General features: G+C 46.5%; 2 protein-coding genes and 5 non-coding genes across 7 annotated transcripts in view; 3 read left to right on the top strand and 4 right to left on the bottom strand.

Annotated features, from left to right (window-relative positions):
- Positions 1-6,847: 6,847 nt before the first annotated feature.
- Positions 6,848-6,919, top strand: trnac-gca (transfer RNA cysteine (anticodon GCA)). Its single transcript has one exon. It is a non-coding gene; the product is annotated as a tRNA-Cys (tRNA).
- A 14,187-nt stretch (positions 6,920-21,106) lies between these two features.
- trnac-gca (transfer RNA cysteine (anticodon GCA)) lies at positions 21,107-21,178 on the top strand. Its single transcript has one exon. It is a non-coding gene; the product is annotated as a tRNA-Cys (tRNA).
- A 2,609-nt stretch (positions 21,179-23,787) lies between these two features.
- Positions 23,788-23,859, bottom strand: trnac-gca (transfer RNA cysteine (anticodon GCA)). The gene has a single exon. It is a non-coding gene; the product is annotated as a tRNA-Cys (tRNA).
- Positions 23,860-37,840: 13,981 nt separating this feature from the next.
- trnac-gca (transfer RNA cysteine (anticodon GCA)) lies at positions 37,841-37,912 on the bottom strand. Its single transcript has one exon. It is a non-coding gene; the product is annotated as a tRNA-Cys (tRNA).
- Positions 37,913-128,703: 90,791 nt separating this feature from the next.
- LOC139233885 (plexin domain-containing protein 1-like) lies at positions 128,704-457,135 on the top strand. The gene is made up of 14 exons (XM_070864521.1): positions 128,704-129,106; positions 205,041-205,231; positions 266,494-266,637; positions 268,393-268,462; positions 292,413-292,535; positions 301,274-301,392; positions 312,306-312,405; positions 323,042-323,137; positions 330,078-330,159; positions 372,247-372,307; positions 375,406-375,541; positions 387,379-387,414; positions 422,206-422,366; positions 455,639-457,135. The coding sequence occupies exons 1-14, from the start codon at positions 129,022-129,024 to the stop codon at positions 455,756-455,758; spliced, it is 1,524 nt and encodes a 507-aa protein (XP_070720622.1). The 5' UTR covers positions 128,704-129,021; the 3' UTR covers positions 455,759-457,135.
- Positions 457,136-483,197: 26,062 nt separating this feature from the next.
- On the bottom strand, positions 483,198-483,269 carry trnac-gca (transfer RNA cysteine (anticodon GCA)). Its single transcript has one exon. It is a non-coding gene; the product is annotated as a tRNA-Cys (tRNA).
- Positions 483,270-557,743: 74,474 nt separating this feature from the next.
- The window catches only part of lasp1 (LIM and SH3 protein 1), a 187,223-nt gene continuing 168,250 nt past the window's right edge, over positions 557,744-576,716 (bottom strand). The window contains exons 5-7 of the mRNA XM_070864522.1: positions 567,111-567,222; positions 561,246-561,340; positions 557,744-560,282 (exon numbers count right to left, since the gene is read on the bottom strand). Of these exons, the coding sequence (XP_070720623.1) occupies positions 560,109-560,282; positions 561,246-561,340; positions 567,111-567,222 (381 nt within the window). The 3' untranslated portion in view covers positions 557,744-560,108. The remainder of the gene's footprint in view (positions 560,283-561,245; positions 561,341-567,110; positions 567,223-576,716) is intronic.

A 576,716-nucleotide genomic window follows, 5' to 3' on the forward strand; every position in this document is an offset into this window, starting at 1 on the left:
ACCCTCAAAGCCTCCCTGATAAAGTGCAACATCCCCACTGACACCTGGGAGTCCCTGGCCAAAGACCGCAGTGGAGAAAATGCATCCGGGAGGGTGCTGAGTACCTCGAGTCTCATCGCCGAGAGCATGCAGAAATCAAGAGCAGGCAACAGAAAGAGCGTGCGTCAAACCTGTCCCACCCACCCCTTCCCTCAACGACTATCTGTCCCACCTGTGACTGAGACTGTGGCTTTCGTATTGGACTGTTCAGCCACCTGAACTCATTTTAAGAGTGGAAGCAAGTCTTCCTCGATTCCGAGGGACTGTTTATGGTGATGATGATTGTTAAAGAAAGCATACCTTGTACTAAGGCTCCAGAAAGGCTGATATCAGGGTAGGCCTAGACAATGGACCGGACCCTGAACCATTGGAATATGAATGCTACTAGAAACCAACAATTAAGTCACCTTGGGAAGGTAACATTGTAAAGGACCTCACCTTACAACAGGCGGGGGCCAAAGTAATCATGGGCAATGACCCTAAATGAGGGACAATTAGTCTTCAAGAGTTCACATTTGATGCTGCCATCGTGTTAAATCTGTTTCAAGATTGCAAGTTGGTTTTTGGTATAAAGAAGAGCCATTTTCAAGGGGAAAGGAGTACAGGAACAGAATTGAAACAGCAACAGAAGCCAGCCAGTCTTCGGTACACAAGCTGCAACCAAGAAAAGGGCCTACGAGTCATCCTCAGAAGACAGCCGAGGAATTGGTGATTGTATGTTTGTTCCAACCAAATCATAGAAGGGTTTTGTGATTGGATCTGGGTAACTTTATATGTAGCAGTTAAATCGCGGACGGGTTTAACTGTGTCATATTGTGCGATGCAAATGACCCTTTCATCGGGGGTCTGTTAGTCCCATGTGGATCGTAGTGATTTATACAGAGGTGGTAACTGTGCGATGCAAATGACCCTTTTGTCTGGGTTTGTATTCTGGGGTTTGTTTGTCCCATATAAATGCTGAAGTATTTATACTGGGGAAGTAATTGAGTGTATGTTCAATAAATAAACAAATCTTGGTTGAGCCTAAACCCTGTGCCGTGTGCATTTTGTTCTTATAAATCCTGACGTCAAAGAACTGTGTAATGAGGGACTAGGTATTTAGAAACCCTTACACATGCGGCATGAATGTAGTTTGCACCACTTTTGTTGACTGCCAGTATCTAAAGAAGTGGGGGTATAGTATAGTGACAGACCATTTGACTTCAGATGGAGAAATGTCTTGTTGAAATTTAGGTGTTGTTTGGGGGATGCTTCTAGTTCAGTGTGATGTGGGAAACAGAACTAATTCATAAGACAGATATAATTCATAACTAAACAACAATCCTGCAGCTGCAGGGAAGGCAAACTTACTGGATGACTGCGAGCATGAAAGCATTTGAAAAAGTGTAGGTGGCATCTGGATTTGAGGTATGTCCGCAGAGTTTTCTTGCACACAAGGTGACGAGCTCAGAACAATGTTGATTGCACCAACCTGAAAAGAAGCTGCTTCACGGATACCGGGAGACAAATAACTATGGCTATCAGAAATGTTGCATGTGTGGAGGCAGGAACACTGTTGTGCCGAGATGCGATGTGCAACCTAACATGGAAAGCCTTGTCAACAAATTGCAAGCAGCATCTGCTTACTGCAGAATGCTAAACTGGAAGCCTCCCCAAAGACATCTAAATTTCAACAAGACATTTCTCCATCTGAGTCAAATGCTCTGTCACTGCACTGTGCCTCCACCTCATTAGATACTTGCAGTCAACAAAAGCAGCGCCAAGTTCAATGTTCAGTTTTGGAAGATCATGCTTTCAGTGCCGTATATGCGAGTATACAGAATTATAGCATCAATATAATGAATCATCATAGGCAGTCCCTCGGAATCGAGGAAGACTTGCTTCCATTCTAAAAATGAATTCTTAGGTGGCTGAACAGTCCAATACGAGAACCACAGTCCCTGTCACAGGTGGGACAGATAGTCGCTGAGGGAAAAGGTGGGTGGGACTGGTTTGCCGCACGCTCTTTCTGACTGCTTGCGCTTGATTTCTGCACGCTCTCGGCGATGGAGACTCGAGGTGCTCAGCGATCTCCCGGTTGCACTTCCTCCACTTAGGGCGGTCTTTGGCCAGGGACTCCCAGGTGTCAGTGGGGATGTTGCACTTTATCAGGGAGGCTTTGAGGGTGTTCTTGTAACGCAAGTGTACAGAAATTATAGCATCAAAATAATAAATAAGCATCCAGCAAGTGCAGCTGGCGTGCAAAGCAACTGTAACATGTGTCAAGCCAACACAATCAGTTTCAGCTTGCACGACAGACGTGGTATTTATACCACAGCTCAGAAGGAATAACTCAACAACTCATACCAGCACTGAAACAAAATGGGCAGCTGGATTTGAACCAAGGACCTCTTGATCAGCAGTCAAATGCTCTCCCACTGAGTTATATCCACATGCTTGCCCAATCATTCATCAGAATCAAAGAAACTGATCCAAGTAATATGTACTTAACATTTGCAGGACCCCCCTAAACAAACAGCCAGCACTCCCAGATGGAGCAGCATCGCTATCACATGTGGAATGAAGCTAATTTGCACCACGATTGGTGACAGATATAATTCATAACTGATAAACAATCCTGCAGCTGCAGGGAAGGCAGTCTTACTCTGTCATGTATGTAGACCATGTATGCTAATTGTATAGTCACATAAGGTGTGCCATCAGAGGGCACTGCGGTGGGAGACCTGGGGATCACCTGCATAGGTGTGCAGGGCTTAGTATAAAAGGCTGCCCACTATGCTTGTGCCTCACTCTGGAGTTACAATAAATGGGACTAAGGTCACAACAGCTGAAGTACAATACTAGACCTCGTGGAGTCATTCATAAGAGTATTAAAGGCATCAGGATTGGCGACGAGATTATGAACTTTCACGCAAAAATGACTAACATTGGTGCATTAGAAAAGTTCTCAGAGGGTGAAGATTGGTAAGCCTTTACGGAGCAGCTCGACCAATATTTCGTAGCAAATGACCTGGTAGGCGATGATCCGGCCACGCTGGCAGATAAGCGCGGAGCTATCCTGTTGACGAATTGTGGGCCTGCGGTCTATGGTCTCGTCAGGGAATTGCTTGCACCAGAGAAAACAACAAAATAGTCATACGAGGAGCTGAAAGTGCTAATTTGGGACCAACTCAAACCGAGGGAGAGCATCCTCATGGCCAGGCATCGATTTTATACACACTGCCGCCCCGAGGGCCAGGAAATTGCGAAGTACACTGCTGATCTCAGGAGGCTGGCAGGTCCGTGTGAATTCGGCACATCCTTCGCTGATGCGTTGCAGGCGTCTTCGTAAATGGCATCTGTCATGAGGCCCTTCTTCACAGGCTACTGTCTGCCGAAACCACCGTCACTCTGTAGAAGGCCATTAGCATCAGCCAGGCGTTCATGACCTCAAGCCGCAACTCCAAGCAGATGATGACTCACTCTCGGCAAGTACTGTAAATAGAATGGCGCCTTTCACAGACAGAACTGTTGAACGTGAATCTGGCCGAGACGACCCGAACGCACCTTCCCGGTTTCAGTGACAGGACTCCTGGGGAGTAAGATTGGATCCAAGGGCGCCTTCCCAGTTTCAGTGGCCGAATTCCAGGGAAAGAAAATCATGGCAGTCAACATCATGAACAGGGAAAAGATGGCGTCCAAATCACGAGGTGCAGTGCTAATGGAGCAACGACACCTGGTTCCACACAAGGAAGACGATTGGGGTAAAAGTAGTAAGGCTATTTTAAAGGAGGCCAGCAACCCGCCATTTTTGAATGAACTGCTTGAAATTGGTAACCAATGTAAAAGTCCAGCTGTAACGAGCAAAATGTTGTTGAACGATGTCGGGTGCAAATTGCAATTAGCCAATGTAGCGGGCGAACACCTAACGGTCGTATACAAGTCCAGTGGGCTACCCAATGCTGTAGCCTACGTCCCTGGGACCAGAACGATGTATCATAAAGTGTCCCTACAGCTGACAGAAGTAAACAAGCCGCAGAGCAAACGATCCCCGGAGAGGAGAGGCACCGGTAGCGATACCCTGCCTCAGATTGGTTTAACATTGCAGGCACCCGATGGCATGAACCGCCACGGGCCAGAAACAGTAAACTGCGCCTATGCTCGCAGTCGGCTACCATCGGACACCACCCGGGTGGAAAAGCCGCAGCTCACAAACCCACTCACCACCACAGCAATGCCCAAGAGCAAAGGGTCACCCGCAACGGCTCCTCCGAATGGGACCTGGACCAATGGTGCCCTCAAGGAAAGCGAGTCAGCAGTCCCCTGCGAGCTGCTAGACAAGACGAGGCAGCCCCACCATTGCTTAGATGAAACACTCACTCGCTCAGACCGCTTCCCAGGGAGCAGCAGTGACACTGTGCAAATGAAAAGGACAGAGAGGTCACAGACACATCAGCTGTCTTTGGACCTGTCCAACACCAGGAGTAACGGTAAGAGCCCTGAGCTCCGGCAACTCGAGCAAAATGAGCTCACCTCACCCACAGACCCAATAGCATGGAGCGCTGCGCTGCCACCAGATGACCTGAATCTCACCTGGCCATGCTGGAACTAGACGGTCCTTGTGTACCTGTACTGATATACCTGTAATGATCATGTAAATGTACCACACAAAAATAAACGCAACTATAATCCACCCAACAAATGTACCAAGATGTAAATGTAAAACCCATGTGATGAACTTGAATGCAACTTGCATGTAACGGGCCATTAGCATGACCTCTGTGTGGGGGGGAGAATGGAGTAGTCATGGACACACAACCAGAAACCAATAGGACCTCCACTGGCAACAAATCTCACTACCTACCCACCCAAGCTAGAAGCGACCCTCCAGTGGTCAACCAGGAAGAGCAAAGCCCAGGTCATCATCAACGTACGAGTCAATGTGCATTAAAGACTTGTGGGGAAGTGATGTCATGTATGTAGACCATGTAGACTAACTGTATAGTCACAAAAGGTGTGCCACCAGAGGGCACTGCAGTGGGAGACCTGAGGGTCACTTGCATAGGTGTGCAGGGCCCAGTATAAAAGGCTGCCCACCATTCTTGTGCCTCACTCTGGAGTTACAATAAATGGGACGAAGGCCACAACAGCTGAAGTACAATACTAGACCTCGTGAAGTCATTCATAAAAGTATTAAAGACATAACATTCTCAGGCCAATTCGAGTGGGTTGAGAACGGTCCTGGCCCGGATGAATGCTTATTTATTATATTGATACTGCATTCTGTACGCTTGCAGAAATGGTATTTATAGCATAATGTTGCAAAACTGAACATTGAACCTGGCATTGCTTGTGTTTGACTGGAAGTACTTAGAGAGGTGTTGGGTACAGCACAGTGACAGAGCATGTGCCTTCAGATGGAGACATCTTTGGTTTAAAATCAGGTGTTGTTTGGGGGGTGCTTCTCGTTCAGTGTGATGTGGTGAACATGTTTTCCTTGAAGCTTGGTGACCGGGCTTTCTATGTTGGGTTGTGCATTGCAACTCTGTGGAGGGTATAACTCAGTGGTAGAGCATGTGAGTGCAGATCAAGAGGTCCCTAGCTCAAATCCGAGTGTGCCCTAACTTTTTAAAGTCATCATAGGCGGTCCCTCGAACAAGGATGACTTGCTTCCACAAGAGTTCACAGATGTTTCAAAGATGGACCCGATGTTCCAGTCCTGAACTCCAATTGAGAGGGTGGAAGATGCCTGTGCGTGGATTTTTTTAACGTGTGGTGACTGTTGCACATCAGCCATCACATGGGCTTGACAGAGTGAAACCTTTATCCAGTGGCAAGGGTTGAACCAGGACGACTGGAGACCAGCTCTGCTGCACGGACCTAGTGCGCACACATATCGCAGTGTGGGCTGGCCCATGCTGTCCCTGGGCATTCGGCTCTTCTGGGCCCCGTTCCCTCATTCGCCGCACCTTCGTCCACTATGTTCCAGGCACGGTGCTCCAGCTCTATTTATAGCCCCGACCTGCGGTGGTGTTCTCACACGGGTCGGGGCGGCACACGATGTTCCAGGGCCCGGCACTCCAGCTCTATTTATAGCCTCGACCTGCGGCGGTGTTCTCACATAGGTCGGAGCGGCTCACGATGTACTTTTTTATGTGCTTTCTTGTTGGGAGGCATAACGTCGCTCTGTCTACCCTGCAACTGCCGGATTAGTATTTCAGGCAGTTTTGGGCTGGACTGCACTGCCTGAAAACGTAGTCATAGAATCATAGAAATTTACAGCATGGAAGGCAGCCATTTCGGCCCATCGTGTCCGCGCCGGCCGACAAAGAGCTATCCAACCTAAGCCCACTTTCCAGCTCTAGGTCCGTAGCCCTGTAGGTTACGGCACTTCAAGTGCACATCCAAGTACTTTTTAAATGTGGTGAAGGTTTCTGCCTCTACCACCCTTTTAGGCAGTGAGCTCCAGACCCCCACCAACCTCTGGGTGAAGAAATTTCCCCTCAAATCCTCTCTAAACCTCCTACCAATTACTTTAAATCTATGCCCCCTGGCTGTTGACCCCTCTGCTAAGAGATGAGCCCTCTGTTTGAGGTGGCTTCTCATTCAGCGTGATTAGGTGAGCAGGTGTTCCTTGAAGCTTGGGTTGTGCATCACATAACTACACAACCGTGTCACTCACTCCACTCATGAAACATTTCTGATAGCCACAGTTATTTGTCTGCCAGTATAACTGAAGCGCTTCTTTTCAGTTTGATTCAGTCAATATTGACAACTGCCAGGTACTGAGATCTATTACCTGGTGTGCGCTAACAGGCTGTTTCTGTGTGGGGGTATAGCTCAGTGGTAGAGCATTTGACTGCAGATCAAGAGGTCCCTGGTTCAAATCCAGATGCCCCCTATCATTTTTTTAGGTGCTTTCCTGTTGGGAGGCATACCCGAAGTCTGTCTTTGGTTAGTATTTTAAGCAGTGAATTATTTTGATCTCGAATGCACTGCCTAAAAGGGTGGTGGAAGCAGATTCAATAATAACTTGCAAAGGGGATTGAAGGAGAACAATGTACACGGCTCTGGGGAGAGAGCAGGGATGTGGGATTAATTCGATTGCTCACTCACAGAGCACCCTGGGCAGAATGGTCTCCTTCTGTGCTGTCTCATTCTGTGATTCCACAAACATTGCTAAGTACACGTTAACTAGTATTACATTACTTATCAACTTCTCTTTAGAAAGTTATTATTGAATCTGCTTTCCGGCAGTGCATTCCAGATCACTGTGTAAAAAAATGTTTCCTCATTTCATAAGAACATAAGAAATAGGAGCAGGAGTCGGCCATTTGACCCCTCGAGCCAGCTCCGCCATTTACTGAGATCATGGCTGATCTGATCTTGGCCTCAACTCCACTTCCCCGCCCACACCCCATAACCCTCGGCTCGCTTATTGTACCCTTGGCGCCTCCGGTTCTTTGGCCAATCGCCTTAAGTCTGTGTTCTCTGTCATAACGCGCATGCCTTTGTCCGCTATGCCTCTATTAATAAATTGCAGGATCCTGTTCGCCCTTTTAACAGTCTTCTCAACTTATCCTGCCACCTTCAAAGACTTATGCATAATTCAATGTGGAAAGTCTTGTCAACAAGCATCAAGCAACACCTGCTTACCACATAATGCTAAACTAGAAGATCCCCCAAACTGTTATGTATTGATGTGTGTATCGTCCTGGTACCTTAAATGTAATATAAGCACAATGGTACACCACAGAGGGCGCTGTGGTGGGAAACCTGAATGTACCTGCAACAGGCAATATAAAAGGCTGACCACCACACCTGAGAGGCACTCTGAGGCTGTTCAATAAAGGACAAAGGTCACAGCAGTTAGATTAACACCATACTGTGTGGAGTCAGTGATTTGTGTGCTACATACGCCACACAAACGACACCTAGATTTCAACCAGAGACTTCTCCATCTGAAGTCAAATGTTCTCTCTCTGTGCTATAGCCCCACCCCACCCCCGTCACCCCCACCTCTTTAGATACTTGCAGTCAACTCAAGCAACACCTGGTTCAATATTGAGCTTTGCAACATTATGCTATATGCAAGTGCACAGAATACAGCATCAATAGAATAAATAAGCATCCAGCAAGCTGTGGGCAAATGCTGCAGGGGGAGCTGGTGCGCAAAGCAGCTGTAACATGAGTCAGTGAGAGGTTGCACGACAGAAGCAGTTCCTCACAAAGGTCATCAAATAATAAGCAACAGGGAGAGTAAAACATCAAATTCACAGCACCAGTAAAATGCTGCTTAAGAAGATGCAGCTGCAAGCTCTTGATCCACAGCCAAGTGCTCTACCACAGAACTCAACCCACACAACACCACACCACTCCATCAGAATGAAAGAAACTGCTGCAGGCAATGAAGATTTATCAACATTTGTACACCCCACAAAAGAAAATAGCCATTGCTCCCAGCTGAGGCAGCGTGACTTTCACATGTGGCATGAATGTTCCACCGGCACGCTTGTGGCCTTCTGCGAGAGGTGGGCGCCGGAGTGACTGGAGTGAATCATCACCCGCAGCAACCAAATTTTAATTTTGTAATGTCTGTAAACTTGTAATGTTTGTAGCGCCACACTGTGGATGTGGACGTATTGTGTACTGCAAGTGCAGGGTTAATAATAAACAGAACCAGGCAGATTTCCGGAGGCTTCCTGCCATGTAGGAAGCTGTGTGTGCTTGTGCTCTGTGAATATATCATATTTGGCGGGGAGGTGGGATTCTTCGGATGATGTAAAGCTTAAATTTTGTTGGTGAAGGATTCAGCCAGCCGACAGAGAGACTTTGGAAGTTTCTGTCTTTGGAAAAAAGCTACAAAATCCGAGGTAAAATACAGCACATGGTGTGAACAGCTAGAGATTAAAATGGCAGGTGTAATCGGACATTTGGGGGAATATAGACATGACCGGGAATGTTTTAAAGCATATGTGGATCGGCTAGAAATGTATTTCACTGCAAATAACATAATCGAAGATCCAGACAATGCAGTCCAGAACCGGGCTAAGTTGTAATGTAAGAAAGCGATCTTCTTATCAGTGGCGGGTCCGACATTGTACGAAACCCTTGTAAATCTGCTTGTGCCTGACGAGCCAAAGGACACACCGCTTAAAGAGATTTTAACGAAGCTGGAGCAGCACTATAACCCCAAACCGTTCGAAATTGCTGAAAGCTATCGTTTTGGGATTCGAATCAAAAGGCTGATGTAAGTATCAGTGATTACATCATAGCATTAAAAAAGCTATCGATGCACTGTAATTTTGGAAACTTTCAAAACCGAGCATTATGGGATAGTTTTGTTTGTGGGGTGAAAAATGATGCAATCAGAAGGAAGTTATTGATGACGGGTGACTTGACTTTTGAGATTGCTTGTCAGACAGTGAGGTCGATGGGCATGGCCAAACAATATTCCCGTGAATTAAATAATGATTACGGTCGTCAGTCAACCGAGGTAAATCACCTGCAGGTTCAAAGTAAAAGACGGTGGAGGCCCAAAGTCTCAGAAACTGGAAATTCTAACAGAGCGCTATAGGTGCCTGGGACAACACATTGCTCAAAGTTGTCCATACGTGAAGGCAGAGTGTTTCTTCTGCAAAAAGACTGGGCATCTTGCGAAGGCATGCCGTCTGAAGGGTAAATCAGCGTTCAAAGCTATGAGTCCAGCGTTCAAAGCTATGAGTAGAAATTCCAAGCGACTACATAGCATGGAAGAACAACAACAGGACGAGGAGATGTTAGAGTTACATGTCATCAGGAGCACGAGGTTAATGGACAACAATTCGGAAAGCATCAAAATCCACATGGATGTTGTGGGATTCAAGATACCAATGGAAATTGACACGGGTGCATCTGTGAGTGTAGTACTGGAGTCACTGGACTGTGACAAATTGCGTGATTTCCAACTGGAGAAATCCAAGGTAGAGCTGCGAGGCTACTCGGGAGAGAAAATTCCTGTGGTAGGTCGTATCACCGTACCGGTGAAATATAAAGATCAATTTCAGAACTTGCCTCTAATAGTAGTGAAAGGAGACAAACCTGCCTTACTAGGAAGAAATTGGTTGAGCTCACTGAAGCTGGATTGGAGTAAGATTTTCTGTGTGGAAGCGAGATTTTCGTCAATGGATGAGGTTATCAAGAAGTATCCGAAGATGTTCTGCGAAACGGGCAGTCCGATCCAAGGCTTCAAGGTGAGTGTCAGGGTACAGAAGGACGCTAGATCAGTTTACTACAAGCTTCGTTACGTACCATATGCACGCAAGGAGAAAGTTGAGCAAGAACTCAAAAGACTAGAGGCTGAGAACATTATTTGTAAGATAGATCGATGTAATTGGGCTACACCCATTGTTGTTGTATCTAAATCTGATGGTAAGGTAAGATTGTGTGGTGATTATAAAGTAACCGTAAACCAGGTTCTAGAGGGTAATGTCTCCAATACATTGCCGAATATAGAAAATTTGTTCACAACACTGACAGGTGGTCAGATCTTCTCAAAACTGGATCTTACGAATGCCTACTTACAGCTTGAACTAGATGAGGAGTCCAAGTCATGTTTGACTATAAATACTCATCTAGGCCTATATCAATTTAATAGGCTACCGTTTGGAGTGTCTTCCGACCCTGCCATATTCCATGGGGTGATGAACCAGATTTTGCAAGGTATTGAAGGGGTAGTATGTTATTTGGATGATATACTAATTTCAGCACCAAATAGGCAAATTCATAATAACATATTGAATGAAGTCCTCAAACGTCTAGAGAAGCACAGAGTACGAGTGTCTGCTCGTAAGTGTGAATTATTTAAAAACTCAGTGGAGTACTTAGGGTACAGAGTAGACAAAGATGGTTTACATCCAACCATGAAAAAATTGGATGCAATTAGAAATGCACCCACTCCCAGGAATGTCACTGAACTTTGTTCATTCTTGGGTCTTTTGAACTATTATGGGAAGTTCCTACCAAATTTGGCTACAGTATTGCATCCACTGAATGAACTTTTGAAAAAACAGGTCCATTGGAAGTGGCCAAAAGAATGCGATACAGCATTCAAGGAGTGTAAAAGCAAATTGGTAGAGAGCACCATGTTAGTTCACTATGACATATCTAAGGAGATTAAGCTAGCAGGTGATGCCTCTCCGTATGGAGTTGGGGCAGTACTCTTTCATGTATTAAGTAGTGGGGAGGAGAGACCAATTGCTTTTGCTTCATGCACTCTCAGTGCCAGTGAGAGTAATTATGCGCAAATTGAAAGGGAAGCTTTGGCATTAATTTTTAGGGTCAAGAAGTTTCACAAATACTTGTATGGTCATAAGTTTACCATCGTTATGGACCATAAGTCCCTAACAGCAATCCTCCATCCAAAGTTCCCAGTTCCAACATTAGCTGTAGCCCGAATGTCGAGATGGGCTTTGATTTTGTCAGCATTTACATATGATATTGAATATAGACGATCAGCTGATCACAGTAATGCTGATGCAATGTCTAGATTCCCTTCCCCATCACAAGTTACACCCGATAGGGAAGAAGTGTTTTATTTTTCATACATAGATGAACTGCCAGGCAGAGCTGAAGAGATTGGTAGAGCAACCAAATGTGACCCAGTGATGTCAAAGATGTATGAGTATATTGCAAATGGATGGCCAAACCAGGTAACAGACAAAGATACACATCCATTCTTCATTCGTAGGAATGAATTATCAGTCGATAAAGATTGTATCATGTGGGGTGCAAGAGTGGTTATACCAAATAAATTCAGGTCCAAATTATTAGGAGACCTCCATGACCAGCACTTGGGAATGTGCTTGACCAAGAGTTTTGCACGCAGTTATTTATGGTGGCCAGGTCTTGATAAAGATATAGAGTACATCGTGAGTCAGTGTACATCATGTCAATCGGTAAGCAAGCAACCACCATCAGTACCATTACAGCCATGGAAATGGCCTCCCAAGGTGTGGCAAAGGCTACATATTGATTATGCTGAGTTAGAAGGACAACAATTGTTCATTGTGATTGATAGCCATTCGAAGTGGGTTGAGATGTTTCCAATGTGGAAAATAACAACAAGTAAAACATTGGACATTTTACGAAAATTATTTTCTTCATTTGGCCTCCCTGAAGAGATTGTTTCGGATAATGGACCACAATTTTGTTCAGAAGAATTTGCACAATTCACGAGCAAAAATGATGTGAAACATACCAAGGTTCCACCATGCCATCCTGCTTCGAATGGTGCAGCAGAGCGCACTGTACAAATTGTAAAATGTGCCCTCATAAAACAAAAGTTAGATCCAGTTGTCATTGGATCACGAATTGGCTAATTTTTTGATTACATATCGAAATACTCCTCGTGCAACTACTGGTAGAACACTAGCAGAGTTGTTTCTCAAATGACAGCCTCGAACCAGATTCTCGTTGTTAAAGCCAAATTTGGCACAGTCCGTAGAAGAGACACAATTAAGACAGAAAGAGAATCATGATAGAGGTAGAGTATAAGAGAGAAGTGTGAACTTAAACCAGAAGGTGAGAGTGAAGAACCATCACCATAAATGGGTAAAGTGGTTACCAGAAAGAGTGGTGAAGATATGTGGTCCTTGCACATATTTGGTAAAGATGTTTGATAATGGACAGGTTAGGTTTGTGCATATTGATCATATTTTACCTACAGACATGGAAGGAGTTGAAGGTGGGAATGATTCAATTATTTCTGACTCATCAGATAATTTTGATACACCAGTAGCAAATCCTAAATCCAATATATTGGAAACAAATCCAGGAGAGAATCAGAATGAAAGTCTGAGTCCAAGTCAGGAAAACAAAGAGCCTGAAGTTAGAGTGAGTTCAAATGAAAATCAAGGAAATTCCGTGGAGGAAAACGTTCCTCAGGATGAGCCTCGAATGAGTGTGAAATCGACACCATGTTTGGAAGGTTCTGTTTGAGAGTGAAGGTATCCTCTTCGAAACAGAAAACAAGTGGCAAAGTTAAATTTGTAAATATGGGGAAAAAAAAGTTTCTATCCTGTGTTATGTACAAACATGAAAGTTATATATGATGTTTGTTATAATAACTTCTTCATTAAGGAGGGAGAAGTGTAATGTCTGTAAGCTTGTAATGTTTGTAGCTCCACAATGTGGATGTGGACGTATTGTGTACTGCAATTCGTATTGTGTACTGCAAGTGCATGGTTAATAATAAACAGAACCAGGCAGATTTCCGAAGACTTCCGAGAGAGCTGCCTGCCATGTAGGAAGCTGTGTGTGCTTGTGCTCTGTTAATATATCACAAATTATATCCTTTAATGTTAAAAGTTTAATTTGTTTAATTTGTAGGTTTTAGTGCCCCTTTAATAAGGGAGCACTTGATTTATAGTTTCAACAAAATAGTTGTGGCATGAATGTAGTTTGCACTACGATTGCCTACAGACAATGAGGTATGAGACAATTAGCTATGAGGACAGGTTGGGTAGGTTGGGTTTGTTTACCTTGGAACAGAGGAGGCTGAGAGGCGACCTCATTGAGGTGTATACAATTATGAGGGGCCTAGATAGAGTGGATAGCAGAGGGGTCAACAACCAGGGGGCATCAATTTAATGTAATTGGTAGAAGGTTTAGAGGAGATTTGAGGGGGAATTTCTTCACCCAGAGGGTTGTGGGGGTCTGGAACTCACTGCCTGAAAGGGTGGTAGAGGCAAGAACCCTCACCACATTTAAAAAGTACTTGGATGTGCACTTGAAATGCCGTAACCTACAGGGTTACAGACCAAGAGCTGGAAAGTGGGATTGGACTGGATAACCTCTTGTTGGCCAGCACAGACACGATGGGCCGAAATGGCTTCCTTCATGCTGAAACTTCTATGATTCTATGACATAGCTAACAACTAAATAACAATCCTGCAGCTGTCATTAATGTCTGACTCCCAACAGTAAGCACTTCAAAAAAGGAGAGGGGGAAGGTGGATTTGAACCAGGGACCTCTATTATCTGCAGTCAAATATGCTACCACTGAGCTATACAGCCACATTTCAACTTTTATTTTTTCTCACAACCAAATTGCCAGTACCTGGCAGTCATCAGTGTTGATCAGACCAACCTGAAAAAGAACATAAGAACATAAGAAATAGGTGCAGGAGTAGGCCATTTGGCCTTTCGAGCCTGCACCGCCATTCAATAAGATCATGGCTGATCTGATCATGGACTCAGCTCCACTTTCCTGCCCGCTCCCCATAACCCTTTACTCCCTTATTGCTCAAAAGTCTGTCTATCTCCGCCTTAAATATATTCAGTGACCCAGCCACCACAGCTCCCTGGGACAGAGAATTCCATAGATTTACAACCCTCTGAGAGAAGAAATTTCTCCTCATCTCAGTTTTAAGTGGGCGGCCCCTTATTCTGAGACTATGTCCCCTAGTTTTAGTTTCCCCGATGAATGGAAATATCCTCCCTACATCCACCTTGTGTTCAATTATTCTGCAAGACAAATAACTACGGCTATCAGACACGATGTGTGTGTGGAGTCAGTAACACGGTTGTGTCGAGATGCGATGCACAACCCAATGTGGAAAGCCTGGTCAACAAGCTGCAAGGGAGCGGGCAGGGAAGTGGACCTGAGTCCATGATCAGATCAGCCATGATCGTATTAAATGGCAGAGCAGGTTCCAGGGGCCATATGGCCTACTCCTGCTCCTATTTCTTGTGTTCTTATGTTCTAAGCAGCATCTGCTTACCGCAGATTACTAAACTAGATGCATCCCCTAAAGACATCCACATTTCAACCAGACATTTCTCCATCTGAAGTCAAATGCTCTGACACTGTGCTATGTCCCCACCTCTTTAGATACTTGCTGTGAACACAAGGAGCGCCAGATTCAACAGGCAATTGTACAGAATACATCATCAATATAATAAATAAGCATTCAGCAAATGCTGCAGGTGGAGTTAGTATGCGAAGTAACTGGAACATGTTTCAAGCCAATACAATCAGTTTCAGCTTGCACAACAGATGTGGCACTTAACTAAAGTCACGAAACAATGTGCACCACAGGATAAATGACTCAACAACTCACCCCAGCACTGAAACAAAGTGGTCACTTGGATTTGAACCAAGGATCTCTTGATCAAGCAGTCAAATGCTCGCCCACTGAGCTGTACCCAGATGCTTGTGGACTGACTCACCAGTATCAAAGAAATTGAGCCAAGTAATATGTACTTAACATTTGTAGGACCCACCTAAACAAATAACCAGCACTCCCAGCTGGAGCAGCATGGCTATCACAGGTGGCATGATTGTAGTTTGCACCAGTCTTGGCTACAGACATAATTCACAAGGAAACAATAATCCTGCAGCTGCAGGGAAGCCTTCCTCGATTCTGAGGAACTGCCTATGATGATGAGACGGACTGGATGACTCTGAACGTGGAAACATCTAAAAAAGGATAGGAGGAATGTAGATTGCAACCAAAAACCTTTTCATCTGCAATCCAATGTTCTACCACTGAGCTATACCCCAACACTTGTGCCAAAATTGCATGCACACAAGGTAAGGGAGCTCAGTACCTGGCAGTCATCAATGTTGAGAGAACCAACATGAAAAGAAGCTGCTTCAGTTATACTGGGAGACAATTAACAGCAGCGATCAGAAATGTTGCCTGAGTAGAGAGAGTAACACTGCTGTGTAGAGATGCGATGTAGATACAACATGGAACGCCTTGTCACCAAGCTTCAAGCAGCACCTGCTTAGCACAGAATGTTTAACTAGAACCAGCCCACAAACAACACCTACATTTCAACCAGACATTTCTCTATCTGAAGTCAAATGCGCTATCACTGTGCAATGCCACCCCACATATCTTTTGATACTTGCAGTCAACACAAGTAACGGCAGATTAAATGTTCAGTTTTGCAAAATCAATGCCATATATGCAAGTGTACAGAATATATCATCAACCTATGGAATTCTCTGCCTATGAAAGTTGTTAAGGCCAGTTCGTTAGATATATTTAAAAGGGAGTTAGATGTGACCCTACGGCTAAAGGGATCAAGTGGTATGGAGAGAAAGAAGGAAGACTGAAGTTGCATGATCAGCCATGATCATATTGAATGGTGGTGCAGGCTCGAAGGCTGAATGGCCTACTCCTGCACCTATTTTCTATGTTTCTATGTTTCAATATAATAAATGAGGATCCAACAACCAGGGAGCAAATGGTGCAGGGGGACAGAGTGTGCAAAGTCAAGTATCAAGTCAACACAATCAGTTTCAGCTTGCACAACAGATGTAGTACTTAACTAAATATTTCCACTCATAGGGGAAACTAAAACTAGGGGACATAGTCTTAGAATAAGGGGCCGCCCAGTTAAAACTGAGATGAGGAGGAATTTCCTCTCTCAGAGAGTTGTAAATCCAGAGAGCTGTGGACGCTGGGTCATTGAATGTATTTAGTGCGGAAATGGACAGATTTTTGAGCGATAAGGGCGTAAAGGGTTATGGGGAGCGGGCAGGAAAGTGGAGCTGAGTCCATGATCAGATCAGCCATGATCTTATTGAATGGCAGAGCAGGCTCGAGGGGCCAAATGGCTGACTCCTGTTCCTATTTCTTGTGTGCTTACGATGTGCACCACAGAAGAAATGACTCAACAACTCACCCCAGCACTGAAAAGAGACTTAAACAAATTGGGCTCATGCATTTAAACTAAGGACCTCGTGATCTGCAGAGCTATACCCACATGCTAATATAGCCCCTGGCCAGAATCAATGAAACTGAGCCAGGTAATATGTAAAAGTTTGCAGGACCCACCGAAAGAAATAGCCTCCACTCCCAGATGGAACAGCATGGCTATCACATGCTTCTCGCACAGACAAATTGAGGGACCTCAGCACTTGGCAGTCATCAATGTTGAGTGGTCTAACCTATGGGTGAACTTCATGAAGCTGTGAGTGGAATGGTTAGAGAAACATTGAGTATCACAGGGATAACTGTAATCATGGGTAGATGCAAAACAGTAAGGATGAATTATTAGTTCGGAGCCCGTGTGGAATGAGTCGGAACGGCAGACAAACGTGGATGTGGAGATGTGGATGTTAACAAGTACAGGCAGGGAAAGGGATAACAGTGAAAGTGAACAACAGAAGGAGACAATCAGTAATCGCAATGAAGAGAAGAACAAGACTTCTTCAAGGTTGGCCTATCTGGAGGAGAAGTGGCAGAGAATCAAACACACACGTAAAAAGCAATTATCTACAACACTGAGGTCCTGGCCTTCTCCGACTTCACATTTCACAGCTTAACTTCCGTGTGTCTGAGGCAATCAGAGGTCAACAGGAGATGTAGCTCGATCATAGAGTTCTTCGTAGGCTATTTCACTATAGATTGTGAGGTCCCTAGTTTAACTCCAGGTGTCCCTAGTGTAGGATCTGTTCCTTGCCCCCCCCCCACACCCCCCAACCCCACCAACGGTAAAAATCGGAATATAAAAACTCAGAACTGCATCACAGATTGCAAAAAGAGCTGGACAGGAAAGGGTTAATTCTTACTGTTATGTATTGAATAAAGAGTCTGACCAGATACTGTGAGCTCAAAGTAAGGTGTGACCGCAGTCCTTTATTACCGGTCTCCAGAGTGCCTCTCCAGCCTGTTAGACCTCCTTATGTACAGCTGCTCCCAAGGGATTGTGGGATCCCTTGGGACTTCAGGGCATGGGCCCACTGGTGGCTAAACAAGGTATTTACAGGTTTACATATATAACACTTACATTGCAGCCAAACCATCTGACATCATGAGGGACATTCACCAGAAGAGAGACATTCACACCTTCAATGGTTTTCTGTCAGAAAAGATACAGGAACATTCATATATTCAGTTACCTTCTGTGGCTCCAGAAAGGCTGGTATCTGGGTAGGCCTAGGCAATGGACCGGACCCTGAGCCACGCGAATATAATGCTACCAGAAAACCAACCATTGTCATCTTGGGAAGGTAACCATGAACAATGACTCTAGATAGGGAACAATTAGCTATCAACAGTTCCCATTTGAATGTCAGTGTTCTCGATCAAGCCAACATCCCCAGCATCGAAGCACTGACCACACTCAACCAGGTCCGTTGGACAGGCCACATTGTTCGCATACCCGACGCAAGACTCCCAAAGCAAGCGCTCGACTCGGAGCTCCTACACAGCAAACGATCCCCAGGTGGGCAGAGGAAACCTTTCAAGGACACCCTCAAAGCCTCTTTGATGAAATGCAACATCCCCACCGACACCTGGGAGTCCCTGGCCAAAGATCGCCCTACGTGGAGGAAGAGCATCCAGGAGGGTGCTGAGCACCTCGAGTCTCGTCGCCGAGAGCATGCAGAAACCAAGCGCAGTCAGCAGAAGGAGCATGCGGCAAACCAGACTCCCCACCCACCCTTTCCTTCAACCACTGTCTGTCCCACCTGTGACAGAGACTGTAATTCCCATATTGGACTGTACAGCCACCTGAGAACTCACTTTTAGAGTGGAAGCAAGCCTTCCTCAATTTCGAGGGACTGCCTATGATGATAATGATGACATTTGATGCGGCCATCATGTTAAATCGGTTCCAAGATTGCTTGTTGTTTTTTGGTATAAAGAAAACCCATTTTTCGAATGCAGCAGAACACAACAGTACAGGAACAGAAACAGAAGCCAGCCAGTCTTCGGGACAAAAGCTGCAGCCAGCGAACGGGCTGACAATCAATCTCAGAAGACAGCCGAGAAATTGGTGGTTGTATGTTTCAACCAAATCTCTGGGGTTTTGTCCGTGTGTTACTGGTTTTAATAAACTCATAGTTTTGGGTTGAACCTAAACCTTTATGTCGTGTATATTTTGTCCTGGTAAATCCCAGAGTCAAAGAACTGTAGTAGGACAAGGAAAGCAAAAACTTTACACTAGCCTCGTGTAATCACTTTGGAGTTCTCTGTTAAATGTGCTTTACCTGGAGCTTGGTGACGGGGCTGTAAACATTTAGTAATGAGTCGTGTCTTGACCCAAAACTGTCAAAAACTATTTTTTGCTATGAGCAAATGTTTAAAACATGCTTACTAGTGTCTGTACGCCTATGAGAATGGGCACAATTTGAAAAGTTTTCCCGAACCAACGCAATCGACAGAATCTCGCCATTTCGACCTGGGACGTGACCAGTTTTGTGGATGGGGTCTGTTTCATAGAAACATAGAAACATAGAAAATAGGTGCAAGAGTGGGCCATTCGGCCCTTCGAGCCTGCACCGCCATGCAATGAGTTCATGGCTGAACATGCAACTTCAGTATCCCATTCCTGTTTCCTTGCCATACCCCTTGATCCCCCTAGTAGTAAGGACTACATCTAACTCCTTTTTAAATATATTTAGTGAATTGGCCTCAACAACTTTCTGTGGTAGAGAATTCCACAGGTTCACCACTCTCTGGGTGAAGAAGTTTCCCCTCATCTCAGTCCTAAATGGCTTACCCCTTATCCTTAGACTGTGACCCCTACATTGGATTTCCCCAACATTGGGAACATTCTTCCTGAATCTAACCTGTCTAAATCCGTCAGAATTTTAAATGTTTCTATGAGATCCCCTCACATTCTTCTGAACTCTAGTGAATACAAGCCCGGTTAATCCAGTCTTTCTTGATATGTCAGTCCTGCCATCCCAGGAATCAGTCTGGTGAACCTTCGCTGCACTCCCTCAATAGCAAGAATGTCCTTCCTCAAGTTAGGAGACCAAAACTGTGCACAATACTCCAGGTGTGGCCTCACCAAGGCCCTGTACAACTGTAGTAACACCTCCCTGCCCCTGTACTCAAATCCCCTCGCTATGAAGGCCAACATGCCATTTGCTTTCTTAACCGTCTGCTGTACCTGCAGACTGATGTACCATGACACCCAGGTCTCGTTGCACCTTCTCTTTTCCTAATCTGTCACCATTCAGATAATAGTCTGTCTTTCTGTTTTTACCACCAAAGTGGATAACCTCACATTTATCCACATTATACTTTATCTGCCATGCATTTGCCCACTCACCTAACCTATCCAAGTCACTCTGCAGCCTCATAGCATCCCCCTCGCAGCTCACACTGCCACCCAACTTAGTGTCATCCGCAAATTTGGAGATACCACATTTAATACCCTCGTCTAAATCATTAATGTACAATGTAAACAGCTGGGGCCCCAGCACAGAACCTTGCGGTAACCCACTAGTCACTGCCTGCCATTCTGAAAAGTACCCATTGACTCCTACTCTTTGCTTCCTGTCTGCCAACCAGTTCTTAATCCACGTTTCGGGCGAAATGAATCTTGAACCGGCGTAAAAGATCACGGAAAACACGAGCGCAAATTGTTTTTGGGTGGATCTCACTTAGGTTTAAAATTCCGCTGGTTTGACCTATTCCCTCCCCCGATTGCGCTGATAAAAACTCCAGGAAACAAGCGGAAACTCGACCCCACCTTGTGTTGTACATGTAATATCTACTCATTAACATTTGTAGGACCCACTGAAGCAAATGGCCAGCACTCCCAGCTGGAGCAGTGTGGCTATCATAGGTGGCATGAATGTATTTTGCACCAGCCTTGGCTACAGATATAATTCACAACAAAACAATCCTGCAGCTGCAGGGAAGGCAGACTGACTGGATGACTCCCAGCAGGAAACACTAAAAGAAAGAGGCACCTGGATCAGCACCAAAGATCTCTTGATTTGCAGTCTTATTTTCTGTCACTGAGCTATACCTCCACACTGGTGCTCATTTTTCTCACACACAAATTGACAGAGCTCAGTACCTGGCAGTCAGCAATGTTGATTGGACCAACCTGAAAAGAAGCTGATTCAGATATTCATGAAGTCAAATTACTAGGGATATCAGACATGTTGCATGAGTAATACAGATGTGTAGAGATGCAAGGTACAAACATGCAAATGCTGCATCATTTCTAATAGCCCTAGTTATTTTTCTCCTAGAATAACCGATGCAGCTTCATTTCAGGTTGGTCCAATCAATGACTGCCAGTTGCTAAGTTTTGTTACCTTGTGTGTGTTCAAAAGTGGTGCAAGTGTGGGGGTATAGCTCAGTGGTAGAGCATTTGACTGCAGATCAAGAGGTCTCTGGTTCAAATCCAGGTGCCCCCTGCAGTTTTGTTTAATGCTTTAGTGCGCGTAGCATCTGCGACATGTGTCAAGTCAATACAATGAGTTTCAGCTTGCACAACAGATGTGGTACTCAACTAAAGTCACCAAACAAAGAATAACTTAACAACTCGAGTTAGAAACATAGAAAATAGGTGCAGGAGTAGGCCATTCGGCCCTTCGTGCCTGCACATCCATTCAATGAGTTCATGGTTGAACATGCAACTTCAGTACCCCATTCCTGCTTTCTTGCCATACCCCTTGATCCCCCTAGTAGTAAGGACTACATCTAACTCCTTTTTGAATATATTTAGTGAATTGGCCTCAACAACTTTCTGTGGTAGAGAATTCCACAGGTTCACCACTCTCTGGGTGAAGAAGTTTCTCCTCATCTTGAGTATAAACACCAATATGGACCGTTTCTATGTCATATATCTTATGCACATTCACACCAGCACTGAAATGACACTTAAACAAGGTGGGTACTTGGATTTAAACCAAGGACCTCTTGACCTACAGTCAAACACTCTACTACTGAGCTATACTCACATGCATGTAGTGACTCACCAGTATCAAAGAAATTGAGCCAAGTAACAAGGACCCACCTAAACATGCAGCCAGCACTCCCAGATGGAGCAGCATAGCAACCACATTTGGCATGAATGTAGTTTGCACAATGATTGGCTACAGATATAATTCATAATTAAACAATCCTGCAGCTGCAGGGAAGGCAAACTTACTGGATAGAAACATAGAAACATAGAAAATAGGTGCAGGAGCCGGCCATTCAGCCCTTCTAGCCTGCACCGCCATTCAACGAGTTCATGGCTGAACATGAAACTTCAGTACCCACTTCCTGCTTTCACGCCATACCCCTTGATCCCCCGAGTAGTAAGGACTTCATCTAACTCCCTTTTGAATATATTTAGTGAATTGGCCTCAACTACTTCCCGTGGTAGAGAATTCCACAGGTTCACCACTCTCTGGGTGAAGAAGTTTCTCCTTATCTCGGTCCTAAATGGCTTACCCCTTATCCTTAGACTGTGACCCCTGGTTCTGGACTTCCCCAACATTGGGAACATTCTTCCTGCATCCAACCTGTCCAAACCCGTCAGAATTTTAAACGTTTCTATGAGGTCCCCTCTCACTCTTCTGAACTCCAGTGAATACAAGCCCAGTTGATTCAGTCTTTCTTGATAGGTCAGTCCCACCATCCCGGGAATCAGTCTGGTGAATCTTCGCTGCACTCCCTCAACAGCAAATATGTCCTTCCTCAAGTTAGGAGACCAAAACTGTACACAATACTCCAGGTGTGGCCTCACCAAGGCTCTGTACAACTGTAGCAACACCTCCCTGCCCCTGTACTCAAATCCCCTCGCTATGAAGGCCAACATGCCATTTGCTTTCTTAACCGCCTGCTGTACCTGCATGCCAACCTTCAATGACTGATGTACCATGACACCCAGGTCTCGTTGCACCTTCCCTTTTCCTAATCTGTCACCATTCAGATAATAGTCTGTCTCTCTGTTTTTACCACCAAAGTGGATAACCTCACATTTATCCACATTATACTTCATCTGCCACGCATTTGCCCACTCACCTAACCTATCCAAGTCACTCTGCAGCCTCATAGCATCCTCCTCGCAGCTCACACTGCCACCCAACTTAGTGTCATCCGCAAATTTGGAGATACTACATTTAATCCCTTCGTCTAAATCATTAATGTATAATGTAAACAGCTGGGGCCCCAGCACAGAACCCTGCGGTACCCCACTAGTCACTGCCTGCCATTCCGAAAAGTACCCATTTACTCCTACTCTTTGCTTCCTGTCTGACAACCAGTTCTCAATCCACGTCAGCACACTACCCCCAATCCCATGTGCTTTAACTTTGCACATTAATCTCCTGTGTGGGACCTTGTCGAAAGCCTTCTGAAAGTCCAAATATACCACATCAACTGGTACTCCTTTGTCCACTTTATTGGAAACATCCTCAAAAAATTCCAGAAGATTTGTCAAGCATGATCTCCCTTTTACAAATCCATGCTGACTTGGACCTATCATGTCACCATTTTCCAAATGCGCTGCTATGACATCCTTAATAATTGATTCCATCATTTTACCCACGACTGAGGTCAGGCTGACCGGTCTATAATTCCCTGCTTTCTCTCTCCCTCCTTTTTTAAAAAGTGGGGTTACATTGGCTACCCTCCACTCGATAGGAACTGATCCAGAGTCAATGGAATGTTGGAAAATGACTGTCAATGCATCCGCTATTTCCAAGGCCACCTCCTTAAGTACTCTGGGATGCAGTCCATCAGGCCCTGGGGATTTATCGGCCTTCAATCCCATCAATTTCCCCAACACAATTTCCCGACTAATAAAGATTTCCCTCAGTTCCTCCTCCTTACTAGACCCTCTGACCACTTTTATATCCGGAAGGTTGTTTGTGTCCTCCTTAGTGAATACTGAACCAAAGTACTTGTTCAATTGGTCTGCCATTTCTTTGTTCCCCGTTATGACTTCCCCTGATTCTGACTGCAGGGGACCTACGTTTGTCTTTACTAACCTTTTTCTCTTTACTTTTCTCTCAGAAGCATTTCAAAAAACTGCAGGGGGCATCTGGATTTGAACCAGAGACCTCTTGATCTGCAGTCAAATGCTCTACCACTGAGCTATACCCCCACACTTGCAACAGTTTTGAAAGCACAGAAGGTAACAAAACTTAGCAACTGGCAGTCATTGATTAGACCAACCTGAAATGAAGCTGCATCGGTTATTCTAGGAGAAAAATAACTAGGGCTATTATAAATGATGCATGAGTGCAGTGAGTAACTCTGTTGTGTAGAGAGCAATGCACAACCTGCAATGTATGCATCTGTGAGTATGCTTACAGGTGTGTAGAGCTGTTGAAGTCCCGTGCAATCGGTTTTTAAGTCGGTTCACGGACTTCCAGACCGCCTGTAATTTCTGCGGTCTGGAAAAGTCCGTGTTCCATTTTTACATTGAATGTGTGAGGTTGCAGCCTCTCTTCCAATATTTGAAGGGGCTGCTCCTCAAATTGTAGTTGCACTTCAGTCCCACGCTCCTGATCTTTGGGCATCCTGTGCAGAGGGGAGCGGACAGGTCGGAAGGCCTCCTCGTAGGACTGCTCCTGGGCATGGCCAAGGTGGCCATTAACAGGACCAGGCAGAGAGCAGTCGAGGGTGTCATTCAGCCCGACTGCCTGCCTCTCTTCTGCCTTCTGCCAGGGTGTCCCTGGAGATGGAGCATGCAGTGTCCACCGGTACGCTCACGGCCTTCCGCGAGAGGTGGGCGCCAGAGGGACTGGAGTGCGTCATCATCCCCGGCAACCAAATTTTAATTTGATATAAGTTTCTGTTAAAGGCTTATTTGGAAATCTGTGGGTTCTAGTGCCAAAAGGGGGCACTTGATTTAAAGTTTCTACTTAAAATAGTAGTAGAGCTGTTGAGTTGGGAGTGGCTTAGCTAGTCACGTGATGTTCACAAGACTCAATAAAACCCTGGCCAGTTGGGTTCAGGATATCCATGATGAGGCAGATGGTTGTGAGCCTGGTGGATGAACTGGTAATGTGTAGTGTGATTGTTAAACCTTTGCTAATAAATCAACTAGTTCTTAATAGCAATGTGTTGCTATGAAGTCTTAAGCAAAGGACCCATGAAGCAAATACATTACACAACCCAACATGGAAAGCCTTGGCACTAAGGTTCAAGAAACATGTGCTTGCCACAGAATGCCGAACTGGTAGCAATCCCCAAACTGCAGCTGAATTTCAACCAGGGATTTCTCCATCTGAAGTCAAATGCTCTGTCACTATACTATAGCCCCAGCTCTTTAGATACTTCTCTCAGAGGGTTGTAAATCTGTGGAATTCGCTGCCATAGAGAGCTGTGGAAGCTGGGTCATTGAATAAATTTAAGACAGAGATAGACAGTTTATTAACCAATAAGGGAATAAGGGGTTATGGGGATCGGGCAGGAAAGTGGAGCTGAGTCCATAATCGGATCAGCCATGTTCGTATTAAATGGCGGAGCAGGCTTGAGGGGCTGTATGGCCTACTCCTATTTCTTATGTTCCAGTTACACAAGCAATGCTAGGTTCAATGTTCAGGTTTGCAACATCATGCCAGCAGTACCATAAATGTATGTGTACAGAATGCAGCATCAATATAACAAACAAGCATCCAGCAGGCAGTGGGCAAATGCTGCAGGGGGAGCTGGTGTGCAAAGGAACTGTAAAATGACTCAGTCGCGGGTTACACTACAGAAGTAATTCCTAACTAAAGTCACCAAACAATAGGCAACAGAGAGAGTCAGCCTTAAAATTCACCATAACAGCAGTGAAATGGCACTTAAGGGTGGTGGGCACCTGGAATTTAACCGGGCGTCTCTTGACATGCGGTCAGGCACTCCACCACAGAAGTATACACACACAAATGCATTCCCCTTCATCAGAAGCAAAGAAACTGATGCGGGTAATGAGTACTGATCAAAACCTGTATGACCTGAAAAGAGATAGCCACAACTCCCAGATGGAGCAGCGTGACTATCTCATTTGGCATGAATGTAGTTTGCACCAAGAATGGCTACGGATATATTTTCCAATAAACAACAATCCTGCAGCTACAGGGAAGGCAGACTTACTGTTGACTTCCAACAGGAAGCAATTCAAAAGAGAAAGGGAGCACCTGGATTTGAAACAGAGACTTAAGAACATAAGCACATAAGAAATAGGAGCATGGCTGATCTGATCATGGACTCGGTTCTACTTCTCTGCCCGCTCCCCATAACCCTTTACTCAGTTATCGCTCAAAAATCTGTCTATCTCTGCCTTAAATATATTCAATGGCCCAGCATCCACAGCTCTCTGGGGCAGAGAATTCCACAGATTTACAACCCTCTGAGAGAAGAAGTTCCTCCTCATCTCATTTTTAAATGGGCGACCTCTTATTCTGGGACTTTGCCCCCTAGTTTTAGTTTCCCCTATGAGTGAAAATATACTCTCTGCATCCAACTTGACCATCCCACTCATTATCTTATATGTTTCGATAAAATCACCTCTCATTCTTCTGAACTCCAATGAGTATAGTCCAGCCTACTCAACCTATCTTCATAAGTCAACCCACTTATCTCCGGAATCAACCTAGTGAACCTTCTCTGAACAGCCTCCAATGCAAGTATATCCTTTCTTAAATATGGAGACCAAAACTGTACGGAGTACTCCAATATGTACTCCGTGGCCTCACCAATATCCTGTACAGTTGTAGCAGGACTGCTCTGCTTTTATACTCTATCCCCCTTGTAATAAAGGCCAACATTCCATTTGCCTTCCTGATTACTTGCCTTACCTGAATACTAACTTTTTGTGTTTTTGTACAGGTCCCTCTGTACATAGAGACATAGAAAATAGGTGCAGGAGTAGGCCATTCGGCCCTTCGAGCCTGCACCACCATTCAATGAATTCATGGCTGAACATGCAACTTCAGTACTGAAGCACTTTGCAATTTTTTTCCATTTAAATTATCATCTGCATTTCTATTTTGTCTGCCAAAGTGGATAACCTCACATTTTCCTACATTATGCTCCATCTGCCAAATTTTTGCCCAGCAAATTTGTCAAACATGATTTCCCTTTCATAAAACCATTCTGCTTGATTGAATTATGCTTTTCCAAATGGCCTACTACTGCTTACTTAATAATGGACTCCAGCATTTTCCTAATGACAGATGTTAGGCTAACCGGTCCTGCTTTCTGTCTGTCTCCTTTTTTAAATAGAGGCGTTACATTTGCGGTTTTCCTATCTGCTGGGACCTCCCCAGAATCCAGGGAATTTTGGTAGATTACAACCAATGCATCCACTATCTCTGCAGCCACTTCTTTTAGGACCCTGGGATGCAAACCATCAGGTCCAGGGGACTTGTTCACTTTTAGTCCCATTATTTTACCGAGTACTACTTCTTTAGTGATAGTGATTGTATTAAGTTCCTCCCTCCCTATAGCCCCTTGATTATTCACTATTGGGATATTTTTAGTGTCTTCTACTGTGAAGACCAATACAAAATATTTGTTCAAAGTCTCTGCCATTTTCCTGTTCCCCATTATTAATTCCCCACTCTCATCTTCTAGGGGATCAACATTTACTTTAGCCACTCTTTTCCTTTTTATGTAGCTGTAGAAACTCTTACTATCTGTTTTTATATTATTCAATAAGATCATGGCTGATCTTTGACCTCAACTCCACTTTCCCGCCTGATCTCCATATCCCTTGATTCCCCTAGATTCCAAAAATCTTCCTGATCTTCTTGATCTGCAGTCAAATGTTCTGCCACTGAGCCATACCGCCAATTGTGTGCCATTTTTTCGCACAGGCAAAGCAATGTACCTGGCAATCATCAATGTTGAGCGGACTCACCTATGGGTGGGTTTTATGAAGCTGTGAGTGGAATGGTTAGAGAAACATTGAGTATCACAGGGATAACTGTGATCAGGGGTAGATGCAAAACAGTAAGGATGAATTGTGAGTTCAGAGCCCGTGTGGAATGAGTCAGAACGGCAGACAGATGCTGCGCAAAGAGATGTGGATGTTAACAAGTACAGGCAAGGAAAGGGATAACAGTGAAAGTGAACAGCAGAAGGAGACAATCAGTAATCGCAATGAAGAGGGGAACAAGACTTCTTCAAGGTTGGCCTATCTGGAGGAGAAGTGGCAGAGAATTAAACAACACACGTAAAAAGCAGTAACCTACAACACTGAGGTCCTGGCCTTCCCCGACTTCACATTTCGCAGCTCAATTTCCGTGTGTCTGAGGCAATCAGAGGTTAACGGGAGATATAGCTCTGTCATAGAGTACTTCGTAGGGTATTTCACTGTAGGTTGTGAGGTCCCTAGTTTAACTCCATGTGTCCCTAGCCTCGTGTAATAACTTTGGAGTTCTCTGTTAAATGTGCTTCACCTGGAGCTTGGTGACAGGGCTGTAAACATTTAGTAATGAGTCATGCGTCGACCCAAAACTGTTCAAAAATATTTTTTTTGCAATGAAACGTTTAAAACATGCTTACTAGTGCCTGTGCACCCATGAGAATGAGCGCAATTTGAAGAGCCTACCCGAACTAGTGCAATCGACAGAATCTCACCATTTTTACCCGGGAACCTGGCTAGTTTCGTGGGTGGGGTCTGTTTCAGGCAAAATTATAGGATCATAGAACCATAGAAATTTACAGCACGGATGGAGGTCATTCAGCCCATCATGTCCGTGCCAGTGAATCTTGAGCCAGGGTAAAAGATCACGGAAGACACGAGTGCAAGTGGTTGTTGGGGGTAACGTAGTTACGTTTAAAATTCCATGCTCTTTTGCGCTGGTTCGGCCCATTCCCCCGATATTGCGCTGATATAACTCTTGGAAAGAAGTGGAAACTCAACCCCACTTTGTGTTTCATGGGAAAAAATAATAATAAGAGAACCTGCAAAGTAACTGAATTGACAGAATTGTGGCCTCCTCCCTACTTCCAGTATGGCTGCTTTGCGTTTCCAGAACTCAAAATAGCATCTTGAATGATATCATGACGTGATTAAATATTTTGCAGAGATTTAACAATTTGGATTTTGCTTTACAATTTAGCAAAACATCACAGGAACTTGAGATGTTTTCGTCTCTCTCCCAATGCATTTTTACAACGAAAAACAAATTGCAGACATTTTGACCACGTGCTCAAAACCAAAAGCTGTCCACAAAAAATAGACCTGATCACCATCTAGTCACACCAGTTCACTTCCACATAAAGCATAACCTATCAGTTCAGTCGCTGTAAAAGGAGTTCGCTGCTGTTGATATGATTATAGGTCTCATGGCAGAGTGGCAGCTAAAATTAGCAGCTGTCAAGGCTTGCACATTCTGTTTGTTGCATGGTCACAGGTTGTGCCTAGAATAGACGTCGATGTAGGGTATCTCCCTAGTGCGTCTGTACAGTCTGTGCCTGCACCCTCAGCTCCTCTGAAACTCAGCTCCTTTATGCTCAGCCAACTGTTTTTGTGCGTATGTGTGAACTTTGTGCTATATTAAGGCGAGGAAGCTTAACTGCTTAGAAATGGCACACTTTTACAATTCGGGCATCTCGGGATAGATTTTACTTTTAGCACGTGCTCCACTATGTCTCCCTGGCTTGCAAAACGCCAAGCAGGAGCACTAAATGACAAACAGTTACCCCCTAATGCCAGTTAATCCTTGCCACTTGACCAAGACCTAGCTCTGTCAAGCCCGTGTGGTGACTGGTGTGCAACGGCCACCACACGGTAAAAAAATCCACGCACAGGCATCTTCCACCCTTCGGGATGTAGTTCGGGACCTGGAATGTCAGGTCCTTCATTGAAACACCTGTGAACTCATCCCTTTTTGGCTTGGAAGCAAGTCATCCTCGATACGAGGAACCATCTATGATGATGAATGTCAGTATCAAGCAGTCGCAGGCAATGTTCCCCATCATTATTTTTGGGGCCGCGCGAACCCCTTTAACAAACTTACTGGCTGTGCGGGACCCACGGAGCGCTGCATGGTCGCCCAGCTACACGGCCATGCAGCTTAAATGGGAACTCTGCTCCCAGTTCACTTGCATAGAATTACAAAAAGCACAGAAACAGCCCATTCGGCCCCACTGGTCTGTGCCGGTGTTTATGCTCCACACGACCTTCCTCCCACCCCTCTTCATCTTACTCTATCAGGATATCCTTCCATTCCTTTCGCCTTTATGTGTTAATCTCGCTTCCCCTTAATTGCATCTATGCAAATCGCCTCAATTACTCCTAGTGGTAGCGGGTTCCACATTCTCACCACTCTCTGGGTAAAGAAGTTTCTCTGGAATTCCCTATTGGATTTATTAATGACTACCTTATATTTATGGTCCTTAGTTTTGGTCTCTCCCACAAGTAGAAACATCTTCTCTACATCTGCCCTATCAAACCCTTACATAATCTTAAAGATCTCTAACAGATCACCCACCCCTCAGCCTTCTCTTTTCTGGAGAAAAGAGTCCCAACCTGTTCAACCTTTCCTGATAGGTATAACCTCTTGTTTCTGGTATTGTCCTTGTAAAACTGTTCTTGCATCTTCCCCAGTGCTACTATATTATTTTTATAATATGGAGATCAGAACTGTGCACAGTACTCAAACTGTGGTCTGTAACCAAGGTTCTATACAAGTTTAACATAAAGTCTCTGCTTTTCAATTCTATTCCTCTGGACATGAACCCCAGTGCTTAGTTTGCAAATTGTAGTTCATGCTCTAAGACAGAAGAATTAGGAGCAGGAGTAGGTTATATGGCCCCTCGAGCCTGCTCCGCCAATCAATAAGATTATGGCTGGTATTTAACCTCAACACTTACCTGCCCAATTTTGATATCTCTTGATTGGCCTACTGTCCAAATAGCTATCTATCTCAGCCTTGAATATACTCAACAATTCAGCATCCACAGTGCTTTGGGGTACAGAATTCTAAAGAGTCACAACCCTCTGAGTGAAGAAATTCCTCGTCATCTCAATCTTAAATGCCGACCCCTTACCCTGAGACTATGCCCTCTAGTTCTAGACTCTCCAGCCAGGGGAAACATCCTCCCAGCATCTACGCTGTCAAGCTATGGAAGATAATTGGCAAAATAACCAGAGAGAAGAGGAAGAGAAATGTTGCTGTTATGATATGGAATTGGATAAAAATTTGAAAAGGAAAACGTTCTCGAGGCTTTGGGGAAAGAGCAGGGGAGTGGGACTAATTGGATAGCTCATTCAAAGAGCCAACACAGGCACAATGGGCAACATGGCCTCCTTATGTGCTGTAAGATTATTCAATATCTCTTTAGAATCCAATAGATAAAAGAAGAACCAGGGGTCACACAGTCTCAGAATAAGGGATTGGTCATTTAGGACTGAGATGAGGAGAAATTTCTTCACTCGTAGGATGGTAAATCTTTGGGATTCTCTATCCCAGAGGGCTCTGGAGGCTCAGTTGTTGAGTATATTCAAGACAGAGATCGATACATTTTTGGATATTAAGGGAATCGAGGGATATGGGGGTCAGGCTGGAAAGTGGAGTTGAGATAGAAGATCAGCCATGGTCTTATTAAATGGCGGAGCAGGCTCGAGGGGCCGAATGGCTTCCTCTTGCTCCTAATTCTCATGTTCTTATAAGAAACATACATACTTATATAGTACCTGAGCAAGTCTTCAGGACATCCCAAAGTTCTGTATATCTACATCTAATGAAAAACTTTTGAATGTCGTATAGGCACACGTGACAGCCAACTCGCATACAGCCAAGTCACAGAAACAATAAACAGGACAAATAACCAATTCATCTATTGTCAATGGTGTTGGTTGAGGGAAGAACGTTGGCTACAAAACCTTGCTCTCCTGCTCAGATAATGACATGGAACCATTTGTCATGTCCATTTGTCAGACAGGACTTAATTTCTCATTCAAAGTGCATCTTTGGCAATGCAGTACCTGTACTCAGTCAGCACTCCACAAATGTGCCAAGCTCACTTGTACAGTTAAGTTCTAGAGTAATTATGCCTCTGAACCCTCTTATATGGAAGCATAAACCCTACCAATATAACCAAGCTGGAACTAGAAAGTTATAATTGGGTATATATTTCTTAATCATTTTTCATTAGCACCTTTTCACCTCTAAGAAAATAAAGACAAATATTAAATATTCCTGTTTACAACAGTTAAAAGAAAAATAAGAAAGTGTCTTTCACGACCTCTGGATGTCCCAAAGCACTTTACAGCCAATGAAGTACTTCTGATGTGTAGTCACTGTTGTAATGTAGGAAACGCGGAAGGCAATTTTTGCACAGCAACTCCCACCAACTGCAATGAGATAATGACAAGAAAATCTAATTTACTGATGTTGGTTGATGGATAATATTGGCCAGAGCATCAGGGGAATAACTCACCTGCTCTTTTTCAAAATAGCGCCATGGGATCTTTTACATTCATCTGAGGGTGCATGTCACTATCTGAGCAGGAGAGCAAGGTTTTGTAGCCAACGTTCTTCCCTCAACCAACACCATCGACAATAGATGAATTGGTTATTTGTCCTGTTTATTGTTCCTGTGACCTGGCTGTGTGCGAGTTGGCTGTCACGTGTGCCTATACGACATTCAAAAGTTTTTCATTAGATGTAGATATACAGTACTTTGGGATGTCCTGAAGACTTGCTCAGGTACTATATAAGTATGCATGTTTCTTATAAGAACATTTCATCCGAAAGGCAGCACCTCCAACAGTGCAGCGCTCCCTCGGCACTGCACTGGAATACCAGCCTAGATTTTGTGCTTAAGTGAGCGTGCTACACTGAGCCATAAATAACCGTTTATTGGAAATGAAATAGGCTGAGAATGTCCTTGGAAATGCTCTCACTCGTTGCTTTTCTTGTTTCCTACATTACAACAATGACTACATTTCAAAAGTACCTCATTGGCTGTAAAGCGCTTTGGGATGTCCTGAGGTCGTGAGAGGCGCTATGTAAAGGCAAGTCTTTCTTTTGTTATAGTTTCTTTGTGTTTAACCCTCAGATTGGCAGCAAGTTCGGGGGAACCCCAGTTTGCCTGAGTTGGTCGGTTTCAACAACGTCAACAAGGTGTATAAAGCACCTTTAATGTAGTAAAATGTCCCAAGGCGTTTCACAGGAGCGTAATCAAACAATAATTTGGCACCGAGTCACATAACGAGATATTAAGACAAGGGTCAAAGAGGTGGGTTCTAAGGAGCATCGTAAAGGAAGAAAGAGAGGTAGCGAGGCGGAGAGGTTTAGGGAGGGAATTCCAGAGCTTGGGGCCCAGGCAGCTGAAGGCTCAGCTGCCAAAGGTGAAGCGATGAAAATCAGGGATGCTCAAGAGGCCAGAATTGGAGAATTTGTTTGTTTAAGAGTAATTTCTGTACGCTAAGTTAAATCAGAGGTGCTACCAGGGCAGTCATTGCATACAATTTGTGAGGATCATTAACACCTAACCAGTTAAGTGCAATTAGCAGCTCATTAATAATGTCATTGCCAATTTATACTCTAGATCGTGTAGATTGTTCGTATTACGGCTGGTTCAATTACCTTTCAACAATTAGGAGCTGTCTTTAAAGTATGCCCTTCAGCCAAACTACCACGGACACTGGAATAAAAAGGGAAAGCTCCAAATACTGGAAATGTGAAAAGCAAGAAATGCTAGAGATATAGAGCAGGTCACTAAAGATAAAACAGATTACGGCATGTCATTGTATATTCTGCACTGATCACTATAAGTGAATGCAATAAAATAGGATTAGATGGGTTGAGATTTTATAAAGCAGATTTTGAGCATTGTAAATCATTGATCACTGCAATAAAAGCAGAAAATGCTGGAAACTTTAGATTCTTGTTAACCAAAGGTATTATTGAGGAATATGGGCCATTGGTGAGTTTCTGGAGTTGGGTCACAGATCATCCATGATCTCATTGAATGGCGGAACAGGTTCAAGGGGCTCAATTGCCTCCTCCTGTTCCCATGTTCCTCTGTACTCAACAGGTCAGCCAACATCTGTAGAGAGGGAAACAGAGTTAAGGTTTCAGGTCGATGACCTTCCGTCAGAACTGGCAAAAGTTAGAGATGTAACTGGTTTTAAGTACAGAGGCAGGGAAAGGAGGGAGGAGAGGAAAGAACAAAAGGGAAGGTCTGTGATAGGATGGAGGCAGGAGAGATTAAATGATGAGACTTCCTTTTGTCTCTTTTACCTTGTTCATCTTCTGTGATTTTTGTTGCGCAGATGAGATTAAATGACAATGGGACAATGGGGCAAGGCAAAAGGGACAAATGAAGAAACAAAAGATGGGTCTAGCAGAGTTATAAATGGCAACAGTAGAACAATTGCCAGCACCTGCTGTCTGAAAAAATAGAAGCAGCGGTAATGATCTGAAATTGATTAACTCGATGTTGAGTCCAGATGGCCATTAAAGCACCTAATCGGAAGAGATGGTGCGGTTCCATTATTAAGGAAGTAGTAGCAGGCCATTTCGAAAATCATAATGCAGTCAAGCAGAATCAGCATGGCTTTATGAAAGGGAAATCATGTTTGACAAATCTGCTGGAGTTCTTTGAGAATGCAACGAGCAGAGTGGATAAAGGAGAACCAGTTGACATAGTATATTTGGATTTCCAGAAAGCATTCGTTAAGGTGCCACAAAAAAGGTTACTGCACAAGATAAGAGCTCACAGGGTTGGGGGTAATATATTAGCATGGATAGAAGATTGGCTAACTAATAGAAAACAGACAGTTGGGACAAATGGGTCATTTTCAGGTTGGCAAACTGTAACTAGTGGGGTGCCACAGGGATCAGTACTGGGGCCTCAACTATTTACAATTTAATATTAATGACTTGGATGAAGGGACTGAGTGTAGCCAAATTTGCTGATGATACAAAGATAGGTGGAAAAGTAAGTTGTGAGGATGATGCAAGTAATCTACAAAGGGATATAGATAGGCTCAGTGAATGGGCAAAAATTTGGCGGATGGACTATAATGTGGGAAAATATGAGGTTATCCACTTTGGTAGGAAAAATAAAAATAAAAAAGCAAATCATTATTTAAATGGGGAGTGATTACAAAATGCTGTAGTACGGAGGTTTCCATTGGTGGAGGGGTCTATTATGAGGGGGCATTGTTTTAAGCTGGTTGGTGGAAGGTTTAGAGGGGACTTGAGGGGGGACTGCTTTATGCAGAGGGTTGTGGTGATCTGGAACTCACTGCCTGGAAGAGTGGTGGATGCAGAAACCTCACTTTTAAGAAATGGTTGGATGGGCACTTAAAGTGCCGTAACCTGCAGGCTCATGGACCTAGAGCTGGTAATTGGGATTCGACTGGATGACTTTTTGTTGGCCGACGCAGTATTAATGGTATGTACTGCAGGGAGTAGAATGCAGCCAGGGTGATCTCCTGGACTAGTTTCGATCGCCTGGATGTATCAGAGAGGAATTTCCTCAGATTTTTTTCTCCCTAAATTGGCCTGGGTTTTTATCTGGTTTTTGCCTCTCCCAGGAGATCACATGGCTCTGATTGGGGTGGAGTGTAGAATGTTTCAGTATAAGAGGTGTCGCAGTTGTGTGAGGTGGACTGGTTGGGCTGGGTGCTCTTTGCCTTTCCGTCATTGTTCATAGGTTTATATGTCACCTTCAAGGTTGCTGACCAAGGGCCATGTGGCTCTTTGTCAGCCAGCGTGGACACGATGGGCTGAAATGGCCTCCTTCTGCGCTGTAAATTTCTATGTTTCTATGTTTCTATCTGGGGGTTCTTGTGCATGAAACGCAAAAAGTTAGCATATAGGTACAGCAAGTAATCAGGAAGGCAAATGGAATACTGGCCTTTATTGCAAAGTGGATGGAGTATAAAAGTAGGAAAGTCCTGCTCTAAATGTACAGGGCATTGGTAAGACCACACCTGGAGTACTGCGTACAGTTTTGATCTCCTTATTTAAGGAAGGATATACTTGCATTGAAGGCAGTTCAGAGAAGGTTTATGAGGTTGATTCCTGAAATGAAGGAGTTGTCATATGAAGAAAGGTTGAGCAGGTTGGGCCTATACTTATTGGAGTTTAGAAGAATGAGAGGTGATCTTATTGAAATATATAAGATTCTGAGGGGGCTTGACAGGGTAGATGCAGAGAGGATATTTCCCCTCATGAGGGAATCTAGAACTAGGGGGGCGTAGTTTCAGAAGAAGGGGTCGCCCATTTAAAACAGAAATGAGGAGGAATTTCTTCTCTCAGAGGGTCGTGAATCTTTGGAATTTTCTACCCCAGAGAGCTGTGGAGGCTGGGTCTTTGAATATATTTAAGTTGGAGATAGACAGATTTTTGAATGATAAGGGAGTCAAGGGTTATGGGGAGTGGACGGGGAAGTGAAGTTGAGGCCAGGATCAGATCAGCCATGATCTTATTGAATGCCAGAGCAGGCTCGAGGGACCAAATGGCCGACTCCTGCTCCTATTTCTTTTGTTCTTATGACAGCATGATCTTGCAAAACTCAACATTGAAGCTGACGCTGCTTGTGTTGACTGGAAGTATCTAAAGAATTGGGGACATGGTATCGTGACAGAGCATTGATTTCAGATGGAGAAATTTCTGGTTGAAATTTAGGTGTCATTTGGGGGATGCTTCTAATTCAGTGTTCTGTGGTAAGAATGTGCTCTTAAAGCTTTGTGACAAGACTTTCCATGTTGGGTTGTGCATCACATCTCTACACCACAGTGTTACTGACTCCACTCACACAACATGTCTGATGGCCGTAGTTATTTGTCTTGCAGAATAACTGAAGCAGCTTCTTTTCAGGTTAGTCCTATCAACATTGGCAACTGCCAGATACTGAACTCAGTTACCTTGCGTCTGATGGAAGTGTGGGGGTATAGCTCAGTGGGACTGCAAATCAAGAGGTTGCTGGTTCAAATCCAAGTGTTCCCTATCCCTTTGTATCGTGCTTTCCTACTGGGAGTCATACATTAAATCTGGCTTCCCAACAGCTGCAGAATTGTTGGTAAGTTGTTCGTAATCTCTGCAGCTAATCGTGGTGCAAACTACATTCATGCCACAGATGATAGTCAAGCTGATCCAGTTGGATTGATGGCATTTTACACAGGTAATGTGTACTTAACATTTATGGAATCATAAAATGATACAGTACAGATGGAGGCCACTCAGCCCATCTTGTCTGTGCCAGCCCTTTGAAAGAGCTATGTAAGTAGTCCCTACTCTTTCCCCATATCCCTTCCAATTGTTCCCCTTCACGTATTTATCCAGTTTTTAACCTTTTGAAAGTTATTATTGAATCTGCTTCCACCAACCTTTTAGGCAGCGCATTCCAGATCATAATAATTCACTGCTTAAAATACTAATCCTGCAGATAAGGGAGACTCACTATATGACTCCCAACAGAAAGCATTTAGAAAGGGTAGAGGGCACCTGTGTTTAGAAACAGAGACTTCTTGATCAACATTTAAGTGCTCTACCACTGAGCTATACCTCAACCATTGTGACCATTTCCCACACAGACAAGGTAACCACAGTCAGTACCTGGCAGTCATCAATGTTGATTGGACCAGCCTGAAAAGAAGCTGCTTCAGTTATTCTGCAGACAAATAACCACGGCTTTCAGACATGTTACGTGAGTGGAGTCAGTAACACTGTTGTGTCGAGACACGATGCACAACCCAACATGGAAAGCCTTGTTACCAAGCTTCAAGAGCACATTCTTACCACATCACGCTGAACTAGAAGCCTCCCCCAAACGGCAGCTGAATTTCAACAAGAGATTTCTCCATCTGAAGTCAAATGCTCTGTCACTATATTATGACCCCAACTCTTTAGATACTTGCAATCAACTCAAGCAATGTCAGGTTCAACGCTGTGCTTTGCAACATTATGCAATCAGTGCCGTATATGCAAGTGTACAGAATACATCATCAATATAATAAATAAGCATCCAGCAGATGCTGCAGGGGGAGTGAGTGTGCAAAGCAACTGTAACCTGTGTCAGATCCATACATTCAGTTGCAGCTTGCTCAACAGAAGTGGTATTTAACTAAACGGAGAGTAAATTACCCACTACACTACAACAGCAGTGAAGTGACACTTAAACAAAGTGGGCACCTGGAATTTAACCAGGGACCTTTTGATCTGCAGTCAAATGCTCTACCACTAAGCTATACCCACACTGACATGCCAAATTTGATCAGAATCAACAAAACTAAGTCAGGTAATGTGTAATAAAAACAGAAAATGCTGGAACTACTCAGCAGGTCAGGCAGCATCTTTGGCGAAACAGTTAGAGAAACAGAGTTAACGTTTCAAGTCGCTGACCTTTCGTCAGATCTGGAAGAGGTTAGAGATTGGCAGGTTTTAAGCATGTACAGAGGCTGGGAAAAGGGGTAGAGGAGGAAAGAACAGAAGGGAAGGTCTGTAATAGCATAGAAGGCAGGACAGATTAATGACAAAAGGGATGATGGTCTAGGCAAAAGGCAATGGTAATGGGACAAGTCAAGGAACAAAAGATGGGTCGAGAGCAGGGGTAAATGGGAACATTCAGCAACAGCTGCCATCCAAATAAATGGGGCAAAGATTATGATCTGAAATTGTAGAGCTGAATTGCTGTAAAGTGCCGAAGAGAAAGATGAGGTGATGTTCCTTGAGTTTGCGTTGAGCTTCATTAAAACAATGTAGGCAGTCGAGGACAGAGAGGTCAGAGTGGGAGTGGGACGGAGATTTCAAATGACACGAGACCGGAAGGTCGGAGGCACGCTTGCGGACTGAACAGAGGTGTACAGCAAAGCAATCACCCAATCTGCATCTGGTCTCCCCAGTGTAGAGGGGATCTCATTGTGAGCAGCAAATACAGTGCACTAAATCGAAAGAAGTACAAGTAAATTGATAGATCACTCCATGCCGTGAAATGAAACAGCATTGCACTGTAATTACATTTTATTTGTGAACTGACACGGTAAGGAAAGGGGTATAGCTCAGTGCTAGAGCATTTGCCTGCAGATCAGGAAGTCCTTAGTTCAAATCCACATAACCCTTTCTTCACTTGTGTGATTTCAATTATTCCACTTTCAAGGCTCCTGAAATTCAATGTCTTTTCTGTTTAACAAATTTCAAAATTATATGAGGGAGTATGGCTTCAACTCTTCAGCAGGAAAGGGAGCTGAGTTGCCCGCATGTCTGTACAGTGGCATTTTGATCACTTAGTCCACTTTCATGGCCACATTGCGATTTTCCCTTTAATGGCTGCTCCCTGGCAGGATTTTCCGATCCCCAACCAACTGTGCTGCAGCTCTCTGGCCGAGCTTTCCCTGAGCCTTAAGGGTGCTCAAATTAAGGGGGAGACTATTCGCAACCTAGGTGTCATATTTGTGGCCTGAAATGAACTTCGGGCCACATATCCGCAGCATAACTAAAACCGCCTATTTCCACCTCTGTAACAGTGCCTCTGCCTCATCTCATCTGCTTCTGAAACCCTCATCCATGCCTTTGTTGCCTCTAGACTTGACTATTCCAACGTACTCCTGGCTGGCTTCCCACGTTCTACCCTACGTAAACTTGGGGTCATCCAAAATTCAGCAACCAGTGTCCTAACTCGCACCAAGTCCAGCTCACCCATCACCCCTGTGCTCGCTGACTGACATTGGCTCCTGGTTAAGCATCGCCTTGATTTCAAAATTCTCATCGTTGTTTACAAATCCCTCCATGGCCTCGCCCCTCCCTATCTCTGTAATCTCCTCCAGCCTCACAACCCCTCGAGATGTCTGCGCTCATCAAATTCTGTCCTTTCGAGCAACCCTGATTATAATCGCTCAACCATCGGTGGCCGTGCCTTCAGCTGCCTGGACCCCAAGCTCTGGAACTCCCTTCCTAAACCTCCCCGCCTCTCTACCTCTCTTTCCTCCTTTAAAACGCTCCTTAAAACCTACCTCTTTGACCAAGCTTTTGTTCATCTGCCGTAATTTCTTCTTGTGTGGCTGGGTGTCAAATGTATTTGTTTTAACATAGAAACATAGAAACATAGAAAATAGGTGCAGGAGTAGGTCATTCAGCCCTTTGAACCTGCATCACCATTCAATATGATCATGGCTGATCATGCAACCTCAGTATCCCATTCCTGCTTTCTCTCCATACCCCTTGATCCCTTTAGCCGTAAGGGCCATATCTAACTCCCTTTTGAATATATCTTACGAATTGGCCTCAACAACGTTCTGTGGTAGAGAATTCCACAGTTCACAATTCTCTGAGTGAAAAAGTTTCTCCTCATCTCGGTCCTAAATGGCTTACCTTATCCTTAGACTGTGACCCCTGGTTCTGGACTTCCCCAACATCGGGAACATTCTTCCTGCATCTAACCTGTCCAATCCCATCAGAATTTTATATGTTTCTATGAGATCCTCCCTCATTCTTCTAAATTCCAGTGAATATAAGCCTAGTCGATCCAGTCTTTCTTCATATGTCATATGTCTTATAACACTCCTGTGAAGTGCCTTAGGATGTTTTACTACGTTAAAGGCGCTATATAAATACAAGTTATTGTTATTGGGAGAGTTTCCCATTGGAAAATTGGGCCAGCACTACCCCCATTCTTGATGGACTTGGAAAATCCGAGTTTCCACATGTTGCGTGCTGGCTCAGTTTGCTGCAAAACTTGCTGTGCTATTGTTTGTCCGGGTCAGCCCGCTAAACTTGAAGTTCCCCATTAAAGTGAATTGAGCCATTCCAGGCCGCTATAAAGGCCTGCTTGTTAATGACAGCACCAAAACACCCAAATTGGAGTGAGATCTAAAATAGCAGGTCTCAGTTTAAATTCAGGGACTTATATAAAATGAGTTCGGACAGTCTCCCCGGTTCTTAATAAGCTGCAGCACACAACTGTTGCTAGCTTGAAAGTACTTCATTGGCTGTAAAGAACGTAAGAACATAAGAAATAAGAGCAGGAGTTGGCCATTTGGCCCCTCAAGCCTGCTCCACCATTCAATAAAATCATGGCTGATCTGATCTTGGGCTCAGCTCCACTTCCCTGCCCGCTTCCCATAACCCTTTACTCCCTTATCGCTCAAACATCTGTCTATCTCCGGGCAAATGCGCTTTAAGACGACCGGTGGTCGTGAAAGGCACTATATAAATCCAAGACTTTCTTTATGGTAGATATAAAATTGTCACACTGGTGTAGTAGAGGCTACTCTTCTGAGGCCTGGAGCAGATGCCTTGGTGGTGCAAAGTAGAGGGAGATTTACCTTATCGGGGTAATTTTATGACTATTCGTTCCTGGTGGGCAGCCTCACCCCATTCCACTCACCCCTGCCCTGTCCACCCCCACTCCAGCCTCCACCTCCCCCCCACCATAAAGAACAGAAATGATAGAAAAGCAAATTATAATTTAAATGGAGAAAAATTGCAGAGTGCTGCAGTACAGAGGGACCTGGGGGTCCTTGTGCATGAAACACAAAAAACTAGTATGCAGGTACAGCGATTGAAAGTGATCAGGAAGGCAAATGGAATGTTGGCCTTTATTGCAAGTAGAAAAGCAGAGAAGTCCTGCTACAATTGTACAGGGTATTGGTGAGGCCACGCCTCGAGTACTGCGTACAGTTTTGGTCTCCGTATTTAAGGAAGGATATACTTGCATTGGAAGCTGTTCAAAGAAGTTCACGAGGTTGATTCCGGAGATGAGGGGTTGAATTATGAAGATAGGTTGAGTAGGTTGGGCCTATACTCATTGGAGTTCAGAAGAATGAGAGGTGATCTTATTGAAACATAAAATAATGAGGGAGCTTGACAAAGTGGATGCAGAGAGAATATTTCCACTCAAAAGGGAAATTAAATCTCAGGGACATAGTCTTAAAATAAGGGGCCGCCCATTTAAAACTGAGATGAGAAGGAATTTCTTCTCTCAAAGGGTTGTAAATCTATGGAATTCTCTGCCCAGAGAGCTGTGGAGGCCGGGTCATTGAATATATTTAAGGCAGAAGATAGACAGATTTTTGAGTGATAGGGGAGTGAAGGGTCATGGGGAATGGGGAGGAAAGTGGAGCTGAGTCTGTGATCTTATTGAATGGCAGAGCAGACTCGAGGGGCCAAATGGCCTACTCCTGCTCCTATTTCTTATGTTCTTAGATCAGAAATCTCGACACGTGCTGTCCAGTTTAGAGTTTCTGATAATGGCTCTTGGTGGGCAACAGAGGGGAACACGAAGTCGGAAAATTATCCCTTACAGCCTGAGGTTCAGAGCTAAGAATCATGTCTCAAGTGCACTACTCCTCCAGCATCACTGGACTTGGCAGGAGCAAAATCACTGAAAAGAAAGTCTGCCTGGACTAAACCTTCAAAGATCTGTCGGGGTGTGAGCTGCAGAAAATGCATGGCAATGAACCATCTGGAAGTGTAACTGTGTCTGGCATCTCCAGAATTAAATTACAGAAGCTTTGATGCTTATAAAACTTATTTTGCTCCTGTCATTTCAGTCCAGTGAGCTGACAACTCCCGACTGATTCAAGCATTGACATGCACGGGCCATTGCTGAGTTGCACAGCATTTGACTGCAGCTCAGATGGGCATCATGCGAAATCCAGCTCATCCACCTTTGCAAGTGAGATGATATAATGTGACTGAAATTACTCACCAACTGCAGCTCCTGTCAGTCTGCTGCACAACTGAGTTACAGAGATGAAATTGATTCTTTCCTATCAATTGTCGGAAATAATTGATTTGGAAAGTAATAAAGGAAGTATCAACATAAATATACCTGGTAGAGTTCGAGCCAAAAACACACACACACTCACACACACACACACACATGCAAACGCTTGCTTACAAGCAGGAATTTCTTCACTCAGGAAGTTGTGAATCTTTGCAACTCTCTGCCCCAGAGGGCTGCAGATGCTGAGTCTCTGAATATTTTCAAGGTTTTTGGAGTCTAGGGGAATAAAGGGATATGGAGTTCAGGTGGGAAAATGGAATTGAGGTCGATGATCAGTCATGATCTTATTGAATGGCAGAGCAGGCTCGAGGGGCTGTAGGGCCTACTCCTGCTCCTATTTCTTATATTCTTGTGTTCTTATGCACATGCAAGCAATGCGGTGGAGGAGGATTTCCTGGAGTGTATTAGGGATGGTTTTCTGGACCAATATGTCGAGGAACCAACTAGAGAACTGGCCATCCTAGACTGGGTGATGTGTAATGAGAAGGGACTAATTAGCAATCTTGTTGTACGAGGCCCCTTGGGGAAGAGTGACCATAACATGGTAGAATTCCTTATTAAGATGGAGAGTGACACAGTTAATTCGGAAACTAGGGTCCTGAACTTAAGTAAAGTTAACTTCGACGGTATGAATTGGCTAGAATAGACTGGCAAAGGATACTTAAAGGGTTGACGGTGGATAAGCAATGGCAAACATTTAAAGATCACTTGGATGAACTTCAGCAATTGTACATCCCTGTCTGGAGTAAAAAATAAAACGGGGAAGGTGGCTCAACCGTGGCTAACAAGGGAAATTAAGGATAGCGTTAAGGCCAAGGAAGAGGCATATAAATTGGCTAGAAAAAGCAACAAACCTGAGGACTGGGAGAAATTTAGAATTCAACAGAGGAGGACTAAGGGTTTAATTAAGAGCGGAAAATAGAGTACGAGAGGAAGCTTGCAGGGAACATAAGAACTGACTGCAAAAGATTCTATAAATATGTGAAGAGAAAAAGATTAGTGAAGACAAACGTAGGTCCCTTGCAGTCGGATTCAGGTGAATTTATAATGGGGAACAAAGAAATGACAGACCAATTGAACAAATACTTTGGTTCTGTCTTCACGAAGGAAGACACCAATAACCTTCCAGATGTACTAGGGGATAGTGGGTCAAGTGAGAAGGAGGAACTAAAGGATATCCTTATTAGGCGGGAAATTGTGTTAGGGAAATTGATGGGATTGAAGGCTGATAAATCCCCGGGGCCTGATAGTCTGCATCTCAGAGTACTTAAGGAAGTGGCCCTAGAAATAGTGGATGCATTGGTGATCATTTTACAACAGTCTATCGACTCTGGATCAGTTCCTATGGACTGGAGGGTAGCTAATGTAACGCCACTTTTTAAAAAAGGAGGGAGAGAGAAAATGGGTAATTATAGACCGGTTAGCCTGACATCAGTAGTGGGGAAAATGTTGGAATCAATCATTAAGGATGAAATAGCAGCACATTTGGAAAGCAGTGACAGAATCGGTCCAAGTCAGCATGGATTTATGAAGGGGAAATCATGCTTGGCAAATCTTCTGGAATTTTTTGAGGATGTAACTCGCAGAGTGGACAAGGAAGAACCAATGGATGTGGTGTATTTGGACTTTCAAAAGGCTTTTGACAAGGTCCCTCACAAGAGATCGGTGTGCAAAATCAAAGCACATGGTACTGGGGGTAATATACTGACGTGGATAGAGAACTGGTTGGCAGACAGGAAGCAGAGTCGGGATAAACGGGTCCTTTTCAGAATGGCAGGCAGTGACTAGTGGAGTGCCGCAGGGCTCAGTGCTGGGACCCCAGCTCTTTACAATATACATTGATGATTTAGATGAAGGAATTGAGTTTAATATCTCCAAATTTGCAGATGACACTAAACTGGGTGGCAGTGTGAGATGTGAGGAGGACGCTAAGAGGCTGCAGGGTGACTTGGACAGATTAGGTGAGTGGGCAAATGCGTGGCAGATGCAATATAATGTGGATACATGTGAGGTTATCCATTTTGGGGGCAAAAACATGAAGGCAGAATATTATCTGAATGGCGGCAGATTAGGAAAAGGGGAGGTGCAATGAGACCTGGGTGTCATGGTTCATCAGTCATTGAAAGTTGGCATGCAGGTACAGCAGGCAGTGAAGAAGGCGAATGGTATGTTGACCTTCATACTAGGGGATTTGAGTATTGGAGCAGGGAGGTCTTACTGCAGTTGTACAGGGCCTTGGTGAGGCCTCACCTGGAATATTGTGTTCAGTTTTGGTCTCCTAATCTAAGGAAGGACATTCTTGCTATTGAGGGAGTGCAGCAAAGTTTCACCAGACTGATTCCAGGGATGGCTGGACTGACATATGAGGAGAGACTGGATCAACTGGGCCTTTATTCACTGGAGTTTAGAAGGATGAGAGGGGATCGCATAGAAAGGTATAAGATTCTGACGGGACTGGACAGGTTAGATGCAGGAAGAATGTTCCCGATGTTGGGGAAGTCCAGAACCAGGGGACATAATCTTAGGATAAGGGGTAGGCCATTTAGGACTGAGATGAGAAGAAACTTCTTCACTCAGAGAGTTGTTAACCTGTGGAATTCCCTGCCGCAGAGAATTGTTGATGCCAGTTCATTGGATATATTCAAGGGAGAGTTAGATATGGCCCTTACAGCTGAGATCAAGGGGTATGGAGAGAAAGCAGGAAAGGGGTACTGAGGGAGTGATCAGCCATGACCTTATTGAATGGCAGTGCAGGCTCGAAGGGCCGAATGGCCTACTTCTGCACCTATTTTCTATGTTTCTATGTTTCTATACATGCACACACACATGCATAAGTAACCACATGCATGCTCACACTTGCACTCATGGACACGCATTTATGCACCCAGACTCTCACATGCACTTTCACACACACACATTCATATGGACACACATTCTCACATTCACACTGGCATTTATACATGATCACCAAACCCACGACCTCTATCGCTTAGAAGGACAAGGGCAGCAGGTGCATGCGAACACCATCACCCCCCAGTTCCCCTCCAAGTCACACACCATCCTGACTTGGAAATATATCGGCCGTTCCTTCATTGTCGCTGGGTCAAAATCTTAGAACTCCCTCCCTAGCAGCACCTTCACCACACGGACTGCAGCAGTTCAAGAAGGTGGCTCACCACCACCTTCTCAAGGGCATTTAGGGACGGGCAATAAATGCTGGCCTTGCTAGCAATGCCCACATCCCAAGAATGAATTTTGTTCAAATCGGATTATTTATCCAAACTCGATTCCTTTGCCTTGCTGAGCATTTTTATACATGTTTTAGCTAAACTACGCGGTATATTTTTGTCCTCACCATACAGGCAATAAACAGGCAGAGGACATCGCCCACTTGTTAGAGAACCCGGCTGATTGGCATTCTATTAGGTAGGTTTTATAACGGGTGAGTGATTGTCTCCCCGAGGTTACTGCCCTTGCGCTGGAAATGAAAATTTACCCTAGTGCGTTCAATTAGACTGCCACGTTCTGCATGCTGCTCCTTATCTTCTGCTCTTGCCTTATACCATCGTCATTTCTGTTGTTTAATCACTCCGGCCCTCCACCCTATCACACACCTTCCCTTTTGATTCATTCCCTTTTCCTTGGCTCTGTACTTGCTGAAAAGCTGTTCATCGCCAACATCATTCCTCTCTGACGAAAGGTCATCGAACCGAAATGCTAACTCTGTTTTTGTCTCCCCACAGATGCTGCCTGACCTGCTGAGCATTTCCAGCATTTGCTGTTTTTATTCCGTTTTCCGCTACTGAGCAAAACGCCCTCTGTGCTTCCCCAACAACATACCTCAATCTCAGTCTGAGAAGAGTTCCCTCTACTGCACCACTTGAGATATTCCATTTCCCACCCAATATACACGGCCAATTTCCCCGGAGATTAGCTGGAAAACCTGGATCTGCATGGCAACACGGTTTGCACTGATCATCCGCCGAATTTATGGCAGCCAACCAGGAAAACCCTGCCCCCACTCCAGCGTGGGAATTCCCAGCGATAGTGTCAATTGATGTCAAATTTAGCATAGTTTTAGAAGTGTCAGCCGTGGTTCAGTGGGTAGCATTCTCACTCTCTGAGTCAGAAGGCTGTGGGTTTAAGTCCCACTCCACAAACTTGAGCACAAAAATCTAGATTGACACTGGAGTGCTGCATTGTCAGAGGTGCCGTCTTTCGGATGAGATGTTAAACCGAGGCCCTGTCTGCCCTCTCAGGTGGATGTAAAAGATCCCTTGGCACTATTTTTGAAGACGAGCAGGGGAGTTATCCCCAGTGTCCTGGCCAATATTTATCCCTCAATCAACATAACAAAAACTGATTATCTGGTCATTGTCACATTGCTGTTTGTGGGAGCTTCCTGTGCACAAATTGGCTGCTGCGTTTCCTACATTGCAACAGTGACTGCATTCCAAAAGTACTTCATTGGCTGTAAAGCACTTTGAGACATCCAGTGGTAGTGAAAGGCGCTCTATAAATGCAAGTCTTTCGTTCTTTCTTCTTTCTTTGTGCTGTGGCCCCACATTTGCTGGGAATCGGATTGAGAATGACCAAACTTAAAGTTGCTGCAGTGCTGGTTTTACACCTCTAGAGGGTGGCAGTGTGCTTTTTAAGTATATATAACTACTGCTGCTAGTGACATCTAGTGGTGTGATATAATTAGTATGCCAGCCTTTCCTTTCATTATAAAGTGGCAGACTTATATTATAAAAAGCACAAATATGTTAAAATAAGAGATTGTAGCAGCACTACAAATACAAACAATTCATTGTATCTTTGAGAACTGTCAAATATTAATATTAAATGTCAGATGCTCCACCAATAATTTCACAGCTGTCTAACTCTTCTTTCACATTCCACAAGACACGGTCACATTCCATCGCCGACAGCTGTTTATGTATCTATTGTAGTTACAGGAGATAATCAGCAGTTTTGTAAAAAAAACATATTACAGTGAAGAGCAGAACACATCTCTGAGAGAAACAGATAAAAGAAAGCAAGACTTGCATTTGTATTGCGCCTTTCACAACCACCCGAGATCTCAAAGCGCTTTGCAACCAATGAAGTAATTTCCGAGTGTGGTCACTGTGTAATGTAGGAGACAACATTAACTGTAAACTGATAAAGAGGTTCCAACAGTAACTGTAAATCTCAAACAAAAAAGTTTTACATGTAAAGTTAATTCTCCTCTCTGCACCACTCTCTTTTCAATTTCACCTCCCATCATTCTCTTTGCAGTCTTTGTGTGGCAGCTGTAGCTCAGTGGGTAGCACCCTTGCCTGTGAGTCAGATGGTTTGTGGGTTCAAGTCCCATTCCACAAACCCAAGCACATGAATCTAGGCTGGCGCTCCTGAGAGGTGCTGAGGGAGTGCTGCACTGTCAGAGGTGCCGTCTTTTGGATGAGATGTTAAATCGAGGCCCTGTTTACTCTCTCGGGTGGACGTAAAAGATCCCATGGCACTATTTAGAAGAAGAGCAGGGGAGTTCTCCCTGGTGTCCTGGCCAATATTTATCCCTCAATCAATATCACTGAAACAGATTATCTGATCATTATCACATTGCTGTGTGTAGGAGCTCCCCAAAGGAGTTGTGTGCAAGTTAGCTGCTGAATTTCCGACAGTGACTACATTTCAAAAAGTACTTCATTGGCTGTAAAGCGCTTTGGGACGTCCAGAGATGATGAAAGGCGCTATATAAATGCAAGTCTTTCCTTTTCATGCTATCTGGAGATGCCCGTTTGGCAAATGACATTATCAGAGTGTTCTTTGCTCGAGCACTTAACACATCTTTAATGAAAGTACGAAAAGTATTTGGTCTAAAAGATCCCAGGACATCAGGGAGAACTCCTCTGAGATTGTTCTGAAAACAGAAAGACCTTCATCAATAATGGCTCAATGTCATCTTTCTGTTTGAGTGGTTAGATCCAATTACTGAAGCTGCCTTTTGCTCTACAATTTGCTTGTCAGCTGACAGAAAGGGCAACCATTTACTGAATGTGCAAATCAGGATTGCAGAGAGCATATTCCACTGTGAGATGATGGCTCACGACAGTTAGAGAAAACCCACCTCGTCCAAAAGCAAATGTTTCCTGACAGTAGAGGTCCTTCCTCAATGTTACTGAGCTGAATAGCAACTTTTAGTTGGTACATTTTTGCTCCCTTACCGCTCTCCCCCACCATTTTGTCCCTTGTCCCACTCGAAGGTTGACTTGCTGGAGTATGGTTCCAATGTAGTAGTCATTCTTCATGTTCGAGGGTCAGCCCATGCAGTGAGCGTAGGCCATCTATTCGGAGGCCATCACTCCTAAGCCCAACCATGCCAATTGTTCTGAATTATGAGAAATTCGCATTGAAAATTACCATCAGCATGAGATAGTAATAATGTCTTTGATGAGATGCTAAACCGAGGCTCCATCTGCTCTCAGGTAGACGTAAAAGATCCCAGCGCACTATTTTGAAGAAGAGTAGATGAGTTATCCCCGATGTCCCAGTCAATATTTGTCCCTCAATCAACATCACTAAAACAGATTATCTGGTCATTGTCACATTGCTGTTTGTGGGAGCTTGTTGTGTGCAAATTGGTTGCCGTGTTTCCTACATTACAGCAGTGACTACACTTTGTTGGCTGCAGAGCGCTTTGGGACATTCTGAGGTAATGAAAGGCAAAATATATTGCATGTCTTTCTTTTAAAGCGGTGTGGAGGGCAGTGACAGGCGCTCCAACTGATGATGATGTCTATCATCAACTTCATCTTCACACAAACTTCATCTTCCAACATTACAACAGATACACTTCAAAAAATACTTCATTGGCTGGAAAGCGCTTTGAGACATCCGGTGGTCGTAAGGGGCATTATATAAAGACAAGTCTTTCTTTCTTTCTTTCTTTCTTTCTTTCTTTCTTTCTTTCTTTCTTTCTTTCTTTCTTTCTTTCTTTCTTTCTTTCTTTCTTTCTTTCTTTCTTTCTTTCTTTCCTTCCTTCCAAGCTGTTGGAGATGGGTACAGTAACATAGTGGTTATTTTACTGGACTATTAATCTAGAAGCCCGGATCAATGATCGAGGGACAAGAGTTCAAATCCCACCACGGCAGCTGGGGGAATTTAAATTCAGTTCATTTAATAAATCTGGAATAAAAAGCTTGTATCAGTACTGATGACCATGAAACCCATCTGGTTCACTAATGTCCTTTAGGGAAGGAAATCTGCCGTCCTTACCCAGTCTGGCCTATATGTCACTCCAGACCCACAGCAATGTGGTTGACTCTTAACTGCCCTCTGAAATGGCCTGGCAAGACCCTCACTTGTTTCAAGAAGGTGGCTCACCACCACCTTTGCAAGGGCAATTAGGGAGAGGCAATAAATGCTGGCCTTGCCAGTGATGCCCACAACTCCCGACTCAAGTAAAAAAAAGACGAAAACCTGGCAATCAGTTAAGAGATAGTTGGATGCTGTGGGGGAGTGAGAGGAGTAGGTTTATGATCTGAATGACCTTCCTCAACTGTATTTCTCTAGTGACTCACAGACCATAAGAAATAGGAACAGGAGTAGGACATACGGCCTCTCGAGCCTGCTCCGCTATTCAATAAGATCATGGCTGATCTGATCATGGACTCAGCTCCATTTCCCCATCCTCTCCCCGTAACCCTTTATCTCCTTATCGTTAAGAAATTGTCTATTTCTGTCTTAAATTTATTCAATGTCCCAGCTTCCATAGCTCTCTGAGGCAACACATTCCACAGTTTTACAACCCTCTGAGAGAATAAATTTCTCTGCATCTATGTTTTAAATGGGCGGCCCCTTATTCTAAGATCGTGCCCTCTAGTTCTAGTCTCCCCCATCAGTGGAAACATCCTCTCTGCATCCACCTTGTCAAGCCCCCTCATAATCTTATATGTTTCGATAAGATCACCTCTCATTCTTCTGAATTCCAATGAGTAGAGGCCCAACCTACTCAACCTTTCCTCCTAAGTCACCCCCCTCATCCCCGGAATCAACCTAGTGAACCTTCTCTGAACTGCCTCCAAAGCAAGTATATCCTTTCGTAAACCAAAACTGCATGCAGTATTCCAGGTGTGGCCTCACCAATACCTTATATAGCTGTAGTAAGACTTCCCTAATATTATACTCCATCCCCTTTGCAATAAAGGCCAAGATACCATTGGCCTTCCTGATCAGTTGCTGTACCTGCATACTATCCTTTTGTATTTCATTCATAAGTACCCCTAGGTGTACCCAAAGGGTTGTACTGCGGCACTTTGCAACCTTTCTCGATTTAAATAATAACTTGTTCTTTGATTTTTTATCTGCCAAAGTGCATGACCTCACACTTTCCAACATTATACTCCGTCTGCTAAATTTTTGCCCAGTCACTTAGCCTGTCTATGTCCTTTTGCAGATCATAGGCAGTCCCTCAAAATCGACTTGTTTCCACTCTAAAAGTGAGTTCTCAGGTGACTGAACAGTCCAATACGTGAATTACAGTCTCTGTCACAGGTGGGACAGACAGTCGTTGAAGGAAAGGGTGGGTGGGGAATCTGGTTTGCCGCACGCTCCTTCCGCTGCCTGTGTTTGTTTTCTGCATGCTCTCGGCGACGAGACTCGAAGTGCTCAGCGCCCTCCCGGATGCTCTTCTTCCACTTAGAGCAGTCTTTGGTCAGGGGCTCCCAGGTGTCGGTGGAGATGTTGCATTTTATCAAATTTTATCTTGTGACTAACTTGGAAATGGCCAAACATCTTTCACCTAACGCAGTCCGCGTTGAATTGAAACCTGTCTCCTGCTCCATTCATACCCTGGACATTCTTCCTCCAAAACCGTTTGCCCCTATACAACAACAACAACAACTTGTATTTGTATAGCGCCTTTAATATAGTAAAATGTTCAAAGTCGCTTCACTGGAATGTTTTAAGACAAAACAAATAAATTTGACACCGAGCCACATAAGATGAAATTACAGATGACCAAAAACTTCGTCAAAGAGGTAGGTTTTAAGCTGCACCTTAAAGGAGGAAAGAGAGGTAGAGAGGCGGAGAGGTTTAGACAGGGGGTTCCAGAGCTTGGGGCCCAGGCAACAGAAGGCACGGCCACCAAAGGCTGAGCGATTGTAATCAGGGATGCTCAAGAGGGCAGACTTTGAGGAGCGCAGACATCTCGGGGGGTTGTGGGGCTGAAGGAGATTCCAGAGATAGGGAGAGACGAGGCCATGGAGCGATTTGTAAATAAGGATGAGAAAATACGCTGCTTATCAGGATAGACAATGACATTGATTTTGTACTGAATGAATATACATCTTAACATGTGTTGAAGAAAAGCATTTGGCCACAACTCAGACAGCTCTGGTTCCAATCCACTACTCCTTTAGATTAATTCAGTGTTCAGCACGAGCAAACTAGGTAATGACAGCGGTCCTGTGAGCATGTGAAACCTGTTCTGCTGTTACAGGATAAAAGATTGGTTTCAACCTTGTATTGGAATACATTTTGAAGCAAGTACTGTGGTGTAATTGTGCAGGAGACTGTGTGCAGAACGATAATGGGACTGAACTGTGGCTCAGTGGGTAGCACTCTCGCCTCTGAATCAGAAGGTTTAAGCCCCACCCCAAGGAGCTCAATCACAAAATCTAGGCTAGCACTCCAGTGCAGTACTGACAGAGCACTGGAGTGTTAGCCGAGATGAAACATTAAACCGAAGCCCCGTCTGCCCTCTCAGGTGGACGTAAAAGATCCTACAGCACTATGTCGATGTAGAGCAGGGGAGTATCCCCAGTATCTTGCCCAATATTTAACCCTCAACCAGCCTCACTGAAACAGATTATCTGGTCATTATCACATTGCTGTCTGTGGGAACTTGCTGTGTGAAAATTGGCTGCCGTGTTTCCTACATTACAACAGTGACTACACTTCAAAAAGTACTTCATTGGCTGCAAAGTGCTTTGGCACGTCTTGAAGTTCTACCCCGCACTCTCCACCCAGCAGATAGCTTCTGACTCCTAGCTCTTTCCTGCGCTGCCTCTATGCAAGTCCTCTTCTCCACCACAACTTTCCAGCACAGTCACCCCTTCCTCTGTATCACTCTTTCTCTCCAACTACCGGGTGATCTCTTCCTGCAATGAGCGCTCTTTGAATCCTTGCTCGTCAAGGAGTATCACCAATTGTTTCTCAGCTCAGTAACGCTGAGCGGGGGCAAGTCCAGATGGTTCTGGCACCCAGCTTCTAGAAACTTCCTACAGCACACGATAAAAAAAAATCAATTATCAGATGTGGCAAGGCTAAAATTTATTGCCCATAGGAATAGGAGGAGACCATTGAGCCCCTCGAGCCTGCTCCATTCAATGAGATCATGGCCGATCTGTGACCTAACTCCATATACCCGCCTTTGCCCCATATCCCTTAATACCTTTAGTTGACAAAAAGCTATCAATCCATGATTTAAAGTTAACAATTGACTCAGCGTTAATTGCCGTTTGCAGAAGAGAGTTCCAAACTTCTACCACACTTTGTGTGCAGAAGTGTTACCTAATTTCACTTTTGAAACGTCTGGCTCTAATTATTCGACTATCCCCAACCATCGGAAATAGTCTCTCTCAATCTGTTCACCTTAATATCTTGAACACTTCGATCAGATCACTCCTTAACCTTCCAAATTATAGGGACTACAGGCCTAATTTGTTTAATCTCTCCCTAGTTGCCCTTGAGAAGGTAGTGGTGAGCTGCCTTATACAACCAAGTAGTTACTCAGCCATTTATGAGCAAAACACATTGCTGTGGAGTCACATATCGGCCAGACTGGGTAAGGTTGGCAGATTTCTTTCCCTAAAGGACATTAATGAACCAGATGGGTTTTTATGACAATCCAGGAGTTTCATGGTCATCAGTACTGGAACTAGCTATTTGCAATTCTGAACTGAACTTTTAAATTCCCAGTTGCCATGGTGGGATTTGAATTTATATCAGCTGTGGCTCAGTGGGTAGCACACTTGCCTCTGAATCAGAAGGTTCTGGGGCAAGTCCCACTCCAGAAACTTGAGCACATAAATCTAGTCTGACACTCCAATGGATGAGACGTTAAACCGAGGCCCCGTCTGCCCTCTCAGGTGGACATAAAAGATCCAATGACACTATTCCGAAGAAGAGCAGGGGAGTTTTATCCCCGGTGTCCTGGCCAATATTTATCCCTCAATCAAGATGACAAAATAACAGATTATCTGGTCATTATCACATTGCTGTTTGTGGGAGCTTGCTGTGCGCAAATTGGCTGCTGCTTTTCCCACATCGCAATAGTGACTACATTCCAAAAGTACTTTATTGGCTGTAAAGCGCTTTGAGATGTATTCAGTGGCCGTGAAAGGCGCTTTATAAATGCAAGTCTTTCTTTAATTATTGGGTCTCATTTGCATTAAACCCATCCCGTGCCCCCCCAGACCTCTGGATTACTAGTCCGGTGACACAAACACTATGCTATCGATCGCACCCCCTTGCCAGAATGAATGGGCTGAGAGCATCCAACAACAGAGAGTATTTTTGAACAAACCGCGCTCGATTGCTGCACTCCACGCTGCCTGAACTCAATCTGCTGCCTTCGTGCTGGGAAATCTACTCACATCCTCCCGGAGCCACTCTGTCAGCACAAACATCCATTTCAAACACAGGTCCCACTTCCAAAAACAGTCAATCAATGAATAATCACACCAGTAGTTTTGCACGTAATTAATCGCTAGCTTGCCAATCAAACCAGGCCCCAGTCAGTACATGCAGAGAAAAAAAACCCGACCAAGTCAGCTCGCACAGATTTATACAGATTTTTAAAGTTTTCATCCGTTCTTACCCACTTCCCAGTCCATGCTACTCCAAAAATCAACATATTAGGTCAGCACTGACTGAGGTCGGAACATGGGACTTGCCTGCATTTATACAGAAAGAAAGAAAAAGTGTAAAACTTGCATTTATATAGCGCCTTTTGTGACCACCGGATGTCTCAAAGCAGAAAGATAAGGCCACACACTGGCGCTAAACGGCCTCCTCCATCTCCAATATGGCGGGTAAGAAGCACACGCTCATTAAGGGCCGGAAGTGTGCCACCCTGCCAATTTGGAAAAGAACAAAACAATCGGCCTACAGTGTCTAAGCCTGAACCGAGCCTCAGCTTATTTGCATATGCAAATAAAGGACCTACCGCCCGATTGAAGCACCCACTGCAAGATTGGTTTGCCCTGAAGCAACCATCCGTACTCGGGAAAGCCAGGCAGACATGCAGCCTAATAGATAGTCTTTAAAGGGACCATCACAGGCCGACACCAACAAGGTAAGCCAGAGGAACAGGCGTGCTCCCTTCGACCTCACATTTTGAGAACATCTTTGCCTCCCCATGTCCTTTTCCCCTACACTATTTACACATTCTTTTGTTGTTTTAATGTCTCACCATAACCTTATTGATTATCTTTCATATTATCTAACTACTTTTTAATAATCAGTCTGTGGGTCATTCATTACTTCCTCTTTGTGATCGGAGGGTCTGTTGATTCTATCTCTCTCTCCACTCCTCCCTTTTCTCTCTCAATTTTGTTCAACTCATAAAGAAAATGTTTCCACTTGTGAAGGAATCCAAAACTAGAGGCCATAAATATAAGATAGTCACCAATAAATCTAATTGAATTCAGGAGAAATTCTTCACTCAGAGAGTGGTTAGAATGTGGAACTTGCTACCACAGAGAGTAGTTGAGGCGTACAGCATAAATGCATCTAAAGAGATTCTAGTTAAGCTCATGAGGGAGAAAGGAATAGAGGGTTATCCTGATAGGGTGAGATGAAGAGGGGTGGAGGAGGCTCATGTGGAGCGTAAACACTGGTGCGGACCAGTTGGGCCGAATGGCCTGTTTCTGTGCTGTAAATACTGGGCTAAAAATCGCAGTCTCTATGGGTGAGTACGATGTGCATAAGCATGCGCCGAAATCCATCACTTGCAAACTGTCCTTTGACAGTTCCAATGCATCCCCAGGAGAAGAGTCCTCGTGGGCGGAGATTTAGGCTCTTGCCCAGCAAATGGCCTTCAAACTCTTACGCCTGCGCGTAAGGCACAAGGCCTGCTTTTACCAGCGTAAGAATTTTAAAAGACGGAAAAATAAAATGTAATCAATAATTTTTATATTAAAAACCCTTTCCAATTAAGATTAGTTTATTCTTACCCTTATTAAAACATATTAAAGAAAAAAGCAAAAAAATACATTTTTGTTTAATAAAACATTTAATTTCAAATTAATTTGAAATATGTGAAGTGTTTTTCTTATTAATTTAAAATGTTTATATGTTTTTGGGGGTATCGCCATTCATAGAAATGGTGATCTCTGTGAATGGAGAATCGCCATTTTCATTGGTTGGTCTGGCACATACGCTCCTGGAATACGTGGGCCCATACGCTGAGCTGCGCAGTTTGGCCTGGGAGTGCAAGTCTACGTTCCTCCGGGACCAACAGGTACTTTGGTAAAAAGAAATTCCGGTCGGAGGTATCCGCCTGCGGGAAGCCTCCATCCCAATTTCTGGTCCAATATGAAATAAAATGCCTGCCCAACCTTCAATCTTCAGTACTGATGAAGGGAAAACCTCCAAAATATCAGAACCTGTGTTTTCTCTTCATAAATGCTGTGTATTTCTAGCATTTTCTGCTTTTGTTGCAGATTTTCAGCATTTGTGTTTTTTTTTTACAATATTGTCCTTCGCATATCGTACTGAGCCAGTAGCGATTTCTCCGAGCTTGTAATGTGCGACCATTCCCGGACAATCTGAAGCACCCTTAAAAACTAATAACGCCGCTGCCCCTGTATCCTATTATCAAGATCTTAGGAAGAAAGCTAACACGAGGACGGATGTAAGGGTTCCAAGGAAACTCAAGAGGACACAGGAAGATTGGGGTCAGGAATCCTGCGCTACACGCCCTGAAAACAGAAATTCCCCAAGACGGTCTCCAGAGTCAAATAAAAATATAGAAAATGGGTAATGGCAGCCAACTGCAAAGAAATGGCGGTCGGAGCAGGAGGAAGCTAAAAGCAAGATACAGGCTCAGCAATCGAATTTGTAAAATTGTAATCATGATAAGTAATCTTTTTTGAAATATTGTATAAATACATTGCTTCTAAAAAAAGAGGAAGCAGTGTAATGTTTGCACCTGTGCGAATGCTCACAGGTTTGTAGAACTGTTGCTCATGGCTTTTCATGAGAGGTGGGCCCCGGGGATACTGGAGTGCTTCATCACCCCCGGCAACCAAATTTTTATTTGAACCATTATTGTTAAATGTACATTTGTTTAATTTGTCGATTTTAGTGTCCCTTTAATAAGGGGGCATTTGATCTTTTGTTTTACAAAAATAGTTGTTGCACTGTGAGTGGCTTAGCCAGTCACGTGGTGTTCACAAGACTCAATAAAACGCCAGCCAGTTGGGTTCAGGGAGGTGGTTGTGAGTCTGATGGATGAACTGGTACATAAGAACATAAGAACATAAAAACATAAGAAATAGGAACAGGAGTAGGCCATACAGCCTCTCGAGCCCCTGATCCGCCATTCAATAAGATCATGGCTGATCTGATCATGGACTCAGCTCCACTCCCCCGCCCGCTCCCCATAACCCCTTATCCCCTGATCGCTCAAGAAACTGTCTATTTTTCTGTCTTAAATTTATACAATGTTCCAGCTTCCACAGTTCTCTGAGGCAGCAAAATCCATCGATTTACAACCCGCTGAGAGAAGAAATTTCTCCTCGTCTCTGTTTTAAATGGGCGGCCCCTTATTCTAAGATCTTGCCCTCTAGTTCTAGTCTCCCCCATCAGTGGAAACATCCTCCCTGCATCCACCTTGTCAAGACCCCTCATAATCTAATATGTTTTGATAAGATCACCTCTCATTCTTCTGAACTCCAATGAGGAGAGGCCCAACCTACTCAACCTTTCCTCATAAGTCAACCCCCTCATCCCTGGAATCAACCTCGTGAACCTTCTCTGAACTGCCTCCAAAGCAAGTATATCCTTTTGTAAATATGGAAACCAAAACTGCACACAGTATTCCAGGTGTGGCCTCACCAATACTTGTATAGCTGTAGCAAGATTTCCCTGCTTTTATACTCCATCCCCTTTGCAATAAAGACCAATATACCATTTGCCTTCCTGATCACCTGCTGTACCTGCATACTATCCTTTTGTGTTTCATGCACAAGTACTTCCAGGTCCCGCTGTGCTGCGGCACTTTGCAATCTTTCTCCATTTAAATAATAACTTGCTCTTTTATTTTTTTCTGCCAAAGTGCATGACCTCACACTTTCCAACATTATATTCCATCTGCCAAATTTTTGCCCACTCACTTAGCCTGTCTATGTCCTTTTGCAGATGGTAATGTGTCGTGTGATTATTAAACCTTTGCTAATAAACCAACTAGTTCTTAATAGCAATGTGTTGTTGTGAATTCTTAAGCAAAGAACCCATGAAGCAAAGACATTACACCTATGAGATCAGAGTGGTCCGGGAGTAAGCAGACATTGGAGAATACTGTAGAAAACCCAAACTGTCTCTTAGAGAGAGTTGCTGCTTCAGGTTCAATTATTCTCCTTCTCAAAAAATAAAATATAAGCTTGAATCAATATCAATGGGCAACCTTTCTGAATGTTTTACAAGCTCGCCTGTGAAATCTTCACTTAATCCCCGTTTTGCTTGTCAAGATAAAGAACTGACGTTGCCTGGTGCTGAAAGGATTCGTACCCATTCGTTTAGTGAATAGCTCAGTAGAGAGGATTGGCCTGGAGCCAAATGCACACAAGAATAAACCAGCCGACATGACACAGAAGGTAGCTCATCAACAAACTCGGGATGTCATTGTTCCTTGATGCATTGGGACCACATTTGCACAATCTTCTTTTTGATTCCATTTGCTTTTCAGTCCAAAGAAATTATGTTTTCTTATGCAGCTGCTTGCTAACAGGAAACACTTCGACTTCCACATTATACTTATATTCTAAGGAATCATATATCGTGAAAACAGGTACTTAGCTGAGTGGTTGAATATCCAATAGTGCCCAAGAGGTCTCTCATCCTAATCCACAGGCTCCTTCCATTTAATATAACTCCATATATTGTTATTAATTCAGAAGGTTTTGCTTTGATTCCAGTAGTTTCGCTTCAGCCCATGGTTAATGTATGTTTCTCGATCAGACCTTGGAAGAAGTAATGTGGCAGCAGAGTTATTGCTACCAACATCACAAGGAAACTGACTGTACAGGAAGCCTTCGAAGAGTTCCGCGATGCAGGAAGGGGTAGATCTCAACTTTTTGCGATTGTGAAGTCAGTGGAAAAAAAACCGTGAGAGATCTAAAACAGACTGTCGACTCAATCTATTTTACACTTGTGTACAATGTCAAGATCTATCCCAGTGAGTCTAAAAGAAGATGGAATGTGTGTCTTCCACAATATCATAGCACATGCCACCCTAGGGTGCACCGTGACAGCTAACTTTTGTTTTTATTCGTTGTTGGGATGTGGACGTCGCTGGCAAGGCCAGCATTTACTGCCCATCCCTAATTGCCCCTTGAGGAGGTGGTGGTGAGCCGCCTTGAACCGCTGCAGTCCGTGTGGTGAAAGTGCTCCCACAGTGCTGTTAGGGAGGGAGTTCCAGGATTTTCACCCAGCGACGATGAAGGAACGGAGATATATTTCCATGTCAGGATGGTGTGTGACTTGGAGAGGAACGGGAGGTGATGACGTTCCCATGCGCCTGCGGCCCTTGTCCTTCGAGGTGGCAGAGGTCGCGGGTTTGGGAGATGCTGTCGAAGAAGCCTTGGCGAGTTGCTGCAGTGCATCTTGTAGATGATACACACTGCAGCCACGGTGCGCCGGTGGTGGAGGGAGTGAATGTTTAAGGTGGTGGGTGGGGTGCCAACCAAGCGGGCTGCTTTGTCCTAGATGGTCAAACTGGAAGCAGCATAAAGTGCAATGCTGTTTGGCAAATCACTGTTAGCTTAATATGGGGATACTTTGAAAGAAGGAAAGAAAGAAAGACTTGCATTTAGATAGCACCTTTCATGACCTCAGAATCTCCAAAAGCGCTTTACAACCAATGAAGTACATTTGAAGTGTAGTCACTGTTGTAATGTGGGAAACACGGAAGCCAATTTGTGCACAGCAAGCTCCCACAAACAGAAATGTAATGGTGACCAGATCGTCTGTTTTTTGTTAATGTTGGTTGAGATACATATTGGCCAAGTCACCAGGAAGAATTCTCCTGCTGTTTTACAAAATATATGCCATGGAATCTTTTACGTCCACCTGAGAAGGCAACTGGGCCTTGATTTTAACATTCTCCCTGGTGTCCTGGCCAATATTTATCACTCAACCAATATTACTAAACAGCTGATTATCCGGTCATTATCATATTTCTGTTTGTGGGATCTTGTTTGCGCAAATTGGCTGCCACGTTTCCTACATTACAACAGTGCCTCATTGGCTGTGAAGCGTTTGGGACCTGTTGAGGTTGTGAAAGGTGCTATAGAAATGGCTGTCCTGGTGGTCGCAGGTCACTTGGGGAGGCCCCTGGGTTCTGTCGCAGAAACTTTCGACCCACATCTGCGGCAGACTCCCTCGCACAGGCTGGGATACCACTGGACCTGCTGCCGTTCATCCAAATGGTGTTGACCCCAGAAGGGATGCCTAGGGTCAGCATCTCTGGAGATAGATAGGATGGGGTGGGGGTTTGGGGGGGTGGGGTGGGTGGCAGAGGGCAGGGGGTGGTGGGGGGGGGGGGGGGTTGAAAGCCCACCTCGTCACTGCTCCAAAGAGAATCCTATCGGAGGGGAAAATCTAGTCTGTTTGAATTCCTTTCGTGTTTTGGCTAAGCCAGAAATGCACCATTTTACACGCTTTTCCTTCTCCCTGCATCCTCATGGCACTGAAATTATGACCGATTTTATTTAACTCACTTTTTCCTCGAAACTCACCGATTTCAACCTAACCTATCACACAAGATCAGTGCAGGTTTCAGGTCAGTTGCCCGATTCACGCCCAGCCCAATTTTCAGCTCCACTGAAGTCAATAGAACTGTGAAATTGGGCAGGGTTTAAATCGGGCGGGATGTAAATCGGGCAGCTTATGTTAAAATAAGGGCTACCCAAGTTGGTTTCGGCTAATCCCTTCTCTCTCATTGACTTGATCTTCTCTCACTCTCTTTCGGCCATTGGTGGCCCTGCCTTGGCTCTTCAGCTGGGCACAGCAGTGAGGACCATCCTGGTGAGAATCTGATTTATTTTTTGTTTTGGACTTTGGGCCCAGATTTGGCTCCGACAGTTCAAGGGTCCAGGCAGGGAGTCTCGTCCACCATCAAGGCGTATTGAGAAGTTGCTTGTGCGCCTCGCACGATATTTTTGCCCATTAATTTTAACGTGCGAAGGACCGCCATTTTGTAAAATTAACCTTTAAATGTTCCTTGCCCACAGAGTGTCACGGATTTGTGTCCATGATTCTTGACCTCTCTCTTACCGCAGACAACATGTAGAGTCCAGGCATTTCCCACAGGGGATGTGGCAGTCACCCTGGCTCCATTCTAGGGTTGCCAACTCTAAGTTGGCATATTCCTGGAGGTTTCACCACATGACCTCCTGCCTCCAAACACCCAGCCCCGCCCCCCACCCCCCCCACACCCTTACCATTGTTCACCCGACATGTCCATCCTCGTGGTGCACAGCCAATCAGAATGTAAACAGATGATTTGGTGACTGCCTTTTTGCTCATGTCCATTATTTACAGAACTAGTCAACAAAAGCGTTCAAAGAAAATTATTTTGAAACGCAATTTTATTTTTTTGCCCATTTGATTTCTCTCCTGGGTTTTGCTCGCGGCCATGTCCTGGAGATTTGTCTTTCATTCCTGGAGGGTTGGCGACCCAAACTCCATTCTCATACACACCCAGAGTGGCACTGGGAGCGGTGCAGGAACAGACAACCGGCCACACTTTCAGGAGAGTCTTCGAAGGGCCCAACTACAAGAAAGGAAAGAAACAAATAATAGCCCTTAAAAAAAATTATATTTAATGACAGACTCAATTTAAAGCGACCTCGTACTTTTTCCGGCCAGCGAGAACATTGGAATACAAAAGCAAAATACTGCGGATGCTGGAATCTGGAATAACAACATAAAATGCTGGAAATCTCGGCGGGTCCGGCAGCATCTGTGGAGAGGAAGCAGAGTTAACGTTTCGGGTCGATGACCCTTTGTCAGAACTGGAGAGTGTTCGGAAAGAACAGATTCTGAACCAACACTGAAAGGGGGAGGGGAAGAAAGAGCAAAAGGGAAGGTCTGTGATAGGGTGGAAGACAGGAGAGATTAGAGAGACAAAAGGGATGATAGCTCAAATTCAAATGGTAATGCCAGGAGTTAGAAAAACATTAGTCAAGAGAGGGTGTGAATGGTGGGATAATGAGCAACTGCCATTAGAGACAAGGAGAAAGAAAGAAACAGGCTCTGAGGCGGGCGGGGGTAGGAGCGGGGGGAAAGGGAGCCAAAGATTGGCAGCGGTTACGTTCTGAAATTGATGTTGAGTCCAGAAGGCTGTAAAGTGCCTAAATGAAAGATGAGGTGCTGTTCCTTGAGTTTGCGTTGAGCTTCGTTGGAACAGTGTAGGAGACATTGGAATAGTCGAGTCTGGAGCTAATGAAGGCATGGATTTCAGCAGCACCTATCAGAAACTTGGGACGCTCCATCATAATTTTTCAATCAGCGTAGACTTTGAAGGTGGATTAAGTATTGTGCACAATTACCGTACGCTCCGTACTAAAGAGTAATCAGTGGTGAAAGTGTTAAATCCCCATCCGCATAACTGCAGCCAACTTTATTTCAGTCTTGATTTTACTGTTTGTTAAAACTTGGTTGGAAAGATTGATAAGGTTTATTAGTTTTTACAACGTGATACTCAACAAAAAGCTCTTAAATGCCCTGCGGCAACATCAACCAGCATCATTAGAAAGAGGAAGCACGTATTACATTCATTGTTGGTGCTCAGATTTTCAGGCTAATGATCTTTTTAATTGGCATGCGGTTTACTAAAATAAGAGGAACTGAGCATTTATCTTTGGTGACTAGGATCTGTGAATCTAAGCTTTGCAAATCCTCGGCAGAATTGAATTTGGAGTGATCGAATGCTTTATGAAAGAGGAATCTTTATTGAAAGGTTGACTTCAAGCATGAATATGCTGACTTAGGGTTGCCAACTCTGGTTGCACGTATTCCTGGAGATTTCATCACCCGCTTGATTGACACCCCATTCACCACCTTCAACATTCACTCCCTCCACCACCAGCGCACCGTGGCTGCAGTGTGTATCATCTACAAGATGCACTGCAGAAACTCGCCAAGGCTTCTTCGGCAGCACCTCCCAAACCCGCAACCTCTACCACCTAGAAGGACAAGGGCAGCAGGCGCATGGGAACACCACCATCTCCACATTCCCCTCCAGGCACGCACCATCCTGACTTGGAAATATATCGGCCGTTCCTTCATCGTCGCTGGGTCAAAATCCCAGAACTCCCTCCCTAACAGCACCGTGGGAGCACCTTCACCACACGGACTGCAGCGGTTCAAGAAGGCGGCTCACCAACACCTTCTCAAGGGCAATTAGGGATGGGCAATAAATGCTGGCCTTGCCAGCAATGCCCACATCCCAAGAACGAATAAAAAAATTAATTTTTAAATGATCTCCTGCATCCAATGCCTCACCCAGTCAAACAGCACCCCCTCCCCCCACCACACACACACATCTCCAATACTTTAATAACTAATAAACAAAAGTTTTCAACAAAAATTAAAATAAAACACATCTTTTTAGATACCCGATGATTTTCTCCTGTTGGTCACAGCAGTATCCAAAACATTCACTGTTAATTCCCGGAGACTGTAGGGCAATTCTGGAGGGTTGGTAAATCTGTATTATCTTGGAGGTGCAAGTATTTTTCACCCACATAAAAAAGGCACCCAGTTCTTTCGTATTTATCGTCCTGCACCCATGACATTCCTGGTCAGTTGTCGAGAAATTCAATATTCATAGAATACAGCAAAGAAACAGGCCATTAGGCCCAACCAGTCCATGCCGGCATTTATGCTCCAATCGAGCCTCCTCTCTCTCATGTACTTAGCTAGCTTCCCCTTCAATGGATCGGTGCTACTCGCCTCCATTACTCCCTCTGGTGGCGAGTTCCACATTCTCGCCACTCTCTGGGTAAAGAGGTTGATTTCTCCCCAACCTCTCTCAAACCTGCCAATATTAGGAGTTAAGTTACGAGGAGACTTTACACAAACTAGGGTTGTATTCCCAAGAATTGAGAAAGTTAAAGGGCGATTTGATCGACAAATTCAGGATATTAAAGGGAACTGATAGGATAGATAGAAGAAACTTTCTGCTGGTCGGGGAGTCTAGGACTAGGGGGCCTAGCCTAATAGTTAAAGCCAGATCTTTCAGGAGTGAAATTAGAAAACACTTCTAAGCACAAAGGGTGGTAGAAGCTTGGAACTCTCTTCTGCAAATGGCAAATGATGCTAGATCAATTGTTAATTTTAAATCTGAGATTGATAGATTTTTGTTAACCAAAGGTATTAAGGGATATAGGCCAAAGAGGGGTATATGGAGTTAGGTCGCAGATCAGCCATAATCCCATTTAATGGCGGAATAGGCTCGAGGGGCTCAATGGCCTCCTCCTGTTCCTATGTACCTAATATTCTGTAGACTGCACTTCCCATCCTGTACATTTACACCAGAGACAGACATAAACCAATAAACAATTAACAGGCCTGTAGTCATAAAGATGGGCAAGTGGACTTGAAAGAAATTCTAACAAACCTAACAAAGTGATCAGTGTGGGGCCTGATTTCTTCGGCCAAATGTGCAAGTGATTTCCTCACCATTTTTATGAATGTTCAGTAAAAAGTTAATAAACTCCATAGTGCCAGCTGTGGCTCAGTAAGTAGCACACTTGCTTTTGCGTCAGAAGGTTGTGGGTTCAAGTCCCTCAAAAAATTTAAGCTGACGCTCCAGTGCAGTGTTGAGGGAGTGCTGCACTGTCGGAGGTGCCGTCTTTTGATGAGACGTTAAACCGAGGACCCGTCTGCTCCCTCAAATGGACGTAAAAGATCCCATGGCACTATTTCGAAGAGGAGCAGGGGAGTTATCCCCGGCGTCCTGGCCAATATTTATCCCTCAATCAACTTAACAAAAAAACAGATTATCTGGTCATCATCACGTTGCTATTTGTGGGAGCTTGCTGTGGGTAAATTGGCTGCCGCATTTCACACATTATGACAGTGACTACACTCCAAAGGTACTTCATTGGCTGTAAAGCGCTTTGAGACATCCAGTGGCCATGAAAGGCACTATGTAAGTCCAAGTCTTTCTTTAATTATTGGGTCTCATTTGCATTAACCCCACCCCGTGCTGCCACCCACCCTCCGCAACAGCTCCCCCCCCGCCCCCAGTAAGCCCCAACTAATTATATTAAAAAATATAATTCAAAAATCATGAGTAAGTAAGATTTTCAGAACTGCTTGATACAAAGGATGATGGATGTCCTGTCCACTGACCCAAGACCACTAAGGTCAGTCGCAGCACAACCGATTGAGGTTGACCATCTCACCACAGGCCAGTGACAGAATCAGGGGCCTTTTATCCTTGACAGTGCATGGTGTAATGCAGTTATCCATTCGAAGAAGTCAGCTGGAATATTCTGACAACCTTTTGCCTGAAGATATATTTTTTGCTTCAGTGCGTTACCTGAAAAGAACTTACAATCACTTTGCAGTGTTCTGGAGGATGTCAGTCAAACAATGCTGGCACTGACCTCCGAATACATTAGGCGACGTGCCATGTTAAATTTAAAAGTGAAGCTTGGTTAACCGTGTAAATTTACCAGCTAATAACCATAACATCTTAAAAGATTTATCATTAGCAGTGCCTTCCCACAAAGCTTTGCATACAGGGTTTGAGATGGCAGATCTGTTAAAAGGATTTCTGAGGGAAATGTCTGCATGTTTTTTTCATTCTTTTACATTTGTAACACTGCACTACTTTCTGTCCCCATTAAAGGTTTAAAATAATCCCTTTTAGCGCTGCTCCCTCATCTTTGGGCGGCAAAGCTGGATTTTGCAGTTTGAGGCGGCACCTAACGCCCGGCGTTAAAATCAGCACTCAGCCGGAAAGGCCTCTATTGTCAGATCCTGTTGAAGTTGCTCTTATCCAGGTTAATATGCAATATATATATGTACACAACAAGCTGACAGCACCAAGCTGCACCTCACCACCACCACCACCTTTCTCCACCCCTCCACCGCCTCTGATTTATCACGCTGCTTGTCCACCGTCCAGTATCGGATGAGCAAAAATTTCCTCCAATTAAATATTGGGAAAACCGAAGCCTTTGGGGTCGAAATTTGGCCCTGCCATTTTTGAGGCGGTGACACCGGCTGAGTGCTGATTTTAACGCCGGGCGTTAGGTGCCGCCTCAAACTGTAAAATCCAGCTTTGCCGCCCAAAGATGAGGGAGCAGCACACTCACCCTCGGGTGCCAACAGAGTTTCCAGGGAGCAGCAACCGTGATGCTTTCATCTTGCGTGAGAGCTCTGTCTCTGACCTGTTTAAGTGTCAGCCACAAGGTCACAGCTGGATGTGGGGTCAAAGGTTATGGCCTCGCCAACTGGCTCATGACCCTCCCCTCCGGAACCCGCAGACAGAAGCCGAGCATCGCTACAATGATAGCCACATAGCCATACGCAAGATCGTCTAAAAGTCAATAGGAGTGCTCAAGCCGCGATTCCGATGCCTGGACCACTCAGGAGGCAGCCTGCAATACCACCCTGAGAGGTCGCTGAGTTCACTGTGGTGTGCTGCATGTTACACAACTTAGCCATTATGAGGGGACAGGAATTGCCACAGGTGACTGCAGGACCACCTGAGGAGAGAGAGGGGAGGAGGAGGATGAGGAGCCTGGCGATGAACCCATGCCATCCCCCCGCACCCCCCCCCCGCCCTCCCCAACCCTCACACCACAGGGGAAGCCTTGTGGAGCTTTCGCAACTGCAAAAGTGTTACGTCAGCAATCAACGCTTTGTTTGAACGGTGAGAGTTACATTTCGCCTTTGCCTGCCCACTCTATCGAACCATGTTGACTATTACTCCTCATTTTCTAAAAGTGAGACACTGTACAAGAATGGTTAAGTTGAACAAAAAGATTTATAAAAAATGTTAAATTCTGGAAACTTTGAAAACTTCAACAGTAAATAAATAACTTTTTCTCCTCAACAAATATGTAAATAGTAATATTTTTGAAAGAACAATAACAAGAAAAGTAACGCTATAACAACAGTAGCAACAGCAGCAAGAACAACAGCCAACCAATACCCCCCACCCTGCAGCAATTTTAACTGCAGTCACCACTCCCACCATCTCTCCCTCCCTGATCTTTACCCCCAATTTCTTCCTCCCGTTACCCCTACCCCTACCCGCATTGGGACCAGGACGTTGTGCAACAAGGCACCCAGAGCGCTGCTGCTGTCGGGGGATAGACAATGGCGAAGTCTTGCGTGGATCCACTGGAGAAGCTTGGACTATGGAAGACCCAGCTTCTGAGTCGGAAGACTCTTCTAGATCCCCACCCACAGGTGCTGTCGGTCTGGGTGGTATGACACTGGGAGGGTGCAGTGTCTAAAGCCGAGATCACCAATTGCCGCATGGCATTGACAGGCTCGGTGTTTTTCCTGCACCGCCACAGTCAGCTGCGACATGTCCGCCGATTGTCGGGCAGATTGTGCGGCGATGTTGCCGGAAATTCCACCCAGGGCCGGAAGGAGCTCTTGACCTAGATCGACGCTTGCCCTTGACAGTCCCACCATGTCCAGGTTTGCGTCTGACTGTCTCTGAGCATAGCGGCTTTGCCGACTCAACCTCCGTGGAGGCGGCATACAGGGTTGTACTCTCGGGGTGCGTTGCTGCACACCACTTGGTCCCGCTGCTTCTGAGGCGGGGAATCCGTGAACGTTAGATCCCTTCGAGGGAGTGGCGGCCGCAGCTAAAATATGTGCTGATTCGTCCAATTACCCCACCATCCCCATCTCTCCCTCCTTCTCCACCTCCACCCCCACGGTCTCTAACATCGTCCGTCCTCCCCCGGCAACAGCTGTTTCCATAGGGTCCTCTGGACATCCCTCCTCTTCCTCTTCCTCCTCATCGACCTCATCCTCGTCGACCCATGTTTGATGGAATGAGGCGGGGGTGGTTACTCCCGTGGTGGTATGGTGCACATAAGAACATAAGGACATAAGAAATAGGAACAGGAGCAGGCCATACATCTCCTCACCTGGAAATAGAAACCAACAGACGAGTGGTTAGCAGCAGGGGAGGGGGCAGGGTGACATGAGTACGGTCACATAGCGCAGGCTTATTTGAAGGACCACCGCTGCTGCATTATATGTCATCGAGAAAAACTGCATGAAATTACCCAAACCCGAATCCACAGACACTACATGACATTACATTACATGACCTCAACATTACAGTACATGACCCCAACATTGCCTGGGGATTTTGCAGAACTTACTCCATGCCGGTGTTTATGCTCACCCAAGCCTCCTCCCACCACTCTTCATTTCACCCCATCAGCACATCCTTTCTCCCTCATGTGTTTATCTAGCTTCCCCTTAATTGCATCTATGCTGTTCACCTGAATTACTCCCTATGGCAGCGAGTTCCACATTCTCACCACTCTCTGGGTAAAGAAGCTTCTCCTGAATTCTCTATTGTATGTATTAGTGACTATCTTATATTTATAGCCCCTCGTTTTGAAAGCCCCACACAAGTGAAAAGATTTCTCTATGTCTACCCTATTGAAGCACTTAATAATTTTAAAGGCCTCTATTAGTTCACCCCCCCCCAGTCCCAGTGAAGGGAACACAATGGCTGCAGTAGTATTCTCAGTAAACACCGCTAGCTGTGGATGGGACAACCAACAGATGCTGTGTTGAAAGTGATGGCCTTTTCATACAACAACAACTTGTACTTATATAGCACCTTTAACCTAGTGAAATGCCCCAAAGGCGCTTCACAAGAGTATTATGTGATAAAAATTTAACACCGAGCCGCATATGTGGAAATTAGCGCAAGTGACCAAAGGCTTGGTCGAAGAGGTAGGTTCTAAGGAGCATCTTCAAGGAGGAAAGAGGTAGGGAGGCGGAGAGGTTTCGGCAGGGAGTTCCAGAGCTTGGGGCCGAGGCAACAGAAGGCACGGCCATCAGTGGTTGAGTGATTACAATCATAGCATAAAAGACCCAAACCTTGCTATAACTCAACGTAACTCAGAACAGATCTAGCTTTGTGAACTTGGCACCTTCCTGGTCTGTGTGGCTCAGTCCCATCCCGTGCCGGGCATTTGCCAATTTAGACGGCCAGAGAGCCCAATTGCACGATCTTTATTCAGTCTAGGTTAAACATAGTCGCTAACCGACGATATATTTCAGGACTCAAAGAGATGAGATTGACTGTGCATTTGTCAGCTCCACTAAAAACCACCTTAAAATGGCTCAGAAACGTTGTTGGTTCATGGCCACGTACTGCGAAAATGTTAACACAGGACACACAGTTTTTGATTTGCGCACACTATTTCATTGATGCGAGGTTAGTGGAGGACGTGCAACATATGTGCTCTGCTGTCAAGTGAACATGCTCGATCTGGCAAGGATCCTATGCAGCGAAATTTATGAAGCATATCAGATTCAGAGCGATGTGAAAAACAATATCCTGAAATACATCGTTTGCTCTGTTATCTGTCAGTTTACATTCCGCGTCAGCAGCTTGCAAGCCAAATATGATACTTATCTTGCATCGCACGTTCGACCAGCAATGTGAAGTTGTTGGAGTGTTTGTCGTATACATATATTTTGACACAATTATTGCTTTGGGTAATAGTTTAATCAGAAACCTAGCATTGCTTTTTATAGCGGGAACTTACTTCCGAAGCATATATATTTATGAACGAATTGGTGAAATCAATTAGGAAAGACAATTCCATGTATGCAAATGAACTATGTATATCGCTGTGTTTGCACCTATCAATGGGCCAGACTTTCCATAAAGGCCCTCAATGCCCGATTGGCCGCTGAGAAGCATCGCTAATGCTCGGCAGAAAAAACGGGCAAGAATTTGCATTTTTAGGATAAAGGTGTGTGGAAATGATCACCCGGCGAAAAAAGTCGGTGCTACACATTCATTCTCGGCGGTCTCTCAGCAGGGTAAGTGGAAAGTCAGCCAAATGGGTGGTCGTTACTGAAATGGATGGTAAGTTCAAAAATTTAGGCCGAGTCTGCGGTTGGGTCGACAGAGGGGAAAAACATAAATAAAAAATTATTTAAAAAAACACGCATACAACGGCATTCCCAAGACAGTTTTAAACCTAATCGCTGCGGTAAAATTGTAAATAAATAATTAAATGACCTTTCACTTACCTTTCTTTGCAGGGCTCCCCCTTACCGCCCTGTAAAAGCAGCTTTTACAGGGCGGGTCTCTCGGCGATCTGGACGTCGGCGGTTGAGGTCCAAACTTACGTCCTAGTGGTTATTCTCGGCGTCGCACGTGGGCGGTTTTGTCCTAGCGGGCGACTTCTGATGTGGGGACGATACCAGGTAAAAAAACTTGCGCGCAAACACTCGCCGGGCAAAAAAACCAGCTGTAACGCCGAGAAAATCGCCGACAATGAAACCGAAAGTCTGGCCCACAGAATCTTACAGCACAGAAGGAGGCCATTTGCCCGTTGTGCCCTGTGTTGGCCCTTTGAAAGAACTGATAAATTTAGTCCCTCACCCCAGCTTTTCCCCCATAACCCTGCAAATTAGTCCTCTTCAAGTACATGTCCAATTGTGTTTTGAAAGTTCCCATGGAATCTGATTCCACCATCCTTACAGGTCATAAATTCCAGATCTTAGCAACTTTCTGTGTGAAAATAAATTCTCTTCCTTTCCCCTGTAGTCGTTTTGCCAATGATTGTAAATCGATCCTCTTAGTTGGATATTTGGAGGAGAATCGCCATCTGAATTAGAAGGGAAAATGTTGAAAATGCTCAGCAGGTCAGGGAGCACCTGTAGCGAGAGAGAAACCGAGTTAACGTTTCAGGTTGATGACCTTTCATCAGAACTGGAGAAGGTTAGAGATTTAAGTTTCTAAGCAAGTACAGAGTCAGGGAGAAAGGGTGGGGGAGGAAAGATCAAAAGGGTGGAGGGCAGAAGTGATTAAATGACAAAAGGGATGTTGGTGCAAGGGAAAATGTGGTGGTAATGGGACAAGAAAGGAAAGAAAAGATGAGGAGGTTTAAATGGGAGCATTAGAACCATTTCCAGCACCTGCTGTCCAAGAAAATATGAGCAATGGTTATGATCTAAAGTTGTTGAACTCAATGCTGAGGCCAAATGGCTGTAAAGTGCCTGATAGAAGGATGAACATAACATAAGAAATAGGAACAGGAGTAGGCCATACGGCCCCTCGAGCCTGCTCCGCCATTCAATAAGATCATGGCTGATCTGATCATGGACTCAGCTCCACTTCACCGCCCGCTCTCCATAACCCCTTATCGCCTTATTATTTAAGAAACTGTCTATTTCTGTCTTAAATTTATTCAATGTCCCAGCTTTCACAGCTCTCTGAGGCAGAAAATTCCACAGATTTACAACCCTCTGAGAGAAGAAATTTCTCCTTATCTCTGTTTTAAATGAGCGGCCCCTTATTCTAAGATCAAGTCCTCTAGATCCTCTCTGCATCCACCTTGTCAAGCCCCCTCATAAGCTTATACATTTCGATAAGATCACCTCTCATTCTTCTGAATTCCAATGATTGGAGGCCCAACCTACTCAACCTTTCCTCATAAGTTAACCCCCTCATCCCCGGAATCAACCTAGTGAACCTTCTCTGAACTGCCTCAAAAGCAAGTATATCCTTTCGTAAATATGGAAACCAAAACTTCACGCAGTATTCCAGGTGTGGTCTCACCAATATCTTGTATAGCTGTAGCAAGACTTCCCTGCTTTTATACTCCATCCCCAGTTAGAATCATAGAATCATAGAATGGTTACAGCACGGAAAAATGCCATTCAGCCCGCCGAGCCCGTGCTGACTCTCAGCTAGTCCCACTCCCCCGCCCTTTCCCCATAGCCCTGCAATTTTTTGTCGGAGTGACTATTTGTCCTAACTCGCGCTTCTACGCATGCGTCTCCCGACACATGCGCAAAAGCGAGTACGGAAAAATAGTCTCTGACTCCGCCCCCCTCCACCCCATCAAGTGCAATTTCCACTAACACTTTTCTGTGCATGTATCCTCCTCTACCCACCCACAGCCCCCCTCCCTCCTCCACCCCCGATCCGGAACCGGACCCAAACACCAAGTTGCCTGCTGAGCCACCGAGCCCTGAGCCGGGGGCAGGGTACCAATAGCGGGGGAAGAATGGCAAACAGAGGGGGGGGTTGGGAGAGAGAGAGAAAGAGAGAGACTAGTTTGGGGGGGGGGAGGGAGGAGGAGCCTGGTTGTTGGGGGGGGCGGGGAGGATGGGGCGTGGTGGGGCGGGGGAGAGAGAAAGCCTTGTTTGGGGGGGGGTGGGGGAAGAGAGAGACAGGGTGGTGGGAGGGAGAGAGAAAACTCAGGGAAGACAAATCACGTTCTTCCAACCCCCTTTACACCCACACCCAACATCATTGGAGTGGATGAAATCCAGAAGTCACGACATTATTCACTTGTGTGCGCACATCCGCACACAATGCCCCATCAATGGCGGCAGTGGGGGGGGGGGGGGGAGGGGTGCGCGGAGGAGATAAGGTACTTGCGCTTGGGTAAGGTACTTAGGCTGGGGGAGGGATGCACTTGCACTGGGGTAAGGAGGGACTTCGGCTGGGGGAGGGATGTGTCCTTTCTGACTTCTGAAGTTCAAATGGATCATGTTGCAATGTGCAAAGTTAGGTTGGACGGTTCCATTTAAACATTCCTGAGAAACTTCAGGGTGTGGCTTATCCTCCAAGGGGACCAATCAGCAATAGGTAATGTGATAATGCTGAGCCAATCAGAGAAACGGCTGCAATTCAGTTAGTACAAATAAACGCATCTTTTTTTTCTTTCAGGTACTTATCCAATTCCCTTTTGAAAGCCACGATTGAGTCTACCTCCACCATCCTTTCAGGCCGTGCATTCCAGATCCTAACCACTCACTGCGTAAAAAAGTTTTTCCTATGTCACCTTTGGTTCTTCTGTGCCCTCTTGTTCTCGACCCTTCCATCAACGGGAAGAGATTCCCTCTATCTACTCTGTCCAGACCCCTCACGATTTTGTTCGTCGTGCTTGCCCTTTAAGTACTTAACTATATCATTATGCCAGCTGAGTATCCACATACACAACAATATCACAAATTGACTGACACTCATACTTACCCACTCTGTATCAGGATATCTGAATCAGCTTTTAGGCTAGCTACGGTCGTACGACTAACACATCATTGGACACCATTGGTGCCTTCATGTGAGCTTGTGTCCACATAAGAGTTATAAAGCTACAATATATGATGATTTTGATGATTATCTCCTTAATGGGATTGATGGCGATAAGAATGAGGCAAGTAGCGATAATCAAATACAGTGCGGGATATTGTCCCTAGTTCCAGTGACTATGGACATATCATGCAAAGAAAGATAATCTTCCGAGAATGTATGAGGGAGAACATGTATAATAACCATTGGAATATTTAAAAAGATTAATGTGTGCCCTTTGCCACCACCCCCCCCCCCCCACCCCGCCGCCAAACAAGTTCCCAACAAACCCAAATACCCCCAAAACCGGGCAGGGCGATTTGAACTATTTGAATGAAATTGGGAATGTTGGACATATGATAGAGCACATGTATGATAACCTTTCAAGAATGTGTGATGGAGCACACAGGTAGGAACTTTGGAGTTTTAAAATTTTGTCATGGTTGAGCCAGGGAGCCTTTGTGTGTCAGCCGTGGCTCAGTTGTTCGCACCCTCTGAGTTCGAAGGTTGTGGGTTTGAGTCCTGCTCCAGAGATTTGAGCAGAAAAATCTAGGCTGACACTCCAGCACAGTGCTGAAGGAGTGCTGCACAGTCTGTAGGTGCCGTCTTTTGGATGAGGCATTAAACCGAGGCCCCGTCTTCCCTCTCATGCAAAAGATCTCATTGCACTGTTTTGTGAAGAGCAGGGGAGTTATCCTCGGTGTCCTGGCCAATATTTATCCCTCAATCAACATCTAAACAGATTATTTGGTCATTATCACATTACTGTTTGTGGTCATGGAAGGCATTATAGAATTGCGAGTCTTTTTGAAATACCTTTTCTCGGGAGATTAAAGTGTACCATCTACAAGATGCAATGCAGCAACTCACCAAGGCTTCTTCGGCAGCACCTCCCAAACTGGCAACTTCTACCACCTAGAAGGATAAGGGCAGCAGGCGCATGGGAACCTGCAAATTACCTTCCAAGTTACACACTATCCTGACTTGAAAGTATATTGTCCATTCCTTCATCATCGCTGGATCAAAGTCTTGAAAATCCCTCCCTAACAGCACTGTGGGAGCACCTTCACCACACGGACTGCAGCGGTTTAAGAAGGCGGCTCACCACTTTCTCAAGGGCAATTAGGGATGGGCAATAAATGCTGGCCTTGCCAGCGACGCCCACATCCTAGGAACGAAAAAAAAGTGGTGTGGATAGAGTAGACTGAGTAAAAATTACATAGTGTGTAGTTGGTGACTGATAGTCCCTAGGGACTGGAGGGAAAATTGACCAGAGACCAATCAGCTCTGCCAGTTCATGGGTCAACAAAGAATGGCCACAAAGATATCCATGGGCTGTACTATCCCTCCACTTTCCCAACCAAACAAGATGGCTGTAAATGCAGATGGGTGATCAAGATGGAGGGGAGCATAGAAACTAAACTAAAAGACTTATCAAGGTCTTGATGAGGGTACAGAAGAGATTTACTAGAATGGTACCAGGGATGAGGGATGTCAGTTCTGTGGCAAGACTGTCGAAGTGGAAGATGTTCTCCTCAGAGCAGAGAAGGTTAAGAAGAGATTGGATAAAGGTATGCAATAAAGGTTCAAACTGAGTACTGTTTAACTAAGCAAGGTACAACCTTGCTTCTGCTTTATTACGGCCCAAAGTGCCTGACTCACAAAATGGCTGGCCTTTTATACCAGAGCAGCACCATGTGCGTGCTGCTCAGTGGCCTCCAACAATGACATCATCTGGTGGCTACAAACAGCATGTACATACGTGACAGTGTTCAAAATCATGAACGATTTTGATCGAGTAACTAAGGAGAAAGTGTTTCCAGTTGCAGAAGGTTTGGTAACCCGAGGACACAGATTTAAGATAATTGGCAAAAGAAGCAGAGGCGACATGAGGGGAAAAATTAAGTTATGCAGCGAGTAGTTGTGATCTGGAACGTGCTGCCTGAAAGGGTGGTGGGAGCAGATTCAATAGTAACTTTCAAAAGGCAATTGGATAAATATTTGGAAAATTACAGGACGATGAGGAGAGAGTAGGGGAGTGGGACTAATTGGACAGCTCTACCAAAGAGCTGGCATAGGCACAGTAGGCCAAATGGCCTCCTTCTGTGCAGCTTCATTCGATGATTCTGTAAAAAGAGAGTTATAAGCAGAAGACCGTGGACCACGGTTGCTGATCTTCACCTAAACCTTGGTGTCGGAAGTCACATGATGTCAGGGCTGCAGTAACACTCCATTCCACATGAATTACGTAGTCAACTGGGCATGTTAGCTATTCACCAGTCTGCTGCTGAACATGTTGTATATCTTTGTTTAATGGAATCGACACAAAGGGCCTGGGACATGGACTGTTATTTATTATTTGTCAAGATCTGTAAATTGAAGGTGGAGGCTCCAGTTAAACACTGCAGACACTTCGGTCTAGAAGACTTGACTGTCAAAGCCCATTACTCATTCCCAGCAACAAATCTCCTTGAACTCCTCAGCATCCTCCTGCCCTTTCATCAAGGTTTATTTTATTCTGTTTTATTTTGTCCAAGGTGCTTTTACCCTCAAATTCAATTCCTGTCATTCTTCCGTCTTCCGCTGATAGAAAGAGAGATTAAGTTAACCCCCTTCCTCGACACTGAATTGAAGTTTGCTTTGTTGCTCTATGAATGCTGATGATTCCTTTTCTGCTTGGCTTCTGCAAGCAACGATTTCCATTCCATCCCTGGCAACCTTCACTTCCTCGCGATTGGAGCAAGAATCTGTGCAGCTACACCTTAAAGGAAATAAGAAAGACGAGATTTAAACCTATTCCATTCAAAATAGAACGTCAACATAGTGAAGCACGGAAGAACTGCATTTTAAATAGGAATGAAAGATAGGAAGGAAGATTGACGACAACTGAGAGATTGTCATGGCAAGATTAGGACTGAGGATTAGGGTCACACTCCCGATTCAATATATTCTTCTTTCTACACAGAGATCGGAAGGGACTTCATAATCTGGGATGAACAGTTGAAATGTTTTTTGATTGTGAATCTTAGGTGAGGAGCCAAAATCCAGGATATAGGACACAGCCAACACTGAAAAAAAAAGACAATATTGAGATCCTTTTAACCACCCTGCCCATTGAGAATGGTGCGGATGCAAATTAAGATAGTGGAGGGACTCAGAGTGCTCACAATTGCTCTCACCCACCATCATCACTGACCCAAGAACAGGCATGGGATGGCCACCTGCCCCAACAGGCAGGGGCCTATTTTACATTGGAATGTTGCAGCCTGATGACCTCATCAGCACCACAATGGTATTTTATTTTCTGGTTGCGCCAAGGTTGGGAGTTGTGGAGAGGCCAAGGTAAGTTTGGAAATGTATATATTCTCTGGAAACCTTGTGGTCCTTCAGCCTTGCCTCTCAGTTGCAGAGCTGGTATCAGCTGTCAACCACACAAACCCCACTCCCCAATACTAACTTTACACGATGAGAGAGGGACTAGTTCATCATCAAAGGAAGTCCCTCGGAATCGAGGAACAATTGTTTCCACTCTTAAAATGAGTCCTTAGGTGGCTGAATATGAGAACCACAGTCCCTGTCACAGGTGGGACAGATAGTCGTTGAGGGTAAGGGAGGGTGGGACAGATTTGCCGCACACTCTTTCCGCTGCCTGCGCTTGATTTCTGCGCACTCTTGGCGATGAGCCTCGAGGTGCTCAGCGCCCTCCCGGATGCTCTTCGAACATAAGAACATAAGAACATAAGAATTAGGAACAGGAGTAGGCCATCTAGCCCCTCGAGCCTGCTCCGCCATTCAACAAGATCATGGCTGATCTGGCCGTGGACTCATCTCCACTTACCCGCCCGCTCCCCATAACCCTTAATTCCCTTATTGTTTAAAAATCTCTCTTTCTGTGATTTGAATACATTCAATGAGCTAGCCTCAACTGCTTCTTTGGGCAGAGAATTCCAATGATTCACAACACTCTGGGAGAAGAAATTCCTTCTTAACTCAGTTCCAAATTGGCTCCCCCGTATTTTGAGGCTGTGCCCCCTTGTTCTCGTCTCCCCGACCAGTGAAAACAACCTCTCTGCCTCTATCCTGTCTATCCCTTTCATTATTTTAAATGTTTCTATAAGATCACCCCTCATCCTTCTGAACTCCAACGAGTAAAGACCCAGTCTACTCAATCTATCATCATAAGGTAACCCCTTCATCTCCGGAATCAGCCTAGTGAATCGTCTCTGTACCCCCTCCAAGGCTAGTACATCCTTCCTTAAGTAAGGTGACCAAAACTGCATGCAGTACTCCAGGTGCGGCCTCACCAATACCCTATACAGTTGCAGCAGGACCTCCCTACTTTTGTACTCCATCCCTCTCGCAATGAAGGACAACATTCCATTCGCCTTCCTGATTACCTGCTGCACCTGCAAACTAACTTTTTGGGATTCATGCACAAGGACCCCCAGGGGTCCCTCTGCACCGCAGCATGTTGTAATTTCTCCCCATTCAAATAATATTCCCTTTTACTGTTTTTTTTCCAAGGTGGATGACCTCACATTTTCCGACATTGTATTCCATCTGCCAAACCTTAGCCCATTCGCTTAACCTATCTAAATCTCTTTGCAGCCTGTCTGTGTTCTCTACACAACCCGCTTTTCGACTCATCTTTGTGTCATCTGCAAATTTTGTTACACTACACTCTGTCCCCTCTTCCAGGTCATCTATGTATATTGTAAACAGTTGTGGTCCCAGCACCGATCCCTGTGGCACACCACTAACCACCGATTTCCAACCCGAAAAGGACCCATTTACCCCCACTCCCTGCTTTCTGTTAGCCAGCCAATTCTCGATCCATGCTAATACATTTCCTCTGACTCCGCGTACCTTTATCTTTTGCAGTAACCTTTTGTGTGACACCTTATGGAAATCTAAATACACCACATCCATCGGTACACCTCTATCCACCATGCTCGTTATATCCTCAAATAATTTCAGTAAATTAGCTAAACATGATTTCCCCTTCATGAATCCATGTTGCATCTGCTTGATTGCACTATTCCTATCTAGATGTCCCGCTATTTCTTCCTTAATGATAGCTTCAAGCATTCTCCCCACTACAGATGTTAAACTAACCGGCCTATAGTTACCTGCCTTTTGTCTGCCCCCTTTTTTAAACAGAGGCGTTACATTAGCTGCTTTCCAATCCGCTGGTACCTCCCCAGAGTCCAGAGAATTTTGGTAGATTATAACGAATGCATCTGCTATAACTTCCGCCATCTCTTTTAATACCCTGGGATGCATTTCATCAGGACCAGGGGATTTGTCTACCTTGAGTCCCATTAGCCTGTCCAGCACTACCTCCCTAGTGATTATCTCAAGGTCCTCCCTTCCCACAATCCTGTGACCAGCAATTTTTGGCATGGTTTTTGTGTCTTCCACCGTGAAGACCGAAGCAAAATAATTGTTTAAGGTCTCAGCCATTTCCACATTTTCCATTATTAAATCCCCCTTCTCATCTTCTAAGGGACCAACATTTACTTTAGTCACTCTTTTCCATTTTATATATCGGTAAAAGCTTTTACTACTTAGGGCAGTCTTTGGCTGGGGACTCCCAGGTGTCAGTGGGGATATTGCACTTTATCAGGGAGGCTTTGAGGGTGTCCCTATAACATTTCCTCTGCCCATCTTTGGCTCGTTTGCCGTGAAGGAGTTCCGAGTAGAGCGCTTGCTTTGGGAGTCTCGTGCCTGAGACTAGTTAGCAGGCAAGTGATGGGAGATTGTTCCTTTAGATAGTAATATTGAGTGTTAAGAAAGACAAAGCTTCTTGGCTTTCTTCCATGATGGTAACGATCAATCTTTCGTGTGATGAAGAACAGATTTTGAAATGCGTGAATGCACCATTGCCTGACCCCTCGAATCCATGGCGGGGTGTTTTATGTGCAGAGGTTTTTGATGTATTGCTGGCAAATTTATGTGGTTTAAAAATGACCTTTGATTTTCCTTTCAGTGGGTGGATATTATGTTACATGATGTATGACAACAATTGCAAAGCTCAGTAAATTCCTTGAAAGAAAACGTATACCAGGAAAACATACACATATGGATAACTGGCAGGGAGCTACAAGGGTGTAACTGCGTCAGATAATCCTTGTAAACCATTTCTGCAATGCTTGAGAAGTTTAAAGAAGTCATTTGGATTCCAAGACAGTACTGCAGCCATTAACTCCCTCCTAACTACATCATCTGAAGACTTTCATTATTTTGATGCACTTTGGTGCTCTGCAGTTGGTTGATTCCCTCTGTTGCAATGTGTACCAACATCATAAGCAAGTGGAGAATAATTCCTCCGATTGGTGCGTTTAGAAAAAACAGTAATTATGTTCTGGAAATAACAGGGGCGAAATTGTCCCTCGCCCCGATTGGGGGAGCGGTAACCTTCCGGGGCTGGGACCATTATCGCCCCAGCCTGGAAGTCCCGCAGAATGCAGAATTGGACACGTGCGCCCCTCAAAGGAAGCGGAGTGCTATCTCCGGCACTCCGCTTCCTTGGAGTGCTACTCTCAGGGTGGGAGCCCGGCACTGAGCCCAGCACGTGCGCAGGAGCACAGCGCCATGTGGGGCAGCCGTGTACATGCTACAATGACCCCCCCCCCCCCCCCACCCCCCCCACCCCTTCATTTCAAAGGGAAGGCTGCTGCGCACTCTGCAGGTCCAGTTAGTGACCAGCCACAGGAAGGCGATCGACCTGGTTTCCAAAACAGCATGGCGAGCAGCACGATGGTATCCCTGTCAATGCGAGGGCCGCCATTGTCGGGCTAACGCAAGAGTCGGCCAGCAAGCTAAAATGGCATCCCTGGGTGCTAAAGGCCTTTCCTGTAAGCGGCACCCCGGAGCAGATGTCTGCTGGCTTGGCGCCTCATGACGCTGGCGTTGACATCGGCCCGTGCCGGTCTGGCAGCCATTGGGCACAAAGGGGTCAGCTGCACGGCAATGACATCATCGCCAGGCATGCGCTGGCCCGGGGTGATAATCGCGAGGCATGGTGTTACCGGTACAGGCCCCCCCCAAACCTCCGGGGCAATTTCGCGGGAGGTACTATCACCTCCCTCGCATGGGCAATAAATCCATCGCGCCCAGTTAGTGCCCCCTGGAGGCATTAACCGAGCTATAAAATGGGGCAATTTTGGTCGCATCTTTCTGAGGGATGTTAGTCCTGGGAAATGGAACCTTACTGATTCCAGACACCAAGTCCAGCATAAGCACTCCCAGATAAGGAACGAATGGGTTTTCATATAGAATTACACAGAACATACAGCACAGAAACAGGCCATTCAGCCCAACTAACCTGTGCTGGTGTTTATACCCCACAGCAACCTCCTCTCATTCCATCTAACTCATCTCAGCCTTTCAGCATATCTTTCTATTCCATTTTACATAAGAACATAAGAAATAGGAGCAGGAATAGGCCATACGGCCCCTCGAGCCTGCTCTGTCATTTAATACGATCATGGCTGATCTGATCATGGACTCAGGTCCACTTCCCTGCCCGCTCCCAATAACCCCTTATCCCCTTATCGTTTAAGAAATTGTCTAGTTCTGTCTTAAATTTATTCAATGTCCCAGCTTCCACAGGTCTCTGAGGCAGCGAATTCCACAGATTTACAACCCTCTGAGAGAAGAAATTTCTCTCATGTACTTGTCCAGTTTCCTTTTGAAAGCATCTATGGTATTCGCCGCAACCAATCGTCAGTGGTAGCGAGTTCCACATTCTAACCACTCTCTGAGTAAAGAAATTTCTCCTTATTTCCCTATTGGATTTATTGGTGACTATCTTGTATTGATGGCCCCTAATTTGGATTCTTCCAGAAGTAGAGAAATCCCCTCCCCATCTGCCCTGTCCAGCCCATTCGTAATTTTATCAGGTCACCTCCACGTCTTATTTTTTTCTAAAGTAAAAAAAAAACCCAACCTGTTAAATCTTTCCCAATAGCTGTAATCTCTTAGTTCTGGTACCATTCTTGTAGATCTTTTTCGCACCAGAACTGTGCACAGTTTTTTACATTACAACAGTGACTCCACTTCAAAAGTACTTCATTGGCTGTAAAGCGTGTCCGGACATTCCGAGGTCATTAATCATCCTGTTATAAATGCAAGTCTTTCTTTCTTCCGAAGCCCTTTACTTGACCCCAACAAAGAGGCTAAAACCCAATCTGAGTAAAGCACCCTCTCCTCGAACTTTGTGCCATTCCCATTTTCATCAACACAACAACTTGCATTTATATAGCGCCTTTAACGTAGTGAAACATCCCAGGAGTGTTACAAGACAAAGAGATTTGACACCGAGCCACACAAGGGGACAATAGGACAAGAGGTAGGTTTTAAGGAGCATCTTGAAGGAGGAAAGGGAGGTAGAGAGGCGGAGAAGTTTAGGGAGGGAGTTCCAGAGCTTAGGGGCCAGGCAACAGAAGGCACGGTCACCAATAGTTGAGTGATAATCATCACCAGGTATATTTGCATGTAATTGCTATTTAGTGGTAAATAGCACTAAATTAGGCAGAGGAAACATGCTGTGACTTCCCAAACCCAGGAACAGGGACAGCACTTCCATTTTCTTTCACATTGAATAGCAGCAGGAGATTGGTTGTTCAATTAGGCATTGCAGGATAATCCTATATGGCACTAAGTGGGCATGCAGGCAGCACATTCATGGCTTCTGATCCATTTTGAAATCGACCTAGGGTACAGGTGCACTGCGGGTTAGACCCTGGCCCCTTACTTTCATCCAACCCAGGCTCTCACACCCTGCTGCTCAGCTTAATTCTCATCCCTGTGTCAGCCAGTGGCTCAGTGGGCAGCACCCTCACCTCTGAGTCAGACGGTTGTGGGTTCAAGTCCCACTCCAGAGACTTGAGCACAAAATCTAGGCTGACACTCCAGTACAGTGCTGAGGGAGCGCTGCACTGTCGAAGGTGCCATCTTTCGGATGAGACGTTAAACCGAGGCCCTGTCTGCTCTCTTGGGTGGACGTAAAAGATCCCGTGACAACATTTCGAAGAAGAGCAGATATTTATCCCTCTATCACTAAAACAGATTAGCTGATCATTATCACATTGTTGTCTGTGGGAGCTTGCTGTGTGCAAATTGGCTACACTTCAAAAAGAACTTCATTGGCTGTAAAGCGCTTTGGGATGTCCAGTGATTGTGAAAGGTGCTATATAAATGCAAGTCTTTCTTTTTTTCCGTGTGTTGTAACAGGTTCTGGAAGTCTTTCTCTGCCCATCCCCTGCACCTATCTCCGACCCAGTTACCATCATACTATGTGCCCTGGCCTTCAAATTGGTGCAAGATGAAAATTCATGAAAACAAGTAAACAAAAATGTGTGAGAGGCATACAGATAAAAGAGTGGAGATGGAGATAAAGGGCAGACTCATGGAAATAAGATGGTGGACCAATTACCGGCACGGACATGATGGGCCGAATGGCCTCCTTCTGTGTCACATTCTTTTCTATGATGTAAATCAGGGATGCACAAGAGGCCAGAATTGGAGGAGTGCAGAGATCTTGGAGGACTGTAGGTGCTGGAGAAGGTTACAGAGATAGGGAGCGGGCGAGGGCCATGGACGGATTCGAAAACAAGGATGAGAATTTTGAAATCGAGGCGTTGCTTAACCGGGAGCCAATGTAGGTCAACGAGCACATCCGTTTTTCTGTGGAAGGCGCAAACCAGTTGATCTGGTGACTGGAAACGAGGATATTTCATTACCTTCCTTCCCACCCCCACCCCGCCCCCCCCAGGCATTAATTAATAAAACACATCTCTACTGCATTAGGTGTTTTGATGGGTGAAGCAACTCCCAGCCATACAGTTCCGATTCACGATTTTCTGGTTGAGAATGCAGTTCTATAACTGCTCACCAACTGGAATGTATTAAACAGAATTAAATCTCCCAAGAGAGTTCGTGACTTTGACAAACTTGAAACATTAAAAAGGTCCGGGGGCAAATATTTAATTTTGCAGTTTGTTGAGCCAGGTCATTTTGTTCCCTGTAACCTTCTGTTTAAAGAAAAATGTTTCTCTTATAAAAAATATTTTCAGAAATTGGTGCTGTTCAGTCGGGTATTAGACGAGCCTATTTTTCGGGAACAAGCGAGCAAGGCTCCATTACAGCAGTGATGAAGCAGTGAGAGCGATTCTATTTCCCAAGACTGAAACAAAGAAAGACTGAACAGAGGACACATTTAATCCAAACTGTCAGAAGGCAGCACGGTTCGTGAACAATGAGACAATATTCATTTATAAGACCAGTGGGAAAAGGGATAATGTCACCGAAACACTGGTCTGCAGAAAGAGAGAGAAGAAGAAACAATTGTTTTTTTTTAACACTTGCTTACCCTCCGTGAAGCTGTAAGGAAGACATCGATATGGCTTTTAGGATTTTGGGGCGTTAATGAGGGCAGGGTGGTCCTGATACCGCCTGGAAAAAGTTTGCGTCTCAGTCAACAAAATTGGGCAGCTGGGCCCTGAGTGTGGGGCGGAGCGCTAAGGGAGGCGGTGCACACGTCTTTTAGGGCGCTAGGCCGGCTGAGCAAGTGAAAATCCCGAGCTAAACAGTCGGCCTGGGAGTGCTGTAAGAGAGGCCTGGGGAGAAAAAACAAGCCTGAAACAAAAACACCAAAAACCTTCCCAATACATTGCCCACACCACCACAACATAAATTGCAAAAAAAAAAGAAAAAGCAATCACACTTACCCGAGGTCGGTATTACTCACCTTGCTGCAGCTGCGATAGCTTGGAACGCCCGCTTTCACTTGTGGTGCCACTAGGGGGCGCTGCGTGGCGCTACAGATCGGGCGGAAGTCAAAAATCGAGCCAGTGTCGCAACCAGGGGGGTTGCACACCGGCTCGCTTCATCTGGGCGGTAACGCTCCGCGCCCTGCTGAAACCGGTCCCGAAACCCCAGCGGGGTGCTGGAAGCTGGCCGCCCGCCCGGAAGGGCTCACCGCCGCCATTGCCGCTCCTCCCGGGCAAAAGCAGACTTAACGACACACCGAAAATCCAGCCCTTTATCTTGCAGTGAGGCCTATGCTGCTGTTTCACCAATCTTCCCGCGAATCTAGTTGCTGGGTTGTTCAAGAAGTGTGGAGTTGCTCTCACAGATTCCAGCAATGCTACAGCGGGTCAGTCAAATCAATGAGAAAGTCCCTCCCTCGTGTTGAGATAAGGACCTTGGCCTGTATGAAACTCTGCACAGTCCCTGAATGGCATTGGGTGCAGGGCAGGTGACTGGGAGGCTGCTCATTCAGGAAGTGGTGCTTGGTGCTAAGAAGGGCAAGGAAAGCATAAGAACATCAGAAATAGGAGCAGGAGTCAGCCATTTGGCCCCTCGAGCCTGCTCCGCCATTCAATGAGATCATGGCTGATCTGATCTTGGCCTCAACTCCACTGTCCATTTAACAAAGGGGTAGGGGGAAAATGCACAAAGCAATAAAGAGCAGTCAGATATTCCTATTTTCTTTCAGTGAACTTCAAACAATATTACATACACAGAAGTAGAAAGTTTTTCAGAACTTTTACAGGAGTTGGGGAGTGCTGGAGGAACCTTTCAAGTTCTTAGTTCTGGATGTAAGTGGACCGAATTGAGATTAATTCAAAATGAACTAAATGTCTCAGATGCCATCTTGCAGACTCCTTCCACTCTTTCTCCACTAGCCCTCCGTTAAGAATGCACGGCACTCACAGTACAACCCAAGGTCTATTGGCCTATCTTCTATAAGATATGATCTCTGCCCCAGTCTGGTACCAGCTCAGCTCCCTCTTGAAGGCAATGCAGGGAGTCCGCATCCAGCACACCAGTCGACAATGTATTTCAGAGGCGCACTACTCTCTGGGAATAGAGAATTTTAGCGATGAGGAAAGATTGGATAGGCTGAGTTTTTTTCCTTTGGAACAGAGGAGGCTGAGCGGAGACCTCATTGAGGTGTATACAATTATGAGGGACCTAGATAGCATGGATAGGAAGGACCTATTTCCCTTAGCAGAGAGGTCAACAACCAGGGGGCATAGATTTAAAGTAATTGGTAGGAGAATTTGAGGGGAAATTTCTTCACCCAGAGGGTGGTGGGGGTCTGGAACTCACTGCCTGAAAGTGTGGTAGAGGCGGAAACCCTCACCACATTTAAAAAGTACTTGGATGAGCACTTGAAGTGCCATAACCTACAAGGCTATGGACCAAGAGCTGGAAAGTGGGATTAGGCTGGATAGTTCTTTGTTGGCTGACGGGGACACGATGGGCTGAAATGGCCTCCTTCCGTGCAGTAAATTTCTATGATTCTATGATTCTAACCATCTAATAACCAGTCTATTCCTACTCTTGCATAGTTTAAACTCATGTCTCCTATTCCTCCCCGTTATGCCCTTAGATGCTCTAATAATGACTCCACGAGGCAGTATGTTGTACATGAACTGTAGTGACCTTAATCCTTTATTAGTTAACTCCAGAGTGAGGATCAAAGCTGGTGGCCTGTCTTTTATACTAGGCCAGGCACACCTGTACAGGTAACCTATGAGTCTCGCACTGCTGTGCCCTCTGGTGGCATACCTTGATATAGTACCAACAGTGGCCATGTAAGATACATGACATCACTCCCCCCTGAACCCTCAGTGCAAATCGCCTCTGCATTAACTATGCTCTGAGCTTAGTTCTATATGGGTTCGGTCTGATGGACCTCTGGCGGGCCGGCTCAACCTTGGGTGGGTCGTTGGTGCAGTAGCACGCTGGTGGTTGCTGTTTGTGTGTGTGTGTTCCTGACCACTCCATTCGCCCCCCCCCCCCCCCACCCCACCACGTTGGTGTGGCGGAGGCTCCTGGCATTCATGTACCTACAAGTTCAGGTGAGTGGGTTTTGCATTTCTTTTTTTTTGTGGTTCCGTGGTGCGACAAGAGCTTTAGATGCCTTGTCGAGGCGGTGACCGGTGCGTAAGGACGGCTAGTTACAGACTGTGTGGTGTCCCTGCAGTCTGGTGGCAGCTCAGTGCCTGGTGCTGGCAGTGGGAAGCCGGTTGGCTCGCGTAGCCTGCTCTCGGGGCTGTTACCATGGCCCCTTGTGGCCGACAGGTTCACGGATGTCTGTGACCGCTCCCCGTCCTTTCTTTACACCCTGGGTCCCAGCTGCTCCCTGAGGAGCTGTCGTCTAGCAGTGTACAAGGAACTGCTGACTCGCTGGCCTGAGCGTCGCTTGGTTCGTAATCCTGGCTGGTGCTTGTTTCCTCTGGGGAAACATTGGCAGGTGACCCTACATCTAGGGATATAGCCTTTGAGCAGTCTGCTCCTTCAGGCTCGTAGCAGTTGGTGCCATCGGTTGCCTGAGAGATGGAGCCTCTCCAGGGCATGGTATCACTGCTGGTGCCTTTGCCCTGCTGAGGTCGCTTGCCTCACAGCTCGTGTGTGTTGGCTGCTTGTGGCCTCACTCCGTGATGCCTGACTCTGGTCCCCGGGACGCAGGCTACAGCACTGGGTAGCCTGCTGGACCTGTGTGCACCCGACGGGTGTCTGCTCGCTGCATTGCCTGCGTGCAGTGGGAATCCTGCAGTGCACAGCTTTTCCTTGCTTATGATGGACACTCTAGGGGTCCGAACATGATCACGTGACTTTTCCTCGCTGGTTACATATGCATAGTTTAAATCATCAATTACACATTGTACATAATCGCGCGACTTTTCCTCGCTGATTGCATTATACAATTCCGATCATCCGTTACACATTTTACATGGTCAGTTACACGTTTTACATAATCTGTTGCACCTTTACTCTCTAACTTACAATTCTTGTTACATTGCTTAATTGTGTGGAACTGTCCCTTTAATTGTGGTGGGTTGCAGGCCTCCTTCGAGAGAGCCTTGCTTGCTTTACCCCAATCCACTTCTTCGTTTGGTGCCACGTGTTTCTCCATCAACGCTTCACCTCATGGTCTGGTCGCGGCCATCTTTGTCTGCAGCGCATCGCCTCGTGGTTCGGGCGCCATTCTTTCTTCGTCCACAATGTCGACTGCGGTGATCCTCTTCTCCTCGGGTTCTGCCTCCGCAGTCGGGAGGTCGCTGCTGGATCCAATTTTCTCCCCCGAGTCCTGCCACTGGAACCTGGAAGGTTCGTTCGGGTCGTCTCAGCTGGATCATCTCCATGCAGTCGTGCTGAGTGGTCTGTATCTCGGCTTCGATCGCTGGAGGGGTGAAATCTTCCCACTTCCACTGGATCTTCTCCCCTTCTGCCCAGCAACGTTGGTCCATCACCTGCAACGATCCACAGAGGTAACTTGTGCACCGCTCCATCATGGAGTATTTTTACATTCACACTACCAACGAATGGGATGATTTCATTGGTGTAGGTGCGCAGTTTTGCCTGAACCGGGGCCAACTCGGGTCGTTCAGCCAGATTGTCCCATAGCCTCTCAAAGGCTTCTTGATTCATTACTGACAGGCTCGCCCCCATGTCCACTACCATGAAGACTGGAACGCCATTTATCTCGACTTCCATCCTCAACGGGGAACACTCGGTGGTGCAGGTAAACATGCTATATACCTCATCGTGGGGCTGAACTGCCTCTCTGTCTAACGATTTATAATCCACGTTGGACTCATGGCCATCTGCAGACTCCTCATCGACACAGTGAGTCCTATTTCCCTTACACATTTGCTGGAGGTGGCCCTTTGTGCTGCAGCCCTTGCATACATAGTCTTTAAAACGGCACTGGTGAGCCCTGTGATTCCCTCCACGACGCCAGCATGGGGCTACCCAATTAGCCCCCCTCGGCGGACTCTGAGTTAAGGGACTCAGGGGCCTGTTCTCTCTCCTCTGAGAGGGTTCGCGCTCTACAGTCCAGCCTCTAAATAGAACCACTCTGTGCACAGTACCTGCCGGGTTTGAGTCCTGAGGGTGAGACATCTGCCTGGAGCCGCAGGTCGCGGTCATGAATGCCTGGCTCACAGAGATGGCCTTCTGCAGTGTGACTGTGGTATCCGCTGACAGCAGCTTGTGAAGGCGGCCTTCGTGGCCAATTCCAATGACAAAAATGTCCCGCAGCGCTTCGTTGAGGTGGGTGCTGACCTCGCACGGTGCCGCCAGCCTCCTGAGGTCTGCGGCGTACTTCGCGATTTCCTGGCCTTCGGGCCGTCGGTGGGTAGAGAACCGATGTCTGGCTGTGAGGATGCTCTCTTTGGGCTTGAGTTGCTCCTGGATCAGGTTACGAGATCCTTGTACGACTTGGTCATTGTCTTTGCTGGTGCCAGCAAGTTCCTGACGAGGCCATAGATGTTGGGCCCACAACTGGTCAGTAGGATAGCGCGCCGCTTATCAGCCAGCGCGGCCGGGTCGTCTCCTGCCAGGTCGTTTGCTGTAAAAAAGTGTTCTAGCCTCTCCACAAAGGCATCCCAATCATCACCATTGGCGAACTGCTGCAACATACCAAGGGTAGCCATATTCGCGTGAAAGTTCGTATTCTCGTCGCCAGTTGTTGTGTCCTTAGATGCTCTAACAATGACTCCATGAGGCAGTATGTTGTATTTGAACTGTAGTCACATTAGTCCTTTATTAGTTAACTCCAGAGTGAGGATCACACCTGGTGGTCTGCCTTTTATACTAGGCCAGACACACCTATACAGGTAACCTACGAGTCTCCCACTGCTGTGCCCTCTGGTGGCACACCTTGATATAGTACCAACAGTGGCCATGTAAGATACATGACACTCCCCAGTCTGTTAAAAGTGGAATAAACTATCAACAGGGATGCACTCCAGCCCTTTAATTGTTTTATGAACCTCTATCAGTTTGCCTCCATGTCCTTGAGCCTTTGAGTAGCTGAGCTTCTTTATGATAGGAATCATCCTTGTAGCTCTCCTCTGGACCTTTTCCACCAAAACTGGGCGCAAGTGTCTCGATTCAGGCCGAGCAGCAACCTCTACTGTGTCAAAATGGTGTCCTTCAATTTATACTGAATGGTTCTATTAATGCTACCCAATACCTTGTTAGCTTTAGCTATAGTTTCTCTACATTGGTCTTGGCCCTTCAGTGATCTGTGCACAACAACACCAAGATCTTTTTCTCTCTAGACTTCTTTCTGTATTGCTCCCTGCAAATGATACATGTTATAGGGCTTGAAAACCTCACTTTTGAAAATCAGTAATCACTTCCAAAAGAAAACTTCTGTATAAAGCGGCCAATGTAAGGCCCATGAAATCAAACTCTGTGATTAACCTTTTTGAACATTCTGTATAAAATGCTTAATGTAAAACACGAAAGCTGTAAATACTGACTTCCTGTAATATGTAAGAACTCCTGGAGACTCCTGCTTAAAATGCTTAATGTTAATCTGTGCTAACAAAGAGAAACCCCTGTAAGAAACCTTTTGTGGAAATGGAAAACTACACAAACTGTAATCAGAAGAGAAACCGCAACACAATAGAAACAATACTACTGTAAAAAAACCTTTTATAGAAATGTAAACACCAATACTGACTATGTAAGAATTAGAATGAGGCACAGTGAGGTCCATGATAGCGCTAGACTAGACAACAGACCAGTTTCTGAAGTGCTAAATGTGTGCTCAAAGAAGATAGCTCATCGATGGATCAAAGGAAGGATTTGATGGGTGGCAGGTAGCTGTGGAAAAACACCTGAGAAAAGGCATGGACAGTGGAGCTCACAGACAATGGAACAGCAGCCCGCAGTGGTCAGAGAAAGGTGACGTGGTCAGTCATCAAAAGTTGTGCTCCACGAACCCATCAGACCACCGGGTCGATCATGAGTGCGCACGCAGGGAAACTGAGGCAAAGACTCAGCAAAGACGAGTGGGAACACGGCTGCCGTTAAGGATGGGTGACCCGGTCAGTCATCAGAAGACGTGCATCAATCGTGAGCACACAGGGAACTGAGGAACTGGTAACTATAACGTAGCTTAGCAGCTCAAGGGACAGACTGATAGGTGTAATGTTGATAATAAGTTGATCAGATTCAGTAAAGACTGCCATGCAAAGTGGGAACTATACTTATTGGTATCTCGCCATTATTTTCCAGAGTTGAAATCTAAGAAGTATCCAGTAGTGTTAACTAATTATCCATCATCCTACAGATTATTGTGTGTCAGCTCATCCAACGTGCATGACACTACATGTATCTAAATTAAGTGCCATTTGCCAATGTGTGACCCACTCCTCCAGCACATCTAAATCTTTTTAGATTTGATTGAGCTACTCTAGCGCCTTAACCCGTGCACAGATTTTGGTGTCATCTGCAAACTTACTTAACGTGCTCCCAACACCGCTGTCCAGGTGATTAGTAAAGACCATGGTGAATAGTGGGCCTAAGACCAATCCCTGGGGACACCACTAGTAACATGTTCCCAAGCTGAAACACGTCCACTAACTACAACTTTTTGGCTGCGGGATTGGAGCCAATTCCTTAGTCAACATTTCAAATTTCTGCTGATACCACAAGATTCCATCCTGTGAAGTAACCTAGTGTGAGGTACCTTATCAAAGGCTTGTTGTCCAGGCAGACAATGTCTACCGGATTTCCCTCATCCACTACTCTGGTGACTTCCTCAAAAAAACTCTCAAATTTGTTAGGCATAACCTATTTTTTTGGAAGCCGTGTTGTGAATTTCGAATGACCCTTTCTGTTTCCCAGTGACCATGAAGGGCATCTCTCGAGCATCGTCTCAATAATGGATGACAGGCTGATAGGCCTGTAGTTCCCGGACTCTCTTTTGTTCTCTTTCTTTCAAAAATAGGAACTACGTGAGCCATCCTTGACTCTATTGAACTATTGATGCTATGGCAAGGGGCTCACTGATCGCCTGCCCCATTTCTTAAATAAACCTTGGATGGATATTGTCCAGACCTGGAGCCCTATCAATTTTGAGCTTTCCTAATCTATCCAAAATTACATTATTATCTATTTTAATATTAATAATGCCTATTCAATATTGATCACTGCTCATCTGGAACATAAGCATCATCTACAGGAGTATGGACTTTTGTCTCATCCATGGATTAAGTGAAAGGGCACAATTGACACGTCAGAACGTATAGCTATTTTTCTTGTGGTTGTGAGCAATATACCTCCACTTGCTAACTAACTGCACTGCAATCATAAAATCATAGAACAGTACAGCACAGAAAGAGGCCACTCGGCCCATCAAATCTGCGCCGGCTCTTTCAAAGAGCAATCCAGTCAGTCCCACTCTCCCCGCTCTTTCCCCATATCCCCGTCATGTTTTTCTCCTTCAAGTATTTGTCCAATTCTCTTTTGAATGATACTATTGAATTTGGATTCACTATCCTATCAGATAATGCATTCCAAATCCTAACCACTCGTTGTGTAAAAATGCTTTTCCCCATGTCGCCTCTGATGCTTTTGTCAATCACATTAAATCTGTGCCCTCTGGTTAGTGAACCTTCAGCCAGTGAAAAAAGTTTCTCTTTATTTACTCAATCGAAGCCCTTCATGATTTTAAATACCGCTATCAAATCTCCTCTTAGCCTTGTCTGCTCGAAGGAGAGCAATCCCACCTTCTTCAGTCTATCCACGTAACTGTAATCCCTCATCCCTGGATCTATTCCAGTAAATCTCTTCTGCACCCTCTTTAAAGCCTTCACATCCTTCCTAAAGTGCGGTGCCCAGAATTGGACACAGTACTCCAGCTGGGGCCGAACTAGTGCTTTATATAGGTTTAGCAGATTTTCCTGGCTTTTGTACTCTATGCCTCTATTTATAAAATCCACAAGCCAGTGTGCTTGAAAGTAATTCACCGTGTAGGGAAATTCCATCATTCCTCATCAGAGTCTTGGGAATATTCCAGAGAATGACCCTTTAGCAATAAAGTGCTTGGGGATTGTGGCTTCGACACAAGATGACTGAGATAACACCCTTTTTAACCTGATGCTCATTGACAAACAAGATTTAATTATCTGTTTGGGTAAATAACTGTGTCAAGGAGTAAATCTTTTCAAGATAACCATTTAATATGTGTTGATTACACAGCACTTGAATACTGCTCAGTTTGCTGTGTGTTGTGGGATCAGTCGGGTTGTATCAGAATCACAAACCTGCGTCACCTCAGACATTGCATTAGCTCGTCAGACTGCATAATTACAGAAAATTAATTGCCTTGAGATGCAGAATTATCAGTTCATCAAGATGGAGGAGGTATTAATAACGGCGTGCTTGTTACTACCCTCTTATGTTATTATGAGTGATTTAAACCCAAGGTTATTTCAGGGTCATGGGTATTGCTTACTCTCCCCGCGCTGGTCTTTGTAAAATATATCCCAGTAACAAGCGGCACTGAACCCAAAGTGATAATATTGCTCCTTCTATTTATAGAGTCTGTATCAGCGACAGCTTGATTGCTTCATTAATTACTTCCCCAATCTTGTAAAATAAGATCGTTTCAGGTCAAGCAATAAGATTTTTCTATTTCTCGGATGAAAATCAATTTCTCACCTTAATTCCCACCCCAGTTGTGGCTTTCATTACTGCTGCAAAATATTTTAGATGTTTTTTTCTTTGAGGGTCGCTTTTTTTTTCTTCGCAAAAGTTATTCAGTTTCATTTTATGTACAGTATTAAAAAAAAATTACGCTGTATGAAATAAACAAAGAACGGACAGGATCTATGAAGGACTGAATATGGAAATATTCAGCGAGCACCTGGAATCAGTGGTCCTGGCTTATCGAATGGAAGGCTTTCCATGGGTCCTCGAGAGCCAATTTTCAGCCTAATTTCAGATTTAACGATTGCTTGTTACGCAAAGGTTTCATCAGCTTTGGTAATAATTCATTCCAAGCTTCACGATTAATAAATGTAATTATAAAGCAATTAATGTGCAATTGTAATCTTATTTGTGGAGTTACAATTAAGAAGTACTGAAAAAGAAATTGCCGTAGTTCCAATTTAAATCTGAATCAAAAATGTATTAATTTATATGTAGGGAGCCATCGTTATATTTTTAAAACAAAGGAATGAACGTATAATTGTATTGTTAGTTTTGGAGTTACAGTTTATCATTAATGCTAGGGACTTCCAAAGTGCCACTTAAATTGAAATCAATAAATTAATCGCGTGTAACATAAATTGGCCATCCCTAGATCCAACATTTTAAAACAGGTCAGTATTGGGCTTTGATAGGGTCTCATTTATCTGGGTAACACCCCGACTTGGACACTTCTTTTTTTACATAGGATATACTGCACAGAAACAAAAACATTCGGCCCAACCAGTCCATGCCGGCGTTTATGCTCCACTCGAGCCTCTGCCCGTCTTTCTTCATGTAAATCTATCAGCATAACCCTCTATTCCCTTCTCCCTCATATGCTTGACTAGCCTCCCCTTAAATGCATCGATACTATTTGCTTCAACCACTCCCTGTGGCAGCGAGTTCCACATTCCCGCCACTCTTTGGGTAAAGAAGTTTCTTCTGAATTCCCTATTTGATTTCTTGGTGACTATCTGACATTGATGGTCTCTAGTTAGGCTCTACCAATGGATACATTCACTCTCTATCCACTCCATCAAAACCTTTCATCATTTTAAAGACATCTGTTGGGTCACCTCTCAGCCGCCTTTTTTCAAGAGAAAAGCGACCCAGTCTGTTCATCCTTTCCTGATATGTATACCCTCGCATTTCTGGTATCATCCTTGTAAATCTCCTCTGTACCCTCTCCAGTGCCTCTATATCCTTTTTATAATATGGCAACCAGAACTGTACGCAGTACTCTCAGTGTGGTCTAAGCAAGGTTCGGTACAGGTTTAGCATAATTTCCCTACTTTTCAATTCTATACCTCTAAATTTAATGCTTGGTTTGCTATTTCAGTGCAGTCAGTAACTATTGTGTTCTTAACAGATGAGACTACACACAGGGAGGTTACAGTAACAGTGACCTCAGTCTTTATTAAGACACTCCAGAGTGAGGAACGGGCCTTAGGGGCCGGCTTATATACAGTGCTCCCAAGGAATGCTGGGATCCCTTGCGACTTCAGGGGATGCGCTCCCTGGTGGCGGAACATGGGAGTGCATGCTTTACAGATACACAACATCACTCTCCCCACAAAGTCAAAGTGAAAACTATTTACAAGGTGAGGCGGTCGGGGACCTTTCTTTCCCTGGTGGACCGCCTCGGTACAAATGTCTGTTCTGGTGTGTTGGCTGTGCCCTCGCTGGGCTGGCGTGTTGTTGCCCCTGCAGGGCTGCTGAGTGAGCCTGGCCTTGCTGGGCTGTTGGGCGTGATGGGTTCGATTTCCTGGTCCGGGGTGGTGTCGCTGATCCTTTGGGTGTGTGTTGTGGGCTCGAAAAAGCTGGTGTCTGCTGTGGGTTGTTCAGGGCAGTCTGTGAATCGCAGCCTCATTTGGTCCAGGTGCTTTCTGCAAATTTTCTTTAGCTATCACTGTGCCTGCGATCCACTTGGGACCATGTCCATAGTTTAGCACATACACAGGGTCATTCAGATCAATTTCCCGTGACACAGTGGCGGGACCATCGTTTCCATTTTGTTGCTGCCGCCTGCTCTCTACCTAGTCATGCAGGTTGGGGTGAACCAGCGAGAGTTTGGTTTTAAGTGTCCTTTTCATGAGTTGCTCAGCCAGGGGCATGCCTATGAGCAAGTGGGGTCTCGTGCGGTAGCTGAGCCGTACTCGGGACAGGTGGGTTTGGAGTGAGCCTTCTGTGATTCATTTGAGGCTCTGATTGATTGTTTGTACTGCCCGCTCTGCCTGCCCATTGGTGGCTGGTTTAAACGGGGCCGAGATGACATGTTTGATCCCATTACGGGTCATGAATTCTTTAAATTCGGCACTGGTGAAACATGGCCTGTTGTCACTGACCAGTATATCAGGCAGGCCGTGGGTGGCAAACATGGCCCTCAGGCGATTTCAATGGTGGCGTTGGCGGTGCTTCCCGACATTATTTCACGTTCAATCCATTTTGAAAAAGCATCCACCACCACCAGGAACATTTTACCGAGAAACGGGCCCACATAGTCGACATGGACCATGGTCTGGAGGGCCAGGACCACAAACTTAATGGTGCCTCGGTTTCCAGCTCAAATTTGAGGCCAAACAGGTACTGATGCATTTTCTTTACCCCGAACACACACGTTAATGCCTCTTTCTCAATCATGCTGTATGCCCTCTCGGCCTTAGACAAGCTCCTGGAGGCATAGGCGACAGGTTGCAACTTCCCCGCAACGTTAACTTCTTGTAATAGACACCCGACTCCTTACGACGACGCATCACATGCTAGCACAAGTCTTTTACACGGGTTATACAATACAACAGCTTGTTGGAGCATAAAATGTTTCTGGCTTTCTCAATAGCAATTACTTATTTTTTCCCCATACCCAGTTCTCACCTTTGCGCAATAACATATGTAGGGGCTCTAAAAGGGTGCTTAACCCTGGTAGGAAGTTACCAAAATAGTTGAGGAGTTCCAGGAACGACCGCAGCTCCATGACGTTCTGTGGCCTGTGTGCGTTCCTGATAACCTCTGTCTTGGCGTCTGTGGGCCGAATGCCGTCCGCCGCAATCTTTCTCCCCAAAAACTCCACTTCTGTTGCCATGAAGACACATTTCGACCTCTTCAGCCGCAGCCCTACGTGATCCAGTCACTGGAGGACCTCCTCCAGGTTTTGTAGGTGCTCGATCGTGTCCCGACCCGTGACCAATATGTCGTCCTGAAAGACCACCGTGCGTGGCACCGACTTGAGTAGGCTCTCCATGTTTCTCTGGAAGATCGCTGCAGCCGACCGAATTCCAAACATGCATCTGTTGTAGATGAACAGTCCCTTGTGTGTGTTGATGCAGGTGAGGCCCTTTGAAGACTCCTCCAGCTCCTGCGTCATGCAGGTCGAAGTCAGGTCGAGCTTGGTGAACGTCTTGCCTCCTGCCAGCGTCGCAATTAGGTCGGTCTGCCTTAGGTAGCAGGTATTGGTCCTGTAGCTAGAAACGATTAATAGTTACTTTATAATCGCCGCAAATCCTGACTGTGCCATCACTTTTGAGTACTGGAACAATCGGGCTGGCCCATTCGCTGAATTCTACTGGGGAGATGCAGCCTGTCCAGCTCGATTTCCACTGTCTCCCTCATCATGTGAGGTACTGCTCGCGCCTTGTGGTGAATGGGTCATGCCTCTGGGACCAAGTGGCACTTACACTCCAGAAAAGTTTCCAATGCCTGGCTCAAAAAGGAAGGACATTTTTTAAGAACCTGGGTACATAAGTCCTCATCGATATGTGATAGCACTCGGATGTCTTCCCAGTTCCAACGGATTTTGCCCAGCCAGCTCCTTCCAAACAGTGTGGGGCCATCACCCGGGACAATCCAGAGTGGCAGTTCATGCACCATGTCCTCGTAGGTGACCTTGACCATGGCGCTGCCCAGGACAGTGATGAGCTCTTTGGTGTACGTTCTCAGTTTTGTGTGGATGGGACTCAGGGCTGGTCTGAGTGCCTTGTTGCACCTCTGTCTCTCAAACATCTTTTTACTCATGATGGATTCGCTAGTGCCAGTGTCCATTTCCATGGCTATGGGCAAGCCATTCAATTTTACATTTAGCATTATAGGTGGACATTTCATCGAAAATGTGTGCACCCCGTGTACTTCAGCATCTGCTTCCTCTCTCTGAGGCTCGAAATTGCTTTGATCCACCATGGACCGATCTTCCTCTGCCACGTAGTGGTAAGCAGGTTTTGCAGAGCTTGCAGCTCATTTGCAAGCTCGTTGGAGGTGCCCCATTGTTCCACAGCTCTTGCAAACATACCCTTTGAAGCGGCATGAATAGGCTGAATGGAAGCCTCCACAACGCCAACAAGGTGTGAATTGCCTTGCATTCATCCTTTGTTCCGGACTCTGAGTCATCTGGGTCACCTGAGGCCTGCTGACAGTTGCAGACTTGTGTTTTCTGCCCTGTACATTTCTGCTCACAAACATAGTTCCAGTTAATTTATGAACATTGCTAGCACTTGTGTGCTGAGAGATTTGTTTGGTGTTATCACTGGTGGACATAAACGCCTGTGCTATCGCAATGGCCTTACTGAGGGTCGGTATCTCTACACTCATAAGTTTTCGTAGGATGGTCTCATGGCCAATGCCCAGTACAAAAAAATCTCTGAGCATTTGCTCCAGGTAGCCATCAAACTCACATTGTCCTGCAAATACCCTTAGCTCAGTGACGTAGCTCGCCACATCCTGACCTTCAGATCGCTGGCACATGCAGAACCGATACCTCGCCATCAACACACTCTCCCTCGGGTTAAGATGCTCCCGAGCCAGTGTACACAGCTCCTCATACAACTTATCTGTGGGTTTCACTGGAGCCAGAAAATTCTTCATGAGGCTGTAGGTCGGTGCCCCGCAGACCGTGAGGAGGACCGCTTTCCTTTTTGCAGCGCTTCCTTCTCCGTCCAGCTCGTTGGCTACAAAGTACTGGTCTAGCTGTTCGACATAGGCTTCCCAGTCCTCACCCTCCGAGAACGTCTCCAGGATGCCCACAGTTTGCTGAAGCTTTGCGATAGATTCCTAACACAGATGAGACTGCACACAGGCAGGTTAAAGTAACAGTGACCTCAGTCTTTAATAAGACACTCCAGAACAGGCCTTAGGGGCCAGCTTTTGTACAGTGCTCCCAAGGGATGCTGGGATCCCTTGGGACTTCAGTGGATGCGCTCCCTGGTGGCGGAACATGGGAGTGCATGTTTTACAGCTATACAACAGTAACCACCCAGAGAAGATCAACCCCCAAGAAGTCGCAATGGAGAAGACGTGGAAGCTGTTGACTTCAATGGTAAGTAAAAATCAGGCCGAGCATAAAACGAGAGATTGATCCGATCCCGTCAGATTCCCGCTTTTAGCTGAACATTACCCTCGCAGTCATGACACTATTGCCATAGATGTCCCTTATCATGCTTTTCATAGAACAATGCTTGCAATGTCTCCTGGAAGAATATACACTGTACTATATGCAGACGTGAGTATGCCCTCAGGTTTGTAGGTCCGTTGAGTCTAGAAGAGTCCGTGTTCCATGTTTTTATTGAATGTCCAAGGTTGCAGCCCCTATTCCATTATTTGAAGGGGCTGCTCCTCAAATTCTGGTTGCACTTCAGTTCCATGCTCCTAATCTTTGGGCATCCTGTGCGGAGGGGAGTGGGCAGGTCGGAAGGCCTCCTTGTAGGACTGCTCCTGGGCATGGCCAAGGGGGCTATCAGCCGGTCCAGGCAGCGGGCGGTCGAGGGGGTCGTTCAGCCTGACTGCCTGCCTCTCTTCCATGGTTACATCCGAGCCAGGGTGTCCCTGGAGACGGAGCACGCGGTGTCCACTGGTACGCTCGCGGCCTTCCGCGAGAGGTGGCCGCCGGAGGGAATGGAGTGCATCAGACCCCAAAGCAACCAAATTGTATTTTGATATTTTTTGTCTAAAGTTTAATTTGTTTCTTGTGCTGGTTTTAGTGCCCCCCCTCCCCCGCTTTTAGCCAGGGAGCACTTGTATAATTTGTGTTTTTAGTGCCCCAAAAAAAACCAAGGGACACTTGTTTGAAAGTGTTTGGTGTGTCCCTAACCCGCCCCCTTTTAATCAGAGGGCACTTGATTTAATTGTTCACAACAAAATAGTTGAAGATCCGTTGATCCTGGACCTGGCCAAGGTGGCCATTAAGCGATCCAGGCAGCGGGCGGTCGAGGGGGTTGTTCAGCCCGACTGCCTGCCTCGCCTCTGCGGCTACATCCGAGCCAGGGTGTCCGTGGAGATGGAGCACACGGTGTCCACTGGTACGCTCACGGCCTTCCGCGAGAGGTGGGAGCCGGAGGCACAGGAGTGCATCATCACCCCCGGCAAACAAATTTTAATTTGAAAAATAGAAACATAGAAACATAGAAAATAGATGTAGAAGTAGGCCATTCAGCCCTTCGAGCCTGCACCAGCATTCAATAAGAACATGGCTGATCATCACTTCAGTACCCCTTCACTGCTTTCTCTCCATACCCCTTGATCCCTTTAGCTGTAAGAATCATATCTAACTCCCTCTTGAATATATCCAACGAACTGGCATCAACAACTCTCTGCAGCAGAGAATTCCACAGGTTAACAGCTCTCTGAGTGAAGAAGTTTCTCCTCATCTCGGTCCTAAATGGCTTACCCCTTATCCTTAGACTGTGTCCCCTGGTTCTGGACTTCCCCAACATCGGGAACATTCTTCCTGCATCTAACCTGTTCAGTCCCGTCAGAATTTTATATGTTTCTATGAGATCCCCTCTCATTCTTCTAAACTCCAGCGAATACAGGCTCAGTTGATCCAGTCTCTCCTCATGTCAGTCCTGCCATCCCAGGAATCAGTCTGGTGAACCTTCGCTGCACTCCCTCAATAGCAAGAATGTCCTTCCTCAGATTAGGAGACCAAAACTGAACACAATATTCAAGGTGAGGCCTCACCAAGGCCCTGTACAACGGCACTAAGACCTCCCTGCTCTTATACTCAAATCCCCTAGCTATGAAGGCCAACATGCCATTTGCCTTCTTCACCGCCTGCTGTACCTGCATGCCAACTATCAATGACTGATGTATCATGACACCCAGGTCTCGTTGCACCTCCCCTTTTCCTAATCTGCCGCCATTCAGATAATATTCTGCCTTCATGTTTTTGCCTCCAAAGTGGATAACCTCACATTTATCCACATTACACTGCATCTGCCATACATTTGCTCACTCACCTAACCTGTCCAAGTCACCCTGCAGCCTCTTAACATCCTCTTCACAGCTCACACCACCACCCAGCTTAGTGTCGTCTGCAAACTTGGAGATATTACACTCAATTCCTTCATCTAAATCATTGATGTATATTGTAAATAGCTGGGGTCCCAGCACTGAACCCCACTAGTTACTGCCTGCCATTCTGAAAAGGATCATTTTTCCCGACTCTCTGCTACCTGTCTGCCAACCAGTTCTCTATCCACATCAATACATTACCCCCAATACCATGTGCTTTAATTTTGCACACCAATCTCTTGTGTGGGACCTGGTCAAAAGCCTTCTGAAAGTCCAAATACGCCACATCCACTGGTTCTCCCCTGTCCAATGTACTAGTTACATCCTCAAAAAATTCCAGAAGATTTGTCAAGCATGATTTCCCTTTCATAAATCCATGCTGACTTGGACCAATTCTGTCACTGCTTTCCAAATGCGCTGTTATTTCATCTTTAATAATTGATTCCAACATTTTCCCCACCACTGATGTCAGGCTAACCAGTCTACAATTACCCGTTTTCTCTCTCCCTCCTTTTTTAAAAAGTGGTGTTACATTAGCTACCCTCCAGTCCATAGGAACTGATCCAGAATCGATAGACTGTTGGAAAATGATCACCAATGCATCCACTATTTCTAGGGCCACTTCCTTAAGTACTCTGGGATACAGACTATCAGGCCCTGGGGATTTATCGGCCTTCAATCCCATCAATTTCCCTAACACAATTTCCTGACTAATAAGAATTTCCTTCAGTTCCTCCTTCTCACTAGACCTTCGGTCCCCTAGTATTTCCGGAAGGTTATTTGTGCCTTCCTTCGTGAAGACGGAACCAAAGTATTTGTTCAACTGGTCTGCCATTTCTTTGTTCCCCATTATAAATTCACCTGATTCTCACTATAATGGACCTACGTTTGTCTTCACTAATCTTTTTCTCTTCACATATCTATGGAATCTTTTGCAGTCCTTTTATATGTTCCCAGCAAGTTTCCCATACTCTAATTTCCCCCTCCTAATTAAATCCTTTGTCTTCCTCTGCTGAATTCTAAATGTCTCCGAGTCCTCAGGTTTGCTGCTTTTTCTGGCTAATTTATATGCCTCTTCCTTGGATTTAACACTATCCTTAATTTCCCTTGTTAGCCACGGTTGAGCCATCTTCCCCGTTTTATTTTTACTCCAGACCGGGATGTACAATTGTTGAAGTTCATCCATGCGATCCTTAAATGTTTGCCATTGCCTATCCACCGTCAACCCTTTAAGTATCATTCACAGTCTATTCTAGCCAATTCACGTCTCATACCATCGAACCATGTCAAAAGTTAAATTTTTTAAGTTTGTCGGTTTTAGTGCTCCTCCCCCCCTTTTAGCCGGGGGACACTTGTATAATTTGTGTTTTGGTGCCCTCAGGAAAAAAAAGACAAAAAAAACAGGGGTCACCTGTAAAGGTTTTGGAATGTGACCCCCCCCCCCTCCCCCCGCCCCCCCCTTTAATCAGGGGGCACTTGATTGTTTTCTACAAAAATAGTTGAAGGACCGCTGATCCTGGACCTGGCCAAAGGGGCCATCAGCCGGTCCAGGCAATGGGCGGTGAAGGGGGTAATTCAGCCCGACTGCCTGCCTCTCTTCCACGGCTACATCCGAGCCAGGGTGTCCCTGGAGACGGAGCATGCGGTGTCCATTGGTATGCTCCCGGCCTTCCACGAGAGGTGGGCACCAGAGAGACTGGAGTGCATGATCACCCCCGGCAACCAAATTTTTAATTTGATTTAATTTTCAGTAAAAGTTTATTTTGAAATTTGTGGGTTCTAGTGCCCTTGCCAAAAGTGGGTGCTTGATTTTACGTTTCTACTAAAATAGTTGTAAAGCTGTTGAGTTGTGAGTAGCTTAGCCAGTCACGTGATGTTCACAAGACTCAATAAAACCCCAGCCAGTTGGGTTAGGGGGATCCACGATGAGGCAGGTGGTTGTGAATCTGGTGGATGAACTGGTAATGTGTCGTGTGATTGTTAAACCTTTTGCTAATAAATCAATAGTTCTTAATGGTAATGTGTTGCTATGAATTCTTAAGCAAAGAACCTATGAAGCAAATACGTTACATACACCAACTTTCAAATTTGTTATATTGAAAGTTTGCCTGGTTTGGCCATTCTTCATCCTTCCTGTGTAGTCCAGGTAGCACCCCACCATAAATTGAACACTTGAACAGACAACTTAATTCAACTCTGCTGCTAACCAACTGCAAACTAACTCAAATTATTCGCAGTGAGGATTGCTTCATCATCAATTATGTGGGCTAAATCACATTGCATACTAATGATATGCAACATGCTGGCTGTTAGTATCTAAATGGATATCCTGTGCCAGAACAGAGGGTGATCTAAAAAAAAACTCACTTACAAAAGTATATATAAGAAAAATCGATTAGTGTTTACAAGGCACTAATCTAACATTGTGGATTAGATGATGAATTACAAACCATTTGAGCTTCACTCTTGGGGTTTAAACTTAATCCCTTAATGAAACTACTACTTGAGATCTGTATCCACATGATAAACATCATTAATTATAGACTCTGCTGTGTTGAAGTCAAGACTCGATGAGACACCAAAACTTGTATTTATATGGCGCCTTTAAAGTAGTGAATTGTCCTAAGGCACTTCACAAGAGTGTTATAAGACAAAAAAATTGACACCGAGCCACATAAAAAAGTGAGGGCAGGTAACCAAACGCTTGGTCAAGGAGGTAGGTTTTAAGGAGCGTCTTAAAGGAGGAAAGAGAGGTAGAGAGGCGGAGTGGTTGAGCAATTATAATCAGGGATGCTCAGGAGGGCAGAATTAGAGGAGCGCAAACATCTCGGGGGGAGGTTGTGGGGCTGGAGGAGATTACAGAGATAGGAGTGGGGCGAGGCCATGGAGGGAGCCAATGTAGGTCAGCAAGCACAGGGGGTGATGGGCGAACAGGACTTGGTGCGAGTTAGGACGTGGGTAGCCGAGTTTTAGTTCATCTCAAGTTTACGTAGGGTGGAATGTGGGAGGCCGGCCAGGAGAGTGTTGGAATAGTCATCTATTCTACTCATTCTTTCCCAGCATTTCTCGAATCTGTTCCACCCCCCCCCGCCCCAAAGTTATCGCTTCCCTCTCTCAAACAACAGGGGGTGAGAAATGTTTTGTGGGCAGCAACGCAAAGATGGTCTGTATCAAATCGTTGCTTTCAATAGAACTGAATATCAAGCAGGGCGAATAACAGGTGGCCCTTGCGACCACGCACAAGTCGGATCTCCCCTCCCGGCCTTCTCAATCCTAAGGCTGGCCTCACCAACTGGTACTTCTGAAGTTTTCATGTTTTCTGTCCTATACTTTTAAATTACATTTCTCAATTTCGCAGAAGTGTGCTGGCGAAGGACTGAACGGTTTTGTGTGTGTGTCCAATTACAGAAAAACAGTGGGACGAGGGAATCTAATGAAGACAGAGAGTTAAGACTGCTGCAACGGAAAGCAAGGAATCCAGCGAAGGTGAATTTTCATCCAATTTAACAACAACTTGTATTTATATAGCGCCTTTAACGTCGTGAAACGTCCCAAGGCGCTTCACAGGAGTATTATGAGATTTTTAAAAATTGACACCGAGCCGCATAAGTAGAAATTAGCGCAGGTGACCAAAAGCTTGATCAAAGAGTTAGTTTTAAGGAGCGTCTTAAAGGAGGAAAGAGAGGTAGAGAGGTTTAGGGAGGGAGTTCCAGAGCTTGGTGCTTAGACGACAGGAGGCACGGCCACCAATGGCTGAGCGATTATAATCAGGGATGCACAAGAGGGCAGAATTAGATTCAGATATAGTTAAAATTGAAAGATCTTTATACAGTAGCTAAAAACCAAATATGTATCATGTCAATTGAAAACAGAGAAGGGCAGAGATAGCGATAGTTGAAGAGCGATGGACAGCCAGTTAAACAGATAAACAGCGGCATGACATCCAATTTCAAAATTGTGAAATATGCCTGTGACAAGATTAAATTCCTCTTAATTGCACTATTGTAGACAATGTTTCGGGTTCAAATTAATTGAAGTTGGAACCTCGTTCCCACCTTCTCATCCCACTGCCAGCAAATTAATCAAACATCTCACTGATGCAATGATTTAAGTTCCGAACAAATTAAAAAAATGTGTTCAGTTCTGGCGTATATTTTCCAGCTGCAAATTTTGTGCAGATGTGAAGCTGAACATATGTATTTTGGATAATGTGTGCAGGACATCGCGTACTCGGTTGGTTTACTACCTTTCAACGCTGACCAGTTATTAATTCAGTAAACATATTTACTTGTAGTTTTGAAATAAGCCCTCGCGTGCAACAGAAACTGCAATATAAGTGTTGCCAGGGTCTTTCCAGCATTTATATGCTCAGTGACTTGTTTAACAGCACTGTATAACAGTGCTGGACACAGTAAGACATTCTGTGGTATTGTTGTTGGGAGCACTGTGCAATGCAGCTGGATCCCTATAAACTGTGGAGTGCAATTTTACGGCTGAGTCAGAAGTTTCATATATTCCTTTCAAAAGTTAACCAGCTTGCAATATTTTTTAACTTGGCTTATTTAATCAGGCATTTCCACAACAGGACCTGAACCCTGGGATTTTTATTTGCTCTGCTAAATTTTAATTTTAATATGGCATTTCATATTTTGTTGACGGAAATCTAGATGGAATAATTCCTTATATTTCTGCCTTCAGGGCCAAACCTTGACTCCCAGGTTTCGTTATTAGCATTGGTTGGAGCCAGAGCAAAGCTCCCCCGACACAGCATGGACCAACATTGTGCCCACATTTAAGATTGAGGAGGGAGAGTTGCACAAGGAACATTATTCCAGCCAGAATTGTTTGCCTGTGATATTATTTTCCATTGACTGACAGGGCCCCGAGGGCGACCTTGTTCATTCATTTCTTTTATAACCGTTTATGTCCCCTCCTCTCCAGTAGATGGCGACTCAAACTGGGGTTTCGTGTCACAAGTGGCAGCAGCCCTTGGTGCCAACAAATTACTTGACCAAGAGTCGCAGTAATGCCAAACACACCATCTCATAAATCGTAGCACAAAATCTTTAAAATCTTGAGATTTGGGGCAGAAATCATGAGTTGCTAATTTTTTTTTCCCAACCCGACCCTTCGCTGACCTTTGCTCCCAGACAGGAAGTGCCTTCTGCAACCTTTGATCCTGGACAGGAAGCACATTCGATCGTCAGGATTAGGGTTTGACTCTGAAGGCAGAAATATAGGGACCTATTCCATTTAGACTTTCATCAACAACTGATTACTGACATAAGAAATAGGCGCCTTGTACTTCTGATCACAAAAGTTAAAAAAAGTAAGGATTTCTGCACCCTGAAATAACCACATTTTCCACAGCATAACTAAAACCGCCAATTTTATCTCCGTAACATTGCCCGTCTCTGCTCTTGCCTCAGCTCATCTGCTGCTGAAACCCTCATCCGTGCCTTTGTTACCTCTAGACTTGACTATTCCAACACACTCCTGGCTCGCCTCCCACATCCTACGTAAACTTGAGCTGATCCTAAACCCGGCTGCCCGTGTCCTAACTCGCACCAAGTCTCATTCACCCATCACCCTCTGTGCTCGCTGACCTACACTGGCTTCCGGTTAATCAACGCCTCGATTTCAAAATTCTCATTCTTGTTTTCAAATCTCTCCATGGCCTCGCCGCTCCCTATCTCTGTAATCTCCTCCAATGCCCAACCCCCTGCCCCCCGTGATGTGTGCGCTCCTCTAATTCTGCCCTCTTGAGCATCCCCGATTATAATCGCTCAACCATCGGTGCCCGTGCCTTCTGTTGCCTGGGCCCCAAGCTCTGGAACTCCCTGCCTAAACCTCTCCGCCTCTCTAGCTCTCTCTCCTCCTTTAAGACGCTCCTTAAAACCTACCTCTTTGGCCAAGCTTTTGGTCACCTGCGCTAATTTCTCCTTCTGTTGTCTTAAAATACTCCTATGAAGCGCCTTGGGATGTTTTACTGTGTTAAAGGCACTATATAAATATACGTCGTTGTTATTGTGTGGGGTGTGGATCTAATTTCCCCAAAACTGTTACTCAGCCCTCACGTTATAAACAATAATAATTACACTGCAATTTTTTGTTTGCTTGCTTGTTCGTTTCAGATTTGGGCTTTTTTTATTGGCAGTGACTGTCCTCGAGCCATGATGCTGATGATGGTGTTGTAATATAAATGCATTGGTGTTGATATATATGTTCAAAGTGGTTCAGAAGGAAAGACACATCCATTCAATGCACATTAATGTATTTAAATCTCTCTCCCTCTGCCCCTCCCCGCTATGTTCAATAAAACCATGCAGTTGCACAGTACTGAGATGACGGCCAATGAAAGGCAATGGCCGATCTCTCTCTCTCTCTCTCTCTCTCTCTCTCTCTCACACACACATACCCCACACACATTCACCCCCCCCCCCCACACACACACACACACACACACACACACACCCCACACCACACACATTCACACCCCACACACACTCTCACACACCCTGATACGTCCTTACTATACAGTATAAATGCCCACGAGGCCCATGCTTGAGAGAAGGTCAGTCTGTGACCTGTCCTTTATTCCTTAGCACTCAAGTGATGAAGGTGGGTGGAGCTTCCCCTTTTATACCTGAAGGTCCAGGTTAGGAGTGTCTCCCACCTAGTGGTCATTGTTCTCACAGTGTACAACTTAGGTCAGATTATACATGGGTTACAATGCTGGTTGAATACATGACATCACCTCCCCCCCAAAGTCTTATTGGGATCACAGGTTGTGTCTCTCTGGTGGTTTATGCTCTCTTGTAGAGCACCTGAGTTGGGGCTCCGGTTGTTGGGCGCTGGCCTGAGTGTCTGCTGTTTGCGGTGCCTCAGGTCTATCCAGACTGCCCACAGTGACTGGGCTCTCCTCCCTTTGGTTCCGGTGTTCGGTCACCTGTGGTGGAGTGAACTCTACATCGTGTTCTTCCTCTGCTTCTTCTATGGGGTTGCTGAACCTCCTTTTTGTTTGATCCACGTGTTTGCGGCAGATTTGTCCATTGGTAAGTTTAATTACCAGAATCCTATTTCCCTCTTTGGCAATCACAGTGCCTGCGAGCCATTTGGGCCCTGCAGAGTGGTTGAGGACAAAAGCAGGATCATTTACATCAATACATCGCGCCCTCGCATTCCTGTCATGGTAGTCATATTGTGGCTGGCGCCTGCTCTCGACAATTTCTTTCATGATGGGGTGTATAAGGGATAGCCAGGTTTTGAATGTCCTTTTCATTAGCAGCTCTGCAGGTGGAACCCCTGTGAGCAAGTGTGGTCGGGATCTATAGGCCAACAGGAGGCATGATAAGTACCTTTGTAGGGAACCCGCTTGGATTCTGAGCATCCCCTGTTTGATTATCTGCACTGCTCGTTCTGCCTGGTCGTTTGAGGCCGGCTTGAACGGTACCGTTCTGACATGGTTAATTCCATTGCCTGCCATGAAGTCATGGAATTCAGTGCTTGTGAAGCACGTGCCATTGTCGCTGACCAAGACGTCCGGTAGACCGTGGGCGGCGAACATTGCCCGTAGACTTTCTACCTTGGCAGAGGATGTGCTTGAATTTAAAATGTCACATTCGATCCATTTGGAGTAGGCGTCTACTACAACCAAAAACATTTTTCCCATGAAAGGACCTGCGTAGTCCACATGGATGCGTGACCAAGGCTTGGCGGGCCATGGCCAGGGGCTAAGGGGGGCTTCTCTGGGCGCATTGCACCTGCGAACACAAAGTTCCAGATCTGCGTCTATCCCTGGCCACCAAACGTGTGACCTAGCAATTGCCTTCATCATGACAATGCCCGGGTGCTCATTGTGGAGTTCTCTGATGAACACCTCCCTGCCCATCTGGGGCATGACTACGCGGTTTCCCCACAGTAGGCAATTGGCCTGAATCGAGAGTTCATCCCTGCGCCTGTTAAATGGTTTAAATTCCTCAGGGCATTTAGTGAATCACTACCTTGGCCCCCATGAAAGTGCCGATGCCGGGTTGAAATAATGAGTCAAATTTGTCCAGGATCTGTGAGCATGATACTCGCTCCACAGAGGAAATTGCATTGACATCGCCCCATTTCCAGTTCATGACAGCAAGCCAACTCCTCCCCAGTAGTGCGGGACCGTCCCACGGGACAATCCGAATCTTTGTGAGTCACGACTACCGTGGCGCTGCCTAGCACCGGAATGATCTGCTTTGTGTAAGTCCGTAGCTGTGCGTCAATCGGCGATAATTTTGGCCTCCTGGCCTTGGACACCCATAACATTTCGAACTGTTTGATACCCATCAGGGACTTGCTGGCCCCCGTATCTAGCTCCATTGATACTGGGATGCCATTGAGGAGCACTTTCATCCTTATCGGTGGCGTCCTGGTGTATGAACTGTATACGTGTTCCACATGAACTCGCTGAACTTCAGCTTCCAGCGATTTCCCCCAGCGTTCATTTCTGCAATTTCTGCAGGTATTCTGCTCATCTCTGCAAACTTCGGCTGAGTGTGTGCCTCCACGCCTTCAACATGAGCTGCTGTTGGAAACAAAAGGTCCCTTGCCAGTCGATCGTCCCTGACTGCCCCTGTGACTGTCCTTGAGTGCGCCATTAACAGGTGTTGATGGCCCCATTACTGGCCGCATTGTCCCTTGCAATGGCGTGAATCGCCGCTAAACTTGCCATTGTCTCTGTCGAACTCCCCCTCTGGGTTCGACTACATGTTGGGGCATGCCCGACTGCCCTTGTCTGCCTGGAGAACTGTGTGCTGCTTTAACAATGTTGAATCTCTGTCCCAACCATTCCTTAACACAGTACCTCTTGTCTGTTCTGCTAGTGGCCATGCTCGCGTGGTTTAAATCCCAGTTTCTCGTCGCCATTGATACGTCCTTACTATACAGTATAAATGCACACGAGGCCCATGCTTGAGAGAAGGTCAGTCTGTGACCTGTCCTTTATTCCTTAGCACTCAAGTGATGAAGGTGGGTGGAGCTTCCCCTTTTATACCTGAAGGTCCAGGTTAGGAGTGTCTCCCACTTAGTGGTCATTGTTCTCACAGTGTACAACTTAGGTCAGATTATACATGGGTTACAATGCTGGTTGAATACATGACACACCCCACACACTCTCACATACCCCACACACTCTCACACACCCCACACACACTCACACACCCCACACACTCTCACACACCCCACACACACTCACACACCCCACACACACTCACACACCCCACACACACTCACACACCCCACACACACTCTCACACACCTCTCTCTCACACACACACACACACATCCCACACACTCACATACACACACCCCTCACACACCCTACACACACTCACGCACCTCTCACATACACACACCCCCCCACACACACACTCACACACCCCACACATTCTCACACACCTCTCTCTCTCTCTCCCTCTCTCTCACATATACACACACACACACACACACACACACACACACACACACACACACATACACTCACACCCCTCTCCACACACACACACACACACACACACCCCACACACACACATCCCACACAGAAACCCCCTCCACACACTCACACACTCACACACACACTCGCGCACTCACACTCACGCACCCCCACCACACTCACACTCACACTCACACACTCTCTCAAACTCTCATACATATTCTCACACACTTTGAAGCTCCTTTCTTCTCTCTCTCGCTCTTTCATTCCCACCTACCCACCTACACTTTAACACAGTTCTGTTGCATTTCATCCTTTCGCCCCGATCCTTTTTGCAAACTGAATTCTGTGTTTTGTTTACTGCACCATCCGTACCAACTGTTTTTGCTGGTGTTGGTTGAGGGATGAATATTGCCCAGGACACCAGATAAACTCCTCTGCTCTTCTGCACATAGCACCATGGGATCTTTTATGCCCACCTGGGAGGGCAGGAAGGGAGGACCTTAGTTTGTCATCTGATCTGAAAGACGGCACCTCCAAAAAGCAGCGATCCCACAGTACTGCCCCTCCAACAGTACTATCCCTCTAAAACAACAGCACTCCATCAGTACTGCCCCTCCAACAGTGCAGCACTCCATCAGTACTGCCCCTCCGACAGTACAGTGCTCCCTCAGTACTGCCTCTCCGACAGTGCAGTACTCCCTCAGTACTGCCGCTCCGACAGAGCAGCGCTCCCTTAGTACTGTCCCTCCAACAGAGCAGCGCTCCCTCAGTACTGCCCCTCCAACAGTGCAGCACTCCCTCAGTACTGCCCCTCCGACAGAGCAGCACTCGCTCAGTACTGTTCCTTCAACAGTGCTGCGCTCCCTCAGTACTGTCCCTCCGACAGAGCAGCACTCCCTCAGCACTGCCCCTCCAATGGAGCAGCGCTCTCTCAGTACTATCCCTTCGACAGTGCAGTGCTCCCTCAGTACTACACTGAAGGCTCAGCTTAGATTTTTGTGCTCAAGTCCCTGGAGTGGAACTTGAACCCACAACCTGCAGACTCAAAGGCGAGAGTGCTGCCCACTCAGCCCACACTTGTAGCATAATGCAGAAAATAGAGTTTGTTACTTACAGTATAATTTAAAGGCTATGTTACAGGGCAGAAATATATTAAATGTTTTTTAATATATAAAAACTTTTAAGATGTGCCTACTGGTGCCTGTGTGGCTAAGAAAATGAGTTTAATTTGAAGAGCCTTCCCGAAAGGCCGCAAACGGAGGAAACTCGCCTTCTCCTTATATTGGATTTTGGCGAGTTTTGTGGGCGGGGCCAACTCCGGGCAATATGATTTTTAAACCAGAGTTAAAAATCGATTTACACTTGACGTAATTATAAATACCCGATCTTTTGCACTGGTTCGGCTGATTTCACCCAGATTGAGCTGATAACAGGAACGGCAACTGGAATCCATGCATTTTCACGGGGCATTAACGTTGTCCCAGAATGTGTGGTCAGCGATGAAGAGGTGCTCCACAGCGCAGCCAGTGTCGGAGCAGTGAATGACTGACCGCGAGCTCAGAATTTCTGCGTTTAGATGCGCGTGTGTGCCACATCCTGAAGTTGCGGTCAGTTGCAAAGGGATGCATATGAAGTCTGGATGCTCCTGGGATTTGTGTGACTCTATGAAGGCCTTCGCGCAGAGGCCCAAGATCACAAGTCTCCGATCTTCCGGGGCCACCGGGTGCTCCGTGGAAATGTTTGCGGTCGGAAGCATCTGCCCGCGGGAAGTCTCCAGCCGCAAATTCTGGGTCAGAGAATGATACAGCGCAGTTGGAGGCCATTCGGCCCATCGTGCCTGTGCCGGCTCTTTGGTCTCAGAGCATGCAGAAACCAAGCGCAGGCACTGGAAGGAGCGTGCGGCAAACCAGTCCCACCCACCCTTTCCTCCAATGACCTGTGACAGGGACTAATTCCCGTATTGGACGACAGGCACCTGAGAACTCACTTTTAGAGTGGGAGGCAAGATTTTCGAGGAACAAGGGACTGCCTATGATGATGATCTTTGGTGGAGCTATCCAATTCATTTACAGGGCTAGGGACCAAGAGCTGGAAAGTGGGGTTAGGCTGGATAGCTCTTTGTCAGCTGGCGTGGACACGGTGGGCCGAAATGGCCTCCTTCCGTGCTGTAACTTTCTATGATTCAATGAATAACAGCGAATGCTGTTAATTCACTGTATGGCTCAGAGATGTGGACTATATACAGTGGACACCTCAAATCGCTGGAGAAATACCACCAACGACATTACGTCTTTAATATTCTTATGAATGACTCCACGAGGTCTAGTATTGTACTTGAGCTGTTGTGACCTTAGTCCCATGTATTGTAACTCCAGAGTGAGGCACAAGCATGGTGGGCAGCCTTTTATACTGGGCCCTGCACACCTATGCAGGTGACCCTCAGGTCTCCCACTGCAGTGCCCTCTGGTGGCACACCTTATGTGACTACACAGTTAGTATACATGGTCTACATACATGACAAACAATGTCTCCACAAGATCCTGCAAATCCCCTGGGAGGACAGACGCACCAACATTAGCGTCCTCGACCAGGCCAACATCCCCAGCATTGAAGCATTGGCCACACTCAATCAGCTCCGTTGGGCGGGCCCAATTGTTTGCATGCCTGACAAAAGACTCCCAAAGCAAGTGCTCTCCTCTGAACTCCTACATGGAAAGCGATCTCCAGGTGGGCATAGGAAATGTTTCACGGTAAGCCTCAAAGCCTCCTTGATAAAATGCAACATCCCCACCAACACCTGGGAGTCCCTGGCCAAAGACTGCCCTAAGTGGAGGAAGAGCATCCGGGAGGCCGCTGAGCACCTCGAGTCTCGTCGCCAAGAGCATGCAGAAAGCAAGCGCAGGCAGCGGAAGGAGCGAGCGGCAAACCAGACTCCCCACCCACCCTTTCCTTCAACCACTGTCTGTCCCACCTGTGACAGAGACTGTAATTCCCGTATTGGACTGTTCAGTCACCTAAGAACTCACTTTTAGAGTGGAAGCAAGTCTTCCTCGATTTCGAGGGACTGCCTATGATGATGACGTATTACCCACCGCAGATTTTGGACCATTCATTCCAGTTCATCCTGCAGGAAACAGTCGGTTTAAGGGGTCTCGTCATTTTTGTGTGTGTGTGTGCGAAGTATACAGGCAACTTCGAGCCTGAAGAAGGATGAGTCACCAAACTGCGTTTTAGATCCGTGAGATTTTCTGAGTAAACATTGAGAATGCATCCTTTTCAAACACAATTGCCTGCTTACTGGAAGGGAACTGCAAATTGCAGCTTTATCTCTTTTATCGAACTGTCAGCCAGTAATGCTCAATCAGCCTATTGTTGAAACTCTGTCAGAGCAGAAGGGTTACACTGTTTTATGCATGAAGGCGAAATTGTGGATAGATTGAAGATTTTTTTTTAAATTCAGCCTTTTCCATTTGTTACTAATACTGTCAGCAAAAGTCCTTCCTTGGGCATTATATCATCTTTCTCACTTCTTAAATCAAAGCCACATTAACGATACTGACTGAGCATTGCATTCTACTAATCAATCTCGATAGCTACCGATCTATCCATTCATCTCTCTGCCCCGAGTCAAGCTACCTTGTTGGTAAGTTTTATGTTGGCTTTTCGTATGTCCCAATTTGTTTACCTCGGTCTTAAAGTTACTATCTGATTCATACAAATCGTCTTTGTACAGAGTTGATTTCTTCCAATTTCATGCAAACAGTACCTTCAACACCAAGAGCATAAATCTGTTTTACTGGTTTCAGTCCCGAACTGGTACGCCATTCAAAATGGCCACAAGTACACATGATTAGGGTTCTCATCTGGCTGGACATATTCCTGGAGGTTTTGTGACATCGTAAGAAATCGTGAATTGGAAGAAATAACTTGAGACCAAAAAGTCTCTTCAGCCTGGTGTTAGAATTGACGATTCATGGTACAATAGCTAAAGCCATTTGAACATCCAAACATCTGAAGACCAAGGATGGCCTGTCTGACTCCAATCTTCGGAGGATCAATGTGAAGAGGAGGGTTTCAACCAAGAGTTGAGACAAAGAACCCGACATATCATCGGTTAAATGGTCCTGCCCATATCCTACACCAGGCCCACCCCTAAAAAGAGAATAAAAGAAAGACCGAGAGGCGTTTCAGGGCAGACGGTGAAGATAAGAACTGTTCATGCCACCAGCCATCTGTTTGATCGGGACTAGTACCAGCTACTTGTCATGGTCGTATGTCTATCCTGATTGTGTGTTGTGTTTGACTATATTTGGACTACCGCTCCCTTAATCAGACCCTTTGGGTGTCTGTGTGTGACCTGTGAGCCTAATCTTACAACTTGACTTCCATCCGCCCCGCCCCCACACTCCCGCCATTGGTCGCCCAACATGTCCATCCTCGTGGTGCCCTGCCTTCCAACAGCCAATTAGAAAGCAAACACTCTTCATTACCCAATTGGATGATTCTTGACAGTCTAGTCAAACAGCCTTATCCAATATTTTTATAACTTGTAAACAAAAGTGTTGAACGAATTTATTATTTGTAAATCACAATTTATTAACGCTCCTATGATTTTTCTCCCCTGTTGCTTGCAGCAGTGTCCAGGAAATTGGTCTTGAAATCAAGAAAGTCCAGGCCAATCCTGGAGGGCTGGCACTTCAAAACCCTACACATGATCCTTGGTGCAGGTGAAACCAGCCTACCTATGCTCGGGAGCAAGGCTAAACGCTACTTGCTTAGCTCCACACTGACGCGGTGTCTTCCTCGGCTCCCTCTCCCTAGTTGTTCTTGCATCCTACAGTGTTCTCACCAGTTTCGCCAGACATCCTCCTTGCTTGTTCTTTTTTTTGCCAGCTCTTGGGCAACAACCTCTCCCAGTGTATTACAGATGATGTAGCCGCCCCTGCACAAGATCGGCAATAGCATACGATACACTGGAGCTTAGTTTTAAGTTGCAGAAATGGTTGAGATGTTATATCCTTTCCATTGCTTATGTTTCTCTAACATTAATCTAGCAACCAATCTATCTGCAGCCAATACAAACCTCACAATACAAGATTGACTTTTCAATTTGACTTTGGATTGTTTTGCAAAGGCAAATTTAACAACAACACCAACTTGTATTTATATAGTGTCTTTAATGTAGTGAAACTTCCCGAGGAGCTTCATAGGAGCGTTATAAGACAAAAAAGTTGACACCAAGCCACATAAGGAGAAGTTAGGGCCAATGACCAAAAGCTTGGTCAAAGAGGTAGGTTTTAAGGAATGTCTAAGAGCATAAGAAATAGGAGCAGGAGTTGGCCATTTGGCCCCTCGAGCCTGCTCTGCCATTCAATAAGATCATAGCTGATCTGATCATGGACTCAGCTCCACTTCCCTGCCCGCTCCCCATAACCCTTTACTCCCTTGTCGCTCAAAAATCTGTCTATCTCCACCTTAAATATATTCAATGACCCAGCCTCCACAGCTCCCTGGGGCAGAGAATTCCATAGATTTACAATCTTCTGAGAGAAGAAATTCCTCCTCATCTCAGTTTTAAATGGGCAGCCCCTTATTCTAAGACTATGTCCCCTAGTTTTAGTATCCCCTATGAGTGGAAATATCCTCTTTGCATCCCCCTTGTCGAGCCCCCTCATTAGCTTATAAGTTTCAATAAGATCACCTCTCATTCTTCTGAAACAAGGATAGAGAGATGGAGAGGTTTAGGCAGGGAGTTCCAGAGCATGAGGCCGAGGCAACAGAAGGCACGGCCACCAAAGGTTGAGCGATTATAATCAGGGATGCTCAAGAGGGCAGAATTGGCGGAGCGCAGATTCCTCGGGGCAGGGGAGTTGTGGAGCTAGAGAAAATTACAGAGGTAGGAAGGGGCAAGGCCATGGAGGAATTTGAAAACAAGAATGAGAATTATGCAATTATGCAATGTAGGTCAGCGAGCACAGGGGATGATGGATAAGTGGGACTTGGTGCGAGTTAGGACACGGGGCAGCTGAGTTTTGGATCACCTCAAGTTTACGTAGGGTAGAATGTGGGAGGCCAGCCAGGAGTGCGTTGGAATAGTCAAGTCTAGAGATAATGAGGGTTTTAGCAGCAGATGAGCTGAGGCAAGGGCGAAGATGGACAATGTTACGAAGGTGCAAATAGGCGGTCTTAGTTATGCTGCGGATTCTTCTTCTCTTTCTTAGGCGGACCCCCGTATCGAGGATGACTTGCTTCCACATCAAAAAGGGATGAGTTCACAGGTGTTTCAATGAAGGACCTAATATTCTAGGTCCCGAACTATATGTTGAAGGGTGGAAGATGCCTGTGTGTGGATTTTTTTAACGTGCACACCAGCCACCACACGGGCTTGACAGAGCTATGTCTTGGCCCACTGGCAAGGATTAACCAGGATGACTGGAGACCAGCTCTGCTTCACAGACTTAGTGCACACACATATCGCAGTGTGGGCTGGCCTGTGCTGCCCCTGGGCCCTCGCCTCTCCTAGGCCCCGATCACATTGCTCCTTCGCCCTGACGGTTCCTCGCAGTTGGGACCCCAAAGCTGCTCCCAGGCCGCCGCACACCACTCCTTTTATGGCCCTGACCTGCGGATATGTCAACAGTCTGATACTCGTGATTGATGTGTGAAATGGCTACATTTACATCAGACCACCAGGGAAAAGGACAAACACTTAATTTCTACATGAATCAGATACACCCCTAAATGAATCAACCAACACTGTCAGTGGAGAAGTAACGTATGGTATGTGAGTATACTCAAAGGCACGGGATACTCCATATTAAGCCAGCAGAGGAAATGGATGAAATAAAGACTTGCATTTATATAGCGCCTTTCACGTCATGACCACCGGACAGCCCAAGCACTTCACAGCCAATGAAGAACTTTTTGGAGTGTAGTCACTGTAGGAAACGTGGCAGCCAATATGTGCACAGCAAGCTCCCACAAACAGCAATGTGACAATGACCAAATAATCTGTTTTTTAGTTGATTGAGGGATAAATATTGGCCAGTACACTGGGGTGAATTCCCCTGCTCTTCTTCGAAATGGTGCGTGGGATCTTTTACGTCCACCTGGGAGAACAGACGGGACCTCGGTTTAACATCTCAGCCAGAAGACAGCACCTCCAAATGTCAGCCTAGATTTTTTTGTGCTCAAGTGTCTGGAGTAGGACTTGAACTCACAACCTTCTGACTCAGGAGGTGAGAGTGCTACTCACTGAGCCACGGCTGACATTGATAAGAGAGGGATTACTCATGGCAGTCCATCTCCAATATGCATAAAGTGCCTATTGGCTGTCAGGAGATGCCACAATAGTGCAGCAGGGTATGTTAGTGTCATCATAGGCAGTCCCTCGAAATCGAGGAAGACTTGCTTCCACTCTAAAACTGAGTTCTCAGGTGACTGTACAGTCCAATATGGGAATTACAGTCTTTATCACAGGTGGGACAGACAGTCGTTGAGGGAAAGGGTGGGTGGGACAGGTTTGCTGCAAACTCCTTCCGCTGCCTGCGTTTGTTTTCTGCATGTCCTCGGTGATGAGACTCGAGGTGCTCAGCGCCCTCCCGGATGCTCTTCCTCCACTTTGGGCGGTCTTTGACCAGGGACTCCCAGGTGTCGATGGAGATGTTGCATTTTATCAGGGAGGCTTTGAGGGTGTCCTTGAAACGTTTTCTCTGCCCACCTGGGGCTCGCTTGCCATGTAGGAGTTCCGAGTAGAGCGCTTGCTTTGGGAGTCTTGTGTTGGGCATGCATAGGCATTAGTGTAGAGATTATTGCTGTACTCATAATCCAGAGCTTTAGACTAATAATCAGGGGAATGTGAGTTCATAACAGCACTGTGGTAGTTTGAGAATTTAAATTCAGCTTAAAAAATAAATAAATAAAACCTGGAAATAAAAAGCTGAGTAACAGTTAGTAAAAGTGTCCATGCCCTTTAGGGAAGGACATCTGCTTTGCTTACCCACTGTGGTTGGCTCATAATTTCCCTCTGAAGTGTCCTCGCAAGCCACTCAGTTTGCGATGGTTCAGAAAGGACGCCTCCCACCATCTTCTTGGAATAACTAAGGATGGGCAATAAAAGCTCATATCTTGAAAATGATTAATGCAACATAAACCCTGCTCAACCCTGGAGCTATCCTAACACATAATAGGATAGAAATTGATTTTAGGGCCCAGACTTGGCACTGTGCTGGCAGCACGTCACTCGCCCGCTGCCGCCCCCCGCCTCCCCAACTGAGCGATCCAGGGCACCATTTCGGCTGGGGCCACGTGCATCTCGACCATTTGAGTGCCATGGAGTTGTGGGAGCACTCCTGCTCCTCCTGGTTGCACAGTAACGATTACTGATGGATTAAAAAAGAAATAAACGACTTGCATTTCGTTCCCAGTCGCACAGACCACTGAAGACTCCTAAGCTGAGTCGGCCCAGGACCTATTCCGCTGATCGCCAAAGAATTACGGCGAAGAGGCCTAAAGCAGACGTTAGGCCCCACTTTTTCATTTGCACGTTTCCCACATTACAACAGTGACCGCACTTCAAAAAGTACTTCATTGGCTGTAACGCGCTTTGGGATATCCGGTGGTCGTGAAAGGCGTGATATAAATGCAAGTCTTTCTTTCTTTAAAGGGCTTAACATCTGTTTTAGGTGGCCACTTGGAACACCTGTAAAGCCACTTACACCACATAAGGCGGCACCTGTAACACAGGCACCAATCGGGCACGGCACACTGCTCCCTTTTACCCCCATTTTCCGCCTGGGAAACAGGAGCAAAAAGGACCATTTCCACCCCGATATCCACCTTTGAAATGTAACAGCTTGAATGAACTCTACCAGGGCTTGGGCCCAAGAACTTCTGGTCTTGGTTGAGTCTAGGGCCGGGAATTTCCTCAGGGCTACTCCCACTCCGTCGCGGTAATTTCGCCAGTTTCCACGTGCAAACCGGGGGTTTCCGTCAAAGTTACGGCAGCAGAGTGGGAGATGGTTCGAGGAAATTCACGGCCTTGGACTCAACCGACTGTGATACCTTACTTCGGGCAAAACGGTTGCATTTGCAATATTAATCCCCTCACTTTTATTTACTGTGGGAAAAATTTCAATCTCTTGCTCTGAATTTTATCGTGCACCCTCAAGTTATAGCCACAGCACTAGGCAAAGCCTTATTCACATTTCTTCTTCTTAGGTAGTCCCTCGGAGTCGAGGATGACTTGCTTCCACACTAATATGATTTCTCAGGTGAGTCCAATGCAGTGTTGTGTATCTGTAAAGCATGCACTCCCATGTTCTGCCACCAGGGAGCTCATCCCCTGAAGTCTCAGGGGATTCCAGCATCCCTTGGGAGCACTGTATATAAGCCGCCCCAAGGTCTGTTCCTCACTCTGGAGTGTCTTATTAAAGACTGAGGTCACCGTTATTTTAACCTCCCTGTGTGCAGCCTCATCTGTTTTAGGAACACAATAACTGGCGACGAGAATACGAATCCAACGCAAAGATGCAGAAAACTGTGGGCATCCTGGAGAAGTTCTTGGAGGGTGAGAACTGGGTAGCCTATGTCAAACGGCTAGACCAGTACTTTGTAGCCAATGAGCTGGACGGAGAAGGAAGCGCTGCAAAAAGGAAAACGGTCCTTCTCACCGTCTGCGGGGCACCGACCTACAGTCTCATGAAGAATTTTCTGGCTCCGGTGAACCCCACAGATAAGTCGTATGAGGAGCTGTGTACACAGGTTCGGGAGCATCTTAACCCGAGGGAGAGCGTGCTGATGGCGAGGTATCGGTTCTACACATGCCAGCGATCTGAAGGTCAGGAAGTGGCGAGCTACGTCGCCGAGCTAAGGCGACTTGCAGGACAATGTGAGTTTGATGGCTACCTGGAGTAAATGCTCAGAGACTTTTTTGTACTGGGCATTGGCCACGAGACCATCCTATGAAAACATTTGACTGTAGAGACACCGACCCTCAGTAAGGCCATTGCAATAGCACAGGCGTTTATGTCCACCAGTGATAATACCAAACAAATCTCTCAGCACACAAGTGCTTGCAATGTTCATAAATTAACTGGAACTGTGTTTGCGAGCAGAAATGTACGGGGCAGAAACCACGAGTCTGCAACTGCCAGCAGGCCTCAGATGACCCAGATGACTCAGAGTCCCCAACAAAGGATGAATGCAAGGCAATTCACACCTTGTTGGCATTGTGGAGGCTTCCATTCAGCCTATTCATGCCACTTCAAAGGGTATGTTTGCAAGAGCTGTGGAACAATGGGGCACCTCCAACGCGCTTGCAAACGAGCTGCAAGCTCTGAAAAACCTGCTAACCACCACATGGCAGAGGAAGATTGGTCCATCGTGGATCAAAGCAATTTCGAGCCTCAGAGAGAGGAAGCAGATGCTGAAGTACACAGGGTGCACACATTTTTGACAAAATGTCCACCTATAATGCTAAACGGAAAATTGAATGGCTTATCCGTAGCCATGGAACTGGACACTGGCGCTAGCCAATCCATCATGAGTAAAAAGATGTTTGAGAGACTGTGGTGCAACAAGGCATTCAGACCAGCCCTGAGCCCCATCCACACGAAACTGAGAACGTACACCAAAGAGCTTATCACTGTCCTGGGCAGCGCCATGGTCAAGGTCACCTACGAGGGCACTGTCATGTATCTTACATTATTATATATAACTATATCCTAACATGCTATACATGACTGTAATAAGATATGACCTATAACCACCAGCATACCTTACCACCAGGGGTGCACTTGCAAGAGACAGGTATATAAGGACAGGTCTCAGGCAAGTGCAGCATCCCAGAGCTGTGAAATAAAGGTGCAGGTCCAGAGTGACCTTGACTTCACTACATGCCTCGTGTGAATCTGTACTGAGGGGACAGGACTTTACAGGCACAGTGCACGAACTGCCACTCTGGATTGTCCCGGGCGATGGCCCCACACTGCTTGGAAGGAGTTGGCTGGGCAAAATCCGCTGGAACTGGGATGACATCCGAGCGCTATCACATGTCAATGATGCCTCATGTACCCAGGTTCTTAACAAATTTCCTTCCCTTTTTGAGCCAGGCATTGGAAACTTTTCCGGGGGGAAGGTGCGGATCCACTTGGTCCCAGAGGCATGACCCATTCACCACAAGGCGCAAGCGGAACCTCACATGATGAGGGAGAGAGTGGAAATCAAGCTGCAACGCGACGGCATCATCTCCCCAGTGGAATTCAGCGAGTGGGCCAGTCCAATTGTTCCAGTATTCAAAAGTGATGGCACGGTCAGGATTTGCGGCGATTATAAAGTAACTATTAATCATTTCTCGCTACAGGACCAATACCCGCTACCTAAGGCAGATGATCTATTTGCGACACTGGCAGGAGGCAAGACATTCACCAAGCTTGATCTGACTTTGGCCTACATGACGCAGGAGCTGGAGGAGTCTTCGAAGGGCCTCACCTGCATCAACACGCAGAAGAGACTGTTCATCCACAACAGGTGCCCGTTTGGAATTCGGTCGGCTGCGGCGATCTTCCAGAGAAACATGGAGAGCCTACTCAAGTCGGTACCACACACAGTGGTCTTTCAGGACGACATATTGGTCACGGGTTGGGACACCGTCGAGCACCTACAAAACCTGGAGGAGATCCTTCAGCGACTGGATCGCGTAGTGCTGCGGCTGAAGAGGTCGAAATGCGTCTTCATGGCAACAGAAGTGGAGTTTTTGGGGAGAAATATCGCGGCGGACGGCATTCGGCCCACAGACGCCAAGACAGAGGTTATCAGGAATGCACACAGGCCACAGAACGTCACGGAGCTATTTTGGTAACTTCCTATCCGGGTTATGCACCCTTTTAGAGCCCCTACATGTGTTATTGCGCAAAGGTGAGAACTGGGTATGGGGAAAAATACAAGTAATTGCTTTTGAGAAAGCCAGAAATATTTTATGCTCCAACAAGCTGCTTGTATTGTATAACCCGTGTAAAAGACTTGTGCTAGCATGTGATGCGTCATCGTACGGAGTCGGGTGTGTATTACAACAAGCTAACATTGCGGGGAAGTTGCAACCTGTCGCCTATGCCTCCAGGAGCTTGTCTAAGGCCGAGGGGGCCTACAGCATGATTGAGAAAGAGGCATTAGCGTGTGTGTTCGGGGTAAAGAAAATGCATCAGTACTTGTTTGGCCTCAAATTTGAGCTGGAAACCGATCACAAGCCCCTCACATCCCTGTTTGCTGAAAACAAGGGGATAAATACTAATGCCTCAGCCCGCATACAAAGGTGGGCACTCGCGCTATCAGTGTATAACTGTACCATCCGCCACAGGCCAGGCACTGAGAACTGTGCGGATGCTCTCAGTCGTCTACCATTGCCCACCATGGGGGTGGAAATGGCGCAGCCTGCAAAATTGTTGATGGTGGCGCAGCCCGCAGACTTGTTGATGGTCATGGAAGCGTTTGAAAATGATAAATCACCTGTCACGGCCCGCCAGATTAGGACATGGACCAGCCAAGATCCTCTGCTTTCCCAAGTAAAAAACTGTGTACTACATGGGAGCTGGGCCAGCATCACCGTTGAAATGCAAGAGCCAATCAAGCCATTCCAGCGACGAATGGACGAGCTGTCCATTCAGGCAGACTGCCTGTTGTGGGTAACCACGTAGTGCTGCCAAAATAGGGCAGGGAGACGTTCATCTCGGATCTCCACAGCACACACCCGGGTATAGTAATGATGAAAGCGATAGCCAGATCCCACGTGTGGTGGCCCGGTATTGACTCTGACTTAGAGTCCTGTGTACGGCAATGCAGCGTGTGTGCTCAGTTGAGCAACGCGCCCAGAGAGGCACCGCTAAGTTTGTGGTCCTGGCCCTCCAGACCATGGTCGAGGATCCATGTCGACTATGCGGGCCCGTTTCTCGGTAAAATGTTCCTGGTGGTGGTGGATGCTTTCTGAAAATGGATTGAATGTGAAATAATGTCCGGAAGCACCGCCACTGCCACCATTGAAAGCCTGAGGACCATGTTTGCCACCCACGGCCTGCATGAGTTACTGGTCAGTGACAACAGGCCATATTTCACCAGTGCCGAATTTAAAGAATTCATGACCCACAATGGGATCAAACATGTCACCTCGGCCACTTTTAAACCAGCCTCCAATGGGCAGGCAGAGCGGACAGTACAAACCATCAAACAGAGCCTTAAACGAGTCACAGAAGGCTCACTCCAAACCCGCCTGTCCCAAGTACTGCTCAGCTACTGCACGAGACCTCACTCGCTCACAGGGGTGCCCCCGGCTGAGCTACTCATGAAACGAACACTTAAAACCAGACTCTTGCTGATTTACTCCAACCTGCATGATCAGGTAGAGAGCAGGCAGCTGCAACAAAATGTAAACGATGGTCGCGCCACAGTGTCACGGGAAATTGATCTGAATGACCCTGTGTATGTGCTAAACTATGGACATGGTCCCAAGTGGATCGCGGGCACGGTGATAGCTAAAGAAGGGAGTAAAGTAGACAATGGACAAATTTGCAGAAAGCACCTGGACCAAATGAGGCTGCGGTTCACAGATTGCCCTGAACAACCCACAGCAGACACCACCTTTTTCGAGCCCACAACACACACCCAACGGATCAACGACACCACCCCGGACCAGGAAATCGAACCCATCACGCCCAACAGCCCAGCAAGGCCAGGCTCACCTCGCAGCCCTGCAGGGCCAACAACATGCCAGCCCAGCGAGGGCATAGCCAACACACCAGAACAGACATTTGTACCGAGGCGGTCCACCAGGGAAAAAAAGTCTCCTGACCGCCTCACCTTGTAAGTAGTTTTCACTTTGACTTTGCGGGGGTAGTGATGTTGTGCATGTGCAAAGCATGCACTCCCATGTTCCGCCACCAGGGCGCTCATCCCCTGAAGTCCCAAGGGATCCCAGCATCCCTTGGGAGCACTGTATATAAGCTGGCTCCTAAGACCTGTTCCTCACTCTGGAATGTCTTATTAAAGACTGAGGTCACTGCTACTTTAATCTCCCTGTGTGCAGCCTCATCTGTGTTAGGAACACAATATGTGGGATCTACAGTCTCTGTCACAGGTGGGGCAGACGGTGGTTGGAGGGACGGGTGGGTGGGGTGCTTGGGTTGTCGTGCGCTCCTTCCACTGTTGGCGCTTGGCTTCTGCGTGCTCCCGGTGAAGAGACTCGAGGTGTTCGGCGCCTTCCCGGATGCTTCTCCTCCACTTTGAGCGGTCTTAGGCCAGGGATTCCCAGGTGTCAGTGGGATGTTGCGCTCTTTCAAGGAGACTTGGTGGATGTCCTTGAAACGTTTCCTCTGCCCATCTGGGACTTGCTTGTCGTGTCGGAGCTCTGAGTAAAGCGCTTGCTTTGGGAGTCTTGTATCGACATTTACATCCCTGACATTGGGCTAGCCCTTTGAGTCCTTTGATCTCTCTCTGCCTGTGCCTCAGTTGGTATGTAGTGAATATACAGTGTGCTGCAGAACACGTTTACTTCATTACAGTGAGACTGCAAAGCAGCTCCAAACCCAACATGGTAAAAAAATGACATATCATGTCTTGTATCACATAGAGCTCGGTATTGGATACTCACTGGTGCATTATGCCTGTCTGCCCTTGCCTCATTATTTTGCTTTTACTGTTTTATATGTGGACTAATAAAACATTTCAACTGGAACATTGTCAGCACAGAATTAATTCAATCACCATCCAAGTTGTATCAGAAAATTCTTTGTAAGATCTTAGTTTGTCCAAATGAAACGGTGGTTAAGTCCCGTCCTTAGCTCCAGCCACCAGCACAGCCTCCTGCCTTTCCTCATGAAGGCAACCCCCCAAACAAAACAGGAAGGCACAAGGTTTGATCCCTTGCCTGAGGTGGTTGAACTCAGGCAGGATGGCACAGTTGACCTCATGGTCCCCAGGATAGGGAGGGGAAAATTAGCAAGGCTTCTTTCTCTTGATCTCTCCCCACTGATTCTTCCTGGGAAGTACGTGCTTGTGCAGTTTAGGGGAGGACTGAATTGAGCTTATGTAGAATTGCATAGAACGTACAGCACAGAAGCAGGTCATTCGGCCCAACAGGGTGTTCCGTGCCGGTGTTTATGCTCCACACGAGCCTCCTCCCACCCTGCTTCATGTAATCCTTCCATTCCTTTCTCCCTCATGTGTTTGTAGAGCTGCGCCTTTAAAGCAACAACAGTTCTCATTACAGCCCCTCGCATGTGACTGCTCTTGTCTTCTTGTACCTTGGATTTTCTCCCAATGTTCCAGTTGAATAGACTGTCTAAACTCACATATAAAGAATGGACACTGTGGAGCTGCGCCCAAGTATAAATGGACCCTGAGAGTCTGTGTCCCAATATGGATTTTTTTTTTAAATTCATTGGATCTGGGCGTCACTGGCAAGGCCAGTAGTTATTGCCCATCCCTAATTGCCCTCAAGAAGCTGGTGGTGAGCCACCTTCTTGAACCACTGCAGTCCGTATAGTGAAGGGGCTCCCAAATTGGTTTGGTACAACTGAGTAGCTTGCTAGTCTGCATTTCAGAGGGCAGTTAAGAGTCAACCACATTGTTGTGGGTCTGGAATCACCAATAGGCCAGACCAGGTAAGGACAGCAGATTGCCTTCCCTAAAGGATACCCGATGGGTTTTTACGACAATCCAGTAGTTACATGGTCACCATTACTGATACTAGCTTTCACCAGATTTGTTTCACTATCTGAATTTAAATTCTCCTGCTGCAGTGGTGGGATTTGGACCCAGATCTCTGGATTACTAGTCCTGTAAACAAAGCACTGTACTACTGTTCCTATTGGACGCTGTGGTTCTGTACCCCACTGCAGATGGCCACTGTGGTTCTGTACCCTACTCTGCATGGACGCTGTGGTTCTGTACCCCAGTATGGAAGGACTCTGGTTCTGTACCCCACTGTGGATGGACACTATGGAACTGTACCCCAGTATGGAAGGATGCTGTGGCTCTGTACCCCAGTATGGATGGACACTATGGAGCTGTACCTCAGTATGGAAGGACTCTGTAGTTCTGTACTTCAATAAGGATGGACACTATGGAGCTGTACCCCAGTATGGATGGCCACTGTGGCTCTGTACCCGAGTATGGATGGCCACTGTGGCTCTGTACCCCAGTATGGAAGGACACTGTGGCTCTGTACCCCAGTCTGGATGGACATTATGGCGCTGTACCCCAGTATGAATCAGTCCCTTCAGGAGAGGTGGGGAGAAAATTGACAGGTCACTGAATGAGCATAAGCGACAGTGAGATAAATGCATCATTAACATTGATCAATTAACGCATAGCTGATTGTAGCAACACAACATGAGCAGAAAGTTGCATTAAAAATGTGATGACCAAATTGCACCATGGAGCAATGAGACACAAACTCAATTGATCAAGGTTTGTAAAATAATGAAGGGACTAGATTGTGTGTATGTGAGCCAATTATTTCAACTGAATAGGTTAGAGAGAGGGAACCAGGGATTACGCTTACAAGTTATGTAAGGGCAAAACTAGGTTAGATGTTGGATGGTTCATCTTACCCCAGAGAATAGTGGACCTCTGGAACAGACTGTTGGATCGTGTGGAGAATGCTGATTCACTGAATTTCTTCAAGTGAGAGCTGTTTCTGGCTGGGGCGGAGATGACCTTGTACATGAGGTAGGTATCCTGAAATGTAAATCAGGCCAATGTGATCTCCTGAACTAGTTTGATTGCAGAAAGGGGTGGGAGATGAATTTTCTACTTTTCCTTTCCCAAATTGGCTTGGATTTTTAAAAATCTGTTTGTTTTTTAATCTCTCCCAGGAGATTGATGTCTCCGGGTGGTCACAACTGTGTGGGAGAGGCTGGATGGGCCAGTAGGTCTTTTCTATCCGTCATTTCCATATAAGAATATAATAATTAGGAGCAGGAGTAGGCCAATCAGCCCCTCGAGCCTGCTCCACCATTCAATGAGATCATGGCTGATCTTCTACCTTAACTCCACTTTCCTGCACTATCCCCATATCCCTTGATTCCCTTAATATCAAAAAATCTATTAGAAACATAGAAAATAGGTGCAGGAGTAGGCCGTTTGGCCCTTCTAGCCTGCACCACCATTCAATGATTTCATGGCTGAACATGCAACTTCAGTACCCCATTGATCTCTGTCTTGAATATACTCAAAGACTGAGCCTCCACAGCCCTCTGGGGTATAGAATTCCAGGGATTCACCACCCTCTGAGTGAAGAAGTTTCTCCTCATCTCAGTCCTAAATAGCCGATCCCTTATTCTGAGACTGTGACCAATGGTTCTAGACCCCAGTATGTTCGTATTCCATTGTCATCAGGAGGAAGGGAAAGCTGGGAACTGAGCAGAGGTGAGGTGACTGCCACAAGGTTGGTGTCTGCGCTTGAGTCATGAGGGAACATAGGAGTAAGCCATTCGGCCCCTCAGGCCTGCTCTGCCATTGAATCAGATCATGGCTGATCTGTACCTCAACTACATTTTCCTGCCTTTGCTCCATATCCCTTGACACCCTTACCCGACAAAAATCTATCAGTCTTGATAGCCCCAATTGTCCCAGGGATATGCAGCCATCAAACCCCTCCCCCTCCCTCCGCCAAGAGTAGAAAAATTACATTAAAAGTGCGTTGTCGAATTATGCCACAAGAGGGGAGATTGGTTAGAGAATGGCTTCATCTCTCCCCATCTTTTCTTGGTGTGTGGTGAAAGGTAACTTCAATGTAGTACTGAGGGAGTGCTGCACTGTCGGAGGTACCGCCTTTCAGATGAGACATTAAGCTGAGGCTCCGTCTGCTCTCTCAGGTGGAGATAAAAGATCCTCTGGCACTATTTTGAAGAGAAGTTATCCCTGGTGTCCTGGCCAATATTTATCCCTCATCCAACAGCACTAGAATGGTTACAGCACGGAAGAAGGCCACTCAGCCCGTCGAGCCCATGCTGGCTCTCTGCAAGACCACCCCAGGTAGCCCCACTCCCCCATCCTTTCCCCGTAGCCCTGCAAGTATTTTTCTTTCAGGTAATTATCCAAAAACCTTTTTGAAACAATGATTGAGTCTTCCTCCACAACCCTTGTAGATAGTGTATTTCAGATCTTAATCACTAAAACAGATGATCTGGGCATTATCACATTGCTGTTTGTGGGAGCTTGCTGTGCGCAAATGGGTTGCTGCGTTTCCTACATTACAACAGTGACTACACTTCTAAAGTACTTCATTGGCTTTAAAGCGCTTTGTGACGTCCTGAGGTCGTGAAAGGCGATATATATATATTTTTTTAAATTAAACTAGTCGAAAAATGAGAATTGAACAACCACAAATGGTGTAGGGATGGAAACCATACCATAACTTTTTTTAAATCCAGAATTTGTGAGAATAACTCTTGGCGAACCGAAGTGCTATTTTTGCAGTGCAACTAAAATAGTATATTACAAAAGCGAAATACTACAGATGCTGGATTTCAAAATAAAAACAGAAAATGCTGGAAATACTCAGCAGGTCAGGCAGCATCTGTGGAGAGAGAAACAGGGTTAACGTTTCAGGTCGATGACCCTTAGTCAGAACTGGAAAACATTAGAGATGTAACAGGTTTTTAAGCCAGTGTCGGGGCAGGGACACGGGGAGGGGGGAAAGAACAAAAGGGAAGGTATGTGATAGGGTGGAAGGCAGGAGAGATTAAGAGACAAAAAGGATGATGGTGCAAGGCAAAAGGAGATGGTAATGGGTCAAGTTAAGAAACAAAAGATGAGTCTAGATAGGGTGTAAATGAAGATGGCAGAATCAAGTAAAATAGTATATTATTTATTTCAAGGATATTCTGCTCCCTTCTAGTTCCATTCGCCCCTTGGATGGCATACAGAAAGCCCATGTTCTGTTACAGATTGAACTGTTCAGTACAGGCTAAGAGATCTATTGGAGGGTTAAATATCTGAACATTTTCAAAACAATATATTTGGAACGATTTCTAGCGTTTCTGAACATGCACCTCATATTTAAAAACTCAATTCTAAAGCTACCTTGTGCTTATTATGCAGTGCAAGTGATTTGCTACAAAATCGGATTGAAAATAAATGTTTTTAGAGCCATTTCTTAAATAGCAATTGCAAAAGAAATTACAGATATCCGTCCGAGAAAAAAAATGGCAGGTTTGATGTGTCCGATTGATGAATTATTCAGCAGTTATGATTGACAGGTGAGTTTGTGAAATCAGATTGGAGCCGGCTGATCTGGGTGGGAAATGGATAAGAGTAGGGCTGTCTGTCTGGCGTCAGGTGTAATCTCCCTCCTTTCTCTCTCTCTCTCTCTCTGTCCCACTTACTCTGCCAGTGTTATATTGAGAGTCTGACAGAGTGTGGCGTTTTCTCTCTCTCCAGGCGCGATAGTGTTCTTAGGCAAACACAGCGAGAGAGAGAGAGAGAGAGTGTGAGGGGAAATAATCTGTAGAAAAGATAGACTGAAGAGAGGGGGAAGGAAAAACAAACAAACAAACAACCAGATACTCCTAACATCAGACCAACAAGTCTTCTAAAGCAATCCATTCCATCTGCTTCTGATGGGACTTTGGACGTAAAACTCTGAACGAGGTGGACCTCAGCATCGCCCTCGCTCGTTTTAGGCTCAGCTTCGCGAGGACAACTGGTTGCAACTCACTCCCAAGCGGGGTGCCAGCAACATGGGACTTTGCACTTTCTTGCTCCTATACTTGCCTTCAATAGTTGCAGCCGACCTGGGTACTGCGGAGGGGCTGGAGCGAGCAGGTAAGATGCAATCAGACTCTTCTCCCCCCTCCCCCCCGCTTTATTTCTCTCTCTCCCTCACTCTGTGTGTGTGTGTGTGTGTGTGTGTCTCTTTCCATCATTTCCCCATCAATTGCAACAAGGTTGTGGGCGGCGGTGAAATATTATTTTTTTTAGCAAAAATGCAAATATCCAGGGCAGCATTGTAAAGATGCTTCTTAAGGTGACAGTGCACGCTTCCTCGGTTGGGATGAGCTGGTCTGGTTCGTCCTTCCTGCAAAGATGCGATGCATCAGAATTCATCTCAAATCTTACCACCTTGCCTTTCAGGTGGCTGTTTAATGTGTGCCTCACTCCAATCCTGGTGTGCCAATGTTATCATCCAATGCCACACACCGATCTGAAAAGTTGCTGTAAATATTAACAGGGGCTGTTTGCAAAACAATCTTTGGCAAACGCTGCTTTTAATTTTGATTGCTTAAAGGCTGTAGAAGTACTAGATGGTGTTTATTGTGCCAGCGGCGTTGCTTGCAAACGGCAGGGTGATGATGTGTTTTGGTTTGTGTGGTTATTTTGTGTTGCTATCTTGCTGTGTCTGTGTGTGTGTCTTTTTAAGAAAAAGGTTTGGGAAAGTACTTTAAAAAATATTGAAAATGACAAAGCCCCGCGACCCGCGGCTGTGCGAACGTGCAGGTTGATTCAATACGCGCAAAGCTGAAACTGGATTTCCTCTGTGTAAAAGACTTGAACGTTTTGTGGGAGGTCGGGGCGAGGAGGTCGGCTCTGGAGCATGAACGATATAATTGTTTCATAAAAGTCTGTTCAGGGAGGTAAACTATGCAACAATGTTCAGAGTTAAAGCCAGTGTCTAATTGTGCTTCTCCACAACCTCCCCATTTATCTCTACATGTCCCTCCCAACATCTCTTCCCCCTCATCTACCCAGAATCGTGTTCAATACATATAATGTTACATCGGATATATGGCACAGAAACAGGCCACTTGGCCCAACCAGCCCATGCCGGCACTTATGCTCCACTCGAGCCTCTTTCCTCATCTAACTCTATCAGTATAACCCCCTATTCCCTTCTCCCTCATATACTTACCAAGCCTCCCCTTTAATGCATCGATACTATTCGCTTCATCCACTCCCTGTGGCAGCGAGTTCCACATTCTCACCACTCTCTGGGTAAGGAAGTTTCTTCTGAATTCCCTATTGGATTTCTTGGTGACTATCTTATATCGATGGTCTCTAGTTATGTTCTTCCCCACAAGTGGAAACTCTCTCTGTATGCACTCTATCAAAACCTTCCATAATTTTAAAGACCTCTATGAGGTCACCCCTCAGCCTTCTCTTTTCAAGCCTGTTCATCCTTTCCTGATAGGTATAGCCTCGCCTTTCTGGTATCATCTTTGTCAATCTTTGTTGCACCCTCTCCAGTGCCTCTATATCTTTTTTATGTTATGGCGATCAGAACTGTACCCGGTAATGTATTGCATTTCAACATGTCCTGTTCTCACGGTGTGTCAGATGCAATGGGAAATGCACATGTTCACATGCGACTGCCTGTCAGGAAGCACCCTTGCAAATCACAGGCTCTGCTGGTGTGTGAAGCAGCAGCAACGAGGGAGATTTAGAGTTTAACCAGAGCAATGCTTTGTGTTTTCTGTGCGATGGATTCTTCAGGTTAATGGGGTGCTCAATCAAGTTTAATCCTGAACCGTAGCTGGAGTCTGTCTATGCCTCAAACTATCAACAGCTCCTTGGGAGTCCAGGATGATTTATTTTGGTCAGTAAAAGAAAGACTTGCATTTCTATTGTGGCTTTCACGACCACCGGACGTCCCAAAGCGCTTTACAGCTAATGAAGTACTTCTGAGGTGAAGTCGCTGTTGTAATGTGGGAAACACGGCGCACAGCAAGCTCCCACAAATTGCACTGTCATAATGACCAGGTAATCTGTTGTAGTGATGTTGGTTGAGGGATAAATATTGGCCCAGGACACCGGGGAGAACTCCCCCTGCTCTTCTTCGAAATAGTGCCATGGAATCTTTTACTCTGCTGGAGTGTCAGCCTGATTATGTGCTCAAGTCTCTGGAGTGCGATTTGAGCCCACAACCTTCTGATGCAGAGTGGAGGATGGAGTTGGGGAAGAGCAGTGGGGGAACTGCAAAGGAGGAGAATATTCGAAATCCTCTAATTTTAGATTAATAAAAGCCCCCTCTCTCTCCTATGATATATCCCCCCAAAAATGTCAATTCTGGCAAACTGAAACGCACGCAGCTGTTTCCTTTGGCACAGGGAGCACTCAATCCTCCCTCACAGACAGCCATCTTTCATGCTGTGCCCACCTTCAGTTGCCTGTGCCTCATACTGACAGCTGACTGAAGCTACATAGCCGGGGGAGGAGGCACTGAGGCCTCAGCTAATGATCCATGTAAACTCCTTTTAGCGTGACGCCTTGTGACGACTCTCCTGTTTATTATTTACTTGTGGCTCCTCCCAAGATATTTCTGCTGATTTTTAAACCCGTGCTTTTCCAGTGCTGCTCGCTGCTGATCTCACCCAGTTCTGTGACCCTATTGCAGGGAAGGAAAAAAAAACAAACCCAAGTATCAGCGGGTTTAAATATTCAGGTGGCACTGATGTGTGCAGACAAATGTAGATCGCAAGAGGCACTGAGACCTAATTAGAACACAAGGTGAATTAAAGCTGGGGGAAGATAAAGCATAGACCTTAATGGATACAGTCACATCTAAATCGCACAAACCCACAGGAGCCCGACAAAGTCATTCTTAATGAGGAGAGGTTCTGTTAAGCAGGAATTGTCACTGCAGCAAAGCAACGGCAAACAACTGCCGATGCTGGAATTCTGAAATACAAACATAAATAGCTGGGAAATGCTCAGTCGGTCAGGCATAGGAGCATAGAAACAGGAGGCCATTTAGACCCTCGAACCTGTTCTGCCATTCAATGAGATCATGGCTGATCTGTGACCTAGAAAGAAAGACTTGCATTTATATAGCGCCTTTCACGACCACCGAATGTCTCAAATTGCTTTATAGCCAATGAAGTACTTTTGGAGTGCAATCACTGCAACTCCATATATCTGCCTTTGCCCCATATCTCCCAATACCTTTGGGTAACAAAAATCTATCAATCTCAAGTTTGAAATTAACAATAGACCTACCATCAACTGCCTTTTATGGAAGAGAGTTCCAATCTTCTACCAGCCTTTGTGTGTAGAAGTGTTTCCTAATTTCACTCTGAAAGGCCTGGTTCTAATTTTTAGACTAGGCTCCCTAGTCCTATAATCCCCAACCAACATAACTAGATTCTCTCTATCTATACTATCGATCAAATCATCCCTTAACCAGGGAATATAACCTTAGTTTGTGCAATCTCTCCTTGTAATCTAACCCTTGAAGTCCGGGTATCATTCTGGTAAACCCGAGTTCACTCTCTCCACGGCCTATATATCCTTTCTAGTGTGGTGCCCAGAACTGCTCACAGTACTGCAGGTGTGGTCTAAGGAGGGCATTTTATAGCTGTAGCATAACTTCTACCCCCTTGTACTCTAGTCCTTATAGATATAAAGGCCAGCATTCTATTAGCCTTTTTGCTCAGCATGTGTAGAGAGAGAAATAGAGTTAATGGGGTAGAAATTCACCTCCGCCGGCCTACTGTTTTTCCTGTGGTTTCACCGCGGTGGATGCGGTGGCCTCTTGTGCAGAATTCAGCTCTTTGTAATTTTTTTTCGAGCGGGGCGGTAGTCGGTCAAATGGGGACGGAAGTGGGAGGTGGGCAGAGTGGTTGCAGCTGTCAGTCATCAGCGCTGATGACATCATGATGCGTGTGCATCACCGCATTTCTCCCCTTCACTTAAAAGGGAGGGCTGCTGCGAGCTCTGCGATTATTTTAGGTTCAGTCCACTGGGCCACCAGGGAGGGTTTTGGCCGGGCCAGCAGCCTGGCACCCAAAAGGGGGTGCCAGGCTGCCTGTTGGTGGTCCAGCCGGACCCAGGCACACAATTGTTGGGCCGACTGACCAAAAAAAAATAAGATGGCGGCCGCGGCAGTGCACTCTCCTCTTTAATGGCGGGCGCACCGCCATTTTGCACACAGCGCACCGACAGAAAAAACTGCGTGCCGGCCACAAGATACGTTCAGGTGAATTTTACTTGCGATGTGGGAGGTCGGTGGTGCGCACTTTGATGACGCACTTAGGAGGGTTCGGCAGCAGCGGGGCAGAAGTGGGGACCGCTGGAAAAACCACCGGGGAGAATTTCATGAGCGGCGGCCATTCGACAAAAAATCGGCGGCCATTCGATACCGCCGCGTGACCACCGCTTTCCGGCGGTAACAGGCCTTAACGGAAGGTTGAATTTCGGCTCCACGATGCCCTTTCCTCAGACCATGTCACTACAGTGTCTGGTTTGATATGCAGAGGTGGGGGTGGGGTGGGGGGGGGGGCTTCATCTTTGGGGTTGACTCAAGGGTCCCTCTTTTTCTGGCCCTTATGCAGAACACTCGGGGATTAGTACTATCACAGGACCTGCTGCGATACAAGGAGAAAGCCCATCACCACTGTCTCAGAACCATTGGGGATGGGCAACACAAACGCATGAAAAAGGGAAGGCAAGGGCCAGCTGGTCCAGCGAGCCGGTCTTATCCTGTCGTGGTGTAACTTCTGCACACTGTCCTCCCCCCCACTCATTCCCTTCCCCCTCCTCCCGGCCCCTCCCTCCCTCACCACAGCCGCACACTCCCCTGGGAGAAGCACAAAACCCTAGGCCAAATTAGGAAAAACAATCTCTGGGTAATTCCTCTCCGACCTCCAATGCGATGAAGCAAGCTTCACAAGATCATGATCACAAATCCCCAATCTACCAATGTGCAAATATGTTCGCCATTCTTGGGAGCTCATCCAGCTCAATAAATATGGTCTTGTCAATTTCACCCACAATTGTGTGAAGAAAGGTTGAGCAGGTTGGGCCTGTACTCATTGGAGTTTAGAAGAATGAGAGGTGATTATTGAAACCTATAAGATTATGAGGGGGCTTGACAGGTTAGATGCTGAGAGGATGTTTCCCCTCGTGGGGCAATCTAGAACTAGGGGGCATAGTTTCAGAATAAGTGGGTCACCCATTTAAGTCGGAGATGAGGAGGAATTTCTTCTCCCAGAGGGTCGTGCATCTGTGGAATTCTCCATCCCTGAGAGTAGTGGAGGCTGGGTCATTAATGTATTTAAGGTGGAGATAGACATATTTTTGAACGATAAGGGAAACAAGAGTTATGGGGAGCGGGTAGGGAAGTGGAATTGAGGCCAAGATCAGATCAGCCATGATCTTATTGAATGGCGGAGCAGGCTCGAGGGGTCAAATGGCCTACTCCTGCTCCTATTTCTTCTGTTCTTATGTTCTAACCTGAGAAATTAAAAGAAAAAGTAATAATCTTTTACATCCTGGAGTATGTTGGGACTCCTGGCGGTGTGGATTTAACACCATTTACACTGCGGGGATGGGTCCACAGCATGGTTATACGTTTAATACTCGTGAGTAGAACTTTCCAATTTTGGTATTATCATATTCGCTGAGGCATTTTGCAATGAAAAGAAAGGAAGGTTTGTATTTCTACAACACCTTTCATAACCTCAGGACGTCCCAAAATGCTTTGCAGCCAATGATGTACTTATGAAGTGCAGTCACTGTTGTAAGAATGCTCATCAGATTGACTGCATTTTGGCACGTGGTCCCTTTAAGAAATCTATCTTTGCAGTGTTCTTTGTAAACGGAATCAAAGTTTTCTAAAATATGGCGTGTGTCATGGATTAGTGCCAAGTTAGCACTGCATTACATGCATTTTATTACCTAAGTACTAATAGAGTATTAACTGAGATTTTAAAGGACCAGAAACAGATTGCAGACGTCAGGATTGACCTCAGTAAGGTCTTTCTACAGCCCCCATGAGATCTGATAAAAACACTGCAGCTAATATCCTCCTTGGAATCCATCCTCTTTGTTTTGCAAGCTAGCTGAATAATGATTTATGTTGTTCAGAATGTATTTGTTGTGAAAGTGGTGCGAATTATCTGTGTCTGTTGAAAGGTAATTTGGGACAGCAGAGAGAGAAAGAGGGAGAGTCACGATTAGTCTCTCTCCCCCACTAAAAGCAACACAAACCACAAATGTATCTACAGATATAACTGCCTGGGATCATGTCATTTTTCCTATCCTCTTTCCCTGTTTTTCTGCATTTCCCACCTTCTATCCCAGGGGTCTTTATTCTTGCTAGTGTCAACTGTGGCTCAGTGGGCAACACACTCGCCCCTGAGTCAGAAAGTTGTGGGTTCAAGCCCCACTCCAGAGATTTGAGCATAAATATCTTAGCGGACACTCCCAGTGCAGTGCTGAGGGAGCGCTGCACTGTTGGATGTGTCCTCTTTCGGATTAGATCTTAAATCTCTCGGCTGGAGGTAAAAGATTCCATGGCACTATTGCGAAGAAGAGCAGGGGAGTTCTCCCTGGAGTCCTGGCCAATATTTATGGACGCGTTTATTTGTACTGTAAAAATGGCCGCCCCTTGTCCCTTGTCTCTGATTGGTCCCCTTGGAGGATAAACCACACCCTGAAGTTTCTCTGGAATGTGTAACTGGAACCGCCCAGCCCAAGTTCTCACTGACTTCGCAAATTGTAACTCGATCCACTTTGACTTCCAGAAGCCACAGAGGACAGATCTCCCCAGAAGCCACCAAGTGCCAGCCGAAGTCCCTTACCCCAGCGCAAGTGCGTCCTTCCCCCAACCAAATTCCCTTGCCCCCACAGCGCAAGTGCATGACCTTACCCCTCCCCCCTCGCCATAGATGGGCCATTGTGTACGGACTGTTAACAGGTTTATTGGGTATGAAGTGAATAGTGACAGTGTTGTGACTTCTGGATTGGAAGAACCTTTCTCCCCTCTGATCCCCCACACCATCTCTCTCTTCTCCCCACCCTGTCTCTGTCTTCCCCCCCTCATGTCTCTCTTCCCCCGCTCTCCCCTCCAGACTCTCTTCCTCCCCCCTCCCCAAGCTCTCTCTCCCCCCCTGCCCCGGGCTTTCTCTCTCTCACTCCCACCAGCTCTCTTTCTCTCCCCTCCCCTCAAGCTCTCTCCCCCCTCCCCGCCAAGCTCACTCTCTCTCTCTCTCTCCCCCCCAAGTTCTCTCCCTCCCTCCCCCCAGACTCTCTCTCTCTCTCTCTCCCCCCCCCCCCCCCCCCCCGCAGACTCTCTTCGTTTATGAGCTAAGGTACATTTAAGCATACTATTCGACCATGGAGAGCACCACGCCTGTGCTTGGCTCTGTCTTGACCCGATATGCACGATTTCTGTCGGTACATCACTGGATAGCATTCAGGGATGGGAGCTCTGGGTTGATTTTTCCACTCCATTTGCCGGAAGTAGTTGAGGCCAACTGGCCTCATTATTTGTGATGGATAATGAACATGTCTTATCAAAGGCAGATTGATGTTCCTATACAATGCTCCATGGTTATGGTTCCTGTAATTTGTCCTTTGCCCGCTGTGATGTCACAGTGTCTCTCAGTCCTAACCCTTACATTCTCCCAACTGTGATACTTTTTTACCAGACAATAACAGTGGGGTTCTCTCCAGGATCTTTGAGGATCACACACAAAAGAACATGAAATAGGAGCAGGAGTAGGCCATTTGGCCCCTGAAGCCCACTCCGCCATTTAATAAGATCATGGCTGATCTGATCATGGACTCAGCTCCACTTCCCTGCCCACTCCCCATAACTCTTGGCTCCCTTATTGCTCAAAAATCTGTCTATCTCTGCCTTAAATATATTGAAAGACCCAGCCTCCACAGCTCTCTGGGGCAGAGAATTCCATTGATTTACAACCCTCTGAGAGAAGCAATTCCTCCTCATCTCAGTTTTAAATGGGCGGCCCCTTATTCTGAGACTATGTCCCTGAGATTTAGTTTCCCCTATGAGTGGAAATATCCTCTCTGCGTCCACCTTGTCGAACCCTTTCATTATCTTATATGTTTCGATAAGATCATCTCTCATTCTTCTGAACTCCAATCAGTGTATGCCCAACCTACTCAACCTATCTTCATAAGTCAACGCCCTCATCCCCGGAATCAACCTAATGAACCTTCTCTAAACTACCTCCAATGCAAGTATATCCTCCCTTAAATACGGAGACTAAAACTGTACACAGTACTCCAGGTGTGGCCTCACCAATACCCTGTACAGTTGTAGCAGGACTTCTCTGCTTTTATACTCTATCCCCCTTGCAATAAAGGCCAACATTCCATTTGCCTTCCTGATCACTTGCTGTACCTGCATACTTACTTTTTGTGTTTCATGCACAAGGACCCCCAGATCTCTCTGTACTGCAGTACTTTGAAATTTTTCTCCATTTAAATTATAATTTGCTTTTCTATTTTTTCTGCCAAAGTGGATAACCTCACATTTTCCCACAGTCTACTCCGTCTGCCAAATTTTTGCCCACACACTTAGCCTGTCTATATCCCTTTGCAGATTTCTTGTGTCCTCCTCAAAATTTGCTTTCCCACCCATCTTTGTATCATCAGCAAACTTGGCTACATTACACTTGGTCCCTTCATCCAAGTCATTAATATCGATTGTAAATAGTTGAGGCCCCAGCACCGATCCCTGCGGAACCCCACTAGTTACAGTTTGCCAACCGCAAAATGACCCATTTATCCCAACTCTCTGTTTTCTGTTAGTTAGCCGATCCTCTATCCATGCTAATACATTACCCCATCCGTTATTAATATATTACACGTCCGTTCATAACAGTAATTCCGAAGAGATGTCCGATAGGAGTTGGAGCATTTTGGCAATCAAAACTGCACTGATTTCACGGAATTAAAATCCACAAAGCTCATTTATCTGAAAGCCTCTTGAGCAACATATTGAAAGAAAGCTCACCTGAATTGCAGGGACAAGCATGAAATGATCAGATTGGAGTGTGAAAAGCTGAGCACAAGGAAGGAGAATAAATGCAGTGTGAAAGTAACGAGGGAAGCGTTGGAGGGAGGAGTGGGTTCAGCAGAATGCAGTTCCTACTCTTGGCTGAATATAGTGACCCCACTATTCCTGGCTAGAATGGAAATGATTGGTTAATTTCCCCATCAATCTCGCCGGGAGTCCGCACCGCTGTGAGTGATTGGGATTGATTTTACGGGCATCAATTGTAAGTAACTATCCCTCCACTCGCTTCATTTTGCTGGAGAATGAACCCTGCTTTTAACGGGAGATGCTGCTGTAGTTTTGCTCATGAGTTTTGTTTGCTGCACTTCGCAGAGACTGTTTTAAAATAGATTCTGTAGACTGTTTGCTTTATTATTATTCAGCGCTGCGCGCACATTCGCAATCATTCCCACGCATCTGCGCAGCACTGATTAATAGCCTAATATCCACACATAGATATCAGGTTATTATTCAGTGCTATTCGCGATCATTCGCGGCTATTAAAACAAAACTCGCTTTGCTTTGTAAATCAACTTTATTTGCTCTCAAGTAGACAGTTCGCTGTGAATCCTGCCATGTCTCATCCAGCCTCCACTCATTGGCTTACATAGTGGTGTCAATCGACTCTAATACCTGCTCTTTCCAATGTTTTTCCCTCTTCGTCCATCCTCTTTTAAAGGCACTGACTTATGCTGGACTATGACTTCTTTCATCATGGTAGGCTAGCAATACCTTGCCTAATTGACCATTCTTCATGTGTGAGGCTAAACAGTTGAGTATTGGCAGGATATTTATCCCGTAAACTTTCACTACCCACCCTCCCCCCCCCCACCTCCCCCTTCGCATTAACACAAACTCCAGCGTGACCCCATCGGCTTTGGAAACAATCCTTCTACTTGGGCACGGCACTAACATTCTCTCTCATGCCAGCCTTAAGCCAGTGGGAGCACTCCAGCCTGTGAGTCAGAGGTCTTGATCCAACCTCCAGCGCAGTATTGAAAGTGTGCCGCACCGTCAGAGGTGCAGTCGTTTGAATGGGACGTTAAACTGAGGGCCCGGTTGCCCTCTCCAGTGGACATCAATGATCCTATTAGCACTATTCAAAGAAGAGCAAGGGAATTATCCCGGTGTCCTGGCCAATATTTATCCCTCAACCGACATCACTGGAACAAATGATCTGGCCATATATCTTACCGCTGTTTGTGGGAGTTTGCTGTGTGCAAATTAGTTGCCGCATTTCCTTACATTGCAACAGTGACTGTGCTTCCAAAGTACTTCAGTGGCTGTGCAATGGTTTGGGATGTCTTGAGGGCATGAAAGGCTCTATAGAAGGAAAAATTAGACAAGGTGCAAATTAGGTGTGCAAAATGACCCCCTTTGCGTGAAGAGGAAGTCCCTGACATCAGTCCTAATTTTGCCTTTTCCATGTTTGAATCCGTGTCATGAGGTCAAGTCCTGAGATGAAGAGGTTGTCTTATGAAGAAAAGTTGAGCAGTTGGGCCTATACTCATTGGAGTTTAGAAGAATGGGAGGTGATCTTATTGAGACGTATAAGATTCTGAGGGGGCTTGACAGGGTAGATGCAGAGAGGATGTTTCCCCTCTTGGGGGAATCTAGAACTAGGGGGCATAGTTTCAGAATAAGGGGTCACCTATTTAAAACGGAGATGAGGAGAAATTTCTTCTCTGAGGGTCGGGAATCTTTGGAATTCTCTACCCCAGAGAGCTGTGGAGGCTGGGTCATTGAATATATTTAAGGTGGAGATAGTCAGATTTTTGAACGATAAGGGAGTAAAGAGTTATGGGGAGCGGGCAGGGAAGTGGAGTTGAGGTCAAGATCAGATCAGCCATGATCTTATTGAATGGCGGAGCAGGCTCGTGGAGCCAAATGGCCTACTCCTACTCCTAGTTTTTATGTTCTTGTGTTCTTCTGTGTCCCCTTGTACTACTCTCGTAGCTCACAGTAATATTCTGAATTTGACTACCTTGTACACCTCGATAAGTCCACCTCTCGGGCACCTTTCTTTCAGACTCAAAAGCCCAATGTACTCTTTCTTTAGCACAACACAGACCTCTGACACTGGGGCAGGAGCCTTGTGGCTCTTTTCCGCACTTACCCCAACACTTGAATGGGTTTCTTGTGTCTCATTGACCAGAACTGGGTGCAGTCCTCAAGCTGTGGCCTGATCAGCACGCTGGACAATTCAATTGCGATTTCCGCTAATGCTCGGAAACCTGATGAGCATTTCTGCGCTGTGATATATAAAATAATTCACTGCTGAGTGGGTGGACACAGGCTTTGCGGGATACTAATGCTGATTTATATCTTTTCCAAATAAGAACAAAGTATTTTACAGAACAAGCTTGTTTTCTTGTCACTTTAAGTGCAGCCCCTCATGTATTAGGTATGTCACTCTGTAAATCGAGCTTGTTGTCTAAGGATTGTCATACTGTGTGTGGATGTGATGCTCACAAGCCTTCTTCACTATATAGAAAATTTCATAATTAATGAATGAGTTTCCTTGGCAGTTCCTATTCCTTTCTCTTCTCTTTCTTGCTAATTGTCAGGATTTGAAAAACAACTATTTCAGCTCAGCAAGTTCCCGAGTTCCATCCATGCTTTGTGTGGAGTTCACTGCTCTCAGTTGGGATGGCGATGGGAGCGACAATTGGCCTCGGTGTCTGTGGGCTGGGGAAGGGGGAAACAAATGGCAGGTCAGCACCTGTAGACATTGGGTAAAGACAGGGTCGCACTCCACAGTTGAATATCCAGGCACTCGCAGTCAAAATTCACGGTGAAGAATGGTCACTTGGGTAAGGTACCAGAGGGCCAATATAGAAGGTCTAATTCCCAGTGTGAGGTCCAAAGTAGAGGGTCTACACCCCAGTCTGAACAACAACAATAATTTGTAATTATATAGCGCCTTTAACGCAATGAAACGTCCCAAGCACTTCACAAGAGTATTACGCGATAAAAACTTGACATTGAGCCGCAAAAGTAGAAATTAGCGCAGCTTGGTCAAAGAGGTAGGTTTTAAGGAGCATCTTGAAGGAGGAAGGAGAGGTAGAGAGGTGGAGAGGTTTAGGCAGGGAATTCCAGAGCTTGGGGCCCATAATTAAAGGAGTGCAGACATCTCGGTGGTGGTGGGGGCGGGGAGGCTGTGGGGAGAGATAGTGAGGGGCGAGGGCCATGGAGGGATTTGTAAACAAGGATAAGAATTTTAAAATCGAGGCGTTGCTTAACCGTGAGCCAATGTAGGTCAATGAGCACAGGGGTGCTGGGTGAGCGGGACTTGGTGTGAGTTAGGACACGGGGCTGCCGAGTTTCGGATCCCCTCTAGTGGGGGGCGGTGGGGGGTGAATTTTGAAATTTAATTTCAAGGCAAGAGGGGAGAATGTGGAGGACAAGGTAAGTAACAAAGTTCAAAAATAAATTCTGTTCTTAATATGGCTCCCGACTAGAATTTTTACAAAATTGTGCCCGAGCAGGTTAAGATTGCAATTGAAGATAATTGAGAAGGGCTCTCCTCTGATGGGCTGATGCTGGGAGCGAGAAATTATACTGGCATCAGAGACCAGAACTTCAGTGAAGAACGATGCTCTGATATAATTAGTCCCTTCGAGCTGTTGTTTTAAACATAATTAGGCTGCGCCGTCTCTGCCTGGGTCACTCTGGCAACCTGCCTCTGCTGGACCTAGCCGCCCAGTGCAGTGGTGACCCCAGTCATCGCAATGTTGCCCCTCTCCCTGCCAGTTATGGGGAGACAGGGCGGAGGGAGGCCGGGACATTTGGATTGTGGGCTTGATGCTCTAACTGCTCAAACGTAGAATTTTAAAACTGAGAGTGTTTTTGCAAAATGGTGAGAATGGCAGCACTTTTAAAATTATACACAGCATTGAAAGGTAACATAAAAGGCACCCAATGCCCTTTGAACATCATGTGGCAGAAGAACTGGTGATAGCTGGGGTGAGACCATTATTCTTTCATCTCCGGTACCTGTTTGAATGTGATACAGACTGATGATGGGTTGAAAGCCTCTCTCTGATAACTTGGAAATGAAATGACATTGGGTCATCTCAGTCAGGGTGTTAGCAGGGCCCAAAGCGTAGAACAACCCCGCTTCGTGGTTTGACACTAATTGGAGCTGAATTGTCAGCTTCACTTATGATGGCTGCTGTGAGAAACAGGGGAATGCCAGCTGCACAAAGAGGAATAACTTTCTATTTCCCAGCGATCTTGTCAAGAGGAGGAGGGATGATTCGCCAGAAACAACGCGTTTCCAGCACTTTGATCTGAGAAGAGTTGTTTAAGACATCAGCGCTGATGAACGATACCATCAGAGCAGTTGCATGGAGTGGCATGTGGTTGTACAACTCAGGGAAGTTCCAGGTTACCTCATTAGGTTGACCTCAAGTACCGTTGTGGAAGGGCTGCCAACTCTGGTTGCATGTATTCCTGGAGGTTTTTTATCACATGCCCTCCAGCCCTCAAACCAATCAAACAGCCATTTTTTTCCCGATCTTCGATATTTTTAGAATTAATAAACGAAAGTGTTCAGAGAAAATGGGGGGAAAAAACACAAATTTATAGTGCCCCAATGTTTACTCTCCATCCCTCCCCGCCTCCGACCTCAGCTCCTCGCCGCCTCCGACCTCCGCTCCTCGCCGCCTCCGACCTCAGCTCCTCGCCGCCTCCGACCTCCGCTCCTCGCCGCCTCCGACCTCAGCTCCTCGCCGCTTCCGACCTCAGCTCCTCGCCGCCTCCGACCTCCGCTCCTCGCCGCCTCCGACCTCCGCTCCTCGCCGCCTCCGACCTCAGCTCCTCGCCGCCTCCGACCTCAGCTCCTCGCCGCCTCCGACCTCCGCTCCTCGCCGCTTCCGACCTCAGCTCCTCGCCGCCTCCGACCTCAGCTCCTCGCCGCCTCCGACCTCAGCTCCTCGCCGCCTCCGACCTCAGCTCCTCGCCGCCTCCGACCTCCGCTCCTCGCCGCTTCCGACCTCAGCTCCTCGCCGCTTCCGACCTCAGCTCCTCGCCGCCTCCGACCTCTGCTCCTCGCCGCCTCCGACCTCCGCTCCTCGCCGCCTCCGACCTCAGCTCCTCGCCGCCTCCGACCTCAGCTCCTCGCCGCTTCCGACCTCCGCTCCTCGCCGCTTCCGACCTCAGCTCCTCGCCGCTTCCGACCTCCGCTCCTCGCCGCCTCCGACCTCAGCTCCTCACCGCTTCCGACCTCCGCTCCTCGCCGCCTCCGACCTCAGCTCCTCGCCGCTTCCGACCTCCGCTTCTCGCCTTCTCCGACCTCAGCTCCTCGCCTTCTCCGACCTCAGCTCCTCGCCGCCTCCGACCTCAGCTCCCCGCCTCCGACCTCAGCTCCTCGCCGCCTCCGACCTCAGCTCCTCGCCGCTTCCGACCTCCGCTCCTCGCCGCCTCCGACCTCCGCTTCTCGCCTTCTCCGACCTCCGCTCCTCGCCGCTTCCGACCTCCGCTCCTCGCCGCCTCCGACCTCCGCTCCTCGCCGCCTCCGACCTCCGCTTCTCGCCTTCTCCGACCTCCGCTTCTCGCCTTCTCCGACCTCCGCTTCTCGCCTTCTCCGACCTCCGCTTCTCGCCTTCTCCGACCTCCGCTTCTCGCCTTCTCCGACCTCCGCTTCTCGCCTTCTCCGACCTCCGCTCCTCGCCTTCTCCGACCTCCGCTTCTCGCCTTCTCCGACCTCCGCTCCTCGCCGCCTCCGACCTCCGCTCCTCGCCGCCTCCGACCTCCGCTCCTCACCGCCTCCAACCTCCGACCTCCGCTCCTCGCCGGTCCTGACCTCCGTGTTGTTGATTCTGCTGCTGCGGCGGCTAACTTTTTTTGATTTACCCACAGCTCCAGCCTCGTGCTCCAAACTCCAACTGCTCCTCTGACTGTCCCACGAAGTCGGGCTTGTTTTGCTTTGCCCACAGCTCCAGCCTCCCTCAATCAACATCACTGAAGCAGATTATCTGGTCATTATCACGTTGCTGTTTGTGGGAGCTTGCTGTGCGCAAAAAAGGCTGCCGCGTTTCCCACGTTGCAACAGTGACAACAGTTCAAAAGTACTTCATTGGCTGTAACACGCTTTGAGATGTCCGGTGGTCGTGAAAGGCGCTATATAAATCTAAGTCTTTCTTTGTGCCGATCGCATAATCAGGTACAGAGGTCTGCACCACTGAATAGTGATGCTTCCAATGATCACATTTCCAGCAATTAAAATTGGAAATGCCCCGAATCGGACCCACCGGCTCAATATTCCAACCGTTGCTCCCGTTGAGGGAGTTCTCCGCTGAGAAGCAGCATCTTATAAAAGTCAGGCAGAGTGCCAGGGGCTACAACCTTATGGGTAAGAGGTGCTTTTGTAGTCATTCTCATGATGTGCGGCGTGCTAGCAAGCCATCCCTAGTTGCCCAGAGAAGGTGGTAGAGGGCTGCCTTCTGGAACTGCTATACAGTCCACGTGGTGACGATATTCTCTGCCGCAGTGGCGGAACAGATTCGAGGGGCTGAATAACCTCCGCCATTTCCTGTACAATACAACCAGGTGTCTCGCTCAGTTCAGAGTCACCTCGAGGCAAGGACAGCAGGTTTCCTTCCCGAAAGGGTTTTTACGACAATCCAACAGCCTCACGTTCACCATTTGCTGAGAGCAAATTCTATCAACTAAGCCCACTTGACACAGAACAGAAGCTAAAAACGAAGAGCATTGAATGTGACATCCACTGCTTTTGTAATTACAGAATTATTGCTGTGCTGATACCTCAGTCTTGTTGTTTGGGCTCCTGGCAACTGGAAGGCAGATCAGTGAAGCGCCTGAGCACGATCGCCTTCCACTAGCAACGTAATGAAAATGTTTAATCCTGCATTACCAATTCAAATGAAAAAGAATGAATGTTTGCATAGCAATGATCTTTTTTTAAATTACATTTTTTAGCTTTCTTCAGTTTCCCTCAGAAATTTCAGTGGGACCTGGGACCAAGGTTGAAGGGAAATTAAATTTTTGTCATCGTTCGTGGTCTAATCTCTGCGGCGAGTGCCTCACCTCCCGACTCCCCAAAGATTCTCCACAATCTACAAGGCACAAGTCAGGAGAGCGATGGAATACTCGGCACTTGCCTGGAGGAGTGCAGCTCCAACAACACTCAAGAAGCTCGACACCATCCAGGACAAAGCAGCCCACTTGATTGACACGCTAGCCACCACCTTCAACATTCACTCCCTCCACCACCGGCGCATCGTGGTTGCAGTGTGCACCATCTACAAGATGCACTGCAGCAACTCGCCAAGGCTTCTTCGGCGGCACTTCCCGAATCCGCGACCTCTACCACCTAGAAGGACAAAGGCAGCAGGCGCATTGGAACACCACCACCTGCAAGTTCCCCTCCAAGTCACACACCATCCTGACTTGGAAATATATTGGCGTTCCTTCATCGGCGCTGGGTCAAAATCCTTGATCTCCCTCCCCAACACCACTGTGGGAGTACCTTCACCACACGCACTGCAGCTGTTCAAGAAAGTGGCTCACCACCACCTTCTCAAGGGCAGTTAGGAATGGGCAATAAATGCCGGCCTTGCCAGCGAACCACACGTCCCATGAACAAATAAAAAAAATTTTGTGGGGCTGGTAAATTGCATATATCGTCTCGAAAGGCCCACTGCACCAGGAAATGCCCACTGCACTGTCTGGTCAGGCGAGTTCCTCAGCAATAATTTTGACCTATATTTTTCTCTCCCTGCAACAAATAAATGATAGGGGTAAACAGCATCTAAATTGACAAATCTGACCATCGACAGTTTGTTTCTGGTGCTAATTTGTGTCTTGTGTCAGCTGTGGCTCAGTGGGCAGCACACTCGCCTCTGAATCAGAAGGTCGTGGGTTCAAGTTCAAGTTGTCATGTATGCAAACTCTTTGTATTCACTATGTAACTATGTACGATGTACCACCTGAGGGCGCTGCTGTTGGAGGCCCCAGGGGATACCTGCCCAGGTGTGCAGGGGCATATAAAAGGTGGTCAGCCATGCTGCCCCTCACTTTACAGTCGTATTAAATGGACTGAAGTCACACAGCTCTTACTCACAGTACAAGGCCTCGTAGAGTTATTCGATGATAATTGCAGTCATAACACAAGTCCCACTCCAGGGACTTGAGCACATAAATCTAGGCTGACACACCAGTGCAGTGCTGAGGGAGTGCAGCACTGTCGGTGGTGCCGTCTTTCGGATGGGACGTTAACTGAGGCCCCGTCTGCTCTCTCAGGTGGATGTAAAAGATCCCATGGCACTATTTCGAAGAAGAGCAGGGGAGTTATCCCCGGTGTCCTGGGGTCAATATTTATCCCTCAATCAACATTACAAAAAAACAGATTATCTGGTCATTATCACATTGCTGTTTGTGGGAGTTTGCTGTGCACAAAATTGGATACCGTATTTCCCACATTACAACAGTGACTACACTCCAAAAAGTACTTCATTGGCTGTAAAGCGCTTTGAGACGTCCGGTGGACGTGAAAGGCGCTATAAAAATCCAAGTCTTTGTAAAAGAATTGAAAGGCGCAAAAAAGATTGGCGGTGCTTCCAAGTATTTGTTGAGGAACTTGAAGATTGTGTTAAATGGCTATTATTGACAAAATCACACAACTTCGCACAGGAATAATAGAAAAGAAGGTTGAGTTCGGAACTCCCACTGTATCTAGTCACTGGTCATACCTTTATTTATTTCAGAGCATCAGTATCTATCAAATTCATTTATAACTTAAAAAAAACAAAAACATATACAGTATGTTGTCTTCTCCATATTGAGAATAAGTGATTTCTCAGCTGTTAGTTAATTAAAGTTGGATGTGTGACCTGACTGTGGGAGTGAGGTCAGGCCGGGTCCCCGGTGAGAGTCGGTTCGGGTTTGGGGTGTGAGTGGGGTTGGATAATAACTTCGGGTTAATTCCCACATTACAACAGTGACTGCACTCCAAAAGTACTTCATCGGCTGTAAAGCGTTTTGAGACGTTTGATGGTTATGGAAGGCGCTATATAAATGCAAGTCTTTCTTTTTCTAAGTACGGGCTAATTAGGCTGCTTGCAGAATTTGATGGAGTTCTGCTCGTGCTGTGTGACTTTCTGAGCGTACTGAGGCTGTGTGAACATTGAACATAATGTAGCTTTGGGCCAAAATATTTTGAAACAGCTCATCAATGCTTTGAAATATCTGAACAGCTAATTCCGTATAAGAAAGTAGCCCGTAGGCACAAATAAGAAAGTGCAGCAATTTCCTTGGAAAATGCTGAGATCTGCGGACATGCAAGAGGAACGGTTCACGGAGTTCAATAGCTATCAGAAAGGAAAGGAACAGGCTGGGACAAAGGTAGTTGATATTTACCTGTGCTGAGTGCAGGCATCAACAGCCATCTCTTCAGACAAATGTAATGAAGTTAATGCGAACATAGGAACATAGGATCAGGAGGAGGCCATCCAGCCCCTCGAGCCTGCTCCACCATTCAATGAGACCATGGTTGATCTGCGACCTAACTCCATATATCCTTTGCCCCCTATCCCTTAATACCGTTGGTTGACAAAAAACTAGCAATATCCGATTTAAAACGAATCAAAAATTTGCCTCGTGCGGTGGTGCAGAATGGGCGGGATCGGATCAGATCGGCCCGTTATACACGCGCATGATATCCAGTTATTGACTGCAATGGAATTGGATATCGGGCGCTGCGTAAACGGGCGGACAACCCGATAGCGCCCGTTCCGACCCACCATCCGAGACGAATTTCTAGGCCATAGAATGATACACAAAAGAAGCCCATCGTTCCCATACCTGTGGGTTTAATTATTGGCACTTTCGTTTTACCCTGCAAACAAGGTTTTTCATTTGGTTGAAAAAGGGACTGTTAGAGTTGGAATCCAGCCCAGGAAATTGCATTTTTGAAATAAAGTTTCTCCCACCTCCAAAATGGCCAGCGGGGGAAAGGCTCACGGGGAGGTAAGGATAGGAAGGTAAGTAGAGTTTAAAATATATTCAAATGTTTCTGCCAAATGCTAGATTCCAGCTAGAAAGAAAAGTTTGCATTTATCTTGTCTATCAGACATGTGTCAAAGCAATTCACACGCTTTGCAGTACGGTTAACTGTTATTATATAAAACGCAGCAGTTATTTTGCACACATAGCAATGAGATAAAGGCTCAGTTAATCTACGTTTTATTTCAATGCTGGTTGAGAGAGAAATATTAAACTTGAGTGCAGGAACAGCTCTCTAGTCTTCAGTCATCCAACAGAGCAGTAACTTCCATCTGAAAACCCTGGGACAGACAAACAGGGCCTCGATTCATCTGAAGGGCAGCACCTCCAACACTGCAGCACTCCCTCAGTACTGCTGCCCGGGACAGTCTCAACCCACGTTGCAAGCCTGATTTTAACCCCATCTTGTCAGTGGAAACAGGGCACTAAACAGATTATCTGTTCATTATCACATTGCTGTTTGTGGGAGCTTGCTTGTGCGCAAATTGGCTGCTGCATTTCCCACATTATAACAGTGGCTACATGCCAAAAAGTACTTCATTGGCTGTAAAGCACTTTGAGATGTCCGGTGGTTGTGAAAGGCACTATATAAATCCAATTTTTTTTTTCCTTTTAAAACGACGGGGAGGGTGTGGGTTGGTTTGTGCCACATTTCCACCCCCCTCCCCCTCCCAATCTTAACCCCCCTGAATTTTGGCGAAGGAAAGCTGCCCCCTCGCCCCAAGGGGAGCCAGGGGCCTGATTTAAATAGTGAACCGTGTCCCGATTATTTCACGCTAATTTAACTGCAGGCCGCACAGTCTCGAAAATGCCAGCTTACGCTGCCACACACAGACAGTATCCTGCCACCTTCAGGGTACCATAGGCCTCGCCCGCCCTGGGATTCCTCCCTTCCCTGCTTGCAGAGCTTCGCGATTTTACCCACCGCGTCCCCCGTCCCCGCCTCCAATTCTTGACCATTTTCATTGGTCCCCAGCGGCGGTCTGAGCGTTTCCTCACGAGTTTCGGACACCCTCCTGCCGGCAGTGACCTCATTCCCGCCAGCCTCACCAACCCTCGAAGCCCAGGCCCCTTGGTCCTATTCTCACCGATGTTTCTTATTCCCTGGCTTGCCCTGTTTGAACCTTGTGAACCAGGAGCTTTGGTAAGGGACATGTTTAACATCATTGCTTCATTGGTAGTGTAATGTATTTGCTTCATGGGTTCTTTGCTTAAGAAAAAATAACAACACATTGCTATTAAGAACTAGTTGGTTTATTAACAAAGGTTTAACAATCACGCTACACATTACCAGTCCATCCACTAGGCTCAAAACTACATATCTCATCCTGGATGACCTAGACCCAACTGACTGGGGTTTTATTGAGTCTTATGAACATCACATGACCGGCTAGGCCACTCACAATGCAACAGCTCTACAACAATTTTCAAATAACAAAACATAAAGCCGACCCTTATTAAAGGCAGACTAAAACCCACAAATTATCAAATAAAACTTTAAAGGGAACTTAAAAGATCAAATTAAAATTTGGTTGCTGGGGGTGATGCACTCCAGTTCCCCCAGTGCCCACCTCTCGCAGAAGGTAGCGAGCGTACCGTTAGAGCAACAGCTCTACAACTATTTTTGTTGAACCAATAATCAAGTGCCCGTTGATTAAAGGGGGCACTAAAACCGACAAATTAACAAGTTAAACTTTTAATATTAAAAGTCATGAGATGCTATTGTAAGAACTGCTTACAACCAGAGTCAGCAGAGGATCATTTTATCCTCAAGTAGAAATTAAGAGATGTGATGGCTGGGAGTCAAACCCAGGTCAACAGCTTGGAAGGCAACCATGCTTACCACCGCACCACCATCACACAACCTGTTAGAAGTCATTCATTCATAGGCAGTCCCTCGAAATCGAGGAAGACTTGCTTCCACTCTAAAAGTGAGTTCTCAGGTGACTGAACAGTCCAATACGGGAATTACAGTCTCTGACACAGATGGGACAGACAGTGGTTGAAGGAAGGGGTGGGTGGGGAATCTGGTTTGCCGCACGCTCCTTCTGCTGCCTGCGCTTGATTTCTGCATGCTCTCGGCGATGAGACTCGAGGTGCTCAGCACCCTCCCGGATGCTCTTCCTCTACAGGTACATACATTACAAGTAGAGAAATCCTAAATCACAGAACTAATATCTGATAGTCTCAGCAGCTTAAAATGTTTGAAAATTTATGGAAATATTGATTGAAACTTCCATTGAACGTGCCAATGTGGGGAGAAGTGCAGGAGTTCAAAGTAGGAGGAACACAGAGCTCTCAGATCCTAAATGAAATAATTTTGGGCTGCTTCAGTGCGATTGACAGTAAATATAAGGTCTCACCAATAGAAAATGAAATAAATGTTTTGGTGCTGTTAGTTGAGAAACGAATGTTGGCCAACATTGGGAGACCTCCCTTGTTCTTCAATAGCAGCTTGGCATTTTTAATCTCCCCCTGACAGGGAAGATTTAATGTCCTATCGAAAGATGGCACTTCTGACAGTGCAGCACTCCCTCAGTACTGCACTGGAGTGTCAGCCTGGATTATGTGCTCAAGTCCCTGGAGAGGGGCTTGAACCCACGTCTTTCTGACAGAGAGGCGCGAGTGCTACCCACTGAGCCAGGGCTGACACCCGACGAAGGCATGGATGAGGGTTTCAGCGGCAGATGGGCTGAAGTGGTGATGGTGACGGGCGAGGTTAGGGAGGTGGAAGTCTTTTTGACAGAGAAAGTGTGGGGTCTGAAAACCCAGCCCCGGGTTGACCATCAGGACCCTTGAGGTTGAAAACAGTCGAGTTCAGTTCGACACAGTGACCAGGAAGAGAGATGGAATCGGTGACCAGTACAGAGTTGATGCCGGGAGTTGAGCGTGCAGCGGCCCGGCCCGGAAATTGGCGTGGTCCCCGCCTGCAAGACCATCAGCGGGCCAGGGCCATTAGAGGGAGCAGCGTGCGGTGGCATACCACTGCAGGGAGCAGCGCGTGCTGCTGCAGGAGGGCGACGGCTGCGAAGCCAGGTCGCTGACTGCAGTGCGGGCAGGCACAGCAGGAGGGGCGAAGGAGCGACAAGAGTTTGTAGATGGAAGTGACCGGGGCTCAGAAGAGGCGAGGGCCCAGGGGTAGCACGAACCAGCACACACTGCAATATGTGTGCGCACTAGGTCCGTGCAGCAGAGCAGGTCTCCAGTCGTCTTGGGTAATCCTTGCCACTGGACCAAGACCTAGTTCTGTCAAGCCCGTGTGGTGGCTGGTGTGCAACGGTCATCACATGTTAAAAAAATCCACGCACATGCATCTTCCACCCTTCAACATATAGTTCGGGATCTGGAACATTGAAACACCTGCGAACTCATCCCTTTTTAGCATGGAAGCAAGTCATCCTCGCTTCGAGGGACTGCCTTTGATGATGATGATGAAATCCATGGTATGAAACTCTTCACAACTGGGCAGTATTTACCATTGAATTGATGGTTTAATGAAAGGCCAGCAAGCTGGCTGTTATGAGCATTTGAAATGCCAACCTAATCTATTAAGTGTGTTCAACTGAAGTTAGGGTTGAGGATAATTATCGGAACACAGAGAATGTTTTACATCTAAGCCAGGTTTCTGTTTGATTTTGACTGTGGAAGTATCGCCTCCGACCCCGACCATGTCCTCATCCAGTGTCTGCACACACCTGCTTCAAAACCGGGGTCACTGCACCGCAATGCGGAGTAGGTAAACTCAGGCAAACTTCCCTCGACTGAGCCCGATGAGTGCCGAAGCCCATCCTCACTGCCGCTCTGCCGGAGGGTAGCCTGGGAATTGAATCTTGCACATTCTCTACAGGTCAGTTTTAGTTTTATAGTCACAGGATTAACGCCGAAGAGTCAGTAGCCACAGTTAACATAGGAACATAAGAAATAGGAGCAGGAGTAGGCCATTTGGCCCCTCGAGTCTGCTCCGCCATTCAATAAGATCATGGCTGATCTGATTTTGGCCTCAAATCCACTTCCCAGCCTGCTCCCCATAACCCTTGACCCCCCTTATCATTCAGAAATCTGTCTATCTCCGCCTTAAATATATTCAATGACCCAGCCTCCACAGCTCTCTGGGGCAGAGAATTCCAAAGATTCACCACCCGCTGAGAGAAGAAATACCTCCTAATTTCCATTTTAAATGGCCGACCCCTTATTCTGAAACTATGCCCCCTAGTTCTAGATTCTTCCATTAGGGGAAACATCTTCTCTGCATCTACCTCTCAGAATCTTATATGTTTCAATAAGATCACCTCTCATTCTTCTAAACTCCATTGAGTATAGGCCCAACCTGCTCAACCTTTCTTCATAAGACCACCCCTTCATCTCAGGAATCAACCTCATGAACCTTCTCAAAACTGCGTCCAATGCAAGTATACCCCTCCTTAAATAAGGAAACCAAAACTGTACGCGGTACTCCAGGTGTGGTCTCACCAACGCCCAATGTACATTTGCTGCAGGACTTCCCTACTTTTATATTTCATCCCCCTTGCAATAAAGGTCCAAGATAGATTCACCATTTATATTATGAATCTTCCGCTTTTATGTGTGTGTTGTCAGAAGAACTGGCCTTCGGTCGTCTTGGTTAGCCCTTGCCACTGGACCAAGACCAAGCTCTGTCAAGTCCGTGTGGTGGCCCGTGTGCAATGGCCACCATGCGTTAAAAAAATCCACACACAGGCATCTTCCACCCTTCAGGATGTAGTTCAGGACCTGGAATATTATGTCCTTCATTGAAACACCTGTGAACTCATCCCTTTTTGGCGTGGAAGCAAGTCATCCTCGACACGAGGGACCGCCTATGATGATGATGAAAGGTCCATAAGCTGCTTGCCTTGACCACTGCAGCTGGCTTCAAGTTGTTGAAAGAAAGAGTTGAAACGCTGAAGGAACACTTAAGCCCTACTCTGGGAATGAGCCACTTATTAAACATGACATAAAAAGGCTCGACGTTTTGTTTCCAGATGGCTTATTACTGCTGGAAATGTATTCTTGTTTTACATTATTTTCCTAGCTCGAGGTTATACGGCAATGATTGCTGCTGGACTACTTTGACATTCAGTTTATTTGTACAGGCCAACCCACTGGTCCTCCTCTGTCTGTGCTGTCGATGTTACATTTTGGCAGGAAGAATAAGGAGACCACATACTGCTCGGATAGCAAGAGTCTGAATGAGTTAGACGAGCAAAGGGATCTAGGGGTACAGATAATCACATCATTAAAAGAAGGGATGCAGGTTAATAAGGCTATTTAAAAGCAAACCAAGCTAACTGGGGTCCATTTCTAGATGGATAGAATTGAAAAGCAGAGAAGTGATGTTGAATTTATAATGAACCTGGGTTAGACCACACTTGGAGTGCTGTGCGCAGTTCTGGTCTTCGTATTACAAACAGGATATGGTGGCACGGGAGAAGGTGCAGTAATAGCTTCACAAGGATAGAAACATAGAAACATAGAAAATAGATGCAGGAGTAGGCCATTCGGCCCTTCGAGCCTGCACCGCCATTCAATAAGATCATGGCTGATCATTCCCTCAGTACCCCTTTCCTGCTTTCTCTCCATACCTCTTGATCCCCTTAGCCGTAAGGGCCATATCTAACTCCCTCTTGAATATATCCAATGAACTGGCATCAATAACTCTCTGCGGCAGGGAATTCCATAGGTTAACAACTCTCTGAATGAAGAAGTTTCTCCTCATCTCAGTCTTAAATGGCCTACCCCTTATCCTAAGACTATGTCCCCTGGTTCTGGACTTCCCCAACATCGGGAACATTCTTCCCGTATCTAACCTGTCCAGTCCCGTTAGAATTTTATTCGTTTCTATGAGATCCCCTCTCATCCTTCTAAACTCCAGTGAATAAAGGCCCAGTTGATCCAGTCTCTCCTCATATGACAGCCCAGCCATCCCTGGAATCAGTCTGGTGAACCTTCACTGCAGTCCCTCAATAGCAAGAACGTCCTTCCTCAGATTAGGAGACCAAAACTGAACAAAATATTCCGGGTGAGGCCTCACTAAGGCCCTGTACAACTGCAGTAAGACCTCCCTGCTCCTATACTCAAATCCCCTAGCTATGAAGGCCAACATACCATTTGCCTTCTTCACTGCTTGCTGTACCTGCATGCCCACTTTCAGTGACTGATGAACCATGGCACCCAGGTCTTGTTGCAACTCCTAATCCTAATCTGCCGCCATCCAGATAATATTCTACCTTCGCGTTTTTGCCCCCAAAATGAATAACCTCACATTTATCCACATTATACTGCATCTGCCATGCATTTGCCCACTCACCTAATCTGTCCAAGTCACCCTGCAGCCTCTTAGCATCCTCCTCACAGCTCACACCGCCACCCAGTTTAGTGTCATCCTCAAACTTGGAGATATTACACTCAATTCCTTCATCTAAATCGTTAATGTATATTGTAAAGAGCTGAGGTCCCAGCACTGAGCCCTGCGGCACTCCACTAGTCACTGCCTGCCATTCTGAAAAGGACCCGTTTATCCCGACTCTCTGCTTCCTGTCTGCCAACCAGTTCTCTATCCACGTCAGTACATTACCCCCAATACCATGCGCTTTGACTTTGCACACCAATCTCTTGTGCGGGACCTTGTCAAAAGCCTTTTGAAAGTCCAAATACACCACATCTACTGGTTCTCCCTTGTCCATTCTGCTAATTACATCCTCAAAAAATTCCAGAAGATTCGTCAAGCATGATTTCCCCTTCATAAATCCATGCTGACTTGGTCCAATCCTGTCACTACTTTCCAAATGCGCTGCTATTTCATCCTTAATGATTGATTCCAACATTTTCCCCACTATGGATGTCAGGCTAACTGGTCTATAATTACCCGTTTTCTCTCTCCCCCCTTTTTTAAAAAGTGGTGTTACATTAGCTACCCTCCAGTCTGGGAACTGATCCAGAGTCAATAGACTGTTGGAAAATGATCACCAATGCATCCACTATTTCTATGGCCACTTCCTTAAGTACTCTGGGATGCAGACTATGAGGCCCTGGGGATTTATCGGCCTTCAATCCCATCAATTTCCCTAACACAATTTCCCGCCTGATAAGAATATCCTTCAGTTCCTCCTTCTCACTAGACCTACTGTCCCCTACTCATTCGGAAGGTTATTTGTGTCTTCCTTCTTGAAGACAGAACCGAAGTATTTGTTCTATTGGTCTGCCGTTTCTTTGTTCCCCATTATAAATTCACCTGAATCCGACTGGAATGGTCCTACGTATGTCTTCACTAACCTTTTTCTCTTCACATATTCATAGAAGCTTTTGCAGTCAGTTTTTATGTTCCCTGCAAGATTCCTTTCGTCCTCTATTTTCCCCCTCTTAATTAAACCATTAGTCTTCCTCTGTTGAATTCTAAATTTTTCTCAGTCCTCAGGTTTGTTGCTTTTTCTAGCCAAATTATATGCCTCTTCCTTGGCTTTAATACTATACTTAATTTCCCTTGTTAGCCATGGTTGAGCCACCTTCCCCCTTTTATTTTTACTTCAGACAGGGATGATACCAAAACTGGGAGGATACACTTATCAGAATGTTCCCGATGTTGGGAAAGTCCAGAACCATGGGTCACAGTCTAAGGATAAGGGGTAAGCCATTTAGGACCGAGATGAGGAGAAACTTCTTCACTCAGAGAATTGTGAACCTGTGGAATTCTCTACCACAGAAAGTTGTTGAGACCAGTTCGTTAGATATATTCAAAAGGGAGTTAGATGTGGCCCTTATAGGTAAAGGGATCAAGGGGTATGGTGAGAAAGCAGGAATGGGGTACTGAAGTTGCATGATCAGCCATGATCATATTGAATGGTGGTGCTGGCTCGAAGGACTGAATGGCCTACTCCGGCACCTATTTTCTATGTTTCTATGTTAAAAGGCCAAACAGGCTGGGGCTCTGTGCTTTAGAAAAGTGAAGGATGATGGGTGACCTGATGGAGGTCTTTACATTTCTACTTATGCGGCTCGGAGTCAAATTTTTAAAAATCTCATTGTACTTCTGTGAAGCGCCTTGGGACGTTTCACTACATTAAAGGCGCTGTATAAATGCAAGTTGTTGTTGTTATCAAACACCCTTGATAATTTTAGACGCGGAGAAGATGTTTCCTCTTGTGGGAGAGACCAACAGTGAATTCAGGAGAAACCTCTTTACCCACAGAGTGATTAGAGTATGGAACTTGCTACCATAAGGAGTGGTTGAGGTGAATAGCACAGATGAGTTCAAAGGGAAGCTGGATAAACACATGAGGGAGAAAGGAATAGAAGGATATGCTGGCAGGGTGAGATGAAGACGGCTGTGAGGAGGCTCGTGTGGAGCATCAATGCCAGCATGGACCTGTCAGGCCGGATTTTGTGCTCTAGACTCGATGGGCGAAAGATTGAATGGAACAGTGCCAACCGTTAGCGCCCGAGAGGGACGCTAAGCGCTTACCGCCGGAGCGTAGTGATGTCAGCGCCTTCCGAGAATCTGATTGGAGGTCTAGCAGCGGCGCTAACAATTAGCGCTGCGCACTCTAGCGCCGCCCACTTGGTGACGTCAATGCGCATGCAACGCCCCCGTGGCGCCACGGTCGGGACCTTCAATGGGTCCACCTGCTTTAGCGCCTGGTGAGAATCGGGCCCGAGAAAACAGGAGTTCCTGAACTTCCCGGGCCGATACTGAAACAGATCATCAGGCGAGCGGTTGGAAGGTGAGGTTTTTATCCTTTACATTGTCTTTATTTAGGTTTGTTTAGCTTTGTCTCATGTTTAAAAATGTTAAAGGCACCTCCCTTGCTTTCATTTTGACTCTTCAGGTGGTTCAGCTGACCTCCCCTTTAGGCGCTGGGATACCAGATTCCTAACGCCACAACTTCGTTAGCGCTCCCGCGCTGGTGCCCCACCATTCAACCTTAGCGCCTAAGAGGAGTGGGGAACACTTCCTTCAGCGCTCTACTCCCCTCTTAGGGCGTTAAAAATCAAAGTCCCGTTTGGAGGCGGTAAACATCACCCGGAGCTAAAATTATAAAACTATAATCAATGTTTCTCGCTATGTAACTCTATGTAACATGTAACTGGAACTCTCGAAGTACCTCAGGACACAGTCGCATTAAACTTGAGACTTTTTGTAACATTAGGGCTTAGAAATTCGGGTTGTTTACACCTCCCAGTAGCGACCCCGGCGGGCACTAACGGGACACAGATGACTTTTCACCCAGACACGGTGTCACTAACGACTCCCGCTAGATTCCGTGAGAGTTTAGCGGCAGTGGTAACACGCTGCGCCCCACTCCGCTGCACCGGCGATGACGGCATCAACACCGTGCACAGCGCCTCGTTAGCGCCTTCGGACGCTAAATTGGGTATCGCCCAGTAAAGCTGCGCCGGGCGATGGCAGCGACTGCTTCAGGGGTCGTGAACTGGGCGGCCGGCCACTCGCGGGGCGATAGTTAAAGGGGAGGTGCATTGGTTGGAGAAAATAAAATCCTCGGATGTTTTGCTGCGGCCTGTTGGTGTTTCGATCGCGGGGTCTGTGCTGCGATCGGTCAGCTCCGCACTCTGCTTGAGTGCCTGGCTGTTGGTACGGCAACCCTCACTCCCCAGTGGTCCATGGGGCCCATTTTTATACTGCAGCGTTTGCAGCTTGGGCCCTTCCCTTTAACTCAGGGAAGAGCCCCTCCTATGCGGCAGAGCCCCGTTCCCAACCCGTCTGCCCCACGACCGGCCCAGAAAGGAAGTGGAGCATGTTATTTTGGGGGAGGTAACCCGAGTTTAGTGCCTAGAAATGTCCCGCCTCCCAGATGATACCGCCCCCAAACGGGGCGCAACGGAATTTTCCCCTGTCGTGTCGTTAAACAAATCCTCCGAACGGGGCCTTTATATCATCAGCGCATTGTTCCAAGACCATCTCCGCATCCAGCGGCAGGGTTATCGCAGAACTGCTGGAGGTGCTACCTGCAATTTCTTGTCTATTGAAATTCGCGCGACTGTTTCAAAGGATTGCTGCTGGCTCAAACGATTAGTGCACCGCTTGATGTAGTCCTGTACCACAGAGACCTGGGATGGTCCAGAGTCAAACTCCAATGAGTTGAGGCTTTGCAATTGGTGTCGGAGGCCATGGAGAATAAACATTTGCTCTGGTAGTTGCTGTCCAGTGACGCCTGCTGGATAGTGTATTCATATCGGTGCTGGGTCCTCGGGAGCCGATCGGAGGGGAAACAGCAGCGGAACAGGAGGCATAAAGGAGGAGAGCCCCAGGACCCAGCATGCTATCGGCAGGAGCCGGCCACCGCAGGGAGCAGCGCGAGCCAGCCTGAGAGTGCGGCAAAGGCAAAGTGAGCTACAAACCGAACGTCACAGCATCCCAGGTAGCGGATTGGTTGGTGACTCTTGGTGTGAGGTGGAGACCAGCGGTCAGGTCAGGGCCCAAAAGAGGTCGGAGGACAGAGGGATGTCGAAGGACAGAGGAAAGTCGGAGGACAGCGGGAGGTCAGAGGACAGCGGGAGGTCGGAGGTCAGAGAACAGCAGGAGGTTGGATGACAGCGGTAGGTCAGAGGACAGAGGGAGTTTGGAGGTCGGAGGACAGTGGGAGGTCGGAGGTCAGAGAACAGCAGGAGGTTGGATGACAGCGGTAGGTCAGAGGACAGAGGGAGTTTGGAGGTTGGAGGACAGTGGGAGGTCTGAGGACAGCAGCGGGGTTGTGGCCCAGGAGCGGCGCGGCACGGGCTAACAGCGAGTTCGTGAGACCGCCATTGAGTCCTTCGAAACCCAGGGATAGGGGCCCTGTGGGAAGGAGGTAGGAGGACAGCAAGAGTATGTGTGTGTGTGTGTATGAGCTAGGCCCATACAGCAGTGCCTGGTCTCCAGTCATCTTAGATCCCCTTGCCACTGGACCAAGACCTTGCTCTGTCAGGCACGCGTGGTCGCTGGTGTGCAATGGTCACCCCACGTTAAAAGAACTCATGCACAGGCATCTTTCACACTTTAAGATGAAGTTCGAGACCTGGAACATCAGGACCCTCACGGACAACCCTAACAGTGACAGACCGGAACGCCACACCGCTATCGTTGCCCGGGAACTCGAGCACTTCAACATTGACATCACTGCCCTAAGTGAGACCCAGCGGGCAGGGGAAGGCCAGCTCAAGGAACAAGGTGGAGGTTACACCTTCTTCTGGAAAGGCAAACCAGAAGCAGAACGCTGCCTCCATGGGGTGGGTTTCGCCGTAAAAAACGAACTAGTGGGCCATCTCAAAGACTCCCCCGTGGGATAAACGAACGCCTCATGACTCTTCGGGTCACCCTATCCCGGAACCAGTGCGCTACAGTCATTAGTGTGTACGCCCCAATACTGGAAGCTATAGACGAGACCAAAAAGGAATTCTACTCCAGCCTCGAACAATCCCTGTCCCGAGTCCCAACGAGCGACAAGCTGATCCTCTTCGGTGACTTTAATGCCAGAGTTAGAAAGGACACAGACCTCTGGGGAGACATGATCTGCAGAGAGGGGGTAGGGAAAGCCAACTGCAATGGCAACCTCCTCCTGACGAAATGCTTAGAACACAGCCTTGCCATAACTAATACCCTGTTCTGTCAGAAGGACAAATATAAAGCTACATGGCAACATCCTTGCTCCAAGCACTGGCATCTGCTAGACTACGTCATCGACCGAGCGAGGGACCGCAAAGATGTGCACATCACCCGTGCTATGACAGGAGCTGACGACTGCTGGATGGACCACTGCCTAATTCACTCTGGCATCACCATTAACATTGCCCCAAAACAGCGATGACAACAGAAACAATGCTGCAGGAAAATCAACTCTGGTCCACTCAAAGATCCTGCAAAGAAAGCCCTATTCAGCCAGCGCCTCGCTACCAACCTGACGACTCCCAGTGACCCAGAGACGCAGAGTGTCCACAGGGCCTGGTCAACCCTCAAGGCCTCCATAATTAGCACCTGCGAAGTGACGCTCGGTCACTCGACCAGGAAACACCAAGGCTGGTTCAACGAGAATGACCAGGAGATCCAGCAGCAAATAAGCCACAAGCGCAAGGCATTCTTGGATTGGAAACAGCAACACAACTCAAGGGCAAGAAAGCAGCTCTACAGACGTCTGAAGGCCGAGGTCCAACTGAAAACCCGTGACCTAATGAACAGATGGTGGGTGAAGAAAGCTCAAGAAATCCAGTCGCTAGCCGACAACCACGACGTGTGAGTATTCTTCAGCGCAATCAAGATGACCTACGGCCCAAGCACCCAAGGCCCTAACCCATTACAGGTCAAGAACGGAGAGGTGCTCATCAAGGACAAAGATGTAGTCAGTGCCCGCTGGGAGGAGCACTTCGAGGATCTCCTTAACCGAGACTCTGTCTTTGACATGAGTATCCTCGACTCCATCCCGCAGCATGCCAACATCTCAGCACAACCCCAGCCCGGCATGAGGTTGAAAAGGCCATCCGACCACTGAAGAACAACAAGTCATCAGGAGCAGATGGAATCCCCGCCGAAACACTAAAACATGGCGGAGAAGCACTACTGGCGCGGATCCATGACCTCATCTCTCTTATCTGGAAGGAGGAGATCATGCCAGGAGATCTTGGAGACGCTGTAATCATGACTAGAAAGGTGACAAGTCTGACTGCGGTAACTACAAAGGAATCCCCCTGCTATCGACCACCAGGAAAGTAATTGCAAGAATCCTCCTCAATCGCCTTCTTCCTGTGGTTGAAGAACTCTTCCCAGAGTCGCTATGCGGATTCCGCTCACTAAGGGGCACAATGGACATGATCTTCACCGCGCGGCAGATACAAGAGAAATGCAGGGAACAGCACCAATCCCTGCACATGGCCTTCTTCGACCTCACAAAAGCCTTCGACACTGTCAACCGTGAGGGATTATGGAACGTCCTCCTCAGATTCAGCTGCCCTCAAAAGTTTTTCACCATTCTCCACATGCTCCACGATGACATGCAAGCCGTGATCGTGACCAACAGATCCACCACAGATCCATTCCACATACAGACTGAGGTCAAGCAGGGCTGCGTCATCGCACCAACGCTCTTCTCGGTCTTCCTTGCTGCAATGCTCCATCTCACCCTCGGCAAACTCCCCGCTGGAGTGGAGATAAATCACAGGACAAACGGGAAACTGTTCAACCTCCCCCCGCCTCCAGGCCAGATCCAAGGCCTGCGTCTGCGCACACTCGGAGGCCGAACTCCAAGCCATCGTCAATACCTTCACCGAGGCATACGAGAGCACGGGCCTTACACTAAACATCCGTAAGACAAAGGTCTTCCACCAACCTGACCTAAATCTCTTCACTGAGAGCAAGCTGAAGCCAAGCGTCGACAGCGGAAGGAGCGTGTGGCAACCCAGGCACCCCACCCACCCGTTCCTTCAACCACCATTTGCCCCACCTCTGACAGAGACTGTAGGTCCCGCATTGGACTCTTCAGTCACCTGAGAACTCATTTCTAGTGTGGAAGCAAGTCTTCCTCGATGATGATGACTCTGTTTACTCCAGTACAGTAGCTGTAACTGTAATGTACACACCTGTGAGTATGCTCACAGGTTTGTAGAGCTGTTGCATTGTGAGTGGCTTAGCCAATCATGTGATGATCACAAGACTCAATAAAACCCCAGCCAGTTGGGTCTAGATCATCCAAGATGAGGTATGCAGTTGTGAGCTGAGTGGATGATTTGATAAAGTGTAGTGTGATTGTTAAACATTTTTTAATAAGCCAACTAGTTCTTAATAGCAACGTGTTGCTCTGAATTCTTCAGCAAAGAACCCATGAAGCAAATACATTACAATAACCGTATTCTGCATTGAGCACAATAACTATTCCTTACTTACTCACCGTGACATTAAAAAGTGGTGAAACTGCTTGCTTCATGTAACTTCTTTCAAGACTGCTTAAAAGCAAATTTTTAAAATAGGTCTAAAGCTCCGAGTCTGTGAGCCACGGCAAGGCTTTTATCCATGCTGAGTCAGAAAGGCCATTCATTTTCATTTTCAGTGAAATGATTGAAACTGTATTCACGGCAATTGGTGATAGTTTTTCAAGGCTTAAGGGAGCGCTGTCTGTATAAAGTTCCTTTTTCTTGTTGAGAATCCAAAGTGAAAGGGTCAACATGCAGAACACCACCAGAGTTGAGAAGAGTAGGAGGGAAGACCAGTGTGTGTGGGCGTGGCCAAACTTAAGTTTTAAAGACTTGAAGATTGTAGGTGGAAGGTAAAGCTGAGGGAAGTTAGCAATAATTTGAGAAAAAATGAGCTAGAGTACAGCAGCTACAAGAGCAGGTCAGAGACTAGGTATTCTGTGGTGAGTGTCTCACCTCCTGACTGCCCAAAGCCTTTCCACCATCTACAAGGCACAAGTCAGGAGTGTGAGGAATACGCCCCACTTGCCTGGATGAGTGCGGCTCCAACAACACTCAAGGAGCTCAACACCATTCAGGGCAAAGCAGCCCGCTTGATCGGCACCCCATCCACCACCTTAAACACTCACTCCCTCCACCACCGGCGCACTGTGGCTGCAGTGTGTACCGTCTACAAGATGCACTGCAGCAACTCGCCAAGGCTTCTTTGACTGCATCTCCCAAAGCCGCGACCTCTATCACCCAGAAAGACAAGGGCAGCAAGTGCATGGGAACACCATCACCACCAAGTTCCCTTCCAAGTCACGCACCATCCTGACTTGGAAATATATCACCCATTCCTTCATCGTCACTGGGTCAAAATCCTATAACTCCGCTCCCTAACAGCACTGTGGGAGTACTTTCACCACACGGACTGCAGCGGTTCAAGAAGGCGGCTCACCATTGTCAGTGGAAGGGCAATGCTGAGGGAAGTTAGCAATGATTTGAGAAAGAATCATGTTGGCTTTGGCAGCGGTGCCCACCTCCCAGGAACGAATAAAAAAAAAAGTAAGTAGGAGATGCATTTTGATTTTAACACAGATGAGATGCCAGGAGTAAAAAAAGCACAGTGGAAGGTGTAGGTAACAAGAGAACATTCACAGGGATAAATATGAAAACAGTAGCAATGGTGAAAGAGGTTGGAAGGTGAAAGTTTACCAAGCAGTGCAATGTGATGATCCAAATCATAGATGTAATTTGAATTTACAGCAGAGAAACAGGCCATTTATCCCAACTGGTCTACCCAGTGTTTATGCTCCACATGAGCCACCTCCCAATTACTTTACCCTTCAGTACAACAGTGACTACACTTCAAAAGTGCTTCGTTGGGTGTAAAGCGCTTCAGGACCACCTGATGTCATGAAAGGCGCTATATAAATGCAAGTCTTTTTTTCCTTTTTAACCTTATCGGCGTAACCTTCTATTCCTTTCTCCCTCATGTACATGTTTAGCTTCCCCTGTAATTCATCCCACTCTGTGACACCCATAGTTGCTGACTCAGACGTAACAGTGCTAGGTTGCTCATTCATAGCCTAAAGTAGCACTGGTGAACTGAGTAGAATGGGAGAAAATACTGTGCAAAATGAGGAGTGTATGACACCTGTCGCACCTCATCCCTGAGAAATTTTGATGTCTGTTGCAATGCGTTATAAAACAAGTCATTGGGCTAGATTTTCAGCTTTGATGTTTTTGGGGCGGTAATGGCAGCGGGGTGGTAAAGTTAGCACCCGGGAACAGTTTGCGCCTCAGTCAGTAACATTGGGCAGCTGGGCCCTGTGTCAAGAGGCGCAGCACTAAGGGAGGTGTTGTACATCTCTCTTGGGGCGTTAGCATGGGAAACTCCCGAACTAAAGAGCCGGGCCGGGAGCGCTCCCAGAGACGCCTGGAGGGGGGAGGGAATAAAACCTAATAAAAAGCCACAGAAACATTCCCAAAACGTTGCCCACGCCACCACAACACAATCTCAAAAAAAAAAAATGAAAAGAAAATACAATCTCTTACCTTAGGAGTCCATTCCTCACCTCTCCGCTGCCGGTATCGTTGGACCACCCTGGCATTCACTGCGGGGCACGCCGTGGGGTGTGCGAGTCGGGAAAGAGTCAAAACTCGCGCCGGTGTCACAACCAGGGGCGTTGCACATCGGGCGCAGCTCTTCCAGGCGGTGCTGCTTCACGCCGCCACTAAACCCGACCCGAGGATCGCTGCGGGGCGCGGGAGGTTGACCGCCCGCCCAGAACACCTCACCGCCGCCATTGCCGCCGCTCCGGGGGGCGAAAAACGGAGCGCAGAGGAGCCGAAAACCCGTCCCGCATCGCATTTCCCTTTGGGTGATTGGATCACCCGTAACAAGGTCTGCCACATGCCTGAGGTACTTGTAGCCAAAGGAACTTTGCTTGCAGTCTGAACAACATTGGCTGAAGTTTAGGCCGAGCCCTACCCTGGGCTGCTGTTGCACACCTTCTAACCGCATGTCACGGAAAGCAGAGACCTGGGTGCGTGCTGCACCTTGCGCTCCTGGTTGTAGGAGGTGGATGGGCCTGGAAAACCCGAAGGGAAGAAAAGCAGATAAGATCTGTGTGGCCAAAGGCCCGTGTTTCATTCTGTCACTAGAAGCTCTTGCTTTCCTGATTGAGTTTCGTCCATGTCTATTTTCTCACGTTCTACTTCTTGGGGCAGCAGTACAAGATAAATGAGGCAGTGCGGATGTCTCCAGGGGTACTGAGACCAACCTCCTGAGGTGGGCCGCCGGCTGGTCTCGGGAGGCAAACGTGAATGGCTTCCTCTTGGTCCTGTGGGGTTTTTGCTCCTTGTTTCTGGTTATAAGCGGGCTAAGTTCTCATCCATGCAGTTCGTGTGTGGCTCCAGTGCATGGGCCTTTTCCCCAGGCATTGAGCAAGATATGCAGTCAATGACTTAAAGTGGCAGGCGCATTTTTCGATGACTTGTTTGAACAGTTGCCTTGGTGATGCCACTGGTGCTCTGACCACCATCCCGCGGGATAAACGGGCTTGCATGTGGAATACCGACTGCTCCGCCACGTTACTTAACTCATTACTCTTGGGGCTGGATTTTCAGGCTTCTGCTGCGCCGGTTAGCGCCCCGGAGGAGCGGCAATGGTGGCGGTGAGCTCTTCCGGGCGGGCGGCCAGCTTCCAGCGCCCCGCCAGGGTATTTGGGGTCGGTTTCGGCGGGGCGCTGAGCATTACCGCCTGGGAGAGGCGAGCCGGTGTGCAACGCCCCTGGTTGCGACACCGGCTCGATTTGTGACTCCCCGCCCAACCCGTAGCGTTCCATAGCGCCCCCTAGTGGGACCACCCGTGAAAGCGGGAGGTCCGAGCTGTAGTGGCCGCAGTGAGGTCAGTAATGTCCACCTCAGGTAAGTGTGATTGTGTTTTATTATTTTTTTTTGCGATTTTTTTTTTGTGGTGGTGTGAGTTATGTATTGGGAATGTTGCTGGTGTTTTTTTTTCAGGTTTTTTCTCTCCCCAGGCCTCTCTCAGAGCGCTCCGAGGCCAGCTGTTTAGCTCGGGATCTTCCCATGCTCAGCCGGCCTAGCACCCTGAGATAGGTGTGTAACGCCTCCCTTAGCGCTTCGCCCCACACTCAGGGCCCAGCTGATGAATTTTGCTGACTGAGGCGCAAACTGTTCCCGGGCGCAAACTTTATCGCCCCACCGCCATTACCGCCCCGAAATCAGCAGAACCGAAAACCCAGCTCTTGGTCTTGCTTGAGAGCGAATTGAACGGGACCTTCAGTTCTAAGTTTTTGCTGTTGATTTGCGATGTGTCAGGTCCACCGTGAGAAAGATTGAACAGTTGCCTTGGTGATGCAGTGCAGTGCCATTAGGGTTTTTATAGGTTTGTTTTTATTAGTGGTCATAGAAAAGATGGCAGAAAATCAATAATGGAATAACTTTTAGATGTGCTGGAGGCTGGCTATCTGTTACATATTTATTTTGAAAGCTCAAGTAAGCATTGATGAAGGAAAGCAAAGGTTTGAAAGGGCAATGAGACTTAAATTATAATTGTGGACATGCTGCTGCTTCACATACATCTCAGAAAGCTTGAAAAGTTTGATCTATTTTCATTAGAATAACGCAGATGACGGGCCAATATAATCGAAGCTTTTAAAATGATGGGACAGGGCAGGTGGAAACAGATTGTTTCAAGTCATTGAGCGGTCAAAATCAAGGATGAAATATAAGAACTTTCGAGCAGTGGGTAGCTGTGGCTCAGTGGGTAGCACACTTGCCTCTGAGTCACAAGGTTGTGGGTTCAAGTCCCACCCCAGGGATGTGAGTACAAAAAATCTAGGCTGACACTGCAGTGCTGAGGGAGTGCTGCACTGTTGGAGGTGTAGTCTTTCAGATGTTAAACCAAGGTCCTGTCTGCTCTCTCAAGTGGACCTAAAGGATCCCATGGTGCTATTTCAAAGAAGAGTAGGGGTGATGGGTGAATGGGACTCGGTATGAGTTATTCCTGGTGTCTTGGCCAATATTTATCCCTCAATCAGCATCACTAAAAACAGATTATCTGGTTATTATCACATTGCTGATTGTGGGAGCTTGCTGTGTGCAAGTTAGCTGCTGAGTTTCCCACATTACAACAGTGACTGTACTTCAAAAGCACTTTATTGGCTGTAAAGTATTTTGAGACGTCCAGTAGTCATGAAAGGCGCTATATAAATGCAAGTCCCTTTCACTATCCAGTTGTGTTCCTAATTTTTAATTTCTTACAATTCAAAAGAGTAGGGAATGGAAATGACAAGTATTCATATTATAATAGCATCACTTGATGTGTTTGTATTCCTTTGTTCATTATTTAATCGAGGATGTTAACATATTTAAAGCTTCCTTTAAAGTAATGGACATAGAATTTGATATGTGCATTTTTAGTGTTTATACCATAATTTTACCTGGCACCATTTACAGCCTCAGGAAATGCCAAGGCAATTCAAGTGGGTAGGTGACATCAAACTTGGTTTATTTTAATCTTGATGATTGCAAGATGATTGCGGGAAAAGAAAGACTTGCATTTATATAGCACTTTCACGTCCACCAGATGTCCCAAAGTGCTTTATAGCATATTAACTTTTTTGAAGTTGCATCACTGTTGTAATGCAGTAATTGCGGCAGCCAATTTGCGCACAGCAAGCTCCCGCAAACAGCAATATGATAATGAGTAGATAACCTGGTTTAGTGATGTTGGTTGAGGGATAAATATTGGCCCAGGACACCGGGAAGAACTCCCCTGCTCTTCTATAGTGCAATAGGATTGTTTATGTCCACCTGAGAGAGCAGACTTGGTTTAACATCTCATCCAAAAGACGGCACCTCTGACAGTGCGGCGCTCCCTCACCACTGCACTGGGAGTGTCAGCCTAGATGTTTGTGCTCAAGTCTCTGGAGTAGGACCTGAACCCACAACCAACTCAGCCACGGCTGACACTTAAAGTGAGGGAGGTAAAGGATTTTTGAGGTCTTGAGAAAGAAAGAGTTAATATTACCGAACCAGCAAAAGGATCCCAAGCCTCGTATCCGATGTGTAAAGTGCGATTGCAAATAAAAAACCGCGTGGCTAAATTTTGGAAAAATGACCAACCTTCTGTGACTAACTCAATCCCAACTTCAGATCAAGAAGCAATCTGAACTGGCAGTCCCAAAGAATGGAAGCCAGTTGGAAGCTAGTTTCCCTTAGAGCTTGAAATGGAAAGACACCTGTGGATTTCTCATCCAAAGCACACATCCATTTCACCCCCCAGATGAACAACTTAGCAATACAGACTGTTGGCAGTCAACGAGAGCCATTCATCAGATGGACCTGTTGACCCCCACCAACAATAAGTGATGACTCGAGCTTCCTGTGGCTCTGTTAATTGGGATTGTGCTGTGAAGCTGGAAGCTTGAGCGGCTTGTTGTGTATGGAGAAAGAGTCAGACTGAACACTGTGAGCTCAAAGTAAAGTGTGACCTTAGTCTTTTATTGCAGGTCTCCCAAGTGCCTCTCCAATCTGTGAAGCCTCCTTAAATACCTGTGCTCCCAAGGGATTATGGGATCCCTTGGGACTCCAGGGGATGAGCCCTCTGGTGGCTGTACAGAGTAAATACAAGTCCACATATATAACATGGCAAACACTTTTTTTTTGTGTGTGTGTGTGTAAGAGTTAAATTGTTTTATTCCCCTTTAACAGCTCGTTTAGACAACCTGGTCCAGTCAGCTCCTCACCTGATTATGATGAGTTTCTGGGCGGAGGGCGCAAACCTTTTCAAGGCGCTAAAATTACCGCTCCACCTAGGATACCGCTCGGAATGAGGCGTGACCGAATTTTTCCCCCTGCATCGTTAAGCTTTTTAATGATTAATTACTTTCCGAGTTATTTTTAAGTGTGTCCCTATCAGCGATGCAAGCTAGTATCCATCATTATATTTACAGGCCTCCAACTGCCAGTTATATTTCTAATCGAAAATAGTTGGCAGAAAAAAACACACTTTTGTGCAAATGGAAAATTGGCCCTCATGAGGATTTTAAAACTTAGAAGTCGGGTTAATGCTTCGCTTAAAATAACAGACATGGTAAACTCGCACATGGTAAACTCGCACATTCATTGCATTTTATTTACAGCACAGAAATAAGCCCTTTGGCCCAAACAGTCTCTGCCGGTGTTTATGCTCCACACAAGCCTCCTCCCACCTTCATCTCAACATATCTTCCTCTTCCTTTCACCCTTGTTTTGATCTAGCTTCCTCTGAATTGCATCTGTGCTATTCGCCTCAACTACTCCAAGTGGTACCGAGTTGCACATTCAAACCGCTCTGAGTAAAGAATGCCACATTGCATTCCGGTCAGAACACTGACAGCTGACCTCTTTGACAGTCAGTGAATGCTTGGCCCTCACACTGCATTTTGAGCCATGTAATTTTTGGGATGGTCCCAGATTTCCGTTGGGTTGGAACAGAGGTCGTTCTCTAACTGTCTGCCAGATCGCTCTGAGTTCGGACACTGAGTTCACGTCAGCCGTGGCTCAGTGGGTAGCACTCTCTCACCTCTGAGTCAGAAGGTTGTGGGTTCAAGTCCCACTCCAGGAACTTGAGCACAAAAACCTAGGCTGACACTCCCAGTGCAGTGCTGAGGGAGCGCTGTACTGTCGGAGGTGCCGTCTTTCGGATGAGACATTAAACCGAGGCCCTGTTTGCCCCTCAGGTGGATGTAAAAGATCCCGCGGCACTATTTCTAAGAAGAGCAGGGGAATTATCCCCGGTGTCCTGGCCAATATTTATCCCTCAATCAACATAACAAAAACGTTTATCTGGTCATTATCACATTGCTGTTTGTGGCAGCTTGCTGTGCACAAGTCGGCTGCCGCGCTTCCCACATTGCAACAGTGACTACACTCCAAAAGTACTTCATTGGCTGTAAAGTGCTTTTAGACATCTGGTAGTTGTGAAAGGCGCTATATGAATCCAAGTCTTTCTTTCTTTCTAAATATCGCACGGCATAATGTCTAGCCAAAAGTGTTCCCATCTTCTCCAAGCAGTGTCCTCTGCAATGCCAAACAGGCAAAGTTACAGTGCAGACCTTGCAAAGGAGTGCTGAGGCAGCACTGTCGTCACTTCTGATGACACAGGACCTGGTGACTGCAAGTGGACTGGAACAGATAGAAAGCTACTGCAGTGAGTACAAGCTTGGCTAAGACTTTCAAAAATTAAATGGACAGATTCCAATTCAACAAGGAATAAAGGAGTATAATACAAGCTTGGTGCCAAGGCAGAGGCGAGACACGCTTGCTCTGAGGCGTCCCAGTACGTGGAGCTAATAATGCAACGGTATCAGATGGGCTGATTTGCCTTTTTCTTATTCTGACCTTCCTCGGCTCCTTATGGCAGTGTCAGCTATGGGTCACCCTCACCTCTGAGTCACAAAAAGGTTGTGGGTTCAAGTCCCACTCCAGGGATTTGAGTACAGAAATCTAGGCTGTCACTGCATTGCTGAGGGAACGCTGCACTGTCGGAGGTGCCGTCTTTCGGATGAGACGTTAAATCAAGACCCCGTCTGCTCTCTCAGGTGGACATAAAAGATCCCATGGCGCTATTTCGGAGAAGAGCAGGGGCGTTATCTCCGGTGTCCTGGCCAATATTTATTCCTCAACCAACATCACCCAAAAACAGATTGTTTGGTCATTATCACATTGCTGTTTGTGGGATCTTGCTCTGCCCAAATTGGCTGCCACGTTTCCTACATTACAACAGTGACTACACGCCAAAAAGTTGGCTGCAAAATGCTTTGGGATGTCTGGCAGTTGCGAAAGGCGCTATATAAATGCAAGTCTTCCTCTCTTCGTGAGACGGGCTGTAAAAGACATTAGCCCAGTTGAACTGTACTCAGTTTGGTTGATGACTCAGTCACATAAAATTACTTTATCCATAGGGGGAAATTATACATTGCAAAACAAATATAGCTGAGCTCTTTGATCTCCATCCGTAAATGGTGTGGGACTGAGCTACACAGATGTGGATGGTCCCAGAGTTCAGCTGGGGTGCAGGAGGGATTGTTCTCTAACCATCTGCTAGCTATTGCATGAGAGTATCCTCAATGCCAGAGAAGTGGAAATGAATCAGCCAAAGATCCCTGGCTACTGCATAGAGCTGCAGCCATAGAAGTTGCAATACAGAAAGAGGTCATTCGGCCCAACCAACCCATATTGGCGTTTACCCTCTTGGTGTTAGCTCTAACCACATTTGCCCACCCTGTTCGCATATAAGAACATAAGAAACAGGAGCAGGAGTAGGCCATTTGGCCCCTCGAGCCTGCTCCGCCATTTAATAAGATCATGGCTGATCTGATCTAGGCCTCAACTCCACTTCCCCGCCCGCTTCCCATAACCCTTGATTCCATTATCATTCAAAAATCTCTCTATCTCCACCTTAAATATATTCAATAACCCAACCTCCATAGCTCTCCAGGGTAGAGAATTCCACAGATTTATAACCCTCTGAGAGAAGAAATTCCTCCGCATCTCCGTTTTAAGTGGCCGACCCCTTATTCTGAAACTATGCCCCTTAGTTCTAGATTCCCCCACAAGGAGAAACATCCGCTCTGCATCTACCCTGTATCCCTTAAACCTCTTTCCGTAATTCACCTATCCGATGTATTATTGAATGTTGATAGAGTTTCTGCCTCAACCTCTAACTCTGAGCATGAATTCCACAGCCTCTTTGTGTAAAGCTGTCCACGTGCATGGATGTCAGGAGTCAGGTCAGTAAGCCAAATTTCTATCGCGTAGTACTCCTGCGAAGCATCTTGGGGTGTTTCACTACATTAAAGGCGCTATGTAAGTACAAGTTGTTGTTGTTGTTGACAAAGAAACATAGAAACATAGAAAATAGGTGCAGGAGCAGGCCATTCGGCCCTTCTAGCCTGCACCGCCATTCAATGAGTTCATGGCTGAACATGCAACTTCAGTACCCCATTCCTGCTTTCTCACCATACCCCTTGATCCCCTTAGTAGTAAGGACTACATCTAACTCCTTTTTGAATATATCTAGTGAATTGGCCTCAACAACTTTCTGTGGTAGAGAATTCCACAGGTTCACCACTCTCTGGGTGAAGAAGTTCCTCCTCATCTCGGTCCTAAATGGCTTACCCCTTATCCTTAGACTGTGACCCCTGGTTCTGGACTTCCCCAACATTGGGAACATTCTTCCTGCATCTAACCTGTCGAAACCCATCAGAATTTTAAACGTTTCTATGAGGTCCCCTCTCATTCTTCTGAACTCCAGTGAATACAAGCCCAGTTGATCCAGTCTTTCTTGATCGGTCAGTCCCGCCATCCCGGGAATCAGTCTGGTGAACCTTCGCTGCACTCCCTCAATAGCAAGAATGTCCTTCCTCAGGTTAAGAGACCAAAACTGGACACAATACTCCAGGTGTGGCCTCACCAATGCCCTGTACAACTGTAGCAACACCTCCCTGCCCCTGTACTCAAATCCCCTCGCTACGAAGGCCAACATGCCATTTGCTTTCTTAATCGCCTGCTGTACCTGCATGCCAACCTTCAATGACTGATGTACCATGACACCCAGGTCTCATTGCACCTCCCCTTTTCCTAATCTGTCACCATTCAGATAATAGTCTGTCTCTCTGTTTTTACCACCAAAGTGGATAACCTCACATTTATCCACATTATACTTCATCTGCCATGCATTTGCCCACTCACCTAACCTATCCAAGTCGCTCTGCAGCCTCATAGCATCCTCCTCGCAGCTTACACTGCCACCTAACTTAGTGTCATCTGCAAATTTGGAGATACTACATTTAATCCCCTCGTCTAAATCATTAATGTACAGTGTAAACAGCTGGGGCCCCAGCACAGAACCTTGCGGTACCCCACTAGTCACCGCCTGCCATTCTGAAAAGCACCCATTTACTCCTACTCTTTGCTTCCTGTCTGACAACCAGTTCTCAATCCATGTCAGCACACTACCCCAATCCCATGTGCTTTAACTTTGCACATTTATCTCTTGTGTGGGACCTTGTCGAAAGCCTTCTGAAAGTCCAAATATACCACATCAACTGGTTCTCCCTTGTCCACTCTACTGGAAACATCCTCAAAAAATTCTAGAAGATTTGTCAAGCATGATTTCCCTTTCACAAATCCATGCTGACTTGGACCTATCATGTCACCTCTTTCCAAATGCACTGCTATGACATCCTTAATAATTGATTCCATCATCTTATCCACTACCGATGTCAGGCTGACCGGTCTATAATTTCCTGTTTTCTCTCTCCCTCCTTTTTTAAAAAGTGGGGTTACATTGGCTACCCTCCACTCGATAGGAACTGATCCAGAGTCAATGGAATGTTGGAAAATGACTGTCAATGCATCCGCTATTTCCAAGGCCACCTCCTTAAGTACTCTGGGATGCAGTCCATCAGGCCCTGGGGATTTATCGGCCTTCAATCCCATTAATTTCCCCAACACAATTTCCCAACTAGTAAGGATTTCCCTCAGTTCCTCCTCCTTACTAGACCCTCTGACCCCTCTTATATCCGGAAGGTTGTTAATGTCCTCCTTAGTGAATACCGAACCAAAGTACTTGTTTAATTGGTCCGCCATTTCTTTGTTCCCCGTTATGACTTCCCCTGATTCTGACTGCAGGGGACCTACGTTTGTTTTTACTAACCTTTTTCTCTTTACATATCTATAGAAACTTTTGCAATCCATCTTAATGTTCCCTGCAAGCTTCTTCTCGTACTCCATTTTCCCTGCCCTAATCAAACCCTTTGTCCTCCTCTGCTAAGTTCTAAATTTCTCCCAGTCTCACTGCTATTTCTGGCCAATTTGTATGCCATTTCCTTGGCTTTAATACTATCCCTGATTTCCCTTGATAGCCACGGTTGAGCCACCTTCCCTTTTTTATTTTTACGACAGACAGGAATGTACAATTGTTGTAGTTCATCCATGCGGTCTCTAAATGTCTGCCATTGCCCATCCACAGTCAACCCCTTAAGTATCATTCGCCAATCAATCCTAGCCAATTCACGCCTCATACCTTCAAAGTTACCCTTCTTTAAGTTCTGGACCATGGTCTCTGAATTAACTGTTTCATTCTCCATCCTAATGCAGAATTCCACCATATTATGGTCACTCTTCCCCAAGGGGCCTCGCACAATGAGATTGCTAATTAATCCTCTCTCATTACACAATACCCAGTCGAAGATGGCCTCCCCCCTAGTTGGTTCCTCAACATATTGGTCTAGAAAACCATCCCTTATGCACTCCAGGAAATCTTCCTCCACCGTATTGCTTCCAGTTGGTTAGCCCAATCTATATGCATATTAAAGTCACCCATTATAACTGCTGCACCCTTATTGCATGCACCCCTAATTTCCTGTTTGATGTCCTCCCCAACATCACTACTACTTTTGGAGGTCTGTACACAACTCCCACTAATGTTTTTTGCCATCGTCAGGTTCTGATGTGGTGTCCCCCTTGGCGGAATAGCTCACTGTCTCAGACAAGGCAGAAAGAAGGGCAAAAAGTACACCTGCGTGAGGTACCTGGGGTTTCGGGCAGCTACGGAACCCAACCCCAGAATGAGTCAGTGCCCTCCGAAGAGACAATAGAAACATAGAAACATAGAAATTTACAGCGCACAAGGAAGCCATTTGAGCCCATCGTGTCCATGCGGACCGACAAAGTGCCGCACGGCCCTTGGTCAGCAGCCCTGAAGGTTACATATAAACCTATGAACAATGGCGGAAAGGCAAAGAGCACCCAGCCCAACCAGTCCGCCTCACACAACTGCGACACCCCTTATACTGAAACATTCTGCACTCCACCCCAACCGGAGCCATGTGATCTCCTGGGAGAGGCAAAAACCAGATAAAAACCCAGCCAATTTAGGGAGAAAAAAATCTGGGAAAATTTCTCTCCGACCCATCCAAGCGATCGAAACTAGTCCAGGAGATCATCCTGGCCACATTCGATTCCCTGCAGTACTTAACATTATATCAGTGAGCTAAAAATAGATTTCAATGGAGATAAAAATGGGGAGAGTTGCAAAGCGGGCTGCCGACTTGCTATCGCCCGTTTTACACTCTTGCACAAAGTCAAAATCTTCCACAGTTTATCTTCTGATGGCTCTATTTAGATTAGCAAACCCGATTCCCAGCATGTGGTCAGGGCCGGATTAAGGGCCTGATGTTTCTGGGGCAAACTGATCCAAATGGGCCGATAGTTATGTTTGTTCATGTTCATTACATTATGTATATGATTCTGATTCTGAGTATATTCAACAATGAAAGCATATATTCTGCATCAACCTAAGAACATAAGAAATAGGAGCAGGAGTAGGCATTCGGCCCCTTGAGCCTGCTCCGCCATTCAATAAGATCATGGCTGATCTGCTCTTAGCCTCAACTCCACTTCCCTGCCTGCTCCCCATAACCCTTTACTCCCTTATTGCTCAAAAATCTGTCTATCTCCGCCTTAAATATATTCAATGACCCAGCCTCCACAGTTCACTGGGGCAGAGAATTCCACAGATTTACAACCCTCTGAGAGAAGAAATTCCTCCTCATTTCAGTTTTAAATGGGCGGCCCCTTAATCTGAGACTATGTCCCCTAGTTTTAGTTTCCCCTATGAGTGTAAATATCCTCTCTGCATTCATCTTGTCGAGCCCTCTCATTATCTTGTATGTTTCGATAAGATTACCTCTCTTTCTTCTGAACTCCAATGTGTATATGCCCAACCTACTCAACCTATCTTCATAAGAATATATAAGTAGGTATATATTCTGGTTCTGGTAACATTACATATCTAGATTCCTACACATATATGCAATTATTTCTCAATAACAAGCTAGTACATATTATATTCTGTATATAGGTACATTTGTGTATATAGGTACGTCTGTATATAGGTATAAACAAGTGAATCTATTTTCCTGTCTTTTTTATTCCCCTCTTACTGGGATCAATTTTCCCCAAAGCCGTTTTTTGACGTATTTGAAGAGTTACGCCCATTTTTTGGGGGCCCAAGTACGCCAAAATATCATCCCACTTTCTCCGTTTGAATTGTTGATTGTGGCGCCACCTGGCCTGCCCTTTAGCTCTGGGGGTGAGTCAGAATCAGGTGAATTTATAATGGGGAACAAAGAAATGGCAGACCAATTGAACAAATACTTTGGTTCTGTCTTCACTAAGGAAGACACAAATAACCTTCCAGAAATACTAGGGGACCGAGGGTCTAGCGAGAAGGAGGAACTGAAAGAAATCCTTATTAGTCAGGAAATTGTGTTAGGGAAATTGATGGGATTGAAGGCCGATAAATCCCCAGGGCCTCATAGTCTGCATCCCAGAGTACTTAAGTACTTAAGGAAGTGGTTCTAGAAATAGTGGATGCATTGGTGGTTATTTTCCAACATTCTATAGACTCTGGATCAGTTCCTATGGATTGGAGAGTAGCTAATGTAACCCCACTTTTTAAAAAAGGAGGGAGAGAGAAAACAGGGAAATATAGACCGGTTAGCCTGACATCGGTCGTGGGGAAAATGTTGGAATCAATTAATAAAGATGTAATAGCAACGCATTTGGAAAGCAGTGACAGGATCGGTCCAAGTCTATATGGGTTTATGAAAGGGAAATCGTGCTTGACAAATCTTCTCGAATTTTTTGAGGTTGTAACTAGTAGAGTGGACAAGGGAGAACCAGTGGACTTTCAAAAGTCTTTTGACAAGGTCCCACACAAGAGATTAATGTGCAAAATTAAAGCACATGGCATTGGGGGTAATGTATTGACGTGGATAGAGAACTGGTTGGCAGACAGGAAGCAAAGAGTAAGAATAAACAGATCTTTTTCAGAATGGCAGACAGTAACTAGTGGGGTATTGCAAGGTTCAGTGCTGGGACCCCAGCTATTTACAATATACATTAATTTGATTTAGATGAAGGAATTGAATGTAATATCTCCAAGTTTGCAGATGACACTTAGCTGGGTGACAGTGTGAGCTGTGAGGAGGATGCTAAGCGGCTACAGGGTGACTTGGACAGGTTAGGTGAATGGGCAAATGCATGGCAGATGCAGTATAATGTAGATAAATGTGAGGTTATCCACTTTGGTGGCAAAAACAGGAAGGTATAATATTATCTGACAGATTAGGAAAAGGGGAGGTGCAACGAGATCTGGATGTCATGGTACATCAGTCATTGAAAGTTGGCATGCAGGTACAGCAGGCGGTGAAGAAGGCAAATGGCATGTTGGCCTTCATAGCGAGAAGAATTGAGTATAGGAGCAGGGAGGTCTTACTGCAGTTGTACAGGGCCTTGGTGAGGCCACACCTTGAATACTGTGTACAGTTTTGGTCTTCTAATCTGAGGAAGGACATTCTTGCTATTGAAGGAGTGCAGCAAAGGTTCACCAGATTGATTCTCGGGATGGCAGGACTGACATGTGAAGAAAGACTGGATCGACTAGGCTTATATTCACTGGAATTTAGAAGAATGAAAGGGGATCTCATAGAAACATATAAAATTCTGATGGGATTGGACAGGTTAGATGCAGGAAGAATGTTCCCGATGTTGGGGAAGTCCAGAACCAGGGGTCACAGTCTAAGGATAAGGAGTAAGCCATTTAGGACCAAGATGAGGAGAAACTTCTTCACTCAGAGAATTGTGGAATTCTCTACCGCAGAGAGTTGTTGAGGCCAGTTCGTTAGATGTATTCGAAATGGAGTTAGATGTGGCCCTTACGGCTAAAGGGATCAAGGGGTATGGAGAGAAAGCAGGAATGGGATACTGAAGTCGCATGATCAGCCATGATCATGTTGAATGGTGGTGCAGGCTCAAAGGGCCGAATATCCTACTCCTGCACCTATTTTCTATGTTTCTATGTTTCTAAGATCTGTGGCAAAAAGATCGGGTTGCCAGGGTAACGAGAGACACACTGCGGGCTGAGGCTGGAAAGTGAAACATACAACACATTGTGGCCAGCTCACAGCAACCTGCACAAGCACCTTGCACACTGCAGCATTCCAGCATTAAATTATTAAAGTGTTTATTCCAAAAGTCTACCCCCCCTCCACCCCCGCCCCCCCTCCCCCCCCCCCTTACCGGTACCACTGCTAACCCCGGCCGAAAGGCCTCCCGATGTCTCTAACTGAGGTCTTAAGGTTTTAAATAAACTCATCATTAGCTTTTGTTTATAATCCTATCAACCTGAGGTGCTGCGTTCATTGTTCTGTGAAACTGCCCCTCTGCTGTTCCACAGCACAGACCTGCTTCCATTCAAACTATAGTTAATGCTGCTATTTCTTTTTACCAAAATACACTTTCTGACATTGAATTCCATCTCCCACTTTTTAGCCCATTCTCCCATCTTGCAGTTTCCTTTGGTCTTCTAAAGAATTAACCGTACCTCTGTTTTGATATCATCTGCAAATTTTTACACCACTGCTTCTGTACACAGTGAGTTCAAAGCTGAATTATACTCAAAGGGTTTGGGTGCCTGATATATATATAAATTGACAGATACCCGAGAATGAATTACAGGCTGGAATCTAAAAGGGTTTGGATGCTTCGTACATAGAACAATGGATAACCAGGAGCGAGTTTACAGGTTAGAAACCAATCACGTGTTTTCAATTATTTGTACATACAATAAAAGATACCTGAGAGTGAGTTATAGACTGAAATGTAATCGAATGGCTCAGATGATTGCTCCATAAAATAATAGACACCTGGGAATGTGTTACAGGCTGAAATCAAATCCAGGGGTTTACATATAAAGTAACAAGTATCCAGGATTGAGTTACAGGCTGTAATCTAACCAATACGTTCGGATACTTTATATTTAGAATAATGGATACGATTTGGGAGATTGCCGCTGCTAGCCCTGGCTGAAGAGCCTCTCCCCCCTCTCTCCTTTCTCCTCTCCCCCCTCCCCTCTCTGCTGCTGCTGTCCGGGCCGTGGAACTGCGTCTGCTGGGCTGATTCTCTTACCTGCGCCGATTTTGTTAATTGCCCAGAAGGTTTTCCCACAGAGGCCACATCCGCCATCCTAAGAAAACTTGGAGTAAATCGGAGCTGGCCAAACTTGCTTAAATTACCAGAATTGGTGCGGGTGGCAGATTACGACCCCAGTGAGGTAAAAAAAATCATAACCTAAAAAATCCTTCCAAAGTGAATTACGCTAGCTCAGAAACTTTGGTGAAATGCTGAAATTTTAATTTACTCCAAAAAAAATAGTGCACGCCAAAATAACAGCACAAATAATTGGAGAAAATTGAGCCATCCAGATAATAACTGCTTATTTTCTGCCTATTGTGGTGGAAACCGATTCAATAGTAACTTTCAAAAGGAATTTGGATTTATACTTCAAAAGGAAAAATTTGCAGGGCTATGGTGAAAGTGCAGGGGAGTGGGACTAATCTTAATCCCCTGTGAGACTAGCGTGTCAGCCGTGACTCAGTGGGTAGCACCCTCGCCTCTGGGAAGGTTATGGGATCAAGTCCCACTCCAGAGACAAAAATCCAGGCTGACACTCCAGTGCAGTGCTGAGGGAGTGCTGCACTGTTGGAGGTGCCGTCTTTCAGATGAGACGTTAAACCGAGGCCCTGTCTGCTCTCTCAGGTGGATGTAAAAGATCTTATGGCATTATTTTGAAGAAGAGCAGGGGAGTTATCCCCGGTGCCCTAGGGCCAATATTTATTGTCAATCAACATCACGGAAAGATATTATCATTATCACATTGCTGTTTGTAGGAGCTTGCTGTGCGTAAATTGGCTGCCACATTTCCTACATTACAACAGTGACTGCCTTCCAAAAGTACTTTATTGGCTGTAAAGCGCTTTGAGACGTCTGGTGGCTGTGAAAGGCGCTATATAAATGCAAGTCTTCCTTTTAATTTAATAGCTCTTTCAGAAAACTGGAACAGGCACGATGGACAGAATGGCTTCCTTCTGTGCTGTGTGTTTTGATGATTCTATTCTATCAGTTTTGCTGCACCAAGAACCCAGAGTCTGTGAAAAATCAATTAAAAACACTCAAATGCATTTTTGCTCGATTATAAAGAAAGACTTTCTTTCAAAACAGTCCCTTATCACATCTTTCAGCAACATTTTAAAACGCTCACAAACAATGAATTACTTTGAACTGTTGCAGCGTTACATCAATCTAAGTCCTGAATCCCACAGCTCCTGCAACTTCAATAAAAGAAAATTGAGAGTGCATATAGTGGGACCACGAATAATCAAACTTCCATTTCATTTCAGATTGCGTTGTCCAGTAATAGGGTTTTTGGGGTGGGGGGGGGGAAGTTACAATTTTTATTTACAAGCGATTAAAGACAGATAATGTTGAGCTAAATGATAATTTAAAGCACTCTGTTAGATCATGCAAAACCTTTTCATTGCCTCCATTACAGTGGCAGCAACTATAAAACGCTTTCTCGACCAGCTGTTTTCCCCCCATTAGGCTGTCTGAAGTCTTAGCTCTCTGTTGATTGCTTCAGCTTTCTTGCATGCACAGCCTCTGTTTATTATACTTTCACAGTTTGGTTTCAAACTGATTCAATCTGCTCTCCGCACATGCAGCGTTTCCTTGCTATTTTTTTAAATTTCAGGTAATGGAATCTGCAACAACACATTCAGGCTGTGAAACCAAGCAATAAATGTCACATGGACCTGCCTCAGTACCTCAGATGCTTTTATGCTTTAAGTGGAACATGGTATCTGTGCCAGGCCTGAAGTATTGTTCGTGGTATTGAACGAGGCAGGTTGTGCGAGGAGATAAGGAATTTTTCTTTGTGTTTCTGAACATTCTTACGATTGGGTCGACTACCTCAGACAAATCCGATCTTCCTATTCTTCATAGTATCCTGCGGCATAATAAGGCGCCATTCAGCCCGTCGTGCCTTTTGTCAGCTCTTTGGGAAAAAAAGGAAAAAAGACTTGCATTTAAATAGCGCCTTTCATGACCACTGGATGTCCCAAAGCGCTTTACAGCCAATGAAGAACTTTTTGAGGTGTAGTCACTGTTGTAATGTGGGAAACGCGGTAGTCAATTTGTTCTCTGTTTTAATGATGTTGATTGAGGGATAAAAATTGGCCAGGACACTTGGGTTAACTCCCCTGCTCTCCTGTTTCCCACATTACAACAGTGACTACACCTCAAAAAGTACAGCATTGGCTGTAAAGCGCTTTGAGATGTCCGGTGGTCGTGAAAGGCGCTATATAAATCTAAGTCTTTCCTTTCTGTTTTTTCTTCGAAATAGTGCCATGGGATCTTTTACATCCACCTGACAGGTGGACGGGGCCTCGGTTTAACGTCTCATAGAAACATAGAAACATAGAAAATAGGTGCAGGAGTAGGCCATTCGGCCCTTCTAGCCTGCACCGCCATTCAATGAGTTCATGGCTGAACATTCAACTTCAGTACCCCATTCCTGCTTTCTCGCCATACCCCTTGATCCCCCTAGCAGTAAGGACCTCATCTAACTCCTTTTTGAATATATTTAGTGAATTGGCCTCAACAACTTTCTGTGGTAGAGAATTCCACAGGTTCACCACTCTCTGGGTGAAGAAGTTCCTCCGCATCTCGGTCCTAAATGGCTTACCCCTTATCCTTAGACTGTGACCCCTGGTTCTGGACTTCCCCAACATTGGGAACATTCTTCCTGCATCTAACCTGTCTAACCCCGTCAGAATTTTATATGTTTCTATGAGGTCCCCTCTCATTCTTCTGAACTCCAGTGAATACAAGCCCAGTTGATCCAGTCTTTCTTGATAGGTCAGTCCCGCCATCCCGGGAATCAGTCTGGTGAACCTTCGCTGCACTCCCTCAATAGCAAGAATGTCCTTCCTCAGGTTAGGAGACCAAAACTGTACACAATACTCCAGGTGTGGCCTCACCAATGCCCTGTACAACTGTAGCAACACCTCCCTGATCCTGTACTCAAATCCCCTTGCTATGAAGGCCAACATGCCATTTGCTTTCTTAACCGCCTGCTGCACCTGCATGCCAACCTTCAATGACTGATGTACCATGACACCCAGGTCTCTTTGCACCTCCCCTTTTCCTAATCTGTCACCATTCAGATAATAGTCTGTCTCTCTGTTTTTACCACCAAAGTGGATAACCTCACATTTATCCACATTATACTTCATCTGCCATGCATTTGCCCACTCACCTAACCTATCCAAGTCGCTCTGCAGCCTCACAGCATCCTCCTCGCAGCTCACACTGCCACCCAACTTAGTGTCATCCGCAAATTTGGAGATACTACATTTAATCCCCTCATCTAAATCATTAATGTACAGTGTAAACAGCTGGGGCCCCAGCACAGAACCTTGCGGTACCCCACTAGTCACTGCCTGCCATTCTGAAAAGTACCCATTTACTCCTACTCTTTGCTTCCTGTCTGACAACCAGTTCTCAATCCATGTCAGTACACTACCCCCAATCCCATGTGCTCTAACTTTGCACATCAATCTCTTGTGTGGGACCTTGTCGAACGCCTTCTGAAAGTCCAAATATACCACATCAACTGGTTCTCCCTTATCCACTCTACTGGAAACATCCTCAAAAAATTCCAGAAGATTTGTCAAGCATGATTTCCCTTTCACAAATCCATGCTGACTTGGACCTATCATGTCACCTCTTTCCAAATGCACTGCTATGACATCCTTAATAATTGATTCCATCATTTTACCCACTACCGATGTCAGGCTGACCGGTCTATAATTCCCTGTTTTCTCTCTCCCTCCTTTTTTAAAAAGTGGGGTTACATTGGCTACCCTCCACTCCATAGGAACTGATCCAGAGTCAATGGAATGTTGGAAAATGACTGTCAATGCATCCACTATTTCCAAGGCCACCTCCTTAAGTACTCTGGGATGCAGTCCATCAGGCCCTGGGGATTTATCGGCCTTCAATCCCATCAATTTCCCCAACACAATTTCCCGGCTAATAAGGATTTCCCTCAGTTCCTCCTCCTTACTAGACCCCCCGACCCCTTTTATAACCGGAAGGTTGTTCGTGTCCTCCTTCGTGAATACCGAACCAAAGTACTTGTTCAATTGGTCCGCCATTTCTTTGTTCCCCGTTATGACTTCCCCTGATTCTGACTGCAGGGGACCTACATTTGTCTTTACTAACCTTTTTCTCTTTACATATCTATAGAAACTTTTGCAATCCGTCTTAATGTTCCCTGCAAGCTTCTTCTCATACTCCATTTTCCCTGCCCTAATCAAACCCTTTGTCCTCCTCTGCTGAGTTCTAAATTTCTCCCAGTCCCCAGGTTCGCTGCTATTTCTGGCCAATTTGTATGCCACTTCCTTGGCTTTAATACTATCCCTGATTTCCCTTGATAGCCACGGTTGAGCCACCTTCCCTTTTTTATTTCTATGCCAGACAGGAATGTACAATTGTTGTAGTTCATCCATGCGGTCTCTAAATGTCTGCCATTGCCCATCCACAGTCAACCCCTTAAGTATCATTCGCCAATCCATCTCAGCCAATTCACGCCTCATACCTTCAAAGTTAGCCTTCTTTAAGTTCTGGACCATGGTCTCTGAATTAACTGTTTCATTCTCCATCCTAATGCAGAATTCCACCATATTATGGTCACTCTTCCCCAAGGGGCCTCGCACAACGAGATTGCTAATTAATCCTTTCTCATTACATAACACCCAGTCTAAGATGGCCTCCCCCCTAGTTGGTTCCTCGACATATTGGTCTAAAAAACCATCCCTTATGCACTCCAGAAAATCCTCCTCCACCGTATTGCTTCCAGTTTGGTTAGCCCAATCTATGTGCATATTAAAGTCACCCATTATAACTGCTGCACCTTTATTGCACGCACCCCTAATTTCCTGTTTGATGCCCTCCCCAACATCACTACTACTGTTTGGAGGTCTGTACACAACTCCCACTAACGTTTTTTGCCCTTTGGTGTTCTGCAGCTCTACCCATATAGATTCCACATCATCCAAGCTAATGTCCTTCCTAACTATTGCCTTAATCTCCTCCTTAACCAGCAATGCTACCCCACCTCCTTTTCCTTTTATTCTATCCTTCCTGAATGTTGAATACCCCTGGATGTTGAGTTCCCAGCCCTGCTCATCCTGGAGCCACGTCTCCGTAATCCCAATCACATCATATTTGTTAACATCTATTTGCACAGTTAATTCATCCACCTTATTGCGGATACTCCTTGCATTAAGACACAAAGCCTTTAGGCTTGTTTTTTTAACACCCTCTGTCCTTTTAGAATTTTGCTGTACAATGGCCCTTTTTGTTCTTTGCCTTGGGTTTCTCTGCCCTCCACTTTTCCTCATCTCCTTTCTGTCTTTTGTTTTTGCCTCCTTTTTGTTTCCCTCTATCTCCCTGCATTGGTTCCCATCCCCCTGCCATATTAGTTTAACTCCTCCCCAACAGCACTAGCAAACACTCCCCCGAGGACATTGGTTCCGATTCTGCCCAGGTGCAGACCGTCCGGATTGTACTGGTCCCACCTCCCCCAGAACCGGTTCCAATGCCCCAGGAATTTGAATCCCTCCCTGCTGCACCATCTGAAAGAAAGCACCTCCAACAGTGCAGCGCTCCCTCAGTACTGCACTGGAGTGTCAGCCTAGATTTCTGTGCTGAAGTCCTTGAACTATGAACACACAACCTTCTGACGCGGGCGAGAGTGCTGCCCACTGACACTTTGAAAGAGAGAGCTGTCAGTCGCTGAAGTCTATTGGGCTCAATGTTCCAGGGTCATTTGCGCCATTTTTTTGGCGCAATTATTTAATTCAAAGTTTCCCTCTGGAATCTGCACCGGTGTAACTGTTTTAGTTATGATTTTTCGAGGTTAGGTTTTTTTGACGTTCCCTTATCTCTGCGCCAGTTTTCAGCATTTTTAGCAGTTTGTCCAAAATGTTTTAATTCCCAGGACGGCGTATCTGGCCACTCCAGAAAAACCTTCTGGTGAGTTAACAGAAAGCAATGCACATTGAGAAATCAGCGCTGAAAGACGCCATTGTTTTTCATCGAAGATTTTGAAAGGAGTCTCTAACACTTTAAATATCCATAATATGTTCAACTTATTTTACCCTTCAACGGAGTACATGGAAGTTTCTTGGATTTCTGAAGTTCTAATTTTTTTTTACTCACACATCACCACCAAACGTCTTCAAGCAGGGCTGAAGGGTCATAGCGTCGGCCGTCAGAATCGGCCCCGCGCCCAGACACAGGGGCTTGGGGCTCGGCTGGAAAACAAGCCCGGGGGGGTGATGGTGGTGGGGAGGGGGAGATGGCGATCGGAAGGCTGCTGCACTAGGCACAAGACTGCAATGAGTTGGGGGTGTGGGGGGAAGAGAGAAGGGGAGGTCACAAGACTGCAATGAGTTGGGGGGGTGGGGAGGAAAAGTCACAAGACCTGGGTGTGGTCCATCCATACAGACCTTGGGGAGAGAGAACAAAGAACCTGTCCTGCCTGCTGTGTTAATAATGGAACTAATAATGAAAATGATTCAGATTTAATGTAAAATATATTTTATTCAAAAGTTTAACGAACAGTTCTTTGTACTCAACTTTACTTTAATAAAATTATTCTTGTATCAAACTTTAAAGTTTTCAGTTCCGATCACTTACAAACTTTAAGATCATTTACAAACTCTAAGATCACGTACAAACTTTAAGATCAATTACTAACTTTTAAACTTGTAAATTTACACAACTTACAAAAATCTTTTCATTTGAGAATAACAGTTACAACAGTAACAATAATAATAACATCAGCAGCAGCAGAAGCAAAGAAAGACTGCACCTTATTCTAGCCTGGAAAAACGGGCGTAACTCTGGCAATACGCCAGAAAACGGGCTTGGGCAAAATTGAGCCCATTATCTCCGTGACTACACTAAGCACTAAGCTTTCAAGCACGTCATTAATGTCAAAGGCCATGCAATAAGCAGGAACTACCAGGCAGAAACTGTGTTATCAGGCTTGAAGGAAAGGGGGGAATACTAATTAAAACATCTCCTAGGAAGTGACATGACTAATGCCCAACATTCAGCAACATTACATGAATTCTCCTGCTGGCTCGACCTGCCCCAACAATAATTAGTCGCCCCACAGTGTGCCAAGCCTCTGCATGTAATCCTGTACATGCACCTGACATTCTGAATTGAAGTAAATAGTGATATATTTGTCAGTTAAATAATACCAACATACGAACATTGATGGACAGGGAAAGACTATCTGGTCCACCGAGCCTGTCCCACACCATTGCGATACCTTGTGTATCACAACACAGAAACTTCACCCCACCCGGAACCACGTGATCTCCTGGGAGAGGCAAAAAAACAGATTTAAACAACCCAGGCCAATTTGGGGAAAACAAATCTGGGAAATTCCTCTCTGACCCATCTAGGTGATCGAAACTAGTCCAGGAGATCACTCTGGCCCTGAATTCCCTGCAGTACCTACCTTCTGCAAGAGGTGATCTCTGCCTCTCCCAGTGCAGTGCTGAGGGAGTGCTGCACTGTCGGAGGTGCCGTTTTTCAGATGAGGCATTAAACTGAGGCCCTGTCTACTCCCTCAGATGGACATGAAATATCCCACGGCAATATTTTGAAGAGGAGCAGGGGAGTTCTCCCCAGTGTCCTGGCCAATATTTATCCCTCAATCAACATCACCACAATAGATTATCTGGTCATTATCACATTGCTGTCTGTGGGAGCTTGCTGTGTGCAAACTGGCTGCTGTGTTTCCTACATTACAACAGTGACTGCACTTCAAAAGTACTTCATTGGCTGTAAAATGCTTTGGGACATCCTGAGATCAAGAAAGGCGCTATATAAATGCATGTCTTTCTTTTCTTTTTTTTGCCCTCCCTGCGCAACCCCCCTTCCCCCCCACCCCCCCCCCCCCCCCCGCCAAGTCCACACACTCGAATGAATCCCAATCCCAATTCAGATTTAAAGGTCTGTAGCTTCCTTTAGATTAACATGTGTTTCTAAATTTATCTGGAAATGGGCAAGTTCAGAAAAATCTGTCAACCAAGGATTAGCTCACAGCTCTTGGGAGCAACACTCCCTTGCAGATAGAAGTTCTTGTATGTAATGGAAAAACTCAGTACCCACCATCCAATAGACAAGAAAAACGTGCAGACCACTGTTCTGCAGGATATTGGAATTTGCTATTCAAATCAAAACAGTTCATTTTGACCCGAGTCGAGGGGAAAATCTAACATACAAACAGAAAGTTCCAGCAATCTGCCCTTAGCTGGTCCAACGTCTGAAAGACGAAGATAGATTAGTGCTCAGGGTTTGATCCTTCATCCCAACTGTTGGTGGGACTAGCGAGGGGTTAACCTATTTTTCCCTTTCAAATGCTAACCGGCCATTTAGGATTTTCCAGTATTTTCTGTGCTTGGCTCAATTTGACGCTTCTGTCAGATAGAAGCATAGAAATCGAAGGAACCTTTTTTCAATTTTTTTTCACCCAAGTCTTCTCTTCTTAGGCAGTCCCCCGGAGTCGAGGATGACTTGCTTCCACACTAATGCGTTCTCAGGTGACTGATGAGACCAATGTGGGACCTACAGTCTCTGTCACAGGTGGGGCAGACGGTGGTTGGAGGGATGGGTGGGTGGGGTGTTTGATTTGTTGTACGCTCCTTCCGCTGTTTGCGCTTGGCTTCCGCGTGCTCCCGACGAAGAGACTCGAGGTGTTCGGCACCTTCTCGGTCGCTTCTCCTCCACTTTGGGCAGTCTTGGGCCAGGGATCCCCAAGAGTCGGTGGTGAATTTTTACATTTTTGAAGGAAGTTTTGAGAGTGTCCTTGAAGCGTTTTCTCTGCCTCTCCTGGGGCTCGCCTGCTGTGACATAGCTCAGAGTAGAGCGCTTGTTTCGGGAGTCTAGTATTGGGCATGCGGACAATGTGGCCCGTGCATCGGAGCTAATCAAGCATGGTCAATGCCTCAATGCTGGGGATGTTGGCTTGGGAGAGACGTTGACATTGGAACGCCTATCCTGCCAATGAATTTGCAGGATTTTCCAAGTATGAGGAACCGGACTCGGTTGGAGCAGATTATGGGTATGCATGACGATGATGTGCTACCTCTCTCTCTTATCCTTTAAGATACTCCTTAAAACCCATCTCTTTGACCAAGTTTTGGGTCACCTGCCCAAATATCTTCTTATGTGGCTCGATATCAGATTTTGTATGATAATCGCTCCTGTGAAGCGCCTTGGAACATCTTACCACATTAAAGGTGCTATATAAATGCAAAGTTGTTGTTGATTGGTCATTATGTCAATTAAAATGAATCGATCAAAAATCAGGGGCTGGGTACCCACAGTACCCTCCCTATGGGTGAAGCTTCCCCACTGAGTGTGTAGACCAAGCAGTTGCCACAGTAACACTGAGTTACGCTAGATCTTATTCCCCCCCCATTACATTAATAGTCATGTCAAAAGTCTGGAAGCCTATTTATCGGTTAATTACTGAGGTTTATTTTCCCATCAATGAGGTGGGCGTGTCAACTCGCACGTGAAGAATGTCGCTTGGGACGAGGTATCAAAGAGTTGCATTGATCCAGTCTTCTCCTCTGTTCTCTTTCTATATTTTCGTTACCTTCTATTTTAGTTTTCCTACCTCACCTATCTTTGCCGTGCCTTATTCCTCTTGGAAATTGACTTTAAAAACTTTCTACTTCTTCCTCTTGAACTCCCATCTTCCACATTGGGAGAAGATCGTCTAACTACCATCTCCAAGAGCTGGATTTTTAGACAGTCGAGTGGTAGAGGTGTGATGAATGACACGTTCACCTCATTGATGTGACAGGATACAGAGAGAGAAACTATTGCCTCTGGTGACGGGGAGTCCAGAGCAAGGCAGCATTACCTTCAAATTAGAGCCAGGCCTTTCAAGGATGATGTCAGGAAGCATGTCTTCACACAAATTTGGAACTCGCTCCCAAAAGCTGTTGAGGCTGGGGAACAATTGAAAATTTCAAAACTGAGGTTGATTGATGTTTGTTGGGCATGGGTATTAAGGGTTACGGAATCAAGGCTGGTAGATAGTGTTACGATACAGATCAGCCAGGATCCAATTGAATGGCGGGACATGCTCTGTTCCTTCCTTCCCATGCCATTAATTTAATTTCTGACTTATCATGTCTTCACTTATCAAAACAGGAAGGGAGTATTAGCGAGGGAGGAAGATCGTTGATGCAGGTTGAACCTCCCTTATCTGGAACCACCCCTCATCCGGCACCATTCCCGGCTACCAAGTGGCGCAAGCGCAGAACTCCAACATGAACAAATTGAAGTCCTTCCTCGCTGCCGACTCCCGCAATCGCTGGCCTGACCCCGCGATCCACCGCCCCCCTCCCCCCCAAGATCTCTCTGCCGCACTCCCAACCCCAAGCCAGCTAGCTCTGATATCCCTTTGCTCAGTACCTGTACATGACCTTCCCTCGTCCGGCAAAATCCCTTATCCAGCACAGATCAGGTCCCGAGGGTTCCGGATAAGAGAGGTTCAAACTATACTGTATTAAGAGTTAATGACCTTTTCAGAGCCTTTCTCAATGTATAACCTGATATTCAGGTTTGAATGAACTACAACACATGCTGTACTAACCCATAGCTAACAGAGGTGTTCAAAATTCTTAAGGGTTTTGATAGACCAAACTAGGAGAAACAGTTTCCACTGGCAGGAGGGTCGGTAACCAGAGGACGCAGATTTAATGTGGTTTGCAAAAGAACCAGAGGGGAGAAATGAGGAGATTTATTTTACACAGCAAGTTATTATGATCTGGAATGCATAGTAACTTTCAAAAGGGATTTTAATTTGAGTTATTCACTCATAAGATGTGGGCGTCGCTAGCACAGTTAGCATTTATTGCCCCATCCCTAATTGCCCTTAAGAAGGTGGTGGTGAGCCGCTGCAATCTGTGAGCTGTTTTCCAAGCAGTTTGATATTCAGTAGTTTGTTTAACCATTTCAGAGATCAGTTAAGAGTCAACTACGTTGCTGTGGGTCTGGAATCACATATAGGCCAGACCAGGTTCGGGCAGCAGGTTTCCTTCCCTAAAGGACATTTATGACAATCTAGTAGTTACCATTACTGACACCGGCGTTTTATTTAATTAACTGGATTGAAATTCCCCAGCAGCTATGGTGGGATTTGAACTTGTGTCTCTCAGATTGTTAGGCTAGGTTTCTGGATTATTAGTCCAGTAACATAACCACTATTCTACCATTCCCTTCCCAGATATAGACCTGAAAGGGAAACATTTTCAGGGCTGTGGGGAAGGAGCAGGGGGAGTAGGAGTAACTGGACAGCTCTTTCAAAGAGCCGGCAAAGGCATGATGGGCTGAATGGTCTGCGTCTGCACTGCATGATTCTATATTCCTGTTAGCTCTGCCATCTCCATGTTTCCTTCTTTAATCAATCCAACTGATTGAATTTCGGGGGTGAAGTGGATGAGGTTGAATCAGAATTTTAGGAACTGGTTCGCCCAATAGGTCCATGGGGAAGATGCTCTCCAGTGCTCTCCGTGAGCACCCTGGTTAACCAAGGCAGTTGTCCTCAGTGCCCCTTGGGTGAGGAAAAGGAAATGAGCACAGGATTCTGCTCCTGGTCATTATCCAGCGACCCCTGGACAAGTATCGGAACTCCGCTGTGACGCCCCCAGAGTCGAATAGTCTGGCACTATTCCCTTGGACGAGGCATCAAAGAGTTCCATCTGCATTGCAGCACGAGAAAGCTCATTAGCAGTGGAATGGTGAAGGACGGGAAAATAATCCTCAGTAATTAACTATTATTGTTGATAAATAGGCTTCCAGACTTTTGACATGGCTAATAATGTAATGGGTGGGGTGGGGGGAAATAAATGTAATGGGGGGGGGGAAATAAAATCATGTATAACTCAAGTGTTACCATGGAAACTGCTTGGTTTGTTGCATAATTGAAATTGTACAGCTCCTCATCCAAGATTACCAAGTCTGCCACGTTGTACTATTGCGTGGAGCAGGCTGCTAGATACTGGGCTTTCCACAACACTCTCTTGTGTTCTCGGCTAGGCTACACAAGGTGAATCAGACCCTTACAAGCCACATGCTGCATCTTTAATCCCTGCCGGGTATCTGACAGTCATTTGCCATTAGCATCAGGAGGTAGGCAGATCATAGAATCTTACAGCACAAGAGGAGGCCACTCGGCCCATCATGCCTGCGATATCCCTTTGAACGAGCCGTCCAATTTGTCCTTCGCCCCTGCTCACTCCCCATATCCTTGCAAATGTTGCCTTATCAAATATTTATCCATTGCCTTTTGAAAGTTACTATTGAATCTGCTTCCACCGTCTGTTCAGGCAGCACGTTCCCGATCACAACATAATAACATAAGAATTAGGAGCAGGAGTAGGCCATTCAGCTCCTCGAGCCTGCTCCGCCATTCAATGAGATCATGGCTGATCTGCGACCTCAACTCCACTTTCCTGCACTATCCCCATATCTCTTGAGTCCCTTAATATCAAAAAATCTATCTAACTCTGTCTTGAATATATTCAAAGACTGAGCCTCCACAGCCCTCTGGGGAAGAGAATTCCGAAGATTCTAAGCGAAGAAATTTCAACTCATCTCAGTCCTAAATGGCCGACCCCTTATTCTGAGACTGTGACCCCTGGTTGCCAGGGGAAACATCCTCCCTGCATCTACCCTGTCAAGCCCTGTAAGAATTTTATACATTTTACTCACTGTGTAGAACAAATTCTCCTCATCTCCCCCACCCTCACAGCCGATTCCCTTGCCAGTGATCATAATTCTGTGTCCTCTGGTTACCGACCCTCCTACCAGTGAAAACAGTTTCTCCCTATCTACTCTATCTCCTATCCCTATAGAGTGGATAGGAAGGACCTATTTCCCTTAGCAGAGAGGTCAAGAACCAGGGGGCATAGGTTTAAAGTAATTGTTAGGCAGTTTAGAGGGGATTTGAAGGGAAATTTCTTCACCCAGAGGGTGGGAGAGGCAGAAACCCTCACCACATTTAAAAAGTACTACAGGGCTATGGACCAAGAGCTGGAAAGTGAGATAAGGCTGGATAGCTCTTTGTCGGCCGGTGCGGACACAATGGGCCGAAATGGCCTCCTTCTATGCTGTAAATTTCTGTGATTCTATGATTCTCTATCTGACAAACTAGGGGGCAACTGAAGCTAACGTTCGAGTATGACTATTGACACAATGCTGTGCCACCATCACCTTTTGTGTCCGTCCTTCCAGTTCAAATGCGTCTCTTTCCCATCCCCATTCCCCTCCCCTGAAGACGCTGACACCTTATAGGTGCACAGTTCCCCTGATGCCATGAGCTCTCTGACGTCTTACTCGAGTGGCCGTTCTTCATGCGTGGATTATTTATTTTTATTCGTTCCTGGGATGTGGGCATCGCTGGCAAGGCCAGCATTTATTGTCCATCCCTAATTGCCCTTGAGAAGGTGGTGGTGAGCCGCCTTCTTGAACCGCTGCAGTCCGTGTGGTGAAGGCACTCCCACAGTGCTGTTAGGGAGAGAGTTCCAGGATTTTGACCTCGCAACGATGAAGGAACGGCCGATATACTTCCAAGTGGGAATGGTGTGTGACTGGGATGGCATTTGACCATGGGAGGAATCACAGGCAAGCCTCATCCTGCTCTCATCTGATGCCCTTGCACACATATCTTACCCCAGTCCAGAGGGTCATCTCTGCCCCGAGGACCATGTCTGCATAGCTCCGTTCCACGATAATCAGTCAACAGAGGGGGTTTGACAGGGTAGATTCAGAGAGGATGTTTCCCCTCGTGGGGGAATCTAGAACTAGGGGGCATAGTTTCAGAATAAGTGGGTTGCCCTTTTAAAATGGAGATGAGGAGGAATTTCTTCTCTCAGAGAGTCGTGAATCTTTGGAATTCTCTACCCCAGAGAGCTGTGGGGGCTGGGTCATTGAATATAGTTAAGGTAGAGATCGACAGATTTTTGAAGGATAAGGAAGTCAAGGGTTATGGGGAGCTGGCAAGGAAGTGGAGTTGAGGCCAAGATCAGATCAGCCATGATCTTATTGAATGGCGGAGCAGGCTCGAGGGGCCGACTCCTGCTCCTATTTCTTATGTTCCAACTTGCGAACTTGAGACACACAAGGATCCAATGAGAGTCAGCGGTTGCAAAGCAGTCCAAAGGGTTAATAAGTTATAAAAGTTGTAATTGTGACCGGATGCTTGATTGAGTTTGACGGAATGAAAAATGTTGCACTCCCTGGATCTTGTCAGGCACCTACTTATACTCCAGCATTCCGCAATGATTGATTGGCCAGCATTCCTGAACCCAGTTGGAATCATCCATCACTGTGTTGCGAACTCTTACAAAGTATTTCAATTTTCTGTTGGCAAAAAAACACTATTGTCACTAATTATGACTGAATTAAATATAATTTGGCAGCCCGCTGTGCTTGTTTGTACTGAGGTCAGAAATTATTTCTTCAAGCAATAACTGGTTTGGTTTGGACAAGTCAGTCAGGCTATGCCTCACCTCTTGGTCTTTCTTTACTGAACATTTTTAAAATTGGTTTTAATTGAGTTTGGGAGCATTCGGATGGTTCGTCCTCTGTTAGCAGCAGGTAGTGAACTTCGATGCAGCCCTACCACGTGAGAGAATATTCGCCACTGGTGGGGAGGAAACGTATATCGTAGCCCGAGAGGGAACCAGCAGCCCTTCATTCTCCCAACCCGACCGTTCTGGATGGGCTTTTTCTCCCTCACTTTTCTTTCGTTCCCTCCGAAAGCTGTTCACTGATGCTGGAGTACAGGTGTGTCAGCCGAGACCGAGAAAGCCATCGCGTTAATGGGCCAGTGGAGGCAATGAGCCAAGCGTAACTCTGTCCCGCATCGAACACTGACCCACATGCACCAATAGTGCGGAGTGTCACTGGATATCAAAAATCTTTCAGTGAATACCGGATGTCATTTCTCAGCTTTTGTGCTAGGATTGCACACTTTTGGCTGGATTTTCGGCTCTGGTCATTTCGGGGCGGTAAAGTTTGCACTCAGGAAATGGTTTGCATCCTCAACCACAAAGTTCACCAGCTGGGCCCTGAGTGTGGAGCGGAGCACTAAGGGAGGCGTTCCACACCTCTCTCAGGGCGCTAGGCCGGCTGAGCGACGGAAAGTCCCGAGCTAAACAGCCGGCCTCGGAGCGCCCTAAGAAAGGCTTGCTTGACGAAAAAAAAATTGGCACAAAACACACAAAAAAATATCTTGCCCACACCACATTAGGATAAATCACAAAATTAAAAATAAACAAATCAATCACATTTACCTCATTCATTGCTAACTACACTCACTGCTGCCGGGACAGCTCTGACCGCCTGGTTTTCCGGGCGGTCCCACTAGGGGGCGCTACGGGGTATTAGAGGGTTGGCGTTGATTCAAAATCGGCGTGCTGTCGAAACCGGTATCGATCCACGCCGGCTCAACGCTCCCAGGCGATGCTGCTCCCCGCCCCCAGCAAAACCGGCAACTAATTTCCTGGCGGGGTGCTGGGAGCTGGTCGCCCGCTGGAAACCATCCCCGCCGCCATTGCCGCCCCTCTGGGGCGTTAACAGGGGCGGCAGAAGACCGAGGATCCAGCTCAATGCCTTTAACGTGCATACTGAATGGGGATTAAAGAAAGACTCGCATTTACACAATGCCTTTCACAAACTCAGCACTTCCAAAACGTATTTGCAGCCAATTATGTACTTTTGGAGTGTCGTCACCCTTGTAATGTAGGAAACGCGGCAGCCAATTTGCTCACAACAAGCTCCCACGAACAGCAATGACATAATTACGAGATGATCTGTTTTAGTAATGTTGGTTGAGGAATAGCATTAGGCCAGGACACCGGGGAGAGGTCTGCTGCTCTTATTTGGTATCGTGCCGCGGGATCTTTTAAGTCCACCTGAAAGGGCAGACAGGGCCTCGGTTTAACGACTCGCCCGAATGACGGCACCTCCGACAGTACTGCACTCCCTCAGCACTGCACGAACGTGCCAGCCTGGATTATGTGCTCAAGTCTCTGAAGCGGGACTTGAACCCACAGCCTTCTGACTTAGAGGCGAGTGTGCTACCCATCGGTGTTTACAACATGTGCGTCGACACCCTCTTCCTCTGCTTCTTGGAGGATCTGGAGAGGAATGATGGCACCCATGATGGCGAAACCCTACTACATGTCCAAATCTCTGATGGAAATCCTCAACAGGAAAAACAAGGGCTCAAAAACCGAGGGGAAGAAATAGCATTGCGACTGTTTTTAAACAGTTGTTGTACTCCCAGCTGGCAGCTCAACTTCAAATGAATGGGTTCAATACCATTGGCTGCATACCCACAACTGGTGCGCACTGCTTAGGATCGCTGGATCGATGGGTGAAAGGATTCGTCGCGACTCCCGCTCCCCACCAGGCACCAAATGGCCCCTCGTGTAACGGAGCTCTTAAAGGGAGAACGGGTTATTTAGCAATGTCGACTGTAAATTTTTGGATGCCGCGTGGCCCTTTTAACAGGCTGTGGGGCCCATTCAAAATATCACATGCACGCGGTTTTTAAAAAGCCGGCTGCGCAGGGCCCCTGGAGCACTGCATGGCCGCGCACCTTAAAGGGAACATCGTTCAGTACTCTGTTGTTTTTATTCCATTTTAAAAAAAATGTTGGATTGGGTCGAGGAATCGTAGACTCTTTGTCGGACCATCTAGTACTCGACAGCTGGATTCAAATCCTTTTGTCACCTCTTCCCATTGTGTACCTGCTTTATTACACATGGGCTCTCAAAGGCTGCTTTGCACTTGTTAAAACCATGCTGCATGTGTGCTCACCACAGTTACTTCAACAGTACATCCCTCTATCACCCGCAAAGACGGGAGCAGCAATTTTATGGGAACACTGTCATTTCCAAGTTCTCCTCTGTAACGTATGCACCTGTGAGTACGCTCACGAGTCTGTTGAGCTGTTGAACCCTGTGTGGAAGGGGGCGGGCAGCTCGGAAGGCCTCCTCGTAGGACTGCTCCTGGGCCTGGCCAAGGTGACCATTAACCGGTCCAGACAGCGGGCGGTCGAGGGGGATCGTTCAGCCCGACTGCCTGCCTCTCTTCCGCGGCTATGTTCACACCAGGGTGTCCCTGGAGATGGAGCTTGCGGTGTCCACTGGTACGCTCGCGGCCTTCCGCGAGAAGCGGGCGCCGGAGGAACTGGAGTGCATCATCGCACCCGGCAACCAAATTTTAATTTGATTTACGTTCCCGTAAAAGTTTATTTTGAAATTTGTGGGTTCTAGTGCCCTTGCCAAAAGGGGGCACTTGATTTAAAGTTAGAATTTAAATAGTTGTAGAGCTGTTGAGTTGTGAGTGGCTTAGCCAGTCACGTGATGTTCACAAGACTCAATAAAACCCCAGCCAGTTGGAGTCGGGGGATCCACGATGAGGCAGGTATTTGTGAGCCTGATGGATGAACTGGTAATGTGTAGTGTGATTGTTAAACATTTGCTAATAAACCATCTAGTTCTTAACAGCAATGTGTTGCTGTGAATCCTTAAGCAAAGAGCCCATGAAGCAAATACATTATACCCTCCAAGGCACACACCATCCAGGCTTGGGCATGTATCGTTGCTGGATCAATATCCTGGAAATCCCGATCTTAAATCATCTTTGTGCTGCACCAGTTCATGTAGTAGGCCCATCACCACCTTTTCAGGACAGCTGGAGATGGGCAGTAAGTGTGGCCTTCGAGCATGAGAACATTTTAAAAATTGAAGAAGCAAATTCTGATTTGGAATGCACTGCCAGGAAGGGCGATGGAAGCAAATCCAACAGTAACTTTCAAAAGGAATTGAATAAAAATTTTAATAGGAAAATGCTGCAGGGCAATAAGCCAAGCTATGAGACTGATTGGATGGCTCTGGCAAAGAAATGGCACAGGCACGATGGGCCGAAAGGCCTCCTTCTGCTCCACATTCTACCCTATGTAAAACTACAGGTGGACCAAAACTCGGCTGCCCATGTCCTAACTCGCACCAAGTCCCGTTCACCAATCACCCCTGTGCTCGCTGACTTACATTGGCTTCTGGTTAAACAACGCCTCGATTTCAAAATTCTCATCCTTGTTTTTAAATCCCTCCATGGCCTCGCCCCTCCCTATCTCTGTAATCTCCTCCAGCCCCGCAACCCCTCGAGATGTCTGCGCTCCTCTAATTCTGCCCTCTTGACCATCCCTGATTATAATCGCTCAGCCTTTGGTGGCCGTGCCTTCTGTTGCCTGGGCCCCAAGCTCTGGAACTCCCTGCCTAAACCTCTCCGCCTCTCTCCCTCTCTTTCCTCCTTCTTAAAACCTACCTCTTTGACCAAGCTTTTGGTCACCTGCGCTAATTTCTACTTATGCGGCTCAGTGTCACATATTTTATCACATTACACTCCTGTGAAGCGCCTTGGGACGTTTCACTATGTTAAAGGCGCTCTATAAATACAAGTTGTTGTTGTTGTAGTTATGCTGTAAGATTCTATGATCTGCCTCAGACCCGATTTTAATGGCAGATGATGTTCGGATATCTGGCAGTGATTGAAGGTTCAGGATGTGGCTTCCAAGGGATCCTGTCTCCTTGTGGCTGAGTGAGCACAGGGCTTAGATGCTCCCTCTGAAATCTGAATCAAATAAACAGTAAAAGTGGATTTGAAATGTGAGGTAGACAGTGAATGACAGTTTGCTATCGAACAGTGTGGAATATCTCTGCAAATATCGCACTTGATTATAAGCTTACTGACAAGCAACAATATAATTATCAGCTCTGTGCCACACAAGATATGGGACTATATTTTCTGACTGGCTCAATTCCCAACTGAACATTTAACAGTCTCATTCTAAATTATTCCACAAGCTTGCTTAATGCAGGTGTTAGCCAGAATGGCTTAGCCCCACATTAAAAAGCACACAGAGGAATTCAGTACAAGTATATTAGGTGTTCATTAAGGAACCTGCTGTAACTGCTTCTCTTCTCCCTGCCGCACCATTACCTCGAGTCCGCCAAGGATCGATCCTTGGCCTCCTTCCATTTCTCATTTATACGCTGCCGCTCGGCAACATCATCCTAAAACACAGCGTCCGATTCCACACGTACACTGACAACACCCTGGCCACCAACTCTCTTGTCCTCCACGCTGCCTCATTTGTCACGCTGCTTGTCCGACATGCAGTTCTGGATGAGCAGAAATGTCCTCCAATTGAATATTGGGAAGACCGAAGCCATTGTCTTTGGTCCCCGCCACGAACCCCGTTCCCTAGCCGCTGACTCCATTCCCCCCGCCCCTCCCGCCCCTCCCCCCACCCTCCCCCCACCCCGGCAAATGTCTGAGCTGAACCCGACTGCTCGCAACCTCGGCCTCCTGTTTGACCCTGAGTTCAGCCTCCGACCCCAAATCCGCTCCATTACCAAGATCGCCGACTTCCACCTCCATATCATTGCCAATCTCTGCCACTGCCTCCGCCCACCTGCTGGGGAGACCATTTCAGTTGTATTGTAGTACCTGTATCTCTTCAGTGAGAAACCCCACCTCAAGATCAGCCTGAGTGCATAACAGTTCTGTGGCTGAACATAAGAACATATATCCCCATATTCCTTGATTCCGTTAATAGAAACATAGAAACATAGAAACATAGAAAATAGGTGCGGGAGTAGGCCATTCGGCCCTTCTAGCCTGCACCGCCATTCAATGAGTTCATGGCTGAACATGAAACTTCAGTACCCCTTTCCTGCTTTCTCGCCATAACCCTTGATCCCCTGAGTAGTAAGGACTTCATCTAACTCTCTTTTGAATATATTTAGTGAATTGGCCTCAACTACTTTCTGTGGTAGAGAATTCCACAGGTTCACCACTCTCTGGGTGAAGAAGTTTCTCCTCATCTCGGTCCTAAATGGCTTACCCCTTATCCTCAGACTGTGACCCCTGGTTCTGGACTTCCCCAACATTGGGAACATTCTTCCTGCATCTAACCTGTCTAAACCCGTCAGAATTTTAAACGTTTCCATGAGGTCCCCTCTCATTCTTCTGAACTCCAGTGAATACAAGCCCAGTTGATCCAGTCTTTCTTGATAGGTCAGTCCCGCCATCCCGGGAATCAGTCTGGTGAATCTTCGCTGCACTCCCTCAATAGCAAGAATGTCCTTCCTCAAGTGAGGAGACCAAAACTGTACACAATACTCCAGGTGTGGCCTCACCAAGGCCCTGTATAACTGTAGCAACACCTCCCTGCCCCTGTATTCAAATCCCCTCGCTATGAAGGCCAACATGCCATTTGCTTTCTTAACCGCCTGCTGTACCGGCATGCTAACCTTCAATGACTGATGTACCATGACACCCACATCTTGTTGCACCTTCCCTTTTCCTAATCTGTCACCATTCAGATAATAGTCTGTCTCTCTGTTTTTACCACCAAAGTGGATAACCTCACATTTATCCACATTATACTTCATCTGCCATGCATTTGCCCACTCACCTAACCTATCCAAGTCACTCTGCAGCCTAATAGCATCCTCCTCGCAGCTCACACTGCCACCCAACTTAGTGTCATCCGCAAATTTGGAGATACTGCATTTAATCCCCTCGTCTAAATCATTAATGTACAATGTAAACAGCTGGGGCCCCAGCACAGAACCTTGCGGCACCCCACTAGTCACTGCCTGCCATTCTGAAAAGTACCCGTTTACTCCTACTCTTTGCTTCCTGTCTGACAACCAGTTCTCAATCCACGTCAGCACAATACCCCCAATCCCATGTGCTTTAACTTTGCACATTAATCTCCTGTGTGGGACCTTGTCGAAAGCCTTCTGAAAGTCCAAATATACCACATCAACTGGTTCTCCTTTGTCCACTTTACTGGAAACATCCTCAAAAAATTCCAGAAGATTTGTCAAGCATGATTTCCCTTTCACAAATCCATGCTGACTTGAACCTATCATGTCACCATTTTCCAGATTCACTGCTATGACATCCTTAATAATTGATTCCATCATTTTACCCACTACTGAGGTCAGGCTGACCGGTCTATAATTCCCTGTTTTCTCTCTCCCTCCTTTTTTAAAAAGTGGGGTTACATTGGCTACCCTCCACTCGATAGGAACTGATCCAGAGTCAATGGAATGTTGGAAAATGACTGTCAATGCATCCGCTATTTCCAAGGCCACCTCCTTAAGTACTGTGTGATGCAGTCCATCAGGCCCTGGGAATTTATCGGCCTTCAATCCCATCAATTTCCCCAACACAATTTCCCGACTAATAAAGATTTCCCTCAGTTCCCCCTCCTTACTAGACCCTCTGACCCCTTTTATATCCGGAAGGTTGTTTGTATACTCCTTAGTGAATACCGAACCAAAGTATTTGTTCAATTGGTCTGCCATTTCTTTGTTCCCCGTTATGACTTCCCCTGATTCTGACTGCAGGGGACCTACGTTTGTCTTTACTAACCTTTTTCTCTTCACATACCTATAGAAACTTTTGCAATCCGCCTTAATGTTCCCTGCAAGCTTCTTCTCGTACTCCATTTTCCCTGCCCTAATCAAACCCTTTGTCCTCCTCTGCTGAGTTCTAAATTTCTCCCAGTCCCCAGGTTCGCTGCTATTTCTGGCCAATTTGTATGCCACTTCCTTGGCTTTAATACTATCCCTGATTTCCCTAGCTAGCCACGGTTGAGCCACCTTCCCTTTTTTATTTTTACGCCAGACAGGAATGTACAATTGTTGTAATTCATCCATGCGGTCTCTAAATGTCTGCCATTGCCCATCCACAGTCAACCCCCTAAGTATCATTCGCCAATCTATCCTAGCCAATTCACGCCTCATACCTTCAAAGTTACCCTTCTTTAAGTTCTGGACCATGGTCTCTGAATTTACTGTTTCATTCTCCATCCTAATGCAGAATTCCACCATATTATGGTCACTCTTCCCCAATGGGCCTCGCACAATGAGATTGCTAATTAATCCTCTCTCATTACACAACACCCAGTCTAAGATGGCCTCCCCCCTAGTTGGTTCCTCAACATATTGGTCTAGAAAACCATCCCTTATGCACTCCAGGAAATCCTCCTCCACCGTATTGCTTCCAGTTTGGCTAGCCCAATCTATGTGCATATTAAAAGTCACCCATTATAATTGCTACACCTTTATTGCATGCACCCCTAATTTCCTGTTTGATGCCCTCCCCAACATCCCTATTACTGTTTGGAGGTCTGTACACAACTCCTACTAACGTTTTTTGCCCTTTGGTGTTCTGCAGCTCTACCCATATAGATTCCACATCATCAAGCTAATGTCTTTCCTAACTATTGCATTAATCTCCTCTTTAACCAGCAATGCTACCCCACCTCCTTTTCCTTTTATTCTATCCTTCCTGAATGTTGAATACCCCTGAATGTTGAGTTCCCAGCCCTGATCATCCTGGAGCCACGTCTCCGTAATCCCAATCACATCATATTTGTTAACATCTATTTGCACAATTAATTCATCCACCTTATTGCGGATACTCCTTGCATTAAGACACAAAGCCTTCAGGCTTGTTTTTTTTAACACCCTTTGTTCTTTTAGAATTTTGCTGTACAGTGGCCCTTTTTGTTCTTTGCCTTGGGTTTCTCTGCCCTCCACTTTTCCTCATCTCCTTTCTGTCTTTTGCTTTTGCCTCCTTTTTGTTTCCCTCTGTCTCCCTGCATTGGTTCCCATCCCCCTGCCATATTAGTTTAAATCCTCCCCAACAGCACTAGCAAACACTCCCCCTAGGACATTGGTTCCGGTCCTTCCCAGGTCCTATCCAAAAATCGACCTCTGACCTGAATATACTCAAAGACTGAGCCTCCACAGCCCTCTGATGTAGTGAATTTCAAAGATTCACCACCCTCTGAGTGAAAAAGTGTTGCCTCATCTCAATCCTAAACGGCCAACCCCTTATTCTGTGACCCCTACTTCTAGACTCCCCAGCCAGGGGGAAACATCCTCCCTGCATCTACCCTGTCAAGCCCTGTCAGATTTTTGAATGTTTCAATGAGATCACCTCTCATTCTTCTAAACTGTAGAGAATATAGGCCTCGTCTACTCAATCTCATCCCAGGAATCAGTCTGGTGAACCTTTATTGCACTCCCTCTATGGCTGCTTTGAAAGATCTATCAGTTACTTGAAATTTGCAGGTCGATTATGAGACAAGTGATACCTTTTGAAACAATAAAGGAGAAGAAACTTCTGACGAGCCTCATGAATGAAGCTGACTCTAATGAGTGCCATTTCAACTAGTTATATGGCTGCATTGATATCATCGGTGTCAGCAGTGGCTCAGTGGGTAGCACACTCACTTCTGAATCAGAAGGTTGTGGGTTCAAATCTCACTCCAGGGACTTGAACTCAAAAATCTAGGCTGAGGGATGACTGGGGGCAGTGCTGTGAAGTGGGGTCAGGTTGGTGGAGGACCATTGTCTTACAGATGCTTAGTGTAAGGCCCATGCTTTCGTATGCCTCGGTGACGATGGTTTGGAGTTTGGCCTCTGAATGTATGCAGAAGCATGCGTTGTCTGCTTACTGTAGTTTGATGATAGAGGATGGGATGATATCCAGAGGATAGAGGTCAGTGTTCTCGATCAGGCCAGCATCGGAGCACTGACCAACTCTGTTCGGCGGGCCACGTCGTCCGCATGCCCGACACGAGACTCCCAAAGGAAGTGCTTTACGCGGAACTCCTACACAGCAAGCGAGTCCCAGGTGGGCAGAGGAAATGTTTCAAGGACACCCTCAAAGTCTCCTTGATAAAGTGCAACATCCCCACTGACACCTGGGAGTCCCTGGCCAAAGACCACCCTAAGTGGAGGAAGAGCATCTGGGAGGGCGCTGAGGACCTCGAGTCTCGTCGCCGACAGCATACAGAAAACAAGCACAGGCAGCGGAAGGAAGCATGTGGCAAACCAGACTCCCCACCCACCCTTTCCTTCAACCACTGTCTGTCCCACCTGTGACAGAGACTGTAATTCCCATATTGGACTGTTCAGTCACCTGAGAACTCACTTTTGGAGTGGAAGCAAATCTTTCTCGATTTCGAGGTACTGCCTATAATGATGAGTACTGAGGAAGTGCTGCACTGTCGGAGGTGCCGTCTTTCGGAGGAGACGTTAAACCGAGGCCCCGTCTGCTCTCAGGTAGGTGTAAAAGATCCCATAGCACTATTTTGAAGAAGAGCAGGGGAGTTATCCCCAGTGTCCTGGCCAATATTTATCCCTCAATCAACAGAACAAAAAAATAAACAGATTATCTGGTCATTATCACATTGCTATTTGTGGGAACTTGCTGTGTGCAAATTGGCTGCCGCGTTTCCTGCATCATAGGCCGTCCCTCGGAATCGAGGAAGACTTGCTTCCACTCTTAAAATGAGTCCTTAGGTGGCTCATCAGTCCAATGCGAGAGCCACAGGCCCTGTCACAGGTGGGACAGATAGTCGTTGAAGGAAGGGGTGGGTGGGACTGGTTTGCCGCACACTCTTTCCGCTGCCTGCGCTTGATTTCTGCATGCTCTCGGCGATGAGACTCGAGGTGCTCAGCGCCCTCCCGGATGCACTTTCTCCACTTAGGATGGTCTTTGGCCGGGGACTTCCAGGTATCGGTGGGGATGTTGCACTTTATCAGGGAGGCTTTGAGGGTGTCCTTGTAACGTTTCCACTGCCCACCTTTGGCTCGTTTGTCATGAAGGAGTTCTGAGTAGAGCACTTGCTTTGGGAGTCTCGTGTCTGGCATGTGAACTATGTGGCCTGCCCAGCGGAGCTGATCAAGTGTGGTCAGTGCTTTAATGCTGGGAATGTTGGCCTGGTCGAGGACACTAATGTTGGTGCGTCTGTCCTCCTATGGGACTTGTAGGATCTTGCAGAGACATCGTTGGTGGTATTTCTCCAGCGACTTGAGATGTCTACTGTACATGGTTCATGTCTCTTAGCCATAAAGGAGGGCAGGTATTACTACAGCCCTGTAGACCATGAGCTTGGTGGCAGTTTTGAGAACCTGGTCTTCGAACACTCTTTTCCTCAGGTGGCCGAAGGCTGCACTGGGTCACTGGAGGCGGTGGTCATTATCACATTGCTGTTTGTGGGAGCTTGCTGTGTACAAATTGGCTGCCGCATTTCCTACATTACAACAGTAACTACACTTCAAAAGTACTTCATTGGCTGTAAAGCGCTTTGAGATGTCCGATGGTTGTGAAAGGTGCTATATAAATGCAAGTCTTTCTTTTCTTTTATTAGTCCTTTCTCTGGGCACAGGATGCAGTACTGAGCTAAGCGTTTTGATGGCACTTGGACTGGGAAGGTTCCGACTGCACTTTTGGCAATTGTGCAGCGTTTTCTTGGGCACTGATCAAAGCCAGAGTTGCAGTTTTTTGTGGTGGAAGTGGGATCATCTGGAGTCAGAAGCCCTGATGTCCCTCTGGAATTAATGGGCTAACTCCACAGGATGTGGGCATTGCTGGCAAGGATGGCATTTATTGCCCATTCCCACTTGGTCTTAATTAAGTGACTTGTTCGGCCACTTCTCAGGGCAGTGTAAGAGTAAACCACCTTGGTATGGGACATTTTTTTAATTGATTCCTGGGATGTAGGCATCGCTGGCAAGGCTGGCATTTATTGCCCATCCCCAATTGCCCCTTGAGAAGGTGATGGTGAGCCGCCTTCTTGAACCGCTGCAGTCCGTGTGGTGAAGGTGCTCCCACGGTGCTGTTAGGGAGGGAGTTCCAGGATTTTGACCCAGCGACGATGAAGGAACAGGCAATATATTCCCAAGTCAAGATGGTGTGTGACTTGGAGAGGAACTTGGAGGTGGTGGTGTTCCCATGCGCCTGCTACCCTTGTCCTTCTAGGTGGTAGAGGTCCCAGGTTTGGGAGGTGCTGTCTAACCATTTCCCAACAGTAACATCCCAGCACAAAATTCACCAAAAATAAAAATAAAAATGATTAGGTATGTCAATAGTCTAATAAATAAAGGGGAATTTTGCCATCAGAGCATCTTCAACATTTCTTCACTCAGAGGGTTGTGAATCTTTGGAATTCTCTACCCCAAAGGGCTGTGGATGCTGAATCGTTGAATATATTCAAGGCTGAAATGGATAGATATCAAAGGCTATGGAGATCGGGCGGGGAAGTGGAGTTGAGGTCAATGATCAGCATGATATTAAATGGCGGAGCAGGCTCGAGGGGCTGTATGGCCTACCCCTGCTCCTAATTTTTATGATCTTATAAAATCAATACCGTTATAAACAACTCGGATTAGCAACAGCATGTTTCATATTAGCTCATCTTCATTTGGGAATGGGTTTTCATCGGACATCCTTCCCATGTTAATTTGTAAAGCTGGTTGTCCGGCAGAAGATGGACAAAGTCGCAGTACCAACTGCGCCCGCCTCTCCTTCTCTAACCACTCGTCTGTCTTCCGTATCATTTGACAGATTTCACCTACCAGCTGCCGAACGCAGGCGCGGGCGGCGTGAATCTGAAAGGCCAGCGCTGGAGACGTAGCTCAGCTGTCAATATCGACTCCGTCAAAACGCTGGAGGCCGAAGGGGACCGTTTGAGTCAGGATCTAGTGGGGGCCAGTCTTGCCATCGACACCCTGCCAGACAACGGAACCCAAATTGTGGTCAGTGGTTTTCCTTTTAACATCGTCTGGGGTGAATAGAACGATATTATCGCAATTCTGAATTGTTCATAAGAGGGCGTTACACTGTACTTAGTTTGTATTTTTTTTTAACTTTCGCGATCTCTATTTTAATTTACTGCATCAGCTGTGGCGAGGTGGGCAGTGCTCTCACCTCTGAGTCAGAAGGTTGTGGGTTCGAGTCCCACTCCAGAGACCTGAGTTCAAAAATCTAGATGTTCCAGTGCAGTGCTGAGGGAGTGCTGCACTGTCAAGGGTGCCATCTTTTGGATGAGATGTTAAACCAAGGCTCCCTCAGCCCTTTCAGGTGCATGTAAAAGATCCTATGACAATATTAAGAAGAATCCTGGCTAATATTTATCCCTCAATCAACAACACTAAAACAGATCATCTGGTCATTATCACATTGCGGTTCATGGGAGCTTGCTGTGTGCAAATTGGCTGCCGCGCTTCCCACATTACAATAGTGACTACACTCCAAAAAGTACTTAATTGGCTGTAAAGCGATTGAGACATCCGGTGGTCGTGAAAGGCGCTATATAAGAACATAAGAAATAGGAGCAGGAGTAGGCCATTTGACCCCTCGAGCCTGCTCCGCCATTCAATGAGATCATGGCTGATCTGATCTTAGGCTCAGCTTCACTTCCCTGCCCGCTCCCCATAACCCTTTATTCCCTTATGGCTCAAAAATCTGTCTATCTCCGCCTTAAATATATTCAATGACCCAGCCTCCACTACTCTCTGGGGCAGAGAATTCCACAAATTTACAACCCTTTGAGAGAAGAAATTTCTCCTCATCTCAATTTTAAATGGGTGGCCTCTTATTCTGAGACTATGCCCCCTAGTTTTAGTTTCCCTTATGAGTGAAATATCCTCTCTGCATCCACCTTGTCAAGCCCTCTCATTATCTTATAAGTTTCAATAAGATCACCTCTTATTCTCCTGAACTCCAATGTGTATAGGCCCAACCTACTCAACCTTTCCTCATAAGTCAACCCCCTCATCACCAGAATCAACCTAATGAACCTTCTCTGAACTGCCCCCAATGCAAGTATATCCTTTCTTAAATACGGAGACCAAAACTGTATGCAGTACTCCAGGTGTGGCCTCATCAATACCCTGTACAATTGTAGCAGGACTTCTCTGCTTTTATACTCCATCCCCCTTGCAATAAAGGCCAACATTCCATTTGCCTTCCTGATTACTTGCTGTACCTGCACACTAACTTTTTGTGTTTCATGCATAAGGACCCCCAGGTCCCCCTGTACTGCAGCATAAATCAAAGTATTTCTTTCTTTACTTTACAATCAACATAGATACATATACATGCAGAGAAAGATTGGCAGCGTCCAGGGTAGAAGGGAGCTAGCTAGCACAGCGGGCAACGAGAGGCTGACATCCATTAGGTGGCGGGGGGAATGATTAAAAATGAGCAGTTTGCATTTATCTCATCTCAGTGACTGGCCAAAGGCACATTATTTTGTTCAAAGGCAAGGGATAAAGGGATATACTGTACTGTTTACAACACCACTTTAAGGTGCGTCAGGATACTAGAACAAGGGGATGCAAGTTAAAAATTATGAAAAGAAAATTTAGGACAGACAGAACTTCTTCAGGCGAAGAATGAGAACACATGGAATGGTCTCCCTGGTGGAGGCGAACAGCTTGACTCTCAAGATAATGACGGCCAAGGAAGGACATTGGCTTATATTTAAATAAGGCCATGAAAAAAGCAAACCAGGCACTGGGGTTTCTTTCTGGAGGGACAGAATTGAAAAGCAGAGAAGTTATGCTAAACCTGTATAGAACCTTGGTTAGACCGCACTTGGAGCACTAAGAGCTCGGGTCTCATATTACAATAGGGATATAGAGGCACTGGTGAAGGTGCAAAAAAGATTTAGAAGAATGATATCAGAACTCGTTTCTTCTTCTCCTGCCAAGAATATCTATGCAACCACTGCTGCTGCCTCTAGGGTCAAGGTCTTGGTTTCTATGAGCTTTCGGAATATGCCTGAGTGGCCTATTCCTTCAATAAAAAAGTCTCTCAGTACTTCTCTCCTTAGTTCATTGGAGAACTCACATAAGCTAGCCAACCTCCAAAGTTCCGCCACGAAGTTAGGTATGCTCTGACCCACACAGCGTCTGTAGTTGTAGAACCTGTGTCTAGCCATGTGTAGGCTGCTCGCTGGCTTCAGGTGGTCTCTTACCAGTGTGCTCAACTCTTCAAACGACTTGCTTGCTGGTTTCTCGGGTGCCAGCAGGTCCTTCATTAAAGCGTATGTTTTCGAGCCACAGCTGGTCAAGAGATGGGCTCTTCTCTTGTCAGCCTTGTCGTTGCCTAACCAGTCTTTGGTTACAAAGCTTTGCTGAAACCTTTCTATAAAGTCCTCCCAATTGTCTCCAGCATTGTATTTTTCATCTGAGCCGTTGTTCGCCATTCTGTGGATTCTGTAATCCCGTAACTCGTCGCCACTGTAAAGTCCTGTCCCCTCAGTACAGATTCACATGAGGCACATAGTGAAGTCAAGGTCATTCAGGACCTGCACCTTTATTACACAGCTCTCGAATGCCTCACTTGCCTGAGACTTGTCCTTATATACCTGTCTGGGACAAGTATCCAGTGTCTCCTGCAAGTGCACCCCTGGTGGTAAGGTAAGCTTGTGGTTACAGGTCATCTCTGGTTACAGCCATGTATAGAAATAGCGGATGTATTGACAGTCATTTTCCAACATACCATAGACTCTGGATCAGTTCCTATGGAACGGAGGGTAGCCAATGTAACCCCACTTTTTAAACAGGGAATTATAGACCGGTCAGCCTGACATCGGTAGTGGGTAAAATGATGGAATCAATTATTAAGGATGTCATAATAGCGCATTTGGAAAGAGGTGACATGATAGGTCCAAGTCAGCATGGATTTGTGAAAGGGAAATCATGCTTGACAAATCTTCTAGAATTTTTTGAGGATGTTTCCAGTAGAGTGGACAAGGGAGAACCAGTTGATGTGGTGTATTTGGACTTTCAGAAGGCTTTCGACAAGGTCCCACACAAAAGATTAATGTGCAAAGTTAAAGCGCATGGGATTGGGGGTAGTGTGCTGACGTGGATTGAGAACTGGTTGGCAGACAGGAAGCAAAGAGTAGGAGTAAATGGGTACTTTTCAGAATGGCAGGCAGTGACTAGTGGGGTACCGCAAGGTTCTGTGCTGGGGCCCCAGCTGTTTACACTGTACATTAATGATTTAGACGAGAGGATTAAATGTAGTATCTCCAAATTTGCGGATGACACTAAGTTGGGTGGCAGTGTGAGCTGCGAGGAGGATGCTGTGAGGCTGCAGAGTGACTTGGATAGGTTAGGAGAGTGGACAAATGCATGGCAGATGAAGTATAATGTGGATAAATGTGAGGTTATCCACTTTGGTGGTAAAAACAGAGAGACAGACTATTATCTGAATGGTGACAGATTAGGAAAAGGGGAGGTGAAACGAGACCTGGGTGTCATGAGACATCAGTCATTGAAGGTTGGCATGCAGGTACAGCAGCCGGTTAAGAAAGCAAATGGCATGTTGGCGTTCATAGCAAGGGGATTTGAGTACAGGGGCAGGGAGGTGTTACTACAGTTGTACAAGGCCTTGGTGAGGCCACACCTGGAATATTTTGTCCAGTTTTGGTCTCTTAACTTGAGGAAGGACATTCTTGCTATTGAGGGAGTGCAGCGAAGGTTCACCAGACTGAATCCCGGGATGGCGGGACTGACATATCAAGAAAGACTGGATCAACTGGGCTTGTATTCACTGGAGTTCAGAAGAATGAGAGGGGATCTCACAGAAACGTTTAAAATTCTGACGGGTTTAGACAGGTTAGATGCAGGAAGAATGTTCCCAATGTTGGGGAAGTCCAGAACCAGGGGTCACAGTCTAAGGATAAGGGGTAAGCCATTTAGGACCGAGATGAGGAGAAACTTCTTCACCCCGAGAGTGGTGAACCTGTGGAATTCTCTACCACAGAAAGTTGTTGAGGCCAATTCACTAAATATATTCAAAAAGGAGTTAGATGTAGTCCTTACTACTAGGGGGATCAAGGGGTATGGCGAGAAAGCAGGAATGGGGTACTGAAGTTGCATGTTCAGCCATGATCTCATTGAATGGCGGTGCAGGCTCGAAGGGCCGAATGCCTACTCCTGCACCTATTTTCTATGTTTCTATGTTTCTAACTGAGAGGTTATCCCAATCAGGAAAGATTGAACAGGCTGGGAAACTTTTCTCGAGAGGAGAGAAGACTAGGCAGTGACCTGATAGAGGTGTTTAAGATGTTTAAGAATTTGATAAGGTAGATGTAGAGAAAATGTTTACACTTGCAGATGAGACCAGAACTAGGGGCCATAAATATAAGAGTGTCATCAATACATCTAACATGGAATACAGGAGAAACGTCCTTACCCAGAGTGGTGAGAATGTGGAACTCGCTGCCACAAGGTGTATTTGAGGCAAATAGCAGAGATGCATTTAAGGGGAGGCTGGATAAACATATGAGGGAGAAAGGAATAGAAGGATATGTTGATGGGTTGAGATGAAGAAGGGTGGTAGGAGTTGTGTGTGGAGCATAAACACCGGCACGGACTTGTTGAACCGAATGGCCTGTTTCTGTGCTGTAAAGACATTGCAATCAAGGCATTTTCATACATCAGGTTTGGTCAGTTGTGTTGTAATCAGTCGGTACTTTGAATACTGATATCGTACAAATGGATATTGAGTGTGTTGGCGGACTGCGTGCTGATGGGCAGGTGTACTTTGTAGGAAGGGGAGGGGGGGCAGTGAGTGTTTTGGGCAGAGTTACAATCCTCTATGGAATTCAGGGGCTGGGGGCTTCTCTCCTGCTCTGGCTGTATTGTTAAGTTTCCCTTTTATAGGGGCATCGTTCAGGGTGATCATGTCAAGTTAGCCTCCAGGAAGGGGGCCCAAGTTTCCTGGTATGTCCCGTTTACCCATCATCATAGACGGTCCCTCGAACGAGGATGACTTGCTTCCATGAGTTCACAGGTGTTTCAATGAAGGACCTGATGTTTCAGTTCTGAACTCCAATTGAAGGGGTGGAAGATGCCTGTGCGTGGATTTTTTTAACGTGTGGTGACCGTTGCACACCAGCCACCTCACGGGCTTGACAGAGCTAGGTCTTGGTCCAGTAGCAAGGATTAACCAAGACGACTGGAGACCTGCTCTGCTGCACCGATCTAGCGCGTACACATATCGCAGTGTGGGCTGGCCCGTGCTGCTCCTGGGCCCTCGGCTCTTCTGGGCCCCGTACCCTCATCTGTCGCACCTCCGCCACGATCTCTCGCCGTTCCTCCGCCATAAACATTCACCGCATCTCACCACGCACACTTGCCGCTCATCCGCCTCAACCTTTCCATTCCTCTGTACCTGGGCCCTGCCGATGTTCCTGCCCACGCTCCAAAATGGCGACCAGGATTTTGATGACGTCATCCAGTCGCCCATCTCAAAATCGGCGCACACTTGGAGCAGCTCGCGCTGGAGGTTGAAGTAGTATGCCGCTCCAGCTCTTTTATAGCCTGACCTGCTGTGCTGGCTGACCTACAAACCTCCTGGTGTGACAACGCCTGCATTTAAAAATTCTCATCCATGGCCTCGCCCCTCCCTACTTCTGTAACCTTCTCCAGCCCTATAACCCTCTGCGATCTCAGCGTTCCTCTAATTCTGGACTCTTGTGCATCCCCAATTTTCTCGCTCCGCCATACCTTCAGCTGCCTAGACCCCAGACATATAAGCGTTTTTAATGTAATAGAAACATCCCAAGGTGCCTCACAGGAGCATTATCAGACAAAATTTGACGCTGAGCCACGTAAGAAGATATTAGGACAGGTGTTTGGTCACCGAAGTAGGTTTTAAGGAGCGTCGTTAAGGAGGAGAGAGAGGTAGAGAGGCAGAGAGGTTCAGGGAGGGAGTTCCAGAGCTTAGGGCCCAGGCAGCTGAAGGCACGGCCGCCGATGGCGGAGCGATGATAATCGGTGATGCGTGAAGTCAGCTTTGGAGGAGCGCAGAGATCGTGGAGGGTTGTGGGGCTGCAGGATGTTGCAGAGATAGGGAGGGGGAAGGTCATGGAGTGATTTAAAAACAAGGATGAGAATTTTAAAATCGAGGTGTTGCTGGACCGATGAACTAATGCAAGTCAGCGAGCACATGGGTGATGGGTGAACGGGACCTTTTTCGAGCAGCAGAGTTTTGGATAAGCTCGAGTTTACAGAGGGTTATGGTGTGAGGTCGTGAGGCCAGCCAGGAGAGCATTGAATTTGCCCAGAGGTAACGCAAGAAAGACTTGGATTTATACCACGCCTTTCACGACCACTGAACATCTCAAAGCGCTTTACAGCCAATGAAGTACTTTTAGTCACTGCTGTAATGTGGGAAACGCGGCAGCCAATTTGCACACAGCAAGCTCCCACAAACATTAATGTAATAATCATCGGATAATCTGTTTTTGTGATGTTGATTGAAGGATAAATATTGGCCAGGACTCCGGGAATAACTCCCCTGCTCTTCTTCAACATAGTACCCTGGGAACATTTACGCCCACCTGAGAGAGCAGACGGAGCCTTGGTTTAACATTTCATTTAAAGGACGGCACCTCTGACAGTGCAACGCTCCCTCAGCATTGCACTGGAGTGTCAGCTTAGATTTTTGCGCTCAAAGTCCCTGGAGTGGCTGGTGATCAATGGCAGGTGATTGGAGGTGGGAGGTCATGCGATGAAACCTCCGAAGGCATGGATGAGGGTTTCAGCAGCAGCTGAGCTGAGCTGAGGCAGTGGTGGAGACAGATGTTACAGGGGTGGAAGTAGGAGGTCTTGGTGGTCGAGAAGATATGGGTTAATCGTGTAGTATTAAAAACAACTTCTGATACTGTAATATTCGGCTTTGTTTCAAGGTGTGTTTACGTTGCCTCATCGGGCATGGGAGAGCGGCGCTATATCGGCTGCATGTTGCTCCATTCCTCCGTTTACATCGCCAATGTTCTCCAATCAGTAATGGAGTTGGCTAAACTGACAGCAGTCCACAAGACTGTGATGAGAGATTGAGTAGACGAGGTCTATAGACTTTCCACTTCACATCGCTGGGCTAGTGCCCATATATCGCCCAAAAAGGGCTGATATCGCCCAAAGATGGAAAGTTGGACACATCGCCGAGCTTACTGCTCAGTTGATCGCCCGGCTCAACTTTCGGCTCACATCGCCGAGGTGATTGATGAGGTGATCGCCCAGCCCAACTTTCGGCACATCGCCGGCACATTGCCGGGCTGATCGCTCGCCAAGAACATCGCTGGAGAATAGTTGCTATTGCCTGGCCTTCACCACAGAGCTCGGCACTACGGACGCCATTTTGAACGTCGGAGGAAGAGAGGAGGCCTCTTAAACAGGGGCTTTGATAGTTTGTGAATTATTTAAGGGCCTTTTTAAGATAGATATGCCCACAATTAGACATTTTGTTATATTTATATAAATAAGTGACGTTTCACACTTACTTGATCTGGCCTGGACATTAATTAACAACAGTTGCACTAATGTTCTATTTTAACTTATGTTATTAGAAGACACTGCACATCAATTGTAAAGTGAAATAAAATGGTTTTAATAAAATGACACCTTTTGAAAGTTATTTTTCAATTACAAACAACAAAACACCCTCCCATCCCCCACTGCAACAATGAAACGACAACACCAGCAATAAATGTGAACAATAGGAACGGTATTAAAAAGAGTGCGCCCCCCCTCCCGACCTGCGGCCACATTTCCCTTCAGATCCTGGATCCCCCCCCATCTCCTTACCTCACCCACCCGTTTTGGTCCCCGGGTACTGCTGCGAAGCCGGCGTGCAGTGGGCGCTGGCAAGACTTCCTGCCGTGGTGGGGGATTTGGTGGGACGATCGCCTGTTGGGGGGCTGTTGGAGGGCTGTTGGAGGGGAAGACAAAACAGGGGGATCGTCTTCCAAGCCAAGAGGTGGTGCATCCTCCTGCCCCGCCTGTGTGCCGGTGCTTGTGGTTACGGGAGCTCGGGGTGCAGCGCTCTGTGCCGCCAGGAACGCATGCCGCATGGTATGGTTGGAGGCGGAGATTTCACGCAACTCCAGGATCGTCTGCTGCGTCTCCTCTGCTTGGCGAGCAGACACCCGGGAGAATTCCTGCGTGAACCCCACAAACACCTGGAGCTGCTCGCGCTGGATCGCGACAGACTCCTCGCACAGTCGTGCCAGCCTCCCCACGCAGTCGTCTAGGGTAGGCCTTTGCTCAAGCCGCTGACCCGGCCTCCGTAGGGATCTGCGATGGCACCAATGTGCGCCTTGTCGTCGCCAACTGCATGCCGCTTGGTGCTGGTACCTCCTCAGTTGGGATCCCCATCGTGGCCGCAGGTTCAACAGACAGAGGGATGCAAGGGGCATCCTCCTCTGTCCCCAGGTATTCCTCCTCCACCTCGGGCTCGGTGCTCTCCTCCTCTTCACCAACCGTGGTGAATGGCACATGCAGTGGGTCAGGTCCATGTGAGTGTCTGTCCTCCCGTTGCGCCTCTGGTAAAGCTGCAAGAGACAATTGAGATTATTAGAGCAGAGAGCAGTGTAGCACCGTGCTGGCACACGTAGGAGGAGCAGCACTAATCCCACAAATGTGACAGAGAAACGTTACATATTAATGCATCATATGGTGGTATCTATGGCAGTACTTCTATGTGGAATTCACTGTGCCAGAGAGTTGTGGAGGCTGGATCAGTCGCAGATAGACCAAATGATAATGGAGCGAGGGTTTATGGGGTGCGGACAGAGAAGGAGACAAATGGTCAGCTCTTATGTTCTTATTTTCTTATGTTGTCAACCTGAGCGTGGCATAGAGTTGCACAGAGGCTGCATGCATAACATGACATCATTCGTCTATGATATGATAATGAAATGACGTCACATAGCTTTTACATTGCTTGACCCATTACTCACGTGGCACATGGGAGTGTCCGGCAACACCATGGGTGGTGACCGCTCGACTATGAGCCCCCACTAGTGCTGCAGCACGTTCCTCCAGGTCGCTCAGTGGCTGTATTATAGCAGGGCCTCCTCCGGTGTGCCTCTGCTGAGCCTGATTATGAGATATCTTCCTCTGAAAACGTGAATAGAGCTTGGCATAAGCTACTTGACTAGGTTATGTCATTTATACACAACAGTTTCAAACGTACAATCAAGGGGTATGGCGAGAAAGCAGGAATGGGGTACTGAAGTTGCATGTTCAGCCATGAACTCATTGAATGGCGGTGCAGGCTCGAAGGGCCGAATGACCTACTCCTGCACCTATTTTCTATGTTTCTATGTATGTTTCTATGTTATATGCTAATAGGGGTTGTGCCCACAATTGATGCACGGTTATACCAAAGATCGGTGTGTTTAGAGGCTAACGGTTGCTACATACATCTCTCTCGAATACAATCTGCATTGAAGTCGACAATGAGAGTATCTAATGTCCAAAATTGTCCCAGGCGAGACAGTGAGCAAAGACAGCTCTCCCCCAGTCCATGCTGGGTCCCTGTGTAAGTGACAGCAGCAAGAGAGATTAAAACGGGCACCGGTTCATGGCCCTGTCCAGTTCTTAGCGGGGATGATATATGTTATCTAAGTTAGATTAACAAGCTTACATTCAATCCAGGAGAATTACCATTATAATGATTATTATACTTAGAATGTGCATCATTAACATATAAAGTCGTACTTACTCTTGCTGAAGCAACGAGGCTGTTCCAGCATTTGTGGCACTGGTCAGAGCCCCTGGGCTCGTGGGACGCAGACGAGACGACCTCGGCTATCTCGCCCCATAACCTGTGGTACGCCTGTGGTGCTGGTTTCCCACCACATTCCTCCCTGGTCAATTGGCCCAGCGGGAGTGCACCTCCGCCACGAGGGCCTTGTTGGCCTCCTCGGAGAAGGGTTTGGCCCTCTTCCTCCCTGTCTCCACATCTTTCCCACTTTCATCGCTGTCAGACATATTTCTCTGTCTTTCTTTCTCTCTCTCTCTTTCTCTCACCTCTCTATCTCTGCCTTCCTCCTCTCTCTCTCTATCTCTCTCTCTCTCTCCTCTCTCGATCTCGCTCCCTCTTCTGTGCATGTGTGGATGACCCCTGACCTCCCGAAACGTGGGAAAACATGGCCACAAAAAAAAAATTGCGCATGCGCAGAAGGCCATTGCTCAGGAAACTTTTGCCTTCACCATCGCTGGGCTATCGCCGAGCCAAAAGTTGCGATCCAAAAAATGGGCGTTGGTCCAGTGATCATGAAGGCTGCAACATCGCCAAGGCTGGAACATTGCCCATTTTTGGGGCCCTAGCGAACAAAGTGGAAAGTCTAGAGTTTAGAAGAATGAGAGGTAATCTCATTGAAACATTCAAAATTCTTACAGGGATTGACAGGTTAGATGCAGGGAGGATGTTTCCCCTGGCTGGGGAGTCTAGAACCAGAGGTTACAGTCTAATAAGGGGTCGGACATTTAGCTCTGAGATGAGGAGAAATTTCTTCACTCAAAGGGTTATTAATCTTTGGAAACCTCAGAGGGCAGTGGATGCTCAGTCATTGACTATATTCAAGACAGAGATTGATAGATTTTTGGATATTAAGGGAATCAAGGGATATGGGGATAGTGGGGGAAGGTGGAGTTGAGGTGGAAGATCAGCCATGATCTTATTGAATGGCGGAGCAGACTTGAGGGACCAAATAGCCTACTCCTGCTCCTATTTCTTATGTTCTTATGCTTTACGACCCTTTAATAGTAGAGTTGCCAACTCTGGTCGGACATTTTCCTGGAGATTTCATTGGATGACCTCCCGTCTCTGCCACTGGTCACCTGACATGTCCATCCTTGCTACGCTCGGCTTTCAGCCCCGATTGGATAGCGAATGTACTCTTCATCATCCGATTGGATGGTTCTTGACTGCCAGTCAAAATGGCCTTTTTTCCAATATTTTTCGGAATATTCTTCAGCCGCCTGAGGAAGAGAATTTTCAAAGACCGGGCCCTCAAATCTGGCGCCAAGCTCATGGTCTAGAAAGCTGTAGTGATACCCGCCCTCCTGTTTGGCTCAGAGACGTGGACCATGTACAGTAGACACCTCAAATCGCTAGAGAAATACCACCAACGATGTCTCCGCAAGATCCAGCAAATCCCCTGGAAGGACAGCCGCACCAATGTTAGCGTCCTCGATCAGGTCAACATCCCCAACATCGAAGCACTGACCAGCTCTGTTGGGCAGGCCACACTGTTCACATGCCAGCATTTACAGCCGGCTGTGGGCTTACACCGTGAAGTCCCTTCTACCATGAGCTGAAAAGACACTTATCCCGGAATGACATGAGTTTCCCTACATCTGCCAGCAACCTAAGGGATGATAGCGAAACATGCACTTAATCTGCTAAGTGTTCTTTCATTGGTCCCCACTGGGTAAATTACTTTGCATTGCATTGCTTTATCATGTACGCAGTAGCATAAGATGTCATTGGTTATTCATTAAGAATGGCTATTAGCAACCTTAGTTGATCATTAGAAGACATTCCATTGTCATTACTCTGGAAGCAGCAGCATTTGGGAGCACTGACCACACTCGACCAGCTCTGCTGGGCGGGCCACATTGTCCGCATGCCCGACACAAGACTCCCAAAGCAAGCGCTCTACTCTGAACTCCTACGCGGCAAGCGAGCCCCAGGTGGGCAGAGGAAACGTTTCAAGGACACCCTCAAAGCCTCCTTGATAAAATGTAACACCCCACTGACATCTGGGAATCCCTGGCCAAAGACTGCCCTAAATGGAGGAAGAGCATCCGGGAGGGCGCTGAGCACCTTGAGTCTCGTCGCCGAGAGCATGCAAAAATCAAGCGCAGGCAGCGGAAGGCGCGTGCGGCAAACCAGGCTCCCTGCCCACCCTTTCCTTCAACCACTGTCTGTCCCACCTGTGACAGAGACTGTAATTCCCGTATTGGACTGTACAGTCACCTGAGAACTCACTTTTAGAGTGGAAGCAAGTCTTCCTCGATTTCGTGGGACGGCCTATAATTGATGATTGACAGGGACCTTCTCGATCCAGCTTTTGAGAAGGAAACATTGTCCATCTTGTGAATATGCGGTCTTCAGGCACAAAAATAAATTGGATGTGAAACCCCAGTGCTGGGCTTCCCGCGGGCGCTCGCCAGAAAGTAGTGAAAAATATCCACACCTCCCATTCGCTGCTGCACCCTCCAGCGGTCCCGTTCGGAGGCCTCCTCTCCCTGCGCATCAGAGCGCATTCACGTCGTGCAGAGGCACAGGGAGAAGCTGGAGTCACATGGCACTGGACAGCCAGTCAAAGTAAAGTATTCTCATTCATAATAATAGGAACTCTGTACTAGGAGTTCTCATTATTATGAATAAGAACCCCCGCCCCCCCCCCCAACACCAACACATCAATAAAAAAAGAAAATAAAATCACATATTAAATTAAAGTTAATAAATGAGTTCGAAAAAATACATATTTTTCGTATTTTTTAAAAAGTTTTCGTAATTAGGGTTTAAAATAAACTTACCTTAGTGGGCAGGGTTTTTAACAGAAAAATGTGGTTTCAAATTTTATTTTTATATGTTTTAAAACTCTTACTCTGGTAAAAGTTTGCTATGCACTTGTTTTTACCAGGCGCAAGAGTTTTAAAGAACATTTGCTGGGCAAGAGATGGGCACATAGCGCAATCTTGCCCATGTGAATGTCTTGGCTGTCGAGATGTGTTGGATCGATCAAGTCAGAATTTGACAGATCGGAAAAGCTGGTCCTTGGCGCATGCGCATTGCGTGCCGAAAGTCGGCTTTTGCGGGGCCTCTCCGTACGGACCCGGTGAAACCAGAATTGCAGGCCCATTATAACACTCAGCCCTTTTCTGATTAAGCAATTCTGAGTTTCTTTTGGAAAATCTATTGACCTCAGCTAATGTGTCAGCCAATGAGGTGGAGGCGTGGTGGTGAGCCGCCTTCTTGAATCGCTGCAGTCCGTGTGGTGAAGGTGCTCCCACACAGTGCTGTTAGGGAGGGAGTTTCAGGATTTTGGCCCAGCGACGATGAAGGAACGGCCGATATATTTCCAAGTCAGGATGGCGTGTGCCTTGGAAGGTAACGTAGAGGTAGTGGTATTCCCATGCGCCTGCTGCCCTTCTAGCTGGTGGAGGCTGCGGGTTTGGGAGGTGCTGCCGAAGAAGCCTTGGCGAGTTGCTGGAGTGTATCCTGTAGATGGTGCACACTGCAGCCAGGAGGCGCCGGTGGTGGAGAAAGTGGAAGTTTAAGGTGATGGACAGGCTGCCAACCAAGTGGACTGAGCTTCTTGTGTTGTTGGAGCTGCGCTCATCCAGGCAAATGAAGAGTATTCCATCACACATAGTTGTTTGACATATAAGGCTGGATTGGACAGGTTAGATGCAGGAAGAATGTTCCCGATGTTGGGGAAGTCAAGAACCAGGGGTCACAGTCTAAGGATAAAGGGTAAGCCATTTAGGACCGAGATGAGGAGAAACTTCTTCACTCAGAGAATTGTGAACCTGTGGAATTCTCTACCACAGAAAGTTGTTGAGCCAGTTTGTTAGATATATTCAAAAGAGAGTTAGATGTGGCCCTTGTGGCTAAAGGGATCAAGGAGTATAGAGGGAAAACAAGAATGGGGTACTGAAGTTGCATGATCAGCCATGATCTTATTGAGTGGTGTTGCAGGCTCAAAGGGCGGAATGGCCTACTCCTGCACCTATTTTCTATGTTTCTATTTCTATGTTTCCGCTATTGTGGGACATGGTCTGTCTTTGCTGTGGTGAGACTTTTGCCCACCACCACAATTCCCTCCTGACCCCAATCAACCTTCCAGTAATTTACATTCATTTAAATGGCGGGTAAAATGTCCCCTGTCGAACCTCCCATCTTAATTTCCTCGATGTTCTCTACCTAGGCGACTGGTTAACTCCAAAATGCGAATAAAAACGAACCCTCTCCCTCACCGTCGAGACTCACGAATGAAGATTTTCCATATGGGATACCGGAGAGAGGTTGACCAGAACTGTATCCAACACAAGTCAATGTATGCTTGGAAGTTGGGGGAAGGAGTGCGAGGGGGTGCGGTGGGGGGGGGCTGCAGGAGAAAATTGTTCGGAGGGAAACAAGCGGACAGCGTCAAAAGGGATCTTGCTCACTGTGGTGTATCGAAGCGGTAATCTTCGGGGGGCAGTGGATGCCCCTGTGAGTTGCTGAGTAATGTGCTGGTTCCTTGTTGTGGCAGCAGAGATGAATATAACATTTTAAACAGACTGACAGTTCCTTACATTAAGCCACTAGCTGAATTCTGTGTTTTGGCCAGCCTTAGTCAGAAAGCACCCAGAAATGAAACGAATGATGGATAACTCCAATTCTGGAAAGGACATATAATGAACTGTGAAACGATTTCTAGTAAAAGATTGGGGTGTCAGGCACATTGATTTCTAAATACTCTGAAGTCGGTAATTGTTTCCACAAACTTATTTTTTCTAGCTTGACCCTGACTGTGCTAATTGCTGCTCTGCATGTTGCTTCGACCTTTGGTTATAGCCAACATCAGCCCATCTGTTCCCCATCCAGTCAAGGATTCTAGGAAGTATTTTGTCATGAGTTAAAGAATTTAAATTTATACAACGCTTTTCACAGCCCAGGACAACCCAAAGCACTTTACAGCCAATGCAGAACTTTCAAAGTGTAGTCACTGGTGCAATGTAGGACACACTACAGCCAATTTGCTCACAACAAAGGTCCCTCAAATGGCAATGCAGTTATGACCAGATTGTGATGTATTTGCTTCATGGGTTCTTTGCTTAAGAATTCATAACAACACATTGCTATTAAGAACTAGTTGGTTTATTAGCAAAGGTTTAACAATCACACTACACATTACCACCTGCCTCATCGTGGATCCCCCAAACCCAACTGGCTGGGGTTTTATTAAGTCTTGTGAACATCACATGACTGGCTAAACCACTCCCAACTCAACAGCGCTTAAAACCTGTGAGCATACTCACAGGGTGGCTGTGTGTGATGCGGTACTCCGAGCAGGAAGCTCACCTTGAAACGAATGGGTTTAAAAAGGTTGGCTCCATACCCACAGTTTCCCGCAATGCGTGCTCTGTGAGCGCCACTCCCTGATTAGGATCGCTGGATCAATGGGGGACAGGTCACAGGCCACATACATCGACGTCCCCACATGAGCACTGCACGGATGCTCATGAAGGTGACCTGTTAGCCAATCAAATGCGAGAGGATCGAAATGGCAAAGCAAGGAAGGAAAGTGGCATGACAAGGTTTGCGCCAACTAGTCCGCGCGCTTAATACGTTAAGAGCTGCACCTTTGTATTTGACTCCAATGGTCCTGATAAATACTGAGTGCGGAGTCAGCCAAGGACTCAGTGAGCAGGACCCTGGCCCTCAGTTGTAAGGTTGTGGGTTCAAGTCCCTCTCCAGAGACTTGGGTCACTAAATCTAGGCTGACACTCCCAGTGCCGTGCTGATGGAGTGCTGCACTGTCGGAGGTGGCGTCTTTTGGATGAGACGTTAAACCGAGGCTCCCGTCTGCTCTCTCAGGTGGACGTAAAAGATCCCACGGCACTATTTCGAAGAAGAGCAGGGGAGTCCTCGGTGTCCTAGTCAATATTTATCCCTTAATCAACACTAAAACAGATTATCTGGTCATTATCATATTGCTGTTTGTGGAAGCTTGCTGTGCACAAATTGGCTGCCGTGTTTATCCACGTTACAACAGTGACTACACTGCAGTAAACTTTGTCGACTGTAAAAGAATTTGGGAAATCCCAGGGTCGTGAAAGGCGCTATATAAATGTAAGTTCCTTCTTTCTATTTGCCTGATACAGACGGCTTTCCATGGTAAGCACCGATGGTGTGAATGTTGGATTAATAGTACCCTCCTGACAACAACAACAACAACTTGTATTTTTATGGCATCCTTAAGGTAGTGAAACATCTCAAGGCGCTTCACAGAAGTATTATGAGATAAAAAATTTGACACCGAGCCACATAAAGGGCAGGTGACCAAAAGCTTGGTCAAAGAGGTCAGTTTTAAGGAGGCGGAGAGGTTTAGGCAGGGAGTTCCAGAGCTTGGGGCCTAGGCAACACAAGGCACGGCCACCAATGGTTGAGTGATTATAATCAGGGATGGTCTAGACGGCAGAATTAGAGGAGCGCAGACATCTCTGGGGAGGTTGTAGGGTTGGAGGGGATTACAGAGATAGGGAGGGGCAAGACCATGGAGGGATTTGTAAACAAGGAGGAGAATTTTGAAATCGAGGTGTTGCTTAACCGAGAGCCAATGTAGGTCAGCGAACACAAGGGTGATGGGTGAGCGGGACTTGGTGCGAGTTAGGACACGGGCAGCCGAGTTTTGGATCGCTTCTAGTTTACGTAGGATAGAATGTGGGAGACCAACCAGGAGTGTGTTGCCAATAGTCAAGTCTGGAGGTAACAAAGGCATGGAAGAGGGCTTCAACAGCGGGTGAGCTGAGGCAAGGGTGGAGACGGGAGATGTTACGGAGGTGGAAATAGGCGGTCTTGGTTATATGCGGATATGTGGTCGAAAGCTCATTTCAGGGTCAAATATGACACCTAGGTAACATGGAGAAGGTTAGTAAAAGTAGGCTAGGGAACGGAGGCAAATTCTACACAAAACCTTGTCCAACGTAAATTCTGGTAGGTAATCGAGGAGACAGATAATTGGAGCGCAGACAATGGAAGTTCCTCTGTACTTTCACATGTCAGTCAGCCCCCACACTTGGCTGTGGATTCAGCAGTTCCTTTCATGCAAATAAATTAAAACCTGCCACTGCTCTTCAACTTCAGCAACACAGAGCGAATAAAACAGCCCAGGAAATTGTTTAAAGGAACGCTGTCTGTATGGAAAAAAGCATATTCATCAAATGTTTCCTTGTTTGGGAAGCTGGTTGTCACTTTGTTGGCAAGGGGATGTGCTGCACAGGACATGCTTTACCCCGGCACGCTGCACACGTTGAGCGTTTTATTACTGGCACACCGAGAATGAGCGCTCAAAGCCCACAATATAAGATTGAAAGAGGTGCAGAGCAAACAAGGCAAGTGAAGTCGTGGTCAGTTCATGGCAGGCTTGAGTTTTACAAACCTGGAGGTTGTCGGAGGAAGGGCTGAGTGATGCCGATGGGAGTTTCCACTGTCAGGGCTCGAGTGTTCGAAGACCAGGCCCTCAAATCTACCACCAAGCTCATGGTCTACAGAGCTGTAGTAATACCCGCCCTCCTGTATGGCTCAAAGAAATGGACCATGTACAGTAGACACCCTCAAGTTGCTGGAGAAATACCACTAACGATGTCTCCGCAAGATCCTACAAATCCCCTGGGAGGACAGACGCACCAACATTAGCATCCTCGACCAGGCATCGAAGCACTGACCACACTTGATCAGCTCCGCTGGGTAGGCCATATTGTTCGCATGCCAGACACGAGACTCCCAAAGCAAGCGCTCTACTCGGAACTCCTTCACAGCAAACAAACCAAAGGTGGGGAGAGGAAACGTTACAAGGACACCCTCAAAGCCTCCTTGATAAAGTGCAACATCCCCACCGACACCTGGGAGTCCCTGGCCAAAGACCGCCCTGAGTGGAGGAAGTGCACCCGGGAGGGCGCTGAGCACCTCGAGTCTCGTCACCGAGAGCATGCAGAAAACAAGCGCAGGCAGCGGAAATAGCATGTGGCAAATCTGTCCCACCCTCTCTAACCCTCAACGACTATTTGTCCCACCTGTGACAGGGACTGCGGCTCTCGTATTGGACTGTTCAACCACCTAAGGACTCATTTTAAGAGTGGAAGCAAATCTTCCTCGATTCCGAGGGACTGCCTATAATGATGATCTTGGATACAATAATTTAAGAAAGAAAGACTTACATTTATATAGCACCCGACAAAGCACTTTACAACCAATTAGTACTTTTTTGAAGTGTAGTCACTGTTGCAATGTAGGAAATGCGGCAGCCAATTTGCACACAGCAAGCTCCCACAAACAGCAATGTGATAATGACCAGATTATCTATTTTTTGTTGTGGTGATTGAGGGATATGTATTGGCCTCGGGACACCGGGGATAACCCCCTGCTATTCTTCGAAATAGTGCCATGGGATCTTTTACGTCCACCTGAGAGAGCAGACGGGGCCTCATCCAAAAGACGATATCTCTGACAGTGCAGCACTCCCTCAGCACTTCCCTGTACTCTCAGCCTAGATTTGTCGTGCTCAAGTCTCTGGAGTGGGACTTAGAATCCACAATTTTCTGCCTACTGAGGCGAGAGTGCTACCCACTGAGCCACAGCTAACACTAAGTTAGAGTGCGGTCTAGTAATTTGGGCGCCCTTATTTCCTTGAATGTCGGGTTACTCCTGCCCCTCTCAGCTCCACATCCAGGTAATTATATTTCAAAAACTTACCTTGTTGCGTGCAGCCCTTTATGGTCCCTTTGAGAATGGTCTGTTAGGCTGCACGTAGACCTGGTTTTCCTGACTGCAGCCGGTGCCATCTAGCTCAGGGAAAATCAACATTGCAGTGTGCGTGGGGGTCTCAAACAGGCATTATGCCCCTTATGTACATATGCAAATATGCCTGTTTCAGGCGTAGACAGTGCCGACTGATTTTATGGCCTTTACCAACATGGTGGGCGTTGCACTGCCAGCTAGCAATGAGAATGCGCTTCCTGTCCACCATACTGAAGGCTTAGGCGGCCATTTCATGTCCAGAAGATGGCCGCTGTGCATCCAAATTTCTCGGCCACTGTAACGAATCTTGATTTCAACATGGTGGGATGCAGGGAAAGGAGGTTCATGGAGGACAGCATATCGAGAGGTTGAGAGAAACGAGAGAGAACATTTCAGTCGAATACGGAGAATTTTAGCTATGACGAAGGTTTGGATAGGCTGGGGTTGTTTTTTTTGGAACAGAGAAGGCTGAGGGGAGACATTTAATTGAGGTGTATAAAATTATGAGGGGCCTGGATAGGAAGGACCTATTTCCCTTAGCAGAGAGGTCAACAACCAGGGGGCATGGATTTAAAGTAATTGGTGGAAGGATTAGAGGAGAGTTGAGGAGAACCTTTTTCACCCAGAGGGTGGTAGGGGTCTGGAACTCACTGCCTGAAAGGGTGGTAGAGGCAGAAACCCTCACCACATTTAAAAAGTACTTGGTTGTGCACTTGAAGTGCCGTAACCTACAGGGCTACGGACCGAGAGCTGGAGAGTGGGATTAGGCTGCATAGCTCTTTTTCAGCCAGCACAGATATGATGGGCCAAATGACCTCCTTCTGTGCCTTAAAGTTCTATGATTTCTGTAGTAATAATATTAAAAGAAACCAAATGTGCAACAGTGAGAGAGAGAGAGGTTGGAGGTGAGAGGTTATTGGCTGACAGATGATGAATATTCTGCCCAGGACAAGAGGTGTTCCAGTTATTGGGAGAAGTATTTAAGTGGTAGTATTTAAGTGTCAGACTTGGACTTTTTACAGAGCCAAAGGGGTCATTGAGAGGAAAGTAAATGCGAAAGAGAAAGCTAGCGTCTTGGCGGCGGGCAGTTGGAGTGACGGAGGAGACATGGGAGTGTGACGCAGGCTGGCCAAGAATGGTCAAAAGCTACCCTCAGGTGGGCAATGCCCACTGAACGCTGCCAGCTCGTGACTCCTCCCCACCTACAATTGGTTGGGGGGTGGGGGGGGCTCATTGCAAGGGGCAGGAAACTTTGTGCGTTTCTCGTTCCCCCGTGTCGTCGCCAGGCCTGCTGCTGATTTACAAGTACAGTTGGAGGAGAATAGTTGCTAGGTGCAGTTTAAAACACAACACAAATCTCTGCTGCTGGAACAATGGAAAAAGACTGTAACCGAGCTCGGGTGGGATACGGAGTTGGATAGCGGAGAGGAATATTTTCACTCGGCTTCAGTGTCATGTTGCTGTGATGACACGCACACACACATTTTCCAAAGGGGTTTCTTTCTCAATTAGAGACAGTATTCCTTTTCCTGGCTCAGGTCTTCTGATAGTAAATCCAGGCCTCAGAGTTCTCTCATAAAGACATCGCTTAAGCGGCTTGAATCTCCCAAGCAAAGCAGTGGCAATTGACCGCTTGATGTGTCCTGCATTTTTGAGATTTCAAAACAGAACACCATGTGCTGTTGGGCCTTCAGATGCAATCCCTGGTGCTGCCTTTCACTTAACCGTTTCAGTTCAGTACCAAGTGAGGGAAAAAGAAAAAGAAAGAAAGACTTGGATTTATATAGCGCCTTTCACAACCACCGGACATTTCAAAACGCTTTACAGCCAATGAAGTCCAAAGTATCTTGATGTTAATAATACATGCATTTATAAAGCACCTCAAAGCACTTTCCCTCATTACAACAGTGACTACGCTTCAAAAGTACTTCATTGGCTGCAAAGCGCTTTGTGACGTCCTGAGACGCTATATAAAGAAAGAAAGACTTGCATTTATATAGCGCCTTTCACGATCACTGGATGTCTCAAAATGCTTTACAGCCAATGAAGTACTTTTTGAGATGTTGTCACTGTTGTAATGGGGGAAACACAGCAACCAATTTGCAAACAGCAAGCTCCCACAAACAGCAATGTGTTAATGACCAAATAATCTATTTTTTTGTGATGTTGATTGAGAGCTAAATATTGGCCAGGACACCAGGGATAACTCCCCTGCTCTTCTTTGAAATAGTGTCATGGGATCTTTTACATCCACCTGAGAGAGCAGATGGGGCCTCGGTTTAACTTCTCATCCAAAAGACATCACCTGACAGAGCAGCACTCCCTCAGCACTGCACTGGAGTGTCAGCCTAGAATTTTTATGCTCAAGTCACTGGAGTGGGATTATGAACCCACCACCTTCTGACTCGGAAGCGAGCTTGCTGCCCACTGAGCCACAGCTAACACTGGGAAGTCTTGTTAGGAAATCAAACTGCCTCCTGATATGTTGGATGTGCTTTCCCCATATAATTCAGTCAAGTAGAAATCCCTACCATAAGAACATAAGAAATAGAAGCAGGAGTAGGCCACTCAGCATCTCGAGCCTGCCTCGCCATTCAGTAAGATCATGGCTGATCTTGTACCTCAACTGCACCGTCCCGCACTATTCCCATGTCCATTGGTTAGCACCAGAAGTCTGTGCCGGCTCTCTGCAAGAGCACTTCAGCCAATCCCACTCCCCCACCCTCTTCCTGTAGTCCTGCAAAAAATTTTCTTTCAGGTACTTATCTAATTCCCTTTTGAAAGCCATGATTGAATCTGCCTCCACCATCCTTTCAGGCAATTCATTCTGGATTCTAACCACTCGCTGCGCAAAAATTTTTTTCCTTGTGTCGCCTTTGGTTCTTCTGCCAATCGCCTTAAATCTGTGTCCTCTGGTTCTCGACCCTTCCGCCAATGGGAACAGTTTCTCTTACCACTCTGTCTAGACCCCTCATGATTTGGAACACCTCTATCAAATCTCCTCTCAACCTTCTCTGCTATAAGAACAACCCCAGCTTCTCCAGTCTATCCACGTAACTGAAGTCCCTCATCCCTGGAACCATTCTTGTAAATCTCCCCATATGTACAAAAACTTATCACTCTCCGTCTTCAATATACTCAAAGACTCAGCATCCACAGCCCTCTGGGGTAGAGAATTCCAAAGATTAACAACCCACTGAGTGAATAAATTTCTCCTCATCTCAGTCCTAAATGGCTGATCCCCTTATTCTGAGACTGTGATCCCTAGTTCTAGATTTCCCCAGCTAGGGGAAACATCCTCCTTGCATCTACCCTGTCAAGCCCCTGAAGAATTTTATATGTTTCCATGAGATCACCTCTCATTGTTCTAAACTCGAGGGAATATAGGCCTCGTCTACTCAATCTCTTACCGGAATATCCCCCCATCCCAGGAATCAACCTAGAGAACCATTGTTTCTATTTTAGTCAATCTCACTCCAGTATGATATCTGGAACTCCCTTCCCCAAAAAGGTTATTGAGGCTTGGGGTCAATTGAAACTTCCAAAACTGAGGTTGATCGATTTTTGTTGTTCGTATGAAGAGGAATGGAACCAAGGCAAGGAGATGGAGTTAAGGTGCAGATCAGCCATTGAAAGGTGGAACAAGCTCAATGGGCTGAATGGCCTACTCCTATTCCTATGTTCCTATCCCGGCCTGCAGCAAATCCATGGTGCATGGAGATCACATAGCAAGCGAAATAAGAAGAGCTGAAACAGGTTGTCAAGGTGCACGTTGAGAGGCCGTTAATAAGGCCCAAGGCTTTGTTCCGGAGCTTTGTGAGCCTGTGGACACAAGTGAGGGGGAGCTGACCTGAAAAACGGGAGGTCAGCGCATTTCCCTAACTCACTGCTGCCCAGAGCACATCTCTCACCATTGTCTGGGAGTGTCGGGGGCCAAATCCTTCAGGTGCCAGCAGCTGGTAAAGGGCCGCTGATTGCTCATTGTATGCCCAGCATTTTCCCACATTGTTGGCTGGGCCACCAGGCTATGATTGAGGGGTGGGGAGGCAAGAGGCAGGGGAGCATGGGGGCAAGTGGGGAGAGGTGGAGGGCGGCAAAGAGCAGAATTGCCTGAATTTTCTTTTTGAATTTAAAGGCACCATCCACTTGAGTGCTTGGGGGGCTTAGAAACAATTGGTGGGCTGGTTCCTGACTCCTTTATGCTTAGCACCTACACAGCGGCATACAGATCTGCATCTTAACTCCATTTACCCGCCTTGGTTCCATAACCCTTAATACCCTTGCCGAACAAAAATCTATCAATCTCAGTTTTGGACATTTTAATTGACCCCCGGTCTCGACAGCTTTTTGGGGGAGAAGGTTCCAGATTTCCACCAACCTTTGTGTGAAGAAGTGCTTCCTGACCTGAACGGCCCAGCTCTAATTTTAAGGTTACGCCGACTTGTTCTGGACTCCCTCACCAGAGAAAATCGTTTCTCTCTCTATCTACCCAACCAACTTCTTTAATCATCTTAAACACCACAATTAGATAAGAACATAAGAACATAAGAAATAGGAACAGGAGTAGGCCATACGACCCCTCGAGCCTGTTCTGCCATTTAATACGATCTTGGCTGATCCGATCATGGACTCAGCTCCACTTCCCTGCCCACTCTCCATAACCCCTTATTCCCCTTATCGGTTAAGAAACTGTTATTTCTGTCTTAAATTTATTCAATGTCCCAGCTTCCACAGCTCTCTGAGGCAGTGAATTCTACAGATCCACAACCTCTGAAAGAAGAAATTTCTCCTCATCTCAATTTTAAATGGGTGGCCCCTTATTCTAAGATTATGCTACCTAGTTCTAGTCTCTCCTATCAGTGGAAACATCCTCTCTGCATCCACCTTGTCTAGCTCCGTCGTAATCTTATACGTTTCAATAAGATCACCTCTCATTCTTCTGAATTCCAATGAGTAGAGGCCCAACCTACTCAACCTTTCCTCATAAGTCAACCCCCTTATCTTCGCAATCAACCTAGTGAACCTTCTCTGAACTGCCTCCAAAGCAAGTATATCTTTTCGTAAATATGGAAACCGAAACCAAAAGTATTCCAGGTGTGGCCTCACCAATATCCTGTAGCAAAACTTCCATGCTTTTATACTCCATCCCCTTTGCAATAAAGGCCAAGATTCCATTGGCCTTCCTGATCACTTGCTGTATCTGCATACTATCCTTTTGTGTTTCATGTACAAGTACCCCCAGGTCCCGCTGTACTGCAGCACCTTGCAATCTTTCTCCATTTAAATAATAACTTGCTCTTTGATTTTTTTCTGCCAAAGTACATGACCTCACACTTTCCAACATTTTATTCCTTCTGCCAAATTTCTGCCTACTGACTAAGCCTGTCTATGTACTTTTGCAGGTTTTGTGTGTCATCCTCACACATTGCTTTTCCTCCCATCTTTGTATCTTCAGCAAACTTGGCTACAAGATCAGCCATTGAAAGGTGGAACAAGCTCAATGGGCTGAATGGCCTACTCCTGTTCCTATGTTCCTATCCCGGCCTACAGAAAATCCATGGTGCATGGAGATCGCATAGCAAGTGGAACAAGAAGAGCTGAAACAGGTTGTCAAGGTGTACGTTGAGAGGCCGTTAATATGGCCCAAGGCTTTGTTCCGGAGCTTTGTGAGCCTGTGGACACAAGTGAGGGGGAGCTGACCTGAATAACGGGAGGTCAGCGCGTTTCCCTAACTCACTGCTGCCCAGAGCACATCTCTCACCATTGTCTGGGAGTGTCGGGGGCCAAATCCTTCAGGTGCCAGCAGCTGGTAAAGGGCCGCTGATTGCTCATTGTATGCCCAGCATTTTCCCACATTGGTGGCTGGGCCACCAGGCTATGATTGAGGGGTGGGGAGGCAAGAGGCAGGGGAGCATGGGGGCAAGTGGGGAGAGGTGGAGGGTGGCAAAGAGCAGAATTGCCTGAATTTTCTTTTTGAATTTAAAGGCACTATCCACTTGAGTGCTTGGGGGGCTTAGAAACAATTGGTGGGCTGGTTCCTGACTCCTTTAAGCTTAGCACCTACACTGCGGCATACAGATCTGCATCTTAACTCCATTTACCCGCCTTGGTTCCATAACCCTTAATACCCTTACCTAACAAAAATCTATCAATCTCAGTTTTAGACATTTTAATTGACCCCCAACCTCGACAGCTTTTTGGGGGAAAAAGTTCCAGATTTCCACGGCCCTTTGTGTGAAGAAATGCTTCCCGACATCACCCATGAACGGCCTGGCTCTAATTTTAAGGTCATTTCCCCTTGTTCTGGACTCCCCCACTTGAGGAAATTGTTTCTCTCTATATCTACCCAACCAATGTCATTAATCATCTTAAACACCACAATTAGATCTTCTATACTCAAGAGAATACAGACCAAGTCTAGGCAACCTGTCCTCATAATTTTGTCCTTTTTGCCCTGGTTTCATTCTGGTGGATCTGCGCTGCAATATTTTGGACAAAAGCCCCATCAAAGGGTCCCACAGGCAGTGGGCGACTATCAGAAAATCGTGACCCAATTGGATTCAGAGTGTGAAACTTCTCGATGTCGCAATTTAAATGCAGTGCTCTGTACTTTTATGTTTAGAATAACTCCACAAGACTGAGTACTGTAAGCTTAAACTGATGTGACCTTAGTCTCTTTAATAAAACACCAGAGTGCCAAAGTAGCATGGCAGATAACCTTTTATACTCCCTTGCATAAAGTGTGCAGGTGACCCTTGGGCCTCCAACAGGTGCGCCCTCTGGTGGCAGGTCTTACACAGTTATAATGTTTACATACATAACATGTACCATTCCCTAACCAGCAATTAGTCCAAAGAGGCTGACACACAGAAAGTAAAAAAGAGAGAATTTGCATTTATATAGCGCCTTTCACGACTTCAGGACGTCCCAAAGCGCCTATCAGGAAATCGTGACGCAACACGCAAGTGGTTTTGCAGTGACCTATCTGTTGTACGTGAGTTCCCTTGGTGGATGTCTCTCGTACGAAGGACTGCCTTAGAGAAGACTTGTCAAAAACAGAAAAAGCTGGAAAACAATCAGCAGGTCAGGCAGCGGCTGTGGAGAGAGAAACAGAGTTAACGTTTCAGGTCGATGACCCTTCGTCAAAACTGGAAGACGTGAGAGATGTAAGAGTTTTTAAGCCAGTGCAGAGACAGGGAAAGGAGGTGAGAGCGGGGAGGAAGAATAATGGGAAAGGTCTGTGATAAGATGGAGGGTGATCAGACAGTTGGATTCAGAGTGTGAAACTTCTCGATATCTAAACGCAGTGCTCTGTACAATTCCCTAACCAGCAATTAGACCAAAGCAACTGACATCTAGAATGTAAGAAAGCATTTATATAGTGCTTTTCACGAGTTCAGGACATCGCAAAGCGCCTTACACTTTTGAAGTGCAGCCACTGTTGCAATGTAGGGAAACAGCCTTTTTGCAGTGTTCGGTACATTTATAGACATAGCTTAGACCTCCCATTCATGACATAGCTACAAATCTGCATCTGTTGGAGATTGTAACAGGCGGGCTTGTGCGGATTCAGTTATCTACTCAGGGGAGTAAACGTTTCCACATCTCGCCCTTTCACAGTTCTGCTCTGTGAGGTTGCATGTTCCCATTATATTGATGTAAGGGGACACTTAGGAGTCTCTGACTATGCTTAACCCAAGAAAATCGATGGTGCTTCTATCCAATGTAGCAAATAACCTGTAGCTTAGAGGGAAGCCGTCAGTGTAAATCCTGGGATACTGTATTCAGTTCAGATAATCCAGACCCACGGAGAGTGGAGAGTAAGAACAGGAGCAGCTACAGAGTAATGTGAAAAGGTTGGGTCCATTTACCATGTGTGTTGGCTATCCAGTTTACAGTGCATGTACTGCGGACGAGTGATACTCTGTTTTGCAGAGGTTTGGACATGATGTCTCTGTTCCTTTCTGATTCTTTTTGAAGAGGTGGTGGAAAATCTCCACCCCGCCCCCTCGCCGACCACCCAATGTTCGACTGGGTCCCTCCCACCACCGTGAAACTCCATCCCCCGCCACCCCCACCCCACACCCCTGGTGCAGTAATGCATTGCAGAAACCAAGATGCTCCCAATTTTCATTCCTTATCGGTGCCAAGTTAGGTGAGCTCAGTGGAGGCGATGATGGGTTGCTAGCCTTGGGTTAGGCAGGCAACATAAGAAACTAAGAAATAGGAGTAGGAGTAGGCCATTTGATCCCTCGGGCCTGCTCCGCCATTCAATAAGATCACGGCTGATCAGATCTTGGCCTCAACTCCACTTCCCCGCCCGCTCCCCATAATCCTTGGCTCCCTTATCATTCAAAAATCTTGTCTCGGGGAAAGAATCAGCCAGCGCTCCCACTCCTGCTCATTTTCGAGTGATCTCTTTGTAGATGTTGAGTGATGAGCGGATCAAATGCAGATGCACTGGAGAGATGCCAACATCAAAGACGATGCTGGCATGAGACACTGCCTTGGAAGAGAGGAGGGAGGAAGAAGACAGTCACCTGTACAATAGCATCTTACTGATCCTCGGGGTAGATAGTCTTTCCCATTGGGGTGATAATCAGGGTAGGTGGATTGTATAAACCCACCTGATCTTCATTTCATTGCGCTCCCTCAGTACAGCACTGAAGTGTCAGAGGGGCACAGATTATAGAAAGGGAGAGAGAGAGAGAGCAGTTGTGAGGGAGAGCGCGATGTATGAGGCTATAGTTGAGAGAGGGTGAACTACTCGGGTGACAGGTCTTTTCTTATAACCTGTGAGATAGATGTTAGAAGAGCACCTCCAGATACGGGAGCAAGATTCAAGTATTGTGCTTCACCTGTGCTAAGTAGGGGCTAACATGGAGTGTTGGACATCGAAACAGTGAGTTTGTGTGGCATCAACCTTTGTCTGACTAGATAGGAACATCGGAACAGGAGGAGGCCATTTAGCCCCTCAAGCCGGTTCTGCCATTCAATGAAATCATGGCTGATCTGCGACCTAATTCCAGATACCCATCTTTGGCCCATATCCCTTCATATCTTTGGGTAACAAAAATCTAGCCACTTCAGATTTAAAATTAACAATTGATCTAGCATCAATTGCCATTTGCAGGAGAGATTTCCAAACTTCTACCACCCTTTGTGTGTAGAAGTGTTTCCTAATTTCACTCCTGAAAGGTCTGGCTCTAATTTTTAGACTATGCTCCCTGGTCCTAGACTCCCCAACCAGCGAGAATAGTTTCTCTCTATCTACCCTATCTGTTCCCCTTAACGGGCCCAAATTTGCCCAGGAGTTGCTCCGGTTTTTTTGGAGCAACTTGATTTTTCTGGAGTATCTTAAAAATCCCCATTCTGCACATTTAATTTGTGCCAGTGCAAGTGAGTTAGTGAGGATTTTTTTTTGTTTCCTTTTTTTTTTCAAAAGGGGGCATTACCGGGGGCGTTACCAGCCACCTATGCCTGTTTTGGCCATTTAAGCCAGTTTGGACAGCTAATAGTTGCTCCAAATTAACTTAGGCCAGCATGTGTGGCCACACAGAAAACCCTTGCAGAGAGTTAAAAAATCAGCGTTGGTAGCCAGAGATGGGCGGGGGGTGGGGGGTGGGGGGTGGGGGGCGGGGGTGAAATCACAGAGTACCTTGCAAAGCACTAAACACCTTCACAACTAATACAGATCTTGTACTGTAACTTTTGCACAATTTACACATTCCACTATATAAAGCTACATAAAATATGCACTGTTTAATATCATTTATATCAGAAGACAAAGGGTTTCATAAAACCATTTATGAATCAATTATTAATGTAATCTGTTACTTTCATTATTTTAATCCTTCTACCAGTACTGTGAAATTAGAAAACAAAATACACAGTACAAGAACAGAAAATCAAGTTATATTGAAGCACAGTCAATCCTTGAGGCTAAATCTACATCCAAGGAATTCTGGTCAGTGAAGCCACTCTGTTCTGTCCGAGGTAACCTTTATGTGGATTATGTATACTCGGCCATTTCTCTTCATAAATGTAATCACTCAGCTTGGGTTGGCCTTAAAATTCACAAATCTGAATTTCTGCAGTTTATTATATGGTTTGCAGTTGAATTTTGATGGTGCTGACTGCCTTTCTTACTGCTCTTATCAGCAGGCAGTCTAGGGACAACTTTTCTAATTGGAGCAGCTTTTCTTTTTCTAAATCATTTAAAGAAACTCTCCTCCTTCCCCCCCGCCCCCTGCCCACCCAGATCAAAACTCTTGCCCTCCGATCAAAACTCTTCACCCCCGCACCCACCTGTTTCTTGTAGCCCTCAGCGCGGGAAGGCAGTGGCTGGCCTGAGTGGCAGGCCACTCGGCCCAGGATAGGGGCAGGACGCATCGGGTCCCACGCTGCAGGCACACATCATCATCACCATGGGAGGATCTACTGCGCATGCGCGAACGCTCTACTGCACATGCGGACAGCTGCCGGCACTCTTTTAGGCACAGGGCCCTAGCTCCGCCCCCCCCCCCCAACCCCCCCCGCCCAACTGTGATTGCTGTGCCATGCCAAGCAATTGGACGGTCCACAGAGCGGGGCAAATACGGCGATATATTTTCGGCGCTGTTTTGAGAGCAGAAAGTCGGCGCACCTCAGGTAAGTGCGCCGAAAAAACCGGAGGGCCAAATTTGGGCCCAATATCTTGAAAACTTTGATCAAATCACTCCTTAATTTTCTAAATTTCAGGGACAAAAACCCTAGTTTGCGTAATCTCTCCTCGTAATTTAACTCTTGAAGTCGGAGTATCATTCTGGTAAACCTAGGCTGCACTAACTCCAGGACCTATATATTCTTCCTAAAATCAAAACGGGTCCTTTTCAGAATGGCAGGCAGTGACTAGTGGAGTGCCGCAGGGCTCAGTGTGGGACCCCAGCTCTTCACAATGTACATCAATGATTTGGATGAAGAAATTGAGTGTAATATCTCCAAGTTTGCAGATGACACTAAGCTGAGTGGCGATGGGAGCTGTGAGGAGGACGCTAAGAGGCTGCAGGGTGACTTGGACAGGTTAGGTGAGTGGGAAAATGCATGGCAGATGCAGTATAATGTAGATAAATGTGAGGTTATCCACTTTGGGGGCAAAAACGCCAAGACAGAATATTATCTGAATGGTGGCAGATTAGGAAAAGGGGAGGTGCAATGAGACCTGGGTGTCATGGTTCATCAGTCATTCAAGTGATAACCAGCCGTGGATAACCAAGGAAATAAAGGAGAGTATCAAATTAAAAACCAATGCGTATAAGGTGGCCAAGGTTAGTGGGAAACTAGAAGATTGGGAAAATTTTAAACGACAGCAAAGAATGACTAAGAAAGCAATAAAGAAAGGAAAGATAGATTACGAAAGTAAACTGGCGCAAAACATAAAAACAGATAGTAAAAGCTTTTACCGATATATAAAACGGAAGAGTGACTAAAGTAAATGTTGGTCCCTTAGAAGATGAGAAGGGAGATTTAATAATGGGAAATGTGGAAATGGCTGAGACCTTAAACAATTATTTTGTTTCCGTCTTCACAGTGGAAGACACAAAAACAATGCCAAAATTTGCAGGCCACAGGAATGTGGGAAGGGAGGACCTTGAGACAATCACTATCACTAGGGGGGTAGTGCTGGACAGGCTAATGGGACTGAAGGTAGACAAGTCCCCTGGTCCTGATGAAATACATCCCAGGGTATTAAAAGAGATGGCTGAAGTTATAGCAGATGCATTCGTTATAATCTACCAAAATTCTCTGGACTCTGGGGAGGTACCAGCGGATTGGAGAGCAGCTAATGTAACGCCTCTGTTTAAAAAAGGGGGCAGGCAAAAGGCAGGTAACTATAGGCCGGTTAGTTTAACATCTGTAGTGGGGAAAATGCTTGAAACTATCATGAAGGAAGAAATAGCGGGACATCTGGATAGGAATAGTGCAATCAAGCAGACGCAGCATGGATTCATGAAAGGGAAATCATGTTTAACTAACTTACTGGAATTCTTTGAGGATATAACGAGCATGGTGGATAGAGGTGTACCGATGGATGTGGTGTATTTAGATTTCCAAAAGGCATTCGATAAGGTGCCACACAAAAGGTTACTGCAGAAGATAAAGGTACGCGGAGTCAGAGGAAATGTATTAGCATGGATAGAGAATTGGCTGGCGAACAGAAAGCAGAGAGTCGGGATAAATGGGTCCTTTTCCGGTTGGAAATCAGTGGTTAGTGGTGTGCCACAGGGATCAGTGATGGGACCACAACTGTTTACAATATACATAGATGACCTAGAAGAGGGGACAGAGTGTAGTGCAACAAAATTTGCAGATGACGCTAAGATTAGTGGGAAAGCGGGTTGTGTAGAGGACTCAGAGAGACTGCAAGGAGATTTGGATAGGTTAAGCGAATGGGCTAAGGTTTGGCAGATGGAATACAATGTCGGAAAGTGTGAGGTCATCTACCTTGGGAAAAAAAACAGTAAAAGGGAATATTATTTGAATGGGGAGAAATTACAACATGCTGTGGTGCAAAGGGACCTGGGGGTCCTTGTGCATGAATCCCAAAAGGTTAGTTTGCAGGTGCAGCAGGTAATCAGGAAGGCAAATGGAATGTTGGCCTTCATTGCGAAAGGGATGGAGTACAAAAGCAGGGAGGTCTTGCTGCAACTGTATAAGGTATTGGTAAGGCCGCACCTGGAGTACTGCGTGCAGTTTTGGTCACCTTACTTAAGGAAGGATATACTAGTTTTGGAAGGGGTACAGAGACGATTCACTAGGCTGATTCCAGAAATGACTGGGTCTTTACTCGTTGGAGTTCAGAAGGATGAGGGGTGATCTTATAGAAACATTTAAAATCATGAAAGGGATAGACAAGATAGAGGCAGAGAGGTTGTTTCCATTGGTGGGGGAGACTAGAACTAGGGGGCACAGCCTCAAAATACGGAGGAGCCAATTTAAAACCGAGTTGAGAAAAAATTTCTTCTCCCAGAGGGTTGTGAATCTGTGGAATTCTCTGCCCAAGGAAGCAGTTGAGGCTAGCTCATTGAATGTTTTCAAGTCAAAGATAGATAGATTTTTAACCAATAAGAGAATTAAGGGTTACGGGGAGAGGGCGGGTAAGTGGAGCTGAGTCCACGACCAGATCAGCCATGATCTTATTGAATGGCGGGGCAGGCTCGAGGGGCTAGATGGCCTACTCCTGTTCCTAATTCTTATGTTCTTATGTTCTTATGAAAGTTGGCATACAGGTACAGCAGGCGGTAAAGAAGGCAAATGGTATGTTGGCCTTCATAGCGAGGGGATTTGAGTATAGGAGCAGGAAGGTCTTACTACAGTTGTACAGGGCCTCACCTGGAATATTGTGTTCAGTTTTGGTCTCCTAATCTGAGGAAGGACATTCTTGCTATTGAGGGAGTGCAGCGAAGGTTCACCAGACTGATTCCCAGTTGATCCAGTCTCTCCTCATATGTCAGTCCAGGCCTTTATACATCGGAGTTTGGAAGGATGAGAGGGGATCTCATAGAAACATACAAGATTCTGACGGGATGGGACAGATTAGATGTGGATAGTTGTTCCCGATGTTGGGGAGGTCCAGAACCAGGCGACACCGTCTGAGGATAAGTGGTAGGCCATTTAGGACTGAGATGAGGAGAAACTTCTTCACTCAGAGTTGTTAACCTGTGGCATTCCCTGCCACAGAGAGTTATTGATGCCAGTTCATTGGATATATTCAAGAGGGAGTTAGATATGGCCCTTACAGCTAAGGGGATCAAGGGGTATGGAGAGAAAGCAGGAAAGGGGTACTGAGGGAATGATCAGCCATGATCTTATTGAATGGTGGTGCAGGCTCGAAGGGCCGAATGGCCTACTCCTGCACCTATTTTCTATGTTTCTATGTGTCTATGTTTCTAAGGTGTGGTGCCCAGAACTGCTCACAGTGCTCCAGGTGTGGGCTAACCAGGGCTTTGTATAGCTGCAGTATAACTTCTACCCCCTTGTAATCTAGTCCTCTGGATTCATGCTTCTGGGAAGTACTTTAGGGATGTTTTTCTACGATGTAAGTGCTATATAAATGTAAGTTGTTGTTGAGACAGTCAGATGGCACAAATTATAAGTGAACGCTTGCCTTTTACCTAACGTGCCTCGGATGTGCAAGAAATGCTTGGCATGCGGGCATGCTAGGGTTCCTGGGAAGTGCACAGCGAGACTAGGAGGATTGCACATAACAAACTCACCTTCCTCGCAGTGCCAATTGGCTGACACATTAAATAGATATTCAAAATAATTCCCCTCAAAAAATCTGTTAGCAATTATAAAAAGCAGCATGCCAGTGGTGGCAATGCTTAAAACTGACCACAGATTTACGAGAGCAGCTTATAAACACCACAACATAACCACAAGCACATGTGTGCGAGACTCGTAGCTGCTAATGGGTCCCGAACAAGTTCATGAAATAAGGAGTAGCAGTGGGGTGCAGGGGGCGGGGTGCTGTTATTCTCTCCAGGGCAGATACAATGAAAGCGTCTGGAGCCGCAGGGATTCATGACCTCCCAACCCCTTGTGTGTTATTGTTGTGTAACTGTATCAAAAAAAAAGGACATGCATGGGGGTAACTCTGAGCCAAGTGGTTTATGCTCTTGGCGATGAGGGGCCTGTTAATCCGCATGATTCTATGGTGGTTTAGAGCTTCTCCCCCCCCCGCCCCCCCGGCCCCCACCCCCTCCAACTCCCATGGCTCATTTGGTAATTTTACTCTTGCACGAGTTCCGTGCCATTGTGAGGTTTCATGTTGCTCCGTAACATCGCCTGTCTGTGCCCTTGCCTCAGCTCACCCGATGCTGAAGCCCTCATCCATGCCTTTGTTACCTCTAGACTTGACTATTCCAACTCATGGACGGCCTCCCACATTCTACCCTACTAGAGGTGATCTAGAGGTGAACTAGAGGTGATCCAAAAACCGGCTGCCCATGACCTAACTCGCACCAAGTCCCGCTCACCCATCACACCTGTGCTCGCTGACCATATATTTGCTTCCGGTTAAGCAACGTCTCAATTTCAAAATTCTCATCCTTATTTTCAAATCCCTCCATGGCCTCGCCCCTCCCCATCTCTGTGATCTCCTCCAGCCCCACAACCCCCAAAGATATCTACGCTCCTCGAATTCTGCCCTCATGAGCATCCCTGATTGTAATCGCTCAACCATCGGTGGCCGTGCCTTCTGTTGCCAAGGTCCCAAGCTCTGGAACTCTCTGTCTAAACCTCCCCATCTCTCTACCTCTCTTTCCTCCTTCAAGATGCTCCTTAAAACCTACCTCTTTGACCAAGCATTTGGTCACCTGCGCTAATTTCTACTTATGCGGCTCAGTTTTAAATCTTTATCTCATAATACTCCGGTGAAGCACCTTGGGACATTTCACTACGTTAAAGGCGCTATATAAATAAAAGTTGTTGTTGCTACAAGGTGCACGCTTCATTTCAAGAACAACTTGCATTTATATAGCGCCTTTAACGGAGTAAAGCGTCCCAAGGCGCTCACAGCAGCATTAATCAGACAAAATTTGACACAATGCCACATAAGGAATGGTAGCATAGTGGTTATGTTACTGGCCTAGTAATCCAGAGACCGGGACTAATAATTTGGAGACCTGAGCTCAAATGCCACCACAGCAGTTAGGGAATTGAAATGCAGTTAATTAAATAAATTTGGAATAAAAAGATGATATCAGTATTGGTGACCATTGGATTGTCCTTAAAAACCCATCTGGTTCACTAATGTCCTTTAGGGAAGAAAATATGCTGTCCTTACCTGGCCTATATGTGACTCCAGACATAAGTTGACTCTTAACTGCCCTCTGAAATGGCCTAGCAAGCCCCTCAGTTGTAACAAACTGCTATGATGATGAAGAATAAAACCTGAGATCTTAAGGAGTATCTTAAAGAAGATAGAGAGGGACTTTCAGAGCTTAGGGCCCAGGTGGTGACCAATGGTGAGGTGAAGCATATCAGGGATGGACAAGAGGCCAGAATTGGAGTTCTCGGAGGGGTGGGGGGCTAGAGGAGATTATTGAGCTCGGGAGTGTTTTGAGGGATCGTCATGTCCTGGCTGCTCCAATATTTGCACCACTCTCTGTGCGATTACCCTCCTCACCACTTATACCGTCCATGGTTGATGCTGGCAACTGTTTGCAGGTCAACGAGTGTTAGCCATTCCCACAGATGTCAATTATTAAGACAGTGCTTATACTGATTTAAAAGCTCAGGTTATTTTGGGCAAAGTCAGGTCTTCAGTCAGCTCTTTGCACCTCATTAAAGTGCGTTTACCTTGGTTACCTTTATTTGTGTCTGCTCATCAGCCCCCAGAGCAAACGAGCCATTTTACGATAGCTGAGGTTTTACCATCAACTTATACGCAGGCAAAACATGTCAGTACCAGCGTGCCTGCTATAAGCTGTGGGCACTGTATCGTAGCACTTCCGTGTTGCCGTATTCAGGGGTCGGAATTCGGTACTGCCATGTTTGAGGCCAGTGTCACCACCTGAGTGCCGATTTTACCGCCCGGCGTTAGGTGCGGGCCCCAACTGCCAAATTCAGTTTTGACGGCCAAAGATAGGAGAGTAGCGCTAAAAGGTGACGTTGCACACTCATCCTCGGGCGGGAGCTCACGAGGCCGACTGAATCTCGCATCGGGAGGCTGCCGCCGTGCCTGCTGGGAAACGGGGAGAAAGAAAAAATAACCTCAAACTTTTCCAACCAAACACACACAAGCTTCCCCATTGTTATAACTAATGAATAAATAAATAAATAAACTTACCTTGCTCTCTGGCCGATTCCGCCTGAGTTCCGCTGTTTAACCACTTCTTTTTTCAGGCAGCCGTACAAACTAAATATCGCAATAGAAGAGCCCAGGAAGTGTATCACGTGCACTAACATCACGATTTCCATGGCGTTAGCCGGTGGGACGTATTGCTTTAATGCCCTTAAAAAATGACCACTGAATTTTGCGTCAGGCGTGAACAGCATCCAGCGCCACTCCCAACCGCCCAGTTAACACCCACCACCTGTGTTATCAGCAGGCGAATTTCGACCCCTACAGAGCTTAGGGCCCAGGTGGCCACCAATGGTGGATGCGAAGGAAATCAGAGATGGGCAGGAGGCCAGAATTGGAGGAACATAGAGTTCTCGGAGGGATGTAGGGCAAGAGGAGGTTCCTGAGCTGGGGAGTGTTTCGGGGCACCGTCATGTCCTGGCTTCTCGAAAATTGCTGTAAATTGCTATTCAGAGACATCATCATCATAGGCAGTACCTCAAAATTGAGGAAGACTTGCTTCCACTCCAAAAGTGAGTTCTCAGGTGACTGTACAGTCCAATATGTGAATTACAGTCTCTGTCACAGGTGGGACAGACAGTGGTTGAAGGAAAGGGTGGGTGGGACTGGTTTGCCGCACGCTCCTTCCGCTGCCTGCGCTTGCTTTCTGCATGCTCTCGGCGACAAGACTCGAGGTGCTCAGCACCCTCCCGGATGCTCTTCCTCCACTTAGGGTGTCTTTGGCCAGGGACTCCCAGGTGTCGGTGGAGATGTTGCATTTTATGAAGAAGGCTTTGAGGGTGTCCTCGACGTGTTTCCTCTGTCCACCTGGGGCTCGCTTGCCATGTAGAAGCTCTGAGTAGAGCGCTTGCTTTGGATATCTTGTGTCGGGCATGCGAACAATGTGGCCCGCCCAACGGAGCTGGTCGAGTGTGGTCAGTGCTTCGATGCTGGGAATGTTGGCCTGATCGAGAACACTGATGTTGGTGCGTCTGTCCTCCCAGGGGATTTGCAGGATCTTGCGGAGACATCGTTGGTGGCATTTCTCCAGCGATTTGAGATGTCTACTGTATATGGTCCACATCTCTGTGTGGAGCTTCCATTGTTGGGAAGCTATGCAGTTCTGCTCCATTGACATTGTGCATGTGGAGTGGAGGGCCCCATGCACAGCTCCACATCCATCTTGTCGCCAGAGCAAAACCTGTTGATGTGCCAGCAGTGCGCGTTCAGCACAGAACGCCTTTTGTTATTCTGGTTGCCATGAAGAATAGTAACAAGATGAGACTGAGGGAAGGTAATAGGATACAGGATTCTCTCATAACAGAACAGCATAGTTTCTTTTTAAACAAACATACTCAGTATTCATCTGGATGAGTTTAACAAAGGATGTCAGTATAATGAAGCAACCTTTGATCAGATTAGGATGTTGTTTATCAAACGCCTTTTGTTCGTGTATGGGTGCCAATGTGCATGTGTGAGTGGCAGCGTAGGATGAGAGTATCTGCAACTAGCAGTGTAAGGGCACAGTGTGTATGAGTGGCAGTGTGACATACAAAATGTTTGTCCGTGTGTGTTAGTGTGAGGTCAGAGAGCATGCACATGTGTGTAAGTAGCAGTCTGAGGTCAGATTGTGAGCACATGTATATCATCATCATAGGCAGTCCCTCGAAACGAGGATGACTTGCTTCCACATCAAAAAGGGATGAGTTCACAGGTGTTTCAATGAAGGACCTGATATTCCAGGTCCCGAACTACATCCTGAAGGGTGGAAGATGCCTGTGCATGGATTTTTTTAATGTATGATGGCCGTTGCACACCAGCCACCACACGGGCTTGACAGAGCTAGGTCTTGGTCCAGTGGCAAGGATTAACCATGACGACTGGAGACCAGTCCTGTTGCACGGACCTAGTGCGCGCACATATCGCAGTGTCGGCTGGCCCGTGCTGTCCCTGGGCCCTCGCCTCTTCTGGGTCCCGAGCTCAGGCCTCCCCAGGGCCCCGATCACGTTGCTCTACAATCTCTCGCCGCTCCTGCACCCCGAGCTCGCCGCTCCTGCTGTACCTACCCACGCGCCAATCAGCCATGTATATCAGAGTCATTGTCAGCTGTGGCTCAGTGGGCAGCACCCTCAACTCTGAGTCAGAAGGTTGTGGGTTCAAGTCCTACTCCAGGAACTTAAGCACAAAAAAAATCTCGGCTGACACTCCAGTGCAGTGCTGAGGGAGTGCTGCACTGTCGGAGGTGCTGTTAAACCGAGGCCCCTTCTGCTCTCTCAGGTGGATGTAAAAGATCCCATGGCACTATTTCAAAGACCAGCAGGGGAGTGAGTTATCCCCGGTGTCCTGGCCGATATTTATCCCTCAATCAACATACAAAAAAACAGATTATCTGGTCATTATCACATTGCTATTTGTGGGAGCTTGCTGTGTGCAAATTGGCTGCCGCGTTTCCCACATTACAACAGTGACTACACTCCAAAAGTACTTCATTGGCTGTAAAGCATTTTGCGATGTCCTTAGGTTGTGAAAGGCGCTATAGAAATGCAAGTCTTTCTTCCATTAATGGTCGGAAAACGGCGCACAGCGCGAGCCCAAAGTTCCTGTTTGCGCTCCCAGTGGATGAGGCTCTCATCATGAGCTCAGGGTCAGAATGTTACATTGCAGCTGATTTCAGAGTAAGATTTTTTTAATTGTTTCAAATTCAAGTGAATTTATTCTGAGAAGTCAATTATTGATTAAGAACAATACATCTGAAATAGTGACAGTGTTGAAGGGCAGATTTTACAATTGTTCCCAGGGTGAAGAGGAGGAGAGGAGGGCGTGTTGGAGGAATGGGATGAGGGGAGGAGGGAGGAAGGCGGGTTGGGAGAAGGGGAGGAGGGGAGGGGGGAGGAGGGCGGGTTGGGGAAAGGGGAGGAAGGCGGGTTGGGGCAAGGGAAGGAGGGGAGGAGGGCGGGTTGGGGGAATGGGAGGAGGGCGGGTTGGGCAAGGGGAGGAGGGGAGGGGAGGAGGGCGGGTTGGGGAAAGGGGAGAGGGGAGGGGGAGGAGGGCGGGTTGGGGGAAGGGGAGGGGGAAGGAGAGTGTGTTGAGGGAAGAGGATGGGAGGAGGGTGGGCCGGGGGAAGAGGAGGGGAGGAGGGTGGGTTGGGGCAAGGGGAGTGGGGTGGAAGGTGTGTGGGGAGAAGGGGAGGGGAGGAGTGTGGGTTGGGGGATGGGGAGGGGAGGAGGGGGGAGGGGAAGAGGGCTTGTTGAGGGAAGTGGAGGAGCAGAATGGGGAGGAGGGCGGGTTGGGGAAGGGGAGGAGGGGGAGGAGCGCGGGTTGGTAGAAGGGGGAGGTGGGGAGGAGGGGGGAGGAGGGGGGAGGAGAGGGAGGGTCCCTCATAGTGATGACAGTGCGGGCCCCTTGAATGTAGACTTGCCCGATACCTGGTTTGAAGTGCTCTCTCAGAAAGGCTGTGGTTGAGAGAAGGCTGAACATTTTACGTGTTCGGACATCAACCGCTGAGCAGCGATAGTGAGCCCTGGTGCTATAAAGTAATCCACCTACTCGATGCAATATTACACTGAGTAATGCCTGCGTCTTGCTGTGATGAAAGAACCTTTCTCAGATGGATTGCACCTTGGTTTGGCATCAGAATGGTTTATTGAACTAAAACTAGAAATTAATCACATTGCCTACTGAAATAGTTATGCAATAAAGGCACAAAGACCTTGGTCTGGATTTCTGTTTCGATTGTGACTCTGTTAGTGCCCCAGAGGGGCGGTAAAGGGTCTGGAAATGATTATCGCCTGGGCGGCTAGCTTCCTGAGCCCCACCGGGAAATATAGGGCAGGTTTTGTGGCGGCGTTGAACAAAATCATTTGATACAAAAATCCAGGCTGATATTCCCAGTGCAGTGCTGAGGGAGTGCCGCAATGTCGGAGGTGCTGTCTTTCAGAAGTGATGTTAAACCAAGGCCCCGTCTGCTCTCTCAGGTGGATGTAAAATATCCCGTGGCACTAATTCGAAGCAGGGCAGAGGAGTTATCCCCGGTGTCCTGGCCAATATTTATCCCTCAATCAACATCACAAAAAGCAGATTATCCGGTCATTATCACATTGCTGTCTGTAGGAACTTGCTGTATGCAAGTTGGCTGCCGCATTTCCCACATTACCACAGGGGTTACTCCTATTGGGGATGTGCGGTGGGACAATTACCCTATGGAAAATATTATTTTCCCTTATTGCTTAGTATACATACGAAACAGACTCCCAGGAAAAATAGTCGAACCCTTTGAAAATGAGCTGAATAAATAGCTATTTAAACACAAGAACTTGCATTTATTTAGCGCTTTTAACATAGTAAGGCATCTCAAGGCATTTCACAGGAGTGTAATCAGTCATAATTTGACACCAAGCCACATAAAGAAATAAGGACAGGTGACCAAAAGCTTTGTCAAAGAGCTAGGTTGTAAGGAGCAACTTAAAGGAGAGGATTAGGGAGGGAATTCCATATCTTAGGACCTAGATCAGGCTCCAAGGATAAGGATAGGTACAACTGATTAAATGCTCGAAGAACTGGGACCACAGGGATGCAATTGGTCTAATTGAACTATGTAGATTTTAATGCTAGGTTGAAGTGCCAACATTCTTCCTCGGTTAGAGGTTTAGGGTTCCGAAGAGCAAGTTTAGGCCAAACAGCAGATCAATTTGGCTTTTTTTACACAGTGGGTGACCAACAGCTGGAGTGGTTTGCTAGGAAGAGTAGTTGAGACCCAGGTCACTGGACTCATTACCAGGAAAGCAATAGGTTTGGTGTGCTGGAAGGTTATAAGCAGAGTGGGTCAGGAAGGGACAGAGAGAGTAACACAGGTAATAGAGAATCAGTGACTAAGGTGACATCAGGGAAAAATAGGAAAAAGTCAAAGCCAAAGGCACTAGAGCGCAACGAAGGTTCAGTAGACAGATTCCTGGGATGGGGGGGGATTGTGCTATGAGGAGAGATTGAGTAGACTAGGCCTATTTTCTCTAGAGTTTAGAAGAATGAGGTGATCTCATTGAAACATACAAAATTCTTACAGGGCTTGACAGGGTAGATACAGGGAGGATGTTTCCCCTGGCTGGGGAGTCTAGAACCAGGGGTCACAGTCTCAGAATAAGGGGTCGGCCATTTAGGACTGAGATGAGGAGAAACTTCTTCACTCAGAATTTGGCAAATCTTTGGAATTCTCTGCCCCAGAGGAGTTGTGGACGCTTAGTCATTGAGTATATTCAAAGCAGAGATCGATAGACTTTTGGATATTAAGGGAATCAAGGGATATGGGGATCGGCAGGAACGTGGAGTTGAGGTAGAAGATGAGCCACGATCTAATTGAATGGCGGAGCAGGCTCGAGCGGCCAAATGGCCTACTTTTTCTTATGTTCTTATGTTGTCAAGCAGGCTGCAGGGCCTTCTTCATAGAATATTACAACACAGGACGCCTTTCGGCCCATTGTGCCTGCGCAGGCTCCTTGAAGGTGCTGTCCAATTCAGTCCAACTTTCTCCCCATAACCCTGCAAATTAGTCCTCTTTATGCACATGTCCAATGCCGACTGAAAGTTCCACCACCTATCAGACATTACTTTCCAGATCTTAACAACCCTCTGTGAACCAAAATTCTCCTCTAGTTCTTTTCCAAATTATTTCAAATAAATCTTTTGGATTTTGTGAATACATTGGGGTCAGAAAGAGTTTTCATTATTTTTGAGTTTCACCTATGGCTAGTCAACTCCGTCGAGAGATTTAATAAGTTGGAGGGAGTCCATAATAGCGCACATTTGTCCTGTATCTCCAAGTGTCCAGTCTACTTAATATAATGGATGGTTGGCAGGGATTGCCAAGGCAATAATTCAATCAAGCAGAGTTTACGATGTCATAAACTGCAAGGGAAAAGCTTGATTAGTATGCGAAAATCAACCAACCGAACCACTCTATTGAGTTAGTGGCCTGGAACTCACTGTATGCTACTTGTTTTCCTTTTAAGCTTAAGCAGTCTATTTTTGACACCAAGCTATAAAAGGAGATATTTGGGCAGGCTTGGTCAAAGAGGTAGGTTTTAAGGAGCGTCTTAAAGGAGAAAAGAGAGGTCGAGAGGCGAAGAGGTTTAGGGAGTTTCAGAGTTTAGGGGCTGGGCAGCTGAAGGCACGGCCACCAATGGTGGAGCGATTATAATCAAGGATGCTCAAGAGGCCAGAATTGAAGTTGCAGTGAGATCTTGGAGGGTTGTAGGGCTGAAGGAGATTACAGAGAGAGGGAGGGGCGAGGGCATGTTGATATTTGAGAACAAGGATGAGAGTTTTTAAATTGAGGCGTTGTCAGACCGCGAGCACAGAGGGTGATGGAAGAACAGGACTTGGTGCGAGTTAGGAATAAATTTCCATGAATTCCTATGTCTACATTTATATTGAAAACTATGCATATACCATGCTGTAATGACAGCTTCCATTATAGTTAGCTTCCATTATAAATGTAACATAGGTATTTATAATGAAGGTAAATAAAAGTAAAGTCAGATTGCATGATCTCAAATGTATTTTTTTATTTAATCAGTCCTGGGATGTGGGTGTCGCTGGCAAGGCCGGCATTTATTGCCCATCCCTAATTGCCCCTTGAGAAGGTTGTGGTGAGCCGCCTTCTTGAACCGCTGTAGTCCGTGTGGTGAAGGTGTTCCCACAGTGCTGTTCGGGAGAGAGTTCCAGGATTTTGACCCAATGACAATGAAGGAATGGCGATATATTTCCAAGTCAGGATGGTGTGTAACCTGGAGGTGAACGTGGAGGTGATGGTGTTACCCTGCGCCTGCTGCCCTTGTCCTTCTAGGTGGTAGATATCACGGGTTGGGAGGTGCTGCCGAAGTAGCCTTGGCGAGTTGCTGCAGTGCATCTTATAGATGGTACACACTGCAGCCACGGTGCGCAGGTGATGGAGGGAGTGAATGTTTAAGGTGGTGGATAGGGTGCCAATCTAGCAGGCTGCTTTATCCTGGATGGTGTTGAGCTTCTTGAGTGTTGTTGGAGCTGCACTCATCCAGGCAAGTGGGGAGTGTTCCATCACACTCCTGATTTGTGTCTTGTAGGTGGTGGAAAGGATTTGGGTAGTCTGGAGGTGAGGCACTCGCCGCAGAATACCCCAGCCTCTTGTAGCCATAGTAATTATAGCCACATTGTCCGCATGCCTGACACGAGACTGCCAAAACAAGCACTCTACTCGGAGCTCCGACACTGCAAGCGAGCACCAGGGGGGAAGAGGAAATGCTTCAAGGACACCCTCAAAGCCTCCTTGAAAAAAGTGCAACATCCCCACCGACACCTGGGAATCCCTGGCCCAAGACCGCCCAAAGTGGAGGAAAAACATTCAGCAAGGTACTGAGCACCTCGAGTCTCTTTGCTGAGAGCAAGCTGAAGACAAGCGCAAACAGCGGAAGGAGCGCACGGCAACCCAATCACCCCACTCACCCATTCCTACAACCATCGTCTGCCCCACCCATGACAGAGACTGTAGGTCCCACATTGGACTCTTCAGTCACCTGAGAACTCATTTCTAGTGTGGAAGCAAGTCATCCTCGACTCCGAGGGACTGCCTATGATGATGAGTAATTATGTGGCTGGTCCAGTTAAGTCAAGTGATGATTGAGTTACAGATACAGGCCATGGTTGAATTATCCACCTGCTTCATTTGAAGACGACACATGGTTCTGACTCCCCACGTGCAATGCCACAAAGGAAAAATATAGCTTTAGAAAATAAACCAAGTTAATCCTAAATGTTGCTGATTGTTCATATGTAGTACCGATTATAAACACATGTTTGCCTCTTTTCTTTTTCGACTGCATCTGTCTAATGTTTGTAAGCCCTGTTAAGCAACAAATAGCTTTTGGGCAGACAGGCAGCTCCACCTAAAAGCAAATCTCTTTCCAGGACTACCCTCTCGGGCATAGTGCACAGCTGTTTACCAAATTTAGGAATCAGCCAGCAACAGTGAAGTGACGCAAATGTTGTCAGAAGAGATTGAACCCGAGTACTCTCTTGACCGGAGAATCCGACGTGCTTGTGAGTGACCGTGCCAGGAATGTCCTGTCTCGCACGTTGGATGATGGGTTTATGCGGTGTGATTGGGTCTGATTCCCTTCTATGCCTCAAGTGCCAGACCTTTGCACCATTACAGACTTTTAAGATTACGTGTGCGCATTGCAAAAACGTAGGCACAAGCCAAAATGAATGAAGCCATCTGGCAACATTTTTGTCACGCCAACCACAACAGTGTGGAGCAATCATGTTGCACGGAGGGCCTTAGTTTCCACTGATGGTGCAGTGTGTAATGCACTTGTCTCGTGACTTTCGGTGCTTTGTTTTAAGGCAGTTACTAACTCATTATTTTTGGGGGTTTAACGATTGCATCAGAGTAGCACGCAAAGGGATATTAGGGCTTCTGACCAACAAGATGCTCAGATGATGTGAAAGAGAGGACGAATGCAAAAGAAAAATACTGCGGATGCTGGAATCTGAAATAAAATCAGAAATCTCAGCAGGTCAGGCAGCATCTGTGGAGAGAAAAACAGAGTTAACGTTTCAAGTCGTTGACCCCTCGTCAGATGGCTTCATTCTATTGGCTTGTGCCTACGTTTTTGCAACGTTCTGACGAAGGGTCATCGACCTGAAACGTTAACTCTGTTTCTCTTCCTCCACAGATGCTGCCTGACCCGCTGAGTGTTTCCAGCATTTTCTGTTTTTAATTATGAAGGAAAATGTTATGTTCAGAATAACTCCACAAGACTGTGCTGTAAGCTTAAACCATTGTGACCTTGGTCTCTTTAATGTAACTCCAAAGTGAACAAGCGGCATGGTGGATTGCCTTTTATACCTGCTTGCCCAGGGTGCACAGGTGACCTTTAGGTCTCCCACATGTGTGCCCCCTGATGGCAAATCTTACACATTGGTGAGGTTTGCATACTATCAGATGAACGTGTTCCTTGCCTGTTATTTTAGTGGAGATTTTAAGTGAACAGTCTAATGCCAGCATTGAAATAATGGGCATGAAATAACACACGAAGACATGCCAATATCGGCCAGTATTAACTAAGCCCTTGAGGGTGTAAAGTGAGTTCATAGAACTTCGAAAATGGAGTCTAGATTAATAGCAACTAGGGGGCCAAAATTGCCCTCCGCCCGAAACGGGTCGCACCTATCAAGTGTTCTGTCCATCCCAATGCATGGGGCGGGCAATCCAGAGAAATTCAGCTCTTTGGTTTATGTTCCCGGTCGGAGCAGTGGTGGTGTGGGGGCGAGTCAGAGTAGCCACCACTAGTGGGGCGGAAGTGAGGGCGCATCGGAGTGGCCGGCACTCCAAATCGTCAGTGCTGCGCTGATGACGTCATCACGTTGGTACATCAGAACGTCCCACCCCTTCAGTTAAAGGGGAGGGCCACTGCGAGCTTGCAGCCACTTTAGTGGCAAACACTGGGCCACCGGGGAGGGTTTCAGCCGGGCCTGGCACCCGAGAGGGGGGGTAACCGGCTGCCTGTTGGCGGCTCAGCCAAACCCGGGGGCATGACAGTCGGCTCGACCTGGCAGTCGGCAGCGCCACCTTCCCTTTAAAGGCAGCCGTACCGCTCGGCCACAGAAAGGGTACCGACAGAAAAAGCCGTACCGCTCCCGCTGGGCAATTCGGAAAGGAGGTCGCTGCCGGTCGGTAAGGGGTCGGCACGTGCATGACACGGAGGAAAAACGGCCAGTACGGTCCGATACACCACTCCAAAACAAAAGGTGGGCAATATCGAAAATGGCGGCCTATCCACAGCGACTCAGCAGCCAGTAAGCACCGATCTCTGGCCGCCGCTTTCAGGTGACCACGGGCCTTATCGAAAGGGCCCCTAGATCTCCGTTTATTTTCTTCTGCGAGACCTGGGGGTTGGTTTTGTCTTTTGGCTGATCGACCAGGGGAGCGGGCTTGTCGGCCCCTCATTCTGGAGGTGAGGAGACTCCCCTCGGGGGTGTGTGGGTAGCACACTCGCCGCTGAGTCAGAAGGTTGTGGGTTCACTCCAGGTGCTGTCTTTCGGATGAGACGTTAAACTGAGGCCCCATCTGCCCTCTCAGGTGGACATAAAAGATCCCACGGCACTATGTCGAAGAAGAGCAGGGGAGCTATCCCCAGTGTCCTGGGGCCAATATATATCCCTCAATCAACAGAACAAAAACAGATTATTCATTAATTATCACATTGCTGTTTGTGGGAGCTTGCTGTTCGTAAATTTGCTGTCGATTTCCCACATTACAACAGTGACTACACTCCAAAATGTACTACATTGACTGTAAAGCGCTTTGAGACGTCCGGTAGTCATGAAAGGCGCTATATAAATGTAAGTCTTTCTTTCTTTCTCGATTTAACGTTCCATCCGAAAGACGGCGCTTCCGACAGTGCAGCGCTCCCTCAGCACTGCACTGGGAGCGTCAGTCTGCGTTATGTGCTGATCTCTCTAGAGTGGGACTTGCACAAGCGACCTCCTAAAGCACAAGTGCTACCACTGAGCCAAGCTGGCACTAAATCACTAATGTGAGGCAAAGACAGCCTAGAGTACCTGCTTTTATGCAAATTGAAACAGCACAAACTTTGATCAGGCCATCGAACAGCAATGACCCGATTAAAATTCATGCCCCACCATCCTGCAGCACAGAAGCTTTTTCTCAAACTTTAGATCAAGATTAACCTTCAGCTCAGAATGTGTTTCTCATTTTAAGGCCATTAAGATATACTCTAAATCCATTATATGTTGCTGGGAGTGAATTGCAGAGAAAATCATGTTTGCAGATGGTGTCATTTAGTTAATAAATGCCCCTCGCCATTTACATGCTTTTTATTACGCCCAATCCGATCCATCATCAATATTAACATAGCCCCAAAGCAGAGGGGACAGCAGAAGCAGTGCCTCAAAAAAGTTAATATCCGGGCACTTAAAGACCCAGCTAAGAGAGTCCTATACAGCCAGCGCCTCACAGCCAATCTGGCATGTTTTGATGATCCTGAGATGCTCAATGCCCACAGCGCTTGGTCTGCCCTTCAGGCCGCCATAATCTGTGCCTGTGAAGAGACACTTGGTTACTCAACCAGAAAATGATCAGGAGATCCAAGAACTAATAGATCGTAAGTGCAGAGCATTTCTGATCCTCAAGCAACAACCTAACTCGGGTGCTACAAAGCAACGTTACAGACGGCTCAAGGCTGAGGTCCAACAAAAAACCCGGGACCTAAAGAACAGGTGGTGGATGGAGAAAGCGCAGGTGATACAACAACTAGCCGACAGCCACAGCACGTGAGGATTCTTCATTGTAGTCAAGGCCACGTACAGTCCAAACTCCCAAGGCCCCACCCCACTCCTGGCCAAGAACAGGGAAATACTCATCAAGGACACCGAGGCTGTCAGGGCCCGCTGGAAGGAGCAGTTTGAAGATCTCCTCAATCGAGAGTCTGCCTTTGACTTGAGTGTTCTCAACTCCATCCTGCAGCATGCAACTCGCCATCACCTCAGTGAAACTCCAACGCTGTACGAGGTAGGCAAAGCCATAAAACAGCTTAAGAATAACAAAGCTACGGGTGCGGATGGAATTCCTGCTGAGGCGCTAAAGTATGGCAGAGAGGCGCAGTTGGCCCGGATACATGACCTCATCTCTCTCATTTGGAGGAAGGAGAGCATGCCGGGAGATCTCAGAGATACAGTGATCGTGTCCATTTTTAAAAAGGGGAACAAATCCAACTGCTGCAACTACAGAGTAATCTCCCTGCTATCAATCACTGGGAAGGTTATCGCTAGAGTTCTCCTCAACCGTCTTCTCTCTGTGGCTGAGGAGCTCCTCCCTGAGTCACAGTGCGGATTTCGGGGAACAATGGACATGATCTTTGCAGCACGACAACTGCAGGAAAAATGCAGGGAGCAGCGCCAGCCCTTATACATGGCCTTTTTCGATCTTACAAAGGCCTTTGACACTGTTGACCGCGAGTGCCTATGGAGCATCCTCCTCCATTTAGAATGCCCCCAAAAGTTTGTCAACATCCTTCGCCTGCTCCACGACGATATGCAGGCCGTGATCCTTACCAGCGGATCCACTACAGACCCAATCCTTCTGGACCGGTGTCAAACAGGGCTGCGCCATCGCTCCAACCCTCTTCTCAATCTTCCTTGCTGCCATGCTCCACCTCACAGTCAACAAGCTCCCCGCTGGAGTGGAACTAAACTACAGAACTATTGGGAAGCTGTATAACCTACGCCAGGTCCAAGATCACCCAAACCTCCGTCGTTGAACTGCACATTCTGAAGCTGAACTCCAGGATATAGTCGATGTATTCACCGAGGCATATGAAAGCATGGGCCTTACGCTTAACATCTGTAAGACAAAGGTCATCCACCAATGTCCTCGCCGCACAGCACTGCCCTCCAATCATCAAGATTCACGCGTGGCCCTTGACAACGTGGATCACTTCCCATACCTCGGAAACCTCTTGTCAACAAAGGCAGACATTGATGCGGAGATTCAACATCGCCTCCAGTGCGCCAGTGCAGCCTTCGGCCGCCTGAGGAAAAGAGTGTTCGAAGACCAGGCCCTCAAACCTACCACCAAGCTCATGGTCTACAAGGCTGTAATAATACCCGTCCTCCTGTATGGATCAGAGGCATGAACGATGTACAGAAGACACATCAAGTCGCTGGAGATATATCACCAACGATGTCTCCGCAAGATCCTGCAAATCCCCTGGAAGGACAGACACACCAACATCAGTGTACTCGCCCAGGCTAACATCCCCAGCATTGAAGCATTAACCACACTTGATCAGCTTCGCTGGGCAGGCCACAAAGTCCACATGCCAGACAAGAGACTCCCGAAGCAATTGCTCTACGTGGAGCTCCTTCATGGCAAACGAGCCAAAGGTGGGCAGCGGAAATGTTTCAAGGACATCCTCAAAGCCTTGCTGGTGGAGTGCGGCATCATCACTGACTCCTGGGAGACCCTGGCCGAAGACTGCCCTAGGTAGAGAAAGTGCATCCGGGAGGGCGTTGAGCTCTTTGAATCTCAACGCTGCCAGCGTGAAGAGGTCAGGCGCAGGCAGCGGAAGGAGCGTGCGGCAAATCAGTCCCACTCCCCCCCCTTCCCCCGATGAATGTCTGTCCCACCTGTGACAGGGTCTGTGGCTCTCGTGTTGGACTGTTCAGGCACCAAGGAACTCATTTTAGGAGTGGAAGCAAGTCTTCCTCGATTCCAAGGGACTGCCCATGATGATGATGATGATGGCTACAGAAACGCATGATCTATTTGGTATTCATGTAGATAAAGACCTGGATTTATATAGCACCTTTCACGACCACCGGACGTCCCAAGGCACTTTACAGCCAATGAGGTACTTTTTGGAGTGTAGTCACTGTTGTAATGTGGGAAACGCAGCAGCCAGTTTGCGCACAGCATGCTCCCACAAACAGCAATGTGATAATGGCCAGATAATCTGTTTTTTGTTATGTTCTTTGAGGACTAAATATTGGCCAGGACACCAGGGATAATTCCCCTGCTCTTCTTTGAAATAGTCCCGTGGGATCTTTTACAAACACTTGAGAGAGCAGACGGGGCCTCGGTTTAATGTCTCATCTGAAAGACAGCACCTCCGACAGTGCGGCGCTCCCTCAGCACTGCACTGGACTGTCAGCCTAGATTTATGTGCTCAAGTCCCTAGAGTGGAACCCGAACCCACGACCTTCTGACCCAGTTGACTATGGGTGTTGAAACGGCCACCACACGTAAAAAAAATCCACGCACAAGCATCTTCCACCCTTCAAGATGTAGTTCGGGAACTGGAATATTAGGTCCGTCATTGAAACACCTGCAAACTCATCCTTTTTGACGTGGAAGCAAGTCATCCTCGATACGAGGGACCGCCTATGATGCTCATATCATGAGGTGCCAGAGGTGTCACCATTAAGCTGAAAGCCCTATTATTGGCTCTCCCTTCCCTTCCCTGTTAATGAAGGAAGCAGGTGCCAGCATCTCTCCTTCCTTCCCAGCCCCGCCTAAGATTGCCACCTTGCCAGGATTGTCCTGAAGTCTCCAGAAATTAAAGATTCATCTGCAAGACATTGCCGCGAGCAACCCTGGGAGAAAAATCGTAGAGAAGTCTTAAAAAGCAAATGTGTGTGATTTTTTTTTTCATTTTCTTTTGGTCTTTCGGATGAGATGTTAAACCGAGGCCCCATCTGCTCTCTCAGGTGGATGTAAAAGATCCCACAGCACTATTTCAAAGAAGTGCAGGGGAGTTATCCCCGATGTCCTGGCCAATATTTATCCCTCAATCAAGATAACAAAAACAGATTATCTGGTCATTATCACTTTGCTGTTTGTGGGAGCTTGCTGTGCGCAAATTGGCGGCCGCATTTCCCACATTGCAACAGTGACAACACTCCAAAAGTACTTCATTGGCTGTAAAGCGCTTTCAGATGTCTATTGGACGTGAAAGGCGCTATATGAATGTAAGTCTTTAAACATTTATTGGATATAAAACTATTAGAGACTGGACCAACAAAAAACACGGTTGGCCATCAGCCAGTCCAGGAGCCTGTTCGCTTCCCAATTGGTGCAGGAGGGCGAGGCCCCGTGAGGATGGACATGTCGGGCGACCAATGGCGGGAGCGTGAGGGGGTGGGGCCCCTGGAGGCGTGAGATGGGACCTCCCGGAATAGGTGCCACCCAAAGTTTGGCATCCACAAATCCCCCCCCCCGCCCACACGCCCCCGCCCCCATGACCCCATACCCCCCGCGGACAAATCCACGGACTCCTAAACCGACCAGGGATTGGCTGTCATCTGCTGCAGTGTCTGAGGAGCCTTTGCACAAAAAGAGAAAGAAAACTGAAGAATGCAAATGGCAATCTGGCACTGCCGAATGAATCCAAAATGAGGGTGAAAAGAAAAACCTCTCCCCCCAACAAAATGAAGGCTGTAAGTTTGGCCGTTTGCCCGCTGTGAGATTGCATGAGGCTGAACAGATGGCTTGAAAGAAAAGGATGCTTTTTTTTTCATGATATTTATTTAAATCAGAGAATTAAGCTCCTTCCAATCACCTGCGGGCACATCTTGGGGTCAATGGGTATATTGTTAACCTTATGAGTACTGAAGCCTGCACCTTCCTCTTGTGGTATCAGTACTGCCAGACTGGGCTGTGAATGGGTTTTAGACAGAATCAAACGGGCGGGGGCTGTTCACAGCCAATTTTCCTCGGTCGGCTTATTGGCATGACTTCAGCTATAGACTTGGAATGGATCGAAAGAAGCCACTAGTGATGGGGAAGGGAAACTGCGTGTAAGTCCAATTTAAAGGGATGGAGACAATTGAAGGGAAGTGTCACAATAAACATAGAAACATATAGAAACATAGAAAATAGGTGCAGGAGCAGGCCAATCAGCCCTTCTTGCCTGCACCGCCATTCAATGAGTTCATGGCTGAACATGAAACTTCAGTACCCACTTCCTGCTTTCACGCCATACCCCTTGATCCCCCGAGTAGTAAGGACTTCATCTAACTCCCTTTTGAATATATTTAGTGAATTGGCCTCAACTACTTTCAGTGGTAGAGAATTCCACAGGTTCACCATTCTCTGGGTGAAGAAGTTTCTCCTTATCTCGGTCCTAAATGGCTTACCCCTTATCCTTAGACTGTGACCCCTGGTTCTGGACTTCCCCAACATTGGGAACATTCTTCCTGCATCCAACCAAAACTGTACACAATACTCCAGGTGTGGCCTCACCAAGGCCCTGTACAACTGTAGCAACACCTCCCTGCCCCTGTACTCAAATCCCCTCGCTATGAAGGCCAACATGCCATTTGCTTTCTTAACCACCTGCTGTACCTGCATGCCAACCTTCAATGACTGATGTACCATGACACCCAGGTCTCGTTGCACCTTCCCTTTTCCTAATCTGTCACCATTCAGATAATAGTCTGTCTCTCTGTTTTTACCACCAAAGTGGATAACCTCACATTTATCCACATTATACTTCATCTGCCACGCATTTGCCCACTCACCTAACCTAACCAAGTAACTCTGTAGCCTCATAGCATCCTCTTCGTAGCTCACACTGCCACCCAACTTAGTGTCATTCGCAAATTTGGAGATACTACATTTAATCCCCTCGTCTAAATCATTAATGTACAATGTAAACAGCTGGGGCCCCAGCACAGAACCCTGCGGTACCCCACTAGTCACTGCCTGCCATTCCGAAAAGTACCCATTTACTCCTACTCTTTGCTTCCTGTCTGACAACCAGTTCTCAATCCACGTCAGCACACTACCCCCAATCCCATGTGCTTTAACTTTGCACATAAATCTCCTGTGTGGGACCTTGTCGAAAGCCTTATGAAAGTCCAAATATACCACATCAACTGGTACTCCTTTGTCCACTTTATTGGAAACATCCTCAAAAAATTCCAGAAGATTTGTCAAGCATGATCTCCCTTTCACAAATCCATGCTGACTTGGACCTATCATGTCACCATTTTCCAAATGCGCTGCTATGACATCCTTAATAATTGATTCCATCATTTTACCCACTACTGAGGTCAGGCTGACCGGTCTATAATTCCCTGCTTTCTCTCTCCCTCCTTTTTTAAAAAGTGGGGTTACATTGGCTACCCTCCACTCGATAGGAACTGATCCAGAGTCAATGGAATGTTGGAAAATGACTGTCAATGCATCCGCTATTTCCAAGGCCACCTCCTTAAGTACTCTGGGATGCAGTCCATCAGGCCCTGGGAATTTATCGGCCTTCAATCCCATCAATTTCCCCAACACAATTTCCCGACTAATAAAGATTTCCCTCAGTTCCTCCTCCTTAATAGACCCTCTGACCACTTTTATATCCGGAAGGTTGTTTGTGTCCTCCTTAGTGAATACTGAACCAAAGTATTTGTTCAATTGGTCTGCCATTTCTTTGTTCCCCGTTATGACTTCCCCTGATTCTGACTGCAGGGGACCTACGTTTGTCTTTACTAACCTTTTTCTCTTTACATACCTATAGAAACTTTTGCAATCCACCTTAATGTTCTCTGCAAGCTTCTTCTCGTACTCCATTTTCCCTGCCCTAATCAAACCCTTTGTCCTCCTCTGCTGAGTTCTAAATTTCTTCCAGTCCCCAGGTTCGCTGCTATTTCTGGCCAATTTGTATGCCATTTTCTTGGCTTTAATACTATCCCTGATTTCCCTAGATAGCCACGGTTGAGCCACCTTCCCTTTTTTATTTTTACGCCAGACAGGAATGTACAATTGTTGTAATTCATCCATGCGGTCTCTAAATGTCTGCCATTGCCCATCCACAGTCAACCCCTTAAGTATCATTAGCCAATCTATCTTAGCCAATTCATGCCTCATACCTTCAAAGTTACCCTTCTTTAAGTTCTGGACCATGGTCTCTGAATTAACTGTTTCATTCTCCATCCTAATGTAGAATAAGGATACAAAAAGTCCATATGTCCTTTGAGAAGCTCAGAAGGCCTCTCAGCCCATAATCAAGCAAACGAAAAAGAAAGACTTGCATTTATATAGCGCCTTTCACGGCTGCCAGACGTCTCAAAGCACTTATACAGTCAATGAAGTACTTTTGGAGTGTAGTCACTGTTGTAATGTGGGAAACGCAGCAGCCATTTTGAATTCAGCTAGCTCCCACAAACAGCAATGTGATAATGATCAGATAATCTGTTTTTTTATTATGTCGATTGAGGGATAAATATTGGCCAGGAAACTGGGGATAACTCACCTGCTCTTCTTCAAAATAATGCCATGGGATCTTTTACATCCACCTGAGAGAGCAGACAAGGCCTCGGTTTAACATCTCATCTGAAAGACAGCACTTCCGACAGTGCAGCGTTCCCTCAGCACTGCACTGGAATGTCGGCCTAGATTTATGTGCTCAAGTTCCTGGAGTGGGACTTGAACCCACAACCTTCTGATTCAGAGGCGAGTGTGCTGCCCACTGAGCCACAACAAAGGCTGAATGGGATTGTGGCCGAGAAGAGATGGGGGGGTGGGGCGGGGGGAATGAAGCGAAAAGATCCCCCAAGCTCCAGACATGATTATGAAGGCAGTGCCTAATCTCTGTTTAGTGGCTGCTGAAGCGGAGGTGGTGTGTGTGACGGTTATAAGGAAGGTGACCCTCTGGGCCAATCCATGCTCTATACCGACGGGTCAGCCAATCTCCAGGCCATTACTGTCACTGGATGTGCCAGCTCTAGGTGCACAGTAGCTGAAGGTTCCTGGCAGAAGATGTCACAATAGCGCATCTAATTTTCTGCTGGGCCAGATCCTGGGGAAACTGTTTCTCGTGGTCATTTTTAAATAATTCATTCTTCAGAAAGGGGCGTCACTGGAAAGGCCCACATTTATTGCCCATCCCTAGTACGCCCTTAAGAAGGTGATGGTGGGCCTTCTTCTTGAACCGCTGAAGTCCGTGTGGTGAAGATACCCCCACAGTGCTGTTCGGGAGGGAGTTCCAGCATTTTGACCCATAACGATGAAGGATTGGCGATACATGCTCAAGTGGGGAATTGCAGAGGAACATGGAGGTGATGGTGGTCCTGTCCACTTGCTGCCCTTGTTCACGGTGGAGGTTGCGGGTTGGGAAGTGTTGCCGAAGAAGCCTTGGCGAGTTGCTGCAGTGCATCGTGTAGACAGTACACACTGCAGCCACGGTGCGCCGGTGGTGAAGGGAAGCTTCCAACATTGCAGTTAGCCAGGCATTCGTAGGAGGTGCCATATAGCAGGAAACTGTAGACCAGTTAGCCTAACAGCTGTCGTTGGGAAAATGTTGGAGTCCATTATTAAGGAAGCAGTAGCGAAACATTTGGAAAAGCATAACTCAATCAAGCAGAGTCAGCATGGTTTTATAAAAGGGAAATCATGTTTGACAAATTTGCTGGAGTTCTTTCAAGATGTAATGAGCAGGATGGATAAGGGGGAACCAGTGGATGTGGTGTATTTGGATTTCCAGAAGGCATTCAATAAGAGGTTACTGCACAAGATAAAAACTCACGGGGTTGGGGGTAATATATTAGCATGGATAGAGAATTGGCCAACTAACAGAAAACAGAGAAGTCTTGCTACAGTTATATTGGTGAGGCCACACCTGGAGTACTGCATACAGTTTTTGGTCTCCGTATTTAAGGAAGGATATACCTGCATTGGACACTGTTCAGAGAAGGTTTACTAGGTTGATTCTGGAGATGAGGGGGTTGAGTTATGAAGATAGGCTGAGTAGGTTGGGCCTATACACATTGGAGTTCAGAAGAATGAGAGGTGATCTTATCGAAACTTAAAAGATAATGAGAGGGCTCGACAAGGTGAATGCAGAGAGGATATTTCCACTCATAGGGGAAACTAAAACTAGAGGACATAGTCTCAGAATAAGGGGCCACCCATTTAAAACTGAAATGAGGAGGAATGTCTTCTCTCAGAGGGTTGTAAATCTATGGAATTCTCTGCCTCAGAGAGCTGTGGAGGCTGGGTCATTGAATATATTTAAAGTGCGGATAGACAGATTTTGAGCGATAAGGGAGTAAAGGGTTATGGAGAGCAGGCAGGGAAGTGGAGCTGAGTCCATGATCAGATCAGCCATGATCTTATTAAATGGCGGATCAGGCTTGAGGGGCCCAGGTGGCCGACTCCTGCTCCTATTTCTTATGTTCTTATGTCTCTTCTTGCTAGTTTACTCCAGGAGTAGTGGAAATGTAAGAACTTAGGCGACTTTGTGACTCAGTGGCTCTGACTTCAAAGTCAATCCAGATCGATTGGATAACTATCTCCTCTGACTATTGGCCATCAAGGGTCCTAGTGGAATGAGTTTGGACAGTCGGAACCCAATTTGTCCCAAGTACAAACCTGCCCATTCTCCCGCACTTACTCAGGAGGCCACAGGATATGCAGGCACGAGTACCAATCAAACGGTATCATCTTGTTTGTTGTGTGCAAACTTGAGGCAGAAAATTTTAAAGTGAGCTGTTATTTTCTGTTACAGGCGTATTTATTTAATGTTAATAAGAATATAAGAAATAGAAGCAAGAGTAGGCCATACGGCCCCTCGAGCCTGCTCCATCATTCGAAGAGGTCGCGGCTGATCTTCGACCTCAACATCTTCCCGCCCTATCCCCATATCCCTTAATTCCCTTAATTTCCAAAAATCCATCGATCTCTGTCTTGAATATACTCATTAACTGAGCATCCACAGCCTTCTGGAGAAGAACATTCCAAAGATTCACCACCCTCTGAGTGAATTTGCAGCGCAGACACAATGCTTCACAAATGACCTTCGCTGCACCATAAGGTCAGAAGTGGGGATGTTCGCTGATGACTGCACAGTGTTCAGTTCCATTTGCAACTCCTCAGATAATGAAGAAATCTGTGCCCGCATGCAGCAAGACCTGGACAACATTCAAGTTTGGGCTGTTAAGTGACAAATAATATTCGCGCCACACAATGACTAGGCCGTGCCTTCTGTTGCCTGGGCCCCAAGCTCTGGAACTCCCGCCCTAAACCTCTTTGCCTTTCTAGCTCTCTTTCCTCTTTAAGGCGCTCCTTAAAACTTACCTCTTTGACCGAGCTTTTCCAGAATTTCTTATGTGACTCGGTGTCAAATGTATTTGTTTTGTTTTATAACACTCCTGTGAAGTGTCTTGGGACATTTTACTATGTTAAAGATGCTATATAAATACAAGTTGTTGTTGTTGTTGAAAGAAAGAAAAATAAGAAAAATCTAAAATTCTATATTTTTAACGTCTCCAACAACAATTCCCTACCTGAAGGAATGAGACTCCACAGTTTAAATAGTTCACTTTCTGGGCCAGAGGGATTGTTTGGCAGTGATTAACAATTATCATATTGTTAAAAAGGTGCTTGCGCTGTTAATTGCCAGACTTACCTTTCCGCGGCACGTTTAGTGGGTAATTAATGTGCAAATCCAGCAAGCCCTTAAAAATAACGGGGAGGCTGAGGACGAGATGTTGTTTGTATGAGACAAAGGGTGGAGTGGCGTAAAATCGAGCAGCAAGTTCTGGAGATTTGCAACTCACAGCGTATCTCTTAATCGCCCTGAGTCGAGTTGCACATTAGCGTTGGATTCTAAAAGGGTTAATCGCTGCCTTTCACTACAGCATAGCTCACACTGTTTTCTGGTTCATATGGAACTGTTGCCCGTAATCCAAGAAAGCTGCAGATGCATTTTCCCCCCAAGGGTGCCCTGCTGGTTTCATTATCGGGACTGGGACAGTTCGGGACTGGGAAGTGGGCAAATTAAATAACATCTCTAAAAGTGCAAAGTTGTACTCTTGAAAAAGTTGGGGCGTTAGACATGTCTGGAGGCTCTGATAAACTTAGTGCAACATTGTCATTAACTGTACATGCTATTTTGGAAACAAACAAGAAGAGGAATGCTTTTACCATGAAACGTCGCTGACAAGAATTTATTTTTAAGCATTCTTGAAATAATTCTTGACTCACGAGAGAGCTGAGCCTAAATAGTCAAAATATGCAAATGGGGCCCAGTATTCGTTCGTTACCGACCAGGAAATCGGGCAACGCAGCACTGGTCAGAGGTGAAGGGAGGGGCTAGTTGGCGACACTTTGCATCAGGTCTGCCAAAGCTGCGAGGCCAATGTCCCAGCGGGATACTGAGCGCAGCTTTCTTCCGGCAGGGATTAGTGCTGCACTTCTCATCACATCCCTCAATCCCCGCTGGTTTTCTCAGAAAGACCAAAGCTGCTGCTTTTCTGAGGATCCAAGCTGTTGTTGGAGGGCTACGCCAGTAACGGCCCTGTATTATTTGGCTCCCTGAACAGTCCAGGCCCTAAAACAATCTCGAGACGACCTGTGTGTAGAATGGTGCACCCTCCTTCCAAACGCAACCCCAACTCCCAGCGCCCGATGGGACATATACTTGCAGGAAGGGAACGGAGACAAAGGGTGCTGGGACCTACTCCTTGGCAAACGTTGAATTTTATATTAAAAATGGTTCATTTTAGGAACTTTTGTAACTTCACAAACGATAGATCGATTTTGTACTAAAAATCATAGAATGGTTACAGCACAGGAGGAGGCCATTCGGCCCATCGAGCCCGTGCCGGCTCTCTGCAACAGCACCTCAGCAAGTCCCACTTCCCCGCCCTTTCCCCGTAACGCTGCAACATTTTTTCTTTCAGGTACTTATCCAATTTCCTTTTGAAAGCCATGATTGAGTCTGCCTCCACCACCCTCTCAAGCAGTGCACTCCAGATCCTAACCACTCGCTGTGTAAAAAAGTATTTTCTTACGTCGCCTTTGGTTCTTCTGCCAATCACCTTAAATCTGTGTCCTCTGGTTCTCGACCCTTCTGCCATGGGAACAGTTTCCGTCTATCTACTCTGTCCAGACCCCTCATGACTTTGAACACCTCAATCAAATCTCCTCTCAACCTTCTCTGCTCTGAGGAAAACAGCTCCAGCTTCTCCAGTCTATCCACGTAACTGAAGTCCCTCATCCCTGGAATAATTCTCGTAAGTCTTTTCTGAACCCTCTCTAAGGCCTTCACATCCTCCCTAAATTGCGGTGCCAGGAATTGGACACAATACTCCAGTTGAGGCCAAACCAGTGTTTTATACAGGTTCATCATAATTTCCACAGGTGCAGCGTCCAAAGTCCGGAGTTCCGGAATACAGAATGTTCTGGAATCCGGACTCCGGACCGATTGGTGGCAGGGTCGTCCAGAATCCGTAAAATGTTCCGGAATCTGGACCAGCTGACCTCGGGGCCTCCTCGCCGGCCCACCCGAACAGCTCCTCCACAAGCACCCCTCCGCTCTCCCCCTTTTTTGACGTTCCGAAATCCAGAAATACCCGAACCTGGGCTCGGGAGTTTCTTGATTCATGACGTCAGAAAGACGTTCCAAAGTGCAGAAAAACGCGGAATCCGGAATGGCCTCAGTCCCGAGGTTCCTGATTCTGGATGATGCACCTGTACTCATAATTTATATTATACTCTATGAGGCTGAAATTGGCCTGTGCTGGATTTGCAGCGCATAATTCGAGTTAGTTGGTCGAGTTGTGCATGCACTGAAAACGCAAAATCCGGCGCACATTTGCCACCTTTTGCCGGAAAAGATGGCGGGGCTGGTAACCGTGCATTCTATCGGTGCTCCCAGGGCACTCACAACACACGGCGCTGATGACGTCAACGCGTCGCAAAGTCCCTCCCCATCTCTTAAAGGGGAGGTGCCGCTGCGATCTGACCCGCACCTTCAGTGCTGCCCACTGGCCCAGCAGGTAGGGTGTCAGCTGGGTCAGCGCCCTGGCACCCAAGAGCGGGTGCCGGCCTGCCTGTCGGTGGCCCGGCCGAACCAGTGGCCCCCATCGTCGGGCCTACTGAAAAGTCAGCCGGTGCAAAATAAGATGGCAGCCGCCCACCATGGCACCTCCTCTTTAAGGGCGGCCGGGGTGCCACAGATACCAAGAAGCTGTGGGTGGCATTGCCCTGTGCAGACCTCGCTCCCGCAAAGGGGTCGGCGCGGCACGATGATGACATCATTGCTGGGGGCGCAGTGCAAACCCCTTTTCGCCAGCCGACCCCTGGGGTCTGCACGTAGCACCCGGGCGATAACCCTTTAGCGCGCCCTTACCTGCGGCCACTGGCGATAACCGGCCCTGTGCAAGGGGCCAATTTCGGCCCCCGATATCTGGGAATAATAAGTACCACTTGGTCGGGAAATTGGTTTCGGGCCCAAAACAGGTGACACACCCGGAGTGCAGTTGAGAAGACGGAGGCCCAAAGCTCGTCCGAAATATGTCAGGTGAGCAGTGGATGATAATCGGGCGGCCGAGGGGTCGTTCGCTGGTTCAGCGAGGACCAATTTAAGCCGGTTTGCGGCACTGGTAGTGGCCCTCGAGTGGGTACTGGTAGAGGTGAATGGGAGTGCGGGGGAGGGTAGGGGCAGGGGTCTGCAATCGCAGGCTGGCAGCAGTGCTGTGGAGCCTGGAGGAGCTTTCCTGCGTAGGGTTGCTGGTGTGACACAAGGAAGTGATCGTTACTGGTGGTATTGCTTCCTCAGTTCAGATGTCCGGTTGGAATACTGACTGCACTGCTGTGTGCTGAGCGACCTTTACCATGTTCTCATTAAACTGGCAGCCGAGCAGCGGTCTGGAGGTCCCGCGCAGGTGGCTTGCCGGCTTCTAAATGGAAAAAAAAACGCGCATGCACGACAATTTGAATGTGCCATGCAGCCCGTTAAAGGAGCCACACACTCAAAAAATAATTAGCGGCGACATTGATCCTTTACTGATTATAATATAGCTTGAACGATCGATCGGCTGATACGCGAGGAGTGTACCCTTTGCAAGAATTGTTTAACTAACGGACTTGGGGATATAGCACGTTGTTACGTTTAACGCGGTAAATCTTGATGATTGGAACAGTCTTTTTCTCTATCGGAATCATCATTTAATTGCAGCAATCTTTTGGTCACAACTGCTACAACCTTGATAGCATCTTCACAGTGGTTGTAGCATGAGCTTCTCCATACTATCACTGATAAATCTGCCCCTTGTCGGGTTTTGCTATCCTCTTCAGTTTATTGCGTTCGTTGTCACCATGCTGCGGAATGAAATGAAAATCAGTAAATGTTCGGTATCATTTTCGCAGACAGAAGTCATCGATTCATGGATACTCACAGCACAGAAGGAGGCCATTCGACCCGTCGTGCCTGTATTGACTCTCTGAAAGAGCAGTCGCACTCAGTCCCACAACCCCGTTTTTTTGACCGTAACCCTATAAGTTCCTCATCCTCCAGTACCCGTCCAACTCCGTTATAAAATTGACAGAATCAGCCTCCACCACCTTTTCAGGTCGAGCGTTCCAGATTCCCACAACTCTCTGAGTGGGAAAAAGACCTCATCGCCCCGCTAGATCATTTGCTAATGATTTTGAATCGGCGACCTCTGATTATTGACCCACTCGCCAGAGGGAATTTTTTTCCCCCCTATTTACTCACATCAAAACCTCTCATCATCTTCAGAAAGAAAATTAGTAGAGAATGAATCCCTCGGAGGGGGAAAGAGAGGCCTCGGAACAAGACATGGGGGTTGGGTCGGGAGGTGGGGGGATGAATAGATGTGAGAGAATAACCAAGATTACAGAAAACAAAAAAAGAGAGAAAGGCAGTCCATAGAGCAAAATCACAAACGGTGAGGCACATGGTTTAAATGCAAATCGCCCAGGAATACTGTACAGGCTTGTAAAGAAACAAAAAGAAGTTGGATTTATATAGTGCCTTCACACACTCAGGACGTCCCAAAGCACTTTACAGCCAATGAAGTACTTTGCGAGCATACTCACTGTTGTAATGTAAGAAACGCGGCAGCCAGTTTGCGCAGAGCAAGCTCCCACAAACAGTAAAGTGATAATGACCGGATAATCTGTTTTTGTTATGTTGATTGAGGAATAAATATTGGCTAAGACACCAGGGAGGACTCCACTGCTCTTCTTCAAAATAATGCCATGGAATCTTTTACATCCACCTGAGAGAGCAGACGGGGCCTCGGTTTAACATCTCATCCAAAGGACGGCACCTCCGACAGTGCAGCGTTCCCTCAGCACTGCACTGGGAGTGTCAGCCTAGATTTATGTGCTCAAGTATCTGGAGTGGGACTAGAACCTACAACCTTCTGACTCAGAGGCGAGGGTGCTGCCCACTGAGCCGCAGCTGACACAAAAAGGAATCATGGCAGTCGGGAAGTGTTGGAACCGATGGCATTGGACAGTTCAGATTCTCTCCAGCAATGGTTGTAAATGGTATTATTGTGTTTCAGGAAGACCACCATAACTACTATGTGTCCAGAAGCTACGGGCCAAGTGACTCCAAGGCGAAGGAGCTGTGGGTCGACTTCACAAAGGTGGACAAGAGCAAAGTGAGGGTCCATGGAATTCTCTCCAACACACACCGACAAGCTTCAGTAAGCTTCTCATGGTTTTTTTCCTTCTAATTTTGAGAATTATTCCTTGTCGTGTGCTCAATCTTTCACTCCCAGCCCCACAGCTCAGCCCGACATGTTGTAATTTGAATTTTACCCTAGTTTTGTCCATCACGAGGATTATTTGGCACAGGTGAGCTCATGGTTTGTAACCGTAGCCAATGGTACGGGTTGACAAGAATATGCACCTTGCTGTAAGAGAGTTCACTGTTAAAGTCTATTTTACTGGTCATAAATTACCGCTTACCTGCCCAGACACTTTTTTTAAAATTGAAAAACTTGTGTGAAGATCGAAATCACATAGTCACAAATACCACCGACATTGAGAAAAGCAGGAGAGGAGATGAGATATATCAGGAAGGAATGTTTATTTTTGGTTCACGGGATGTGGGCGTCGTTGGCAAGGCCAGCATTTATTGCCCATCCCTAACTGCCCTTGAGAAGATGGTGGTGAGCCACCTTCTTGAATCGCTGCAGTCCGTGTGGTGAAGGTGCTCCCACAGTGCCATTAGGAAGGGAGTTCCAGGATTTTGACCCAGTGACGATGAAGGAACGACGACATACTTCCAAGTCAGGATGGTGCGCAACTTGGAGGGGATGGTGGAGGTGATGGTGTTCCCATGCACCAGCTACCCTTGTCCTTCTAGGCGGTAGAGATCATGGGTTTGGGAGATGCTGCCACAGTGCGCCGGTGGTGGAGGGAGTGAATGTTTAAGGTGGTGGATGGCGTGCCAATCAATGTCTAAGTGGGGCCAAGTTTGGGAGACCAGGAGGTCCACAGTACGCAAAATGGGGTCTGACCAATATCCAGTGCAGCAACATAAGAACATAAGAAATAGGAGCAGGAGCAGGCCATACGGCCTCTCAAGCCTGCTCCGCCATTTAATACGATCATGGCTGATCCGATCATGGACTCAGGTCCACTTCCCTGCCCGCTCCCCATAACCCCTTATTCCCTTATCGGTTAAGATAACAATACCACTTCATTTTATTTTGTACTTTCTTCCTCTGCTGGTGCGACCAAGCACCTTATTTGCCTTTTTATGGTCCTTTTTCATATGCACCAGTAAGGTTGGCAACCCTGGTTGGACATAATCCCTGGAGGTTTCATCATGTGACCTCCTGCCTCCAACCACCCTGCCCCCGCACTCCCGCCATTGGTCGCCCAACATGTCCATCCTCGCAACGCCCTGCCTTCCCCCGCCCAACGGAAAACGAATTGACTCTCCAAGAACCCGAGCGGACGATTCTCACGTCCAATATTTTTATCGCCATTGAGCAAAAACGTTGGAAGAAAATTTGTTTAAAAAAATAACCCCCGCACAATTTCGTAACGCCGATGTGATTTTTCTCTCCCGGGCTTTGCTGGCGGCAGTGTCCCGGGAAGTTAACCTTTAATCCCTGAAGACTCGCGGGCAATCCCGGAGAGTTGACACGCTCCAACCCTGTGCACCAGGGAGAAAGGGCTGTTGGTGGCAGAGGTGGGAAGGGTGTGATCAGTTGAGGCACTCTTTGTCTGTTGCATTTGGCAACGGTTCTAATTCTAGGGCCTGACTGACCCCTCCCAACCCCTAACCCCCACCCCTCAGTTGAATTGGAACCATAGAGTTTTGAGTCCATTGAGACCCTTGCAGTGAGTATCTTTAACGTTGAGCCACGCTGCCTTTCTATGCTGTGCACAGACTCTGTGTTTATTCTGCTTGTGAACACACTTGTCATTTCATTCTTTTTCCGCAGAGAGTGATTCTGTCTTTCGATTTCCCTTTCTATGGCCATTATCTGCGCCAGATCACTATAGCAACAGGAGGTAAGTGGCTTGTGTTGCAGACATGAAGTAAATTTGTCGCAATTTAGTTCGGTTAACAGGTGTCAGAATTTCCCTGTCGGGTACAGGCTGGAGTTGAGTTTAATCTCCCCAAATAATACCTGGTAGTTATTGAGCACTGGTCTGCTGCGTAAATGAAAGGTGCGTTCTGCTTCCGAGCAATTATAGTGGGTGCCACTCATTCACTTCCGCCCAAAATGGGGAGGATGCATTCCTGGAGAGTTCATCGCACAACTTCTCGTCTTCAACCATCCCGTCTGGCCGAACTGACTTTTATTTCCCCCCATCTCCAAAACTTTCAGACAAAAGAAAATTATAAAAACCGAAACGCATCATTTTTTCCCAATGCTCTTGTGATTTTTTTTCTCCTGGGGTTGTTCACAGCCCTGCCTGGGAGGTTAGTCTATAATTCCTGGAGACACCAGGACAACCCAGGAGGTTTGGCAACCCCAACCCGAAAAGAGAGCACAGGCGGCGGAGGAGCTTGAAGCCTGCATCGGGAGGCCCGAGCCAATTTTGGCCTCAATTAAGTGCTGCCGGTGAGCTCTAAGTGCCAAACGGGTATCACTGCAGCCCCCCACCTTCCCCCCCACCCCCGGTCTCTGTGCATGCTAGAGTTCAAGGGTTAAAATGTTGGTTAGTTTTAAATTGGTTAGGATCCCAGTTACAATGCCTCGATTTTAAAAATTCTCATCCTTGTTTTCAAATCCCTCCATGGCCTCGCCCCTCCCTATCTCTGTGATCTCCTCCAGCCCCACAACCCTCTCCGCCCCCCCACCCGCTGAGATATCTGCGTTCCGCCAATTCTGACCTCTCGAGCATCACCAATTTTCATCACTCCACCATTGGTGGCCGTGCCTTCAGTTGCTGAGGCATCAAGCTCTGGAATTCCCTCCCTAAACCTCTCCACCTCTCTAGCTCTCTCTCTCCCCCGTTTAAGACTCTCCCTAAAACCTATCACTTTGACCCAGCTTTTGGTTACCTACCTTAATATCTCCTTATGTGGCTCAGTTCCAAATTTTCTTTGATAACGCTCCTAAAGTGCTTTGGGACATTTTACTACGTTAAAGGCGCTGTATAAATGCAAGTTGTTGTTGTTTTAGCTTACACACCTGTGAATGGGCCATGCCGGAATTGTATCTGAAGAGATGCATGTGTCGGGGGGGAGAAAATGGAAAGAGAGATTTGCATTTCTATAGCGCCTTTCAGGACCACCGAACGTTCCGAAGTGCTTTGCAGCCAAATAAATGCTTTTGAAGTGTATTCACTGTTGTAATGTAGAAAATGTCAGTAGAAAATTAGAAATTAATGTAGAGAATTGCCACAGAAGTTGTTCGAGTGCAACGCCTCCACCTTGTACCAAAGACAAACATCCAGCCAAACACCATCATTTCACATGCTGCGCCACATATCACTCCTAACAGCAGCTTCCACAGATCAATAATGTCTCGGAGCCCAGAGCTGTGGGTATAAATTGGTTTAAGCACTGCACAATAAACCCTGAAAAATGTATCATTAACAGTAAATGTTGCATGCAATGTGTTTCTCATTCATCATTGTTAAATGCAGTGGTCAGTACATATTCCGTTAAATTTCATCATTTATTGTAGTTACCAATGCATTTTATTCTGACGGCAAAGTCTTGGGGAGTCTAGGACTAGGGGGCACTGCCTTTCAGGTATGAAATTAGGAAACATTTTTAGATACAAAGTGGGGTAGAAGTTTGGAACTCTCTTCTGCAAATGGCAATTGATGCGAGGTCAATTGTTAATTTTAAGTCTGAGATTGATAGATTTTTGTTAACCGACGGTATTAAGGGACATGGGCCAAATGCATTAGGTCGCAGATCAGCCATGATCTCATTGAATGGCGGAACAGACCCGAGGGGCTGAATGATCTCCTCCTGTTCCTGTACCTTGTTATTGTTATGCTTTGAAGTTGTTTTAAATTTACTATCTGATTTGATCTCCGTTGCTGTTGAGGACCTAAGCAAAGATCCAAGTTCACTCTGAGTTCAAGGTAACATCGAGTTGAAACGAGCAAAAAAAAAAGAAAGACTTGCATTTATATAGCACCTTTCACGACCATCGGACATCCCAAAGTGCTTTACTGCCAATGAAATGCTTTTTTCAAGTGTAGTCACGGTCGTTGAGTGTAATGTATTTGCCTCATGGGTTCTTTGCTTAAGAATTCATAGCAACACAGTGCGATCAAGAACGAGTTGGTTTATTAGCAAAAGGTTCAACAATCACACTACACATTACCGGTTCATCCACCAGGCTCACAACCACCTGCCTCATCGTGGATCCCCCAAACCCAACTGGCTGGGGTTTTATTGAGTCTTGTGAACATCATGTGACTGGCTAAGCCACTCACAACTCAACAGCTCAACCAGCCTATGAGCGTACTCACAGGTGCATACATTATATTGAGTAGGAGAGAAAATATAATCCAAGAAGTACAAGATAGGAGACGGCAGGATTGTTTTTTAAAAGGCTGTTGATTGTAGGAGGCAGGGAAGAGTGAAGGACGTAAGGAGCTGCATCAGTTTGATATGCAGAACAAGAATGAAGTGGAGTAGGAGATGGAGTGATGAGTCCTGATTTCAACACAGTGGAGATGCAGAAAAGGAAAAAAAAATATAACACATAGACCGATAAGCTTGGAGCTCAGGAGAAAAGTTTGTCATATCGATAAAGACAGGAAAGATTGCAGAAAGAGTAGTTGGAGACCAGAGGTCTGTCAGGATTCCCAATGCTTCTTGTCACCGAGAGGCCCCTGATCGGGCCTGTGGGCATGCGCGCCTTGGGCAGGTCACAATGGGGCTCCTGTAGATCTGCCAATGCTTACTGCCTATCCTCGCGAGCGATGAATGGCCGCGTGAGCAAATTCATTGCGAGTTGCCAACGAATCCGAAGCTGTGTCCCAGCGAGAGCTGGAGAGGCAGTGAGAAAAGAGGGGAGGGGAGAGAGGTGGCAGGAGGCGGTGGGGCGGTGGGAGGGTGTGGGAGAGGGAGGTTGACCGGGTTGGGGGGGGGGAGGTTGACAGGGGGGAGGGGGCGGGGAGGGAAGGAAAGTGTTAAATTCTCCCAATACTTTCTTTTTGTGTCAATTTTACACAACCCAGTGGCAGAGTCTTCATGCAGGCTGATGTCAGAGAGCAGGATAAAGCTCTTTCTGTAATGTTTGTTTGTCAAAAGATTTCCAAAGTGCGTGCGTGCACTGAACTGTGTAATGCACTGTGTGATCTCCATCGGCAGGCAAGACAAGCACAATGTGAAAATGCAAACACTGGTGGCTCATGTGCTGCCAAGGAGAGCAGGAGACAGCACTGATTCCAAAGCAGCCACGGATTATTAAACTGAAATTTGAAGTTAAAATTTCTCCAACTTAACCCTTAGAATGCCGACCCGTGCATCGTGACACATTGCACCAATAAAGCTGCTAAAAGACTGGGGGCTGGAAACTCGGTCGGGCCTCAGTGGGGGCGGTGTCCCGGGCGGGGCGGTTCAGCTTGCGCCGGCAAATGGTTTGCACCTGCAAAATTCATCAGCCGGGCCCCAAGTTTGGATTGGGGTGCTAAGGGAGGGGTTGCATGCCTCTTTTAGGGCTCTAGACCGGCTGAGCAAGAGAAAATCCCGAGCTAAAGACTCGGCCTCAGAGCGCCCTAACAGAGGCCTGGGAGCGGAAAATAAAAACCAGAAAAAGAACACCAAAACATTCCCAATGCATGGCTCACGCCACCACAACATAAGTTGTAACAAAATGTTTTAAAGAAGCAATTTCACTTACCCGAGGTGGACATTAGTGACCTCACTGCAGCTGCTACAGCTCAGCCTGCCCGCTTTCATAGGCGGCCCCAGCAGGGGGCGCTACGGAGCGCTACGGGTCGGGCGGGAGTCACAAATCAAGCCGGTGTCGCAACCGGAGCATTGCACACCGGCTCGCCACTCCCCGGCGGTAATGCTCCGCCCCTCCCGTCGATACCGGCACCGAATGTCCTAGCAGGGCGCTGGAAGCTGGCCGCCCGGGTGCAACTGCTTTCTGCCACCATTGCCGCCCCCTCCGGGGCGCTAAGAGGGGCGGCAGAAGACCGAATTTCCAGCCCTAGGATTGATGTACAAAATGTAATGTCAACTGTAAACTATCAGAATGGACACTTAAATCACAACCCTAAATAGAAACTGGAACATTTTGGGGTAGATTTTAACTCCCCCACCTCCTCCGCCCTCACCCCCAGGTCGCCCATTAAGATGGTGGGAGAGGCGGGGGCAGGGGGGTTGTATTCTCACGTTCAAGCACGGGTGGGCAGGCGGCCTAAGGCAGGCCGAGGCCTATTTACATCGAAAATTTGCAGTCGGAAGACGTAATCGCCACCACAACAGCATTTTAACATCTGGATTGAGGAGGCCTGCATGGGGCCAAGCCAGGCCGCTGAGCCGTGACACGGAGTCACAGAGTAGGCAGCACAGGCCACAGGGAGATCGGTTTTCTGTGGAATGACTGTGGGCCAGGGGGAGCCAGAAGCCAAGGCCTTACCTCTCCCTCCGAGAGCCGCCCAGAATTATAACCTCTGATTTTAACATACGGGCGGGCGGAAGATGCGGAGAAGGAGGGAATCCCCTTCCACCACCCCGCACCCACCCTCAACCCCACCCCACCCCTCCCCCACCCCGCTGCCTTCCCCCTGCAGAGAGTTTCAGACACTTTAACATTTAAATGCATCCTAACCAGCTCCCGCCTGAAGCCGGCGACAACAACGTGAGGGGCAGCACGTCGGAACGCGAAATCGGGTGGGGGGAGATGGGGGGGGCTGATATCACCAGGGATCCAAGGCAACTGTCCCAGGCAATGTAAGTGAGGGGGGGGGAGGGGGGAGGTTGGGGGTGCGGTCTGAGCCCACGGGGGAAGTCTTGGCGAGTGCAGGCCCAAGCTATCTCCTGCTGCCCCTGGGCCACGACCGAAGTGGGCCTCTTCTGGCCTGATGCTGATTGCCGCCAGCTGATGTTAAAATTGCGTTGCAGCGCCAATGATGACATCCATGGCAGCCTAGTGATTATGTTACTGGACTGGTAATCAAGAGGTCTGGATTAATGATCCGGAGATGTAAGTTCAAATCCCACCATGGCAGCTGGGGAATTTGAATTCCGTTAACTAAGAATCAATCTGGAATCTTAAAAAAAGCTAGTATCAGTAATGGTGACCATGAAACCATCGGATTGTCGTAAAAACCCATCTGGTTCACTAATTGTCCTTTAGGGAAGGAAATCTGCCGTCCTTACCCAGTCTGGCCGATATGTGACTCCAGACCCACAGCAAAGTGGTTGACTCTTAACTGCCCTCAGATATGAACCACGCAGACTGCAGCAGTTCAGGAAGGCATCTCGCCACCACCTGAAGGGCAATTAGGAATGGGCAATTAAGGCCGGCCTCGCTAGCAATGCCCACATCCCAGGAACAATTTTGTTTTTAAATCCATTCGCGACTTTTCCTTTTTAATCTGGCCCCCGCCTGCCTGGTGGGGGCGTGTGGTTAAAATGGTGGGGGCCTAGTTAAAGTGGCTCCGTACTGCCAGAATCCCAGCAGGAAATCATTGGAAATGTTGCGGCAAGCTCCCTCCACCGTTTTAACTACCCGCCCCCACCCCGTTCACGCCAGGCGGTCTGGGTTAAAATCGGTGCTATAGTCGCTACAATGGTCCTGAGCGCCCCGAAGCCGGGGCAGGAAAAATCTATTCCCTTGATGTCTATCAAATGATTCAGGAGCATACGTGCAGGAAATAGATGAGGCACGTTTGGGACCACAGGTTAGATCGCTCACCGCCTGGTGCTACAAATTGCAATTATGTCCTGCTGCGGCATTGGACCCTGATTTGCATATTTAAACAGCTGCCTGCCCAAAATAACCAGGCTTAATACTTGCCCATTTACTGGCTCGCCTGACAATTGCACGATGCGGACCTTGGGCAACCAAGGGCTAGCCAAGGTTTCACCCCACTGTCATGTATTTGTTTCATGTGTTCTTTGCGTAAGAATTCATAGCAACACATTGCTATTAAGAACTAGTTGGTTTATTAGCAAAGGTTTAACAGTCACACTACACATTACCAGTTCATCCACCAGGCTCATAACTGCATATCTCATCTTGGAATCCCCCGAACCCAACTGGCTGGGGTTTTATTGAGTCTTGTGAACATCACTCCCAACACAACAGCTCGACAAACCTGTGAGCATGCTTACAGGATCAGTTGTAATTGCCTGCTCCCTAACACTCACAGACAAAAAGCCTGGTGATAATCATCATAGGCGGTTCCTCGAACGAGGATGACTTGCTTCCACAAGAGTTCACAGATGATTCAGTGAAGGACCGGATGTTCCAGTCCTGAACTCCAATTGAGGGGGTGGAAGATGCCTGTGCGTGGATTTTTTTAACGTGTGGTGACCGTTGCACATCAGCCACCACACGGGCTTGAAAGAGCTAGGCCTTTATTCAGTGGCAAGGGTTGAACCAGGACAACTGGAGACCTGCTCTGCTGCACAGACCTAGTGTGCACTTATATCGCAGTGTGGGCTGGCCCGTGCTGCCCCTGGGTCCTCTGCTCTTCTGGGCTCTTCTGGGCCCAGGACCCTCATTCGCCATACCTTCACCGACAATGTTCCAGGGCCCGGCGCTCCAGCTCTATTTATAGCCCCGACATGCGGTGGTATTCTCACACAGGTTGGGGCGGCCCACAATGTTCCAGGTTATCCCTGGTTTTGCATGGCTCATTATACTCAGAAGAAAGGTGAGGGGGAAAATCAGAGGGTGGGAAATGAGATATGCACAGCAATAGATGATAGATTTGTGTTGGCAAGGGTATTGAGGGTCATGGAACTGAGGCAATTTGATGGAGTTGAGATACAGATCAACCATGATCTCATTGAATGGCGGAACAAGCTCGAGGGGCTGATCCTATCCATTAAATCAGTGGATCGTCTATTCCCTTTCATTTGTACGGTCTGGGTTCCTAAACAAATTTACAAGAAGACGGTTCATCAAACGTGTTTTGGTGCTGAACATCAGATAAATCGATGGAGTTGTTGTTGGAAAGTGTACACACTGGTGCGTGCATGAAGGTCACTAAGCTGTGCCTACACCACCGGAAAAACTCAATTATCAGAAACGGTAGGAGATGGCGCTGGTTTTCAGCGCATTAGATCTCACTTCTGTAAAATGGGCTCCCATCACACCGTGTGGCTTCAATTTAATCTTCAGCCCTCTGTTTCCGTTTAGAACGAGACTCTGCGTTGCTGCTAATGCAATCCATTGCATAAATAAAATTGAGCTTTGCTTGCAGGTCTCTTCAGAAGCAATATTGATCGCACATGTTCAGGATGTATAGTTCTGCCTCAGTCCCTGTGTTTGGGACAAGCCGATCTCGTTCTGAGTGGGTGGTAGTCGTTCTACGAGCAGAAACTTAAAGGGCTTGACAGGGTAAATGCTGAGAGGTTGTTGCCCCTGGCTGGAGAGGGTTCCTAGTCTCAAGACAAAAGGTCGGCCATTGAGAATTGAGATGAGGAGAAATATTTTCACTCAGAAGGTTGTGAATCTTTTGGAATTCTCCACCCCCAGTTGGCTGAGGATGCTCAGTCGTTGAGTATATTCAAGATGGAGATCAATAGATCTTTGGGCATGTAATGTATGCACCTGTGAGGATGCTCACAGGGGTGCTTCCAGGCTGAGGCTAGCCCATTGCACTTGGAGTGTGCTGACTCCTGTGATATCCCCAAATGCGGGATACTCGACTGCAAAATTTGTAGAGCTGGGAGTGGCTTAGCCAGTCATGTGATGTTCACAAGACTCAATAAAATCCCAGCCAGTTGAGTTCAGTGAATCCACGATTAGGCAGGTGGTTGTGAGCCTGGTGGATGAACTGGTAATGTGTAGTGTGATTGTTAAACCTTTTGCTTATAGCAATGTGGTGTTATGATTTCTTAAGCGAAGAACCCATGAAGCAAATACATTACAGGGCACTAAAGGAATCAAGGAATATGGAAATTGGGCGGGAAAGCAGAGTTGAGGTTGAAGATCAGCCATGATCTTATTGAATGGCGGAGCAGGCTCGAGGGGCCAAATCCCCTACTCCTATTTCTTATGTTCTTATGTGGTGGTGTCAGTATTTTTTGAAAATTAAGCCAGTTTTCCTCACTTCAGCATCATTCAAGATGGTCTATTCCTGCACCTATTTTCTATGTTTCTATGTTTCAAGAGGAGCACTGAGACAGAACAACCTTGCATTTATATAGTTCCTATCACGACCTCAGCATGGCCCAAAGTGCTTTACAGCCAACAAAGTAACTTTGAATGTTGTAATGTAGGGAACACGGCACCATTTTGTGCACAGCAAAATCCCACAAACAGCAATGTGAAAGAAGGAAACTTGGAATCATATAGCACCTTTCACAAGTCTGAAAGCGCTTTACAGTCAATGAAGTACTTTTGGAGTGTAGTCACTGTTGTAATGTTGGAATCACGGCAGCCAATTTGCGCACAGCAAGCTCCCAAGGCAACTAGACCATCTGTTTTATTGATGGCTGTGGGATAAATATCAGCAAGGACTCCGGGGAGAACTCCCCTGCTCTTCTTCAAAAAAGATGCCGCAGGTTCTTTTATGTCCAACTGAAAGGGGGCCTGGGTTTAACGTCTCATCTGAAGGACAGCATCCCCGACAGTGCAGCACTCCCTCAGCACTGCACTGGGAGTGTCAGTCTAGATTGCGTGTTCAAGTCTCTGGAGTTGGACTTGAACCCAGAACCTTGTGACTCAGAGTTGAGAGTGCTACCCATTGAGGCACACTTGGCTGCTTCTGTGGTGCAAAGCAGGACCTGTTTCATCGTGTTTATTATTTGGCAAGTGGGGCGGTCTCAATTTTTAATGTTTTGTGGTTGCAAATCTTACACTTAAGATTTACCCAGTGTTCATCGCCCTATGTTTGATCTAAGCTCTCCTTATTCATGCCTTTAAGCTGTTGTTTAGGGTAAAGCCAATTTGATGTAAATTGTCCAGCTTTCAATTCCCTCTCCTGATCCCCAACTGTGCCAGGAAGCGCATCCCAAGTTTCCAGTCGTGACATCATGCAACTCAGCTGAAATTTGGCATATGAACAGTCAGCCCCTGAATTCGCTTGGCTCAGGCTTAAAGAGCAGTTCCCCTGTTATTAAAATCAGATTGCACTTTTAGCAGTTTATTAATCTCAAGCATCTCTGTGGGTGTGAATGATCTAAATTTAAACAACTTGCATTTATATTGCGCCTTTAACGTAGTCGTGAAACGTCACAGGCAGGTAATTGACTCCAAGGCAAAGAAGGAGACATTCGGACAGGTGACCAAAAAGCTTGGTCAAAGAGGTAGGTTTTAAAGAGCATCTTAAAGGAGGAGAGAGAAAGAGAGGTGGGGAGGCGGAGAGGTTTAAAGAGAGAATTTCAGAGCTTGGGGTCTAGATGGCAGAAGGCACGGCTACCGATGGTGAGGCGATGGAACTGGAGGATGGGCAAGAGGCGGATTGTAGGGCTGAAGGGGGTTACAGAGATGAGAGGCGGTGGTGGGGTGGGGGGGTTGCAAGGACATAAAAGGATTTAAACACAAGGATGAGAGTTTTGAAATCGAGGCGACAGTGGACTGGGAGCCAGTGTAAGGTCGCCAATCTCCATCTCTCTCCCCGACCACTCTCCACCAACCTAACGTCTGGAGTTCCCTCCCTAAATCTCTTCGCCTTTCTACTTCTCTCGCCTCCTTTAATAATGCGCTTCTTAAAACCTATCTCTTTGACCAAGCTTTTGGCCATCTGTCCTAATATCTCCTTAATTGGCTAGGTGTTAAATTTTAAATAAAAACAGAAAATGCTGGAAATACTCAGCAGGTCAGGCAGCATCTGTGGACAGAGAAACAGAGTTAACGTTTCAGGTCGATGGCCTTTCGTCAGGACTGGAAAAAGTTCGAGATGTACCAGGTTTTAAGTACTGAGGCAAGGAAAGAAAGCAATGAAGATGAACAAGGTAAAAGAGACAAACGGAAATCCTGTCGGAGAAAAGAGCAGAACTTCTTCAAGGTGGGCATTCCTAGAAGAAAAGTGGCAGCGATTTAAACGCTCATCATCTCATCATCATAGGCAATCCCTCGAAGCGAGGATGATTTGCTTCCACGCCAAAAAAGGATAAATTCACAGGTGTTCCAATGAAGGACCTAATATTCCAGGTCCTGAACTACATCCTGAAGGGTAGAAGATGCCTATGCTTGGATTTTTTTAACGTGTGATGGCCGTTACACACCAGCCACCACACGGGCTTGACAGAGCTAGGTCTTGGTCCAGTGGCAAGGATTAACCAAGAAAACCTGGAGACCAGCTCTGCTACACAGACCAAGTGTGCACACATATCGCAGTGTGGGCTGACCCGTGCTGCCCCTGGCCCCGAACTCACGCCTCCCCTGGGCCCCATCACATCGCTCCACAGTCTTTCGCCCGACCTCGGTGCTCCTGCTGTATCTGCCCTCGCTCCAATCACCGACCTGGACCTTGATGACGTCACTCTTCGCTGCCTTCGTCGCTCGCGCTGCTCCCTGGGGTGGCTTCCACGCTGCTCCTGGGCCTCTGCACACCACTCCTTTTATGGCCCTGACCATAATTAAACACTAATACAAAAGCAAAATACTGGTGTTAAATTGTGTTTGATAATATTCCTGTAAAGCATCTTAAGACATTTTACTACTGTAACATATGCACCTGTGAGTATGCTCACAGGTTTGTAGAGCTGTTGCACATTCAAGCCAGGGTGTCCCTGGAGATGGAGCACGCGGTGTCCACCGGTACGCTCGCGGCCTTCCGCGAGAGGAGGGCACCGGAGGGACTGGTGTGCATCATCAGCCCCGACAACCAAATTTTAATTTGATTTTATATGTTTTAAAGTTTAATTTGTTTTATTGCCGGGTTTTAGTGTCCCCTCCCTTTTAGCCTGGAGGCACTTGTATAATTTGTGATTTTACTGCCCAAAAACAACCACAAAAAAAATACACAAAAAAAAAAGGGCACTTGAAAAGTGTTTGGAGTGTCCCCCAGATCAGGGAGTACTTGATTTAACTGTTTAATTTGTTTCACAACTAAAAGAGTTGCCAGAGCTGTTACACATTCGAGCCAGGGTGTTCCTGGAGATGGAGCATGCGGTATCCACGGTACGCTCGTGACCTTCCGCGAGAGGTGGGCACCAGAGGGACTGGTGTGCATCATCACCCCCGGCAACCAAACTTTAATTTGACCATTTATTGTCTAAAAAGTTTGATTGTTTAATATCCAAAGTTTAATTTGTGAATTTGTCGGTTTTAGTATCCCCTTTTAAAGAGGGCACTTGATTTATAGTTTTAGTAAAATAGTTGAAGAGCTGTTGCATTGTGACTGGCTTAGCCAGTTACATGATGTTTACAGGACTCAATAAAACCCAGCCAGTTGGGTCTAGGTCATCCATGATGCGGTATGCAGTTGTGAGCCAAGTGGATGAACTGGTAATATGTAGTGTGATTGTTAAACCTTTGCTAATAGAAACATAGAAACATAGAAAATAGGTGCAGGAGTACGCCATTCAGCCCTTCTAGCCTGCACCGCCATTCAATGAGTTCATGTCTGAACATGAAACTTCAGTACCCCCTTCCTGCTTTCACGCCATACCCCTTGATCCCCCGAGTAGTAAGGACTTCATCTAACTCCCTTTTGAATATATTTAGTGAATTGGCCTCAACTACTTTCTGTGGTAGAGAATTCCACAGGTTCACCACTCTCTGGGTGAAGAAGTTTCTCCTCATCTCGGTCCTAAATGGCTTACCCCTTATCCTTAGACTGTGACCCCTGGTTCTGGACTTCCCCAACATTGGGAACATTCTTCCTGCATCCAACCTGTCCAAGCCCGTCAGAATTTTAAACGTTTCTATGAGGTCCCCTCTCACTCTTCTGAACTCCAGTGAATACAAGCCCAGTTGATCCAGTCTTTCTTGATAGGTCAGTCCCACCATCCCGGGAATCAGTCTGGTGAATCTTCGCTGCACTCCCTCAATAGCAAGAATGTCCTTCCTCAAGTTAGGAGACCAAAACTGTACACAATACTCCAGGTGTGGCCCTGTACAACTGTAGCAACACCTCCCTGCCCCTGTACTCAAATCCCCTCGCTATGAAGGCCAACATGCCATTTGCTTTCTTAACCGCCTGCTGTACCTGCATGCCAACCTTCAATGACTGATGTACCATGACACCCAGGTCTCGTTGCACCTTCCCTTTTCCTAATCTGTCACCATTCAGATAATAGTCTGTCTCTCTGTTTTTACCACCAAAGTGGATAACCTCACATTTATCCACATTATACTTCATCTGCCACGCATTTGCCCACTCACCTAACCTATCCAAGTCACTCTGCAGCCTCATAGCATCCTCCTCACAGCTCACACTGCCACCCAACTTAGTGTCATCTGCAAATTTGGAGATATTACATTTAATCCCCTCGTCTAAATCATTAATGTACAATGTAAACAGCTGGGGCCCCAGCACAGAACCTTGCGGTACCCCACTAGCCACTGCCTGCCATTCTGAAAAGTACCCATTTACTCCTACTCTTTGCTTCCTGTCTGACAACCAGTTCTCAATCCACGTCAGCACACTACCCCCAATCCCCTGTGCTTTAACTTTGCACATTAATCTCCTGTGTGGGACCTTGTCGAAAGCCTTCTGAAAGTCCAAATATACCACATCAACTGGTTCTCCTTTGTCCACTTTACTGGAAACATCCTCAAAAAATTCCAGAAGATGTGTCAAGCATGATCTCCCTTTCACAAATCCATGCTGACTTGGACCTATCATGTCACCATTTTCCAAATGCGCTGCTATGACATCCTTAATAATTGATTCCATCATTTTACCCACTACTGAGGTCAGGCTGACCGGTCTATAATTCCCTGCTTTCTCTCTCCCTCCTTTTTTAAAATGTGGGGTTACATTGGCTACCCTCCACTCGATACGAACTGATTCAGAGTCAATGGAATGTTGGAAAATGACTGTCAATGCATCCGCTATTTCCAAGGCCACCTCCTTAAGTACTCTGGGATGCAGTCCATCAGGCCCTGGGGATTTATCGGCCTTCAATCCCATCAATTTCCCCAACACAATTTCCCGACTAATAAAGATTTCCCTCAGTTCCTCCTCCTTACTAGACCCTCTGACCCCTTTTATATCCGGAAGGTTGTTTGTGTCCTCCTTAGTGAATACTGAACCAAAGTACTTGTTCAATTGGTCTGCCATTTCTTTGTTCCCCGTTATGACTTCCCCTGATTCTGACTGCAGGGGACCTATGTTTGTCTTTACTAACCTTTTTCTCTTTACATACCTACAGAAACTTTTGCAATCCGCCTTAATGTTCCCTGCAAGCTTCTTCTCGTACTCCATTTTCCCTGCCCTAATCAAACCCTTTGTCCTCCTCTGCCGAGTTCTAAATTTCTCCCAGTCCCCAGGTTCGCTGCTATTTCTGGCCAATTTGTATTCCACTTCCTTGGCTTTAATACTATCCCTGATTTTCCTAGATAGCCACGGTTGAGCCACCTTCCCTTTTTTATTTTTACGCCAGACAGGAATGTACAATTGTTGTAATTCATCCATGCGGTCTCTAAATGTCTGCCATTGCCCATCCACAGTCAACCCCTTAAGTATCATTCGCCAATCTATCTTAGCCAATTCACGCCTCATACCTTCAAAGTTACCCTTCTTTAAGTTCTGGACCATGGTCTCTGAATTAACTGTTTCATTCTCCATCCTAATGCAGAATTCCACCATATTATGGTCACTCTTCCCCAAGGGGCCTCGCACAATGAGATTGTTAATTAATCCTCTCTCATTACACAGCACCCAGTCTAAGATGGCCTCCCCCCTCGTTGGTTCCTCGACATATTGGTCTAGAAAACCATCCCTTATGCACTCCAGGAAATCCTCCTCCACCGTATTGCTTCCAGTTTGGCTAGCCCAATCTATGTGCATATTAAAGTCACCCATTATAACTGCTGCACCCATTATAACCTTTATTGCATGCACTCCTAATTTCCTGTTTGATGCCCTCCCCAACATCACTACTACTGTTTGGAGGTCTGTACACAACTCCCACTAACATTTTTTGCCCTTTAGTGTTCTGCAGCTTTACCCAGATAGATTCCACATCATCCAAGCTAATGTCTTTCCTAACTATTGCATTAATCTCCTCTTTAACCAGCAATGCTACCCCACCTCCTTTTCCTTTTATTCTATCCTTCCTGAATGTTGAATACCCCTGGATGTTGAGTTCCCAGCCCTGATCATCCTGGAGCCACGTCTCCGTAATCCCAATCACATCATATTTGTTAACATCTATTTGCACAGTTAATTCATCCACCTTATTGCGGATACTCCTTGCATTAAGACACAAAGCCTTCAGGCTTGCTTTTTTAACACCCTAATAAACCAACTAGTTCTTAATAGCAATGAGTTACTATGAATTCTTAAGCAAAGAACCCATGAAGCAAATACATTACTACATTAAAGGCGCTATATAAATGCAAGTTGTTGGTTGTCTCATTCCATGCTTTCCTGTGATCTTGTATACGAGGAATTCATTCACCGTGTAACTGCAGCAATGGTTCTGCGTCTTTGCAGCTGCAGATGCTAAGAATGGTTCGCCTGACAGGGAAGTAAAAGTTCCACGAACGGGGAACAAAGAGAAGGAGACTTTAATTCAATACGATCTTGTCCTCCTGTGTGATGTACATCATCTTGATGTCTTCATTAGCTGTTAATTGAAGGCCCAAGGCTGGGCCCTCCTGACTGCTTGGCAACCAGCAGTCGGCTGAGTACTGAGGGCAATCTGTCGTACTGTGCATTGGGAGAGTTGCCCGTTAAATGCAATGTGCTCTGTGCAGATAAACTGTTTGATTGTTAGCATTGTGTTTACTGGGCCATCCTAAACTGTGCAATTGGTTATCGGCAACACATGGCGCTTAAATTAAGAAAAATCCAACTCGCTAATCACCCATAAAAGGATTTTTAAGTCCCAACTTCTCTTGATTGCAATGCCTTGCCCTGGGATACCATTTTCTAGGCACCATAAGCCCTTTGATGCCACCAAGTTGCCATTAGTCATGGAATCACAGAATGATACAGCACAGAAGGAGGCCAGTTGGCCCATCATATCTTTGAAAGAGCATGTGTCAGCCTAAACAATGAGCGTCTGCAGGCAATTCAACCATAGCAAGTCAAACAACCAAACCCAATCCTTCTCTCTTCTGTGTCAGCCGTGGCTCAGTGGGTAGCATATTTGCCTTAAGTCAGAAGGTTGTGGGTTCAAGTCCCACGCCAGGGACCTGAGCACATAAATCTAGACTGACTCTCCCAGTGCAATGCTGAGGGAGTGTTGCACTGTCCGAGGTGCTGTCTTTCAGGTGAGACGTTAAACTGAGGCCTGTCTGCTTTCAGGTGGACGTAAAAGATTCCATGGCACTATTTCAAAGAAGAGCGGGGGAGTTATCCCCGGTGTCCTGGCCAATATTTATCCCTCAATCAACATAACAAAATCATGATTATCTGGTCATTATCATATTGCTGTTTGTGGGAGTTTGCTGTGCGCAAATTGGCTGCTGTGTTTTCCACATTACAAAAGTAACTGCACTCCAAAAGTACTTCACTGGCTGTAAAGTGCTTTGAGACGTCTGGTGGTCATGAAAGGTGCGATATAAATGCAAGTCTTCTTTCTTTTTCAATTAGTGTCCACACTTTACAGCAGGGGATCACTGAACTGTCATCAGGAGAGAGAACTCTGCCGATTTCTTTACTGAGGTTATTTGTAATATCTAACTGGACACAGCACAACCATGGCATCCTAATCGACCCCTGGGTTGAGTTCTGCACCTCTTTATCCCAAATGCTGCCTAATTTCACTTCTATAACATTGCACACCCCTGCCTCAGCTCGTCTGCTCTTGCAAGCCTCGTCCACGCCTTTGTCAAACTACAGTCTCAACTATTCAAATGCTCTCCTCGCCAGCCACCTGTCCGCCATTCTCCTTAAATTTCAGCTCATCCCAAAACTCTGTTGTCCATATCCTATCCTGCACCGTCCCATTCAGCCATCACCCCTAACCATGTCAATCTACTTTCGTTCCTGGTCCCCCAAAGCCTCCAAATTTGAAGTTCTAATCCTTGTATTTACACCCTTCTATGGCCTTGCTCCTACCTATTTCTATATCCCCCTCCAGCCCAACAATCTCCTCATCCCCCTTAACTCTCCATTCCTCTGACAATGGTCACCTATGCAACCCCTCCTTCTGCTACACAATCATTGAGAGCCATGTCTTCAGCTGCCCAGGCCCCAATGTTCTGGAGTTCCTCCCTAAACCCCTATGTAATGTACACACCTGTGAGTATGCTCACAGGTTTATAGAACTGTTGATCTTGCCATCCGGAGGAGGCAGGGGTCCCCAATGGAGTGCTCTCTACACGGGAGTCCTCCCCTTATTTATTGGGGACTTGGCCTGGAGGGTGGAGCACGGAGCAGTCCCGTGCAATAAGTTTTTAAGTCGGTTCATGAACTCCCAGGCCGCCTGCAATTTCTGCGGTCTGGAAGAGTCCGTGTTCCATGTTTTTATGGAATGTGCGAGGTTGCAGCCCCTATTCCATTATTTGAAAGGGCTGCTCCTCAAATTCTGGTTGCACTTCTGTCCCACACTCCTGATCTTTGGGCACCCGGTGCGGAGGGGAGCGGGCAGGTCAGAAGGCCTTCTCGTAGGACTGCTCCTGGGCATGGCCAAGGTGGCCATCAGCCGGTCCAGGCAGTGGGCGGTCGAGGGGGTCATTCAGCCCGACTGCCTGCCTCTCTTCCGCGGTTACATCCGAGCCAGGGTGTCCCTGGAGATAGAGCACGCGGTGTCCACTGGTACGCTCCTGGTCTTCTGCGAGAGGTGGGCACTGGAGGGACTGGAGTGCATCATCACCCCAGGCAACCAAATTTTAATTTGAACCACGTAATGTTTAAAGTCTAATTTGTTTAATTGTCAGTTTTAGTGCCTCCCCTCCCCCCGCCCTTTAATCAGGGGGTACTGGATTTAATGTTTTATTGTTTTACAGGTGCAACTAAAATAATTGTAGGGCTGTTGAGTTGGGAGTGGCTTAGCCAGTCATGTGATGTTCACAAGGCTCAATAAAACCCCAGCCAGTTGGGTTCGGGGGATCCACGATGAGGCAGGTGGTTGTGAGCCTGGTGGATAAACTGGTAATTTGTAGTGTGATTGTTAAACCTTTGCTAATAAACCAACTAGTTCTTAATAGCAATGTGTTGCTATGAATCCTTAAGCAAACAACCCACAAAGCTAATGCATTACACCCTCCACTTCTTCTCGTTTAAGACCCTCCTGAAAGCCCACCTCTTTGACCAAACCTTTTGTCAGCCCTCCTAATAGCTCCTTCTTTGTCACGGGGTCCATTTTTCCCTTGCACCTCTCTGAAGCACCTTGGGACATGTTCTCTGCATTGGAGGTGCTATTTAGATGCAAGTTGGTGGTTGGCAAAAGCTGAAACTGGGTTGAACTTCAGGTGTGCATAAGGGAGTGAGCTCTACAGCATTAAACGTTCACCAGGAAGGCTATGATTTTATGATTCGACTCAGCAACTTTTGTAATCATTCCAAATGAACTATTATCAATTATCTTTTTTACAATCTTTTATTTGTGCCTTGCATGCTTAACGGTAAAAACCATTTAACTGCACAGCAGATCATTTTAAATGTAATATTATTTATTCCATTAGAGTAATTGAAGCATTTCAGTCCCTTATCTGGAGTACGTAATGGACTTGAGTGAGTGAGTGAGTGAGTGAAAGTAAGGGGTCAGATGGGTTATGGACTTTATTGGAAAGGAACGATGAGGTTTGGTTAAACATTTTTCACCATTACAACCCAACCGCCCCACCCGACCCCCCACCGCGCCCCCCCCCCCCACTCACCGCCCCCCCCCCCTCCCCCCCACCACCAGTTGAATCCAATCCGAAGTGTTAAGTCTTTCTTTCCTTAGTAATTAAATTCACACCTCTGTCGTACTGGGGGTGCGGGGAAAAAGTGGAATCAAAAAAGTAATTCATTTGGAAAACGTCCGATCGAGGCCACGTCTACCCACTCGGGCAGGGGTGTAAAATATCTTACGGCACTATTCAAAGAAGGGATGGCCAATATTTATCCCTCAACCAACATCGGTTTATCTGGTCATTATCACATTGCTGTTTGTTGGAGCTGGCTGTGCGCAAATTGGCCGCCAAGCTTCCCGACATTACAACAACGACCACACTTCAAAAAGCACTTCATTGTCAGTAAAGCGCTTTGGGTTGTCCTGAGGCCTGTGAAAGGCACTATAGAAATGAAAGTTCTGTCATGTTTTTCTATGTGCTGGTATTGCACAAGGTGGCATCTCTTTTAGCGGAGTATGTTGTGTGCTGCCGCAGTGTGGTGATGCTGTGGTACAGTATGCGCTAGTACTGGTACTTCTGCAAAGTCCCCGGAAGGACAGACGCACCAACGTTAACGTCCTTCTCCAGGCCAACGTCTCCAGCATCGAAGCACTGACCACACTCGACCAGCTCTGCTGGGTGGCCCACATTGTTCGCATGCCTGACATAAGACTCCCAAAGCAAGCGTTCTACTCTGAACTCCTACACGCCAAGCGAGCCCCAAGGTTGGCAGAGGAAATATTTCAAAGACACCCTCAAAGCCTCCTTGATAAAATGCAACATCCCCACCAACACCTGGGAGTCCCTGGCCAAAGACTGCTCTAAGTGGAGGAAGTGTATCCGGGAGGGCGCTGAACACCTCAAGTCTCGTTGCCGAGAGCATGCAGAAACCAAGCGCAGGCAGCGGAAGGAGTGTGCGGCAAACCAGACTCCCCACCCACCCTTTCCTTCAACCGCTGTCTGTCCCACCTGTGACGGGGACTGTAATTCCCGTATTGGATTGTACAGTCACCTGAGAACTTACTTTTGAAGTGGAAGCAAGTCTTCCTTGATTTCAAGGGACTGCCTATGATGATGATAATAATCATTGCTAGCAGATGTAGCACAATGGGCCTCCTGATTCACTAGATGCAACTGGATCAAGTGGATCATTCCCACCACAGGAATGTGGCCTTCCCCCCCATGGAGGAACCAATTGTCCATACGTATTGGGTATGACATCCAGAAAATGTACTGACGCACAAAGGCTAGTTTATTCTGAGAAACACTGGTTTTGTATTTACAATAAGATAATAGAGCTGTACTGAGCTCTCAAATCTGTGAGGGTCAGAGGCTTATATTTGCCATTTACACTAATTAAACGTTAACATGTCGATTAAGAGTTTAAAAATTACAGAGGCTGAGAATATGAACTGGAAAACTGTACACCTAAATATTAAACAGAGAATAACTAGGAGACAGTTTTATCTTGAAGTAACTACAACCTCAAAAAATGTAACGTTGACAGGCATTGGGGGCTCGGTGGTGGAGGTACCAGCTTTTGAATGAAGTTGGGAAGAATATTGTTCTTTTGTCGAGTGGCTGTTGATTCAGATAGACTGATAGGCTAAAGGACATTTCGCTCTCTGTCTTTGTTGTTGTCAATTATTAAGTGAAGTAAGTTTTAAGGTGTCAGCCGTGGCTCAGTGGGCAGCAGACTTGCCTCTGAGTCAGATAGGTTGTTGGTTCAAGTCCCACTTGAGCACAAAATCTAGGCTGACACTCCCAGTGCAGTGCTGAGGGAGTGCTGCACTGCCGGAGGTACCGTCTTTCGGATGGGATGTTAAACCAAAGCCCCGTTTGCTCTCTTGGGTGGACGTTAAAGATCCCATGGCACTATTCCAAAAAAGAGCAAGGGGGAGTTATCCCTGGTGTCCTGGCCAATATTTATCTCTCAATCAACACATGATCTGAACATTCAATCATTGTTGTTTGTGGGACTTTGCTGTTTGCAAATTGGCTGCCACCTTTCCGATATTCACAAAAGTGCAGTACTGAGAGAGCATGGCACTGTCGGCTGTGCTGTATTTTGGATGAGACGTTAAACTGAGGCCTTGTCTGCAACCTTAGGTGGACATTAAAGATCGCACGGCACTATTCCAAAAAAAGTAGAGGAGCTCTGCCTGGTGTCCTGGCCAATATTTACCACTCAACCAACACCTAAACACATGGAGGCCGAAATCGCCCCTTTCCTGAAGGCCGCTTAACACCAGAAATCGGTGGCCACGCTGCGGAGTGCAATGGCCGCCAACTTTTCATGTAATGGCCGCCATTATCAAAATTCCACTCCTGCGGTAACCCGGTGGTGACCCGCCCCGCCACCACCCCTCCGCTGCTGCCGATCCGTCTTCATCAGAGCGTGCACCGCCAATGTTCCCCCCCTTCAACGGCAAAATTCCGCTGAGAAAATCTTCCTCCCGCCGGCTGGTGCCAAAACAAGCTTTTTCACGGCGGTGTGGTGAGGCTGTGGCCTTCTGCAATGGTGGTGCAGCTCCCCTTAAAGGGGAGGGCATACTGCTGCTGCCACCGTGTTTTTTTTTTGTCAGCCAACTGCCATGTCGGGCCGACAATTATGCCCCCCGGGTTCAATCGAGCTGCCAAAAGGCAGCCTGGCACCTCCTCTTGGCTGCCAGGCCACTGGCCCGGCCGAAACCCTCCCTGGTGGCCCAGTGGACCGAAGTTTAAACATCGCAGAGGTTCTCCCCTTTAAGTGAAGGGAAGAGCCGTGGTGACGTCATCAGCGCTACGCTGCTGACTGACAGCGGCGGACACTACACCCTCCCCCAACTTCGGCCACTCTAGTGTGCTCACCGGCACTTGTCCGGCCCCATTATGAGCGACTTCTGGTCTGCCTGAAAAAAAAGCCAAAGAGTGGAATTTCGCTCAAAAGGCCACCTCAACCACTACGGTGGTAAAAACAGTAGAAACGGGATGTGTGCTCCATATCGGGCGGAGGGCAATTTTGGCCCCAGGATCTGAACTCTTAATCATTACTGTTTGTGGGACCTTGCTGCATGCAAATTGGCTGCAACGAGGTCCAACACTGCCTCCAGTGCGCCAGTGCAGCCTTCAGTCACCTGAGGAAGAGAGTGTTCGAAGACCAGGACCTCAAATCAGGCACCAAACTTATGGTCTACAGGGCAGTAGTGATACCCGCCCTCCTATATGGCTCAGAGATGTGAACCATATACAGTAGACACCTCAAAGCACTGGAGAAGTACCACCAGTGCTGCCACCGCAAGATCCTGCAAATTCACTGGGAGGATAGACGCACCAAGGTCAGTGTTCTCGATCAGGCCAACATCCCCAGCATCGAAGCACTGACCACACTCGACCAGCTCCATTGGGCGGGCCACATCATCCGCATGCCCGACACGAGACTCCCAAAGCAAGCGATCTACTCGGAACTCCTACACGGCAAGCGAGCCCCAGGTGGGCAGAGGAAACGTTTCAAGGACACCCTCAAAGCCTCCTTGATAAAGTGCAACATCCCCACCGACACCTGGGAGTCCCTGGCCAAAGACCGCCCTAAGTGGAGGAAGAGCATCTGGGCGGGCGCTGAGTCTCATCGCCGAGACCATGCAGGAAACAAGAGTAGGCAGCGGAGGGAATGTGTGGCAAACCAGACTCCCCACCCACCCTTTCCTTCAACCACTATCTGTCTCACCTGTGACAGAGACTGTAATTCCCGTATTGGACTGTTCAGTCACCTGAGAACTCACTTTTAGAGTGGAAGCAAGTCTTCCTCGATTTCGAGGGACTGCCTCTGATGATGATGGTAGCAAAAGTGACTACACTTGTAGTCTACATATCAAAATGTATTTGATTGGTTGGAAAGCACTTGGAATGTCTTGAGGTTGTAAAAGGTGCTATATAAATCCAAGCATTATTTTGGCATTTGTAACTCTATTCCTAATGAGCGTGAATCCACAACATTGAACTACCTACACATTGTCACTTGTATTTTCTGTGGAAGACAGAAGGGCAATGTTGAACAGTAGAGGTGCAGGAATAGTTGAATATCTGTAGTTTTGTTTCACATCCTTAGGGGATTAGGAAGTATTTAAATAGAAGTTCCCCTCGGGAGATGAAATATTTGAGTAGAGTACATTATATTTGGTCTGTAGAAGAAGCAGGATTGATGGGTTCAATGACCTTTCCATACTTTATATGTTCTTACCAGTTTTTTATTGTGGCTAAGTCTTGCTTGTACCGAAGTGGGAGAGATGTGTTTTTCTATTAAATAGTTTTTTTATCTGTATGATTGAATGAGTGAATGAACATTGCATTGTGGAGTCCCTGTTAACCCTTATGGTTGGTTCATGGAAACCACATGGTGTTATTAGACATGTGGTAAGCAGAGGTTAGTCAAACAGGAAAAGCAATGAACACAAATGGGCTGAGTGTTCCCCGCCAACACAACCCTCCACCCCTACAGCCATCGGAGAAACACGTGATGCCAAGGTCCCAACAGCTCCTCCACCATTTCCCTGTGACTCTGTTGCCCAATCCCACTTGGCCCATTGACCCTCGTGTCCCTCTCATCTCCTGTCTAGGTGCTTTCCCCCCTGCGACTACCCGCCCATGCCTCCCCCAGCTCACTTGCCTCCAGCCTGTGCTCTACATGTCCATTGCCTGCAATCAATGCAGTGGGAGATCCGCCAGAGAAATATTCTACACTTCCTCCCATCAGCGCAGTAGCAGGGATGAACCAAAGGTAGTATGGAAACAGTTTTAGCATTTTCTTGGGTGAGTAATGCCCCCTCAGAAATGGCGTCAAAAAGTTCAGAGCAAGCAAAGGAAACATGTCAATCCCAGAAAAGAACCGCTTATCTTGTGGCATGTAAGCACTTGATACTGAGATGAGTGTAATGTATGCACCTGTGAGTATGCACAAAGGTTTGTAGAGCTGTTACCATTATTTGAAGGGGCTGCTCCTCTCCGGCAATCAAATTTTAATTTGATTTAAGTTTACAGTCAAAAGAATGTGTCGGTTTTAGTGCCCCCCCCCCCTTTAAACAGGGGGCACTTGATTTATGGTTTCAACTGAAATAGTTGTAGAGCTGTTGCCATTATTTGAAGGGACTGCTCCTCAAATTCTGGTTGCACTTCAGTCCCACGCTCCTGATCTTTAGGCACCCTGTGCAGAGGGGAGCGGGTAGGTCCGAGGGCCTCCTCGTAGGACTGCTCCTGGGCATGGCCAAGGGGGCCATCAGCCGGTCCAGGCAGCAGGCGGTCAAGGGGGTCGTTCAGCCCGACTGCCTGCCTCTCTTCCACGGTTACATCCGAGCCAGGATGCCCCTGAAGATGGAGCACGCAGAGTCCACCGGTACGCTCGCGGCCTTCCGCGAGAGGTGGGCACCGGAGGGACTGGAGTGCATCATTTCAACAGGGAACAGAATTTTAATTTGATCTGATTTGAAAAAGGTTCCCTTTAATTTCCAATTGTTAAATTGTGGTTTTTGGTGCCCTCAAAAAAAAGGGGAGGCACTTGATTTAAAGTTACTTTGAAAATAGTTGTAGAGCTGTTGCTTGCGAGTGGCTTAGCCAGTCACGTGATGTTCACAAGACTCAATAAAACCCCAGTCAGTTGGGTCTAGGTCTAGGTCTCGGTCTGCATGAGGTATGCAGTTGTGAGCTGAGTCGATAAACTGGTAATGTGTAGCGTTATTGTTAAACCTTTGTTAATAAACCAGCTGGTTGTTAATAGCAATGTGTTGCTCTGAATTCTTAAGCAAAGAACCCATGAAGCAAACACAGTACAGTGTGGTGACATTTCATTCCCAAGTGCTGTCACCTTGCTGAGCAAAGGAAAGTCTTTGAGTACAATAAATATTATGAGGGCTTCTAATTTGTGTTCTTTTTTCTCTCAGGTTTTATATTCACCGGGGAGGTCATCCATCGGATGCTGACTGCCACTCAGTACATTGCCCCACTTATGGCGAACTTCGATCCCAGCTACTCCAGGAACTCCACCATCAGATATTTCGATAATGGTAGTTTTCTTTTTACCAATGGGGTCGGTCGGGGATGTGCAGGATTTAAGGGTTACAGATGAGACCGTACATTAAGGGGAGAAATTTGGTCGATTAGCACCACCATTAGTGCCAGAGAGGGGCGCTACAGGGCCGCTAAGCAGCTCCCGCCCGAGCGCCGCGCTGTCAGCGTCTGCCGCGAACTTCTCTGGTGGTTTAGCGGCAGTGTTGACAGTTTGTGCTGCGCTCGCTAGCCCCGCCTACTCTGTGACATCACCGAGTGTGCAACACCCCCGTTGTCCCGCGTTTGCAAAATTGACTCTTCCGCCTGCGGAAGCGCCTGGCGCTGAGACCGGCCGGGGAAAACAGTCAGTCCAGCGACGATCCCGGGGTGATATCGTCCGCAGTGCAAGGTAAGTGCTGAAATTTCAATTTTTCAACTTCTATTTATTTGTTGCAACAGTGAGGAAGTGTGGGCGAGGTTTATTATAATTTTCACCAGGATTTTTTTTTTCATCTTCAGGCGCTAGGATGTCGGCATCGTAGCACCAAAAAATTGAGTAGACTTCCTGCGCTATCGTTCCGTTAGCACCCGAAGAGGAGTGCGGGTGCTTCCCCTAGCCCTCCGCTCCCCTCTTGGGCCGATACAACTGAATATGCCATTTGAGGCGGTAGATATCGCTCGCCGCTAAAGGTAGCACCCTGGCACCATCACCGCCTCAAAGCCCTCAGTCTTTCTTCTATCTTTCTCTGCTCCTTGCTTGGGGCATGGAGCCTGGTGTTCCAGCCAGACACACTCTAATACCTCACCCAAGTGCTCATTCTTCTCACTTTAGTCTAGATAGCGAATATTACCCTGCAGGACATTATACCCAGGCCTCATCCAGGCCTCATCTGACTTCAATACCCGTGCACACCTCCCAGCGAGAACCAGGATAGCGATCAGGAGCAGGAATTCTGAAATGAAAAAGAGAAAATGCTGGAAATACTCAGCGGGTCAGGCAGCATCTGTGGCGAGAGAAACAGAGTTAGCGTTTCAGGTCGGTGACCCTTCGTCAGGACTGAAAATAGTTAAAGAGAAGGAATTCTGCTTAATTTTCTTTTTTCTTCACCTCTGGGCACCCCCAAGTGCAGCATTTTCCCCGACCTACAGCTGAGATCAAGCAAGTTAGCACAGAGCCGCAATCAAACCTGATCTGTACGTGTCCCATATCATACCGAGCAAAGCAATTGTCTGCAAAGCCATCGAGGAGGACCAGGGAATGAAGGGGGTTCAGAAGCAAGGGACTGGCAAGGGAATTGGGATAGAGGGGCAGGACTGGGGAGGGAATTGGGATAGAGGGGCGGGACAGGGAAGGGGGAATTGGGATAGAGGGGCAGGACTGGGGAGGGAATTGGGATAGAGGGGCGGGACAGGGAAGGGGGAATTGGGATAGAGGGGCAGGACTGGGGAGGGAATTGGGATAGAGGGACAGGATTTGGCGGGAATTGGGATAGAGGGACAGGTTTGGGGAGGGAATTGGGATAGAGGGGCAGGACAGGGAAAGGAATTGGGATAGAGAGACAGAATTTTGGGTGGAATTGGGATAGAGGGACAGGACTGGGGAGAGCACAGGAATTGAAGGGAGAGACAAATGAACTACAATTTAGAATTATTTATTTACAAGCATTACGCGTATAATTTTGAAGTTTACAGACACTTTTCTTTTTCAGTAGGAGACATAACAAAATGCACAGACTTATAAATGGGGAATTTAATTCCCTTGTGGCTGTGGCTGTGGCTAGCTGTGATGTCTGGGCCGTGTCCGTGATCAGAACCTTATACCTCGTAAAACTCCCGAGTGCCTGTATTCCTGGAAGTGTTGTAGAAGCGACCAAAGAGCAGCGCTGCCTCGTATCTCGCTCTCCGCTCTCTCACCCACCCCTCCCCCCTCTCCCCCCCACCCGTCATCTGTCTGTTATTTCATGGTTCTGGCACAAACAACTGAACAACTGCTTGGAATTTTACTGGTTACCACATTCCAGACATGACTGGGAGAGAGATTTAAGGAGAAGGTAATCGTTGTCCGAGTGCAGTCTGCAGTAAGTCCTCCCGCCATCTTGTTAAGACAAAAAAATATATTTTCAGCCAAATAGAAAAAAAAAGACGTGTTAAAGAGATTTATATTTTGAATGTCACGTGGCATAAAAAAACAACCAAGGGGGTTCCTTGGCAGGTATTTGTTCTGATCCTCCCTGAGTGAGCAGCTCGCTATATTCAATCAATGTTGGAGGTTCAAGATTCAGTCAACACCCAGCTTTTGAAATGACGCTCGGAGTGGACTGAATGGAAATATTTGCCAACTGTAAGTATCTGGGAATACAATTTGAAAAAAAAAACCCTAGCAAATTCCCACTTGGTAAGTGTGTTGGCCGGTGTGAAACGGAGCTAAGCAGATCAGCAAGATCCCAGGTTTGATCCCTAGTAGCACTGTTTCTGTAATCTCCCTATCCCTGTAATCTCCTCCAGCCCCACAACCCAAGATCTCTGCGCTCCTCTAATTCTGCCCTCTTGAGCATCCCTGATTATAATCGCGCAACCATTGGCGGCCGTGCGTTCTGTTGCCTGGGCCCCAAGCTCTGGAACTCCCTGCCTAAACCTCTCCACCTCTCTTTCCTCCTTCAAGACTCTCCTTAAAACCTATCTCTTTGACCAAGCCCTGCCCTAATTTCTACTTAAGCAGCTCGGTGTCAAATTTTTATCGCATAATATTCCTGTAAAGCGCCTTGGGACGTTTCACTACGTTAAAGGTGCTATATAAATACAAGTTGTTGTTGTTTGATATCGGACAGTAATCGGTGGACGTTGTAACTGACCTCAATCCCTCTTGGTTAGGGAAGGAGAGGGGAGCGACTGCTGCTGAAAACTGCAAGTGCGTTGACGTTGGGTGAAGCACAGAGCATTGGCTTGGTACTGGTTGTACTGGGTCCGGCAGCCCATTGGCTATGAGTTCAGCTCCCACCATGGCACGTTGTGAAATTCAACTCAATAGATCTGGTTGGTTGTGGGCTGGCAGCCGGGATGTAGGCAAGAAACCCAACTGGTTCTCGAATGTTCTTTAAGAAAGGGCACTGGACCTACCGCCCCTCCCGTTCGACACGATGTGGTTGACATCAGGACAGCGGGAGATGGCCATTCGTGGCCCCAGAGTCAGGAACCTCAGGAGTTTCAGGAATTTGTGCATATGGCATGAAACATCAGTCAATGGGAGCGTGCGTTCGATATTCTCCCGCTTGCTCCCAATGATCCCTGATGCACGCCCCCTATGGGATTCTTTGTGCTGAAGTACAAATTTGTATAATTACCCTTTATACTGTTAAATTTCCTGCTTCCAGTAATTGTTTACATCCTTTAATGCGCTGCTTCCTGTTGTCGACTGGCAACTGTTCAATATATTATCATCATAGGCAGTCCCTCGAAATCGAGGAAAACTTGCTTCCACTCTAAAAGTGAGTTCTCAGGTGACTGAACAGTCCAATACGGGAATTACAGTCTCTGTCACAGGTGGGAAAGGGTGGGTGGGGAGTCTGGTTTGCCGCATGCTCCTTCCGCTGCCTGCACTTGTTTTCTGCATGCTCTCGGCGACGAGACTCGAGGTACTCAGCGCCCTCCTGGATACTCTTCCTCCACTTAGGGTGTTCTTTGGCCAAGGACTCCCAAGTGTCGGTGCGGATGTTGCATTTTATCAAGGTGGCTTTGAGGGTGTCCTTGAAACGTTTCCTCTGCCCATCTGGGGATCGCCCGCCATGCAGGAGTTCCGACGATGAGGTCCAACACCACCTCCAGTGCACCAGCGCAGCCTTCAGTCGCCTGAGGAAGAGAGCATTTGAAGATCAGGCCCTCAAATCTGGCACTAAGCTCATGGTCTACAGGGCTGTAGTGATGCCCGCCCTCCTGTATGGCTCAGAGACATGGACCATATACAGTAGACACCTCAAATCGCTGGAGAAATACCATCAACGATGTCTCCGCAAGAGTCTGCAAATCCCCTGGGAGGACAGATGCACCAACATCAGTGTTCTCGCTCAGGCCAGTGGCCAGAGCACTCTACCACTGACCAGGGCTCTATATCAGTGACCAGGGTTCTATACCAGTGACCAAGGTTCTATACCAGTGACCAGGGCTCTATACCAGTGACCAGGGCTCTATACCAGTGACCAAGGCTCTATACCAGTGAACAAGGCTCTATACCACGATCAGGGCTTTATACAACTGACCAGGGCTCTATATCAGTGACCAGGGCTCTATACCAGTGACCAAGGCTCTATACCAGTGACCAAGGCTCTATACCGGTGACCAAGGCTCTATACCAGTGACCAAAGTTATATACCACTTACCAAGGCTCTATACCAGTGATCAGGGCTCTATATCAGTGACCAGAGTTCTATACCAGTGACCAAGGCTCTATACCAGTGACCAAGGCTCTATACCGGTGACCAAGGATCTATACCGGTGACCAGGGCTCTATACCAGTGACCAAGGCTCTATACCAGTGACCAGGGCTCTATACCAGTGACCAGGGCTCTATACCGATGACCAGGGCTCTATACCAGTGACCAAGGTCTATACCAGTGACCAGGGCTCTATAGCAGTGACCAGGGCTCTATACTAGTGACCAAAGCTCTATACCGGTGACCAGTGCTCTATACCAGGAACCAGGGCTCTATACAACCTGGATTTCCACCCACTGGATCACTATCAAAAAAGAGAAACCAGTTATTATTAACTAAAATCAGCACCTAAAATGTAAAACAAATCTTAAAAGTCAAAAATATTTTGAAATCTCCTTCTCGGCGAATGTTTGCTGTTCTCGCCTGCTGAGTCTCCTGTCATAACAAGCTTGCCCCACCTGCAAAGTGCGTTGCGGACCTCTAGAGACTGACTCATTATTTATATTTTTCTAACAAAAGACGGCCACATTCCCTGGCGCAGCCCACAATGACATCATCATGACCGAAGGGGTCAGAGGGTGGTCAGCACTCGATGAAGTGAAGGAAAAAAAACCAACCAATCCCGCATAGATCGCCTTCAGCACACCTGCCGTTTCCACGGTTCCAAAATACCCAAATTATTGCGATGCGTTCAAATATTTTTCTTGTACAGGAGTGGGGCATTTTTATTTTAAAGAATAATATCAATTTCAGTAGGAATAATTACACCATCCCGGAGCTCTTTCCTTCAGAAAAGTTTAATTGTGTAGTCCCTAAAGCTTTTGTCTAATTGCTCCACTACATCTGTGAGATATTAAAACCATGTGTTGAGTTCAGAGGGCTGATTATAAACGTAGTGGTGAGTCGCCTTCTTGCCGAACTGAGTGTCTCGCTGGGCCATTTCAGAGTCAACCACATTGCTGTGGGCCTGGAGTCACATATAGGCCAGACCGGGTAAGGACGGCAGATTTCCTTCCCGAAAGGACCTCAGTGAACCAGATGGGGTTTTTAACGACAAAAAGCTAATTACATGGTCACCATTACTGACACTCATTTATTTAATTAATTCAATTTAAATTTTATAGCTACTCTGTTGGGATTTGAACCTGGATTCCTGAATTATTAGTCCAGGCCTCTGGTTTATAAGTTCAGTAACATAACCACAATGTCAAAGACCCAACCTTGACAGTAAAGTAGAGTAAGACTATTAGGGGGAGGCAATCTCACTCCATTTCACTCGAGAGTCAGATCAGACTTTAGCTCTGGATTTTTCTGAGCATAGGTTTAGCATCAGAACTGCTTCACAACCACACACACCCTGTAATATAAATATCTGAGATTGCTGGATGCTGTGTTGGAGGATTGAAGATTTATGTGGATGAATAAGCTAAACTGAATTGAATGGCCTTCCTCATCTGTATTTAACTTTTGATCTTTTAAATATAACAATGCTCTTTATTTCTACACCTGTGAGCCCACCATGTAGCAATCGTTGGCAATGAAAACATTTTTCTCTTAATAGACCAGAGTTACAATACTTCATCTGTCTGAATGTAATTGTCCCTGTAATTGAGTTTGGTAATAACTTGGATTGCACAAGAAGAAGAATTACTGTTGGATTAAAAGTCAGATCCCTGTGTCCAGCATTTCTGATTTTGAGATCTGTCCAAGTAAAATGTTAAGTTTCATGTCAGTTTTTCATTTCCTGCTGATTCTGCTGAAGATCTTCACAGCTACAAAGAGATTAGCTTTAAGAATCTGACTTTAGGGGTAGAGAATGGCCAGTTCTGGAGAGCGAGACAAGTATCTGGATAGGTATAAGATCAAAAGTTTGTGTCAGGATTGTTATATATGTGGACTTGTATTTACTCTGTACAGCCACCAAAGGGCTCATCCCTTGGAGTCCCAAGGGATCCCATAATCTCTTGGGAGCACAGGTATTTAAGGAGGCTTCACAGGTTGGAGAGGCACTCTGGAGACCTGCAATAAAAGACTACGGTCACACTTTACTTTGAGCTCAGTGTCCAGTCTAACTCTTTCTCCATACACAACAAGGATAACTATAGATAAAGGGCAAACCCATCTTTGTTGTGGTGATGTTGCAACCATGAGTAACAAAACAAGCAGTCCATCTTTTTATCTTACCATTTTTTACAGTCAATTAATTTGGGCTAGACTCCATTCATTCCACCGAAATAAACACATTTCCGGCCAACACCTTAATCTTCAACTCGTTTTCTTATCTTTTATTTGTTTGTTGATGGGATGTGGGCGTCACTGGCAAGGCTGGTGTTTAATGCCCATGAGAAAGTGATAGTGAGCTGCCTTGAACCTTTGCAGTCCACGATACTTCTTTGTAGCAGTTTGGTACAACTGAGTGACTCGCTGGACCATTTCAAAGGGCAGTTAAGTCACCCACATTGCTGTGGGTCTGGAGTCATATATCGGCCAAACCGGGTAAGGGTGGCAGATTTCCTTCCCTAAAGGACAATTAGTGAACCAGATGGACTTTTACAACAATCCTGTAGTTTCATTGTCATGATTACCGACACTAGGGGGGGGGGAAATTGCATGGCACCCCCGTTTGGGGTGAAAACATTTGCGGGAGTGCGAAAGTATCGCTGAGCGCTGCCCAATTCCAGCAGATGCAAACTTCCAGTTTAGCGCTCCAGGGGAGAAGTGGAATGCTAAATCAAGAGCTACCACTTCCCTTGGAGCGCTAAAGCACTCAGGAGGGGCGGTAGCGGTGCAGCGCTGCACAACGTCGAGACAGCGCTGCCGGGATCGGAGGCTCTTTCCCTCCCTGAAAATGAAGGGCCCTCACTGCATGCTCTGCACTGCCAACGCAATACCTTGTCGCCGACAGCAACCGCAATCCCCCACGATCAGCCCCAAGCACTCACCAATCATAGCCGAAGAAAAGGAAAACAAAAATGCTCAGAATGTTGTTCTGAGAGTTTTCACTTACCTTAGCAACAATCCCTTGAAATATCACCCCCAAGTGGCTCGACCTACCTTACAACGCCACCTACAGCTGCCGGTGTTGAGACCCAGAGATGCTGCAGGGGGGCAGAACTGAAGTTTGGATCCACGGCACTATGCAGCTAGATTGCATCACGATCTCCAGGGCACAGGAGATCATGGCACCAGGAGTTACCACCGCCACGAACCTCCACAGCAAGTTCACAGGCATCGGTACTCTCGCCATGCTTGGTCACAGAGCCAGTCACACACCTGTTACTGCCCCCAGAGGCATTAACAGGAGGTGCAAAGGAGGCTAATTTTCCAGCCCTAGGCTTTTAATTCCAGATTTATTTAATTAAGTGAATTTAAATTTCCCAGCTGCCATGGTGGGATTTGAACTCACATCTCTGGATCATTAGATTGGGTTTCTAGATTACTAGTGCAGTAACTTGACCACTATGCCACCGTACCTTTAGTTATGGATTTCTTTGGGTTCACCTGTTTCTGTGACATTCACCATGAGGACTTTTTAAAAAAATTCATTCTGATTGGTGACACTGGAAAGCCTGGTATTTATTGGCCATCCTTAGTTGCCCTGAGAAGGTGATGGTAGGCCACCTTTTTGAACTCCAACTCACGGTGTGATACAACTTTGTGGTTTTCTAGGCCAAATTAACCTTCTCTATACCTTCAGCAATCCTATATAAGATCATCTCGCAGACATTTCCTTTCCAGGTTAAAAAAGCCCCAAATCCTTCAAGTCGTTCTAGATAACTCAAGACCCTGACATCAGGGATTGGTTTTGTGGCTGTTTTCCACATTGCCACCAAGTGCTCGTGTGTCTCTGTGCCGAGCTTCACTGGCCCTGTCTGCACTGTGTGCCTTGTGTCGAGTGGGCCAATACTCCCTGGAGTTTAGAAGAATGAAAGGTGATCTCATTGAAACATACAAGATTCTGAGGGAGATTGACAGGGTAGATGCTGAGAGGTTGTTTCCCCTGGCTGGAGTGTCCAGAACTAGGGGGCACAGTCTCAGGATAAGGGGTGAACAATTTAAGACAGAGATGAGGAGGAATTTCTTCACTCAGAGAGTTGTGAATCTTTGGAATTCTCTGCCCCAGAGAGCTGTGGATGGAGTGGCTGAATATATTCAAGGCTGAGATAGATAGATTTTTGGAGTTTAGGGCAATCAAGGGATGTGGAGATCAGGCGGGAAAGTGGAGTTGAGGTCGACGATCAGCCAAGATATTACTGAATGGCGGAGCAGGCTCGAGAGGCCGTATGGCTCCTATTTCTTATGCTCTTATGTTCTTATATACTGTTTAGGGACTGCATTCGTCGTCCAATGGGATAAAGTGTTTCTGCCTGACCGAGAGGATGTCGGAAGTTTCACCTTTCAGGCCACATTGTGTCAAGAAGGTCGGATCGTCTTCAGTTACAAGGATGTGAGTATGTAACGGGTACGCAGCGATGGGGAAACATAGAAAATAGATGCAGGGGTAGGCCATTCGGCCCTTCGGGCCTGCATCACCATTCAATAAGATCACGGCTGATTGGAACCGGTTCTGGGGGAGGTGGGACCAGTACAAACCAGACGGTCTGCACCTGGGCAGGACCGGAACCCATGTCCTAGGGGGAGTGTTTGCTAATGCTGTAGGGGAGGAGTTAAACTAATATGGCAGGGGGATGGGAACCAATGCAGGGAGACAGAGGGAAACAAAAAGGAGACAAAAGCAAAAGACAGAAAGGAGATGAGTAAAACTGGAGGGCAGAGAAACCCAAGGCAAAAAACAAAAAGGGCCACTGACTATAAAGGGGCTGCAGGAGGGGTCAAAACTAAAAATCATGGTTTAAAAACTAGGATTAAAACACTCTACCTAAATGCACGCAGCATTCGAAATAAAGTAAATGAGTTGATGGCACAAATCATGACAAATGGGTATGATTTGGTGGCCATTACAGAAACATGGTTGCAGGGTGGCCAAGACTGGGAATTAAACATACAGGGGTATCTGATGATTTGGAAAGATAAACAAGAAGGGAAAGGAGGTGGGGTAGCTCTGTTAATAAAGGATGATATCAGGGCAGTTGTGAGAGACGATATTGGCTCTAATAAACAAAATGTTGAATCATTGTGGGTGGAGATTAGAGATAGTAAGGGGAAAAAGTCACTGATGGGCGTAGTTTATAGGCCCCCAAATAATAACTTCACGGTGGGGCGGGCAATAATAAAGAGAATAATGGAGGCATGTGAAAATACTGCCTGCAGTAGTCATGGGGGATTTTAACCTACATATCGATTGGTCAACTCAAATCGCAGGGGTAGCCTGGAGGAGGAATTCATAGAATGCATACGGGATTGTTTCTTAGAACAGTATGTAACAGAACCTACAAGGTAGCAAGCTATCTTAGATCTGGTCCTGTGTAATGAGACAGGAAAAATAAACGATCTCCTAGTAAAAGATCCTCTCGGAATGAGTGATCACAGTATGGTTGAATTTGTAATACAGATTGAGGGTGAGGAAGTTGTGTCAGAAATGAGCGTATGATGCTTAAACAAAGGGGACTACAGTGGGTTGAGGGCAGAGTTGGCTAAAGTAGACTGGAAACACAGACTTAACGATGGCACAATTGAGGAACAGTGGAGGACTTTTAAGGAGCTCTTTCATAGTGCGCAACAAAAATATATTCCAGTGAAAAAGAAGGGCGGTAAGAGAAGGGATAACCAGCCGTGGATAACCAAGGAAATAAAGGAGAGTATCAAATCAAAGACCAATGCGTATAAGGTGGCCAAGGTTAGTGGGAAACTAGAGGATTGGGAAAATTTTAAACAACAGCAAAGAATGACTAAAAAAGCAATAAAGAAAGGAAAGATAGATTACGAAGGTAAACTTGCGCAAAACATAAAAACAGATAGTAAAAGCTTTTACAGATATATAAAACGGAAAAGAGTGACTAAAGTAAATGTTGGTCCCTTAGAAGATGAGAAGGGGGATTTAATAATGGGAAATGTGGAAATGGCTGAGACCTTAAACAATTATTTTGCTTCCGTCTTCACAGTGGAAGACACAAAAACCATGCCAATAATTGTTGGTCACAGGAATGTGGGAAGGGAGGACCTTGAGACAATCACTATCACTACGGGGGTAGTGCTGGACAGGCTAATGGGACTCAAGGCAGACAAGTCCCCTGGTCCTGATGAAATGCATCCCAAGGTATTAAAAGAGATGGCGGAAGTTATAGCAGATGCATTTGTTATAATCTACCAAAATTCTCTGGACTCTGGGGAGGTACCAGCAGATTGGAAAGCAGCTAATGTAACGCCTCTGTTTAAAAAAGGGGGCAGACAAAAGGCAGGTAACTATAGGCCGGTTAGTTTAACATCTGTAGTGGGGAAAATGCTTGAAACTATCATTAAGGAAGAAATAGCGGGACATCTAGATAGGAATAGTACAATCAAGCAGACACAGCATGGATTCATGAAGGGGAAATCATGTTTAACTAATTTACTGGAATTCTTTGAGGATATAACGAGCATGGTGGATAGAGGTGTACCAATGGATGTGGTATATTTAGATTTCCAAAAGGCATTCGATAAGATGCCACACAAAAGGTTACTGCAGAAGATAGAGGTACGCGGAGTCAGAGGAAATGTATTAGCATGGATAGAGAATTGGCTGGCGAACAGAAAGCAGAGAGTCGGGATAAATGGGTCCTTTTCGGGTTGGAAATCGGTGGTTAGTGGTGTGCCACAGGGATCAGTGCTGGGACCACAACTGTTTACAATATACATAGATGACCTGGAAGAGGGGACAGAGTGTAGTGTAACAAAATTTGCAGATGACACTAAGATTAGTGGGAAAGCGGGTTGTGTAGAGGACACAGAGAGGCTGCAAAGAGATTTGGATAGGTTAAGCGAATGGGCTAAGGTTTGGCAGATGGAGTACAATGTCGGAAAGTGTGAGGTCATCCACCTTGGGAAAAAAAACAGTAAAAGGGAATATTATTTGAATGGGGAGAGATTGCAACATGCTTAGGTGCAGAGGGACCTGGGGGTCCTTGTGCATGAATCCCAAAAAGTTAGTTTGCAGGTGCAGCAGGTAATCAGGAAGGCGAATGGAATGTTGGCCTTCATTGCGAGAGGGATGGAGTACAAAAGCAGGGAGGTCCTGCTGCAACTGTATAGGGTATTGGTAAGGCCGCACCTGGAGCACTGCGTGCAGATTTGGTCACCTTACTTAAGGAAGGATGTACTGGCTTTGGAGGGGGTACAGAGACGATTCACTAGGTTGATTCCGGAGATGAGGGGGTTACCTTATGATGATAGATTGAGTAGACTGGGTCTTTACTCGTTGGAGTTCAGAAGGATGAGGGGTGATCTTATAGAAACATTTAAAATCATGAAAGGGATAGACAAGATAGAGGCAGAGAGGTTGTTTCCACTGGTCGGGGAGACTAGAACTAGGGGACACAGCCTCAAAATACGGGGGAGCCAATTTAAAACCGAGTTGAGAAGGAATTTCTTCTCCCAGAGGGTTGTGAATCTGTAGAATTCTCTGCCCAAGGAAGCAGTTGAGGCTAGCTCATTGAATGTATTCAAGTCACAGATAGATAGATTTTTAACCACAAAGGGAATTAAGGGTTACGGGGAGAGGGCGGGTAAGTGGAGCTGAGTCCACGGCCAGATCAGCCATGATCTTATTGAATGGCGGAGCAGGCTCGAGGGGCTAGATGGCCTACTTCTGTTCCTAATTCTTATGTTCTTATGATTATTCACCTCAGTACCCCTTTCCTGCTTTCTCTCCATACCCCTTGATCCCTTTAGCTGTAAGGGTCATATCTAACTCCCTTTTGAATATATGTAACGAACTGGTCTCAACAACTTTCTGCGGTAGAGAATTCCACAGGTTAACAACTCTCTGAGTGAAGAAATTTCTCCTCATCTCGGTCCTAACTGGCTTAACCCTTATCCTTAGACTGTGACCCCTGGTTCTGAACTTCCCCAGCATCAGGAACATTCTTCCTGCATCTAACCTGTCCAATCCCACCTCTCATTCTTCTAAACTGCAGTGAATATAGGCCCAGTCGATCCAGTCTCTCCTCATATGTCAGTCCTGCCATCCTGGGAATCAGTCTTGTGAACTTTCGCTGCACTCCCTCAATAGCAAGAACATCCTTCCTCAAATTAGGAGACCAAAACTGAACACAATATTCCAGGTGAAGCCTCACCAAGGCCCTGTACAACTGCAGTGACTTCCCTACTCCTATACTCAAATCCCCTAGCTATGAAGGCCAACATGCCATTTGCTTTCTTCACCGCCTGCTGTACTGCATGCCAACTTTCAAGGACTGATTTACCATGACACCCAAGTCTCGTTGCACCTCCCCTTTTCTTAATCTGTCGCCATTCAGATAATATTCTGCCTTCCTGTTTTTGCCACCAAAGTGGATAACCTCACATTTATCCACATTACACTGCATCTGCCATGCATTTGCCCACTCACCTAACCTGTCCAAATTACCTTGCAGCCTCTTAGCATCCTCCTCACAGCTCACACTGCCACCCAGTGTCATCTGCAAACTTGGAGATATTACACTTAATTCCTTCATCGAAATCATTGATGTATATTGTAAAGAGCTGTGGTCCCAGCACTGAACCCTGCAGCACCCCACTAGTCACTGCCTGCCATTCTGAAAAGGATCCGTTTATCCCGACTCTCTGCTTCCTGTCTGCCAACCAGTTCTCTATGTCAGTACATTACCCCCAATACCATGTGCCAACGCCTTCACTCCCACTGAAAATAATAGCAAGTCTTCTTGTAACTCACCATCACCTGTTATTCTGTTGACTAACTTTGACAGTCCCACTCTTATCCTATGACAAAGGGCGTCCCAGCCCAGACAGAAAGACATTTGGATTTATTTATAGAAGCAAGGATCATCAGATGATGACCCAATCACCTGAACAACAAATATATTTTTTCAAAAGCATTAGAAGTTGGTTGTATAAATCACATCCATCGCGATATTCAGTGCTGGAGGGAGACGAGGCAGAATGCAAATTTTCCAAATTTGCAATCCCATCAAGCGCCTGTATCGAAAACTTGAGCGTGCAATGTGCACAATTTCCGACACAGGTTAGACAATTGTGCACATTGCAGACTCGAATTCCTGACATGTGTTTCTGGAGGGCGAGTCTCCCTGCTTGGTGGTGTTAAGTCATAGGAAAATTACCCCTATCATTGTACATCTTCTTGCTTGGGCAGTGAGCATCAGTCGGTTATTCGACTATGAGTCATTGCAACTGAACCTGAACCTTTCATCACTCTGCCGTTGAGTAGATTGTTTCCCCTGGCTGGAGAGTTTAGAACTAGGGGGCATAGTCTCGGGATAAGGCGTTGGCTTTTTAAGACCGAAATGAGAAGGAATTTCTTCATTCAGAGGGTGGTGAATCTTTGGAATTCTCTGCCCCAAAGAGCTGTGGATGCTCAGTCATTGAGTATATTCAAGGCTTAGATAGATATATTTTTCGAGTCTAGGGGAATCGAGGGATATGGGGATCAGGCGGGAAAGTGGAGTTGAGGTCGAAGATCAGCCATGATCTTATTGAATGGCGGAGCAGGTGTGAGAGGCCGTATGACCTACTCCTGTTCCTAATTCTTATGTTCTTATGTTTTCATCCAGCGGGACTTATTAGACAGTAATCACGGGCACAAACTCTGGCAGATATTGTTCTCCCCACTCTCTGACCAAGGACTTTGAAATCAGTCACATAAACCCACTCACAGCTGAGATTAGTTAACGGAGCACCGTTTAGGGATTAAACAGCAAATGTCTCGGTCTGTATGGCCATAACTGCACAGTGGATTTAGCCACAAGAGTGATTCGCACATTGAGTACAAGGGTATGAAACTCACATCTTGAGATGGTCTGAAACAGTACAAAAATCTTGGCATAGTCAATGCTAAAACATTGGTGAACACTGAAGACCTAAGATTTCAACTCAAGATGGAATGCAGAAAATTCTCAACTTGGAAACAAAAAAAAAATTATTGTATTCTTTTTGCAACTCATAATTTGTTGGCGAGAGAAAGCTTGAAAGATTATACGCCATTGTGGAATTGTAAATGTTTTAATAATTAGCCCCAAATGCACCCAACTTGGAACCACAGAAGAATAGAGGTTACAGCACCTGCGTGACATTTCCTATTCTTGTACTATCTTTCCTTGCGTGGCCTCTCTCAGGGAAACTGGCCGATAGGTGCCAATGAGGCCTGAATTGTAGTGTTTGGCGGTGATCTGCAGGCCAGAAATTCCTGACTATAAATGGGGGGCTACTTTGAGGTTTTGGAACCGATAGAATTCTAAAAGTTATAGATATTTAACTGGTGAAGTTAAAGGGCCAAGTGGTAGAGATTGGAAGACACACTGGGTAAGATACATGTTGGGGCCGAAATTGCCTCTCCCAATAAGGCCTCAGGCCATCGGATAGCGGCGACCATGGGGCGGCACGGAATGGATTTTGCTGTCGGTGCACTCGGTGTGAAATGGTGACACAGCCGCCCTTAAAGGGGAAGGCGCACCGCCGCGGCCGCCATGTTATTTTATTTTGTCGGCCGACTGCCAGGTCAGCCCGACAATTATGGCCCCCGGATTCGGCCGGGCCACCAACAGGCAGCTTGGCACCCCCTCTTGGGTGCTAGGACGCTGGCCCGGCCAAAACACTCCCTGGTGGCCAGTGGACCTAACTAAAATATCTGCAGAGTTCACAGCGGCCCTCCCCTTTAACTGAAGGGGTGAGACGTGGTGACGCGCCAGCGCGATGACATCATCAGCGCGGAGCTGATGGCTGACAGCTGCGGACACTCCGTCCCGCCCCCACTTCCGCCTCGCTAGTGACCGCCACTGTGCTCTGCCCCCAGTTCCCCCCTCATGATGATCAATGCTGGAAAAAAAAACCCTTGGAGCTGAATTTCGCCGGATAGGCCAGTGCGGCTGCCAGAACACTTCAAAAAGGGCAGCTGCGGAGGGCAATTTCTATTCCTTTGTCTGTTCGGGTGGTCCAGTCGATTAGGTGCACTGTCCAAATGCATACAAGTCCAGCCTATACTATAATGATGAAAATCTCCTCTCACTGCTCATGTTATGACTGTACGTTAATTAGTTCAACTAGTCTTGACCTCGTCCCCTGTGGGCATCAGGTCACTGCAGAGAACTGGCGAAAAATTGGCACTAATTTGACAATCTGATTCAGAGTGGTGTGGGAAATGGAGGTGCTCTTCTGAGTTGGGGCTTAAGACATATTGGGCCACAGGAGAAGTACGTTTTTGCACAGGATTACACGGGATATACGGCACAGAAACAGTCCATGTGGGCGTTTGTCCTCCACTCGAGCCTCCTCCCTTCTTTCCTCATCTAAATCTATCAGCATAACCCTCTATTCCTTTCTCCCTCATATGCGTGTCTAGCCTTCTCTTAAATGCTCTGCTGCTATACCGGATGTGGGAGCACTCGGTACTGATCCTTGGTTCCCCAAGTAGAAGTGTATTATTCTGCAGCACTCTTATCCCGCACCTCAGAAATTCATCAAAAGAATTATTAGAAAAGTATCTGAGAGATATTTTGTCAAAGAAGTGGGGTATCCAAAGCGGCTGTGGCAATGTCATCATAATCTTGGAAACAGTGTCTGAACATTTTGCATTGACTCTCTCCTCCTGTAATGTACTTGCTTCATGGGTTCTTTGCTTAAGAATTCATAGCAACACATTGCTGTTCAGAACTAGTTGGTTTATTAGCAAAAGGGTTAACAATCACACTACACATTACCAGTTCATCCACCAGGCTCACAACCATCTGCCTCATCGTGGATCCCCCGAACCCAACTGGCTGGGGTTTTATTGAGTCACTCCCAACTCAACAATTCCAGAAACCTGTGAGCATCCTCATTAGTGCGTACATCACACCTCCCCTCCAAAAGAACCACCAAGATTGGTCTCTGTCATGGAAATCATTTTTCTTTTCTCTCGTATATATATTCCTGAACCAATGAGATTTCATGTGTTCAGCCCAGTCCAGCATCAAATTACCTCACTGAGAGATTTATTGATTTAATGGATAAATGGTTGGGCCACTTTCACTCTTTGATAGCAAGCACAGCGAAGTTAAGTGAGTAATAAAATGGTACAAAACAAAGGCTTCCACCCCCCTCCCCCCTTCTCCACCCCCCCCCCCGCCTTCTGCAACCTCCCCCCCTTTCCAACCTCCCCCCCTTTCCAACCTCCCCCCCTTCTCCAACCTTCCCCCCCTTCTCCAACCTTCCCCCCCTTTTTCAATCCTCCCCCCTCCAATATTTCTTCCCCCCCTTCTCCAACCTCCCGCCCACCCCTGTGTGGTTCCCCCTTCAATAAGCCGACATCACAATTAAAGCTGCACTCACCTTTCACAAAGCATTGGAACCAAAGTTGTTCTCTTCACCAACTGTTGCAGAAGATCAGGAAATCGAGTTAAACCACCATGAGAAAGAAAGACTGCATTTCTATAGCGTCTTTCATGAACTCTGGCTATCCCAAAGCGCTTTACAACCAATGAAGTATTTTTGAAGTACTGTTGTAATGTAGGGAAACTGATTTATTTTGGATTTCAGATTCAGTTTTTTCAGATTATCACTAAGAATATCACAGAACCCATTGTGGGCACATTGTACAATTGCGGGCACAATATATACATGAGTTACTTGAGTAGAAAGCATGAAATGCATCAGAACCTCTCTTCAAACCTAAGCCCATTTCTTTCTTATTCCATTATCTGAATATCCAGATAGCACTAATATACACTAATCAGATACTAATATACACTGTTGTTTTTTCTTTAATACTGATGAAGCTTTAGTTTTCCTTTGTATTTTTTTTTGTGCGGCAATGAAATAATCGCGCCAAACCTTTTAGAAACCGTTGCTTTTGATGATGGTGAATATGGATTGTGGTAATTTGATTCCCAACCCTGGAGGCAACACTTCACAGAGAAGGAATCGCTGTTAGATTCAATCTTCAGACCTGCTCTCAATCGGCTATTCTGTAGATGTGAAAAGAGACAATTGCTATAGAAACAGCCATAAAAGAATTCATTCCAAAGAAACTCGTAAAAGCCGCCTGCAGCTGGCATTGTTAGTTTCTAAAATACATTAGAGTGGAGAGAAAGAGGCAAAGTCTGAAGTGGTTTGTGTTCTTCACACTGAGAGATGTCAGTGCTGGGGAATTAAACTTCTGCCATCCGGTGTTAGAATCAAGAATCCCAGATTAGCCATCGAGCAGGTTAGATGCAGAGCAGGGGCGTCTCGAGACTTTTAACTTTGTGGCTTATTTAGGTAAATAACGTTCAGCGTCCAAGGCCCCACACATAAAGATTAAATTCCTGTTCCCGTTAGTTTTCACGAACCTCAAGCTTCTGATACCGACAGATCTTGGTGTTCTGAGGCAACAGAATCAAGGACTGATTTGTAAAACCTCCAGGTCCGCAACATTCAAACAGAACAAGCTAGCAAATAAAAAAGAAAGAAAGACGTGCATTTAAATAGCACCTCACACGACCACCAAACGTCTAAAAGCGCTTTACAGCCAATGAAGTACTTTTGGAGTGTAGTCACTGTTGTAATGTGAGAAACGCGGCAGCCAATTTGCGCACAGCAAGCTCCCACAAACAACAATGACCAGATAAATTGTTTTTTGTTATGTTGATTAAGGGATAAATATTGGCCCCAGGACACCGGGGATAACTCCCCTGCTCTTCTTAGTAGTACCATGGGATCTTTTACATCCACCTGAGAGAGCAGATGGAGCCTCAGTTTAACGTCTCATTCAAAAGACAGCATCTCCGACAGTGCAGCACTCCCTCAGCACTGAACTGGAGTGTCAGCCTAGTGGGATCTGAACCCACAACCTTTCTGACTCAGGCAAGTGTGCTACCCACTGAGCCACAACTGACACAATAAGAAACGTAAGCACAAATAGGTCTAAGTTACTCGGGTTTTGAGGTCCAGATGTCTGAGGATCAACGGCCATATGTGGCCACCGGGCTGCCAGTTGGTGATACATAATGTAGAGCGTAGATGTATCTATTCTGTCCTGGCCCCAATGTCAGCGGAGTGACTTCCTACTACAGCAGTGTGGCTATTCCAGTTTCCACATCTCCCACTTTAATGCCAACTTGTGGATACGCTCATACTCTGAATTCATGCTGAATTAGTATTGGGTCCAAACTCCCACTGAGCTATTTCACTTGGGATCTTACAGCTCGCAGAAAGAGCAAACCTGAGCCATCAGTCTCGAAGGCTAGGCCATCACGGAGAAAGGACAGTGTGCTGACCACTGCATCATCCGATTTGTAAGAATTTTCAGCTCTAGTCTTGCGGTCACAGGCTTTGGACAGATCCTTGAGATTTATTTTAATGAGGCATCCTTCAATGTCCTGCCAATCTTTTGTTCATTTGTTGGGTGTCCACTACCCATACACAGCCTTCACTGGAACTCCAGCTATGGGAAGCTGCACCCTTCTATAATTCCATTATACAATGCTCTTCATCGCACATGCACGCACACATTCACACTCACACACTCTTGCACTCACACACTCACACATTCATACTCTCACACTCACTCATTCACACAATCGCACTCACTCTCGTACTCTCACACTCACTCATGCTCTCACAGACTCTCATACACTCACACAGTCACTCATACACTCGTACACTCATTCACTCACACTCTCACTCATACACTCATTCACTCACACACACACAATCACTCACACACATTTACTCACACTCATATATTCACACACATTCACACTCACACATTCACACTCACACACTCACTGACACACACACACTCACTCACACACAGATTCACACTCTTGCATTCTCACACTCACTAATACTCTCACACACACTCACTCAAATTCACACACACACTCACTCACACTTACACACTCACTCACACACAGACTCCCACTCTCACACTCACTCATGCTCTCACACACACTCACTCATGCTCTCACGCACACACTCACTCACACACACATTCACACACATTTTATTGAGAACTCATAAAAGAAAAGAGCTCTATAAACTAAAGGATGAAAAAGTCAAAATAAGTGCTTGATTCAAACTATTTTTCAAATACTCAGTGTTCCTCATTCTGTATGGTATCTGACCTGATTGGCAGAGAGCATGTCATGAAGCTTCATAACCTCTGTGGTTGAAGAATTGGGGAGAAAAGAATGGGCAGTTCACGGCATTGTCAACCTACACAGATGAAATGAATGGCTGGATGTTAATGTCGCTTTTTAATCTATTCTCCAGGTTCCAATAACTGTGACTCAGATCAATTCTGCACAGCATCCTGTCAAAGTAGGACTGTCTGATGCCTTCATGATAGACCATGAGGCTCCACACGTTCCTGGTAAGTAAACTGCATTTCGAGCGAGCTCAATAAATCAATATGGCAAATGAAACTGAGAGGACAATGCTGCAATTGGACTCACTGTCAAAGTCCAAAAATTGGCAAATTTTATCATTCCCTTAGCACACTTGTCTTTCAAGCTCAGCAAATAAATCCTTAACTTGCCTTTGTTACCTCTAGACGTGACTATTCCAACTTCCAATGCACTCCTGGCCGGCCTCCCACATTCTACCCTACTAGAGGTGATCCAAAACTCGGCTGCCCGTGGCCTAACTCACACCAGGTCCCGCATCATCCCAGTTCTGACGAAGGGTCATTGACCCGAAATGTTAACTCTGCTTCCTCTCCACAAATGCTGCCTCACCCGCTGAGATTTACAGCATTTTCTGTTTTTAGCCCTGTGCTCGCTGACCTACATTGGCTCCCGGTTAAGCAATGCCTCGATTTCAAAATTCTCATCCTTATTTTCAAATCCCTCCATGGCCTCGCCCCTCCCTATCTCTGTAATCTCCTCCAGCCCCACAACACCCCCCAGGATGTCTGCGCTCCTCTAATTCTGCCCTCTTGAGCATCCCTGATTATCATCGCTCAACCATCGGTGGCCGTGCCTTCTGTTGCCAAGGCCCCAAGCTCTGGAACTCTCTGTCTAAACCTCTCTGCCTCGCTTTCCTCCTTCAAGATGCTCCTTAAAACCTACCTCTTCCTGCCGTAATTTCTTCATTTGTGGCTCAGTGTCAACCTTATCTGTTTTGTCTTGTAACACTGCTGTGAAGCGCCTTGGAATGTTTACTACGTTAAAGGCACTATATAAATAAAAATTATTATTAGTTATTATTATTATTAATAGTTGCTTCCACAGAGGAAACAGCAAACTTTTTGTACAAGTACTATGTGTAGAGGTGAAAAGAAAATCAACTTGTATTTACATAGCGTTTTTAACGTAGAAGAGTGTTCCAAGACGCTTCGCAGAGGCATGGGTAAGAAAAGGGACGTCAACCCAAAGAGAGTAGCAAGAACTTGCATTTTTATGCGGACCAGGCTCGAGGGGCTGAATGGCCAACACCAGTTTCTATGTTCGTAAGAGGGTAGATATCAGGAGTATGAAGAGGCAGGGCAGAGGGATTTAGGGAGGGTTTAGAAGATGAAGGCATGGCTGCAAGTGGTGAGGTGAAGGAATGGGGTAATTCACCAGAGGTCAGATACCGAGGAATAGAAAGTTCAAGGGGAGGGCTTGTCGCATTGGAGGAAGTTACAGAGATAGGGAAGAGTGAGGTCATGAAAGGATTTATAGAGACCCATCTCTATCTCATGTTGGTTTTCCATAGGCTATCCTACTCACTATTTTTTATCTTTGTGGTGATTCCCATCCTTCTTCAGGTAAGAAACTCAGTTTGATCACAAAATGTGTGAGAAAAAATATTAAAACAGGCGTTGCCATCTTCTTCCTCTTCTTTGCACTTTGCAACTGAGGACCAACAATGCTCATCCCATAGAAATACAGATGGTATGAAACCATGGGATTAAAACCTTCCAGTGTCAGCTGTGGCTCAGTGGATCGCACACTTGCTTCTGAGTCAAAAAGTTGTGGGTTCAAGTCACACTCCAGGAACTTGAGCACCAAAATTTTGGTTGGCAGTGCTGAGGGAGTGCTGCATTGCCGGAGGTGCCGTCTTTTGGATGCGAGGTTAAACCGAAGCCCCGTCTGCTCTCTCAGGTGAATGTAAAGGATCCAATGGCACATTTTTGAAGAGCAGGGGAGTTATCCCCGGTGTCCTGGCCAATATTTATCCCTCAATCAACATAACAAAAACAGATTACCTGGTCGTTATCACATTGCTATTGGTGGGAGCTGGCTGTGGGCAAATTGGCTGCCACATTTCCTACATTACAAAAGTTCTTCATTGGCTGTAAAGCGCTTTGAGACATCCGGTGGTCGTGAAAGGCGCTGTATAAATGTAAATCTTTTATTTTCTGGTCAAGGTGAAGTTGATCCATCTCTTGTACAGCGAGCCTGCGAGTGTTCATCAGTTTCTATTTCTAAGACCTTTCTGACAAGTTGTACCTCATAACAATCCCCTTGTAGAAAGTGTCTTGAAAAACAGTTCCATTATCTTAATTTGCTTTTATTGGCAAGGTTCAGCCTTGACCCAGTTACTCGTTCATTCTCTCAGTTAATCAACCGGGTAACTTCAGACTTCTCCCAGTTGCAGCCATAAGCATTTTCCTTACCCTTGGCACAGCATTTTTTTTTGTCTGACAAAAACATTTGAGATGCATTAAAATCAACTTTTATTGGTACAAGAACAGTTGCAGACTGTAAGTGCTGTCTCGAAGCAGAATGACCCAGGCCCGAATGATGGCTCACATTTGGTCTAAAATACTTTCACACACAAAAAAAATCATTCACTTTATTCTGAAATTTATCACCTTTAAGAAGCCGTATATTTTATTTTGAGGATGCTTGAGGCATCATGTTGCCACGGCCTTTGAGAGTTTGGTCCCGCCTGCCCTCATCCACCCGCTGAGCTCTTGGTCTCCTGTAGAGACGTCGAGGAGAGAGGAGAATTGGAGGGTCATCCCCGGGCCACACTCACCGAGGTATGAGAAATGGTCCATGTTGTCCAGGGCCGCGCCGTGGATCTTGATGACTGGGGGGGCAGTGCTGTACGATGAGGACAGGCTGGTGGAGGACCTTTGTCTTACAGATGTTTAGCGTAAGACCCATGCTTTCGTACGCCTCAGTAAATGCGTCGACTATGTCCTGGAGTTCAGCCTCTGTATGTGCGTAGACACAGATACCTGGGAGTCCCTGGCCAAAGACCGCCCTAAGTGGAGGAAGTGCATCCGGGAGGGCGCTGAGCACCCCGAGTCTCATCGTCAAGAGCATGTAGAAATCAAGCGCAGGCAGCGGAAAGAGCGTGCGGCAAACCTGTCCCACCCATCCTTTCCCTCAACGACTATCTGTCCCACCTGTGGCAGGGACTGTGGTTCTCGTATTGGACTGTTCAGCCACCTAAGGATTCATTCTAAGAGTGGAAGCAAGTCTTCCTCGATTCCGAGGGACTGCCTATGATGACACTCACACATGCCCTGGGATTAGATCAGAGTAGCATTGGCAGATGATGGGAGTAGGTCGTTCACTCTCTTGGGCTCAGTTAGTCTGTGCACTGGAGGGGTGGGGAGATTGGAGAGAAGTTAAAATTCAAATAAACTTGGTAGTGTTTTTGATATTTAATTACCGATGGTAACAGGCAGGGTAATAAACCCAATTTTGACCCCTTAGGTATACATGAATGCTGATCACTTGAGTAAGGTACCAGAGGATGAGTGTTGCTCAGGTCTCATCGCCGAGAGCATGCAGAAATCAAGCGCAGGTAGCAGAAAGCACGCGTGGCAAACCTGTCCCACCCACCCTTTCCCTCAACGACTATTTGTCCCACCTGTGACGGGGACTGTGGTTCTCATATTGGACTGTTCAACCACCTAAGGACTCATTTTTAGAGTGGGAGCAAGTCTTCCTCGATTCCGAAGGACTGCCTATGACGATGATGATGACCCCCATCTCAAGTGAGAAAGAAAGATGGAAATTAGTGGGGTGACCCAATAAAAAATAATACAGCAAAGCAAATTGAACATGCTCTGCTTTCTGAGTTAGTGCATCTCCCTTGAAGCTAATGTTTAGACCATGAGAATCCCGAAAGGATTCCGCTCTAGTAATCCAAAGATCACAACGTTCTTCTGTTAAATTCTGGCAAATTCTAAGTTCCAATCACTGAGCACTTTGCAGCCCAATAGAAACTGTGATTTGTCCCCCAAATCATTTGCTGGTGTTAGAATACTACAGCACAGAAGGAGGCCATTCGGCCCATCAAATTTGATGTTTACAGTTTTGGGGCTTGGAGTGTTTAATGTTTTGAGTTTTAGCTTTTTTTTATATGATATTCAGAAATGAGACGACAAGTCTTCTTCACTTTTTTAGGATTTGGTTGAGTAGAAGATACCACATTTTTTGTCTTACAGCACTCGTGTGAAGCTGCCTTGGGACATTTTAATATGTTTAAAATGCTAAGTTGCTGTTGATGCATAAAAGCCTAAAGTGAGCAATTAAATGACCTAAAGTAAAATCTACTCTTTGTTCAATGTTATTGCCACAATTATTTTCACTCTGACATTAAAGTGCAGGGGGCTGCTGGTGTGATCTTGAGCAACCGTGGTGCAACAGTACATCGGGTACTCACTCCACCCTCCCTCCCCCGCCCCCTCCTCATCGAGTGGCGCTGAGGACCGCAGAGCTCCCCACCCACATAGTGCTGTATAATGTGAGCCCAGATATGGTGAGAGCCTGATTAAAGCCTTGATTCGTGTGTAAATGAGGGGTAGCGATTCAAAAGTGACAGGATTATGAAACGATCCTCCACTTCGACCAGGTGGCATTGCTCCACAGACTACAGAGCATAATTGATGTACTTATGTGGTCATGCATGCCTCTAGCCCACAATCCTTTGGGGAAGGGAGCGAGTTCCAGATTCCCACAACCCTTTGTGTGAAAAATTGCTTCCTGATTTCACTCCATATGGCCTAGCTCTGATCTTAAGGCTATTTTTTTTAATTATTCATTCTCGCGATGTGGGCATTGCTGGCAAGGCCTGGATTTATTGCCCATCCCTAATTGCCATTTCAGAGGGCAGTTAAGAGTCAACCATATTGCTGTGGGTCTGGAGTCACATATAGGCCCAGAACGGGTCAGGACGGCAGATTTCCTTCCCTAAAGGACATTAGTGAACCAGATGGGTTTTTACGACAATTTCATGGTCACCATTACTGACACTAGCTTTTTATTCCAGATTTATTTAATGGACAGGTTTTAAATTCCCCAGCTGCCGTGGTGGGATTTGAACTCACATCTCTGGTTACGCCCTCTTGCTCTGGACTTTCCCACCAGAGGCAGTAGTTTCTCTGTATCTGCCCCATAGAATCCCTTTATCATTTTAAACTCCTCAATTAGATTGCTTCTCAACCTTCGAATTAGCCAAGTTTATACAACTTGCTCTCGTGATTTGACTCTTTAAACCCTGTTACAATTCTGGTGAATCTGCGCTGCACATCCTCCAAGGCCAATATATCCTTCCCAAGGCGTGGGGCCCAAAACTGAGCACAGTACTCCAGGTTCGGTAATCATTTAGATGAGTCAATAAACTGACTCCATCTGCTTTCTCAGCTGGACGTAAAAGATCCCATGGCACTATTCGAATAAAAGCTGGGGAGAACTCCTCATATCCTGGCCAGTATTCATTCCAAGCCAACACATCCAAAGCAGCTTACCTGGTCATTTATCTCATTGTTGTTGGTGGAATCTTATTGTGCGCAAATTAACTATCGGTTTTGCCGACACAACAATAGTGACTGTGCCACAAGAGTAATTCATCGGCTCAAAAGCACTTTGGGGAATTCTTTGCTCCAAAGGGCTGTGGATGCTCAGTCATTAAGTATAATCAAGGCTGAGATAGATAGATTTTTGGATTCTAGGGGAATCAAGGTATATGGAGATAGGGCATGAAAGTGTTGAGGCCGCAGATCAGTTATGATATTGAATGACGGAGCAGGCTCGAGGGGCTGAATGACCCACTCCTGCTCCTAATTCGTATGTTCTAATTGGCCATCCTGAGGACTCAAAAGGCTCTTTCTTTCCCTGACTTGTGTTGCTCCAAGTGACTAATGCACAGCGTGCTGAATATTTGTTATAATGAGCGGGGTCTGCCTCTCATTATTGGGCGAGGTCAGCCTCTCACTCCACAGGTGCGTTCAGTGCCTGATGCTCAACAAGCCCGAGCTCCCAACGTAAATGAAAGAAAGATAGGCTTGCATTTATATAGCACCTTTCATGACCTCAGGAGCGTTTTACAGCCAATGAAGTGCTTTTTGGAGTGTGTTCACTGTTGTAATGTGGAAAACGTGGCAGCCAACTTGCGCACAAGCAAGCTCCCACAAACAGCAATGTGATAATTGAAAGAGCGAGTGAGTCAGTGAGTGAGGGAGGGACGGAGAGGGCAGGGTGAGGCGGGGAGGGAGGGAGAGAGCGAGCGAAGGAGTGAGGTATGGAGGGAGAGAGGGAGGGAGACTGTTATTGCCCTGCCTCACTCCAGGTGCAGGGTGGGGTGGGGAGGAAGGGAGAGAGCGAGCGAAGGAGTGAGGTAGGGAGGGAGAGAGGGAGGGAGACTGTTTGTACACTGCTTCCTGCCCTGTGCAGGAACGAGTGTGGAGCAGGTAGGTGGGAGAGAGAACGAGGCAATCTGTTTGTACAAAGGGCAGCCAGCCTGTGAGTGGCAGCTTCTGTCCCTGTACAGAACGGAGTGTGGAGGGAGGAGGGATAAAGAGAATTTATCCTTCTCACTGGGACAGATGCCCTCTCTGTAACAAATGGGAAGTGATAGTTGAAACTGTTAGTACAAGCGTTGTTTTATACTTGTGGTAAATAAGACTTTCAATCCTTTCTGAGTGTTCGTACTCTATTCTTTGGGCAAGTGAATAAGGTAATGTCAAAGTCCATTGAGTTAAGCAGCGTTGGCTCGGAAGAGTCGCAAGTGAATATTGCTTGGATTTCCAAACCCTTGAAAAGCCCTGCGATCTGATGATTGGAACTTGCAACCGTAATGGATTCGAAGATGAAGATAAGGAGAATTGAGTTCCATGGGTCACAGTGTAGATTTAAACAAAAGAGAAGAAATGAGATTCGAGAACGAGAGTGGAAAACAATTTACACCGAAGACAGTGTGCTCAGTCAACCCTGGAGGCATCACAATCGATAAACTGGAGGTCTGAGACAACGCTGCAAATGTGGCACTTTTAAAAGATGAATGTGCGACTTTTTAATTGAACTGTTAATGGATCTCCTCTGCCGAGGCCCATGGAAAGTCAGGACAAAATAAATTACCCTCAGAATGCATTATAACGTTACAACAATCACTACACTCCAAAAGTACTCCATTGGCCGTAAAGCGTTTTGAGACGTCCAGTGGTCATGAAAGGTGCTATATAAATGAAGGGTATTGAATATATTTAAGGTGGAGATAGACACATCTTTGAGCGATAAGGGAGTAAAGGGTTATGGGGAGCGGGCAGAGAACTGGAGCTGAGTCCATGATCAGATCAGCCATGATCTTATTAAATGGTGGAGCAGACTAGAGGGGCCAAATGGCCTACTCCTGCTCCTATTTCTTATGTTCTTATGTTCTTTAATGATGATGCAGTGGGTATATACGGTGAAACCTGTGAAGGACAGACACTTAGGGTACTGGCATCAGTTGCCTGTTACTTTTTTTTTCGTTCATGGGATGTGGGCATCGCTGGCAAGGCCGGCATTTATTGCCCATCCCTAACTGTCCTTGAGAAGGTGGTGGTGAGCCCCCTTCTTGAACCGCTGCAGTCCTTTTGGTGAAGATGCTCCCACAGTGTTGTTAGGGAGTTTGGTTCCAGGATTTTGACCCAGCAACAATGAAGGAACGGTCATATATTTCCAAGTCAGGATGGTGTGTAACTTGGAGGGGAACTTGCAGGTGATGATGTTCCCATGCGCCTGCTACCCTTGTCCTTCTAGGTGGTAGAGGTCGCGGGTTTGGGAGGCACTGCTGAAGAAGGCCACTCGAGTTGCTGCAGTGCATCTTGTAGATGGTACACACTGCAGCCACGGTGCACCGGTGGTGGAGGGAGTGAATGTTGAAGGTGGTGGATGGGGTGCCAATCAAGTGGACTGCTTTGTCCTGGATGCATGTTTTGGAGCTGCACTTGGCCAGGCAAGTGGAGAATATGCCATCACACTCCTGACTTGTGCCTTGTAGATGGTGGAAAGGCTTTGGGGAGTCAGGAGGTGAGATACTCGCCGCAGAATACCCAGCCTCTGATCTGCTCTTGTAGCCGCAGTACTTATGTAGCTGGTCAAGTTAAGATTCTGGTCAATGGTGACCCCCAGGATGTTGATGGTGGGGGTTTCGGCGATGGTAATGCCGTTGAATGTCATGGGGCGATGGTTGGACTCTCGCTTGCTGGAGATTGTCATTGCCTGGAATTTGTGTGGTGAGAATATTGACCTCTCTGCTAAGGGACATAGGTCCTTCCTATTCACTCTATCTATGCCCTTCATAATTTTATACACCTCAATCAAATTTCCCCTCAGCATCTTCTGTTCCAAAGAAAACCTATTCAGTCCAATCTTTCCTCATAGCTAAAATTTCAGAGGGCAGTTAGTGGCCAATCACACTGGTGTGGGACTGGGGTCACCTATAGGCCAGACAGGGTAAGGACAGTGGACCCTGGCTTGACCCCGCGTTCTGCTCGGTTAGTGCCTCTTGGTTAGGGAGAAGATAACTAGCCAAACTTCCTGGTCCAGATCATTTCTCAGTGGCACCTGCTGGAATTGCACCAGTATGAACATCAGTTGAGTACAAATGGGGCCCATCCATGAGACTACCCAGAGCTGCACAGCATACTGACACTCACTACGGTTCACACATGATCAGTAATGGCCTCTTTGCTCAGGTATCAAGGCATACTCAGACCCATGGAACCGTGCCCAAAGAAGAAAGACTTACGTTTATATAGTGACTTTCACGACCTCAAGACGTCCCAAAACGCTTTGCAGCTAATGAAGTACTTTTGAAGTGTAGTCGCTGTTGTAATATCGGAGATCCAGCAGCCAATTTGCGCGCAGCAACTCCCACAAACAGCAATGCGATGATGATCAGATAATCTGTTCTGAGGTGTTGGTTGAGGGATAAATATTGGCCAGGACACCAGGGAGAACTCCCCTGCTCTTCTTCGAATATTGCCATGGGATATTTTACGTCCACCTGAGAGGGCAGACGGGGCCTCGGTTTTGCGTCTCATCCGAAAGACGCGCCTCCAACAGTGCAGCGCTCCCTCAGCACTGCACTGGGAGTGTCAGCCTAGATTATGTCCCTGGAGTAGGACTTGAACCCACAACATTCTAACTCGGGCAGTAGAGCCAAGCACTGAGCCAAGGTTGATACTGTGACAGAGTGGAGGGGAGAAAATTAACAATAACAAAACTCAGCCAACACAAGATGATTAGTAGTGTACATCTGTTCCTGACTGTTTTAAACAAGAAGTGATTTGGAGAGCAATCCTTTATTCCCCAACAGTGAACTGTAATTAATGAAGTACAAGGTTAGGTCAGTTTCAACTGATGGTTTGGGATTAACGTTCAATCCTTCAATTACATTAAAAGCAGAAAATATAAAAACACAAATGGCCGTGAGCTCATTGTTACTTTTGTATTTTAATGATTATTTGATAATTGTGCAATCTGATGTAGTAGTCAATACAGCGAGATCTGGCTACAACTTGAGCCTGATTAGGAATTAAATATTCCAGGCTATACGACCTTTGTGAAGGATTGGTTCATGGGATGAGAGGGTTGTTCCATGAAGGGAGATTGAGTAGATTGGGGCCTATCGGCTCTGGAGTTTAGAAGAATGAGAGGGGATCGCATTGAAACATGTAAGATTATGAGGGGAATTGACAGAGGAAATGCTGAGAGGTTGTTTCCCCTGGTTGTACTGTCTAGAACTAGGGAGCCCAGTCTCATGATCAGGGGTATAAATACCCATTCAGCATTATCATTAAAAAAAATAACTTGCATTTATATAGCACCTTTCAATCTACAATAAGAAATATTTTTGTGTAAGCCGCTATCATCGTAAAATGTTATAATGAATAGAAAAATGGAGTTACCAGAGAATCCAGCGAGATATTTCAGAGTACATTGAAAGAAAGAAAGACTTGGATTTATATAGCACCTTTCATGAACACCAGACGTCTAAAAGTGCTTTACAGCCAATAAATTACTTTTGGAGTGTAGTCACTGTTGTAATGTAGGAAACGTGGAAGCCAATTTGTGCACAGCAAGCTCCCACAAACAGCAATGTGACAATGACCAGATAATCTGTTTTTGTTATGTTGACTGAGGGCTAAATATTGGCCAGGACACCAGGGATAACTCCCCTGCTCTTCTTCGAAATAGTGCCATGGGATCTTTTACATCCACCTGAGAGAGCAGACGGGGCCTCGGTTTAACATCTCGTCCAAAAGGCAGCACCTCCGACAGTGCAGCACTCCCTCAGCACTGCACTGGAGTGTCAGCCTAGACTTATGTGCTCAAATCCCTTGAGTGGGTACTTGAACCCACAACCTTCGAGATTTCAGAAGGCGAGCATGCTACCCACTGAGCCACAGCTGACACACTATCATCGTGAAATGTTAGTCAGCAGACAAGTGGATTTACCAGAGAAGCCAGCGAGATAGTTCAGAGTACATTGGGGCTTTGTATATAGAAATAAGATAACTGGGAATGAGGAGCAATCTAGAATCTAATTGAAAAGTTTAAATGGTTTATATATAAAATAACAGATACCTGAGACTGATTTATAGAATCAGATTTATTGGATGCTTTCGATGAAGAATGAAAGGTGCGTCGGTTTAAACTACAGGCTGGAATCTAATTGAGGGACTCAGAAAGGTTATGCACTCTATAGCAGATACCCGGAGTGAGTCCCTGGCTGGATTCTCGTCCCATCGGCTGGCCTGTTTCTTGTGTAATCGCACATTCCGTTTCTATCCGCAGAAGGTCAGAGACGAACAATTTATGAATATCACCGGGTGGAAATGGACATGGCGAAGATTAGCAATAGTTCAGCCTTGGAATTCACCCCCGTTTCCAGTAAGTTGTGACTTTTACATGGTTTGAACTTTACCTTCGATCGCATTGAGTATCTGGGGTGGACCTTGTTTTATTTACCCTCTCTTCATGACCATGTGCTGTGTTCTCCTGTTGGGAGAGATCCTTGTAGTTCTCTCTCCATCATCATCATAGGCAGTCCCTCGAAACGCGCCGAAAAGGGATGAGTTCACAGGCGTTTCAATGAAGGACCTGATATTCCAGATCCCGAACTACATGTTGAAGGGTGGAAGATGCCTGTGTGTGGATTTTTTTAACGTGGGGTGGCCGTTGCACACCAGCCACCACACGGGCTTGACAGAGCTAGGTCTTGGTCCAGTGGCAAGGATTAACCAAGACGACTGGAGACCAGCTCTGCTGCACGGACCTAGTGCGCACACATATCGCAGTGTGGGCTGGCCCGTGCTGCCCCTGAGCCCTCGCCTCTCCTGAGCCCCGATCACATCCCTCTAAGAACTCTTGCCGTTCCTTCGCCCCGGCCTCGCTGCTCCTGCTGTACCTGCCCGCCCTGCAGTCAGCCGTCGCTCTCCTGCAGCACCACCCGTTGCTCCCTGCAGTGGTAAGCCGCTGCACGCTGCTCCCTCTGATGGCCTCGGCCTGCTGATGGTCTTGCAGGCTGGGACCGCGCCGATTTCCGGGCCGGGTTGCCGCATGCTACTCCCTCTAATGTCCCCGGCCATTAGTTCCCAATTGAATGGCACATTCTAATTGCACTCAGAAGCTGACACAGTAATGCTGCTAAACAGGCTTCTCAGGGTGGAGAGCTCACTGGACTAGATGGCACAGTTGCTTAGCACAATGCCCTTTCACGTTTTTATATCAGGACTTATATACAACCAAATTTATATTACGGAATTTGCTGGCTCTGGGCCACAGCTGAAAATGACCTTCCATTTGGCACTAATTCGCCATCTTTTTCGGGCTGTATAGGTCGCTGGTGTAGAAAATCTTCAAGTCCACTCTGGTTCATTAGTGGGTGCTCTTCTGAGAAGCACTTCTTTAGGGGTCAGTGGAACTCTGTGTTGAGCCGTGTGCTACCTGACACCAACCCTGGGTGCCAAAATGTCGACGCCTGTCACTGTGATGAACGTAGGGGTCGCAATTCAGTTTCTCACGCCACCTGTTACCGCCAGAGAGCGGCGGCTAACGGGCGGCTAAGTCCTCACCGTCGGCGGCGAGCGGGTTCCTCGGCTCGCAGAAAATGTAGCTGGGCGGTGGGGGTGGCGCCGAGACGTACCGCCGCGCGCTCTGCCGGCGCCCTCGTGATGACGTCATCAGGCGTGCAACGCCCCCTTGCCGCCGTGAAATTAGGTGAGCACGGTGGCCTTACCGGCAGACGTCTGTACCGCCTGGGAAAGGTGGCGGGACATCGGGGATCCCGGGGCGGGAGTGTCCAGGGATCAAGATAAGTGTTTGTGTTTATTTTATTTAGCATTTAGGGATTACTGGGAGCAGTGGGGAAGTGTGGGTGCGGGCGAGGGAAATTGTCAGAAACTTTTTTTTTCATCTCGCTGACCGTGGGTTGGCCTCCTGAGACACGGCTCCGTTGGAACCCGAGGGTGAGTGTGCATCGCCACTTTTAGCGCTGCTCTCTCATCTTTGGGCGGCAAAGCTGAATTTTGCACAGTTTGGGGTGGCGCCTGCTGCCCGCCGTTAAAGTCAGCACTCTGCCAGTGTCACCCGCCTCAGAAACGGCGGGGCCAGATTTCCACCCCGTAAAAAGCCCCAAAAAGGGAGGAAAGCCAATAGATATACAAGACGGAGGTAGATAACTGACCGGGCCTCTGCAATATCATGGGCCACCCCGACCTGCGAGAGGACACCACCGCAGGTCGGGAGTATGAGAGCTGGAGCACGGCCGCTACAGCTTCCAGTGCAAGTCGTCCCAAGTGTGCGTCTACTTGAGGTGAGCGACTGGGTGATGTCATCAAGGCCCAGGTCGCCGGTTAGAGCTTGGGCTGGAACATTGGCGGGGCCCAGGCACAGCGGAGAAACGGGAAGGTCGTAGCGGAGGTGCGGCGAATGAGAGTTCGGGACCCAGAAGAGCCGAGGGTCCAGGGGCAGCACGGGCCAGCCCACACTGCGATATGTGTGCGCACTAGGCCCGTGCAGCAGAGCTGGTCTCTAGTTGTCCTGGTTAACCCTTGCCACTGGATAAAAGCTTAGCTCTGTCAAGCCCGTGTGGTGGCTGATGGGCAACGGTCACCACACGTTAAAAAAATCCACGCACAGGCATCTTCCACCCCCTCAATTGGAGTTCAGGACTGGAATATCGGGTCCTCCATTGAAACATCTATGAACTCATCCCTTTTGGTGTGGAAGCAAATCATCCTCGTCCGAGGGACCGCCTATGATGATGATGAGATAACTGAGCAAAGAGGGATTGCATGGTGACATAGCGCAGCCACAACATACAATCTATCAGAAGAGTGGAACCAGAGAGTCAGATCTCACGCCCTGGAAGTACTTGCAGTCTATTGCCAGAGGGGCACACTCTCATAGAGAGGAAGAGTAAGAGAGAGGGGTAGATTTTGACTTTGGACTGGTCGCCCATTCCAGCAGTGAAGAGACCCCCCAATGATTTTGAGGCTCCAGCCTCTTTCAAATTTGCAGGCGATCTGCAGATGGCTCGGCCCAGCTTGTTAGGTTAAAGCCTGAAAATTGAGCGGGGGATGGCAGGGGGTGTGGGAGTTGTGATCACAGAGGGTGGGGGTCCCGGGGTGGCAGCGGCCCCAAGTTATTTTTGTGCGCCTGGAGGTTCACTCCTGCTCCTCCGAGGTTTACAGAAATGATTCAAGACTCACCTTTGGCAGGGCCTCTTCTCTCCCACTACACATGGCACTAGGCAGAGTCTGCACCTTGCAGGTTCAGACCAGTTCCGACCTAAAATGGCAATCGGGCTCCTGTTTGCATCATCGGACCCCGATCCCCAAAATTAAAAGCAGCCGATCGCCTGAATCAGGTGGGCGCTTTGGACACCCGGCAGTAGGCCCCCTGTGGCATTGGCCACATCGCCGGTGTTAACAGTGGCAGTAATATATTTGCTTCATGGGTTATTTGCTTAACAATACAGAGCAACATTTTGCGATTAACATAGAAACATAGAAAATAGGTGCAGCAATCGGCCATTCAGCCATTCGAGCCTGCACCACCATTCAATAAGATCATGGCTGATCCCTTTAGCTGTAAGGACCATATCTAACTCCCTCTTGAATATATCCAATAAACTGGCATCAACAACTCTCTGCGCTAAGGAATTCCACAGGTTAACAACTCTCTGAGTGAAGAAGTTTCTCCTCATCTCAATCCTAAATGGCCTACCCCTGGTTCTGGACTTCCCCAACATTCTTCCCGCATCTAACCTGTCCAGCCCCGTCAGAATCTTATATGTTTCTATGAGATCCCCTCTCATCCTTCCAAACTCCAGTGTATAAAGGCCGAGTTAATCCAGTCCCTCCTCATATGTCAGTCCAGCCATCCCGGGAATTAGTCTGGTGAACTTTCGCTGCACTCCCTCAATAGCAAGAACATCCTTCCTCAGATTAGGAGACCAAAACTGAAGACAATATTGCAGGTGAGGCCTCACCAAGGCCCTGTATAACTGCATTAAGACCTTCCTGCTCCCATACTCAAATCCCCTAGATAAGAAGGCCAACATACCATTTGCTTTCTTCACCGCCTGCTGTACCTGCATGCCAACTTTCAATGACTGATGAACCATGACACCCAGGTCTCGTTGCACCTCCCCATTTCCTAATCTGCTGCCATTCAGATAATATTCTGCCTTCGTGTTTTTGCCCCCAAAGTGGATAACCTCACATTTATCCACATTATACTGCATCTGCCATGCATTTGCCCACTCACCTAACCTGTCCAAGTCACCCTGCAGCCTCTTAGCGTCCTCCTCACAGCACACACCGCCACCCAGTTTAGTGTCATCTGCAAACTTGGAGATATTACACTCAATTCCTTCATCAAAATCATTAATGTATATTGTAAAGAGCTGGGGTCCCAGCACTGAGCCCTAAGGCACTCCACTAGTCACTGCCTGCCATTCTGAAAAGGACCCGTTTATCCCGACTCTCTGCTTCCTGTTTGCCAACCAGTTCTCTATCCACGTCACGCCAATACCATGTGCTTTGATTTTGCACAACATTCTCTTGTGTGGGACCTTGTCAAAAGCCTTTTGAAAGTCCAAATACACCACATCCACTGGTTCTCCCTTGTCCACTCTACTAGTTACATCCTCAAAAAATTCCAGAAGATTTGTCAAGCATGATTTTCCTTTCATAAATCCATGCTGACTTGGACCGATCCTGTCACTGCTTTCCAAATGCGCTGCTATTTCATCCTTAATAATTGTTTCCAACATTTTCCCCACTACTGATGTCAGGCTAACCGGTCTATAATTATCCGTTTTCTCTCTCCCTCCTTTTTTAAACAGTGGTGTTACATTAGCTACCCTCCAGTCCATAGGAACTGATCCAGAGACGATAAACTGCCACTTCCTTAAGTACTCTGGGATGCAGACTATCAGGCCCCTGGATTTATCGGCCTTCAATCCCATCAATTTCCCTAATACTATTTCCCGCTTTATAAGGATATCCTTCTCATTAGACTCTCGGTCCCCTAGTATTTCCGGAAGGTTATTTGTGTCTTCCTTCGTGAAAACAGAACCAAAGTATTTGTTTAACTGGATCACCATTTCTTTGTTCCCCATTATAAATTCAACTGAATCTGACTGCAAGAGACCTACGTTTGTTTTCACTAATCTTTTTCTCTTCACATATCTATAGAAGCTTTTGCAGTCAGTTTTATATTCCCAGTAAGCTTCCGCTCATACTCTATTTTCCCCCTCCTAATTAAACCCTTTGTGCCCCTCTGTTGTATTACAAAATTCTCCCAGTCCTCAGGTTTGCTGCTTTTTGTGGTCAATTTATATGCCTCTTCCTTGGATTTAGCACTATCCTTAATTTCCCTTGTTAGCCACGGTTGAGCCACCTTCCCCGTTTTATTTTTACTCCAGACAGGGATGTACAATTATTGAAGTTCATCCATGTGATAATTAAATGTTTGCCATTGCCTATCCACCTTCAACCCTTTAAGTATCACTCGCCAGTCTATTCTAGCCAATTCACGTCTCATACCATCGAAGTTACTTTTCCTTAAGTTCAAGACCCTAGTCTCTGAATTAACTGTGTCACTCTCCATCTTAATAAAGAATTCTACCATATTATGGTCACTGTTCCCCAAAGGGCCTCGCACAACAAGATTGTTAATTAGTCCTTTCTCATTACACATTAAGAACTAGTTGGTTTATTAGCAAAGGTTTAACAATCACACTACACATTACCAGTTCATTCACTCGGCTCACAACTGCAGGCCTCATCGTGGATCCCCTGAACCCAACTGGCTGAGGTTTTATTGAGTCTTGTGAATATCACGTGTCTGGCTAAGCCACTCCCAACTCAACAGCTCTACCAACCTGTGCACATCCTCAAATGTCCGCACATTACAACTACCAACCCCATTTTGGGGTGCTTACCGCCCTGATAATGTCAGGAGAGGGCACTCAGAATCCACCCCAGAGAGTCTGATTGATATTCTGTTTATAATTTGACAGATAATGTACTTTGGGTGATATTTGGTGGCAATTCATGATGGGCAAACTGGTCAACTGGACCACCTTAAAGTGGTCTTTAACCTCTTCCTTAATGGGACCTCGCCGAAGGGAACAGGGTGTAGAACAGGAAAGTTACTGATAAGAACTGGTAGCACAACTGGATGTGGCATGAGAAGTTATCAGAGGCAGACTGGGCCCCTTCTCAACTGTTCTTAAATGGAGGCGGTGGTACATTCAACAAATTGATGATTTGAGTATAACAGTAAAGACGTCTTACTGCAATTATATAGGACCCTGGTGAGACCTCACCTGGAGTATTGTGTACAGTTTTGGTATCCTTACCGAAGGAACGATATACCTGCCATGGAGGGAGTGCAACGAAGGTTCACCAGACTGATTCCTGGGATGGGGGAATTGTCTTGTGAGGAGAGATTGAGTAGACTGGGCCTATATTCTCTAGAGTTTAGAAGAATGAGAGGTGATCTCATTGAAATCTTACAAGTCTTGACAGGGTAGATGTAGTTAGGATGTTTCCCCTGGCTGGTGAGTCCAGAGCCAGGGGTCACAGTCTCAGAATAAGGGGTCAGCCATTTAGGACTAAGATGAGAAGAAATGTCATCACTCAGAGGGTGGTGAATCTTTGAAATTCTTTATCCCAGAGGGCTTTGGAAGCTCAGTCGTTGAGTATATTCAAGACAGAGATCAATAGATTTTTGGATATTAAGAGAATCAAGGGATATGGGGATAGTGCAGGAAAGTGGAGTTGAGGTAGAAGATCAGCCAGGATCTTATTGAATGGCGGAGCAGGCTCGAGGTGCCATATGGCCTACTCCTGCTCCTAATTCTTATGTTCTAGGTAGGGCCAAAGGCAAGCAATCTTTTAGGGTTGAGGGAAAGTGGTATTGGCAGTAGATCAAATGTGAGAAGGAAATTCAGTTGAGGGTGGTAGCCAAGAAGGGTGATGAAGTCAAGGCCGGAGGAACGGAAGTGCAGAGTGGGAGACAGAATGTTCAGCTAAAGTTCTACTGACATTAAGCTGGAGAACATTTCACCTCATTTCTGAAACTTTTTCACATCAAAGGTCTACAGCGGAAGCAGCTGATGTTCTGAATCCCACAGAGGGTTTTACTTTAACGCTCAGCCATTTAATGGTTCCAGGCTGCTTTGGGGCAGTTTCCTCCTTACTATTTTGGTGCTGTAATTAGTTCCAGGGATCCTTTAACCATTCTCATTGTCTGTTTTCTCTAATAGTTCACTGAATTCATACCATCATCTCCTCTCTCTCTCTCTCACTCGCAGTGTGTCTGCAACATCTGAGTTGTAACGCCTGTGTCAACGCTGAGGACCGCTTCAACTGCAGCTGGTGCGGTGTGCTCCAGAGGTAAGACTCCCCGACCCCTCACCCGTGTGTAGACTGGAGCTCACTTAAGGGGTAAGCAGCATCTCGGAGGGAAACGTCCTCGCCCAATATCTAATCTTTCAATTACGAAATTGTTATCATTTTTTGAGGTCGTGCTCAAAGAGTAATTCTCAGTTTTGGGTCTCCTTCATGCCACATCGCTGTGGTGACATCACCGACCAAAATTGGCCGCCACCATTTCGAGTGGCCTGCCCCTTCTTTTACTAATTCCGTAAAGGCCTTTGGAGCCACTCTGAAACCAACCCAACCCAACCCAACCCAACCCTGGGGAAACAAGCTCCTTGCTAGCCAATGTGTTAACCGAAAGCTGGACAGATCCAGAAAGCACCCAGATCATCATTCGATCTTAGGCGTGTTTTGTCCTGATGAGGAATGAAAGAAGAAGAAGCAAAGAATCTGCATTTACATAGCATCTTTCATGACCTTGGGATGCCCCAAAGTGCTTTACAGCCAATGAAGCACTTTTGAAGTGCAGTCACTGTTGTAATGTAGGAAATGCGGCAGCCAATTTGCACACAAGCTCCCACAAACAGCAATGTGATAATGTCCGGATAATCTGTTTTCGTGATGTTGGTTGTGACATAAAGATTAGCCAGGTCACTGGGAGAATTCCCCTGCTCTTCTTTGAATAGCGCCATGGGATATTTTAAATACACCTGAGAGAGCAGACAGGGCCTCGGTTTAATGTCTCATCTGAAAGACGGCACCTCCGACAGTGCAGCACTCCCTCAGCACTGTACTAGAGCGTCAGCCTAGATTTTGTGATCAGGTCTCGAGTGGGACTTGAACCCACAACCTTCTGACTCAGGCAGGAGTCCGACCCACTGAGCCACGGTATGGGCACTCAGTTACTGTTATCTTAGTCCTGTCGCCATCTGCATGCGGAGAGAGGGCAGCGGAATCCTGGGTAACTGTTCATGTTCAGAAGGAGAATGTTGTTGTTGTAAATGATCCAACTGAACGTTCAGATTCAGTCATTATTCTGCCGGTGATTTGACTACTGCAGCCAATCAGCCTTATCATGTCGGGCTCCTCGAGGAACTCAGGCAGGGAAGTGGGTGCTGGGGACGGCGGGGGGGGGGGGCACTGGAGAGCGGCGATCAGGCTGGGGGGAGCAGCAATTGAGGGGGAGAGTGACAATTGAGGGGGAGAGCGGCGATCGAGGGGGAGAGTGACAATTGAGGGGTCAGCGGTGATCAGGGGTAAGAGTGTGGTGATTGAGGAGTGAGCGGTGATCAAATGGAGACGGTGGTGATTGTGGGGGTGGGAGGGGGGGGGGGTGAGGTGCAATGGCTGTAGTGGCCTGTGTTCTCTGAGTGTAATGTCCGGTGTGACACCTGCTCACACTGGCGTACTGTTTAAAATATATTAACATGGAGAGATATTTTTGATGTATCATCGTTTTGTATATTATTTGCATATTATTCTCTAATATTCATATGTATCCAGCACCATCCAGCTGATGTGCGTGTGACATTTATAAAACTTCTTTGGTGGCTCAGTGGTTGAGGGCACCATCCAATGATGTACTCCAGAACAGGAAGATCCCAGGTTTGCCCTTGCTCATTGGGGCATTGATTGATCTCAGTCGGGGTGATAGCAAGGGAGCTCCAATCCATCTCAAAGTCCCTGATTTAGGCAGGTCCAAAATCTGTCAGAGCCCCAATCTCCCATCACTAGCGAAGGACCAGGCGCATGTGTGTGACCATTAACCAACATTAACTATTAATGAGCACCCCTGTGCTCACTGACCTACATTGGCTCCAGGTTCAGCAACGCCTCAGTTTTAAAATTCTCATCATTGTTTTCAAATCGCTCCATGACCTCACCCCCTCCCTGTCTCTGTGTCCTCCACCAGCCCCACAGCCCTCTATTATCTCTGCGCTCCTCCAATTCTGGCCTCTCATGCATCCTCAATTTTAATCACTCCACCATTGGTGGCTGTGCCTTCAGCTGTCTAGACCGTAAGCTCCGGAATTACCTCCATAAATCTCTCCACCTCTCTCCCTCTCTCTCCTTTAAGACGCACATTAAAACTTACCTCTTTGACCGAGCTTTTGGTCACCCATCCTATAATTATGTGGCTCAGTATCAAATTTTGTTTGATAGCGTTCCTGTGAAGCGCCTTGGGATGTTTTACTACGTTAAACGCCCTATATAAATACAGATTGTTGTTAAGACAAGGTGAACCTTATAACAGCAAACCAAACACGAGGTTTATTTCTCCACATGTGGAAGCTACGCTAAACCTGGTTAGACCACACTTGGAGTACTGCAACAGTTCTGGTCACCATATTATAAAAAGGATATAGAGGCACTGGAGAGGGTGCAGAGAAGATTTACAAGGATGATACCAGAGATGCAAGGGTATACATATCAGGAAAGGATGAACAGGCTGGGTCTCTTTTCTCTTGAGAAAAGAAGGCTATGAGGTGACCTAATAGAGGTCTTTAAAATTATGAAAGATTTTGATAGAGTTGATACAGAGAGAATGTTTCCACTTGTGGAGAAGAGCATAACTAGAGGTCATCAATAAAAAATAGTCACCAAGAAATCCAATGGGGAATTCAGAAGAAACTTCTTTACCCAAAGAGCGGTGAGAATGTGGAACTCGCTACCACAGGGAGTGGTTGAAGCGAATGGTATGGATGCATTTAAGGGGAGGCTAGACAAGCATATGAGGGAGAAGGAAATAGAGGGTTATGCTGATAGATTTAGATGAGGAAAGACAGGAGGAGGCTCGATTGGAGCAAAAATGACATCATGGACTGGTTGGGCCGAATGGCCTGTTTCTGTGCTGTATACCCAGTGTAACACACTTTCAAGAGAGGAGGGAACTGAGGAGGAAAAATGATGAAAATATCTGTAAAATTGCTCTTTTCTTGGCCTGTGTTCCTGTTGTCACCCTTGGCGTGCATGCTCCAGGGACACCCTCAGTACAATCCCCTCTAGAAACAAGAAAGGACTTAACCCAATCTAGTTTTTCCATCCTTTCCCCCTCAGATGTCAGTTACCTACTTGTCAGGAGAGGGACAAGTGAAAAATCAATGCACATGAGTCAATGCTGTTATTATATCGAGCTCTCGGAAAGAGTTGAACAATCGCAAAATCGATGTAATTGAATCATCTCATTCACACATTAAGGACATTTCCTTTCCTCCAATTAGATGGAATTACAAAGTATTACATGGATTCACAAGCTTGGTCAGACCCCAAAAATCCCGCTCACCCATCACTCCTGTGCTTGCTGCCCCGTGTCCTAACTCGCACCAAGTCCCGCTCACCCATCACTCCTGTGCTCGCTGCCCGTGTCCTAACTCACACCAAGTCCCGCTCACCCATCACTCCTGTGCTCGCTGCCCGTGTCCTAACTCGCAACAAGTCCCGCTCACTCATCACCCCCTGTGCTTGCTGCCCGTGTCCTAACTCGCAACAAGTCCCGCTCACCCATCACCCCCTGTGCTTGCTGCCCGTGTCCTAACTCGCAACAAGTCCCGCTCACCCATCACCCCTGTGCTTGCTGCCCGTGTCCTAACTCGCAACAAGTCCCGCTCACTCATCACCCCCTGTGCTTGCTGCCCGTGTCCTAACTCGCAACAAGTCCCGTTCACCCATCACCCCTGTGCTCGCTGCCCGTGTCCTAACTCGCAACAAGTCCCGCTCACCCATCACCCCCTATGCTTGCTGACCTACATTGGCTCCCAGTTAAGCAACGCCTCAATTTCAAAATTCTCATCCTTGTTTTCAAATCCTTCCAGGCCTCTTCCCTCCCTATCTCTGTAATCTCCTCCAGCCCCACAACCTCCCGAGATGTCTGCGCTCCTCTAATTCTGCCCTCTTGAGCATTCCTGATGATAATCACTCAACCATTGGTGGCCGTGCCTTCTGTTGCCTGGGCCCTAAGCTCTGGAATTCCCTCCATAAACCTGGAATTTGGAATTGTCTCCCCCAAAAGACTGTGGATGCTAGGACAATTGAAGCTTTCAAGAATGAGATCAAAAGATTTTTGTCGGGTAAAGGTATCGGGGGATATGAAGCAAGTGCATGAAAGTGGAGTTGAGGCACAGATCAGCCACGATCTAATTGAATGGTGAAGCAGACTCGAGGGGCTGAATGGCCTACTCCTGTTCCTATGTTCCTGCTTGTAAGTTAATACACATCCCGTAATTCAATCAAGAATGGATGACTGTAAAGAACATTCAGGCTACACCTGGAATACTGTGTCCAGTTTTGGTCTCCTCACATGGTGGGTGATATTGAGGCTCTGGTTTTAAGGAGCATCTTAAAGGAGGAAAGAGAGATAGAGAGGTGGAGAGGTTTAGGGAGGGAGTTCCAGAGCTTGGGGCCCAGGCAGCTGAAGACACAGCCACCGATGGTTGAGCGATTATAATCAGGGATGTTCAAGAGGCCAGAATTTGAGGAGCGCAGATATCTTGTGGGATTGTGAGACTGAAAAAGATTACAGGGAGAGGGAGGGGCAAGGCCATGGAGTGATTTGTAAACAAGGATGAGAATTTTGAAATCAAGGCGTTGTTTAACCGGGAGCCAATGTAAGTCAGAAAGCACAGGGGTGATGGGTGATCGTGGCTTGGTGTGGGTTGGTACCCGGGCTGCTGAGTTTTGGATGACTTCAAGTTTATGTAGTGTGGAAATTGGGAGGCTGGCCAGGAGTGAGTTGGAGTAGTCAAGTCTCGAGGTAACAAAGGCATGAATGAGGGTTTCAGCAGCAGAAGAGCTGAGGCAGGGACAGAGGTGGGCGATGTTACGGAGGTGTATAAAGGTGGATTTAGTTATGCCGCAAACATGTGGCTGGAAATTCATTTCAGGGTCAAATATGACACCTAGGTTGTGAAACAGTCTTGTTCACCCTCAGATATATGCTAAGGAGAGGGATGGAGTCAGTGGTTAGAGAGCGCAATTTGTGGCGGGGACCAAAGATAATGGCTTCGGTCTTCCCAGTATTTTATTGGAGAACATTTCTGCTCAGTTGGACAAGCAATCTGACAATTTAGATACCAAGCAGGGGTTGACAGAAGTGATGGAGAGGTAGAGCTGGGTGTTGTCTGCGTACATGTGGAAACTGACTCCGTGTTTTTGGATGATATCGCCAAGGGGCAGCATATAGATGAGAAATAAGAGGGGTCCAAGGACAGATCCTTGAGGGACACCAGAGGTAACGATGTGGGAGTGGAAAGAGAAGCCATTGCTGGAGATTTTCTGGCTACGATTAGATAGATAAGAATAGAACCAGGCGAGTGCAGTCCCACCTAGCTGGACATTGGTGAAGAGGTGTTGGAGGAGAATGGAGTGGTCAACTGTGTCAAAGGCTGCAGACAGGTCCAGAAGGACATGGAGGGATAGTTTACCTTTGTCACAGTCACAAAGGATGTCATTTGATATGGTAAGATAGACTAAAAGAGTTGGGACTCTTTACCTTAGAGCAGTGTAGACTTAAGGGAGGATGTGATTGAGGTTTATAAGATAATGAAGAGAATAAACATTGTTCCAGCTGACAGTTTATTTCAATTAAATGGGTTAGGCAGGACCAGGGGGCACAAATTTAAGTTGTATAGGGCTAGATCTAGGTTAGACGTCAGGAGGTGGTTCTTTTCCCAGAGAATAGCAGACCTCTGAAAAAGCTGCCGTTTCATATGCTGGATGCAGATTATCTGAATTCCTTCAAACGAAAGCTGAATTTGTCTCTGGCTGCGGGGTAGATCACCTCTTACAGAAGGTAGGTACTGCAGGGAATTCAAGCCAGATTGATCTCCTGGACTAGTTTTGATTGCCTAGATGGATCAGAGAGGAATTTCCCAGTTTCTTTTTTCCCAAATTGGCCTGTTTTTTTTAATCTGCTTTTTTTGCCTCTCCCAGGAGATCACATGGTGTGGGGTGGAGTGTCTGTGTTGTAATACACAAGGTATCGCAATTATATGGGACAGGCTCAATGAACCAGATAGTCTTTCCCTGTCCGCCATTGTTCGTATGTTCGTAGGACTGTGACACATTCTCTGAAAACATTGAGAATCAAAGCTTATTCCTACATGAGTTAAGTATAGTAGCTGCTGTCTTTGTCTAGCATCAAGAACATTAGGGTAGATTTTGCATGACTGCACTCCTGGTCTTGTGCCTCAGTCAGCAGGATTGCAGATCCGAGATTGGACGCGGAGGTCTGCCCTCCTGCTTCGCTGTGCTCCCATTCTCTGGCTGACTGAGGAAACCTGCCCAGGACCCGAGTCTCTCAAAAGTTACCCCATTGAACATTGTGGTCACGTTGCTGTAAGTGGGGCATGGCAGATGGTGCACAGTCGTACCGAGCTTTGCAGCTCTTTGTCGTATCCTGTCCCATGGCTTCAGCCTCCTCTCTAACAGAACCGACAGCACAGCTGTTACTGCAAATGGCAATTGATATCAATAAAACAGCTTACAGCACCAAATGGCACCAGAATTAATGTCATTTATAGTACAATAACTATAGGCTGCTTTTGATACCAGCGAAATACCACTTTTTAACAGGACTGTCTTTGACTATCCTGAACTGCAACATGTAATTGAATTTCTTACTGCAGTTGTCATTCTCCTCCAGAGTCAAACCTTGTACAAAAGGAAGAAGATTTCAATTGCACTTCACAACACAAGTGTTCGAAAACAGAATATGCCTCCTATTGCTTCATTCTCTTGATCTCTGCATTTTTCTCCGTCATGCATTTTCAATCTCTAATTCTACTTGGGGGAACTGGCATGGTAGATAGACAGGAACTATTCCTGCTGGTTGGAGAGTCTAGGACTAGGGCGCATAGCCTAAAAATTAGAGCCAGGCCTTTCAGGAGTGAAATTAGAAAATTCTATACACAAAGGGCGATGGAGGTTTAGAACTCTCTTCCGCAAATGGCAATTGATGGTAGATCAATAGTTAATTTTTAAGCTGAGATTGATAGCTTTCTGTTAACAGAAGGTATTAAGGGATATGGGGCAAAGGCGAGTATATGGAGTTAGGTCACAGATCAGCCATGATCTCATTGAATGGTGGAGCAGGCTCGAGGGACTAATTAGCCTAATTTGTGTCCATGTTCCTATCTATATCTCTCATTCTATTGTTATTTCATTCATTTTATCTCTTTTTTTGTCTCTGACTCTGTTTCTTCTGAATTCCCTGTTGGATTTCTTGGTGACTATCTTATATTGATAGCCTCTAGTTATGCTCTTCCTCACAAGTGGAAACACTCTCTCTGTGTCCACTCTATCAAAACTGTTCATCATTTTAAAGACCACTATTAGGTCACCTCTTAGCCTTCTTTTTTCAAGAGAAAAGAGACCGAGCCTCTTCATCCTTTCCTGATATGTATACCCTCGCATTTCTGGTGTCATCCTTGTAAATCTTCTCTGCAACCTCTCCAGTGCCTCTGTATCCTTTTCATAATATGGCAACCAGAATTGTACGCAGTACTCCAAGTGTGGTTCCACATTTAATTCCACCTCCTTGTCCTTACTTACAAATCCCTCCATAGCCTCGCCCCACCTTACATCTGCAGCCTCCTCCAGCCCTATAACCCAACTCATGGCCTCTGCTCTCCCATCACTGGCTTGCTGTGCAACTGCCTCCCTCTCTTCAACCATCAGTGACAAGCCCCTTGCCCTCGTCGGAACTCTTCCGCTTTCAAGCCTCCCTCTTTCTGCTTTGCCGCCCCACCTTCAAAAGTCGACTTGAAACCCACTTCCTTGACTATGACTGGGAATTTCCTTGTAAGTTACCCCCCCAATGAAGTTGTTCCGACAGATCGGGAGCAGATCCAAGGAAATTCCTGGCCCATGTCTTTAGTCACCTCCCCTCCACTCTTCCACTCTAAGGGGTAGAAATTGGTTACCGCCCATTTTGCGGCGTTAATCCAGGCAGAGCGGTAAGTACAGCACCTTGAAAAAGCTTACGCCTCCTGCTGCTAAATTTGGTTGAATCGGGCCAAAAGCTGACAGGGGCACTAAATCAGCCATTACACATCTGACCTGGGGGGTGGGGGGGCGCCTAACGAAAATCCTCGCATTTAATTCTGGAATTAATTGCGCATGCTCCGAAGTCCGATTTGCAATCCTGCTGTCGGACTAGTAATGCACCCATTAAAGTTTTCAAATTCAGTTGTTTTCAAGCCGTATTGTTATGTCTGTCTGCTGCTGCAAACTCGGAGGCTCACGCACCGTGCTGTGTGTAAACGTTGCACTGATTGTGACCTCCGAGAGAAGTGCTTCCTCATCCCTCCAAGTAGCCACCAGTTAACGACTGTGGAAGGCTGCGCTGACTGTTTTTTCAAATGAGGCACCCGGACCGAATTTAGCAAGCGCGGGCACTCGGAGCCGTTGCACCAGGATTGATGTCATGAACGGACTGATAGTCAGTGGCCGAGCGCTGGCCTTTCGCGCCCCAGTTAGCCCTCAGCTGAATTTTCTGGCAGGGCCCTAAAAGCTGCGCGTCCGGTCGCTAAGCTATTACGCTCGCTTTAAAGCCCCTTCTGGTCGCTCACTGAGGCGCGAGACAATCGGATTTCCACCCCTTAATGCTCGGCGTCCAGTTCCACTCCGTGAAGCTGCTTGGGCCATTGCTACATTAAAGGCAGTAATTGTCATTGTTTTTACTGTCCGCTCTTTCAAGCATCGATTCCTCAACCAACTTCTCCCTGTATTAATAAACAATAAACCGCAGCATTCATTTTGGACAAGCTTTCTGGACTCGTCAGTCCTTCCGTATGTTATCTGGCAGCATTGTGCCTGCCTGAGACTGACAGATCACCCAGCCAATCAGGGGCTATAGTTTCCTGGTACTACAGCCAAGAAGATAGGACTGCCCACTTCTGGTCATTTCATAGATTCTCACATACAGAACACAACAGGATCAAAAGCGAGTTGCCGATACTACATGTAATTTTTTTTTTAACGGTTCAAACAAAGTGAGCAGACACGACAGCAGCAAATCCTGTGGAACAGAGTTAGAGGGTCGAAATAGTTCATTGTTCATTAGTCAACCAAGCGAACAGCGATTGAATCTGCCAGAACTTGTGCCAGCAAATAAATGGCTAGACTCTTGAATACTTACAGTTGATTAAGCATTGTCTGTAACATGAGCAGATTCTCATTGGCTACAGCCAGATGTGTTGTCAATAAGAAGAAGCAGATGTTAGCCTGTCTGGTAAATACTGACTCCGGGTGGAGTCTAGCCCTCTGCTGTCTATCTCACAACCTTTGCTGCATTTTTTTGTTTCACTCATCGCTAACATTCAGACACACTTGACCTTCGCTGTTTCCTTTGGCGGTGGGGGTGGGGGAAGTTGGGTGTGATTGAAATCCCAGGCAGTGCCTCCTCAGGAACCATTACCTTTGAAATAATTAACGTCTGCTGATACCTCATCCACCCATCATAGGCAGTCCCTCAGAATCGAGGAAGACTTGCTTCCACTCTAAAAATGAGTCCTTAGGTGGCTGTACAGTCCAATACGAGAACCACAGTCCCTGTCACAGGTGGGACAGAGAGTCGTTGAGGGAAAGGATGGGTGGGACTGGTTTGCTGTACGTTCTTTCCGCTGCCTGCGCTTGGTTTCTGCATGCTCTCGGCGATGAGACTCGAGGTGCTCAGCGCCCTCCCGGATGCACTTCCTCCACTTAGGGCGGTCTTTGGCCAGGGACTCCCAGGTGTCAGTGGGGATGTTGCATTTTATGGAGGCTTTGAGGGTGTCCTTGTAACGTTTCCTCTGCCCATCCTTGGCTCGTTTGCCGTGAAGGAGTCCACACCACTGCGTCAACATTTACACAGGAATTCAATTGAATCTCAACGACAGCTTTGGGGAGGGTGGGGGGAGAAAATTGCGGTCGGAGACTTCCCTCGTACGACTGCCTCCGACCCGAAAAAAGTCTACGAAATACCCGGTGGTCCCAGAGGAACATAGAGATCCCAGTCGAAGGCCTAGCTTCGCTGCGCAGCGCTCGGGGAGATGCCTTCCAGGTACGTACGTACATGCTGGGGTCACGTGGGCCTGGAGCACCAATCACTGTGCAGTATTCTCATTGATAAAAATGGGAGCTCTGTTTGTACGGGCTCCCATTAGTATCAATGAGAAAACCCCCTAAAACACCGAAATACAGCACAATAAATAAATAAAACACATACTTAAAATTAATTGAAATTAAATGTAATTTGAAAAATAATATATTTAGGGGAATTTTTAAAAAATTTGTTTTAATAGTGTTAGAAATAAACTTACCTTAATGGACATGGTTTTAATATACAAATGAGTGTCCAAATGTAATTTTATATGTTTTTAAATCCTTACGCTGGTAAAAGTAAGCTATGCACCAGACGTAAAAGTTTGAAGGACATTCGCTGGGCGTGAGTTGGGCAAATAGCCCAATCTCTCCTGCGTGAATGTCCTTCTCCCGGGGATGGGGAGGATCTGTTAAGAGAAATCTTGACTGATTGGAAAAGCCGGTTTTGGCACATGCGCATCGCGCCCCAAAAAACGGCTTTTGCGAGGCCTCGTCGGGTCCGTGCGCACTTCGTACGGACCCGGCAGGGTCAGAATTTTCGGCCCAATAATCTCCATCTCCATAGTCTCGCATACAGAGAGACATCTCCAAGTGCATTACAGCCCTGTGTTTGATGAGCAGGAAGGGGAGAGGAACAAGTGCATTACAGCCCTGTGTTTGATGAGCAGGAAGGGGAGAGGAACAAGAGTGGAGGCAAGAAGCGCGGGCAAAGAGAAGAATCTTGCTGAGACATTCAAGGTTGCGGGGGGAATTGCAGAGGTGTTGAGCGACAAGGTTGTGGAGAATTGGCTGAAGGAGCAACCTCAGATGGCGAAACGGAAGAGGAGCAAGCCAGAGTTGGTAGAGTGGGGATGAACACAGTGACGTACCACTGGAAGAGTTCATTAACATAGGGTGGGACAAGGAAGAGTGAGGATGGGGATCTTACTTTACAGAATCATGAGCAATCTCCTGCCTTCTTGGTTGCCTCACTATTTGAAGGGGGTGAGGTCCCTCACAATAACAACAACTTGAATTTATATAGCGCCTTTAACGTAGTAAAATGTCCCAAGTGTGCATCACAGGAGTGTTATCATCCAAAATTTGACACCGAAACACATAAGGAAATACCGGGACAGATAAAGAGGTAGGTTTTAAGGCACGTCTTAAAGGAGGAGAGAGAGGTAGAGAGGCGGAGAGATTTAATGAGGGAATTCCAAAGTTTCAGGGCCGAGGCAGCTCATGAGGCCAGAATTGGAGGAATGCAGAGATCTCGGAACGTTGTAGGGCTGAAGGAAGTTATAGAGATAGGATGGGACGAGGCCACGGAGAGATTTGAAAACTAGGATTTTAATATTAAGCTGTTGCTTAACGGGGAGCCAATGTAGGTCACTAACACAGGGGTGATGGGTGAACGGGACTTGGTGCGAGTTAGGACACAGGCAGCACTTACCTATCAGTGTTTTAATAAAACCTTCAGGCATCTTTACTTTTGAACACTTTAGAACCAGCCAAAATACCGACTAACCTTCTTCCCAGAACCTCATGGCCACTGAACAATGACTCTGCAAAGTTCTTAGAATTTGTGGTTCCTGAAGCTCTTTGCCCCTTTAAGAAGCACTCTTTAACCAAACAATGGTGCGAATGTGGAACTCACTACCACAGGGAGTGGTTGAAGCGAATAGTATCGGTGCATTTAAGGGGAGGCTAGACAAGCATATGAGGGAGAAGGGAATAAGGGGTTATGTAAGATGCCTGGGGTCTTAACAACAACAACAACAACAACAACTTGTATTTATATAGCCCCTTTAACATAGTGAAACGCCCCAAGGCGCTTCACAGGAGTATTATGCGATAAAAATTTGACACTGAACCCCATAAGTAGAAATTAGGGCAGGTGGTCAAAGAGGTAGGTTTTAAGGAGCGTCTTGAAGGAGGAAAGAGAGCTTGAGAGGCGAAGAGGTTTAGGCAGGGAGTTGCAGAGCTTGGGGCCCAGGCAACAGAAGACACAGCCACCGATGGTGGAGCGATTATAATCAGGGATGCTCAAGAGGGCAACATTAGAGGAGCGCAGAGATCTCAGGGGATTTTGGGGCTGGAGGAGATTACAGAGATAGGGAGGGGCGAGTCCAGGGAGGGATTTGAAAATAAGGATGAGAATTTTGAAATCAAGGCGTAGCTTAATATCCAAGGTGCAGCTGAACATCCTGTCAGCTGAGCACTACCCAAGGCTTAGGTATGCCCCTGAATTCCGCTCTCTTTATTCTAATGAGAGCCATCAGGAACACTGGGTGCTAGCAATCTGCCACCGGCAAAGTGCACTTTGGGTGCACCATGCACACACTGCCTACAATCGGTGCCCAGCCAGGAAAATCAACCCTCTTGAGTCCCACTGTGCCTTTAAAATGTTGTCTAGCACATTGTCCAAAGAAGTCCCCTCCTTGATTGGGGGAGCACCTCAACGCCCAGCTGTTCATGAGACTTCGCGCCTAAGCAGCTGAAGGCACGGCCGCTGTTATGTCTTTAGATGCTCTGATAATGACTCCACGAGGCAATGTGTTGTACTTGAACTGTAGTGACTTTAGTCCTTTATTGATAACTCCAGAGTGAGGATCACATATGGTGGCCTGCCTTTTATACTAGGCCTGGCACACATGTACAGGTAACCTACAAGTCTCCCAATGAGGTGCCCCCTGGTGGCACACCTTGTAATAGTACAAGCAGTAACCATGTAGCACATAGCACAGCCACCAATGGTGGAGCGATTAAAATAGTGGATGCCCTAGAGGCTAGAATTGGAGGAGTGCAGAGATCTCGGAGCATTGTAGGGCTGAAGGAGGTTATAGAGATAGGGTGGGGCAAGGCCACGGAGAGACTTGAAAACCAGGATTTTAATATTGAGATGCTGCTAGACCGGAAGCCACTGTAGGTCACTGAGCACGGAGGTGATGAGTGAATGGGACTTGGTGCGAGTTAGGACGCGGGCAGCATTTGCCTACCAGGGTTTCGGTCACCTGCGTTAATTTCTACTTATGCGGCTCGTGCATATTTACGAAAGGATATACTTGCTTTGGAGGAAGTTCAGAGAAGGTTCACTACGTTGATTCCGGAGATGAGGGGGTTGACTTATGAAGAAAGGTTGAGTAGGTTGGGCCTCCACTCATTGGAATTCAGAAGAATGATAGGTGATCTTATCGAAATGTATAAGATTATGAAGGGGCTTGACAAGGTGGATGCAGAGAGGATGTTTCCACTGATGGGGGAGACTAGAACTAGAGGGCATGATCTTAGAATAAGGGGCTGCCCATTTAAAACAGAGATGAGGAGGAATTTCTTCTCTCAGAGGGTTGTAAATCTGTGGAATTCGCTGCCTCAGAGAGCTGTGGGACATTGAATAAATTTAAGACAGAGATAGACAGTTTCTTAACCGATAAGGGAAAAAAGGGGTTATGGGGAGCGGGCAGGGAAGTGGACCTGAGGCCATAATCGGATCAGCCACGATCGTGTTGGATGGCGGAGCAGGCTCGAGGGGCCATATGGCCTACTCCTGCTTCTATTTCTTATGTTCTTATGTTGTCAGATTATTTGGGGCCGAAATTGATCATCTTACCGCCCGCTGCTGCCGACATTGCTCCTGCAGATCTGCCCAGTGCCACTTTCGAGGTGGCCTGGAGCGGGCGGGAGGGGAGAGTTGCCGGGAACCGCCCGCTGACGTCAGCGGACGGCCGAGTGGCGTAACTGACCTCCCGCCCGCCGAGCTCCCAGATTGATGCGGGCCGGAGTCAGTGGGACTCGGCGGCAGAACAGGGTGGACCTCTGGCTGGAGGCCGGTCTGTACCCGACGGTGAGTCTGAAGAATCTGAAAAAAAGGTAATTGAACATTTTTTTTTTAAATTTCCACAGCACCTTACCTGCATGGAGTCCCCTGAAGGTCTTCCGATAGCTTTTTTATTTTTTACTGTTGAATTTTTTTCCAGGTCTTCGACCCTCCGTGGGCCTGACTCCATCCTCGGCGGCACTTGGGCGGCAAGCGCCTCTGCCGCCGAGAATGAGACCTCCCGCCCGCTGCCGCCCAGATTGGCGGCATACGTCGTCCATTTGCCGCCTGTCGACCTTCAAGGGACCTCAGCGATGAATATCCTGCCCATCCGGCACCCCAGTGGCCATCGGCGGCATTTTGGGCAGCACTTGGGCAGGCCTTGCTGAAAATCGGCCCCTTTATCTCATAATACTCCTGTAATGAAAACCCTCTATCAACACCATAGGCTGAATAAAGAGCGCACTTTGGGGTGAGGGGGTTGTGAGCTTGGTCTTTGGCGGTCATACCTCTTTTACACCCGTTGGCCGGGTTTTAATCTGATGGCGGGTCGGTAGATTGTTGGGGGGGTGGGGTCCTGGAAAGCGGTTGAGAAACCCGTTTCCCACAGGCCCTGCCAAATTTAACGGCAGGGCCTGATTCGCAATTAAAAGCTCTGTGTCCTGTCTGCAGCCAGCCAGCTAGGGAGGCTGAAATAAAAACAGGAAATGCTGGAAATAACAGCGGGCCAGGCAGTGTTTTCTGTTTTTATTTCAGATTCTAGCATCCGCAGTATTTTGCCTGCTGAGGTGGGGAGGCTGGTTGGCTGTGGGTGGGTAGGCCTTCAGCATTAGGTTGCAGGGAGAAGAGAGTGGTCAGGGGCCGAAGGGCGCTCGGGGCCAGAGGGGAGAGGCCGGACGAGCCTCTTGGTGGTGGGGTGGTGTGGGGAGGGTGGTTGGGGACCGGAAAAGCAAGGGGGCTGGAAGGAGGAGGTCAGGTAGGCGGTCGGGAGCTGGTGGTGGAGGAGGGGCGGGGGGGAGGTCAGAAGCCAGTGGCAGGATCGGAGGCCTGAGGTCAAGGTCAGGAGGAGATCGGAGGCCTGGAGGAGGGGGATCATGGGCCTCGATGGGATCAGAGGCCTGGAGGGGCGGGGATCATGGGCCTGTGGGGGTAGGGGGTGATCAGAGGCCTGGGGGGGGAGGTAAATCAAAGGCCTCAGGGGGATGTCCAATTGCAGGGGGTGGGTGAGGCACGGGCGCTGGGTCCAGGAGCTAAGTGGAAAGGCATTTTACATCCTGGATCCGGCAGTCGTCACCTGCCCTGAGCTGACAGGATCCCCAAGGTCCAGGAAACCCAACCAGGTAGAGTTAAATTGGTAATGATGGATCTCCATGAGGCATGCCAGCCTCATTATAATATTTAAATTGTGGACCCGCCTCCTGGGAGCGGATTGGCTGCCCCTCCCCCCCGTCCAGTCCCGCCTCCATGAAAACCAGAAGTGGACTGGTTGGAGGCGGGATTCCGTTTTTTAACTCTTTAACCTCCCACCTGACTCCAACCCACCCATATTTTGGGGGTTAAAATTCCCCCTATTGTCTTCCATGGAAAGGAAAATCAGAACACAGTGTAAAGCGTGCGGCTGGTTCGCTATCGCCCGCCTTAAGCTACCGCCAACAACCAATTTCACCCCCGGATGGTCATCAGCTGGCAGTGAGGAGGGAAGGCGGAATGAAGGAAAAGGAAAAAGGATGAGAAAAAAGAGCGGGAAAAGAAGAGAAAGATAGAAAAAGGGAAAAGTAAACAGAGAAAGACGAGATGACAGAAGAGTACTATTTTAATGCCATTTTAACACCGGAGGCTGTAGGCTTAGTTCTATTCTTACATTGCTGCAAACAGGAGTCACGACTTGACTGCCCATTCACATTGTGAAGTTCACAATGAAGAACCCCAGACACTTATCTAGAATCACACAAAATGTACAGCACAGAAGCAGGCCATTTGGCCCGACCCGTCTGAGCTCCACACGAGCCTCCTCCCACCCAACTTCATCTCACCCCATCAACATATCCTTCTGCTCCTCTCTCCCTCATGTGTTTATCCAGCTTCCCCTTAATTGCATCTGTGCTATTTGCCTCAACTGCTACATATGGTGGCCTATTCCACATTCTCACCCCTCTCTGGGTAAAAAAGTTCCTCCTGAATTCGGTATTGGATTTTTTTAGTGACTATCTTATATTGATGACCCCTTGTCTTGGACTCCCACACAAGCGGAAACAACTTATCTACCTCTACCCTATCAAACCTGTTCATAATTTTAAACACACCTATTAAATCACCCCTCTGCCTTCTCTTTTCTTGCGAATAGAGCCCGAGTGCATTTTTTCCCGATAGTTATAACCTTTCAGTCTGGTGTCATCCTTGTAAATCTTTTTTGTGCCTCCTCCAGTGCCTCTATTTCCTTTTTGCAACATGGAGACCAAAACTCTACATTGTACTCCAAGATATTACATTTCGGCAGCAAGAATAGGGAGGGTGCAAGTCTGGGTGGGGTAGAGTAGCAAAGGGATGTCGGTGTACAAATACACAAATCATTAAAAATAGCAACACAGGCCAAGTAGTAACAAGACCATCAATAAAGTAAACCAGACACTTGGATTTATTTCGAGAGGGATAGAATTGAAAAGTAGTGAAATTAAGCTAAACTAGGTTAGACCACACTTGGAGTACTGTGTACAATTCTGGTCACCATATTAGAAAAAGGATATAGAGGCACTGGAGCGGGGGCAGTGAAGATTTACAAGGTGCTACCACAAATGTGAGGTATATCTATCAGGAAAGGATGAACAGGCTGAGTCTCTTTTTGCTTGAAAAAAGAAGGCTGTGAGGTGACCTAATAGAGGTCTTTAAAATTATGAAAGGTTTTGATAGAGTGGATACAGAGAGAATGTTTCCACTTGTGGGGACGAGCATAACTAGAAGTCATCAATATAAGACGGTCACCAAGAAATCCAATAGGGAATTCAGAAAAAACGTTTTTATTCAAGATTGGTGCGAATGTGGAACTCGCTACCACAGGGAGTGGTTGAAGCGAATAGTATAGTTGTATTCAAGGGGAGGCTGGATAAGCATATGAGGGAGAAGGGAATAGAGGGTTATGCTGATAGAGTTAGATGAGGAAAGACGGGAGGAGGCTCGAGTGGAGCATAAACGCCGGCATGGACAGGTTGGGCCGAATGGCCTGTTTCTGTGCCATATATCCTGTGTAGGTGGGAGTGTGTGAGAGAGAGGGGCGGTCCATTCCTGTTCCGAAGAATTGCATTTTTGTCATTGGTTGGTTCATCAAAACACTGCCAGCAGTGAAAAGGAATGCTTTGTTCACAGAGCTGCTTTCAGGGAGATATCTGGGAGGGGGCGAGCCTCATACCATCAAAAATTAAACAACAGCAGGCTGCCAAAAATTATCAGCATCAGGCTGCAAAACACAACACAGATGCTCGCAACATTTTAACTTCCTTTTCCATCAAATGCCCTGATTTAAAAGATACAAAGGAGACATAAGGAATTCTGAGCAGTTTGGGGTTTACAGATTTATGTGCACTGGGACCTGGACTGAGGGTGATCCAAATTCCATCAGTTCAGGCAAGCTGGCACATCACTGGCGTTTTGTTGACGTAGCACCGGTATCTCAGGACAGCAGAGGGTTCTGATTTTTAAGTCATCTATCAAATCCCATCACAAATGTATTTATTTTTAAAAGACCGCCTGGAGACGTCTCCTCATGGTTCTGTTGGTAAGTGCACGGCCGAGTGTGGAACTGAACCGGATATTCTAGAGGGCTGAAATTGAGCCCCGCCCCAAACGGGGCGCACCTATCGTTTGGAAAGTTTTTCTCCGCCGCAATCCATGGGGCAGAGATACCGGAGAAATTCACAATTTTGAATTTTTTTTGTGGGGGAGGGTCACAGTTAAAGGAAAGTGCCGCTGTGAACTCCGCGGCATTTTCAGTGAGGTCCACTGGGCCACCAGGGAGAGTTTCGGCCGGGTCAGCGGCCTGGCACTCAAGAGGGGCTGCCAGGCTGCCGATTGGCAGCCCAGCCGAACCCGGGGGGGGGGGGGTGCATAATTGTTGGGCTGACCTGGCAGTCGGCCGACAAAAAATAATAATATGGCGACCGCGGCAGCGCCACCTCCCCTTTAAGGGCGGGCGCGCCGCCCAGCCACAGACAGCCGCCCGCCAGGAAAAGCTGTCAGTGGCACCGACCAGCAGGGGCCCCACTCCCACGGGGCAATTCCGCGCGGGAGGCGGAAAGGGCGGTAATAGAGCTTATGGATGGGGGCAATTTCGGCCCCTAGGATTTTCCAAATCACCCTTACCCTTCCAACAATAGGGTTGAAAGACTTGTATTTATATAGTGCCTTTCACAAGCCTCAGGATGTCCCAAAGCGCTTTACAGCCAGCCAATGAAGTACTTTTGAACTATTGTAATGTAGGAAACACGGCAGCCAATTTGCGCACAGTAAGCTCCCACAAACAGCAATGTGATAATGACCGGGCGGTCTGTTTTACTGATGTTAGTTGAGGGATAAATATTGGCCAGATCACTGGGGAGAACTCCCCTATGCTTCTTCGAATAGTGCCCTGGGACCTTTTTTGTCCACCTGAGCGAGCAGACGGGCCTCGGTTTAACCTCTCATCCGAAAGCCTGCACCTCCAACAGTGCATCGCCCCCTCAGCACTGCACTGCAGTGTCAGACTAAGCTTTGTGCTCAAGTCTCTGGAGTGGGACAGAAACTCATGACCTCCTGAATCAGCGGCGCATGTGCTGCCACTTAGGCTTGGTTGTGATGCACCCTGTGGATGATCACTATTTGGGCAAAAACATGAAGAAAGCCCAAAGTAGCAGGGAGCTACAGCGTTACTGGAATGTTAGGGAAAGTTTTCCAACATTGCGCTACGAGGTAGGCGACATTGCAGATCAGAAATTCTGGTACGCGCTCCCGACAAGGTTCTAGCCAATATTTTTCTTCTTACAACATGTGTCTGTGCCTCAGGAGATGAGAGAAGAGCAGAGGAGGCACAAAAATATTTGTTTTAATTGCATGTGAGACTTGCGTGTAAACATATCAATTGAAACCACAAATTCCCTGTTCCCAGCACACTGACCGGATCCTCGGCAAACTCCACCACAAATTTATCAAAATCCAGCCCTCCTTTCTTGCAACGTTCGTTCAAACTGGTTCCTAAGAGGTGCGGTGGGTAGATTCTCAGTCTTTAAGAGAGTGCTTGGCCTGCCTTCCACCCAGAGAGAAGCTCCTAGTTTTTACAAAATGGTGATCTGTTCAGAAGGGGAGCTGCATGACGTCAGTTGCATTGATCACCGTTCTGCTCCGAGAACTGAAGGAATGATCAAGCTATGGGACCCTGAGCTGCCACTTCAGTGCAGCGCTCAGGAAGTGCTCCATTTTTGGAGGTGCCGTCCTTCGGACGAGAGGCTAAACCCAGACCCCGTCTGCCTGTAGAAATGGACATGAAAGATCCCTGGTACTGTTGGAAGAAGAGCTGGAAGGCCCCCCCCCCCCCCGCCCAATTATTGCTAACATTTGTCCCTCAATCACCACCACCACCGTAAAACAAACATGGTCGTTTGTCTGATTGCTGTCTGTGGGATCCTACCATGCATACAACCTTGGTGTGGTATAAAACCCTGAAATGAGCTTCCGACCGCATATCCGTGCCACCACTAAAACCTCCTATTTCCACCTCCGTAACATCGCCCGTCTGCGCCCTTGACTCAGCTCACCAGCTGCTAAAGCCCTCATCATGCCTTTGTTACCTCTAGACTTGACTATTCCAACGCACTCCTGGCTGGCCTCCCACATTCTACCCTACGTAAACTAGAGGTCATCCAAAACTCTGCTGCCCGTGTCCTAACTCGCACCAAGTCCCGCTCACCCATCACCCCCTGTGCTCGCTGACCTACATTGGCTCCAGGTTAAGCAATGCCTTGATTTCAAAATTTTCATCCTTGTTTACAAATCCCTCACCCCTCCTTATCTCTGTAATCTCCTCCAGTCCCACAACCTTCCGAGATATCTGCGTTCCTCTAATTCAGTCGTCTTGAGCATCGCTGATTTCAGTCACTCAACCATTGGTAGCCGTGCCTTTAGCTGCCTGGGCCCTAAACTCTGGAATTCCCTTCCTAAACCTCTCTACCTCTCTTTTCTCCTTTAAGATGCTCCTTAAAACCTACCTCTTTCACCAATCTGCCCCAATGTCTCTTTATGTAGCTCAGAATCAAATTTTGTTTGATAACGCTCCTGTGAAGCACCTTGCGACAGTTTACTATCTTAAAGGTGCTATATAAATACAAGTTGTTGTTGTTGTTGCAAATTTCCTACGACATCTGTCTGCACTGTCGGAGATTGCCATCTTTCCGATGAGACATTAAACTGAGCTCCCGTCTACTCTCTCAGGTGGATGTAAAAGATCCCATGGCACTATTTCGAAGAAGAGCAGGGGAGTTATCCCTGGTGTTCTGGGCCAATATTTATCCCTTAATCAGCATAACAAAAACAGATGATCTGGTCGTTATCATGTTGTTGCTTGTGGGAGCTTGCTGTGTGCAAATTAGCTGCTGCGTTTCCTACATTACAACAGTGGCTACACTTCAAAAAGTACTTCATTGGTAGTAAAGCGCTTTGGGCTGTCCGGTGATCATGAAAGGTGCTATATAAATGCAAGTCTTTCTTTCTTTATAACTCATTACACCTCAAAAAGTATTTCATGCATAGTGTGGTTTGAGATGCCTTGAAGTGAAAAGCGTTATATCAATGCAAGTGTTATCTATTGTATATTCTCTCTGATGAACGGTTTTACAGAACTATATTTATCATTATTTCCCTTTTGGATTCAAGTGCCATCTTTGCTTTTCTATCCAACGTTACTGCCATTTTACAGAGAAAAATGATATTCACCGAGAAACCTCGAGGAGGGGCAATGACTGGTCCTTTGTGCAGGATACCATCAAAGTTAAAGAAAGGGATAGATACGGGCAAGGAGCTTTGACGCAAGTGTGAGTTTTAAAAGCCTGAGGTTGTGGCGGGAAGGGGAGACAGAGAGGTCAGGAGATTCCCAGGTCCGAGATCCTGGGAAAGATTGCGTTGGAGCGAGAGATGCTGCAATGGATATTGATTTCGGCACAGTGAGAATAACAGAGAGGCTGAAGAACATGTAATGTGAGCCTCGGGGGGGAACAAAAGATGAAAGTTCATTGAATCGACAATCATAATAGCAATAAGTAAGGGAGGGAGACACAGAAATAGTTGCAACGGAAAGGAAAGGTTGGAAGTTCGAACTCGGGCTTTGACGTACGGACGTGAGGAGTATTTTCTAACTTGTCGGGTGGAAGCTGGCTGCATTACCCATTCAATCACACCTTCAAGTACTTGCATCTGTCAGCTTTTGTGTGGCTCTGAGCTGTTTGCAATGCTAGGCCCTTTTCAAATCCATTACCATGGCAACGTCTCGTGAGGCCGCACTCGTGTTTTCACGCTGTTACATTTTTTTTATATATCTAATGAATGCATCAAAGTGGAATTCCTGTGCCAGTAATTAAAACTCCTCTCTGCTACAGGGATAAAACAGTTCCGATAGTGGGGTGGTCTCCTGTCTCGCAGTGCCACTCTATGCCAGATTGCAACACTGCGTGTGCCCTTCTCAGCCTCTCTCCAGTAATCCTATCGGACCAAACTTTTCTGGCGTGTGGCAAACATTCCACAACCGTTTCTGGTTCAAACCAGTTTTATTTTGGTTCACAGGCTCCTGCTGTGAGAGAATCTCGTTAACATGCGGACACACATGACATCATCAGCAGGCTGGGACTTCATGTATTTTTAAAGACACAGAGCATAGAATCATAGGAGTTTACAGCACGGAAGGAGGCCATTTCGGCCCATCTTGTCCCCGCCGGCCAACAAGAGGCTATCCAGCCTAATCCCACTTTCCAGCTCTCGGTCCGTAACCCTGCAGGTTACGGCACTTCAGGTGCACATCCAAGTACTTTTTAAATGTGGTGAGGGTTTCTGCCTCTACCATCCTTTCAGGCAGTGAGTTCCAGACCCCCACAACCCTCTGAGTGAAGACATTTTCCCTCAAATCTCCTCTAAACCTCCTACCAATTACTTTAAATTTATGCCCCCTGGTTGCTGACCCCTCTGCTGAGGGAAATAGGCCCTTTCTATCCACTTTATCTCGGCCCCTCATAATTTTATAGACCTCAATGAGGTCTCCCCTCGGCCTTCTCTGTTCCAATGAAAACAAATCCAGCCTATCCTCATAGCTTAGATTCTCCACTCCCGGCAACAGCCTCGTAAATCTCCTCCAGTGCAATCACATCCTTCCTGCAATGTGGTGACCAGAACTGCACACAGTACTCCAGCTGTGGCCTAACCAGTGTTTTATACAGTTCAAGCATAACCCTCCTGCTCTTGTATTCTATGCCTCGGCTTATAAAGGCAAGCATTCCGTATATCTTCTTTACCACCTTATCTACCTGGCCTGCTACTTTCAGGGATCTGTGAGCATGCACTCCAAGGTCCCTTTGTTCCTCTGCACTTCTCAGTGTCCTACCATTTAATGTGTATTCCCTTTCCTTGTTCGCCCTCCCCAAATGCATTACCTCACACTTCTCTGGATTGAATTCCATTTGCCGCTGTTCTGCCCACCTGACCGTTTGATTGATATCTTCCTGCAGTCTGCAGCTTTCTTCTTCGTAATCAACCACACAGCCGATTTTAGTATCATCTGCAAACTTCTTAATCATACTCCCTATATTCAAGTCTAGATCATTGATGCATATCAGAAAAAGCAAGGGACCTCATACTGAGCCCTGCAGAATCCCACTGGAAACATCCTTCCAGTCGCAAAAACACCCATCGACCATTACCCTTTGCTTCCTGCCTCTGAACCAATTTTGGATCCAACTTGCCACTTTGCCCTGGATCCCATGAGCTTTTACTTTTGTGACCAGTCTGCCATGTGGGACCTTATTAAAAGCTTTGCTAAAATCCATATACACTACATCATGCGCTTTGCCTTCATCGACCCTCCTGGTTACCTCCTCGAAAAATTCAATCAAGTTAGTCAGACATGACCTTCCCTTAACCAATCCGTGCTGACTGTCCTTGATTAATCCATGTCTTTCTAAGTGAAGATTTATCCTGTCCTTCAGGATTTTTTCCAATAATTTTCCCACCACTGAGGTTAGGCTGACTGGCCCGTAATTACTCGGTCTATCCCTTTCTCCCTTCTTAAACAAGCATCTTTTAATGCTCGGCCTGTCTTGTGTTGCATTTACTATTTTCTGCTGGTGAGTCCGTGGCATTGAACGACCTCCGACGTGAGAAAAGCGTGATTCCTTGGTTCCCCTGCGCATGGTGGTAATGTATGGGTGTGGAGAGTGTAACTGGGGTTTTCATGGCAAAGATCAGACAACAACAACAACAGAGGTCTGGTAGCAGAGTGGTCATGTTAATGGACTAGTAACCCAGAGGCCTGGTCTATTGATCCGGAGATATGCGACCAAATCCCACCACCACGGCGGCTGGGGAATTTAAGTTCAGTTAATAAATAAATCTGGAATAACGAGCTAGTATCAGTAATGGTGACCATGGAAGTAATGGATTGTTGTAAAAACCCAACTGGTTCACTAATGTCCTTTAGGGAAAGAAATCTTCCATCCTTACTCGGTCTGGCGTATATGTGACTCCAGACCCACAGCAATGTGATTGACTCTTAACTGGCCTCTGAAATGGCCCAGCGAGACACTCACTTAAGGACAATTAGGGATAAATGCTGGCCTTGCCAGTGAAACACACATCACGTGAATGAATGTTTAAAAAAAAAACTTGCATTTAACATAGTAAAATATCCCAAGGTGTTTTACAGGAGCGATTATCAAACAAAATTTCACACCGAGCTAAGTAAGGAGATATCACGATAAGTGAGAGGTAGGTTTTAAGGAGCACCTTAAAGGAGGAGAGAGAGATGGAGAGGTGGAGAGGTTTAGGGAGGGAGTTCCAGAGCTTAGGGTCCAGGCAGCTGAAGGCACAGTGGAGCGAGTAAAATCGAGGATGTACAAAAGGCCAGAATTGGAAGAGCGCAGAGATGACAGAGGATTGTAGGGCTGGAGGAGGATATCGAGATAGCAAGGGACGAGACCATAGAGGGATTAATAATAAATAATAATAACTTTTATTTATATAGCGCCTTTAACGTAGTAAAACATCCCAAGGCGCTTCATTCACAACAGTGTTACAGACAAACAGATAAATTTGACACCGAGCCACAAAAGAAGAAATTAAGGCAGATGATCAAAAGCTTGTTTAAAGAGGTAGGTTTTAAGGAGCATCTTAAAGGAGGAAAGAGAGGTAGAGAGGCGGAGAAGTTTAGGGAGGGAGTTCCAGAGCTTGGGGCCCAGGCAGCTGAAGGCACGGCTACCGATGGTTGAGCAATTATAATGAGGGGTGTTCAAGAGGCCAGAATTTGAGGAGCGCAGACATCTTGTGGGGTTGTGAGGCTGAAAAAGAATACAGAGATAGGGAGGGGCAAGTCCATGGAGTGATTTGTAAACAAGAATGAGAATTTTGAAATCGAGGCATTGTTTAACCAATGTACGTCAGAAAGCACAGGGGTGATGGGTGATCATGACTTGGTGCGAGTTTGGACACGGGTTGCCGAGTTTTGGATGACTTCAAGATTACGTAATGTAGAATGCGGGAGGCCAGCCAGCAGTGAGTTGGAATAGTCAAGTCTAGAGGTAACAAAGGCATGAATGAAGGTTTCAACAGCGGAAGAGCTGAGGCAGGGGCGGAGGCGGGCAATGTTACGGAGGTGGAAAAAGTCGGTTTTAGTTATGCCGTGGATATGTGGCTGGAAACTCATTTCAGGGTCAAATATGACACCTAGGTTGCGAACAGTCTTGTTCACCCTCAGATTGATGCTAGGGAGTGGGATGGAGTCAGTGGTTAGGGAACGCAGTTTGTGGCGGGGACCAAAGATAATGGCTTCGGTCTTCCCAATATTTAATTGGAGAAAATTGGAAAACAAGGATGAGAATTTTGAAATAGAGACTTTTCCAGACCAAGAGCCAATGTAGGTCAGTGAGCACAGGAGTGACGGGTGAGCGGGATATGGTGCGAGTTAGGACACGATCAGTCGGGTTTTGGATGAGCTCAAGTTTACGGAGGAGAGCGTGGATATTCCCATGTGAACAAGTACATAAATTGTTTTAATTAGGAATTAGTCAGTTGTTTGAAAAGGAGGAACATTGAAGGATGTGGGGAAAGGGCAGGAGGATTGCTCATGTGGAGAAAAAAATCGGCACAGACTTGATGGGCCAAATGATTTGTTTCTGTGATGTAACATATTATGATTGTAAGGAAAGATTTTGATCACCGTTGCCAGCACATTGACAGAGCATAAACGGCACAGGAAATTTGGGTGTAAATAGCTCCGGCCATTGTGCGCCATTAAAATGTCCCCCTCCCTCCGAAGTTTCCTCATGGTTTTGTTCAGCCTTCCTGGGATCCTCCCACCAAATCCTTCTTTACATATGACAGAGTGAGACCCATCAGCACAAAAGCTGCAGATTTCCTGGCTTTGCATTCCAGCGAAATTAAACTGGGATCTGTGAGGCACAGCCAATCAAGGCGGAAGGGAGGAGTTTGCGATTGAAGAGCCCCCCTCCAACCAGAGAGCACTGTGAAGGGTTATTTATGCAAGTGTTGCTTTAAGAGGGTGCGAGTCTACTGGGCAAAGGAAGAGGTGTCCCGTGTGTTACCTTGCACGTCCTGCTGAGGAGGTGGAACTCTGTGGCATTGTTCTGAGGACCTGGGGTTGAAGGAATTGTCGCTCATTGCCTGTGCCACAACTGAGTGGCATTTCAGAGTCAACCACATTGCTGTGCATCTGGAGTCATATATAGGCCAGACCGGGTAAGGACAGCAGATTTCTTTCCCTAAAGGGTTTTTACGACAATCCCGTTACTTGTTATTCCAGATTTATTTAATTAACTGAATTTAAATTCCCCAGCTGCCGTGGTGGGATTTGAACTCGTGTCTCTGGATTACTAGTCCAGGAACATAACCACTATGCTACCGTACTTAAGAAAATAACCTTGCACCTTTTATTGATGTGATATTGGATTTCCATTCAGAAGACCCAGGTTTCCTCCTTCAAAACGCATCTCGTTGGCCATGCCCTCACTCACCTTTGCTAACTTCTCACCTACTTCCTGCTGCCGGTCTACCCCTGTAAAGCATCCTGGGGCTTTCTGATTGCGTTAAAAGGTGCTAAATAAATGTAAGCTGTTCTAATCCCAACCTCAGTTACCATCAGAACCTGTCTACACTCTGTGGCATGTCTGTGCAGTCGCTATGCAGTTGGCCTTAATATTAAAAAGAATAAGGCTTGCATTTATACAGCGCTTTGACGACCACCAGACATCTCAAAGCACTTTACAGCCAATGAAGTACTTTTGAAGTGTAGTCACTGTTGTAATGTAGGAAATGCAGCAGCCAATTTGCGCACAGCAAGCTCCCACAAACAGCAATGTGATAATGACCAGATATTCTGTTTTATTCTTATATTGATTGAGGGATAAATCAAACTCGTGTGGTGGCTGGTGTGCAATGGCCACCACACATTAAAAAAATCCACGCACAGGCACCTTCCACCCTTCAAGATGTAGTTCGGGACCTGGAATATTAGGTCCTTCATTGAAACACCTGTGACCTCATCCTTTTTTGGCGTGGAAGCAAGTCATCCTCGCTTCGAGGGACTGTCTATGATGATGAAATATTGGCCAGGACACCGGTGATAACTCCCCTGCTCTTCTTCAAAATAGTGCCATGGGATCTTTTATATCCACCCGAGAGAGCAGACGGGGCCTCGGTTTAACATCTCATCCAAAAGACAGCACCTCCGACAGTGCAGCATTCCCTCAGCACTGCACTGAAGTGTCAGCCTAGATTTTTTTTGTGTTCTAGTCCCTGAAGTGGGACTATGAACCCACAACATAGAAACATAGAAACATAGAAAATAGGTGCAGGAGTAGGCCATTCGGCCCTTCGAGCCTGCACCGCCATTCAATGAGTTCATGGCTGAACATGCAACTTCAGTACCCCATTCCTGCTTTCTCGCCATACCCCTTGATTCCCCCTAGTAGTAAGGACAACATCTAACTCCTTTTTGAATATATTTAGTGAATTGGCCTCAACAACTTCCTGTGGTAGAGAATTCCACAGGTTCACCACTCTCTGGGTGAAGAAGTTTCTCCTCATCTCGGTCCTAAATGGCTTACCCCTTATCCTTAGACTGTGACCCCTGGTTCTGGACTTCCCCAACATTGGGAACATTGTTCCTGCATCTAACCTGTCTAAACCCATCGGAATTTTAAACGTTTCTATGAGATCCCCTCTCATTCTTCTGAACTCCAGTGAATACAAGCCCAGTTTGATCCAGTCTTTCTTGACCTTCTGCCTTAGAGGCAAGAGTGCTACCCACTGAGCCACAGGTGACACACACGTGGCAGAATGCTCCAACTCAGCAACAGAAAGCCGAACTGCACTCCGGTGAGCATGCTGCTGTCAGTCAGAACAGAGCAGTTCAGCTGAAGGTGGAGAAATCCTGATTCAATCTGTCTACCCCCACCTGCCTGATGGGAGGAGACCAGCTTAAAGGTAGGTGGACAGCGGGAATTTGTCAAAGTGGAGTTCGAGTTTCTGGAAGGACAGGAATTGACAGGAGAGAAAATATAGATGTATCTGACTTCTGGATCCCATGTGACACCCACTTAAAGTGATCCTGGACGTAGTAAAACTCCAGTTATAACGAGGAAAAGAAACAGTGTCTTAATTGACTTACTATCCATCATCCCGTCAAAATGAAATGATCATCCGCTAATCACCAATTGATTAGCCCATAATGAGCATTTGGCAATGCCTGTTCAAAGCCACTCAAACTGCACTGATTGATTTTCTGGGAGTGTTTGTTCTAATTCAACTGCTGCAAACAGAGTTAGGATCACAACCTGCTTGCAAAGGATATGTCCACAGTACACCGAGCTGAAATCCGCAGGGAACAAGAGACTGCTGCATTTTGTGCTCCTGAGTCTTTGTATCAACAACAGAGTGGTTGACTGTAACTGTATCTGAGTTCACCACTGTAATGTACTTGCTTTCTGGGTTCTTTGCTTAAGAATTCATGGCAACACATTGCTATTAAGAACTGGTTGGTTTATTAGCATCATCATCATAGGCAGTCCCTCGAAATCGATGAAGACTTGCTTCCACTCTAAAAGTGAGTTGTCAGGTGGCTGTACAGTCCAATACGGGAATTACAGTCTCTGTCACAGGTGGGACAGACAGTGGTTGGAGGAAAGGGTGGGTGGGGAGTCTGGTTTGCCGCATTCTCCTTCCGCTGCCTGCGCTTGTTTTCTGCAGGCTCTCGGCGACGAGACTCGAGGTGCTCAGCGCCCTCCCGGATGCACTTCTTCCACTTAGAGCAGTCTTTGGCCAGGGACTCCCAGTTTATCGGGGAGGCTTTGAGTGTGTCCTTGTAACGTTTCTGCTGCCCACCTTTGGCTCGTTTGCCGTGGACGAGTTCCGAGTAGAGAGCTTGCTTTGGGAGTTTCGTATCTGGCATGCGAACTATGTGGCCTGCCCAGTGGAGCTGATCAAGTGTGGTCGGTGCTTCGATGCTAGGGATGTTGGCCTGATCGAGAACACTGACATTGGTGCGTCTATCCTCCCAGGGGATTTGCAGGATCTTGCGGAGACATCGTTGGTGGTATTTCTCCAGCGATTTGAGGTGTTTACTGTATATGGTCCACGTCTCTAAGCCATACAGGAGGGTGGGTATTACTACAGCCCTGTAGACCATAACCTTGGTAGCAAAGGTTTAACAATCACACTACACATTACCAGTTCATCTACCAGGCTCACAACCACCTGCCTCATCGTGGATCACCTGAACCCCAACTGGCTGGGGTTTTATTGAGTCTTGTGACAATCACGTGACTGGCTAAGCCACACACAACACAACAGCTCTACAACTATTTTAACTAGAACATAAAATCAATGCCCCCTTTTCCAAGGGCACAAATTTCCAAATTAAACTTTACAGTGAACTTAAACCAATCAAGTTTAAGTTTGGTTGCCTCGGGCAATGATGAACTCCAGTCCCTCCGGTGCCCACCTCTCGCAGAAGGCCGTGAGCATACCGGTGGACACCGTATGTTCCATCTCGAGGGATACCCTGGCTCAAACGTAACCGTGGAAGAGAGGGAGGCAGTCGGGCTGAACAACCCCCTTGACCGCCCGCTGCCTGGACCGGTAAATGGCCACCTTGGCCATGCTCAGGAGCAGTCCTACAAGGAGGCCCGTCGACCTGCCCGCTCCCCTCCACACAAAGATCAGGAGTGGGGACTGAAGTGCAGCCAGAAATTGAGAAGCAGCCCCTTTAAATAATGGAAGAGGGGCTGTAATATCATCATCATAGGCAGTTCCTCGGAATCGAGGAAGACTTGCTTCCACTCGAAAAATGAGTTCTTAGGTGACTGAACAGTCCAATACGAGAGCCACAGTCCCTGTCGCAGGTGGGACAGATAGTCGTTGAGGGAAGGGGTGGGTGGGACAGGTTTGCCACACGCTCCTTCCGCTGCCTGCACTTGTTTTCTGCATGCTCTCGGCGATGAGACTCGAGGTGCTCAGTGCCCTCCCGGATGCACTTCCTCCACTTAGGGCAGTCTTTGGCCAGGGACTCCCAGATGTCGGTGGGGACATTGCACTTTATCAGGGAGGCTTTGAGGGTGTCCTTGAAACGTTTCCTCTGCCCACCTTTGATTTGTTTGCTGTGAAGGAGTTCCGAGTAGAGCGCTTGCTTTGGGAGTCTCGTGTCAGGCATGCAAACAATGTGGCCTACCCAGCAGAGCTGATCAAATGTAGTCAGTGCTCCAATGCTGGGGACGTTGGCCTGGTCGAGGATGCTAATGTTGGTGCGTCTGTCCTCCCAGGGGATTTGCAGGACCTTGCGGAGACATTGTTGGTGGTATTTCTCCAGCAACTTGAGGTGTCTACTGTACATGGTCCTTGTCTCTGAGCCATACAGGAGGGTGGGTATTACTACAGCCTTGTAGACCATGAGCTTGCTGGCAGATTTGAGGACCTGGTCTTCGAACACTCTTTTCCTCAGGTGGCCGAAGGCTGCACTGGCGCACTGGAGGCTGTAACCTGACACACTGTACAGATACGTGGAACACGGACTCCTCCAGACCACAGAAATTGCAGGCGGCTTGGGAATCCGTGAACTGACTTAAAAACGTATTGCATGGGACTGCCCCATGCAACATCCTCCAGGCCAAGTCCCCGATAAATAAAGGGAGGACTCCCGCGTAGAGAGCACTCCATTGGGGACCCCCGCCTCCTCTGGACGGCAAAATAGTGCGCCATTCAACAGCTTTACAATCTTCTGATACATGCTTCTTGCCTGTTGGGGAATTGAACTGTGGTCTCCTGCATGACAGGCAGAGATACTAACCACTGTACTAACAAGGAACTGACAAACCTGTGAGTATACTCACTGGTACATACATCATAACGATAAAACACTGGAGCCAAACACGGCTCAGGAAGGCTTGGTACAGATCCCAGCCTTAAATGTCATTGGTTCCAGCAAGTTCAGATTGTGGACGTGTCTTGAGAAATCGCAAACCAAGAATTGCAGAGGCTCCTTGGGCGACCTGCAAAGTCAGACCCCATGGGGAACTACAGTAGGCCACCAACAATTTCCACGAGGCCCATGGAATCGTTCAGCAGCATGATTCATCACTGTCGGGAGAGGCGAGGAGGGTCTAAGAACTGCTTCCAGAGCACTGTGCTGACAAGTCATTCTGAAATGTAGCATTGTGAGACTGTGGATCTTGGAAGGAATTGGTCGGAGCACTGCCAAGAGGCCCCACAGCCAACGGTCGCTTTAAAATCAATAGATCCCAGGCCCATAGGACAGACGGAGCCTCTCCTTTGAGGTCCTTCTGAGCATTCGGCATCAAATTTGAGTGTAATTGCTCCCAGCTATGTGCAATGGTAAACAGCACAGATGCGTAAATCATTAACTACTGCCATTGAAATGAAGAGGACGAAGGCTTAAGCCCATACATCTTTGCACTAATAGAGCCTCCTCTGTCCATTACTGTAGGTACACTGGGTACCGGCTCCACCCCAGTGACTGGAGCACAAAATCTAGGCTGACACTCCGACGCAGTGCTGAGGGAGTGCTGCACTGTCGCAGACGTTAAACCGAGACCCAGTCTGCCCTCTCAGGTGGATGTAAAATATCCCGTGGCAGTATTTGAAGAAGAGCAAGGGACTTCTTTCCCACTGTCCTGGCCAACATTTGTCCCTCGATCGACATCACACAAAAAAATGAGACTACCTGTTCATTATCACGTTGCTGTATGTGGGATCTTGCTGTTCCCAAATTGCCTGCTGCGTTCCCTGCACTCCAAGAGTGACTACACTTCAAAAGTACTTTATCAGCTGTAAAGCGTTCTGGGGTTATGAAACGTGCTGTAAAAATGCAAGTCTTTCTTTCTATGAGGAAATTTGACTGTGCAATTCTTGTAAAAATAATGATCTTTTCAGAGTGTTCTCCCTTTATCTCCCTCACTGTCCTGAGGTCGGTGTTGCTGAGCTGAGTACTGACTCTGGCTGGTGCTGTCGTCCAATTCGCTCCAGCTCAAGCGTGGAGTGGCGAGGTCGGGGCAAAGGAGCAGCGAGAGACTGTGGAGCGACGTGATCGGGGCCCAGGGGTAGCACGGGCCAGCCCACACTGCGATATGTGTGCGCACTAGGTCCGTGCAGCAGAGCAGGTCTCCAGTTGTCTTGGGTAATCCTTACCACTGAACCAAGACCTAGCTCTGTCAAGCCCGTGTGGTGGCTGGTGTGCAACGGCCACCACACGTTAAAAAAATGCACGCACAGGCATCTTCCACCCTTCAGGATGTAGTTCAGGATGTGAACTCATCCTTTTTTTGGCATGGAAGCAAGTCATCCTCGTTTCGAGGGACCACCTATGATGATTAAAGCAAAGATGTATGGAGTTAAGCCGCCGTCCTCTTTATTTCAACACGCCTGTGCTTTTTACCACCACACACATCTGGGAACAATTACACTCAAATATGATGACAAATATTCGGCAACTTCTTGTAGACCACCCTCGAGACTTTTGCAGCTTTTCATCAGGTACGTCACAACATAGATAGCAGGAAAGACTCGCCTATTTTCACCTCCGTAACATCGCCCGTCTCCGCCCCTGCCTCAGCTCATCCGTGCCTTTGTTACCTCTAGACTTGACTATTCCAACGCACTCCTGGCTGACCTCCCACGTTCTACCTGACGACAGGTGATCCAGAACTCGGCTGCCCGTGGCCTAACTCGCACCAAGTCCTGCTCACCCATCACCCCCTGTGCTCGCTGATCAACATTGGCTCCCAGTTAAGCAACGCTTCAATTACAATATTCTCATCCTTGTTTTCAAATCCCTCCATTGCCTCGCCCCTCCCTATCTCTGTAATCTCCTCCGGCCCCACAACCCCCCGAGATGTCTGCGCTCCTCTAATTCTGCCCTCTTGAACATCCCTGATTATAATCGCTCAACCATTGGTGGCCGTGCCTCCTGTTGCATAGGCCCCAAGCTCTGGAATTCCCTCCCTAAACCTCTCCACCTCTCTATCCTCCTTTAAGATGCTCCTTAAAACCTACCTCTTTCTGCCCTAATGTCTCCTTATGCGGTTCGGTGTCAAATCTTTTGTCTTATAATACTCCTGTGAAGCACTTTGGGATGTTTCACTACTTTAAAGGCGCTATATAAATACCTGCTGATTTTCCTAATTCTTATGTTCTTATCAAAGAACAAATGCAGGATATCAATAAACTCTTGCTCTTGTTCAGGTAGTCGTGAATGAGTTAAAAGTTTGAGACCAGCCACTCTCTGGCACCTCATCCATGTGGTCATTCTTCATAGAATCATAGAAATTTATGGCACAAGAAGGAGGCCATTCGGCCCATCATGTCTTCAGGTATAAGCCAAGACAATGATTGACGGCAGGCGACTCGAACCTGGCAGGCATCACCACTAAGCCCACATTGTGCCTCCTTTGGCACCCTCAAAGCCCCCTTGATGAAGTGCAACATCCCTGCCGACACCTGGGAATCCCTGGCCAAAGACCGCCCTAAATGGAGGAAGAGCATCCGGGAGGGCGCTGAGCACCTCGAATCTCGTCGCCGAGAGCATGCAGAAAACAAGCGCAGGCAGCGGAAGGAGCGTGCGGCAAACCAGACTCCCTACCCACCCTTTCCTTCAACCACTGTCTGTCCCACCTGTGACAGAGACTGCATTTCCCGCATTGGACTGTACAGCCAACTGAGAACTCACTTTTGGAGTGGAAGCAAGTCTTCCTCGATTTCGAGGGACAGCCTATGAGGATGATGAGCTACAGTAGAGTGATCCTATGATACTCGGAACCCAGGTCGACTTTCCACTCTTGGTTGAGGTTAATCGCAGCCGCTCTTCTGCTGGCTCAGCGGAGATCAGCCAATTCCACACAGTTTGACCAGGACACCTTCCCGGTCAGCTCAGCTCGGGAGCAGACCATGCAGTGCAATCAGCTATTGAGTCACTGGGGGAAACTCTTGTGAAAACTATCTGGCCTATTTCTCGAAGGGACGGAGATCACCTCATACATCCCCTGGGGATGTTGGACCACCAGCGTGAGGTGAATGGAGTCTATTCACCGAGGGAGTACCGCACTTTCGAGAGGGAGTCCATTCGATTTTTTGTCCATTTAAATACAGAATCATAGATTACTTAAAGCACAGAAAGCAGCCATTCAGCACCTCAGCTAGTCCCACCCCCCACCCCCCACACCCCCTCCCCCCCCATTCCCCCTGCCCTTTCCCCGTAGCCCTGCAAAGTTTTTTCCTTCAGGTACTTATCCAATTTCCAGGAGTCGGAGAGGAATTTCCCAATACTTTCCCCGAAATTGGCTTGGGTTTTTATCCGTTTCTTTGCCGCTCCTAGGAGATCATGCGGTTTCGGGTGGGGTGAGGAGAGTATATTGTGATAGACAAGGTATCAGAATTGTGTGGGACAGGCTGGATGAAGCAGAGGGTCATTTGTTCATAATATATTCGCATAGACATATTCACATAGGGAGATGACCACTTTCTCCTCTATCCACTCTTTTTACAAAGTACATTCTTTATTCTAATAACCATTTAATACTTTATACAAAGTACAAGCTTCAAAAGAGCTGCTAATTTTAATTTTGTTTCCTAAATTGACTTAATCTTCAGGGATGTTGTTGGAGTCGCTGGCAAGGCCAGCATTTATTGGCCATCCCTAATTGCCCTCGAGAAGACGGTGGTGAGCCGCCATCTTGAACCGCTAGCCCATGTGGTGAAGTTACTCACAGGGCTGACTTTGGTACAACTGAGTGTCTCGCTGGGCCATTTCACAGGGCAATTAAGAGTCAACCACATTGCTGTGGGTCTGGAGTCACATATAGGCCAGACCGGGTAAGGATGGCAGATTTTAAAAGCCAGCAAAGAACAACTAAAAAAATGATTAAGAAAGGGAAGATAGACTATGAAAGTAAACTATCACAGTGGGGAGGAACTTAACGCAATCACAATCACTAAGGAGGTGGTACTCAGTAAGATAATGGGACTAAAGGCAGATAAATCCCCTGGACCTGATGGCTTGCACCCTAGGGTCTTAAGAGAAGTAACGGCAGGGATTGTGGATGCATTGGTTGTAGTTTACCAAAGTTCCCTGGATCCTGGGGAGGTCCCGACAGATTGGAAAACTGCAAATGTAATGGCCCTATTTAAAAAAGGAGGCAAACAAAAAGCAGGAAACTATAGACCAGTTAGCCTAACATCTGTGGTTGGGAAAATGTTGGAGTCCATTATTAAAGAAGCAGTAGCAGGACATTTGAAAAAGCAAAATTCGGTCAGGCAGAGTCAGCATGGATTTATGAAGGGGAAGTCATGTTTGACAAATTTGCTGGAATTTTTTGAGGATGTAACGAACAGGATGGTTAAAGGGGAACCAGTGGATGTGGTGTATTTGGACTTCCAGAAGGGATTTGACAAGGTACCACATAAAAGGTTACTGCACAAGATAAAAATTCACGATGTTGAGGGTAATATATTAGCATGGATAGAGGATTGGCTAACGAACAGAGAACAGAGAGGCAGGATAAATGGTTCATTCTCTGGTTGGCAACCAGTAACTAGTGGGGTGCTGCAGGGATCAGTGCTGAGACCCCAACTATTTACAATCTATATTAAGGACTTGGAAGAAGGGACTGAGTGTAACCTGGCCAAGTCAGCTGATGATACAAAGATGGGAGGAAAAGCAATGTGTGAGGAGGACAAAAAATCTGCAAAAGGACATAGACAGCCGAAATGAGTGGGCAAAAATTTGGCAGATGGAATATAATGTCGGAAAGTGTGAGGTCATGCACTTTGGCAGAAACAAATCAAAGAGCAAGTTATTATTTAAATGGAGAAAGATTGCAAAGTGCCGCAGTACAGCGAGACCTGGGGGTACTTGTGCATGAAACACAAAAGGATAATATGCAGGTACAGCAAGTGATCAGGAAGGCCAAAGGTATCTTGGCCTTTATTGCAAAGGGGATGGAGTATAAAAGCAGAGAAGTCTTGTTACAGCTATATAAGGTATCGGTGAGGCCACACCTGGAATACTGCGTGCAGTTTTGGTTTCCATATTTATGAAAGGATATACTTGCTTTGGAGGCAGTTCGGAGAAGGTTCATTGGTTGATACCAGGGATGAGGGGTTTGACTTATGAGGAAAGGTTGAGTAGGTTGGGCCTCTACTCATTGGAATTCAGAAGAATGAAAGGTGATCTTATCGAAACATATAAGATTATGAAGGGGCTTGACAAGGTGGATGCAGAGAGGATGTTTCCACTGATGGGAGAGACTAGAACTAGAGGGCATGATCTTAGAATAAGGGGCCACCCATTTAAAACAGAGATGAGGAGAAATTTCTTCTCTCAGAGGTTTCTTCTCTCTGTGGAATTCGCTGCCTCAGATAGCTGTGGAAGCTGGGACATTGAATAAATTTAAGACAGAAATGTACAATTTCATAAATGATAAGGGAATAAGGGGTTATGGGAAGTGGAGCTGAGTCCATGATCAGATCAGCCATGATCTTATTGAATGGCGGAGCAAGCTCGAGGGACCGTATGGGCCTACTCCTGCTCCTATTTCTTATGTTCTTATTTCCTTCTCTAAAGGATATTAGTGATTCTAGGTTTTTCCTGACAATCCGGTAATTTCATGGTCACCATTACTGATTCTAGCTTTTTTTTTTAAATTCCAGAATTATATGATTAACTGAATTTAAATTCCGCAGCTGCCATGGTAGGATTTGAACTCGGGTCCCCGGATCATTCGTCCCGGCCTCTGGTTTGGTAGTCCAGTAACAAAACCGCTTTGCTGCCGTTCCCCATATAGAATGGATCCATTGGAATAGATTTGGAAAAGTGATAACGAAGCGACGTAGTGGAATATTCTGGCATCGAATATCACCAGGCTCGCTGTAACCGCTCTTTATTGAATGCTTTCTAGTATCTCCACAATTATCTATTTATATCTATTCAGGAAAAGAAAGCACCAAATCAATTACTTTCCTACTTAAAGGGATACAACCATTACAGTGCATGTTTGGCACATATTTCATTTGCCAAGCACATACTGGAATAGTGCCACTCATGTTGAACAATATTGCGTCATCAGAGCGTGCACCACTGATGTTAACCACCCCAATCACAAAATCCCGCCGAGAAAACCTTTCTGCCGCCGCTCGGTGCCACTGTCAGTTTTTTCTACCGGTGCACTCTGCATGGAGTACTTGCAAAATGTCGGTGCGGCTGACATTAAAGGGGAGAGCGCACTGCCGCGGCTGCCATGTTTTTTTTTTGTCAGCCAACTGCAGTGTCGGGTCGACAATTATGCCCCCGGGTTCGGCCGGGCCACCAACAGGCAGCTTGGCACCCGCTCTTGAATGCCAGGCCACTGGCCCGGCCAAAACCCTCGCTGGTGGCCCAGTGGGCATAACTTAAACAATCCCCTTTAAGTGAAGGGGAGAGCCGTGGTGACGCGGCAGCATGATGATGTCATCAGCGCTACGCTGATGGCTGACAGCGGCGGACACTCCACCCGCCCCCAATCTCCACCCCTCTAGTGTGCTCACCGGCGCTCGTCCGCCCCCATTATGACCAACTTCCGGTCCGCTGATAAAAAGCCAAAGAGCGGAATTTCACTCAAGATGACACCACATCAACCGTGCCGGTAAAACAACAGAAACAGGGTAGGTGCACCCCGTTTCCAGCGGTGGACAATTTCGGCTCCTTTAACTTTAAAGTTTAGATGGCTAATTTAATAATTATGCAGCACATCCAGGCATGAGGTCAGAAGCTGGGTATTCTGTGGCGAGTGTCTCACCTCTTTACTCCTCAAAGCATTTCCACAAGTCAGGAGTGTGCTGGAATACTCTCCAATGGCTGGTTGAGCACGGCTCCAACAACACTCAAGAAGCTCGACACCATCCAGGGCAAAGCAGCCCGTTTGATTGACTCCCCATCCACCCCCTTCAACATTCTCCCCCTCCACCACCAGCGCATCTATAAGATCCACTGCAGCAACTCGCCAAGGCTTCTTCAGCAGCACCTCCCAACCCGCGACTTCTACCACCGAGAAGCACAAGGGCAGCAGGCGCATGGGAACACTATCACCTGCAAGTTCCCCTCCAACTTACACACAATTCTGACTTGGAAATATATCGGCCGTTCCTTCATTGTCGCTGGGTCAAAACCCTGGAACTCCCTCCCTAACAGCACTGTGGGAGCACCTTCACCAAACGGACTGCAGCGGTTCAAGAAGGTGGCTCACCACCATCTTCTCAAGGGGCAGTGGGGGATGGGCAATAAATGCTGGCCTTGCCAGCGACGCCCACATCCCATGAACAATTTTTAAAAACCAGAAGGAGCTACCTTTTGACAAGGTCCCACACAAGAGATTAGTGTGCAAAATTAAAGCACATGGTATTGGGGGTAATGTATTGACATGGATAGAGAACTGGTTGGCAGACAGGAAGCAGAGAGTTGGGATAAACGGGTCCTTTTCAGAATGGCAGGCAGTGACTAGTGGGGTGCCGCAGGGTTCAATGCTGGGACCCCAGCTATTTACAATATACACCAATGATTTAGATGAAGGAATTGAGTGTAATTTCTCCAAGTTTGCAGATGACACTAAGCAGGATGGCAGTGTGAGCTGTTAGGAGGATGCTAAGAGGCTGCAGGGTGACTTGGACAGGTTAGGTGAGTGGGCAAATGCATGGCAGATGCAGTACAATGTGGATAAATGTGAGTTTATCCACTTTGGGGGCAAAAACAGGAAGGCAGAATATTATCTGAATGGTGACAGATTAGGAAAAGGGGAGGTGCAACGAGACCTGGGTGACATAGTACATCAGTCATTGAAAGTTGGCATGCAGGTACAGCAGCCGGTGAAGAAGGCAAATGGCATGTTGGCCTTCATAGCTAGGGGATTTGAATATAGGAACAGGGAGGTCTTACTGCAGTTGTACAGGGCCTTGGTGAGGCTTCACCTGGAATATTGTGTTCAGTTTTGGTCTCCTAATCTGAGGAAGGATGTTCTTGCTATTGAGGGAGTGCAGCGAAAGTTCACCAGATTGATTCCCAGGATGGCAGGACTGACATATGAGGAGAGACTGGATCTTCTGGGCCTGTATTCACTGGAGTTTAGAAGAATGAGAGGGGATCTCATAGAAACATATAAAATTCTGACGGGATTGGACAGGTTAGAGGCAGGAAGAATGTTCCCGATATTGGGCATGTCCAGAACCAGGGTTCACAGTCTAAGGATAAGGGGTAAGCCATTTAGGACCGAGATGAGGAGAAACTTCTTCACTCAGAGAGCTGTTAACCTATGGAATTCTCTACCGCAGAAAGTTGTTGAGGCCAGTTCGTTAGATATATTCAAGAGGGAGTTAGATATGGCCCTTACAGCTAAAGGGATCAAGAGGTATGGAGAGAAAGCAGGAAAGGGATACTGAGGTGAATGATCAACCATGATCATATTGAATGGTGGTGCAGGCTCGAAGGGCTGAATGGCCTACTCCTGCACCTATTTTGTATGTTTCTATGTTTTTACCAATTATTCCCACTCCTCTACTCTTTCCCCATAGCCCTATAAATGTTTTCTTTTCAAGCATTTATCGAATTCCCTTCTGAAAACTATTATTGAATCTGGTCCCATTCACCCACTCAGGCAGTGCTTTCCAGATCGTAACAACTGGCTGCATAAAAGTTCTCAAACTGTGACAATGAAGCACTAATATTTTATAGTAATAAAGCTACTCAAATGTAAAGAGAAATTCAAATCTATAATAATCCTATACTACAAAAATAAACATTTAAATTACTGCACAGAAGGAGGCCATTCAGCCCACCATGCCAGTGCTAGCTCTTCAACTGGAATTTGTGGAAGTGTTCCTCTGGTGTCTATTTGTGGTGAAACCATACACACATACTTTATACACACCCATTGACAATTTCACCACCAACAGTGAAAAAATTAGTGGATCTCAGAAGAAACAGATTTAAGGTGATTGGCAAAGAACCAAAGGCGACATGAGGAAAAACATTTTTACGCAACGCGTGGTTATGATCTGGAAATCACTGCCTGGACGGATGGTGGAGGCAGATTCAATCGTGGCTTTCAAAAGGGAATTGGATAAGTACCTGAAAGAAAAAGAAATTTCAGGGCGACCGGGGAAAGGGCGGGGGAGTGGGATTGCCTGAAGTGCTCTTGCAGAGAGCCAGCACGGGCTCGACGGGCCAAATGGCCTCCTTCTGTGCTGTAACCGTTCTATGATTCTGTATTTAAATGGACGGAAACATCGGGCAGATACCCTCTCGAACGTGCGGTACTCCCTCTGCGAATTCCCTCCATGCACATCAGCCAGGTGGTCTAACATCCCTAGGGGCGGGAACAGATAGATCCGCAGGAGTGATTGTTTGCAACAACTTCTTTGTGTCCTTCTGCGCGTGCGCGCACTGGACTCTAGCCCTTGCTACACATGCGCGCTGGATCCAGTCTGCGCATGCGCAGTGCGATATACGAGGAAGCTGGAAGTGGTGCCAAACCACGAATTGTGTGAAACCCATCGCCGCTTGAGCCGAGAGCTGGAGCTGCTTCTCGGGCTTTTGGATTATCTCCAGGACTTTTGCCTAAAATAGCGCTATGCCTAAAATATCCTCCAAGGGGACCAATCAACAGTCAGGTCATGTGATCAAGAGGGCCCTATCAGAGCATTTTACTGTTGCAAATAAACACGGGCCAGATCCGCCCTGAAATCTTCCTATCTTCCTAATTCTAAGTTGATTTCCTCTTAAAAAAAAAATTACTTTCATATCACAGCTGTGAAATCAGCACAAAGCAGTTTTGCTTCACACCAACACTGAGTTTGCCTATTCCCATGTTTCCCTCCGTCTTCCTTCTGGCTCCAGCACTTCATTTTGGGAAAGACTTGCAATTATATAACACCTTTTACAAGCTGCGGACGTCCCAAAGCGATTCACAGCCAATGAAGTACTTTTTGATGTGTAGTCGCTATTGTAATATAGGAAACGCGGCAGCTCTCACAAACAGCAATGTGATAATGACCAGATAATCTGTTTTAGTGATGTTGGTTGAGGGACAAATATTTGCCAGGGTACCAGGGAGAACTCCCCTGCTCTTCTTCGGAACAATGGCCATGAGTTCTGTTATGTCCACATGAGAGGGCAGACGGGGCCTCGGTTTAACATCTCATCGGAAGGACGGCATCTCCGACAGTGCAGCACCCCCTCAGCACTGCACTGGGAGTGTCTGCCTTGGTTTTGTGCTCAAGTCCCTGGAGTGGGACTCGAACACACCACCTTCTGACATAGAGGTTAGAGTGCTACCCACTGAGCCAGGGCTGACACCATTGGCTTTTGATTGGCTGAGAACTAGCTTCCATGCATGTGTCATTCAGCCAATCAGAAGTTAAGAATGGGAAATATTGACGTGATCAAGCCATAGACCGTATCAAATGACAGATCAGTAAACGTGTTAGCGGCCACTGAATCCCAGTCAGGCTCAGACTCGTTCACGCATTGGCGGGTAGGCAACGGTTAATAATAATGGCGTTTCAGTGAGACCGGTGCTTTTCTTTTGAAGTGCTACAGTTTCTCATTCTTGTGATGAAATACTCTTGGAAACGGCGCTGACTGGATTTAAACTAAACCAGCCGCTATGGGCAGAGAACCACCGCCGATCGGTTAACACAGCCTTCAGCGTTGCGCCTTGGGAAATATCACCCAAAGTAGGGTTCCGCCTGTGAGTAATCAACGAGCAGTCTCTGTGCGTTGGTGATAATCCTGCACAGTTCGAAAAGGAAAATCTCAGTGCGTCACTCAGAGAGCTCGACAGATTGCCCCGATGGTTTAGCCAAAAGCGAAGCGTTGGGGCTGCTAATGGTCAACAGCTGTTGGTGCACAGAATATGTTCAAGCTGAAACGTGAAATTTAACCAGAAAACCCTGGAAAGGGACAGCAAGTTAGTCCACGTCTGAAAGAGAAAGATAGGCTGGCATTCATCGGGCAATGGAAGTGAGAATGGGGAGGAGCAGTTGAATCGATATTGCCCGTTTTACACTGGTGCCCAAAGATAAAATGACCTCCCCTTCTTTCCTTATAAAGGCAGTGCTTTGATTTTTTTTTCTCCTGTGACACGATGTAATGGAAAATAAACATCTTGGAAAGGAACATCGGAACAGGAGGAGGCCATTCAGCCCCTCGAGTCTGTTCCACCATTCAATGAGATCCTGGCTGATCTGCGACCTAATTCTATCCACCTGCCCTTGCCCCATATATCCCTTAATACCTTTGATTTACAAAAGTCCATCAATTTCAGATTCAAAATCAACAACCGACCCAGCATCAGTTGTGGTTTGCGCAAGAGAGTTCCAAACTTCTACCGCCCTTTCTCAAGCGCTCCCGATACGTGATAACTTCAAGATTTAAATTTTTTTTTCTGTTTGGTATTTAGATGTTCCAATGGGTTTGATCGACATCGCCAGGAGTGGCTGGACTATCACTGCATGGAGGAGGTACAGTGAACACTACTGAATGTAACTTTATTCCTAATGTTGGGCAGTAATCTCTTCCGAGGTGAAATCTTCGCATGATGGGTTGGATTAATGGAGTATGATGCTTTCTGAAGGATCAACATAGGTGTGATGAACAAGCTTCCATTCTTAAATTGGCTTCTTAACATCTGTTAGATCTCTTAATTTCCAATGAAATACGAACTCCGATTGTAGTTTTAATGTAACTTTATTCTGGCAGCAGCAACAAGCTCTTGGCTTTAAGCGAGGCCTTTGTCCTTCTGAGACCACATGGCCAAAATGGCTGTACTTATACCTGGTTCAATTTACTGAAAAGAACTCGCCTTCTTTGACCTTATTGGCTCAATTGATAGTCTTTTAACCTTTAATTGGCTCGCTACCCAAGGTCCTAAAATGTCAAGTTGATTGATGACTTAATGCAACATGCTGAACTGCACGTAGCAGCCTTGACTTGGGGTCTGTGAATTTTCACAAAACTGCAGCCAGGCTGCAGAGTTTGAATTCTCTATCAATATCAATTCCAACTCCTGGGACAGATATATCTTGTGTGCAATGTCTCAGCAGTATGTGAGATATGCATCAACGATGGCCAAATTCCATCAGTTTTGCCCCGAGCTAGTAAACAGTAACAAGGTCGATCAGTACTGAATTCGTCAGATCTGGGTTACCTGTTCTAGAAACTGAAAGCAAGTTTTAAAATGTACACCCATTTTCTGCCTTACAAGATTTTGATAACATTTTTAATCATTTGATATTCTAACTGCAATTTCAAAACTTTGGGATTAACTTTAATTAATGAATCACACATCGCAGAAGGAGATCATTCGGCCCATCGTGCCTGTGCCGGCTCTTTGAAAGAGCGATCCAATTAGTCCCACGCCCCCTGCTCTTTCCCCAAGGCCCTATATTTTTTTTCCTTTTCAAGTCTACATCCATTCCCTTTTGAACAATGGTCTTGAATATGCTTCCACTGCCCTTCCAGGGCACTCCAGATCATCACAACTTGCTGAACAAAAAAATTTCTCCTCCTCTCGCCTCTGGTTCTTTTGCAAATTATCTTAAATCTGTGACCTCAAGTCAGTGAGATTGCAGCCCCTCTTCCATTATTTGAAGGGGCTGCTCCTTGATTTTTGGCTGCACTTCAGTCCCACACTCCTTATCTTTGGGCACCCGGTGTGGAGGGGAACGGGCAGGTCGGAGGACCTCCTTGTGGGACTGCTCCTGGGCATGGTCAAGGTGGCCATTAACCGGTCCAGGCAGCGGACAGTCGAGGAGGTCATTCAGCCCAACTGTCTGCCTCTCTTCCGCGGTTACGTTCGAGCCAGGGTGTCCCTGGAGATGGAGCGCGCGGTGTCCACCGGTACGCTCGCGGCCTTCCACGAGAGGTGGGCACTGGAGGGACTGGAGTACATCATCACCCCCGGAAACCAAATTTTAATTCGAGATGTATTTCCTTTAAAGTTTAATATCTAAATTTAGTGGTTCTAGTGCACTTACCAAAAAGGGGCACTTGATTTAAAGTTTAGTTTAAAATAGTTGTCGAGCTGTTGCATTGTGAGTGACTTAACCGGTGACGTGATGTTCACAAACCTCAATAAAACCCCGGCCAGTTAGGTTCAGGGGATCCACGATGAGGTATGCAGTTGTGAGCCCGGTGGATGAACTGGTAATGTGTAGTGTGATTGTTAAACCTTTGCTAATAAACCAACCAGTTCTTAATAGCAATGTGTTGCTATGAATTCTTAAGCACAGAACCCATGGAGCAAATACATTATAACTATCAAGGGGAGGTGGTGAGACTCTCGCTTGTTGGAGATGGTCATTGCCTGGCAATACCGAAGTCTCTCATCCGTGGTATCACCTGAAGAGTTAAGGATTTTTTCTTTAGTATAAATTCTGCCTGAGGACATCTGCAATCACATCTTTACTGCTGAGAGCACAGTCAGCTTGTTTCAAGATTTAGGCCATACCATTTTTTTTGGACGTCCAGAGACCTCCCAGACAGGGCTTGTTAGTCCAATATTTCCTTCCTCTCTTCAGGGACGTGCCACAGCGACTGCCAGGCAGCTGAGTGGCGTGGGCGACCAAACGTGTATGCTTCTATTCCACAACACTTAATGGAAGGTTTTACACTTTGGCACAGAAAGACTCCCACTGGGAGCAAATATTGCGAAATCACACCTCTCTTCACCCTCTCCCCCCTACCCTCCCCACCCCACCCCCAACCCCTCTCTCCTCCCCACCTCCCCCCCCCCAACCCTAGCAGGCGCAGTTCCACATATGCAACGCAGAAGCGGAGAAGCTGAAGGTTTAATGCTAGTGCGCGCGATGTGTCTTCACTGCCACCCTACAGAAATGTCATAAGATTTTGACACTGTCACACCAGAGGTTAGACACTGACCTTTGACCTCTAGGACTCCTGTGTTCAAATCCAGCCCAGCCTGGAAGGATAAAAAGTCTTCTCTCTCTGCTGGCTGTGTGGAATGAGTCAGGGCAGTCTTCATTTCTACACCAGCAACAAACTTTTGCAATCTCTCGAGGAGAAAATTGGCAATCAATTGTAATGTATTTGCTTCATGGGTTCTTTGCTTAAGAATTCATAGCAACACATTGCTATTAAGAACTAGTTGATTTATTAGCAAAAGGTTTCACACTCACACACTACACATTACCAGTTCATCCACCAGGCTCACAACCACCTGCCTCATCGTGGATCCCCCAAACCCAACTGGCTGGGGTTTTATTGAGTGTTGTGAACATTACGTGACTAGCTAAGCCACTCACAATGGAACAGCTCTACAACTATTTTGGGTAACAGATAAAGCCGAGTGCCCCCTTATTCAAGGGACATTAGAACACACGAATTAACAATAACATTTTCCGTGAACCTTAAACGATCAGATTTATATTTGGTTGCCAGGGGTGATGATGCACTCCAGTCCCTCCGAAAGGCCATGAGCGTTAACAGCCCCACAAACCTTTGAGCATACGCACAGATGCATACATTACACCAATAAATGTCGTTCTTTTACTCCCTTTGTGCTTTTAATCCTTCCGTAATTATTCTTGGGCTGTTCCAGCACAGCGATGAGCTCTGCGAGGATCTTCCGGAACATTCCCCGGACCTCTCCTCAACGGCCACCCTTTTAAGTCCACTGGAGAGTGACGACACCACCACCAGCTCAATGTTACTGTCCAGCAGTCTCACAACAGAAGGTAAACACACCAGCCTGTTCTTTCTCACCCACCCATACATACCAGAGATTGGACGTAACTCAGCACGATACATCCCAAAGCAATTACATGTCCTGCTGTGCAGGCCTTCTGAAATTGGTCTATTAAAGGAATTCTATTACAAGCGCAGCTCGCTGTCGAGTGCTCAGTGTGCACAGTCGGTGGCAACAGTGCTGTAAAGGAATGAATTACTGAAAGCTCCATAATCACACGGAATGCTGGAGTGAGTTTTTGCATCTCTGGTTCTCCATCCACCCAGATCCCAATCGCAGCTGGTCGGTAAAGGGGGTGCGGTGAGGAAAGAAAGACTTGGATTTCTATAGCGCCTTTCACAACCACCGGGTATCCCAAAGCGCTTTACAGTCAATGAATTACGTTTTGAAGTGTAACCTTAAACTTTGCGTGAACCTTAAATGATCAAATTGAAACTTGGTTGCTGAGGGTGATGATGCACTCCAGTCCCTCCGGAAGGCCGCGAGGGTTAACAGCCCCACAAATCTGTGAGCATACTCACAGGTGCATACAAAACACCAATAACTGTCGTTCATTAACTCCCTTCCGTGCTTTTATAATAATAACTTTTATTTATATCGTGCCTTTAACGTAGTAAAACGTCCCAAGGCGCATCACAGCAGTATTACAGGACAAAAACAGATAAATTTGACACCGAACCGCAAAAGAAGAAATTAAGGCAGATGAACAAAAGCTTGGTCAAAGAGGTTTTAAGGAGCATCTTAAAGGAGGAAAGAGAGGTAGAGAGGCGGCGAAGTTTAGGCAGGGAGTTCCAGAGCTTAGGGCCCAGGCAGCTGAAGGCAAGGCCACCGATGGTTGAGCAATTATAATGAAGGATGTTCAAAGGGCAGAATTTGAGGAGCGCAGATATCTTGTGGGGTTGTGAGGCTGAGAAAGATTACAGAGAATGTGGGAAACGCGGCAGCCAATTTGCAAGCTCCCACAATCAGCAATGTGATAATGACCAGATAACCTGTTAAATATTGGAATAAATATTGGCCAGGACACTGGGGATAACTCCTCTGCTCTTCTTCAAAATAGTGCATTGGAATCTTTTACATAAGAACATGAGAAATAGGAGCAGGAGTAGGCCACTTGACTCAGAATAAGGGATCGCCCACTTAAAATGGAAACGAGGAGGAATTTTTTCTCTCAGAGGGTTGTAAATCTGTGAAATTTTCTACCCTGGAGAGCTGTGAAGGCTGGGTCATTGAATATATTTAAGCCGGAGCTAGACAGATTTTTGAGCGATAAGGGAGTCAAGGATTATGGGGAACGGGCAGGGAAGTGGAGTTGAGGCCAAGATCAGATCAGCCATGATCTTATTAAATGGCGGAGCAGGCTTGAGGGGCCAAATGGCCGACTCCTGCTCCTATTTCTTATGTTCTTATGTTCTCCTTAAATTCTACCTCTGACCAAGCTTTTGGTCACCTGTCCAGATATCTCTTTATGTGGCTCGGTGTCAGATTTTGTTTGATAACGCCCCTTGGGACGTTTTACTACGTTAAGGGTGCTATATAAATGCACGGGGTGGATTTTCGCTATGTTGCTGCTTCTGTTCGCGCCCCGGAGGGGTGGCAATGGCAGTGGGGATGGTTTCCGGGTGGGCAATCAGCTCCCAGCGCCCCGCCGGGAAATTAATTGCCGGTTTTGCGGGGGCGCGGAGCAGCACCTCTCGGTAGCCTCGAGCCGGCGTACAACGCCGCCATTTTGGACTGCGCGGTGAAATATGTTGTGCGCTGACCCTATAGCGTCCCCTAGTGCACCGTGGTGGGACTGCCTGGAAAACCCGGTCAGAGCTGACCCGGCGGCGGTGAACGATGAAATCGGTGAATGAGGTAAGTTTGATTGTTTTGTTCACTTTTATTTTTGTGATGTCGCTTATTGTGGGGCGTTTAAGGTATTAGAAACGTTTGTTGTGTTTTTAGTTAGGTGCGATTTCTTTTTCGACACAGAAACCTCTCTCAGGGCGCTCCGAGGCCGGCTCATTAGCTCGGGATTTTCCCTTGCTCAGCCGGCCTAGCGCCCTGAGAGAGGTGTGTAACGCCTCCCTTAGCGCTCCGCCCCACACTCAGGGCCCAGCTGCCCAATTTTGCTGACTGAGGCGCAAACTGTTCCCGGGTGCAAACTTTACCGCCCCGCCACCATTACCGCCCCGAAAATGAGCAAAACCGAAAATCCCGCCCTTGTAGTTGTAGGAAATCAAATTGCACTGTGCTCAATAAATTAAAAAAATTTTTTATTCGTTCCTGGGATGTGGGTGTCATTGGCAGGATCGCAGGTTTCCATATTTACGAAAGGATATACTTGCTTTGGAGACAGTTCAGAGAAGGTTCACTAGGTTGATTCCGGAGATGAGGGGGTTGACTTATGAGGAAAGGTTGAGTAGGTTGGGCCTCTACTCATTGGAATTCAGAAGAATGAGAGGTGATCTTATCGAAATGTATAAGATTATGAAGGGGCTTGACAAGGTGGATGCAGAGAGGATGTTTCCACTGATGGGGGAGACTAGAACTAGAGGGCACAATCTTAGAATGAGGGGCCGCCCATTTAAAACAGAGATGAGGAGGAATTTCTTCTCTCAGAGGGTTGTAAATCTGTGCAATTCTCTGCCCCAGAGAGCTGTGGAAGCTGGGTCATTGAATATATTTAAGACAGAGATTCTTAACCGATAAGGGGTTATGGGGTTATGGGGAGCGGGTGGGGAACTGGACCTGAGTCCATGATAAGATCAGCCATGATCTTATTAAATGGTGGAGCAGGCTTGAGGGGCCGTATGGCCTACTCCTGCTCCTATTTCTTATGTTCTTATGACTGGCATTTATTGCCTATCCCCAATTGCTCTGGAGAAGCTGGTGGTGAGCGGCCGCCTTGAACCGCTGCGGTCCCGTGTTGTGACGGTGTTCGCGCACAGCGCTGTCGGTTTTAGCTGAGGCCGAGTGTCAGGATTCTGTCCCGAGTAAATTGCAAACAAACACTGGATGGTCTGTCTCCCTCCTCCGCCAATCTCTCTGGCTGGCCGACCTGACTGTGCAGGAAGTGACCACGTGATGCAGGAAGCAGCTGGTTTTACAGTCGGCTCGCGAGTCCGCCCACCTGCACCGGCTCCCAATTGGGCGAGACTGGAAAATAAACACATTGGGATTGTGTCGGGGTCGATTTCCAGCGTGGGCTGAATGGCCTGCTTCAGGACTTGTAACCTGAGCGTACCATGCAGTCTAACCACACAGAGCACTCGACTACAAGGGCTTCATTATCGTCCCATTCTGCAGCAACAACTGAAGCAGTAAAAAATGTTTTAATTACTTTCATCTTCTTTTCCTGAGATCACAGTTTGGATTTTATTGTACAATAAAGCGGCTTTAAAGTAACCATTGCCGTGTTAATGCAATAGCTCTGAAATTGCAAGTCTTTGCCTCTGGCATGCCGTCACACTTCACAGGAGTGGAAACTGGAAGCATAAGCGCTTGTAAAAATAAAAACACGTTTGCCCTCTCCCAGAATAATTAATATAATCCATTAATGTTAATTGTACCGCAGAACCCACAATTACAACAAAGATGTGAGGGTGGATAAATAATCCAGAATTTTGATTGATTACTTTCGAAAATATTTACACAGAACTTTCTTTTGGAGATTAACTGGGTAAGGTGGAGCCCATGACAGGCTGGAATGTACATGGTTTCTGGAAGAATTGGGGCCACTGAGTGAAATGGCCTCTTCTCATGATCTTACTAACATCCTTAGCCCTGATATTTGCTAATTGTTGTACTATGCACATTTAGAGGTATATTTCGCACCACTGACAGGCATTACACACAGCCATTCCCTTTCAACAACAACAACTTATATTCATATAGCGCCTTTCACGACCACCGGATGTCCCAAAGCACTTTACAACCAATTAAGTTATTTTCCAAGTGTAGTCACTGTTGTAATATAGGAAACGCAGCAGCTAATTTTCACACAGCGAACTTCAACATACAGCAATGTGATAATGAACATATAATCTGTTTCTACCCTGCGTAAACTCAGGGTGATCTGTGTCCTAACTTACACTAAATCCCGTTCACCCATCACCCCTGTGCTCACTGACCTACATTGGCTTCCGGTTAAGCAACACCTCGATTTCAAAATTATCATCCTTATTTTCAAATCCCTCCATGGCCTCACTCCTCCCTACCTCTGTAACCTCCTCCAACTCCACAACCCCCAAGATATCTGCGCTCCTCTAATTCTGCCCTCTTGAGCATCCCTGATTGTAATCACTCAAACATTGGTGGCCGTGCCTTCTGCTCGTTAGGCCCCAAGCTCTGGAACTCCCTGCCTAAACCTCTCCGCTTCTCTACCTATCTTTCCTTCTTCAAGGCGCTCCTTAAAACAGACCTCTTAGATCAAGCTTTTGGTCACCTGCGCTAATTTCTACTTATGCGGCTCAGTGTCACATTTTTATCTCATAATGCTCCTATGAAACACCTTGGGATGTTTCACTACGTTAAAAGTGCTATATAAATACAAGTTGTTGTTGTTGAGGGATAAATATTTGCCAGGACATAACTCCGCTGCTCTTCTTCGAAATAGTGCCCTGGGATCTTTTATGTCCACCTGAGAGAGCAGGCGGGGCCTCGGTTTAATGTCTCAGCTGAAAGACGGCACCTCTGACAGTGCAGCATTCCCTCAGCACTGCACTGGGAGTGTCAGCCTCAATTTTTGTGCTCAGGACTCTGGAGTGGGACTTGAACCTACAACCTTCTGACCCAGCGGCGATTGCGCTACCCACTGAGCCAGAGCTGGAGTGTTATAAGACAAAATTTGACACCGAGCTACATAAGGAAAAATTAGCGCAGATGACCAGAAGCTCAGTCAAAGAGGTAGGTTTTAAAGCGCGTCTTAAAGGAGGAGAGAGAGGTAGAGAGGCGGAGAGGTTTAGGGAGGGCATTCCGCAGCTTGGTGCATAGGTAGCAGTAAAGGGAGAAAATGTTTCCACTGGCAGGAGTGTCGGAAACCAGAGGCACATGATTAAGATAATTGGCAAAAGAACCAGAGGAGAGATGAAAATAAATTTTTTACGCAATGATCTGGAATGCGCTGCCTGAAAGGGCGATGGAACCAAATTTAATAGTAACTTTCAAAAGGGATTTGGATATGTACTTGTAACGGAAAACATTTCAGGGCTGTGGGGAAAGAACAAGGGACTAATTGGATCGCTCTTTCAAAGAGCTGGCACAGGCACGATGGGCCGAATGGCCTCCCGCTGTGCGGTGAGATTCTCTGAATCTGTGAATGTAATACACCAACTGTCGCGGATGTACAGTAATGAAGTGTGCAGGAAATGGATTTGAGTATTTTATGAAATGTATGCATATGTAATGGCAATAATTCGCAAATGATTAGAGGGCAGAGTGCAGGGTGGTTGAAGTAATTTGCTCTATCAGTAATTTAAACACTCCTGCCAGACTACCCGAGGCTATTTCCAACCTCAATCATAACTATTCTAATGACCCAAACTCACAGTTCATTAAAGATTTCTGCAACTTCCACATTACCAAGCTCTGGAACTCCCTGCCTAAACCTCTCCGCCTCTCTACCTATCTTTCCTCCTTCAAGGCGCTCCTTAAAACAGACCTCTTAGATCAAGCTTTTGGTCACCTGCGCTAATTTCTACTTATGCGGCTCAGTGTCACATTTTTATCTCATAATGCTCCTATGAAACACCTTGGGATGTTTCACTACGTTAAAAGTGCTATATAAATACAAGTTGTTGTTGTTGAGGGATAAATATTTGCCAGGACATAACTCCGCTGCTCTTCTTCAAAATAGTGCAGTGTGACATCAGAGCCTCAAGTGTGCCCGAATTGCTTCAAGTCACACCTGTTATATGTTGCCACTTTCAACAAGAAATGCAACTGTTGGTCCTCACTGTACAAGTTAACATTACAGTAGTTATCTCCTGAGGCTGTGATATGTCATGAATGCCTGCTAACCCAGGCCTGTTTGAGCTGCAGGAAGACTGGAATCTTGCAATTGTCTTCAACTAATCTGTAAATCATGAAAATATAACCCCCCACCGCCCACTGCCACACACACACAGCCAGCTGTTGCTATTTAAAAAAAAACAATTGAAAGCGTATGGGGTTTTTAATCCCTAATAACAAAAAGCACACCCTGCAACTGACCACCCCAAAAAATGAACTGTGATGTATTTTTACAACATCACTAACAAACACACTGTCATCATCATAGGCAGTCCCTCAAAATTGAGGAAGACTTGCTTCCACTCTTAGCATGAGTTCTTAGATGACTGTACAGTCCAATACAAGAACCATAGTCTCTGTCACAGGTGGGACAGACATTGGTTGAAGGAAAGGGTGGGTGGGGAGTCTGGTTTGCCGCAGGCTCCTTCCGCTGCCTGCGCTTGTTTTCTGCATGCTTTCAACGACGAGACTCGAGGTACTCAGCGCTCTCCCGAATGCACTTCCACCACTTAGAGCGATCTCTGGCCAGGGACTCCCAGTTTATCAGGGAGGCTTTGAGTGTATCCTTGTAACGTTTCCACTGCCCACCTTTGGCTCGTTTGCTGTGGACGAGTTCTGAGTAGAGCACTTGCTTTGGGAGTCTCGTGTCTGGCATGCGAACTATGTGGCCTGCCCAGCGAAGCTGATCAAGTGTGGTCAGTGCGTCAATGCTGGGGATGTTGGCCTGGTCGAGGATGCTAATGTTGGTGCATCTGTCCTCCCAGGGGATTTGCAGGATCTTGCAGAGACATCGTTGGTGGTATTTCTCCAGCGACTTGAGGTGTCTACTGTACATGGTCCATGTCTCTGAGCCATACAGGAGGGTGGGTATTACTACGGCCCTGTAGACCATGAGCTTGGTGACAGTTTTGAGAGCCTGGTCTTCAAACACTCTTTTCCTCAGGCGACCGAAAGCTGAACTGGTGCACTGGAGGCAGTGTTGGATCTCGTCATCAATGCCTGCTCTTGTTGATAGGAGGCTCCCAAGATAAGGGAAGTGGTCCACGTTGTCCAGGGCCGCGCCGTGGATCTTGATATCTGGGGGGGCAGTGCTGTGCAGCGAGGACAGGCTGGTGGAGGACCTTTGTCTTACTGATGTTTAGCGTAAGGCCCATGCTTTCGTATGCCTCAGTAAATACATCGACTATGTCCTGGAGTTCAGCCTCTGTGTGTACTGTAGCTCGACGACAGAGATTGGAGTAGTCTTGGACCTGGTCTGGAGACGGCAAAGGTTGAACAGCTTTCCACTGGTTCTGTAGTTTAGTTCCATTCCAGCGGCGTCACACACTGTACAAGGTGGCTCTTAACACAGAAAACCATCATCATGTGACTTGTCACATGATCCTTTATTATTGACATTAGTAGTTGCAGTACCACAGTAGTCCACTAGGGGGTGGAGCTCTATTACATGAACCGTATCCCTATCAGCGAGAGGTTTGTGTTAAATGGTCAGAATGTTAGAATAGACTACAGGCGAATGGAAAGGCCAGTAGCTAAGAATTCCTCTGATCACCCTCTGTTACCACCTCGTTCGTAGGAGGTGCAAGCGCTCTACTCGGAACTCCTTCACGGCAAACGAGCCAAAGGTGGGCAGAGAAAACGTAACAAGGACACTCTCAAAACCTCCCTGATAAAGTGTAACATCCCCATCGTCACCTGGGAGTCCGTGGCCAAAGACCGCCCTAAGTGGAGGAAGAGCATCCGGGAGGGCGTTGAGCACCTCGCGTCTCATCGCCGAGAGCATGCAGAAACCAAGTGCAGGCAGTGGAAAGCGCGTGCGGCAAACCAGTCCCACCTGTGACAGGGACTGTGGTTCTCGTATTGGACTGTTCTTCTCGTATTGAACTGTTGAGTCACCTAAAAACTCATTTTTAGAGTGGTAGCTAGTCTTCCGCGATTCCAAGAGACTGCCTATGAGATGAGGAGGCGTCTACAATTTTTCTAGAAAACATCGGACACCAAAACGTCACAAGTGCGTTTACCATGTCGTGGCACAGAGCAACCAGAGGAAATCTTACCCTTGCTATAGTCTCCAAGCCTGAGTCAGGCTCTGGACCAAGGGGCTGGGCTGAAAGGCGGTAAAATTCAACTTACCATCACCCTTTCTACAACAAATACAGTTTATGCAGGAGTTTGGAGAACACCAAAGCTTGACATCTCCACGAGGCAAACCTACTTGAACTTGTCAGACCCTAATGCAAAATCTGGTTATAAATGGGAGGAGCTTGCGCAAGCTCCGCCCAGTTGTACCTGGTCTTGAGCGGCCTACCCCGCCATCCTTAAAGGGACCATTGGAAATGACCGCAAATCTTTTGAAAAGTTACATTTCTGAAAAATCAGGAGAGATGCCGACGCACTATAACCCGTTTTACACTGTCGCAGAAAGACAAGGGGGGAGAAATTGGAGTCATTGGCGCCTCCAGTGGGGGGGCGCTAACGGGTCGCAAATGACTTTGCGATCGGGCGCAGCGCCGATAACAACTCCCGTTAAATTCGGTGGGACCTTGGCGGCAGTGGTACGGCATTGCGCCTCGATCTCCTGCTCCCCGGAGATGGTGGCATCATCGCCCTGCGCATCGCCCCGTTCGTGCCCCGGCACCTAAATTGGGTTTCACTCCCTGAAGCTGTGCCGGGCGATGACAGCAACGACTTCGGGGGACGCATACCAGGCAGAGGTGGCCGGCTGCTCCTGAGAAAAATCTCCCATTTTCTTTCTGCTCCGGTGCTGTTTTGGACATAGGAACATAAGAAATAGGAGCAGGAGTGGACCATACTGCCACTCGAGCCTGCTCTGCCATTTAATAAGATCATGGCTGATCCGATCATGGACTCAGGCCCACTTCCCTGCCCGCTCCCCATAACCCCTTATTCCCTTATCGGTCTCACCAATACCTGTAGCAAAACTTCCCTGCTTTTATACTCCATCCCCTTTGCAATAAAGGCCAAGATTCCATTGGCCTTCTGATCACTTGCTGTACCTGCATACTATCCTTTTGTGTTTCATGCACAAGAATGCCCAGGTCCCGCTGTACTGCGGCACTTTGCAATCTTTCTCCATTTAAATGATAACTTGCTCTTTGATTTTTTTTCTGCCAAAGAGCATGATCTCACACTTTCCAACATTATACTCCATCTGCCAAATCTTTGCTCACTCACTTAGCCCGTCTATGTCCTTTTGCAGATTTTTTGTGTCCTTCTCACACGCGGGACTCAGGGTCGGTGCCGCAGTCGCTCAGCTTGAGTGCCGGGCTGATCAGACAGTACCCCCGCTTCCCGGTGGCCCAGGTCGGTGGGTCAACTATCTGTAGCGTATGCAGCTTGGGGCCTTCCCTTTAATTCAAGGAAGAGCACCTTCTACACAGCAGCGCTACGCGGCCCAGTGCGTAACGCTGCTGAGCCGTGCATCCCACCCCAGGAAGGAAGTGGAGCACTTAGCACAAAGTCTCGAGCCTCGTGAATGCTAACGCCCGGAAACGGTACCAAATTTCTTGGCCAAGATCTACCTCAATATGTTGTAATCAGCCCTACAGGGTGGCGTTGTCTATTTGCCCAATTTCCTCACTGCCTTCCCACCCCCCCGCCACCCCCCCCCCCTCTTCGCCCCCCCAGCCTCCCCCCCTCCACCTACCCAGCCTCCCCCCCCACCCCCTGGCTTCCCCCCCGCCTCCCCCCACCGGCTTTCCCCCCCCCCCAAAGCCTCCCCCCACCCTCCCAAGCATGATGGTAAAATTCATAAGAAACTCACCATGTGGAACATTGCTGCTCGTCAAACGTCAAACCCACCGTTACTCAAAGCCAGGCATGGATTCACTTACTCCAACGACTCCTGTCCACATTCCTTTCCATGAGAGCATTGTCATGACGTGCTTGATTTTTCTAGCAAACTATGGTAAGCCTTTGGGTTTCCAACCCTCTCAGATTGGCCCAGCGTCTCCAGGAATGCTACGATCAAACACAGAAGAAAAATCACAGGGACATTCAATGTCTTTTTCATTTTCTTTCAGCACTGCAGGTTAGTGGTTATAAAAATATTGGACGTGGAACTAAAATTGACGGACAGCTAAGAATCATCCAATTGGATGAGGAAGAGTCGGTTCGCTTTCCAATTGGCACGGGAAGGCAGTGCGCGTGAGAATGGGTGATCAGTGGCGGGATTGTGGGGTGGGGTAGTTGGGGGTGGGAGGTCATGTGACGAAACCTCCTGGAAGACATCCAATCAGAATTGGTGACCCTAGTGGTGCTATAATGTGGCGGAGCGGGAAAGTGTACCGATTGCGTCTCTCTGTGTACTGATTGTGTCTCTCTGTGGTACTGTTCAAAATGGGTCTGACCCTTCACTAGAACCGCTCGGGCCGAAATTCAGTAATGCCCCGTTGGGGGCAGTAACCAAGGTGGGGCGGGACTCCCTGCGCCCGGCACAGAAGTCCCGTCCCGGCCGCAAAATTGGGGTTACCGCTCCTAAGAGGAGGTGGAGCGCAATGTGATGTCTGCGCACCTCAAATTCTGCCCTTTTGAACATCCCACTATATAACCGCTCAACCATCAGTGGCCGTGCCTTCAGCTGCCTGGGCCCCAAGCTCTGGAACTCCTTTCTCTAAACCTCTCCGCCTCTCTACCTCTCTTTCCTCCTTTAAGACGCCCCTTCAAACATACCTCTTTGACCAAGCTTTTGGTCATCTGCCGTAATTTCTTCTTTTGTGGCTCGGTGTCAAATTTATCTATTTTATCTTGATACACCGCTGTGAAGCGCCTTGGGACGTTTACTATGTTAAATGCGCTATATAAATACAAGTTATTATTATTATCGGGTGCTCCACTTCCTGTGGGGGGGCGGGACCGGGGCAGAAAGCACGCGGATGTTTCAGCGCTACAAGGGAGGGCACGCTGCGAGCTGTGCAGCGGGACGAGGGACCACCGCTCCCCCGGAACTGTGGCACTCCGCTTCTGTGCCGGGCTGCAACATGGCGGCGCGGACCCCGCAAAATATTCAACCAAAGGCCGTCACCGGTAAGTCGGCAATTTAAGCAAAATGGTGGTGCGCACCCCTCCCCTTTAATTTTCGTCCCGTAAGCAGAGTGCGGCCCGGTTCACATCGCGGCGGCCTCACGGGGCGCTGCCCAATTTTTGCGCCGGGGCGAAAACGGGTCACTGCGCACGGCGATGACGTCATCACTGCTGGCGCAACGGCGTAAGGTGCTACTGGCAGCAGCGGGTCGCTGCCGGATTGTGCCTCCACAATTTCACGTTGTGGGGGGTGGGGGGTGCGGTAGCTAACGGGAGGCACAAACTACGCAAATCCTTCCCCCGCTGGTTTTGTTGTCTCTTCTTCCTCAGAATTGTTCGGACGGACCGCCCAAATTTTCCATGTCCTGATGAACATCACTCAGGATTCCCGACACGTTTCTCGGTTGGACCAAGCGTGCAAAAAGGGATATTTCGAAAGCAGTGCAGTCAGGCGTCTTACATTTGGTGCAATGCTTGCAATCGGCGAATTCATTACCCTTGCACAGGACAATTTGCTAAAAGCCAGGTTCATTATCCAGGAATAACATGGAATCCGTTGCGAGTGCGATGGGAATGGAATGGGAATGCCGAGGGCCGGGCAGAAAAGGAATAGAACAAAGAAAAGGGAGAGAATCAGATCCACAGGAAACTGATTAGAAATGGCAGCCAGATTTATTAATAAGAATGTTATTATTATATTTGCAAAAGAAAAATCCACAGCCCAAATGTTATTATCTTTCATCAACGGGCAATGCAGTCTCACTAATCTGTTTTTTCTATTTCTTTCAGATGACACTAAACTGATTTTTCATCTGAAGGACGATGGTAAGTGTTCAGCGTCTCTTTGTATTAGGGTAACTGTTTCCGCTGGTGGATGGGTCGGTAACCAGCGGGAACAGATGTAAGACAATTGGCAAAGGAACCAGAGGGGAGATGAGGAGAATCTTTGTTTACGCAGCGAGTTATTATGGTCTGGAACGCGCTAAAAGGGCAGTGGGAGCAGACTCAATCGTAACTTTCAAAAGGGAATTGGGAATATATTTGAAATTTGCCGGCCGATGGGAAAAGAACAAGGGAGTGGGACTGATTGGATAGCTGTTTCAAAGAGGCAGCACAGGCACGATGGGCCGAATGACCTCGTTCTGTGCTGCATTATTCTGTGATGTTATGAATTGCGGCCCCCAGTTAGTGAATGGACAGAGAGTGTGACTTGGCGGGAGACTTGGTCGTGTTCCCATGCGCCCGCTGCATGCTTCCAGGCAGTAGAGGTCGCGGGTTTGGGAGGTGCTGCCGAAGAAGCCTTGGCGAGTTGCTGCAGCGCATCTTGTAGATGGTACACACTGCAGCCACGGTGCGCCGGTGGTGGAGGGAGTGAGTGTTGAAAGTGGTGGATGGGGAGCCGGTCAAGCGGGCTGCTTTGTCCTGGATGGTGTTGAGCTTCTTGAGTGTTGTTGGAGCCGAACTCATCCAGGCAAGTGGAGAGTATTCCATCACACTCCCGACTTGTGCCTTGTAGATGGTGGAAAGGCTTTGGAGAGTCCGGAGGTGAGACACTCGTCTCTGTTGCTGGTGAACTTCATGCTGTACTAGTTTTAGTTGCTGGGGGCAGGACTTGTATTTACCCATTACAGTTGACTATCTCTCGGCTTCTATCAGTATCAAGAAAATAAATGCTTGCTAATAAGATTCAGCAAAACAAAATGACTTACTTTTTAAAACAGGACTGCAAGTATATATAGTTGCAGTTTGGGTATCTCGCCACCCTCTGTTGTGCGTACACATTCAAGTGCGCAGACGCACACAAATGGGCCCGTTTATATTTGTTCTCGCAATGTGGTGACACTGGAAAAGGACACTTTTTCTGCCCCATTTTCCTTGATAAAGTGGTGGCCCGTTTTACACCCAGTTCACACTGTCACCCAGAGTCAAAATGACTCACCTTTGTCTTTCTGCTTCAATCGTGATGAAACCTTACACTGTTGATCACCCCAACACCCCATACCCACTGCTCCCTCACTCGGGCAGACTGGCCATATGGGCAATTTCCCCAATGCCTCCGCCAATGGTTCCATATTGGTATGATCACCTGCACCCCCCCCCCCCCACCCCACCACCCCCCTCTTTTTTTCTGTATCAATCCCCAAGAATCCTGCGCCCTTTAGGGGAGGCGCCCAATCTGCTCACTACGGCCGAAACACCTTGGCCGAGTTTGGTTTGGGTCCAGGGTGAAGCTGTTGCCCTTGAGAAGGTGCCTTCACTTGAAGCCCTGTTCCTTCCAGCTACCGGTGCCTTGTGAGACAATGCAAATGTTGTTCCTTTAGAGGCAGCGTTTGAGGGGTATATTTCGATGTGGCAGTTTGTTCCCAATAAGATTGTTGGGATGTGACGAGCCACTGGAATCAGCAGACAACAAGAAACTGAGATTTTCCTTGGAGACCAAATGCAATGGGCGTAATTTCTATTTTTATTCAAGGCGAGGCAGCACTGGGAATAATTATACCAATTATTATTGACCAAATTCCACGATGTACTACAGGCCAAGACCTAAACTGTTGGTTTTGATTAATTATCAGCTCGGTTAATTGTGCAGGTCTGATACTTCTTTGCGAAAATGCAGCATTGAAAACATTTTAGGAACAGGAAAAGACCAGTTGGCCCAACGAGTTTCGTCCCACCACTCATCTGGCACTTAGTTATTCCTCACTCCACTCCACCAGTGCTGGCCCCTCATTCAGCTCCTCTCCTCCACAATTCCCACCCGACATCTCTCCGCCGAGCCACTCCCTGCCCTGCTTTCAGAAGCCTTTCTATTTTAATCATACGATGTGGACAGGATGTGGATGTCACCGGCTAGGCCAGCATTTATTGCCCATTCCTAATTGAACATAAGAACATAAGAACATAGGAAATAGGAATAGGAATAGGCCATACGGCCCCTCGAGCCTACTCCGCCATTCAATAAGATCATGGCTGATCTGATCATGGACTCAGCTCCACTTCCCCGCCCACTCCCCATAACCCCTTATCCCCTTATCATTTAAGAAACTGTCTATTTCTGTCTTAAATTTATTCAATGTCCCAGCTTCCACAGCTCTCAGAGGCAGCGAATTCCACAGATTTACAACCCTCTGTGAGAAGAAATTTCTCCTCATCTCTGTTTTAAATGGGCGGCCCCTTATTCTAAGATCATGCCCTCTAGTTCTAGTCTCCCCCATCAGTGGAAACATCCTCTCTGCATCCATCTTGTCAAGCCCCCTCATAATCTTATACGTTTCGATAAGATCGCCTCTCATTCTTCTGAATTCCAATGAGTAGAGGCCCAACCTACTTAAACTTTCCCCATAAGTCAACCCCCTCATCCCCGGAATCAACCTTGTGAACCTTCTCCGAACTGCCTCCAAAGCAAGTATATCCTTTCGTAAATATGGAAACCAAAACTGCACGCAGTATTCCAGGTGTGTTCTCACCAATATCCCGTATAACTGTAGTAAGACTTCCCTGCTTTTATACTCCATTTCCTTTACATTGTCCTCTTGAATACCACTGAGTGGCTCACTGGGCCATTTCACAGAGTGGTTAAGAGTTAACCACATTGCTGTGGGTCTGGAGTCACATATAGGCCAGACCGGGTAAGAGCGGCAGATTTCCTTCCCTATAGGACATTAGTGAACCAGATGGGCTTTTACAACAATCCAGTAGTTTCATGGTCACCATTACTGACACTAGCTTTTTATTCCAGATTTATTTAATTGAACTTAAATTCCCCAGATGCTGTGGTGGGTTTTGAACTCATGTCTCCAGATCATTCTTCCAGGTCCTCTGGATTGTGAATCCAGTAACATAACCACTATGCTACCATAGTAGAAGCCTACACAAAACCCGACTCTTTGTCTGAATCTTTGCCCTACCCCTTCCATTTATACCTGCTTCTCCCTGCTCACTGTTTTTTTCTGTTTGACTTTAAGTTCTTTGGGAAGTCCCCTTGTATGTAAGGAGCACTGTAGAAATTCACATTGTTTTTTTGTAGATCACTGTTCGCTGATGATTGCACAGTATTCAGTTCCATTAGGAACCTCTCAGATAATGAAGCACTCTCTTCCCGCATGCAGCAAGACCTGGACAACATTCAGGCTCAGGCTGATAAGTGGCAAGTAACATTTGCGCCACACAATTGCCTGACAATGGCCATCTCCAACAAGAGAGGATGTAACCACCACCCCTTGATATTCAATGGCATTATCAACGCCGAATTCCCACCATCAACATCCTGGGGGTCACCATTGGTCAGAAACTTAACTGGATCAGCCACATAAATACTGTGGCTACAAGAGCAAGTCAGAAGTTGAATATTCTGCAGCGAGTGACTCATCTCCTGACTCCCTAAAGCCTTTCCACCACCTACAAGACACAAGTCAGGAGTGTGATGGAATACTCTCCACTTGCCTGGATGAGTGCAGCTCCAACAACACTCAAGAAGCTCAACACCATCCAGGACAAAATGGCCCGTTTGATCAGCACCCCATCCACCACCTTCAACATTCACTTCCTTCACCACCGGCACACCGATGGCTGCAGTGTGTACCATCTACAAGATGCACTGCAGCAACTCGCCAAGGTTTCTTTGACAGCACCTCCCAAACCCGCGACCTCTACCACCTAGAAGGACAAGGGCAGCAGGTGCACAGGAACACCATCACCTTCACGTTCCCCTCCAAGTCACACACCATCCTGACTTGGAAATATATCGGCCGTTCCTTCATCGCTGGGTCAGAATCCTAGAACTCCCATCGTAACATCACTGTGGGAGCACCTTCACCAAACGGACTGCAGCGGTTGAAGAAGACAGCTCACCACCACCTTCTCAAGGGGCAATTAGGGATGGGCAATAAATGCCGGCCTTGCCAGTGATGCCCACATCCAGTGAATTAATCATTTAAAAAAACTCCACCTACCAAGTTTCTCACCATATCTCTCAATCCCTTATCTCCCAAGAAAGGCACCAGTTGTCTCTTGAATAACTGTATACTGTTGGCTTTATTGGCGTTGTGTGGTGCTCATGATAGTGCTGGGCAATGTAGCTTCTTCCCATTTTGGGCACTGGGTGATGTCTAGAACTGTTAAGTGTAGGACAAGACTGTCTCGAGCCAATAGTCTTCTGTAGTGGACCCACAGCCAGTGGGAACTAACTGAGTACAGAGTGGATTTCCTGAGCGAGAGGTGAAAGATTATTATCCAATAGATTTCACCATCCAGACCCCTGACGCTTCCCTTCGTGTTGAAGCATTTTCTGGTTCATCTGTTAGAATCTTAAATCCTGAGAAGTGTCTGGTTATTGTTTCAAAGATGCTACTAGTTGTAGTTTTACATTACATAAGATTACATCGGATATACGGCACAGAAACAGGCCATTCGGCCCAATCAGTCCATGCCAGCGTTTATGCTCCACTCGAACCTCCTCCCGCCTTTCCTCATCTAAATCTATCATCTAAATCTATCATTCCCCTTCTCCCTCATGTGCTTGTCTAGCCTCCCCTTAAATGCATCGATACTATTCACTTCAACCACTCCCTGTGGTAGCGAGTTCCATATTCTCACCACTGTTTCTCAGTGCTGTGTTGCTATACATCGTCTAAGAGGATTTGGAATTTTATCGGCAGAGCAGGAAAAAGTGTAGTGGATCTTGGGGTTTGTAGCTCTTAGAATCCATGGGCCCGAAATTAGTGGCCTTCCCGCCCACTGCTGCCGATTGCCGGCAAGTTTTTTCGGCGGTCTCTCCACGGTGACAGATTCCTCTTGGTCTGCTGCCGGCGGGAGGGGAGTACCGCTGGGAACCGCCCGCTGACGTCCTCTGGCGGACAAGTCACGTAAGTGACCCCCCGCCCACCGAGCTGCCTTCTTGGTGTGGGTGGGAGTTGACGGGAGTCGGCGGCAGCAGGGGGAAGGACCGTTGCATGGAAGCTGGACTAACCCCGACGGTAAGTAAGAAGACCTGCAAAAAAAGGTTAGTGAACATGTTTTATCTTATTTTTTCAGTGTTTTACCTGAAGTTGCTCTGGTGTTATTTTTTTTTTGTAAAAATATTTATTTTTCAGTGCTCCCGCTCCCTGGACCCGACGCAATCGTTGGAGGCATTTTGGCAAGGAACGCATTTGCCGCCGAGATTGAGAGCTCCCGCCTGCTGCCACCCACATTGACGGCGTAAACTGTTATTTGGCCGCCGGGCGGTACTGCCACCTCTTTTAGAGGGATCTTCCTGGCAAAGTAACACCCGGTCTCTCGCCAGCCATCGGCGGTCCTTTGGGCGGGTCTTGGCTTTGACCAAGTTCTGGCCCATAGAACGGTACAGCACTGAAGGAGGCCATTCGGCCCATCGAGTCTGCGCTGGCTCTTTCGAAGAGCAATCCAGTCAGTCCCACTCCCCTGCTCTTTCCCTATATCCCTGCAATGTTTCTCTTTCAAGAATTTATCTAATTCCCTTTGAAGGCGAATATTCAATCGCCCTACAAACCTCAGATACCAGGGCTCTACAAACCTCGGTTGGTGAATACAGACCCCAATGTGGCATGGAATTGTACAGACTGGGTAGCCCAACTTCAATTCCTGGTCATTGCCGAGCTCATTGATCTTGGCCGGGATGGGATTACTGTTAGTATACTTGTCCTCAGGATCCATTCCTTGATCTAATTAGTAGTTCCTGCTGGAATATTGCCTTTGTGCGAATGCAATTTAGGAAAGAATGCCTCACTATGATTGAATAGGCTTCAGGCATTCACTGTATAGAAGCATGGCTATTTGGGGAAGTTACTGGAGGGTGGTCACCACCTTTGGAATTGTATCCCTGCAAGAAATCAATTTTTCAGGAGAGAAAGGGAGAGAACTGGGGCAGAGGGCCACTGAACACACCCACCCTGACCACACACAGCCTGGCCACACCCACACTGACCACACCCACACTGACCACACCCACCAGACCACACCTACCCTGACCACACCCACCCTGACCACACCTACACTGGGCAGATCTGCCCTGGGCTGAGCTGCACCGACCTTACTCACATTGACCTTTCCCACATTTAGAGCAGAGAAGGTTGAGAGATTTGATGGAGGTGTTCAAAATCATGAGGGGTCTAGACAGAGTGGATAGAGAGAAACTATTCCCATTGGCAGAATGGTCGGGAACCAGAGGACACAGATTTAAGGTGATTGGCAAAAGAACCAGAGGCGACATGAGGAAAAACGTTTTTACGCAGCGAGTGGTTAGGATCCGGAATGCGCTGCCTGAAAGGGTGATGGAGGCAGACTCAATCGTGGCTTTCAAACGGGAATGGGATAAGTACCTGAAGGAAAAAATTTGCAGGGAAAGGGCGGGGGAGTGGGACTAGCTGAGGTGCTCTTGCAGAGAGCCGGCACGGGCTCAACGGGTCAAATGGCCTCCTTCTGTGCTGTAACCGTTCTATGGTTCTATGAATGATACCCAGACTCCAAGGGTTAAATTACACGGGAAGATTACAGAAACTTGGGTTATATTCCCTGGAATTTGGATGTTAAGGGATGATTCGATCGAAGTTTTCAAGATATTGAGGGGAACAGATAGAGAGGTTGATAGAGAGAAACCATTTTTGCCAGTTGGGGATTTTAGGACTAGGGGGGCATAGTCTAAACATTAGAGCCAGACCTTTCGGGCGTGAAATTAGGAAACACTTCCACACAAAGGGTGGTAGAACTTTGGAACTCTCTTCCGTGATTGGCAATTGGTGATTGATCAATTATTAATTTTAAGCCCGAGCTTGATAGATTTTTGTTAACCAAAGGTATTAAGGGATATGGGGCAAAGGCGGGTATACGGAGTTAGGTCGCAGATCAGCCATGATCTCACTGAATGGCGGAGCAGGCTCGAGGGGCTGAATGGCCTACTCCTGTTCCTGTGTCTCTGCTTTACTCACACTTACCACACCCACACTGATCACAGCATCATCGTTGCTTCTCAGACCTGCGGAAAGCTTTGAGATCAATGCTGGAATTACAGTTTCTATTGCTCGATTTGCCTGTCATATTTTAGATTAGTTAATTAACTTTTGTTTTTAATTTGCAGACAGTATATTTTGTCAACCAAACGCTTTCTGTTCACTGACCAACTATATGAGTGTTGCCAGCAGAGTAAGCTCTCTTGGGTTTAACGTTGCTGTTTATGAGAAGAATGGTGAAATTGGCTCCCCTGATAATTATGTTTTTGACTCCTGCTGTGCGTTGTCCAGTGCAGCATACAGAGTCCTAGCAGATTGATTCCTGCACTGTTGTTTTGCAATGTTTTTCTCTGACTGTGGAGAGGTGAGACGGAGAGTGATGAGAAAGACCTGCTTTTTTTTTTTAACACTCTCTGACGAAAGATTCAGTGATAGGTTTGTGTCTGAGCCTGTCCGACAGTTTGCAATTGACACGGTCATTGTACATGATCTCAAAAGATATTATCCAGAACTCCCTGAGGGGAGATGAGACTGACAGGTACACTCGCTCCAAAAACCACAAAACACATGAGAAGTATCAGAAACACATGGTAATACAAAGCAGGAGATGATGGGCCCGGACAGCAATACAAAAACAGAGATCCAAGTAGAATGAGTGCAAGATAAATGGAGAGACATGAAATATGCTTTTAAATTCTTTTCCCCTCCTCTTCCCCAACCCACCGCCCCCCCCCACCCCGCCCCCGCCACCTCCAATGATGACTTGCAAGGATACAGTTACATAAGAATTAGGAACAGGAGTAGGCCCCATAACCCTTAATTCCCTTAGTGGTTAAAAATCTATCTATCTGTGATTTGAATACATTCAATGAGCTAGCCTCAACTGCTTCCCTGGGCAGAGAATTCCACAGATTCACAACCCTCTGGGAGAAGAAATTCCTTCTCAACTCGGTTTTAAATTGGCTCCCCCATATTTTGAGGCTGTGCCTCCTAGTTCTAGTCGCCCCGACCAGTGGAAACAACCTCTCTGCCTCTATCTTGTCTATCCCTTTCATTATTTTAAATGTTTCGATAAGATCACCCTACATCCTTCTGAACTCCAACGAGTAAAGACCCAGTCTACTCAATCTATCATCATAAGGTAACCCCCTTAGCTCCGGAATCAGCCGAGTGAATCGTCTTTATACCCACTCCAAAGCTAGTATATCCTTCCTTAAGTAAGGTGGCCAAAACTGCACGCAGTACTCCAGGTGCGGCCTCACCAATACCCTGTACAGTAGCAGGAGGACCTTCCTGCTTTTGTACTCCATCCCTCTCGCAATGAAGGCCAACATTCCATTCGCCTTCCTGATTACCTGCTGCACCTGCAAACGAACTTTTTGGGATTCATGCACAAGGACCCCCAGGTCCCTCTGCACTGCAGCATGTTGTAATTTCTCCCCATTCAAATAATATTCCCTTTTACTGTTTTTTTTCCCAAGGTGGATGACCTCAAATTTTCCGACATTGTATTCCATCTGCCAAACCTTAACCCATTCGCTTAACCTATCTAAATCTCTTTGCAGCCTCTCTTTGTCCTCTACACAAGCCGCTTTCCCACTAATCTTTGTGTCATCTGCAACTTTTGTCACACTTTCCTCTGTCCCCTCTTCCAGGTTATCTAGGTATATTGTGAACAGTTGTGGTCCCAGCACCGATCCCTGTGGCACACCACTAATCACCGATTTCAAACCCGAAAAGGACCCATTTATCCCGACTCTCTGCTTTCTGTGAGCCAGCCAATTCTCGATCCATGCTAATACATTTCCTCTGACTCCGCGTACCTTTATCTTCTGCAGTAACCTTATCGAATGCCTTTTGGAAATCTAGATACACCACATCCATCGGTACACCTCTATCCACCATGCCCGTTATATCCTCAAAGAATTCCAGTAAATTAGTTAAACATGATTTCCCCTTCATGAATCCATGTTGCGTCTGCTTGATTGAACTATTCCTATCTAGATGTCCCGCTATTTCTTCCTTAATGATAGTTTCAAGCATTTTCCCCACTACAGATGTTAAACTAACCGGCCTATAGTTACCTGCCTTTTGTCTGCCCCCTTTTTTAAACAGAGGCGTTACATTAGCTGCTTTCCAATCTGCTGGTACCTCCCCAGAGTCCAGAGAATTTTGGTAGATTATAACGAATGCATCTGCTATAACTTCCGCCATCTCTTTTAATACCCTGGGATGCATTTCATCAGGACCAGGGGACTTGTCTACCTTGAGTCCCATTAGCCTGTCCAGCACTACCCCCGTAGTGATAGTGATTGTCTCAAGGTCCTCCCTTCCCACATTCCTGTGACCAGCAATTTTTGGTATGATTTTTGTGTCTTCCACTGTGAAAACCGAAGCAAAATAATTGTTTAAGATCTCAGCCATTTCCACATTTCCCATTATTAAATCCCCCTTCTCATCTTCTAAGGGACCAACATTTACTTTAGTCACTCTTTTCCATTTTATATATCGGTAAAAGCTTTTACTATCTGTTTTTATGTTTTGCGCAAGTTTACTTTCGTAATCTATCTTTCCTTTCTTTATTGCTTTCTTAGTTATTCTTTGCTGTCATTTAAAATTTTCCCAATCTTCTAGTTTCCCACTAACCTTGGCCACCTTATATGCATTGGTTTTTAATTTGATACTCTCCTTTATTTCCTTGGTTATCCACGGCTGGTTATCCCTTCACTTACCGCCCTTCTTTTTCACTGGAATATATTTTTGTTGAGCACTATGAAAGAGCTCCTTAAAAGTCCTCCACTGTTCCTCAATTGTGCCACTGTTTAGTCTGTGTTCCCAGTCTACTTTAGCCAACTCTGCTCTCATCCCACTGTAGTCCCCTTTGTTTAAGCATAGTACGCTCGTGTGAGACACTACTTCCTCACCTTCAATCTGTATTACAAATTCAACCGTACTGTGATCACTCATTCCGAGAGGATCTTTTACTAGGAGATCATTTATTATTCCTGTCTCATTACACAGGACCAGATCTAAGATAGCTTGCTCCCTTGTAGGTTCTGTAACATACTGTCCTAAGAAACAATCCCGTATGCATTCTATGAATTCCTCCTCAAGGCTACCCCGTGCGATTTGATTTGACCAATCAATATGTAGGTTAAAATCCCCCATGATTACTGCCGTTCCTTTTTAACATGCCTCCATTATTCCCTTGATTATTGTTTGCCCCACCGTGAAGTTATTATTTGGGGGCCTATAAACTACGCCCACCAGTGACTTTTTCCCCTTACTATCTCTAATCTCCACCCACAATGATTCAACAGTTTGTTCATTAGAGCCAATATCGTCTCTCACAACTGCCCTGATATCATCCTTTATTAACAGAGCTACCGCACCTCTTTTCCCTTCTTGTCTATCTTTCCGAATTGTCAGATACCCCTGTATGTTTAGTTCACCATGCACTCCTCATTCAGCAGTAAGTGTCAGAGTAACAAAGAGACAGAAACTGAATGTAATCCCCCACAAATACTGCACAAAGAGGCACACAATCCCCACTTTCTAAACCCACTCCTCTCTCCGTCTATAACCAGCTTCCATCCCACATCCTTTCAGTGCAGCCAGTAGCAGAGCAACATTGCATGTTGTGTGGTCCATTTATGAATATGTGTATGATACTGTTTTGAGATGCAAATTGGATCTGAGATCACATAACTTAGAAACAGATTATCTGGTCATTGGCGCATTTCTCTTTATGCAACATTGCTGTGCGCAATTGGCTGCCTTGTTTCCTACATTACAACAGTGACTATACTTAAAAAAATACTTAATTGGCTGTAAAGTGCTATGGGACATCCTGAGGTCATGAAAGGTGCTATATAAATGCTTTCTTTTCTTTTCCTTCTTTTACTCCCTCCCTCCCTTCTGCTCTTTCTTTCCTTCCTTCCTGTCTTTTCTTCCTTCCTTCATTCCTTACTTACTTATTCATGGCTCAGTGCCTGTTCCTTAATTCCTCTTATCAATTTAATTTTCCTTTTTTGCACCCCTCTCTGTAAAGCACTTGATGATATAGTCTACATTAAAGGCGCTATATAAATGCAAATTGGTGTTGCTGCACCGTGGAGGCAAAACAAAGACTGCCCAGCGATGAGCTGTCCTAAAACCAAAACAAAAAGATGGCGCCAACCATGACACCCCACCTGCTTGTTGGCCATAGGAATAAACGACTTCTTCAAATAGGTCCAACAGAGTCACTTGCTACCAGAGCCTGGACTACCAATGCTGACAGTGCCAGAATATCAATGCAGCAAGGGATTGTAGCTCCAATTTTAACTGGGGGGGCAGTTTTCCATGGGTGGGTTTTGATGTCAACGGGAAACATTATGGATAGGAAGGGAGGAACTTGAAACAATCACTATCACTAGAGAAAAAGTACTAAGCAAACTAATGGGACTAAAAGCGGACAAGTCCCCTGGACCTGATGGCCGACATCCTAGGGTCTTAAAAGAACATCCTAGGCTGCAAAGATAGTGGATGCATTGATTGTTGTAATGTATTTGCTTCATGGGTTCTTTGCTTAAGAAGTCATAACAACACATGACTATTAAGAACGAGTTGGTTTATTAGCAAAGGTTTAACAGTCACACTGCACAGTTTATCCTCCGGGCTCACAATCACCTGCTTCATCGTGGATCCCCTGAACCCAACTGGCTGGGGTTTTATTGAGTCTTGTGAACATCACGTGACTGGCTAAGCCATTCACAATGCAACAGCTCAACAAACCTGTGAGCTTACTCACAGGTGCATACATTACACTTGTAATCTACCAAAATTCCCTGGATTTTGGACAGGTTCCAACGGATTGGAAAACCAAAAATGTAATGCCCCTATTCAAGAAAGGAGGTAGACAGAAAGCAGGAAACTATAGACCAGTTAGCCTAACATCTGTCATTGGGAAAATGCTGGAGTCCATTATTAAGCAAGTAGTAGCAGGACAATTAGAAAATCATAATACAATCAAGCAGAGTCAACAAGATTTTATGAATGAAAAATCGCATTTGACAAATTTTCTAGAGTTCTTTGAGGATGTAATGAACAGGGCGGATAAAGGTGAACCAGTAGATGTTGTGTATTTGGATTTCCAGAAGGCATTCAATAAGCTGCCACATAAATGGTTACTGCACAACATAAGAGCTCATTGGGTTGGAGGTAATATATTAGCATAGATAGAGGATTGGCTAACTAACTGAAAACAGAGAGTCGGGATAAATGGGTCATTTTCAGGTAGGCAAACAGTAACTAGTGGGGTGCTGCAGGGATCAGTGCTGGGTCCTCAACAATTTATAATCATTATTAATGACTTGGATGAAGAGACGGAGTGTACTCTAGCGAAATTTGCTGATGATTCAAAGATAGGTGGAAAAGCAAATTGTGAGGAGGACATAAAAAATCTGCAAAGGGATATAGATAGGTTAAGCGAGTGGGCAAAAATTTGGCAGCTGGAGCATAATGTGGGAAAATGTGAGGTTATCCACTTTGGTAGGAAGAATAAAAAAGTAAATTATAATTTAAATGGAAAGAGACTACAAAATGTTGTGGTACAGAGGGATCTGGGGGTCCTTGTACATGAAACACAAAAAGTTTGTTTGCAGGTGCAGCAAGTAATTCAGAAAGCAAATGGAATGTTGGCCTTTATTACAAGGGGGGTGGAGTATAAAAGTAGGGAAGTCCTGCTACAACTTTACAGGGTATTGGTGAGACCACACCTGGAGTAGAGTGTACAGTTTTGGTCTCCTTATTTAAGGAGGGATATATTTGCATTGGAGGCAGTTCAGAGAAGGTTCACGAGGTTGATTCCTGAGATGAAGGCGTTGTCTTATGAAGAAAGGTTGAGCAGGTTGGGCCTGTACCCACTGGCATTCAGAAGAATGAGAGGTGATCTTATTGAAACATATAAGATTCTGAGGGGGCTTGACAGGGTAGATGCAGAGAGGATGTTTCCCCTCGTGGGAGAATCTAGAACTAGGGGGCATAGTTTCAGAATAAAGGGTCACCCATTTAAAACAGAGATGAGGAGGAATTTCTTCCCTCAGAGGGTCATGAATCTTTGGAATTCTCTGCCCCAGAGAGCTGTGGAGGCTGAGTCATTGAATATATTTAAGGTGGAGATAGACAGATTTTTGAACGATGGGAGAGTCAAGGGTTATGGGGAGCGAGCAGAAAGGTGGAGTTGAGGTAGAGATCAGATCAGCCATGATCTTATTGAATGGCGGAGCAGGTTCGAGGGGCCAAATGGCCTACTCCTGCTCTTATGTTCTTATGTTCTTATTCGGGCTTGGGCTGATAAGTGGCAAGTAACATTCGCGCCACAAAAGTGCCAGGTAATGACCATCTCCAACAAGCAAGAGTCTAACCCTTGATATTCAATGACATTACCATTGCAGAATCCCCTACAATCAACATTCTGGGGGTCACCACAGAGATCAGATCAGCCATGATCTTATTGAATGGCGCAGCAGGCTCGAGGGACTAAATGGCCTACTCCTGCTCCTATTTCTTTTGTTCTTATATGCTGAAAGGGACCTCGCCAGCTTTGGGCAGGTGACATTGTCGCGGCTCAGCGGAACAGGTAAAAGTCGTGGTTGTCAGCTCACTGCGGCTCCAGGCAGGTAAATCACATGGGAGATTTTAGTGCCCATTCACCCAGTTTGCACGGGGATGGGTAGAGTTAAAATCACCCCTAGAGAAATCGTATGGAGACAGCGATAGATGCAGAAAGCACACAGAGAGATGGACAGGGACAGGAACTAGAACAGACCAAGAGAGCAGTGAAAGCCAACAGCAAATAGGGAGAGAGAAATAAACAGAGGAAGATGGAGAGAGAGATAAAGAGAGGGACAGAAAGAGAGAAATGAAGAGACAGGGACAGACAAAGGCATGAAGAGAGCAGGATAGACAGAGACTGATGAAGAAAGACAGAGGGAGATGGAGAGAGGGACAGACAGGGAGATTGAGAGAGGGACAGACAGAGAGAGATAGAGAGAGGGACAGACAGAGAGAGATGAAGAGAGCAGGATAGATAGAGACCGATGAAGAAAGACAGAGGAAGATAGAGAGAGGGACAGACAGAGGGAGATGAAGAGAGCAGGATAGACAGAGACCGATGAAGAAAGACAGATGGAGATGTAGAGAGGGACAAACAGAGATGAAGAGAGCGGGATAGACAGACAAAGATGGAGAGAGGGACAGACAGAGAGAGATGGAGTGAGGGACAGACAGAGAGAAAGATGAAGAGAGGGATGAAGAGAGGGGGCAGAGAGAGGGGTGACTGGACAGCAATGTAGAGACAGATCAGAAGAAGTTGTTTTTGAAGGAATGAATGAAATAGATGATGAGGGAATAGAGAGATTTATTTTAGAAACAAAGAAATTGGCAGAGAACGATTTTAGGGAGATCAGTAGTTGATGAATTCCCATCGAATATGTTTCTATTTTAGATTTCTGTAGTTGATTTTTTCTGCGGCAAAAAATCCATAAAGCATAAAATCAAATCTGCATTTTTACTCCTCACAGTAATTTGAATCAGTTTGTAATTTATATTAATTTAGAACATCCTTGTCCGTACATGAACCTGGTAAGTAGCACAGCATGCAGAGCCCAGAGTGCAAATAAACAGCCATTCACTGACATAGAAGCCAGTGAAAATCAGACAAGGCATATAATTGGCAGTCAACCTGATATCGCCCTCAAACACAAAACAGTACACAATACTACTATTGCCCCAGTGTTTCTCAGTCTCTCCCCTTTCTCTATGTGACTAGTTTGGCTTTTTAATGACTTTCGCTGGGTGATGCTGTGATGGGGGAGATGGAATCTAATCATTCAAATTTGCAAACAGAAAATAGCTACTTATGTTTACAGAGAATTACCCAAATCATGGAAATGAGCAACCAATTAATTGCATCGCTAAGTTGCAAACCTGCTGTTCTCTGTATTCAGGCACGATGTTTTAAAATGATAACATGACCCCTTTTAACAATTATTTGCCGCAAGCCAGTTTTTTTTCAAATTGAACTTACGATGTTCCCATTGTAGATGTGACATAACTGCGGCAAACAGATTATGTATATGAGAGCACTCATCAAAGGTCAAAGAAACTTAAATGTGACAGCTATGGGGAGAGAGTGCTTTTAAGCATAAATTCATATTGACGCCACGCTTGAAAGAACTCAGCCTTTTGAAGTTTATCTTTTCATCTTTCAATGTTTTCCTTTTCATGCTGCCAGTAATTTTATATTCATTAAAACAGTGCTTGGTCAGAGCTGAGCTCGCACACACTGAACTTACTGTTACTGCCATTTGCACGCAAGCCTCAAATTTCAGGCCACCAGCAATGTTCCCTCTAATTTGTTTTTGGCGTGTGCGGTCCCTTTAAATTTGCCGCATGCGCAGTAGCTTCTCCAGCGGCCATAGCTAGTGAGCAGCCAGCGCGGGAGCTCCCGATTGGCGCGTGGCCCACCCACTCCCCGGCCAATTGCAATCGGGGGAACATTGGCCACCGGTGTCCATTATCCTGTTCCTCTCTTCTTAATGGATAAGCCTCGCTCAGTTTAAGGTATTGATTGCCTTTCATAGAATAGAAACATACAATGAGAAGGAGCTCATTTAGCCCATCGTGCCTGCGCCAGCTCTTTGAAAGAGCGATCCAATTAGTCCCACTCCCCCCTTGCTCTTTCCCCATATTACATAACAAATAGATGCAGGAGTAGGCCATACGGCCCCTCGAGCCCGCTCCGCCATTTAATACGATCATGGCTGATCTGATCATGGACTCAGGTCCACTTCCCTGCCCGCTCCCCAAAACCCCTTATCCCCTTATCGTTTAAGAAACTGTCTATTTCTGTCTTAAATTTATTCAATGTCCCAGCTTCCACAGCTCTCTGAGGCAGTGAATTCCACAGATTTACAACCCTCTGAGAGAATAAATTTCTCCTCATCTCTGTTTTAAATGGGCAGCGCCTTATTCTAAGATCATGCCCTCTAGTTCTAGTCTCCCCCATCAGTGGAAACATCCTCTCTGCATCCACCTTGCCAAGCCCCCTCATAATCTTATACATTTCGATAAGATCACCTGTCATTCTTCTGAATTCCAATGAGTAGAGGCCCAACCTACTCAACCTTTCCTCATGTCAACCCCCTCATCACCGGAATCAACCTTGTGAACCTTCTCTGAACTGCCTCCAAAGCAAGAATATCCTTTCGTAAATATGGAAACCAAAACTGCACGCAGTATTCCAGGTGTGGCCTCACCAATACCCTGTACAGTTGTAGCAAGACTTCCCTGCTTTTATACTCCATCCCCTTTCCAATAAAGGCCAAGATTCCATTGGCCTTCCTGATCACTTGCTGTACCTGCATACTAACCTTTTGTGTTTCATGCACAAGTACCCCCAGGTCCCACTGTACTGCAGCACTTTGCAATCTTTCTCCATTTAAATAATAACTTGCTCTTTGATTTTTTTCTGCCAAAGTTCATGACCTCACACTTTCCAGCATTATACTCCATCTGCCAATTTTTTGCAGACTCACTTAGCCTGTCTATGTCCTTTTGCAGATTTTTTGTGTCCTCTTCACACATTGCTATTCCTCCCATCTTTGTATCGTCTTCCAACAACCATGACTACAATCTAAAAGTGACTTCATTGGCTGTAAAGCGCTTTGAGACGTCCGGTGGTTATGAAAGGATCTATATAAATGCAAGTCTCAGAATAAGGGGTCGCCCATTTAAGATGGAGATGGGGAGGAATTTCTTCTTTCAGAGGGTCGTGAATCTTTGGAATTCTCTACCCCAAGGAGCTGTGGAAGCTGGGTCATTGAACATATTTAAGGTGGAGGTAGATAGATTTTTGAAGGATAAGGGAGTAGAGGGTTATGGGGATCGGACAGGGAAGTGGAGTTAAGGCCAAGATCAGATCAGCCATGATCTTATTGAATGGCGGAGCAGGCTCAAGGGTCCAGATGGCCTACACCTGCTCCTATTTCTTATGTTCTTTCTTTCATAGCCCTGCAAATTATTCCTTTTCAAATATAAATCTGATTGCTTTTTTGAAAGTTACTTTTGAGTCTGCCTGCGCCACCCTTTCAGGCAGCGCGTCCCAGATCCTAACAACTTGCTACGTAAATACATTTACTTTCATCCTGTTTGATTCACCTATGTTCAATTGCCTGCATTCGATTGCAAGGAGCTTTACAAAATTGGACAAGTGACTATCCCTGATGTGTGGAAGAAACCAAATCAGGGCCATCCCACTTCCAGCACCTTCCAGCTCCAGTGCTCATAGCAAAACTGGAACTAAATCACAAGAAAAGAAGAAAGAAAAACTTGCATTTATATAGCGCTTTTCACGACCACCAGACGTCCCAAAGCGCTTTACAGCCAATGATGTTCTTTTGAAGTGTAGTCACTATTATAATGTAGGAAAAGCAGCAACCTATTTGTGCACAGCAAGCTCCCACAGCAATGTGATAATGAACACATAATCCATTTTAGTGATGTTGATTGAGGGATAAATATTGGCTGGGACACTGGGGATAACTCCCCTGCTCTTCTTCGAAATAGTGCCATGGGATCTTTTGCATTCTCCTGAAAGAACAGGAGGGGCCTCAGTTTAACATCTCATCTGAAAGACGACACCTCCGATAGTGCAACGCTCCCTCAGCGCTGCACTGGAGTGTCAGCCTAGATTTTTGTGCTCAAGCCTCTCGATTGGGACTTGGAACCCACGACCTTCTGACTCAGAGGTGAGGGTGCTACCCACTGAGCCACGGCTGACACTCTCACCTGGAGGATGTGCAGAGAAAGGCCACAATGCTGATCCCAAGCATCAAAGAATTTAGTTATGAGGAGATTCTGGCCAAATTAGGACTGGGTTAACATTGAAATGAAGCAACAGAGAGGGGACCTCACAAGAGTGGCACAGATAAGGTTAACCTGGAATGCTACTTCAGGGTGTTTCAGGATACTAGAATATAGGGGCATAGGTTAAGATAGTGAAAGGATAGTGAAAGATATCAGGCACATCGCAGGACGGATCTGCCATTTTAGGGGTGGGAGAAGAATAATATGGGAGAAGGGTGTTAAAAAAACAAGCCTGAAGGCTTTGTGTCTTAATGCAAGGAGTATCCGCAATAAGGTGGATGAATTAACTGTGCAAATAGATGTTAACAAATATGATGTGATTGGGATTACGGAGACGTGGCTCCAGGATGATCAGGGCTGGGAACTCAACATCCAGGGGTATTCAACATTCAGGAAAGATAGAATAAAAGGAAAAGGAGGTGGGGTAGCATTGCTGGTTAAGGAGGAGATTAAGGCAATAATTAGGAAGGACATTAGCTTGGATGATGTGGAATCTATATGGGTAGAGCTGCAGAACACCAAAGGGCAAAAAACGTTAGTGGGAGTTGTGTACAGACCTCCAAACAGTAGTAGTGATGTTGGGGAGGGCATCAAACAGGAAATTAGGGGTGCATGCAATAAAGGTGCAGCAGTTATAATGGGTGACTTTAATATGCACATAGATTGGGTTAACCAAACTGGAAGCAATACGGTGGAGGAGGATTTCCTGGAGTGCATAAGGGATGGTTTTTTAGACCAATATGTCGAGGAACCAACTAGGGGGGAGGCCATCTTAGACTGGGTGTTGTGTAATGAGAGAGGATTAATTAGCAATCTCGTTGTGCGAGACCCCTTGGGGAAGAGTGACCATAATATGGTGGAATTCTGCATTAGGATGGAGAATGAAACAGTTAATTCAGAGACCATGGTCCAGAACTTAAAGAAGGCTAACTTTGAAGGTATGAGGCGTGAATTAGCTAGGATAGATTGGCGAATGATACTTAAGGGGTTGACTGTGGATGGGCAATGGCAGACATTTAGAGACCGCATGGATGAACTACAACAATTGTACATTCCTGTCTGGCGTAAAAATAAAAAAGGGAAGGTGGCTCAACCGTGGCTATCAAGGGAAATCAGGGATAGTATTAAAGCCAAGGAAGTGGCATACAAATTGGCCAAAAATAGCAGTGAACCCGGGGACTGAGAGAAATTTAGAACTCAGCAGAGGAGGACAAAGGGTTTGATTAGGGCAGCGAAAATGGAGTAGGAGAAGAAGCTTGCAGGGAACATTAAGACGGATTGCAAAAGTTTCTATAGATATGTAAAGAGAAAAAGGTTAGTAAAGACAAACATAGGTCCCCTGCAGTCAGAATCAGGGGAAGTCATAACGGGGAACAAAGAAATGGCGAACCAATTGAACAAGTATTTTGGTTCGGTATTCACTAAGGAGGACACAAACAACCTTCCGGATATAAAAGGGGTCAGAGGGTCGAGTAAGGAAGAGGAACTGAGGGAAATCCTTATTAGTCGGGAAATTGTGTTGGGGAAATTGATGGGATTGAAGGCCAATAAATCCCCAGGGCCTGATGGACTGCATCCCAGAGTACTTAAGGAGGTGGCCTTGGAAATAGTGGATGCATTGACAGTCATTTTCCAACATTCCATTGACTCTGGATCAGTTCCTAAGGGTGGAGGGTAGCCAATGTAACCCCACTTTTTAAAATAGGAGGGAGAGAGATAACAGGGAATTATCGACCGGTCAGCCTGACATCAATAGTGGGTAAAATGATGGAATCAATTATTAAGGATGTCATAGCAGTGCATTTGGAAAGAGGTGATATGATAGGTCCAAGTCAGCATGGATTTGTGAAAGGGAAATCATGTTTGACAAATCTTCTGGAATTTTTTGAGGTTGTTTCCAGTCGAGTGGACAAGGGAGAACCAGTTGATGTGGTGTATTTGGACTTTCAGAAGGCTTTCGACAAGGTCCCACACAAGAGATTAATGTGCAAATTTAAAGCACATGGAATTGGGGGTAGTGTGCTGACATGGATTGAGACCTGGTTGTCAGACAGGAAGCAAAGAGTAGGAGTAAATGGGGACTTTTCAGAATGGCAGGCAGTGACTAGTGAGGTACGGCAAGGTTCTGTGCTGGGGCCCCAGCTGTTTACACTGTACATTAATGATTTAGACGAGGGGATTAAATGTAGTATCTCCAAATTTGCGGATGACACTAAGTTGGGTGGCAGTGTGAGCTGCGAGGAGGATGCTATGAGGCTGCAGAGCGACTTGGATAGGTTAGGTGAGTGGGCAAATGCATGGCAGATGAAGTATAATGTGGATAAATGTGAGGTTATCCACTTTGGTGGTAAAAACAGAGAGACAGACTATTATCTGAATGGTGACAGATTAGGAAAAGGGGAGGTGCAAAGAGACCTGGGTGTCATGGTACATCAGTCATTGAAGGTTGGCATGCAGGTACAGCAGGCGGTTAAGAAAGGAAATGGCATGTTGGCCTTCATAGCGAGGGGATTTGAGTACAGAGGCAGGGAGGTGTTGCTACAGTTGTACAGGGCCTTGGTGAGGCCACACCTGGAGTATTGTGTACAGTTTTGGTCTCCTAACCTGAGGAAGGACATTCTTGCTATTGAGGGAGTGCAGCGAAGGTTCACCAGACTGATTCCCGGGATGGCGGGACTAACCTATCAAGAAAGACTGGATCAACTGGGCTTGTATTCACTGGAGTTCAGAAGAATGAGAGGGGACCTCATAGAAACGTTTAAAATTCTGACGGGGTTAGACAGGTTAGATGCAGGAAGAATGTTCCCAATGTTGGGGAAGTCCAGAACCAGGGGACACAGTCTAAGGATAAGGGGTAAGCCATTTAGGACCGAGATGTGGAGGAACTTCTTCACCCATTGAGTGGTGAACCTGTGGAATTCTCTACCACAGAAAGTTGTTGAGGCCAATTCACTAAATATATTCAAAAAGGAGTTAGATGAAGTCCTTACTACTAGGTAGATCAAGGGGTATGGCGAGAAAGCAGGAATGGGGTACTGAAGTTGCATGTTCAGCCATGAACTCATTGAATGGCGGTGCAGGCTGGAGAGGCCGAATGGCCTACTCCTGCACCTATTTTCTATCTTTCAATGTTTCTATGAGGCCGTAAAGATCATTTTAGAAAGCAATGATTTTGGAACAGCCGGTGAAAGTGAATGATGCAGGGCAGGCTTCAGGAGAACTTACAGCACATTCAACCCAATGCAGAGTTTATGTTCCACACAAGCCTCCACCTGCTTCATCTCATCCTATTCCCTTCTCCCTCATGAACTTCTCCAGCTTCCCTTTAAATGCATCTGTGCTATTTGCCTCAACAACTCTATGCAGCAGCAAGTTCCACATTCTATCCACCCTAACTTGTACAATACAAGTCTTTCGGCATAGGATTTTGTTTTTAATCCGTTCAAGGAATGACATTTCATTTATTGCCCATCCCTAATTGCTTGATCAGTACCATCTTCTGGATCAGTATAGGGCAGTTCAGAGTCAACCCATGTTGGTGTGTGTCTGGAGTCACATATAGGGCAGACCGGATGGGTAAGGATGGCAGATTTCCTTCCCTAAAGGTCTTTAGTGAACCAGGTGGGTTCTTACGACAATCTGATACTTTCATGGTCACTATTACTGATACTAGCTTTTTAATTCCAGATTTAATTAATTAAATTCCCCAACTGCAATGGTGGGATTTGAACTTATGTCACCTGATTATTAGTTCAGGGCTCTGGATTATTCCTCTAGTAACTTATCCACTATGCTACCGTTCTGCTTATTGCACTAGCGAGTTAAATGTGGAAAGAGATTAAAACATCATTTCTGAGGCATAATTAAAGTAGATGCCAAGAATCACCATTAAAGCACTTTCCACCTCAATAATTTCTTCCCTTCCCCAACTGTGATTGTGCACAGAAAATAAAATCCAAGGAGCAGAAACTAATTGGTTGCAAAGAGTGATTTTGTCCCCAGCCTCAAACTGTTTGCAGATTTTTCCTGGAGGATTTTGTTGGGTTACAACCATGAACGGTACGTATCCGATAAATCTATATTCCCAATAATCCCCACTTTCCTTAGCAGTCAACGAATCCATGTGGCGGGTGCTCTGTAGGCCGGGCTGTAGTGTGTGATTAACCAAGTGGTGCTGTTTCTAGCATTTACAGGAACCAAATTCATGCATGTGGAGATTTCTTTCCATGAACTTATCATTAGGAGTAAGTTCACCCCCGCGATTGCTTTCTCATTCACCTCTCAGATTTCAAGGCCTGATTTTCCAGCAAAGTTTTCTTGAAGCTGGGAATGTTACATATACAAAGGAAGAGTGTGGAGTGGGGGGAGGGTGGTTAATTGATTAATTAAGTCACTGGTCTTTCGCCTTTAAGAACTTGGCTGAAATCCAACACAGACTGATGGGATGAGAGCCTCTTTAGATTGCAATCTGTAAAAGGAGTTTGCAAAGTCCCAACTCCTAGGCAGCACAAGGCAACAGCATAAAAAATATTTATTTTTTAATTCTTAGGAAAGGATATTACCCACCCCTAGTTGCCCGGAGAAGGCAATGCTGGGCCTTCTTCTTGAACCTCTGCAGTCCTTTACCAACTTTACACTTTTCCATATTAAACTTAATTTGCCACTGATCTGCCCACTGATATAGTTTGTCCAACTCATTTTATAGTTCCTGAGCTGTCGTCACAGAATCAACTGCCCCCCTAATTTCGTATCATCAGCAAATTTGAACCCAGGTTGCTAATGTATATTAGAAACAGTAAATGTCCTGTAATTTATGCACCTGTAAGGATGCTCACAGGTTGGTAGAGCGGTCGAGTTGTGAGTGGCTTAGCCAGTCACATGATGTTCACAAGCCCAATAAAACCCCAGCCAGTTGGGTTCAAGGGATCCATGATGAGGCAGGTGGTTGTCAGCCTGGTGGATGGACTGGTAATGTGTAGTGTGATTATTAAACCTTTTGCTAATAAACCAACTAGTTCTTAATAGCAATGTGTTGCTATGAATTCTTAAGCAAAGAACCCATGAAGCAAATACATTGCAGGTCCCAACAGTGCCCCACTCAGCACTTGTACCCTCTGTTCCAACATAACTCCCCTGACAGGTACCAGCTCTATCCTTCCCCCATGACTTACTCATTCTCTGGTGCAAGACACATGTTCCCTTCTGCTACAGCCTGGCTTAGACTGAGACCTCTTGTTTTATGGAAAATCACATGGGTCAGCCAGCCAGTACACTAATATGGCAGGGGAGTCCCAGATGCGAATATTATAATGGCCCCCTGTCCGGCCTCCAACCTTCTGTAATCTTTAGCTCACCCAAAACTCTGCTGCCCATGTCCTAACTCGCAGCAAGTCCCCTTCACCCACATATGTTCTTATGTGCTCGCTGACCTACATTAGCTCCCTGTCCAGTAATGCCTCAATTTGAAAATTCTCATCCTTGTTTCCAAATCCCTCCATAGCCTCGCCCCTTCCTATTTCTGTAATCCCCCCTAGTCCTAAAACCCTCCAAGATCTCTGCTCCAATTCTGATCTCTCGTGCGTCCCTGATTTTCAGTGTTCCACCATTGGTGCCTTCAGCTGCCTAAGCCCTAAACTCTGGAATTCCCTCCCTATGCCTCTCCACCTCTCTAATGCTCTCTCCTCTGCTAAGCCATTCCTTAAAAGCTACCTCTTTGACCAAGCTTTTGGTCACCAGTCCTAATATCTGCTTTTGCGGCTCAGTATAAAATTTGATTTGATAAAACTTCTGTGAAGCACTTTGGGTGTTTTTACTACTTTAAAGAGATTATATAGATGCAAGTTGTTGTTGAGTTGAAGTCATCTCTCTTTATATAATGCCACATGTCAGATAATCAGTGTAACTACAACAGTGTTACTCGTTACCTCACGAAGGCCATAATCCCAACCAAGGCCTTGTTCAAGAGAACATAAGAACATGAGAAATATGAGCAGGAGTCGGCCATTTGACCCCTCGAGTCTGCTCCGCCATTCAATAAGATCATGACTGATCTGATCATGGACTTAGCTCCACTTCCCTGCCCGCTCCCCATAACCCTTTATTCCCTCATTGCTCAGAAATCTGTCTATCTCTGCCTTAAAAGGCCAAACTCAAGAATGCACCACAGATGCCACAAAGGTCTGTGATTTCCCACAGAATCAGCTACGAATTTGAACTGTGGTTAAATGTTTAAAAAAAACGGGCATTTCTCCACACGAAGAGAAAGAAGAAAAATAATCATCGGGCCAATAATAGGGCCTTTCATTTGGCTGGAACAGCTCTGCCTCCTAGTAGCATCCCCTTGCCTTCTTTGGGTGGAGAGCAAGGAAAGGAAAGGGTGCAGCACTGAATCGACAACTAGACAACTGAAAACAGAGGCCTCGGCTTGGAGAACAGCAAATCTGCAGAGGACTACAGATGATGGGGTGGGGGGAGGAAGAAAAAAGAAAGAAAAAATGACTTGCAATAATATAGTGCATTTCACATCCACTGGACGTCAAAGTGCTTCACAGCCAATGAAGTACTTTTGGAGTGCAGTCACTGTTGTAATGTAGGAAACACAGCAGGCAATTTGCGCACAGCAAGCTCCCACAGGCAGCAATGTGATAATGACCAGATAATCTGTTTTAGTGATGTTTGCTGAGGGATCAATATTGGCCAGGACAACAATAACAACAACAACTTGTATTTATATAGTGACTTTAATGTAGTGAAACGTCCTAAGGCACTTCACAGGGGTATTATAAGACAAAAGGTTTGAAACCGAGCCACATAAGGAGAAATCAGGGCAGGTGACTAAAAGCTTGGCCAAAGAGGTAGGTTTTAAGGAGCGTCTTGAAGGAGGAAAGAGAAGTTTAGGCAGGGAATTCCAGAGTTTGGGCCAAGGCAACAGAAGACAAGGCCACCGATGCTCAAGAGGGCAGAATTAGAGGAGCGCAGACATCAGGGATAACTCCTCTTCAAATATCGCCATGGGATCTTTTGCATCCACTTGAGAGGGCAGACAGGACCTCGATTTATCATCTCATCCAAACGACGACACCTCCGACAGTGCAGTACTCCCTCAGTACTACACTGGTGTGTCAGCCTCAATTGCTGCACTCAAGGAGGACTTGAACCAACAACCTTCTAACTCAGAGGTGAGAGTGCTACCCACTGAGCCACGGCTGACTTGCATTAGGGTGGTGAGATGGTTGAACTACATGTGGTGCCCAAGCCATATGATGAGTGCTGCTGAAATAGCCCAACCATTTTTATTGGAGAAATTCTCTCCATTCCTTCATGTCTTAGCTGCCTCAAAGCCTTCACTGTGAAACTATCGCAACTTCAGTATATCTCTTTGCGAAGAGAAGTTCACATTTCAGAGCCAGTTATCGGATCAATTATTCAACCAGAAAAGCAGGCCAGTCAGGTAATCAATACTAATACCAGCTCTTCTTTTTTGGGATTTACTTACATTGGAGTAAATCGGGTTAAGGACACATTTAGAACCTAAAGCTTAGTCGCGAGGGACTGCAATTCATTGGCAATTAATTGCTGCATTGCTGCCTCAGACACCATTGCCTTCAAGTGAACGTCCAATAAGGATGAACGGACTGGTATGCTTGCTGAGATTGAGTCTGAGAAATGCTGGCTCTGATCACCATTCCCCAGGCGCTGAACCCGACACTGAATGCTACAAAACAAAGCACTGCCGCTACTCGGCACGTCAGGCAGCAGCTGCCAGGAATGCGCAAGGCAGTCGACATTTCAGATATAGAACTTTTTCTTAGAACCTAAGGCGTGTCGGGAGACTGGCACTTCGATGTTCCCCCTTGACTATTAAAAAAAAGACTTACATTTATATAGCGCCTTTCACGACCACAAGCCAATGAAGTACTTTTGGAGTGTAGTCATTGTTGTAATGAAGTTCAGGTGAATGTTTGTACTCATCGAGTTGAGGGGTGTAATGCTGGGGAACAGAGCATTTCTTTAAGCCGTTTATGCGGCCATGCCCACTTCCCCACAACATGTGTCGTATGGCCAGATGTTGACTGGCTCAAATGCTCGCCTTACACCAACAGCGTATTGTAACCTAAGCTTCAGAAGACCGTTGTCTACTGCATCATTTGACTTCCCACATACTTGTGGTCCTCCTGAGTGACAGGGCCAACTTAGTGCCATATCATGGCCAATTTTGTTCTGGCCTTGACCCCACTTGGAACCCATTTGACATAGATCCCTTACAGCCAGTAGAAAAAGGAGACTTTTATCCCCTCAGTCTGGGTTGAATTACAGTTGTACTGCTCTGACAACATCAACAAAAACTTGTATTTACATAGCGCCTTTAACGTAGTAAAACATCCCAAGGAGCTTCACAGGCATGTCATAAGACAAAAAATACATTTGACACTGAGCCAGACAAGGAGAAATTAGGACCAAAACCTTTGCCAAAGAGGTAGGTTTTAAGGAGCGTCTTGAAGGAGGAAAGAGAGGTAGAGAGGCGGAGAGGTTTAGGCAGGGACTTCCAGAGCTTGGGGCCTAGGCAACAGAAGGCATGGCCACCAATGGTTGAGCGATTATAATCATGGATGCTCAAGAGGGCAGAATTTTAGGAGCGCAAATATCTCGGGAGGTTGTGGAGCTGGAGGAGATTACAGAGCTAGGGTGGGGCAAGGCCATGGAGGGATTTGTAAACAAGGATGAGAATTTTGAAATTGAGGCATGGCTTAACCGGGAGCCAATGTAGGTCAGCGAGCACAGGGATGATGGGTGAGAGGGACTTGGTGCGAGTTAGGATACAGGCAGCCGAGTTTTGGTTCACCTCTAGTTTAAGTAGGATGGAACGTGGGAGGCCAGTCAGGAGTGCGTAGGAATAGCCAACTTAGTGCCAATCAGTGCCAATTATATTTTCTGGTCTTGACCACACTAGGAACCAATTTGACATAGATCCCTCACAGCTGGTAGAAAAAGGAGACTTTCATCCCATCAGTCTGGGTTGGATTACGGTTGCATTGCTCTGGCAACTGAATACAAGATGAAGAGAATTACATTCAGGCTATATGACACTCGGCGCGTCCACGCCATGTCCAGTTTTGGGCTCTGCATTTGGTGAAGGACATCGAAGTTTGGGAGAAAGTGCAGACAAAGGCGATCAGGATGGCATCTAATCTGAGTTGTGAGGATCGGCTCTGAGAATTAGGGTTGTTTACTTTGGAGAAACGCAGGCTGAAGAGATTCCAATTGAGGTTTTTAATGCTGACATTCAACTGAATGTATCAGATGGATAGCGATGTTCGGGCAAGAGGTATTGCATATAAAATCCAGAGTGTTAGCTTAGCTGCCAGGCAGTGTTAATTTCTCAGTCATTGGACTCTGGAACAAAACTGACAAGGCCTGTGGTGAATATGAAGTCACTACAGTCTTGTAAAATTGGAACTTGATGAGTTCCTGAAAAAGAGAGGCCATTGAGGCTAAGCGGTTAGATAGTGATGAATCATCATCAACCACAGTCTCCTAGAGCTTGATTGTTGCCTGAGGGAGTTGGAGAGGAAATTCAACAAATGTTTTCCCCTGAATTTCCCAGGTTTGTTGTTGCTTCTTCCAGGCTAGAGAATGGACCAATGACGCGCGGAGTTGTCTTGTTGTCTAGATGGGGCTGGATTTGACAGGCCAGACAGTCTTATCTCACTCTGCCCGTCGAGAGCTGCCCTCGCAGGAAGGATGGGTCAGAGAAATGGGGCCAAACATAGTGGCTCTGTCTTCAACTGAATTCCCTGCAAGTATAGCATCTTTGCTGGGAGTGTGATATCGCAGAATCATCCCGTCACAGAGCACTCCGACGGAGGAAAGTAACTCCAACAGTATTTTATTTCCAGGTGCAGTTTCCACCTGTTTCCCCTTGTTTCCCTCTCACCCCTTCCCACCTGCCCCAGCCTATTAAACAGAGAATTATAGACCGGTCAGCCTGACCTCAGTAGTGGGTAAAATTATGGAATCAATTATTAAGGATGTCATAGCAACGCATTTGGAAAGAGGTGACATGATAGGTCCAAGTCAGCATGGATTTGTGAAAGGGAAATCATGCTTGACAAATCTTCTGGAATTTTTTGAGGATGTTTCCAGTAGAGTGGACAAGGGAGAACCAGTTGATGTGGTATATTTGGACTTTCAGAAGGCTTTCGACAAGGTCCCACACAGGAGATTAATGTGCAAAGTTAAAGCACATGGGATTGGGGGTAGTGTGTTGACATGGACTGAGAACTGGTTGTCAGACAGGAAGTAAAGAGTAGGAGTAAATGGGGACTTTTCAGAATGGCAGGCAGTGACTAGTGGGGTACCGCAAGGTTCTGTGCTGGGGCCCCAGCTGTTTACACTGTACATTAATGATTTAGACGAGGGGATTAAATGTAGTATCTCAAAATTTGCGGATGGCACTAAGTTAGGTGGTAGTGTGAGCTGCAAGGAGGATGCTATGAGGCTGCAGAGTGACTTGGATAGGTTAGGTGAGTGGGCAAATGCATGGCAGATGAAGTATAATGTGGATAAATGTGAGGTTATCCACTTTGGTGGTAAAAACAGAGAGACAGATATTATCTGAATGGTGACAGATTAGGAAAAGGGAAGGTGCAACGAGACCAGGGTGTCATGGTACATCAGTCATTGAAGATTGGCATGCAGGTACAGCAGGCGGTTAAGAAAGCAAATGGCATGTTGGCCTTCATAGCGAGGGGATTTGAGTACAGGGGCAGGGAGGTGTTGCTACAGTTGTACAGGGCCTTGGTGAGGCCACATCTGGAGTATTGTGTACAGTTTTGGTCTCCTAACTTGATAAAGGACATTCTTGCTATTAAGGAAAGTGCAGCGAAAGTTCACCAGACTGATTCCCGGGATGGCTGGACTGACCTATCAAGAAAGACTGGATCAACTGGGCTTGTATTCACTGGAGTTCAGAAGAATGAGAGGGGACCTCATGGAAACGTTTAAAATTCTGATGGGTTCAGACAGGTTAGATGCAGGAAGAATGTTCCCAATGTTGGGGAAGTCCAGAACCAGGGGTCACAGTCTAAGGATAAGGGGTAAGCCATTTAGGACCGAGATGAGGAGAAACTTCTTCACCCCGAGAGTGGTGAACCTGTGGAATTCTCTACCACAGAAAGTTGTTGAGGCCAATTCACTAAATATATTCAAAAAAGAGTTAGATGAAGTCCTTACTACGAGGGGGATCAAGGGGTATGGCGAGAATGCAGGAATGGGGTACTGAAGTTGCATGTTCAGCCATGAACTCATTGAATGGCGGTGCAGGCTAGAAGGGCCGAATGGCCTACTCCTGCACCTATTTTCTCTGTTTCTATGTTTCTTTTTATACTGTCCCCGTCACCGATTCCTACATGTCTGCACTGGCTCCTCCTCTATTTGACGTCACTCAACACTCCCTCTCCTGGCCTTTTCTTACATTATGCATAACTGATTTATTGAGTTGAAGTTTAAGAATGCGTGCTCCCTGCGCAGCAGCTCACCACCACATTGGGAATTGCTGACATGCTCCCCAGGATTTCCTGTCCATTATCGTTACCTTATACCTGCAGTGTCAACTGTGGCTCAGTGGGTAGCACACTTGCCTCTGAGTTGGAAAGTTATGGGTTCATATCCCACTCTAGGGACTTCAGCACATAAATCTAGGCTGCCACTCCTGTGGAGTGCTACACTGTTGGAGGGGCCATCTTTTGGATGAGATGTTAAACCGAGGCCCCGTCTGCTCTCAGGTGGGCATAAAAGATCCCAAGGCACTATCTCAAAGAAGAGCAGGGGAGTTATCCCTGGTGTCCTGGGTCAATATTTATCTCTCAATCAACATAACAAAAGCAGTTTATCTGGTCATTATGACATTGTTGCTTGTGCAAACTTGCTGTGCACAAATTGTTTGCCACATTACAACAGTGACTATGCTCCAAAAATACTTCATTGGCTGTAAAGTGTTTGGAGACGTCTGGTGGTCGTGAAAGGCGCTATGTAAATGTAAGTGTTTCTTTCTATAAGATTATTTCATATCACTGCAGATATCTTCCCTTCCGTACAACAGAACAATGGCAGAAATATGGCTGGAGGCGGGTGAGATGAAGGGTTTAATCCTAAATCAGCAGAATCTGATGAATATCAGTCATCACAGTTTTGTTGGCATGTTGAAAGTAGGAACTAGCCTTTATACAGCACCTTTCATGACCTCAGGACGTCCCAAAGCACTTTAAAGCCAATTAAGTACTTCTAAAATGTGGTCACTGTTGTATTGTGGGAAACGCGGCAGCCAATTTGCGCACAGCAAGGTCCAATAAACAGCAAAGAGATAATGACCAGATAATCTGTTTTTAGTGATGTTGGTTGAGGGATAAATATTGGCCAGGACACCGGGGATAACTCTCCCTGCTCTTCTTCGAAATAGTCCCATGGGATCTTTTACATCCACCTGAGAGAGCAGACGGGCCTCAGTTTAACGACTCATCTGAAAGACGGCACCTCCGACAGTGTGGCACTCCTTGAGTGTGCACTGAAGTGACAGCCTCGATTGTATGCTAACTTCTGTGGAGTGGAATTCCACAGCCTTTTGACGCAGGCAAGAGTGCTCCCACTCAGCCACGGCAGCTTGAACTCTGCTTTCATTTCTCTACGTGTAGAATGAAAAGCAAGAAAAACAAATTGTTGAAACATGTTGCTTGTCAGCTCATTTTACTGCATCTTAATTGACAAGAACAAAAGCTTGCATTTATATAGCACCTTTAATGCAGTAAGACATCCCAAGGCACTTCACAGTAGTGTTAGCAAACAAAATTTGATACCTGTAATATATTTGCATCATGGGTTCTTTGCTTAGGAATTCATAGCCCCTCATCATAGGCAATCCCTCCTTGGACTGTTCAGTCACCTTAGAACTCACTTTTAGAGTGGAAGCAAGTCTTCCTCGATTTCGAGGGACTGCCTATGATGATGATGCTGATGTCGGCATTGAAAGTGAATGACAGGGCTCAGTTCAGCTTTGTAGGCCTTGAAATGAAATGCATGTAAAATCGCCCACAAAAGTTGTGTGGGTGGACAGTGAAATTATGTTCTTTGATACGACTCTAGTGGGGAGAAATTCATTACCACCTTGTTTGGGGGTGGTAACATTATCTATCGTTGAACTTCGCCCCTGGAGATATAGCGTGAAGATCAAGAGTAATTATAGCAGATACAATAATTCTCACGGAGTTAAGCACTCCTCTGAGAATATGACTGGTTATTAAATGCCATCTTCAGAAATTATACAATCAGTGATATGGAGAAATGTGTCTTATGACTAATTTTTAAACAAGCACAAGAATTGTCTTTTAAATTAGCCTTTTGTCTGGATACGAATTGTCTTTTAAATTATCTTTTTATCTGGACACAGACAGGATTTATTTATTCTCTGCCCCCACCCCCCCCCCCCTCCCCCCGCACCCCTCTAATATTTTTGGTGCTTGATAGAGTCGAGCATACCACTGATTTTCCGACAATTTTACCCCTCTGTGGTCAGATGGGAGCACTGTTCAACCGGAAGGCACCATGTCCCTTCCTGGTCCTCTGAGACTCTGGGGCCGAAATTGATCATGTTATTGCCCGCTGGCGCCCACACTCCTCTGCAAGATCCGCCCAGTGCCACTTTGGGGGTGGCCTGGAGCGGGCGGGAGGGGACCGCCGCCGGGAGCGCTCGCTGACATCAGCGGACGGCCGAGTGGCGCAACTGACCTCCCGTCCGCTGAGCTCCCAGATTCCTGCGGGCGGGAGTCGGCGGGACTCGGTGGCTTAACGGGGTTGGACCGCTAGCTGGAGGCTGGTCTGTCCCGATGGTACGTAGGAAGATCCTGAAAAAAAGCTTAGTGAACAGTTTTTTTTTTTCCACAGCGACTTACCTGGATGGGGTGCCCTGAAGGTCTTCCGTAGTTTTTAATTTTTTTCCTGATGGTTTTTGTTCAGCTCTTCAACCCCCCCCCCCCCCCCCCCCCCCCCCATGGGCCCAACTCCATCCTCGGCGGCACTTGGGCGGCAAGCGCCTCTGCCGGCGAGAATGCGACCTCCCTCCCGCTGCCGCCCAGATTGGCGGCGTCCATTTGCCGCCCGCTGACCTTCGAGGGACCTCGGCCATGAATATCCCGCCCAAGGCACCGCCCAGTACCTCGGCGGCCAGCAGCGGCACTTGGGCAGCACTTGGGCGGGCGGAGGCCTTGACCAAATTCTGCCCCTCTGTATCTATGATGTTTTCAGGCTGGTTGAGGAAAGGACTGAGAAGAGAGTGGTGAGCTTGGACCACATGGAGGAGTTGCGGCGAATAACATAGATGCATTTAAACGAAAGCTCAATAAGTATACGAGGGAGCAAAGAATAGAAGTACTTGGCCATGGGATGAGATGGAGTAAGGTGGGAGGAGGCTCGTGTGGAGCATAAACGCCGGCATAGACCTGTTGGGCCGAATGGCCTGTTTCTGTGCAGTACATTCTATGCAATTCTCAGAACCTTCGGGCTGGATTTTCCGGTGCCGTCCGCTTCTGTTTTCACCCCAGAGGGGCTTCAGTGGCGGTGGTGAGCTCTCCCGGGTGGGCAGCCAGCTTCCAGCGCCCCACCGGGGTTTTCGGGGCCGGTTTCGGCGGGGCACAGAGCATTACCACACGGAAGAGGCGAGCCGGTGTGCAACGTCCCTTACAGCGACACCGGCTCGATTTGTGACTTCCGTCCGACCCATAGCGCCCCCTGCTGGGAACGCCTGTGGAAGCGGGCGGTCCGAGCTGTAGCGGCTGCGGTGAGGTCAGTACCGTCCACCTCGGGTAAGTGCACTTGTTATCTTTGCGATTTATGTTGAGGTGGTGTGAGCTATTAATTGGGAATGTTTTTGTGTCTATGATGTTGAGGAAAGGACTGAGAAGAGAGTGGTGAGGTTAGGCCACATGGAGGAGCTGAAGCGAATAGAATAGATGCATTTAAAAGGAAGCTTAATAAATACATGAGGGAGCAAAGCATAGATGCCACCTCGCCTCTGAGCATCGCCTTCCAAGCTCCCGGCACCCCGATGGACGCCTGCTGCAGCTGTTGGTGTGGTCGCCTAGCGATGCTGCAGGGGGCGAGACCGAAGTTCGGGTCCGGGGCGATGCACACACCGATGGTGTCACGTTCTCCGGGCGAAGGAGATCGGGGCGCAACGCTCTAGCGCTGCCGCAAACCTCCCGCCGAATTTAGTGGGAGTCGATCTTATCGTCGCGTCCAGTCAGTAAGTGGTTAGCGCCCCGTTATCGCCCCCCACCCCCAATCCCAAAGGTGATAACAGGAGGCGCTAAGGGGGCCATTCAATTGTTACAGTACAGAAGGAGGCCATTCGGCCCGTCGAGCCCGTGCCGGCTCCCTGCAAGAGCACTTCAGCCAGTCCCACTCCCCCACCCTTTCCCTGTAGCCCTGCAAAAATGTTTTCCTTCAGCTACTTATCCAATTCCCTTTTGAAAGCTGTGATTGAGTCTGCCTCCACCACCCTCTCAGGCTGTGCACTCCAGATCCTAACCACTCGCTGTGTAAAAAAGGTTTTCTTACATCGCCTTTGGTTCTTCTGCCAATCACTTTAAATCTGTGTATCCTCTGGTTCTCGACCCTTCTGCCAATGGGAATAGTTTCTCTCTATCCACTCTGCCTAGACCACTTCATGATTTTGAACATCTCCATCAAATCTCCTCTCAACCTTCTCTGCTCCAAGGAGAACAACCCCAGCTTCCCCAGTCTAGCCACGTAACTGAAGTGATTCTTGTCTTACTGCAGAGGGACAGTTGAATGCAGTGTGCTGCACACGTACAGAGTCTGCTCATTGAGCCCTTTTTTAAAAAAATAAGAAAATGGAAAGACTTTATCGAGCTCGGGACGTCCCAAAGTGCTTTACAGCCAATGAAGTACCTTGGGAGTGTAGTCACAGTTGTAATGTATAAATATGCTCTGCCTAATGGCCCCGGCCCGCTGATGGTCTTGTAGGCCGGGACCGCGCTGATTTCCGGGCCGGGCCGTCTAATGGTCCCGGCCTGCTGATGCACAGTCCCAGCCTGCAAGACCATCAGCAGGGGCCATTAGAGGGAGCAACGTGCGACAGCATGCCACTGCAGGGAGCAACGCGTGCTGCTGCAGGAGGGTGACGGCTGACTGAAGTGCGAGCAGGTACAGCAGGAGCGGTGAGGTCGGGTCGAAGGAGCAACAAGAGTTCATAGAGGGATGTGAACGGGGCCCAGGAGAGGCGAGAATTTGGGGATCAGAAGCGGCGAGCGCCGTGGGGCAGCACGGGCCAGCCCACACTGCGATATGTGTGCGCACTAGGTCCATGCAGCAGAGCTGGTCTCCATTTGTCTTGGTTAATCCTTGCCACTGGACCAAGACCTAGCTCTGTCAAGCCCGGGTGGTGGCTGGTATGCAACGGCCACAACACGTTAAAAAAATCCACACACAGGCATCTTCCACCCTTCAACATGTAGTTCGGGATCTGGAATATTAGGTCCTTCATTGAAACACCCGTGAACTCATCCTTTTTCGGCGTGGAAGCAAGGGACCGCCTATGATGATGATGATGTATAAATATGTAATGTAAACCTTCTGTCATTGGGACAGCTGACCCTCCATGTACAACGCCTCAATTAATGAGTTTCCTTACAGCTCTCTCCTTCCCCTGTCTCCCTGTGTTCTCTTGCAGCTATCACAGATGACAGTCCCTCAGAGAAGAAAGGAGGTCCCCTGCACACTGGTGTGGTGGTGGGCATCGTGTTGGCGGTGATTGTAATCGCTGTCATTATCCTGGTCGTCATCTACATTAACAGTCACCCCCTGTCTCCCGCTGCCTTGTTTTTTATTGAGGTAAGCTGACATTTCTTTTATGTAACCAATCAAAAGCGAATGTATCAGCGTCTCGGGCAAACACATGGGCCGCCCACCTACTGTGTGCTGTCAGGTGGCTGATAGTCATTGAGGCAGCCACTTCCAAGGAGAGTTTATATTTGCATAGAATTTACAGCACAGAAACAGGCCATTCGGCCCAACTAGTCTATGTACACAAGTCTCCTCCTGTTCTATCTCCCTCATCGCAGCATTTCAGCAAATCTTTCTATTTCCTTTACATTGTTTTCGGTCCCCGAAAGAAATTCAAAAGGAATTTTAACAGATCACAAAAACCGGTTCTCAGCACATGCGCATTGCGGGCTGAGAACCGGCAATGCCGAGGCCTCGTCAGATGCGTGCGCACATAGTACGCGCCCGGAGAGGCTGCAATTTTCAGGCCTCTGTGTTTTTTATACTAGGACGCCTAAATCTCTCTGAAATATGGATCAGAGAGGCCCAGGTTTGATATCTGGTCTGTGCCTGTTATGTACGCAATAAAGGTTCAAATTGAGTATTGTTTCTGAGCAAGGTACAACCTTGCTTCTGCTTTATTTAGGCCCAAAGTGCCTGACTCACAAAATGGCTGGCCTTTTATACCAGAGTAGCACCATGTGCGTGCTGCTCAGTGGCCTCCAACAATGACACTATTTGGTGCCTACAAACAGCATGTATATACATGACAGTTCCAATCTTGGCTGTGGCAGCGGATGGAGAGGTAAAACTTGGCCATAAGCCTGAGAGTTAAAATTCAGCCAGGTTTCCAGCCCGTTATTTCTGCCACTTCTTCCCCTACTGGAAGCTGGATATCAGCTGATGACAGAAGAACATAAGAAATAGGAGCAGGAGTCGGCCATTTGACCCCTCGAGCCTGCTCTGCTATTCATTGCGATCATGGCTGATCTGATCTTGGCCTCAGCTCCACTTCCCCGCCCGCTCCCCATAACCCTCGACTCCCTTATCGTTCAGAAATCTGTCTATCTCCACCTTAAATATATTCAATGACCCAGCCTCCACAGTTCTCTGGGGTAGAGAATCCCAAAGATTCACGACCCTCTGAGAGAAGAAATTCCTCCTCATTTCCGTTTTAAATGGGCGATTTCTTATTCTGAAACTATGCCCCCTAGTTCTAGATTCCCCCACGAGGGGAAGCATCCTCTCTGCATCTGCCCTGTCAATCCCCCTCAGAATCTATCTTTCATTAAGATCACCTCTCATTCTTCTAAACACCAATGAGTATAGGCCCAACCTGCTCAACCTTTCTTCATATGATATTGCTATCCATTGATAAATAGCCTGCCAACACTCATTGTCTCGGCTATGCATGGAGAATGGTCTCCAAAATGGCAGCAAAGGCGTCCAAACATTTGCCTGCGGCATATATTGTACAAGACAGCATTTTTTTGTTTCTGCAGGCTCTTCCACAGTCTGCTCCTTGTGTGTACCGGAGAGATTCTGGTCACGTCCAATGTTTTTGTAATTATAATCAGGAATAAATTACTACTTATCATCCAGGGCTTGACATTGCGAGACGGAATATGACAGTTCCAGTAATATATGTCAAAACAGGAAGGTAAGGATTTACTGGGGCAATTCGGAAGAAAAAGAGAATGTAAATTATTGAATTCTGGCAGCAAATAAAATTGCTGTTACGTTCGATATGAGCCACAATTTTAAATTAAAGAAAACTAAACACTTCATCACCTCACCTACTTGTGGGTTAAATTTTCCCCAGTGATGCGCGCCGTTTTTTTGGCCTAGGTTAAAAAATACAAGTTTCCCCGATCAATGTGTGCCAGCATAACTCAGTTAGTTACGATTTTTTTTAGGTTCGTTTTTTTTTGTGTGTCATTGGGGTGTAGCCTGCCACCCGCGCTACTTCTGGCCATTTAAGCAACTTTGGCCAACTCCGATTTACTCCAATTTTTCTTAGGACACCGTATGTGGCCTTGGTGGGAAAACCTTCTGGTGAATTAAGAAAATTGGCTCCGGTAAGTAAATCAGTGCAGCAGATGCAGTTCCAGGGCCCGGACAGCAACAGCAGAGAGGGGAGAGAGAGTGGGAGAGAGGGGGCGAGAGGGGGAAGCTTTTTGGGCATAGTTAGGAGCGGGTACCGGGAGGGAGGAGACCGTTCGGCCTGGGATAGGAGCGGGTACCGGGAGGGAGGAGGTCATTCGGCCAGGCATAGGAGCGGATACCGGCCCTGGCCTCGGGGCGGAGGGAGGGAGCTGGGCGGAGGTAGATTTATGTCATTACACTTTAATAATTTAATGGAGGTAAGTTGCTGCAATGTGTAATGTGCTTGTGCAGGTTGCTGTGAGCTGAGCTGTACGTTTCACTTTCCAGCCTCAACCTGCAATGTGTCCCTGGTTACTGTGGCGACCCCGATCTTTTTGGTGCAGATCTTGGGCTTCACCCCCAAAACTAAAGGACAGGCTAGGCGGGTCCAAAATGAAGAATTCAAAGGGGGAAACTTGGATGATTTTTCTTTGGCGTACTTGGGCCCCACAAAAACGGACGTAACTCTTCAAGTATGCCAAAAGACAGTTTGGGGAAAAATTGAGCCCAAGGGAACTGTCATGTATTCAACTTTCATTGTAACCCATGTATAAGCTGACCTAAGTTGTATACCTTGAGAACACTGACCACAGGGGACGAACTTGTGGGAGACACTCCTAATCTGGACTTTCCGGTATAAAAGGGGAAGCTCCACTCACCGTCTGTCTCTTGAGGTCTTGGTAATAAAGGTAACTGGTCACAGAGTGATCTTTTCTCAAGTATGGGCCTCGTGTACATTTATATTGTATAGTAAGGACATATTAGGAACTACCTACTTTATTAGCACTATGACCGACAAAAGCTCTATTTTAGATTTTTGAACCCTGCAGTCTACATTGAAACTGATGAATTCAATTGTATGCCTTCATTTCTTTTTAAGATTCTCTATGTTATGAATTTTCCCATCAATATTACATAACGTATCACAGAGACAGAATTCATTCACATCAAAATGCTACCAATCTGTAAAGTGCCTTAAGTAAAAATGATTGCTGCTTTGCTTGAATGTGGAAGTGGGTTACCTATCACCTATCACCTATCACCTTTCTCCGCTGATGGGGGAGTCAAAAACAACCTTAAAATCAGAGCCAGGCCATTAGGACTTAGGAAACACTTCTTTGCACAGCGGGTGGCAGAAATGTGGAACTCTCTCCCACAAAAAGCAGTAGATGCTAGCTCAACAAATTTACATAGGATTACACATGATATACAGCACAGAAACAGGCCGTTCGGCCCAACCAGTCCCTGCTGCCGGCATTTATGCTCCACTCGAGCCTCTTCCCGTCTTTCCTCATCTAAATCTATCGGCATAATCCTCTATTCCCTTCTTCCTCATATACTTGTCTAGCCTCCCCTTAAATGCATCTATACTATTCGCTTCAAACAGTCCCTGTGGTAGCGAGTTCCACATTCTCACCACTCTTTGAAACATAGAAACATAGAAAATAGGTGCAGGAGCAGGCCATTCAGCCCTTCTAACCTGCACTGCCATTCAATGAGTTCATGGCTGAACATGAAACTTCAGTACCCCCTTCCTGCTTTCACGCCATATCCCTTGATCCCCCGAGTAGTAAGGACTTCATCTAACTCTCTTTTGAATATATTTAGTGAATTGGCCTCAACTACTTTCTGTGGTAGAGAATTCCACAGGTTCACCACTCTCTGGGTGAAGAAGTTTCTCCTTATCTCGGTCCTAAATGGCTTACCCCTTATCCTTAGACTGTGACCCCTGGTTCTGGACTTCCCCAACATTGGGAACATTCTTCCTGCATCCAACCTGTCCAAACCCGTCAGAATTTTAAACGTTTCTATGAGGTCCCCTCTCACTCTTCTGAACTCCAGTGAATACAAGCCCAGTTGATCCAGTCTTTCTCGATAGGTCAGTCCCACCATCCCGGGAATCAGTCTGGTGAATCTTCGCTGCACTCCCTCAATAGCAAGAATGTCCTTCCTCAAGTTAGGAGACCAAAACTGTACACAATACTCCAGGTGTGGCCTCACCAAGGCCCTGTACAACTGTAGCAACACCTCCCTGCCCCTGTACTCAAATCCCCTCGCTATGAAGGCCAACATGCCATTTGCTTTCTTAACCGCCTGCTGTACCTGCATGCCAACCTTCAATGACTGATGTACCATGACACCCAGGTCTCGTTGCACCTTCCCTTTTCCTAATCTGTCACCATTCAGATAATAGTCTGTCTCTCTGTTTTTACCACCAAAGTGGATAACCTCACATTTATCCACATTATACTTCATCTGCCACGCATTTGCCCACTCACCTAACCTATCCAAGTCACTCTGCAGCCTCATAGCATCCTCCTCGCAGCTCACACTGCCACCCAACTTAGTGTCATCCGCAAATTTGGAGATACTACATTTAATCCCCTCGTCTAAATCATTAATGTACAATGTAAACAACTGGGGCCCCAGCACAGAACCCTGCGGTACCTCACTAGTCACTGCCTGCCATTCCGAAAAGTACCCATTTACTCCTACTCTTTGTTTCCTGTCTGACAACCAGTTCTCAATCCACATCAGCACACTACCCCCAATCCCATGTGCTTTAACTTTGCACATTAATCTCCTGTGTGGGACCTTGTCGAAAGCCTTCTGAAAGTCCAAATATACCACATCAACTGGTACTCCTTTGTCCACTTTATTGGAAACATCCTCAAAAAATTCCAGAAGATTTGTCAAGCATGATCTCCCTTTCACAAATCCATGCTGACTTGGACCTATCATGTCACCATTTTCCAAATGCGCTGCTATGACATCCTTAATAATTGATTCCATCATTTTACCCACTACTGAGGTCAGGCTGACCGGGCTATAATTCCCTGCTTTCTCTCTCTCTCCTTTTTTAAAAAGTGGGGATAAAGAAGTTTCTTTTGAATTCCCTATTTGATTTCTTGGTGACTATCTTATATCAATTTCCTCTAGTTATGCTCTTCCCCACAACTGGAAACACTCTCTCTGTATCCACTCTATTAAAACCTTTCATAATTTTAAAGACCTCTATTAAGTCACCCCCAAGAGAAAAGAGACCCAGCCTGTTCATCCTTTCCTGATATGTATACCCTCGCATCTCTGGTATCATTCTTGTAAATCTTCTCTGCACCCACTCCAGTGCCTCTATATCCTTTTTATAATATGCCAATTAGAAGTGTACGCAGTACTCCAAGTGTGGTCTAACCAAGGTTTGATACAAGTTTAGCATAACTTCACTACTTTTCAGTTCTATCCCTCTAGAAATAAACCCTAGTGCTTGGTTTGCTTTTTTATGGCCTTGTTAACCTGTGTTGATGCTTTTAGTGATTTGTGTATTTGTACTCCGAGATCCCTTTGCTCCTCTACCCCATTTAGATTCTTATTTTCCAAGTAATATGCGACCTTCCTATTAACTTACCAAAATATAATGCCTTGTACCTCACATTTATATGAGTTGAATTTCATTTGCCAATTATATGCCCATTCTGCAAGTTTATTATGTCTTCTTGTAATCTCCTCAGTATTAACTATTCCCCCCTCCCCCCCCCAATTTGGTGTCATCCTCAAATTTAGAAATTGTGTTTTTGATTCCAAAGTCTAAATCGTTCATATAAGTTGTGAACAACAGCGGTCCCAGTACTGATCCTTGTGGAACACCACTACCCACCTTCTGACACTCTGCATAGCTACCCTTTACCCCTACTCTCAGTCTTGAAGCCAGCTAGCTTTCCATTCTGCTACATGTCTCCTGACTCCACCTTCCCTGACCTTATTCATTAGTCTATTATGTTGTACCTTATCGAAGGTCTTTTGAAAATCTAGATAAATTACATCTACTGCATTCCCCTTGTCTACTTTTTCTGTTATCTCTTCAAAAAGTTCTATTAGGTTGGTCAAGCAAGACTTTCCCTTTTGAAATCGATGCTGACTATTTATTATTATATTTTTCATTTCGAGATGTTCTTCTATTTTCTCCTTTAGTAGGGATTCCATTATTTTTCCTACCACCAATGTTAAGCTGACTGGCTTATAGTTCTCTGGACAAGTCCGACCTCCCTTATTATGTTAGCTATCCATCATCATCATCATAGGCGGTCCCTTGTGTCATAGAAACATAGATACATAGAAAATAGGTGCAGGAGTAGGCCATTCAGCCATTCGAGCCTGCAACACTATTCAATATGATCATGGCTGAACATGCAACTTCAGTACCCCATTCCTGCTTTCTCTCCATACCCCTTGATCCCTTTAGCCATAAGGGCCACAGCTAACTCCCTTTTGAATATATCTAAAGAACTGGCCTCAATAACTTTCTGTGGTAGAGAATTCCGCAGGTTCACAACTCTCTGAGTGAAGAAGTTTCTCCTCATCTCGGTTCTAAATGGCTTACCCCTTATCCTTGGACTGTAACCCCTGGTTCTGGACTTCCCCAACATCGGGAACATTCTTCCTGCATTCTAACTTGTCCAATCCCGTCAGAAATTTATATGTTTCTATAAGGTCCCCTTTCATTCTTCTAAATTCCAGTGAATATAAGCCTAGTCAATCAGGTCTTTCTTCATATGACAGTCCAGCCATCCCGGAAATCAGTCTAGTGAACCTTCGCTGCACTCCCTCAATAGTAAGAAGGTCCTTCCTCAGATTAGGAGACCAAAACTGTACACAATATTCAAGGTGTGGCCTCACCAAGGCCCTGTACAACTGCAGCAAGACCTCCCTGCTCCTATACTCAAATCCTCTCGCTATGAAGGCCAACATGCCATTTGCCTTCTTCACTGCCTGCTGTACCTGCATGCCAACTTTCAATGACTGATGTACCATGACACCCAGGTCTTGTTGCACCTCCCCTTTTCCTAATCTGTCACCATTCAGATAATATTCTGTCTCCCAGTTTTTGCCACCAAAGTGGATAACCTCACATTTATTCACATTATACTGCATTTGCCATGCATTTGCCCACTCAACTAACCTGTCCAAGTCACCCTGCAGCCTTGTAGCATCCTCCTCACAGCTCACACTGCCATCCAGTTGAGTGTCATCCGCAAACTTGGAGATATTACATTCAATTCCTTTGTCCAAATCATTGATGTATATTGTAAATAGCTGGGGGCCCAGCACTGAACCTTGCGGTACCTCACTAGTCACTGCCTGCCATTCTGAAAAGGACCCGTTTATTCCTACTCTTTGCTTCCTGTCTGCCAACCAGTTCTCTATCCACGTCAATACATTACCAGCAATACCATGTGCTTTAATTTTGCACACTAATCTCTTGTGTGTGACCTTGTGAAAAGCCTTTTGAAAGTCCAAATACACCACATCCACTGGTTCTCCCTTGTCCACTCTACTAGTTACATCCTCAAAAAATTCTAGAAGATTTGTCAAGCCTGATTTCCCTTTCATAAATCCATGCTGACTTGCACTGATCCTGTCACTGCTTTCCAAATGCGCTGCTATTATATCTGTAATAATTGATTCCAACATTTTCCCCACTACGGATGTCAGGCTAACCAATCTATAATTCCGTTTTCTCTCTCCCTCCTTTTTTAAAAAGTGGTGTTACATTGGCTACCCTCCAATCCGTAGGAACTGATCCAGAGTCTATAGAATGTTGGAAAATGACCACCAATGCATCCACTATTTCTAGGGCCACTTCCTTAATACTCTGGGATGCAGACTATCAGGCCCTGGGGATTTATCGGCCTTTCCCTAACACAATTTCCTGACTAATAAGGATTTCCTTCAGTTCCTCCTTCTCACTAGACCCTCGGTCCCCTAGTATTTCCGGAAGGTTATTTGTGTCATCCTGAGTGAAGGCAGAACCAAAGTATTTGTTCAGTTGGTCTGCCATTTCTTTGTTTCCCATTATAAATTCACCTGATTTTGACTGCAAGGGACCTACATTTGTCTTCACTAATCGTTTTCTCTTCACATATCTATAGAAACTTTTAAAGTCAGTTCTTATGTTCCCTGCAAGCTCACTCTCATACTCTATTTTTCCCCTCCTAATTAAACCCTTTGTCCTCCTCTGCTGAATTCTAAATTTCTCCCAGTCCTCAGCTTTGCTGCTTTTTCTGGCCAATTTATATGTCTCTTCCTTGGATTTAATACTATCCCTAATTTCCCTTGTTAGCCATGGTTGAGCTACCTTCCCCATTTTATTTTTACGCCAGACAGGGATGTACAATTGTTGAAGTTCATCCATGTGATCTTTAAATGTCTGCCATTGCCTATCCACCGTCAACCCTTTAAGTATCATTTGCCAGTCTATCCCAACCAATTCACGTCTCATACCATCGAAGTTACCTTTCTTTAAGTTCAGGACCCTAGTCTCTGAATTAACCGTGTCATTCTCCATCTTAATAAAGAATTCTACCATATTATGGTCACTCTTCCCCAAGGGGCCTCGCATAACAAGATTGCTAATTAATCCACTCTCATTACACAAAACCCAGTCTAGGATGGCCTGCTCTCTAGTTGGTTCCTCGACATATTGGTCGAGAAAACCATCCCTTATCCACTCCAGGAAATCCTCCTCCACCGTGTTGCTACCAGTTTGGTTCGCCCAATCTATATGTAGATTAAAGTCACCCATGATAACTGCTGTACCTTTTTTGCATGCATCCCTAATTTCCTGTTTGATGCCATCCCCAACCTCACTACCACTGTTTGGTGGTCTGTACACAACTCCCACTCGCGTTTTCTGCCCTTTGGTGTTCCACAGCTCTACCCATACAGATTCAACATCATCCAAGCTAATGTCTTTCCTTACTATTGCATTAATCTCCTCTTTAACCAGAAACGCTACCCCGCCTCCTTTTCCTTTCTGTCTATCCTTCCTGAATATTGAATGCCCCTGGATGTTGAGTTCCCAGCCTTGGTCACCCTGGAGCCATGTCTCCGTAATCGCAATTACATCATATCTGTTAACAGCTATCTGCGCAGTTAATTCATCCACCTTATTGCGAATGCTCCTCGCATTGAGACACAGAGCCTTCAGGCTTGATTTTTTAACACTCTTTATCCTTTTAGAATTTTGTTATAATGTGGATGACTTGCTTCCATGCCAAAAAGGGATGAGTTCACAGGTGCTTAAATGAAGGACTTAATATTCCAGATCCCGAACTACATATTGAAGGGTGGAAGATGCCTGTGCGTGGGTTTTTTTAACGTGTGGTGGCCGTTGCACACCAGCCACCAAACGGGTTTGACAGAGCTAAGTCTTGGTCCAGTGGCAAGGATTAACCAAGACGTCTGGAGACCAGCACGGACCTACTGCGCACACGTATCGCAGTGTGGGCTGGCCCGTGATGCCCCTGGGCCCTCGGCTCTTCTGGCTGCTATCTGGCACTACACTTTTTCTAAAGAATTATTAAATATGTATAGTAAAACCTCTGCTAATTCTTCCCTAGATCCTTTTAAAATGCACAGTTATAATCCATCCAGACCAAGGGTTTTATTTGAGTTTCATTAGTATATTTAATATGTCTCCTCATTTTATTTTAAATGCAGTTAACTCATTACTAATCTCATCATTCAATGTCATCTCCACCTCTTCTATCTCCCTGGTCAATACTGAACCAAAGTCATTATTTAATATCTCTGCCATCTCTATCACTCCCTGTGGTATTATTCGTTCCATCCCTCAGTGGCCCTATTCCAATCCTGACCTTCCTTTTTTTATTTATGTGCCTGTAAAATATTTTACTATTTTGTTTTATGTTCCTTGATAATTTAATGTCATCGTTCCTCTTTGCATTCCTAATTGTTTTTTGACTTCTCTCCTGATCCCTTCATATTCTCCCTTATCATGTTCTCCCCTGCTGTCCATGTACTTAATGTATGCCTCTTTCCTTACCTTCAATTTTTCCCTTATGGCTTTATTCATCCACGGTGTCTAATCACGGTGTTTAGCTTGTTCTTGTTTATTAGCAGAATATATTTTTCCTGGACTCTGTTGAACACCGTTTTAAATGTCTCCCATTGCTGTTCTACATCATTGTTTACCAATATTTTTGTCCATTTTATTTTCCCAAGTGCTATTCTCAGTCCCTCAAAATCAACTTTTCTCCAATCTATTTCCCTGGTCTTTGTCATACTTATGTTCTTCTCACTTATTATCCTAAAGTGTATTATATTATGGTCACTATTGCCTAGATGTTCCCCTTCTTTTACATCTCTTATCTGTTCTGGTTCATTCCCCATTACTAGATCCAATAGAGAATCCTCCCTTGTTGAGCTTTTTAGATATTGGGTTAGTAAGGAGTCCGGTACACATTGTAGGAACACCATTCCCTTATCCCCTTTACCTACCACTTCTGTCCAATTAATATCCGGGTAGTTGAAATGCCACATTATTATTATTCTGTTTTTTACTCATTTCCCTAATTTGATTGCATATTTCTTCCTCCACCTCCCTTCCATGATTAGGTGGTCTGTTCACTACCCCTATGATTAATCCTTTATTATCTTTTATTTCTATCCACATGGATTCTATTTCTGTCTTGCTGATAGCTGCATCACTTGTATCTACTGTTATGTTATCCCTAATAAGTACAGCTACTCTGCCTTCCCTTTTCCCCTCTATCTTTTTAAAATATGTTATACCCTGCAATGTTTAATTCCCAGTGCTGATTTTTCTGTAGCCATGTCTCAGTAATCCCTGCTCTGTCTGGTTCCTCACAACACATGATTGCTTCCAGTTCCCCTGTTTTAATACAAACACTGTGTGCATTGCAGTACAGACAGATTAACTCATTTTTAATAGTAGTTCCTCTCACTTTATTTTTAACCATCTTTTTCAACTCCTGTTCTATATCTCTATTTATTCCCTAGCCATCAATGTCCTCCCTTTCTTTATTCTTTCCTATGCTTTGGTTTCTATATTTACGAAAGGATATACTTGCCTTGGAGGCAGTTCAGAGAAGGTTCACTAGGTTGATTCCGGGGATGAGGGGGTTGACTTATGAGGAAAGGTTTAGTAGAGTGGGCCTCTACTCATTGGAATTCAGAAGAATGAGAGGTGATCTTATCGAAACGTACAAGATTAGGAGGGGGCTTGACAAGGTGGATGCAGAGAGGACGTTTTCACTGATAGGGGAGACTAGAACTAGAGGGCATGATCTTAGAATAAGGGGCCACTCATTTAAAACAGAGATGAGGAGAAATTTCTTCTTTCAGAGGGTTGTAAATCTGTGGAATTCACTGCCTCAGAGAGCTGTGGAAGCTGGGACATTGGATAAATTTAAGACAGAAATAGACAGTTTCTTAAACGAGAAGGGGATAAAGGGTTATGGGGAGCGAGCGGGGAAGTAGAGCTGAGTCCATGATCAGATCAGCCATGATCTTATTGAATGGTGGAGCAGGCTCGAGGGGCCGTATGGCCTACTCCTGCTCCTATTTCTTATGTTCTTATGTTCCTATGGTCTACTTTCCTGTCTTGTTTATATTTAGGCTGGTTTCTTTTCTTGTAGATCCCTCACCCCATCTTACTAGTTTAAAGTCATTGCCACCTCCCTATTTATCCTTTCCGCTAGGACACGGGTCCCATCCTGGTTCAGGTGGAGTCCGTCCCATCGGTATAGCTCCTTCTGTCCCAGAAATGGTGCCAGTGTCCCCGTTGGTTACATCAGCAAAGTCACTGCCCATCATAGGCAGTCCCTCGAAATTGAGGAAGACTTGCTTCCATTCTAAAAGTGAGTTCTCAGGTGACTGTACAGTCCAATACGGGAATTACAGTCTCTGTCGCAGGTGGGACAGGCAGTCATTGGAGGAAAGGATGGGTGGGGAGTCTGGTTTGCCACTCGTTCCTTCCGCTGTCTGCATTTGTTTTCTGCTCAGCACCCGCCCGGATGCTCTTCCTCCACTTAGGGCAGTCTTTGGTGGGGACGTTGCATTTTATCAAGGAGGCTTTGAGGGTGTCCTTGAAACATTTCCTCTGCCCACCTGGGGCTCACTTGCCGTGTAGGAGTTCAGAGTAGAGCGGTTGCTTTGGGAGTCTTGTGTCTGGCATGTAGACAGTGTGGCCCGCCCAATGGAGCTGGTCGAGTGTGGTCAGTGCTTCGATGCTGAGGATGTTGGCCTGCTCGAGAACACTGACGTTGGTGCGTCTGTCCTCCCAGGGGATTTGCAGGATCTTGCAAAGACATCGTTGGTGGTATTTCTCCAGCGATTTAAGGTGTCTACTGTATATGGTCCACGTCTCTGAGCCATACAGGAGGGCGGGCATCACTGCCTATTGTGATGCAATAAGCAAGGTCTCGGGTTCGGTCCTTAATCTGTGCTGAGTTAGCCAATCGCAGCTACAGGTGGTGTTACAGACATTACGATTGGCTGCAGCTTTCCTCAGTGTGGGAAATGAATGCGACATGTCCCCAGGTCCATTAGCCTACTGACATTCACAGATGAATTATGGCCACTTGGAAGTAATCATTCCAATGTACTCGTGTCTCTCAATATTTATTTTAAGAGACACCTTTCTTCAAGCTACATCCTCATGTGACGTAGACTCAGAGACACAGCACTACATTTTACAAAGCCATTACCTGATACACAGTGTAAATCAAAATGAATGACTCTATCACCAGCACTGGCAACTCTCCAGCGATTGCCTGGAGCCTCCTGTCTGAGCTCTGGATCATCCACCTACCTGTCTCAAGGTCCCAGTCTCACAAGCGTGTGAATTCTCACTGAGTTTCTCTCACTGGAGAGCAAATGTAATGTACACACCTGTGAGGATGCTCGCAGGTTTGTAGATTTGAATTAAGTTTACTGCCAAAAGTTAATTTATTTATTGTGTCGGATTTAGTGCCCCCCCTTTAATCAGGGGGAACTTGTATAATTTGTGGTTTTGGTGCCCTCAAAAAAAATAAAAAAACAAGGGGGCACTTGATTGAAAGTTTCTGGCGTGTGACCGCCCCTTTAACCAGGGGGCCCTTGATTATTGTTTCTACAAAAATAGTTGTAGAGCTGTTGACCATCAACCGGTCCAGGCAGCAGGCAGTCGAGGGGGTCATTCAGCCCGACTGCTGCCTCTCTTCCGCGGATACATTTGCGCCAGGGTTTCCCTGGAGATGGAGCACACAGTGTCCACCGTTACGCTCGCGGCCTTCTGCGAGAGGTGGGCGCCGGAGGGACTGGAGTGCATCATCGCCCCTGGCAACCAAATTCTAATTTGATTAAGGGTTTTTGTTACAGTTTTAAATTGTTCATTTGTGGGTTCTAGCAAAATAGTTGTCGAGTTGTTGAGTTGGGAGTGGCTTAGCTAGTCACGTGATGCTCACAAGACTCAATAAAACCCCAGCTAGTTGGGTTCGGGGGATCCACGATGAGGCAAGTGGTTCTGAGCCTGGTGCATGAACTAATAATGTGTAGTGTGATTGTTAAACCTTTGCTAATAAACCAACTAGTTCTTAATAGCAATGTGCTGCTATGAATTCTTAAGCAAAGAACCCATGAAGCAAATACATTACAGCAAGAGAAAACAATTGGCCAAAATTGAGACAGAGCTATCCCACTATCCACAGTGTTAACGATAGAGCCCTGTTAAAACTATAGGTCCTACAGCAAGAGAAAGACAGAACTTGCATTTATATAGCACCTTTCACAACCTTAGCGCTTTACAGCCAATGAAATACTTTTTAAGTGTACTCACTGTTGTAATGTAGGAAACTCGGCAGCTAATTTGAGTACAGCAAGCTCCCACAAACAGCAATGAGATACTGGTCCAGAAATTGTGGACGGAGGCTTCCTTCGTACGAACGCCTCTGACCCGAAAAAAATCTACGAAACTATCTGTTGGTCGCGGAAGAACGTACGCTTCCAGTCAGAGGCCTTCACTCGCTACGCAGCGCACGGGGACCTGTCTTTCACGTACGGACACATCTGCTGGAATCACGTGGGCCTGGAGCATCAATCACTATCTCATATTCTCATTGATAAAAATGTGAACGCCGTTTGTACAAGCTCCCATCACTATCAATGAGAATACACCCTAAAACACTGAAACACAGCATAATAAATTTTAAAAACACCTCACATATTTAAGATTAATTGAAATTAAATGTAATAGAAAAAAAAATATTTTTTGCAAATGTTTTTAATGTGTTTTAATAGGGTTAAAAATAAACTTACCTTAATGGACAGGGTTTTTAATATGAAAATGCATCATTAAATTTAATTTTTCAATGTTTTAAAAGTGTTACGCTGGTAAAAGTAAGCTATGCACCTGCTTTTACCAGGCGTAAAAGTTTGAAGGACATTCGCTGGGTAAGAGTTGGACAAATAGCCCAATCTCTGCCGTGCGGATGTCTTTCTCCCGGGGATGCTTAGAATCTGCCTAAAGAAATTTTGACAGATGCTTCGTGCCCCGAAAACCGGCTTTTGTGAAGCCTCGCTGGGTGCGTGCGCACTTCATACGGACACGGCAAGGCCAGAATTCTCGCCCCCATGTTTTAGTGACGGTGGTTGAGGGATCAATACAAGTCATCTCCCTCAGCGCTGCACTGGAGTGTCAACGCCTCGGTAAAGATGTTGACGATGACTTGGAGTTCAGCCTCTTGGAGGACAGGCTTCGTTGGGCAGGCTACATTGTTCGCAGGGCCGACACAAGACTCCCAAAGCAAGTGCTCTACTCTGAACTCCTACACAGCAAGCGAGCCCCAGGTGGGCAGAGGAAACATTTCAACGACACCCTCAAAGCCTCCTTGATAAAGCGCAACATCCCCACCGACACCTGGGAGTCCCTGGCCAAAGACCGCCCTGAGTGGAGGAAGTGCATCCGGGAGGACACTGAGCACCTCGAGTCTTGTCGCCGAGGGCATGCAGAAATCAAGCGCAGGCAGCGGAAGGAGCGTGCGGCAAACCAGACTCCCCACCCATCCTTTCCCTCAACCACTGTCTGTCCCACCTGTGACAGTGACTGTAATTGCAGAATTGGACAGTTCAGTCACCTAAGAACTCACTTTTGGAGTGGAAGCAAGTCTTCCTCGATTCCGAGGAACTGCCTAGGAGTGTCAACCTAGATTTTGTGCTCAAGTCTCAGAAGTGGGATTCCATGACCTACTGACTCAGAGGGCGAGAGTGCTAGCCACTGAGCCACTGCAAGAAACGATTGGGAAAGAGTTTGGTCCAACGGAGCTCTGCGTTGCTGCCGTAAATGGTTATGGCTTTATCCATTGGAACTCTGTGCTTGGATCAGAGCGATCTCGGATTCAGGCATGGATTCCTCGGGAGTTGGTTGTGTTTTAAAAGTGGATAATTTCCCAGAATATGGAAACAAGTCTGGAGCTTTGGAACCTTTCCCGGAGCCACAACATATCAGGATGGGAAGGAAAGATTAGTTTAGAAATCTAGCACTTCCATCTGGTGCAGCCAGAGGAGAAATAGAGACAACATTTTAAAAATATATTATGTAAGATTTTAATGGAAATATCCAAAAATATGAAGCCTTCAATGAGATAAAAAGAAAGAAACTATTTCTGTTGCTTCGTGAATCGGTAATTAGAGGGCAACAATTTAAGATCATTAACAGAAAGAAAGACTTGGATTTATATTGTGTCTTTCACGACCACCCACGTCTCAAAGCACTTTACAGCCAATGAAGTACTTTTGGAGTGTAGTCACTGTTGTAATGTGGGAAACGCAGCAGCCGACTTGTGCACAGCAAGCTCCCACACACAGCAATGTGATAATAACCACATAATCTGTTTTTATTATGTTGATTGAGGGATAAATATTGGCCAGGACACCAGGGAGAACTACCCTGCTCTTCTTTGAAATAGCACCGTGGGATCTTTTAGGTCGACCTGAGAGAGTAGACGGGGCCTCGGTTTAACGTCATATCCGAAAGACGGCACCTCTGACAGTGCAGCACTCCCTCGGTACTGCACTGGAAGTGTCAGCCTAGACTTGTGTGCTTAAGTCCCTGGAGTGGGCCTTGAACCCACAAACTTTTAACTCAGAGACGAGACTGTTGCCCACTGAGCCACAGCTTGACACATTAAAAGATCGAAGAGCAGTGATAGAGGTTTTTTTGTTAATGCTGATGGTTGATAGAGCAAGGATTGTCCCACTCGAAACAGTGACGGAAGCAGAATCCATAATAGCTTTTAAAACATAAGTGGATAAATGTTTGAAAAAGAAGAACATAAAAGGCTGTGGGCAAAGGGCAGGACAATGGGACTAAGTGGATAGCTCCTTCAGAGTGCTGACACAAGCATTAAAGTCCTCTCTCTTCCTGTGCTGCAAATGCTGTGACCACCAGGCGCGATACTCTAAACACATTTGTCTGGAAGCCAGTGATGTTCCTAAAGGTTGGCTGCCTATAACTTTTCTCCCCTGGCACAGTTCACCATTACTCGGATTAAAAATCTTCATGTGAACTGTTCTCTGAGGAGTCATTGCTTCTAATTTTGAATTTTAATACATTTGGAACTGGGTCATAATTCTTATTCTATAGCACTCGGGTGCTTAATGAAAAGAACACTGGCATTTCAAACGATCCTGATGTTCAGACTTTAAAAATAAAATATTAGTCCAACGAGAGCCGTTATCTTCTGGCATCGCTAATGATGCTTCATTCTGGCCCTCACCAACACCGCAGGCTGAATCGGGCAGGGCACAGTCTTTGCGGAATCTTCTGACTCAGATCACCCCGCAGCCGACTGTGACCTGTTTAAGTTTCGTCCCGACGAGTATTCACACAGCAGAGAAGGCCAGCACTGCACAACGCTAGTGACCCTGCATCAGATCAATCCAATCCTGTTCCCTTGTCCAGGTGTGCCGTGGTTATTTCATTCGTCAAAGAATGAATATGCCAGCAAATGAATTAAACAATAGCATATAATACATAATATATGCCTTAAATATATTTAACTTACGTTCCTAAATGGTCACATAAATATTCTCTAATGTGTTAGATACTGGGATAATTATAGAATCATAGACATTTACAGCATGGAAGGAGGCCATTTCGGCCAATCGAGTCCGCGCCAGCCAACAAAGAGCTACCCAGCCTAATCCCACTTTCCAGCTCTTGGACGGAGCCTTGTAGGTTACGATACTTCAAGTGCATATCCAAGTACTTTTTAAATGAGGTGAGGGTTTCTGCCCCTACCACCCTTTCAGGCCGTGAGTTCCAGACCCCCACCACCCTCTGGGTGAAAGAACTTCACAGTGCAAGTGATAAGAGATGCAAATCAATGCTTTCAGCTAGTGGCTCGGTGGGTAACACCCTCGCCTTTGAGTCAGAAGGTTGTGGGTTTATAGTTCCAGTCCAGAGACTTGAGAACAAAAATCTAGGCTGTCACTCCAGTGCAGTGCTGAGGGATTGCTGCACTGTCGGAGGTGCCGTCTTTCGGATGAGACATTAAACCAAGGCCCCGTCTGCTCTCTCGGGTAGACGTAAAAGATCCCATGTCACTATTTCGAAGAAGAGCAGGGGAGTTATCCCCGATGTCCTGGCCAATATTTATCCCTCAATCAATGCAACAAAAACAGATTATCTGATCATTTTCACGTTGCTGTTTGTGGGAGCTTGCTGTGCGCAAATTGGCTGCTGCATTTCCAACATTACTACAGTGACTACACTCCTAAAAGTACTTTGAAGCACTTTGAGATGTCCGGTGGTCATGAAAGGCGCTATATAAATGTAAGTCTTTCTTTCTTGTGGCCCTTACGGCTAAAGGGATCAAGGGGTATGGAGAGAAAGCAGGAAAGGGGTACTGAGTGAATGATCAGCCATGATCTTATTGAATGGTGGTGCAGGCTCGAATGGCCAAATGGCCCACTCCTGCACCTATTTTCTATGTTTCTATGTTTCTAGGTTTAAAGGCGCTGTATAAATGCAAGTTGCTGTTGTTATGCGTACAGAGTAATCTGGCAGTAAATGGGGTTGCTGCAGGTACAAAAAAAATGTTCTGCATGCTGTTGTAAATGGCAATCGTGCTCTTTTCGCTTCGTTGCTTTTAACGTCTAATTACCCGCACACACTCAGTTGGAGTAAAGGCCGGATCTTTACTTAGACATTCAGACACTCACAAGCCAACAACTCTGCTTGCAAAGGCAGCTCTTCCAGAAGTTGCACACCTTTCGAGATTCCAGTGTCTCTACAGTCCAAGTCTCTTTTTTTTTCAAAAATATACTTTATTCATATAAAATTTTCACAATACATTGGAAAATAGTTCAGTACCTTGCGGTCAGCAATTCCATACAATTCGTTTGGATGCTGACAGCAGTTTCATACAATTAGAGGGAGCAGCGTGCGGCGGCATACCACTGCAGGGAGCAGCGCGTGCTGCTGCAGGAGGGCAACGGCTGCGAAGCCAGGTCGCTGATTGCAGTGCGGGCAGGCACAGCAGTAGGGGCAAAGGAACGGCAAGAGTTTGTAGAGCAAAGTGATCGGGGCCCAGGAGAGGCGTGAATTTGGGGCCCAGAAGAGGCGAGGGCCCAGGGGCAGCACGGGCCAGCCCACACTGTGATATGTGTGTGCGCTAGGTCTGTACACCAGAGCTGGTCTCCAGTCGTCTTGGTTAATCGTTGCCACTGGGCCAAGACCGAGCTCTGTCAAGCCCGTGTGGTGGCTGGTGTGCAACGGCCACCCCACATTAAAAAAATCCAAGCACAGGCATCTTCTACCCTTCAACATGTAGTTCGGGATCTGGAATATTAGGTCCTTCATTGAAACACTTGTGAACTCATCCCTTTTTGGCGTGGAAACAAGTCATCCTCGCTTCGAGGGATCGCCTATGATGGATGATGACAATGCACTAGCGTGCATTTCATTTCAAGGTACAGTTTTGTACAATCCGTAAATCACATTACATGTAGTACTGTTCAAATAAGGGGATTACATGGAGCAGATAAGAACAGGTTTACATTACATTCCAGGATACATTTCAATACCGATCACGAATCTCGTTTCATGTAGCACTATGCAGATGAAAGCAGTACACGGAACGGATGAGAATACATTTACAGTCCAAGTGTCTCTATAGTCCATAAGAGTCTGTGTGACAAAAGCCAGTTTCATCTTTTATATCTAAAAAGCTTTTGAACTCTTATTCTTTGCATTTAGACAATCATGACTAACTGCTTTCTGAATCATTTAACATACAGACTATTATTCCCACCGTAACAAGGTACTCAAATACTTAACATTGCTTGTTTAACCTACAGAGGTCATTAAATAGTAACAAAGGTACAATCAAATACTTAACATACAGACATCATCAAATCGTTTAGTCGTGAATTGCCATTATTCCCACGATAACAAGGTACTGAAATATTTAACATCCAGACATGACCAGTCACTAATCTCATTGGCTGGAAGGCACCACATTGTCTAACAGTCTCTTTTCGATCCAAACTTCCAATCTTCCTGTTTTCTTAACCCAAACTTCAGACTGCGTGCTGAAGCAACGAGTTCAGAGATGCGAGACTGTGCCCCCACACATGCAAGAAAACAGCATTACCGAGATAGCAACAGAAAGTATTGGAAACCTCAGCAGGTGGAGCGAGAAACAGAGTTAACGTTTCAGGTCTGTGACCCTTCAATAGAACTGGAAAAGTTTGAGATGTAACAGATTCTTAAGGAAGTGCAGGGGGCAGGGGAAGGGGGAGGGGAGGAAAGAACAAAAGGGAAGGTCTGTGATAGGGTGGAAGGCAGGAGAGATTAGAGAGACAAAAGGGACGATGGGCAAAATTAAGAAGACAATGGAACAAGTTAAGAAATAAAAGATGGAGCGAATCTTTTACAGCTCAAATTTTTCCAGTTCTGACAAAGAGTCACAGACCTGAAACGTTAACTCTGTTTCTCACCTCAGAAGCTGCCTGACCTGCTGAGATTTCCAGCATTTTCTGTTTTTATTCCAGATTTCCAGCATCCGCAGTATTACCGAGATAACATTAGGCAAAGAGCGCAGTGAGGCGCATCTCATTTAATTCATACTTGTGGCTGCCTACGGATAGGATTTAGTGCTCTTAAAAATCATATCCAGTAGGAGCAGGTGGGTCTAGTGATCTGAGCTGCGATCTATAGGACAAATTGATTGACACCAGCGTCCGATTCTTGTAAGTTCAATACTTGAAGCCGCAGCAACTCTGATTAGAGGCACAGGCTGGAAATAGAGTGTGCTGACAATGTAGCCATCTCTTATGTACCACCACCTTTGTGGCTGTCGAGCTCCTTTATCCCTAAGTGGTGTGCAGTACGCACATTCAAATGGCAGATCTTTTTAAACCATGCTCCTTTGCAGAGGCAAAGCCGTATTATTAACCGAGCATCATCATTATTTCTTCAAAGCATATAGCTCATGGCTCAATCAGTTTCCTGCCTGTTACAAAGCATAGGTAAATGGGTATCATTACACAATGGTTCTGGTGTAAGGATATCAGCACAATAGAGATCACTTTAGAGCACTTATACGAAGAATAGAATCCAATGATAAACTTTATCCATATATAAATCTATTCTTTTCGCCCCATAGTTATTTACTACAGATAAATCAATTTTGTATAATTAACTTTTTTATTTCAGATCATAATTTCAATCTAGAGTTCTCTAATATTGATTTTCTGCTCTTTGCGTTCCTTGTTTATGGCCGATCATCTGCAAGACAATTTAGCGGACAAAATCGGATGACATCATTGCACCCATGATAGTCCCTGTCCTTATACATTTTTTTCACTTATAAAAACTAGGACAGAAAGTGCAAAAACCACACCTGGAGTACTGTGAGCAGTTCTGAGCACCACACCTTAGGAAGGATATATTGGCCTTGGAAGGAGTGCAGCCTAGGTTTAAAAGAAAAAAAGAAAGACTTGCATTTATATAGCGCCTTTCACGACCACCTGACGTCTCAAAGTGCTTTACAGCCAACGAAGTACTTTTGGAGTGTAGCCACTGTTGTAATGTGGGAAAAGTTTACCAGAATGATACATGGACTCCAGGGATTAAATTAAAAGGAGAGTTTTCACAAACTCGGGTTATTTTCCCTAGAATTTAGAAGGTTAAGCGGTGATTTGAATGAAGCTTTCAGGATATTAAGGGGAACAGATAGGGTAGGTAGAGAGAGCCAGTCCTTTCAGGAGTGAAATTAGGAAACACTTCTACACACAAAGGGTGGCAGAAATTTGGAACTCTCTTCCGCAAATGGAAATTGATGCTAGATCAATTGTTAATTTTAAATTTTAAATTGCTAGACTTTTCTTAACCAAAGGTATTAAGCGATATGTGAAGCACTCTGGAAAATTTACTAAGTGAAAGTTGCTACACAGGTACAACTTGCAGTTGGCTAAGATACTGGAAAGCAGGAGTAAAGAAAGAAAGACTTGAATTTATATAGCGCCTTTCATGACCACCAGACTTCTCAAAGTGCTTTACAGCCAATGAAGTGCTTTTCGAGTGTCATCACTGTTGTAATGTAGGAACAGTGACTACACTTCAAAAGTACTTAATTGGCTGTAAAGCGTTTTAAGAACATAAGAAATAGGAGCAGGAGTAGGCTATTTGGCCCCTCGAGCCTGCTCCGCCATTCAATAAGATCATGGCTGATCTGATCATGGGCTCAGCTCCACTTCCCTGCCCGTTCACCATAACCCTTTGCTCCTTTATCACTCAAAAATCTGTCTATCTCCGCCTTAAATATATTCAATGACCCAGCCGCCACAGCTCTCTGAGGCAGAGAAGTCCATAGATTTACAACCCTCTGAGAGAAGAAATTCCTCCTCATCTCAGTTTTAAATGGGTGGCCCCTTATTCAAAGACTATGTCCCCTAGTTTTAGTTTCCCCTACGTGTGGAAATATCCTCTCTGCATCCGCCTTGTCAAGCCCTCTCGTTATCTTATAAGTTTCAATAAGATCACCTCTCATTCTTCTGAATTCCAATGAGTAGAGGCCCAACCTACTCAACCTATCTTCATAAGTCAAACCGCTCATCTCCGGAATCAACCTAGTGACGTCCAGTGGTCATGAAAGGCGCTATATAAATTCAAGTCTTCCCATTTTTCTTTACTCCTGCTTTCCAATCTTAAAGGCAGAGTATTTTGTAGAGTGTAGGAGGGTGGAAAACAAGGGTTGAATTTGCTGATGTGAGGATAGAGGAACATTCTTGCTTGATTTCCTTTGCAGATCTTGGAGTATCTATACAGAATTTACCATCTGGAGATTCTCTGAATGGATTAAACATACAAACATAGAAACATAGAAAATAGGTGCAGGAGTAGGCCATTCGGCCCTTCGAGCCTGCACCACCATTCAATATGATCATGGCTGATCATGCAACTTCAGTACCCCATTCCTGCTTTCTCTCCATATCCCGTTGATCCCTTTAGCCCTAAGGGCCACATCTAACTCTCTTTTGAATATATCTAACGAGCTGACTTCTGTGGTAGAGAATTCCACAGGTTCACCACTCTCTGAGTGAAGAAGTTTCTCCTCATCTCGGTCCTAAATGGCTTACCCCTTATCCTTAGACTGTGACCCCTGGTTCTGGACTTCCCCAACATTGGGAACATTCTTCCTGCATCTAACCTGTCCAATCCCGTCAGAATTTTATATGTTTCTATGAGATCCCCTCTCATTCTTCTAAATTCCACTGAATATAAGCCTAGTCGATCCAGTCTGTCTTCATATGTCAGTCCCGCCATCCCGGGAATCAGTCTGGTGAACCTTCGCTGCACTCCCTCAATAGCAAGAATGTGTCTGTGATGGGTGGATCGTACCTGATCTGTGAAAGGCTTCGACAGGCTGAATGACCTTTCTTGTTCCATGCTGTTAAATTTAAGACCTTATTCCAGGAACTAAGTCCAGTTAAAATCCCTTTAGTTAACCAATTTTTATTTCCGCTCGTGCTAAGATTTGTTGGCATGCTTTGTGTACTAAAATTGTAACCACGTTTACAAAGAAGTCATTTACAATATTGCTCCATATGGTGCACAAAGGTCTTACACCCAGATATCCATGCCAAGGAAATAATTGCACATGAATATAATAACTAGAGAGCCACTGCTCAAGAGCCAGTCGTGAAAATATCAGTTCTACCTGAGCTCATAGAAGTCAAATTCAACTTGAACTCAGTGAAATCTCCATTAGCATTCATAAGGGAGGAGATCAGCCATGGCTCAGTGGGTAGCACACTCGCCTGAGTCAGAAGGTTGTGGGTTCAAGTACCACTCCAGGGACTTGAGCACAAAAATCTAGGCTGACACTCCCAGTGCAGTGCTGAGTGAGTGCTGCACTGTCAGAGGTGCCATCTATCAGATGAGACGTTAAACCGAGGTCCTGTCTGCCCTCTCAGGTGGACGCCAAAATAATCCCATGGCACGATTTCGAAGAAGAGCAGGGGAGTTGTCCCCAGTTATCCTTCGACAAACATCACTAAGACAAATCTGGTAAATTGCTGTTTGTGGGATCTTGCTGTGTACTCCCACTCTTGAGGCTTGTGCGTTTTCCAGGCTGATACTTCAGTGCCGTACTGAGGGGGTGCAGCACTGTCAGAGAAAGGGAGATGAAATACAGATAACAGAAGAAGTTGTGCAATGAGATTCACGTCCCACACAAGGTTCTGTCCTGCAAAAGTTCCAGGGGCCGAAATTGCCCCCCTCTTTAAGGTCCAATTGACCTTAAAGAGGGGGGACAATTTCAGGAGCGGCGGAAATGGGCCAACCCCTTACCGCCTGGCGGCAATCCCTTTCTGCCCCACAGGAGCACAGTCGCCACCAATATTCTCTGATCCAAGGAGAACAACCCCAGCTTCTCCAGTCTATCTATGTGTCTTGGAAAGTTGTAACTGACAGTCTGTCACAACATTAGCAAGATTGTGTGCTGATTACCAAATCTAAAGGGGGGGTTCTGCAGGTCTACTGCTGAAGTTCCAATAAACGAGTGGCAGAACCCCCCCCCAGAACATCACCCAATGGTTGTCAACCCTCCAGGGTTGCTCTGGAATCTCCGGCAATTGAAGATTAATCCCCAGGACACTCCTGCGAGCAATTCTGGAGAACAATCATGGGGGGTCATTAAATACATGGCATATTTTCTTTTCATTTTCTTTCTGAACACCTTTGTTTATTAAGTTATTAAAATATTGCAGATGGCACGTGGTGGGGGGGGTGGGGGAAGAGGAGGCTGTTTGATTGACAGTCAAGAATTATCCCATCAGCTAACGAAGAGTCTGTTCGCTCTCCAATTGGTGGGGTGTCGCAAGGATGGACTTTTTGGGCGACCAATGGTGGGAGCGTGGGGGCGGGGCAGTTGGAGGTCACCCGCTCGTGTCTTTACCAACTGAAGACAAGCGGACCGTGAACCTTGTCCAAACATCCAACCTACCCTCAGTCTGGCAGCACAGTGGGCATGTATGACACTTATTTCTGCTTGTATGCGCAATGTGTTGATGATTTAGTGCAGAAAAGAAAAGCGGAACAATATTAGTTGTTAAGACATATAAATTTCCAACTCTTCAGAGTGGAATTTTTTTATTGGCATTTGTTACACTTCAAGCAAAAACAAAACAAGTCACAAATGCAGATGGTTCCAAGGAGTCAGCATGATCTCTAGCCCTCTCGTTCACTCCCAATTCACTTTTTCCATTCCTTATGAAACAGAGTATTAAGTCGTCTATCATTTTCTGATTAGTGGCCTGTGCTTATTAAAACCATATATTCTGGCAATAGAGCAGGTCTCCAATGGCCTGTTCATAGTTATAGCCATCCTTAATATCTCTAGTAGATAGTGTTAAAGATTTTTTTTTAATCGTTCACGGGACGTGGGCATCACTGGCAAGACCGGCATTTATTGTCCATCCCTAATTGCCCTCGAGAAGGTGGTGGTGAACCGCCTTCTTGAACTGCTGCAGTTCCGTGTAATGAAGGTGCTCCCACAGTGTTGACTTTGTCGTAGTGGTTCGGTACAACTGAGTGGCATTTCACAGGGCAGTCAACCACAGCAAAGTGCGTCTGGAGTCACATATAGGCCAGACCGGGTAAGGACGGCAGATTTGCAAGTGATCAGGAAGGCCAATGGTATCTTGGCCATTATTGCAAAGGGGATGGAGTATAAAAGCAGTAAAGTCTTGCTACAGTTATACAGGGTATTGGTGAGGCCACACCTGGAATACTGCGTGCAGTTTTGGTTTCCATATTTACAAAAGGATATACTTGCTTTGGAGGCAGTTCAGAGAAGGTTCACTAGGTTGATTCCGGGGATGAGGGGGGTGACTTAGGTGGAAAAGTTGAGTAGGTTGGGCCTCTACTCATTGGAATTCAAAAGAATGAGAGGTGATCTTATCGAAATCTGTAAGATTATGAGGGGGCTTGACAAGGTGGATGCAGAGAGGAGGTTTCCACTGATGGGAGAGACTAGAGCTAGAGAGCATGATCTTAGAATAAGGGGCCGCCCATTTAAAACAGAGATGAGGAGAAATGTCTTCTCTCAGAAGGTTGCAAATCTATGGAATTCGCTGCCTCGGAGAGCTGTGGAAGCTGGGACATTGAATAAATTTAAGACAGAAATAGACAGTTTCTTAAATGATAAGGGGATAAGGGGTTATGGGGAGCGGGCAGGGAAGTGTAGCTGAGTCCATGATCAGATCAGCCATGATCTTATTGAATGGCGGAGCAGGCTCGAGGGGCCATATGGCCTACTCCTGCTCCTATTACTTATGTTCTCAGTTTGGGTGCACATCCCCCTTTTCACAATGCATTCTCCCTTCCCCAGTTATCAGGAAGATCTGAGGAGCAAAGTTGGTTTCTCCCCATGGAGAAGCAGCATATGCCAGATGCTGCGACACCATGGGCTACTTTCATGCACCACCTGGGAGCAGGTACTTGGTCAGCCAGTGTGTAGCAAGGGCACAGGACGTAAAGAGGGAAGGAAAACACTTGCAAATGTCGGACAGGAAGACAAGGACAATGACTCATCTGATGGCTCAGCAGGGAAATGCAACACTTGATGGGCTACTGAATCATTCAGGCCAGAAAGGTTCCAAGTATAGTCCTTGGTCTCTGCTAAGGCTGTTTTCCCCGGCTGGAGAGTCTAAAGCCAGGGGTCATAGTCTCAGGATAAGGGACGGCCATTCAGGACTGAGCTGAGGAGAAGTTTCTTCACTCAGAGGGTTGTGAATCTTTGAAATTCCCTACCCCAGAGGGCTGTGGATGCTCAGTGGTTTATATTCATGACTGAGATCGATTGATTTTTGGACACTAAGATATGGAGATCGGGCGGGAACGTGGAGTTGATGTAGAAGATCAGCCATGATCTTATTGAATGGCGGAGCAGGCTCAAGGGGTCATCTGACCTACTCCTGCTTCTATTTCTTATGTTCATATGTTATTTCCTTCCCTAAGGGACATCGGTGAGCCAGATGGGTTTTTACGACAATCTGGTAATTTCATGGTCACCATTACTGACACGAGCTTTTTAATTCTAGATTTATTTATGTAACTGAATTTAAATTCCCCAGCTGCCGAGGTGGGATTTGAACTCACAGCTCCAGATTATTAATCCAGGGCTCTGGATTCTCACTTGGGCGGTCCCTCGTATCGAGGATGACTTGCTTCCATGCCAAAAAGGGATGAGTTCACAGGTGATTCAATAAAGAACCTAATATTCTAGGTCTCGAACTATATGTTGAAGATGCCTGTGCGTGGATTTTTTTAACGTGTGTTGGCCGTTGCACACCAGCCACCACACGGGCTTGATGGAGCTAGGTCTTTGTCCAGTGGCAAGGGTTAACTAGGATGACTTGAGACCAGCTCTGCTGCACGGACCTAGTTCGCACACATACCGCAGTGTGGGTTGGCCCTCTTCTGGGCCCCGACCTCTGATTAGTGGCCTGTGCTTATTAAAACCATATATTCTGGCAACGGAGTGGGTCTCCAATGGCCTGTTCATAGTTATAGCCATTCTTAATATCTCTAGTAGATAGTGTTAAAGATTTTTTTTAAATTTAATTTAACTCTGAGCTCTGGATTATTAGTCCAGTAACATAACCGCTGTGTTACCGGACCCTGTGTATTTGTATATTTAATGTTGGTCTTTACATCAGTGCACGTTATGCATTAGCAAGAGGCATTGATCCTGATCCTTAGTTTATTGATGAGATGGCGATTGACACTCTGTAACTGGAGCCATTGCCCCCGACATAGGAAGAGGAAAACCAACTCCTGATCATTATCCAGTGATCTCTGGTGAACATTGGGTGGGTGCGTAAACATTGGGTAAGGAAAGGATTGGCCTCTTTAAGATGCTGTCCACTCTTTAAAGACCCATCATCATCATAGGCAGTCCCTCGAAATCGAGGAAGATTTGCTTCCACTTTAAAAGTGAGTTCTCAGGTGACTGAACAGTCCAATACGGGAATTACAGTCTCTGTCACAGGTGGGACAGACAGTGGTTGAAGGAAAGGGTGGGCGGGACTGGTTTGCCGCATGCTCCTTCCGCTGCGGGCGCTTGTTTTCTGCATGCTCCCGCCGACAAGACTCGAAGTGCTCAGCGCCCTCCCGGATGCTCTTCCTCCACTTAGGGCGGTCTTTGGCCAGGGATTCCCAGATGTTGGTGGGGATGTTGTATATTATCAAGGAGGCTTTGAGGGTGTCCTTGGAACATTTCCTCTGCCCACCTGGGGCTCGCTTGCCATGTAAGAGTTCCGAGTAGAGCTCTTGCTTTGGGAGTCTCGTGTCAGGCATGTGGACAATGTGGCCCGCCCAATGGAGCTGGTCGAGTGTGGCTCATTGGCTAACCTCACGCACAAAGATTAACGGGAAGCGATGAAAACACACGAGGGAGAAAGGAATAGAAGGTTATTGTAATAGGATTAGATGAAGAGAGGTTGGAGGAGGCTCGTGTGGAGCATAAACACCAACTGTTGGTCAGAATGGCTTGTTTCTGTGCTGTACATTCTATGTAAGAGATTCGACACTTGGACATGATGGTAACATACCCTGGGCATCAACAGCTGGTGTCTTCATGCGAGGAAGGCAACTCGAGAGTTAAACGCTTAATGAATCTGGAACACTCACTGTCAATATTTACATTGTTTCCTCCCGCAGGGATAGTGCTATAAATAAACTTTCTGCACAGAAAGTTCTCCTTTCAAGAAGCTTGCTCTTGAACTAAAGTTCTTGACAATTAGTTCCTGTCAATTTCCTTTTGTGTTTCACCATTGCAAACATTTGTAGCTTGTTTGGTCGCCTCATGTTTCCAAAATGAGTTGGAGATGTGTGTCTCTGAGAGAGATGGTAGGGGCTCAATCAGGAAGCAGCGCTCAATAATAAATTCCTCACAGGTTACAATCTGTAAAAGTAAATGGCATACTTCCTGCATCTCCACCATGACAAGTCGCTGCAGACTTGGGCCCGTTTTATCGAATGCTGTGCAGTACATTTGCATACAGCATTCTCCTACCAAGGTTTGCCAACACTTTTGTACGTATTCCTGCAGGTTTCATGTCATGACCTGCCATCCACAGTCACCCTGCTCGGTCAAACAACATATTGTTCCCATCTCCAATATCTTTATAACTAATTAAAAAAAGTGATCCCTATCATTTTTCTCCTGCAGCAGTGTCCACGAAATAAATGTTTCATTCCTGGAGACTCCCAAAATCCTGCCCTGTCCTTCCAGACATTCCTGATGGACGCTGGGGCTGGGATGTTTGAAGTTTCTTCACACTGAAGACTTCTGTCTTTGACCCCATATTCCGGTGCCTTTCCATCAAGGGTGGCCAACATCCTCTGTATTCCCAATGATTGGGCTTACGTTGGCATGACAAGTTTTGATGCTAGAAAACTGAAGTGATTTTGTTATCTCCCCTTGCGTGCACACCAGCCGAGACTTCAGGTTTACCTTCGATAGTTCCATTGGCCTCCTCACTTAACTCATTGTCTATGACTGGGCAACCTCAAGCCAGGGATAACTTGCTGTGATTCCATCCTAAAATCACACCATTATTGCCAATATTGTCACTGAATTGCCACGAACTGCGTTCCCTAGCTACTGACTCCATCCCTCTCCCCAACCTCTGTCTGAGGCGGAACCAGACTGTTCACAACCTTGGTGTCATATTTGACCCTGAAATGAGCTTCCGGCCACATACCGCAGCATAACTAAGACCGCCAATTTCCACCTCCGTAACATCGCCCGTCTCTGCTCTTGCATCAACTCATCTGCTGCCGAAGCCCTCATCCATGCCTTTGTTACCTCTAAACTTGACTACTCCAACGCATTCCTGGCTGGCCTCCCACATTCTACCCGACATAAACTAGAGGTGATCTAAAACTTGGCTGCCCGTGTCTTAACTCGCACCAAGTCTCGCTCACCCATCACCCTGTGCTTGATGACCTACATTGGCTCCCAGTTAAGTAACACCTCGATTTTAAAATTCTCATCCTTGTTTTCAAATCCCTCCATGGCCTCACCCCTCCCTATCTCTGTAATCTTCTCCAGCCCCACAACCCCCCGAGATGTCTGCGCTCCTCTAATTCTGTCCTCTTGCGCATCCCTGATTATAATCGCTCAACCATTGGTGACCGTGCCTTCTGTTGCCTAGGCCCTAAGCTCTGGAACTCCCTGCCTAAACTTCTCCGCCTCTCTACCTCTCTTTCCTCCTTCAAGACGCTCCTTAAAACCTACTTCTTTGACCAAGCTTTTGATCACCTGCGCTAATTTCTCCTTATGTGGTTCGCTGTCAAATGTTTTGTCCCATAATACCCCTGTGAAGCGCCTTGGGATGTTTCACTACATTAAAAGGTGCTATATAAATACATGTTGTTGTTGTTGAATTCATTGTCATCAGGGCCAGCTTTAGGCAGTTGTGAGACCCTTACTCCACAGACTCACGTCTGACACCGCCAATGGATGGGGTCACACAATTGTACAGAGTTAATCCATGTTCAATTGTAGTACTTCAATAAATTATTTTGTACACTTTTAGCTCTGCACGGCGTATTTGAAAGTAAATAGAATAATGCACCCTTAAATGACCTTCCCCTTCATGGCAGCACAGTCAGCAATTTTAAAAACGATAACTACAATCTGTAGTGTTCAGGTATTCATCATTCCTGGATCTTCGACCTCAACTCCACTTTCCCACCCAATCCCCATATCCCTTGATTCTCCTCGAATCCAAAAATCTATCAATCTCAGCCTTGAATATATTCAACGATTCAGCATCCACACCCTTTGTGGCAGAGAATTCCAAAGATTCACAACCCTCTGAGTGAAGAAATTCCTCCTCATCTCAGTCCTAAATGGCCTACCCCTTATCCTAAGAATATGTTCCCTGGTTCTAGACTCGCCAACCTGGAGAAACCACCTCTCAGCATCTACCCTGTCGATCCCCCTCAGAATCTTGTATGTTTCAATGAGATCACCTCTCATTCTTCTAAACTCCAGAGAGTATAGGCCCAATCTATTCAATATCTCCTCATAGGACAACCCTCTCATCCCAGGAATCCATCTTTTTTATTCTCTATTAATTCTCTTTTCTATTGACTTCAGCATGTAAAACGGAGCTGCTAATTCACCATCACCTGGTCTGCGCTACTGCCCAAGACAAGTTTCACTCCCCATTGTGTCCGTGGTGGTGCAACTACCTTGACAGGAGTTATCAGGGCAGATGTTGCTCTTTAGACATTGTGTGCATGCAAAGGATCGCCTGAGCGACCCGCAAAGAGAGAATTGTTGAGGGACGCAGCCCAACCGATTTTCCTATTCGCATTCCATGCAGGAAAAGCTTTACTCTCGTGCTCAAGAGCAAAATCTGACCTATCTGGCTAATCTCATTCCACTGCCTGTTCCCAGTAATCACATACACTCGGAGGCCGAACTCCAAGCCATCGTCAACACCTTCACCGAGGCGAAGAGAGAATGGGTCTTACACTAAACATCCATAAGACAAAGGTCCTCCACCAACCTGATCCCGCCACACAGCACTGCCCCCCGATTATCAAAATCCACGATGAGGCTTTGGACAATGTGGACCATTTTCCATACCTCAGGGGCCTACTCTCAGCAAGAGCAGAAGTTGACGATGAGGTCCAACACCGCCTTCAGTGCGCCAGCGCAGTCTTCGTTGCCTGAGGAAGAGAGTGCTTGAAGACTAGGTCCTCCAATCCGGCACCAAGCTCATGGTCTACAGGGTAGTAGTGATACCTGCCTTCCTGAATGGCTCAGAGACATGGAATATATACAGCAGACACCTCAAAGCACTGGAGAAGTACCACCAGCGCTGCCTCTGCAAGATCCTGCAAATCCATTGGCAGGACTGACGCACCAACGTCAGTGTTTTCGCTCAGGCCAACATCCCCAGCATTGAAGCATTGATCACGCTCGATCAGCTCCATTGGGCGGACCACATTGTCCGCATGCCCGACACAAGACTCCCAAAGCAAGCACTCTAGGCGGAGCTTCAACACGGCGAGCGAGCCCCAGGTAGGCAGAGGAAATGCTTCAAGAACACCCTCAAAGCCTCCTCGACAAAGTGCAACATCCCCATCAGCACCTGGGGATCCCTGGCTCACAACCACCCAAAGTGGAGGAAGAGCATCCGGGAGGGTGCTGAGCACCTCGAATCTCATCGCCGATAACAAGCAGAAACCAACGCAGGCAGCAGAAGGAGCGTGCATCAACCCAGGCTCCCCGACCACCCTTTCCTTCAATCACTGTATGCCCCACCTGTGACTGAGACTGTAATTCCTGCATTGACTGTTCAGTCTCCTGAGAACTCACTTTTAGAGTGGAAGCAAGTCTTCCTCGACTCCAAGGGACTGCCTATGATGATGATGATGATGATTACTTTTTTTCAAATACTGATCCAATTCCCTTTTCAATGAAGTTCTCAACTCTGCCTCATTCATAACAAGGTTTTCCGCATTCTGTTCACCGTCCATGTGGAAAAATCTCTTCTAACTGTTCTGTGCATTCTTCTGGTGATAATGCCCCCAGTTACTGATTCCTCAAACCAGCCAAACAGTTGTTCACTATGTACCCGCTCAAACCTTTCATGAATTTTGAAAATTTCTGTTGGATGACTCCTTAACCTTCTCTATTCCAGTGACAAAAAAACCTTAATCTCTTATTCCTGGCCACATGACAAATAACATTCTATGTCTATCTAAAAATTTGGGAGCACAGACACAGACCAGCTGTTCTATGCAGGTCTTTATGCTCCACACAAGCCTTCTCCCACCTCTCGTCATCTAAACCTATCAACATAGCCTTTTAATCCTTTCTCCCTCATATGCTTATCTAGCCTCCCTTTAAATGTATCTATACTATTACCACTCCCTGTGGTAGCGAGTTCCACATTCTCACCACTCTCTGGGTAAAGAAGTTGCTCCTGAATTCTCTGTTGGATTTATTAGTGACTGTCTTATATTGATGGTCCCTAGCGTTGGTCGCCCCTTTCATAATTTTAAAGACCTCTACCAGGTTGCCGTGTAGGAGTTCCGCGTAGAGCGCTTGCTTTGGGGGTCTCGTGTCGGGCATGCGGACAAGGTAGCCCGCCCAACGGAGCTGATCGAGCATGGTCAGTGCGTCGAAGCTGGGGATGTTGGCCTGAGCGAGAACACTGACGTTGGTGCGTCAGTCCTCCCAGTGGATTTGCAGGATCTTGTGGAGGCAGCGCTGGTGGTACTTCTCCAGCGGTTTGAGGTGTCTGCTGTACATAGTCCACGTCTCTGAGCCATAAACGAGGGCGGGTATCACTACTGCTCTGTAGACCATGAGCTTGGTGCCAGATTTAGAGAAAAGATCACTAGCCTGATCAATCTTTCCTGATGGGTGCAAAATCAGTTCTGGTAACATCGTATTAAACTTTTTTTTTTAACACCTTCACCAGTGCCTCCATATCCTTTTTGTAGCTTGTTCTGCTACTTGTATGATTCTGTGTTTAAGCAACACAAATAATAAATATGAAAGGTCATCGACCTGAAACGTTAACTTTGTTTCTCTCTCGCTCCACAGATGCTGCCGGGCCTGCTGAGTACTTCCAGCATTTTCTGTTTTGCTTTATTTCAGATTTCCAGATTTTGCTTTTGTAATTGGAGCGGTTATGGGGAGCGGGCAGGGAAGTGGAGTTGAGGCCAAGATCAGATCAGCCACGATCTCATTGAATGGTGGAGCAGGCTCGAGGGGCCAAATGGCCAACTCCTGCTCCTAGTTCTTAAGATCTTATGTGTAAATAATAAATTCCTTTTTGTTTTCTTCACCCAGCGCCGCTCCCATAGGTGGCCAGCCATGAAGTTCAGGAACAATGGTGGACAGCCCACCTACACTGAGGTGGACCCAATGGGTCACGATAAAGAGGGGTTCCTGGAAGCTGAACAGTGCTAAGATCCTCCTGGGGTGGAACACTTGACGGGGCAAAAGGCCATGGACTTCCAAACCATGATGTACAGAGCTGCACTCTACTCATTTCTCAGCTACTGTCTGTGGAGGATTACCTTGCAAACCAGCCTCATACAAATGATGGAAGAGTGTCCCATTGCTAACAGGCAATCCTTCCCATGTCAACAAGAGACATTTATTATAGTATATATGATGAAGAATAAGTTACAACTGAGTATATGTACATTTATTTCTTTGAGAAGCAGTTGTGTTCAGATCCATATAATACCATGGTATAGGTAGACCTTATACAATGGAGTATTATCATCCACTTTGCTGGGGAAGTGGGTGGAATTTTGATTTGATTTGTATAATTTATATATTGCAGTGAATACACCCTGTGTCTCATCCCTCCCTCTCCACCCCCAAAGATACAGCCTTCGCACTGTTCGAATGTCACTAGTTTGGTGGATGATTTAGACTCGTGTCATCGCCAGTGCCGACCAGCACTGCATCGAAGATCTGTTTTTATTTCGCTCCCTGCCCGCGCCCCTAAAGGTGTCACCCCCACGCAGGGCTAGGGTCCCACAGGAGCCCGTAGATCTCCAGCTCCTCGTCCAAGTGACTGTGTTAGATATGCGGGTCGGGCACGAGTGGGTCCGCAGAGTACTCGACAACAAGGAGGGAGGTTCACAACCGAGACCGTTCTGTGCTCGCCCATCAGTCACATGCACACGGACATACATGCGCATGCACATATGCACACACGCGCGCGCGCGCGCACACACACACATAGTCACATACACAATACGCCCGCACTAATGCAAATAAATGTGTGCAAACACACATGCATGTACACGTGCGTGCACATACATGTGTATATATATGCACACACATGCATACACGCACATGTATAAATACACACATACGCGCACACATATGCAAACAGACGTGTACAGACGCACACATACACACGTGCAATTTTCAGCACAGTTCGCTGGGGAGTGAACAGCAACAAGAAGCCTCCCTGATTCCTTTCCCTCTCTCCCTGGTCCAAGCTCTCTGGCCAATTGCAGCCACCCTCTGACCACCCCAGCTCAGTCCAGGGATTGAAAGTGGGAGCATCCTGGTCTTCTTCACCACACCACATGCTGCATTCACCCACTGAACCGTCGGGGGAGCGTATTTTTTAACTCATTGTATCGTGTACACGGCCTTCAGTAAGGAACGGCAAAAAACGGCTTGAGAGCATTTACGTTCAAATAGCATTTGTAAAATTCGAGAGCCGATTCCGCCTGTCTTGTTATCGGAGCCGATCATTGCTGTAATTGCCTAATGTTTCACTTGTTGTTGTGCAAATATAGCTTTCAAAACTTTATTTCCTATCTGCCTACTCATTCTAAAGTGTAGCCACTGCTGTAATGTAGGAAACGCGGCAGCCAATTTGCGCACAGCAAGCTCCCACAAACAACAATGTGATAATAACCAGATAGCCTGTTTCTGTTATGTTGATTGAGGGATAAATATGGGTCAGGACATCGTGGATAACTCCCCCACTCTTCTTCGAAATAGTGCCATGGGATCTTTTACACCCACCTGAGAGAGCAGACCTCCAGTCCCTTGTAACTGCACTGGGAGTGCCAGCCTGGATTTTATGCTCAAGTCCCTGGAGTGGGACTTATGAACCCACAAACTTCTAACTCAGAGGCGAGAGGCACTGCCCACTGAACCATGTTGACACCCATTTAAAAGAACACTTTTTTCCCCCTTCCTGCTCTGAAGGCACTGTCTCACACTGGGGTTAAGTTCCATAGGCACCAGCTTGTGGTTTTCTAGCCCAGGTGGCCAATTCTTTATGCGTGAGCCAGGCTATTCAACCATGGAGGGGAGGGTGCGGGGTCGGTACACAGCCCAATTCATGTCCTCCCTCCCAAGGTCTGTCCACGTGCCCTTTCCGGGAGGGCTGCCTCTGCATTTTTTTTTATTCGTTGCTGGGATGTGGGCATCGCTGGCAAGGCCGGCATTTATTGCCCATCCCTAATTGCCCCTTGAGAAGGTGGTGGTGAGCTGTCGCCTTGAACCGCTGCAGTCCGTGTGGTGAAGGCACTCCCACAGTGCTGTTAGGGAGGGAGTTCCAGGATTTTGACCCAGCGACGATGGAGGAACGGCCGATATACTTCCAAGTCCAAATGGTGTGTGACCTGGAGGGGGAAAGTGGAGGTGGTGGTGTTCCCATGCGCCCGCTGCCCTCGTCCCGCTAGGCAGTAGAAGTCACAGGTTTGGGAGGTGCTGCCGAAGAAACCTTGGCAAGTTGCTGCAGTGCATCTTGTAGACGGTACGGACTGCAGCCAGGGTGCTTCCACGCCATTACCCGAGTTGGGAGGGGAGAAAATGGAAGGAAAACAAACTTAGGATGTAGGGAAGAATGTTCAACAGTAAGAGCCTTGGCGTTCAGCAAGCTGAAACCATTTCCCTCGTAGTACCCGCTTTAGCTGGTGCGGCACAGGCTCCCTGCACACTGACTCCAGTTAGATCAAAGTTTCAGAATAACAACAACAACAACTTGTATTTATCTAGCGCCTTTAACGTAGCGAAACATCCCAGGGCGCTTCACAGGAGCATTATGAGATAAAAATTTGACACCAAGCCGCATAAGTAGAAATTAGCGCAGGTGACCAAAAGCTTGGCCAAAGAGGTAGGTTTTATGGAGTGTCTTGAAGGAAGAAAGAGAGGTAGAGAGGTGGAGTGGTTTAGGCAGGGAGTTCCAGAGCTTGGGGCCCAGGCAACAGAAGGCACGGCCTCCAATGGTTGAGTGATTATAATCAGGGATGCTCAAGAGGGCAGAATTTGAGGAACGCAGACATCTCGGGGTGGGGGAGGTGGGGGGGGGGGCTGGGTTGTTGTGGGGCTGGAGGAGATTACAGAAATAGGGAGGGGCGAGGCCATGGAGGGATTTGAAAACAAGAATGAGAGTTTTGAAATCGAGGCGTTGCTTGACTGGGAGCCAATATAGGTCAGCGAGCACAAGGGTGATGGGTGAGCGGGCCTTGGTGCGAAGTTATAGCTGGATTCAGAATCTCACCAAGCAGCAGGTAAAGTGAGAGTTGGAAAAAAAAAATTACCCTCATCAATTTATCATCACCGAGCTTCAGACTTGTCAGGGAGATAAAGACTCAATTGAATTATAATGAGACCTGTCAGGGTAGCTCTTAGCATTAATACAGTCAGATATGTCGATGTGACATCCACAGCCAGCAGCTGTGACTGAGACGAAGAGCAGCTCCTTCCAGTGAGATTTTTACAACATCTATATTTATTATATTGACATAGATTTTGATTCCAGTTCCCTGGAGCCCCATTCGTGCTTGCACAAGGTCACCTCTGTTTTAGCATTGTCATTAGAAGATGTTTTATTTAAATCTATTCTTTCAAATAATGTCTTATTAATATCAAGAAAGGAAAAGACAATTTTCTAACACGGTCTCACTTACATGCCCTGTCCTAACTTATATCATCATAGGATCGTACAGCACAGAGGGAGGCCATTCGGCCCATCGTGCCTGTGCCGGCTCTTTGAAAGAGCGATCTGATTAGTCCCACTCCCCCGCTCTTTCCCCGTAGCCCTGCAAACCTTTCCTTTTTTGGTATAGATCCAATTCCCTTTTTGAAAGTTACTATTGAATCTGCTTCCACCGCTCTTTCAGGCAGCGTGTTCTAGATCATAACAACTCGTTGCATAAATAAAATGCTCCTCATCTCCCACCTCGTTCTTTTGTTGTTATAAGAACATAAGAAATAGGAGCAGGAGTAGGCCATTTGGCCCCTCGAGCCTGCTCCGCCATGCAATAAGATCATGGCTGATCTGATCTTGGCCTCAACTCCACTTCCCTGCCCGCTCCCCATAACCCTTAACTCACTTATCTTAGACCTGTGTCCTCTGGTCATCGACCCTGCTGCCAGTGGGAACTGTTTCTCCCTACTTACTCTATCAAAACCCTTCATAATTTTGAACACCTCTATTAAATCTCCCCTGAATCCGGTAATGCAGATATCTGGATCACTACATGCAGCTGAATTCGGCGTAGATGTGGGTATTTGTAACTCAGCTAGTATTTATCAGTTATCATAGGCAGTCCCTCGGGGTCGAGGATGACTTGCTTCCACACTAAAAATGAGTCCTCAGGTGACTGATGAACTCATTTTAAAGGGTGGAAGATGCCTGTGCGTGAATTATTTTAACGTGGTGTGGCCGTTGCACACCAGCCACCACACGGGCTCACGGAGCAAGGTCTTAGTGCAGTGGCAAGGGGGATCCAAGACGACTGGAGACCAGGCTCCGCCACACACAAACTCAAACATCATTATCATAAGCAGTCCCTGTCCTAACTTATATCATCCCTTATTTCCACTCTAAAAATGAGTTCTTAGGTGGCTGAACAGTCCAATACGAGAACTACAGTCCTTGTCACAGGTGGGACAGACAGTCGTTGAGGGAAAGGGTGGGTGGGACTGGTTTGCTGCATGTTCTTTCCGCTGCCTGCGCTTGTTTTCTGCATGCTCTCGGCGATGAGACTCGAAATGCTCAGTGCCCTCCCGGATGCACTTCCTCCACTTAGGGCGGTCCTTGGCCAGGGACTCCCAGGTGTCGGTGGGGATGTTGCACTTTAACAGGGAGGCTTTGAGGGTATCCTTGAAACATTCAAACTCAAACATACTCCTACTGTCCTCCTTCCTTCTTCCTTCCCACAGGACCTCTCTCTACATGGAATTCACAGTACGCAATGTGAGCCTCACCACCTCACAGCCTCGCTATTGGCCCATGCTGCGCCTTCCCTTGGTCTTGTCCATGTTATAATGTTATACAGCCACTGTCGCAGCGGTGCAAAGCGGTTTCAGCTGTGCATTGATGCAAAAGCTAGCAATTTGTTGAAAGTGACAGATCCCTCCCTGATGCCAGAGCATAATCAGGCCCAGAGATTGTATCACACCACCTAAGGTTTGCACTACTTGCAGCCTAAGCACAATCCAGTGCAAAGCTACGATTCAAAAGTCAGCTGGGCTTCTTGGGAACTTTGAACGGAACGATCTTAATTTTAAGGAAAATGGGCTTGTGCCAATCTGCTCCCATCATTAAACATTAGCTCTCCTCAGAGGCGATCCTACTTAAACTCAGACATGCACAAAAAGTTAGTGTGCAGGTACAGCAAGTGATCAGGAAGGCAAATGGAATGTTGGCCTTTATTGCAAGGGGGATAGAGTATAAAAGCAGAGAAGTCTTACTACAACTGTACAGGGTATTGGTGAGGCCACACCTGGAGTACTGCGTGCAGTTTTGGTCTCCGTATTTAAGGAAGGATATACTTGCAGAATAAGGGGCCGCCCATTTAAAACTGAGATGAGGAGAAATTTCTTCTCTCTGAGGGTTGTAAATCTGTTGAATTCTCTGTCCCAGAGAGCTGTGGAGGCTGGGTCATTGAATATATTTAAGGCGGAGATAGACAGATTTTTGAGCAATAAGGGAATAAAGGGTTATGGGAAGCGAGCAGGGAAGTGGAGCTGAGACTAAGATCAGATCAGCCATGATCTCATTGAATGGCGGAGCAGGCTCGAGGGGGAAAATGACCGACTCCTGCTCCTATTTCTTATGTTCTTATGTTTTTATGAATGCGTGCTTCTGCGCGGAGACTCATCCACTGGGAGCCCACGTTGGAAAATCACAGGCACAAGTTTCCGCACGCTGAAATTAAAGTGAGGCAGGAGATCGCCAGGAACGCACGCCCAATCCCTCAGCCGGGAGCGTGCAGTTGTGGAATTTACCCTCCGCTGTCAGACTCGGGTCAGCGAAGTTCTGCGAACTGCATGGCGCAGCCTGTCGATGTCATCATAAGCTGCAGTATAACTGCTGCCTCCAGTTTCCTAATGAGCTGGTCTTAACGTCCGGCAGTAACAGAAAACAGGTGGCAACGGATGGATAATCGGGAGAGGTGTATATCGCCCGTGTTTGCACCACCGCTGAAAGTGAAAACCAGCCCTCTTGCTTTAAACCACTTCAAGCTTTAATAAAATTAAAAACATACAGGAAAGTGAACAGGTAAAACAGTTATTTTTTTTCCTTTGTTATATTGTCTAACGACACTGTCATATATGCACCTGTTTGTAGCCACCAGATGATGTCATTGTTGGAGGCCACTAAGCAGCACGCACATGGTGCTGCTCTGGTATAAAATGCCAGCCATTTTGTGAGTCAGGCTCTTTGGGCCGAAATAAAACAGAGCCAAGGTTGTTCCTTGCTTAGTTAAACAGTGCTCAGTTCGTACCTTTATTGCATACATAACAGACACACAACAGAGCAGCAAATCCACAAAGAGAACCAAGAAAGTATCAGAGTCTCTTAATATCTCTGCTCCATGGTTTAAAGTGGCATCTTGTGAGCGACCATTTTGAATTGAATTCCTCCTCATTGCAGGGGTACAGCTAGTAATTTGATATTTATACACAGGCACATAACAGCTCTACAAACTTGTGAGCAAACTTGTGAGCATACTCACAGGTGCATACTTTACACACACCACTGGGGTTGACTCTTAACGGCTCTCTGAAGTGGCCTAATAAGCCAGCCAGACGTATCGAACTCAGGGCAACTAGGCCTTGAGCTGTAAATGTCGAGCTGGCCAGCGATGCTCACATCCCAAGAATGAAGATTCATAAACAGAAACCCAAGGGCTACAGGTCCAACACATTCTACACACACTGGCTGCTCCTAGACTACCGCCACCCAGCAGTAGCCAAGGAAGGCCGAATCAGCGGGGCTGGGGGGGCGCGGGGGGACGGAGAACAACATTGTGAATATGGCGGCATGGTTTCCCATGTTTGCTATTTCTAGTAAAATCAGAAACACATTCTGCATGATGGGCTGTGGCAAATCAAATAAAAAATCTTTTCCGTGGAATCCAGGGCTGGAATCTGATCAAAGAGTTCCCACTATTTGTTATGGATACAAAACTAGAAGCTGGCCAGTAAGTGGACCAGATTTTCAAGTATCCACTGCCAGGGTGGATTGTTTACAGAATAAAGTCCATTCAAGGAAAAAAATGCAATATTCCAATCCCTGGAGCTGTCAGCACCTCACCTTGACGAGTGCATAAAAACAAATTATTTCCACCGTACCACAGTCCTGCTCCCAGAGGGACTTTTGTATCTTGTTCCATGTTGCTTATATTTTGATTTCAATGTTTTCCATTGAAAAATACACGCTTCAAATGGCATTAATTCCAGACATGTTTCTCCTGACTGTAACTGATTGCATTCTCACAGGTAATAAACGGGCTGCCCGTCTCCTGTCTGGGTACAGAGTGGAGTCTCAAATTAATATGATGGAGGATATTTTTCCCTTCATTATTTTCCTCTCCTTCCTCAAAGATCCCAACCCATGCAGGACTTCAAAGCTACAAGGTGATCTCACCGAAACATACAAAATTCTTACAGGGCTTGACAGGGTAGATGCAGTGAGGGTGTTTCCTCTGGCTGGGGAGTCTAGAACCAGGGGTCACAGTCTCAGATTAAGGGGTTGGCCATTTAGGACTGAGATGAGAATCTTTGGAATTCTCTACCCCAGAGGGCTGTGGAGGCTCAGTCGTTGAGTATATTCAAGACAGAGATCGATAGATTTTTGGGTATTAAGGGAATCAAGGGATATGGGGTTAGTGCAGGAAAGAGGAGTTGAGGTCGATGATCATCCATGATCTCACTGAATGGCGGAGCAGGCTCGAGGGGCCAAATGGCCTACTCCTGTTCCTATTTCTTGTTCTTATATAGGAGTATAGCTCAGTGATAGAGCATTTGACTGCAAATCAAGAGGTTTCTGAATCAAATACAGGTGTCCTTCATCCTTTTTTTCAAAATCATCAGGTGGAGAGAAACTGTTCCCATTGGCGGAAGGGTCGAGAACCAGTATGGACTGGTTGGGCCAAATGGCCTGTTTCTGTGTCGTATATCCTATGTGACCAAAGGGCACACATTTAAGGTGGTTGGCAGAAGAACCGAAGGCGACATGAAGGAAAACTTTGTTCACGCAGCGGGTGGTTAGGATCTAGAATGCACTAGCTGAGAGGGTGGTGGAGGCAAACTCAATCGTGGCTTTCAAAAGGGGATTGGATAAGAACCTGAAGGAAAAAAAATTGCAGGGCTACGGGGAAAGGGCGGGAAAGTGGGACTAGCTGAGGTGCTCTTGCAGAGAGCCGGCATGGGCTCGACGGGCTGAATGGTCTCCTTCTGTGCTCGGTGGAAGTGTTGCACGACTTCTTAACGTACCTTAAGTTGTTCCTGTTTTGGCTTTAGGGTCTGTTGTTGGTTACAGTACGCACAGCTTAAAACCACTGTCATGGTTGTGAAGGAAGTTCTAGCACATTTCATTCTGGAACTGGAAACCTCAAGCTAATTGATTCATTAACTTGGCTCCACCTTGCATTAGTACTGATTGTACAGTCAGATGAAGGCCATCTGGTCCTAACCTATGGCTCTGGTCAGACTTGCTGTTCCATGTGCTATTCGACCTTCGTACACAGCCTGCCCAGCTGGGAGAGGGTGGGGGTGGAATTCAGCTCTGTTCCCATTGATTGAAAGCAAGAGGATGAGATTCTCAGCGTTGGTGGATGCTCAGTTGTTGAGTATATTCAAGGCTGAGATTGATTGATTTTGGACTCTGAGGGAATCAAGGGAGATGGGGATCGGGCAGTAAAGTGGAGTTGAGGTCGAACAGCATACATGATCTTATTGAATGGTGGGGCAGGCCCGAGGTGCTCCTAATTCTTATGTTCTTAAGTACCTTTCAGTGTCAAATTTAATACAGAGTCATTGAATTGATCTATTGGTCATATAGTTGTCCACCTTCCACTTGCTGTGGGCTCATATTCAGTCCCCACTAGTTAATTGCCCACAGTTAAAATCGAGAGCTTCCTGTGAAGGAGTTATAAGCTCAGATCTATATCTCTTTATTCTGTAGTGAGATGTGCTGCAACATCCTTGAGAGTGATCTGCAAACAAGGCATTGTTTGAGAACCTTTATAAAACAATGGTCTGACCTCAGCTGGAGCATTGCGTCCAATTCCTGGGCACCGCATTTTAGGAAGTATGTGAAGAACTTGGAGAGGGTGCAGAAAGAATTTACGAGAATGATTCCAGGAATGAGGGACTTCAGTTAAGTGGATAGACTGGAGAAGCTGGGGTTGTTCTCCTTAAAGCAGAGAAGGTTGAAGGGAGATTTGATAGAGGTGTTCAAAATCATGAGGGGTCTGGGCAGAGTAGATAGAGAGAAACTGTTCCCATTGGCAGAAGGGTTGAGAACCAGAGGACACAGATTTAAGGTGATTGGCAGAAATACCAAAAGTGACATGTGGAAAAACATTTTTACGCAGCGAGTGGTTACGATCTGGAATGCACTGCCTGAGAGAGTGGTGGAGGCAGACTCAATCATGGCTTTCAAAAGGGAATTGGATAAGTGCCTGAAGGAATATACATTTGCTGGGCCACGGGGAAAGGGCGGGGGAGTGGGACTGGCTGAAGTGCACGGGTTCGACGGGCCGAATGGCCTCCTTCTGCGCTGTGACCATTCCATGATTCTCTAATTGCAGTCCTCAGCAAAACGTTAGTGAGTAACAAAGTTCTGACCCATTCTCTACTCGTTACTCTGGTATAAAATGTGACAGATGTCCACTCTAACCAAGGGTCCTGCAGGATACCCTCAGGTTGTAGGCTTAAATAGAAGCTGCAGTGATTTTAGCAAGTCTGGCGAGGCACCCTCGGGTTTAGTTTTGTCTCTGACACGAGAAAAAAATCTCTTTTGAGGTAATTCCTTTTCCATCAGACGAGGAACTGGATAAATATCTAAGTGAAGGATGGGATTGAGGTTGGAAGGATCAGTGTAGATGAAGATGGTCAACTACTCCATGGGAGTGAGATCAACAACATATCCTCGGCCTCTTACACTGTTCCAACGGAGCTCAGTGTAAGCTCAAGGAACAACACCTCGGGGCCGAGATTGCCCCTCTCCTTAAGGCCAGTCACTGCCACAAATCGGCGGCCACGCTACAGAGTGGTCCAGGGAGGCTGGGGCCTTCTGCAGCGGCCATGTGGCTTTCATTAAAGGGGAGGGCGCACTGCTGCTGCCGTCATGTTCTTTTTTGTTGGCCGGCCGACAAACGGGCAGCCTGGCACTGTCTCTTGGGTGCCAGGCCGCTGACCCGGGTAAAACCTTCCCTGGTGGCCCAGAGGGCCGAAGTTTATAAATCGCAGAGGCTCTCCCCTTTAAGTGGTGACGTCATCGCGGCTGTGAATATGCACCGCCCCCAACTTCCGCCCCTCAGTTGCCGTCACTGCCGCGTCTTTGCCCTTCAGGTGTAGTCACCGCCCCCATTTACACCGACCTCCGGATCAAAACAAAAACAAAATCAAAGAGCGGTATTTCGCAGTTGCGGTTAAACCATCGAAACGAGGTGGGAGAGGCCTGCTTCGGGCATGGGCGGCCGGGGGGGGGGGGGGGGCAATTTCTACCCCCTCATCCTTTGATTACGCAATTTACAGCCTTCTGGACTCAGCATCAACTTCAACAATTTCAGAGCATAACATCAGCTCCAATTTTTTTACATGGTGATTCTGCAAGATTCGTCAAGCATGATTTCCCTTTCATAAATCCATGCTGACTTGGACTGATCCTGTCACTGCTTCCCAAATGCGCTGCTATTTCATCCTTAATGATTCATTCCAACATTTTCCCCACTACTGATGTCAGGCTAACCGGTCTATAATAACCTGTTTTCTCTCTCCATCCTTTTTTAAAAAGTGGTGTTACATTAGCTACCCTCCAGTCCATAGGAACTGATCCAGAGTCGATAGACTGTTGGAAAATGATCACCAATGCATCCACTATTTCTCGGGCCACTTCCTTAAGTACTCTGGGATGCAGACTATCAGGCCCCGGGGATTTATCGGCCTTCAATCCCATCAATTTCCCTAACACAATTTCCCGCCTAATAAGGATATCCTTCAGTTCCTCCTTCTCACTAGACCCACTATCCCCTAGTACATTCGGAAGGTTATTTGTGTCTTCCTTTGTGAAGACAGAACCAAAATATTTGTTCAATTGGTCTGCCATTTCTTTGTCCCCCATTATAAATTCACCTGAATCCGACTGCAAGGAACTTACATTTGTCTTCACTAATCTTTTTCTCTTCACATATTTATAGAAGCTTTTGCAGTCAGTTTTTATGTTCCCTGCAAGCTTCCTCTCGTACTTTATTTTCCCCCTCTTAATTAAACCCATAGTACTCCTCTGTTGAATTCTAAATTTCTCCGTTTGTTGCTTTTTCTAGCCAATTTATATGCCTCTTCCTTGGTTTTAACACTATCCTTAATTTCCCTTGTTAGCCACGGTTGAGCCACCTTCCCCGTTTTATTTTTACTCCAGACAGGGATGTACAATTGCTGAAGTTCATCCATGTGATCTTTAAATGTTTGCCATTGCTTATCCACCGTCACCCCTTTAAGTGTCCTTTGCCAGTCTATTCTAGCCAATTCACGCCTCATACCGTCGAAGTTACCTTTCCTTAAGTTCAGGACCCTAGTTTCCAAATTAACTGTATCACTCTCCACCTTAATAAAGAATTCTACCACATTATGGTCACTCTTCCCTAAGGGGCCTCGCACAACAAGATTGCTAATTAGTCCCTTCTCACTACACATCACCCAGCCTAGGATGGCCAGCTCTCTAGTTGGTTCCTCAACATATTGGTCTAGAAAACCATCCCTAATACACTCCAGGAAATCCTCTTCCACCACATTGCTACCAGTTTGGTTAGCCCAATCAATATGTAGATTAAAGTCGCCCATGATAACTGATGTACCTTTATTGCACACATCCCTTATTTCTTGTTTGATGCTGTCCCCAACCTCACTACTATTGTTTGGTGGTCTGTAAACAACTCCCACTAGCGTTTTCTGCCCTTTGGTATTCCGCAGCTCCACCCATACCGATTCCACATCATCCAGGCTAATGTCCCTCCTGACTATTGCATTAATTTCCTCTTTAACCAGCAACGCCACCCCGCCTCATTTTCCTCTCTGCCTATCCTTCCTAAATGTTGAATACCCCTGAATGTTGAGTTCCCAGTCTTGGTCACCCTGGAGCCATGTCTCCGTGATGCCAATTACATCATATCCGTTAACTGCTATCTGCGCAGTTAATTCGTCCACCTTATTCCGAATACTTCTCGCATTGAGGCACAGAGCCTTCAGATTTGTCTTTTTAACACTTTGCCCCTTTAGAATTTTGCTGTAATGTGGGCCTTTTTGTTTTTTGCCTTGGGTTTCTCTGCCCTCCACTTTTACTCATCTCCTTTCTATCTTTTGCTTCTGCCTCCATTTTATTTCCCTCTGCCTCCCTGCATAGGTTCCCATCCCCCTGCCATGTTAGTTTAACTCCTCCCCAAAAGCACTAGCAAACACTCCCCGTAGGACATTGGTTCCGGTCCTGCCCAGGTGCAGACCGTCCGGTTTGTACTGGTCCCACCTCCCCCAGAATCGGTTCCAATGTTCCAGGAATTTGAATCCCTCCCTTCTGCACCATTCCTCAAGCCACGCATTCATCTGAGCTACCCTGCGATTCCTACTCTGACTAGCACGTGGCACTGGTAGCAATCCTGAGATTACTACTTTTGAGGTCCTACTTTTTAATTTAGCTCCTAGCTCCCTAAATTCATCACGTAGGAGCTCATCCCGTGTTTTACCTATATCGTTGGTACCTATATGCACCACGACAACTGGCTGTTCACCCTCCCTTTTCAGAATGTCCTGCACCCGCTCCGAGACATCCTTGACCGTTGCACCAGGGAGGCAACATACCATCCTGGAATCTCGGTTGCGGCTGCAGAAACGCCTATCTATTCCCCTTACAATCGAATCCCCTATCACTATAGCTCTCCCACTCTTTTTCCTGCCCTCCTGTGCAGTAGAGCCACCCACAGTGCCATGAACTTGGCTGCTGCTGCTCTCCCCTGATGAGTCATCCCCCTCAACAATACCCAAAGCAATGTATCTGTTTTGCAGGGGGATGGCCGCAGGGAACCCCTGCACTACCTTCCTTGCACTGCTCTTCCTGTTGGTCACTCATCCCCTATCTGGCTGTGTACCTTTAACCTGCGGTAAGACCAAATCGCTAAACGTGCTATTCATGTCATTCTCAGCATCGTGGATGCTCCAGTGTGAATCCACCCGCAGCTCCAGAGCCGCAATGCGGTCCGTCAAGAGCTGGAGGCAGATACACTTCCCGCACACGTGGTCAACAGGGACACCGGAAGCGCCCCTGACTTCCCACATGGTACAGGAGGAGCATAACATGTGTCCGAGCTCTCCTGCCATGTCTTAACCCTTAAATTGGCAACAACAATGCTAAATGTTACTTACTGATATAGAAAAGAAAACGAAAAGCTACTTACCATCACCTGGGTTTCCGCCCAACTGCCCTCCCCCCACCCCTCAACTCAGCACAGATCTCGTCATTGATGGAACCAAACAAGCTGAACTACACCCTGCAAATCCTTCTCTTCTTAGGCAGTCCATCGGAGTCGTGGATGACTTGCTTCCACACTAATATAAGTTCTCAGGTGACGATGAGTCCAATGCGGGACCTGCCGTCTCTGTCACAGGTGGGGCAGACGGTGCTTGAAGGGACGGGTGAGTGGGGTGCTTGGGTTATCGTACGCTCCTTCCACTGTTTGTACTTGGCTTTCGCGTGCTCCCGGTGAAGAGACTCGAAGTGTTCAGCGCCTTCCCGGCTGCTTCTCCTCCACTTTAAGTAATCTTGGGCCAGGGATTATCATGTGTCGGTGGGGATGTTGCACTTTTTCAAGGAGGCTTTGAGGGTGTCCTTGAAGTGTTTCCTCTGCCCACCTGGGACTGGCTTGCCATGTCGGAGCTCAGAGTAGAGCGCTTGCTTTAGCAGACTAGTATCGGGCATGTGGACGATGTGGCACGTCCAGCAGAGCTAATCGAGCGTGGTCAATGCTACGGTGCTGGGGATGTTGGCCTGAGAGAGAACGCTGACGTTGGTGCACCTATCCTGCCAATGGATTTGCAGGATCTTGCAGAGGCAGCGCTGGTGGTACTTCTCCAGTGCTTTGAGAGCTGCAAATCCACAGTGCAGTTCACTGCATCCCTCAATGGGCTGCCTTTCTGCACAGCACCTTCCTTTGCAACACTTTCTTCTCCATTTTTATCCCTCTTTGACTCTCTCTGCTCCACCTTCGAAGATGCAGCTCTGTGCACACTAACCTCGCAGGCACAGTAAGTGGTGCAGATGGGAGAAGGAAGTTACAAAGGAACATTGCCAAACTTCGAGGGTGGGCAAAACTGTGGCAGATGAAGTTCAATGTGAGGTTCGATCCCAAACAGACAAATCGCAATATATTTTCTTAATGGTGAGAGACTGGGAGCTCACAACTGTACACAATTCACTAAAAGCGAGTGCACAGGTAAAAAAAAAGGTAATCAAAGCAACTAATGGAATATTGGCCTTGCTTCCAAGGCGGTCGGAATTTCAGACGCCATCTGGAGTATTGCGTTCTGTTCTGAGCACCGTACCTCAGCAAAGATATAGAATCATAGACATGTACCTTAGACGTAGACAAAATATGGTGTATAAAGAAGTTTGGTTTCCAACAGTTCTTCGGAAGGCTCGGGATAGAACTAGAAACTGAAAGCCCCTGTCATTGTGTAGAGTCAGGCCGATTACCCATGGAGTATATGAATAAAGTCTGTTACATAGACTCCACCATCACGTGTCTGGTGCATACTTGAGAGGTGTCACTGTGAACCATGGAAGAAAGGAGGTTGACTAACAGTTATATAATCATATAACGGTTACAGCACAGTAGGAGGCTATGTGGCCTGTCGAGCCCGTGCCGGCTCTCTGCAAGAGCACCTCAGCCAGTCCCACTCCCTCGCCCTTTCCCCGTAGCCCTGCAATTTGTTCCTCTTCAGGGATGTATCCAACTCCATTTTGAAAGCCTCGATTGAGTCTGCCTCCACCACCCTTTCAGGCCATGCATTCCAGATCCTAACCACTCGCTGCGTAAAAAGGTTTTTTCTTATGTCGCCTTTAGTTCTTTTACCAATCATCTTAAATTTAAGAACATTAGGGCATAAGAACTATGAGCAGGAGCAGGCCATTCGGCCCCTTGAGCCCGCTCTGCCATTCAATAAGATCAGGGCTGATCATCAACCTCAACTCCACTTTCCCGCCCAATCTCCATATCCCTTGATTCCCCTAGACTCCAAAAATCTCTCTATCTCAGCCTTGAATATACTCAAAGACTCAGCATCCACAGCCCTCTGGGGTGGAGAATTCCAAAGATTCACAACCCTCTGAGTGAAGAAATTCATCCTCATCTCGGTCTTAATTGGCCGACCCCTGATCCTGAGACTGTGACCCCTGGTTCTGGACTCTCCAGCCCGGGTAAACAACCTCTCAGCATCTAACCTGTCAATCCCCTTCAGAATCTTGTACGTTTCAATGAGATCACCTCTCAGTCTTCTAAACGCCAGAGAGTATAGACCCATTCTACATAATCTCTCCTCATAAGACAGCCCCCTGTGTCCTTTGGTTCTCGACCTTACCACCAAGGGAACAGTTTCTCTCTATCCACTCTGTCCAGACCCCTCATGATTTTGAACACCTCGATCAAATCTCCTCTCGGCCTTCCCTGCTCTAAGGAGAACAACCCCAGCTTCTCCAGTCTATCCAGGTAACTGAAGTCACCTGATCTCATCCCTGGAATCATTCTCATACATATTTACAGCACAGATTCACCAGACTGATACTGAGGCTTAAAGAGTTGAATTAGGTGGCGTAAACTTGTTTTTTGTATTCCCTTGAGTTTAGACAGTTGAGAGGTGACCCAATCGTGGTATTTAAAATGATGAAGGGGTTTGAAAGGGTAGATACGGAGAAACTGTTTCCTCTTGTGGGGGAATCAGGAACGAGGGTCATAATCTTAAAATTAGAGCCAGGCCCTTTAAGAGTGAAATCAGAAAGCACTTTTTTACACTAAGAGCAATGGAAACCTGAAACTTGTTTCCCCCAAAACTCTGTGGATGCTGGTTCAATTGATATTTTTAAGACAGAGATTGATAGATTGTTGTTCGGTAATGGTATTATGGGATAAGCAGCAAAGGTGGGTAAATGGAGTTGAGGTACAGATTTGCCATGATCTCATAGAATGGTGAAGCAGGCTCAAGGGGCTGAATGACCTCCTCCTGTTCCGACGTTCCAAGATAGGGTATGCTTCCTCAGTCAGCTATACCCTGTCTCTTTCATTCTTTCTGAGGATGTGGACATTGCTGGCAGTTATTTGCCTTATCAATAGGTGTTCAGAGAGGGTGATGGTGCTAAACATTCTTCTTCAGTCTGTGTGGTGAAAGTACTCCCACAGTGCTGTTGGGTGGGGGGAGAGGGTTTCCAGGTTTTTGACCCAGGGAAGATGAAGGAACGGCCAATATATGTCCCAAGTCAGGATGGTGTGTGATTGTTTCCTTCACGTGCTGTGGGCGTCGCTAGCAAGGCCAGCCTTTATCACCCATCCCTAATTGCCCTTGGGAAGGTGATGGTGAGCCGCCTTATGCAACTGAGTGGATTGCTAGGCCATTTAAGGGTCACACATATAGGCCAGACCAGGTACAGAGGGAAGATTTCCTTTCCAAAAGGGCATTAGCGAAACAGTTGGGGTTTTTAACAACAATCCAGTAGTTTCATGGTCACCCCTATTGATACTGACTTTTTAATTCCAGTTTATTTAATTAATTGAATTTAAATTCCCCAGCTGCCGTGGTGGGATTTGAACTCTTGTCAACAGATCATTAATCCAGATCTCTGGATTACTAGTCGAGTAATATATCCACTATGCTACCGTATCCATATCTGGAGAGAAGTTTGGTGTTCCCATGCACCTTCTGCTCTTATCATTCCAAGTGGCTGTTTCAGCCAAATCAGTGAGCGTGGATAAGATATTCAGCTGTAAGGAGGTGACTGATTTCGCCCACCAATGTCCACCTACACTGTCTAGCAGTAGGAAAGCTTATTGACCAAGTATTAAGGAGCAGTCCCCTCTCCCTCCCCTCACTATATATAGAAGAGTCGAAGCTATTGGGTGTATTTTAATCCGTGCTCATTCACCATCCATATTAATTGTATTTCAACAATCCTCCAAACAAGACCAGCTCTTTCTTGTCGACATCTGGCTCAAGGTAACGTTTAGGGGTGTCTTTCATCGTGTTTTCAATACTGCGCATTATCTTCAAATGAAGCTGACATCATCCCATCTGTTACAGACCCACATTGTAATTAACATATCTTGGCAAAGATAAAATCCTGGCCAATAATTACTTTAATGCATTTAATCTGTTCTTCTAAGAATTATTTTTATTGCTGCATAATCGAAAAATTATTTTTTGAAATGATATGTGATGGTGATGTGCAAAATAGCTCATTTTGTTTTGCTGGTGAAGAGGCCATAATAACTCAAGATTAAAGGGCCGTGTGTAAGTTGTGTAGCTGACGCCCTATAATTAAATGTAACTAGGCCTCACACACTTGTACAAGACACGCTCTGCCTGTGGCTTGGGGAATTTTTTAAATACTCAGTGGAATACTCGTCATTGGCAAGTTTGTTTTTTATTCATGCACAGTATGTGGGCGTCGCTGGTAAGACCAGTAATTATTGCCCATCTCTCATTGCCCGCGCGAAGGTGGTGGTCAGCCGCTTTCTTTGAATAAGCCTGAGTGGCATGCTAGGCCATTTTGGAGCCAACAAGGCACAAATTCTCCCCCCGCCTGAAACGGGGCACACAATGTGGGGAAGAGCATAACTAGAGGCCATTAATATAAGATAGTCATCAAGAAATCCAATGGGGAATTCAGAAGAAACTTCTTTACCCAGAGAGTGGTGAGAATGTGGAACTCGCTACCACAGGGAGTGGTTGAGGTGAATAGTATCGATGCATTTAAGGGGAGGCTAGACAAGCATATGAGGGAGAAGGGAATAGAGGGTTATGCTGATAGAGTTAGATGAGGTTAGACGGGAGGAGGCTTGAGTGGAGAATAAACGCCGGATTGGACGGGTTGGGCCGAATGGCCTGTTTCTGTGCCGTATATCCGATGTAATGTAATCCTATGTAATCCAGTGGCCATGGAAGATGCTATATAAATGCAAATCTTTCTTCCTTTGGAAATCTGGAACACCAGATTTGGTCGTTTTTACCACCGCTGCGAATCAGGTCGACTCTTTCGCGAAATTGCGCCTTTTCTTTTGTTTTGATCCGGAGGTCGGTGTAACTGGGGGCGGCGACTACACCTAGAGGGGCAAAAACGCGGCGGTGACAGCAACCGGGGGGCGGAAGTTGGGGGCGGGTGCGGAATCACCGGCTCGATGACATCATCACGGCACCGCGTCACCACAGCTCTCCCCTTCACTGAAAGGGGAGAGCCTTTGCGATTTCAAAACTTTGGGCCACCAGGGAGGGTTTCGACCGGGCCAGCGGCCTGGCACCCAAGAGCATAGTTGTCAGGTCGACATGGCAGTCGGCCGAAAAAAAAAACATGGCGGCAGCGGCAGTGCCCCCTCCCCTTTCACCGCCTCTGCAGAAGACCACCGCCTCACTGGACCACCGGGAAAAAGCTTGTTTTGGCACCGCCGGGCGGGCCGAAGATTTTCCGAGGGGAATGTCGCCGTTGAGGGGGGGGTTAGATCGGCATTGCACACGGTGATGCCGCGCTTACCATGGATCGGTAGCAGCGGAGCGGTAAGGGAGGGGATCGGGGCACCACCGAGAAAACTCAAGAGGGCAATTGGGCTAGCAGCGGCCATTCCACCAAAGGCAGCAGCCACACCAGTCTGCAGCGTGGCCGCTGATTTGCGGTGGTAACAGGCCTTAAGCAAAGGGGCAATTTCAGCCCCAACCACTTTGTTATGGGTTTTGGGGTCACATATAGGCCCAGACCAGGTAAGGACAGCAGATTTCCTTCCCTCAAGGACATTAGTAAACGAGAGGGTTTTTACAACACTTTGGTCGTTTCATAGTCACCATTGCTGATACTCACATTTTATTCCAGATTCATTTAATTGAATTTAAATTCCCCAGGGGCCGGTGGTGGGATTTGAACTCGTGTCCCCAGATCTTTAGTCCAGGCTTCGAGATTACTTGCCCAGTAACATAACCACTATGGTACTGTTACTTCTAACCCTACTAGGCATCCCAGGATATGTTGAGTGCTTAAACTCTGACACGTATTTGTTTTCATCTACACGCTAATTAACCAAAATTCCAATAGCAACCACAATGCAACCAATGCACAACAGACATAAACTAACCAATTAAAATTGGGACCACACCGTATATAATGTGGGATCGCACCGTGTATAATGTGGGACTACACCATATATAATGTGGAATCACACTGTATATAATGTGGAATCACACCGTATACATCTTGGGATTGCACTGCCCTGGAGACACTTAATTTAAAACCTGTCCAATGTTTACACAGGGAAAGAATCGAAATCATGTAGTCTACTCCCTCCTCACAATGGCTCTGTGATGTAGTGATCATTTCATGCCTTGTACTTGAGTAATATATTGATCCATTCAATCCTTTGTATCTGACTCTTGATGGAGCATGTTGAGCCAATCCCTGCTTTATATTTTACACCTATGTACTGTACTGATCCAGTCTATGTTTTGTATCTGACACTGGAGCAGTCTGATCTTCAGATCAGAAGTGAGAGAATGACCAGCATAAGCTGAACTGTAAAGACTGTTTGAGCTGTCTTCAATATTATATTTTGAACTGTTCTGTAGTACACTGGTGATGGGAAGTGCAGGCTGAACTCCGAGAATTATTTTGTGTCAAACTTTGCTGAATGAAAAGGAAATGTCCATTGAAGGATCCCATTCCCTCCCTGGACTCAATACTGGGACAACCCCAACATCAGCTGGACACGAGGGTTGCAACTCTGATTGGACGTATTCCTGGAGGTTTCGTCACATGGCCTCCTGTCTCCAACAGCTCCGCCCCCACGTTCCCACCATTGGTCGCCCGACACATCCATCATCAAGTGCCCCGCTTTCCCACGGCCAATTGGAAAGCAGACAGGCTCAAAATGACCCGATTGGATGATGCTTGCCTTTCAATCAAACAGCCTTTTTTTTTTACCTGGTATCCAATATGTTTATAATGAATAAATCTTCAAAGCATGTGAAAAAAAGAAATCACACCTTTTTTCTGAATGTCCCTAAGTCCCACTTGAGGGCAAAAATCTAGGCTGACACTCCAGTGTAGTGCTGAGGGAGCGCTGCACTGTTGGAGGTGCCGTCTTTCGGATGAGGCGCATTTGGAAAGAGGTGACATGATAGGTCTAAGTCAGCATGGATTTGTGAAAGGGAAATCATGCTTGACAAATCTTCTGGAATTTTTTGAGGATGTTTCCAGTAGAGTGGACAAGGGAGAACCAGTTGATGTCGTATATTTGGACTTTCAGAAGGCTTTCGACAAGGTCCAACACAAGAGATTAATGTGCAAAGTTAAAGCACATGGGATTGGGGGTAGTGTGCTGACATGGATTGAGAACTGGTTGTCAGACAGGAAGCAAAGAGTAGGAGTAAATGGGTACTTTTCAGAATGGCAGGCAGTGACTCGTGGGGTACCGCAAGGTTCTGTGCTGGGGCCCCAGCTGTTTACATTGTACATTAATGATTTGGATGAGGGGATTAAATGTAGTATCTCCAAATTTGCGGATGACACTAAGTTGGGTGGCAGTGTGAGCTGCGAGGAGGATGCTATGAGGCTGCAGAGTGACTTGGATAGGTGAGTGGGAAAATGCATGGCAGATGAAGTATAATGTGGATAAATGTGAGATTATCCACTTTGGTGGTAAAAACAGAGAGACAGACTATTATCTGAATGGTGACAGATTAGGAAAAGGGGAGATGCAACGAGACCTGGGTGTCATGGTACATCAGTCATTGAAGGTTGGCATGCAGGTACAGCAGGCGGTTAAGAAAGCAAATGGTATGTTGGCCTTCATAGTGAGGGGATTTGAGTACAGAGGGAGGTGTTGCTACAGTTGTACAGGGCCTTGGTGAGGCCACACCTGGAGTATTGTGTACAGTTTTGGTCTCCTAACTTGAGGAAGGACATTCTTGCTATTGAGGGAGTGCAGCGAAGGTTCACCAGACTGATTCCCGGGATGGCGGGACTGACATATCAAGAAAGATTGGATCAACTGGGCTTGTATTCACTGGAGTTCAGAAGAATGAGAGGGGATCTCATAGAAACGTTTAAAATTCTGATGGGTTTAGACAGGTTAGATGCAGGAAGAATGTTCCCAATGTTGGGGAAGTCCAGAACCAGGGGTCACAGTCTAAGGATAAGGGGTAAGCCATTTAGGACCGAGATGAGGAGAAACTTCTTCACCCAGAGAGTGGTGAACCTGTGGAATTCTCTACCACAGAAAGTTGTTGAGGCCAATTCACTAAATATATTCAAAAAGGAGTTAGATGTCGTCCTTACTACTAGGGGGATCAAGGGGTATGGTGAGAAAGCAGGATTGGGGTACTGAGGTTGCATGTTCAGCCATGAACTCATTGAATGGCGGTGCAGGCTAGAAGGGCTGAATGGCCTACTCCTGCATCTATTTTCTATGTTTCTATGTTTCTAAACCGAGGCCCCGTCTGTTCTCTCAGGTGGACTTGAAAGATCCCACGGCATTATATCAAAGAAGAGCAGGGGAGTTATCCCCGGTGTCCTGACCAATATTTATTCCTCAATCAACATCACTAAAATAGATTATCTGGTCATCATCACTTTGCTGTTTGTGGGAGCTGGCTGTGCGCAAATTGGCTGCCGTGTTTCCTACATTACAACAGTGACTACACTTCAAAAGTACTTCATTGGCTGTAAAGTGCTTTGAGACAAAAAGAAGGGTGACCTAATAGAGGTCTTTAAAATTATGAAAGGCTTTGATAGAGTGGATACAGAGTGAATGTTTCCACTTGTGGGGGAAAGCATAACTAGAGGCCATCAATATAAGATTGTTTCCAAGGAATCCACGAGGAAATTCAGAAGAAACTTCTTTACCCAGAGAGCGGTGAGAATGTGGAACTCGCTACCACAGGGAGTGGTTGAAGCAAATAGTATCGATGCATTTAAGGGGAGGCTAGACAAGCATATGAGTGAGTAGGGAATAGAGGGTTATGCTGATAGAGTTAGATGAGGAAAGATAGGAGGAGGCTCGAGTGGAGCATAAACGACGGCATGTGCTGGTTGGGCCAAGTGGCCTGTTTCTGTGCGATATATCTTATGTAATATAATCCTATGTAATCCGGTGGTCATGAAAGGTGCTATATAAATGCAAATCTTTCTTCCTTTATGATTTGGAACTCTGGATCTCCATCCCTAAACCTCTCAGCCTCTCTTTCCTCCTTCAAGACGCTTCACCAAGCTTTTGATCACCTGCGCTAATTTCTATTAATCCGGCTCGGTGTCAAATTTGTTATATCGTCACACTCCTGTGAAGCACCTTGGGACATTTCACTATGTTAAAGGCACTATATAAATATAAGCTGTTGTTGTTAATTTTGCTCCTGGAGTTGCTCACAGCACTGTCCTGGAGAATTAGTCTTCAATTCCTGGAAACACCAGGACAATTCGGGAGGGTTAGCAAGGCAACCCCAGCTGGCACTCGATGGGGCAAGGCAACCCCAGCTGGCACTCAATGGGGCAAGGCAACCCCAGCTGGCACTCGATGGGGCAAGGCAACCCCAGCTGGCACTCGATGGGGCAAGGCAACCCCAGCTGGCACTCGATGGGGCAAGGCAACCCCAGCTGGCACTCGATGGGGCAAGGCAACCCCAGCTGGCACTCGATGGGGCAAGGCAACCCCAGCTGGCACTCGATGGGGCAAGGCAACCCCAGCTGGAACCTGTCAGTTTCGCAAATTTTGTTTAGTGCCTTTGGTATAACAGACGAAGGACAATGCTTTGGAATAGACAGGCGACGGTTGTAATGTATTTGCTTCATGGGTTCTTTGCTTAAGAATTCATAGCAACACATTGCTATCAATAACTACAGGCAACTCTCGATTATCCGGGTCTCTCGGGGATTGGGCTATTCCAGGTAAACGATTTTCCCATTAGGGTGAGTTTACATTTTAAAGTTAAAACTTTAATGAATAAATACACTCAGCTACAAACAGTGACAAAAGATGGACATTACCAGCATGCATGTACAGGCTCTATGCCTGGAACCCAGTGCCGGCATTGTCCCTGATACCAACATCAGCGGCGGCCGCGAGAGACAGCGGCTGCAGCAACGCGCGCACACACACACCCGCAAAGCAAGGGCAGAGGAGGGTGATTTTTACGGTGAGTGAGAGAGAGAGAGTGTGTGAGAGAGAGAATGAGCAAATACAAATGAGCACAGTGTTTGGAAGGGAATTTTCCCAAATTATTTGGGGCTGTCTTTTCACATGTTAGCAGCAGAATTTTAAATCCCGTTACAACGGTTTTCCGTTGGATCTGTGTACGGATAATCGAGAGTTGCCTGTAGTTGGTTTATTAACAAAGCTTTAACAATCACACCACACGTTATCAGGCTCACAACCACCTGCCTCATCGTGAATGACCTAGACCCAACTGGCTGGGGTTTTATTGAGTCTTGTGAACATCACGTGACTGGCTAAGCCACTCACAACTCATCGGCTCTACAAAACTGTGAGCATACTCACAGGTGCATACCTTACAAATTGTAAGGCATTACATGAAGGAGCGGCAGTTTTCAGCATAATCAGATATAACACGCGATTAAGATAGATATAATGGACATAAAACAAAAGTGTTCATGAACTGTCTGAAACACTGCAGGAAACTGAAAGAGCTCAGTGACTGTGGTGTAGCTGTGTAGGTGCCAATATATATTTTATTGGAGTAATGAAATGCACACTGATGTGATCCAGCAAGCAAAACAAAAAATCTGCCGAGTTGTTTGTTGTGTTCCAAACATGTGGACTTGGCTCCACCGATAACACTGTTATTGTAGAGTTGGGAATTTGTGGGTTGATGACTCACTCTGGGAGTTGACCTCACAATCTAGGGCAGCGTTAGCCACATGTGGCAAATTGAGAATCCAGATAATGCTGATCTGATCAGTAGAGCATAATAAGAACATAAGAATTAGGAGCAGGAGTAGGCCACTCGGCTGCTCAAGCCTGCTCCACCATTCAATAAGATCATGGCTGATCTTCTACCTCAACTCCACTTTCCTGCACTGCCCCCATGTCCCATGATTCCCTTAATATTCAACAATCTATCGATCTCTGTCTTGAATATACTCAAAGACTGAGCCTCCACAGCCCTCTGGGATAGTGAATTCCAAAGATTCACCACCCTCTGAGTGAAGAAGTTTCTCCTCATCTCAGTCCTAAATGACCAACCCCTTATCCTGAGACTGTGACCCCTGGTTCTAGACTCCCCAGCCCGGGGAAACATCCTCCCTGCATCTACCCTGTCAAGCCCTGTGAGAAATTTGTATGTTTCAATGAGATCACCTCAGTAAATAATGAGTAATTGATGCCATTGTTGGGTGCGTGATCTCAACACCTGTATCGGCACGATGGGTGAACTTTAACCTTCTTGTGAGTTTGTTGGTAAAATGGTAAAAATGAAAAGCAGACGAGGGCGGGTTTTTTTGATCGTTTGTGAGCGCTTGACTTCCTTGGTTACAGAATGGTAGTGGGAAGAGAGAAAGACTTTTCCGACCTTCTGAGTGCCAGTATAACCGGCGGAGCCAAGCGCTCATGTTTGGAACACAACAAACAATTCAGCAGACTTTCTGTTTTGCTTGTTAGATCACATCAGTGTGCATTTCATTACTCCCATAAAATATATATTGGCTCCTGCACAGCTACACCACAGTCACTGAGCTCTTTCAGTTTCCTGCAGTGTTTCAGGTAGATTTAGGAAGGAAGTTCCAGAGCTTGGGGCCCAGGCAACAGAAGGCACGGCCACCGATGGTTGACCGATTATAATCAGGGATGTTCAAGAGTGGTCAGCTGTCACCACTGGGTCACGGCTGAAACCTAAGGATATGGAACTCCCTGGCAGAAACTGAGGAAAAAGCTGACTCCATGACAGCTTTTTGAAAATGTAGATAAATATTTGAAAAACTTACCAGTGTTTGAGGAATGGGCAGAGGTTCAATGGCTAAAATGTGCTGCAAAATTCTATAATCCTTTAGAGAGCAGGAATGCCACATATACGATCCCTGGTCCTTGTTGACTTTGTTGGATCTCAGCTGAGTTGAAGTGCTAAAATAACAACAACAACAACTTGTATTTATATAGCACCTTTAACATGGTGAAACATTCCAAGGCGCTTCAAAGGAGTATTAAGAGACAAAAAATTTGACACCGAGCCGAATAAGGAGAAATTAGCGCAGGTGACCAAAAGCTTAGACAAAGAGGTAGGTTTTAAGGAGTGTCTTGAAGGAGGAAAGCGATGTGACGAGGCGGAGAGGTTTAGGGATGGAGTTCCAGAGCTTGGGGTCCAGGCAACAGAAGGCACGGGCACTGATGGTTGAGCGATTATAATCAGGGATGTTCAGGAGGGCAGAATTAAGGGAGCGCTGGAAGAGAATACAGAGATAGTGAGGGGCGAGGCCATGGAGGGATTTGAAAACAAGGACAATAGACCTCAGTGGGTTCGAAAGATGGAGGGAATGAAATCAGCTGGTGTTCCTGTTCCTAATCACTGTCCAATCTCGAAACTGCGTGTGAACATGGAGCAGGGAAAAAGGAAAACTTGCAATTTTATGGCGCCTTTCACAACCTCGGGATGTCCAAAGTGCCTTGCATCCAATGAAGCAGTTTTGAAGTGCAGTCATTGTTAAAATGTAGGAAACGTGGCAGCCAGTTTGCGCACAGCACGGTCCCAAAATAATTAATGTGATAACAACCAGATAATCTGTTTTTTGTTTAATGATGTTGGACCAACTCAAAATGGGGCATCAGGTGTGTCCAATAGGGAACTGCCTTTTATATCCCAGGATGCTCAGTCTCCCTGCACCCCCTCTAACTCCTCCCCCGATACCATTGGAACAAGAACCATTGAATCTTACACCACAGAAGGAGGCATCTGCATCAGGTCTTTGAACTGGATAGCTCTTCTGAGCTGTCCAATTAGTCCTATCTAGACTCATCTTTTGTTTCCTAATTTGTGCCATTGTCATCTCATTTTTGCCCACCATCCCTTTTGTCTCTCAAATCTCTCCTGTCTTCCACCCTATCACAGACCTTCCCTTTTGTTCTTTCCTCCACTCCCCCTTTCACATCCCCCTGCATTTCCTTAAGAATCTGTTACATCTAGAAGGGTCACAGACCTGAAACGTTAACTCTGTTTCTCTCTGCACAGATGCTGCCTGACCCGCTGAGATTTCCTGCACTTTCTGTTTTTTATTTCAGATTCCAGCATCTGCAGTATTTTGCTTTTATGTTGCTGTTGTTGTAGTCCCAGTCCCCTGCTCTTCCCCCATAGCCCTGCATTTTTTTTTCCTTTTCAAGTATATATCCAATTCCCTTTTTGAAAGTTGCGTTAAATCTACATCCATCTGCCTTTCAGGGGGCAGTGTATTCTAGATTCAAGTGCGACATCACCACTGACACCTGGGAGACCCTGGCCAATGACTGCCGTAGGTGGAGAAAGGGCATCCGGGAGGGCGTTGAGCTCCTCGAATCTCAACGCAGCGAGCGTGAGGAGATCAGGCGCAGGCAGCGGAAGGAGTGTGCGGCAAATCAGTCCCACCCCCGCTTCCCTCGACGAATCCCTGTCCCACCTGTGACAGGGTCTATGGCTCTCGTGTTGGACTGTTCAGCCATCAAAGGACGCACTTTAGGAGTGGAATCAAGTCTTCCTCGCTTCCGAGGGACTGCCTATGGTGATGATCTAGATCATAATAACTGGGCTGCATAAAAACAATACTGCTCCTTTCCCTTCTGGTTCTTTTGTCAATTATCTCAAAGAAAATAGGCCTCTGGATTTGAATTAAGGACCTAGGTGATGTGCAGTCAAATGCTCGACCACTGAGCTATACCCCCACAAGTACAGGAAGTAAAACTTGGCCACAACCAAAGAAATGAGCCAGGTAATGTGCGCATATCAACATTTGTCGGAACTGCCAAAACAAACAGCCACCACTCCCAGCTGGAGCAACGTGACTATCACATGTGGCATGAATGTAGTTTGCACCAGCCTTGGCTGCAGACATAATTCACCACTAAATAACAACCCCACAATTGCAAGGGAGGCAGACTTACTGTATGACTCCCAACAGAAAGCACTTCAAAAGGAAAGGGGGCAACTGGATTTTAACCAGGGATTCCTTGATCTGCAGTCAAATGCTCTACCACTGAGCTATACCCCCAGATTCTGCAGCACTCCGGAGCAAATTTCAGAACCAGAAGCTTAAAGCAACTGTTCTCCTGTTGTTTCTGTGTGACGTTATAAACGGGAGCCCCGGGGGCGATTTTCCAGACTGCTTATTGAAGCAATTGTGTAATATTGAAAAAGAACATGAGTAAGACTGCTAATTAGTGTCAAATTATAGCCAGATTTGTTCTCTGTCCTGACCTACCAGAAATGTTGCCCCTTGAATCATTTCATTTAGGACCATTGCAGACAGCAATGATCGGATGCATTCATCCCATTCATAAAGGCTGGATTCATAATCCCAGGCCCAGAGGTGACAGCACAAGGTTCTAATGACTACAACATTCTTGTAATGATTCCATTTTCCCAAATGAATAAGAAAAAAAGAATTTGCATTTATATCGCGCTTTTCACAACTTCAGGACATCCCAAAGTGCTTCATAGACTTTTTGGAGTGCAGTCACTGTTGTAATGTAGGAAACGCGGCAGCCAATTTGCGCACAGCAAGCTCCCACAAACAGCAATGTGATAATGACCAGATAATCCATTTTAGTGATGTTGGTTAAGAGGTAAATATTGGGCAAGGGTGTTGAGGAGAACTCCCCTGCCCTTCTTCAAAATAACACCATGGAATCTTTTACGTCCACCTGACAGGGTAGACGGGGCCTCGGTTTAACGTCTCATCCAAAGGATGGATGGCACCTTCAACAGTGCGGCACTCCCTCAGTACTGCATTAGGAGTGTCAGCCTAGATTAAGTGCTCAAGTCTCCTGGAGTGGGACTTGAATCCACGACCTATGTAACTCATAGACGAGAGCACTACCCACTGAGGAACAGAGAGAGGCCATGAGGCCTCAAAGGTTTATCTTTCTTTTGGCTGCTCTCAACTCCACCAGCCTGACTTCGAAGCATATCCTTCGATCCCTTTTTTCCCCCTAAAAGCGTAGCTAATTGACCCTTGCACCCATTTATCGAGCCGTCTTTCCCTTGTAACATAAAAAGCAAACCCTGTGGCTCCCATTCTTCATGGGCACGAGCAAAATAGCAAACTCTTCTTTTTACAAATTGCTGTTTTATTTTTACAACCAAACATTTTGAATAATTTAGGAATAAAAACACTTAACACTGGATGGCTCTAGTAATTAGCATAAAATGTGTGGTGTTAAATTATCAATTTAGAGAAACAATTAACAAATTAGCTCTTGCAGAAGTGGGTCTAAGAGTCATTAACTTGCCTTGTGCATAAACCTATACACTTAATAAAATGAAGACAGTCCATTCCTAAATGCTCAGCAACTTTGCCAAAATATTTTGCTTGGCTCAGCATATCCCTCGCCTTCAGATTATACTTTTTTTTATAAATGAGAAGTTTCTAAAATCTACATCCGTCCATTTTAATCAGCTGTGCGACAACTAGATTTATATGAAAATATTTTCTAGTTCATAGAATCTAACAGTGCAGAAGGAGGCCATGTGGCCCATCGTGCCTGTGCCAACTCTTTCAAAGAGCTATCTAGTTAGTCCCACTCCCCCTGCCTTTTCCCCGTAGCTCTGCAATGTTTTCTTCATATATACACATATATATCAATTCCCTTTTGAAGGTTACTATTGAATCTGCTGTCAGCACTCTTTAAGACAGCGCATTGCTGATCATAACAATTCGCTGCCTTAAAAAACGTTCTCCTCATCTCCCCCTCTGGTTCTTTTGCCAATTAGCTTAAATCGGTTTCCTCAGGTTACTGACCCAACCTCAAGTCGATACATAAGAACATAAAAAATAGGAGCAGGAGTCAGCCATTCGGCCCCTCAAGCCTGCTCCGCCAATCAATAAGATCATGGCTGATCTACCTCAACACCACTTTCCTGTACGATCCCCATATCCCTTGATTCCCTCAATATCTAAAAATCTATCGACCTCTGTCTTGAAAATACAGTTTCTCCTTATTTAATCTATCAAAACCACTCATAATTGGATTGCTCCAGCACCAGTCAGATGGGACGGATTGATTATCTCCCAGAAAGGGTGCAGATCATTCAATTCAAATAGAAACATCTTTAATATATTATAAAACATACATTTGATTGGAAACTATATTTCAGTTTGAGAGATTTACTTTGTTGATTTCCTTTGTACATCTTTAAAGGATTTTGAAAATATACCTGCAGTTGACTTCCTCCAAGTCATTCTGAGGCCATCAGTGATGAAGACAGGTCAGAGACTCGATGGAAGGTCAAAGGTGAACAGTAAGGTAAGACTAACCTGGGACCATACTTCAAGGTTCAGATTTCTAAAAAATGAAAGAAAGAACTTGCATTTATATTACATAGGATTCCATCAGATATACGGCACAGAAACAGGCCATTCGGCCCAACTAGTCCATGCCGGCGTTTGTGCTCCACTCGAGCCTCCTCCCGTATTTCCTCACCTAAATCTATGCATAACCCTCTATTCCCTTCTCCTTCATATACTTGTCTAGCCTCCCCTTAAATGCATCTGTATTATTTGCTATTCACACTATTATATAGCACCTTTCACGACCTTAGGTGTTTCAAAGCGCTTTACAACCAATTAAGTACTTTTAAAGTGTAGTCACTATTGCAATGTAGGAAAAGTGGCAGCCAATTTGCCCATAGCAAGCGCCCACAAAGAGCAATGTGATAATGGCCAGATCGTCTGTTTTAGTGATGTTGGTTGAGGGATAAATATTTGCCTCTCCCAGGAGATCGCACCACTCCGGTTGGGATCGAGTGTAGAATGTTTTGGTGTAAGGGGTGTCGCACTTGTGTGGGACGGACTGGTTGGGCTAGGTGCTCTTTGCCTTTCCGCCATTGTTCGTTGTTCATAGGTTCTTCAGGGCTGCTGACCGAGGGCCGTGCGGCTCTTTGTCGGCCGGCGCGGACACAATGGGCTGAAATGGCCTCCTTCTGCGCTGTAAATTTCTATGTTTCTATGTTTCTATAACTCCCCTGCTCTTCTTCAAAATAACGTCACTGGATTTGTTGCGTGCACCTGAGAGAGCAGACGGGGCCTCGGTTTAATGTCTTATCCGAAAGACGGCATCTCTGACAGTGCAGCACTCCCTCAATAAGGAAACAAAAGAGAGGAAGAACCTACATTTATCTAGTGCTTGTGTTCATGTTAGATTTCTAGCATTCAGTTTTTCCATTTTATCTTTTTACAAAATTGAAGCTTATCTCCTCTCAACCTGTTTGATGGGTTCACTTTCGCTGGCGCTTCAGGATCACTATTTCCCCAACATAGAAACATAGAAACATAGAAAATAGTTGCAGGAGTAGGCCATTCGGCCCTTCAAGCCTGCACCACCATTCAAGACGATCATTACTGATCATTTTTGCAACTTTACTACCCCATTCCTGCTTTCTCTCCATACACCTTGCTCCCTTTAGCCATAAGGGCCATATCTAACTCCTTTTTGAATATATCTAATGAACTGGCCTCAACAACTTTCTGTGGTAGAGAATTCCACAGGTTCACAATTCTTTCAGTGAAGAAGTTTCACCTAATCTCGTCCTAAATGGCTTACCCTTTATCCTTTGACTGTGACCCCTGGTTCTAGACCTCCCCAACATTGGGAACATTCTTCCTGCATCTAACCTGTCCAATCCTGTCAGAATTTTATATGTTTCTATGAGATCCCCTCTCATTCTTCTAAATTCCAGTGGATATCGCTCATACACCAAGATTGGTTTGAAGGTAGGGTTCATCAAATTGCTCAGGCCTCCCCAACAATGTACTGTTAACATTTACACTTTAGGAAGGATGTAAAGGCCTTGGAGAGGGTGCAGAAAAGATCTACGAGAATGATTCCAGGAATGAGGGACTTCAGTTACGTGGATAGACTGAAGAAGCTGGGTTGTTCTCCTTAGAGCAGAGAAGGTTGGGAGGAGATTTGATGGAGGTGTTCAAAATCATGAGGGGTCTGGGCAGAGTAGATAGAGAGAAACTGTTCCTATTGGCGGAAGGGTCGAGAACTGGAGGTCACAGATTTAAGGTGACTGTCAAAAGAACCAAAGGCGACATGAGAAAAAACTTTTTTACGCAGCGAGTGGTTAGGAGCTGGAATGCAAGGCCTGAAAGGGTGGTGGAGGCACACTCAATTGTGGCTTTCAAAAGGGAATTGGATAAATACCTGAAAGAAAAGAATTAGCAGGGCTACGGGGAAAGGGAAGGAGAGTGTGACTGGCTGAAGTGCTCTTACAGAGAGCCGGCACAGACTCGACGGGCCGAATAGCCTCCTTTGTGCCGTAACCATTCTATGATTCTATAACTGTTAGTCAACCTCATACTTCCATGGTTCGCAATGACACTCCTCGAGTACGCACCAGACATGTGATGGTGGAGTATATGCAACAGATTTTATTCATATACTCCATCGGTAATCGGCCTGACTCTACACAATGACAGGGGCTTTCAGTTTCCAGTTCTATCTTCTGAGCCCTCCGAAGAACTGTTGGAAACCAAACTTCTTTATACACCATATTTTGCCTACATCTAGGGTACATGTCACAGATAAGACCTCATGACCTGTCGTTTCTTGAATCCTTTGAAAACAGTCTATTTACAAAGGTCATCGACCTGAAACGTTAACTCTGCTTTCTCTCCATAGTTGCTGCCTGACCCATTGAGATTTCCAGCATTTTCTGTTTTTATTTACAAAAATAGTTGTAGTTGTTTACTTCAAAGCTACTTTCCTAGAACAAGTCTTCCTGACTTAACTGTTCTCGAATCCTTTGAAGATTCATTATTAACCATTATCTTTTCATACTATAGTTAACAGATCCCTCTCCCTATGTTTATTACACTAGCCACTAAAGTTACACCTTAATCACTCATGTCTTTCCAGTCACTTATTTCCTTCCACTTATTTCTCGTACTCAGACATCAAAATCATCGAATCATAGAAATTTACAGCACAGAAGGAGACCATTTCGGCCCATCGTGTCCGCGCCGGCCGACAAAGAGCAATCCAGCCTAATCCTGCCTTCCAGCTTTTGGTCCTTAGCCCTGCAAGTTACGGCACTTCAATTGCATATCCAAGTACTTTTTAAATGCTATGAGGGTTTCTGCCTCTACCACCCTTTCAGGCAGTGAGTTCCAGACCCCCAGCATCCTCTGGGTGAAAAAAATTCTCCTCAAATCCCCTCTAAAACTCCTACCAATTACTTTAAATCTATGCCCCCTGGTTATTGACCTCTCTGCTAAGGAAAATAGGTCCTTCCTATCCACTCTATCTAGGCCCCTCATAATTTTATACACCTCAATAAGATCTCCCCTCAGCCTTCTCTGTTCCAAAGAAAACAACCCCAGCTTATCCAATCTTTCCTCATAGCTAAAGTTCTCCAGTCCTGGCAACTGCACAAGCCAGCTTTCTGCTCATGGAATCCAAAAGCTATCTTTTTTAACAATTTGTTCCTGGGATGTGCGCATCGCTGGCAAGGCCAGCATTTATTTCCCATCCGTAATTACCCGTGAGGCGCCTTCTTGAACCGCTGCAGTCCGTGTGCTGAAGGTGCTCCCACGTGGGGAGGTGCTGCAGTGCATCGTGTAGATGGTACACACTGCGGCCACGGTGTGACGGTGGTGGAGGGAGTGAATGCTTAAGGTCTTGTCTAATATATTTTGTACATTGGAAAGCCTCCTGTTCCAAGATACCAGGAAGTTCGATTATTAACCCTTGACTGCCCAGGATGTCCAACATCCAAATCTCCAGGATGTCCAACATGTACATTTACTGATGTCTCTCCATCCTTCCCCGTTACATGTGTTTTATGCTTTAACATTGCTGGCTAGAGGCAGCTTCAGAGCAGATATTATGAAGTTCCGCTCCTTTGATAAGAAGTGGGGCTCTGAGCTGTTATGAAACATGAAACACAATAACAGGAAATCGCTGAGAGTCACTGGGAAGTGTAACATGTTTCTCCCTTTATAACATTTTTGGATCATTAGATTAACTCAGCAGAATTCACTAGCAGAATTGACTTGACATCGAGGGAATGCAGAGTAGGTTCACCAGACTGATTCCTGCGATGGCAGAACTGTCGTACGAGGAGAGATTGGATCGACTAGGCCTGTATTCACTAGAGTTTAGAAGAATGAGAGGGGATCTCATTGAAATTCTGACTGGGTTGGATAGACTGGATGCGGGGAGGATGTTTCCCCTGGCTGGGAAGTCTAGAACAAGGGGTCACAGTCTCAGGATAAGGGGTAGGAAATTTAGGACCGAGATGAGGAGAAATGTTTTCACTCAGAGGGTGGTGAACCTGTGGAATTCTCTATCACAGAAAGCTGTGGAGGCAAAGTCACTGAATATATTTAAGAGGGAGATAGATAGATTTCTAGACACAAAAGACATCAAGGAGTATGGGGAAAAAGCGGGAATATGGCTTTGAGAGAGAGGATCAGCCATGATCATATTGAATGGTGGTGCAGACTCGAAGGGCCGAATGGCCTGCTACTGCTCCTATTTTCTATGTTTCTATGTTTCTATGTTTCTACCACTTAAGTAATGTCAATCCAAACTTCCAATTGAGTAGATGGTGTTGTAACTTGGAAATCCTCCTTGCAGTTCAACAGCACACGAGGGAGTTTGAAAGCTACAGGCTGGAGAAACATTCAATTCCCTCAACAACCATTCTAAAGTTACAACGCAGCACATGCTTTATGCTATGGCCTTTCATCAGGCAGTGGCATTTATTGAGAAAGTACTGAGGCTGCATGAGAGATTATTATCTCAGCAACCTTCTAGCGCGACAGCGCTCCATCACCGTGACAACAATAGATGTATTCATTGAGATTATTTGAAAGAGAACGAAAAAAACATACACAAGGTCAAACTAATGGAGGACTAAAAGGCTTTAGCTTAAGTTAAGTTAATATCCGCAGAGTGGTACTACATCATTGAGTCCTTCAGCATATGGTATGAGCATTTATAGACATTCCCTTCAACAAGTGTGTAGTTCCAAGCCTGTGCGTTGGCATTGGATATATCCCAGAAGAACTATCAGTGGCCCACTTGAAGAAGGGCATAATTAATTAAAAAAAATATGATGGCCTGCTCAAATTAAAAATGCATGTAATTTAAATGGTAATTTCAAAATGAAACAATCAATGTTCTTGAAAGCCACAACGGTTTCTCCGCGTATCCCTCCGGTTAAAATAGCAGTCGGGCCCCAATGACGTCAGCAGAGTCCCGTCGGCACATTTAAAGAAGGGCCCCATTGGTTTCCAGCAGGGTCTCTCTCGGCCTGCTCAGAAGAGCAGGTTAAAAATCGCAAGCTGCCGGAGGAGAGCGGGACCTCGGCGAGCGCGATTCTTGGCCTACCATTGATGTCAGCCATTGTCAGCCACTTGCTCAGTGGGCAGCACCCTCACCTCGGAGCCAGAAGGTTGTGGGTTCAAGTCCCACTCCAGACTCTTGAGCACAAAAATCTAGGCTGACACTCCCAGTACAGTGCTGAGGGAGCGCTGCATTGCCAGAGGTGCCTTCTTTCGGATGAGACGTTAAACCGAGGCCCCGTCTACTCTCTCAGGTGGACATAAAAGATTCCATGGCGCTATTTCGAAGACGAGCAGGGGAGTTATCCCTGGTGTTCCGGTCAATTTTTATCCCTCAATCAACATCACTAAACTAGATTATCTGGTCATTCTCACATGGTTGTTTGTGGGAGCTTGCTGTACGCAAGTTGGCTGCCGTGTTTCCCACATTACAACAGTGACTACACTTCAAAAAAGTACTTAATTGGCTGCAAAGCCCTTTGAAAAGTCCAGTGGGCATTAAAGGCGCTATATAAAGGCAAGTCTTTCTTTCTTTACCCACCCACCTGCCCGCAGGCTTAAAATGGCCCTTCGTGAGAATTCTTGTTGACAGTACAGAGTGGTTGGAATCGCTTCACAGAGCAGAGGCACTTGGGTTGGAGATGTGCGCGGTGAGCGCTGATTTTTGTCCGCAAACATGGACATGCGAGCAGGGCGCCCAAGTCGCTGACTGTCCGCGTCTAACGCCGTGGGTTAGCACTCACGTGTGATCCATCTTCCCCGCTCCTGGATTCACTACTCCAGCTTCCAACATTTCCAGTGCAAAGGAGCAGCTTGTGGAGCAGTCAGGAACAGCTAGGACCAAACTATAGGCTCAAGACAATAACTCGAGAGCTTGCACCATATATAAAGAAGAAAGAAAGACTTGCATTTCTATAGCACCTTTCATGACCATTGGACGTCTCAAAGTGCTTTACAGCCAATGAAGTACTTTTGAAGTGTAGTCCCTGTTGTAATGTAGGAAACGCGACAGCTAATTTGCACACAAGCTCCCACAAACAGCAATGTGAGAATGACCAGATAATCTTTTTTTTGTTATATATGATTACATGTCGTCAGTTACGCAATGGTTTCTTTGGGACTGATTTCCTTTACAAGGCGCATAGTCTAAGCTGGGATCATTATTTTTCTTTCTCAACACCCAACTTCATCGGTTGCGAATTGAAAGTAACTAAGAATGCTTTCGGTTTCCACAATTTTCTCCCCTCAAAAGGTTGTGGGTTCAAGTGCCACTCCAGAGACTTGTGCACAAAATTCCAGGCTGACACCCCCAGTGCAGTGCTGAGGGAGTGCTGCACTGTCGGAGGTGCAGTCTTTTGGATGAAACGTTAAACCGAGGCCCCGTCTGCTCTCTCAGGTGAACGTAAAAGATCCCATGGCGCTATTTCGAGTTATCCCCGGTGACCTGGCCAATATTTATCCTTCAATTATCATCACTAAAACAGATTATTTGGTACAAAGAGATATTAAGGCCCCTATTTTCACCACGATTGTGCACCGTTTTTGGCAACCAAACATTTTTTGGCATCAAATACTCAGTTTCCAATTTTCGCCAACATTTGTACACGAGCGCCGACCATGTGCGCCAGTATAAAACATTTTGCCGCAGACACAAGTGAAAACGGGCTCACGCACCGTTTTTGTGCAGTTAGGCGATTTTGGCCGACTACGATTTTTATGGCTTGTCCTTCTGCTTGACTTTTTGAAACAACTTCTGCCTCTTCCTGATGCGCAGCTGCTGTAAAACATATCGAAAACATCCATTAAAGCCTAGCTAGTATTTCGCCAACCCACAGTGCAAATCGCAGTGCTTACCCCGTCTATTTGACCTGGGCCCAGCAACCACAATTGTGGTGGATCTTCTCCGGTGAGCTTTAATCAGATCAGAGATCCTCTGTTCCAGCTGGCTCAATTGCAGCTTACTTGGTGGTCCTCCATCAGTACGATTCCTGTGGTTCCTGGTCTTTGCATTCTTCAATTGCAATGATGAAAATATAACTTTTTAAGAGAGGGTCCTACTGCTGTGGTGGCCACACACACACAGACACACATTTACAAATGTAATTGCAGTGCATACCTACTTTAACTAAGTGTCCTAGGTCCTGCCACTTCTTTTTCAGCTGCCTGTCGATTCTCCGGGTGATGGCTACTGCATTGGACTCTACAGCGACATCGTCCCTGATACGTCCTTACTACACAGTATAAATGCACACGATGCCCATGCTTGAGAGAAGGTCAGTCTGTGACCTGTCCTTTATTCCTTAGCAGACAAGTGATGAAGGTGGGTGGAGCTTCCCCTTTTATACCTGAAGGTCCAGGTTAGGAGTGTCTCCCACCTAGTGGTCAGTGTTCTCACAGTGTACAACTTAGGTCAGTTTATACATGGGCTACAATGCTGGTTGAATACATGACATCACCTCCCCCCTCAAAGTCTTAATGGGATCACAGGTTGAGTCTCTCTGGTGGTTTACGCTCCCTTGTAGAGCGCCTGAGTTGGGGCTCCGGTTGTTGGGCGCTGGCCTGAGTGTCTGCTGTTTGCAGTGCCTCAGGCCTGTCCGGACTGCCCACAGTGACTGGGCTCTCCTCCCTTTGGTTCCGGTGTTCGGTCACCTGTGGTGGAGTGAACTCTATATCGTGTTCTTCCTCTGCTTCTTCTAAGGGGTTGCTGAACCTCCTTTTTGTTTGATCCACATGTTTGCGGCAGATTTGTCCATTGGTAAGTTTAACTACCAGAATTCTATTTCCCTCTTTGGCAACCACAGTGCCTGCGAGCCATTTGGGCCCTGCAGCGTAGTTGAGGACAAAAACAGGATCATTTACATCAATACATCGCGCCCTCGCATTCCTGTCATGGTAGTCATATTGTGACTGGCGCCTGCTCTCTCGACAATTTCTTTCATGGTGGGGTGTATAAGGGATAATCGGGTTTTGAGCGTCCTTTTCATTAGTAGCTCTGCGGGTGGAACCCCTGTGAGCGAGTGTGGTCGGGATCTATAGGCCAACAGGAGGCGTGATAAGCGGGTTTGTATGGAACCCCCTTGGAATCTGAGCATCCCCTGTTTGATTATCTGCACTGCTCGTTCTGCCTGGCCATTTGAGGCCGGCTTGAACGGTGCCATTCTAACATGGTTAATTCCATTGCCTGCCATGAAGTCCTGGAATTCAGTGCTTGTGAAGCACGGGCCATTGTCGCTGACCAAGATGTCCGGTAGACCGTGGGCGGTGAACATTGCCCGTAGACTTTCTACCGTGGCAGAGGATGTGCTTGAATTTAAAATGTCACACTCGATCCATTTGGAGTAGGCGTCTACTACAACCAAAAACATTTTCCCCATGAAAGGACCTGCGTAGTCCACATGGATGCGTGACCAAGGCTTGGCGGGCCATGGCCAGGGGCTAAGGGGGGCTTCCCTGGGCGCATGGCCCAGCTGGGCACACGTGTTGCACCTGCGAACACAAAGTTCCAGATCTGCGTCTATCCCTGGCCACCAAACGTGTGACCTGGCAATTGCCTTCATCGTGACAATGCCCGGGTGCCCATTGTGGAGTTCTCTGATGAACACTTCTCTGCCCATCTGGGGCATGACTACGCGGTTTCCCCACAGTAGGCAATCGACCTGAATCGAGAGTTCATCCTTGCGCCTGTGAAATGGTTTAAATTTCTCAGGGCATGCCCTGTACGTGGCTGCCCAGTCCCCATTCAGGACACATTTCTTGACTAGAGACAATAGCGGGTCTCTATTTGTCCAGACTTTAATCTGATGGGCTGTCACGGGTGAGCCTTTGCTTCCGAAGCTTCAACAGCCATGACCATCTCAGCACCATGCTCGGTAGCCCCCTCAGTGGTGGCTAGTGGGAGCCTGCTGAGTGCATCGGCGCAGTGTTTGGTGCCCGGTCTGTGCCGAATTGTGTAGTCACAGGCAACTAACGTGAGTGCCCACCTCTGTATGCGGGCTGATGCGTTTGCATTTATGGCCTTGTTGTCGGCCAAAAGGGACGTTAGGGGTTTGTGCTCTGTCTCCAGCTCAAATTTCCTGCCAAACAGGTACTGGTGCATTTTCTTTACCGTATATACACATGCGAGCGCCTCCTTTTCTACTATCCCGTAGCCACTTTCTGCCTGGGACAGACTCCTGGAGGCATAAGCTACCGGCTGTAACTGACCCTTGGCATTGACATGCTGCAACACACACCCGACACCATAGGACGACGCATCGCACGTTAACACAAGTTTCTTACATGGGTCATATAGCGTTAACAGATTGTTGGAACATAACAAATTGCGTGCTCTATTAAAAGCCCTTTCCTGGCTGTCCCCCAGACTCATTCGCGACCTTTGCGTAGGAGCACGTGTAGCGGCTCTAGCAGCGTGCTCAATTTGGGAAGAAAGTTACCAAAATAGTTCAGGAGCCCCAGGAACGAACGCAGCTCCATCGTGTTACGGGGTCTGGGTGCTCTCTGGATCGCTTCCGTCTTGGATGCAGTAGGGCTGATCCCGTCTGCTGCTACCCTCATCCCCAGGAATTCTACCTCTGGAGCTAGGAAGACGCACTTCATCTTTTTCAGTCGCAGACCTACCCGGTCCAGTCTGCGTAGCACCTCCTCCAGGTTGTGGAGGTGTTCTTCAGTATCGTAACCCGTAATGAGGATGTCGTCCTGAAAAACCACCGTCCCTGGAATCGACTTGAGGAGGCTTTCCATATTTCGTTGGAAGATCGCGGCGGCCGAGCGAATCCCGAACGGACATCTGTTGTACTCAAACAACCCCTTGTGTGTCGTGATGGTGGTCAGCTTCTTCGACTCACTCGCCAGCTCCTGGATCATGTAAGCTGAGGTCAGGTCCAATTTTGAAAAAAGTTTGCCACCGGATAGCGTCGCAAAGAGGTCCTCCACTCTCGGTAGCGGGTACTGGTCTTGGAGTGACACCCGATTGATGGTGGCCTTGTAATCGCCACATATCCTGACCGACCCATCCGCCTTGAGCACCGGCACAATCGGGCTCGCCCAGTCACTGAATTCGACTGGCGAGATGATGTCTTCCCTCAACAAGCGGTCCAATTCGCCTTCTATCTTTTCCCGCATCACGTACGGCACCGCTCTGGCCTTGTGGTGTACTGGTCTGGCGTCTGGGTTTATGTGAATCACTACCTTGGCCCCCATGAAAGTGCCAATGCCGGGTTGAAATAATGAGTCAAATTTGTCCAGGACCTGTGAGCATGATACTCGCTCCACAGAGGAAATTGCATTGACATCGCCCCATTTCCAGTTCATGACAGCAAGCCAACTCCTCCCCAGTAGTGCGGGACCGTCCCCTGGGACAATCCAGAGTGGCAACCTGTTCTCCGAATCTTTGTGGGTCACGACTACCGTGGCGCTGCCTAGCACCGGAATGATCTGCTTTGTGTAAGTCCGTAGCTGTGCGTCAATCGGCGATAATTTTGGCCTCCTGGCCTTGGATGCCCACAACTTTTCAAACTGTTTGATACCCATCAGGGACTTGCTGGCACCCGTGTCTAACTCCATTGATACTGGGATGCCATTGAGGAGCACTTTCATCATTATCGGTGGCGTCCTGGTGTATGAACTGTATACGTGCTCCACATGAACTTGCTGAACTTCAGCTTCCAGCGATTTCCCCCAGTGTCCATTTCTGCAATTTCTGCAGGTATTTTGCTCATCTCTGCAAACTCCAGCTGAATGTATGCCTCCACGCCTCCAGCATGAGTTGCGGTTTGAAACAAAAGGTCCCTTGCCGGTCGATCGTCCCTGACTGCCCTTGTTAGTGTCCTTGAGTGCACCATTAACAGGTGTTGATGGCCCCATTACTGGCCGCATTGTCCCTTGCAATGGCGTGAATCGCTGTTCAGCTTGCCATTGTCAATGTCGAACTCCCCCTCTGGGTTCGACTACATGTTGGGGCATGCCTGACTGCCCTTGTCTGCCTGGAGAACTGTGTGCTGATTTAACAATGTTGAATCTCTGTCCCAACCATTCCTTAACACAGTACCTCTCGTCTGTTCTGCTAGTGGCCATGCTCGTGTGGTTTAAATCCCAGTTTCTTGTCGCCATTGATACGTCCTTACTACACAGTATAAATGCACACGAGGCCCATGCTTGAGAGAAGGTCAGTCTGTGACCTGTCCTTTATTCCTTAGCACTCAAGTGATGAAGGTGGGTGGAGCTTCCCCTTTTATACCTGAAGGTCCAGGTTAGGAGTGTCTCCCACCTCGTGGTCAGTGTTCTCACGGTGTACAACTTAGGTCAGTTTATACATGGGTTACAATGCTGGTTGAATACATGACAGTCCCAACGTTGAGCCATTATGGAAGGTTTTACTTTTTTTCGCTTTTCCCAGCAGATCCCATTTCCTCTCAATGACATCTACCATGGATACCACTTCGTGTGGGAGAAATCGAACGGCCCTTCCTTCTCCTCCTTCGAATTCCTCTTCCACCTCCCTCTCAGCCATGTTTTGCAGGTTTTAATGCTCAAAATTGCAGAACGATCCAGCCAGCATGATCCGATCACAAAAGGAAAAACGATCTGCTCACAAATGGCTCTTTAAATATGTCTGATCCGGACCAGGAAGTTTCTTTTTACATGCATGCCCAGAGAGTTTTTAGTGCAGACTTTAAGTCCCCACCCTCCCCGCCACCCCCTCCTCCCCACTCCTGCCCCCAGACAACTTCAGAGAGCGCTGCGCCAAATTCAGATATTTGTTTGGCAAAAGTCCCGAATTTTTTTCTAGTGCGAACACACAAAAACAATCATACGTTAACATGCGCGGGCACCAAAAATGCAGCAAGTGGAAAATAGGGGTCGAGGGGAGGAGACCTAAAGCTTGGTAAAAGAGGCAGTTTTTAAGGAGTGTCTTAAAGGATGAGAGAGAGGCGGAGGTATTTAGGGAGGGAATTCCACTTAAGGTCTAGGCAGCTGAAGGCAAGGCCACCAATGATGAGGGGAAGGAAATCAAAGATGCACGAGAGGCCATAATTGGAGGAGCTCAGCGATCTCAGAGGGCTGTGGGACTGGAGCATGTTACAGAGATAGAGAGGGGCGAGACCATAGAGGGGCTGGAACACAAGGATGAGAATTTTAGAATCGAGGCGTTGCTGGACCGGGAGTCAATCAGCGAGCACAGGGCTGACTTGGTATGAGTCAGGAGATGTGAGTTTTTAACAAGCTCTGTAAGGAGTTAACACCTTTGGGAGAGAAGGGGAGAAAATCAAGGGAGGGCAGAGGAAGCTTCAAAAATGTAAATGCTAGATAGTTTTTTTTTAATTAATAGCAGAAAACCTCGCAAAGATTTCCCCTGACATCTCTTAAGCGATAGCCAATCTTTTTTTGGTATTAGCCGAGAATTTGCACCCCGCAGTGTTATTGTCTGGATGCTGAGCACAATCGTATCACATCCCTCTGACAAACGGGCTAGCGCCTCTATTAAAATCTGCAATTTGAGATGAGCGTATGAAGTAATAATATCACGGTCTGATTCCGAGGCTGTGATTCTGTGATTATCCTGCAGTGTGATACATTTCACAGCCCGATTACTTTCAGTGTTGATGTTAATCAGCAGTGGAAGGGAATTATATATTTCCGATTCCTTCATTGGGACCTCAAGCTGCCAGAGTTAATGAAACCTTTTAAATAAATTCCACCACAGGGAACCCAATTAATTGGAATAATTTTGGTGTTCTATGCTGTTCCACTTTTCTATATTAAAAAAAACACTAAAAGATGGATTTACTCATAAGGTTCCAGGAAAGAGCTTTAGTCCAAACAAGACCCTAGAATGTTCCCGATGTTGGGGAAGTCCAGAACCAGGGGTCACAGTCTAAGGATAAGGGGTAAGCCATTTAGGACCAAGATGGGGAGAAACTTCTTCACTTAAAGAATTGTGAACCTGTGGAATTCTCTACCACAGAAAGTTGTTGAAGCCAGTTCGTTGGATATATTCAAAAGGGAGTTAGATGTGGCCCTTACGGCTAAAGGGATCAAGGGGTATGGAGAGAAAGCAGGAATGGGATACTGAAGTTGCATGATCAGCCATGATCATATTGAATGAAGTTGCAGGCTCGAAGGGCTGAATGCCCCACTCCTGCACCTATTTTCTATGTTTCTATGTTTACTAATGTTCCCACCACATCCCGCAAGAGAGAGAGAAACTCTAATTTTCCCACTCGTGCTGTCCATTTCAGTCTTTTTCTCAGGTAGCTGACACTATAGCTCTATTAACATCTGGATGAAAACGTTCTTTCTGACTTTCCTAACTTTTTAAATGTTACTTTTGTCTCCTGGGATTTGAATTATGTTACACAGAAGGTACAGCACAGAAACAGGCCATTCGGCCCAACTGGCCTGTGCCGGTGTTTATGCTCCATCCGGGCCTCCTCCAACCCCCTACTTCATCAAACCCGAAAACATAACCTTCTATTTCTTTCCCCCTCATGTGTTTATCTAGCCTCCCCTTAAATGCATCTCTGCTATCTGTCTCCAGTTCCCCATGAGTTCCACAGTCAAGCAATTTGCTGGCTATGGGGACTCCAAGGGTTAGATTACGAGGAGGGATTACACAAACCCGGGTTGTATTCCCTGGATTTTAGAACGTTAAGGCGTAATTTGATTGAAGCTTTGAAGATATTAAGTGGAGCTGATAGGTTGAGAGAGAAACTATACCTGCTGCTTGGGGGGTGTAGGAGACTAATTTTGCGCTGGATTTTCAGTTTTGTCGTTTTCGGGGCGAAAACGGAGGTGGGACGGGAAATTTACCGCCCGATTGACAGTTGTGCCGTGTGGAGCAGCTTTCGTCATTTTAGGACCTGCTCTAGGGGCGCAGCGCAAAGGGAGTCTTTCGCGGCACCAAAACGGGAACCTCGCCAACTAAAGCGTGGGGCCGGGAGCACTCCGAGAGAGGCCTTGGGAGAAGGGGAAAGAATTCACAAAAACATTCAAAAAACATTGTCAACGCACTTGCAGCTTAAAGCGCTACAAAAATATAAAAAAATAAAAACTGGAATTTAGCTTTTTGGCTGTTTATTCAACTCCCCGCCGCCGACAGGGCTGGACCGCTGTGTTTTCCCGGACGGTAATTGCGGGGCGCGTTTCGCGGCGTGCGGGTTGGATGTTTGTCGAAACTTGTGCCGGTGTCACAAGGAGAGTCGTTGCTCGCCCGGCACAGCTTTCCCCAGCGGTGCTTCCCAACGCCGCCACAAAACCCGACCCGAGGATCGCGACTGGACGCAAAAGACCTCACCGTCCCATTTATCGCCGCGGAGCGTCAAAACCCGGGTCGCAAACAACCCGAATTAGAACCAGGATTTTCAGGAGTGAAGTTAGGAAACACTTCTACACACAAAGGGTGGTAGAAGTTCTGCAAACGCCAGTTGATGCTACGTCAATTGTTAATTTTAAATCTGAGATTGATAGATTTTTGTTAACCAAAGGTAGTGAGGGATATGGGCCAAAGGCGGGTATCTGGAGTTAGGTCACAGATCAGCCATGATCGCATTGAATGTGGAGCAGACTGGAGGGTATAAATGGCCTCCTCCAGTTCATATGTTTGCCAATTCTCTGCATAATCGAGAAATTACACTTAGGTCACCTCTTGAATTCTTTCCGTTTGCAAAGAAAACAAAATTCAGTTTCCAGACTCTTTCCTCAGATTAAATTCCTGAGCGACAGGATCATCTTTGTTGCCCCTTCATGCCTTCTGCAAAGCAATAATATGCAGGAGCCTAGAATTGCTGACATTGACTGAAGATGTGATTTATATTCCAAGCAAGTTATTATTTTACCTCGGGGGAGAAATTCGGTTGGATAGCGCACCCCCTGCGAGGGGCACCACAGGGTCGCGAAAGGGCTTGCAGCCGCGAGCGCCGGCATTAGCGCCGCTCGGCGCATTCCATGTGCCGGTACCAGCGGCGCTGAGCAGTATCGCCCCGGAGCATCGCGCTGGTGTATAACGTGGATACAAAACTTGGTTTGCGCTGCACCAGTAGCACCTCCTAGTGAGCCCGCCAGAGAAAGCTGGCGTGCAGAGCTGTCCTGGAGAGCGAAGAGAAGGAATGACTGCACAAGGTAAGTGTGATTGATATTTATTTTTGCGATTCAACTTTATTTTGGGGTGAGTCATGTGTGGGGAATGTTTTTTGTGTTTTTTTGTTCCAATTCTTTTTTTTGCAGGGAGGCATCTCTCAGGGCACTCCGAAGCTGGCTCTTTAGCACGGGATATTCGGTTGCTCACCCGGCCTAGTGCCCTGAGAGAATTTGGAACGCCTCCCTTAGTGCCCTGCTCCACTGTCAGGGCGCTGAAACTGAATTTTGTGGCTCTCGTCGCTTGGTTTACCTCGTCTAGAATATCATGTTCAGCTTTGGTTCCCTCCCACGATGAGTGATATCGTGCCCTTGCAAAAGAAAGAAAGACTTGCATTTATATAGCGTCTTTCATGACCACTGGATGTCTCAAAGCGCTTTACAGCCAATGAAGTACTTTTGAAATGTAGTCACTGTTGTAATGTGGGAAACGCGGCAGCCAATTTGCGCACAGCAAGCTCCCACAAACAGCAATGTGATAATGACCAGATAATCTGATTTTTTGTGATGTTGATTGAGGGATAAATATTGGCCCTGGGACACCGGAGATAACTTCCCTGCTCTTCTTCAAAATAGTGTCATGGGATCTTTTACATCCACCTGAGAGAGCAGACGGGCCTTGGTTTAACATCTCATCCAAAAGACGGCAGTGCAGCACTCCTCAGCACTACACTGGGGTGTCAGCCGAGATTTATGTGCTCAAGTTCCTAGAGTGGGACTTGAACCCACAACCTTCTGATTTGCTCTTCCATTGGCTACTCACTGCCACTTCGCTTTGTGATTGGTTCCCTCTGCTGTCAATTAATTGCCAGACCGGTGAACAACTGTCAATCAAAGAATCTTACGGCTGATTGGCCTGACCCAAATCCATGTGTCCCAGAGCAGCCAATCACCAGGTGGCTTAACAAAGATTAATAAAGTAGGGGGGAAAAAAATTCATGATTTTTCACACTTAAATTTAAAAACGTATATTTTTTTATTAAAAATCATGTCATATCTCGCGGTTAATTTGCAAGAGTTGGCATTACAGAACATAAACAGAGGATAATACCGGCTGGAATGTAAAACCGATCGGGTTCTACCTGATCCTGTGGGTTTCCCATTCTGGTGCCTTGAGATTGGCACCTCAAGAGTTAACGTAAAGTTCTGAAATAAAGGCTTGCAAGTTTGATAGAAGTACTGGATCGCGATCGGTGCCAATTTCCATTTATTACAGTCCTTCGACTTTCCAAATGGCATCTTCAATATTCTGTGTTTTTTCCTGGTGAGGCTAAACTCTTACTTTTTCTTCTTTCTTGTGATGAGTTACTTCAAACTTAGTATTAAATTATTAAATGCACCTGCATGTCACACTGACTCACGATTTACATTATTTCGAAGTTATAAATTTTTACAATAGTAACCGTATTGGCAATAAACGAACTGTGGAACTGCTGGTTCCCGAAATTATTATTATTAATGTTGTTGTCAGCATTACCAGCGCTGCTGGACTCTTTCATGGCCGGCAACCATTTGAAGAATGAAGATAGATGTTTAAATATCCAGCAAGCAGCATTTGTGAAATAATTTGCCATTTTTAAGGTGTTTTCAGCTGCTAATTTGAGATCCTCTCCTTTCCTGCTGCTCAACGCTACTCCGGGGATTGCGTTCAGACACGTGACATGGGCTAGATACAGCTACTGCGCATGCCTGCGCTACTGGAAGGAACCTTCTAGAAACATCACATGATAAAAGTGTCATTGGTAGAAAACCAGTCTGTAGTTTTTAAATATTGCTTTTCTGTAACTGTTGTGACATTAAAGTTGCATTAAGGGGTTTGCAATATTGTCGATCAACGAAGTTTACTTGTATAAACTTGCTGTTATAATTCATGTAAGAAAACACCTAAGGGCCTTTACGTCATCAGAGGATCTCGAGCCCAAAATGGGATAGAAGCTCGGCAGGTTTTGCAGACCTGTCGGCCCGGAAGTTGCAAAGGCATTCACACAAAGTAAGCTTTGCACAAAGACCTCGCGATCTCTGTGTTGAGAATTTCGGGTTTTCCGACACGTAATTGAAATCAACGGAAGTTAATAGAAAATAGGAGCAGTAGCAGGCCATTTGGCCCTTCGAGTCTGCACCGCCATTCAATATGATCATAGCTAATCCTCTATCTGAATGGGGATTGGGGCTTACACACGGGGAAAAGACAAACCTGAAATAAAGATGAACAAACTTTTTAAAAAAAATTAAAGTGGGGCAAATTCCCACATTCTGCGTCTCCCGTTAGTGCTTCCGGGGGGCTTTTGAGGAATAGAGTTCCAGATTTCCACCATTCTTTGTGTGAAGAATTGTTTCCTGATTTCACTCCGCAATGGCCTAGTTGTAATTTTAAGATTGTGCTCATTTTAAGTTGGCTGATCTCGCAAGGCGACCATTGGGCTCAGCACCCACGGAACGAGGGAAGGATACAAAAGGAGCCAATATCCCCTCCCAATCATCATCCCATGACATCCCCCCCTCCCCCACCCCGCTACTGGAAGATATTTGGGGATAGAGTATCCGCTTCGGTTGCAATTGGCAAGCGGGTGCAAACAGCGCTCAAAATTGCGGCAGTTTTCCGAAAATGTAGTTATGGTTCAGGTTTGCGCTCATTTGCATAATCACAAACGTAAAATCAACCGTGAACTAGCGGATTCGGGCAGCATTTTAGAAGGCAATTGTTTATTTTTTCCTTGCAATACTCCTTGATATATTTAAGAGTGGTATTATTAATACAGCTGGAAATGGGTCTATCACAAAAAATAAGCATGTCCCTGAGTGTGTAGCCCGTTCCTCCACAGAGTCAGAACAACAGGTACACTGATGATATCCAGCGCCTCGCAAGGCAAGGCTTTCTGGAACAATCTGGAGGACATTACGCTACTTGTCAGGAGAAGTTAGGAAACCAAATTGATTTTCAGACAAAGAATCTTTGGAGAGACATTATCTTAATTATCCTTAATTAGACGAGTGTAGCAGGCCAGACCCCGAAGACTGTTTCTAGTTCACCATTAGCCTTTCTGTTCAACTTTGTCATTCTCATTAATGCGTGTAAAATTAGAATGAGGAAATAGATTGGGAGGCATAAACAAATGACAGTAATTCTTTACCATAGTGATTGTTTTAGGAATGTGGTGTAAAACAGTACGATGTAGGAAGCACGTCTATTTACAACACTCGCAACTAATTTTTAAAAATTCATTGTGGGGGCATTGGCAAGCCCTAGCTCGAGTGATTGTTGGTACAGCTGAGTAGCTTGCTAAGAGGCAAGCACATAATGTGACCTGTGAGTCACAAGTAGGTCAGACTGGAGAAGCGTTGCAGGTTCCATTCCCTCAACGACATGAGTGAACCATTGGATTGTTACAGTAATTCAGCAGCTTTTGTCGTCATTTTCCTTTTGATGGCAACCGACAAATTATTACCGGATTGAACAATTTGCCTCGTGGGATTTGAACTCACGACCCTCAGAGTACAACCTCACACTGCCATAACACCTCACTGCCATAACAACCCTCTACCGTGACAACATAAGAACATAAGAATTAGGAGCAGGAGTCAGCCATTCGGCCCCTCGAGCCTGCTCCACCATTCAACAACATCGTGGCTGATCTTCTAACTCAACTCCACTTTCTTGCACTATCCCCATATCCCTTGATTCCCTTAATATGCAAAAATCTATCGCTCTCTGTCTTGAATATACTCAAAGACTGGGCCTCCACAGCCCTCTGGGGTAGAGAATTCCAAAGATTCACCACCCTCTGAATGAAGACATTTTTCCTAAGCTCAGTCCTAAATGGCCGATCCCTTATTCTGAGACTATGACCCCTGGTTCTCGACGCCCCAGCCAGGGAAAACATCCTCCCTGCATTTACCCTGTCAAGCCCTGTAAGAATTTTGTATGTTTCAATGAGAGCACCTCTCATTTTTCTAAACTCTAGGGAATATAGGCCTAGTCTACTCAATCTCCTCTCATCGGACAATCCCCTCCATCCCAGGAATCAGTCTGGTGAACCTTCGTTGCACTCCCTCCATGGCAAGTATATCCTTCCTTAGGTAAGGAGACCAAAACTGTACACAATACTCCAGGTGCGGTCTCACCATGGCCCTATATAATTGCAGTATCCCACTACCATAACAATCCTCTACCATAACAACGCCATTACCATAACAACGCCATTACCATAGCAACCCCACTACCATGACAACCCACACTCCCATAGCAACCCCACTACCATAACAACCCTCTACTATAGCAACCCCACTACCATAACAACCCTCCACCATGGCAACCCCACTACCATAACAACCCTCTACCATAACAACGCACTACCATAGCAACCCCATTACCATGACAACCCGCTATCATAACAACCCACACTTCCAAAGGAACCCCACTACCATAACAACCCTCTACCATAACAACGCACAACCATAGCAACCCACACTACCATAACAACCCATACTACTGTACCGATCTCTGCTACCATACCCCACCAATGCACTGGGGTAAGTGAGACAGGAACTCCCTTGTTCACAGTAGAATGCACCACGCGAACTTCCAAAGTATTTATGTACAGGTTATAACTTCAGGAATGACACAAAGTAACATTTCCAGTTGTTAAAGATGTCATGAACAGGTACAGAAAATAATCAAAAAGGCTAATGGAATGCTGGCCTTTATATCCAGAGGACCAGAATACAAGAGGGTAGAGGTTATGCTGCAGCTGTACAAAGCCCTGGTTAGACCACACCTGGAGCACTGTGAGCAGTTCTGGGCACTATACCTTAGGGAGGATATACTGGCCTTGGAGTTACTGCAGCGTGGGTTTACCAGAATGATACCTGGACTCCAAGGGTTAAATTACGAGGAGAGATTATGCAAACTAGGGTTGTATTCCCTAGAATTTAGAAGTTTAAGGGGTGACTGGATTGAAGTCTTCAAGATATTAAAGGGAACAGATAGAGAGAAACTATTCCCATAGGAAGCAGTTGAGGCTGGCTCATTGAATGTTTTCAAGTCAAAAATAGATAGATTTTTAAGCAATAAGTGAATTAAGGGTTATGGGGAGAGGGCGGGTAAGTGGAGCTGAGTCCACGACCAGATCAGCCATGATCTTATTGAATGGCGGAGCAGGCTCGAGGGGCTAGATAGCCTACTCCTGTTCCTAATTCCTATGTTCCTATGGTTAGGGATTCTAGGACTCGAGGACACAGTCTAAAAATTAGAGCCAGACCTTTCAGTAAAATTAGGAAACACTTTTACACATAATGGGTAGACTATCGCTTTCATTTTTAGCGGTTTTCTCAGCGGTACAGCTGTTTTTGTGAGAGAAACCGGCAAAAGTTTCCCCCTAATTATTTTTTAAATGGAGCCGCCCACATCCCGAAGCGACTGCCGGGGAGCAAACCGCCGGCGTGCACGCGTGTGCACCGCCGAGGGAAGCACCAGGGCAGAAGTTTGGCCTCAATGGAAGCCCGTCCAGATCGCCGAGGAAATGGCCCACGGGAAGCTGCCTGAACCAGGGTGGTAGGTGAGTACTCTGCAAAGAAAGGTAAGTTAAAGGGGTTTTTTTTAATTGTAAAACGGAGATTAGTTTTAAAACTATCTTTGGAATGTTTTTTAACTTTTTTTTAAGTGAAACAATATTTCTTTAATTTTCCCCCCTCCCTAGGCCCAACCGCAGCCTTGGACTAAATTTTAAATAGTTTCCGTCCATTCGGGTAAGAACTGCCCGTTCTTGCTAGTTTCAGCTTTAACCGCCCAGAATCTTGGTGTAAGAACCATTTTCTCGCTGGGCGGTTTTAATTACCTCATTAATGGAAAGTTTCGCCGGCGTTAATTGCTGAAACTTTTTGCTCTTTTCTGGGTGGCAATTGGACGGTGAGGGCTTTGGCGAAAGTCTAGCCCAAAGGATGGTAGAAGTTTGGAACTCTTTTCCGCAAACGACAATTGATGCTGGATCAATTGTTCATTTTAAATCTGAGATTGGTATATTTTTGTTAACCAAAGGTATTAAGGGATATGGGCCAAAGGCGGGTATATGGAATTAGGTCGCAGATCCAGCATGATCGCATTGAATGGCGGAACAGGCTCGAGGGACTGAATGGCCTCCTCCTGTTCCTATGTTCCTAGAAAAGTTAGATGTGTTCTTACATGTAATTTACTCCTCAAATCAATAGGGTTCGTACACATTGAATGTCAGAGGCTACAGATTTATTAAGTATACAGTAGTTAAACATACACTTAAAAAGCAGTACTTACGATTAAACCTTGCTGGTGAAGTCGGACAACTCAAATGTTTCTAGCTCAGTATCTCAGGCCTTTCCGAATCCTAAGTATCTGTTCCAATGCCCGCTTTTTATATCTTTTTCTTACGCCTTCTATGTGACAATCCGCACGTATCTGCATTACCTGATACAGTGTCGTATAAGGTGCATTTTAATCAGTTTGTCCCTTATCGATAACTTTCGTTTTAACAACTTCCCAACTTTGCTATCACTGTGACTGCTGTGACTCAGTAGGTAGCACTCTCTCACCTTTGAGTCAGAAGGTTGTGGGTTCAAGTCCCACTTGAGCATAAAAATCTAGGCTGGCATTCCAGTGCAGTGCTGCACTGTTGGAGGTGCTGTCTTTCTGATGAGACGGTAAACTGAGGCCCTGTCTGCTCTCTCAAGTAGACATAAAAAATCCCATGCCACTATTTCGAAGAAGAGCAGGGGAGTTATCCCCAGTGTCCTGGCCAATATTTATCCCTCAATCAACATAACAATAAAAACAGATGATCTGATCATTATCACGTTGCTGTTTGTGGGAGCTTGCTGTGCGCAAATTGACTGCCACGTTTCCCACATTACAACAGTGACTACAAAAATACTTTATTGGCTGGAAAGTGTTTGAGATGTTCAATGGTGGTGAAAGGCACTATATAAATGAAAGTCTTTCCTTTATGATATCACTTTTGTTTTACTAAGTGGAACTTCTAACCATATGGCGCTAGGGTTCCATAGAAATCTCCTGCTTCTGGAAAGGACGATGCATTCACAGATCGATCCTTGTGCAGAACTTGTTATCAACTAATTAAAGTTCAGTGAAATATTTTGATCAGTGTGCACTGAAATGTCTTTTAATTAGGTGCTAAACTGACCATAGCTTCAAGGTCAGCCTGAATTCAACAGTTCAGTAGTCCTCAACATCTAAATTGACTTATACTTTTTCACAGAACAGGCAAAAGCTAAAAGGTACTATTACTACAAGATAAATCAATAGAGGTGTTTAAAATCATGAAGGGTTTAGATAGAGTAAATGAAGAGAAACTTTTCCAATGGGCGAAGGGCCTGTACTCATTGGAGTTTAGAAGAATGAGAGGTGATCTTATTGAAACATATAAGATGCTGAGAGGGCTGGACAAGATAGATACAGAGAGGATGTTTCCCCTTGTGGGGGAATCTAGAACTAAGGGGGAATAGTTTCAGAATAAGGGGTCACCCATTTAAGATGGAGATGAGGAGGAATTTCTTCTCTCAGAGGATCGTGAATCTTTGGAATCCCAGAGAACTGTAGAGGTTGGGTCATTGAATATATTCAAGGCTGAGATAGATAGATTCTTGAACTATAGGGGAGTCAAGAGTTATGGGCAACAGGCAGGGAAGTGGAGTTGAGGCCAAGATCAGATCAGCCATGATCTTATTGAATGGTGGAGCAGGCTCGAGGGGCCAAATGGCCTACTCCTGCTCTTATTTCTTATGTTCTTATGTGGATAACCAGAGGGCCCAGATTTAACGTGATTGGCAAAAAATCCGAGACGACATGAGGAAAAACTCTTTTACGCAGTGAGTGGTTAGGATTTGGAATGCGTTGCCTGATAGGGTGGTGGATACAGATTCAATAGTGGCTTTCAAAAGGGAATTGGATAAATACTTGAAGGAGAAAGAACTGCAGGGATATGGGGAAAGAGTGGGGGAGTGGGACTGACTGGATGGCTCTTCGAAAGAGCCGACGCAGACTCAATGAGCCGAATGACCTCCTTCAGTGCTATACTGTTCTATAATTCTATGAATAGCACTATAACATTAGCAGACTACAGGAGAGTTTGATTAACCATTCCCTTACACAGTCACAGGCTCAAAGATATCAAAAATGCTTACATTTGTACAAAGAAACAAAGGAAACTAGAGAGGATGGGCTGGTAGTGTGCTACCATAGAAACATAGAAACATAGAAAATAGGTGCAGGAGTAGGCCATTCGGCCCTTCGAGCCTGCACCACCATTCAATATGATCATAGAAACATCGAAACATAGAAAATAGGTGCAGGAGTAGGCCATTCGGTCCTTCTAGCCTGCACCGCCATTCAATGAGTTCATGGCTGAACATGCAACTTCAGTACCCCATTCCTGCTTTCTCGCCATACCCCTTGATCCCCCTAGTAGTAAGGACTTCATCTAACTCCTTTTTGAATCTATTTAGTGAATTGGCCTCAACAACTTTCTGTGGTAGAGAATTCCACAGGTTCACCACTCTCTGGGTGAAGAAGTTTCTCCTCATCTCGGTCCTAAATGGCTTACCCCTTATCCTTAGACTGTGACCCCTGGTTCTGGACTTCCCCAACATTGGGAACATTCTTCCTGCATCTAACCTGTCTGAACCCATCAGAATTTTAAACGTTTCTATGAGGTCCCCTCTCATTCATCTGGACTCCAGTGAAGAAAAGCCCAGTTGATCCAGTCTTTCTTGATAGGTCAGTCCCGCCATCCCGGGAATTAGTCTGGTGAACCTTCGCTGCACTCCCTCAATAGCAAGAATGTCCTTCCTCAGGTTAGGAGACCAAAACTGTACACAATACTCCAGGTGTGGCCTCACCAAGGCCCTGTACAACTGTAGCAACACCTCCCTGCCCCTGTACTCAAATGATCATGGCTGATCATTTTTGCAACTTCAGTACCCCATTCCTGCTTTCTCTCCATACCCCTTGTAGGGGGTGGTATGTGGGTCAGGTTCACTTCTGACTTTCTGAGCGGTTCGAATCGCTCCCACTCCCTCGATTCTAGATATTGAGTTTATTTAGGGATGTGACAATGTGCAGCAGACAACTGGTTTTGGTGCAAGAAACTTTGATTTTATTCAAGAAAGAAAATTATAATATTTAATGTATTGTCAAATCTTACAATCTCTAAAATAGGGAACACTTTAATACACACAAGAAGAAATACAGCAGAAAAAAATACCTCCCACCTCCCAATCCCTACTTCTAGCTAAGCTAGACTCTAGGGCAGCAGGGATAATGCTCAATCCTTCCTTTGACAGTTGAGGGTGGTTCACGATTTCAGGGATCGCTGGGTTTTGTAGGTTCTGCTTGCCATACCCCGAACGTAGTAGAGGACTTCTTGGTGTGTTTTCTTCAGTTGGGATGTGTCCGCTGATGCAGTAGGGCGCGTTTGGATGTATGGGGTAAGTACCCACTTTTTCTCTTGCAGAGGTAGGGTTTTGGGTTACTTTAGGTAAGGTTTTACCCATTAGCAGGTCAGGAACAGATTGTAGAGTGGAAAACTTTCAAATCTCCGTTTTTTTTCCCTGAGTTGGTTCTTGTCGAAATCTGTCAGTCGCGGTGGGCTCAATATTACCAAGTTGGTTGTTGGTAATGGTTTGTTTCGTAAGGTTCTTGTTGCCGCGATGTGTCCGGGGTCACTGAAAACTGACTTTCTGCCTTGGCTGTGATGATCAGTGACAGCCTCGAAATAACCATGAATAGCCTTGAATAACCTGTGATAACCTACTGACTGTAAAACAGGGCCTCAATTATATTTTGAGAGGCCCTCTAATCTGCGCGCCAAATCAAGCCCGATTCTTTGTCTAATTTTGTCGGTCTCGTTAATGGTAACTCGATTAAAAATATGTCAATTGTTGAAATTATCCTTTGGTTTCGAGTGGCAATTGTTAAAGTTAGTTTCCGGTGTTGAGTCGCCTGTCTGGGTCTGAGATTTCTATGCAGGCCGGAAAGGTGATTAGCATTATGCATGTGTTGAATGGGTCCTGTGCTTGAACTGAAACAGTACTTCCTTGGGTCGATTGCTGAAATGTTAATGTCTTCTAGGAGTTAGGTCTGAGGGTAAACAGTTCCCCAGACAATTTGATTAGCTCCAATATCCAAACTGGCTTTACAGGGGTTGATCCCACCCCTGGCCTTGCAGCCTTTTTCCTCACAGACCCAACATGCACCTTTTAAAGTCCCAAAGTTCATCTTAAAAGAGTCCAAAAATGATCCTTTCTTAGGATTTTTTCAAGCATGGGGGAATCTTTGAATTTTGAGAAAACCTATACTCTTGATCCCTTTGGAGCATAAGTTCCAAGTACAATATTAAAAATGACATTTTACATGAGATGTTCTTTATAAAATATATCCTTACTCTCCAAGAACATGTCAAACAATTAATTGTTGAATCTAAAGGGTTTGGAGAGGTTTATATATATATATATTGACTCCCTTTTGAATATATCTAATGAATTGGCCTCAACAACTTTCTGTGGTAGAGAATTCCACAGGTTCACAATTCTCTGAGTGAAGAAGTTTCTCCTCATCTTGGTCCTAAATGGTTACCCCGGTCCTTAGACTATGACCCCTGGTTCTGGACTTCCCCAACATTGGGAACATACTGCTTGCATCTAACCTGCCCAATCCCATCAGAATTTAATATGTTTCTATGAGATCCCCTCTCATTCTTCTAAATTCCAGTGAATATAAGCCTAGTCGATCCAGTCTTTCTTCATATGTCAGTCCTGCCATCCAGGGAATCAGTCTGGTGAACCTTCACTGCACTCCCTCAATAGCAAGAATGTCCTTCCTCAGATTAGGAGACCAAAACTGTACACAATATTCAAGGTGTGGCCTCACCAAGGCCCTGTACAACTGCAGCCCTGCTCCTATACTCAAATCCCCTAGCTATGAAGGCCAACATGCCATTTGCCTTCTTCACTGCCTGCTGTACCTGCATGCCAACTTTCAATGATTGGTGTACCATGACACCCAGGTCTCGTTGCATCTCCCCTTTTTCTAATCTGTCACTATTCAGATAATATTCTGCCTTCCTGTTTTTGCCACCAAAGTGGTTAACCTCACATTTATCTACATTATACTGCATCTGCCATGCATTAGCCCACGTACCTAACCTGTCCAAGTCACTCTGCAGCCTCTTAGCATCCTCCGCACAGCTCACACTGCCACCCAGCTTAGTGTCAGCTGCAAACTTGGAGATATTACATTCAAATGTAATGCATTGTCATTTCAACATTTGGTACGTGGGTTTGAATTAGGATGTCCAACCATCTGGTTTTGTATTGGACAGTCTTCGTCTTAAACTGGGTTCCTACTCATGATTAAGCTCAGCGATGATGAAGGACGGCAATATACTTCCAAGTCAGGATGGTGTATGACTTGGAGGGGACCGTGGAGGTGGTGGTGTTCCCATGTGCCTGCTGCCCTTGTCCTTCTAGGTGGTAGAGGTCGTGGGTTTGGGAGGTGCTGCCGAAGAAGCCTTGGCAAGTTGCTGCAGTGCATCTTGTAGATGGTGCACACTGCATCTACGGTGCGCCAGTGCTGGAGGGAGTGAATGTTGAAAGTGGTGGATGGGTGCCAATCAAGCGGACGGTGTTGAGCTTCTTGAGTGTTGTTGGAGCTGCACTCATCGAGGCAAGTAAAGAGTATTCCATCCCACTCCTGACTTGTGCCTTGTAGATGGTAGAAAGGCTTTGGGGAGTCAGGAGGTGAGACACTCGCTGCAGAATACCCAGCCTCTGACCTGCTCTTGTCGCCACGGTATTTATGTGGCTGGTCCAGTTAAGTTTCTGGTCAATGATGACCCCCAGGATGTTGATGGTGGGTGATTCGGCGATGGTAATGCCGTTGAATATCAAGGGGAGGTGGTTAGACTCTCACTTGTTGGAGATTGTCACTTCCTGGCACTTGTGTGGCGCGAATGTTACTTGCCACTTATCAGTGTGCGTGCGGCTATTGGGTGAGGACAAGATTTTGCTCGGATTAGACTTCCCTCCACACCCCCCCCCCCCCGCCCCCCACACCCCACCCAATCCATACAGTGAACATCCTCTCTCAGCTTACAGATGATAAAGAATAGTCACTTGAGCCAAGAATTGCCAGGCAAACTACACCTGTGGGACTGTACCCTGGAGAGAATGACCAGCTTGGGAGAAGAAAAAATTGGAGGAGGAAATCGCGAAGTGTCAACCTTGGCTCAGTGGTAGCACTCCTGCCTCTGAGTCATAAGGTCAGGGGTTTAAGCCCCACTCGAGGACTTGAGCGCATAATCTCAGTTGATGCACCAGTGCGTGACACAACTTTTGGATGTGCTTAGATCTGTTAAAAGATCCAAAGGCCCTATTTTGAAGAAGAGCAGGGGAGTTCCCCCAGGGTATCTTGTCCGATATTTATCCCACAACCAACACCACTAAAGAAAACAGTTTAATCGGTCATTAAACTCATTGCTGCTTGTGGGATCTTGCTGTTTGCAAGTTGTCTGCCTCATTTCACTATAGTTCAAAAGAAATTAATTGATTGTGAAGTGCTTTGGGACATTGTGAAAGGTTACATAAATGCAAACCCTTTCTTCTATTACACTTTGATAAATGTTAAGGGCTATTCAACCTATAGTGTATTTAAGGAAAATAATTTTTTTGGGAACACAACACAGCTATTAAAGCTTCCAGTCCTGTGGACAATCAGATCTTCCTTCCCGAAGGATTAACTCCAAAGTGCTTCAAAGCTGATATTTATCCTGTGCTTAATAAAATTCTGGCAAATGAGACACTAGACTGCCAACAAATAGCATCTTGCAATGATTTATAACACTCTTCCCAGCAAAGAACAGTGCGTTCACACATCCATCAAACACTAATGTCTTGCAGAAATCAGATCAGCTGGTCTGTCGCCAGAAGTCATGCACTGTTCATCATGTTAATGATTGGCTCGATGGGTAGGCCCACTTTCTCTTTATTATTTCACGGCAAGGCCAGCATTTATTGCCCATCCCTAATTGCCCTTGAGAAGGTGGTGGTGAGTCGCCTTGAACTGCTGCAGTCCGTGCAGTGAAGGTACTCCCACAGTGCTGTTAAGGAGGGAGTTTATGAATTTTGGACCCAATCTGGGAACAATGCAGTGGAGGAGGATTTCCTGGAGTGTATTAGAGTTGGTTTTCGAGACCAATATGTCGAGGAACCAACGAGAGAGCTGGCCATCCTAGACTGGGTGATGTGTAATGAGAGAGGACTAATTAGCAATCTTGTTGTGCGAGGTCCCCTGGGGAAGAGTGACCATAATATGATAGAGTTCTTTATTAAGATGGAGAATGACAGTGTTAATTCAGAGACTCGGGTCCTGAACTTAAGGAAAGGTAACTTTGACGGTATGAGGCGTGAATTGGCTAGAATAGACTGGCAAAGGATACTTAAAGGGTTGACAGTGGATAAGCAATGGCAAATATTTAAAGATTACATGGATGAACTTCAGCAATTGTACATCTCTGCCTGGAGTAAAAATAATATGGGGAAGGTGGCTCAACCGTGGCTAACAAGGGAAATTAAGGATAGTGTTAAAACCAAGGAAGAGGCATATAAATTGGCGGGAAAAAGCAGCAAACCTAAGGACTGGGAGAAATTTAGAATTTAACAGAGGAGGACTGAGGGTTTAATTAAGAGGGGGAAAATAGAGTACGAGAGGAAGCTTGCAGGGAACATAAAAACTGACTGCAAAAGCTGCTATAAATATGTGAAGAGAAAAAGATTAGTGAAGACAATCGTAGGTCCCTTGCAGTCGGATTCAGGTGAATTTATAATGGGGAACAAATAAATGGCAGACCAATTGAACAAATACTTTGGTTCTGTCTTCACGAAGGAAGACACAAATAACCTTCCGAATATACAAGGGGACAGTGGGTCTAGTGAGAAGGAGGAACTGAAGGATATCCTTATTAGGTGGGAAATTGTGTTAGGGAAATTGATGGGATTGAAGGCCGATAAATCCCTGGGGCCTGATAGTCTACATCCCAGAGTTCTTAAGGAAGTGGCCCTAGAAATAGTGGATGCATTGGTGATCATTTTCCAACAGTCTATCGACTCTGGATCAGTTCCTATGGACTGGAGGGTAGCTAATGTAACACCACTTTTTTAAAAAGGAGGGAGAGAGAAAACGAGTAATTATAGACCGGTTAGCCAGACATCAGTAGTGGGGAAAATGTTGGAATGAATCATTACGGATGAAATAGCAGCGCATTTGGAAAGCAGTGACAGGATCGGTCCAAGTCAGCATGGATTTATGAAAGGGAAATCATGCTTGACGAATCTTCTGGAATTTTTTGAGGATGTAACTAGCAGAGTGGACAAGGGAGAACCAGTGGATGTGGTGTATTTGGACTTTCAAAAGGCTTTTGACAAGAGATTAGTGTGCAAAATCAAAGCACATGGTATTGGGGGTAATGTACTGACGTGTATAGAGAACTGGTTGGCAGACAGGAAGCAGAGAGCCGGGATAAACGGATCCTTTTCAGAATGGCAGGCAGTGACTAGTGTAGTGCCACAGGGCTCAGTGCTGGGACCCCAGCTGTTTACAATATACATTAACAATTTAGATGAAGGAATTGAGTATTTTATCTCCAAGTTTGCAGATGACACTAAACTGGGTGACGGTGTGAGCTGTGAGGAGGACGCTGCAGGGTGACTTGGACAAGTTAGGTGAGTGGGCAAATGCATGGCAGATGCAGTATAATGTGGATAAATGTGAGGTTATCCATTTTGGGGGTAAAAACACGAAGGCAGAATATTATCTGAATTGCGGCAGATTAGGAAAAAGAGAGGTGCAATGAGACCTGGGTGTGATAGTTCATCAGTCATTGAAAGTTGGCATGCAGGTACAGCAGGCGGTGAAGAAGGAAAATGGTATGTTGGCCTTCATAGCGAGGGGATTTGAGTATAGGAGCAGGGAGGTCTTACTGCAGTTGTACAGGGCCTTAGTGAGGCCTCACCTGGAATATTGTGTTTAGTTTTGGTCTCCTAATCTAAGGAAGGACGTTCTTGCTATTGAGGGAGTGCAGCGAAGGTTCACCAGACTGATTCCCGGGATGGCTGGACTGTCATATGAGGAGAGACTGGATCAACTGGGCCTTTATTCACTGGAGTTTAGAAGGATGAGAGGGGATCTCATAGAGACGTATAAGATTCTGACGGGACTCGACAGGTTAGATGCGGGAAGAATGTTCCCGATGTTGGGCAAGTCCAGAACCAGGGGACATAGACTTAGGAAAAGGGGTAGGCCATTTAGGACCAAGATGAGGAGAAACTTCGTCACTCAGAGAGTTGTTAACCTGTGGAATTCCCTGCCGCAGAGAGTTGTTGATGCCAGTTCATTGGATATATTCAAGAAGGAGTTAGATATGGCCCTTACGGCTAAGGGGATCAAGGGGTATGGAGAGAAAGCAGGAAAGGGGTACTGAGGGAATGATCAGCCATGATCTTATTGAATGACGGTGCAGGCTTGAAGGGCCGAATGGCATACTCCTATTTTCTATGTTTCTATGTTTCTATGAAGGAATGGCGATATATTTCCAAGTCAGGATGGTGTGTAACTTGAAGGGGAACTTGGAGGTGATGGTGTTCCCGTGCACTTGCTGCCCTTGTCCTTCTAGGTGGTAGAGGTCGCGGGTTTGGGAGATGCTGCTGAAGAAGCCTTGGCGAGTTGCTGCAGTGCATCTTGTTGATGGTGCATACTGTAGCCACAGTGCGCCGGTGGTGGAGGGAATGAATGTTGAAGGTGGTGAATGGGATGCCAATTAAGCGGGCTGCATAAGAACATAAGAGTTAGGAACAGGAGTAGGCCATTTGGCCCCTCGAGCCTGCTCCACCATTCAACAAGACCATGGCCGATCTTCCACCTCAAACCCACTTTCACACCCAATCTCCACATCCCTTGGCTCCCCCAATACTCAAAAATCTATTGATCTCTGTCCCGAACAAGCTCAACGTCTGAGCCTTCACAGCCCTCTGGGGCAGAGAACTTCAAAGACTCACTGCCCTCCAAGTGAAGACATTTCTCCTCATCGCAGTCCCAAATGGCCGACTCCTCATTCTGAGACCGTGACACCCGGATCCCGGCTGCTTTGCCCTGGATGGTGTCGAGCTTCTTGAGTGTTGTTGGAGCTGCGCTCATCTAGGCAAGTGGAGAGTATTACATCACACTCCCGACTTGTGCCTTGTAAATGGTGGAAAGGCTTTGGGGAGTCAGGAGGTGTGTCCTGCCCAGTGTGGCACTGAGTCACGATGACCAGGAAGATCCCAGGCTGGATCCTTAGCCTGTGCTGAGTTCCCGGATTCCAACTGAGTTGCGAGTGGTGGGGATGCTACAATTGACCTCAGTTCCTTTGAGTTCTGAAAGGGGTCGGCGTGGCTGCAGGGTGGGGAGAGTGATTGAAGTAGTAAGTGCTAAATGGGGCTCCCTATCCAATTACTATTCAGGGATCACTGCTGGGAGATGAGTGAGTGTGGATGTCAGATGAAGACAGATGTGATATCACCCCTCACCTTCTGGACTCACACATGAAGAATAACCTCTTTGGTGAGATACTGGAGGGTTCTCTACTCAACCTCAGTAACGAGTCAATGTCAACCATAACAACAACAACTTGTATTTATAGCGCCTTTAACATAGTGAAACATCCCAAGGGGCTTCACGGGAGTATTATGAGACAAAAGATTTGACACCAAGTCACATAAGGAGAAATTAGGGCAGGCCTTGGTCAATGAGGTGGGTTTTAAGGAGCATCTTGAACAAGGAAAAAGAGGTGGAGAGGCGGAGAGGTTTAGGGAGGTCATTCCAGAGCTTAGGGCCCAGGCAACAGAAGGCACGGCCACCAATGGTTGAGCAATTATAATCAGGGATGCTCAAGTGGGCAGATTTAGAGGAGTGCAGACATCTTGGGGGGGATTGTGGGGCGATGATATGGAGGTGGAAATAGGTGGTCTTAGTTATGCCATGGATATGTGGTCGGAAGCTTATTTCAGGGTCAAAAATGACACCAAGGAACCACAACGTGGTTCAGCCTCAGGCAGATGTTAGGGAGGGGGATGGAGTCAGTGGCGAGGGAACGGAGTTTGTGGCAGGGACCAAAGACAATGGCTTCGGTCTTCACAATATTTAATTGGAGAAAATTTCAGCTCATCCAGAACTTGATGTCGGACAAGCAGTCTGACAATTTAGAGATCATGGAGGGATCGAGAGAAGTGGCGGTGAGGTAGAGCTGGGTGTCGTCAGCGTACACGTGGAAACTGACACTGTGTTTTCGGATGATGTCGCCAAGGGGCAGCTTGCAGATGAGAAATAGAAGGGGGCCATGGATAGATCCTTGGAGTAACAATCCAGGGGAGGGAAGAGAAGCCATTGCAGGTGATTCTCTGGCTTCGATTAAATAGGTAAGGATGGAACCAGGCGAGTGCAGTCGCACCGAGCTGGACAACGGTGGAGAGGCGTTGGAGAAGGATGGAGTGGTCAACCGTATCAAAAGGCTGCAGCAAGTCAAGAAGGATGAGGAGGGACAGTTTGAGGGAGAAATAAGAGGTGAGATTCAGGGGTCAGCTAGCCCCAGTCACAGCGAGGCAGTTAATCAGTGAATGCCCCTATAAACTGTGCAGTCAACCTCTGCCTGCTGCTCTGATCATGTTACACAATCATAGCATCCTATAATAATACAGCACAGAAGGAGGCCATTACCCACCCTTACCCTCAACGACTATCTGTCCCACCTGTAACATGGACTGTGGCTCGCGTTCAGCCACCTAAGGACTCATTTTAAGAGTGGAAGCAAGTCTTCCTCGATTCCGAGGGACTGCCTATGATGATGAGCAATCCCGTTGGTTCCACTCCCCGTTCTGACACCAATGTTCCTGCCAAGCTCCAGTGGTCTGGAGGTCCCACATAGGCCGCTCACCGGATTTTATATGGGAGAAAACACGCATGCGGCAAAATTTGAATGAGCCCCGCAGCCAGGTAAAAGGATCTTGCACAAAAAAAATAAGAGGGAACATTGCCTATATCCCTACAATTTTTTTCTCCTTCAGGTACTTACCCAATTCTCTTTTGAAAGCCACTGTTGAATTTGTTTCCACCACCCTTTCAGGCAGCTCATTCCAAATCCTCAACACTCGCTGCGCAAAAATGTTTTCCTCATGTCGCCTCTGATTCTTTTGCCAATCACGTTAAACCTGTGCCCGCCCATTATTGACTCTTCGGCCATTGGAAACAGTTTCTCTTTACTTACTCTTATCTAAACCCTTCATTGAATTTGAACGCCTCTATCAAATCTCCTCTTAGCTCAAGGAGAACAAGCCCAACTTCTTCAGTCTCTCCACAACACTTCCAACGCATATCCAAGTACATTTTAAATCATCATCATAGGCAGTCCCTCGGAATCGAGGAAGTCTTGCTTCCACTCTAAAAATGAGTCCTTAGGTGGCTGAACAGTCCAATACGAGAACCACAGTCCCTGTCACAGGTGGGACAGATAGTCGTTGAGGGAAAGGGTGGGTGGGACAGGTTTGCTGCAGGCTCCTTCCACTGCCTGCGCTTGGTTTCTGCATGCTCTCGGCGATGAGACTCGAGGTGCTCAGCACCCTCCCAGATGCTCTTCCTCCACTTAGGGCAGTCTTGGGCCAGGGACTCCCAGGTGTCGGTGGGGATGTTGCACTTTATCAGGAAGGCTTTGAGGGTGTCCTTGTAACGTTTCCTCTGCCCACCTTTGGCTCGTTTGCCGTGTTTAGAAACATAGAAACATAGAAATTAGGTACAGGAGCAGACCATTCGGCCCTTTGAGCCTGCACCGCCATTCAATAAGATCATGGTTGATCATTCAACCTCAGTACTCCATTCCTGTTTTCTCTCCATACCCCTTGATCCCTTTGGCTGTAAGGGCCATATCTAACTCCCTTTTGAATATACCTAACGAACTGGCCTCAACAACTTTCTGCGGTGGAGAATTCCACGGGTTAACCACTCTCTGAGTGAAGAAGTTTCTCCTCATCTCGGTCCTAATTCTTAGACTATGACCCCTGGTTCTGGAACTCCCCAGCAACGGGAACATTTTTCCTGCCTCTAACCTGTCCAATCCCGCCAGAATTTTATATGCTTCTATGAGATCCCCTCTCATTCTTCTAAACTCCAGAGGATACAAGCCCAGTTGATCCAGTCTCTCCTCATATGTCAGTCCTGCCATCCCTGGAATCAATCTGGTGAACCTTCGCTGTACTCCCTCAATAGCAAGAACGTCCTTCCTCAGATTAGGAGACCAAAACTGAAGACAATGTTCCAGGTGTGGCCTCACCAAGGCTCTGTACAACTGCAGTAAGACCTCCCTGCTCCTATACTCAAATCCTCTAGCTATGAAGGCCAACATGCCATTTGCCTTCTTCACTGCCTGCTGTACCTGCATGCCAAACTTCAATGACTGATGTACCATGACACCCAGGTCTCGTTGCACCTCTCCTTTTCCGAATCTGTCACCATTCAGATAATATTCTGTCTTCCTGTTTTTGCCACAAAAGTGGATAACCTCACATTTATCCACATTATACTGCATCTGCTGTGCTTTTGCCCACTGACCTAACCTTTCCAAGTCACCCTGCAGTCTCTTAGCATCCTCCTCACAGCTCACACCGCCACCCAGCTTAGTGTCATCTGCAAACTTGGAGATATTACATTCAATTCCTTTGTCTAAATCATTGATGTATATTGTAAATAGCTGGGGGCCCAGCACTGAACCCTGTGGCACCCCACTGGTCCTGCCTGCCATTCTGAAAAGGACCCGTTTATTCCGCCTCTCTGCTTCCTGTCTGCCAACCAGTTCTCTATCCACATCAATACATTACCCCCAATACCATGTGCTTTAATTTTGCACACTAATCTCTTGTGTGGAACCTTGTCAAAAGCCTTTTGAAAGTCCAAATACACCACATCCCCTGGTTCTCCCTTGTCCACTCTACTAGTTACATCCTCAAAAAATTCCAGAAGATTTGTCAAGCATGATTTCCCTTTCATAAATCCATGCTGACTTGGACCGATCCTGTCATTGCTTTCCAAATGCGCTGCTATTTCATCTTTAATAATTGATTCCAACATTTTCCCCACCACCAATGTCAGGCTAACTGGTCTATAATTCCCCGTTTTCTCTCTCCCTCCTTTTTTAAAAAGTGGTATTACATTAACTCCAGTCCATAGGAACTGATCCAGAGTCAATAGAATGTTGGAAAATGATCACCAATGCATCCACTATTTCTAGGGCCACTTCCTTAAGTACTCTGGGATGCAGCCTATCAGGCCATGGGGATTTATTGGCCTTCAATCCCATCAATTTCCCTAACACAATTTCCTGACTAATAAGGATTTCCTTCAGTTCCTCCTTTTCGCTAGACCCTCGAACCCCAAGTATTTCCGGAAGGTTATTTGTGCCTTCCTTAGTGAAGACAGATCCAAAGTATTTGTTCAATTGGTCTGCCATTTCTTTGTTCCCCATTATAAATTCAACTGATTTTGTCTGCAAAAGACCTACGTTGGTCTTCACTAATCTTTTTCTCTTCATATATCTATAGAAGCTTTTGCAGTCAGTTTTTATGTTCCCTGCAAGCTTCCTCTCATACTTTATTTTCCCCCTCCTAATTAGACCCTTTGTCCTCCTCTGCTGAGTTCTAAATTTCTCCCAGTCCTCAGGTTTGCTGCTTTTTCTGGCCAATTTATATGCCTCTTCCTTGGATTTAACACTATCCCTAATTTCCTTGTTAGCCACAATTGAGCTATCTTCCCCTTTTTATTTTTACTCCAGACAGGGATGTACAATTGTTGAAGTTCATCCATGTGATCTTTAAATGTCTGCCATTGCCTATCCACCGTCAACCCTTTAAGTATCATTTGCCTGTCTATCCTAGTCAATTCACATCTCATACCATCGAAGTTACCTTTCCTTAAGTTCAGGACCCTAGTCTCTGAATTAACACTGTCATTCTCCATCTTAATAAAGAATTCTACCATATTATGGTCACTCATCCCCAGGGGGCCTCGCACAACAAGATTGCTAATTAGTCCTCTCTCATTACACAACACCCAGTCTAGGATGGCCAGCTCTCTAGTTGGTTCCTCAACATATTGATCTAGAAAGCCATCCCTAATACACTCCAGGAAATCCTCCTCCACCGCATTGCTACCAACTTGGTGAACCCAATCTATATGTAGGTTAAAGTCACCCATGATAACTGCTGTACCTTTATTGCACGCATCCCTAATTTCTTGTGCCATCCTCAACCTCACTACTATTGTTTGGTGGTCTGTACACAACTCCCACTAGCGTTTTCTGCCCTTTGGTATTCCGCAACTCTACCCATACAGATTCCACATCATCCAAGCTAATGTCCTTTCTTACTATTGCGTTAATTTTCCCTTTAACCAGCAACTCCAACTTCTTTTCCTTTGTGTCTATCCTTACTGAATGTTTCTGCCTCTGCCACCCTTTCAGGCAGTGAGTTCCAGACTCCCACTGCCCTCTGGGTGAAAAACCTTCTCCTCAACTCCCGTCTAATTACTTTAAATCTTTGCCCCCGGGTTATTGACCCCTCTGCTAAGGGAAGTAGGTCCTTCCTATCCACTCTATCTGAGCCCTCGTAATTTTATACACCTCAATTAAATCTCCCCTGTTCCAAATGTTGAAAGCAATTTCCTACTCTTACTTCTGGGCCCTTGCTGGGTCTCCCTGCGTTCATTCATTTCCACCTACTGCATATTCATCATTGGTTGTTTATGCAGTTCATGGGATGCAATTTAAATTGCTGTTTGTCTCCCTAATTACAAAACTGACTTTGGCAAATGTTAAGCAGCACATTCTTTGTCTCCACTGATCTCTGCATTTGATAAATATTGCAGTTCGTTTTAGTAGGCAGATGTTTCATTGTAGCTTAGACACAACAGGGGTGCAAACACTGATACATGCGGAAATTCACTCAACACATCTCCCCGCCTCCCCCACCCCCCCCCCCCCCCCCGCAATCTGACGTGACAGCAATCATGAGTTATTTCTGAATCTTATTTCTTAACTAGCTTCTTAACAGCCCTGGCATGTCAGCCAGTGTCTCAGTGGGCATCACTCTCGCCTCTGAGTCAGAAGGTTGTGGGTTCAAGTCCCATTGCAGGAACCTGAGCACATAAATATAGGCTGACACTCCCAGTGCGGTGCTGAGGGAGTGCTGCACTGTCGGAGGTGCCGTCTTTCGGATGAGACGTTAAACCGAGGCCCCGTCTGCTCTCTCAGGTGGATGTAGACGATCCCACAGCACTATTTCGAAGAAGAGCAGGGGAGTTATCCCCGGTGTCCTAGCCAATATTTATACCTCAATCAGTATAACATAAAACAGATTATTTGGTCATTGTCACATTGCTGTTTGTAGGAGCTTGCTGTACATAAGTTAACTGCCCCGTTTCCTACATTACAACAGTGACTACACACCAAAAGTGCTTAATTGGCTGTAAAGCGCTTTGAGACATCTGTTGGCCATGAACGACACTATATAAATGCAAGTCTTTATTTATGCTCCCTTAAAGTAGAGAAATATTCCAAGGCACTTCAAAGGAGTCTTGACACCGAGCCAATGAAGGAGACATTAGGACTGGTGACAGAAAGCTTGGTCAAAGAGGAAGGTTTTAAGGAGTGTCTTAAAGGAGGAAAGAGAAGTAGAGAGGTGAAGAGGTTTAGACAGGGAGTTCCAGAGCTTGGAGCTTTGGCAGCTGAAGGCACGGCCACCAATGGTGGAGCAATTATAATCAGGGATGCTCAAGAGGGCAGAATTAGAGGAGCGCAGAGATCACGGGGGATTGTCTTGGGGTGATCTTGGAGATTAGAGAGATAGAGAGGGGTGAGGCCACAGAGAGATGAAGAGCTGGGAAGTTCTTCCCGGTGTCCTGGTCAATATTCATCCCTCAACCAACATCACTAAAACAGATTATTTGGTAAGAAAGAAGACTTGACTTGAATTTATATAGCGGCTTTCCCGACCACCGGACGTCTCAAAGTACTTTACAGCCAATGAAGTATTTTTGGAGAGTAGTCACTGTTGTAATGTGGGAAACGCGGCAGCCAATTTGTGCACAGCAAGCTCCCAAAAGCAGCAATGTGATAATGACCAGATAAACTGTTTTTGTTTTGTTGAGTGAGGGGTAAATATTGGCCAGGGGATAACTTCCCTGCTCTTCTTCGAAATAGTGCCATGGGATCTTTTACCCGAGAGAGCAGACGGGGCCTCGGTTTAACATCTCATCCAAAAGATGGCACCTCCGACAGTGCAGCGCTCCCTCAGTACTGCACTGGGAGTGTCAGCCTAGATTTCTTGTGCTCAAGTCCCTGGAGTGGGACTTGAAACCACAACCTTCTGACAGAGTATAAGGAGACGGATGGATAATTGGTAAAAGCTGTCAATCAAGATAGATTTCAATGCCCAGAAGATACATACTGTAAGAATACACCATTGACAGGCCATTCTGGACAGGAAGAGCATGAACAGCTCGTTCTATTTCTTATCTAATTACCAGATCTGGCATATTTGATTGCTGTGCCAACTTCTTTCAAACAATAGGTTGGAAAATCGGTTCCATTTCCCATTGCTGGTCCATAGACATATCCCTTTCCTGAAATTAATCCGGAGGGAAAGTCCACAGGTGGACAATTGAAGCAGTGATGCACAAAGGCAGGCAAACATGATGCTATTCTTTCAATCCTCAGTACCACAGGAATCCTCGGTAAAACACGGCGCTGCATGAGAAGCTGCTAGAAAAATAGGAGACAGAAATTATACATGAGCAGAGCAGGGTCAAAGTGGTGGAGACGTTAAGTCTGCATACACTCATACACACACACATGCACGCACACACACACGCTCGCACACACACACAGACACACACACACACTCACGCACACACACATACACCGCAGGTAAGGGTTAGGACAGATAGTGAATGGGTGACCAAGAGACAAGGCAAGAGCAGGAAGGTAGTGCAGGAGTCTGCTGCGGTCATCTCCCTCCAAAACAGATATACCGTTTTGGAAACTGTTGGGGGAGATGACTTGCCAGGGGAAGGCACCAGCAGCCAGGTTCATGGCACCATGGGTGGCTCTGCTGCACAGAAGGGCGAGAAAAAGAGTGGGAGAGCTATAGTGATAGGGGACTCTATTGTAAGGGGAATAGATAGGAGTTTCTGCGGCCGCAACCGAGACTCCAGGATGGTGTGTTGCCTCCCTGGTGCAAGGGTCAAGGATGTCTCGGAGCGGCTGCAGAGCATTCTGGAGAGGGAGGGTGAGCAGCCAGTTGTCATGGTACATGTAGGTACCAACGATATAGGTAAGAAGCGGGAAGAGGTCCTACAAGCTGAATTTAGGGAGCTAGGAGATAAATTAAAAAGTAGGACCTCAAAGGTAGTAATCTCTGGATTGCTACCAGTGCCACGTGCTAATCAGAGTAGAGGGAGCAGGATAGTTAGAATAAATACATGGCTTGAGCAGTGGTGCAAGAGGGAGGGATTCAAATTCCTGGGACATTGGAACCAGTTCTGGGGGAAGTGGGACCTGTACAAAAGGGACAGTCTGCACTTGGGCAGGACTGGAACTGAAGTCTTGCGGGTAACATTTGCTAATGCAGTTTGGAAGTGTTTAAACTAATATGGCAGAGGGATGGGAACCTATGCAGCGAGACAGGGCGAAGTAATAAGGAGTCAGAAACAGATGGTAGAAAGGTAAAAAGCAATAGTGGAAGGCTGAGTAAATAAAGGCATGAAACAAAAAGGGCCACACTACATCATAATTCTAAAAGGACAAAGGGTGTTAAAAAAAACAAGCCTGAAGGCTTTGTGTCTTAATGCAAGGAGTATCCGTAATAAGGTGGATGAATTAACTGTGCAAATAGATGTTAACAATTATGATGTGATTGGGATTACAGAGACATGGCTCCAGGATGATCAGGGCTGGGAACTCAACATCCAAGGGTATTCAACATTCAGGAAGGATAGAATAAAAGGAAAAGGAGGCGGGGTAGCATTGCTGGTTAAAGAGGAGATTAATGCAATAATTAGGAAGGACATTAGCTTGGATGATGTGGAATCTATATGAGTAGAGCTGCAGAACACCAAATGGCAAAAAACATTAGTGGGAGTTGTGTACAGACCTCCAAACAGTAGCAGTGATGTTGGGGAGGGCATCAAACAGGAAATTAGGGGTGCATGCAATAAAGGTGCAGCAGTTATCATGGGTGACTTTAATATGCATATAGATTGGTCTAACCCAACTGGAAGCAATACGGTGGAGGAGGATTTCCTGGAGTGCATAAGGCATGGTTTTCTAGACCAATATGTCGAGGGACCAACTAGGGGGGAGGCCATCTTAGGCTGGGTGTTGTGTAATGAGAGAGGATTAATTAGCAATCTCGATGTGCGAGGGCCCTTGGGGAAGAGTGACCATAATATGGTGGAATTCTACATTAGGATGGAGAATGAAACAGTTAATTCAGAGACCATGGTCCATAACTTAAAGAAGGGTAACTTTGAAGATATGAGGCGTGAATTGGCTAGGATAGATTGGCGAATGATACTTAAGAGGTTGACAGTGGATGGGCAATGGCAGATATTTGGAGACCACATGGATGAACTACAACAATTGTATATCCCTGTCTGGCGTAAAAATAAAAAAGGGAAGGTGGCTCAACCGTGGCTATCAAGGAAAATCAGGGATAGTATTAAAGCCAAGGAAGCGGCATACAAATTGGCCAGAAATAGCAACGAACCCAGGGACTGAGAGAAATTTAGAACTCAGCAGAGGAGGACAAAGGGTTTGATTAGGGCAGGGAAAATAGAGTACGAGAGGAAGCTTGCAGGGACCATTATAACGGACTGCAAAAGCTTCAATAGATATGTAAAAAGAAAAAGGTTAGTAAAGACAAACGTAGGTCCCCTGCAGTCAGAATCAGGGGAAGTCATAACGGGGAACAAAGAAATGGCAGACCAATTGAACAAGTACTTTGGTTCGGCATTCACTAAGGAGGACACAACCAACCTTCCGGATATAAAAGGGGTCAGAGGGTCTAGTAAGAAGGAGGAACTGAGGGAAATCCTTATTAGTCGTGAAATTGTGTTGGGGAAATTGATGGGATTGAAGGCCGATAAATCCCCAGGGCCTGATGGTCTGCATCCCAGAGTACTTAAGGAGGTGGCCTTGGAAATAGCGGATGCATTGACAGTCATTTTCCAACATTCCATAGACTCTGGATCAGTTTCTATGGAGTGGAGGGTAGCCAATGTAACCCCACTTTTTAAAAAAGGAGGGAGAGAGATAACAGGGAATTATAGATCGGTCAGCCAGACATCAGTAGTGGGTAAAATGATGGAATCAATTATTAAGGATGTCATAACAGCGCATTTGGAAAGAGGTGACATGATAGGTCCAAGTCAGCATGGATTTGTGAAAGGGAAATTACGCTTGACAAATCTTCTGGAATTTTTTGAGGATGTCTCCAGTAGAGTGGACAAGAGAGAACCAGTTGATGTGGTGTATTTGGACTTTCAGAAGGCTTTCGACAAGGTCCCACACAAGAGATTAATGTGCAAAGTTAAAGCACATGGGATTGGGGGTAGTATGCTGACGTGGATTGAGAACTGGTTGGCAGACAGGAGGCAAAGAGTAGGAGTAAATGGGTACTTTTCAGAATGGCAGACAGTGATTAGTGGGGTACCGCAAGGTTCTGTGCTGGGGCCCCAGCTGTTTACATTGTACATTAATGATTTAGACGAGGGGATTAAATGTAGTATCTCCAAATTTGCGGATGACACTAAGTTGGGTGGCAGTGTGAGCTGCGAGGAGGATGCTATGAGGCTGCAGAGTGACTTGGATAGGTTAGGTGAGTGGGCAAATGCATGGCAGATGAAGTATAATGTGGATAAATGTGAGGTTATCCACTTTGGTGGTAAAAACAGAGAGACAGACTATTATCTGAAAGATGACAGATTAGGAAAAGGGGAGGTGCAACGAGACCTGGGTGTCATGGTACATCAGTCATTGAAGGCTGGCATGAAGGTACAGCAGGCGGTTAAGAAAGCAAATGGCATGTTGGCCTTCATAGCGAGGGGATTTGAGTACAGGGGCAGGCAGGTGTTACTACAGTTGTACAGGGCATTGGTGAGGCCACACTTGGAGTATTGTGTACAGTTTTGGTCTCCTAACTTGAGGAAGGACATTCTTGCTATTGAGGGAGTGCAGCAAAGGTTCACCAGACTGATTCCCGGGATGGCGGGACTGACATATAAAGAAAGACTGGGCTTGTATTCACTGGAGTTCAGAAGAATGAGAGGGGATCTCATAGAAACATTTAAAATTCTGACAGGTTTGGACAGGTTAGATGCAGGAAGAATGTTCCCAATGTTGGAGAAGTCCAGAACCAGGAGTCACAGTCTAAGGATAAGGGGTAAGCCATTTAGGACCGAGATGAGGAGAAACTTCTTCACCCAGAGAGTGGTGAACCTGTGGAATTCTATACCACAGAAAGTTGTTGAGGCCAATTTACTAAATATATTCAAAAAGGAGTTAGATGTAGTCCTTACTACTAGGGGGATCAAGGGGTATGGCGAGAAAGCAGAAATGGGGTACTGAAGTTGCATGTTCAGCCATGAACTCATTGAATGGCGGTGCAGGCTCGAAGGGCTGAATGGCCTACTCCTGCACCTATTTTCTATGTTTCTATATTTCTATGTTTCTTCACTCACACACACGCACACTCACGCGCACACACACACACACACATACACACGCACAATCACGCACGCACACACAAACACACACACGCACACTCGCACACACACACACGCACACTCAGGCACACTGATGCATGCACAGACAAACACGCACACGCAAACACACACAAACACACTCACGCAAACACACTCACGCACACACAAACATAAACATGCGCACTTACATGCAAAAGCACACATGTATGCGTACACACGCACAAGTGCACGTAATTACACATGAAGAGACACACATGCACGGAACTTCTTCATCTCCAAACGTAACTTTTGATGAAGCAAAAGCTGTTTCTACCTTGGCACCGTTTTAACTCAGTTTCCAGTAAACTGGTGTTCGTGACAGGCATCCCATGGTTGAGCTGCTCAATCCAACTCAAAATATTAAACTAAATCCTGTGTGTCTATTAATGTGGATGTAAAAGGTCCCATGGCACTATTTTGAATAATATCAACAGTGCCCCGGCCAATACAATCAAAAACAGATTACTTGGTCATTTATCTTATTGCTGTTTGTGGGACCTTGCTGTGCGATGATTGTCCGCCACCGTTGCCAACATTACAACGTTGCTTCAAAAGCAATTCAGTTACATCGAGTTTACACACACGGGTCCGTGCCGGTGTTTATGCTCCACACCACCCCTCTTCATCTCACCCCATCACCATATCCCTCTATTCCTTTCTCCCTCATGTGTTTGTCCAACTTCTCTTTAAATGCATCCGTGCCATTCGCTGCAACCACTTCCTGTGGCAGCCCGTTCCAAATTCTAACCACATTTTTGGTAAAGAGTTTTGTCTTGAATTCCTCATTGAATTTATTAGTGACTAACTTATATTTATGGCCCCAAATTTTGGACTCCCACAGTAGTAGAAACATCTTCTCTACGTCCTCCCTATCAAGCCCTCTTATAATTTTAAAGATCTCTAATAGGTCACCCCCTCAGCTTTCTCTTTTCTAGAGAAAAGAACCCCAGCCTGCTCAGTCTTTCCTCTAAGGTATAACCTCTCAGTCTGGAATCATCCTTGTGAATCCTTTCTGCTCCTTCTCCAGAGCTGCTGAAGCCCTCATCCGTGCCTTTGTTACCTCCAGACTTGACTATTCCAACGCACTCCTGGCTGGCCTCTCACGTTCTACCCTACGTAAACTTGAGATCATCTAAAACTCGGCTGCCCGTGTCCTAAATCACACCAAATCCCGCTCACCCATCACCCCTGTGCTCACTGACCTACATTGGCTCCCGGTTAAACAATGCCCCGATTTCAAAATTCTCATTCTTGTTTACAAATCCCTCCATGGCTTCGCCCCTCCCTATCTCTGTAATCTCCTCCAGCCCCACAACACCCCGAGATGTCTGCGCTCCTCTAATTCTGCCCTCTTGAGCATCCCTGATTATAATCACTCAACCATCGGTGGCCGTGCCTTCAGCTGCCTGGGCCCCAAGCTCTGGAACGCCCTCCCTAAACCTCTCCGCCTCTCTACCTCTCTTTCTTCCTTCAAGACACTCCTTAAAACCTAGCTCTTTGACCAAGCTTTTGTTCATCTGCCCTAATTTCTACTTATGCAGCTCGGTGTCAAATTTTTGTCTTATAACACTCCTGTGAAGCGCCTTGGGACGTTTTACTCTGTTAAAGGCGCTATATAAATACAAGTTGTTGTTGTTGTTGCCTCTATACCCTATGCGTCATTGTTTGGTGCTATTATTTTGACTAATACTGTTTTCATGCTTACTTCAACTCCGTTGGCTGTGAAACACAGTGAGGATGGGGGAAAGCTGCTGTAGAACTAGGTCGACACAGAAAGCAGCCAGAGCGAATTGAGCATAAATCCCACACTTCTGCAGTGGAGGGGTATTTCCCCACGGGAAAAGGAGGATTCACAGTGTGTGAAGGGAACATTTGAGCGCAAACAAACCACAGTGGACATTTCCACCAGTTTTATTTCGGGAGAGACGATGAAAGCATCCTTAGAAAACGCATGGTTGCAAGCTTATTAGGAGAGAGCAATCAGCAGATGCATTTCCCCGTGTTAGTAAACATCTGGGAAAGAATGTTAGCAGCTTTGATGTTTTATGCATGAACATGTTGACAAACTTGCCTGATGAAACATGCTGTCGGTATGAATATTTCATCACACATTGAGTCGGAGCTGTCGCCGTGATGGCCGTGAGAATCAATATATAAATAAATTGTTCAAATGGGTAACACTGAGTGGCAAGGCAATGCTAGGCCAGGGAGTAATGGAAGGTGTCAGCTGTGGCTCAGCGGGTAGCACACGCGCCTCTGACAAAGAAAGACGTGCATTTATATAACGCCTTTCACAACTGCTGGACGTTTTGCAGCCAAGGAAGTACTTTTGAAATGTAGTCACTGTTGTAATGTGGGAAACGCAGCAGCCAATTTGTGCACAGCAAGCTCCCACAAGCAGATGGTGACCAGATAATCTGCTTTTTGTTATGTTGATTAAGGGATAAATATTGGCCAGGAGACCGGGGATAACTCCCCTGCTCTTCTTCGAAATAGTGCCATGGGATCTTTTACATTCACCTGAGAGCAGCCGGGGCCTCGGTTTAAAATCTCATCTGAAAGACAGCACCTCCGACAGTGCAGCACTCCCTCAGCACACATCATCATCATAGGCAGTCCCTCGAAGCAAGGATGACTTGCTTCCACGCCAAAAAGGGATGAGTTCACAGTGTTTCAATGAAGGACCTAATATTCCGGATCCCGAACTGCATCGTGAAGGGTGGAAGATGCCTGTGCGTGGAATTTTTTAACGTGTGGTGGCCGTTGCACACCAGCCACCACACGGGCTTGACAGAGCTAGGTCTTGGTCCAGTGACAAGGATTAACCAAGACAACTGGAGACCTGCTCTGCTGCATGGACCTAGTGCACACATATCGCAGTGTGGGCTGGCCCGTGCTGCCCCTGGACCCTCGCTTCTCCGGGGCCCTGGTCACTTCCATCTACAAACTCTTGCCGCTCCTTCGTCCCTCCTGCTGTGCCTGCCCGCAGCATTGCACTAGGTGTGTCAGCCTAGATTTTTGCGCTCAAGTCCCTGGAGTGGGACTTGAACCCACAACCTTCTGACTCAGAGGCGAGTGTGCTAACCAGCAGCAACTTAAAGAAGGGTACATGCAGAGATTTAAGAGTTTACTGCCTGCCCTGTTTACATGGGGATGGTGGCTGACATGAAACGACCTCAGAAAAAGAGAAGTGGGAATAACGTTTCCGATAACTTCGAGAAGGCCGGCAGAGGAGAAATGTGGGATGTGGTGTCCCCATGTGGCTAAAGAAGGCATAGCGGCAGTTTGTCCTGAAGGTTAAAAATAAATCCATAAACAGCCTTAGACTGTTCCAAGGATTCATAGATACCTGGAAGTTTCAACTGCAGACATCCTGGGACAGAAGTAAATTGACTTTGAAGCCTGTTCAATGGAGCTACAATCTCTTATCCTGGCATCAGGCCCCTGGTAACTGTTACTGTCACTATGCACATTGACCCTAAATAAAACCCCAGGAATTCCTGGGCCTGGAGAGGTGCAGAGAGAGCCCAGGTTTCAACGGGGGTTGGAGGAGCTGGGGCAGAACCTGGCTGTCCCATCATATATGGAGTTGGAGCTATCGCCTTGAAGGGCGTGAGAGTCAATATAATCAATAAATTGTTGTCAGTTGGGTTCAAATGGGTAGCACTGATTGGTAACGCACTGCTAGGCCAGGGCTGAAAGGGTTCAATTATCAGGACAGGTTGCATAAACTGGCTGTGTATTCCCTTGAGTTGAGACGGTTGATAGGTTATCTGATCAAAGTGTTCACAAAGGTGTTCAATAGGGTCAAAACAGAGAAGACATTTTCTCTGGTGGGGACATCAAGAACAAGACATCCGGACGTCCCAAAGCGCTTTACAGCCATTGAAGCTTATTTTTGGAGTGTGGTCACTGTTGTAATGTAGGAAACGTGGCAGCCAATTTGCACACAGCAAGCTCCCACAAACAGCAATGCAATAATGAGTAGCTAATCTGTTTTTGTTATGTTGATTGTTAAATATTGGCCAGGACACCAGAGATAACTCCCCTGCTCTTCTTTGAAATAGTGCCGTGGGATCTTTTACGTCTGCCTCAGAGAGACGGTCTCAGTTTAACGCCTCAGAGAGACGGTCTCAGTTTAACATCTCATCCGAAAGACTCAAACCCACAACCTTCTGACTCAAAGACAAGGGTACTACCCACTGAGCCACCAAGGACAGGTGTCATAAACTCGGTTTCTACTCTCTTGAGTTTAAGAGATTGAAGGGTGATTTGATCGCGGTATGTAAAATGCGAAACGGATTTAATAGGGTCGTTACGGAGAAGTTATTTTCCCTGGTAGGGAAATCAGGGATGAGGGGGCACAATCTTAAAAGTAGAGCCAGGCCACCCAGGAGCAAATTCAGGAAGAATTCCTTCCCATACGGGGAGATTGAAATCTGTAACTCTACCCCAAAATACTGTAGATGTTGTGGGTCAATTGGAGATTTCAAAGCTGAGATTGATAGATATGTGTTCCGTATCAAGACACATGGAGCCAAGACAGGTAAATGAAGCTGAGGTGCAGATCAGCCATGATCGAACTGAATGGCAGAGCAGGCTCGAGGGGCTGAATGGCCTCCTCCTGGACCGATGTAGAGCCGAGAACTTTCCTCATGGAGAGAGAAAACTGGACGGAGGGTCAAGCTCGGACAAGTCTCCATGATCCGCCTGTAATGTATTTGCTTCATGGGTTTTTTGCTTAAGAAGTCATAGCAACACATTGCTATTAAGAACTAGTTGGTTTATTAACAAAGGTTTAACAATCACACTACACATTACCACTTCATCCACCAGGCTCACAACTGCATACCTCATCGTGGATCCCCCGAACCCAACTGGCTGGGGTTTTATTGAGTCTTATGAACATCACGTGACTGGCTAAGCCACTCACAACTCAACATCTCTACAACTATTTTGAGTAGAAACTTTAAATCAAGTGCCCCCTTTTTAACGGGGGGCACTAAAACTGGCAAATTAAACAAATTAACTCTTAAACTTTAACAATCAAATTAAAATTTGGTACTCGGGGGTGATGATGCACTCCAGTCCCTCCGGTGCCCACATCGCACGGAAGGCCGCAAGCGTACCGGTGGACACCGCGTGCTCCATCTCCAGGGACACCCTGGCTCGGATGTAACCACAGAAGAGAGGCAGGCAGTTGGGCTGAATGACCCTCTCAACCGCCCGCTGCCTGGACTGGCTGATGGCCCCCTTGGCCATGCCCAGGAGCAGTCCTACGAGGAGGCCCTCCGGCCTGCCCGTTCCCCTCCGCACAGGGTGCCCAAAGATCAGGAGTGTGGGACTAAAGTGCAACCAGAATTTGAGGAGCAGCCCCTTCAGATATTGGAAGAGGGGCCGCAACCTCGCACATTCAATATATATGTGGAACACGGACTCCTCTAGACTGCAAAAATTACAGGCGGCCTGGGAGTCCGTGAACGGACTTAAAAACTTATTGCACGGGACTCTTCCGTGCAACACCCTCCAGGCTAAGTCCCCAATAAATAGAGGGAGGACTCCCACGTAGAGTGCACTCCATTGTCATCCCGAAGTTTGTAGATGACACTAAGCTGGGTGGCAGTGTGAGCTGTGAGGAGGATGCTAAGAGGCTGCAGGGTGACTTGGACAGGTTAGGTGAATGGGCAAATGCATGGCAGATGCAGTATAATGTGGATAAATGTGAGGTTATCCACTTTGGTGGCAAAAACAGGAAGGCAGATTATTATCTGAATGGGGACAGATTAGTAAAAGGGGACATGCAACGAGACCTGGGTGTCATGGTACATCAGTCATTGAAGGTAGGCATGCAGTACAGCAGGCAGTAAAGAAAGCAAATGGCATGCTGGCCATAGCGAGAGGGTTTGAGTATAGGAGCAGGGAGGTCTTACTGCAGTTGTTCAGGGCCTTGGTGAGACCACACCTTGAGTATAGTGTGCAGTTTTGGTCTCCTAATCTGAGGAAGGACATGCTTGCTATTGAGGGAGTGCAACGAAGGTTCACCAGCCTAATTCCCAGGATGGCAGGACTGACATATGAAGAAAGACTAGATTGGTTAGGCTTATACTCACTAGAATTTAGAAGAATGAGAGGGGATCTCATAGAAACATATACAATTCTGACGGGACTGGACAAGTTAGATGCAGGAAGAATGTTCCCAAGTCCAGATCCAGGGGTCACAGTCTAAGGATAAGGGGTAAGCCATATAGGACTGAGATGAGGAGAAACTTTTTTACCCAGAGAGTGGTGAACCTGTGGAATTCTCTACCACAGAAAATTGTTGAGTCCAGTTCGTTGGATATATTCAAAAGGGAGTTAGATGTGGCCCTTACGGCTAAAGGGATCAGGGGGTATGGAGAGAAGGCGGGAGTGGGGTACTGAAGTTGCATGATCAGCCATGATCATATTGAATGGTGGTGCAGGCTCGAAGGGCCGCATGGCCTGCTGCTGCATCTATTTTCTATGTTTCTATGATCCCCGTCTCCTCCAGACGGCAAGATGGTGCGCCATGGCGTGTCCGGACGGCATCAACAGCTCTACAACTATTTTGAGTAGAACTTTAAATCAAGTGCCCCCTGATTAAAGAGTGGGGGGGCACACTCGAAAACCTTTTCAGGTGCCCCCTTGTTTTTTTATTTTTGGGGGGGGGTTTTTTGAGGGCACCAACACACAAATTATACAAGTGCCCCCTGGCTAAAAGGGGGGGCACTAAAACCGGCACAATAAACAAATTAAACTTTAGACAAAAAACATCAAATTAAAATTTGGTTGCCGGGGGTGATGATGTACTCCAGTCCCTCCGGCGCCCACCTCTCACACAAGGCCGTGAGCTTACCGGTGGACACCGCGTGCTCCATCTCCAGGGACACCCTGGGTTGGATGTAACCGCGGAAGAGAGGCAGGCAGTCGGGCTGAACGACCCCCTCGACCACCCGCTGCCTGGACCGGTTGATGGCCATCTTGGCCGTGCCCAGGAGCAGTCCTACGAGGAGGCCCTCCAACTTGCCCGCTCCCCTCCGCACAGGGTGCCCAAAGATCAGGAGTGTGGGACTGAAGTGCAACCAGAATTTGAGAAGCAGCTCCTTCAGATATCGAAAGAGAGGCTGCAGCATAGACATGGAACACGGACTCTTCTAGATTGCAAAAATTACAGGTAGCCTGGGAGTCTGTGAACCGACTTAAAAACTTATTGCACGGGACTGCTCCATGCATCACCCACCAGGCCAAGACCCCAATAAATAAGGGAAGGACTCCCATGTAGAGAGCACTCCATTGGGGACCCCCGCCTCCTCCGGACGGCAAGATGGTGCGCCATGGCATCAACAGCTCTACAACTCTTTTGTTGCAAATAAATAAACAATTAATCCAAGTGGCCCCTCATTAAAGGGGGCGGGGGGAACACTCCAAAAACTTTTCAGGTGCCCTTTTTTTTGGGGGGGAGGGGGTTTTGTGTTTTCTTTTTTGTTTATTTAGGGACAGCTCTACAACTCTTTTGTTGCAAAAACAAAACAAACATTAACTCAAGAGCCCCCTTATTAAAGGGGGAAAGACACTCCCAAACAATTTTCAAGTGCCCCTTTTTGTTTTTTTGGGGGGGTTTTTTGTGGGGTTTTTTTGTGGGTTTTTTTAGGGCACAGAGAGACAAATTATACTAGTGCCCCCTGACTCAGGGGACACTAAAACCGGCAATAAACACAAATTAAACTTTAAAACATGTGAAATCAAATTAAAATTTGGTTGCCAGGGGTGATGATGTACTCCAGTCCCTCCAGCGCCCACCTCTCGCGGAAGGCCGCGAGCGTACCGGTGGACAGCGCGTGCTCCATCTCCAGGGACACCCTGGCTCGGGTGTAAGCGCGGAAGAGAGGCAGGCAGTCAGTTCTACAACTCTTTTGTTGCACATCAAATTAAACAATTACATCAAGTGCCCCCTGATCTGGGGGACACTCCAAACATTTTTCAATGCCCTTTTTTTTTGCTTTTTTGTGTTTTTTGTGCGGTTTTTTTTGCTTTTTTGGGGCACTAAAACACATATATATATATATATATATATATATACAAGTGCCCCCTATAAAAGGGGAGGGGGACACTAAAACCGGCAATAAAACAAATTAAACTTTAAAACATATAAAATCAAATTAAAATTTGGTTGCCGGGGGTAATGATGCACTCCAGTCCCTCCGGTGCCCACCTCTCACGGAAGGCCGCGAATGTACCAGTGGACACCGCGTGCTCCATCTCCAGGGACACCCTGGCTCGGATGTAAGCGCGGAAGAGAGGCAGACAGTCAGGCTGAATGACCCCCTCATCAGCTCTACAACTCTTTTAGAGTAAACAAAATAAACATTAGATCAAGTGCCCCCCCGATCTGGGGGACACTCCAAACATTTCCCAAGGTCCTTTTTTTTTTTCTTTTTTTTTTGTATTTTTGTAGTTTTTTTGTGGGTTTTTTTGGGCTCTAAAACCAAACCTGCGAGCAAAGTCACAGGTGCATACATTACACAGCCCACCAGCATCTTTACTGCCTGCCCTGTTACCATGGGGATGGTGGCTGACATGAAACGAGCTCAGAAAAAGAGAAGTGGGAAAAACATTTCAGATAACTTTGAGAAACGTGGGATGTGCCGTCCCCTTGTGGTCAAACAAGGCAAAGCGCCGGTTTTTCCTGAAGGTTAAAAGAAAACAAAGACAGCAACAGGAACTTGCATTTATAGAGCACCTTTAATGTAGTAAAATGTCCCAAGGCGCTTCACAGCAGCATTAATAGACAACAACAAAAAGTGACACCGAACCACATGAGAAGAAATTACGGCAGATGACCAAAAGCTTGGTCAAAGAGGTAGGTTTTAAGAAGCGTCTTAAAGGAGACAGAATATTATCTGAATGGTGACAGATTAGGAAAAGGGGAGGTGCAACGAGACCTGGGTGTTATGATACATCAGTCATTGAAAGTTGGCATGCAGGTACAGCAGCCGATGAAGAAGGCAAATGGCAGGTTGGCCTTCATAGCGAGAGGATTTGAGTATAGGAACAGGGAGGTCTTACTGCAGTTGTACAGGGCCTTGGTGAGGCCACACCTTGAATATTGTGTACAGTTTTGGTCTCCTAACCCGAGGAAGGACATTCTTGCTATTGAGTGCAGCAAAGGTTCACCAGACTGATTCCTGGGATGGCAGGACTGACATATGAAGAAAGACTGGATCGACTAGGCTTATATTCACTGGAAATTAGAAGAATGAGAGGGGAGCTCATAGAAACATATAAAATTCTGACAGGATTGGACAGGTTAGATGCAGGAAGAATGTTCCCGATGTTGGGGAAGTCCAGAACCAGGGGTCACAGTCCAAGGATAAGGGATAAGCCATTTAGGACCAAGATGAGGAGAAACTTCTTCACTGAGAGAATTGTGAACCTGTGGAATTCTCTACCACAGAAAGTTGTTGAGGCCAGTTCGTTAGATATACTCAAAAGGGAGTTAGATGTGGCTCTAATGGCTAAGGGGATCAGGGGGTATGGAGAGAAGGCGGGAGTGGGGTACTGAAGTTGCATGATCAGCCATGATCATTTTGAATGGTGGTGCAGGCTCGAAGGGCCGAATGGCCTACTCCTGCAGCTATTCTCTATATTTCTATGTTTCTATGAAAGAGAGGTAGAGAGGCGGAGAGGTTTAAGGAGGGAGTGCCAGAGCTTGGGGCCCAGGCAGCTGAAGGCACGGCCACCGATGATTGAGTGATTATAATCAGGGATGCTCAAGAGAGCAGAATTAGAGGAGCGCAGATATCTCGGGGAATTGTGGGGTTGGAGGAGATTACAGAGCTAGGGAGGGGCGAGGCCATGGATGTAAATAAGGATGAGAATTTTGAAATCGAGGCAATGCTTAACCGGGAGCCAATATTGGTCAGCGAGCACTTGGTGCGAGTTAGGACATGGGGCAGCAGAGTTTTGGATGACCTCAAGCTTCCTCAGGGAAGAATGTCGGAGGCCAGCCAGGGGTGTGTTGGAGTAGTCAAGTCTAGAGGTAACAAAGGCACGGATGTTGGCCTGGAATCTGGGGTGGTTTGTGCCACCTGTCAGCACCTTGAAATGGTGACAAAATGGCGCCCGGCGCTCTACTGCCAATTGGTGGCAGGCATCGCCATTTTGAGCCGGATGCCAGCACGTTAATCACTAGCGGCGAGAATATTTTGATGAGCTGGGGGCGTGACGTTAAATGCCACGTTGTTGCCAACTCCTCCATCTTGGAGTTCTCTGCTTACATTGTCACTCACGCTAATTCACACCAAAATTCGCTGCCGCTGACAGATCTTTCAACGACGTCAGTGGCCGTGAGGATGGAGCATCAAACGTCTCCTTCCCACTTTACAAAAGCGACTACTCTCCAAAAGTACTTAATTGCTTGTTGTAATGTATTTGCTTCATGGGTTCTTTGCTTCAGAATTCATAGCAACACATTGCTATTAAGAACTAGTTGGTTTATTAGCAAAAGGTTTAACAATCACACTACACATTACCAGTTCATCCACCAGGCTCACAACCACCTGCCTCATCGTGGATCCCCCGAACCCAACTGGCTGGGGTTTTATTGAGTCTTGTGAACATCATGTGACTGGCTAAGCCACTCACAACTCAACAGCTCGACAACTATTTTGAGTTGTACCAGTAATCAAAAGTGCCCCCTGATTAAAGGGGGCGGCACACTCCAAAAAAAAACTTTTCAAGTGCCCCCTTGGTTTTTTTTGGGTTTTTTTTGAGGGCACTGAAACACAAATTATACAAGTGCCTCCTGGCTAAAAGTGGGGGGGGTGGGGGGGGGGGGCACTAAAAAGACAATGCTTCCTCAGCACAGCACTGGGAGCGTCAGCCTAGATTTTTGTGCTCAAGTCTCTGGAGTGGGATTTGAACCCACAACCTTCTGACTGCGAGGCGAGTGAAGGTTTAACACAACAACAACAACTCACAGGTATATACATTACAGTTGTAAATCGCTTTGGGATATCCTGAGATTGTGAAAAGCGCTGTATAAATGCACGTCTTTCTTTTGCCCATCAGTGGCGGAGGGAGGGGGGGCGTAGGCGTGGGCGTGGGCCCACATTTGCTGGTAGCTCTCTGTGAGCCTACAGTGAGCCTGCGGGTCTTTAAATCAATGGGTGAACTCCATTGCAATGATTGAAGATGATCTCTGATAAAAAAATCTCTTTTATCTGCATTCGTGTCATAAACAAACAATCGCTGAACATCAGCTGGCAGTTAATATCTTTGGAACAACTGTGCAGGTCGTTCATTTCTGCCCCGCTCCTCTACACTGCGAGCGGGAGACTGAGGCCACCTTTGGCCTTCTGAGATTAGCGCTGCACTAGAAAATAGCACCATGCTGTAGCCGTGGCTCAGTGGGCAGCACTCTCGCCTCTGAGTCAGATGGTTGTGGGCTCAAATCGCACTCCAGGGACTTGAGCACAAAAAAAACTAGGCTGACACTCCCAGTGCAGTGCTGAAGGAGCACTGCACTGTTGGAGGTGCCGTCTTTCAGATGAGACATTAACCCAAGGCCCTGTCCGCTCTCTCAGGTGGATGTGAAAGATCCCATAGCATTATTTTGAAGAAGGGCAGGGGAGCTATTGCTGGGGCCAATATTTATCCCTCAATCAACATCACAAAAAAACAAATTATTTGGTCAATATCACATTGCTGTTTGTGGGAGCTTGCTCTGTGCAAATTAGCTGCTGCGTTTCCCACATTACAACTGTGACTACACTCCAAAAGTATTCATTGGCTGTAAAGTGCTTTGAGAGGCCTGGTGGTCGTGAAAGGCGCTATATAAATGCAAGTCTTTCTTCTTTAGATGCCCCAAAAGCGTTACTAGGGAGAGGTAATCGCTCCCCTCACTCACCCCGGGGAAAGGGGATTCCGGGGGTTAATTATGTTCGGGCCTTAGCTGGGACAGGGGTTGGATGATTTGGATGTATTCCTGAAATTTTCACCACATGACCGTCCGCTTTGAACCGCCCCGCTCCCACACTTCCGCCACTAGACCTCCAACACTCACTGACTCCCCACCGCCCATTGGAAAGAGAATAGACTCTTCGTTACCACATTGGATTCATCCTGTCGATCGAAGGGCCTTTTCCCCCCCAATCTCCAATATTCTTATAACTAATAAATGAAAGTGTGCACAGAAAATGAAGAAATATGGACAGGATCTTTGATATCTACCTGAGGGGGCAGATGGGCCACAGTTTTAGGTCTCATCTGATAATTGAGCCTGTGAAGTGCATTGGGAGGGTTTACTACGTTAAAAGCGCTATATCCAAAACTTGGCTGTCCGTGTCCTAACTCGCACCAAGTCCCACTCACCCATCACCCCCTGCACTCGCTGGCCTACATTGGCTCCCGGTTAAGCAACGCCTCAGTTTCAAAATTCTCATCTTTGTTTTCAAATCCCTCCATGGCCTTGCCCCTCCCGATCTCTGTAATCTCCTCCAGCCCCACAACTATTCTGAGATGTCTGCACTCCTCTAATTCTGCCCTGTTGAGCATCCCTGATTATAATCACTCAACCATCGGTGGCCGTGCCTTCTGTTGCCTGGGCCCCAAGCTCTGGAACTCCCTGCCTAAACCTCTCCGCCTCTCTACCTCTCTTTCCTCCTTCAAGATGCTCCTAAAAAAAACTACCTCTTTGATCTAGCTTTTGGCCACCTGCCCTCATTTCTAATTATGAGGCTCGGTGTCAATTTTTTTAATCTCATAATACTCCTGTGAAGCACCTTGGGACATTTCACTATGTTAAAGGCGCTATATAAATACAAATTGTTGTTGTTGCTATTGTTGTTGAGGTGAATACCATCGATGTATTGAAGGAGAAGCTAGATAGTGCATGAGGGAGACAGGAATAGCTGATAGAGTGAGATGAAGAGGGGTGGGAGGAGGCTCGTGTGAAGCACAAACACCGGCACGGACCACTTGGGCCAAATGGCCTGTTTCTGTGCCGTACAATCTATGTAATCTTAGCTCCATATCCCTCGATGCCCTTACCCAATAGGGTGAATAATGTTCCAGAGGATTCTCCTGAAGCTGGACTCCAGAAAGGAGTCAATATTTCAGGAGGAAATTGAGATATTTTTTTTAATGATTTGGAGGTAGTTCAGAGAAGGTTCACTAGGTTGATTCCGGGGATGAGGGGGTTGACTTACGAGGAAAGGTTACGTAGGTTGGGCCTCCACTCATTGGAATTCAGAAGAATGAGAGGTGATCTTATCGAAACGTATAAGATTATGAGGGGGCTTGACAAGGTGGATGCAGAGAGGATGTTTCCACTGATGGGGGAGACTAGAACTAGGGGGCATGATCTTAGAATAAGGGGCCGCCCATTTAAAACTGAGATGAGAAGAAATTTCTTCTCTCAGAGGGTTGTAAATCTGTGGAATTCGCTGCCTCAGAGAGCTGTGGAAGCTGGGACATTGAATAAAGTTAAGACAGAAATAGACAGTTTCTTAACCGATAAAGGGATAAGGGGTTATGGGGAGCGGGCAGGGAAGTGGAGCTGAGTCAGATTGGATCAGCCATGATCTTATTGAATGGTGGAGCAGGCTCGAGGGGCCGTATGGCCTACTCCTGCTCCTATTTCTTATGTTCTTATGTCATGTTTAAAACAAAGGAGGCAGGCCGCAAGCCCATCTCCTGATCGAGTTGTGTCTCCAATTTTTGCCAAACCCTTTTATATTACAGGTTACATTTATAAAGGCATTTATCTCATTCCTGTTTGTGGGAGCTTGCTGTGCACAAATTGGCCTCTATTACAACAGTGACTGCACATGAACAGTGCATCAATGGCTGTGAAGCGCTTTGAGACGTCCTGAGGTTGTGAAAGGCGCTATAGAAATGCAAGTTCTTACGTTTTCTATTTTACTCGGGACTTTGTAGCGACATCTCATCCCGATGGGAGTCTGAGAATTTGGGTTGCATTTTACTCGTGCCGTGAGGTGTTCGGCACGGTGGGTTTGTGCCCTGGCAGTGCCGGCACCTCACAGGGTTACTGGCCGATAATGTCATTCCATCCATCCTCCTCTTGTGATGTTAGCATGAGGCAGGGGGGGAGTGGGGGGGGTGGGGGGTTGGGGAGGTGGTAGAGGAGTGGGATAGTTGCGATCCCACCCACCCATCCTGCAGTTACCACTCAGGCACCAGGAATTTTAGCATCAGGTCTGCAAACTTCAGCTTTTACTTATCTTCGTTCCTGGGATGAGGGCGTCGCTGGCAAGGCCGGCATTTATTGCCCATCCCTAATCGCCCCTTGAGGAGGTGGTGGTGAGCCGCCTTCTTGAACCGCTGCAGTCGGTGTGGTGAAGGTGCTCCCACAGTGCTGTTAGGGAGGGAGTTCCAGGATTTTGAACCCAGCGACGATGAAGGAACGGCCAATATATTTACAAATCAGGGTGCAGTGTGACTTGGAGGGGAACGTGCGGGTAGTGGTGTTCCCATGCGCCTGCTGCCATTTCCTTCTAGGTGGTAGAGGTCACGGGTTTGGGAGGTGCTGCCGAAGAAGCCTTGGCGAGTTGCTGCAGTGCATCTTGTAGATGGTACACACTGCAGCCACGGTGCGCCGGTGGTGGAGGGAGTGAATGTTGAAGGTGGTGGATGGGGTGCCGATCAAGTGGGCTGCTTTGTCCTGGATGGTGTCGAGCTTCTTGAATATTGTTGGAGCTGCACTCATCCAGGCAAGTGGAGAGTGTTCCATCACACTCCTGACTTTTGCCTTGTAGATGGTGGAAAGGCTTTGGGGAGTCAGGAGATGAGACACTCACCACAGAATACCCAGCTCCAAGGATTCTTGTGGCGAGTGGAGCTACTGCTCTGACTTTAGGGTGGCCAGGGTCTGCTTATTCTCCCCACTCTCGCCTCTGAGTCAGACGGTTCTGGGTTCAAGTCTCACTCCAGGGACCTGAGCACAAAAATCTAGGCTGATGCTCCAGTGCAGTACCGAGGGAGCACGACACTGTCAGAGGTTAAACTGAGGCCCTGTCTGCTCTCTCAGGCAGATGTAAAAGATCCCATGGCACTATTTCGAAGAAGAGCAGGGGAAGTCATCCCAGGTGTCCTGGCCAATATTTATCCCTCAATCAACATAGCAAAAAGATTATCGGGTCATTATCACATTGCTGTTTGTGGGAGCTTGCTGTATGCAAATTGTCTGCCGTATTTCCTACATTACAACAGTGACTACACTCCAAAAGTACTTCATTGGCTGTAAAGCACTTTGAGATGTGCGGTGGTCCTGAAAGGCGTTATTTAAATTCAAGTCTTTCTTTATTTTCAAACCCAGCCCATTAAATTGTTCCTGAGCTTCTCGAACAATTTCCTTGCCTCTTCTCCTCTCCTGAAAGCTCTGATTTGTGGCAGACATTGATGACGCACCACCCATGCCCAGGAAACCCTCTTCTGGATTCTCGACCTCAATCTCCCCGGCCACCACTTGGCTTACCACATCTCACATTGAACCTTGATGGCGTCCTGCATCGTCAGCCATGAACCTTCACCGTTCTGTATTAGATGGACTGGAGAAGCTTGGCTTGTTCTCCTTGGAGCAGAGAAGGTTGAGAGGACCTTAGAGCAGAGAAGGTTGAGAAAGCGGTTATAAAAGCTTATGGGATCCTGAGCTTCATGAATAGAGGCATAGAGTACAAAAGCACGGAAATGATGATGAACCTGTGTAAAACACTAATTCGGCCTCAACTGGAGTATTGCGTCCAATTCTGGGCATCACACTTTAGGAAGGATGTGAAGGCCTTAGAGAGGGTGCAGAAAAAATTTACCAGAATGGTTCCAGGGATGAGGGACTTCAGTTACATGGAGTGGAGAAGATTGAGAGGAGATTTGATCGAGGTGTTCAAAATCATGAGGGGTCTGGACAGAGTGGATGGAGAGAAACCGTTCCCATTGGCGGAAAGGTCGAGAACCAGAGGACACAGATTTCAGGTGATTGGCAGAAGAACCAAAGGCGACATTAAGAAAAATATTTTTACACAGCGAGTGGTTAGGATCTGGAATGCGCTGCCTGAGAGGATGGTGGAGGCAGACTCAATCACAGCTTTCACAAGGAAGTTTGATAAGTACCTGAAATAAATAAAATTGCAGGGTTATGGGGAAAGGGCGGGGGAGCAGGACTGGCTGAAATGCTCCTGCAGAGAGCCGGCATGGGCTCGACGGGCCAAATGGCCTCCTTCCATGCAGTAACCCTTTTATGATACTGATACTCCCAAGGACTCTGCAAATTCTGACACACTCTGGAGACCACTGCAAATACCCTCGCCTAGCAACCTCCCCCCACCCCCTCCCCCCACAACACAACCTTCTGAAAAACCCGAACTACTGAAAACAGTGATATCCCCAGTATACAGCATAGGAGGCCATTTGGCCCATCGTGCCTGTGCCATCTCTTTGAAAGAGGTATCCAATTAGTCACGCACCCCCACTCTTTCCCCACAGCCCCGCAAATGTTTCCTCTTCAAGTATTTATCCAATTCCCTTTGGAGAGTCACTACTGAATCTGCTCCCACCGCCCTGTCAGGCAGCACGTTCCAGATCATAACAACTCGCTGCGTAAAACAATATCTCCTCATCTTCCCTCCGGTTCATTTGCCAATTACCTTACATCTGAGTCCTCTGGTTATCGACCTCCTGAAGTGGAAACAGTTTCTCCTTATTCACTCTCTCAAAATACTGTTCTAGTAGGTTAACCAATACAGAAATCTGACATCCTTGCAGGTTCCCTAGCATTTGAAAACCTATGACTCAGGCCTCAAACCAGCTCTACAACATTAAATTACTTCATGTTAACCGTGGCACAGTGGGTAGCACTCTCAGCCTCTGTTGTCGGAAGGTTGTGGGTTCAAGTCCCACTCCAGAGACTTGAGCACAAATATCTAGGCTGATGCTCCAGTGCAGTACTGAGGTCGGAGGTGCTGTCTTTCGGATATGACGTTAAACCGAGGCCCCGTCTGCTCTCTCAGGTGGACGTAAAAGATCCCATGGCACTATTTTGAAGAAAAACAAGGGAGTTATCCCTGATGTTCTGGCCATATTTATCCCTCAACCAACATAACAAAAAAACAGATTATTTGGTCATTATCACATTGCTGTTTGTGGGAGCTTGCTGTGCGCAATTTGGCTGCTGCATTTGCTACAGTGACTACACTCCAAAAGTACTTCATTGGCTGTAAAGCGCTTTGAGACATCCAGTGGTTGTGAAAGGCGCTATATAAATGCAAGTCTTTCTATTTAATTCTTTTTATTTCTTTAAGATTTTCACATTAACATGTTCTGTCAGACAATCAAAATCAGGATCTGTGGGGTGGGTGGTCCATGGTTAGTGTACTTTGACCTTTCGTTTTCAATCGGTTCCAATACAAAGCAGTTCATCCTTTAAAATATTACTTATAAAGTACAATAAAAAAAAAACATTTATATTTACTCAGTCTCAAAAATAGACAAGGGGGCACAGTGTGATTAGAGACTAGCCTTTCACTAATGGGGAGTCAGCTGCAAATACCTGCCGGGAGATGGGGTGACGGGTCAGAGGATCCCGTTGACCTGCGGAGGATGCGTGAGTGCCAGGAGATTTACTCGGCTGCATCCTCCGCCAGGATCAACTGGGAGAAATGTTCTGGACTCCTGGTGGGTCAGTGGAGGGTGGACTCCCTGCCGGAGGAGCTCAGGCCTTTTTCCTGGAGCACGACCCATCTCCTCTATCTGGGAGTCTACCTTAGCCCCGACGAGGAAGCCTGGCCAGCGAACTGGCAAGAGCTGGAGGCCAAGGTCGCCACTCGCCTAGGGCGCTGTACAGGACTGCTCCGAGTGCTGTCCTACAGGGGTCGAGCGTTAGTCATAAACCAGCTGGTGGCCGCTATGCTGTGGTACCGGCTGGTCGCTTTGACCCCTCCCCCTGCGTTTGTCGCCAAGATACAGAAGAAGCTGGTGGACTTCTTCTGGAACAACAGGAAGCACTGGGTCTCTGCCGCGGTCTTGAGTCTCCTGCTTAGGGAGGGTGGTCAGTCGTTGGTGTGCGTCAGCACCCAGCTAGCGACTTTCCGTCTTCAGACCCTGCAGAGATACCTTTACATCGAGGCCCCTCCTAGGTGGCATGCTCTGGCGACTTATTTCTTCCGCCAGCAGCACAGCCTCAACTACGACACGCAGCTCCTGTTTGTGAGCTTGTGGGGCGTCAGGACCGCCTTCCAGGGGCTGCCTGTCTTTTACAAGGAACTCACCAGGGTCTGGAACAAAGTCTCCACCAAGCGCAGCTCTCCACCGGCTGGAGTGGCGGCTGTCCTGCAGGAGCCGCTGCTCGGGAATTCGTACCTCCACGACCAAGGTTTTAGGTGGCAGTTGGACGAGAGGGCTGTGGCTGGTGAGGTGACATGGGTCAGGGACCTGCTCGATGGCGGAGGAGCGGGCTGGATGGCGCCAGAAATGCTGGCACGGCGCCTAAATTCGGCCGACGTCCGCCACGCGGCCGATGCCACCGAGTCGCTAAAAACAGCTCTGGGCCCTGACTCCGTTAGGTGTGTCGAGGAGGCTCAAGCACGTGGAGAGATCCCGTCCGAACTGACCCCCGTCCGGACGGAATTCCTCATCGGTGCCAAACCCCGGAACCTCCCTCGGGAGCTGACACCTCACAACTTGAGCCGCCTCGGGGAAATCCCCTCCGTGCCTTTCAGTTCTGCGCGAAGGGGTTTCTTGTACGCGCTGCTCTTGCACACTCTCAACCTTGCCATCCTCGTCTGCCGTCCGGACACGCCATGGAGCACCATCTTGCCGTCCGGAGGAGGCGGGGGTCCCCGATGGAGTGCACTCTACGCGGGAGTCCTCCCACTATTTATCGGGGACTTGGCCTGGAGGGTGGTGCACGGAGCAGTCCCGTGCAACAAATTTTTAAGCCGGTTTACGGGCTCCCAGGCCGCCTGCAATTTCTGCGGTCTGGAAGAGTCCGTGTTCCATGTTTTTATGGAGTGTGCGAGGTTGCAGCCCCTGTTTCATTATTTAAAGGGGCTGCTCCTCAATTTCTGGTTGCACTTCAGTCCCACACTCCTGATCTTTGGGCACCCTGTGCGGAGGGGAGCGGGTAGGTCCGAGGGCCTCCTTGTAGGACTGCTCCTGGGCACGGCCAAGGGTGCTATCAGCCGGTCCAGGCAGCGGGCGGTCGAGGGGGTCGTTCAGCCTGACTGCCTGCCTCTCTTCTGCGCCTACATCCGAGCCAGGGTGTCCCTGGAGATGGAGCACGCGGTGTCCACCGGTACGCACGCGGCCTTCCACGAGAGGTGGGCGCCGGAGGGACTGGAGTGCATCGTTACCCCCGGCAACCAAATTTTAATTTGATTTTATATGTTTTAAAATTTAATTTGCTTTACTTGCTGGATTTTTAGTGTCCCCCTCCCCTTTTATAGGGGGCACTTGTAAAATATATGGTTTTAATGCCCCCCCAAAAAAATCACAAAAAAAATCACAAAAAAAAATGTATTAGAAAAAGGGGCAGTTAAGTGTCTGGAGTGTCCCCCAGATTGGGGGGCACTTGATCTAATGTTTATTTTGTTCCCCCCCCCCAAAAGAGTTGGGGTGACGGGTCCTACATAGAATGTGTCTTACAGCTGACATCTTTTGTTTCTTCACTTGTCCCATTACCGCTCTCTTTTGCCCTGCACCATCATCCCTTTTGTCATTTAACCATTCCTGCCTTCCGCCAATGTTCCTGTTAGTTTCGGGGGGTGGGGGGAAGTGGGTGCACGGCCCCCTTTAAAAATACTGCGCATGTACGGCTCACCCCATTGAGAAGCCGGTGAGCGGGCTGCACGGGAGGTCCAGAGAGATACGCATAGGCATCGCCCTCCGCCCATTGAATTAACTTTCTCCAGTTATGACGGAAGGTGATTGACTCCATTTCTCCCTCTCCACAGATGCTGCCTGATCTGCTGAGTATTTCCAGCACATTCAGTTGCTAGTTGAGATTTCCAGCATCCGCAGTATTTCACTTTTGGTTAAATATGTCTAGGCGGTCTGGATTCTGAACTCCCTCCGCCGCTTCCCCACCGCCTTCCACCCGATCAATGACCTTCCCTTTTGTTCTTTCCTCCCCTCCCCCTATCGGTGCTTCTTAAGAATCTGTTCTTTTCGAACATTCGCCAGTTCTGACGAAGGGTCACTGACCCGAAACGTTAACTCTGTCTCTCTCTCTCTCCACAGATGCTGCCTGACCCGCTGAGATTTCCAGCATTTCCTGTTTTTATTTCAGGTTCCAGCATCCGCGGTATTTTGGTTTTGTGGATATAAAGTATGATAGAAGCTCTGTACACCACTGGTGGATTGGTAATCGAACTTTCCTTTCACTAATATTCAGACTGCTGCAATATGTCTACTGCGTACAATACCATACAATACTTGTGTGACTTGTCGTTCTGTTTTTTTTTAAGTGGGGCCATCACTACAGATGTGTTAATGGAAGAAGTAGTTAAGTCCCAATGGGCATCGCAACGTGAAGGGTCTGGAAGCAAAAGCGACCTGAATGGACGTCACTTTTTAAAATCCACTGAGTACAGAGTGGATTAGTCCTGGAGAAAAGCAGGCGTTTCTGTATTCTAACAGCTTAAATCTCTCGTCCGAAGGTACAGTCTATCCCAGCGGCCAGCAGTGTCCATCTGCCAACATGTGGGAGGGATAATTTTTTTTTGGAAGACTCTGGGTGTTCATTGATCTTTGTGACAGTGAGTCGGTCGAGCTCAACATCCGCTGGTACTCAAAGTAATTCTGCACAGCTCCACGGAGGAGTCGCATCCCAGACAGATGTTCTTTCTCAGTCCCTCATGGAGCCTCCCATCTGTGCTCCAGGCCAGCTGCAGGAAAAAGTAGTTTGACTGAGTGACAAAAGGCACAAAGGTAATTGTGTACAAAATATGCATTATAGTCCTCAAAGAAGCAGTAGGCGGATTAAGCTTTACAGTTCCAGCAATCAGACTTGTCCTGAGGTTAAGCAACAGTCAGTGACCAAGAGAGCCAAATAACCTTTAATCTTAGATCTCTTAAAGCATAATACCCACACACTACCAACGAGGCAGCCACAACTTGCAGCTGTGGCTCAATGGGTAACACACTTGCCTTTGAGGCATGAAGGTTGTGGGTTCAAGTCCCACTCCAGAGACTTGAGCACATAAATCTAGGCTGACACTCCAATGGAGTGCTGCACTGTCGGAGGTGATGTCTTTTGGATGAGACATTAAACCAAAGCCCCGTCTGCTCTCTCAGGTGGTTGTAAAAGATCCCACGGCACTATTTCAAAGAAGAGCAGGGGAGGTGTCCTGGGTCCAATATTTATCCCTCAATCAACATCACTAAAAAACAGATTATCTGGTCATTATCACTGCTGTTTGTCAGAACTTGCTGTGTGCAAATTGGCTGCCATGTTTCCTACATTACAACAGTGACTACACTCCAAAAGTACTTCACTGGTGCTTTGAGACGTCCGGTGGTTATGAAAGGTGCTCTATAAATGCAAGTCTTTCTTTCTTCTTTCTACAAAGCTCTTTAATAGAGAAGGCTGAGGGGTGATGTAATAGGTCTGTAAAATTATGAAAGGTTTTGATAGAGTGGATACAGAGAGAATGTTTTCACTTGTGGAGAAGATTAAACTAGAGGCCATCAATATAAGATAATCACCAAGAAATCCAATAGGGAATTCAGAAGAAACATCTTTACCCAGAGAGTGGTGAGAATGTGGAACTCGTTACCACAGGGAGTGGTTTAAGCGAATAGTATCGATGCATTTAAGGGGGGGCTCGATAAGCACATCAGGGAGAAGGGAATAGAGGGTTATGCTGATAGATTTAGATGAGGAAAGACAGGAGGAGGTTCGAGTGGAGCATAAACGCCGGCATGGACTGGGTAGGCTGAATTTAATCCTATGTAAGCTTCCCCTGAGGTTCAGTTCAATGGGAGCCGGCAGCCCTCCAATACTACAACCCATGTTTATTTGTGTGCCAAGAGTATCAGAGGCTGTGTGACTGTGGGGCCTCCACCAAGAACAATAACTTGCATTTATTTAGTGCCTTTAACGTAATAAAACGATCTAAGGTGCATTGTAGGAGCCCCCGAGCCACATAAGGAGATATTAGGGCAGGTGACCAAAAGCTTGGTCAAAAGATCAGTTTTAAGGTGCACTTTGAAGGAGGAGAGGTAGAGAGGTGGAGAGGTTTAGAGACTGAATTCCAGAGCTGAGGACCCAGGCAGCTGAAGGCACGGCCACCAATGGTGGAGCGATTATAATCAGGGATGCGCAAGAGGCCAAAATTAGAGGAGTGCCGACATCTCATGAGTTGCAGGGCTGGAGGAGAAAGGGAGGGGCGAAAACAAGGATGAGAATGTTAAAATGAGAGCGTTTGTGGACTTGGGTTTAATGTCTCATCGGAAAGACGGCACCTCCGACAGTGCAGTGGCACTCCCTCAGTAATGCACTGGAGTGTCAGCCTAGATTATGTGCTCAAGTCTCTGGAGTGGGGCTTGAACCTACAACCTTCTGACAGAGAAGCATATCACCCACTGAGCCACGGCTGACACTGAAGGTTTAAGGGCATCTGTAGAGCAGTTGACGGAGGGGGGAAAGGGGCAGAGACTAAGTTGGTGGTTTTAAAGGATGAGTGGGAATTAATGCAAGCTGAAAAGTGCAAGGGGGCCATTCTCCATACAAAAGCATTGGAGGGAGAAAAATGCAGCAGATACGTTCTAGAGCAAGCGAGGCTGAGACAAAGGTTATCGTTAATTGGAAAGTTGAAGGTTGGGAGAGGTGATCATTAATGAAAGTGGGGAAATTCTAAAGAGACGTAGTAGTTTTTATCAGGAATTCTATACAAAAGACATAGAAGAAGAAATAAGACTTGCATTTATATAGCGCCTTTCACGACCACCAGACGTCTCAAAGCGCTTTACAGCCAATGAAGTACATAAGAACATAAGAAATAGGAGCAGGAATAGGCCATTCGGACCCTCGAGCCTGCTCCGCCATTTAATGCGATCATGGCTGATCCGATCATGGACTCAGGTCCACTTCCCCGCCCGCTCCCCATAACCCCTTATTCTCTTATTGGTTAAGAAACTGTCTATCTCTGTCTTAAATTTATTCAATGACCCAGCTTCCACAGCTCTCTGAGGCAGCGAATTCCACAGATTTACAACCCTCTGAGAGAAGAAATTCCTCCTCATCTCAGTTTTAAATGGGTGGCCTCTTATTCTAAGATTATGCCGCCTGGTTCTAGTCTCCCCTATCAGTGGAACTACTATATATGGTCCACGTCATTGAGCCATGCAGGAGGGCGGGTATCACTCGAGCCCTGTAGACCATAAGCTTGGTGCCAGATTTGAGGACCTGATCTTCAAACACTCTCTTCCTCAGGCAGCCGAAGGCTGTGCTGGCGCACTGGAGACGGTGTTGAATCTCGTCGTTGATGTCTGCTCTTGCTGATAATAGGCTCCCGAGGTACGGAAAGTGGTCCACGTTGTCCAGGGCCGCGCCGTGGATTCTGATGACCGGGGGGGGGGGGGGGGGGGCAGTGCTGTGTGACGGGGTCAGGTTGGTGGAAGACCTTTATTTTACGGATGTTTAGTCTAAGGCCTATGCTTTCGATGTCTCCGCAAGATCTTGCGAATTCCCTGGGAGGACAGACGCTCCAACGTTAGTGTCCTCGATCAGGCCAACATCCCCAGCATCAAAGCACTGAACACACTCGACCAGCTCCGTTGGGCGGGCCACATTGTTCGCATGCCCGACACAAGACTCCCAAGGCAAGCGCTCTGCTCAGAACTCCTACACGGCAAGCGAGCTCCAGATGAACATAGGAAACGTTTCAAGGACACCCTCAAAGCCTCCTTGATAAAGTGCTACATCCCCACCGACACCTGGGAGTCCCTGGCCAAAGACCTAAGTGGAGGAACAGCATCCGGGGAGGGCGCTGAGTACCTCGAGTCTCGTCGCCGAGAGCATGCAGAAAGCAAGCGCAGGCAGCATGTGGCAAACCAGACTCCCCACCCACCCTTTCCTCCAACCACTGTCTGTCCAACACGTGACAGAGACTGTAATTCCAGTATTGGACTGTTCAGTCACCTAAGAACTCACTTTTAGAGTGGGAGCAAGTTTTCCTTGATTTCGAGGGACTGCCTATGATGGGATATCAGTGGAAACATCCTCTCTGCATCCACCTTATCAAACCCCCTCATAATCTTATACATTCGGAGTGTAGTCACTGTTGTAATGTGGGAAACGTGGCAGCCAATTTTCGCACAGCAAGCTCCCACAAACAGCAATGTGATAATGACCAGGTTAAACTGTTTTTGTTGTGTTGATTGAGGGATAAATATTGGCCAGGGGATAACTCCCCTGCTCTTCTTCAAAATAGTGCCTCGCGATCCTTTACCTCCACCTGAGAGAGCAGACGGGGCCTCGGTTTAACGTCTCATGCAAAAGACAGCATCTCTGATAGTGCAGCACTCCCTCAGCAACGCACTGGAGCGTCAGCCTAGATTTTTGTGCTCAAGTCCCTGGAGTGGGACTTGAACCCACAACCTCCTGACTCAGAGGCGAGTGTGCTGCCCACTGAGACACAGCTGGCACCTTTGCAAACAGGCATTACTCTATGAATTGAAGGGACGGTGCCTACACCTTTAAGAGCCAGATACAAACCCTGAGTTGCAACGTCCATTAGATTCGATCAGGACTGAAGCTCTCGTTTCTGATGGCGTTCATCTGCGTTTTAATTGGCTCTCCCAGCTGTCAATCAACGTATCCGGGCCAAATGGGCTGGAATTCACCTCCCAGTGAAATAAACACCTTAAACCAGCTGACATCATTGTTTCTAATGAAACCTTTCAGCCAGAATCTGATGTTGCACCGATAATAACTAAAACCCGACTGAAAGGAGATTTTAAAAAATCATCCCAGGAATTTACCTTTGCATTTAAATCGTTCTCTCTTTTTTTTGTTGGAATTAGACGAGGTTTTGCAAACGGGGAATGCAATGTGCAAGTCCCGGACTCTTCATTTACAGTGATGCAAGCAGTTTAAAAATCTGCAAAAAAAATATTTTAACACAAACCTGTGGGGGAAAACGCAGTGACAAGCCATCTCTCGTGGATCCAGCAGCCACCGCCTTGGAGCTGTGTCAGATCCCCTGGGTCGGTGCTGCTCCCAATCCTCACAGGACATAGATGATGTAGGAGAGAATCACCAGGCTCACTATGGCAAAAAACATTAGCAGGAAGATGTCCAGCATTGTGAACAGATTGAAAATGAAGAGAGAATGAGAGGTGTCTTGATACAGTGGCTTCCAATGAAGACCTGTTTTTTTTAAAAGGGAGGAGGTGGGGAGGCAGAAGAGTGAGACGCCAAGTGTATGTTGAGGGAAGTGCATATCGACTTGAAGTCAAGAGTCACAATTAGAGAAACGGTCACAATTGGTAAAGAAAAAGACCTGCATTTATCATCACCATCATGGGCAGTCCCTCGGAATCGAGGAAGACTTGCTTCCACTCCTAAAGTGAGTTCTTTGGTGGCTGAACAGTCCAATGCGAGAGCCACAGACCCTGTCACAGGTGGAACAGATATTCGTCGGGGGAAGGGGGGGGAGTGGGACTGGTTTGACGCACACTCTTCACACTGGCAGCGTTGAGATTTGAAGAGCTCCTACACTGCGATATGTGTGCGCACTAGGTCCCTGTAGCAGAGCAGGTCTCCAGTCGTCCTTAAGCCTTACCACTGGACCAAGACCTAGCTCTGTCAAGCCCGTGTGGTGGCTGGTGTGGAACGGCCAGCCCACGTTAAAAAATTCCACGCACGGGCATCTCCCACCCTTCAACATGTAGTTCGGGATCTGAAATATTAGGTCCTTCATTGAAACACCTGTGAACTCATCCTTTTTTGGCGTGGAAGCAAGTCATCCTCGATACAAGGGACTGCCTCTGATGATGATGATATAAATGTAAGTTGTTGTTCTTGGTGGAGGGGTCTCACAGTCGAACTCCCTCTGATACTCGGTCTGGGCACAGAAATAAACATGGGCTGTAGTACTGGCCGCTCCCAGGACACGAAACCGCAGCAGGGGTTGACACGTTCAGGAGGAGAGAGGATTTGCTTAAAAAAGGGAAGATATAGACATAGAAAAACAGAAAGATGCACACAGCAGTCATCCAATGCGGTTATTTATTCAGTGCGGTTAATTTCCAAAGAAATTGTATTCTTTTGTATAAAGTCCATAAAATCACAAGATAACTACAGGTGAAGGTGGCCATTTGACCCATCTTCATTCATCCATCTAGAAACACACCCAAATGCAGATAATGCACAGCACTAACATTCCAAGAGTTAAGATAATGCACAAAGCTAACAGCCAGAGCTGGAGTACTGCGTGCAGTTCTGGTCACCACATTACAGGAAAGATGTGATTGCATTAGAGAGGGTATAGAGGAGATTTACGAGGATGTTGCCTGGAGTGGAGAATTTTAGCTATGAGGGAAGATTGGATAAGCTGGAGTTGTTTGGAACAGAGGAAGCTGAGGGGAGACCTTATTAAGGTGTATAAAATTATGAGGGGCCTAGATAGAGTGGCTAGGAAGGACTTATTACCCTCAGCAGAGGGGTCACAACCAGGAGACATAGATTTAAAGTAATTGGTAGGCGGTTCAGAGGGGATTTAAGGGTTTTTTTTCACCCAGGGGCTGGTGGGGGTCTGGAACTCACTGCCTGAAAGGGTGGTAGAGGCAGAAACCCTCACAACTTAAAAAAAAACCTCGATGTGCACTTGAAGTGCCGTAACCTACAGGGCTACTGACCAAGAGCTGGAAAGTGGGATTAGGCTGGATAGCCTCTTTGTCGGCCGGCGCAGACACAATGGGCCGAAATGGCCTCCTTCCATGCTGTAAATTTCTATGATTCTAACACTCCAGAGTTAAGATAACACTCATGACTTCAGCTGAAGCACAGCGCTAGAACCCGGCATTGGAAGCTGAGTTTGATCCATCCTCACCCGATATCCACTTTCCAACACGCATCACTGAATAGTGATCATGACCAAGAGCCGAGGGTGATTTCCACCTCTCCCAACCTGTCCATTCTATAACCCGGGGTACTGAGGCCAACAGAAGCTTCCCACCACTGCAGTGACCTCACTTACAGAGGGCAGTGTCACAATATCATCACATTGACTGAGGATGTTATTGAATTAAGCTGTGGCTCAATGGGTAGCACCCTTGCTATCTGAATCAGAAGGTTGTGGGTTCAAGTCCTACTCCAGAGACTTGAGCACATAAATCTAGGCTGACACTCCCAGTGCAGTGGGAGTGCTGCAATGTTGGAAGTGCTGTCTTTCAGATGAGACATTAAACTGAGGCCCTGCCTGCTCTCTCTGGTGGACATAAAAGATCCCACAAAGAGCAGGGGAGTTATCCCTGGTGTACTGGCCAATATTTATCCCTCAATCAACAAGACAAAAACAGATTATCTGGTCATTATCACATTGCTGTTTCTGGGAGCTTGCTGTGCACAAATTGGCTGCTGCTTTTCCCACATTACAACAGCAACTCCACTTCAACAAGTACTTCATTGGCTATGAAGCACTTTGGGACATCTGGTGGCTGTGAAAGGCGCTATATAAATCCAAGTCTTTCTTTCTGTTGTTGCACATACATTACCCAGCTACCAACATGGTAGTTTTTGGAACTGAGCCCCCACTGAAATGCTCATCTGCCAGCCCCACCCCACAGTGCGGGTGCCCTCTGAAAGAAATGAATTGATTCAAAGAGAATTGTGTTTTATTTTTAAATTACATCTATTACCCATTTCATTTCAAGGGTTTTTGCTGATGAAGAAAATGTTTCGCACGCACTCAGAACAGCACTTCTATGTAACAGGAGTTGGTGAATCTCTCTCTACAGTACAAGCACAAAAATCTAAGCTGACACTCCCAGTGCAGTGCTGAGGGAGTACTGCACTGTCGGAGGTACCATCTTTCGGCTAAGACATTAAACAGAGAGTCTGCTCTCTCAGGTGGACATGAGATCTCATGGCACTTAATATGTCCTTACTATACAGTACAAATGCACACGAGGCATATACTTGAGAGAAGGTCACTCTGTAACCTTTATTAGCCAGCACTCAAGTGGAGGTGGTGGGTGGAGCTTCCATTTTTATACCTGAGGTCCAGGTTAGGAGAGTCTCACACAAGTTCACCACCTAGTGGTCATTGTTCTCAGTATACAACTTAGGTCAGTTTATACATGGGTTACAATGACAGTTGAATACATGACAGCACTAATCAAAGAAGAGCAGGGGATTTACCCCCGGTGTCCTGGGCCAATATTTATCCCTCAACCAACACCACTTTAAAAAATGATCTGTTCATTCCAGTGCAGTGCTGAGGGAGCGCTGCTTTGTTGGAGGTGCCGTCTTTCGGATGAGACGTTAAACCGAGGCCCCGTCTGCCCTCTCAGGTGGACCTGTGGCATTATTTTGAAGAAGAGCAGGGGAGTTATCCCCAGTGTCCTGGCCAATATTTATCCCTCAATCAACATAACAAAAACAGATTATCTGGTCATTATCACATTGCTGTTCATGGGAGCTTGCTGTGCGCAAATTGACTGCTGGATTTCCTACAGTATGACGGTGACTACTGTCTTAAAGTACTTTGCGGGTCAGGCAGCATCTGTGGAGAGAGAAGCAGAGCTAACGTTTCAGGTTGATGACCTTTGTCAGAACCTGGTCATTGACCGGAAACACTAACTCGGTTTCTCTCTCCACAGATGCTACCTGATCCGTTGCGTCTTTCCAGCATTATTTCAAATTTCCAGCAACCGCAGTATTTTGCTTTTGTCAAAAGTACTTCATTGGCTTCAAAGTGCCTTGGGACTTCCCATGGTCGTGAAAGGCGCTATAGAAATACAATTTCTGTCTTTCTTTCTTCCGGAGGGAAAAATAGATTTATTAGATGTTTTATCAGAAGCACCACCTGTGATTCGGTCCACCAATGAAAACGCAATTCAAAATAAATAATTTCCACACTGTTCGCCCACATTATTTCCCATCATTTAGTTTATTGACAATCTGCCATGGAAGAATCATGCCAAAAATACATTTTTTCCTAAAAATTGCAAGCATGGGAATGAATTCAGAAACGCCAAGACATGCTTCATCTGATTCACAGATATCCAGTATTTTATGCAATTACATATGTATATATATATCCACATACCCTTATTTTTATATCTTTAATACCCTTTTATTTTTTTCCTCCTCTTAGTTTCTACACTAACCAAATTCTAGCAAAAACTCCTTTTTAAACCATATTGGAAGTTGTGTGGTCGTCAATGCAGAATGTCACACAAAATCAACGGCAATTTCTCAGCCCAGGTGATCTACGACAGACAGATAGAGGTCGATCCCTTTGCAGCGGGACTCCCACTGGCTGCAAGCTGCTATGTGGGAGGGAGGGTGGGAGGGGGAGTTGCGGAGACAGAAGCCCATCCCTGCTTGCTGGGGAAGGTCCAGAGTACTTCCCAGGAAAGTAACTTTAAAAAAAAAATTTTAAATCCCCCTCTCTCAAGATTCATTTGCCTGACAAACCAGCATGCGTTGATGAAAATGCAGCTTTTATTGTGGTAGCTCCCCTTGCACCTAGTCTCATCTTAAAGGGGCTACCCAGAGGACAAAGCCAAGTTCAGATGCTTGCTTTCTGCAGGTGCTTGGGTAACTCAATATCATCTTTAGCGAAAGCTCTAAGCCGAACATGATAAGCACGACTTTAAAAACAAACAATTTTTCTACCAATTAATTAGCGATAACAACTGCGCATTTCAAATTAAATAGCGTGTTAAGACTAAGCTGATTTGCATGGAATGTTGAAAGAGTCATTTATATTGGCACGCAGTGTCTACACATTTGTGCTTATGTACATATCTTCTGTGGTCCGCTGGCTAAGGTGCCTGAACTGTACCAGCCTATCAGTTAACTGGTTATGGAACGCCTAGGCCATTCCATATCAAAAGTCAAACGTTTTTGCCTTTTCTAGAGCTGGAAATATGAGGTCCTGCTCCAGTGCCCCAATCACTACACAGTATGCCTAGACTATTGGTGCTCAAACCAGATTAGAGGCTGGTACTTGATTGAAGACTGTTCCAATTTTAGTCAATGCCATATTCTATGAAGTAAAGCACCGCCATTTCACATTTATTTCATTGTAAATGGTCAAAATACATCAGGTTCCACCTGAATATGCTAAGGGGATTTGCAATGCTGCCCTGTTGGGTACTTTTGTGTATTGCAGAACAAGAGACCCCCCCCCAGCTTTGGATGGTACAATACAGGGTCTGCGCTGAGGGATTTAATCAATTCCATCGTCATGTCAACTACCAAAAATAAAAAATGGATTAATTAATTTGTACAACTGCAGTAAAAACAGCCAACTTTCAAATGAATAGTCTTTGCGAGAAATATATCGGGAGTACCACATAGGACAGCTGGTGCATTTCTGGCACCTGAACTTCGATGTGGGCATTTATACAGGCACAGTTAGCTGGGTACAGTTTTCTCCACGTCATTCAATGAGATAGGGAGGGTAAAGAGATAGCAGACTAGCTCTCACTGGCACACATTACCCAGGCAAGTGTGTGTGGGGGGGGGGGCTAGTTATTTGGAGGAAGCTCTCCATTGTCACCACAACTTGACTTTCAAGAAGTGGCCGAAAGTTGTTCATGAAACTCTTTCTGCGTCAAGCTGGTTAAAACAGGATTCACTAGGCTAACATGTTAAGAATGGCCACTGGAATGACGTAATTAAAGAGAGCATTTAGAACAAGTGCGTGTCTGTGTGTGTGCGCGTGTGTGTGCGCGCGTGCGCGTGCCTGTGTGCCTCGTGCTGAATAACTGAACAGAACTTTGCCAAACCCTCCCTCTTGCTGATTGTGTTTTGGTCCTGTAGTACTTTGAGCTATTTCATCAATTCACAAGGAGGAAAAAAAAATGCTCCAGCATAACTCGGAAAGGTGTCTCTTTGACTAAACGAGGCTTGACCCGAGATTGTCCCGCTTAATCAGCAGGTACAGCAACCCAGAGCCACGACTTTCAACGGAAGGGTCTGCAAGGGGTGGGGTTATTTAGAAAGGGGGGAGGGAGGGCCGATGCAGAGCAGTGAGTGACTTTGAAGAATGACTACCTTTCCTTCTCTAAGATACTTAAGCCAAAGAAAATTTTGACTGTATTCCATTAATACTAAGATCACAGAAATGGAAAAAGCGATGTTATGTAATCAGAACCACAATTTAATACATTAATTTTTACCTAATTTTTTTTTATTGTCAAATTACTGTTGGGATTCATACTGTAATTTCTTTTATTTATAATATATATAATCAAAGCATAAGCAGGGGTCAATCTGGGCTCTGTTACACTGCTTCCACGTAGTTAGCTGGGAGCATGCCGGTATCTCCCGTTCTCTCCACAGTGCCATACATCCATCCTTCATCAATCTGTTGCACATCAACGATTAAGTCACCATCTTGAAATGAGATCTCATCATCATCAGCTGCTGAGTAATCGTACACAGCTCTAAATCGCTTCTACAAAACAACGAGGCAGAGCGAGAGAGAGAGAGAGAGAGAGATATTATCAAAGTGTTTCTTAGCTTTCCCCATTTTCCACCCTCCCTGTATGGTTCCATGAGCACGGTTAACATTTTGGTCCCTCACCAAATGACCATTTCCTCGTCTGGCAGCACTCTCTCGTCTCTGACTCAGAAGGTTGTGGGTTCAAGTCCCCACTCCAGAGACTTGAGCGCATAATCCACGTGTGCACTCCCAGTGCAGTGCTGAGGGGGCGTCTTTCAGATGTGACTTTAAACCGAGGCCCCGCCTGCTCTGTCAGGTGGACGGAAAAGATCCCACGGCCACTATTTCGAAGAAGAGCAGGGGACTTATCCTGTGTTCTGGGTCAATATTTATCCCTCAATTATGAGGGGCCGAGAGAGAGTGCATAGGAAAGACCTATTTCCCTTAGCAGGGGGCATAGATTGAAAATAATTGGTAAGAGGTTTAGAGGGGATTTGAGGGGACATTTCTTCACCCAGAGGGGATCTGGAACTCACTGCCTGAAAGGGTGCTAGAGGCACCCTCACCACATTTAAAAAGTACTTGGATGTGCATCTGAAGTGCCATAACCTACAGGGCTACGGACCGAGAGCTGGAAAGTGGGATTAGGCTGGGCAGCTCTTGGTCGGCCGGCGCGGACACGATGGGCCGAAAAGGCCTCCTTCCGTGCTGTAAATTTCCATGATTCCATAAGCACCATCACTCAAAACAGATGATCCGGTCATGGTCATATTGCTGGTTATGGGAGCTTGCTGTGCACAAAAATGGCTGCCGCGTTTCCCACATTACAACTGTGACTTGGCCGTGCAGAGTTTTGGGGCTGCCCGAGCTCATCCAAGGCGCTACAGAAATGCTAGTTCTGCCTTTTCCTTCGTGGACTTCCCGCAGCAGTGCTGAAAGAACATTTAAGGAGGGTGAAACAAGTGGAGAACTTACCCCGGTTGTGGGAGGAGGGGCACACGGTGCAGCAGGAGGTGGAGTGTAAACCTGGGTTTGTGGCTCTGGCTGAGGTGGTGCCTGTGGCTGGTAGACTGAAGAAGAGCGAACAGAATTAAAGGCAAGTTGGCAACGACTCCCACCACTGGAGCAAAAGCTTCAAATGGAAATATTTAAAACGTGCATGGTCTCAAAATTTTAACAAGAAGCTTCATCATCATAAACAATTGCCCCCCCCCCGAGGAGCTTCATCATCATGAACAATTGCCCCCCCCAAGGAGCTTCATCATCATGAACAATTGCCCCCCCCACCCACCCCCCCGAGGAGCTTCATCATCATGAACATGTCCCCCCCCCCCCCCACCATTTGAAAGAATTTTTCTTGCATCACAGTTAAGTGACCAGATGATGCACTTTCAGGTCGTTCAATTTTAATTTGCAAACGGAAAATAAAACAAAATTGTCACAAACACTTTTTCGTGACAGTCCCTTCTAACATGTTCGATGCAAGTTCTGCTGCCACAATCTGTCTGTTTCCCTTGAATAGGCATTGGCAGCTGTTGTTGAGGAGGCTTGTGTAGATTGTAAACACGGACATAGACTAATTGGACTGAATGGCCTGTAAATTCGATGTAATTCTATGTAACAGCGCAAAAAGGACTTTAACATCCAGACCCATGAAATTCAAACATGACTAGACAGTAAGAATTTTAAGCAGAAATAGGACCGAGAAAAGTTTGAAAAAGCTTGAGGTATTCAGCCTTGGTGACTTAAAAGGAGACCCCACGATGCTGAGAATGACGTGAATAGCACGTTTAGCGAGTTGGTCTTACCGCAGGTAAAGGGTACACAGTCAGATAGTAAATGGGTGACCAAGAAGAACAGTGCAAGGAAGGTAGTGCAGGGGTCCCCTCCAGTCATCCCTCTGCAAAACAGATACACTGTTGAGGGGGATGACTCATCAGGGGAGGGCAGCAGCAGCCAAGTTCATGGCACCGTGGGTGGCTCTGCTGCAAAGGAGGGCAGGAAAAAGAGTGGGAGAGTTATGGTGATAGGGGATTCGATTGTAAGGGGAACAGATAGGCGTTTCTGCGGCCGCAACCGAGACTCCAGGATGGTATGTTGCCTCCCTGGTGCAAGGGTCAAGGATGTCTCGGAGTGGGTGCAGGACATTCTGAACAGGGAGGATGAACAGCCAGTTGTCGTGGTGCATATATGTACCAACGATATAGGTTAAAAAACTGGATGAGGTCTGACAAAACAAATTTAGGGAGCTGGGAGCTAAATTAAAAAGTAGGACCTCAAAAGTAGTAATCTCGGGATTGCTACCAGTGGCACGTGCTAGTCAGAGTACGAATCGCAGGATAGCTCAGATGAATACATGGCTTGAGGAGTGGTGCAGCAGGGAGGGATTCAAATTCCTGGGACATTGGAACTGGTTCTGGGGGAGATGGGACCAGTACAAACCAGACAGTCTGCAACTGGGCAGGACCAGAACCAATGTCCTAGGGGGAGTGTTTGCTAGTGCTGCTGGGGAGGAGTTAAACTAACATGGCAGGGGGATGGGAACCAATGCAGGGAGACACAGGGAAATAAAATGGAGGCAGAAGCAAAAGATAGAAAGGAGAATAGTAAAAGTGGAGGGCAGAGAAACCCAAGGCAAAAAACAAAAAGAGCCACATTACAGCAAAATTCTAAAGGGGCAAAGTGTTTTAAAAAGACAAGCCTGAAAGCTCTGTGCCTCAATGCGAGGAGTATTCAGAATAAGGTGGACGAATTAACTGCGCAGACAGCAGTTAACGGATATGATGTAATTGGCATCACGGAGACATGGCTCCAGGGTGACCAAGGCTGGGAACTCAACATTCAGGGGTATTCAACATTTAGGAAGGATAGGCAGAGAGGAAAATGAGGCGGGGTAGCGTTGCTGGTTAAAGAGGAAATTAATGCAATAGTAAGGAGGGACATTAGCCTGAATGATGTGGAATCGGTATGGGTGGAGCTGCGGAATACTAAAGGGCAGAAAACGCTAGTGGGAGTTGTGTACAGACCACCAAACAGTAGTAGTGAGGTTTGGGACAGCATCAAACAAGAATTCAGGGATGTATGCAATAAAGGTACAGCAGTTATCACGGGCGACTTTAATCTACATATTGATTGAGCTAACCAAACTGGTGGCAATGCGGTGGAGGAGGATTTCCTGGGGTGTATTAGGGATGGTTTTCTAGACCAATATGTAGAGGAACCAACTAGAGAGCTGGCCATCCTAGACTGGGTGATGTGTAATGAGAAGGGACTAATTAGCAATCTTGTTGTGCGAGGCCCCTTGGGGAAGCGTGACCATAATATGGTAGAATTCTTTATTAAGATGGAGAGTGACACAGTTAATTCAGAAACTAGGGCCCTGAACTTAAGGAAAGGTAACTTCGACGGTATGAGGCTGGAATTGGCTAGAATAGACTGGCAAAGGATACTTAAAGGGTTGACGGTGGATAAGCAATGGCAAACATTTAAAGATTACATGGATGAACTTCAGAAGTTATACATCCCTGTCTGGAGTAAAAATAAAACGGGGAAGGTGGCTCAACTGTGGCTAACAAGGGAAATTAAGGATAGCGTTAAAACCAAGGAAGAGGCATATAAATTGGCTAGAAAAAGCAACAAACCTGAGGACAGGGAGAAATTTAGAATTCAACAGAGGAGGACTAAGGGTTTAATTAAGAGGGGGAAAATAGAGTACGAGAGGAAGCTTGCAGGGAACATAAAAACTGACTGCAAAAGCTTCTATAAATATGTGAAGAGAAAAAGATTAGTGAAGACAAACGTAGGTCCCTTGCAGTCGGATTCAGGTGATAATGGGGAACAAAGAAATGGCAGATCAATTGAACAAATACTTCAGTTCTGTCTTCATGACGGAAGACACAAATAATCTTGCGAATGTACTAGGGGACAGTGGGTCTAGTGAGAAGGAGGAACTGAAGGATATCCTTATTAGGCGGGAAATTGTGTTAGGGAAATTGATGGGATTGAAGGCCAATAAATCCCCGGGGCCTGATAGTCTGCATCTCAGAGTACTTAAGGAAGTGGTCCTAGAAATAGTGGATGCATTGGTGATCATTTTCCAACAGTCTATCGACTCTGGATCAGTTCCTATGGACTGGAGGGTAGCTAATGTAACACTACTTTTTAAAAAAGGAGGGAGAGAGAAAACGAGTAATTATAGACCGGTTAGCCAGACATCAGTAGTGGGGAAAATATTGTAATCAATCATTAAGGATGAAATAGCAGCGCATTTGGAAAGCAGTGACAGGATCGGTCCAAGTCAGCATGGATTTATGAAAGGGAAATCATGCTTGACGAATCTTCTGGAATTTTTTGAGGATGTAACTAGCAGAGTGGAAAAGGGAGAACCAGTGGATGTGGTGTATTTGGACTTTCAAAAGGCTTTTGACAAGGTCCCGTACAAGAGATTAGTGTGCAAAATCAAAGTGCATGGTATTGGGGGTAATGTACTGACGTGGATAGAGGACTGGTTGGCAAACAGGAAGCAAAGAGTCAGGATAAACATGTCCTTTTCAGAATGGCAGGCAGTGACTAGTGGAGTGCCACAGGGCTCAGTGCTGGGACCCCAGCTCTTTACAATATACATTAACGATTTAGATGAAGGAATTGAGTGTAATATCTCCAAGTTTGCAGATGACACTAAACTGGGTAGCAGTGTGAGCTGTGAGAACGATGCTAAGAGGCTGCAGGGTGACTTGGACAGGTTAGGTGAGTGGGCAAATGCATGGCAGATGCAGTATAATGTGGATAAATGTGAGGTTATCCATTTTGGTGGCAGAAACACGAAGGTAGAATATTATCTGAATGGCAGCAGATTAGGAAAAGGGGAGGTGCAATAAGACCTGGATGTCATGGTTCATCAGTCATTGAAAGTTGGCATGCAGGTACAGCAGGCGATGAAGGCGGCAAATAGTATGTTGGCCTTCATAGCTAGGAGATTTGAGTATAGGAGCAGGGAGGTCTTACTGCAGTTATACAGGGCCTTAGTGAGGCCTCACCTGGAATAGTGTGTTCAGTTTTGGTGGTCTAGTCTGAGGAAGGATGTTCTTGCTATTGAGGGAGTGCAGCGAAGGTTCACCAGAATGATTCCCGTGATGGCTGGACTGTCATATGAGGAGAGACTGGATCAACTGCGCCTTTATTCACTGGCGTTTAGAAGGATGAGAGGGGATCTCATTGAAACGTATAAGATTCTGACGGGACTGGACAGGTTAGATGCGGGAAGAATGTTCCCGATGTTGGGGAATTCCAGAACCAGGGGACATAGTCTTAGGATAAGGGGTAGGCCATTTAGGTCTGAGATGAGGAGAAACTTCTTCACTCAGAGAGTTGTTAACCTGTGGAATCCTCTGCCGCAGAGAGTTGTTGATGCCAGTTCATTGGATATATTCAAGAGGGAGTTAGATATGGCCCTTACGGCTAAGGGAATCAAGAGGTATGGAGAGAAAGCAGGAAAGGGGTACTGAGGGAATGATCAGCCATGAACTTATTGAATGGAGGTGCAGACTCGAAGGGCCGAATGGCCTACTCATGCACCTATTTTCTATGTTTCTAACCCCAATGAGGTATATAATGCTCCGAGTATGTGTGGAAAAGTTACATTAATGTTTACAATCGACACGAGCTTCCTCCCACCCTACTTCATCTAACGCTATAAGCATAACCCTCTGTTCTTTACTCCCTCATGTACTCACCTAGCCTCCCCTTAAATGCATCTTTGTTATTCGCCTCAACCACTCCCTGTGGCAGTGATTTCTACATTCTAACCACTCTCTGGGTAAAGAAGTTTCTTCTGAATTCCAGTTGGATTTATTGGTGACTATCTTATATTCATGACCCCTAAGTTTGGGACATCCCCACAAGTGGACCCTATATCTACCCCATCAAATCCCCTCATAATTTTAAAGACTCCTGTCGGGTCACCCCTCAACCTTTTCTTTTCCATTTCAAGTTACAGTATAACAATCGGACAAGGGTACAATTTGGTGAAAGGCAAATATAGGACTCACATCGGGAAGACCTTCAAACAGAGAGAAGGGTCAACACATGGACCGCTGGGTAGGGTAGTTGAGGCAAAAACCCAGGAACCCTTTAAGAAACTGTTGGATGTTTCACTGACTGGAGGGTGGGTAAAGGGGCGGGTGGGGGCACTTAGAAGTGAAGATTCACTGACGCTGCCTCACCTGTGTCTAGTTTTCGATTGTGTTACAGGTACAACATCTGGAATCCTTGGGACCGAATCCGTGCCGGTTTTTGGGGGTTTTCCGGATTTCAGACAAGAAAATCAATAGTCTGAAATCCGAAATCCTCGACCAAATCCGTGCCGGGTTTTGAGCAGTGAGATCTGAAATCCGGCAAAACCCGAAATCCAAGACGGAGTCAGTCGAGGATTCCAGATTTCAGACTTGATTTTCTTGTCTGAAATCCAGAATCCTCAACCAAATCCGTGCTGGATTTTGTGTTTTGCATCAAAAATGTCCGGTTTTCGGACAGTAATTCCAGATTCCGGACGACTCCATCAGCTCTGCACAAAATGTCCGTTTTTTTGGGGACAATTCCATTTTTCGGATTGGGGACGTTGCACCTGTATATTCATACGACATCACTAAGAAGCACACTCTGCAAGATGGCTGTTAACCTAACACGGTCATCATGTGACCTTAGCACATGATCCTTTATTGGTTACATCAGTGGTGGCAGTTACCACAGTAGCCCACTAGGTGGAGCTGTAGACCACTAGGGGGAGCACGGGCCCACCAGGGAGAGCTACATTACAGCAATTGTGTGTGTTTGGACCCTCACCTTGATGCATCTCCGGCTGAGGTCTATAATGCGGGGCGTCGTGAGAGTTCCTTCGCTCACCGCCTACCACAGAAGTTCCTTTGCTTTTCTCAAACTCTTCATGATATTTAATCTGATGAAAGAACGCAAAATATATATATTTATTTATTTGCACGTTGAAAAGAAATCACGATTGTAGCTCATCGGTCCGGCACAGTGAAGCAGTCAATTCATCAACCTGCCTTAAATACCATGCCTTTCCCGATGAATCCTCGTAGTGGCCTCCACTTGGGATATAATCTTTACGACATCACTAAGCACAAGATGGCTCCACGGGAAATTGTCATGTGACCTTGAGATCTGATCCTTTTAATTTATACATCAGCAGTTGCATTACCATAGTAGTCCACGAGGTGGAACTCTAGATTGCACTCATGTAACCCGAATGTCCATTAATGGTAACTATCAGGAAAAAATTAAACAAGCTGGGCTCTTTTTGTTAAAAAAGAAATAGAAAGAAAAGACAGACTTGCATTTATATAGTTCCTTTCATGATCACCAGACGTCTCAAAGCGCTTTACAGCCAATGGAGTACGTTTTTTGGAGTGTAGTCACTGTTGTAATGTGGGAAACGCGGCAACCAATATGTGCACAGCAAGCTCCCACAAATAGCAATGTGATAGCGACCAGATAAAGCTGGGTTTTTTGTGTTATGTTGATTAAGGAATAAATATTGGCCGGGACACTGGGGATAACTCCCCTGCTCTTCTTCGAAATAGTGCCGTGGGATCTTTCACGTCCACCTGAGAGCGCAGACAGGGCCTCGGTTTAATGTCTCATCTGAAAGACGGCACCTCCAACAGTGCAGCACTCCCTCAGCAGCGCACTGGGAGTGTCAGCCTAGGTTTATGTGCTCAAGTCCCCGGAGTGGGACTTAAACCGCAAGAAGGCTGCGGGGTGACTGATAGAGGGCTTGAAGATTATAAAATGGTTCGATAGGGTAGACAGAGAGAAAATGTTTCCACTTGTGGAGGAATCCAAAACTAGGAGCCAGAAATATAAGATAGTCACTAACAAATCCAATGGAGAATTCTTTATGCAGAGAGTGGGGAGATTGTGGAACTTGCTATCACATCGAGTGGTTGAGACGAATAGTATCGATGAGTTTAAGAGGAAGCGAGATAAACACATGGGGGAGAAAGGAATAGAAGGATATGGTGATAGGGTGAGATAAAGAGGTGGGCGGAGATTTCTGTAGAGCATAGACACGGCACAGACCATGTGGACGAAATGACAGGTTTCCGAGTGTAAATTCTATTTAAGCATGCCTTGCTGCTTCCAATAGCTCATTATAAATGTAGAACTCAGGCGCTTTTCTCCCTCATTCCACAAGGTGGTGCACAAACATGAACGAAACTATCGGCACATTCCTGATCGGCCAAACACTCAGGACATCAACAGTTTGCACAGCATCACTTCAAAGGCAAACATAAACCTTTACAATTCACTGCAGTGTGCGCAAAGCCTGGTGTCAACACGCATGCTCAGACAATACACACTGCGCTGGAGTGTACACAGCTTGCCCCTTCATTCTCTCAATGACAGACTGAGCGAGTGTGCTTAATCGCCACACCGTGCTACATGTTGAATAACATTTGTACATGGGTTGGCTGGGTGTGTATGCAGTTCCTGCTGTATCCCTACCCAGTTTTAGGTTATGGTTCGATAACAAAGACCCAGGGCGAAAGAATCGGCTGGACGACGCTAAAGGGTTAACGCCCACGAACGTCAATAGTAGCGCCGCTCGGTACCCTCGGTGTGCAGTTACCGGCGGCGCTGAGGAGTATTGCCCGTGAACGTGGCGCCGGTGTGCAACGATCCCCGGTAGCGACACGGAAGCAAACTTAGGTTTGCTCGCCACCCGTGGCGCCCTCTAGTGACCCATGCCAGAGAACGCCTGGCATGCAGAGCTGTCCCGGGGCACCGAGGGAAAGCATGACTGCGTCGGGTAAGTGGGATTGATTTGGGGAATTTTTTCTTACTGCGATTTAACTTTATTTGGGGCGAGTCATGTGGGGGGAATGTTTGTTGTGAATTTGGGTCTGTTTTTTTTTTTTGCAGGGAGGCCTCTCTCAGGGCACTACGAAGCCAGCTCTTTAGCACGGGACCTTCAGTTGTGCTCCCAGCTTAGCGCCCCGAGAAGTGTGGAACGTTTCCCTCAGTGCCCCACTCCACTTTTGGGGCACTGGAACTGAATTTTGCTGGATCCGGCACTAAAAATCTCCCACCACCAAATTTAATGCCCTGGCAATATTAACGCCTTAGAAGCCCTCCGACTGAAATACCAGCCCCAAGTATTTGTAGAGTTGTATTGTGATTTGTCTTGTGATGTTATCAATTAACATAGGAACAGGAGAATGTTTCACCATTCAGTTAGATCACGGACGATCTGTATCTCAACTCCATCTACCTGCCTCGGTTCCGTAATCCTTAAACATATATCAATCTCAGCTCTGAAGTTTTCAATGGACCCTCAGCCTCTATTTTTTTGGGGGCGATGGAAAGATTTCCAGATTTCCACTACCCTTTGTGTGAAGAATTGCTTCTGACATCATCCCTGAATGGCCTAGCTCGACATTTAAGGTTATGCCCGCTCGTTCTGGACTCCACCAGCAGAGGAAATAGTTTATCTCCGTCTACCCGATTAACTCCTTTAATCATCTTAAAAACCTCAATTAGATCACCCCTTAATCTTCTATACTCGAGAGAATAGAAGCCTAGTCCATTCAACGTGTCCTCATAGTTTAACTTTTTTAGCCCCGGTATTATTCTGGGGAATCTGTGCTGTACCCACTCCAAGACCAATATACCCTCCTGAGGTGCAGCACCCAGAAATGAACGCAGTTACTCCAGATGGAGTCTGACCAGAGCTCTGAACAGTAAAAACACAACTGCCACCCTGTTGTATTCCAGCCCTCTGCAGATAAAAGTCAATATTCTTCTGAAATAGCTGATCGCTGAGTAACTACTCCATATAGGTTTTCATAGGTGAGTTGATTTCACATCATAACAGGAAGCTATAATGACATCCAGGGGTCAACGGTGAGGAAAGAGGAAATGAGGTGTTCAAACCTGTGACATTTTTAAAGCCAGGCGGGCCAAATCCCACAATGGATAAAGGGGGAGAATGACGATCCTCGAGTGTTGTTCTCATCGGGGGGGGGGAGGGGCAAGGTGTAATAGCAACCCACCGACTATGTTTTTCATTGGGTGCATTCCAGTCTTGACTACAGTGGTTACCTTGGATTGTATCTCTTCCAGCACAGATGTTGGGAGAATTGGCCTGTTGGTCAGGCGGTCAATCAGTGGTCCAGCTCCGTTGGACGGACCCCATTGTTCGCACGCCCGACACAAGACTCCCAAAGCAAGTGCTCTACTCAGAACTGCTACATGACAAGCGAGCCCCAGGTGGACAAAGGAAACGTTTCAAGTACACCCTCAAAGCCTCCTTGATAAAATGCAACATCCCCACCGACACCTGGGAGTCCCTGGCCAAAGACCGTCCTAAGTGGAGGAAGTGTATCCGGGAGGGCGCTGAGCACCTCAAGTCTTGTCGCCGAGAGCATGCAGAAACCAAGCGCAGGCAGCGAAGGAGCATGCGGCAAACCAGACTCCCCACCCACCCTTTCCTCCAACCACTGTCTGTCCCACCTGTGACAAGAGACTGTAATTCCCGTATTGGACTATTCAGTCACCTGAGAACTCAATTTTAGAGTGGAAGCAAGTCTTCCTCGATTTCGAGGGACTGCCTATGATGACGATGATGCAATCAGTGATCAAGACTGGAACACACCCAATGAAGAACATAGTCGGTGGGTTGCTGGATGAAGCACTCGGGGAGGGGAGTCAAGGGTTATGGGGAGCGGGCAGGGAAGGGGAGTTGAGGCCAAGATCAGATCAGCCATGATTTTATTGAATGGCGGAGCAGGCTCGAGGGGGCTGTGTGGCCTACTCCTGCTCCTATTTCCTACATTCTTACGTACACACACCCGGATGAGAACACTGAAGGGTTACCATTCTTCCTCCCCACTCCCAACCTCTCCATCGTAAACTCAAGCAGCATCTTAAAGCGAGTGGTTCTGCCTTCAGCCAATAAAAACACCAAGCTGAAATGAGGTGAAGAGGCCATTTCGCCTCGCAGTGCGGGTTATTGCCAACATTCCAAGCGTGGATTTTAGTACAAAGTGCTCGATCGAAACACACGTGCACACACCACACAACACCTCGAAAGGTCATGGGGTCAAATGCGTACGGCAAAATCCTTGGCCGAGAATTTATCTCTGCGTGCGGAAATTGAAACCACTGAGTAGCATCCAAAATACTGAAACTTCAACCTGGAAAAACACAAGCAGAAAACATTTCAGTCTTTACCAAGCGAATTAACTCTGCGCTTATTCTGTTCTGAACAGTCTACCTGCATTCCGTACTTGACCCCTAGTAACTCGATGTCAAAGCTGACCGACCTTAAAAGAACATAAGAAATAGGAGCAGGAGTCGGCCGTTTGACCCCTCGAGCCTGCTCCGCCATTCAATAAGATCATGGCTGATCTGATCCTGGCCTCAACTCCACTTCCCTGCCCGCTCCCCATAACCCTTCACTCCCTTATCGCTCAAAAATCTGTCTATCTCCAACTTCGGTGTGCAATGGCCACCACGCGTTAAAAAAATCCACGCACAGGCATCTTCCATCCTTCAACATGTACTTTGGAAGCTGAAATATTAGGTCCTTCATTGAAACACCTGTGAACTCATCCCTTTTTGGCGTGGAAGCAAGTCATCCTGATGATGAAATATATCCAATGATCCAGCCTCCACAGCTCTCTGGGGCAGAGAATTCCACAGATCCATGACCCTCAGAGATAAAATTCCTCCTCATCTCCGTTTTAAATGGGTGACCACTTAATTTGAAACTATGCCCCCTAGTTCTAGATTCCCCCACGAGGGGAAACATCCTCTCAGCATCTACCCTGTCGAGCCCCCTCACGATCTTATACGTTTCAGTAAGATCACCTCTCAGTCTCCTAAACTCCAAAGCGAACAAGCCCAACCTGCTCAACCTTTCTTCATAAGCCACCCCCTTTACGAAGTTACCAGGAAGACCTGGTTAATACATTGTAAAGAAATGATCTCCAGCTGGTTTAACTTCAGGGTGTGGCTGGGTGCACAGGATACTGGACTTGGGAACCATAGAGGGAGAGCATTAGTCTCACAACATACCACAATCATTTGCATTTCTGACAAAGCGTCATCGACCTGAAACGTCAACTCTGTTTCTCTCTCCACAGATGCTGCCTGACCCGCTAAGTATTTCCAGCATTATCCGTTTTTATTTCACATTTCCAACACCCACAGTATTTTACATTTATACAGCGCCTTTAACGTAGTAAAACGACCCAAGCACCTCACAGGAGCATTATCAAATAAAATTTGACACCAAGCCAAACAAGAAGATATTAGGGCAGGTGACCAAAAGCTTGGTCAAAGAGTTAGGTTTGAAGGAGCCCCTAAAAGGAGGAGTTGGAGGCGGAGAGGTTGAGACAGGGATGCCCAGAGCATTGGGTCTCGGCAGTTGAAGACATGGCGCCAATGGTGATGCAATGAAAATCGAGGAATGCGCAAGAGGCCTGAATGGGAGGAGCGCAGAGATCGCGGAGGGTTGAAGAGCTGGAGGAGGTACAGGGAGGGGTGAGGGCCTGGAGGGTTTTGAACGCAAGGAATTTGAGGCGTTGCTGAACCGGGATCCAATGTAGGTCAGCGAGCACAGGGGTGATGGGTGAGCGGGACTTGGTGCGAGTTAGGATACGGGCAGGATATAAACAGTCAGAGAGTTTATACCCAACAGAGCCAGATAAGTGTGTCTGGTAGGTGTTACCCATGGTTCGGTGGGTAGCACTCTCGCATGAGGCAGAAGGCAATGGGTTCAAGTCCCACTCCAGAGACTTGAGCACATAATCCAGCGCTAGTACCGGGGGAGTGCTGCACTGTCGGAGGTGCCGTTTTTTTGGAAGAGATGTTAATCAGAGATCTCGTCTGCTCTCTCAGGTGGATGTAAAAGATCCCATGGCCCTATTGGAAGAGCAGGCGAGTTCTCCATGTGTCCTGGCCAATATTTATCCCTAAACCAACACCCAAAACAGATTAATTGGTCACTGATTTCATTGCTGATTGTGGGAGCTTGCTGTGCACAAATTAGCTGCCGCATTTCCTACGTTACAAAAGTGACTACACTTCGAAAGTACTTCGTCGGCTGTAAATTGCTTTGGGGTGTCCTGAGGTTGTGAAAGGCGCTATATAAATACACAGTCAGAGAAAGGTCTTTCTTTATAATTATCCTCCCCACCATACTACTAAACCCCCAAAAAAACAACACACAATTGTGCATTCAAGCTTTACAAAACTAAATTGAAACTACACTTGCCATCACTGCGTGACTCCCACAGCACAGCGTTATATTACTCTTTGCATAAAAAGGCTCTCACTTGGCGATTCAGTTCACTGTGGAAGGGAGGGCGAGGGGAGGAGAGAAGTAGGTTTCAGCTTTAAACCAAATTGGTTGGTCAGCAATCCTAGAAGTTTACAGCACGGAAGGAGGCCATTTCGACCCACCGTGTCCGCGCCGGCCGACAAAGAGCTATCCAGCCTAATCCCCCTTTCCAGCTCTCGGTCCGTAGCCCCGTAGGTTACAGCACTTCAAGTCCACATCCAAGTACTTTTTAAAAATGTGGTGAGGGTTTCTGCCTCTACCAGTCCTAATGAATGGATGTAGTTGATGGCAGCAGTTAACCACTGTTACAAACAGAAATAGCGCCCCCTCTCCCCATCTAAACTTAAAAAGACAAAAAGTTAATGTTCCATTGGAACAAGAGCAGGCCATTCAGCCCATCAAACCTGTTCCGCCATTCAATTAAATCATGGCTGATCTGTATCTAACTCCATCTACTCGCCTTGGCCCCATATCCCTCGATATCCTTGCCCAACACAAACCTATTCATCTCAGTTTTGATCTTTTCAATTGACCCTCGGCCTCAACAGCTTTTTGAGAGAGAGTGTTCCAGATTTCCACGACCCTTTGTGTGAAGAAGTGCTTCCTGACATCACCCCTAAAGGGCCTGGCTCTAATTCCCCTTGTTCTGGACTATCCCCATCAGAGGAAATAGTTTCTCTCAATCTATTTATCCCTCAATCAACATAATATTTAAAAAAAACAGATTATCTGGTCATCATCACGTTGCTGTTTGTGGGAGCTTGCTGTGTGCAAATTGGCCACTGCATTTCCTACATTACAACAGTGACAAAAAGTACTTAATTGGCTGTAAAGCGCTTTGGGACATCCAGTGGCCAAGAAAGGCGCTATATAAATGCAAGTCTTTCTTTTTACTTTTTGCCAAGCCTGCAGGAGTGGATCTGGCTCTTAAAGGTGTAGACACCTTCCCTTCAATCCATAGGTTAATACTTACTTGGAAAAGTGCCAGCTGTGGCTCAGTGGGCAGCACACTCGCCTCTTGAGTCAGAAGGTTGTGGGTTCAAGTCCCACTCCAGGCACTTGAGCACAAAAATCTCGACTGACACTCCCAGTGCAGTGCTGAGGGAGTGCAGCACTATCGGAGGTGCCGTCTTTCGGACGAGATGTTAAACCGAGGCCCCGTCTCAGGTTTCTCAGGTGGATGTAAAAGATCCCATGGCACTATTTTGAAGAAGGGCAGAGGAGTTAGCCCCGGTGTCCTGGCCAATATTCATCCCCCAAATCAACATAACAAAACAGATTACCTGGTCATTATCACATTGCTGTTTGTGGGAGCTTGCTGTGCGCAAATTGCCTGCTGCGTTTCCCACATTACAACAGTGACTGCACTCCAAAAGTACTTCATTGGCTGTAAGGCGCTTTGAGAGCGGGCAGGTAAGTGGAGCTGAGTCCACGGCCAGATCAGCCATGATCTTGTTGAGTGGCGGAGCAGGCTCGAGGGGCTAGATGGCCTACTCCTGTTCCTAATTCTTATGAGACGTCCGGTGGTTATGCTATATCAATCCAAGTCTTTCTTTTCTTCTTTAATCGTCTTAAACACCTCAATTACATCACCCCTGAATCCTCTAAACTCAAGGGAATACAAGCCGACTCGATGCAACCTGTCCTCATAATTTAACCCTTTTAGCCCCATTTCAAATCATTTCATTTTGTACATCAGCCAATGTGCAGGCACATTTAAGGCAGTGCTAATGGACCGAGCTACACAGAGAGCTGGTTCTACATGTCTTGCACTCCTCTAATGATCCCTCATCCATATTTCCCATTAGAAACCAGCGTGCTGATACAGACCAGACGCAGAGTGTAAATGTAGGAGAGGAGCGAAGTGAGGCCCCTCTCCCGAGACAGGAATACAAAAATAACAGGAAAGTAAAAGCACTTTACTCCTCCCCATATTTACAGACTGCAACGTAAACTAGAGGTGATCTAAAACTCGGCTGCCCAAGTCCTAGCTCGCACCAAGTCCCGCTCATCCATCACCCCCTGTGCTCGCTGACCGACATTGGCTCCCGGTTAAGCAACGTCTCGATTTCAAAATTCTCAGCCTTATTTTCAAATCACTCCATGGCCTCGCCCCCTCCCTATCTCTAATCTCCTCCAGCCCCACAACCCCGCCCCCCCCCCCACCCCTCAGAGATGTCTGCGCTCCTCTAATTCTGGCCTCTTGAGCATCCCTAATTATAATTGTTCAACCATTGGCAGCTGTGCCTTCTGTTGCCTGGGCCCCAAGCTCTGGAACTCCCTGCCTAAACCTCTCCGCCTCTCCGCCTCTCTACCTCTTCTGAAGACGCTCCTTAAAACCTACCTCTTTGACCAAGCTGCGCTAATTTCTATTTATGTGACTCGGTGTCAAATTTTACGAAAAGGATATACTTGCTTTGGAGGCAGTTCAGAGAAGGTTCACGAGGTTGATTCCGGAGATGAGGGGGTTGACTTATGAGGAAAGGTTGAGGAGGTTGGGCCTCTACTCATTGGAATTCAGAAGAATGAGAGGTGATTTTATCAAAATGTATAAGATTATGAGGGGGCTTGACAAGTTGGATGCAGAGAGGATGTTTCCACTGATGGAGACTAGAACTAGAGGGCATAATCTTAGAATAAGGGGCCGCCCATTTAAAACCGAGATGAGGAGAAATTTCTTCTCTCAGAGGGTTGTAAATCTGTGGAATTCACTGTCTCAGAGAGCTGTGGAAGCTGGGACATTGAATAAATTTAAGACAGAGATAGACAGTTTCGTAACCGATAGGGAATAAGGGGTTATGGAGAGCGGGCAGGGAAGTGGACCCGAGTCCATGATCAGATCAGCCATGATCGTATTAAATGGCGGAGCAGGCTCGAGGGGCCGTATGGCCTACTCCAGCTCCTATTTCTTATGTTCTTATATAATACTCCTGTGAAACACCGTGGGACATTTCACTATGTTAATGGCGCTATATAAATACAAGTTGGTGTTGCTGCTCTTCCTCCCCACCCATTACGCAACGCACAATCGGCTGAATGGGACACTGAAAAGCGCCAGTTTTGCTGTGCCCTTTGGCTCCGTT

The sequence above is a fragment of the Pristiophorus japonicus genome, chromosome 21 (assembly GCF_044704955.1).
Source record: "Pristiophorus japonicus isolate sPriJap1 chromosome 21, sPriJap1.hap1, whole genome shotgun sequence".
In the NCBI taxonomy this organism is placed as follows: domain Eukaryota; kingdom Metazoa; phylum Chordata; class Chondrichthyes; family Pristiophoridae; genus Pristiophorus; species Pristiophorus japonicus.

Coding starts and splice junctions, on each gene's coding strand:
- LOC139233885 (XM_070864521.1), top strand. CDS start 129,022: ATGGGACTTTGCACTTTCTTGCTCCTATACTTGCCTTCAATAGTTGCA. Junction 312,406..323,041: donor TGAGGCTCCACACGTTCCTG/GTAAGTAAACTG, acceptor TTCTATCCGCAG/AAGGTCAGAGACGAACAATT. Junction 387,415..422,205: donor TTTTCATCTGAAGGACGATG/GTAAGTGTTCAG, acceptor GTTCTCTTGCAG/CTATCACAGATGACAGTCCC.